This window comes from Schistocerca cancellata, chromosome 4, assembly GCF_023864275.1.
Source record: "Schistocerca cancellata isolate TAMUIC-IGC-003103 chromosome 4, iqSchCanc2.1, whole genome shotgun sequence".
Lineage (NCBI taxonomy): Eukaryota > Metazoa > Arthropoda > Insecta > Orthoptera > Acrididae > Schistocerca > Schistocerca cancellata.
The window spans coordinates 535,233,725-535,758,753 of NC_064629.1; the positions used below are offsets into that span (position 1 = coordinate 535,233,725).

At 41.7% G+C, this 525,029-nt stretch overlaps 1 protein-coding gene across 3 annotated transcripts; it reads left to right on the forward strand.

The window, feature by feature from the left end:
• The first annotated feature begins 80,971 nt into the window (after positions 1-80,971).
• On the forward strand, positions 80,972-348,513 carry LOC126183603 (ATP-binding cassette sub-family C member 4-like). 3 transcript variants are annotated; one of them, XM_049925712.1, is made up of 25 exons: positions 80,972-81,125; positions 86,656-86,766; positions 142,820-142,954; positions 148,511-148,715; positions 162,855-163,080; positions 185,662-185,818; positions 205,272-205,410; positions 238,340-238,450; positions 248,508-248,687; positions 250,893-251,179; positions 252,142-252,325; positions 260,142-260,267; positions 264,774-264,872; positions 270,831-271,024; positions 279,532-279,886; positions 279,984-280,134; positions 284,493-284,599; positions 285,238-285,361; positions 288,576-288,752; positions 290,856-290,986; positions 305,558-305,803; positions 316,230-316,390; positions 329,671-329,800; positions 338,410-338,520; positions 347,538-348,513. In XM_049925712.1, the coding sequence occupies exons 1-25, from the start codon at positions 81,052-81,054 to the stop codon at positions 347,583-347,585; spliced, it is 3,969 nt and encodes a 1,322-aa protein (XP_049781669.1). In that variant the 5' UTR covers positions 80,972-81,051; the 3' UTR covers positions 347,586-348,513. The 3 variants fall into 3 exon arrangements, with proteins under 3 accessions (XP_049781669.1, XP_049781670.1, XP_049781671.1); XM_049925713.1 differs by lacking the exon at positions 284,493-284,599 and adding an exon at positions 285,050-285,156; XM_049925714.1 differs by having other exon boundaries at positions 290,859-290,986; positions 347,538-348,512.
• Positions 348,514-525,029: the final 176,516 nt, after the last annotated feature.

A 525,029-nucleotide genomic window follows, 5' to 3' on the forward strand; every position in this document is an offset into this window, starting at 1 on the left:
GCTGTTTTCACGGCTTTTGTAATGGCATAGCGTGTCAGAAAATCAGTGCAAACAATAATCCATCTATTGTCACTAGCAGACGTTGGAAATCGTCCGAGGAGGTCAATCCCAACACGCTGAAAAGGCGTTTCGGCTGGTGGAATCGGTATGAGTCGGCCAGATGGTTTCTGAGGGACTGCTTTTCTCCTCTGGCACTCTCGACAGTGTGACACATAGTGACGGACACTCCTAAATAAACCTGGCCAGAAAAATCTCTTGCGACTTCTATCGTATGTCTTAATACATCCTAAATGTCCAGCCTCAGGTGTATCATGGAATTTCTGTAGAACATCTAAGCGCATGTGTTTAGGAATCACTGGTAACCACCTCTTTCCAAACGGATCAAAGTTTTTCTTGCAAAGGAATCCATTAACTACCTTAAATTGTCCTTTCACATCCTCTGATCGATTTAAGTCAAGTATAATTTGAGATATCTTGGCGTCCTTCTTCTGCTCAGCAGCTCAGCAGAGAGATCCTAGAGTGCAGCGAGACAGTCACTATCTTCATCAAAGTCGTGATTGTCTTGCACAGGGTTTCTTGAGAGACAGTCAGCATCTTGGTGTTTTCTTTCACTTTTGTACACTATTGTAATGTCATACTCTTGAAGACATAGTGCCCACCTGGCGAGTCGTCCTGTTGGATCCTTAAGGCCTGTCAACTAACAAAGTGAATGGTGGTCTGTAACAACTGTGAATGGCCTTCCATGGAGATACTGTCGAAATTTACAAGTGACCCACATCACAGCAAGACATTCTGTTTCTGTAGTTGAGTAGTTTCTCTCTGATTTTGTAAGTGTCCTAGAAGCATAGGCTATAACCTTCTCTTTTCCATTTGAAATCTGCACCAGAAGAGCACCACGCCCATACCCACTGTCATCTGTGTGTAGTTCTGTAGGTGTTCTCTCATCATACAGCATACAGGTCAAGTACAGGGTCAATCGTCAGAGCTTTTGCAACACATCGAAAGAATCTTGTTGAGCACCACTCAAGATAAATCTAGCATCGGCTTTTAACAATTCTTGGAGTGGCCTGGCTTTGATACAAAAAGTCTTTGATAAAACTACGGTAATAAGAACACAATCCGAGGAAGCTTCTCACATCTCTAATACTTCTAGGAATAGGCAATTCTGTTAGAGCCCTCACGTTTTCTGGGTCTGGCCGCACACCTTCGTTTGACACAAGTTCCCCAAGTATTTTGATTTATTTTGCTCCAAAGAGACACTTTCTTGGATTAAGTTTCAGTCCAGCTTGTTGGAGTCACTGAAGAATGGCCCTCTGTCTTTTTATGTGTTCATCAAATGTCTCTAAGAATACTATAATGTCATCGAAATAACAAAGACACATTGTCCACTTCAGGTGCCTTAGAAGATTATCCATCATTCGTTCAAAAGTTGCTGGTGCATTACACAAACCAAACGGCATTACCTTAAACTCATACAGGTCCTCAGGGATGATGAATGCAGTTTTCTCATGATCAGCCTCATCTACTTCGATTTACCAGTATCCTGAGTTCAAGTCCATGACTGAGAAAAACTTAGCCGCCTTCAGACAGTCTATTGTATCGTAAATTCGTGGAAGAGGGTAAACGTCCTTTTTAGTTATCTTATTAAGCTCCCTGTAATCAACACAAATGCGCCAACTGCCATCCTTCTTCCTGTCGAGGACCACTGGTGACGACCATGGGCTCTGCGAAGGCTGAATGATTTCATTCTTCATCATTTTCTCTACCTCGCCGCGAATTATTTGACGTTCCGCTGCTGATACACGGTATGCTCTCTGGCTTATTGGTTGATTGTCTCCAGTGCTAATCCGTTGCTTCATCGTCGATTTGTCTAATTTGCTCTTCACCTGTGGATTGAAGCATTCAGAGAACTCTTGAAGAATGGCAAGTAGCTTCTTCTGTTGTTCCTTAGTGAGACCTGGTGGTAGTCGAGCTAGAAGATCTTGTCTTGTAGTGGTAGCGCTAATTTCGCCCACAGACTCGGCATGGGAGGTTTGTATGACGCTCAGCTGTTCTTCAATTAATGGCTCAGCGTTTGCTACGCACATGCGTCTTGGAAGGATCTGCGGTTCTCGGTGACAGTTAACTATCACAATTCACCGAATTCGTTCTTAAACGAGACGACAGAGGCTGGGATGACCAAGTTATTCCTCAGTGGTATGCTTCTCTTACATCCCACTACAAGATCCATGGGTTGATGCATGGTATGACACATGACAGTTACCTTTCTAGCACTGTCTACAGGAATGATCACTTCATCCAGCACACATACTCTCCACACACTCGGATGCGCATCTTCCTGTTCACAGTACCTCATCTCGTCTAGCATAATCTTCGAGTGACCATAATCTATAACTGCCTGAGAAGCTTTTAAAAGTCCCATCCGAGAATGACGTCATGACTACACTCTTGTAAGACGATGAATTCTAAGGGCTATGTATAGCCACTTATACCCACACGTATGGTACACCTTCCTGCAGGGTTTACATATTTTCCGTTAGCCACCTTCAGCAGAGATGTTTTGCTGTCGACGAATACGGTTTTCTGCAACTGGCGACGGTACTTCTCCGAAATGACTGAATATGATGCTCCAGAGTCCACAAGAGCTTGGGCTGGTCGGCCATTCATGAGGACTTCGACATAGTTTCCTATCATTTTCGTAGTGATCGACGGCGGAGGATTTTTCTCTTCGGCGGCCTCACGTCCAAGGAAGGTAGCAACATTTAGTTTTCCAGGTTGCGGTGACTAGGTGGTAGACTAGAGCTTCTAAACGGCGACGGAGACCTTAATCGGCGTGTTGGGGAACGTCTTCTCCAGTGGCTAGCTTGCGGCGATGGTGACCTACGTCGTCCTGCACCCACATCTTCTTGTTCATCTTCGTCGTCCCGGAGTTGGCGCCGGCTAAGATCGGTCTGCTGTCTTCTGGCGCGGACGTCATCAAATATCCGGCGCGTTTCTCGACAATAGCACACCACATGTCCCGGTCGTCCGCAGTGGAAACATACTGTTTGGTTATCCTGGGTCCTCCAGACGTCAGTCTCCCTTGGTGCCCAAACAGGTCCCTCATACGTCATTCTAGGAACGTAACTTCATCTTGGTCTCGACCTTCTTCTTCTTCTTCTTCTTCTTCTTCTTCTTCTTTTTTTTTTTTTTTTTTTTTTTTCGTCTCCGTGCTCTCACTCTCTGACGAAGAACATTTGTGAAATTAGTTGCTTCCTCCATCACAGACATCGATACGACGATTGGAAACCATTCAAGCTTCTTGCGTGTAATTCTTTTTTGATGCATTGTCTCGATATACTGCCATCATTTTATGAAGTCGTACGCTGTCGAAACTTCCTTCAGGAGTAGGGCTTCATACATGTCCTCAGCAACATCCTTCTTGAGATGTGCAACCTTGTCTTCCTCCTTCATTCTACGATCCACTATTTTACACAGCTTCAAGACATCTTGAATGTAGGATGCTGTCGTTTCTCCTGGACGCTGTGCCCTGCACTTAAATTTATCTTCAGCCTTGCACTTCTGTCGTTGTATGTCGCCGAAATACTTGCACATTTCCCCCTGGAATACTTCCCAGCTTGTGAACTACTTCTCGTTGTTCTCATACCATTGCTTGGCAGTGCCCTCCAAGTAGAAAAATACGGTAGCCAGACACACGGTGTCATCCAATTTGTTAAATTTGGCTATACGTTCATATACCTTCAGCCACTTGTTTTGATCTTGGCCATCGTCACCAGAGAACCCGGAAGGATGTGTCATGAGGTGGCACACCGCTGATGTCATCATAACGTCCTCTTCTTCTTCTGTCTCCGGTAGATTGCGATCTGTTGAATATGGCTCGAACTCGGGTTTCTCGTCACGTAAACGGCGGCTCTGTCGTGGCCTGATGAGAGCCACTGTGTCGTCGATAATGTGCGCTACCACAAGTTCTAATACCCAGAGTCTCTACCAGAATAATGTCACGTAAATTAGATGAATGACAAACACTAACTTCACTTAACGAAGATTTATTCAGCACTTGCACATACAAGAGCTCTGAGCGAACTGCCTCCGGCCAGCAAACATACAATATATATACAGCTACAGAACAATCCCGTGCAATGATGTATGACATTTGCGGATACTTCTAGAATGTACTCTAACCGAATATAGAAATTAAAATCGTACAGTCAGGTTGGTTTTGAACTCATGACCCTGCATACAACAGTTTAGTGTCATAACCAATACACCCAGGTGCTACTTGGCGTTTTCTGCGACAATATTGTGTCGTCCAGTACCCTGTTGGCGCTTCTTTCCACTGGTTCCTCATACGTTTCACTGTAGAAGCAGCGTACCCGGTACGAGCTGCAATGTCACAGAACGATAGACCTGCCTCCCACAGACCAATCGTTCTGGCCCGTTCGAATGCAGTCACATGCTAATATTCCATCCTGTGATGCCGGCGAAGCATAGTTCCCATTTCGTTTGACAGCTTCGTATTGACTGAGCTTTGCGTAACGCTGACCTGTCCGATCACACTAAGGTGGGCTCTGTTGAGCCTATGTGCACGCCATCTCTGTGTCATTTAAGGGGAGACGGTGGCAGTCTTGCACTGATATTTTTGTAAATCCATATCTTTGCCATTTTTTGTTCAATCTCATTGAAAGTTTGCACACTTATGTATAGAGATCTAATATGATTTTTTTAAATTCAAAATTTTTAATGACAATCTAATGCAGTGAGATAATTTTGAATTTTTATTGCATTATTATTTTAAGGTACACTTTTTCATAATTTCGAGGCAAATTTGGCAAATTTGTTTAATGGTAAAATAATCTACACTAATAGGTGTAAATTAAGTGCAGTAACTTTTTGGTGAATTAATGCTGTTATTTTCTGTGATATTTTGTATTCGAAAATTTTTTACAAGCAAACTTTTCAATATATTATCAACCACAAAACTGTGTATAATATCTCGATTAAAATTTTGTTCCACTTAAATATTGCTTCAAAGTAAAAGAACAGGTGTGCCAAATTTCATTGCAGTCCTTCCAGTAGTTTCTGATATATGTGTTCCTGAAAGCAGAAAACCTTAAGTTGCAGAAAAATTATTTTAAAGTTTTGATGAAACGTAAAAAAAAAAAAAAAAAAAAAGAAAATATCATACCTTAGCTGAAACTGCCCATATCCATATCCATATTCCATTTCTTCCTCATCATCCTCTACAGCTCTTTTAGCTTCTCTGCTTCTTTGCCTAGCAATTTTTTGTTTGTTCTGGACTGAAGTCTCCGCCTTCGCGATTCTTTGCTTATCGACTATCTGCAGTATCTGCTCAGTGAAGACCCCAGGTGTAAAGCCCAACTTGCTGAGGATGTGAAGTCTTGTCACATTCCCATCATTAAACACTGCTGCAGCTTCCAAAGCAGAAATCTTCACCACCAAATTGGAAACAAACACAATCTTTAGACATCTTTTCCAAAAGGATTTAAACTTTCATTTAGGTTCTGTGTTTTCCCATGCAGACACTTTTCGAGCAGTTCTGGTGAAACCAGTGCTCTAAAAGTTGGTTTAATGGCCGTTGAAAGGAAGGTTATTTTTATGGGTATAAGCTTCCCCACTTTCATTACTTTTCAAAAATTTGTACCATTCATTAGAACAGAGGCCATGTTGAGGTATAGTGTCTGTCGACAAGTAATGAAACCAAATGACCCATACTGCTTTCCTCATACTGTCCAAGCTTGTGAGGTTACTTCTAATTGTAGCACCATAATGGACTTGTAGGCTGTCAATTCTCTTCTTTGCTAGTCTGTTTTTACCTCCCAGTGGCTTCTCATCCTCTAGTAGCTTGCTTTTATTGTCTGCAACAAGTCTTCGGAGTCATCCACCCATCCTCTTCTGAATATGGCCTAAGCACTCCAGTTTCTCAATAGTGCAACCTTTTACATAGGGCTGACTTTCAACTAAATTCTTGAAAGCACTAGAGTCTCCATCTCCTCAATACTGTACGTATCTCACTCCATACTTTTGCAAAGATCTATGGAAAATTAATTTCATACCTGCAGCTTCCATCCCACCACTGGAGCCTGCATAATTTCTGCTCCAAACAGCTTTATGGGCTTCTTGCCATTCTGTTTCTTTACCTGCATCAATATATTTCTTGTGCAAGGAACATGCAGAACAATACTTTTCCAGTGTCGACACAAATGATTGATGAAACTCCATGCAGTAAAGTATGCCCCCTCTTCATCCAGGAATTGTCACAGGAAACTCCTACATCGTTGCAAGTAGTTGCTTCACAATTTTCTTGAATTGCCCCCAGGACTGCCATTTTCATGCTCTCATCATTTACTTCTGCAACTGCATTGAGGAGAGCAGTATTCATTACAGAAAATTTTAGGGGAGGACCGGGCATGTTCATAATACCACATAAAAGGTTTCCACCATCTCTTCCAATCCCTGTACATCTTAGTCCATAAGCAAATCTCATATTGGCTTCATAGATTCTATTACTGACCTTTGATGTCTTGAATGGTCTGTCAGCATCACAGTTTTGACACAAAATGTGCAATGTGCAAACCAAACCTTCTCTCTTTCCATTATCAACCAAATCCACATTTCCTCCACAAACAGAGCACTTGCAGGCTTTTCTAAGTGCTTCTGCCACCATTTCCGGATCTAAAATTCTGAAACCTGTATTTCTGTCATGATTTATTTCTTCTGACACAATCCCTGTCCCAAGTTTTATTTTAGATGCACTTGGAGACAAGCTAATATTTGCATCTGCAGGCCCGACCCTAACCTCAATGTCAGTTTTTCGCTTTATATTGGAAATATGGGACTTAATATATTTTTTAAATACTTTACTAGGCCTAGGCATTGTAACAAGAGATCAAAAGATTCAACCTTGCACAAAGAATGGCACAATAAATCAAGCATCACTCGAATTCCACTGAACAGCACAAAACTTTTTACAACACTCCACAGCCTTCTATACCACACTGATTGAACCAGGAAATGGCTCCACAGCCTTCTTTACAACACTGATGTTATGCATACAAAAAAATCGCAGCCTTCTAAAGCTATATTTTCTAGGTTCACAGGCCAAATTCTGCAAGAAAATGTTTCCTCCATTTGGTACATTGAAAAGCGGGCTTGGCGCATTACACTGCTTAGGGTTTTAATTTTTTTATGCCATTTGTAGTTCGAATTTCAAGGAAAAAATTTGGGATGATAATGTCAATTATGTTTACTATCAAATAAGCAAATAAAGATAATTTGTAAATTTTCATTATTTCTGCGACCGTCTCCCCTTAAATCGCTTATTACGTATGGTTTCGCTGTTCTACACGCCCTCTGGTAAAAGTCTAGAATAGAGCCAGTGGCGTACTGACATGCTTCGTGCAGCTATTGCCGAAGGGTATGATAGGAACAAAAGTAGGTGTGTCAGCTCTCTGTGCTACGCAGACAATGAAAGAGCGGCAGACAGACGACTTGTTTCGAAGTAATACACTCAGAAGAAAGGGTGAAACATTGCCATAAATGAGGATTATAAATGAAACTGCTCTTTTTTTTGGGTCGCAGCTGTTTAAAGTGAGCTAGTATCTGCAGACCAAGGACAACGTCGCAACCCATGATATATCCTAAAAAGCAGTGATCGGCGAAGGAGAAAAGAGACCCACTTGCAATGTCGGGAATATACCGCATACCATGCACATGCAGAAAAGTTTATGTCGGAATGAATGGACGATCCATTAACACCAGGATCAAAGAGCATAAGCGACATTGCAGGTTGGGGCAGGTGGAGAAATCGGCCGTGGCAGAGCACGCACTGAATGAGACCGACCACGTAATAAAATTCGCCGACACGGAAGTTCTGGCTGTAGAGAACCACTGTCACACGCGCTTGTTCAGAGAAGCTGTACAAATACAAAAACACGCGAACAGTTTCAACAAGAAACAGGAAAGCCTAAAGGTAAATGGATCCTGGCTTCCCGTACTGCAGCGAAAGACCGTCGCAGGTAGCAAGAAGAGAACCGCACCGGAAATGACCGTGGAGAAGCCCTCGGACGTTGGCGCGCCAGGTACATGTAGTCTGTGCCCGCGAGCTCGGCTCCAGTTCACCACCGGCAATGGAGGGTGAAGCTTTGACAATGCCAGCCACTCGTGCTGACGAAACATCAGAAAAATCATTAGAAGAACCCGAGACAGAAGCCAATAGTCAGTTTGTCAACAAGTGGCCATGAAAGCCTCAACAATTTTGAAATATTCCTCTGCCATGTGTTGCTACGCAATAGATCCGCTCAAGCACAGTGACCAAGTGGATGAAAGTTTTTTAATTGAATCGTGGGAGACGTTAGGTGGATTAACGTTTTTATTTAAATCATGGGAGGTGGTAAGTGGATCAATGATTTTTAAATTAATTCATGGGAGAAGGTAGGAGTAGTAGGGCAACAAGGGCATGAGCACATTGTGTTAGTGCAGGGTGCCTACATTCAGGGGCAAACCTATCGTTCTCTTTTGATTGAAAGGTCCTTAACCTGTTGTTCGGTTAAGCGGTTTTCCATGTCACCCGCCTCCCACCCTCTCTGAAACCCGGCACCACTTCTGATATCAAGATAATTGACTAATAAATTAAACTGATTAAAAAATTGGTCTGCAATAGCTCAAGTGTGTCAATTTCGGTGTTCACGAGCTGCTTCAGCTTATTCTAGTAGCCTCCACCTCTACCACTTTATCAATTTGATTTACTAATTAATTAAATCGATATCCCTCAGTTTTCCTTGCCCACCTCTCCCTTCTGGAATTATTAATTGACCGATTGCATTTATGGAATATTATTTAAACAATTTAGACAATGTGTAGTATACTGTTTATTTAAAAAAATTAATGGGTTACAAGGTGGTGTGCTGAATACAGTTTATTTACATAATTTGTCAGGAAATCGACTGCAGTGTGTAAACTATTTAAATAATTTCTGCGCTTTTTTTATTAAGGAAACACATTATTACACCATCACAGATCACTTAAACATATCTGGAAAACTTTCTCGTGTCTCAGCACCTGCCCAGGCTGATCGTGATGTAGGGGATATAAGGCGGACGGGGTAGCTATTTCACACGCACAAAGTGATGATGTCACAAAGCTAGTAGCGGCTGATTCGAAATAAACTTTAAAAGAAGATCGTTGCATACAAACTGAGAGAGAGAGAGAGAGAGAGAGAGAGAGAGAGAGAAAGCTGCAGTTTGCTTTGCAAATGACAGAAACAAGTATGGAATATTTCATTCCGCCATGGGCTCTAAGCTGCCCGAGCCTTGCTGGCGCACGTTCTTGTATAGAATTTCACCAACTGTTTCAGGAGTTATTAAAGCTGGTGAGGAATATCACATCTTGAAGATGTCACAAATGTTGCTTCAGAATATGTGCCACGGGAAATATTAATTAAATCGTTAATATAGCGTTTAAACAATTTCCTTCATACAGTTTAAAACTACTAGAAATAAAAAAGAGACCAACAGAGCACAGTAGTTTGCGTGCATAAATAATAGTGTTGCAGCTGTAGCGCTTTCAAAGCTAAGTACTGACAAAGTTATTTGTGCACTGTTATACAGTTACTAAATTTAATAGTTTTCAGCGGTGTTTCGTGCTGTTTGTGGCGAAATAACGATTTAATAAACTTTTGGAAACTTTCGCTCGCTGTGTTTTTTATAGTTTTCTTTGTGTTGTAGTCGTTTAGTAAACTTCGTACTTTGGTTTCCACCTGACGTTCCTTATTGCTTTTAGTGAAATATTTCAGTAAAATTTTCATTCAGTGTTTTAACTTCGTTGAGTGTTTCAGTGGTGACTTGAATTTTTGGTTTTAGATAGTAATTTTGTGAAGTTTTGTTGGTATTGGTATTAGCTATGGTGTAGTAGTATTAATACAAGTAGCTGCGTTTTTAGTAGACAGAGAATTTCGAGACCGTTATTGTTAGCTCTATAAATAGTTCTACTGGTGTAACTGAACTTAGGTAATGTAGATGTATAGTTCTTTTCGTAACCGTAAAATTTTACCATGAGTGAGAATTGTGGGTTCTGTCGTAGATTTATGAGTAGTGGGTTTTGGTGTGGGATTTGTTCACAAGTATTTTCATTGGGGGAATGCAGTGGGGAAGCCAGTGGGCATTCTAGCGAGATCCTGTCCTGGGAATGCAGAATCTGTAGTAGAAATAAGTTGATAGAGGAGCAGGAGTGTAAGATCTGTGCCGTTCAGGTACAGTTACAACGCGTAAAGGAGGAACTAGATAGGTTGCGGAGGGTGAAGAGTGGTGGGAAATGGGAACTGGCAGCTGGCAAGAAGGCAGCTAGGAGCAGGAGGTATTCAAGCAGTTATACCTTGTGTATGTGCAATATATTTGAGCAACTGTCAGAGATGAGTGGAGAGTAGCCTCTTGTAGCTGTAGATGTAGGGAACATGCAGCAATCCTCAGCAGTTAGAAGGCCTAGGTCAGTTGCAAAGTCTAACAGAAAGAAGGTTCTGCTGCTAGGTAGGTCGCACGGTAGAGGTGTGGGCCAGCAGTTGCAGGAAATGTTGTGGAGTGAGTACCAGGTCACCAACATTGTGAAGATTAGTGCAGGGTTGGCTCAGGTGATTGACAGCGTAGGTGACCTATGTAGGAATTTTACAAAGGAGGTTCAGTTAGTGATAGTTGGTGGAGCAGGGAACAGTTCTGATAGGGACGGGAATTTGATGTAGGTAGTGACCTGGCAAAGATAGCTACTAAAACTGGTAGCACTAATGTGCATTTCGTGCAACTGTTTCAGCGTCATGGTCGGCTTCATCTTAATGCAGCTGTTAGGCACATTAGCATGGGGCTGGAGAGGGCGCTGATGGCAGAGGGCATGGGTCACATTTCAGTGGTGCAAGTTGGTCTATCAGTAGATCGGGTTTCGCAGACATGGCCTGCACCTCAATAGGTATTGGAAGGGGAGGCTGGCAGAGCTTATAGGTGACTGTAGTGAGTGGTGGTGGGATCACTCATGGAAAAATTCCTGTAGTAGTTGGTGTTAGTGTTGCACCTTTTTTGTCTGAAGTCAGCTGATAGATATACATGCTTAAAGGAAGTCCCTCTAACAGAGAAATCACCTTCAGAGGAGGCCAGGTAACCAAGCCGAGAAGGAATTAACATATTTCATCAAAATATAAGAGTTAATAGAGATGAAGTTAGTGAACTGCTTATAGATGTTAAATCTGACATTACTGGTATATCAGAGCACCACTTAAATAATTTGATAATTCAGAGGCTTCCTTTACCAAGATACAGATTAGCTGGCTGTTTTTCAAGGAGTTCTTTGCAGAGTGGGGGAATGGTCATGTAACTTATAAAACAGTATTCCATTTGAGTCCATAGACGCGTCACAGCACTGCACTGAAGAGGTATTTGAATGTCGTGCAGGGGCAGTTGAGTTTAGTGAAACTAATCTTCTAATTGTTGTTGTTTATAGGTCCCCTAACTCTGACATCAGAGCATTTCTGCTCAAGGTAGAGAGGGTTCTTGATTCACTTTGTGGGAAGTACCATAAATTAGTTCTATGTGATGACTACAGTATAAATTTGTATATGATGGTGCAAGAAAATGTATGTTGGTAGATCTCCTAAATGCATATGACCTGATAAGAATGTGTTTTTTCCAACTGGAGTGCAGGGGACAGCAGCGCAGCCATATACAATATTTTTATTCATTCTTCATTACTAGATGGGCATTTTGTTAGTAAAAGGATGAATGGCCTTTCAGACCATGATGCACAAATTTTAATACTAAAAGGCTTTTGTTCTCAAACAAATGTCACATATAATTACAAAATATGCAGGAAAGTTAATCCAACGACAATAGAGTTTTTTAAACCTTGTCAACGAACAAGAGTGGTAGGATATTTATAGCGCTTTCCTTAGCACATTTCTCATGCTCTTTGAGAGATGCTTTCCATTAAAACGTTCTGAAGGGGATACTAGCAGTAATAGGCAGCCCAGGTGGCTGACTAGTGGGATGAGGATAACATGTAGAACGAAGCAGGAATTTATCAAAATGTTAGAAGTAGTCACAATCAAGCGACAGTGGTCCATTACAAACAGTGTTGTAAGGTCCTTAAAAATGTTATTAGGAAGGCAAAGAGTATGTGCTACGCAAATAGAACAGCTAATTCACAGGATAAAATTAAAACCATTTTTCAGTTGTGAAGGAAGTGTCTGATCAGCAGCACAAGCTCAACGATATAAAGTCAGTTCGTAGTAAAAATATTTCTGTTACTGATAAGTCAGATATATGTACAGTATTTAACAATCATTTTCTGAGCATTGTTGGTGAATTAAATAAAAGTTTAGTTTCTACAGGGAACCATATAATTTTCTTGGTAAATGTCTTCCAGAGATTGATGTCTGAAATACTCCTCTGTGATACGGACAAGGGGGAGTTGGAGTCAATAATTAAATCACTGAAGACTAAGGACTCTGATGGTTATGATGGAGTGCCTAGCAGAATATTAAAGTACTTTGCTGCACATGTTAGCCCTGTATTTAGCCATATTTGTAATTTTCCTTTAGGAATTGTGAGTTTCCTGCACGGTTAAAGTACTCAGTAGTAAAGCCGCTTTATAAATAGGGAGAAAGGGATAATGCACACAATTTTAGACCTATTTCTACGCCAACAGTGTTTGCTAAAGTTATTGGAATGCTATGTATGTAAGGATAATTGATGATTTTATATCACACGATTTGCTGTCAAATGTACAGTTCGACTTTAGATGTCGTTTAACAACTGAAACTTCTATATTCGTTTGCTAAAGTTATTGGAATGCTATGTATGTAAGGATAATTGATGATTTTATATCACACGATTTGCTGTCAAATGTACAGTTCGACTTTAGATGTCGTTTAACAACTGAAACTTCTATATTCTCTTGTCTCTGTGGGGTATTGGATGGGTTAAAGAAAAGGTTTTGAAAGCTAGGCATATTTTTTGACTTAACTGAGGCGTTTCATTGTGTTGATCACAAAATATTGTTTCACATGTTGGACCATTACAGAATACAGACAGCAAAAGGTCATTATTCACAATGTTGAGAATGGCTGTGATGTGAGGTGTGAGTGGGATACCCCAGGGATCAGTGTTGAGGCCACTCCTGTTCCTTATTTATATAAATGATATGCCCTCTAATACTATAGGTAACTCGCTTAGCTGGTAGTAAAGTGTATGCAACACTGGCTCGGTTTCAAATAGTGCAGTTCATGACCTAAGTTCATGGCTTGTAGAAAATAAACTAACGCTAAATTACAGTAAGACCCAGTTATTAAAGTTTCTATCACACAGTTCTACAAAACCTGACGTTTTAATTTCACAGAATGGGCATATGATTAGTGAAACTGAACAGTTCAAATTTATGAGTGTTCAGATATATAGTAAACTGTTGTGGAAAGCCCACGTTCAGGATCTTGTTCAAAGACTTAATGCTGCCATTTTTACTATTCGAACGGTATCTGAAATGAGTGATCGTTCGACACGAGAATTAGTCTACTTTGTTTATTTTCATTCGCTTATATCGCAACGGGCAGTAAGTCGTGTAAGTTCGCGAACATCTTGTCGACCCCTGTTCACGAGACTGGGTATTTTGACATTGGTCTCTCAATATATATATTCCTTGCTGTCATTTCTTGTTAACAGTATTAGCTTATTCTGAAGAATAAGCAGCTTTCACTCAGTTAATATTCGGCAGAAATCAAACCTGCATTTGACTCGGACTTACGACGTCTTGTACAGAAAGATGTGCAGTATACTGCAGCATCCATTTTCAATGAGCTACCAATCAAATTCACAAATCTAAGCAGTAATCCACGTGCTTTCAAATCGAAACTGAAGAGATTCCGCTTGGGTCACCCCTTCTATTCTGTCAAGAAGTTCCTTGCCAAATTAAGGTGATTCTTGTTGTATTGTTGATCGCACTTCCTTAAACTTCTGAATCGACTTTTTTCAGGTTCATAAATATTTTGTTTATATCTGTTATTACTTTTATGTTGTAATTCCATGTACTGACAAGTTCCATGATCTTGGAAATTTGCTGCTCCATTTGGTCCTACGGAACTTGATGTGAAAATAAACAAATTTTTTGGGTGAGAAATTTCATTACATAATCCAAACCTATCATTATTTGACGTCACTGTTGGAAGTGGAGATGTATGAAATGATAGCTGGAATTTCAAATTTCATCATGAATTTACACCGTCACGGTTATAGAGTTCCCAACCACTACAGGTCTGCTAAGTGTATTTTCCTTTTTAAAGGTAGTATAGAATTCCTAAGTTGAATGGTTTTCTCAGCTACACCAGGACGAAGAAGGAGGGAGGAAAGGGTCTACTGCGTGACAGAACAGTAAAAACAACAAGAACCACTGCGGTGTATTGAGAAACACGATCCATTTACGGCTAGATGACTGAGGTCGTTGGAAGCATACTTACGTCTCACATACTCACCTTCCAGACACTGAAATGTACCGTGCCGCAGAGCAGCGCTAACGCTCTTGGACCAGAGCAAACTACTGTTAAAACGCGGTCCATGACCACGACCGCGGAACCGCGTGTCAGCCAGAGAGAGGCCCGCCGGCCATGGAGGGCCCAACCCCAGGAGCAGCTGATTCGCAGGAGTTCGAATGCTACTATTACTCCCACCGCAAACGCCCGTAATACTGAATCTTCTCAAGTTTCCACGGAGTATACACGTGACAACAAGGTCCTGAAGGCGACGCAACGCGAAATGGGTATTAAATCACTATCCATCCCCCATGGGGGAGCCCCGAGACAAATCGTCATAAGCCGCTGCACACCAGAACTCTTTGAACTGGTGTTTAAAGAATGGACAACCCCACCCCAGAACAAAGGCGTGTGCTGAGAGCTGGTTCTGGCCCCGATCTGCTTGCATGCTGCTATGCATTCTACGCCCATCTCCAGACTCAAGAATACTGGGAACCAGGCACATATTTATCACGTAACTACAATTAAATATTACGATTGCTGTTGTAGTCTGACACCGAGTGAAGCACTGGAAACGTCTCCTCTTGACGGCTGCGGTTCTGGAACGAATCTCAAGTTGAAATTTCAATATCAATAGCGCACATAATTTTCCACATAAAAACTCTATCTGCTACCCCTTAAGTTATTGATGTGTTGAATCTACACCTGCCTCACGATAGGACACACAGCTATTTTATCTGCACATACCGCAACATAAGCCACAGTAACTTTACACTGTAGCATATATTATATGATCAAAAGTATCCAGACACCTACCTAAAAATGACTTACAAGTTCGTGGCGCCCTCCATCGGTAACGCTGGAATTCAATATGGTATTAGCCCACCCTTAGCCATGATGACAGCTTCCTCTGTCGCAGGCATATGTTCAATGAGGTTCTGGAAGGTTTCTTGGGGAATGGCAGCCCATTCTTCACGGAGTGCTGCACTGACGAGAGGTATCGATGTCGGTCGGTGAGGCCTGGCACGAAGTCGACGTTTCAAAACATCCCAAAGGTGTTCTGTGAGATTCAGGTCAGGACTCTGTGCAGGCCAGTCCATTTCAGGAATGTTTATGTCGTGTAACCACTCCGACACAGCCCGTGCATTATGAACAGGTGCTCGATCGTGTTGAAAGATGCAATCGCCATCCCCGAATTGCTCTTCAACAGTGGGAAGCAAGAAGGTGCTTAAAACATTAATGTAGGCCTGTGCTGTGATAGTGACACGCAAAACATCAAGGGTGCAAGCCCCCTCCATGAAAAACACGACCACACAATGACACCACCGCCTTCGAATTTTGCTGTTGGCACTACACACGCTGGCATACGACGTTCACCGGTTTTCCGAGAAGGAAGTGAGAGGGTCAGCTAAAGTGCTCAGCCTAAATTACACCTGGACATCCAAACCCATGTCTGTGATTTGGTAAATGGAAGGTCTAGTTATATCAAGCTCTCATAGGGTATAGCTAATAAGCAGGCATGCATTAATGTCGAAAATATAAAGAATCAGGCTTGTTTTACATAGACAATCCTGGCTTGCGACAGAAATTACACAAAAGATCCACAGCACGCATCTCATTGCAGTAGATACCTTGACATTCATAAGTGTTGTAACTCTGATGCTTTCGAGTTCCCTGTCAAATCTAGGACATACCTAAATTTGAGACGCAGAATACCGGAATATCGGTTCATGTTTATAGCCTGGAAAAGAAAAGCAAGTCAGATGAGCAGGGCAAGCATATAGTCATCGGCCCCTCCATTTCTCAAAATTTGCCGGTGAGTATGAGATGTTTGTAAACATGTTACTCTCCTTTGAAGGTAATAATTATCATTATGTTTGGATCAAAGACATGTTCTGACACCTATTCTCTCAACTGTGTAACGACAAGAGTAAAAAGCATATTTATTGAAGGTGTGTGAATTATTATTCCTCAGACAAGTTATTATTGGCGCATCTTGTAGATTGCACTTCCAAGGACCCGGTAGGTGTTATTATGCCTACTGAAGAAAATAAATTAATAAAGTTTAAAAATGCTCACTACCAGGGCGATACCTGTTTGCAGTGTACGCCGCCTTTGAATGCCGCCCCTCCCTTGCGATCTGCTGTGAAGGTGACCCGACGACCTCATACACCACCTTTACATAAAAACACATACCATATGTGAAAGAGTACCAAAGTGTATCGTCCTGTGATTCGACTCTTAACTGATATAAATCTTATGTTGGGGTAATCCTGCAGTTTGGCTGCTCACTGAGATCGAAAAACTTTCTTGGGAGGTTGATAAGATTTACAGTGACAATGTTCCCATGCGTAGATCGAAGGAGAATGAAGATTTGTACAATAATGCGGTTGACTGTCATATATGTGGGCAGCTGTTAGATAGAAAAGCGGAAACTCGTCGTCGGGACCACTGTCATCTTACAGGGAACTTCCATGATACAGCTCACAATACATGCAATTTGAGGTACCAGCTACCAAGGCACATACCCGTTTTCTTCCACAATTAAAGTCGTAGTGTACTGGGGCTCCAGGTGCAATTTTGATAACAAATTGATATTCAAATTAATTACTCACCCCACCCCCGACCACACCGACCCCACCATCACTCCCACCCCCAGATGACGTCATGTGTTTTCCCCAGCCTGCAAATGAGTCCCCACAACCTTCCCTCTCCCCACCCTTCCCCCTCCCCTTCTCCCACCTACCTTATTGGTGGGAATTTAGAATTTTTGTGGGAATTTCGAACTTTGGTAGGTAATTATTTGTCCCAAGGCTGTGCTGACGTCTCATCCCACCTCACACTTGGTAAATGTCAGGAAATTAAAAAGGGTGGTGCCCTTTCCGTGTCTCGAACCCTGGTCCTCCTGGATGCAAAGCCCAAGTGCACCTCACTAACACAATTGGGCCACCAGAGGCATCTGAAATTGGTAGTAGCCAATGGGAACGCAGAAATCGATCACAATGAGGATATAAGGCGGGCTCAGAAACTCTGCTGCCTCAATAATAGTCAGCAAGAAAGGGCCAGCCAATATCATCCAACGCTGCCCAGCTGCAGCAGCAGCAGCAGAAGAAGAATAGGAGGAAGCCGTGAAAGAGTAATTCTCCCTTGTTTAATGTCTGTGTTTACTGTTGTGTGAGGAAGATCAGGTCTTTGTGCCGCTATTATCGCTTGTAATGATTTTCTTCTTTCCTCATCAGTGGGTACGGCGTTCTCCAGCCAGTTGGGATCTGACATGTGTCAGCCTGTCGGGACCTGCAGCAGCGGCCGCATCCTGGACTCCTGTTGTACACCTTGTCAGCTTGATGGAGTGGGATATTGAGCTGTTATTGTCGTTTGAACGCATCCAGTCAGCCACTGACTCGCTGAAGTGCACCGCAGATCCTAATCAGCAAGACGCAGGTCGTTACTGGACCCCATCATACGCTGCATCGCAGAATATTCCAGTGGTACTGCATGGACAAAGTGAGGATGTAGGTGGATGAGAGGATACCAGTTAAGCGCTATGCATCACTACTGTTCACTGTAGTGTATAATTTAACTGCTAGTGGTTCAAAGTGTTTACATATAGGCATAGACGCATCTGCAGACAAAGACCGGCGTGTTGTGAAAGAGATCGAGAATGCCATTAAAAGTGTTAAAGTGTGATTCTCTGGTAAAGCCTATTGCACGCCATTATCTGACGTAGTCTGTACGATTGCAGGGCATAGTGTTCATTATATTCAATAAAAAATCACTGCACAACAGTACCTGACATAGTAGGTATCATGGAAGGGGGGTCAAGCATCAAGCGAATGGAGCTGTGATGGTATGCAAGAAGACCGCAAGAACAAGGGCATATTCTTTCCCAACAACATAGATGAAGTAATTGTAGGTACATCCAACTGCAGCAAGACAAATGTTCTTATGTCACCGCTTAAACATTTGGATAGAGCCTACTTTGAGAATGTATGCGTATTTTCAAAAACACTGTTTCAGCCCAAATACCAACTATTACAAGATATACTGCAGGGTGTAGATGGTGTGACATACACGACATTCAGTGAGAGCAGTGATATCCCTCCAGTGGAAAAAGTAAAGCCTAACACAGTGTTCATATTTGACGATGTTGCTGCGGAAAACAAAGATAAAATTCTGAGATATTTCTGTTTTGGTTGCCATAAGGCTGTTGATGTATTTTATCTGAGTCAGACATATTCCAGAATACCAAAAAAGTTGGTGAGGGAAAATACAAAACCAATTATAGCATTCAAGCAGGACACTCTGAATTTAAAACACATTTACCATGTCACGTAGGAACCGATATATCGTTGAACTACTTTTTAAAGGTACGTGCTGATTGCTGGAATCGCTCACAGTATCGTTTTTCGTTATCGGTAAAGCAAGAAAACTGAATGATGGCAGGTATAGACGGAACTACCAGGAGTTCCTATATATACAGGGGGTCCCATTTGTCTTGAGTACCCTAAATAACTATTTGTCCAGATGAAAATTACAAAATGTTCCAAGCAAATGTTCTTTATCCGTCAGGGGACATCAATCAGCATGACTGCCTTCAGTGTAGCTTTGTTTTTTACAAAGATATGAACAGCGGTATGACTTTTTTTAAATTTCACCCTGTATTTTTTTTTCGATAACTCATTTCCTCTCTTAAAGAGCTATTCAAAAATGTATCACAGTGTATCATTCACTGAAACATAATGTTATTAATTACATAACACAACACTGACGTTGACGCTCCCAGCGCTTAAATGCAGGTACTCTGGGTAATGGAACACATCCACGTACTGACGTTGACAGAGGACAAATGTAAACATACGTAAGTAGGATACACACCCGTCATTTCGTCAACCATCGTATCGTCAGTTGAAGAGTTGTGTAAGTAGAATGTACACCAACGAAGAGAAGGTAGAAATACTATTCATCTATGAACAATGTAAGTTAGCAGAACAGTAATTGCAGTACTGTTTTCTTATGTACGGGTACTTTTACTACAGTAGTTTAGTCCTTTTAAATACTGTTGTTCGAGTAGGCATACAGTAAAGGCTGTCTACATCTACATCTACATCTACATCCATACTCCGCAAGCCACCTGACGGTGTGTGGTGGAGGGTACCTTGAGTACCTCTATCGGTTCTCCCTTCTATTCCAGTCTCGTATTGTTCGTGGAAAGAAGGATTGTCGGTATGCTACTGTGTGGGCTCTAATCTCTCTGATTTTATCCTCATGGTCTCTTCGCGAGATATACTTGGAAGGAGCAATATACTGCTTGACTCTTCGGTGAAGGTATGTTCTCGAAACTTTAACAAAATCCCGTACCGAGCTACTGAGCGTCTCTCCTACAGAATCTTCCACTGGAGTTTATCTATCATCTCCGTAACGCTTTCGCGATTACCAAATGATCCTGCTGCGCTGCTCTCCGTTGGATCTTCTCTATCTCTTCTATCAACCCTATCTGGTACAGATCCCACACTGCTGAGCGGTATTCAAGCAGTGGGCGAACAAGCGTACTGTAACCTACTTCCTTTGTTTTCGGATTGCATTTCCTTAGGATTCTTCCAATGAATCTCAGTCTGGCATCTGCTTCACCAACGATCAACAAACAGCATAGACATAACATTTCTTTTATTGCTGTCATTGAAGGTAGGCGAAATGCTACACAGTTGTTTTCTGACAACTCCAGCAAGTGGACGAGTTTCTGATACCGGGCTCAAAGTCAATGTTGTATTATGTAATTAATAACATTGTGTTTCAGTGAATGATACACTGTGATATATTTTTGAAGAGATCTTTAGGAGAGGAAATGAATTACCGAATAAAAAATACAGGGTGTCATTTAAAAAAGTCATTGTTTGTTGTGGTGGTCTTCAGTCCTGAGACTGGTTTGATGCAGCTCTCCATGCTACCCTATCCTGTGCAAGCTTCTTCATCTCCCAGTACCTACTGCTGCCTACATCCTTCTGAATCTGCTTAGTGTATACATCTCTTGGTCTCCCTCTATGATTTTTGCCCTTCACGCTGCCCTCCAATGCTAAATTTGTGATCCCTTGATGCCTCAGAACATGTCCTACTAACCGGTCCCTTCTTTTTGTCAAGTTGTGCCACATACTCCTCTTCTCCCCAATTCTATTCAATACTTCATCATTAGTTATGTGATCTACCCATCTAATCTTCAGCATTCTTCTGTAGCACCACATTTCGAAAGCTTCTATTCTATTCTTGTCCAAACTATTTATCGTCCATGATTCACTTCCATACATGGCTACATTCCATACAAATACTTTCAGAAACGACTTCCTGACACTTAAATCTATACTCGATGTTAACAAATTTCTCTTCTTCAGGAACGCTTTCCTTGCCATTGCCAGTCTACATTTTATATCTTCTTTACTTCGACCATCATCAGTTACTTTGCTCCCCAAATAGCAAAACTCCTTTACTACTTTAAGTGTCTCATTTCCTAATCTAATTCCCTCAGCATCACCCGACTTAATTCGATTACATTCCATTATCCTCGTTTTGCTTTTGTTGATGTTCATCTTATATCCTCCTTTCAAGACACTGTCCATTCTGTTCAACTGCTCTTCCAAGTCCTTTGCTGTCTCTGATAAAATTACAATGTCATAGGCGAACCTCAAAGTTTTTATTTCATCTCCATGGATTTTAATACCTACTCCGAATTTTTCTTTTGTTTCCTTTACTGCTTGCTCAGTATACAGATTGAATAACATCGGGGAGAGGCTACAACCCAGTCTCACTCCCTTCCCAACCACTGCTTCCGTTTCATGCCCCTCGACTCTTATAACAGCCATCTGGTTTCTGTACGGATTGTAAATAGCCTTTCGCTCCCTGTGTTTTATCCCTGCCACCTTTAGAATTTGAAAGAGAGTATTCCAGTCAACATTGTCAAAAGCTTTCTCTAAGTCCACAAATGCTAGAAACGTAGGTTTGCCTTTCCTTAATCTTTCTTCTAAGATAAGTCGTAAGGTCAGTATTGCCTCACGTGTTCCAATATTTCTACGGAATCCAAACTGATCTTCTTCGAGGTCAGCTTCTACCAGTTTTTCCATTCGACTGTAAAGAATTCGCGTTAGTATTTTGCAGATGTGACTTATTAAACTGATTGTTCGGTAATTTTCACATCTGTCAACACCTGCTTTCTTTGGGATTGGAATTATTATATTCTTCTTGAAGTCTGAGGGTATTTCGCCTGTCTCATACATCTTGCTCACCGGATGGTAGAGTTTTATCAGGACTGGCTCTCCAAAGGCCGTCAGTAGTTCTAATGGAATGTTGTCTACTCCCGGGGCCTTGTATCGACTTAGGTCTTTCAGTGCTCTGTCAAACTCTTCACGCAGTATCGTATCTCCCATTTCATCTTCATCTACATCCTCTTCCATTTCCATAATATTGTCCTCAAGTACATCGCCCTTGTATAGACCCTCTATATACTCTTTCCACCTCTCTGCTTTCCCTTCTTTGCTTATAACTGGGTTTCCATCTGAGCTCTTGATATTCATACAGATGGCTCTCTTTTCTCCAAAGGTCTCTTTAATTTCCCTGTAGGCAATATCTATCTTACCCCCAGTGAGATAAGCCTCTACATCCTTACATTTGTCCTCTAGCCATCCCTGCTTAGCCATTTTGCACTACCTGTCGATCTCATTTTTGAGACGTCTGTATTCCCTTTTGCCTGCTTCATTTACTGCATTTTTATATTTTCTCCTTTCGTCAGTTAAGTTCAAAATTTCTTCTGTTACCCAAGGAACTAGCCCTCGTCTTTTTACCTACTTCATCCTCTGCTGCTTTCACTACTTCATCCCTGAAAGCTACCCATTCTTCTTCTACTGTACTTCTTTCCCCCATTCCTGTCAATTGTTCCCTTAGGCTCTCCCTGAAACTCTGTACAACCTCTGGTTCTTTCAGTTTATCCAAATCCCATCTCCTTAAATTCCCACCTTTTTGCAGTTTCTTCAGTTTTAATCTACAGTTCATAACCAATAGATTGTGGTCAGAGTCCACATCTGCCCCTGTAAATGTCTTACAATTTAAAACCTGGTTCCTAAATCTCTGTCTTACCATTATATAATCTATCTGATACCTTCTAGTATCTCCAGGATTCTTCCATGTATACAACTGTGGTGTCACCGCCAGACACCACACTTGCTAGGTGGTAGCTTAAATCGGCCGCGGTCCATTAGTACGTGTCGGACCCGCGTGTCGCCACTGTCAGCACTTGCAGACCTAGCGCCACCACATGGCAGGTCTAGAAAGACGGACTAGCACTCGACCCAGTTGTACGGACGACATTGCTAGCGACTAGACGTACAAAGCTTTCCTCTCATTTGCCGAGAGACAGTTAGAATAGCCTTCAGCTAAGTCCATAGCTACGACCTAGCAAGGCGCAGTTAATCATATCTGGAGAGAGTCTTACTTGTATTCACCATAAACGATGTATACCAAAAAGGATGGATTAAAGTTAAGTATTCCCAAAGCAACGTACTTTTCTTATTAGCATTCATTGAGCATCCTGTTTCAGACTTCACGATATTCTGGGTGAGCTGATAGTGTGCCTATTCGGCCCTTCTAAATAACACTGTGTCGGCACTTCTGTCGACACATAACATTGGCGACGAGTTAAAAAAAAACGGGTCTTGTTCTTTCACCTTCCTCTGAATTATTTGTGTCATGGCTTCGCCACAATCTCCAGATGTACTGTCCGAATTTTATCGCTTGCAGAATCAGCAGACGCAGGCGTTATTGGATGCCCTGGGACAGCTCGTCCAGGGTCAACGTGCGATGCAAAACGATGCGGCCGCCGCCGCTTCATCGCTACCGCAGCCACAACATGCAGTTGCACCGCAGTTTCGCCAGTTTGACCAAACCCACGAGACCTGGACTGAATGGTCCCGCCAGTTTGGATTCCATCTCGCCGCCTACAGAATTCAAGGTAACGAGCGGCAGCCTCACTTATTGTCTTGTGTCGGCGTGCAAACGTACCGTGTGATAGTGAAATTGTTTCCCCGACGCGACGTAGCAACTCTGTCCTACGAAGAAATTGTGTCGGCTTTAGATGCCTATTTCAAAGAAACAGTTAATGTGGTTGCAAAAAAGTATACGTTCTTTCGTACAAAACGTACGGCCGGTCAAACTAATCGGGAGTGGGTTGCAACTTTGCAAGGCCTTACTAGGGACTGCGCATTTGAATGTGACTGTGGCCTTCCTTATTCAGATACAATGGTGCGTGATGCAATAGCACAGAACGTTTCTGATGTTCGCCTAAGGGAGCAGATTTTGAAACTAGTCAATCCCTCCCTTCAACAAGTGATGGACATATTGGATAGGCAAGACACACTTGACTGTGCTCAGGAATCTTTTGAAACTTCGCCAGCTGTGTGTCGCATTAACCGGCCCGTCGGGAGCGCTGCAAGGAACTGTAAACAGCCCTCGCGCACGCCAAGCGCACCATCACGTACCCCGCGAAAACGAGCGAATGCAGTGCTGAAATCATGCCCGCGGTGTGCAACTAGACATTCGCGTGAGAATTGCCCGTCACGCCGAGCTATTTGCTTTTTCTGTAATAAGAAAGGACATGTTCAAAGTGTTTGCCAGAAAAAGCTCCGATCGGACACTACCACCCATTCCAGGCCCTTTGCTTCGCGCCGGAATCGAACCAAGGACACTCAGGCTCGGGAACCTTCGCCCATGGACATTCATGTAGTTAATGCCACTCCGCCCAGTGTTCCTCTCTCTAGCGGTGACTGTGTTTGTCCCAAAAAAAGTGTGCGTCGACGTCGACGGCAATCCCGTCACGTCGCAAGTGATTCTGTACCAGTGTCTGTTCAAGTTGCACAAAACAGTCGCTCTTGTCGTCAGCAGGGCAATAAACTCTTTGTAGATTTGGACTTTGCCGGACAAGTGATACCGTTCCAGCTCGATACCGGAGCTGCAGTTTCATTGCTCAATCACGCCACGTACAAACAACTGGGCGCACCGCCATTGCGTGCCGCAAAAGTTCAGCTCACTAGTTATTCAGGACAGCATATCCCTGTGTTAGGACAGTGCAGCCTTCTTGCAACATACAAGGGACAAACAAAACTTGTGTCATTTTACGTTCTACGTTCTTCTGCTGCAGTGAACTTGTTTGGTTTAGATTTATTTCAATTGTTTAACTTGTCAATAGTAAATCAGGTCCTATCAGTGAACCAGACTGTGCCTTTAGCCAGTGTTTCTAGTCTATGTGAGGAATTTGCAGGCATTTTTGCACCGGGCCTTGGTTGCGCTAAGAACTATGAAGCACATTTGGAACTAAAAGTCAACGCGCAACCGAAATTTTTCAGAGCGCGCAATGTTCCCCATGCATTGCGTGATGAGGTCGCAAGAACCTTACACGATTTAGAATCACAAGGTGTCATTGAACGTGTGCAGGCTTCTCTCTGGGCCTCACCCTTAGTAATTTTGCAAAAACCTTCCGGCAAATTGAGACTTTGCGTGGACTTCAAAGCAACAGTGAATCCACAACTAGTGACTGCTACTTTTCCTTTGCCCCGCCCGGAAGATCTATTTGACAAACTGTGCCCGTGAAAATATTTTTCAAAGTTGGACCTAGCAGATGCGTACTTGCAAATACCGGTGGATGAAGAATCCCAGCGCGTATTGGTGGTTAACACGCATCTTGGATTGTACAGATTCAAAAGACTGCCATTCGGGTGTGCATCCGCCCCTGCATTATTTCAGCAATATTTACAAACTATTTGTGCGTCGGTCCCTACTGCAGCAAACTATCTGGACGATACAGTGATCTCCGGAAAGACAGAAGCGGAACATTTACAAAATCTCCGAACATTATTTCAGGTCTTGCGACAAAATGGTCTTCGCTTGAGGAAGGACAAATGTGTGTTTTTTGCTCGTGACTTGCCATATCTGGGCCATGTCCTTAATGCCCAAGGCATACATCCGAGTCCAGAGCACCTCCGTGCCATACAGGACTTGCCTTCGCCGCAAAATGTGAAGCAGCTACAGAGTGTGTTGGGAAAAATAAATTACTACCATAACTTTATTCCGCATGCCTCTTCCATTTCAGCTCCGCTTCATCGCTTCCGCCGTAAGGGTGTTCCGTTCGTCTGGTCGACGGAATGCGAACGCGCCTTTCGCCAATTGAAATCGGCGTTGCTTTCAAATACTTGCCTTACGTCATTCGATCCCCAGAAACCCCTTTTGTTGATGGTAGATGCCTCGGATTTCGGGATCGGTGCTGTGCTTGCGCACAAAGATGGTTCGCATGATCGCCCTATTGCCTTTGCGTCCAAATTGCTCTCGTCAGCGCAAAGAAATTATTCCCAGATAGAGAAGGAAGCTTTGGCTCTCGTGTTTGGTGTTACAAAGTTTCACGATTTCTTGTATGGTCGTCACTTTACCATCATCACAGACCACAAACCTTTGACATCGCTTTTTCATCCGGACAAGCCTGTACCTCCTCGTACAGCGCAGAAATTCATTCGCTGGTCTATTTTCCTCTCGCAGTACCGCTACGATATCTTGTATCGGTCCACTGCTAAGCACGGAAACGCAGATGCGTTGTCCCGTTTGCCAGTTGCTGAGGATAAAGCATTCGATTCTTCCGAACTTGCTTGCATGTTCATTGATGCGGAATCTGATGACTTGGTCGAATCGTTTCCGATTGATTTTCGTCGTGTAGCTACAGCCACAGCTGCTGACCCTGTCCTTGCTACCGTTTTGCGTTTTGTTGCTACGCAATGGCCCTTGTCGAAGTCGCGGATCGAGGATCCGATGGTTCGCCGATTTTTTGCTCACAAGGAGAGACTTTTTGTACGACGTGGTGTTTTGTTGTTGCGTTCTGATAATGATCAGTCTAGGGTCGTGGTCCCACGTTCGTTACAGTCCTCTGTCTTACAGCTTCTCCACCAAGGACATTGGGGTATAGTGCGTACGAAACACCTTGCTCGTCAGCACTGTACTTGGTTTGGAATCGATGCTGCGATTACGCATATGTGCTCTTCTTGCATGGCGTGTGCCGAACAACAATCCGCACCGCCGCGGAAATTCTTTGCATGGCCGAAAGCCACTTCCCCTTGGCAACGCTTACACATAGATTTTGCTGGTCCATTCTGGAATGCTCGATGGTTGGTTGTTGTCGATTCCTTCAGTAATTTTCCTTTTGTTGTCCGGATGTCTTCCACGACGTCTTCTGCCACCATCCGAGCGTTGTCTGCTATCTTTTGCATTGAAGGTCTTCCGCAGACTATTGTTTCCGACAATGGCCCACAATTCATGTCCGCAGAATTTCAGTCATTCTGCAAGGCCAATGGTATTCAACATCTGACGTCCGCGCCGTTTTCGCCTCAGTCAAACGGTGCCGCTGAACGATTGGTCCGGACTTTCAAGTCACAGATGTTGAAATTGAAAGAGTCGCATTCTCGGGAGGACGCGTTGTTGCTCTTTTTGTCTTCGTATCGCTCTCAGCCCCGCGATGGTCGCTCGCCGGCTGAGTTGCTTCACGGTCGTCCTCATCGAACCTTGATGTCTTTGCTGCATCCGCCGCATCAGGTTCCTGTGCAGCGGCAGACTCCTGCTTTTGCTCCAGGCGACGTTGTATTCTATCGCACCTATCGCGGTTCACGGCGTTGGCTCGCAGGGCGCATTCTTCGCTGCCTCGGCCGCGCGATGTATTTGGTATTGGGGGCCTCTGGTGAGGTGCGTCGGCATCTCAATCAGCTGCACCTCTGTCGTCGCCTGGGTTCTGCCGCTCCCCGTCTGCTTTCAGCGACGGAGCCTTCCGGTCAGCGCCCTGGGGACCCATCTACTGGCTCGCCTCATCCCCAGGTGTTACCGACGATGCCTTCCATTTTGCCTCATGGCGTCGCGCAGCCGCCGTCGCCGCAGCAGCCGCCGCCGGCGCCGCCCGCAGTGGACGCTTCGCTGCAGCCGCCAACCGCCTCCCTGGGTCACGCGCCTCCGATCGCTTCCCGTGACCAGCTGTCCTCCGCCATGGAACACTTGCCCTCTCCGGACCACATGGCGTCATCGCGCGTCGGATGCCCCGACGCAATGGAAGTCGAACCTTCGGCCACTCCTGTCTCTTTACGGGCGCATACGCCGCATGTTGACGTGCACCCTGGAGTAGGTTTCCAGGCGTTTCCTAGCTCCCCTCGTACCTAATGGCCGGGTGCGGGTGGCACAGCCTCGCCTGTTGTTAGGCTCCCCACCTCATCGCATACGTCAACATGGGGCCCTCCCCACGGCGGGCGGAAGCCTTATAACACGACCGTTCGCCGATTTGCGGGGGAGGAATGTGGTGTCACCGCCAGACACCACACTTGCTAGGTGGTAGCTTAAATCGCCCGCGGTCCATTAGTACGTGTCGGACCCGCGTGTCGCCACTGTCAGCACTTGCAGACCTTGCGCCACCACATGGCAGGTCTAGAAAGACGGACTAGCACTCGACCCAGTTGTACGGACGACATTGCTAGCGACTAGACGTACAAAGCTTTCCTCTCATTTGCCGAGAGACAGTTAGAATAGCCTTCAGCGAAGTCCATAGCTACGACCTAGCAAGGCGCAGTTAATCATATCTGGAGAGAGTCTTACTTGTATTCACCATAAACGATGTATACCAAAAAGGATGGATTAAAGTTAAGTATTCCCAAAGCAACGTACTTTTCTTATTAGCATTCATTGAGCATCCTGTTTCAGACTTCACGATATTCTGGGTGAGCTGATAGCGTGCCTATTCGGCCCTTCTAAATAACACTGTGTCGGCACTTCTGTCGACACATAACAACAACCTTCTTTCATGATTCTTGAACCAAGTGTTTGCTATGATTAAGTTATGCTCTGTGCAAAATTCTACCAGGCGGCTTCCTCTTTCATTTCTTAGCCCCAATCCATATTGACCTACTATGTTCCTTCTCTCCCTTTTCCTACTCTCGAATTCCAGTCACCTATGACTATTACATTTCGTCTCCCTTCACTACCTGAATAATTTCTTTTATCTCGTCATACATTTCTTCAATTTCTTCATCATCTGCAGAGCAAGTTGGCATATAAACTTGTACTACTGTAGTAGGCGTGGACTTCGTGTCTATCCTGGCCATAATAATGGGTTCAATATGCTGTTTGTAGTAGCTTACCCGCATTCCTATTTTCCTATTCATTATTAAACCTACTCCTGCATTACCCCTATTTGATTTTGTATTTATAACCCTGTATTCACCTGACCAAAAGTCTTGTTCCTCCTGCCACCGAACTTCACTAATTCCCACTATATCTAACTTTAACCTATCCACTTCCCTTTTTAAATTTTCTAATCTACCTGCCCGGTTAAGGGATCTGACATTCCACGCTCCGATCCGTAGAACGCCAGTTTTCTTTTTCCTGATAACGACGTCCTCTTGAGTAGTCCCCGCCCGGAGACCCGAATGGGGGACTGTTTTACCTCCGGAATATTTTACCCAAGAAGACTCCATCATCATTTATCCATACAGTAAAGCTGCATGCCCTCGGGAAAAATTACGGCCGTAGTTTCCCCTTGCTTTCAGCCGTTCGCAGCAGCAAGGCCGTTTTGGTTAATGTTGCAAGGCCAGGTCAGTCAATCATCCAGACTGTTGCCCTGCAACTACTGAAAAGGCTGCTGCCCCTCTTCAGGAACCACACGTTTGTCTGGCCTCTCAACAGATACCCCTCCGTTGTGGTTGCACCTACGGTACGGCCATCTGTATCGCTGAGGCACGCAAGCCTCCCCTCCAACGGCAAGGTCCATGGTTCATGGGGAAGAAAAAAGTGATACTGCTGTTCATATCTTTGTAAAAAACAAAGCTACAACTGACGGCTAAAGAACATTTGCTTGAAATATTTTGTATTATGCATCTGGACAAACAGTTATTTAGGGTGGTCAAAATAAATAGGATACCCTGTTTAGCCATGCAAAGAGGTGAGCACATCAGTATACACATCAGCATGGATAAATTCGCACGCACACCGGTTGCTCATTTTGATGTATGGGTGTCCATAGACAAAATATTCGCTTGTACACGGACGCGAAAATTCAAAATCTCGAACATCAAGTTCGAAGCGTACGCAAGTAACTAGAAACGTATTGTCATACCCTTCTGAGACTGAACAGTACACTGAGTGATCGGATTAATGCAATCAAAAAGAAAGTAAACGACTTAACTCTAGTGGACTGACCCGACAGCCAATCCACTAGGACGGGTAGCCGAAAGGCACGCGTTAAGCTCACGCAGACTGGCGTGAGGTCTGGAACAGTTAAGGGAATTTAGAGTAGAAAATAAAGTACGTAGTTGATGTAATACTTAACTTTAATCCATAATTGGAGAACATCGGTCTGAAGGTACAGGCATCACTAGTTAAATATCTATTGATAATGGCGCCTTGCTAGGTCGTAGCAAATGACGTAGCTGAAGGCTATGCTAACTATCGTCTCGGCAAATGAGAGCATATTTGTCAGTGTAGCTTCGCTAGCAAAGTCGTCCGTACAACTGGGGCGAGTGCTAGGAAGTCTCTCTAGACCTGCCGTGTGGCGGCGCTCGGTCTGCAATCACTGACAGTGGCGGCACGCGGGTCCGTCGTATACTAGCGGACCACGGCCGATTTAAATCTACCACCTAGCAAGTGTGATGTCTGGCGGTGACACCACATTAACCGTAGGGGGATTAGCTGTTATTGAAAAGGGGGAGTTTTATGAACGGGTTAATGCAATTGAAAAGGAAGTAGGTGACTTAGCTGAAGGGAAAATAACTGTTACGGAGAAGGGGAGCAGCATAAGATGAAGAAGGGCGGATATATGAAACCTCCGATTAGTACACGAGTACAACGAGATGTCGACTAAGCATAAAGCCATCGAGGCACAGAAAGCCTTCCGATAGAAGTTACGGTTGCTGAGATTAGGGCATTTGAAGCGGGAGCAGACACTGTGAGAAACCTTTAAACCAGTTAGTGAATCTCAAGATGAACTCTCAGCAAAATTCAACAACAACGACGATGACGCTATTGCCGATTTCATTAACTGTCACAGCAACGCTATAATAGACAAAACATTTGGTGTCAGTGTTGAAAAACTATACATTTTGGGGAAGCAGCCTATAATTTTAAATGAAAAAACAATACAGATCGGTGATAAACAGTTTCAAAGAACGCCAGGTCTACTGAACCTTATTTTCCTAAGGCCGACAAAAACAGTAAATTATTCTCCTAAAGATCTGGAAATGTATCGCGAAATATTGCTTTTGGCTGATCTACATATGAACGCAAAAAGCTGAAGCAATGTGATATACAAATCCATTAAAAAAACCTGTAATGGATGGTGATAAAATTAGCAGTGGTGATGGTATTGACATTCAGCATAAAAGAGTGAGCTATCGACTCCCCCAGTATACATATTACGACGACCCCAATGAGCTAATAGACCGGCTACGACTGCTCGTGGCATCAGTTAAAGCTGGTAATACAGATCATTCGAATGAAGTTGTTTCAATAATTTCTGAGCTTAGAGAGAGAGGTATCATCGAATAAGTATGGAGATTGTTGTTCGAGAACTGCACAAACCCCCACGCTAAACATACTCTTGAAGATATGTTATGATTAAAGGTTTGGACGACCTGTGGTAGGTGCACCTTGCCGACATGAGCTAATATTCACGCGTGAAAGAAGGATACAGATATATTTTAATGATCATTGATCCTTATTCTAAATATGCCTCGGCATTATCCGTGAAAGCGGAAACAGGGAAGGATGCCGCGCATGTGTTTGAGGGATTGCTGCAGACGGGAACGAACCGAAGCCCAGACAACCTTCTAACAGACCACGGTGGTGAGTTTGGTTCAAATGGTTGAAATGGCTCTGAGCACTATGCGACTTAATTTCTGAGGTCATCAGTCGCCTAGAACTTAGAACTAATTAAACCTAACTAACCTAAGGACATCACACACATCCATGCCCGAGGCAGGATTCGAACCTGCGACCGTAGTGGTCGCTCGGCTCCAGACTGTAGCGCCTAGAACCACACGGCCACTCCGGCCGGCTCGGTGAGTTTCACAATAGATATTTCAAGACTGTGATGCAGCGGTATGGAATACATCACTACTCGACGTTCACCCACCTGAAGGCGTGTATTGTGGAACGTCTAAACAGAATAGTGCAAACCGAAATATGGATGTGATTCAGTCTTCGTGGTTCACACAAATGGAGCGATATCCTCCCGAAAATAATTGCACTGTATAGTCGAACCAAACATCGCACAATAAAAATGAGACTAATCGATGTTCGTGAAATAGACTTGTAGATTCAGTATACAATCGTATTAAAATGCTAGATCCGCACAAACAGGGAATTATGGTAGGTGATTTAGAACATATTTAAAATCACAAGACTTCATTTGAGAATTCATGCATGCCAAACAGGTCAACCGAGATATTCACTGTTTCCAAAGTTCAGAGAACGAATCCTAGAACCTGTCTCTCAATGGACAGCGGTGGTACTGAAACTGCAGGATGCTTTTACACAGAAAAGTTAAAGAAGAGCTCGGAAGCACATGAGTATCTCGTAGAGAGGGTCATACGGCGTCGAGGGAATAGAGCGTTAGTTAAATGGCCTGGTCTTCCCGCACTACAAAACAGCTGGATCGACGCTGATGAGTAGCTATATAACACGGTGCGCAGACCACAACCACTTCAGTAGCGCTGATAGGAGACGCGCTAGAGGATGAGGTATTCTCGACAAACTACCAGTCGAATTACACATTCCTGGATATAACTACTGTGGACTTGGAAGAAAACTTCAAAAATAGTTAGCTCGCGCTGATAATAACATAAATCTGCTCGACGAAGCGTGTATGGAACACGACATCGCATAGCAGCAAATAAAGATCCTCGCGCCGCCGATCGAATTTTAGCTGATAAAGCGAAAAGGGATACTGGTATAGGTCAGTGAATTGCACCATTTGCGGTTGAAAAAACTATGCATGATAAAGTTAAGTTGGGCTTCGGTGTGAAGCAGTTTAGCGAAGTTATGAGCGCTGCACGTAGGGCGCTAAGGAAGAATATGACAACCAAAGGTGCATGAAAAACTGTAACCTGACAGCGTTGTGTGCACCTAAAAGCGCCCTGAAGCAGAAAGTAGCGAGAAAAAAAGATCGATTACACAACAGAGGGTTCTGTCAATGCCCAAGGCGTCGTGTGGAATTATTCCCTTCCTCATTCCTGCCCTAGCCAGTCTCTCAGAGGTGGATTCATTGACTGGGTGTTCTGTGGCTGTTACCGGAACAGTCAAGAATGCAGAAAACTCTCAGAAGAAACTGCACGAAGCAAGAAGACATAACGTCATGACAGAGGCAGCAGCCATCCAAGAAGGACTATACTTGAAACCGTACAAGAAAGGACTAGGTCTCTTCGTAAACAAAAAAGGGCCCCTAGCTGTCCTATCAGACAGGGCGCTTACAAATACAGATCTGCTTAAGTTTGTTAAGAAGAAATTCAACATTCCGAGATTCCGAGGTATGTTTATGCGGAATACATTACCGAATACTATATGTAAATCAGAAGAATACGAAATTGTGAATCAGGATGTAGAAGTCGGATCTGGAACCCATTGGGTAGCATATGTTAAAATAGAAATACAAATAAAGTCTACTATTTCGACTCATTTGGCGACCTGCGACTCCCAGAAGAATTACAACGATACTTCACAGACAGAGGACATGTGTTCTACAAATTTCGACACTACCAAGACTTTAATACATTCATGTGTGGTCATCTCTGCGTCATGTTCCTCCTGACGTTTACGAATGATATGTAAGGACGATTATTAATCATCCATTCATCAGTCGATGTTTAGATGCAATGTCATACACTCTGACTTTAAAGGAACGATCGTCTGTATTAGGTGCGAATTACTTCTGACCAATTGATTTAGGCGTTGGAGATTGGAGCATCGCGCTGATTGGGCTGGAGACATACAACACCATCCCAAATATCACAGAGACTAACAATAAACTGTATCTGGAAATTAATGGTAAAAACAAAATTGTGGAAATTAAACCTGGTGCATAGTATATTGACGATTTAAACGAAATTTTAAAACAGTCTGGTAAAGAAATTGAGCTCCGTGCAAACATCAGTACACTTAAATATGAAATAAGGACGGTGAATGCATCGGTTGACTTTAAGCAGAAAGATTTAATAAGCCCAATACTGGGTTTCACAAAGGGAACGGTTTTGAAGACGGATCCTATTAAATTTTACAAATCTGGCCAGACAGTGGACATTCTGCCTGGCAGTACAATCTGTGCTGAGTGTAACATTGCAACGAACTCATACCTCAACGACAGATTGGTTCGTTCAATTTACGGATTCTTCCCATCATCTAAACAGGATATAAGATTGTTGAGACTACTACCAACGCTGTATACCTGCCATTGACAGTCCAGACATTGGACAATCTGGAGTTGCGTACTGTGGATCAGAGTAACCAACTTGTTGACTTTTGTGGTATGGTAATCATTGTACGACTACATCTAAAACAAGACGGGCGTAAGGTATAAAACCAGCGTACACAGCACAGCACTTGACAGCAGAACCGCAAGGTGATAACACTTGCGAACAACGAGTTTCTTTAATCAATAGGCTTGAAACCTCGCACCGACGTCGTCGCTCAATATATCTTACCCAGTGGAATATGATGAGTGAATCATACGCCAGGAATACTTACAGCATAAACCTTATGCTTCAACGACATTTAACAAGAACGATGATATTAGGCTTTTCATCCAGCACCAAGACACTTTAGCTCTTCCATGCAAGAGTTTCATATAGTTGGATATATCATTTAAGAAAAAGGACGGTAGTCATAAAGTGGGGTCAAAGCTTGCACGTAATGCTTTGGCATTCCTGTTCCAGGAAATACGATATGAACTTAATGTGGTAGAGACTGATCGTACACGTAATGACGATATAGCATCAACACTTAAAACTTAAGCTTCATCATCACTCTCAGATTTGAATGGTTTAAAAAATGCAGGATGGTTCATAGACGAGCCTGTGGGCAGAACAGCAGAAGAGTACCGCCGGTTTACTGCATGCGCACCTCTAAAAATGCTTATGGGGTACTTTGAGCACATGCAGCAAATTATTATGAATGCTAAACAGGATCTTATACTAGTACGGAGTGCAACGGATGGCAACTCATACATTCAAGGAGCTCAAGAAGAGAATCGGATCATCATCAATAAAATTATATGGAAAATGTCACACATCACTGTGGCAGACGAGGAGCGTTCTGAATACCGGTACACATCTGGCATTAACTTTCCGCTCATGGGAGGTTTTTGAGTATCCGGTGCAACCGACAGCGAGCAGACAAATGTAGGCTATTAAAACCTCCATGCAGCTGGAAACACCGAGATACGTCATAACTGCATTTCAGACAAATAGAAGGAGGAATTCAGCAAACGATTCCACCGTATTTGACAACTGTAACTAATGCCAGAGACTATTTAGATTCAGAGCTTTATCTGTATGACAGTTCAGTGTTTTAATGGGATCAGAATGTATACAGTCTAGCATTCGACATGTATGCAAGGCTCTGCTCTTCTTACTACGATAGTGTTGAAGAGGAAGGATGCCTACTCAGTCCATGGAAATTCAAGGATGTGGTACCAATCATCGTAATAGACTATTGTAAACAGAATGACATAGTTAAATCAGGACCAATAGATGTACGAATCGAATCTGAATCCTCGTCAGATTTCCCAGAACACACTGAAGCTTATGCTCTAGTTCTATATGGCCGTGTGATTAACTATTGCCCACTTACTGATATTGTGCAGCGCATTTTATAAATGACCAAGTGCTGCAGCAAGCCCAGAGGATTTCAAATGACAACATGCATTGTGAACGTCGTTGACGACATTCAAGGTTTCTGTAATGATGAATGTAGACAATTCATATTCAAAGATGTTGCACTCGTGCTATACACAGAAGATGCTGGTATAATAGAGATATTCTCTGTAAGAATTGCACCACCGAGGCCATTCAAGGATATGAATTGTGCTAAAACACTGAGGAGTGAAAAGTAGCTAACGCATTTCTTTCATGGACTCCACTGAGACGATACTGGTACACCTCATAAGGAAATTATGACGTCACTTCGAATATTCGATCATCCTGAGACCACCATGTACATCAAAGGTGAGGAGAAGCTCATGGATGCAGAGAATCTTCAAGTTTGCATCTATTCAAGACCTGGAGTTCTACAGGCACTCTGCTATCCATTACCTCAACAAGAAAAAGCTGTGTGAAAATAGTGTTGTGTCTGCTTATGAAAATGTAAAATTACTTTTAGATTGGATTAATGAAAATAAATGAATGTTTTACCTCACATTTTGTGTTTTTCTTTCTTCCTACCTATCTCCTACGTAGATAGTATGTAGCTTTGCCCAGATCCTACGTCTGCGGATTTGTTCAAGCACAGGAGATATAATGTCAGCCATGTTTGCTGTATGTCTTTGGAAGCCGACTCCATCACTCGCCGCCTGTTCCCAAAAACCTATACGCGCAGCACGATAGGCGAAATCCCATGCAATGATTAGATGTATTTTGTTTACCTCCATCTTAAACGTCACCTCCCTAATGCTCCAAACTAATATCTTGTGCATCTTGCACAGTCTTTAAAACAGTTTTAAGGTTATGGATATGTGAAATAACAACAAAATGGTAACGAATAAAAATTTATTTTTGAGACATAAATTTTCACAGTAGTAATAGAGCTTTACATCCACAAATTTCGTTGTTTTTACAATACACGATGTAATACTGCTTTTAAATTCACAGAGCTTGTTACTGTTTGAAATATTTTTACTCACAGCTCTTGTTTTTACAAGTAATAGTGTTGTGGGTTGGCTGGAGAGCCAACACCGGTTATGAGAGGAAGCCGAAAGGCACGCGTTTTAGCTCACGCAGGCTGGCGTGAGGTCTGGAACAGGACAAGGAAATTAGACTGTAGGAAGAACTGACGTAGCTGGTGGAATACTTAACTTTAATCCATAAATGGTGAACGTCGCTCTTGACGGTACATGTTTTACAGTATCAATAGCAACTGGTAATGGCGCCTTGCTAGGTCGTAGCAAATGACGTAACTGAAGGCTATGCTAACTATCGTCTCGGCAAATGAGAGCGTATTTTGTCAGTGAACCATCGCTAGCAAAGTCGGTTGTACATCTGGGGCGAGTGCTAGGAAGTCTCTCTAGACCTGCCGTGTGGCGGCGCTCGGTCTGCAATCACTGATAGTGGCGACACGCGGGTCCGACGTATACTAACGGACCGCGGCCGATTTAAAGGCTACCACCTAGCAAGTATGGTGTCTGGCGGTGACACCACATTTAGCACTGGTTGAAAAACGTTTTACTTGACATTAGTATAGTTTCTCTTACACTAATACTACTACTAGTGAAATTCCACCCAAACAGAAGACTTCATTTATACGTTGAACTGGGTGGCCCTAAACATTTCCACCTCAAGCAGGTGAAATTAATACAATGAAACGGATGACCCCAAAATGTTCATCCCAAACAGCTGCGCTAAAATGAATTTGGTGAAACTCTCACTTAAAACTAGTATGGGTGGGTGAGCTAGCGGGAGGTGAAACTTAAAAACTAATCTATTTACACATGCTCTCAAACAACCACACACACACACATGAATTCCAAAAGAGAGAAATATGGTAAACTATTATTCTCCCTTCATTTAACTTTGTTAACTTTTTTGATGACTTTAGTCCATTGTTTAATCTTTTTTATATTTCACACCTTTAACTTTTTTATATTTTTTCCAACACATGCTGCATATATGTTCATGCCCAGATATTATGCTACTTATTCAGATAAAAATAAACAGAATATATTCACACACAGGTGTACATATTTACACAGACATCTACACTCAGACGCACTCAGAAATATACACACAGACACACATAAGCAGTCAAACATGCAGGCACACCATACATCACACATACAATATTTACTACTATGATAAAAGAGCCATACAGTTCGGCACAAGCTCTCACTCAGTCACTCACTCACCCTCTCTCTCATTCACATCGGCGGAGTCCCCCACCCCCTGTCGCGCTTCAACTAAATAGTGTAAGTGCGGGAGACGGCTCTTTTATCTTCATGAGATGACAATCCGACTTTCGATTGCAGCACAGTGACCTCGCGATCGAATATTGTTTTGCTGTACCAAATGCGAAGATCGCGCAAGAGCACCGCGAACACCATCGTACAGGCACTGCAAGAGTTTTCGACCGTGAGGACACCTGATACACAACTTCGAGCACCCGTAGCCCGTTTCTGGGTGGCTCCATATATTGTACGATGTACATACATTTTGGATCTTGGACCCACAAACTCCACAATCGGCAGCTCATCCACCTCAGCTTTCATTAAGCCGATAACCTTCCTGTTCTGAGGAACGATATCATAAGGATTATCCGTTGCGTATCCTGATGCGTCGAATTCATTACTGAGATACCTAATTACTTCATATGGGTCGTAGTTCTTCACCCAATACATGAAGCTATTTCAGTCCATACAAAGTAACTTTCGTTCCACGAAATGTGTTTTAGGAAACTCATTGTGTAAGCGATACATCTGGAGTTTAGAGATGTCAGGTATACACATACCCAAATAGATAGATTTCGTAAACTCTACTGAACCTTCGACATCTCCACAGCAACAAAGTTCTCATTGAAAATAGTGACCTGCTTAAAATTTGGTCTGGCGATGCACTTTCTTACGCCGCAACGACCATCCCATTTGGTCCCAATCAAACTATCGCGTTCATTTCTTACATTCTGCATTGTTTTACCGAAAATGGAATGATTCATCAATTTATAATTTTTTTTGTAAATAACTAGTCGCCCCCGCCCTCTTTTCGGTATTTAATTCAATATACTCCATCCACCAGGGGGACTGATTGAAGCAGATGAGTCTACCTAGCTCCATCCCTAAGCTGAGGCACTTCTGAGAGATTACAATAATTATGCTTGTGTCCAGCAGTGGTCATCAGTTTAAGCACAGCGCGTACTCACGGAAGTTATTGCTTTGGACATAACTGAAAGTCGCTTGTCATTTCATGCAAACTAACAGTGTATATGAGGTCTGCCTCCACTGAATATCCTACATCAGAATCAGCTGCCAGACCCAATATTTTTGCGCCTAATCCCTCTAATTCGTTCTCTGGCACCCATTGAAACCCACCAACCTGCAGTGGCTTCATTATGACGTACCCATATATATTATTCACGTCCAAATACAGAATATAATTTGAATCGAGGGCTCCGTTGAACCCCACACCCATACGTGGATTATTTGCCTTGGCGTGACTGTGGACACACTGGCATAGTTCTCCACAGATCCCACCCTCAGAGAAAAGAAGTATATCAGCATCAGTCAAAAGTTCGATGCTGCGCCTCGTTTTCTTGAGCATTGCCTCCCAAGACAAGCAAGGTGCCGTGTAATGAAAGGTGGGGTCCAGAGAGTATGTTGCCATGCACACACTCTGGAACTTTTCAAAAATATCTGCAAGCAAACGCACGTCGGTGTCCATGTATAGTCTTTTCTATTCACCCAAAGTTGGAATGCTGAATTCCCGGCAGATATTCACGGCATGCTCATAAACTGCACTAGTTATGGCATTGCTTGTGAGAGTGCTGGTAAATGCAGATATGTCGCATAGCCTGGTTTTGTCGAGGTTCACCTTACCATCCAGATACTCATAAGGGAAAACTCCTTTCCTAGTCACAAGCTGAAACTTTCACTCATCTGTGTATGCAGATCCGGTGATATGTATATCCTCCTGAGATAGAGTTTCAACGAGTTTCTGGAGTGGCGTGTGCATAAAACGTAGCGTGTCAAGGAAGCGGAGCGTAATTTTTGGTATAATTCGTTTGGAGAATGAAATATATTTCTCAACACTCTCAGGCACTGATCTTTCTCCCAGCCATAACTATCTAATTGCTCAATAAGAAAGAGAACGTCATACCCACTTAAATCATTTATACTACAACTAGGAGACGACTGCGTCCATCTGGTGGATGAGGGCGCTGGGGAGGTGGCGCTTTCAGGAGGGATGGGTATGTGCCAAGGCACACATACCTTTCGTTGCCGGCGAGGGCGAACAGCCGCAGCCAGAGTAGGAGAAAGTGGCGCCAGTGAGCTCTTGTGGGAGCACTCAGGCTCGGGAGAGACCACTCGTTGACGCTGCTGCCTTCACCATCGCCAGACTGAAGTGTGGAAGATCGTTGCTCTCAGTGAACCACCCATGGACGCCAGAGGAAATGTGATGGTGTGTGGGGGCTGGCACTGCAAAAGCCACTCCCACCTCTCCGGCTGCACTCTGCACAGTAGTGCATGTCACTCGGGTGAGTGTTTCAAACACGGTCCCACAACCTCCACTCTAGGTGAACATGCCACAGCACGCTGTTCTTGTGGCGGTGTTGGTGGCACCTCTGTAACATACGAATAACAGAAAAAAATTGAGTACAATGCTCAAGTTTTTAAAATATATGCTGTAAACAAATAACATCACTTAAGTACATCAGCATTCCAGCATAATAATTATATGCTGTAATGATGACAGTCACATTATAATCACCTTGTATACTCTGGATCCGCCGGCCGGAGTGGCCGTGCGATTCTAGGCGCTACAGTCTGGAGCGGAGCGACCGCTACGGTCGCAGGTTCGAACCCTGCCTCGGGCATGGATGTGTGTGATGTGCTTAGGTTAGTTAGGTTTAATTAGTTCTAAGTTCTAGGCGACTGATGACCTCCGAAGTTAAGTCGCATAGTGCTCAGAGCCATTTGAACCATTTATACTCTGGATCCCAGGATTGAGCAGTTGAGTCGATATTTCTGGTGGTTCTTCCACCCAGTCAAATATCTCCATCTCCTCTTCCAGATGGGAGAGATCACACTGCCTTTCAGCAACCACCATACCACGCTCCCACTCCAATATTTCACCTCACCGGAATTATTGTTGTTATGGAGACACTGGTCCGTCTCACGGAAGTCGTCTACAACAAGGTATTGATTATAAGGAAAAACAACAACTACAACAACAAAATTGTAGTGATATTTATTATAAAAAATGGTTCAAATGACTCTGAGCACTATGGGACTTAACTTCTGAGGTCATCAGTCCCCTAGAACTTAGAACTATTTAAACCTAACTAACCTAAGAACATCACACACATCCATGCCCGAGGCAGGATTCGAACCTGCGACCGTAGCGGTAGCGCAGTTCCAGGCTGCAGCGCCTAGAACCACCCGGCCACTTCGGCCGACGATATTTATTATACATAACTATGAAAAAAATGAATAAATAAAAAGGTAATACCAGATGGAAGTGATGATCCCTTGTCATCTACTCGACGCATACCCGTACTAGGATATCATCCTCCTCTTGGTTTATAGCAACATCTACAACGTTGCATAATATACGCCTCACACAACTGTATACAATGAAAAAAAGTCTAACGGCAATATATTACAACTGTACTTAACGTTCTTGCTGCGTTTTGGCCTCCAGCTTCATGTCCGTCAGCTGCTGCTCTAATGCTCTAACACTGAGATCAAAAATTGTTACGCTCTGAGTATATCAAGCGCTGTTTTCTGCACATCTAAACTATGACACAGGATTTGGAGGTGTACTTACATGATGGTAGTACAAACTCTTCCGCTTGCTGGCGACTTTCAGCTTCCAGCTGGCGTTCTATTTCTGCCAACATTTCGGGAATGAATGCTGCAATGGCAAGAAAAAAGAAATTATATAACCACTTGTTACGAAAATGTATCACAATCTCGAAAAAATTGAATACTACCTCTACGAAATTTTATAACTGTCGCAATTTGAGCTCATAAATTTTTTACAAACACTTACGTGGCAGTTGATCCAAGTTTGGCAGTTTTCCACCATCACTACCGCTGGCATCACTGCTCGCTGACCGTTTCATTTTGCAGGAATCACATGGACAAAACTAAGCACTGTCAGAAACTGATGATGGCTGTGGTGTGGGTCGGGCTTTATGTACCTTCGGACTCCGCCCTCTATTTTGCAGAGAACCGTTAGGAACTCAGAATGCCATACCAGCACTTTATAACTTGCCTTCTTTTTTCTTCAAACAGGCTTGGTGCAGGTGTTTGAGGAACAGATCGCATGTCTGGGGGAGAAAAAACATTCTGAGACAAACATCCTTTGTCTGCTGGCAAGTGGATGGAAAATTGGACGCAGCTGCTAGCTTTAGAAAAATACTCTTTGTTCATTCTGAGGCAAACAGATAGCTTGATACTTCTGACATCAGCTGCATCCCTAAAAAAAAAAAAAAAAAAAAAAAAAAAAAAAAAAAAAAAAAAAAAAAAATGTTGTTCGTCAAGGCAAAGCTAAGGGGTGAGGGCGCTAACCTGTCCATCTTGTGATTTCAACACATTGAGGAGTATACCCGAACTTAAGGGGTAATAGAGTCATTTTGTAAACAGCTGCACAATATACCAATGCGAGGGTTCAACTGAATCTGCTATAGTGTACAAACAGGACGGGCAATATAGCTATAACAAAATGGGTTCGCAGAACGTCCCCTCATCGGCTCCTCTAAGCATTTCCTATCGTTTTCCTTGTTGCACTGTCTACTGCGATGTTGTTAACAGCTCACCACTCTATATCGGTGATGTCTCTCCAAGTCTTTCGCCCGCTGGAGCACTGTTGATTATCACATACTGCTGGACAGTTATACTTTACAGCTCTTACTTGAGTGGGTCGTTCCAGAACCACCGCCATCAAGAGGAGACATTTCCAGGACTTCGCTCGGTGTCAGACTGCAGCAGAAATCGTAATATTTAATTGCAGTTACATGATAAATATGTGCTTGGTTCTCAAATATTCTTGTTAGTCTTGACATGGGCATACAAAGCATAGCAGCAAGCAAGCAGGTCAGGGCCAGAACCAGCATCTCAGCAGAAGCCTTTGTTCTGGGCTGGGGCTCGCCCATTTTTTGTACACCAGTTCGGAGAGTTCCGGTCTGCAGTGCCTTATGATGATTTGGTTGGGTTTGATGGGTGAATAGTGAACTAATATCCACTTTCCGTTTAGTCGTCTTTGGGACCACGTGTGTCACTTGTGTACTCCATGGAAATTTGCGAAGATTCCGTATGAGGAGTGTTTGCATTGGGAGTGTTGATAGAATTCAAACTCCTATGACCCAGGTGCTCCTGGGGTGGGGACTCTCCATGGCCAGTGGCCCTCTCTCTGGCTGACACGCACTTCTGCGGCTGAGGACATGGACCACGTTTACGGTGGTAGTTTCCTCTAGTCCATGAGCATTGGCTCTCCACTGCGGCACAGTGCGTTTCGGTGTCCGAGGGTTAAGTATGTGGGATGTAAGAGTGTTTTCAATGATCTCGCAAGGAGACGGCACGACCGTGGGGTCGGGGATTTGTCCGCAATTTTGTCTGGTGAAAGAGGACCCCTAACACCTCACGTAGTTAAAATATTAGGACTCACTACTCGGAAAATTCCGAGAAAAATCGATCCAAAGTTTCTTAGGTGCCTTATGAGTATAAAATTTTAGTCCACTGCCAAGCCGCCGTCTGGCCTACATGCTGCCGGCACGGTAGCTCAGCGTGTTCGGTCAGAGGGTTACATGCACTGTGTAATAGAAAAAAAAATTGAGTCAATCGATCAACAACGAACATAAATGGATCTCTCACGACGTCCGCCCCGAGCAGATGCAACGAACAAAAGCGAACAAAATGAGATAAAAAAAATGTAGTGTACTGACAGGAATTTAAAAAACAAAAACCACGGTTAGTGCTCGGACTCTTACGCCATAGGTCTCGTGTTCGATTCCTCCTCTGGCGCTTTTTTTTTCCTTCTGTTGCTTGCAAAATCGCAGCGCATTGTTACAAGGGAATCGTGAAATTAATTCCCGGTATGATTGTATAAAAATTCATTCTATAATTCACTATCAATTATTGTCACCAATATTCCAAGACATGATTTAATATGCCTGGTTTGCCTCAAAATTGTCAGAAACTAGAAACATTTTCGTAAATGCTAATGGGGCATGTTTTTGTACAGATTTATTGCAAACGCCCTGTGATTGTAAGAAATCCGCTTTTATATGTTGCACAAGATGTCGCAAAAATTATTGCTTTGTTTGTTTATACGATAATTACCACTGCAGTTCTTGTTTATAATTATTATAGGTATAAAAATTGAATGTTTTCCAATCAACTGTGTTATTCTGATTAAAAAGGCAATGTTTCTCCTCATATACTTTACAATGAAAAATGGAAAACCCACTGGCATGAATTGTGTTGGACAAAAAGAAAATAACTTTTATTCAATAATGTAACTAATTTCTTAAAGATAATGTAGGTCTGGGAAACTTTCTGAATAATTGGTGCAACAATCAAAGTAAATAAAATAAGAAAAAAAAAAAGAGGGTGGCTGAGCAGGAATCGAACACGAGACCTCTGGCGTAACAATCCGAGCCCTAAACACCCAGGCCAGACGGCGCCTCGGCAATTTGCTAACGTTTTATACTCATAAGGCACCTAAAAAACTTTGGATCGATTTTTCCCGGGATTTTCCGTGTAGTGCGTCCTAATATTTTATCCACGTGAGGCGTTAGGGGTTCTCTTTCACCACACAAAATCGCGGACAATTCCCCGACCCCACGGCCGTGCCATCTCCTTGTCAGTCATCTAGCCATGAATGGATCGTGTTTCTCAATACATCGCAGTGGTATTTGTTGTTGTTGCTATTCTATCACACGGTAGATCCTTTCCTCCCTCCATCTTCATCCTGGTGTAGCTGAGAAACTTAGGAACTCTAAGTACTTTTAAAAAAGAAAATACACATTGCAGACCTGTAGTGGTCAGGATCACTAGAACAGTGATGGTACAATTTCACGTCGAGATTTGAAATTCCAGTTATCATTCATACATCACCGGTTCCAATAGTGACGTCAAATAGCAATAGGTTTGGATTATTTAATGAAATTTCTTATCAAAAAGCAACACTGTTTATTCTTGCAAACTACTGTGCAGCGTTGGTCAGTCTTTTATTTCGAGTAGTTTTAAACTGTGTGAAGCAAATTGTTCAAGTGCTATATTAACGATTTAATTAATATTTTCCATGACATGTCTTCTGAAGCAACATTTGTGACATCTTCAAGAACTCCTGAAGCAGTTGGTGAAATTCAACACAAGAAAGCGCACCAGGAAGGCTCTGGCGGCTTTGAGCCAATGGCGGAATGAAATATCCCATGCTAGTTTATACGTCATCAGTGGAGCAAACTACAGTTTCATAAAGTATATTTCGAGTCAGCCTGCTACTAACTAAGTGACATCATCAATCTGTGTGTGTGAAATACTTGCCGCATTCGCCTTTCATCCCCTACATCACGATCACATGACCAGGAATTAATTATTTATTAACTGCAGCAGTATTTCTGCATCGTTTCCCAGATAGGCGTTTGCTTTGGAAGAAAGGTGTTTCTCACGTCTGCCGGTATCTGAAAAGTTGGTTCATGCATACAGACCACTTGAGATGGTGTGAACACACTGGTGGTTTCAAGGCCCTGGTGCATAAGCCTGAGCGCGCCGCTACGTCTCAGGCTGTCGCCGTTGTGGTGCAACCTGGCAGCCGACACAGGCCCTGGGGTGCGCGACCGGGGGAGCTTGCATGGGTGGCGAGACCAGAGAAGGTTTTGCAGATATGTTTAAGCGATCTGTGATAGTGTAATTACGTGATTCCTTACGCGATCGGAATGAAAAAAGCACCGCCATTATTTAAATACTCTACACACTGCAATCGATTTTCTGACAAATTCTTTAAATAAACTGCATTCCATACACCACCTTGTTATACTGTTAACGTTTTTAAATAATCAATAATTAGCTTGTTGTCTAAATTATTTAAACAATATTCCACACAATACAATCAGTCAATCAATATTTCCAGAAAGGGGAGGGAGGAAAGGAAAACAGAGAAATTTAATTAATTACTCAATCAAATTGATTGAGTGATAGGGGTGGTGGCTAATCAAATAATAATAAATTGTGAATACAGAAAGTGACACAATTGAGCTATTTTCCAGCAATTTGTTAATCAGTTTAATTTATTACTAAATTAAATTTATATTAGAAGTGGTGACGGGTTCCGAGAGGGTGGAAAGGGTAGGGGTGACATGGAAAACCATTAAACTAAACAACAGGTTAAAGACCTATCAATCAAAAGGATGGGTTATCCCCAGGAGGTCATAATCCACTTAGCAGAACAGTAGGTTAAGGACCTGTCAATCAAAAGAGAACAATAGTTTCGCCCCTGAATGTAGACAAGCCGCACTAACAAAATGCGCTCATGTCCTTGTTGCCCTACTACTTGTAGGTGGATCAGTTTTTATTAATATATCGAATGTGCAGCTCTATCATTAATTAACATTGATCCACCTATCTTCTATGACTGAATTAAAAAACATTGATCCACTTTAAGACTTTAAGTGGCAGCTCTTGTTTCAGTTTCAAATTATTCCATCTGCAGAAACCTTTGACTCTTTAAACTTCATTTCATCACCAGATTTGATGCATCTTCAGATCTCGGTAATTACTCCATGAAACATGCAGCAATGGACGACGTCGCCATGCAGAACGAAACCACTTAAATCAGTCCACTTACAGCCATAATCACAAAATATTTCTAAACTTACAGCCATAATCACAAAATATTTCTCTGGAAATTCACTAACAGATCAAGAACAGCAAACAAGACAATGGTTTCTATTTCAGAGCTAGAAATACATTGCCTCTATTCTCGCCTCCCATTGGTTATGTCAAAGAGTCACCCCACTGGCTACACAAAACTAATGCATTGGCAACCCATGAGCAGTAGATAAGCACCGTGTCACTACCGCTAGCCCTGATGTAGGCTTCAGCCCGCCCTCTTATCGTGGCATTTGTAGACCATTGCTTATGAGTGTTTCACTTTTTACAAACAGTAGTGCAGTTTGTAACAGAGATAGAAAAAATGTTTCTCCTAATTCACACAACTTTTATTTGTATCCTCTGTTGTTGCAGGAGATTTACAGATTTTTTCCCGCCTATGTCACCCTTTCCATGTGTCCTCCGATTTTCTTTCTCAGTGTCTCCCCCTGCCACAAACTAATTAACCACACAACAATAAATTTAGTAAACGGAACGTAAAATAAACTCTCAGGCACAAAAGAGATGCATCAAGAACTGAAGGAGAAAACGCACTGAAACTTCATGAGCTGAGGTGATTTGTGATGTTATTTCAGTGATTAAGATATCGAATCGAATTTACAAGTAACTTGGCAATATGAACCCACTTATGAGTATGAAGCTGTACCCCCTCTGCGCTGTTTTCACGGTCTGATTCGGTAGGGAATCCTATCATAAAGCCGTTGTATCCTCTCCTGAAGCAAGCTGGCCCACAGCTGCTGTTAACTGGTCTTTGATATCCTGGCTATTGGTGCTGGGACACATCTGACGCCCGAGATGGTCCCATACATGTTCTATCGAGAATAGATCTGGGGATCTAGACGGCTGTGGGAGTACCTCAATATCAAGTAGACGGTTCCTACAGCCACATACCTATGTGCACGAGCATTGTTCCATTGGAAATTGGCGCCAAGTTATTGTCACGTGAGAGAACACGTGCGGACGCGGAATGTCCGTGACATACCACTGTGCCGCCAGATTTCACTACCACTGCCAGCCACGACCACAAGTCGTACCCAAAGGCTTCTCTGATCTTGGCGCCGGATGTAGCACCGCTGCACTTTTCCAAAACATTAAAAGAATGGGACCTGTACCCAGGTTCCCGCCAAACTCGTATATGATGGTCATCTGGGGTAGTGCAAAGCCATTATTCGTCGCTGAACACAATATGATGCTATTCATTGGCAGTACAAGCACCACTCAAAATGCTCTCACGTTCCTAAAATCGGGCCTCTGTCACATTCGAATGTCCCAAAAATCTGCGTATTGCACGATTCGCCCAGCTGGCCAAATGGAGATCAACAATGAAGACCCATTCAAATTCAGTAATGTACTGATAATGTTGTCTCACACGTGTACCCGGCTGACGCTGTTCACGCCCATTGCATACCCTACCAGATCTGGAGACAACGCAAAAAGTAAACAACGCCAATGCGTCCTGGTGGAAGTTCTACTTGTAACAGACCACTGCAGCTCTAATCATTTGCATACCTGTCGACGGTGTGTACATGTACGAAGTTACACTGACACACAACTATGTCTTCTGGGTGCTAACTTTTTTTGTCAGACAGAGTAGAACAAACATAGAATTGCTCAGTGATCAGATGAGGAAGTTTTGTAAGACTGAGAGTTAAACTGATAGAAATTACAAATTAGGCTTTTTCGGAATTCAAAGGATGTTGTATGAATATATTTATCAACAGTTACAAGCTAAGGGATTATTTCATACATTTGAAATACAGACGTGAGTCGAAGGCAGTAGTAAACATACCGGCACAAAGCACTCATTAACTGAGCCTGGGGACTGATGACCTTGTATTTTGGTCTCTTTCTCTCCAAACCAACCAACCACCAGAGCAGACTTGAATTCTTGAGGGCACAGATGACCGGTTGTCGATGGCTCAGTACACAGGAAGACGCATATTAATAGCTTATCTTAGGGCCTATGACAATTCCATCAACCATCCGTGCACAGTCTTAGATGGTTAGCTTGGACATTGCCTCCTGTGAAGCTGTGCCGCTCTTTTGCCTTGTCGTTTTAAATCACGCTTCATAATTCAAAGTATGATATCAATATTTTCTAGTGATTGTTACTAGTTCGGTGGAATGGACTATCGATCTTCCTGAGATTTGCGTATAACATTCTGCGTGTTCCCTACAGACTTCAGGTAGCTTGTCACTTGATGAAGCTGACTTCAGCTAAAACCGATTCCATTAGAAATTCTGACCAATCAAAATAAACCATTTACTACTTATTTAAGAAGTAGTAGTAGTAGTAATAGTAATAGCGATAGTATAGAAATAATAGTAGTAGTTTTATTCATTCTCAGAGCCCTTTTACAAGGATATTGGACATGTCTTGTTATTACAATTTAAGAACAACAAAAATTAAGTAATTCACATATACAGATTCACAAACCTAGTATGACAAGAATAGGACAGGTTGTCGGCCGTGGCCTTCCAGTAGGAAAAATCCCAGCATTAACCTGAAATATTTTACGGAAACAACGGAATAAACCTAAATGAGGATGGCTGGATGCAGATCGGATCCTCCTTCTTCTCTCTCCTCCCCATTCTGTTTAAAACAGTGCTACCTCATTCGGTTTACCCCTTTTACCCCTGGTGAACGATACCGCTTTATAGATAAGCTAATCAATAATGAAAAAGGCTAATGTTACACTGTTCATTAATTTCTCACTGTACACTTCACACACTGTACACACATTGTTTCGTAACACCACACACACTATCACCTGACGTCAAGACCATTTTGTGCACCGCAGCTTCACAGTTGCTAGCCCGAAAAACTGAGTCATCCCTCGGTAACGAGTGAGTTGTTAAGATGAGAGAATGGGTAAAGTGCTAGTTTTATGCCTTTGGGAGTAATTTTATCTAAAAAAGAAAACATATAGAGTGAAATTCTTATGAGGAATGTTAGATGTTTTGTCATCGTGAAACTACTTCTTTGTGTTAGATTTTTTTGCCAAATCCCTACTCTGTGTGATCTAAGTAATCCTTCCCTGTATGAATGTACGTCTTAAGGGATACTTTTTAACTCCATTTTTAAGAAACTTGGTTTTAGTAATTTCTTTCATCTTCTTTGGTAAAGTGTTATACTATTATATTCCTTGGTAGAAAATGCTGTTTTGAGCTTTATGTTTATTCTTTCTTGATAAATTAACTTCAGTCTGTATTTTGTTTCATGGTATAATTTTGGTTATTATTCTTACTATCCTTTTCTTCGGTTTGAAAATTGCATTCATATTTTGTGCATTTGGTCCTCAGAAAAGAATATCATAGCTTATAATTTAGTATATACATGACTAGTGTGTAACTAACAGACACTGGCTATTACACACGGACGACTGGACTGCAAGGGCATTACATGATGATGATATTCTGTTTGGAAGTATTTTTGTGTGTTCACATCACTTCAGCTGAGAATCAATATGCATTCCTAGAGATTTTGTACTGTTACAGTCCATGGAGGTGTCACCTACATTTAATTAAATAGTGTCATTTTCCCTCTTCAAACTGAAATACATGGCACATGTTTTCTTTACGTCTATTGTCACTTTGTTTCTTATTGACCAATTGTAAACTTCCATAAGGGTTTCATTTGCTTTCTCTGCTAGGAATTCTTTTGTTTTCCCAGTGAGTAAAATATTGCTGTCGGCGAGAAAGAGAATTTTATCACCATGACTAATACTACTGGGAAAGTATTGGTCCTAATATACTATCCTGAGGAACTCCTATATTACTTTATCTTGGCTCTGATAAGTGTTTTAATAAACCTTGAGACTTACTTGAAGTATGTGTTATCTCTACTCTTTGTACTCTATCTGCTACATATGATCGGAAGCAGACGTTAGCTAGCTCTCTTATTCCTAATCCTTCCACTTTATTTAGTAAAATCTTACGGTGAACTGAATCAGAAGCCTTAGTAAGATCTAAAAAGATACCTGTGACACACTCGTAATTACCAAGAGCATCAAGTACCGCTTTTGTGAATTCGGTTATGGATGATTCTGTACTTCTACCACTTCAGAAACCGAACTGTGATTCACTTAAAAGGTTGCCTTTATTCAAAAAATTCATTAATCTGCCTTTCATAACTGATTCTATTATTTTTGGGCATGGCGACGGCAGGGAAATTGGCGGGTAATTTTCTGTGTCTTTCTTTAGCAGAAATATAATTCTTTCCTCTTTGAAATAATCTGGAAATTTCCCTGATGTGAAGGATTTGTTTTAAAGGAGCTTGTATACTCTCTATGAATTGATTCACTACATACGTTGTTTTTGCATCTAAGCTTACTGAGGTTTATTTTTTGGTTTTTGTACAGTTTTACTGACTTCATGCTCTGTTGTTGGTAGCAACATCATTGTACTTAGCGCAAATTTGTTTGGAGGTCTTATACTTCTTTTTCGAAAATTTTTGCTGTAACATCTCTGCAACAGTTGAAAACTGCTCAGCCACAGTTTGCTATGTAGTATGGCTCACTTATTACTTTATCCCGCTTCCTTATTAGTGTATTGTGTACGCTTGTGTTTGTTTGTCCTTGTTTTCTTCTTTACGACATGACAGACCGCTTCCCTTTTATTCTCTGCACTTTATATTATTTTGTCATTAAATGACTTTTTTTCCCTGAAATCAGCGCCGTCCTATAAATCTATTCGTACCTATAAAAGAAATTTAAGAACTTTGGCACATTATGACTCTTCTTTGTGGTACTGAGGTACTACTTCAGGGTATGAAAGTACTTCCTAATACCTACTCTTGTATATTTGTCTCTTAATACCTACTGTTATGCATTTGTTTTTGTGAGACATTGATAGTGAAGTGGGTGCTTCTGGAATGTTCTTTCAAATTTCAATTCAAATATTGTAGAGAATTTAGAGAATTTCACCCTTACATTGGTTTCTCCACACATTTCATCCCAGCTTTAGTTTGCTGGCTCTTTTGAAAAATCTTGTGTTTTGATCTTTGCTAAATGCCTTTCGTAAGCTCACAGTTAAGGGAATTTTTCCATATTCGATTTTACTGTTATTATTTGGGGGCGATGTTCTGATTGTCCAAGATCTTTTAAAGCTACACCACTCTTTCCCTACTATCGACAGGTTCTGATGTCAGCACTTGCCATTATATTACTACAGAGCTGTAGGCAATGAAATGGAAATGGCAGTGAAGGAGACCAGAGAAGAGTAGGAATATACATCGCGCCTACTCTGAAGATAAAATCCTGCTCAGTATAAAGGTGCATTTACACATATGCGCCTTGCGGCTAGTTGCTGTGCGGCTCTAGCTTGCCCCACTCGCCGGCCGTGGTGGCCTTGCGGTTCTAGGCGCTACAGTCTGGAACCGCGCGACCGCTACACACACACATGCCTCGGGCATGGATGTGTGTGATGTCCTTAGGTTAGTTAGGTTTAAGTAGTTCTAAGTTCTAGGGGACTGATGACCTCAGAAGTTAAGTCCCAAAGTGCTCAGAGCCATTTGAACCATTTTGCCCCACTCGCACGTACAAGCTAACATGTAGGCGCATGCCTCTTCCTCAACATGTGCGTGCGAGTGATTCCATTCACACCTGTGTTCTGACTGGGCGCCTCTAGTTCTGTGAGGGGCAAGCTACAGCCGCACGGCGCACAGGTATAAAAGCACCTTAAGCCTCGTACATTTCCACAGCTCCATCTCACTTGGCAGTGTCCGATGAAAATACACCAATCAATGGACAGAAAAAATTTCTTTTTATCCTGCTGCACATTTTATTTACTCACTAGCCAGTAGTCTCTAGAAACTGACTTTCATAACTGCAGATAAAATAAACATCGGACAGACAGAAATATTAAGATATACCCAATTAACGACACTTGTAATTGTGTAGTCGTGAAAGAAACGTATACGTGGAGGAGATCTAGACATGCAGAAATGTTTCAAAAACCTGCCTGACAGCCGGCCGTTGTAGCCGAGCGGTTCTAGGCGCTTCAATCGGGAACCGCGCTACTGCTACGATCGCAGGTTCGAATACTGCCTCGGGCGTGGATGTGTGTGATGTCCTTAGGTTAGTTAGGTTTAAGTAGTTATAAGTCTAGGGGACTGATGACGTCAGATGTTAAGTCCCATAGTGCTTAGAGCTATTTGAACCATTTGAACCTGCCTGACAAGAAAAAAAAGCAAAACAACCACAAGACATGATCGGCTGACGACAACGTAATTTCGTGCACATAGAACCGACGGCGAGTATGTATAGGTTCAGAGTTCGAATGGTCACCAGGGTGCAATAGTGTTCTACGTGTTTAGTGTTGTTACCTTGTCTGGTAGGCTATTACGAATAAGGGTTCTGATCAGCGTCAGATGTTGATTGATCACCGTGGAGGACACTGAGATGCCTCGTACTCGTGCGAGGCAGTGATTTCAGCATCTAACATAGTTTGAAAACGTATCGTTGTGCTTCTCCATTTGGCCGGGTGTGACAGTGGCACGATATTGCACTGCCTGGGAACGTAAAAGCAGACGTACTCGTAGTCCAGGTTCGAGTCTTACAAGTCTGACCACCACAAGAAAGGATCGCCCTGCAGTGCACCAAGCACGTTGTAATCCCTTCACATATCTGCCTGAAGTCCAAGAACAAGTAACGGTCTCCCTGAAACATTCTGTGCTATCACGCACCATCGGTAGAAGACAAGCAGCTCCTGAGCTACGGAATTACCGTCCTACACGTAGATTGCCGTTAACACCACTGCCAAAACGGCTGCGTTAGAGTGTTTCCGTGTCTGGGGAGCATGGACTGCTAATGAATGGAATCGCATTGTGTTCTGCGATGAATTGCGGTTTTGCACTACCTCGGATGTCTGTCGTCGGAGAGTATGGCGACACCTGGGGCGAGGTTCCATTCTTCCACTGTTTTGGAGACACACGGGGTGTGGCGGGGTGGAGCGTGGGTAGCCATGGAGCATGACTTGACATCATGGCTGGTAGCGATTGAAGGACCTGTGGCGGGACAATGGTAGCTGTGGACATCTCGCTTCTTCAAATGTTACCGCTCATGCGACAGCAGCGTGGTGCCATTTTTCAAAAGGACAGTGATTGTTCACACATGACATGTGCCTATGAACTGTCTGCGTGATGTTGGGGTTCTCTTATGACCAGCGATATCCTCCGATTTTTCCCCGATAGAACGAGTGTGGGACCAGCTCTGGCATCAACTCCATCCCAGTGTCAGTGTCCAGGATATCAAGGACCACTTACAAAAGGAGTGCGCCAGCTTGCCTCAGGAGAGCATACAGCGGCTTTATAACCTAATTCTTTAGCAAATCAAGTGCGTACATCCATGTCAGAAATTGCGTCATACTGAGCAGTTGTTTGTACTGCCAAGTTCTTTGTAAATTAGACTCGAGAGTCCGAAAACAGATTTTAAGCTGCAAAACATTTCTAAGGGTAGGTGCGGACTCTCACCTTCATTTACTGAGTGTGAAATGCAACTTATATCTGAAGAACTCGCAGAAAGTTAGGAAAGTAATGTTATGGAACCTGGACAAGCTGAAAGAACCAGAGGTTGTTGAAGAGTTTCGAAGGGAGAATTAGGGAACGATTGACTGAAACAGAAAGAAGGAACACAGGAGAAGACGAAAGGGTAACCCTGACAGATTAAATAGTGTAGGCAATGCTCGGGCATGGATGTGTGTGATGTCATTAGGTTAGTTAGGTTTAAGTAGTTCTAAGTTCTAGGGGACTGATGACCTCAGATGTTAAGTCCCATAGTGCTCAGAGCCATTTGAACCATTTGTAGACAGTGGAGGATCAAATATGGAAAAACAAAAAATCCAGAAAGAGTCCTTGGGTAACGCATTAGATATTGAATTTAATTGAGGAAAGTAGAAAATATAAAAATGTACTAAATGAAGCAGGAAAGAAGGAACACAGACGTCTAAAAAATAAGATTAACGGTAAGTGCAAAATTCCAAAGCAGGAATGCCTAGGAGAGAAAAGCAAGGCTGTACACTTAGATGACGAAAGTCATGGGATACACCCTGATATCGTGTCGGGCCTCTTTTTGGCGTAGAAGTGCAGCAACTCGACGTGGTATGGACTCAACAAGCCTTTGGAATCCCATGCAGAAATATTGAGCCATGCTGCCTCTATAACCGTCCATAATTGTGAAAGTGCTGCCGGCGCAGGATTTTGTGCACGAACTGATCTCTCAATTATGTTCCATATCAGGCAATCTGGATGCCCAAATCATTCGTTCAAATTGTCCAGAATGTTCTTCAAACCAACTGCGAAAAATTGCGATCCGGTTACATGGCACATTGTCATCCATATAATTTCCATCATTGTTTGTGAATATGAAGTCCATGAATGGCTGCAAATGGTCTCCAAGTGGCTGATCATAACGATTTCCAGTCAATGATCAGTTCAGTTTGACCAAAGTACCCAGTCCGTTCCATGTAAACACAGCCTACACTATTATGGATCCACCACCAGCTTGCAAAGAGCCTTGTTGACGACTTAGGTCCATGTCTTCATGGGGTCTGCGCCACACTCGAACCCTACCATCAGCTCTTACCAACTGAAATGGGGTCTCACCTGACCAGGCCACAGTTTTCCAGTCATCTAGGGTCCAGCCGATATAGTCACGAGCCCAGGAGAGGCGCTGCACGCAATGTCGTGCTGTTAGCAAACGCACTCGTGTCGGTCGTTTGCTGCCATAGCCCATTAATGCTACATTTCACGGTGCTATTCTAACGGATACGTTAGGCGCACGTCCAACACAGATTTCCGCGGTCATTTCATCCAGTGTCGCATTGTTGCATGTCCGTTAGCACTGAAAACTCTACGCTGACGCCGCTGTTCTCTGCCGTTAAGTGATGGCCGTCGGCCATTGCGTTGTCCGTAGTGAAAGGTAATGCCTGAAATCTGGTATTCTCGGCGCACTCTTAACACTGTGGATCTCAGAATATTGAATTCCCTAACGATATCCGAAATAGGCTGTCCATGCGTCTAGCTCCAACTACCGTACTGCGTTCAAAGCCTGATAATTCCCATCGTGAGGCCATAATCACTTCTGAAACCTATCACACGAATCACCTGAGTACAAATGACAGCTCCACTAATGCACTGTCCTTTTATACCTTGTGTTCTCGATACTACCGCCATCTGTCTATGTGCATATCGCCATCCCATGACTTATGCTACCTCAATGTAGAAGCATGGGGAAGGACAGACATCGCCTATAGGAAAACTGAAGACGCTTTTGGAGAAATGAGCTGCACGGACATCAAGAGCTCAGATGGTTAGCTAGCACTAAGCAAAGAAGGGAAAGCTGGGAGGTGGATGGAATATATAGAGTGGCTGTGGAATGGAAATAAACTTGAAGGTGCTATTATAGAACGGGAATAGGAAGTAGACGAAGATGCATTGGGATATAGACTCGCACACGCTCAGTGAACATTCGCGCGCCGGAGATCATCGCTATCAGTGTCTCGTGTGTGTGCCTTCGTTTGTGTTTAGTGTTCTTTCGCCGTCACGCCACCACTGTTCACGTGTGCCGTCGCCGTCGCCGTCATCCATGTTCTGTGGTCCGTGTCAACAGGTTTTAGTGTTTCTTCTTGTCCAGCGTGAACGGCTTCATGTATCTTGTTTTTGCGTCTACAGTTTTTACCCCCCATTTTTATTGTATTATCTGTCACTACTTTCTGTCGTTTATTGTACCACTCGCGGCTGAAGAGCAACGTACTATGCTGCTGACAGCCCACCTTTGTTCAAGGTGTTTAAAATAGCAATAAAGAAAAAAAATTGGGATATACGATACTGCGAGAAGAACTTGATAGACCACTGAAAGGCCTAAGACAAAACAAAGTTCCTGGGGTAGATGACATTCCCTTCGAATGAGTGAGATACTTGCGAGAGCCAGCCTTGACAAAACTATTGCTCCTGATGTACAAGACATATCAGGTAGGCTTTATACCATCAGACATCAAACAGAATGTAATAATTCTAATCAAAAAGGAGTCATATGCTGCGGAATAACATGAAAGAGATAGAGTGGTTGAAAAGGGAGTGAGGCAGGGTTGAACCTAATGTTATTCTGTCCGTACACTGAGAGAGTGGTATAGGAAACCAACGAGAAATTTGGAAAAGAAACTAAAGTTCAGGAACAAGAAATGAAAACTTTGAGGTTTGCCGATGACATCGTAATTCTGCCATAGACAAAAAAGAGCTTGAATTAGCAGTCAAATGGAAGGGATAGTGTTTTGAAAATAGGTTATAAGAAGAACATCAACAAAAGTAAAACAAGGGTAATAGAATGTGCTCGAATTAAATCAAATTATGCTGAATCAATTAGATTAGGAAATGAGACACTAAAATAAGTTTGTGGGTTTTGCTATTTGGGCAGAAAAAAAAAATGATGGCCGAAGTCGCGAGGCAATAAAATGTCGACTAGCTATAGCACGAAAAACATTTTTGTGTTAACGTCTGATAAATGTCTAACTGTTAGGAAGTCGTTTCTGAAAGTATTTGGAGTGTAGCCTTGTACGGAATTTAAACGTGGCTGATAAGTAGTTAAGATAAGCAGAGAACAGAAACTTATGAAATATGGTGCTATAAAAGAATGCTGAAAACTACAATGTGGTGACAAAAATCATGGGATATCTCAGTGTAAATAGGCAGATCGGACAGCAAGTGCAGAGGTGCTGAATTGAAATGGAGAAAAAATGTTGCATAACGTGATTGAAAGACGGGGTCGGTTGATAGGACACATCATGAGGCATGAAGGAATCGTTAGTTTGCTAACAGAGGGACGAGTTTGGGGGGGAGGGGGGGTAAAAATTGCAAAAGGAGACCAAGACTCGAAAACAGTAAACAGGATCCAGTGGGTGTAGGTTTCAGTAATTATGCGGAGATGAAGGGGTTTGCACAGGATAGAGCTGAGTGAAGAGCTGCATCAAACAAGTCTTCAGACTGAGTACCACAACAACAATTGTGTAGTTGTTCTTCGGTACAGATTTAATACCAAAAGAAACTGGCCCATTAAAGGAGAGTGCAACTGATTTCACTGTTTTATTTGTCTACATTTCTCGTATATCATTAGTTAAACAGAGGTAAAAAAGGAAACTACGTTCGTTCGTTTAGAAATGAGTTACAATTCTGTATCAAATGCTTATTAATTTCTCATACTACCACGATATGATCCCATCTTTGTTACCTGTATGTTTAGTACCGCATTTACGCTATAAGAATGGTTTTCCAATGGAATATGCTCAGCAACAGACGAATCTTTGGTTTTTTTCATCATTTTCTCTCAAGTTCAGACAACCTGATTGCCACAACTTTGCCTGAATGATGACCACACATCTTTCCGCAGTGTTTGCATATAATCTTATAGAAGTACATTACGATAAACGTTTGATTGCGTCTTCCCTAAAGAATACCATGCTAGTTAGGTTACCGCTGTTATAAAATACTCATCTGTTTATGCAGGAGATAAACTGTTATAAGACGCACATTTGAAACGTAACAATCTATCTCTGGGTGTAGTCTGTATGTACGGTCAACTTCACAACTACATTCGTCAAATGGGGTAACTCCAGTGTCATGTAATATTTCTCTTTGTCCCATGTTATTTTCCTGCGGTTCTTCAAGTCAGTTACCATCTGATGATGACTTAAGAAGCCGAGAATCATTTAGTAACCAAATACAAAGTACTGCTTCTCTTTAATTACTATCATATTCTGCCAACCACAATACGATAACGATATATAACATACATACTGAATCACCTAAAACTGGCATCGCAGATACTGCGGAAATGGAAAGTCCTATTGATGTGTGGTTTTTACAGGGACTTATATTCTTAGCCAATAAACAAAGAGTAATAGTGTTTATAAAGTGTATCTTTGTGCAAACATATTCTTTTTTAAATGCAACAATGCCTATTGACACTATCAGACTAAAAGTATGGTGAATCAGAATGTGAGTGATGTCTGTTATAGGATTCTAGTGTGAGTCGTTTACGAGATACCGTATTTTGAACAGTTTCCACACCGGCATTTGTTTGTGCTACTCATTGCATCTGTGTACAATGTTGTTGCGTTTGCTTACAGTGTGCTTGTGTGTTCCTTGGGTCCACTGCGACTTTCTAGTTAGTGTGTGAAAGCTCAAACAGTAGGTCGTGAGTGGACGATGGGATTTGCCAGTGCATAGAAAGCCGACATGCTCTTGGTGTATGGAGAGTGTAAGACGAATGCAGTCCGTTTTTGTACGGTGAAGTCCAAGCAATAGATCGTGAGTGTGCGATGGGATTTACCAGTGCATAAAAAGCCGACATGCTCTTGGTGTATGGAGAGTGTAAGACGAATGCAGTTCGTTCTTGCACGGTGTATACGGCAAGATATCCCAATGTATGTCGACCGTCTCAGCAATTTTATTTATCAACCACTTCAACCAGTTACGTGAAAGTGGCTGTGTAACACCTAGTCAGCGTAACAGAAGGAAACAAGTGATAACAGAAGGGGGGAAATTAATGTTCTTGCTGCTGTTGCAGTTGATCCCTACGTTAGCTCCCGCGCAATCTCACGAGGAAGTGGCATGAGTAGGCAACTGTCCTACGCACCCTCCACTGACTTAGGATTCATGCCTATCATATCTCTCTCCAGCAATAGCTGCATGGAAACGATTATGTGAAAAGTGTTAACTTCTGTACATCGGTATTAAGATAGGATACTCTAGCTGTATCATTTATCTTGTTTAGTGGTGAAGTCACATTTACCAATCATGGCCAGGTAAACCGCCGAAACATGCACTACTGATCTGTTGACAATCCTCAGGCCGAATGTCGGTATCCGTGGAGTGTAAACGTGTCGTGTGGGATAGTGAACCCCCTACTCGTAGGCCAGTTTTTCATAGACAGAATACTGAACGCGCACAAGTATTGCAGCCTCCTAATACGGATGCTCGAAGATTAGGAGGAACGTACTGCACCAACATAATAAATATTGAGTCCATAGTGTACGAACTACTAAAACATGTCTTCACAAATTGTTTCCTTATCGTCGGATTGGACGCAGAAGAATCTCAGCCGGCCCATTCCCCTGATTTGACGCCTGTAGACTTTCTTCTGTATGAAAAGCTGGAAGACGCTGTTTATAAGAACATACCAACTACACCCAATGATATGCAATGACGTATTACTGCAGCCTGCTGGGACATCCCCGGTGAAATGCTAGCATGTGTGTAGCAGTCTTTTTATATCTGACTGCAGACGAGTACTGCCGCTGCTGGTGGTCATTTTGTACACAATCTGTGATGGTCCACGTAACTAGCGTATGCACTTGTGTTGTTCATTAGTGTGTGCTACCACAGGTATCGTAAAAATATCGGTGTGGAAACTTTTCAAAATATGTATAAGATATTTCGTGTACGACTCGCACAAGAAGCCTGCGACAAACAAACACCACTGACATTCTAATTTATGCTAAGTTTAGTCTGTTACTATCAATAGGCATTGTTCCATTTAAAAAAACTGTGTGTTTGCACAAATACTACACTTTCTAAGCCCCTGGCTACCAATCCATTCTGTAAAACTGCACCTCAGTAGCACTATTATAATATGCATAATATCTTGTGATATATAGTACTCGTATATTATCAAAATATTTGTGCAAGGAGAGACTTATTTAGTATTTACAGAGAAACCATAACTACAGGTACGATAATCCCTGTAAGCTGCCGGCATCCACACTGTCACAAACATGCAGATTTTTGTTTCATAGTGCGTCATCCCATATCTGTTCTGTCATCTGAATCGTCGTTCAGTCAGAACTACAGACCACCAACCACATCGCTTTCACTAGTGCCTATTCCACTGCCCTGATGAATCATATATAACGAAAACAGGAAACACGAAAAATTGTACCATTTTTGTACGCTGCCCAACAAGAACCAGTTATTACTTACGAAAATTGATGCATCATCACATTTACTGTATTCGCAAATTTTCGTATAATCAGGCAAAAAAGTTAAAGTTCGGCAACTATAGACGTTCATTTTATAATAACAACAGTGCATCAGAATTTTTATTCACTACCACAAACAAACTGCAACATCTGCCACAGGCAAACTCTGTAGAAAAGCATTTATATTGATCTGTTAGGCAGAGCATTTAGGTTACATGAACATGAGAGAAATTCTAGATTAAGAAAGAAACGTTCAACCTTTGCCGGTCATCTTTCAACAGAAAACCACTCGTATAATATGGAATGTGAAGTTTCACATTTTGTTAGGAAAAGCAGAAAGATGACCTTACTGGAAGTACTGCGAATCATGAAACATATGACACAGAATGCTAACTTAGTATTAAATGGTCAAACTCGGTGCCCTTTTTTCCCTCTGCTAAATTTAATTTTAGTCACAAATAGATTACGATGGCTATTTAAATTTATTTGTATTAGATGTTAAATATATCTCAACATAAAAAAATCGTGTTTCCTTTTTTTAGTTAATATAACTACTTCTGCGTGACAAAAATTTAATGCTTTCCTATGTAAATATTTTATACGTCATCAGTTTTTATCTTCTGTATCTTCGGCACAAATAATACCTATGTAAATGCACATCATTTAATCTGTGTTTGGACACTCAGCTATCGCCTGAAGATGGCCTAGAAACCAAAAGTCGGTTCGTGACCAAATAAGTCTAATTTTGTAGAACATTAGAAAATGATTCATATATAATATTATCATTTTCTGAAAGCGGCTATGTAAAATTCAGTTTATTCTTGATTTTAACAACTCATTCCATATTCTCATTTTTTTAATGCAGTTGAATCCTCTACTAACGCCATATTGGCTTATGACTGACTTAGCCCATTGCGTGAAGTGCTAGACGCCGCTATTGTGTTTTAAGTTGAATAGTGCCTTCATTTTCTGTTAACGACAGAATCTTTCACTTTGCAGTGGTTCGCATCTTGCATACTTTTATGAAGGTGCCCCGTCGTCTTTTGTGGGCAATTCTCTCACCGATAAAGCCTCAAAGACACGACACACAATCTGCCTTCATATCCTCATGGCTGCTAGTACCTCTCTCCTCCATTCCACACGTCACAGAAAGTCTCCTGAATATCTTGTCGGGCTAGTACTCTTGACAGAAAGGATCTGCATCCTAGCGGTTGTTTTCATTGTGAATCTTCTTGTCTCTACTAGAATGTACTCTGTTATGAAACTTCCTAACATACTAAAAATTTGTGCCGGACCGGAAGTAGAACTCAGAATCTTGTCTTTCTTGGGTAATGACTTGTTTCAGATGGCAAGGGTGTCGATTCGAATTCCAACGCAGCACACAGCTTTAGTCTCACAGAAGGTTTCAGTTCGCTCTACTCTTACTATTTTTCACGACAAACGACAATTTTTCGAAAACTACACTTTTATATCTCAAAATTATTCAGCTGTTTTGTAAAAACTGAATCACGAATACCTGTTATAAAGCAATTTAGCGTCGTTTCTGAGAAATAATCCTGGCAGAGTGAATGATGCAGCAGTGCTTAATATTTAGAAGTAATTTTCGTAGGGTGAATAAATGGTATGTTCTACAAATGGGACGGAATGATGCTTTTCCATTATCAGAGCACACGGTAATCAAAAGGTACAAAATATTTCTCGTCTAAATCGGTACAGCACTCAAGCAAGAAGAAAGAGAAAAATCGTAGCGGCGTGAAACCTCCGTAGTCGGACGTGTCGCGTCTGGCCTGATTACATAGGCGGACTAGCTTCTTACACCATCTCTCTGGTTGGGTCACTCGTCCTACTTCTTCAGCATCATTCCAGGGGCCACACATGTTTATTTACTGGCCGCGGGCGCCAGCTTCAACAAGATTTAGAAAAGGACTAAAGTAAAAGCAATGTGGACTCTCTCCATAAAACGTCGGTCATTAAATAACAGAACATTCTGCTAGCTGTTACGTTGAATACTTGCACTGTCGTAACCGACGAGGTTATTGCACGATATGCAAATTTATTTTGGCGTGCAATGCAGGTGGATGCTAGTAAAAGTATTAATTAAGGTGAATTAATCAGGCTGTCTGCTGTCAGTCTTTCGCTCATGATTTACGTCAGCAACGGTTAACGAAATGGTTGCTACACTCTTCCACTGATGAAACGAAATTATTTCACTTATCTGGTAATGAAAGTCTTCTATATGTCATACACAGATTTTTATGCATTTCTCAAACAGTCATAAACGGATTTATGAATATTTTATACTTTATGGCCTTTATAATGTTTATGCTGTTTCATTAATTACGTCTTAAAATTCTAGTTCCACATAGACGTTAAAACCTATCGAGTAGTGAAAACTGAAGGCATTGGTGCAGTAACCAGCTATGTCCACTTTTCACCCAAAACGAGATTTTACCACCATTGCGTGGCTTGAAAATATGGTGAACGAATGAAACTTGTCCGTGGGATCAGTTCAGAATTAATTCGGGAATGGACTTATCGATGTCGGCTGTTTGGATCAAGAACCAGATATGTCCGTGATTTGCCTTGTCGTTGCACCAAACAGTAGTCAGAGTCCGGCATAAGAAACGAATAGAACGTAACGCAAGTTTTTCTGCAGTGTCATTTCTGTATACACAACATTCAAACTCCTCGTCCCACCCAAAGAAACTGTTGAGGTCTAACAATAATGCTGATAATGAAAGATTTACTTTGAGTACTCCACTGAACACAAACATGTGGTTCGCTGAAGGGCATCGTTATCACAACTTATCTACCATGATTTCCTTATTCAGAAAGACTCAACCGCGTTGACTTTTCGTGAGGGAAGGTTTATAAAGGACTTCTGTCAGTGAAAGGTGAGAAATTCAAAGATGTCATGAAGGTTGCCAAGAAGTATAATGGAATTTTATGATAATTTGGTCAGTTACAGAACTGCTACGGAGGCTACATCTAATTCATAAGATGGAGAAGCACAACGAGCTTCTTATCAACAATCAACATCTATGACTTTCATTAGGTTGCCCATTTCTTTTTTTAATTCTCAGAATCCCCATAATATTTAGTAAGCCATAAAGTGCTAAAAGATCTTCATTTAGTTACTTGTTTACAGATTAGAGATTGTATTCAAAAATGAAGTAGTTTGGTGCAAGAGACAGACAAATCAGTTCTTTTAAAATTCCGTAAATATTATAATAAATCTTTGTTTTGTTATATAATAAGTTATTTCGGTGTACTGGTGGCCTATGAGGGGCGTTTGAAAAGTCCGAGCAAAAATAGAAACTACTTACTTGTTTGGGGTAAACCTTTTCCATTTTTCGACATAGTCTCATTTTAGACTTACACACTTCGTCCAACGCTGTTCTAATTTGTTGATCCCTTCCGAATAATAGGAATTGTCCAAGTCTGCAAAATAGCTATTAGTTGCTGCAATCATCTCCTCGTTTGAATAAAATCTTTGTTCCGCCAGCCATTTCTTCAAATTGGGGAACAAATAGTAGTCCAAGGGTGCCAAGTCAGGAGAATAGGGGGGAGGGGCGGGGATGTGAAACGAGTTGGAACCCTATTTCCATTAATTTTGCGACCACAACTGCTGAGATGTGTGCTGATGCATTGTCGTGATGGAAAAGGACTGTTTTGCGGTCCAATCGCCGGCGTTTTTCTTGCAGCTCGGTTTTCAAACGGTCCAATAACGATGAATAATATGCACCTGTAATAGTTTTACCCTTTTGCAGATAGTCGATGAAGATTATCCATTGTGATTCCCAAAAGACAGTCGCCATAACCTTTCCGGCCGAAAGACTGGTCTTCGCCTTTCTTGGTGCAGATTCTCCCTTGGTAACCTATTGTTTAGATTGTTGTTTCGTCTCAGGGGTATAGTAATGTATCCATGTTTCATCCACAGTGACGAAACGACGCTTAAAGTCCTGCGGATTCTTCCTGAACAGTTGCAAACCATCCTTGCAACACTTCACACTATTCTGTTTTTGGTCAAGCGTGAGAAACCGCGAAACCCATCTTGCCGATAGCTTTCTCATGTCCTAATGTTTATGCAAAATATTATGTACCCGTTCATTCCAGATGCCCACAGCACTACCAATCTCACGCACCTTAACTCTTGTCATCTATCACCATATCATGGATTTTAATAAATGATTTCTGGAGTCGTAACCTCCACAGGGCGTCCAGAACGTTCAGCATCACTTGTTCCTATACGGCCACTCCGAAAATTTTGAAACCACTTATAAACTGTTCTAATAGAAGGTGCAGAGTCACCGTAATATTTATCAAACTTCTCTTTAGTCTACTGAGGCGTTTTGCCTTTCATTAAGTAATGTTTAATTACTACAGGAAAGTCTTCTTCGTCCATTTTTTGACAATCACTCGACTTCCTTGATTCACACGAATGCCAAACACAAAGAAATAGACCAATATGGCTGAAACTTGGTGTGCGTTCTTTCCAAGGTGCTACTAACTAAACATGGCCTCGATACGCGCCTGTGGTGCCATCTCTCGGACTTTCCACGGACTTTTCAAACGCCCCTCGTATGGAAAAAAAAAGACTGATTAATTTTCCCCAATTTCTACATAGTTTTTTTTGTATTTTACTCGAAATTGTGTGAATGTGGCTTACCCGGTTTTTGCACCAATGGCTGCAATTACGGTTTACAGTGAAAAGCGATACATTTTAGTACAACTCTCTTGTTTGTTAGTATAATGCAGTAGTTGGAAATTTACGTCATTCTACACGTAACACACGTCAGAACACCAACTGCACACTACCATTCTGAAAAAAAAAATCATTTCTCAATTCATTATTTCATTATTAATAAGAGGTATTTGTTGTAATAGAATGCTGACATGCGTTCTTAAGTTTTATGATGGGCTCTGAAAAGCCCAGGAACCTATTTTAGCATGATAAGAGCAAAACTTCAAAATGTTTATGGTGCTCAGCTTGTGACAAAAAATTATAACTAGCTAAAAGCAACATGAATTGCGACCAACGGAATTTCGATACGCTACCACTGCCTTCGCAAAGTCATAGGCTGCTCACATTTGATTTAGCGTTATGTATCGCTGTTTCCCTTCCCTATATAAATTGACAGTGTGTGACGATATTTATATACAGGTGAAGTCTGAGTTCATGAAATGTTCACAGGAAGTCATAATCTTAGGATGTTATCTACGAAAAATAACCAAACACAATTGACGTAAGAAAAGTGATTTATCTAAAAGTTTAATTTTTTTTTTTTTTTGAGGCAGCCAATACGAAGTAATGCGCATGATAATCAGTAATATACAGAGTTCAAAGAAAATGAATTCTACGATGACGGATGTGTCTAATGATAGAGTATTCCCTAGCAGAGCGGTTGTGACGCTCTTTGATTGCCAGACTTTGGGATTTAGGTATAGTTTAATAACCCGTTTACCCGCATTTGTAGGTAAATTGGTAGTTTTAAATAGAAGCTGAAAAGGATCACTCGATAATTTTCATGAGTGCGCACCTCACTTCGATGTAGTGTAGATATCTACAATCACCGAAATGCACAACAAAGGGTTTCTCGCGAAATTGTCATGTCTTTTTACATTATGTATGTTCATAGCGCTATCAACATATTGTACAGGTTGTCTGCTGTTAACGAATATGTCGATAAATATCTTGCATTCAAGAACAAAAAACTAATGTATCTCATTACACTTGGCAATACAGAAAAATATGAATCTTCGCGAAATAGAGCATCGATTGTTATACTTTCCATTAAGTACACTCCTGGAAATGGAAAAAAGAACACATTGACACCGGTGTGTCAGACCCACCATACTTGCTCCGGACACTGCGAGAGGGCTGTACAAGCAATGATCACACGCACGGCACAGCGGACACACCAGGAACCGCGGTGTTGGCCGTCGAATGGCGCTAGCTGCGCAGCATTTGTGCACCGCCGCCGTCAGTGTCAGCCAGTTTGCCGTGGCATACGGAGCTCCATCGCAGTCTTTAACACTGGTAGCATGCCGCGACAGCATGGACGTGAACCGTATGTGCAGTTGACGGACTTTGAGCGAGGGCGTATAGTGGGCATGCGGGAGGCCGGGTGGACGTACCGCCGAATTGCTCAACACGTGGGGCGTGAGGTCTCCACAGTACATCGATGTTGTCGCCAGTGGTCGGCGGAAGGTGCACGTGCCCGTCGACCTGGGACCGGACCGCAGCGACGCACGGATGCACGCCAAGACCGTAGGATCCTACGCAGTGCCGTAGGGGACCGCACCGCCACTTCCCAGCAAATTAGGGACACTGTTGCTCGTGGGGTATCGGCGAGGACCATTCGCAACCGTCTCCATGAAGCTGGGCTACGGTCCCGCACACCGTTAGGCCGTCTTCCGCTCACGCCCCAACATCGTGCAGCCCGCCTCCAGTGGTGTCGCGACAGGCGTGAATGGAGGGACGAATGGAGACGTGTCGTCTTCAGCGATGAGAGTCGCTTCTGCCTTGGTGCCAATGATGGTCGTATGCGTGTTTGGCGCCGTGCAGGTGAGCGCCACAATCAGGACTGCATACGACCGAGGCACACAGGGCCAACATCCGGCATCATGGTGTGGGAAGCGATCTCCTACACTGGCCGTACACCACTGGTGATCGTCGAGGGGACACTGAATAGTGCACGGTACATCCAAACCGTCATCGAACCCATCGTTCTACCATTCCTAGACCGGCAAGGGAACTTGCTGTTCCAACAGCACAATGCACGTCCGCATGTATCCCGTGCCACCCAACGTGCTCTAGAAGGTGTAAGTCAACTACCCTGGCCAGCAAGATCTCCGGATCTGTCCTCCATTGAGCATGTTTGGGACTGGATGAAGCGTCGTCTCACGCGGTCTGCACGTCCAGCACGAACGCTGGTCCAACTGAGGCGCCAGGTGGAAATGGCATGGCAAGCCGTTCCACAGGACTACATGCAGCATCTCTACGATCGTCTCCATGGGAGAATAGCAGCCTGCATTGCTGCGAAAGGTGGATATACACTGTACTAGTGCCGACATTGTGCATGCTCTGTTGCCTGTGTCTATGTGCCTGTGGTTCTGTCAGTGTGATCATGTGATGTATCTGACCCCAGGAATGTGTCAATAAAGTTTCCCCTTCCTGGGACAATGAATTCACGGTGTTCTTATTTCAATTTCCAGGAGTGTATTTTTGTCTGAACAGCAAATGTTTCTCTTCACTGCTTGCATTCAAATCGATGACGGCAGTGACAGCGTAAGCTAAAGTTTCTTTAATTCAAATTAGCGGAACTGGAAAGGATATAATTAGGACAAGTTAATGTCATACATATTGCTTCTAAAAAAAGCGACACATTATCCGTTGATACTAAATTGTGCCATAAATGCAATGAAAAGCATAGCTCCCCTGATGGTGGCACGTATGTGACAAATACGTTCAGAACATAAATCAAACTATTGGTTTTTCAAAACACTGATATTCACAAATGAAACTTACGGAAATCTCCACCACTGTATTAGTTGTAAAAAGTGCCAGCTTTACGCATAGGCCAGGTAAGACGCCACCGCTGTAAATCCACCCTTCCATTAAAAATGGAGACATCATCAGAGAAAAATACATTAACATGCGTGGCTTCATCTGAAATGTACACTTTATCAACAGTATCTTGAAAGCGTAGTTAACCACCAAAAAAACAAAGCTTGAGGTTTGAATCCGAGGCAGCCCTGTTGCTACACATAGCCTACATTATATAAAACACTTAAATTTCCGAAGCAGCAGTCGGGAATTGGCCTGCCAGTAGTGAGTCAAGTGCATCTACTAAGTTTCAGACGCACTTATTTTCAGCTTTCAGGGCTTTTGCTCATTTAGGTCCAGAAACACTAAGTAACCTGCAGATAAATTCTTCTTCCTCACTGAAAACTGCCAAGTTCCGGTAGCGCTCAGCAACCTTGATACGAATGGGCCTTCGACTTTAAATCGATATGTCACCTTCAGGAGTAAAAGCAGTAACTGCTTACGCACGGCCACAGAAATACTATTGAATTCGATTTTTGACTGAAGAGAGAGCTTTATTTCACAACTTCACAATACTTTAAACATTCTGACTTTTCAGTGGCTCTCTGGTACTACTTCTCTTTTTTACATACGAAACGTTCTTTTCAGAAATTTCTCCGAAATATTAATGCCTATAAAACGCTATATAAAAACATCTGACGTATTTCGCACCATATAGTATTATTTCTTTTGCAAAATATTTAATGACACGTCAGTGTGACGAAAAAGAAGTAAATAAATAAATTCAACGGTAATTTTCTAAAATACAACAATAGCGCAATTGAAATTTCGTCCTAATTTTTTCAGTGATTAAAACTAAAATTCTAGCGGTCATCATCACAGAAATGATCTTAATGCCCTCCCTTAACGGCAATAAGTAGAAATATTTGTTCAAATAATGCTAATAAGTGTATATATGGAGCTTCACAGTAAGTTCTCAGACTAAACGAGAATATTTATAATGTAATGTGAAGATCCACCAGGCAAATTTCGCGAATGCGTAAAGTCTTATTTTAATCTTAGAAATTCACTAATACGTAACTTGTCGCGGAAATTTCGTAACATGCACCTGGCATAAAAACTCGAAAATTAGTTTGTGTATAGAACCACCAAAACAGAAAAGAACGAATCTTTTTTCTTCACAATTTTATCATTTATTTCACGTCTAAGTTGTCCCAGTATCCACAGCAACGTCTGCCTTATTTTCCAGGATTCGCATATTGCCACTAGATAAGACGCTTAGTCTATTTCAAAACTAGCTTGTCGTGTGTCCGCTGATAAAATGCGCTGCGAGGGGAGGAGGAAATGTTCCATTAAGAATAAAGCTCATTATATCTGCATTTACTCGTACTATCGCCGTTTATAGCTCGTATTAGTCACTTCGAGGAAACCCGCCAGAGTTTCTCGGTATTTAATGGCAGTTTTCAATGGCAATAAGTGTAAGAATTGGTAGAGATGTATACAAGCCTAACGAATTCCATATTTATTATGAACAAGGCAACATTTTTTTTATCTTTAACTGATGGGTAGTTCAGTTCGCAGTTTTTAGCATAATATCCTGTACAGTACGATTCCAAACGAGATTTAGAGGTATAAAGGCAGTAGTGAATCCCACCTGATACAAGAGTTAAGTCATTTAAAATATTCTAATTTCACATTTTCTTTTCTCTTGCGTTTAAAAGAAATTATTTTATTTCCTTGGTTTAGTCAAAAACAAGAAAACACGTGTAGAATGTGCCTGAGAAAAAAGATAAATTACAGCCAAACATAATCCCTCAGTATAACGATTAAATTACTGGAAAAAATTAAAATCATATACGTTATGAAGCGTAAATATTTCAAGTGAAGATACATTTGAATTTAGAAAGTAATATTTATCACAACTTATTTTCCTATTGCAGAACTAAATTTACTTTGCAGGTTTTATTCAGGAACAGTTTCCAATTAATGTTGAAATAGCGCTTACTTCGAAACATACACTTTTCCGGCATTCTAAAAGAACACTTAATAACAGAATATGTAAAACATATTATACAATGATGAAATTTTTGTATAGCTCCTGACCGTTTCAAATATTGACAGTCCTCCTCAAGCAGCTCGTCTGACCTCCAGGAGAAAGGTTATTGGCTGCAAAGTGCACAATTGTTACCCATCGGCGTAAAAACTTGTCTCACAGTAATTACTTTTTAATGTCATAAAAAAAAGTCAAGAACAAGACTGATGTGATGTAATTTGGATATCTTCCTGTCATTAACTTGGACGAATAACGATATTAGTTACAACAAAAGTATTACGAAGTCATTTTGATGATGATGATGTTTGGTTTGTGGGGCGCTCAACTGCGTGGTTATCAGCGCCCGTACAATTACCCAATCTTTGCTCAGTCCAATTTCGCCACTTTCCTGGATGATGATGAAATGATGAGGACAACACAAAAACCCAGTCATCTCGAGGCAGGTGAAAATCCCTGACCCCGTCGGGAATCGAACCCGGGACCCCGTGCTCGGGAAGCGAGAACGCTACCGCAAGACCACGAGCGGCGGACACGAAGTCATTCTGTAGCCATTCTTACTCTTGGGTTGGGACGGAAACAAGTCATGACGCATCACTCATGCATGCAAAAAACTCGGGTTGCTGAAAATAACTGTAACAGGTCAGCAATAAAACGTTACAATCAGACCAGTAAGATAACCATTCGGAGTCGGTGGCCGTGGCCGTAGGCACCCGTGGTCTAGCTACACGATTTCAGTGCAAAATCCATGACCGTGCCTTAAATAAAACCTTGTTAAATTTCAGTAAATTCTCCGTCTCTAATCACGTGGTCTTCAAAGGGAGTGTGTAGCCCAGATCAGTGTATGCATTTGCACTTGTGGTATATAGATCTGTAAACGGCAGTCGCAGCAGTGATTTTTGTTATTATTGTCTTCTGGAGAGCCTTCAGTACTACATAGCATACTAGACAAGGCTATAAAGCATACTAAAGGAAATTTTAAATTGTGATCTGTAGGTTCAGTTACTTCTTAACTGTCAACAATGGGTTCATTGTTCTGGTAGATGAGGGACGTTGCCAGCAAATGTAAAGGCGTCAGTAGCTCTCTATAGTTGATTGCGGCTAACGTGCTTGCTTCTGGAGGAGTAGTGCCTCGAAAACAGCTCTCAAAACCGAAGAAGCCATTCAGAAAATAAACGCTTCGGGCATACGGTGAACACTAGCACTTAACATAAGCAATTTGAGCTTCAAGTATATCTGATGGTGTGCAAAAAGCAGTAAACTGATTGAATCACTGACTTCTATCAAATTCTTTCGAAGAAAAAGTCCAAAGCGTTACAAGATGGAACAACAGTATAACTATTCTAGGCTTGGGTTAACGGTAGACGCAAATGACAAACTGGTTTGACTGGGAGAGAACTAAGTAGATGCAACGGTACTGCGAAGGAGACCGCTTACACAACTCGTGTGCTCTCTTTGCAGGATTCATGTTTGCCACAACTGGTACCTGGAATCATACCGAGAACTTACGTAAGAGAGAAATAAATCAAAATTCCAACTGAAGACACTTCAGAAAAAGAAGTGCAGAACGAAAAGAACACACCATTCAAGGTTCACTATGAAACGTTCTTGCCACTGCATTACTGCTCGTTACCTTGCACAAGGCATAGAATGATACAATGGAATACGTTAGTGTGTACTCAGCAATGTAACAACATTTCTGGAATAATTATACAGGATAGGGAACTTCGGTGCTAGGTGCTGCTCGCCGTACTCTATAGAGCGGCTTGCTGGTACTTTTACAGGCTGCACCTTTAATAAATGCTAGAGTAAAGCCTGTAAGATTTACTGTTCAGATTCCTCATGAGACAATGTACCGGACGAATCACCTAAAACTTGCACCGCAGACACTGAGGATGTGGAAAGTGCTACTGATGTGCGGATTTCACAGAATGGATTGGTTGTCAGGGGCTCGTATTGTTAGCCAATAAACAGTTAAATGCAACAATTCCTGTAGACATTAACAGACTAAACTTAGGGTAAATTAGAATGTCATTTGTGTTTGTTGCAGGATTCTAGTGCGAGTCGTTTAAGAGATATCGCATTTCGAAAAGTTCCCACACCGACTCATATTTATGCCATTCAACCTGCGTAGTTCCTAGGTACTATACTGTTATGTTTGCTTACAGTGTGCTTGTGTGTTCCTCGAGTGCATTGCGACTTGCTGGTCAGTTAGTGTGCGACAGTCTGAGAAGTAGGTCGTGAGTGGATGATGGGATTTACCAATGCAGAAAAAGCTGACATGCTCATAGTGTATGGAGAGTGTAGGGAGAACGCAGTTCGTTCTTGTAAGGTGTATGCGACAAGATATTGCAATAGACGTCAACCACCTCGGCAGTTATTTATCAACCACTTCAAACAGTTACGTGATAGTTGTAGTGTAACACCTAGGCAACATATCAGAAGGAGACTAATGACAACAGAAGAGGGGGAAATTAATGTTCTTGCTGCTGTTGCAGCTGATCCACACGTTAGCTCCCGAGCTGTCGGGCGAGGAAGTGGCATGAGTCAGGCAAGTGTCCTACGCATTCTCCATCGATATAGGTTCCATTCCTATAACATCTCATGAAAACGATTGTGAGAATAATGTTAACTTCTGTGCATGGGCATTAAGACAAGATACTCCATATATATCATGTATCTTGTTTAGTAATGAAACCACATTAACCAATCATGGTCATGAAAACTGCCGAAACATGCCCCATTGGTCTGCTGACCGTCCCCGCTGGCTTCGTCAGGAGGAACGTCAGCGTCCATGGAGAGTAAACGTCTGGTGTGGGATAATGAACCATTAACTCATAAGCCCGTGTTTCATAGACGGAATACTGAAAGTGAACAAGTATCTGAACCTCCTAACAGAAGATCTTCACGGATGCTAGAGGACGTTCCTCTGCAGACTAGGAGGAACCTGTGGCACCACCATGATAACTGTCCAGACCATAGTTCACGAAATGCTACAGTATGTCCTCACAAAATTCTTTCCAAATCGTTGGAATGGACATAGAGGACCTGTACCTCGGCCGGCCTGTTCCCCGTATTTGAAGCGTGTAGACTTTCTTCTGTGAGGAAATCTGAAAGACGCTGTCTACAAGGAAATACTAACTACAGCCGATGACATGCAACGTCGTATTACTGCAGTCTGCTCGGACATCTCCGCTAAAATGCACTACTGGCCATTAAAATTGATACACCATGAAGATGACGTGCTACAGACGCGAAATTTAACTGACAGGAAGAAGATGCTGTGATATGCAAATGATTAGCTTTTCAGAGCATTCACACAAGGTTGGCGCCGGTGGCGACACCTACTACGTGCTGATATGAGCAAAGTTTCCAACCGATTTCTCATACACAAACAGAAGTTGACCAGCGTTGCCTGGTGAAACGTTGTTGTGAGGCCTCGTGTAAGGAGGAGAAATGCGTACCATCACGTTTCCGACTTCGATAAAGGTCGGATTGTAGCCTATCGCGATTGCGGTTTATCGTATCGCGACATTGGTGCTTGCGTTGGTCGAGATCCAATGGCTTTTAGCAGAATATGGAATCGGTGGGTTCAGGAGGGTAATACGGAACGCCGTGCTGGATCCCAACGGCCTCGTATCACAAGCAGTCGAGATGACAGGCATCTTATCCGCATGGCTGTAACGGATCGAGCAGCCACGTCTCTATCCCTGAGTCAACAGATGGGGACGTTTGCAAGACAACAACCATCTGCACGAACAGTTCGACGACGTTTGCAGCAGCATGGACTATCAGCTCGGATACCATGGCGGCGGTTACCCTTGACGCTGCGTCACAGACAGGAGCGCCTGCGATGGTGTACTCAACGACGGGCGGCCGAAGTGGCCGAGCGGTTCTAGGCGCTACAGTCTGGAACCGTGCGACCGCTATGGTCGCAGGTTCGAATCCTGCCTCGGGCATGGATGTGTGTGATGTCCTTAGGTTAGTTAGGTTTAAGTAGTTCTAAGTTCTAGGGGACTGATGACCTGAGAAGTTAATTCCCATAGTGCTCAGAGCCAGTTTTTACTCAACGACGAACCTGGGTGCACGAATGGCAAAACGTCATTTTTTCGGATGAATTCACGTTCTGTTTACAGCATCATGATGGTCGCATCCGTGTTTGGCGACATCGCGGTGAACGCACATTGCAAGCGTGTATTCGTCGCCATACTGGCATATCACCCGAAGTTATGGTATAAGGTGCCATTGGTTACACGTCTCGGTCACCTCTTGTTCGCATTGACGGCACTTTGAACAGTGGACGTTACATTTCAGATGTGTTACGACCCGTGGCTCTACCCTTCATTCGATCCCTGCGAAGCCCTACATTTCAGCAGGATAATGCACGACCGCATGTTGCAGGTCCTGTACGGGCCTTTCTGGATACAGAAAATGTTCGACTGCTGCCCTGGCCAGCACATTCTCCAGATCTCTCACCAACTGAAAACGTCTGGTCAATGGTGGCCGAGCAACTGGCTCGTCACAATACGCCACTCACTACTCTTGATGAACTGTGGTATCGTGTTGAAACTGCATGGGCAGCTGTAGCTGTAAACGCCATCCAAGCTCTGTTTGACTCAATGCCCAGACGTATCAAGGTCGTTATTACTGCCAGAGGTGGTTGTTCCGGGTACTGATTTCTGAGTATCTATGCACCCAAATTGCGTGAAAATGTAATCACATGTCAGTTCTAGTATAATATATTTGTCCAATGAATACCCGTTTATCATCTGCCTTTCTTCTTGGTGTAGCAATTTTAATGCCCAGTAGTGTACTACCACGTGTGCAGCAGTCGTTCCGTACTAGACTGGATACGAGTATTGCCGCTGCTGGTGGTTATTTTGAACACAGTCTGTAGTGATCAGTTGTCTAGTGACTGGTACGAACCTACATAACTTGTGTATCCACTCCTGTTGTTCTTTAGTGTGTGGTACTACAGATACTGTACAAGTATCGGTGCGGGAACTTTTCAGAATAATGTATCTCATAAAAACCTCACACTAGACTACTGGAAAAAAACAACACTACCATACTAATTCACACTACTTTGAATTTGTTAAAGTCAATAAGCATAGTTCCATTTAAAAATTGTACGTTTGCACAAAAAATACGCTTTCTAAGTATTATTACAATCTGTTGATTGGCTAACAATACGAGCCTCTAACTACAATTCCATTCTGTGAAAACCACGCATCATATAGCACTTTCCATTTCCGCAATTTTGCGGTGCAAATTTTAAGTTAAAAATGGTTCAAATGGCTCTGAGCACCATGGGACTTAACTTCTGAGGTCATTAGTCCCCTAGAACTTAGAACTACTTAAACATAACTAACTTTAGGACATCACACAAATCCATGCCCGAGGCAGGATTCGAACCTGCGACCGTAGTGGTAGCACGGTTCCAAGCTGTAGCGCCTACAACGGCTCGGCCACCACGGTCGGCAAATTTTAAGTGATTCACTCAGTATACCTAGTTATTTTTCCAAAGTCTTACATTAACACAGCACATTAAAATTAGTGGAGAAAAGATTACACTCAAACCTTCATGAATATCTGTGCACGTTATTAGTATGTAAGAAATTTCAGGGAAGCCCAGCTGGGTAGGTTGTGGTGAAGATGCATACTTCTCCAATTTATGGTGCATCTGCTCGAAGATCACCTCTCAGTGCAAAAAAAGGTTCATTCTAAAAGGGGTGCACTTAATGCCAAGGAAGGTGTAATATTTGTCGCTCTCAGGTTCAAATGGCTCAAATAGCTCTGAGCACTATGGGACTTAACATCGGCGTTCATCAGTCCCCTGGACTTAGAACTACTTAAACCTAACTAACCTAAGGACATCACACATATCCATGCCCGAGGCAGGATTCAAACCAGGGACCGCAGCGGTCGCGCGGTTCCAGATTGAAGCGCCTAGCACCGCTCGGTCACAGCGGCCGGCTCGCTCGCAGGAGTCCTGTTGAAATGGTGGAGCTGGACAACGCCTAGCGTTATCTTGCTATGACTTCATAGCCGCAAAACAAAACTTGTACATCTCTAAATGATCTCATTATCTTGTTTCACTGGCATAAAAAATTTCATTTTGTGTTAAATGACAACGCAGGCTCTACACGGCTAGGGTATATAAAGCGTGTTGCGGAGAAGCGAAAGCCGGCGAGCGGTTCTCGGCCCTTCAGTCCGGAAACGCGCTGCTGTTACGGTCACAGGTTCGAATCCTGCCTCGAGCATGGATATGTGTGATGTCCTTAGGTTAGTTAGGTTTACGTAGTTCTAAGTCCAGGGGACTGATGACCTCAGATGTTAAGTCCCATAGTTCTCAGAGCTATTTGGAGAAGCGGAAAACCGGGAAATCGTCGTCGTAATGCAAAATGGAGCGATTTATCTGACATCCAAAACGGCACGATCATTGGTTTTTCGTCCAAGGTGGAAGCATTTCCTAAACAGCTACATTTGCAAACTGTACACGTGCTGCCGCAGTTAAAAGTATACCGTGCATCGCAAACTGGCACTATCCAAAACCGGCGCCGATGCAACTGTGATTCACCACGGACCACAGATGACAGGGATAAACGACAGCTGCGGAGTATGTACGGGAGAACAGACTTGTAACTGTAGAGCAGCTGACCGCCCAGATGAACCAAGGGACTCAACAATGTCTTCTCAACGACCGTTCAGAGAATGTTGCAGCATATGGGCCTCCACAGCAGACGCCTGGTTCATGCACACATGCTGCTTGCTTTTCATCGGCGACGAAGGCTCGAATTTGCACGCCAATACCGGAACTGGATGCATACTGATTGGCGGCAGGTGGTCTTTTCTGATGAACCACTTTTTATGCTCCATCGGAAAGATAGTCCTTGGTGTGTATGCCGTGAAATGTCTGAAAGCAAACACCTTGCAAGAATCGAGGGAGAGGTAAGGCTGCGTAATGTTTTCGTGGAATTCCCTGACTGACCTCGTCATTCTGGAAGGCACAATGGGTCAACACAAGTATGCACCTATTCTTGTGGATCATGTCCTGCCCTATACGCAGTTTGGCTTTCCACGGCACGATGGTACCTACCAGCAGTACAATGCGAAGTGTCACACAGTCGCAGTGTACCTGCGTGGTTCGAAGAGCACAATGATGAGTTCACCACAATCTCCTGGCCACCGAACTCCCCGAATTTAAGCCCAATCGAGAATATGTGGGACTACCTCTATAGGTCTGTTCGCACTATGGATACTCAACCGAGAAACCTAGCGCAGCTGACCGCGACTCAGTGGTCGGACTGGCTCCACATACCTGTCCGCATCTTCCAGAACCTAACTGAGTCTCCCTCTACACGTCCCGCGGCGTTTCGAGCTATGAAAGGTGGTTGTTCAGGATTTTGACAGATGGTCACGCTACTGTGACTAGGGTGCTGCATTTGTATGATATCAGCTTCTCGCTTCTGTGTGATATTTACATGCATTAAGCACTGAGACAAATGCGATGAGACGAACTGAAGCAAACTGATCACTTTAGTGCAGCCTCAGCTGACAAGAAGAGGAACTATTATACACGAGATTACAAACAGAAAGAGAAGTCGTAATGTTTAAAACATTGGACTCCTCCAGTCATCTTGGTTTATGTTTTCTATCGTTTCCCAAAATCATTAATTCATTTTCGGAACGACTCCTTAAAAAACCTGGTACTGGTTTGCTCTCCTATACTTAGCCATGTCAGTTACCGGTATTCAGTCATACATATTTCAATGCAGTAAAGGAGTAATCAATAATTTCTTGTAAATTGACACACACTGCTCTTTAAAATGCTTCCTTTGTTCTCGCAGGGAGAATGTCTTTGTAATAAGAGAATTACGTAAAGTGCTCTAAGCACCAATAATGGATTGCTGCTATTGTAAATCTTGTGATATATTAAGTATTAGAATTTCATTCGAAATCGATGCGGAGAAACCGAGTGTTAACAAGTTTTTAGTAAAAAATTATTATTATTCTTATCAGTAATAGTTTTCTCTTTGCCCACCGGCTTACTAAACTGTCATTCGTTCGTTCAGTAGACAATTATTATTACTAATATTTAGATTGACTCACATGTCATAAGGCGATAAACGAAGTGTGTTCAAAAATGGTTCTAAGCATTATGAGACTTAACATCTGTTGTCATTAGTCCCCTAGAACTTAGAACCACTTAAACCTAACTAACCTAAGAAAATCACACACATCCATGCCCGAGGCAGGATTCGAACCTGCGACCGTAGCGGTCGCAAGGTTCCAGACTGAAGCGCCTAGAACCTTTTGGCCACAGCGGCCGGCAAGCAAACTGTGTAATACAAGTCATAGACATATATTGAACGAACAGTAACAAAGATTTCTTGTCCGCATTGTCAACAATTCAGTTGGTAGGAAAAGAAAATATGGTGGTTTTAGGAATTGTTGCCGTATGAGAACCGTCTCTCCAGGGAGCACCCTGGTCGCTTTGGACCGATATAGATGGTGTAAAAATGGTACCTGGAGGCATGGGACCCTAGACTGGTGTGTGCGTGTGTGTGTGTGTGTGTGTGTGTGTGTGTGTGTGTGTGTGTGTGTGTGCTATTCAGTTGTATGGAATCAGTCCAGAAGGATGGGTCGATTTTACGAAGTTACAGAATAGCAGAAAGGAATTATCATGTTTGGACGTGCCTAGGACCGCACTGTGAATCAAATAGCCCGACTTGATGGTTTATCAACGCTCACTGACCAACGTGCCTTCAAAAGATATAACGCAGCATAAGAACAGAGGCTACAAAAGATTCTGACCGGCTGGGTCTGGAAGCTGGTGTCACACCTTTCTAATGATAATCAAATCAGACCAGAGTGGCTGCCGTCAGTGAGTGTAGGTCCATACAAACCAGTGTGCGAACGGACAATGCGAAAAGAATAGCATGGAGTGTCACATAAAGCTGCACGTCTTCAGTGGGCCAAACAATACAGAAACTGCACACTAGCCGACTTGAGACATTTGGTATGGTCCGACATTAAGTCTTGATGAAAAGTATATGATCTAATGAGGTGTTTAACCCGCAAAGTATGGAGGAAATAGTACAGGCGAAAGGTGGTTCTGTACTGTTTTGGGAGAGTTTTTCGTACCATGACTTGGGCCCACTCATTCATGTTATTATGAATATGCTCCAGGATAATTATTTCAACAGTCTCGGCGACCAGTTGTGACCTTTTCTTTTACATCCTCACTATGAGTGAGCTGTGGACACTCCTGTTTCCCAAGATGGCAACAGCTTTACTCATTCACTTACATTTTTGGTTTGATCGCTCATGCGACCCGTAGCACCTCGACTGCTCCGTAAAATCAGCAGATCTTAATCCTACAGAAAATATATGAGAACACTTAGAACAGCTGGTGAAACGCATCAGTCATCATTCAAGTAATCTGATATAGCTATGTGATGTAATCATAAACGAGGGAACTGCACGTTGCATACCTGAAGAAACTAATGCACTCTATTGCTCGCCGAACTGAGGTCATTATCGTGGCTAGAAGAGGTGTTCTACGTTTTAGCATGATGTCCCAGGCGAATGATGTATGGTGTGCTTACTTTCCGTGCAAAATGGTGCACGCTGACACCTCGAAAGTTACAGGCTGAGGAGAAAAATATGGAAATACCGCAAACACCACATTGCCATGCCTAATACGATGTAGGAAAGCCGTTGGCATTCAAACACGTTCCATTCGTCTCGGAATGGATAAATACAGGTCCTGTACGGTTTCCATTGGACCCTCATACCATTCTTCTTGCAAAATAGTGGCAAGTTCAGATAACGATGATGAAGATGGATAATCTTTCCCTCCAAAGTAAACCGCAGAGGCTCATTAATATTAAGATCTGTTGGCTGAGGTGGGTAAAGGAGATACAAAAATTCATCCCCATGCTCACAAAACTAGTCCTTGACAAAGCGAGCTGTGTGAGCAGGAGTCCTATCGTCTTGGAACACAACTTCACGATTGGGGAACAAACTTTGTATCATGGGATGGACATGATCAGTCAGTATGGCACATAACCATTGGCAGTAATGCGACCCTGTAAGAATAACTACAGGGCCCGTGGAATACCACAATATGTCTGCCGACATCATCACTGAACCCCTGCCATTTTTCACTCTTGGAACATAAACTCGGCCGGTGTGAAACAAGATCATCCGACCAAATGCCTTTCCTCCATTGCTCCGTAGTCCACTTTTATGGTTTCGGCTCCGCGTTTTCAAGTTACAGGCATTTGCATCACTGATGTGTGGCAATTCGCAACTTATGGAGCTCCCTTCGTGTTGTTTTGATGCTGACAGGTTTCTCGACTCCGATACTCATCCCGCAGTGATTCTTGCAGCTGTGGTCCTCTTTATTTTTGGTCACAATCCTCTTCAGTGTCCGTCTGTCACGACCACAGAACACACACTTTCGTCCGCACTATGACTTAGCAGATGATGTTATGCCGGTTTCACTGTATACGGTAGAAATCTTCGATACAGTGCCTCTTGAAACACGAAGGACTTCGGCTACCTTGGGTACAGAAGCACCCACCACACGAGCACTTAGCTCCGACACAATGCACTCACGACTACACAGAACACTTTTCTGACCGCGACTGACACTTGCTACGTATTGAGCTCGTTGCACAGGTGCCGTTAGTTGTCAAATACAACAGTGCAACCTGCAGGCTCGACTAGCACCTGCATCTCGCGAGATGTTCCCATATTTTTGTCCCACCACCGTATGCCTGTTTCATCTTGAAACACAATATGTAATAACAGATAGAGGCAAGCGAGAGAACGTCTTCGGAGTAGGTTGTCTCAAGCGAGACGGCTCGTCACGAACTAGGCTCAACGCCAAACACGGCTCGTGAGCAACGGCAGTGCAGCGAGCGCGGCCCGCGGCGCCCCTCCCTGCAAGAGCAAAGCCGTCCCTCGCGCACGCAACAGGTCTGGGCGACGCGCTCGTGGATTTTACAGCGAAAGCGTTTTCAAGGCTACGGTCCGTCAGCGAGGGGCCGACCGGCTGCTGGCTGCTGGCATAGTAAGCGTCGCGGCGGGCGCGCTGACCACACGCGATGAACGCCGCCAAGCCGTTCCCCGGGCCCAGCCCCAAGGCGTCTGCCGGGCACGTCTCCAAGCTCTTCTTCTGGTAAGTCAGGTGCAACTCACTGCCGTAAAGGAAGACCGAAGATCGCGGAAAATCGCACGCCTTACCTCATGCTGTGGCAAACGGAAGCATATCACTGTGTTGTGTACACTGAGACATTTACCTGGACGTTACCAGAAGCATTCTAAAAATTAAGTTGAGTTTATATCCGTTTGCAGTTCAGTGGCTGTCTTTGGAGTGTTCGCTTGTTCTTCACACCTCGTTCTGTGATACCACTGATCCCACTCTTTGTCTCTGACGTAGCAAGCTCTTTTTTTTTGCCAGATATCGTGATATTTAACCGAGTACTGAAGAGCGTGTGTGTGCCCAATCAGTCTGCGAATCCTGCACACTGTGTTCGCTGTGTTTTCTTTGTCTAATTCTTCAAGTGATGTGCTTGCGAAACAGAGCTTCGGACGTGGTCGCCAAGACAGCTGTGGTAAACCGGGAGGAAATCGCATCCTACCTGGTTCGTCGTACTAGAGACTCGGGGGTTAATACGCTCAGCGAGCCCCGGTAGAAAAGACACACCGCCTTGCTTCACGTGCTAGCGCACTGCACGTTACGCTTTACGAGTAGATGGTGAAAATGTGTACACTATTTTTAAAAAATCCGTAGCATTGTAGTGTTGCATAAATCAGCTGTGTTCTCCTTGAAACACTAATATAGTAGTTTATAATGTTACTATTTCCAGTGCGAAAGAGGATAATATTTCTACATGAACTTAATATAAAAAACTTTTAATTAATGAGTAATATCAATAATAGCTAATATTATTAACTGTGGCTTAAGAATAAAAATTAATAATAATGTTGTGAATTTGTATAATATTAAATCTGCATTATTAATAATGAACAGAGGATGGGGACTTTGTCAGCCACATTGTTTGTTAACCACTATACCAGTATCCTATAGGAACGATCTGGAAAACCTATGGGGTGGAGACTGAATTATTTTACTCTCTGCCGAGTATACGCTGCTTCGACTGTAGGTGCAAATTTAACACTCTGTGCTGTAGCAGAACTCGATGCCGGCTCTCTGCTACTTGCAGGCAATCAGGTGCTGTTTTCGTCCTCCGAGCAGAGATGTCTGTCGGTGGAAGATACTGTTCCTTAGATTGATCATGAACTTTTTTCGACGGAGGCCTCTTTCAGAGCAATGAAGTTTGCTCAATATTTTTTTCAGTGAGCAGATTGCATCCCTGAAGTGCCATTCCACAGTGATTGCAAAATACCCAGTTGAGCTATCATAATATCTTCATTGAATTAAAATCGTTTTCGACCAGATCGTATGAACAGAATCATTTACTAAACAAATTGCATTTGCTTTTGGCTACTATTCAGAAAGTGCGTCACCTACATTCTACAAACCTGTCCTAATGTTACATTTTTATACAAAATGTACCATGCTGGTTTTTCACATACACCCATAGCGTCAGGTGTTTCCTAATCGGCAAACTTCAAATATCGTATTTCTCAGTGTATTCATCCGTGGTTGCCGTTTTCCGAGTGGGCTCTCTTCAAGAGAAATACAGCACGTTTGAATTCAGTCAATCATTTATAAACGGTAGAAAATGAAACAGCAAACTCTTTATAAAGCTACATTAACTTCGAACGTATTTCTGTTGACGTTAAGCCGACGAAAACCAATTTATCTGTTTGAATAAACATAAAAAGTTTTAAAAACTGTATAAATAAAACCATTCCTCAAATGAACATGGCACGTTACTTAGGTTATTAAGTAACGTTTCTCAACGTAACATCTAATAAATCTTTTTGGTATCATGCCATGTCTGTGTGAAGCCAAAACACGCTATCATAGACTCGATACGTTACTGAACGCGTTTTTCGATGCTTAAAAGCTATATATGTCATTCATAAACTGAGGTAAAAATGTATTGTTTATTTCTGTGATGGTAATTTAATTTCTTCTGCGCGAAGTTACTGTGATAAGATACCTACAGAAGTTATCGGAATATATGGGGTCGATTATTCGAGGCCGTACTCTCGTAACCCATGTCTGTCTTTGCTGCCTTTGTCCTTTCCAAGAAAACGACGTTGGTGTTTCACAATAGCCGTAGGTTGTTGAGAACTTGGCGAGACCATTAAATGTTACGCAGTATCCTTCTGGCAAACGTAGAAAAGTTCGCGATGCTAGTTAGAATAACAAACCGTACTTTCTACCCCGTTTCGTAAGCCGCAAGTATTACTATGGGGCTGCCTCGTTCTTTTAATTTCTTATTTCGTTTAACAAGGATATGTTTTTGACGTTGATTGTGTTGTGTTGTGATTGAGTTGCGGCTGTTGTTGCGAATACTGAAGTATCATCTTCCATATGCAACACAATTTATTCTTCACAAGGAAAATGTCTCTCCACTGAAATTTCCCGCTGAAAATATAAACCATTCAAGAAAAACGTACTTGTAAATACCTTTTTGTAATATTTTGAATCTGACAGAGAATAATAATTTTTATGAAAAGGGATTATTTCAGCTTCTTCATTGGCAGTCTCAGAGGAATATTTCCTGGCAGAATTTTTGACCGCTGTAATCTGCATCAACACAAAAAGATCACTCTTTCCACTTGCGCTTCAAACAAATGTAAAGAGAAAGTTTTTATTATATTCTATATTTGTAGATCACTTTAGAGTGTGATCTCTTGGGCAGAAAAAGAAACTCAATAAGACTGATTTTTATTTTTTCATGGTGCATTGAGCTGGTATGCCACAACTTCAAGTGGAAATTATGTGTTGTGTAAGTCAACAGCAGACAGCATCCGTGTGGTTCAAATGGCTCTGAGCACTATGGGACTTAACTTCTGAGGTCATCAGCCCCCTAGAACATAGAACTACTTAAACCTAACTAACCTGAGGACATCACACACATCCATGCCCGAGGTAGGATTTGAACCTGCGACCGTAGTGGTCTCGCGCTTCCAGACTGTAGCGCCTAGAACCGCTCGGCCACCCCGGCCGGCGTATGAGAGCAGCTTTTTTAAAAAAGAATTACATTTACGCACTATGAAGCTGGTAGGCACCAGCTTGACCAGTAGCTTTATGCTGCGTTTTCTTTTTGTTTTGTTTTTTTTTTTTTTTTTCCTGGGGAAATAAAATCTGTCTCAGCGTTACCTGTATTTACAGTTAGAACACTAATTCCCTGTCTGAAACTAAATTTCCACCTTTAAGTTATGCATTGTCACCTATTTATTCTATGACTAAGTTCCAGCACATTCGACATTTAACTTTGTGAATTGTCTTATTTTTAATTTGTTTTATTTTGCGAAAACTGTTGCTGAAAAAAAACAAAGGCAGACAATGTAGACAGTTGCAGGATTATATCATCCTGTTTCGGTTGTGTAGTCATGCCGGCCGGTGTGGCCGTGCGGTTCTAGGCGCTTCAGTCTGGAACCGCGTGACCGCTACGGTCGCAGGTTCGAATCCTGCCTCGGGCGTGGATGTGTGTAATGTCCTTAGGTTAGTTAGGTTTCAGTAGTTCTAAGTTCTAGGGGACTGATGACCACAGATGTTAAGTCCGATAGTGCTCAGAGCCATTTGAACTATTTTATTGTGTAGTCAACCGATAGAACAATAATGTCAGTTGTTGTATTAAGTTAGAAATGTAAAAATAGCTGTCGTTCGTTGTGTGCTTATTACCCACTGCTCATGTGCCCTGTACTCGTAACTTACAATTTCAGCAACTCATATGTACGCTAATGTTGTTCGTACACCTATAGCTTCCACTTACGTAAATCTGACCATATGTGTCGTATAAAAACTAGATATTGACATATATAATAAAATGATAACAATACATATATGTATATATATATATATATATGTGTATATATATATATATATATATATATATATATATATATATATATATATATATATATATATTATTCACGTTTGGGCCCTACTGGACCACGCGAAGTACAATCACGGGGCATTCAGTTATTTTCTTTTAGACTTTCTCTCTGCCCAAATTGTTTTCATTCTCTCGGAATGAGCTCTTTTCCTTTCATCAGACCATGTGGTTCCAGTTTTCTTTGGTTTTTCAGCTTGACCAACTACCCAGTCATGAATTTTTTGCCTAAATAATTTTCTGTCTTGAATTTCATCTTGTTTTATATCTGCCTCTTTCATGTCCTCTTTTATAGCAGCAATCCATTTTATTGTCTCAAATTTAGCTTTACTTCGATTTTCGTAGAATTCCACTACATGTTTAGTTAGTCTGGTAGCATCCATTCTTTTAATATGCCCATAAAATTTTAATCTGCGTTTTTTCATATCCGAATATATGCTGGTGTATTGTTGAATTTCACTATTTGCTCTTAGCCTGTATGTTCCTTCTTCAGTATATTTTGGACCTAGAATTTTTCTGATTACTTTTCTTTCTCTTTTTTGGATTTCTTGAATGTCCTTTTTTCTGTTTAAAATTAGCGTTTCAGCCGCATAAAGGCACTCTGGTTTTATGACCGTGTTGTAATGTCTCAATTTAGAGTACCTCGAGAGACATTTTTTGTTGTAGATGTCTTTTGTAAGTCTAAAAGCTGTCTCCATCTTTTGACAACGAATTTCATTTCCAATTTTTTCTAGACCAGTCTCTGAGATTGTTTCACCTAAATATTTGAATTGCGAAACTCTTTTGATTTTTCCATACTTAGTTTCCAAAAGTTTGGGTGCCAGTTTGTTGCTAGTCATATACTGTGTTTTTTCAAATGAGATTTGGAGACCTACTCTTTCTGCTGTTTCTTTAAGAATTTCTATTTGTTTCTGAGCAATTTGGATGTCCTGCGTTAGAATAACCAAGTCGTCTGCAAAGGCCAGACAGTCTATTCGAATATTTGTTCGTCCTAATTTCACTGGTTGGTCAATTTTGAACTCCAATTTTCGTTCGCGCCACTCTTGTATTACTTTTTCTAGAACGCAGTTAAATAGCAACGGAGAGAGTCCATCACCTTGCCTCACGCCTGTTTTTATTTCAAAGGATTCTGAAATTTCTCCTCTGAACTTTACTTTTGATTTTGTACCAGTTAGCGTGCGTGTCTCTGATAATTGCCGTGGTTTTAGGATCCAGGCCTTGTTCTTTCACAATTTGGAAAAGAGATTCACGATCCACTGAGTCATAAGCCTTTCTAAAATCTACAAAGGTACAAACTAGTTTTTTATTGTAAATTTTTTGATGTCTGAGAATTAGTTTGATATATATATATATATATATATTGGCCACGACATCTGGTAGATGACTGTTGCAGTATCTGTGTGTTTATGGGTTGCATTTTTTCATATGACTTGTCAAGGCAATGGCAGCACGGCATCTCTTGCCGCAATTGTCACAAGTGTATCTCGCTGCTGAGGCAGGATGTGTGCGATGTCCTTAGGTACATATTTGGATAAAAACGTTTCACCTATGTTGTTAACTAAGTCAGGACTGACACCAATGATATCCTACGTGACTCACAAAACGCTTGGGTAAGCTCTAAACCTTAGTCCTGAAGAAATTTAAAATAACGAAAACAAATTTATTTCGCAGGTGGATGAGAAACCTTGCGTGGAAAAGCTACAAGGAATCTCTTACCGAAGAGGATTTACGTGAGCCGTTGGAAACCGACAAGTCGAAGCGCCTTGGAGATGAGCTCGAGAGGTAAGATTCATAAGTTTCCGTAATTTTTACATCACAGTACTAGATATTCAATTTAATCACGAAAGCTGCCCTCCATAGTCTCAACAACATCTTGCAAATTATAAGTCGTTCAGTTGGTAAAACTCATTTTAAAAATCTGAGTGTTCAGTATTCGACAACACTTCATTCCATAGATTTATTTTCGATTCATTTCATGCAATGCTTTGTGTGCGTGGAAAGTTAGGCCGTTATTCGTACTCAACTTTAAGCTATGGTATACCTGTGACTGTCTCCCTGCAAGACAGTTCCTAAATCGACAGAATGCAAACCATACCTGCAGTCGCCAGTAGAGTGCCTAGTGTAACACTGTGATATTCAATTTAACCTTCAAACAGATAACTGCTGTATTTAACTTTTCCTGAAACACATTTTCGCTTTTTCAACTGACGTTAGAAACTTGCAAATAATTTCATCTGTGTGAAACCTGTCAGGTACAACTAGATTCATAGTTCTTGAATGTAGTCGTTTTTTTTCGTCTAACCTGTGCTAAAATAATCCTCTCTGCGACGGAATTGCAGTGTTTCTCATACCGATGTGAATCCTTTATTCATAAAGGAGTAGATGGCTTCACTGCTCGGTTAAATTACAGGTGCACGTTCACTGGTTATGTGCCTTTCAAGTGGACGGAGTTGGGCTTTCGTGAGGTGTGGACCAGCACACCCTGCACGGGCTGGCCTTGGTCGCAGCGCCTTTCCGCATAGCTCCGGTTTCCTGAAAGGCTCTCCTTGGTCTCATTGCCAGCTCTACAAGAATTCGCCTGGGTCACTACTCCGACCAGCACCATGGCGCAAGTTTTTCTCTTGCTGTGAAGCAGGCAATAACCTCGGGTGAGCGTCTGCCGTGAAACGAGAAGGTCACGTGCTGCAGGAGTTACCTGCTGTTCTTGACCGAGAAAGACGACTCAGCGGAAACGCTCGGCGCGTTCATCGAAGAGGAGATTACCTTTTCCCGCTGAAATTGCGTATTTCAATCTGTATGCCCATTAACATCAGTTTCAGCGAAAGCATTCCGTATTAAAATATCAAAGACGATAAGAATTTGTAACACAAGAACTCAGTAAGGAACCGATGTTGCTTGTATACTATTCCGGTATCCTAAGATACAGTGTGCTATAGCAGACGAATCTGCGAAGTTTTAAACGTAGATTCTTCTGTAACGATCAGTAACATAAGTAAACAGCGTACAATATGAAGTCATTTCTCTAATGTTGTAAAATATATTCTCAAAAAAACATGGTAGTTTGCTTTCGCGATTTCTTCACTCAATCACAACATTTTCCCATGATATTGTGGACGTCAGCTAGATGTCTATGTTAGAGCTTTATTGGGTTCAACTACCGGGAGTGAAACACTTGCCCTCAACAGCTAGAATAAGGACTGTTTAAAATTCGTAGATGTCGAGAAAATTATAATGTGTACAGAGAGCGAGAGGAAAAAGTTGAAGCTCGATATGAACAAGGAAAGCGAATTAAAATAAAAATATGGTAAAGTTAGCGACCAGCTATCATCACTCACTTCAACTCGTTAAAAACATAAAAGACAGAAAAATGTATCAATCTCTGTCATAAGCACATCGATAGGATTACGTGTATCACAACCAAAAATAGGCCTACACCATGAAACATCTTACCGATTTATTTTCTCTCTTTGACGTCAGACATTAAAAAAAACATCTAATCAGAGCGACAATAATTTAGGAAAGTTTATAAGAGTATACAACACATCAAAATTTCATAAATGCATTGTAATGTGAATGTGAAATACCTTAGTAGAGAGTAGGATTAACAGAAAATTTACTGTTCGGTAAAGAATGAAAGAGATAATCTTTATCAAGATCTTCAAACACTTTAACCAAATTTGTATGTGCGTTTTTTTTGTTTTTTTTTTTTTAGAATTTCTAACAGTAGAAGCAAGCAAGAGAAGCATTAGATAAAGAGTCTCAGGGAGAGAACAGGTAGATTAACGTACATCAGTCGTCAATTCTACGGCTGGTCTGAATTTATAACTAAATGTAGTTGTTAGAGGTAATATGTCCTAATCGTCTCTCAGCTTGTTAACGTTGCGCACAGTTCAAGCCGAAATCTTAACCACGACGTAACTTGCCATTGTCAGAATTGAAAGTCTCATAACGTGAAAAAAATATTATTTCACCGTCAAGCAATTCAGCCAGGGAGCTGTTGAAACTTATATTGAGACGTTACTTGTAAACCACTAGGCCACAAATTTAGACAGATTTAAAAACAAATGTTACTGTAACGACAAATTCACTCAAATGAAGACATCATTTGAGATTAAATGTGGTAACAGTTTAGCCTTCCTGTGAGTCTATGAATAAGAAGAAGACATGGCAAAAAAACGAGATTCTAGTAAAATAATTAATTATATTAGTTAAAAGTTTACGAAAAATTCAGCTGAAGGTCAGTAAGTGCCGAAGATAAGCCTGGAGGGGAACAATGGAATACATTAAAGGACGGAACAGACGGGATTTCTGCACGACGGGAAAAAAGAGATATAAAAATTGTAAGCACTGCGGATAGAGGAAACAAAGCAAGAAATAGTGATACAGGGATATGTTTAAATATACTTTTAAGTGAAATCAAGACGATAACTGAAAATTAAATCAAAGAGTGGTGAAAGGAGACAAAACATGAGAAATAGAGGTTGGTAGACTTGTAATACCATTGACAACAACATTAAAAACGGATTTTAAAAAACGTAAGAACTTTAGAATTAGAAGCATTAATAAGAGAAAACTTCTGAAGCATAAGAAAGGCTGTACGTTTGCTAGAAACAAAATTGTTACAGTAGAGTTCTGCTCAATCCACTCTCACCTTTCATGGAGGTAGTAGTTAATCTTACATAAAGATTTCTCGTCAAGTTTACTCTTATATAAAGATTTCTCGTCAGTCAGTTACGGATCCAACTGAAGATCAGAAATACCTTTCAATTGATGTCGACGTCGGTAGATAAAGAGCGCATGCTCTTATTACACAAGGTTGGGAAAATATTTGCAACCTTTTTTTTTCTTTTTTTTTTTTTCTTGAGCAACTATCCCGGTACCCACCTGAAGAGTTTCATAAAAATCACGGAAATTAAATTTGAGTGACTGGACGATGATTTGAGCCTCACATCTCCTGAATACGAAACCTCGCTCGGTACCACTGACCACTGAGGAACTCCTACGTCTATAATTATTAACTTCCAGTCTGTAGTACTTCAACGTATACGTGGAGTATCTGTCAAGGAGAAGATCACAGACAAAATGGGCTTGGGCTTCAGGGGATTTAAATATTTGCTGCTGGAAATAGGCCACTGTGATAGCAGAGAGGAAATAAAAGTTCCTCCCACTGTATCCTCCGGAAAGAAGTCACTGACATCACCATTCGGATCCATAGAGAACCACATGGAGGAGAGGCTGCTGCCAATGCGACTGACCTCGAACCACAGAATCAGTTGTATAGCGCCTCTGTAACGTGCCACATGACATAGCATTATTCGTATGATGTGAGCAGCCGCTGGCCAGATCCACTTGCTATCGATCCTCTGTTGCCCAACATCCTCATGAACGTCACTCTCATGGGAAATCCAGATATACTATCTGGCACACACAGCGCATAAATATTTTACTAAATCTTGTGTATTTAATGGGAAAGAAAATATGCTGTAAATGGAGAAACTCTTCATATATCATATCGACTGATAAAATTAAAGACGCACAGTATCATCTGAAGCTGTTGCTACCTCACTGTGCTAGTACACTACTGGCCATTAAAATCGCTACACCAAGAAGAAATGCAGGTGATAAACTGGTATTCAATGGACAGATACATTATACTAGAACTGACATGTGATTACATTTTCACACAATTTGGGTGCATAGATCCTGAGAAATCAGTACCCAGAACAACCACCTCTGGCCGTAATAACGGCCTTGATACGCCTGCGCACTGAGTCAAACAGAGTTTGGATGGCTGCCCATGCATCTTCAACACGATACCACAGTTCATCAAGAGTAGTGACTGGGGTATTGTGACGAGCCAGTTGCTCGGCCACCATTTCAGACGTTTTCAGTTGGTGAGATATCTGAAGAATGTGCTGGCCAGGGCAGCAGTCGAACATTTTCTGTATCCAGAAAGGCCCGTACAGGACATGCATCATGCGGTCGTGCATTATCCTGCTGAAATATAGGGTTTTGCGGGGGCGAATGAAGGGTAGAGCCACAGATCGTAACACATCTGAAATGTAACGTCCACCGTTCAAAGTGCCGTCAATGCGAACAAGAGGTGACCGAGACGTGTAACAAATGGCACCCCATACCATCACGCCGGGTGATACGCCAGTATGGCGATGACGAATACACGCTTCCAATGTGCGTTCACCGCGATGTCGCCAAACACGAATGCGACCATCATGATGCTGTAAACAGAACGTGGATTCATCCGAAAAAATGACGTTTTGCCATTCGTGCACCCAGGTTCGTCGTTGAGTACACCATCGCAGGCGCTCCTGTCTGTGATGCAGCGTCAAGGGTAACCGCAGCCATGGTCTCCGAGCTGATGGTCCATTATGCTGCAAACGTCGTCGAACTGTTCGTGCAGATGGTTGTTGTCTTGCAAACGTTCCCATTTGTTGACTCAGGGATAGAGACGTGGCTGCACGATCCGTCACAGCCATGCGGATAAGATGCCTGTCATCTCGACTGCTAGTGATACGAGGCCACGAGGCCGTTGGGATCCAGCACGGCGTTCCGTATTACCCTCCTGAACTCACCGATTCCATATTCTGCTAACAGTCATTGGATCTCGACAAACGCGAACAGCAATGTCGCGATACGATAAACCGCATTCGCGATAGGCTACAATCCGACCTTTATCAATGTCGGAAACGTGATGGTACGCATTTCTCCTCCTTACACGAGGCATCACAATAACGTTTCACCAGGCAACGCCGGTCAACTGCTGTTTGTGTATGAGAAATCGGTTGGATGTGTGATGATGATGTTTGGTTTGTGGGGCGCTCAACTGCGTGGTTATCAGCGCCCGTACAATTACCCAATCTTTGCTCAGTCCAATTTCGCCACTTTCCTGGATGATGATGAAATGATGAGGACAACACAAACACCCAGTCATCTCGAGGCAGGTGTAAATCCCTGACCCCGCCGGGAATCGAACCCGGGACCCCGTGCTCGGGAAATCGGTTGGAAACTTTGCTCATGTCAGCACGTTGTGGGTGTCGCCACCGGCGCCAACCTTGTGTGAATGCTCTGCACAGCTAATCATTTGCATACCACAGCATCTTCTTCCTGTCGGTTAAATTTCGCGTCTGTAGTACGTCATCTTCGTGGTGTAGCAATTTTAATGGCCAGTAGTGTAACTGGCCTAACTCACTGAGCACCCTACAGAGCTGCCCGTAACTGCCCACTTTCAAACGAGGGGGCTTCTTTTATTATAGTGGCTTGTGACATCATGTGTACGGGGTCAACCAGGCCCAACGTCAAAATTACGAAGTTTCTTGTGAAAGAAATGATGATCATTACAATGTACAGTGACACAGTAGATCAATTTTCAGTATGATTCAGTGGTTCAAAAAAGAATCTGAGGAACTTCAAAAATTATCCACAAAAACGAAAATCATCATAAAATATCAAAATAAATGTTAAACAGAATGTGGTTGGTGTATATTGCCTGACAAAAAACTGAAGCACTCATAAGGGAAGGAGGAAAAAAAATGAAACTTCACAAGTTGAGAGGTTATGTGATTTTATTTCAGTGACCAAAAATTTACAATGAACTTGGCAGTATGAGCATACCTGTCAGTATGACGATGCATCCCCAAGGGAACGGGGCAGAGCACCTACAGGCGCAGTCTGCATTGTTGCCAGATCTCATTATGTAAACAAATTCACGTTACATTGAAGATCATCCCTCTCCCCTCAACCCTACCTCCTCCCCCACTTCTCAAGCCCAACTGGATGACTTAAAAACGGCGGGAAATTGAAACACGTGTTATCCTATTGCTTGGCCATAAGAGCTCAAGCCTGTATGGTTGCCATATTTCCTTACGTAAACAAAATGGCCAACTGGCCATCATCATTGCATAAACAGTTATGTCACTTGTGAACAAAATGGCCATCATATCCTTTGACCCTGATGCAAATTGACCGCTCATTTGGCTGGTGTCCTAATGTAAACAGAGAACACTCATGTGCTCTTTCTACCGTAAGTAATGACATCACTGTTATGTTTATGAAGTACTTGCAAAATGACCTAGCCTCACATGGATGACATTAATTATCTATGGCCGGATAAGTTGTCTGGAGTCGCGTATTTTGTTTAAAATATTAGGTAATTGAATATCATCGCTTTCATGTAACTAAAGCGATGTGAGCAGCATGCGCCAAGAAGGTTACAAGTGGCATGAATGTTGTGTTCTCCATCTAGAACTGGCGTTTGGAGTGAAATCTCGCGGCGTTGATGAGAGCATATTGTAATGTACGTAAAATGTTTACAACCACATAATGTTTACAACATTTTGTATGGGAACAATGAGGGTATGTATGTATGAGGATTCAATATGTATTGAAGGATAACAGAGGTGGCACAAATAAAAGAAAGATAAGAAAAAACTGACACGATCTACATGTTCAGCTCGTGCTACAGCGCTCCTGTTGTGAAGCTTAGTACGTGCTGTGCTGCGTTATTAGGACTCATTGCCACAATTCTTTGTCATGGACTGTTTTGGCTGACTTTTTCGCCATGCCACACAAAGAAATTTATCTCCGTCTAGGTTTCACTGAAGGAAAGTAGAAAGCTGAATGTCAAATCATCTGCTGCACTGTTGAAAGAACAAAATGTATTTAAGCAAGGCTAAGTTGCTGAATTAATTTTTCAGAAAATATTTTACTGTAGCATAAAATATGAAACACCACGTATTTTAGATTCACATTTTTCTCGCAATGCAGTTGTTCTCAAACGATTGCAGGGAAATTATTGGTTATAATATTTGATTCTTTCACATTATAAGCTTCGCATCGCAGAATGAGATGGTTATCTTCTCGTTATTGGTCATATTTATTACGTTACTTCCAATTAGAGTAACTCACTGCCCATTGCTCGAAGAATTTGCACTGAATTAATGATATGAATTGTCATTGCTAATCTGAGGGAAGCAGAAACTGGTTTTCTGAAATTATCATCATATTTCTAAATGCTTCCATCAATCATCTGTACAAGTATTTCTAAATCTTCTGTGTTCGTATGCGAGAAATTTCGGAGTCCCATTCAATAAGATTGTGTTCACGTCTTTATGATCTTTGTAATGTCTGAATCTCTTTCTGCCCATTGGAGACTCGTTTCCCAGTCTCCATTATAATTTAAAAGTGTCTAAACAAATAATACTGGAACACATTAAGGCGTGTGCACACTGAGCACACAGCGCCGAACACATTCCGCATATTGTCGTTACATGAACGGTAGAGTTGTGCCTTTCCGAGCTGTGAGTCCAAGGAGATCTGCCATTCACCACCAGATTCCATCGTTTTCACACTGGCAATTGACTACTTCTTTCTATTTTCGCCAATTTGCTACGAAATATTTATAAATTACGTACACCAATATTCCACATAAGTCAGTCTACCTATTAATAAAACTCTTATCATAATCTCTACAGTAGTTCCTGAGATTAGAGAAAATATACAAAAAGAAGCGAGCAGGTGACTTCAGTTTATTTGCGTAGAAAGGAAGAAAATACACTTAACCCTTTTCATAATTCAGTCTTACATATTAATAAAAATCGTTACACAATCTTTACAGCAATCTGGCCGCTGTGGTCCAGCGGTTCTAGGCGCTTCAGTCTGGAAGCATGCTGCTGCTACGGTCGCAGGTTCGAGTCCTGCCTCGGGCATGGATGTGTGTGATGTCCTTAGGTTAGTTAGGTTTAAGTAGTTCTAAGTCTAGGTGACTGATGACCTCAGATGTTGGGTCCCATAGTGCTTAGAGCCAATCTTTACAGCAGTTCCTCAGATTAACCTGAATGTACAAAAAGAAGGGAGCAGGGAACTTCCTTTTATACATGTAGAGATATACGCAAAACTTTCTCGTGAATCGATATTTCTGTTAATAAAAACTGTAGAAAAATCACTACTTCCTGAGATTACCCTGAATGCACAAAAATATGCGACCATAGGAATTAAGTTTATAAATGTAACGAAGATTTATAACATATTATACGTCGGAGGCTGGCTGAACCAAGTCTGAAGGCCGCAAAGAAATAACAAGAAAAAGAAAAAAACACTCAATGTAAATGTGTAGCCGTGACAACACTCCTGTTGTAAAGCTTAGTACGCACGAGTTCATTATTGAGGCTTATTGCCGCAATTTTGTGTCACGGACCCTTTGTGACAGAATTTTCATCCTACCATGCAAAGAATCATGTTCGCATCTATGTTTGATTATTCAAGGAAAGCTGAAAGCTGATTGTTGACTCATGTCCTGCAGTGCTGCAAGACTTTCATTATATAAACGAAGCAAAGCTGCATCTCAACCGGGGAAAAATGCCTCTGCAGACTTATGTGTAGTCTAACCACGTTTCGTTTCCAGATCATTTAGAGGTGAATGCTAGGTTAAAAATAAAACTGAAGGAAAGTGGCCCAACTGGAATTCCATTCGGAAACATTTCCGGCCACACACTCTACCGCTAGACCCCCGTGTCATTTGCAATTCTAATGTGCTCGCAGCTCTCAAATCACTGCCGCTCTCCCGCGTTATGGCGGTTGTTTTCCAGGTGACGATGGAATAGGAATTGTTTTTACAGTGACGAGGAAATTTAATTAATCATAATTCAGACAATTTATATGAATTATTTGTAAATTATACACAAAAATCTGCATCGTGAGTCAGTGTATCTACACTCCTGGAAATTGAAATAAGAACACCGTGAATTCATTGTCCCAGGAAGGGGAAACTTTATTGACACATTCCTGGGGTCAGATACATCACATGATCACACTGACAGAACCACAGGCACATAGACACAGGCAACAGAGCATGCACAATGTCGGCACTAGTACAGTGTATATCCACCTTTCGCAGCAAAGCAGGCTGCTATTCGCCCATGGAGACGATCGTAGAGATGCTGGATGTAGTCCTGTGGAACGGCTTGCCATGCCATTTCCACCTGGCGCCTCAGTTGGACCAGCGTTCGTGCTGGACGTGCAGACCGCGTGAGACGACGCTTCATCCAGTCCCAAACATGCTCAATGGGGGACAGATCCGGAGATCTTGCTGGCCAGGGTAGTTGACTTACACCTTCTAGAGCACGTTGGGTGGCACGGGATACATGCGGACGTGCATTGTCCTGTTGGAACAGCAAGTTCCCCTGCCGGTCTAGGAATGGTAGAACGATGGGTTCGATGACGGTTTGGATGTACCGTGCACTATTCAGTGTCCCCTCGACGATCACCAGTGGTGTACGGCCAGTGTAGGAGATCGCTCCCCACACCATGATGCCGGGTGTTGGCCCTGTGTGCCTCGGTCGTATGCAGTCCTGATTGTGGCGCTCACCTGCACGGCGCCAAACACGGATACGACCATCATTGGCACCAAGGCAGAAGCGACTCTCATCGCTGAAGACGACACGTCTCCATTCGTCCCTCCATTCACGCCTGTCGCGACACCACTGGAGGCGGGCTGCACGATGTTGGGGCGTGAGCGGAAGACGGCCTAACGGTGTGCGGGACCGTAGCCCAGCTTCATGGAGACGGTTGCGAATGGTCCTCGCCGATACCCCAGGAGCAACAGTGTCCCTAATTTGCTGGGAAGTGGCGGTGCGGTCCCCTACGGCACTGCGTAGGATCCTACGGTCTTGGCGTGCATCCGTGCGTCGCTGCGGTCCGGTCCCAGGTCGACGGGCACGTGCACCTTCCGCCGACCACTGGCGACAACATCGATGTACTGTGGAGACCTCACGCCCCACGTGTTGAGCAATTCGGCGGTACGTCCACCCGGCCTCCCGCATGCCCACTATACGCCCTCGCTCAAAGTCCGTCAACTGCACATACGGTTCACGTCCACGCTGTCGCGGCATGCTACCAGTGTTAAAGACTGCGATGGAGCTCCGTATGCCACGGCAAACTGGCTGACACTGACGGCGGCGGTGCACAAATGCTGCGCAGCTAGCGCCATTCGACGGCCAACACCGCTGTTCCTGGTGTGTCCGCTGTGCCGTGCGCGTGATCATTGCTTGTACAGCCCTCTCGCAGTGTCCGGAGCAAGTATGGTGGGTCTGACACACCGGTGTCAATGTGTTCTTTTTTCCATTTCCAGGAGTGTATTAGACAAAACCATATCGGAATCTCTACACGAGTTCCCGTGATTACCCTGCATATAGTAGCCGAAAGTGACTTATTTTACATCAGGACCAACTTTGAATACACAATAATTTAGATGATGATGTGGATAAAGCCTCCCCCCTAAATCAATTGATTACATATAGATAGAGAGTACCTAGTCGATGTTTGATTTACAAAAAGAGCGAAGAGATTAACAGAATTACATCACATGCTGTTGTCTGGCCTTCAGTCATAAAGGGACTGATGAAAAAGGAAGTTCACTACTTAGCGGTATAAACAGGTTTGGGTGACCGTGCTTACGATTAGATTGTGAATAAGTTTCTTGAGGCGAAAAATATTGTACGAATCATTTCCTTCGTTATGTAACGTCCTATGTAGCTGTGTAATTTGTTATTATCTGCTTGTAGTGTGTGATACACAGTTTCACAAAAATATCTTGTGTAGTTACAGCAGAAATCATTGTGTCCAGCCGGGAATTTGCCATCCCATAATGTAGAATGTAAGTAAGGTGTCGTGAGCGGTGCTCCTCCTTGCTTGGCGATGCAAAAATACTTGCATCTTATTCGTCTAGCGGCATGCGATAGGAGAAAGTGTTGTGCCACGGAAAACGTTTCATACTTTATCCTGTGTAAGAGACGTTTAATATATTTTATTATTCCATTTTTAAACGATATCATTCACCTATCGTGTGTAGCAGCCTTTTTCTGAAATTACAAAAATTACTCCAGAAATGTAAGGTTTTTCCAAATACGAAAAAATGCTCCGAAGTTTAACTTTGGTCATATATCACATTTCTATCGAACTTTAACACCGTTTCTATCGAAAAAATCATGTCGATACTGTATTTAATAATCTGTTCCAATATTACTCTACTACACTAATGATCCGTTACAAGTTAAATACATTTTTAAGTGGATGGTGATGCAAACTGATTCAAATTTCCATTTTGTGACAGATAAAGTTGGAAAGTTGGTAAGATGCTAAAGAAACTTAGTTCATTTGCAACTTTGCAACTATCACATGTTCCACGGCAGAAGCCTTTCTTCCGTTTCAAGATACAAAAGGGTACGTGACTGACGAAGTATGGCTTAACTGTTCACATTAATATAAATAGTTTCAAATATATCTCAAACTTTACTCGACATAAAAATTCTGAAACTGAGGAATTAACATCATCATCCAAATAACTTTAATATACGAGTATGATGCAGCACTTAAATGTGTAGACGCAAAAATACTTAGAAATTCTGCACAAAGCAGAACTTCCTGTCTCACAAAAACGAAAACAGTAGGAAACTCTGGAAACTGATTATCGAAGCCACTACTGCACATTCCTTCGTGTGATTCTAAAATCGGTCACTAAATTGTAGTACCAATCAGGAAACATCACTTTTCCAAGGTACACTATCCTCAAAGTCCAACACCTTCTCCTATATAAAAGTTGCACTGCCAGTCGGGAATATAACATTTATTAAATGGCAAGCTCTATGTATTCTGATTTTCTTTCACCTGTTGGAAGATTACGTTCTAAAAATATAATTTTCTCACAGAGTTGTAATTTATCACATTTTCGTCAATAATACACGTGATGCTTCAGTTTTATCTTATACGCATCTTATACGCACTGAAACAGTGCGCCCGGTATTTATTGGGTAAAATATGTTTCGGCAGCTCCACGTCGAGTTTTTTTATTATATCCCAGAAACGACGTGAAATACAAGAAATCACATTTTAGAGATGAGATGTTCAAACTCGTTTGAACAGTGATAATTTTACACATGTTCTCATTTGAATTTTGAAGTTGATTTTGCTTTCTCTATTTTCCAACAAATTCCAGAAATATACGTTTCACCATTCTATTCGCCCTTATTGGTTTGTCCCAAATACATTTTACCCGAAAAAATCTGACGTGCTCTTTCCAAGAAAAATTGTCTGCACGATAAATCTGAAGCACCCTGTGCAGTATTACTGTAATTTTTATTCAGTTACAAACAAAACAAGTTCAACTACATTTATTTTTGTTACTATTTACTCTACGTTACAGTTGTGACCTAATTTAATAAGGAGAACGTGTTTTGAAAGCTCTACAAAGTTACATTGCTTTACGAAATTATGAAACTTTTTATTAGATAATAGACAGAACAGAATTTTTTTTATATCTACAGCAACATCTCGAGTATGGACATGTTTATCGAAATGTAGCTACTTTTTCTGCAAAAACTGTTAGTAGTTTCATCAGATGGTGTAATTATTTGCAAAAGATTAGATTTAATGCAGCTAACAATCACCATTCAGAAAAGCGACACTGAGTGAGCTTCCAGTTTAAAATGGTGTAGATTGTCACCATTCTCAACTGTGACGTTGATCTGACTTAATGGTAGAGCTGAACAATGCATGTATCTTAGAACATTTTCTGGATCACCTCAGCCCACCACATACCATTTTCGGCCAGTTACAACAATGACTGCGAGAAACAAGTATGTTCGCAAATAAAGGGGTTGACTGTGGTGCACGAGGCTTCGTGGATAGTGTATACGGGAGAGTCACCTAAAACTTTCACCGCAAATATTGCAGAAATGGAAAGCGATATTGATGCGTGGGTTTCACAAAATGCATTGGTAGTCAGGGGCTCGTATTGTTAGCCAATAAACAAATTGTATCACTACTTACAAAGGGCATTTTTTGTGCAAATATACACTTTTTCAAATGCAAAAATGCCTATTGACACTAACAAACTAAAATTAGGGTAAATTAGAATGTTAGTAGTGTTCGCTGCGTTATTCTAGTGCGAGTCGATTACGAGATAAGGTATCTTCAAAAGTTTACACAGTCACTTGTCTGTGTCATTCCTAGGTACGATTTTGTTATATTTGCTTACAGTGTGCTTGTGTGTTCCTTGAGTGCGCCGCGAGTTGCTAGTTTGTGTGTAACAGTCCAATCAGTAGGTCTTGAGAGGGCGATGTGATTTACGAATGCAGAAAAAGCCGATGTGCTCATGGTGTATGAAGAGAGTAAGACGAATGCAGTTCGTTCTTGTACAGTGTAAGCAACAAGTTATCCCAATAGACGTCAACTATCTCGACAAATATTTATCAACCTCTTCAATCATTTACGTGAATGTGGTAGTGGAACACCTAGTCAATTTAACAGAAGAAAACAAGTGACGACAGAAGAGAGGGAAATTAATGTTCTTGCTGCTGCTGCTGCTGTTGATCGGCTCCTTAGCTTCCACGCAGTCGCGCTACGAAGTGGTATAAGTCAGACAAGTGCCCTACGCATTCTACGTCGACATAGTTTCCATCACTATCACATCTCTCTCCATCTAGAGCTGTATGGAAACGATTAGGAGAAACGTGTTAACATCTATACATGGGCACTGAGACTCCAGATGTATCAGGTATATCGTTTAGTGATGAAGCCACGTTTACCAATCATGGCCATGTAAACCGTCGGAACATGCGCTGCTGGTCTGTTGACAATCCCCGTTGGCTCTGTCAAGTGGAACGTCAGCGACATTGGTGAGTAAACGTGTGGTGTGGAATAGTGAACCATCAGCTCATAAGCCCGTATTTCATAGACGGGATACTGAACGCCCAACTTGTAACAGACCATCTCCCAAGGATGCTAGAAAACTTTCCTCTGCAGACTAGGATAAACCTGTTGTACCAACATGATGGCTGTCCAGCCCACAGTGCACAAAGTACTACAGAATATCTTCACGAATTGTTTCCAAATCGTTCGATTGGAGGCAGAGGACCTGTATCTTGACCCGTTTCCTGGATTTGACGCCTGTAGACTCCTTTCTGTGGAGAATGCTGTAAACGATGTCTACAAGGACACACCAGCTACACCTGATGATACGAAACGACGTATTACTGCAGCCAGCTCGGACCGCTTCGCTGAAAAACTAGCACGTGTGTAGCAGTCATTCCATACCAGACTGGAAACGATTATTGCCGCTGCTTGTGGTCATTTTGAACACAATCTGTGATGGCGAATTGTCTCGTTGCTGGTGCGAATCCACCTAACTAGCGTATACACTTGTTTTGTTGTTTAGTGTGTGGTTGGTCGATTGATTTGGTGGAAGAGACCAAGCAGCGAGGCCATCGATCTCCTCGGATTAGGGAAGGATGGGGAAGGAAGTCGGCCGTGCCCTTTCAAAGGAACCATCCCGGCATTTGCCTGAAGTGATTTAGGGAAATTACGGAAAACCTAAATCAGGATGGCTGGACGCGGGATTGAACCGTCGTCCTCCCGAATGCGAGTCCAGGGTGCTAACCACTGCGCCACCTCGCTCGGTTTATGATGTTTCGTAAACGACTCGCACTAGAATCCTACAAAAAACACCATTGACATTCTAGTTTACCCTAATTTTAGTTTGTTCTCTTAAACAGGCATTGTTCCGTTTAAAAAGTGTATGCTTGCATAAAAATACACTTTCTAAGCATTATTACGACCTGCGTATTGGATAACAATACGAGCCTCTGACTACCAGTCCATAATGTGAAAACAGCATATTAGTAGCACTTTCTGTTCCCGATCAGGTCAGAGCAGATTGTTTTCGATGTTTAGGTACCGCGAAATGGGATATTTGAAAGTTTTCCAAACTTCAAACTTAATTTACACCGATTTCGGGGCATGGCTTATTTATCAGAACTGTAACTACTAAGTCCCCTCCACAGCCCCAGGAAGTTTGTAATTCGAATTGAGAGACTCGCGTGTATGGAAATTCGTCAGTCTTCTTGTTCTTAATCAAAGTAATACACGGTGCTTGAGTACAATACTTTTCTGCGACTAAGGAGAACCTCAGGTAACGACTTCAGAGGCTACAAATATTATTTAACGAAGAACTTCAGAGGACGTATTGTTCATAAAAAGGAAGAATTAACTTAAAATAACTTGCAAACATTGCTACTGTTACAGCAGGCTAATAAGTAATGAACTATAATTCACGTTATTCAGTACAATGCAGTATTTGAGCACTGAGGGTGATAATTATTTTTAAAAAAGCACTCGTCTTCTATGACATATTGCAGGCAACACCTCAACATATACTAAATTCGACAATCCACTAGTTCTGTTACTAAACCCCATACACTGCAGGATTACCTCGAAATAATTACTCATTCTACCGTTATCATTAATTGTGTACGGTGTGGACCATCCTTCGGCAACATCGTATCTGGGAACCAACTTATATTTGGAATACTTCAGACCAACTTATATTTATTTGGTACGTAACATCCAAAATATCCCATTAAACATCTGAAAAAATTATAGTAACGGAATGTCCTCAGTTTGTTCTGTGTTACTCTTCGCATTAGACACTAGTATGACTGAATGGAAAATCGCAAGTTTAAAATACGTATCGTAACTTGCGTGTATGTAGGGGGGACCGAGCCACGTTTACGTGTGGGGCACGCTTAAGCAGAGCACTTTTCTCGGGAATCATTTTTGATAGATCGTTATCGACAGTGGAAGATTAGTACTACCATCTACTGAGGTCTCTCCTCTCACAAATTTGACGCATCAGTTGAGTGAACGTCTTAGCATGAAGAACATAATTATTCGTGTTTTTGTGCAATGAGAGTAAATTGTTTTACTCAAACATCGAAGCTCCTAGGCGCATATCATTTAGAACTGTGAATAGATAAATATATATTCGTCTTCAACAGATTTTTCACTTTACTAGGAACATTTGCATAATTTGAAAGCCTGAAAGCTACTGCTGTAGTTTCGTAACTAATCCAAACATGGGGTGGAACAGTTCCCTTGCAGCACGTTTATACACTATTTTCTATTGCCGTCCTAACTGATACTCCAGTCAAGGAAGCTTTCAGACGACGGCACCTGGAAACGCAGTCTAAATCAGTGAAGGCACAGGAGAGTAAAAGGTAGGAATTTCTTAGAAAGCTATTTGAACTTAATGGATTTCAAGCAGAAAGAATTAATTCTGTGAGAGCAAGGCCTGATATGGACAATAAATTGCTAAAAGCAAGAACAAAGGAAAATGTGAGTAGTCCTACTTCCGGTGTTTATATTTTATCATTTGTGTTTGCCCAAATGCAGATTTTAAAATGGTAGTTCTCTACGCTCTCCTGTCTTTTGCCATCTTCTTCAGGTCCACGTAGTTTCCGATTCCCTTTTTGCAGTTAAGCGCTGTCGGGCGTGGTCGGCACTTGGATGGGTGACCACCCAGGCCGCCATGCGCTGTTGCCATTTTTCGGGGTGCACTCAGCCTCGTGATGCCAATTGAGGAGCTACTCGACCGATCAGTAGCGGCTTCGGTCAAGAATACCCTCATAACGACCAGGAGAGCGGTGTGCCGACCCCACGCCCCTCCTATCCGCATCCTCCTCTGAGGATGACACGGCGGTCGGATGGTCCCGCCACACAGTATTACGATTTGCATGAAAAAAGGAAATTTTCAGTTATTCATGTCTGTACCCTCTTTAGACTACAATGACTGAGCACTTTTCTAAAACTGTCAGAGCAACCGGAGAAACATCCTCCCTCTGTGAAAGCTAGGTGCCTACTTCTCTAGAATTAGTCCTCACAGTAAACCAAATGTCTCCACTTTGGCTAAGATTGACTACGGCCAATGAGCGTTGCTGTTGGCCTCAATACTTAGGAACTTATCCTGCTTTATGAATCACACATCTTCAACTACTTTTATCTATCTGCCAAATTATGGCCTCTAAGAATGCATACATACACGGGATGAGTCAAGTAAGACGTAACACACCTTTTAGTTCCTGAACGTGTCCAGATATCGAAACGATGTTTTCTGCAAGTGATAATACGCTAAGGGCACGTACTTTGGTATGTAATAAAGAATCTGAACTCTTGTATCGATCGATATACTGAAGAAAGCATGATTTCTTAAAACAGAATTACGTACTTTCAACGGCATCCGAAAGCGCTTGGAAAGACGAGTAGAGTGATATAATGCATGTTACTTTAGAGGCTGAAACTCTTCGAAAAAGAATCCGAGAAGTATTCTAAAATTGAAAAGCTAGTCCGCCGAAATCGGTTACTGCGTTTTAAAAACTCTCATGCCACGCTACATCATTGCATGAAGCCTTTCGGTTGTTTACTTGTCTGCATTGCAGAATTAGCATGAACTGTGTTTTTTATCGGCAGGTCATGTCTGCTTCAACATTTCTTGCACGCAGACATACAGTAAGGCCGGCCTGAGTGGCCAAGCGGTTCTAGGCGCTACAGTCTGGAGCCGCGCGTCCGCTCCGGTCGCAGGTTCGAATCCTGCCTCGGGCATGGATGTGTGTCCTGTCCTTAGGTTGGTTAGGTTTAAGTAGTTCTATGTTCTAGGGGACTGATGACCACAGTAGTTAAGTCCCGTAGTGCTCAGAGCCATTTGAACATACAGTAAACACCAATGAGGAGAAGTCAGACACGCTACTTTTACACCGACAATGACAAACAAATGTTGTTTAAATAGCAATGGAAAACTGTCTGACTGAAGAGATTGTAGTTGTTTTCACGAATAACTGCAAACGTGCACACATTTGAAATAGTTTTCCTAAGCCCCATCTGATAAGCCAGAAGCTAACATATGCCATAGTTCTACACACAAAAACTTTGGCTGACCCTGTACCTATGTCGTATAGAAAATGGGTTTATATTAGTTGCGTAGGAACATCTTTCTGCATGTAACTACGAGCCTGGCCTGAGTCTCCTGTTTGGCGCAATAGACGACTTTGGTGTCGCATTACTTTCCAGTTTTAGGGCATTTCTCGGACTCTTCTTGCGAAAGATATCAACGCAAATATTAACAAGCGCTAAGCCACTGTAAATGCCTTTCCAAGAGCCACTGAACGCAGTGATGAAAAGTATACGGTTCCACTTAATAAAAACCGTACTTATTTCAATATTACGGTTGATACCATAATTCAGAGCATTGTCCATACAAAACATTAGGTGTGCCTCTGCATACTACTATCAATTGCGAATAACCTCGTTTCGATATCTGGAACTACTCAGCAGTTAAATTGGGGATTACGTCTTACGAGACCCACCCTGTGTACATATCTGAAGGACTAAACTAAAGATTTTACTTCCTCGATAAAAATAGCCTACCTGCGGTTTTACAATAGGCCTTGCATGCAGTGTATTCGCTTCACTGCCTGATTGCGTAACATCGTGTACATAAACAAATGTACGTAATTACTTATAGTTGTAAGATTCAGTCTTCAAGCGTACTCTTCATTCGCTTCACCAATTTTTCTGACAGCGTAACAAATTTAATTTATTAACAAAAGAAAACTTCAAACGAAAATGAATGTTCCAAAACATTAGCATAGCATAAGGTGTACTTTCGTTGTTACAGCTGTTTTATGGCTATTTGAGAGTAAAATATTTATGAAGATCGCTTGTATGGTAAGTGTAAAAGTTACATTAATGTACCAACGAGCTATTCTTCGTGGAAGACTGAAAAGCTTTGAGTTTTAGGTAAACCATTAAAATTATCGAATTGGAAATGCGGTAGTTTTCTACTATTATTATTTGAAAACGTTTGACAACGTTTGGTTACAATCGATATATTGGAACGCACAATATTAATCACCAGGTTGGTGCCTCATTTAGCGACTCCGTGGCACACCACGTGGCACCGCATGGCATGAGAACAAAAATCTCACCTCAGCCGCATCTCCTCTCCGTGAACTGAAAGGCGATCATTACCGCTTATTAAAGATTGATTTAGTTTCGTCATGCCACAGGATAAAACTAAGATTTATGTTCAAATGTGTGTGAAATCTAATGGGACTTAACTGCTAAAGTCATCAGTCCCTAAGCTTACACACTACTTAACCTAAATTATCCTAAGGACAAACACACACACCCATGCCCGAGTGAGGACTCGAACCTCCGCCGGGACCAGCCGCACAGTCCATGACTGCAGCGCCTTAGACCGCTTGGCCTAAGATTTATAGTCTTATATTTGAGGAGCAACTTTCAAAAACGCGTAATGTAAACAAATGGACAAAACTGAGTTTGATATGGAATCACGTTTAATATGAAATCAGATAGAAACTGCAGAAAGTCCAACAATTCATTTTACTTTGTTTTATTAAGCAATGTTGGCTGCAACGTAAGACTGGTGGATTGCAATGAAACCTTATAACTAACCAGCAATTAGCTACTGGTACTGTTTTTCGGTGTTACAGCACTGTTGTGTATTTTTTTTTTCCTTTTACATTCTGACTGTTAGAAATATAGATGAAAAAACGTAGTTCTGTTGAGATGGAGAGTATAACAGAGAATGGATGGGAATTTTTAATTGATTTTTGCCTGTTTTAGTTACAACAGAATCTCCAGTAGCTGGCGAGTCTTCTGGAATGTATACCCGTGGTCCAAGAAACTTTACGGTTCCTGACGCTTCATTCAGAACTTCGCTGGACACCTTCGGAGCACCTGGCGACGCTGAGTCTTGCCGACTATTATTAGACCCAGCGTCACCAGGCGCACCTCCGAAGTTGTCCAGTGCAGCTCCGGACGAAGCGTCAGGAATCGAAAAGTTTCTTGGCCCAGGGCCAGACATCCCAGAGCACTTACTGCCAACTATGACATCCGATCATGAAAGCCTTCATTGTATGATTATGATCTCCAATCTCCAGAGCATATGACTGACGTACTTCCCTGTTTTCCAATTAGAGGACACTTCTCTTTACCTGCTGACCGAGTTGTGGCCGAGTAGACACAAAAGTCTTAAAATTTCACAAATATTGAATCCAAACATGTACCAGGAAGCTTAAGTAGAAGTGGTTGACACAGGGTGGCAAATATTTGATTATAAGGAAGTATGAAAAATTTGAAACATGTAAAACACCATAACTGGAAATGAAGCACATTTATGTTTTTGTTTCTACTTCTTGCGTTAAAGTGTTTTAGTGAATATCAAAAGGAGCATTTAAAAAAAAATAAAATGTAATTATCAGTTCTGTGTTACTGAAAACTAATCAAAATCCATTATGGCCAAAATAGCTTACATCATAATGCATATCGTCCAATAGAAAACAACAAATCGCATTTGGTCCATCACCAAAGTCCTCATACCTTCGAATTAAACCAAAAAATTTATCTTGTAATAAACACATTTTCATCATTGGCCCTTTTGTGAAAAATTTTTAAAAAAATAATAAAGTACTTCCGCCATATAAGTTTTTCGCTTCTCCCGAAAATTTTACTTTTTGTAACATTATGCGTTTCGGGAAGTTGCTCCTCATCGTATTGTAATATGTAATGCACTACCATCTCTTTTTCAGAAAGCCCTCGTCGTTGACGTACGCTAAATCGAAGACACAACTATGAAAAAACTGCTTCTATTTTAGGTAAACATCCTTTTCCTAAAGAAGTTGGACACCCTTCCATTATAAAAGCACTGTGAGATGGAATACCTTTAATTGTAATAAATTCAATAAGGGTAGTATCTACTTGCCTCTGATCTCAAAAGATCAACACGTGAGTAGATTTCAATACAAACTGGTGTCCCTGAATTGAGGATACTGAATAGGTGTTAAATACTGGTGCAAAAGTCTTGAGTATGCCCTTGGAAACTCACATACAAATGATGTTTATGATCTGTAGGTCTCCTCCAATACCTTTTTAAGCTCTTAAATACCTTCGGCTGTGAGAATATCTAACAGTATCTAACAGATCAGTTGCACACATTGTATATAAGTGGTAACAGACTGCTGGCGGCTGTGGCCGAGCGGTTCTAGGCGCTTCAGTCCGGAACCGCGTTGGTGCTACGGTCGCAGGTTCGAATCCTGCCTCGGGCATGGATGTTTGTGATGTCCTTAGGTTAGTTAGGTTTAAGTAGTTCTAAGTTTAGGGGACTGATGACCTCAGATGTTAAGTCCCATAGTGCTTAGAGCCATTTGAACCATTTGGTAAAAGATTTGGACAGGGCATAATTCAGTAGAGTTCTCCCGGCACGTTCAGATTGTGTAAAACTTTGGTTTTAACTCGCACCTTCAACGTTCCCGCATACCCTGTACCAAAAGTGCTAATCCTCTCGCAGACCTCCCTATAACTTTACCTAAATCCACAGAGACTCTCGTGCGTATTTATGGCAAAAAAGGCGGAAAATAACCCTGCCACTGCACAAGGACTCCTTCCAGAATGAAGGGTCTCACTGTCCTTCTAGATCCAAACATTTATTGAAGTACCATTATTTGCAGAGTTTATTGGTAAATATACGATCGGATAGTTTGAACAGGATTAAATGAACAGTCTTCTCAAACATGAGGCTAGCGCATTACTTTCTTAATTTCATTTTAAGATTCTTGAACGCTCATCACAAATATCATAAACGGGTTACAAAAACGGACAGCATACTAATGCATGTACCTAGTGTGTTACAGTCCATTTACCATATCGACACATGTGCTGTTAGAAAGCACTTTCTTCAAGAGCTGCCTTGGATCTTTAGTTTTTAAAGGTTTGGAAAGATGACATTCAAATTATCTGGCCCGCAGCCAGAACGTGTTGTTGAGAGGTGGTTACGCGGAGGCACGAGTAGCGTCACCGAATAACAGGAGAGCACGGGAAGTGTTGCAACAACAGGTTCTGAAGTCAACACGCTCACAGTGCTTTGTAACGTTCACGTTATTGACAAGAAACACGTTACAGCGTTTTAAGATATTTTGGTGTTGCTGAGGGGGAGAGAATTATCTTATGGTCCCCTTTGAATCTCACGACTTTTCACTTTCATTAAAAATACCAAACAATGTGTGAAACAATTGAAATACGGCTCTTCATACTTATTAATATTTTCCATATTGTTTACCTTAGCATCTTTATTTTTATCTATTAAGATAGCATTTGACATTTGCTCGGTATATCTTCTACTTATGCTAGTGTGTTTACTGGGTCAGTCAATGACCGATCCCTCCGCACCTACGCCTTGACGTTGTCGGCAATAGATGGGAAGGCAGACGGCGGCCTTGCGCCCAACACCCACGCTCTGCGCACTTGTAGGGGCCTGCCGCCCCTCTGATTTCACACTCTTACCCTAGGGCCATGGAGCAGACGCAGCTCTATTCCGTATCACAGATTTTCCTGGATCGTATAGACAAGCCGAAAACAATGCCCAACACAGGAGCAGAAAGACGCTACAAAGGTACTATCCAGTGAACATTGTCTTCACCCACACGAATGTTGAGCTCTCCGCAAGAATATTTTCACTTATTTTGTTAACTATTAGGTAATAAAAATATTGTTTTCTGCAAGACTGCCTAGTGTTATTAATATGTTGAAAATCTCAGAAACGCACCTCGACCCTCCCCACTTTGCTTTCACGTTTTCCGCCGTTTCTGTAAATTTCCTCTGCAGAAAAGTGAGATTTTGTACGTAAATAAGTCCCTGGTCAACTTCTTCCCTGCTCGTAGGCCACCTAGAAAGAAACGCTGACATTAATTTTGCCGCTGTTTAAGTGAGGACAGCTGTAAAAAGACTCAAAAGAAATACATTATTATTTATTTATTTATTTGCTGCAATACATCTACATCCCGCTGTCTGGATACTAAATTATGTTAATGACACAATAAACAATGATAGCTACATAATGAAATCATATACAGTTATAACATTCAATCACAATTCTTAAACACAATGTGGTTTGAAAGCATAAGAACACTTCGAAGAAAATTTGTCAATTTGTGGTAAGATCTTATGGGACCAAACTGCTTTGGTCATCGGTCCCTAAGCTTACACACTACTTAATCTAACCTAAACTAACTTACGCTATGGACGACACAAACACCCATGCCCGAGGGAGGACTCGAACCTCCGACGGGAGGAGCCGCGCGGACCGTGACAAGGCGCCTAAGGCCGCGCGGCTGCCCCGCGCGGCTACACTTCGAAGAAAAATAGCTGTACCCGTGCAGTGGTTCCCAACTTGGGAGTAATTACTTCTGATGGGTAAAACGTAATTTTTCAAGGGGTAAAAACAAAGTATTTCAGACATGGGTGTAGTTTTTAAAAAGTTATTACTATTATCACTATTTGATAAGACTGTAATACAGATTACAAAAGTTACCAATAATTACATTTATTTTTCAAATACCAACATTAACATATAACACAATGCGGTGAGGGTTATAGTTGGCGAAACAAATGCATCAACAACATGGTCCTCACATGGTCACGCCCTACTCGCACGCTTTCTATTTCGTACCATGCATCTATGAATGTAAAATTGAGGCAATAAATCACATTGTTTAAGTATGTCATCAAAGTGTCTCTTCGAAGCTGTATGTAGTTCCTGTAATTGTCAGTGCAATAGAACAGCAACTATCCAATGGGGACTACACTGGTATAGGACTTACACCGTATTATTTATTCTTATTGGTGTCAGTGATCAGGCACAAAATATTTGCAGGCTCAAGTCTTCCAATTTCTACCAGTTCATAAGTAAGGAATCGAGCAATCAAGTTTTTTCAAACAGTAGGCCTAACTACTGTGCACACATTTTCATTTGGTTGGTTTTACATGTGGGTGCAGGGTGTGGATGAAGCAAATGTCACTAAATAAAATAAGGTTGCAGAGGCAGTATGTTTTGTAACAAGTTTCTACCCTCACTGTGAATAGTTACATTTATTTTCTGAGAAGGGATTGTTGGTACACCTCGTGATGCACTGAGAACTGCTCGATCATTCTGTGCCATTGGAGAGTGTGGCGTAGCCTTTGGGTACAATAGTCGCTAAGTGACGGTTTCAACGATTTGTTATTTAAAAACATATATCTGATTAAATTTCACAAATGCAGTTTAATTTAATATTCCTGGAGGATAAGCCATATATTTTTAACCAAAAAAATTGTTCAAATGGCTCTTAGCACTTTGGGACTTAACTTCTGAGGTCATCAGTCCCCTAGAACTTAGAACTACTTAAACCTAACGAACCTAAGGACATCACACACATCAATGCCCGAGGCAGGATTCGAACCTGCAACAGTAGCGATCGCGGGGTTCCAGACTGTAGCGCCTAGAACCGCTCGGCCACTCCGGCCGGCGTGGCTTCTTCAACAGTCAAACATTCTGGAGTGAAGATTAAGGAAGTAGAATGTTAATAAAGCTTGTTTTATTTAAAAAGCTGTAAGAATTTTCACATAAAAGTTAAGGAGGCATTACTTTTCAGCAGTCCCTCATATCATCGGTAATGTCATCGAGCACGATCTGGGCAGCTTCCCCTTATAAACAACAGGAAGCACTGTAATCCAGCAGAAATCACACTAGTTCCACTCGGCTGTCGTATCCAGATCCTTCCGACGACCAACTGGCAACTAATTTGCTAAAATCCCTTCGTTCCGCGCACTGCACTGTAGCGCTCCTTTGACAAGCGCCGTTTGCGCCACCGGCTCGAAGTGGCGCAAGTTTCCAGCACAGATTGGTTCACGCCAAAAATGTGCCGCCTGACGACATAATTCTACAATAAAAGTTGTCAGAAATAAGTTGTTGTACCGGACGAAGTACAATTCATGTCCACCTCATTTTATGAATATTTGTTACTGTCATTAAACATTAATGCATCACTTAACACAGAACAAGATACTAGTCTCCCCTCACAGATTACAGTTGACTATAAACTTTCATGCAAAGTTCTCTCTAGTTGCTCTGCCGGCTTGGAAGAGAGACGATGCTGTCGTCTTCGGCCATTATTGCCGACTGGCAGTGCGGCACTGTGGTCGTACGTAAGAAAGCGACTTGAGGCGTATAGTACTTGTTTTGGGCATGTATGCGCCACCATCTCTCATTCGTCGTTGCTTCTGTCAGCGACTGTGTTTAGTTGTGTTGTGGTTCCCTGCCTTGGCACCTCGCTCTCCGGACGGTACCACATAAGTAGTACCAATTGTCTCACTGACTCATTAGTTGACGATTTAATAAAACGTCTAGAAAAACTTAATATAATTTATCTTTTATCATTTTAAAAATTAAAGCGTTCAAAGAAAATTATTTTCATTTTAAAATTGTTTAGGCACTAATGGTGATGGGGATTTAGGGAGCGGCGGGGAGGAACGGGGGGGGGGGGCGGAGGGGTACTAACTAACATCTGATTATACTAGACGTTGGTTGGTTGGTTGATTTGGGGGATGGGATCAAACAGCGAGGTCATCGGTCCCATCGCATTAGGGAAGGATGGGTAAGGAAATCGTCCGTGCTCTGTCAAAGGAACCATCCCGGCATTTTCCTGAAGCCATTTAGGGAAATCACGGAAAATCTAAATCAGGACGGCCGGTCGCTGATTTGAACCGCCGTCCTCCCGAAAGCGAGTCCAGTCTGCTTACCATTGCTCCACATCGCACGGTCAGTAAACGTTGGGAATCATTGTACTAGTGCCTTATGCAGCGTGTTACTACTCAATCTGAAAGATACAAACTATGAGGAAACTAATAAATTTAACTGAAATGTAGTTATAGGAAAGAAGGAATAGAAATTGGGATGAAATAAGGGTTTAGATCCCCTTCACAGCCGCCTGTGTTTGTGCTCTTTGAATATACAGGGTTTGAGCAAAAGTACGGAAACACCAGAGACATGCATGGTTGAGCATAAACGCAGATGCTAACCAAGCCTGCAGGTTGCGCCGTTGTACTTGACCACGAACAGCACCTGGGCAATGTCCTCAATACGTTGCGAGTGTCAGTTGTGGTCAGAAAAGTGTTCATTGTATTTGTGAGTGCATTATGTCGGAACGTGGACAAATTGTTGGTGCTGTTATGGTGGATTCTTCCGTAGCCAAGGGAGCCGAAGTTTTTCGTGTTTCAAGAGACACCATGTCAAAGATTTACATCTCATACAGGGAGTGAGGAAAAACATAATCATTTAAGTTACAACACGGATGAAAGTATGTGTTGACTGAGCGTGACAAACGGTCATTGAAGAGGATTGCGACAGAACATAAGAGTACAGCTACAAAATCACTGCAGAATTAAAGTCGCACATGCGAACCCTGTCAACACCAAAACAACACGAAAGGAGTTCCAGAAGCAGAGAATTGCAGGTCAAGCTAGAATTCCAAATCCACTCATCTGTAATGCAAATGCCCGCAACATGAAAACATGGTGCAGAAGCCATACGACCTGGACTATGGAGCAATGGAAGAAAGTCATGTGGTAGGATGACACTTGTTTCACACTGTTTCCAACTACCGGCCGAGTTTACGTCTCAAGAGTGGAACATGGCGGAGATCCGGTGATGATTTAGGCAGCAATGTCGTGTTATTCCATGGGTCCCACGATTACTTTGCGTTACTACCAAGGATTATGCTACCATTTTGGCGGATCAGGTCCATTACACGGTACACTGTTTGTTCCCTAATGGCGGTGCTGTGTTCCAAGATGACAGGACCCCAGTTCGCACAGCTTGCATCGTCCAGGACTGGTTTTGTGAGCACGTGGATGAATTGTCACATCTTCCCTGGCCGCCACAGTCCCCAAATGGCAACATTATTGAGTCTTTGCTGTCTACTATCCAGTTCCATCTTAGTTACCTGAACTTGCCACTATTGGCAGGGAGAATGATGTGAGATTCCCTTGAAAAACATAGGGGACGTGTATTTATTAATTTCGACACGACTAGGAGCTGTTTTGAATACCAATGGGTTTCCTACCCCGTATGAAGCATGGTACTGCGTTACGTTTTTGGTGTTTCCATACTTTTGCCCAACCCCAGTAGGTCGAGTGTACATCTCGCTGCTAGTTGCCAACATGCTAAAACTATTTCCACTTCTGTGAGGTTATGCAGGTGTGCTTCAATTTCTGAACCTCTAGAGCCTTTGTGCGTCTTCAGGGCTGTTCCTAGTACTGACTAAGGACACTAAGCTACATTCTAAACTTACACCTCAATTTCCCGTTGTAGGTATCCTTTAACCTCTGTTATTATAACTATAAAACTAATGTAACGTCAGTATTAGTCTAAAACTAAGTGTTTGATTGGCACCAGTTTTCTGAAGAGCACTGTTTTATTCTTTGTTTGGGTAGTGATGCAGGTGAGAGTATTGGCAAGGACGTGGATATCTAAAAATAGGAGTATAAGCCATTCACGCATGAAGTCGTTGAACACCTTAGTTCCACTACCCGACGTTCCCTCTTCAGTCGCACATACTGCAGGATCTTACTCCGTATTTTGTAACTGCGGCGCAGTAACAAGTCTACAGCGGGTCCTTTCCTTACACAGTATTCTGCTAGCAGTCTGTTGGAGATTTTATTCGTTAACTCGTTAATCACACACAGCTTTTCGGGCTCTCTTACATCCGTGAATAATTTAGTTGCAAAAGGAATATTTTGTCTGAAGCTGTCAAATACTGCACAATGAACGAAAATGTGCTCTTTGTTTCCTTCGGCTCCGCATTTGCAGACAACTCTGCAACTGAGCTGAGTAGTTCGTGGATAAGATAAAAAAAATTGTGTTCCGTCAAAAGGTGTACCACGGCCCGACTGGGACTGACGTGGTGCATTTTCAAGCTTTCCCAGATGTTCAGGAAAATACAGTAAACCCGACGACCTTCATCACTATTATCCCACTGACTCCGCTAGATATCCATCCTCTAAAGTTTTGAGTGTAGTTTGCTGGTGATCCTAACACCTGTTGTCTTCTGGGCATGTACTGTATTTACTTCACTCAGCTAGTACGTTGCAGCTTCCCTTGAACGCCACAGCATTTTACCTTAAAGATGTGTCTATCTGGTGAGACAGTAAACACGTGTTTGAGACACAGGGCCGGCCGGAGTGGTCGTGCGGTTCTAGGCGCTACAGTCTGGAACCGAGCGACCGCTACGGTCGCAGGTTCGAATCCTACCTCGGGCATGAATGTGTGTGATGTCCTTAGGTTAGTTAGGTTTAATTAGTTCTAAGTTCTAGGTGACTGATGACCTCAGAAGTTAAGTCGCATAGTGCTCAGAGCCATTTGAACCATTTTTTTGAGACACAGGGGCACGTTCACTTCGAGGAAGGTCTCCCACACTGCCTGCCTCTTTACAGTTTTATAACCACCTCATTATGCTTACTTTTCCCCATGTTAACCTAGCATACTGGCATCGATAATTCCGGAGTACCGTGTGTCACAGGTTTGGATTCTGTATACCAGATGACACATTGCGCCTTCTCCTAGTCTATCGCCATTTTTATGCGCTCCAAATCAGTTCTGCAACAAATGACAAAGACAAGAACTTTTTGTGCTGGTAAACGTTTTACAACGAACTACGATTTTCTATGTCTAATAGTTTCCAAGTTACGAGTATTTGAAACGATAACGTGCCCTGCGTTAGAAGTCCTGTTCACCTCTGCTGATGTCAGATCACTGCAGCAAAGCTTCTCATCAGTTTCAAATGGTTAAAATGGCTCTGAGCACTATGGGACTTAACATCTGAGGTCATCAGTCCCTAGACTTAGAGCTACTTAAACCTAACTAACCTAAGGACATCACACACATCCATGGCCGAGGCAGGATTCGAACCTGCGACCGTAGCAGCAGCGCGGTTCCAGACTGAAGCGCGTAGAACCGCTCGGCCACAACGGCCGGCCTCTCACCAGTTTGTACCCCAAGTTATCTGTAGGTCATCTTTCGAGCTGTAGAGGTATCACATAATTTAAATGTTGGATTTCTAGTTCATGATAATCTATCTTTAAGCTGAACGTAGGTAGTTCTGTGGCCCTCAGTTGTCAGTTTATTTTCTTCACAAAACTTCTTCACCCTCTCCACCACATGACAGGCTTGATTGTCGAGATTATATTTCCAATTAGCAAAAACCACTACCAGAAGAGTGCCAGGGTACCACGACCCCTCATACCTTAGTGTCTCCATGCCTCGAATAGAGGAGTAGTTCCGTCGTCAGACTCCAGAAGACAGGACGGCATCCCTTCGTCATAACTTGAATTACTTTCCATTTTCTCGTAGCCCACTCCAAAACTCACCCCTTGACGTAATCGCGAAAGCTGTGATAGATTGGCCAATGTACCGAAATCTCTCTCAGTTGCGTGTACTACGCAGACCACCAATGTTTATCCGGGGCGCCTGTGATGTAGGCCATAATAGCTGTCGCATATTTTGAGGGATTTTATACGAGGTGCATTCAAGTTCTAAGGCCTCCGATTTTTTTTTCTCCGGACTGGAAAGAGATAGAAACATGCGCATTGTTTTAAAATGAGGCCGCGTTCATTGTTAATACGTCCCAGAGATGGCAGCACGGCAGATGGAATTTTACCGCCAGCAGCGAGAATGAGAACTTTTTTAAATACTTAAAATGGCGACGTTTTCCTTACTTGAACAGCGTGCAATCATTCGTTTTCTGAATTTGCGTGGTGTGAATCCAATTGAAATTCATCGACAGTTGAAGGAGACATGTGGTGATGGAGTTATGGATGTGTCGAAAGTGCGTTCGTGGGTGCAATAGTGCAATGATGGCAGAACATCGTGTGACAACAAACCGAAACAACCTCGGGCTCGCACAAGCCGGTCTGACGACATGATCGAGAAAGTGGATACAATTGTTTTGGGGGATCGCCGAATGACTGTTGAACAGATCGCCTCCAGAGTTGGCATTTCTGTGGGTTCTGTGCACACAATCCTGCATGACTACCTGAAAATGCGAAAAGTGTCATCCAGGTGGGTGCCACGAATGCTGACGGACGACCACATGGCTGCCCGTGTGGCATGTTGCCAAGCAATGTTGACACGCAACGACGGCATGAATGGGACTTTCTTTTCGTCGGTTGTGACAGTGGATGAGACGTGGATGCCATTTTTCAATCCAGAAACAAAGCGCCAGTCAGCTCAATGGAAGCACACAGATTCACCGCCACCAAAAAAATTTCGGGTAACCGCCAGTGCTGAAAAAATGATGGTGTCCATGTTCTGGGACAGCGAGGACGTAATCCTTACCCATTGCGTTCCAAAGGGCACTACGGTAACAGGTGCATCCTACGAAAATGTTTTGAAGAACAAATTCCTTCCTGCACTGCAACAAAAACGTCCGGGAAGGGCTGCGCGTGTGCTGTTTCACCAAGACAACGCACCCGCACATCGAGCTAACGTTTCGCAACAGTTTCTTCGTGATAACAACTTTGAAGTGATTCCTCATGCTCCCTACTCACCTGACCTTGCTCCTAGTGACTTTTGGCTTTTTCCAACTATGAAAGACACTCTCCGTGGCCGCACATTCACCAGCCGTGCTGCTATTGCCTCAGCGATTTTCCAGTGGTCAAAACAGACTCCTAAAGAAGCCTTCGCCGCTGCCATAGAATCATGGCGTCAGCGTTATGAAAAATGTGTACGTCTGCAGGGCGATTACGTCTAGAAGTAACGCCAGTTTCATCGATTTCGGTTGAGTAGTTAATTAGAAAAAAAAAATCGGAGGCCTTAGAACTTGAATGCACCTCGTATATCAAATCAAGTAAATGCTCCCACAGACCCTGCGTGGAACCAAACTAACACTGGAAAAGTCGATGAAACTTTCGTGTACTAGAGGTCTTCTTCTGACGTTTATGCTGGGTCGAACTGCTCGGTGCATGTAGTTCTGTATAAATCCGTCAGATGCCAATATACCCACTTTTGACTGAGAAGGCACCCACAGTCGACTTCTATGACGCTCGTTCGAGCGTCGCAAGCTCGAATTGCCCTGCCGTCGACCGTACTTAGCCGAGAGCAGCTCAGTCGCCCGCTGTAGGATCATTGTGCATGACCGCGAGATGAAGGAGAGTGTGAAAGCGAAAATTAATTCGAAATTATATATCCTCAGTGCGAAAGATGGAGGTCGTAACAGTGTCTGAGAGAGATTTTCATTAGTGACTGTGAAGGATGTCGGCTAGACGTACTGTGACAAGTGCGCTGCTCTCCTATCTTACGCATCCACACATATCTGCAGAACACGACAAAGTGCAAGTTCTGAATCATGAGCAGCTCCATGTGTATAGAAACGTGTATCAGAGGCCTTCGCCCATTTACATTAACATTAGGTGTAGGATTTCGCGCTTTATGTCATGAGCTTGCAAATGTCGATTCAGAATTGGGACATGTAGAAGGTTGCCAACATTTTGCCTCATCCTGTGATGGTAGAACGAAACACTGAAAGACAAGCCGATGAATAATAGGACCGAATATAATGCTCAGCCCCAGCCTCAGGCCACAGGCGTGAATGCGCGTGGATGTACTGCGGATATATTGACTCATAGATATTGTCAAATATGTTACCTGTCTAGTACTGTGCACTTTGCTTATCAAGACTAGACACTGCTAAATATGGTACTGGTACAACTCACTTTTCTGAGAAGAAAAAAAAATGGGGGCTTTATTAACAACTAATTCGAGGAAACATTATTCAAATTGTTAAGAGTAAATCCCCAGCCTTTTAAAAAGATTTCATTGTCCACTGTCCAAGGCGCTAATATGTGTAAGACACTGCAATCCCTTCAGCATTATGTATGCATTACATATGTTTTGAGCACAGTCCTGAAACACATGTTGGATGACGATTATTTGATAAATGGTGTTGGAGTGGTTTATTCAACTACTTATGCTGCTAAACATAGTGTCAGTTTCACGAAGAAAACTGGTGACGTGAATTCGATGCAGACAAGCTTGAAGCAAGAAACAGAAAGTAAGTGGAACAGCTTGTTCAGAATGCTACACTATGTAGTAAGGCAGTACGACAAACTCATGGACCTGCTTCCGGAGAGAGGCGTCTCTGAAAAACTTACTGGTTGCGATAACAACACTGCGAGAGATTCGCGACATTTTTATAGCCATTCAAAGATGATAAGTTTTCAGCAGTTTAGTTTAGTAATGTACAGAAAGTTCTGATTGAGAATTACGAATTATTTTGGAATAAAATGGTTCAAATGGCTCTGAGCACTATGGGACTTAACTTCTGACGTCATCAGTCCCCTAGAACTTAGAACTACTTAAACCTAACTAACCTAAGGACATCACACACAGCCATGCGCGAGGCAGGATTCGAACCTGCGATCGCAGCGGTCGCGCGGTTCCAGACTGTAGCGCCTAGAATCGCTCGGTCACCGCGGCCGGCATTTAGGAATAAAGGAGACGACTCACCGAAAGGCAGAAGAGCTGCGTCCTCGGTAGATACGCGAACAAAAGGTGAGAGCTTCGCGAACTTTCAGAATAAACTTCCTTTTCCAAGCTTGTAGGAAAAACATGCACACAAACACACGCACACTCACTCACTCACACGCACACACCTGTCTCCCTACATTGTGCTCAGTCGACTGAATTTGTCTTACTGCCTTACTACATAATGTGACATTGTCAACAAGCTGCTTCACTTATTCTCCTTTCTTACTTCAAGCTTGTCTACATTGAATTCATGTCACCAGTTTTCTTCGTGAAACTGACCCACTCACTCACATAGACACCCCTGTCTCCCTATATTGTGCTCAACCTAATTCACGCTCACTGTGCATTCCGAAGGGCTTGGGCAATTTCGGCAGGACAATGCGACACCCCACACGTCCAGAATTGCTACAGAGTGGCTCCAGGAACACACTTCTGAGATTAATCACTTCCTCTGGCCACAAGACTCCCCAGACATGAACAATATTGAGCATATCTGAGATGCCTTGCAAGGTGCTGTTCGAAAGAGATCTCCACCCCCTCGTACTCTTACGGATTTATGGACAACCCCGCAGGATTCATGGTGTTCCCTCCAGCACTACTTCATACATTAGTCGAGCCCGTGCCAGGTCGTGTTGCCGCACTCCTGCGTGCTCGCGGGGACGCTACACGATATTGGGTAGGTGTACCAGTTTCTTTGGCTCTTCACTGTAATACAGCCCTAATTCTTGTGTTTTAGCTTCTGATATTCGAAGCAAAATGGGTCACGGAGAGAGGTCATTATTTACCGTGTACTAAATGTATATCTGACAAAATTAGCGTACTTAGGGCAACTTAAAACACCAAACGATCGACAATAAAAGAAGAAACAGAAGAATGGAATTGTGTTTGTGTAGAAAATCGAACACCGTATTCAATATTAGACAAAAAAGCGAAGTGTAAACGTGAAAGCAATTGTCTATATATCTCTTAGTATTGAAAGCATTCAGTGTCAAAAAAAATTGTTCAAATGGCTATGAGCACTATGGGACTTAACATCTATGGTCATCAGTCCCCTAGAACTTAGAACTACTTAAACCTAACTAACCTAAGGACATCACACACATCCATGCCCGAGGCAGGATTCGAACCTGCGACCGTAGCAGTCGCGCGGCTCCGGACTGAGCGCCTAGAACCGCTAGACCACCGCGGCCGGCGCATTCAGTGTCAAGAAGAGAATGAGTTCGATCAGGGAAAAGTAATCAGCGTCCAGGAAATCTGTCATCCAGTGACATATCCGACGTATAGGACATGTTGCTACCACAGTGACAAATGTGTGGATCCAGTATGGGGCAATACGTCGAACGCAGCGATGAGTGGACTTTTCACCAGTGGATTTGAACACATTATAAGATGACCACCATCTTGTTTACATCATCAGCTTCGTAAGTATTGTTAACTGCACCCTGGAACACAGTGAGTCTGTGGTCCTATCTGACTCGACTGTTCGGCACCATGTGTTCCGAAATGAGCTGAATTGATGATAAGATTACCATTATGCCAACTACCGTTGTCCAGAGACTGCAAGCGCTACACACATTCACAGACACGGTAAGGGCGTCTCTGGCATACTGAACGGAAAAGGATAGGATTTTCCGGTGAGTTCTCTTCAAACCGGCCTGAAATTATGTTCTCATAAATGGTAGACGCACACGTTGTGACAGGAATTTAGAGTGGCATAGCGGTAAAATGCTCAGTGGATTGGTTTGGGTCGAAGAAAGAGTCAAAAATTAATAAGATTTGTAAAACTGGAAGCTGAACCACAATTTCAATATATGCTTCAATTCGTAATGCAGCAAGATGGCAGGGGTAAAGGGATTGACCTCGCATTCAGAAAAGCTGTGTTCATATACTCTTTCGTCCATCCAACATTAACTGTTCTGTGAATTTCTTATATTACTTAAAATGACCGTTTAGATGTAATCCAAACCTGATTTCCTGCCCCATCTTTTTACCAATTCGCCATTGACAACAGAACACAGTATATTTTATCCCAGCATCTCAAGAAGAAGCTGTAGCTACAGCATCGTCATTGCCAACCAAAAAAGTCGCATCTAAAATTGTCATCGATATTCTGCATTCTAAAAAAGAAATTACAATATTTTGCTGGCATAATTTTGATTTTAGGTTATCTTATTAAGAGCTTTTACACTTTTTAATGACTGACGAAATATTCTTGCAGGCACCTACCAGTTGATTTCTATCCCAAAAAATTGAGTGCTAAATAAAAAGAAATAACATGGATTGCTAAGAACACGGAACTATTTTTCTCCGAAACAGGCAGACTAATAATCCATGTGGTGCAGTTATAAGATTAAAGACATATTCTGAGAGGAACGACTATGAATTTGCCGCCTAGTTCTGTTCATATAAGCTAAGTCAAATTTTATTTTCGTCTCCCCCACTCGCGAATCAAAGAAGCTTGTAAATTCGATAATATTTTCCGCCCAGTCTTCACCATTTTTTCCCTTCGTGCAAAATTCCATCCAAGATGCCGGCTGCGCGGGGTAGCCGCGCGCTCTACGGGACTTTGTCACGGTCCATGCGGCTTCCCCCGTCAGAGGTTCGAGTCCTCCCTCGGGCATGTGTATGTGTGTTGTCCATAGCGTAACTTAGTTTAAGTTAGATTAAGTAGTGTGTAGGCTTAGGGACCGATGACTTCAGCAGTTTGGTCGTATAAGACCAAAAATTTCGAAAGATGCAGGCCGGTTCTAAACATAAAGGTTCATGGTCATCAGCTGAAAGTGATACTGTTTTCACTCACGGCGAAATAAGTGCATGCACCTTTGTGGAGGCTCTTTCTCCGCCACTTCCTAAGTTGTTATTGACCGTGAGACTTAAATAACACGAATTACGTTGTGTTCTTAGTCATGCCGACCGTAATTTCTTCCATTCACGATGAGTCAATGGAAATAAGGAGAAGGTAAACACTACATTGCTCGTGTCCTTCAGCGTAAGGTGCATTATGAATGAGGTACTCGAGAAATGAATGAGCTTCTTCTCGGATCTATTCATAACTCCAGCAGCACAGCCTACTAAGCACATACGTTTGTATGTGTAGTCACGATTATCGATTCAGGCCCGGCACATACTTTCACCCAACAATAAATTCCACCAATTAGATATTTCACGAACTTGAAGGGGGCGATAGAAATGCTGAATACTTGTAATTACCATTACACACTTCCATTGACTTACAAGGGAATGGCTGAATCCGACATGTCGAGAGCTACTCTGAAATTTTTCACACAGGAACAATACAATAGAACAAATGCACTGTCAAAATTTTACCTGCTAAAGCGTACTGTAAGTATTTTTTTAAAAAATACTGAAGTTACTAATTTTTGCCGCATGAAGAGCCGCTTATAACAACGGTTTGTACAGGCCTTCCTGCCTAGCGTGCGAATCAACCAATAAGCAGACGCAGCCGTGACAGAATGTAGCGCCGCGTAGTGCAAAGTCCAAATTGTACACATGATAATTTTAAGCACTTAAACCATATCAAAATGTCTCAAATCAATAATTTTTAATTAACTTTGCTGTTTAGTTTGACAGGCGAACATTTGCAGATGTAATGTTACACAAGTGGTTAGCAGATGACAGAAAACCGGGTCAGTGCATGATGTTACATTACAGATGTCTTCCATCAAATGAGGACTCTAATTTATTGAAATGAGATAGCTTATAACAATTTTTGTAACACAGTTCTTATGAAAATTTTTGAATAATTTGTAGTTTACTAACAATGAAACAGCTCCGTGTTTATTCCCTGTAGTCGTCACAAAAATGAGAGGTGTTTATTGGATGATGAAAACAAAAATCAGGCACACCTGATTAACGAAAAATTAATGCACCAGACACTTCACAGTAATTATTAGGTTTATTTAGACAAAAATAAGATGGGGTAAGAAATGGTCGTGGCTGTTGTTCTGCTTATTGTGCTGCGTATGAGGCAAATATGTTCAAATTCGTAAAACGTGGAGATGCAAACTGACAATGTACAAGTGACTAAAGTTCAATAATACTGTTCCACTGATAAACTGGAAATGCCAAAGCGCTATCGGAAATTATATTGTCCAACAATTTTCTGGAAAACGCGCAGTACTGTCAAAAAATTTCTTTATCGAAAGGCTGAGTCCACTATTAGTTCCGGACGGAATCCAGATTATATTAACAATCTCTTCGTTTTCCTCCTAAAGAGTCGAGTCAAAGAGTCCAACAAAGGGAATGAATTATTTTCTGCAAATGGTAAGACAATGTTTCGGAATGTAACATTGAAAACTATTCTCTCTCGTTTCCCCAGATTTTGCTCCGTCGATTACAAAAGTTTTTCAAGCAAGGAGTTCTTTTCTTAATATTTGCCCCTAATTTCCCTTGATGTTCCTGAAGACAGATACAAAGCTGCGGAAGCAGGAATCCACTGTTACTTATCGCTGGTGTTGTATACGAGTGTGCCATAGCATTCATCCACTACAGGAGTGACTCCGTCTTTTTTTCTCGAAATGATAAAGTTATTTCAGGAAACCTGACTGACTTGCCTTAGTCACAACATTTTGGGGGATAACCATAAGATTCCTCTTTATATCAGCCATGAATTTTTCTCTAGCCTTACTTATTAATGACATATGCTCTACACGATTACTTGAAGTAAGCTTCTTAATTTTGCAACTTCCTTTTCCATACAATTTCCTTAATCTGTTTAACCAGGTTGAAGGAGCCTGGACACCAGTGACGTTCATCTCACTTGCAATTCAGAGGGCGCAGTCCCGTAGATGTCCCTCGGTGATGGTGCAGTCACTCTCACAAGCAATTCTATTTCTTTCGAATAGTGTTCCTTTCACACTTTCGTGAGTTTCATTTTGGTGCATATCTCCTACTTCATGCAGTTCTTTGTTCCGTTCATACAATCCACGTTCCGGTTATGTGAAACTAAACTGTCTTTGCACACTACTTAACTTTAAGCGATTTCACCCTCCTTTCCTTAGTCAAAAAATTTAAAGCCATTTCTTAGTCACCGAAAGACTTAACTGCACACATTTTCTTTGGGCTGTGAAGGTACTGCATTATGGTTCTTGACTTTAATTAACACAACAATAATCATTTGAACCACAATTCACGGAATTTTCAGAGTTATTGGCTGTTTCTCCTAATGTTTGCCGGCCGGTGTGGCCGAGCGGTTGTAGGCGCTTCAGTCTGGAACCACGCGACCACTACGGTCGCAGGTTCGAATCCTGCTTCGGGCATTGATGTGTGTGATGTCCTTAGGTTAGTTAGGTTTGAGTAGTTCTAAGTTCTAGGGGACTGATAACCTCAGATGTTAAGTCCCATAGTGCACAAAGCCATTTTTTCTAATGTTTCCACAATTTCTAACGAAATGTCGACATCATTCGAATGAATGTCCAGGAAATTAAGTAATAAATAACACGTATCTATGTCTTCGGGAGAAGTAGGTGCTACCACGTTCTTCATATTTCATCTTTGCAAGGTTGAAAATAGTAATTGGTTTCCAAATTACTGTGAAACCCTAGGACTTGTCCAAAGACAGCTGCTGTTAGCAAGCGTATACGAAGAAAACCCAAAATTAATTCAGTTTTACCTCCAATGTTAACAGTTAGCAATACCGCAAAGGCAACTGCTAATTATTATGGATATTAAATGAATTGTTAATTCGAACGAAAAGTAACTGTGAACAATCGTGTGAGACAACCTATCAACGGAAACTGAAATTCACTTTACAAAGTACGATCGAGTTGTGCCGTGCTATCTGTTTAGCGATGTGCTGCTGCTATGTTGCGTATGAGTTACCCACTACAGCTACGGTAGTATTGTACACGTCTCCATGCATATGGCTAGCTACAAGTTTGGCAATTCTCAATATTTTTTAAATACCTGCAGTGTGTCTTAGCAGCTAAAATTTTGACATTGTGTGTCTTTCGGTGTATTCTTCCTGTATAAAAAATTTTAGGGCAGGTTTCGATATGTCGGATTGGACCGTTCCCCCGTCAGTTCCTCCAAAGTTAGGTAACATATCGGGCAACAAGTTTCTCCCCGTGAACACGAACAGCTGCCAGGTTTTCAGGTTCCTCCCAGTTCATGTCCATGCGCTCAAGATCCTTTGTAAAACTTTGTTTCCAGGTGTTACGAGCTCTTCCTTTACTGCTATATTCGGTTTCCACAACAGTGCTGTTTTGGGGATTCTTTCACCTTTCATGCGTAGAACACGTCCCGCAAGCTTCAGTCATCTGTCATCTTTCAGAAACGATTTCATGCAGGCTGCGTCGACCACTTCTTCTCAGAACTTCATCATATGAAACGTAGTCGCGATAGCTGATCTTCAAAATTCGACTCAAGCATCGCTGGTGAAAAACATTGAGCTTGGGTACTGCTTTTGCTCACATCTTGCACATCTGACACGTGTATATGGACATCGTATCTTAGAACAGATGTAATATGCTAAAAAAAGTGTTCCATATTCTTATAGGAGAAAGTCCTGGTCAAAGATAGATAAAATAATTCTGTAAAGATATGCCGCGGGACAAATACCTGTTGAGTTATGGGCCATTCTGGCCTATGATTGGACGACATCGAAGCAATTTAGAGGAGGGCTGCTATATTTGTTACCTGTAGGTTCGAACAAAACGCAAGTATTACGGAGATGCCTCGGGAACTCAAATGGGAATCTGCGGAGGGGAGGCGGCGCTCTTTTCGTGAAACACTATTAAGAAAATTTAAAGAACCTGAATCGAAGCTGACAGATGAACGATTCCGCTCCCGCCAATATACATCTCGCGTAAGGACGACGAAGATAAGATACGAGAAATTAGGGATCGTACGGAGGCGTACAGTCAGTCGTTTTTCCCTCGCTCTGTTTGCGAGTGGAACTTCAGGGGAAATGACAAGCGGTGGTACAGTGTACCCTCCGCCTCACACCTTACAGTGGCTTTCGGGGTATCTATGTAGCTGTAGATGTAGATATGATACCCATCTGCCTGCTGACGCTACAGGAGATGCTCCCATTAGCTATCACTCACTCATAAACATGATTCAGCTTTATTTCTCAAAGAATCACAAAATCGTGCAAACACACGTCGGTACTCTCGCGTTTGGTGATATGCTTTGGACACATATCTCTGTAACGTTAGCGTGTTATCTAGTGATGTGATGTAAATCAATGATTTTAAATGTCTCCATAGTCAAAAACTAAGGTATTAAGGGCAGCAGAAACGAAGTGCATTTACTGTCCTTTCTTTATCAACCCACTGATCATGAAGCTTTTCCATCAGATACTGTCGTACGAACCGTAGAAAACAGGGTGGTGCCTTTCCGTGCGAAAGCTAAATTCGTTGTCTCTCTGCATGGGTACCATTCTCCTATAGCGCGAGTAATTTATCGTAATTTGTAGTGCTATCACCCACAAATCCTGCTTCGCCTCAATGTCCGCCCAACGACTTGTATTTCCCAACATATAATTATTGTGGTATTTCATTATTCCACTCTGTGTGAATTTTGCCTCGACGATAAATAAAATGTAAACTGTGTATTACGCATATTCAGCGTTTCATCCAGAATCCACCGGCGGAACTGTAATCTGGCACGGTGGTCTTACGGCCAGAAATCTTGCAGAAGCTGTGAATGGTATTAATAAAGCAACTGGCCACTCAATAGCGAGGTTTATGTCTCCAAAAGCTCCAGTTCTGCTCACATCTGTTTTAGGGACTTTTTCTACTCACAGAAAAACACGCTCTTCCATATCCGGCGTGTGAACAATACGAATGATCGCGTATTGCCAGTCTACATCTACATCTATATCTACATTCCGCAAGCCACCTCACGGTGTGTGGCGGAGGGTACTTTGTAAAGCACTGCCATCATCCCCTTTTCCTGTTCAGGTCACGAACAGTTCGCCAGTTACCGGTACGCCTCCGCGTGAGCTCGAAGCTCTCTAATTTTACTACACTGTCTTTTCGCGAGTTATACCTAGCGTGGACGCAATGTACTGGCTGACTCTTCTAGGAACGTACGCTTCCTGCACACCATCGTGAAGAACACGTTCCTTGCAGTGTCTGCCACTCTAGTAAAAAAAAAAGTTCAAATGTTTGTGAAATCTTATGGGACTTAACTGCTAAGATCATCAGTCCCTAAGCTTACACACTACTTAACCTAAATTATCCTAAGGACAAATACATACACCCATGCCCGAGGGAGGACTCCAACCTCCGCATGGATCAGCCGCAGAGTCCATGACTGCAGCGCCTAAGACCGCTCGGCTAATCCCGCGCGGCTGCCACTCTAGTAGACTGGGCATCTCCTTGACACTTACGCGCATACGAAATGAACCTGTATCGAAACACAATGCTCTTCTTGGGATCTTCTCAGTTACTGCGTCAGTCCTATTTTGTATGGATCCCAGACTGACTTGCAATACTCCTTTGTGGGTGGACTGCATTTCCTGAGGATTCTTACGATGAATCTCAGTCTGCGATCTGCCTTACTTCCTGTGCTTAGTTTTATGTTGTTCCATTTTAAATCACTCCGTATGCATACTTCTAGATACTTGATGAATGTGACTGCTAGTTATTATTCTGCAATCGTGTAATCATACACTAATGAATCTTTCTGTGTATTTATGCACAGTCTGAAAAGCTTGTAAGGGTGCTGCGAAATAGCGGTAAAGAAAAAAATTCGATACGTTGTGCCGTTTCCGAGTTAATTATCATTGAAATTAACCAATCAGGCCGCTGCGTGTACAGTCAGATACAGTTAGTATCGGCATCAGCGTAGATGATAGCGCTCGAGACTGCTCAGCGTATGGCTCGGTTTCAATCCTTACTAACGTCCCTTGTCCAATTTTGGTATGAGTCTCTCGTTCGGTTTTAGGAAACCAAAGGAAGCATACGTTTGGCGACACCGTCTCTGGCGGGTCGTCTGACTTTTCGGGCGCAATGGCCTCAAAGTATGTCGTAAAGGTAGAAAATTTTAGTCAATGGAGAGAAATTACAAAGGGAGCCCCACAGGGTTCAGTTTTGGGTCCACTCCTATTCCTGACGTATGTGAATGATCCACTTCACATTTAACAAACACAATTGGTACTTTTTGCAGGTAATGCTAGTGTCATAATAAATCCAATTAGAAAGGAAGGAGCAGAACAGATAGTAAATGATATTTTCCAAATAATTATATAGTGGTTCACAAAGAATGAACTCTTCCTAAATTTTGAAAGAACACACTATATTCAGTTCTGTGCATCAGAGTCATACCAACAATTGATGTAGTACATGAGTAGGACTCAGTAAATAGGGTAGAATGCTCAAAATTTTTGGGTGTACATATCGATGTAAACTTGAACTGCAAGAAGCATATTACTGAGCTTCTCAAACAATTAAGTACAGCTACTTTTGCTCTTCGTATAATTGCCAATCTTGGAAACAAAAGTATCAATATCATGACATATTTTGCATATTTCCACTAAATAGTGTCGTACGAAATAATTTTCTGTGGAAACTCATCACTCGGAAAGAAAGTATGTATTGCTCAACAGCAATCAGTAAGAATAATACTCACCCACGGACATCATGAAGGTAGCTCCTCAAGGAACTAGGCATTTTAACTGCACCGTCACAATGCATGTACTCGCTAATGAAATTCGTCATAAATATCCATCACAGTTTGAGAAAAACTGTGATGTCCATACCTACAACACTAGCAGGAAAAATAACGTTACCCATTAAGAAAGCTGTCAGTGGCTCATAGAGGTTTCAGTATGCAACAATATTTTTTTTATTATTCGACCAGCAACATAAAATGTCGTAAAGGCAGCAAAGGGGGTTTTAAATCTAACTTCAGATCATTTCTCCTGGACAACTCCTTGTATTCCGGTGACGAACTTCTACTTAAAACTGGCAGCCAATAAGAAAAATGTGTTTAAGTGTAGCTGCGTGAGTGCAACTGAAAAGGTAATGTGTTTATTAATGTTAATACTAATCATGTATACATATACATATACAGTGGAACATGCCTTTCCACATCATTTCGATAAGAGAATCGTTCAAATGATCTATAGAACACTAACTAACTGACTAACTAGCTAATTAACATAGCAGATACTATTTCTTCCCTTCCCGCCTAGAATAACATGAATCCCGTTTCACCTTGAAAACGGTTCACACTCCGTAGGATCACATTCAGAAGACTACGTACTGAGAGAAATAGAACTAGTAACAAATGAGCAATGAAAGTCGAGAGAACTTACACTTTTCGACAGAAGTGAAATGGTCCATATCTCAACAAGTATTTGCTTCCATATGTACGTTTATCAGATTATTTTATAAATTTTGGTAGAACTATTTCCAGTTAGAATATGGGACACGTTTTGTAAACACCCTGTATAGTTCAAATGGCTCTGAGCACTATGGGACTTAACATCTTAGGTCATCAGTCCCCTAGAACTTACAACTACTTAAACCTAACTAACCTAAGGACATCACACACATCCATGCCCGAGGCAGGATTTGAACCTGCGACCGTAGCGCACCCTGTATAGCATTGAAGTATAGTACAATACGCTTTACGTAGGAATGTGTACCCAAGGCTGTGAAAGATGGGTTAGAAAACTGCTTCAATAGCAGATAGAGCTTCATCGCAAATTTAAACGAAGCGGAAGAGTTGTTGAACAAAAACGCCGAACAAATCCAAAGTGGGTGTAAGGAGAGCGATGCGCTCAAAGGATTCAAAGTTAAATTTTCTCTCTACAGACTGCCGAAATATCCTAAGAAGCTTTGGTCTTGTGTTAAGTCAGCAAACAAATCAGTCATCCGTATAGTAAATATACTGGCACCGAAACGGCGGGTGGCACAGATGGCCGAAGCACCGAAAGTCTTTTAATATTTTTCGCTGCGGAATATCGTAATACGGTTCATTTTTTCAGTAATTTCACGAATGCAGAAAAGATAAATATTGAAATGTTTAAACAGGAAAGGAACTCTACAAAAAATCATTCAAAAGACCTATTTCGCTGAAGCTAACCTGTTGCAGAGTTCTGGAATACTTATTACGATCTTTATCGATACCGAAAATCCCCTCTGTGTAGATTAACACACATTGCACAAAAAGTGTTCTTGTGAAACTCACCTCCCTTTGTTCATCCAAGAGAAAGGGAAGGCACCAGCTAACGGAGCCAAGGTTGATGCTGTGTATGTTTTCTTCCGGAAAGAGTTTGATATAGTCCTATACTGTCACCAAATGAAGTCAGTACATCGTTAAAAAATATCGGCTCAGCAATGAAAGTGAACTGAAGACTTCCTAGTGAACTGAATTCTGTACATCACTATAAATGGGAAAAATATCCAGATGTAAAGGGACACTTTGCTGTGCCCCAACGAAGTGCAAGCTGGGGATTCAATTGTGTTTTGGTGGTGCAGCTTAACCCTGATTGTCTCATTAATTTGTACTGCCAATAAGATGGTGTGTCTGATGGTTATAATTGGTGCTTAAAACGTACTGAATGAACTCAAGGCACTTCTGCATCATTGATGGAGCAATGGGTAAGCATAATTGTACGAATAGGTTCGATAACTGGTCATTTTATGGATTCTATTGTGGTGCTTCGCACGAGTTTCACCACGCAGTACCACACATTTGTGTAAAACGCCAGTTACATTATCGGCAAAGTCAAGGATAGACCCATACGTAGCATAAAATGAGCTTAGTGAAGTAATAAGATAGCTCGAGTTCAGTTGTAAAGTGGTGTTGTTCGTTTCGCAGCATATGAATCGAAAGTGATTACAGGAAATAACTTCGACGATAGGTGCTATAGCTTTCGTTCAGAGTTATCACGTTGTACTCTACTGCACTATTTTCTACTGATTTCCTTCAAGAGGCGTCTTTATTACTTAGAGGTCTGAGTAATCTAACGAGACACAATTCGGCTATCAGTTTCATTCCTGATTTTGCCGCGCGGGATTAGCCGAGGGGTCTTGGGCGCTACAGTCATGGACTGTGCGGCTGGTCCCAGCGGAGGTTAGAGTCCTCCCTCGGGCATGGGTGTGTGTGTTTGTCCTTAGGATAATTTAGGTTAAGTAGTGTGTAAGCTTAGGGACTCATGACTTTAGCAGTTAAGTCCCATAAGATTACACATACACACATTCCTGATATTGGTTTGCATTCCTGTATGTGAAAAGTACGTCGCAGTTTCTATCTCTCGTATTCTGTGCAGAACGACTCCTCTACATATTGTCAGTTCTTCATTGTTCACAGAAATAATAGTCATTTTTGGCCCGGGTAAGGACCTTTAATCCCCAACGAATTATGGAAATTACTGCGGTGAGGTGGCTCGAGCATCTCAACAATGCATATAACCGTGCTGTAGGTGCAACCACATGAGAGGAGTACCTGTGAAGAGGACAGACAACAATTCACTCTTGAAGAGGGGCAACAACCTTTTCAGCACTTACAGAGGCAACAGTCTGCATAGCTGGCTAATTTGGCCTTGCAGCGTTAGCCAGCATGGACTTTCTGTGTTGGTGCTGCGAACGTATGCAAGCAGTGGATATCTACAGCCGTTATATTTACAACGGACATGCAGCACAATTCTATCAATTAATGATGTTCGTATCCCCTTGGTTAAAATATTCCGGAGGTAAAATAGTGTCCTTTTCGAAACTTAGGCTGGGGAATACTCGGGAGGATGTTGTCGTCAGAAAAACAAATCCGATAATTTACGGATCGGAGTTAGGAATGTTAGATCCATTTATCGCGTAAGTAGATTAGAGAACTGAAAAAGATAAATGGTTAGGCTGAGGTTAGATATTGTGGGAATTAGTGAAGTGCGACGGCGGTAAGGGCAAGGTTCCTGATCAGGTAAGTACAAGACTATAAATAAATAATCAGACAGGGTTAATTCAGACTTACGTCTAATAATCAATAAGAAAACTATAATGCAGGGTAACTACTATGAACGCATTATGGTAGCCAAGGAAGACACGAAGCCAGCACACTCAGTAATACGCGTACACATGATGTTCCAGGAGCAATAGTTAATATACAGTATCAGAACAGGAACGATCATTTGCAGCAAAAGACTTCCTATGCACGTATGCTCTAGTCCGAATTGTTTTCAAGATATAATGCATTTAATGTACATTGTTATTTACTTTGTATGTAAGTTCGAGAACTGATAATTTTATGGATTCCGTTGTGGTGATTGACGTGAGTTACACCTTCGGCAAAAACCACACTCGGGTAGCATACGTGGGTTTTTTCGGCTATGCGGTAGTTGGAGGTACTCCAATGAACGCTCGCCAGCCGACACACAGACAGCGAAATCAAGACCACGTTCAGAGTAAAGACTTCTCGACTGTCAAAATTTTATCAGTAAATTGTCGAAGTATTACTAACAAAGTTCTCGAATTCAGCGCCCGCCAGGAAATTTTTCGCACATAAAATTATTCTCGGGACAAAGAGCTAGCTGAAATTCGAAGTAGAAGGCTCTGAAATGTTTGGCGAGTCCGTAAACGTAAATTGGAAAGACAGATTAGACGCCTAGGAGGGAGAGTGTTCGTTGCAGCTGAAAAAAATATTGTTTCTAATAAGGTAGAATTTGAATGTGACTGTGAAGTTACTTGGATGCGCATAACAGGTCTTACTGAGACCAAGTTAATTATCGGATATCTTTATCGGCCACACGATTTCGCCTTGACAGTTTTAAAGTCATTCAAAGAAAGTCTGCACTCAGTAGCTCTGAAATATCCATATCAAGCAATATTAGTTGGAGGTGACCAAACCTGCCGACTATGGACTAGGACGTCCATGAGTTCATTGCGGGGAGCCGAACATGCATTCTTGTGAAGTAATATTGTACACGTTTTCCGAAAACTGTCTTGAGCATCTAGTTCGAGAGCCCACTCACGTCGGCAAATATTTTAGACCTTGTAGCTACAAACAGGCCTGACGTTATCAACGGTATCAGTAAAGAGACAAAGATTAGTGATCGTGATCATCATAGAAACGATGGTTATTAAAGTTAATAAATCAATCAAGAAGGCTAGGAGAGTACTGTTGCTCGTAAAAGCAGATTATCAATTATCATCATACCACTTAGACACTGAGTGGATATCATTTAGTTCGAGTGTGAGGGACGTTGAAGAATTACGGGCAAAATTTAAACGCATTGTAAATCGCGCTCTGGAAGAGTATGTGGCAATTACGAACGGAAATGAACGACCGCGGATTAATAACAAAATTCTGAAAATGCAGAGAAAGCAAAGACTGTAGCACCCTCGTGTCAAACGAGAATGCGCAAATGACGGCAGAAAAAAGTTGGTAGAGATTCATGAGTCTGTAAGAAGATGTTTTCCCGAAGCATACAACTACCACCGTCATGACTTAGCAAAAGATCTTGCCGAGAACCCGGGAAAATTCTGGTCCTATGTAAAATCACTAATCGGGTCGCAGCCTTCTATCCAGCCACTCGTTGATCAGTCTTGCGTGGCAACGTAAGACAACAATAGGAAAGCTGAAGTTTTAAATTTCGTGTTTAAGAAATCGTTCACACCGGAAGATCGCACAGACATCATTGTTTGACTTTTGACCATCGTTCAGAGTCCCTTATGGAGGACATAATAATAGGCATCCCTGGTGTACAGAATACTGAAAGAGTTGAAAACAGATAAATCACCAGGTCCAGATGGAATCCCAGTCTGATTTTACAAAGAGCGCTCTACGACATCGGTCCCTTACTTAGCTTGCATTTATCGCGAATCTCTCTCCCAAGCCAAAGTCCCAAGTAACTGGAAAAAGCGCTGGTGACTCCTACATATGAGAAGGGTAAATGAAACGGACCGCAAAATTACAGACCAATATCCTTCTCATCGGTTTGCTGCATAGTTCCTGAACTTATTCTCGGTTCGAATAAAATAAATTTCCTTGAGACTGAAAATCTTTCGTCCACAAATCAGCATGGTTTTAGAAAGTATGGCTTGTGCGAAACTCTGCTTTCCCATTTCTCACATGATATCCTGCGAACTATGGATGTGTTGACTGTAGGGGGATACAATATGACTTAAGCAAAATTTCTGGTTGGTGTAATGTAAGTTAATGCAGATGAGTAGGAAAAACACACACGTAATGTTCGAATACAAAAAAATGGTTCAAATGGCTCTGAGCACTATGGGACTTAACAGCTGTGGTCATCAGTCCCCTAGAACTTAGAACTACTTAAACCTAACTAACCTAAGGACATCACACACATCCATGCCCGAGGCAGGATTCGAACCTGCGACCGTAGCAGTCGCGCGGTTCCGGACTGCGCGCCTAGAACCGCGAGACCACCGCGTCCGGCTGTTCGAATACAGTCCGGTCGTTTAAATATCTGAGCGTAGCGTTGTAAAGCGATATGAAATGGAACGAGCATGTGGGGATTGTGGTAGGGAAGGCGAATGGTCGACTTCAGTTTATTTGGAGAATGATGGGGAAAATGTGGTTCGCCTTTAAAGGAGACCACATGTAGGACGCTAGTGCGACCTATTCTTCAGTACTATTCGAGTGTTTGGCATCTGTACCAAGTAGGACGAAAGGAAGATATCGAAATTGTTTTGAGGAGGAGTTACTAGATTCGTTTCCGGTAGTCTCAATCAACAGGCAAGTATTACGGTGATGCTGATGGGAATACCTGGGGAAGGTGACGTTCTTTTTAAGGAACACTGCCGAAATAATTTAGAGAACCGGCATCTGAACCTGGTGCAGAAGGGTTCTACTGCCATCAACATACATAAGATAAGATAAGGGAAGTTAGGGCCATTACGGAGGCATAGAGACAATCGTTTTTCTCACACTCTGCTTGCGAGTGGAACAGAGAAGGAAATGACAGGTAGTGGTTCAACGTAGTCTCCGCCACGCGCCAAACGTTGGCTTGCGGAATATGTCTGTAGATATAGATGTACACTTGTGCAACAGTTAGCAAACATTAAACTATGCGTTTTACAAAGCAGCAATTGAAAAACCCATATTTTTAACTCAATCACCTCTAAGCAGTATCGTAGATACAGATGTTCGAATATCCCCCCGTCAACTTCAATTCGTTTGTGCACTCTTGGCAGAACGTGTTGTTTTACATGTCTGAGTGCCTTTGCACGTACCCTAATGAGGGAAGCAGCCTCCTCTATACGATCAAGCCGTTCGTCTCCGGTACTCACCATTAGTTCATCCAGCCCCATAAACAAAAATGTTACGCCGAGAGGTCTCGCGATGTTGGTGGTCAGTTAGATTTACTACCACGACCAGTCCAACGATTGGGGTAAAATGCATACGTGCTCTCCACTAGCCCAAAAAACTGTAGGAATAACGTGCCGCTGATACAGTAGCAGTGGAAGTGCTGGACGAGGACACCCTCATACTACTGGCCGTACTGCCACAGCAGCAGGCTGCAGATGGGCTTCCCGTCTTATCTTACCTGGTGTTGATTAACTGTACTGTACTGCCGCAGCCGCAGCAGCTGCCATCGTGCATATGTCTATGAAATGGGGGTCCTTACGCTTTCAGCTACCAAGTTGTAACTACCTTTCATGGTCGCCCAAAGACCCACTTCCCCCATCCAGAAAACATATGTGTAGGTCACCGTACATAGGAGACTTTTTAGGATTTTTGGTAGGGTAGTGAATAACAACAAATATTCTTGGACAAACTCTTTTATTTCCAGAATGAGATTTTCACCCTGCAGCGGAGTGTGCGCTGATATGAAACTTCCTGGCAGACTAAAACTGCCTGCCGGACCGAGACTCGAACTCGGGATCTTTGCTTTCCGCGGGCAAGTGCTCTACCATCTGAGCTACCCAAGCACGACTCACGCCACGTCCTCAAAGCTTCACTTCTGCCAGTACCTCGTCTCTTACCTTCCAAACTTTACAGAAGCTCTCCTCCGCTGCAGAGTGAAAATCATATTCTGGAAACATCCACTAGGCTGTGGCTAAGCCATGTCTCCGCAATATCCTTTCTTTCAGGAGTGCTAGTTCTACAAGCTTCGTAGGAGAGCTCCTTTAAAGTTTGGAAGGTAGGAGACGAGGTACTAGCAGAAGCGAAGCTGTGAGGAGGGGGCGTGAGTCGTGCTTGGGTAGCTCAGATGGTAGAGCACCTGCCCGCGAAAGGCAAAGATCCCGACTTCGAGTCTCGGTTCGGTACACAGTTTTAATCTTCCAGGAAGTTTCAACTCTTTTATTAATTCTACATATACATTTAAACACAGAAAATAACTCTTTCTTTACTTCTGTTAGGTGCAGTTTTAGTGAAATCTGTCTTAATTCTAACTTAGAACTTAAATACACATCTGAATCATCTAGCTCCTTCTCCAGCCAGTAATTTGACAAATATAAGGAAAGTATTTTTTCGAATTCTAATACATATCTAATTTTCTTCCTGTAAAACACGTGTGTTATGTATTTAATAGTTAACTGTGTTCCTTCTTGCAGCTGTTCTAGATGAGAGCATTTGGGAATTTTAATTGTGCCTCTTATTTCCTCCATGACACTATTGTTAAAACATTCCATAGATTCCTATGTGTAAGCGGAATTTCACTATAGAACTTAAAGTTTACAACATTTGCAAACGAGTGCCCATTAAACGTAGTTATTTCATCAGTTTTAAAATCTGCAAACAGCTGTTCTGTTGCTAGATGCACAGTGTCCAGTTCGCCACATTTAGATACAGTATAACTATCGTTTTTAAGCCTGTCCAAATGGAAATGAAGGTTTATAAAAAAAATTAGTGTACCCTCTAATATAGTAACCGTTCTCGATTCTATTGATTTTGGCCAGTGCTTTCCATTGCTGTTTACTGTAAATGTAGATATATCATATTCTCCAGTTGTGGCCACATTTCTCCTTACACTGTGTTTAAAACAATATGTAAACCTTGCTTGCACATTTTCAATAGCTTCTTCTTTAACCAATTACAGTTTATATTGTTCTTTTATCTTCGTCATTTACTCTAGTTTTCATTTCTTGACTTCGATGTCCTCTTTTGATAGTTTTCCTTTTCGTAGACATAACACATTAACTGTACTTGCAGGAGTAATTTCCTTAATAGGGAATGGTTTAAGTCTGTCTGACACATTGGTTCTTTTTTCATAAGACTAGTGGAATAATATTGTTTGTGGGGATCAGGCCTAATTCTGTATACCATTTATGTCGTCTTTGTTGGTGTCACTGTTAAGAACCTCCACGTAGTCTACAGATAGACAATTAAAATTATATGCAGACAGAACATACAAGTCTGAGTGTCTGAAAGACTGACTTGTACACCAGTCAAATTTTGGGTATTTTATTACTGCACTAGACAAACAGCAGAAAGTTGTTGAACACCACACAGCAGCTGTTATGTAAGTTATTCGTTAATTAACACCACATGGAAACGATTTGCACACAGTACAGTGGAGCTTAAAAACTCTTGTACATGGTCAAATAAACGATCCATTCTGTAGTTGTATATTGCAGCCTCCAACCTGGTAATAGCATGTTCTTTAGCCAAGGAAGAGGTAAAAGTTTCTAGTAGTTGCATGTCTGGAAACTTTATGAAATCTGTAAGGCGGTTTCCGATGATTCTGTTCACACCTGTGCTTTTTGTCTGACATAAAAAATTTGTTATATGTCATTACTCTACAACCGGAGGTCATCAGCATTAAAAAATTAATCCTAACTCTCGTATGCTTATCCACAATCACATTGCTGTTGCCTTGTCAGTCTCCTTCCATGCAGAATTCATGGTTTGATACTAGATAGTAGCTGAAAGCGTAGTGACCCTCGCTTCTTACGTACATGAAAGGCTGCAATCCATATGAAGTAATTACGGACAATTTCGACCCGCGACTGCTATGGTCGCAGGTTCGAATCCTGCCTCGGGTATGGATGTGTGTGATGTCCTTGGGTTAGGTTTAAGTAGATCTAAGTTTTAGGAGACTGATGACCTCAGATGTTAAGTTCCATAGTGCTGAGAGCCATTTTTTGACAATTCCGAAACATCCGACATGTCTAGATATGCGTGCGATAATCTTTTTGAAATAATACCTTAAAACAAGAATGTTACTGATGAGGCGAACGGGTCGCAAATTGTGGAGTTCAAAATGGCTCTAAGCACTATCAGACTTAACATCTGAGGTCATCAGTCCCCTAGACTTAGAACTACTTAAACCTAACTAACCTAAGGACATCACACACTTCCATGCCCGAGGCAGGATTCGAACCTGCGACCGTAGCAGCAGCGCGGTTCCGGACAATTGTGGAGTTTATGGAACTTAGCTCAAAGATTTGCACATACCGTACACGAGCAGATGCCACCCAGAGGTCGGGTAAAGGTGTGGATAATGCGGCCTCAAAGTTTCGCACAATCGTAGATGACAAGAAGTGCCTCCACAAGGGCGTTGGCGTAGCTCAACATATGGTACGCCAGGTAATCTTTCGATAAAAAAGCCACGGGGTACATACTGCACTGCATCTGCAAGTAACGCTGTCCAGTCATCACGACAAATAGTTCATCTGTGGGGATGGGATAAGCACCCTATCATGATCACACTATTCAATGGGGTCACTGAGAGCGTGGATATGTGTTTATTTATAAATAGTTGACGTGTATGTGCGAATGTGGCGGGATAGTTGGATGACCCGCTTGTCATAGTTGTGTGTGTGTGTGTGTGTGTGTGTGTGTGTGTTTGAGAGAGAGAGAGAGAGAGAGAGAGAGAGAGAAGGAATGAATGATTGCACACTGTGTATGCATTTACTGTATATTGTGTACCATGTACACAACTGCATACTATATGTGCTTGTAAATATTGCATATATATTTGTGTATGTGTGTGGTTTATCTTCATCTGATGTTGTCAGTCCCTGTTTCCCATGTATACATATTGCGTACAGCAAAGAAATGTAAATAGAAAAAAATCATTCATTAAATGTAAATACTGTAAATATTGAAATAAATGTATATACTGTATACAGGATGACCCAAAGGTCCGTTAACATTTGAAAACTGAATACTTCACGGAATCATCTAACTTTTTTTTTCAGTCTTTTGACTTGTTTGACACCGCCCGCCACGACTTCCTCTCCTGTGTCAGCGTTTTCATCTGAAAGTAGCACTTGTAACCTAGCATAAAGGAAGAGACGCAAAAATTGACACTCCTGACTGAATTCACATGACGTTTTATTGGAACGAAAAGAAAAGTGCACAAGATTACCAACAGATAGCGCTGCATATGATGCAAAAGCAATAACTGGCGTAACTGATGGTATTTAGCAAAGACGATATTCTTTGTAGCAAATGCTCAACATGTTGGCAATCATTCGTCAACAATACCTATAGTCGAGGGAAAAAGTTGTGAATGGCACTGTACAACAATCCGTAGGCATGGTGAGAAACTGTCTTCGGATGTTGTTTTTTAGCATTCCTAATCAGGTCGGACTATGTGGGTGAACTTACTACTTCAGGTAACCTCACAACCAATATTCACACGGATTGAGGTCACAGGACCTTGGAGGACACGCATGACAGACGAAGCGGCTCAGCAAGCGATAGTCACCAAGCGATGTGTGCAAGAGATCTTCCAACCCGTGTAACGATATGGTGTGGGGCTCCACCCCGCATAAAAGTCGTACCTTCCGACACGTGTTTATCAGCCGGGTTATGGATGATCTCATTCCCTCTCTCACTACTATGGGAAAAGCAGTGTACAGGCTCTTCTTAATTTTTACTAGTTTTAGTGAACGCAGTATCTCTGTACCTCATAGTATTAATTTTAAAGGAAACTTTATATTTGTATGTGTTTGCAATCTTTTAAATTACAAGAAAAAATAATTTATTGCAAAATAACCTTGTAAATAAGCCATAAATAAAGAAAATATTATTGTTGGTAAATATACAAAAACTGTTGACAAAATGAACAAATTACGTCAGTAAATTATAAGTTATTTCCATATTAGCGTTATTATTTACAAAATAATCAAATCCTTTCACTACAGAGTACAATTGACTAGGCTCATGCGGTTGAACTATAGCGAGAAAATATTATTGTTTACAATAAACCTGAACCTTTTCCCCGTAATACTCATACCTTGAATCAAGAGGCTTACACATTTGAGGTAGTTGTAAAGGATGATAAGGAAGGGTGTTGGAGGAGGAGCTCGAATCTTATTGTTGCAAGGGCTTTCCGCCATTTTATTTGCTCCCGTTGGCTGAGACAAATAGGAAGATACCAGGGGTTTCCCACAGTCTTTACGAGGGGCGTTCAATAAGTAATGCAATACATTTTTTTCTGAAAGCAGGTTGGTTTTATTAAGGATTCCAGTAGTCCATGTTATTCCCAATTCTTTTGGCTACGAAATAAAATGAGCGTATGCCACTGATAGCTTGGCTGCCACGTTGATCGCCCTTTCAGTTGAGACTACAATGGAAGATTTGTGCGTCGATGACGATGAAATGGTAACGAGAACAACACTACACCCAGTCTCCGAGCGGAGAAAATCACCGATCCAGCCTGGAATAGGAGCTTGGCCCGCTGCGTGCCAGTCAGACGTGTTGACCACTGGATTAAGGGGGCGTACCTTTTGACTACAAAACCTTGTTTTTCTACATAATACGCGTTCAAGCCGAAGGCCTAACCCCACCTTACTGGGAGTGCCTATATGCTCTCATGGCACCACCTGACTGGTCGACTTCGGAGCCAACGCCTTGCTGCATCAGTAACCTTCCCATCATCCGTGTACTGCTTCACTCAGAGTGCATACTTCATTGGGGTAGACGGATGGGTCACGCGGAGTGGCCGCGCGGTTTCAGACGTCATGTCACGGCTGCGCTGCCCCTGCCGCCGGAGGTTCGAGTCCTCGCTCGGGCATGGCTGTATGTGTCGTTAGCGTAAGTTAGTTTAAGTAGTGTGTAAGACTAGGGACCGATGACCTCAGCAGCTTGGTCCCTTAGGAACTCACAAACATTTGAACATTTTTTGTAAACAGATGGAAGTCTGTAGGTGCGAGATCAGGGCTGTAAGGCGCATGAAGAAAAACGGTCCAATGAAGTTTGGTGAGGTCCTCTCGAGTGCGTAGACTTGTGTGAGGCCTTGCGTTGTCTTGGAGAAGGAGAAGCTCGCTTGCATTGTTGTGGTGATGAACACGCTGAAGTCGGTCTTTTCAATTTCCTGAAGGTAGCATAATACATCTAAAAGTTGATCTTTGCACCATGAGGGAGGACATTAAACACACTAATCCCTTCAGAGTCCCGGAAGACTGTCGCCATGACTTTACCGGCTGAGGGTGCGGGCTTTCAACTTTTTCTTCAGAGGAGAGGTAGGGGTGTGATTCTACTCCATGGATTGCTCTTTTGTTTCCATTTCGAAGTGATCAACCAATGTTTCATCGCTTGTGGCAATGTTCTACAAAAAAAGGAGTCATATTCAGTCTCGTAACGCGCAAGTAATTCCACACAGCTGGTCCTTCGTTTCTCTTTACGGTCTTCTGCTAGGCGGCCAGGAACCCTGCGGCCATACACTTTTTAGTACCCCAGCTGATGTTTCAGCACTACCAACAGAGACATCCAGTTGTGCAGCGAGGTGTCACTTCGAATGAGAGTGTCCGCTGTTCCTACACTGCAGGAGTCACAGGTGTGTGCGGCCGCCGGCACGCGGAAGATCGGACATTTTGGCGAGACCTTGTTGCGATGATGACTGATGCCTGACCCAATGAGTCACTGCACTTTAGTTCACTGCCAGGTCTCCGCGGACTGTGAATATCTGCGATGCTGTGGTTTTCCCACAAAAGGAACTCAATGACAGGTCTCTGCTTTGAACTCATCTCCGTTGCAGTTTCCACACCGAATGCCACGTATAGTGGAGACACCCATCGTAAATTCGTAATATTGTAGTGGCTGAAGTGGGAATGTTTTACGAGATCCCGTAACAAATTTTTTCACCCGAAACTGGTCCAGAAAAAAATGTGTTGCATTATTTGTTGAACAGCCCTCGCATATCACGTGACTATTATCGAGTTACGTCGCAACCTGGATTGTAATTAGTCCACTTGCTTAAGATGTGGTTTTTTCTGGATGACCTTTATCAATTCCTTGTGGTTTCCGGGAGGGGGGGGGGGGGGGAGAGGGAGCTTGGGACTCTGGATGTGTAACCTCATACACCGTCTAATCTTATCAGTGATTTTGAGATAAAATGCTATCTGGGCCAAAACTCTCCTTAATATCCTCTAACTATTACGAGATACAGTGGTGTAATTGTCTGGCTCGCTGGAATAGTGCGATACTTGACCACAGAAATTGCTGGTGTTGCCGAAGTCTCAGGCATGTTTAGCGTTTGCCATTTTGCATTAACAACGTGTACTACTTGAAAATAGCATGAGTGCTTCGTCGTAACTATTCTTTCTCATAAAAGTAATAGAAATCTATATCCACACATGCACAAATAATTTTTAAATAACTAGATACAGATAATGAATAATATTATGTTAAAAACTGGAGTGATTGGGGCACATTATGTAAATGTCAACTGAGGTGTAATTTTAATTACAGGAACTGGCTATCCGAGGTGGAGAAAGCAACAGCTAAGGGGCGAAAACCGTCTCTGCTGTTAGCCATAATGAAAACCTTTTGGCTTCAGTACCTCGGCTGCGGCATTGTTCTCCTGATCGAGGAACTGGTTTTCAGGTAAGCTGTCGCTACTATTGTAAGATCACTTATCTCCATTAACTTAACTCTAATGTCTGTGAAATTCTGACAGCAAGAAGATTACTTGAACTGACATAAACTTCGTTCCACTCATTTTGTACATAACAGTATACAAATGATTCGGATTATATAATCTGTGTCCATACTCTGCAAATATTTATGATATGCATAGTAGCGGATACATCTCATTGTACCACGTATTAAGTTTCCATACCGTTTCATTCCCGTATGGAACGAGGGAAGAATCACTACTTAAATGACTGCTTGCGCTCCAAGTAGTCTAATCTTGTTTTCGCGATTCCTATGAGCGTGACACGCAGTGCGCTGTAGTGTGTTCGTAGGTACCTCAATACTGATTCTTGAATGTTTGAAAGTAGGCTTTCGCGGGACAGTTGACATGAATCTTCAAGAGTCTGACAATTCAGTTTTTTCAGAGTTTCCATGGTGCTTACCTTTTCTTTGTAGACGCACTGCATTTTGCGGTATCCAATCAACGAGCCAATGTCTGCAGCCTGATTTGTTTTGTTCATCCCTTGTCAGTTCAGCAATTCTATCTTACTTAAATTTACAACTCTGTCATAAAATATATGCACTTTTTTGAATGAAAGCTTTGTACACTACAACAAAATCTATTGTACAACAAGTGATAGCGGATATTCTCCAAAAATAATGTCAGTTTTTTCAGAATTACCTTGGTGCTTCCCCTTTCTTTGTAGACGCACTGCATCTTGCGGTATCCAACCAACGAGCCAAAGTGTGCAGCCTGCTTTCATTTGTTCGTCCCTTGTCAGTTCAGCAATTCTATCTTACTTAAATTTACAACTCTGTCACTCTGTCATAAAATATACGCACTTTTTTGTATGAAAGCTTTCTGGACGACAATAAAATCTATTGTACAACAAGTGATAGCGGATATTCTCTTAAAATAATGTCCGGTTTTGCAAGTACGTGTCATCTGAGGCACTGGAAGAAATTAGGAAATTCTTACATATTGGACAAGCAGTTATGTGAAGAAACATGAAAACAAAATTTAATGAAAGTTGTTTAGTAGCACGGCCCACTACGCAAAGATAAAAATGAAGAATGTAACAAACGAGGTGCCAATGGTAAAACAGAAAAGTGAGATACTTTGAATAAAAACTGAAATTAGAGAAGCATATAAACTGAAAGATAAATGTAATAGGATGGATTTTAATATTCATGTGGTGCTAGGCAACCTCTGACCTCAAGTACAATTTACATGACTGTCGGGGGAGATATAAACTAAAATAAATGTGGAGAAAGGAGTAATTTATTACAGGAACAGAAGAAAATTTTTAATTTAAACGCGAATTTTGACTGATACACAACAAAGTGCATAAATTGTGGGGCAGGCTTGTAAATTCAACCAAGGTAGAGTTGACAAGAGATGAGATATAAAAGTAATCTATATGGACAACACAATCTGTTGTACAATTTATGTGTGCCGTAGAATTTTCTGATTTCTGCCTAAGACACTATTCTATCCGCTGTTTCCGCACATTTATCCCTGTCGTATCAGCATGCCTTGTGTGATTTGATATCTCACGGTACGGCAAAGTCATTTCCAAGAGAACCCTCATTCCATTCTATCGAACTCACTCACATGCTAATGTCGCACCCTTTGACATTTAGTGGGAATCTGGGACTTATTTTGACATTTCCGTATTGTTCAACAACACTCCATTAAATAAAATTACGAACATTGGCCCATCAGGTCACTCAAAAAAGGATGCTAATGGGCATACGTGTACGTGATCTCTCTCTGCAATCGCACGTTTGTTGTTCTGCACATCCTCCAAGTTTGGATACATGTGAACTATACTTTCTGCATGGTGAAACATTCACAAGAGTTACTGTAGACCTTTCAACTCCATCATGCTATTAGTCTGTGTCACTCAAATATTTACGTCAATTATAGACAAAAAAATTCCATAGTGCTATTTATCTGTTGAATGGTACATTATTTTTCAAAAATTGTTGTTGGATAACTACATGAAAGCCACAGTTAGATACCATGTTAGGAAGCTCATTTTTAGTGATAGTTGTCCACTTGTTGCACCAAAAGAGCAAAGTTCCTCGTTCTTGCCCAGATGGACCAATTGGGGCCGACGCACCGCCGAATCATGCTCTGCCAGAGACGTCATTTGGATGCGATATGAAGGGGCATGGGATAAGCATACTATTCTCCCAGTTGTTGTAGGCTTTCTTGACCTTGGAGCCGCTACTTCTTAGTCAATTAGCTTCCGAATTAGCGTCACGGGGCTGAAAGCATACCTTTCCAGTCCTCCCACCAAGGAAACATTCTTGGAAATACCAGGAATCGAACCTGGTTCCCCACACAGTAGTTAGATATGCCACCTATAAGTTTTATTTACTTTATTTTTACTTTTCATTTATTTATTTATTTATTTATCTGAGAAAGTGTAGGAACACTTTCCTCCAAAAATATGCCTCCTGCTCAGTTTGCCTAAACAAATTGTTCAAGTTTAATGAACCTGTTTTACCTATCACATTATACATATACTATAAATGAAAGAAAGAGGCATTATTTCACGCATCCCGAAAGGAATAAACGACTGCTTTCATAGTTATTACAGCCTGAACAGTACCAATCAGTCCATAATGCCAATTATGTATGTTAACTTTTCGTTTTAATGCTTTTATAAATCAAACTCTGAGGTATTCAATCACATAATTTTGGTTTTTCAGAAATTTCTTTGCCGTGTAGAGGATGTTTGTACGAAATAACGAAGTTTCACAAGTTATATATTTAAATACAATCTCTTGCGACTATAAGGAAGTCTAATTAAGACCAAAAGCATTTCACTTTCTTTTAAAGCATCTTGAGTGATCAGGATTTTTTTTCTTAGACCATTCTTCATGTTCCTCTACAAATATGTGGTAAATTTTAGCACACAGCGCTTTCACTAAGACTAAATATATTCACGTTTTCGTATTTTGAATAACCACTGCCATCTGGCTATTTTGTGCACTTTGTTAGTGCGACTTCGACTGCGGGAAAAAGAGGCCGAAAAGAAAATGAGACAACATGTAGCAAAGTTTTTTTTACTGATATACCTGTTTTCCAATACAACATTGCCATTTTGTAACATTTTCTTTTTGTCCTCTAAACACACAAGAACCCAGGACTACACCACCATGGTCTGTTTCTCAAGCTGCCGTCAGTGAAAACACCTGTTATTTTTTAAACTTTTCTTTCAGTTATGCCTCAAGGCTGGCAGCCCTTATAGCGAAGCCAGTGCCGCATGTTCCCATGCTGGCAGTTGGAATTCCAGTTCGGAGCAGACTAGCGTCTTTTGGACCCAGTCTAGCTTGTAATGGTTGATACGCCATGTCTGCCAATTGTTGATATCCGGCTCTCCCAAGGGAGTGTATGCTGCGGATCCGAAGCACAGGCAACTTGCAAACCATCCCTGTAATGTAGGCAGTTGTGGTTGCAGGAGATGACTGGATACAGCAATAAGGACGAGCACTGACGTCCAGAAAAGAAAAGCATTCTTCAGAAAATGTTTGTTTCAGGTGTAAATGAGTTGGTTTGCGACCTCAACAGTAATCGTGAGTTGACACGTAGCAAAATTCGGTTCCATTCCGTGTGCCTCCATCCACAGTGTTTCTTCACATAGTACCTTCTGCCACTACAATGTCGCATTATTAATGGAACATACACTTTGCGCCTATGTGCGAAGAGGCGGCTTTCACGAGATGTCTGGGAACAGTCAATGTCGATGCTGTTGGTTCAGTGTGTTGCTGTAGCTGACTTCCATTCTGAAGACAAACCCGCCAGGCTTTCAGGAAGATCTATCGTTATTCAGAGTGATAGTTTACCATGCTCGAGCTTGTTTAGGGATCCATAATCATTCGAAAACAAGACTACAGTCGTGAAATTTCACTTTGGTACACTCTTATGGGAAATGCTGTCAGCTACAGTGATGACCACTTTCTCTCCTACCAAATGTTTGCCATGCAACAGATTTCATTCAGGCAGGTTGCTGAAAATATTCCTCACATAGACCCGAACACAAGCACCGACCTTCAGTGGCTCTTAGATTTCTAGCACCTGAGCAAGAGGTGTCTAATTGAAGACTCAACCAGCGCCACACCTAGTTGTTCCAGACAGTATATTCTCCCATGGATGTATCAGCAGCATTTATTAGGTCACTGTACAAAAAAGAATACGTATCATGTAGAACGGAAGCCAAATAATTTGTTTAATAAAAGTAAAAATCAAGCTTTTATTGTGTATTATAGCATTTAATGTTTAATAAGTCATAAACAGTTTGGAATACCCAAAAAAATTCAGTAAACAACAATATGAATTGTACTAGACAGGTAATACTCGTCGACGTAGTGCAGTTTAGTAACCACCTCGTCAGGACGAGGTTCGTTGTAGACAATTGCGTACAGTTAGCTGTCCATAGCAGATAATGGATCAATACATTATTTTTGCAATGTATTTCGTTACAATATACTTTCACTCTATTTCCACACTAACAATCGGTCTATTTCAGTAACAGAACATATTCTGATTGATAGCAGTTGCAGTTCGACCAGATTCCAGTGCTGTGCTCATCATTAATTAGTCACTAAGTCGTCTTAATGACTTACGGACGCTGTGTGGAGCACCTAAAACTGATTGGTTGCTCTGCAACTACTACTGATACGAAAATATTGTGGAATATACATATAATGAATATACAGCTTTCGCATGTCTTCCCATTTCGGAGTACTTCAAGCTTTCAGAAACATTATTTGAATCCTTAATCACTGTATATTTTAAATTATAGGTTTAAGTTCAGCGACGTTCACGGTTGTTGCTGATGAGACTGTACAAAATTCCAATTAATGGGAGAAATTTTCAACTTCAAAGTTTGACTATCAAGAAGGCGAGAGAGATTTGGTGGCACGCAGTTCCTGATTGGCAAACCACTCTCCATTGTTTTGTGTTTAATCCCACATCTAATCGCCAACTCTTCCGGAGTGAAGATATTTGACTATGATGTTAATCTGTCCGTCGAATTGAGATATTAATTTTTTTTCTCCTTTGGTGCTACGCGAGATGAGTGAACACTTTGTTGTTACTGGATTTTATCCTTTCTCTTTCCTCTTACTGACAACTCCAAAAACTTCATTTCAAGCTCAGGAATCGAAATCCTCGCCATCAATAGTTGCATTTAAGGTACAATGTGCGAGAAGAAAAGTACGTCCACTCTTGGACGACCAAACGATACCCTTGGGGTCTCTCAGTAATCAATACCATGCAGATTTTCTATGGCCATGCTTTAATTTCCGAATTAACAGACCCAGTCCATACTTTGCCACGTCAGTTCGCCTTGGACAGAATGCATCTTAGGCCTCGGGTCGCACTATTTAATCCTAGTTACTAAGTCAAGTAATATTCAACTCAAAAGGGTCAATATGAGCAAGGAAAATGAGTAATTGGGTTCTTGGAGTATCATAGCGTGGTTATTTAGTTCGTGTTTGTGTTGTGTGCAGGGTAGCGCAACCCATCATGCTTGGGCAGATCGTGGAGCACTTTACGCAGGGGAGCAGCATGACGTCGGGAGAGGCGTGTGCGTACGCAGCGGCGCTATGCATCATCGTTTTCGTCAAGAATTGCTTCTACCACCACTACATGATGCTGGCGCAGCTGGTCGGCATGCGCATCCGCGTTGCCTGCTGCTCCCTGCTCTACCGCAAGGTAAGCTCCTTGCACCATCAATTGCTAGAGTCTAAAAGGCCTATTCGAAAGATCCATTGTAGATGATATTATTAAACTCCTTGTCTTTAGATTTAGTTTTAGATATATCTGGCGCATTGTGGTTGAGACTCGTCCCGGTGACAAATATGAGTAGTGAGCACAGTGCGAGCTGACATCAGAGCTAGTAAACTCGGACTGTCATCAGCACTGGATGAGAATGTCATGCCACGGCCCACCCTCCCACCCCCGACCACCCCCCCTCCCCGTCATAACTTATGGAGATTTGTTGTTAGTTGTTTCATCATTATGGCAGTAAGATACTGAGCTTTGACTGGGAGATCTGAGTAGGTGTAACACAGTTGACTTGAAGCTCAATGACTAATCTGTTCCCAAGAAAGGGGCATAACTCAAGAAAGAGTCGATAGATGTGACTGGACAAGCTGATATGGCAGTGAAATTCTGAGCTGTTAGTGGGAGACCTAAAGATGTGCGTTGACTTAGAAGCTCTCAGATTAGCCTATATCCTATTAAGGGGTGTGGCTTAGGAAAGGAAAGGAGAGGCGATGGAAAGAAGCATGGTTTTTGAATGGGGAAGAAGAGTGGGAGGAGGGGAGAGGGTAGGGGAAGTGTGGGGGAGGGGAAGAGTGAGGGGTGGTCAATGTCAGGTTCAAAGATTAAAGAATAATTTGTTCCAGAATCAGCAACGTGTTCCTACTTTAATTATTGTACAATCATGTATTGACCAACAGGTCATTTATGAATTGTAGTCTCCTTACCAGGTGACTCAGTGAATCATTTCGCAGAGTTAGTGCAAAGAGGAGTCAATATAATGTTCACTGAACTCAGCATATTGAATGATGCATTGTGAGACACGGAAAGTTAATGTAAGAGTGAATCCCCATAAACAATAAAGGAGAACTTCATTCCATCTTTATGTGAGACATTACAGTCAAACAGACATTATTGAGCAGAGTTAATAGTTTTGAATGGGTGCCAGATAGTAACTATTTCTCATTTCCTTTTGTAAGACTTCACATTTTCCTGCTGTTTTTACAGTTACAATCATATTTTAAAAAATTAAAAGTAATTTTTACGATGATAAAGTTAATAATTCAGTTCTAAAGAACCATGGCATTTCGCTATTAATCTCATTTCAAGTTGGGAAGTAATGCGTCACAAGTGCAATGCCAAAGTTTCACCAATCCACACGTAAAAAATAAATCATGACAATGCTACAAAAAGCGTTTGCTTGTGTTGACAAGAGGAGCATTCTGAACTGAATAGCGGGAATCATATTTTGTGTTTATATGCATGTCGTTAATATATTTCTAGAGCGAATGTCGTGAGATCGCGAGAGAAATGTTTTGAGCAAGATTCTTGAATAATGGTGTTTGCAGCATTGTATCGTGTACCGCTATAAGAGCGGGAAATAACATATCTCGTTATTCTAACACACAGATCCATAAGCATAAGACGATAAGATATCGATGATTGGAAAAACAATAGGAAATCTAAAACAAAAGCTGTGGTGTGAAATGAAATGTCGAACAGCTTTAAGTGATTTAGACATACTGGAGGAACACCAATAGAGAATGATTTGAAATAAATTTAGATACCTAGAGGAACTAGTCAAAGGAAACATCAGTTCATCACATGTGGCAGGAGCTTGAAGGGAAATACAGTAACTGATCCAAGGTTGCAGAACACGTAATAGTAACTGATACTGTGAGATGGAAACGCATTTACATGTATGAAAAATAGTGGATATATGTAAAGGATGATATGCTTAAAAAGTCACTGGTTTATTGTTTTTGATGACTGATATTACATATGTAAAAATCCATCTGTGAACTATGGTAGTACTATTACTTCTTTAATTTAATATGGAAACAATATATCATCGCTTTTTATGGCTGTTTGCAACAATTTGAATGCAGTGTTTAACTTTGATATGAAACTGGGAGGACGAAGAGAGATTAACTCTAGTGCAACTAGAAACGAAGTATTAATGTTTCCAATTTCCTAATTGCAAATCAAATTTTGAATATATCCAGTCATATTTTCTCTCTTTTTCATTATATCCTAATAGTTGTTATCTTGTATTTCAGTACACTTCTTAGTAATAATAATAATAATAACAACAGAACAAAAATAACAATAACAACAGTAGTATATGCAGTAATAATAATAATAATAACTGATGTTCGTCCAAAACTTTTACAACAAAAAATTCGTGTCAAGAGAGACAAAAATTCATGACTGTATCACAGTTATGAAACCAAGAGTCCTCAGCGCCAGCAAAACATTGCCAATAAACAAAAAAAATACTTGAAGAAATAAAAAAAGAAGAGAGGAATGTCATTAGGAGAATTTTGGGAGTAAGACAGACCCAACGCGATTACAGGCTGCACTCATTCAAAATAACAGAAAAAAATTTAAACATCGAAATTGATATTAAAAAAAGGCGAATGGAACTTACAAGAAAAGCGACTGACAAAAGGGATAACAGACTATGGAACAGTACTTAAGAACTCAATACCTTGGCTAAATGAAATTCGAAAGGACCTCAAAAACGCAAACATAAAAACATAAGAGCAACCGACATTTTAGACAGAAACACGTTCAGACACAAAGTAGAAAAATGGGAAGTTGCATCAGAGTACCGTAAACAAAAATAGTACAGACTACAGTGGTCGGAAGAACGTAAACAAGCCTTCTTGGAAAAAATGATAGTCTGCTGGCACAACAAGAAGAACCTAAATAAAATTTGATTGATTTACTTGCCTACGTCTTCCACTGACTGGAAGAATTTGCTAATAATAGTAATAATAATAACAATAATGAAAACAAGAATAAAAATAACAATAATAATATTTATTCATCCTTTTATGATTTGTACAATGGTACGGGCAAGTCAGTTTCAAACAATGTATACAGTCTATAACGCAGACATGATACAATAGCATATGGAAGCAAGTATATGTGCCCTAATTTGAAGGATATTAATAAAAATCTTACGCTTAATATTTCTACTCATGTCATCGTTTTTAGAGACATTTCATTCACACTACTTCACACACTCAACTTCACTTACACAGGCATCATTTCTCTTCACCAGGTTCATTTTGACAGGTTGCTGCATACACATCTACATTACAAAATTGTAAACAGAGAACCATAAGCAAAAATATTTTTCACATGAAAGGTATACTAATCAATTTATACAAATTATTTAACGAAATGGCAGCCCTGTATCAACGTGAATGATTTATATATTTCCTCAGTGTCATAGAAACTATTAGACATCAGCCTCTTTTGCCACTCTTTCTTAAGGCAATGTAACGTTCCTACGTTGTTTGTTTCTACAGTCACATCAATGAAGTTTTTTTGTCTATACAGTATACCTCTCTAATGTACATACTTTTTTCTATAAAAATTGTTTCCATTTTCAATTTCTTAGTTGTGAATGTGGCTCTTAAATAGTAAAACATTTCTGTGTGATTTCAGGTAACACACTCATTCACAACTTTGAACTATTTTAAGATGTTCCTGCGTGATTCCTTTTTCGTATCACTTTTATCCATATAAACTGTAGCACACACACAAATACTTATTTATTTTGCAAGCCTACGAATTTACTACACAACACAATTACAGATGTGTCAGAAAATCTTTAAAAAACGAGTTTCTCGGCGTCATTAGATCATAAAATATGCAGAAAAATTTGTGAACTGGGCAACCACAGCCACTATAAATCATGTTGAGAAATAAAAAATGAAATGGCTCTGAGCACTATGGGACTCCACATCTGAGGTCATCAGTCCCCTGGAACTTAGAACTACTTAAACCTAACTAACCTAAGGACATCACATACATCCATGCCCGAGGCGGGATTCGAACCTGCGACCGTAGCAGTCCCGCGGTTCCGGACTGAAGTGCCTAGAACAGCTCGGCCACCATGGCCGGCGAGAAATAAAACCGCCTCAGCTATAAAATCCCTTTATTCTTAGCCACTGCCGGTTTCACGACACATAAAGTAGCATTTTCAGCTGTATGCAAGTGGAAAAACCATTACGTAAAAAAATAAATAATCCCAAACCTAAGATGAAACCGTAATGAAAATTGTACTCACTGGAGTCAAGTCATGATACACACAACAGGTTATCCCTGACCGCAACATTCATAGTCCGTCCCATGCAACAACGGCTATGTCTTGAAAGTAATAATATAGGGTGGATAACGCTCCCTTAAAACCTGTTGAGAAGGATAAAGAACGATAAAGAGAAATTCTACGTATTGCCCCAATGGATAAGAAGGGGATGTAGGAGGCGCACCGAACGTCAGCATGTAGAACTGAACACCCACGACATGTAGATGACAGTCCACTGGCTATACATTTTTGCCGCCATAACAGCAGCATGTCAAGGAAAATGGACTGCAGTGTAAGGGGTTCCTATTAAAACGTAAAATAAAAATGATACTATAACAAGCTGAAACGGTTTTATTTCTCAGCATCAGAAAGCAGTGTTAGGATACGCTATAGTTATAAACATACTGCTCTTGTGATACTTTCAAAACTTATTTACAACTGACAGACACATATTTATAGATGTTTATCTAACACATCATTGGTAATGGGACGAAAAGAATCCTTAATGTACGGTGATATGATAATATACTTTGTGCTAGACATTTTATACTGATTCCCAGATTACGTATCTACGCTGTGAGAGGACCTGAAATTTGATGTGGAATGTCCTGTGCATCCACACTCTTCTTTGTATTCATTACTGACTTGACACAAGCGGTAGCTGAAGCAACTTAAGCTCCTTTTTTTGCGAATGGTAAAGCATATTCAAGTCAGAAATTGTGTAATATAGAGAATGTTATAAAACCCATACCTTCTGCCACTGCTGAAGTAATATACATCATTTTTGTGACTTAAATTTAGCGTTGTAGTCTATTCACTAGCGTTACTAGCAAATATGTTACAGCGCATACTCATATAAACATAATGTCTTTGCCACTAACACTAGACAGTGAGCTAAAAACAGAAATCTTCGTTGCAAAAATAATAAATATCAGCGTAAGGTGACCACATCCTTCGGGACCTCAGTATGTCACCTCACAATGTTATTAACGCATAGATCACTAAAATTCTTTGTATGTAAATGAATACCTAAATTTGCCCCTGAACAAAGAGTCCCATTGATGCAGCTGTTTCTTTATAAAAGTATTATAAAGAAAAAAATTGTTCTGACAGACAAGTGAAAGGTCTATGTTTTGGTGATTTGTTGCAATCAGCCCCCGCCAACTCTTAATATGATTACGCCGTGCCACGCGGATGAACGCACCTGAGGGTAGCAACGCCAACTTATACATGGGTCGGACTGTAGCAGTGAAGGGTTCGACAAAGGATGACGTGGGAGTACGTGCAAAAACAGTGGTAAAATTAACATTTTGGACAGAATATCGAGGTTGCAAGAAAGACGTAAGTTCTGCAAGTAAAATAATAAAAGAATCATATTCGACGAAGTGTTGGGTATGATTAAACAATGTGTTACAGTCAGTACTAGTTTTATGTATTGATAGTTTGTGTCGACAAACATAGTGAAAAATAATAATTTACATCTCAAAATGAATAATTGTGGATTACTTCTTTCATTCAATAATTTACCCAGAAAACGTCACCACAAAAGGAATGATACACCGAACCACTGCTCGCCGTCATCTTGAAGGTAAAACAGGACACATTATTGGCAGGGTCTAGAAACCATCTCTTCAAGTGTACAAGATGAATCAGAACACGCTTTTGACGTAAACAGTGTGGCAGTCAGTGCTGACGTGTAAATATAACACGTTACAGACTCTTTCACTAACATTTCCTTTGGAGTCATATTAGATCACACGAAATTAAAACAGTTGCGCAAATAAAAACTGTCATTTACAGCGGCATGAACATTAATAGACAGAATTAATAGTATACATACCTCTCCGTGCGATCTAACTATACATAAGTTGCATTACATCAATTAACGAGTACTCACAGTAAATCAATAGAAATAAGCAACTCTTGATTGACAGCTGACTTAGTTAATATAAAAAACAGAAGATCCATTTAATTCTGTTCTCAGACTTGTTCTCCTTTTTGTCATTATTAAAATTTGTAAAATGAAGTTAATTCTTATACGGTATTATTGTTACTGTTATAATTTTTTTCGGTGCCATTCTCTTTCCGTTATTCATGGTTCCGTGTTATGTCATTCTGCTTTACGCTTATTTTATTTCGATTTCTGTGTATGATGTGGAATATTCTATGACGTGTCATTGACATAGACACCAAGCTGAATAAAAATTAAATAAGTACAAATAAATGAAATAACTCTAACTTTAGGATAAAATTGGTAGCAGGCATTCTTTGGATAGTAGCTGAGATATGCATCTGCACCGGTGTTATGTTCGTAGCTACTCGATCGTTAGTGGCATGTAACACTGCCACAAGGCCTGGTTCGAAAAGCCGTTTCCGTTTACAGGTCTCTGTGACATTCACCTGTCTGCTGAAGCATTGAGCTCATTGCTGTACTGGAATCTCTGTATGAATGAGAACAACAGATCTACTTCCACAAAAGTATGGGAGCGTTGAAAGTCCAGTAGTCTGTGATGTTTGTTGGGTCTCTATGAGACCACAAGTGGCAATAAGAAATTCTCACTCGATGCATCGACAGTTGGATCGTATCTGACATAAGAAACGATTCCTATATCCAAAGAGACAAATCCAACAATTTCAAGGAGAGGCTCCCGGGCAATTGGCTAACTGTAAGTCGCGACTGCCCTAGTCACCGAAACTAACATATTATTTACAGTATCAAAACCTCACAAAGCTGGCTAGATTAGAGTCGTATTGCTAATAAATAAATAATGAATATCTGTCTATCCGATTAGAATCTAGTATGCTTTGCGAAGAACTGTGTGACTTGACTCTGTAATTAAAGTACTCACGACACTGGGATGTGGTATGTAACACACTGCAGAAATCTTGGCTTTCGTGCTCGGGTCACAAGGAAGCCATAAGCGTATAAGGAAAAAGAAAATGAAAAGAAAATGCTCAGTCTCAAGGTGAGCAACGTGTTGACGAGGCGAGTAGGTATCGATGAGAGATAAGCATGTAGCCTCCAAGACACCTACCAACTCATAATTATAAAATGATACTCTGGCTTCATGTAACATGATCAGAAACTTACGTTTCCTGAAATGAAAGAAAAACCTTTCAAGTGAGCACTTAAATCTCAATCAACATAAAACAGACCTCCAGCAAGCATCCTAGCCCACTGACCAAAAACGGACATTGGGAGGGGGTAACGTATCAGGAGCGAAGTTTGACCGACGTTAGCTACAAACGATGTTCTTCAAAATATGTGAAATGTTTGCGTGTGCTTCACAACACCTCAAGAGAATGTAGACGAAGAAAGATTTGCAAGAATTAAAAGTGAGTTGTCGCAATACAGTTGCGAAATATCTTAGCCCAAGAAAATTACGTTTAGATTTAGTAAACAGCCAAATTCACATTAACATAATTTAGGCGCAGATGACAAGCTGCCAGTACACGATGATGTACAGGGAGTCCTGCATACCGCTTTATGTAAAATTAAGGTAATGACAACAATAAATAAAACCTGTTTTAGGCGTCATTTCCATAGATTAGTTATTTGTTGCGCAGACTTTGAGCTTTGTCTCGTTATCGCACGTCTGTTGCATAGAAAACTACCCTCAGGTGCAGGGAGCAGAGTGCGACACACGCGGCTACCGAAAGCATAGCACACCAATAGGAGAAACTAAAAGAAAGTAAGATAAGACATCCTCTCATCATCGTGTTCATTAGAGATTAAGAATTAGCTTATTTAGAGGTAGAAGTACAACACAATGGCATCCAGCGCAGTCAAACGTCTACCGCCCCGTATAATTCATATCATGTGATGCAGTTTTGGCTCGACTTTCCGTGTGGCGGATACTAATTTAAGAACAATGAAACTAAAAACACAGTATATTGGGCTTGGAAATAAGATAGTCACAATTCGAATCACTCAGTTATTGCAAATACCTGGGAATATTGTTGCTCAATAGTAAAAATCATATGTTCGTTGAGAACTTTGGCTCACCGTGAAACCATATCTACATCTACATCTACTCTGCAATCCACCATACGGTGCGTGGCGGAGGGTACCTCGTACCACAACTATCATCTTCTCTCCCTGTTCCACTCCCAAACAGAACGAGGGAAAAATGACTGCCTATATGCCTCTGCACGAGCCCTAATCTCTCTTATCTTATCTTTGTGGTCTTCCCGCGAAATGTAAGGTGGCGGCAGTAAAATTGTACTGCAGTCAGCCTCAAATGCTGGTTCTCTACATTTCCTCAGTAGCGATTCACGAAAAGAATGCCTCCTTTCCTCTAGAGACTCCCACCCGAGTTCCTGAAGCATTTCCGTAACACTCGCGTGATGATCAAACCTACCCGTAACAAATCTAGCAGCCCGCCTCTGAATTGCTTCTATGTCCTCCCTCAATCCGACCTGATAGGGATCCCAAACGCTCGAGTACTACTCAAGAATAGGTCGTATTAGTGTTTTATAAGCGGTCTCCTTTACAGATGAACCACATCTTCCCAAAATTCTACCAATGAACCGAAGACGACTATCCGCCTTCCGCACAACTGCAATTACATGCTTGTCCCACTTCATATCGCTCTGCAATGTTACGTCCAAATATTTAATCGAAGACTGTGTCAAGCGCTACACTACTAAAGGAGTATTCAAACATTACTGGATTCTTTTTCCTATTCATCTGCATTAATTTACATTTATCTATATTTAGAGTTAGCTGCCATTCTTTACACCAATCACAAATCCTGTCCAAGTCATCTTGTATCCTCCTACAGTCACTCAACGACGACACCTTCCCGTACGCCACAGCATCATCAGCAAACAGCCGCACATTGCCATCCACCCTATCCAAAAGATCATTTATGTAGATAGAAAACAACAGCGGACCTACCACACTTCCCTGGGGCACTCCAGATGATACCCTCACCTCCGATGAACACTCACCATAGAGGACAACGTACTGGGTTCTATTACTTAAGAAGTCTTCGAGCCACTCACATACTTGGGAACCAATCCCATATGCTCGTACCTTAGTTAGGAGTCTGCAGTGGGGCACCGAGACAAACGCTTTCCGGAAGTCAAGGAATATGGCATCCGTCTGATACCCTTCATCCATGGTTTGCAAGATATCATGTGAAAAAAGGGCGAGTTGCGTTTCGCAGTAGCGATGCTTTCTAAAGCCGTGCTGATGGATGGACAGAAACTTCTCTGTCTCCAGGAAATTCATTATATTCGAACTGTGAATATGTTCGAGAATCCTGCAACAAACCGATTTTAAGGATATTGGTCTGTAATTTTGAGGATCCGTCCTTCTACTCTTCTTATATTCAGGCGTCACCTGCGCTTTTTCCAGTCGCTCGGGACTTTACGTTGGGCAAGAGATTCGCGATAAATGCAAAAGGAGCCAATGCAGTAGAGTACTCTCTGTAAAACCGAATTGGAATCCCATCAGGATCTGGCGATTTATTTATTTTCAACCCATTCAGCTGCTTCACAACCTCAGGGATGTCTATCACTATGTCCTCCATACGGGAATCTGTACGAGACTCAAACGGCGGTATGTTTGTACGATCCTCCTGCGTGAAAGATTTCTCAAATGCTAAATTTAAAATTTCAGCTTTCGTTTTGCTGTCTTCCATTGCCAGGCCAGACTGATCAGTGAGTAACTGAATGGAAGCCTTCGACCCGCTTACCAATTTTACGCAAGACCAGAATTTCCTTGGGTTTTCAACAAGATCTTTTGCTAAGGTATGACGGTGGTAGTGGTTGAATGCTTCGCGCATCGCACTTTTTACAGCAGCACGAATCTCTACTAACTTTTGCCTGTCTTCATTCTCCGAGATCTTTCTTGTACTGCGAGTGCAACTGCCTTTGCTTCCTGAGCATTCTCCGAATTGCGCTGTTTTCCGTCCGTAACCCACTTTTTCGGCACATACTTTTCCAATGCGTGATATGTAAGCTGCTAAGGTGGCTGCTTACAAAACGCATTTTTAAACATTTCTAAATCAATGCTCAGATGCAGAACCCGCGGCACTTCAGTTAACAGAGGAGAGTCGTCATCTACAAATAATGTTATCAGCGAAAACAAACTTCTATATAAAAATAAATACATCGAAAGAGAAAACACGATGCGGTTTAGATAATATTGATCTTTATGAAGACAAATCTGCCAAGTGTTACGGCACAGTGCACAATACATTGGACTTGTGTTCCCGTCAAAGTTATGTAGTGCAGTGGATTAGGCATTGTACTCGCTTTCCGGAGAAGTACTGTTGACATACCTGTCCGGTGATACTGGTAAAAGATTTTCGTTTTCTCTCCAGGTCGGTAAATCGTGGGACGGTCCCTTTGGAATGGGCAGAGCTGATTTCCTGAGCCATCATTGGCCAAATTGAGCTAAGGCTCCATTGTAATGATCTCGTCGTCCCCTGGAAAATCTGCCTTCCTTCCCCCCGCTATCTGGAAGAAACGTAGCTCAAATCCCCGTATGGTCATGCTGATTTAGCTTTTCCCTAGTTTCTCTAACAAGGTTGTGTCGAAAATTGACATGGTTCCTTAAACAAAGCCACATCCTATTTCTTCCACATTCCAAATCAAACCGAGCTTGTGCTGTATCTCTAATGGCATCGACGGAGAAAAAATGTTAACTCTAACCTTCCTTCCTTTGTGAGGCCAAGACTGTTTCTATTTGAAAGCTTCTCATTGAATCCAAAGGTTAGCGACATGACTCAACACATGAAATACACTCCTGGAAATGGAAAAAAGAACACATTGACACCGGTGTGTCAGACCCACCATACTTGCTCCGGACACTGCGACAGGGCTGTACAAGCAATGATCACACGCACGGCACAGCGGACACACCAGGAACCGCGGTGTTGGCCGTCGAATGGCGCTAGCTGCGCAGCATTTGTGCACCGCCGCCGTCAGTGTCAGCCAGTTTGCCGTGGCATACGGAGCTCCATCGCAGTCTTTAACACTGGTAGCATGCCGCGACAGCGTGGACCTGAACCGTATGTGCAGTTGACGGACTTTCAGCGAGGGCGTATAGTGGGCATGCGGGAGGCCGGGTGGACGTACCGCCGAATTGTTCAACACGTGGGGCGTGAGGTCTCCACAGTACATCGATGTTGTCGCCAGTGGTCGGCGGAAGGTGCACGTGCCCGTCGACCTGGGACCGGACCGCAGCGACGCACGGATGCACGCCAAGACCGTAGGATCCTACGCAGTGCCATAGGGGACCGCACCGCCACTTCCCAGCAAATTAGGGACACTGTTGCTCCTGGGGTATCGGCGAGGACCATTCGCAACCGTCTCCATGAAGCTGGGCTACGGTCCCGCACACCGTTAGGCCGTCTTCCGCTCACGCCCCAACATCGTGCAGCCCGCCTCCAGTGGTGTCGCGACAGGCGTGAATGGAGGGACGAATGGAGACGTGTCGTCTTCAGCGATGAGAGTCGCTTCTGCCTTGGTGCCAATGATGGTCGTATGCGTGTTTGGCGCCGTGCAGGTGAGCGCCACAATCAGGACTGCATACGACAGAGGCACACAGGGCCAACACCCGGCATCATGGTGTGGGGAGCGATCTCCTACACTGGCCGTACACCACTGGTGATCGTCGAGGAGACACTGAATAGTGCACGGTACATCCAAACCGTCATCGAACCCATCGTTCTACCATTCCTAGACCGGCAAGGGAACTTGCTGTTCCAACAGGACAATGCACGTCGCATGTATCCCGTGCCACCCAACGTGCTCTAGAAGGTGTAAGTCTACTACCCTGGCCAGCAAGATCTCCGGATCTGTCCCCCATTGAGCATGTTTGGGACTGGATGAAGCGTCGTCTCACGCGGTCTGCACGTCCAGCACGAACGCTGGTCCAACTGAGGCGCCAGGTGGAAATGGCATGGCAAGCCGTTCCACAGGACTACATCCAGCATCTCTACGATCGTCTCCATGGGAGAATAGCAGCCTGCATTGCTGCGAAAGGTACACTGTACTAGTGCCGACATTGTGCATGCTCTGTTGCCTGTGTCTATGTGCCTGTGGTTCTGTCAGTGTGATCATGTGATGTATCTGACCCCAGGAATGTGTCAATAAAGTTTCCCCTTCCTGGGACAATGAATTCACGGTGTTCTTATTTGAATTTCCAGGAGTGTAGTTTAACACCTTCGCGTATTAGGGAACAGTGTAAATCTGGTGGTGGTACACTCCATACAAAGTGAAAATAGTACATTATTCATTGATATCCGAATAAATCCAGCAGACCCTGGCAGTGGAAACAACGTCCAACTAAGAAGTCACCCAAGCGCAACTCACGACTCGTCCTCACAGCTGCAATTCCGCTAGTAGCTCATCTCCTATCTTCAAGACTTCCTAGAAGGCAAAGGTTCCAGGTCCGAGTCCCGGTCCGACACACAGTTTTAATTTGCCAGGAAGTTTCAAGTTCAAAAGAAATTGTAAAAAGCAATTGCCACAAGTATTTTTGAACATTTCTTTAATAAAGAGCGCAAACAAAATATTTTTCCGAACGTTAGCGCAGTAGTCAAGACAGTGCAATGGCATCCCAGATGAGAGGGGTTCAAATCCCCCTTTTCCTACTCAGATTTAGGTTCCCCAGTGGTTTCCCTGGATCATTTTACGTTGAGTGTTTTCTGCCTTTAAGGACTTCTACCACTATCCCAAAGCCTGAATAACTAACATTTCGCGGCGTGGACCGCTGCGAAACGTGCAGGAAAAGTGTCAGAGAGGTATTGAAAGGTACCGACAGGGCTTTGGAGTCATGCAGACCCCATTCCCGTGACCAGCTGCATTGGATTTCTCGGCTGAAGATCCACGGCGCAAACGGCCCAGTCGAGGTGATCCCACTTATTCTGGATTGGATTCAAATCCGGAAAGTTAAGTGGCCTCAGAGTATGGTAAACTTATCCTGGTGCTCTTTGAATCACACACGTGCACTGTGAGCTGTGTGACAGGCTGCATTATCCTACTCGTAGATGGCATCCTGCCGGGGAAAAACAAACAGCGTGTAGGGGTGGACATGGTCTCCACGGATAGATGTATAGTTGTGGTGATCCATTGTGCCTTCCAGAATGACGAGATCACCCAGGAAATGCCACGAAAACATTCCCCAGATCATAACGATCCCTCCTCCGGACTGGACCCTTCCGGCGATCGTTGCAGGGCCGTATGCGCCAACGGCCATCTGTCCGATGGAGCATAAAACGTGAGTCATCTGAAAAGACCACCTGTCGAAATGCAGTGGACGTCCAGGTGTGGTATTGGCATGCAAATTAAAGCCTTCGTCGCTGATGAACAGCAGTCAGCATGACTGTACGAACAAGGCGCCTGCTATGGAGACCCAAACGCAACAACATTCACTCAACGGCCTTTGAGGAGACACTTTTGGTAGCCTCTTCGTTCATCTGGGCGGTCAGTTGCTCAACAGCAGCTCGTCTATTCGCCCGTACACGTTTCCGCCGACGTCGTTCACCCCTGTCCTATATGGCCCATGACCCACTACAGCTGCCTTGGCGCCGGTTTTGGGTTGCGCCATTTAGGCGTGCACGGTATACTTTAACCACTACGGCACACGAACAGTTTACAGACTTAGCCGATTCGGAAATGCTTCTCTCTTTGGTTCTTTCCGTTTTGGATGTCAGATAAATGGCTCCGTTTCCGCATTCCGACAACAACTGCACTGTTTTTCCGAGTGCTCCCGACATGCCCTATACACCCTCCACTCTAGTGCTCTCACCTGCCGTCTGTGAGTGATTATTGTACTTTGACGTCGAACATAGACGGTGGTCACATTAATACACCTGGACTGTGTGTGACAACGGGACATTAAATTCTAATTATCTTCTTTTGTTGGGCGTCATTGATTTCAGGTTGAAGTACTCTGCAATTATAATAGTCTGGCAACAACATCCGACCAAAATGCCAACAGCGCGATTAGAAGTATCGTGTTGTGTGCCCAGGTTCTGCGACTGAACAGGCAGGAGCTGGATCAAGCAGCGACCGGGCAGATCCTCAACCTGATGACGAATGACGTCAGCCGCTTCGACCAGGCGCTGCAGTTCGGCCACTGGATCTGGCTCAGCGTGCTGCAGGTCATCGTCATCACCTTCTGCCTCTACCAGTATCTCCAGGAGGCAGCCATCATCGGATTCGTCTGTATATTCATCCTGACAATGCCTCTGCAAGGTATCTGTCCTAGTTTACGGTATCTGTTTTTTTTTTTACCTTCACCGTGTATATCTGGGAATGAATCAAATTGATTCTGTGCTATTGTCATGATCATCCCATGCTACTGCTACGGTCGCAGGTTCAAAACCTGCCTCGGGCATGGATGTGTGTGATGTCCTTAGGTTAGTTAGGTTTAAGTAGTTCTAAGTTCTAGGGGACTGATGACCTCAGATGTTAAGTCTCATAGTGCTCAGAGCTATTTGAACCATTTGAACCCCCAAATCTCTACTTTCTCCAGCTACCAAATATACATTTCCGGTGAGGAAAATAGATATGTTTTATTTTCAGCTGCTGTAAAACGACATTGACAATTTTTTTATTTCCCCCACGTTCTAAGCCAGGTGACCTCATCCGATACCCAATGGTGAGCGTCGCTGGCTGTTGACGCGGAGGTCCCGAGTTCCAATCACCGGTGACTGCCTTCGATTTTTCTACGTAAAGATCTGCAGCGAGGCCCACTCAGCCTCGTAATTCCAGATGAAAGCTGTTTGAATAAATAAGAAAGAGATTGACCCTAGCCGAAGCGGCTTACTCGTACTTTTACGGAAGCGCTGACTTGGAGGTGACTAGTTCCAAGCCTTGAGCTTGAATAAATTTTCGTCGCCAGTATGTGGAACGTAAGTGGGGGACAGATGGTAATTTAAAGTTTGTGTTCGCCAGGATTTGTTTTTATGTCCTGGACTAACAACCAAACCTCTCAGTAGCTGTCTAGTGGAGTAGGTATATGTGCCACAGTTGCCGGCCGGGGTGGCCGAGGGGTTCTAGGCGCACTGAAACCGCGCGACCGCTACGGTCGCAGGTTCGAATCCTGCCTCGGGCATGGATGTGCGTGATGTCCTTAGGTTAGTTAGGTTTAAGTAGTTCTAAGTTCTAGGGGACTGATGACCTCAGAAGTTGAGTCCCATAGTGCTCAGAACCATTTGAACCATTTTTTTGTGCCACAGTTGGTACTGACTCGTCCGTTCCGTCGGCCAGAACCTTAAACATAGCGGCCCACTTTGTATTTTAGGTATCAGTAGGTTATGTGCCCGCACTGAATTCCATCTTCTCCCTTCTGTCATCAACAATACAAACATGACACTGCACTTTAGAGCTCACAAAGTATAGAAAGTGGAATGTAGTGGAGAAGAATCACGCCTGCAGGAAGTGTAATATGATAAGTAGAAAGTAAGTGTGCCAAAGATCATCTTGACAGTTCTTATACTGGAGTTTCTTACCACGTTTGTTCCAGTCAAGTAATCACTTCGTCAAATTTCCCAATTTTATCCATTATGTCGCAAGTCAGTTCCGGACAGTAAGGTGTGTAGGATCAGCGCTTCCACTTTTGTGAGTCGGATTACTCTCATTAGTTTTGAAAATATTCCCTTCTTTCCGAGCAGCACGGTTACTCCGTCCTCTGGTAAGACGTTGATGTGCAAGTATGTTGACTCCAGGAACATAGAGTCGATTCGAACAGTGCGTCGTGGCACGTTTGTATCAAGTTTAATAGTATCTTAAGTTCTGTTTAGCCAGTAAGTATCAATTCGTGTGTATCTTCATTTCGTGATCTATTTCTAGGTACGAAATATGCGAAGTATAGACAGACGAGCGATATGTCGCTGCCGATTAGGCAGCAATACCGACTGCAATTGGTCGCTCTACTCGACGCAGCAACAAACGAGCTACACTCCTGGAAATTGAAATAAGAACACCGTGAATTCATTGTCCCAGGAAGGGGAAACTTTATTGACACATTCCTGGGGTCAGATACATCACATGATCACACTGACAGAACCACAGGCACATAGACACAGGCAACAGAGCATGCACAATGTCGGCACTAGTACAGTGTATATCCACCTTTCGCAGCAATGCAGGCTGCTATTCTCCCATGGAGACGATCGTAGAGATGCTGGATGTAGTCCTGTGGAACGGCTTGCCATGCCTTTTCCACCTGGCGCCTCAGTTGGACCAGAGTTCGTGCTGGACGTACAGACCGCGTGAGACGACGCTTCATCCAGTCCCAAACATGCTCAATGGGGGACAGATCCGGAGATCTTGCTGGCCAGGGTAGTTGACTTACACCTTCTAGAGCACGTTGGGTGGCACGGGATACATGCAGACGTGCATTGTCCTGTTGGAACAGCAAGTTCCCTTGCCGGTCTAGGAATGGTAGAACGATGGGTTCGATGACGGTTTGGATGTACCGTGCACTATTCAGTGTCCCCTCGACGATCACCAGTGGTGCACGGCCAGTGTAGGAGATCGCTCCCCACACCATGATGCCGGGTGTTGGCCCTGTGTGCCTCGGTCGTATGCAGTCCTGATTGTGGCGCTCACCTGCACGGCGCCAAACACGCATACGACCATCATTGGCACCAAGGCAGAAGCGACTCTCATCGCTGAAGACGACACGTCTCCATTCGTCCCTCCATTCACGCCTGTCACGACACCACTGGAGGCGGGCTGCACGATGTTGGGGCGTGAGCGGAAGACGGCCTAACGGTGTGCGGGACCGTAGCCCAGCTTCATGGAGACGGTTGCGAATGGTCCTCGCCGATACCCTAGGAGCAACAGTGTCCCTAATTTGCTGGGAAGTGGCGGTGCGGTCCCCTACGGCACTGCGTAGGATCCTACGGTCTTGGCGTGCATCCGTGCGTCGCTGCGGTCCGGTCCCAGGTCGACGGGCACGTGCACCTTCCGCCGACCACTGGCGACAACATCGATGTACTGTGGAGACCTCACGCCCCACGTGTTGAGCAATTCGGCGGTACGTCCACCCGGCCTCCCGCATGCCCACTATACGCCCTCGCTCAAAGTCCGTCAACTGCACATACGGTTCACGTCCACGCTGTCGCGGCATGCTACCAGTGTTAAAGACTGCGATGGAGCTCCGTATGCCACGGCAAACTGGCTGACACTGACGGCGGTGGTGCACAAATGTTGCGCAGCTAGCGCCATTCGACGGCCAACACCGCGGTTCCTGGTGTGTCCGCTGTGCCGTGCGTGTGATCATTGCTTGTACAGCCCTCTCGCAGTGTCCGGAGCAAGTATGGTGGGTCTGACACACCGGTGTCAATGTGTTCTTTTTTCCGTTTCCAGGAGTGTATTTACCAAGTAATTTCGACCAATGTTTCGAATGAAACTGTCTCGCCAAGTTCTGCTATAGAAAATGAACTGTTATGCCTAGCAGTAGTGGCAATTGATCCCGGGATGTAGTCTTAGACTCGTAGAAAAAAAAGAAAAATAACAAGAGCTGCAATTTTTTAAATTTGTTTCAGCACGTTTGTCTCGGGGACTGTAGGCAATCTTACAGAATACGTTACGTTTTTCATCAGTGCCAAATTTGCTGTACGCATCTGTCTAGTCGGTATATCCTCCGTCACGCACCGTACGGTGGCTTACGGAGTATCTATGTAGATGTAGATGTATCTCGCAAATAATTTTAAATTCCTAAATTTGTCTTTCATTTATTAGTCACTTTGCTTAAATACAATTATTTACACTCTGTATTTGCAATATCTAGATGTGCATAAAAATGCTATCGGTAGTGGCGCTGCTGGTGGCCACCACCCTTGTTAATTTTATGAGGGAGCGATAGATTACATTAAATCGCAAAAGGCTTAAGCTCTAGAATAGGCAGTCTTAAAAAAAAGTTTAATTAAATTTTCCACTTAACATTACTTCATTTTCTTTAGAACTTAAACATCTTAATATCGCGTTGTTCCATGAATACCCAACAGTGATCATGTGGAGCTCTGTATGATGTAATTATTGCCGTTACCTATCCATTAATTTATATTTTATGACACAAGCTTCAGAATACCGATCACTGCAAAAACTGAGGTTATCAATGCTTTTATATTTGTACCCTCTCTCAATATGAGAATTCCTGCTTTGACTTTACTTTTCAGAATAGTTCTTGTTCCCTGAATGATTCTATAAATTCTAACGTGAAGTTCTTATACGGTCGTGTCATAGCGAAGCGACACTAATAATTATTTCATCCAGAAAGAACGGCGTCGTGAGGACAAAACAACACAACTACGCCAGACAGGCAAACGGGTCGCAGCCAGACAGCCATATTACCACACTCAGGCGGCGAATAGTCAAATCACTTGGAATTTATAGACAATCAGTGACCCGACGCTGCGATCTGCACTTTCCGCAACACGTGTGATCTACAGATCCATCGCCTGACATGACGACCAATTGCTGCGGTCCAAAAAAATGGTTCAAATGGCTCTGAGCACTATGGGACTTAACTTCTGAGGTCATCAGTCCCCTAGAACTTAGAACTACTTAAACCTAACTAACCTAAGGACATCACACACATCCATGCCCGAGGCAGGATTCGAACCTGCGACCGTAGCGGTCGCGTGGTTCCAGACTTTAGCGCCTGGAACCGCTCGGCCACCCCGGCCGGCGCTGCGATCCGACGTCACCTTATTGCACAACGCATTCCGTCATAACAATAACTTAATATCATTGACACCAATACTACCTCTGTTCCCGGCCGAAGACTGATCGCCTCGCCTGGTACCTTCCATACTCGCTCTAGGACCGTACGCCTTAGGAACTAGCCTCAAAACATTCACATCACTACTGCTGCTATCGCCGAGTTGTCTGGGTATTGCGAAGAGCCTAGTTACGCCACACTGTACCAATGGAAGCCACGTGGTGTTGCGAGCCAAGGCCGCAGTGGCAGACACGCACGTTATCTGCGGCTCTCTCCCACACGGGACACTTCGCAGACGCTTGCAAGGTTTCCGTCCCGGCGAGCTAACATACCTGCGGCCACGGCGTCCTTACGGAAAAGTTGCTCTCACAAGGACAGTGAGTGTGCTGTGGCCGTGGGTACGCCCAGGCACCACCTCCACCTTCCTGCATGCTCTGATTCTTCCAACTTTTCTGACGCAACAGTGACATGTCGTGTAAAACTCCTTATACGCTATGTCTGAACTTATCCCTTATCTGAGTTGAAGGAGTCAGCAGAAGAAAGCGTTAACCCACAAGAGCATAATTTGAATTGCTATATCTTATTTGTCTGATTAAATTCAAAAACAGAAACATAAATTCAATAACGGAAAATAAATTATGTAATGGACAGTTCCTTGTAGCGGTACATATGGAGAATGTTGTTACCAACGTATGGTGCATTCAAAAACACAACAAAAAAATGTTCAAATGTGTGTGAAGTCTTATGGGACTTAACTGCCAAGATCATCAGTCCCTAGCCCGAGGGAGGACTCGAACCTCCGCCGGGACCAGCCGCACAGTCCATAACTGCAGCCTCTAAGACCGCTCTGCTAATCCCGCGCGGCAAAACACAACAGAGAGTGTCATCAGACCCATCCTTACTAAGTTGTTGATTAACCAGGGTACGATTTGTGCTTTTACAAGTGGGGGGGATGCCTTAATGGATTAGTAGAATTATATATGTTACTTGCTTGGACCGTGGCGTAACGCATGGTTAAACAGCTATTTATAAATACAGGGCTATTACAAATGATTGAAGCGATTTCATAAATTCACTGTAGCTCCATTCATTGACATATGGTCACGACACACTACAGATACGTAGAAAAACTCATAAAGTTTTGTTCGGCTGAAGCCGCACTTCAGGTTTCTGCCGCCAGAGCGCTCGAGAGCGCAGTGAGACAAAATGGCGACAGGAGCCGAGAAAGCGTATGTCGTGCTTGAAATGCACCCACATCAGTCAGTCATAACAGTGCAACGGCACTTCAGGACGAAGTTCAACAAAGATCCACCAACTGCTAACTCCATTCGGCGATGGCATGTGCAGTTTAAAGCTTCTGGATTCCTCTGTAAGGGGAAATCAACGGGTCGGCCTGCAGTGAGCGAAGAAACGGTTGAACGCGTGCGGGCAAGTTTCACGCGTAGCCCGCGGAAAATTGGCTCATGCCACAACTGGAGACCGACAGCGCCGACTTCATCTTTCAACAGGATGGTGCTCCACCGCACTTTCATCATGATGTTCGGCATTTCTTAAACAGGAGATTGGAAAACCGATGGATCGGTCGTGGTGGAGATCATGATCAGCAATTCATGTCATGGCCTCCACGCTCTCCCGACTTAACCCCATGCGATTTCTTTCTGTAGGGTTATGTGAAAGATTCAGTGTTTAAACCTCCTCTACCAAGAAACGTGCCAGAACTGCAAGCTCGCATCAACGATGCTTTCGAACTCATTGATGGGGACATGCTGCGCCGAGTGTGGGAGGAACTTGATTATCGGCTTGATGTCTGCCGAATCACTAAAGGAGCACATATCGAATATTTGTGAATGCCTAAAAAAACTTTTTGAGTTTTTGTATGTGTGTGCAAAGCATTGTGAAAATATCTCAAATAATAAAGTTATTGTAGAGCTGTGAAATCGCTTCAATCATTTGTAATAACCCTGTAGATATTAATGCCGAAACTCACTATTCACGCGTATGCACAATCAGAAAAGCCATTCCTTGTTATATCTTTAAAAGTACGTTATAAGTAAAGCTTATTTACAAAATCATCTACATACAGGTATACGAGGGGAATTCAGAAAGTAGAGGCATATTTGTGAAAAGCTGTACTTATTCTGATGATAGAAAACTGAAACATATTAATAGTATTAATAGTAAGACTTATTAAAAACTTTCAGTGTTCGGTTCCACAAATTTAAATTATATGTAAAGTTTTACTCCAGTGCGTGGGAAATAAACATCCCAGGTTGGGATGCATAAATTAAAACCAGAGGAGCGGATGGTCTGATGCAGAGGGGGGGGGGAAATCCCCCCCCCCCCCATCGCCCCTGCAAATCGCACACTGGGATTAACAATATCTTCCTCCGATCCCTTCAGTTATTGAATACGAGAGTTGCCCAGAAAGTAATGCACCACGTTTTTTTTCTCAGCCGAAAACAATGCTACGAATGCTAAACGTCATGTAAATATTATTTGAAGTCTCTTGAGGCAGCGCGCCAAGTTTCCGTCTCTCCCGACAGGTAGCACAGCTGCAGGACAGTTTCAAAATGGTGTCCGTGGGTAATGTTCGTTACAAGCAACGTGAATTTCTAACTGCAGATAAATAAAGTCTGGAGAATATTCACAAACGCTTGTGCCAAGTGCATGGAGTATCTGCTGTCGATAGAACCACAGTTAGTCGCTGGGCATGGAGGATCAGGTCATCAGAAGGCGGTTCGGCGGGGCTCCACGACTTGCAGCGGTCGAGGAGACCATCCACGGCTGACACACCTGACGTAGCCCCCTCGGACATCCACTTGTTTGCACCATTAAAGGATGTCATTCGTAGAAGACATTTTGAGGACAATGAGGAGGTGGTTCACACAGTAAAGTACTGGTTCCGCCACCAGGACAAGGATTGGTACCGACAGGGCATACACGCCCTTGTTTCTCGTTGGAGGAAGGTCATAGAATGGGATGAAAATTACGTGGAAAAATTAGGTGTGTAGATGAAACGCCATTTTTTCGTGTGTGTAATTTTCATTATGTTCAATGAAGAATTGTTGAAGAAAAAATGCTGTGCATTACTTTCTGGGCAACCCTTGTACATTTTTTGCAGTATTTTTTGCTCAATTTACTCTCCGCATCAGAATCTTTGTTTATTATACAGAAACTGATTTAAATTTTATTTTTCACTTAATTTCCGTGAAGAAATAGCTGTCTTCCTGCGACTCACTGTCACAACCAGTCATGATACTCGGGTAAAGCGCTGTAAATGTTGATTTAAGTCTTACGTTGTAGGAACTGGATTCCTTCTTGCCTGGTGTTTTGGACGCTTGTTTCATTTAATTTGAAATTTTATTTTCCCTTGTCGATGCCGTGTTTGTGCTATTGGCCACGTCACCCGGGCAACATCATTTCCGCCAACAATGCTTGCTGAAACATGAAACCACGAAGCTGATTATTGTTACTACGATCTTTCACCTTCCACTCCGAGGCCACTTCCAATGGTTAAATTAGATTCGTCGCCTTGTGATTCTGAGTTAGATGCTTTTTCGCAACAACGTTCGACCATGCACTATACAGTGACTTGCAAAGTATACATGTACGACAGCGTGCTGAAACGTAATGCCCCCGAATTTTTTGTGTCAAAACTCTTAAAGCTTTTTAAATAAAATAGACAATTCTACATCTTCATTTTTCATGTCTACATACACTCCTGGAAATGGAAAAAAGAACACATTGACACCGGTGTGTCAGACCCACCATACTTGCTCCGGACACTGCCAGAGGGCTGTACAAGCAATGATCACACGCACGGCACAGCGGACACACCAGGAACCGCGGTGTTGGCCGTCGAATGGCGCTAGCTGCGTAGCATTTGTGCACCGCCGCCGTCAGTGTCAGCCAGTTTGCCGTGGCATACGGAGCTCCATCGCAGTCTTTAACACTGGTAGCATGCCGCGACAGCGTGGACGTGAACCGTATGTGCAGTTGACGGACTTTGAGCGAGGGCATATAGTGGGCATGCGGAAGGCCGGGTGGAAGTACCGCCGAATTGCTCAACACGTGGGGCGTGAGATCTCCACAGTACATCGATGTTGTCGCCAGTGGTCGGCGGAAGGTGCACGTGCCCGTCGACCTGGGACCGGACCGCAGCGACGCACGGATGCACGCCAAGACCGTAGGATCCTACGCAGTGCCGTAGGGGCCCGCACCGCCACTTCCCAGCAAATTAGGGACACTGTTGCTCCTGGGGTATCGGCGAGGACCATTCGCAACCGTCTCCATGAAGCTGGGCTACGGTCCCGGACACCGTTAGGCCGTCTTCCGCTCACGCCCCAACATCGTGCAGCCCGCCTCCAGTGGTGTCGCGACAGGCGTGAATGGAGGGACGAATGGAGACGTGTCGTCTTCAGCGATGAGAGTCGCTTCTGCCTTGGTGCCAATGATGGTCGTATGCGTGTTTGGCGCCGTGCAGGTGAGCGCCACAATCAGGACTGCATACGACCGAGGCACACAGGGCCAACACCCGACATCATGGTGTGGGGAGCGATCTCCTACACTGGCCGTACACCACTGGTGATCGTCGAGGGGACACTGAATAGTGCACGGTACATCCAAACCGTCATCGAACCCATCGTTCTACCATTCCTAGACCGGCAAGGGAACTTGCTGTTCCAACAGGACAATGCACGTCCGCATGTATCCCGTGCCACCCAACGTGCTCTAGAAGGTGTAAGTCAACTACCCTGGCCAGCAAGATCTCCGGATCTGTCCCCCATTGAGCATGTTTGGGACTGGATGAAGCGTCGTCTCACGCGGTCTGCACGTCCAGCACGAACGCCGGTCCAACTGAGGCGCCAGGTGGAAATGGCATGGCAAGCCGTTCCACAGGACTACATCCAGCATCTCTACGATCGTCTCCATGGGAGAATAGCAGCCTGCATTGCTGCGAAAGGTGGATATACACTGTACTAGTGCCGACATTGTGCATGCTCTGTTGCCTGTGTCTATGTGCCTGTGGTTCTGTCAGTGTGATCATGTGATGTATCTGACCCCAGGAATGTGTCAATAAAGTTTCCCCTTCCTGGGACAATGAATTCACGGTGTTCTTATTTCAATTTCCAGGAGTGTACATTGATGAGTCAAAACATTATCACCACTGTTTAATAGCTTGTTTGCCTGTCTTTGGAACGAAACAGATCACTGCTTCTGCGTATTAGGGACTCGGCAGTTTGTTGGTAGGTTTGTGGAGGTATCTGGTATTAGATGTCTACGCGCAGGTCATGTAATCAGCGTAAATAACGGGCCGCTGATTTGTGTACATGGTGATGGTACGTGATAGCAACCCAGAGGAGTTCCACAGGAATTTGGTCGCCGAGACATCAACACGAGTTCACTATAATGCTCCTCAAACCACTGCAACACGATTCTGGCTCCGAGACGTGGCAATTGTACTGCTGAAAGATGACATCGCCGCCGGGGAAAAACATCAAGCATGAACTGTCTTCGATTACTACCACAGGTCCCATGTAAGCGCAGGAAAATCTCTCCCATAGATAATACTGCTCCCATCAGCCTGCGTCAGTGGCACGCTGTACGTTTCGAGCCACCGTTCGCCTCGATAATGACGTTTGTGGTGACGACCATCGAGTGGACATATGGACGCGTTGGGGTGGTCTACTGCGGAGGTCCATGTTCAACAATGTACGATGAACGATGTGCTCCAAAACACTTGTGGGTGCACCAGAATTTCGCTCTTTCGGCAGAGATGCCACAGATCATCGTCTACCCTAATTTCCTAAGCAGACAAGCCTCCCAACCCCACGTTGTGAAGAGTCGTGGGCGTCCACCCATTTAGCGCCTAGTGCTAGTTTCAGTGTCCTTCTGCCTGTTTCTGTAGGCTCAGGATAGTAGCACATGAACATTCGACCAGCTTCGCCGTTTTCTAGATACTCGTTCACAGGCTCTGCATATTAATAACAATCAGCCCTTTGTTAGAGTCACTTATCTAAATGGATTTCCCTATTTGCAGCCCATATCTTTGATCGGGTGACCCCAGTCCGTGTCTGCTCGGCTTGTACACTTTTCTTACCGCGTCACGTCTCTGCAACGTCACCGGCGGCATCCAACGCCACGGCGGGCAGTGGTCTTAATATTTTGGCTTATCAATGAATTTTCAGCACTCAGCCGCTACAGGGCTTAGATTTGTAGCGTATAGCATTGCGGTGTGTAACATAAATATGTCGCTGATAGCGAAGCAGCGGTGCCAGAAGAGATGAGGTTGTTGCCCCGACAACAAAATCAAAGATTCTACAGTGATGGTATCAACAAACTAGTCTCTCGGTAGGAGAAATGTGTTCGTCACCAGGGTGAATACGTTGAGAAATAAATTTGTAGACATGGAGAATAAAGGTGTAGAACGTTAATAAAGTTTGTTTTACTTAAAAAGGATTAAGAGTATTCACATAAAAAATTCGTATGCATTGCTTGTCAGCACCCCTTCGTATACATAAATGTAGAAGAGTGTTATACTTAACCATCAACGGAAAATATTACATATGGGTATTGGATCAAGTTTTACAGATGCGACTTAATTCTAACCGCTAGATACTACACACCCTTCTACCTAATAAATGAAGTTCTCTTAGCGCAGGTAACACGCAAACACTCTACCATAGCTTCATCCCATGAAATTAATTTTTTTCGTCTTAGTAGCCCCTTACCTAATCGAAGAGCTGATTCTTAAAGGCGCTTACAAACTTTAAGAAGTGTTGCTAAGCCCAATAAAGGTTCCACTCCAGGTGAAAAGTGATGCGTTGTTGTTTTTAGTTTATCTCAACTAATGGCTGGCCCAAAGTACCTTCCATTTCAACTACACTTATCGATCCCCACCGTGTCTTCCAATAATACAATATGCGCTTCACTTGGACGAAGATTCCTGTAACAGTGCTTCACTACCAACTGCACATGTTTTTGCTCATGTTCACTTCAGTATCACTAACATTTCCTTAATTCCACACGAAACTGCACTTCCATTTCTGCAGGTCACCTGTAATCCTACCGCTCTTCACTTGACACAACTATCGTTCCTACGAGTTCAACACAACGCTTTAATTAGACAGTGAAACTCAGCATCTCTCTAAAGTTGCTCCATTAACACTTACTAGATCCAAAAATACACTCCTGGAAATTGAAATAAGAACACCGTGAATTCATTGTCCCAGGAAGGGGAAACTTTATTGACACATTCCTGGGGTCAGATACATCACACGATCACACTGACAGAACCACAGGCACATAGACACAGGCAACAGAGCACGCACAATGTCGGCACTAGTACAGTGTATATCCACCTTTCGCAGCAATGCAGGCTGCTATTCTCCCATGGAGACGATCGTAGAGATGCTGGATGTAGTCCTGTGGAACGGCTTGCCATGCCATTTCCACCTGGCGCCTCAGTTGGACCAGCGTTCGTGCTGGACGTGCAGACCGCGTGAGACGACGCTTCATCCAGTCCCAAACATGCTCAATGGGGGACAGATCCGGAGATCTTGCTGGCCAGGGTAGTTGACTTACACCTTCTAGAGCACGTTGGGTGGCACGGGATACATGCGGACGTGCATTGTCCTGTTGGAACAGCAAGTTCCCTTGCCGGTCTAGGAATGGTAGAACGATGGGTTCGATGACGGTTTGGATGTACCGTGCACTACTCAGTGTCCCCTCGACGATCACCAGTGGTGTACGGCCAGTGTAGGAGATCGCTCCCCACACCATGATGCCGGGTGTTGGCCCTGTGTGCCTCGGTCGTATGCAGTCCTGATTGTGGCGCTCACCTGCACGGTGCCAAACACGCATACGACCATCATTGGCACCAAGGCAGAAGCGACTCTCATCGCTGAAGACGACACGTCTCCATTCGTCCCTCCATTCACGCCTGTCGCGACACCACTGGAGGCGGGCTGCACGATGTTGGGGCGTGAGCGGAAGACGGCCTAACGGTGTGCGGGACCGTAGTCCAGCTTCATGGAGATGGTTGCGAATGGTCCTCGCCGATACCCCAGGAGCAACAGTGTCCCTAATTTGCTGGGAAGTGGCGGTGCGGTCCCCTACGGCACTGCGTAGGATACTACGGTCTTGGCGTGCATCCGTGCGTCGCTGCGATCCGGTCCCAGGTCGACGGGCACGTGCACCTTCCGCCGACCACTGGCGACAACATCGATGTACTGTGGAGACCTCACGCCCCACGTGTTGAGCAATTCGGCAGTACGTCCACCCGGCCTCCCGCATGCCCACTATACGCCCTCGCTCAAAGTCCGTCAACTGCACATACGGTTCACGTCCACGCTGTCGCGGCATGCTACCAGTGTTAAAGACTGCGATGGAGCTCCGCATGCCACGGCAAACTGGCTGACACTGACGGCGGCGGTGCACAAATGCTGCGCAGCTAGCGCCATTCGACGGCCAACACCGCGGTTCCTGGTGTGTCCGCTGTGCCGTGCGTGTGATCATTGCTTGTACAGCCCTCTCGCAGTGTCCGGAACAAGTATGGTGGGTCTGACACACCGGTGTCAATGTGTTCTTTTTTCCATTTCCAGGAGTGTAAATTATTTATAAGATACTAACGTCCTGAGTCATTGGCCCTCATCCCACTTGAGCCAATAAATACACTGCCCGGTAACATCAGACTTTGGTAACAACATGAGTGGTTCATAACGTATTAACTTTTGCATTGATATTATCTGTGAGTTACACGGTTACAACAGACGACCAGGCGGAAGGGAAACGTGACCAGTCTTGGAAATATTCGATTAGATGCATACTATATGCGAAATTGCGTCCTCTTTCACGCCTCGCTAAATATGTTTGATAACGCTTGTAACTATGATACATGAAAGTATTATCCTCCGTTAGGACCAGATTTCCGTTAGGCTACATACTAAACACTACCGACAGGATGACGCGTCCGGTCATCGATGGACTACCGGTGCCTGTTACCAATTAATCCAACTCAGATTGCCACATGCGTAGACCAGTGGCTTTCTCCCTCAGATTCATCAAATACATTTTTATAAGCCTTCACATTAATCAAATGAGGAGCACAACCGCCATCGGAATATGATACAGTATATTTTATTCGTCAGTCTTGACGGCTGTGGTGATAAAATATTAGTCATCACATAATAGCTGCCTGCAGTAATGTGGCACGATACGTATCATAAATGATGATACACATAATTCCCTCTTCTAGGCGATACAAGGAAATACTCTAAATCACGAAAATAGACCTTTTTTTCTTTATTGAATTGCGATTCCCCCGAAGGGGGACGGGCTGGCAGCAGCTTAGTATGCCACTCTTCAGCCTACAGACTTTGTTTTAAAAAGGTGAAGATAATATATAATAAAAAACAGGAGATAAAATCGGAGACAAAGGGTAACATGGCGAAAAAATCGTGGAACTTAAAACATAGAACAAAGGGATGATGATGCTAATAAAATACATATGAAGCAGACAGGTAAAATAATAGACAGACAATTAAAAACCACGACGACAGTCTGGTTTCTGTTGGCAAAAGACATAAAATTCACACCCAGTGACAGCATGGTTTCTGTTCGCAACACGGGAATAGAAGAAACAACACTGAACAGTCACTGGAACACTGCACTAAAATATGACATACCACAGCCGAGAGCAGGTGGGGGGAAACTGGACAGATGATGGGAATAATAAAGAAGGGGGGAAGGTGAGGAAAAGCGAAAGGGGGGAGGGGGGAAAGGAGCCAATTGAGGATGAGGACCAATAAGAGGGGTGGGGGGGGGGGGGTGCTGGGCAGACGCGACAGGGAGTGGGGAAGGCAGTGGACGGGAATACAAAAGGACTCAGGGGGAGAAGGGAGAGTAGGGAGAGGTTAGGCGGGGAGAAACACAGGATGAAAAGGGGGGAAGAGGGAGCGCAGGGAAAGGACGGAGGAAAGGAGGGGGGGGTGAAGATCAGAGTTGATAGGAGGGATAAATGGAGGGAGAGAGGGCATCATCCAGGAGGGGGAGGTGATGGAAGCCACCTTGGGAAAGGAGATGAAGGGTGTAGAGATGGAGGGTAGGGGGGACACAACAGTGAAGGCGTGGCAGGGGGCGGGGCAGGAGAGGAGAGGAGCAACCAGGGGGTGAGGGGGATCAAGGCAGTGGGAGGTGCAGAGTATGCAGATATGTTCGCGGAATAGGAGTAGATGGGTAGATGGGGGAAAGGAATGAGGTCATAGAGGATCCGCATGGGGGACAGGAGGCACATATAGAAGCCGAGGTGGAGTGCATGGCGCTCAAGGATCTGGAGGTACTTATAGAATTTGGCGAGGGAGGGGGGGGGGGGCAGATATCCAGGTGGGACTGGCATAAGAGAGGAGAAAATAAACCAATGAAACCGATATATTTAAACTTATTCTCGAGTATAGGCAGATAGGTTTATCACACAAATGAAACAGTCCGGCTCATTAAATTATCCGCACAACATTTTTAAGGAAATTCACAGAAAATATAAGTACTGAAGAAAATATCTGAACTATCACGAAATCCAACCTATCAATTTAAATTGGCAGAATAATATTTGGTTTCTGTACGGTCCAGACGCATTAATGGGCCCACCGCCTATATTCGATGTCAACGTGCACTTACCACTCACAGACGACAGGTGGCAGCACTGGCAGTGGAGGGTATGTAAAGCGAGTGGGGGGGGGGGGGACACACTGACAAACAGTGGAGCGGTCTATGTAAATTGAGGGCAGAGGAAGGGGAAAGGAAAGGAAAGGGGAAAGATTGCTGATGTCAGTTACATCGGGACATTACGCGGAATCAGCGTCTACGAGTGAAAATGTGTACTGAACCGGGATTCGAACCTGGGATCTCTTGCTTACTAGGCAGGTGCGTTAACCATGTCCGAGAGAATAGACACCACACATTTATATTATCGATTCGCCTACATGGGTAATGGATCCACCCTCTTCAGTGCAGATGCACAAGTACGTCTGATCTCCTGCAGGAATCTCATAGTAGCAGGCATGGAGGAAATGAACGGGGACTGCGGACAGGTGGCTTTCGATGGGAATGTGGGTCGGTCGTGAGCCATGCCGAGATAGTCCGCACAGTTGCACTGAACACTGTGTCCTGGGTCGCGCAGTGGTTAACACACAACGTACCTGTCCAGTAAGCAGGAGATCCTGGGTTCGGATCCTGGTCCAATACATATTTTCACACCTCGCCGCTGATTCTGCGTAATGTCCCCATGCAGCTGACAGCAGTAATCCCTTTTCTTCCCTTCCATTCCCTTTCCTTTCCTTTCCATGTCCGAAGTTTTAAATGGTTCAAATGGCTCTGAGCACTGTGGGACTTGACTTCTGAGGTCATCAGTCCCCTAGAACTTAGAACTACTTAAACTTAACTAACCTAAGGACATCACACACATCTACGCCCGAGTCAGGATTCGAACCTGCGACCGTAGCACGTCCGAAGGAACGGACACCACGCATTCATATAACGGAGCGATTAATTTGACATACAAAACCGGAGGTCAAAGGTGGAAGCGTTTCCGAAACGGCTAAGTCTGTAAACTGTTCGTGTGCCTCCCTGGTTAAAGCATACCGAGCATGGAAAAATGGCACTATCCAAAACCGGCGCTAAGATAACTATGGTTCACCAGAGGCCATAGGTGATGGGGATGAACGAGGCCTGCGGAGAAGTGCACGGGCGAACAGACGTCCAACTGTTAAGCAGCTGACCGCCGATATGAACCACAGGGCTACCAACAGTGTCTTCTCAACGACCGTTCAGCGAACGTTGCTGCTTATGGGTCTCTGCAGCAGGTACCTGGTTCATGCACCCATGCTGACTGCTGTTCGTCGGCGACAAAGGCTGGAATCTGCAAGCCAACACCACAACTGGACGTCCACTAGTGGTGCCAAATGGCCTTTTCACATGAACAACGTTTTATGTTCCTTCGGACAGATGGCCATTGACGTGTACTGTGCGAAATGCCTGAGAGAAATCATCCTGCAACAATCTTCCAGGCCTGAGGAGGGAGCGTCATGGTCTGAGGAATATTTTCGTGGCATTCCCTACGTGATCTCGTCCCTGTGGCAGACGCAATAGATCATCACAAGTATGCATCTATCACTAGAAATCATGTAAACCCCTACATACAGTTTGTTTTTCCTCGGCATGATGGCATCTACCAGCAGAACAATTCAACGTGTCACACAGCTCGTAGTGTACGTGTGGAATTCGAAGAGCACCATCATGAGATTACATTACTCCCCTGGCCACCAAAGTCCGCGGATATAAACCCAATCTAGAATTTGTAGGACCCTCTCGATCGAGCTGTTCCTACCATAGATCCTCACCCGAGAATTGTAGAGCGCTAACAATGACTCTGGACTCAGCATGGTTGCACATACCCGTCGGTACCATCCAGAACATCTTTGATCTCTTCCTGCGCGTCTCGCGGCAGTCTGCTCCGCAAAAAGTTGTTTTTCAGCTTTTTACAGGTGACGCCATTAACGTGACAGGACAGTGTATATGGAGTGAGAAATGGTACTGCACAACAAAAGCCTTACTGAAAATAAACTACATATAGTATACAATAACGTTTAATCATATCTACAGGAATGCAAAAATTATAGCTGTCTCCACCAACATATTTGAACACCACTGCGCTTTACTCGGCATGGCGTTATTGGAGATAGTATTCCCCTCGCTTTCATCCGACCTTTGAACTGACTTACCCGCACGGCTGTAGGAGGATCCACAGTTTCACGTGGATTCCTAACCATGGTGCAGCTCGGCATTTTTCACATTAACAAATATTGCCAAGGTTGAAAGCGGTGATAAATGACACGTGTAAACCTCCAGACGAACGACAGAATTCTGGATTTTTTGATGTGTAGTCTGGCACTGAACCACTGAGCCTCGCGATATTTATAATAACGAAAATATGAGCACCGTGAAGGCTCCATGACATAAGTCCTGAAAACTCATTAAAATAATGTTACCTTGGGAAAAGCAAATAGTACACGGGCATTTTATGATCAACATAGCATAGTACGAACGTTCAACTACAATTCATGAAACAGTATAAGTCCCATTAAACTTAATCATTACGTTTCTGAATATAGAAATATCATCGAAGAATTTGAAATTTTTTAGTTCCAAAAGATGGCATTAGCAAGACTACTATTTCTCAGAGAAGGGGCCTGTAATGACAATTGTTAATGACAATTTTCAAACCAGAATAATCCTTTACAGTAATCGATTGAAACATACAACTAGGCCTCCAAATCTTATTCTTCAGCCGGCCGGAGTGGCCGAGCGGTTAAAGGCGCTACAGTCTGGAACCGCACGACCGCTACGGTCGCAGGTTCGAACCCTGCCTCGGGCATGGATGTGTGTGATGTCCTTAGGTTAGTTAGGTTTAAGTAGTTCTGAGTTCTAGGGGACTTATGACCACAGCAGTTGAGTCCCATAGTGCTCAGAGCCATTTGAACCATTTGAATTTTCTTATTCTTCATCATTCCGTATGTTGAGCGAAAATTTTACTTATTTCACAATTTCAGTCCTGTAAGATAGGATGCACTTTCCTTCAACGCACAACGGTCGCGCCTGATACTTTTCTTTCTCTTTCGCTCTCGCACATTTCTCACTTCAGTGCTACATATCGCACTCGCTACATTCACACAATGCGTGAGCTGAGTTGACATTCAGACATGTCTGTACTACCTTGGGCGTCGGCGATGCAAAAAGTCCACTAAAGGTGGTGTGTAGCTTCATCTCCCTGGGCCGTGTCTCACTCCGACAGCACAGCTAAATGTTGCTGATTGCGTGGCTCCGATGATTGTGTACGTTTCTTCTCGTTCCTCATTTCCACGTGTCGCCTAGAGATGGGACACCCGACGATTTGCTAGTCAAGTTTTTCATCGTTCAGTCAGTTTTTTCAGTCGAATCAAACAACCGACGTCAGTCTCCATCTTTCAGTGGTTTCACCTAATGTGAGAAAACCGAATGACACGAGTGTCTGTCGGTTACGTCACTCGTATGAATGTTTTTCACTCAGTTTCTGGGTTTGGCCCGTGCGAACGCAGTGTGCTGGGACCTGCGCTACGGGTGACTGGCTAACTATTTCCGCCGCCTGTCACCGTGGCCCTGGCAGCAGCAGGATGCTGACGTGAAGCGTGCGAGACGCAGGCGCAGTCTCAGAGCTATATTAAAATGGTTTTTTTTTTAATGGACATCAGGCATTCGCAAGAATTTGGCGATGTTCCTTCCTTCTTCAAGTACGCCAAAGAGAACTTTTATGCTTGCTCAAATTTTTGCACTCCGAATGAAGCTTTATTAGTTATGTGTTAATTGCACCAATTGCACAGCAATCTATCTATCGGTTTTAATTGGTGAAAAACAGAACTGATCTTTCAGTATATAATTAAATGAATATCTATGTTGCTTATTTTAACTTTGCTGTACGCATTCAGATATACTGATGTCCATCTGTGGGTGGTGCTACCTTCTGCAGTATGTATACCACAGTTTATATTGTCCATACCACTGCTTTGCTTCACTTAGTGAGTGTACTACAGACTGGTTTCACTCAGAAGAATAACTGGATAGCGACTAAATCATTAAACAGTGGTTTTAGTTGAATGAACGAATGAACACATGCTTCAACTGACAGAGAACATAAAGACTGGTTTCACTTGAAAAGAAAGAATGAATAGCTCAGCCGGTATGGAAAACACCACCAGATTGTGTCGACTGTTTTCATTCGATTGCTCCCAGAGACTGTTTTCACCCGAAAGAAAGAAAGAAATAAACAAATACATAAAGCTACAACTAATGAGTCGAATGTTTGCCTACAATCGAATGAATCGATTCTTTTCATTCGGTTGCTCCCATCACTAGCATCGCTGCAGATATGGCGGATGTTTATGATCCTTCCCTTCTTGTCCGTCCCACGCCTCTCTCATATCTGCAGATTTATAATCCTTTTCTGTTATCTACGGTAATGATGTGGGTTGAAGAAATGAACTAAAATTTGTACGAGCGTCAGGATTCGAACTCGGGTCTGCCGGCCGTTGTGGCCGATCGGTTCTAGGCGCTTCAGTCTAGAACCGCGCCACCGCTACTGTCGCAGGTTCGAATCCTGCCTCGGGAATGGATGTGTGTGAAGTCCTTAGGTTAGTTAGGTTTAAGTAGTTCTAAGTTCTAGGGGACTGATGACTTCAGATGTCAAGTCCCATAGTGCTCAGAGCCATTTGAGCCATTTTAACTCGGGTCTCCTGCTTACTAGGCAGATGCGCTAAACGAATTCCGGCACTGGAACCAATTTTAATTCACTGCTTCAGCCTACATCGTTACAGTAGTTAAAGGTGAGACTCAATTTGTCTCAGTGTCTCAGGAACATCAACTGTATATGATTAATATACTTCCCTGTTGTTTCCATATTCCCTGTTTCACTCAACAGGGAGTTATTACAACAATTCTACAACAATCTCAGTGATCTGCCTAGTCTGTTTATGGTGAGCGTTCATCACCTTATGTGACCACTTAGACATATTTCTATGCTTATTTCTCTCTTTTTTGCTCAAGCATCTTAGTTTTACATCTTTTTACGGGCAACTCATCGCCCCCAATTAAATTGGTCGCGTCCATCTGAGTTTTAATTCCTCTCGTTCTTTCCCAACGATGAAAATCACGTTCAGCTTCCTGAATGTATGTCTATCCAACACGAGTCTGACATTTACGTAATCGAAAATTCATCTAGAATCAAAAGAAAGATCTTCTAAAATTTTAATATACAATAGACCTATTGAACTACTTCATGTGCTTGTTTCCGTGGATTATCTGACACAAAAGTTTCAGTTACATCTTATCAACCTGAGACTGATTAAGATAACGACGGAATAGCACAGTCTCTGGTTTGTAAATCTTTATTACACTTGTGAATGTCAAATTATTTGTTAACGTTTTTCTTAACTATTGTCGTGTTTTCCTTTCGTATAGTTCGTTTTCTTGTTTGGCAGTTACTCTCTTAGACCTATACGTACAATTTAGCGAGCAGTGGTATCTGGCTCGTAGTGACCGCTCCGTATTTACGAAGACAAGACGAAAAGTTCTCGAGTTAGCAGTGAGCAGTTGTATTTTAGAAAAAACGGCTCTCATTTTCAACAAAGTACCACTTTTGGATCAGTACACTGTTGCCCATCGACTTCCAGGTGCGCACATTCCACCCCTGAAATGCGATACTGCGAGTTCTACAGAACACTCATCTACATTTATCAAGAGCTCTTCATTGGTCTCAAAACGTCTTCCAAACACAACAGACTTTAGAAAAGAGTGGTTCAGTGGCATGAACCGAGAACACCGACCAAAAGATTGTTATGTGTGGACAGTTATGCAGATCTTTTTCTTTCCTTTTGCTACCTTTTTCTCAGTTCTCCAGCAATGCACATCTGCAACAGTCGATAAGATATTAGCAGATGTGTCTGGGTACCTGAATCTGCCTAGTTGTCGTGGCATTGCAGTTCGCCCCAAGTTATGAAAACCGACTGCTACATTTATACCATTTTACCAACCAAACAATTCGTATGGTTTGATTACATAAACTTCCCTGGCGCACTGACTGATTACACTGAGGTGATAAAAGTCATGGTATAGCGATATGCACATGCAGATGGCGGTAGTATCGCGTGCACAACACATAAAAGGGCAGCTCATTGGCGGAGTTGCCTTTTGTACTCAGGTGATACGTGTGATAAAGTTCGGACGTGGTTATGATCACACGACGGAAATTGACAGTCTTTGAACGCGGTATGGTAGTTGGAGCTAGACGCATGAGGTATTCCATTTCACCAGGGAATTCAATATTCCGAGATCCACAGTGTCAAGAGTGTGCCGAGAATACCAAGTTTCAGGCATTACCTCTCACCACGGACAACGCAGTGGCCGACGGCTTTCACTTAACAACCGACAGCAGAGGCGTTTACGTACTGTTCTCAGTGCTAACAGACAAGCAGTACAGCGTGAAATAACCACAGAAAAACCACAGAAAGCAGTGTGGGACGTACGACGAATGTGTTCGTTAAGACAGTGCAGCGACATTTTGCGTTAATGGGCTATGGCAGCAGACGACCGACTCGGGCGCCTTTGCTAACAGCAGGGAATCGCCTGCCGTTCCTCCCCAGGCCTCGTGACAATATCAGTTAGACCCTAGACGACTGGAAAACCGTGACCTGGTCAGATAAGTCCCGATTTCTCAATTGGTAAGAGCCGATGGTAGATTTCGAGTGTGGAGCAGGTCCCACGAAGCTGGAGTGAAGTTGTCAACAAGGCATTGTGTAATCTGGTGGTGGTCTATAATAGTGTGGGCCAAATGAGCCGATCATTAACTGGAAATGGTTATGTCCGGCTACCTGAAGACCATCTGCAGCCATTTATGCACTTCATGTTCCCAAACACCGAAGAAATTTTTATTGATGACATGTCACCTGGCCACAATTGTTTGTGATTGGTTTGAGAACACTCTAGATAATTCGAGCGAATAATTTGGTCACCAAGATCGCCCTATATGAATCCCATCGAACTTTTGTGGGGCATAATTGAGAGGTCACCTCGTGCAAAAAATCCTGCTCCGGCAACGCTTTCGCAGTTATGGACAGCATTTCTGCAGGGGACTTCCAAAGACTTGCTCCATGCCACGTCTAGTTGCTGCACTACTACCGGCAAAAAGAGGTCCGACACCATATTAGGAGGTATTTCATGAGTTTTGTCACCTCACTGCACAATGTGTAGGATCTTCAGCCGGAACATACAGTCACCTTCACACGATATTGCGCCAAGATGATTGTATGATCCGGCTGAAAACCTGGCAAGAATATAATCATAGTGTATTAGTGTTCACTCAGCTGTTTTTATCACAATATCAGAATCGTGTGCACTCCATATCACGCAGAAAGTTTTGACACGTCCACTAATGTGTGGCTTTTTCAAATCGTCATTAATTTATCTGTTTGAAATTATAGGATCTTCTAATTGTCTAATACGGTTTCTCTTATCGGCAGGTTTTCTGGGCCGTGTGTCGGCAGGTCTGAGAAAGAAGATTGCGGTGCTCACAGACGACCGCATGCGGCACATGAACGAGATCGTCAACGGCGTTAGAGTCATAAAGATGTATGCTTGGGAGAGAGCTTTTGCCAAAATCGTCGCCATTACAAGAAAGTAAGTGACATCTATATTATTGAGTGTATACAATTTGTCCGCGAAGCAAGTGCAGAATTTTTACATGATGACAGGAGAGATCCATCCGAGTATTTTGATACAACGGATCTCGATTTAGAAATATTCGTATCGGCACTAAAGCATGGAGGCAAAGAAAGAGTTGTGCCATGGTATTAACACCACCATCGACAGTACCCGGCCATCGGCGCATCTCCACACTGAGTTATAGGTTAAAAGCAGCAAATGTATGTAGTAACAGTTTTCTGTTTGTTGAGGTATTTATTACAGTAAAACGTTTTACGAAGCACACTGTTGTGGCGGTATAGCTTAGAATACAGTGTGCCGTACCATGACTGGAACGTGGAAGCTTTATCTTCCACCGACAAGTGCTGTACAGACTGAGCTACCCAAGCTCATTAGGTAGAGCACTCGTCCGCAAAAGGCGGAGTACCAGGTTTGAGTCCAGGTCAGGTACATAGTTTCAACCTGCCAGGAAGTTTCAAATCAGCCCACACTCCGCTGCACAGTGAAAATTCATTCTATAGAACTTAAAATAGTCCGCACTCTAGATCCTACTGCAGACCATATCTTTCCAATAACAGAATTAAAATGTTACTACTTGCATGCCGCTTGTGTCTATTCATGCGTTATTCTTACCTCCTAGTTCCCATGAAGCAACTCTCCTGGCTGCAAAGACTTTCGTTTGGGCTTAATACTGACGTGCAGGGTATTGCTGTTACTTATTATGCAATTAATATAAGTTAATAAATCTAAGAAAATATTATAAAAAGTGCAGTGAATAATAAATTAAGAAAAACTAGAAAGAAAAGAACCAGTGACTGTTGAACAAATACCACTATGCCCATGCATTGTTATAAAAGAAGAAGTAAGGTCTTTTGCAGTCGTTTCTGTTTTTTCGCATTCGCACACTATCCCGTAGATCATGTGCGCGTCCGGCACACGAAGGGTGGAATCCAGGACACAATCAACCATGCGAAGAAGGGCTAATGTCCGTCGTCTTACTACGTACGAGGCTAGTGTCTTGTTCTCGTTCTTAAAGATCTGCATGTAGCACTCCAATACACGCTCTGCGTTCGCACCTGCCGAGGCCGCGCAGTGTCTCTGGAAACGCAACTCAATGACGATCCATGAGAGGACTTTGTTGCAACCAGTCAGAGGCGCCATGTCCACGGAAATCCTTACACAGCATCCACTTCGTGTCGCTGTTCTTCTATTCTTATGTCAGTCCCGTAGCTGTTTCATCTTCCCACGCTCTTGTTCGTGTTGCTGCAACTCGTTCGTGCGTGGCGCCTGCCTGACTTTCTGCTGTAGCTCCTCCAACTCTTCTTCCATCGACGTAGATTTCTAATTGCTTCAAGGAAAACTTATTTCTTATTTCTTTAAGTATACACTGTAGCTTTCCTTCTCTCAATATTATGGACATTGTTTGATCCTGGAAGAAACTCCCATTATCTTCTCTCACTGCCGACTGTCTCTTGCATCCCCGTATCACATGTTCCGATTTATTTCAGAGTTACACTCACATGAATTGCCCAGTCGTTGGTTTCTTCTTTTCAGATAGTCCGGGTAAGGTCTGTGTCCACTTAAATAGTGCATCGTTAGCCTGGATGGCTGCATATATACTATCTAATCAAAAGTATCAGGACATCTATTAGTGGATATTAATATTGTGGGTGTCCACCCTACGCCTTTATGGCAGCTTGAACTCTGCCGGGAATAGTATAACTTAGGTGTCTTAATGTCAGCATGGAAGGCCATTGTTAATCAAGATCCGAAATAAGGAAATTTAGTAATGTTGGACTCTAGGGTCTGGAGCAATGTCGACATTATAACTCATTCCAAAGGTGTCCCACTGCATTCAAGTGGGGATTCTGGGCGGGCCAGCCCATTTCAGGAATGTTTTTTGCCACAAACCATTGCCTCACAGATGCTGCTTTATGTCAGGAAGTACTGTCATCCTGATACAAGCAATACAGAATGCTATAAAATGTGTTGATATTCTTCTGCATTCAGCATTTTCTTAACCTTTGTAAGGGGACCGCACGCTACTACGAAAAATATCCACGTACCTAACACCACCTCCTCTGCTGCTTCAGAGGATGTGGTTTCGTTCAAAGATATTCTCATTTCGTGACGTATGCACAGTAGCCATGTCTGAAGCCAGCCTTTACGTCCGGACTAGGTGCTGCCCTCTAGCAGCTGGAGCTTGAACTACTTCATATGTCTCAAATCTTAGTAGTTATACGAGCAGTCGTAGAAGTTACAACATGTGGTCAGCTGGCTGAAAATGACTTACAAGTTCGTAGCGCCCTCCAGCGGTAATGCTGGAATTCAGTATGGTGTTGGCCCACCCTTAGCCTCGATGACAGCTTCCACTCTCGCAGGCATACGTTCAGTTAGGTGCTGGAAGGTTTCTTGGGGAATGGCAGCCCATTCTTCACGGAGTGCTGCACTGAGGAGAGGTATCGATGTCGGTCGGTGAGGTCTGGCACGAAGTTGGCGTTTCAAAACATCTCATAGGTGTTCTATAGGATTCAGGTCAGGACTCTGTGCAGGCCAGTCCAATACAAGGATGTTATTGTCGTGTAACCATTTCGCCACATGCCGTGCATTATGGTCGATCAGGTTGAAAGATGCAATCGCCATCCCCGAATTGCTCTTCAACATTGGGAAGCAAGAAGATGCTTAAAACATCAATGTAGGCCTGTGCTGTGATCGTACCATACAAAACAGCAAGAGGTGCAAGCCCCTTCCATGAAAATCACGACCACACCATAACACCACCACCTCAGAATTTTACTGTTGGAACTACACACGCTGGCAGATGATGTTCACCGGAAATTCGCCATACCCACACTCTGGCATCGGATCGCCACATTGTGTACCGTGATTCATCACTCCACACAACGTTTTTACACTGTTCAATCGTCCAATATTTACGATCCTTACACCAAGCGAGGCGTCGTTTGGCATTTCCCGGCGTGATGTGTGGCTTATGAGCAGCCGCTCGACCATGAAATCCAAGTTTTGTCACCTCCCACCTAACTGTCATAGCACTTGCAGTGGATCCTGATGGTCTGGATACATGTCTGCCTATTACACATTACGACCCTCTTGAACTGTCGGAGGTCTCTGTAATTCAACAGACGAGGTCTGCCTGTACGATTTTGTGCTGTATGAATCCCTTCACGTTTCCACTTCACTATCACATCGGAAACAGTGGACCTAGGGATGTTTAGGAGTGTAAAAATCTCGCGTACAGACGTATGACACAAGTGACACCCAATCACCTGACCACGTTCGAAGTCCGTGAGTTCCGCGGAGCGCCCCATTCTGCTCTCTCATGATGTCCTTTTGAAACCACTGCGGCTCTAAGGGCAATATGACACGATGCACTCTCGCAGAATAAATGAAAATGAAATTCTGGCTTGCCTTCTGGAAGGGACTTCTTCTGATACCGACTCAGATGTTGATAGTAGCAGTGAAAGAGGAGATGATATCTTATCTGAAGATAGTGACTCGATTTAGAGATAGTATGCTATAACAAATAATTTCCAGACTAATCGTAAAGTCCTGGAAGCCCAAGTACATCATCGGTACCACTAGCAAAAAATGTAAAACTATTGTTTTAGTTGACAAACATACAACAGGAGCAAACGATATACCAATACCTGGCACCTCAAGGCACTGTGTAGGGTGTACCACTAGGAAGGAACCTTACAGTATCAGATGGGAGTGTCCTCTCTGTCAGCTATCGCTATGTTATCTGCCGAAAGGATTTGCATTTTACCTTACCACCGGAAGTAACATTTCATGCGCAACGGCTCCGTTTGAAACTATCCCGTATATGTTCCATAAATGTATATGACACTTTTTTCACACTGTTTTGTCTTAATGTATGTCTAATAATCTAACAAAAAAAAAGAAAATTCAAAAATCTAATTTTTATTGTTCCGAGTATGAACGGGATAATAGGTAAAGTTCTCTGGCATTCACCAAGCTGAAACTCTTCCATGAGATTGCCAGAGGGTTTACCATGATTCACCACTCCAAGTCACTTGTTTTCAGATATCTACTGTCCAGTGACGTCACCCTTTACGTCACTTAAAGGTGAATATGTGACTTATGAGGAGCTGCTCGACCATTGCACTTCGTTTTTTTTAACTCCCTGCGCACAGTCACTATGCTAGCTGGATGCTGGTAGTACTTAGGATTCACGAGTGATTACTTCCCGTGATTCCGTGCGATTTTTTACGCGCACCCTCCGCAATGCTCGACGGATCCTGTCTGTTAGTACATGAGGTGTGCCTGGTCTTGGTTTAGCTGTGGTTGTTCCTTCGCCTTTCCACTTCACAATTACATCACCAACAGCTGAAGGCAGTTTTAGAGGGTTTGATATGTCTCTGATGGATTTTTTACTCAAGTGACATCCAGTAATGAGTCCACGTTCGAAGTCACTGAGCTCTCCTGAACGAGCCATTCTGCTGCTGCTGCTTCTCTACTGACAACACAACACTCCAAGCCTCCTGTTTTACTAGTATCTCTCGTGATATCTAATGCCGGCCGTTGTGGCAGAGCGGTTCTAGGCGCTTTAGTCCGGAAACGCGCTGCTGGTACGTCCGCAGGTTCGAATCCTGCCTCGGGCATGGATGTGTGTGATGTCCTTAGGTTAGTTAGGTTTAAGTAGTTCTAAGTCAAGACGACTGATGACCTCAGATGTTAAGTCCCATAGTGCTTAGAGCCATTTTTTTTGTCATCTAGTGGTCAGTTCTGCATTACATAGGACTGTCCTGATACTTTTAACCACATAGTGTATTTTTAACTAAGCAGCTCCATCTCGTTTGGGAGGAAACTGTTTAAGCATATTCTTGTTGTTCCTGTGTTTCAGTAGCGCACCCATTTTTGCTGAATCTGTACTTTAATTTCTTAGGTTGTCTTTGGACGTCTCCCTTCTTCAGCCAGTACTTTGTGCTCTTCTTTCCAACTTTCAGGTCAATTGACCAGATTTCCAGAATAACTAGCAAGGTCCCTGCCGGTGTAGTCGCGTATGTACACGCAAAACGAAGAATCGCACTTCGCAGCATACGTAACAGGTATCAGTTGCCTATTGGCTCAACACTAGCTACGTAAACTGCAATAGCCGCTAACATTGTCTCGTGATATATTCTAATACTCGGTAACGGGTGTCCGAACCTCTCGTGTCCATTACTCTCTAATTTCTGCATTATATTAATTACTTTTTTGCAGACCTGTTGCATCTAGGAGGAGAAATTCTCTTTCATCTAATAGTAATTTTTGGTGAGCTCTTGTCTTTTTAGTAGTTCTTTACGTTTGTTATAGGATTTCTCCTTCTTGGTAGCTTCCCTTTCGTCACAAAGTAAACTGTCTTGTGCCTGGCCATTTCAGATTTATTGTTCGTACACCATTATTGCAGCGTTTGAAGAACGTGTTTGCATATGTCTTCCAGTTCGTGTCTTGAGCCTCCTGCTGGCACCAATAGCAGGTGCTCTGCGCACATAATGCAGCCTCCTGCTTCTCTCATGGTTCCTACCTTTTTCGGCAGCGGCTCAAGGGCGATATCCGAGAAGCCGAGGCTACAAACGGAGCCTTGTGGACTTTATTTGGCTCCTTCTATCGTTTTCTGGAAAAGCCAGTTCGTATTTTCTGCCACAGCAATAATCCTTAACACTACTACAGACGGCTCTTGGAAATACGGCATCTTTTGGTCATGAAAATAATGTGGTACACAATAGGTTGTCAAACAATCTTGCAATGTCAACCAAAATTCCCACCATTTACTTTGCTGTTGAGTAAACACCAGCGAAGAGCACTGTTTATGGCGCCCACCATGAATATTCTTTCCTTCTAAAACAAGTCGGATATCTACAAGAATCCTGCTGGTGTCTAACAGCTCACACAAGAGGCATATTGGCTTCGGATCCTTGTCTTCTTCCAATTTGTGTATGGTTGCCAATATGTCATTCTAAGATTGGGTATCGTTCCTTGAAGCAGACATTTGTTGTTTAATTGCGTAAGGCACGGCGCGGCTCTGTTTCTCAGCATCTGTAGAATCTCCATTTTTATTGCGTCAGACAATGAAACGTCAGAATGGGTGTAGGTGCTTCTTCGTCGCGAAGAGTGGGTGTATGCAGCACTCCACGCAGATCTGCCTCGTGCAAGTCTCTTCATCAAATGGTTCAAATGGCTCTGAGCACTATGGGACTTAACTGCTGAGTTCATCAGTCCCATATAACTTAGAACTACTTAAACCTAACTAACCTAAGGACATCAAACACATCCATGCCCGAGGCAGGATTCGAACCTGCGACCGTAGCGGTCACGCGGTTCCAGACTGTAGCACCTAGAACCGCTCGGCCACTCCGGCCGGCGTCTCTTTATCTCTGCATAACTTAACTGCTCACTTGATCATGATTAATATCGTAAAGCGTTGGTCCTCTGTGATTTTTAGCTGCACACCACCCTTAATTAGCGAACTGACAGCTCCTCTGCAGGCACTTTATTGTAAATAGAGTAATCACGTAGATGTAGGTATCCTCGCCACCTCAGTGCGTCTTCTATCAATCTGTTTCTTCTTTTTGTCAAGTTATGCCACACATTTCTTTTCTCCCCAGTTCGACTCAGTACCTCTTCATTAGTTAGCCAAACTTCATATTTAATCTTCGGCACTCTTCTGTACTACGACATTACAAAAGCTTCTATTCTTTTCTTATCTGAACTGTGTGTTGTTCACGTTTCACTTCTGTTCAAGTCTACACTCCAGACAAATACCTTCAGGAAAGACTTTCTAACAAGTAAATTTTAATTCAGTAATACGAAATTTCTTTTTTCATAAATTCTTTTCTTGCTATTTTCAGTCTGCATTTTATATCCTCTCTATTTACGACACCATTTTCTTGCATACAAACTAAAAGTCTAAAAACGTATACCTCTCATACGATGCAATAAACTTTGGTAGCTCTGAACACTTGATACGAGGTTTACTATCGCACTCCTTCGTACCACGATTGACGTCAGTCGCTTTCAGATGAAGTCACCATCCGGGAATCACGCTATCTTGCTCTGATTCCCAAGACGTTTGTGACTCAGTTTCATCTAGGAGGATATGCCATGTTACGTTTGTTAATAGTCGGCAGAAAGTGGTTATGTCAAGCACTTTTCTAAAACACAATAACATAGAGCTAACCGCGTAGCAGAGTCTGCCCGGTTTAGTATGTCAAGAAGACAGCACATCGATCTTTACAGCTGAGTTTTCTATACAAGTTTTACATTCAACAAATATTATTACACATAACATCAGGATGAATTATAAACCAATATAGCAGACACAGTTAGGCAGAACAAATGTAGAATTTCGCTCTTCTCTTTTAATCTTCAGGTGGTCGGTAGGACTGCTGCTTTAAATCAGCTTCAAAAAATTTAAAAATTAATTTCCTTTTGCGATACTTAACTATAAATAAACTTATGTCCACAATTAAAGCAACAAACCGCTATTTCCCGGTCGTGTGTCTAACTCACGATATAATCATAAAACTGTCAACAGATGTCCGCACGACCTTGTTCTGTATGGAGGATGGCAGGACAGCAGCAAACTTATGTGGCCCGATGGCTTAGTGTGAATCATTCTGTTGCTTCTCGGATGTGGTGACAGTTTATAGAGACCGAAACTCTTTCCCGAAGACCAGGGCACGGCCGACCTCACGTGACATCACAAAGAGAGGACGGTTGCTTGACTCTAAGGGGACGACGGTACCGTTTTAGTACTGCACAGCAACTGTCATCTGACCTCCAGCATCCACTGGACGTGTTGTATAGAAGCAAGCGGTGTACAGTAGGCTTTATTAGAGTGGCCTTTATTGTCGGAGCTCTGCTGTATGAATACCTCTGATGCGTCTTCACAGAAGGGAACGTCTAGAGTGGAGTCGTCAACGTGCCACCTGGACGATCGAACAGAGGGCCAATGTTCTTTTCACAGATGAGTCGCAATTTCATTTGGAGAGTGATTCTCGACGATTCACATCTGGAAGGAACGTAGAACACGATTTCGCGACCCAAACATTGTGGAAAGAGGTTCCCTAATAATGGGGGCAGGAATTATGTTGACCACCCGAACACCTCTTCATGAAATTGTACGGGTGAATCGGCAAGGTTTAACTGCTGTCAGATATCGTGACAACATCTTGGGACATCATGTGCGATTGTCGTGACGTGCAGTGGGTCCAGACTTCGTATTGATGGACGATAATGCTCGATCTCATGGTTGATGTTTTCTTGGAAACGGAAGGTATTGCATGCACGGCGTAGCCTGCTCGCTCCATGGAGCATGTCTCGGATGTACAAGGGAGACATGTTGCATCACGTCAGAATCCACCAGTCACTCTCCAAGGCCGGCCGGGGTGACTGAGCGGTTCTACGCGATACGTTCTGGAACCGCGCGACCGCTACGGTCGCAGATTCGAATCCTGCCTCGGACATGGATGTGTGTGATGTCCTTAGGTTAATTAGGTTTAAGTAGTTCGAAGTTCTAGAGGACTGATGACCTCAGAAGTTAAGTCCCATGGTGCTCAGAGCCATTTGAACCATTTTTGAACCACTCTCCAAGATTTCTGAGCAGCTCTGCAGGAAGAATAGCGTTATTGATTCAATATGACATTGATGACATCATTCAAAGCATATCCCGTCGTTTTCAGGTCTGTATTGCTCCCAGACGTGGTCACACCCCATACTGAGTACATTAACGAGTTGTCGGAATGTGTGTGCAAATCCGTTAAGCTGGAAAAAAACGAAGAAGATTTTTGGCTACAGTTAAGCATGTTGCAATTATTTACGTTCTGTATTCTTCACTTTGTTTCTACTTTACTGTCCCCTGTTTATACTGTTTTGTGGAAAAATAAACGGAACCTTGCAAAATTCCGGCTTGTTGCTTTAATTTTGGACACTGGTGTATATTCACTTTTTCTTCAGTCTGGTTCGAACAATATGGAGGTTCTGCTCTTGATAAATGCTCTCCGGTAGGCTGCAGGTCAGAATAAATGATCGTCAGCCACATGACGGCGAGTCAGGACATCTAGTAAAGATTATACCGGGTGATCAAAAAGTCAGTATAAATTTGAAAACTTAATAAACCACGGAATAATGTAGATAGAGAGGTAAAAACTGACACAAATGCTTGGAATGACATGGGGTTTTATTAGAACAAAAAAAAAAACAAAGCTCACAAAATGTCCGCGTGAAAGATCTCTTGCGCGCGTCGGTTGGTGATGATCGTGTGCTCAGCCGCCACTTTCGTCATGCTTGGCCTCCCAGGTCCCCAGACCCCAGTCCGTGTGATTATTGGCTTTGGGGTTACCTGAAGTCGCAAGTGTATCGTGATCGACCGACATCTCTAGGGATGCTGAAAGACAACATCCGACGCCAATGCCTCACCATAACTCCGGACATCCTTTACAGTGCTGTTCACAACATTATTCCTCGACTACAGCTATTGTTGAGGAATGATGGTGGACATATTGAGCGTTTCCTGTAAGGAACATCATGCTTGCTTTGTCTTACTTTGTTATGCTAATTATTGCTATTCTGATCAGATGAAGCGCCATTTGTCGGACATTTTTTGAACTTTTGTACTTTTTGGTTCTAATAAAAACCCATATCATTCCAAGCATGTGTGTCAATTTGTACCTCTCTGTCTACATTATTCGGTGATTTATTCAGTTTTCAAATTTATACTGACTTTTTGATCACCCGGTACATTTACATCAGGTATCTACACATTGCTCTGCAAATATCTGTAAAGTGCATGGCAGAGAGTTCATTGTATCGTGCCATATATTATGGTAAAAAGAAACGAGCTTGGAAACAGTATTATGAGAAGGGAAGAGAAAGCAGATGCAGATGAGATGGGAGAATAAGAATTTGACTGAGCGCTGAAGACCTAAATACAAACAGGGTACCTGCAGTATATGACATACCCTAAGAATTGTTAAGACCTTTGGGTGTGACGAGTCTCTCCTTCCTGTATCCAAGATAAATGAAGCGTACGAAATACCCTGACTTTAAGAGTGCTGTAATAATTCCAATTCCAAAAAGGGAGGTGTTAACGAGTGTGATTATTAACGATCTGTTAGTTTGATGAGTAATGGTTGCCAAATACTGACACATATTGTTTGCAGAAGAATGAAACGACTGGTAGACTGAAGCGGCAGGGGGCTGGTTAGGGAGTGGGAAGTTACTGGGACCACAAAATAAAGTATACTTGAACAGCAATTTGTTAACAGAAAAAATAATTAAATTTTTTACAATGAGAAAATACAATGCTTGAAAATAAAATGCTTGAAACGCATGGTAACCTCAATCGATCAAGCAAATAATTATACTTACCAACAGCACAAACGGCTTAAGGCTCAATGATAAATGCCTAACTCGGCGGAACCACAAAAATTTAAAGTATTAAGTAGATTCAGTAAAACTACAATGAAATTTGAAGTTACCAGAATTATATGTCAAGATCGAGCAAATTATTATTCCCAGCAATTGCCCAAATGACTTAAGGCCCCATGATAAATATCTACACAACGAAACCATTTCAAGTACTTCAATTTTACATACAATTTCCATTAAGGAACACGATGTCTCGGTCATAAAGACCAGTTTACGGCAACGCTGGCCAATCTTAAGCGGATAGAACTACACTCCAAGGAACCTTAATAGCACTTACGGCTGATACGGCGTACGTGAACTAGCGACCGGCGGACTTGCAACAACTTAACAATTGACAGAGGAGCTTCAGGATCTATATGAATACATGAAATTAGTAAGTATTGTGAAGGGTCTTAAGTTCAAACACAGCGGCGCAATAGCCGACAGAAACCAGGTCCGTAGGACAGTAACGGCAAACAAACAGATAACAAGATAATTATTACACGGGTAGCTAATTCGGAAAATACCCAATTACAAGCAATGTGGACTTAATATTATCAGCTGGCCAGCTGTCTTACCAAAAATAGGTGCCTTTTCTACAGGCGTACGAGGAATTCACAATTTTTTGTTTTTTGTTTTATGACAAAACAGTCTCAACCGCATAAAGATGTTTGTTTATTTACTGGTTACCGACTTCGGCGACTGTTCTGGTCATTATCAGACCACTTATTTTGTGAAGAGAGTAACATGAATGTACTTAGAGAGCCGGCCGAGGTGGCCGAGCGGTTCTAGGCGCTACGGTCTGGAACCGCGCGACCGCTACGGTCGCAGGTTCTAATCCTGCCTCGGGCATGGATGTGTGTGATGTCCTTCGGTTAGTTAGGTTTAAGTAGTTCTAAGTTCTAGGGGACTGATGACCTCAGAAGTTAAGTCCCATAGTGCTCAGAGCCATTTGAACCATTTTGTACTTAAACAAATGTAAACCACAAGCACAAGGAGAAAACGTAGTACATCAACAAAACGTGAAAGAAAGAAAGCTATACGCATGGGAGTAGGCTGAACCTTGCGTTGAGCAACCCCCACTCTAGAAGGCATATAACCATTGCTGTATGGCCTTAGGTTGTGCTGTTGGAACACAATGTATTTCTTTTTCACTTTGGGGGACAAGCCCGTAATTTATTCGATCATAAGTTCGCCAGCCAGCCGCCATAGGTGGTGTTCTGTGCCTGTGAAGGCAATGTTTTATTGGGATTCTGCGCCTGTGAAGGCTTAGTTTTATGTTATTCTTTTGGTGTCTCGTGTGAAAGCAACATCCGGGAGCGATTGCAGAATCCACTCGCAGATGCGGTCCATCTCGCGCTGAATTCTCTTCTGGATTCTGCCATTTGCCCCAGTCAACCAGCATGATGTGACTGGGGAGGCAGGCATCTGTTGTGTGGTGGCCTCCGTCCTCCCCTGAGTGGAGGTCTGACTGGTGCTGAAGATGAATGGCGCTCCGTCATTTCCCTGCTCTTCAGCCGCCCACGTCTGCGTGGCTCGTCTTTTCAACGCCGCCCTCCTGGGTCTCGCGGCGCGTGAGGCAAGCTTTTGCTCGGCGGCGCGGACGGCGCCGGGAGCGGTTGGTAGTGGCCGCTCTGTCTCCCTTTTGGGGCAGACCGATGTTGACGCATTCGTCGGTTGCTTTGCGGCAGCTTTGCATCAAGACAGCCATGAACTGCTTCGACAGCAGTATGCTTGCTCCCTCCATCCTTTCGCAGATTTCCGAATATTCCGTCGTCGTGTTGGCGTCGCACGCTTGTGGGGCGGGCGCTCGTGGTCTTGATAGTAGAGCAGGGGCAGCAGATCTGGTCGTGTGGGCCTTCTTTCTGCGCCTTCGTCTGCTCTTCTTTTCGCGGCGCCAACCGATTGTGCCCGCGAAAGCTGGCCACGTGTTTGCCGCCGCAGTTGACGCATGTCGGTGGGGCGGCGTGTGGCTGGGTTCAAAATGGCTCTGAGAACTAAGGCACTTAATTTCTAAAGTCATCAGTCCCCTAGAACTAAACCTAACTAACCTAAGGACATCACACACATCCATGCCCGAGGCGGGATTCGAACCTGCGACCGTAGCGGTCGCGCGGTTCCAGACTGTAGCGCCCAGAACCGCTCGGCCACGCCGGCTGGCTGTGGCTGGGAACAGGCATGAGTGTCGTGCGCTTCCCGCATGCCTCAGCTTTACGGCAATACTTCTACGTAGCTTAGTTGCTGTCAGCAGAAGTATTGCTCACTCTTTTCCATGTCGGAGGCGTTGACGCAATTTCGACTTCGAACCGCATCAGCCTCCGGACATGGACTCCATTCTTCTGGTGCCAGGCGGGGCCTACAAACAGGTAGACCGCCGCGCGTTTCCTGTTTGTCGCCTGGCGGAGATCAGCCACGCCGTAGAATCCAAGCTCGCTCAGCGCCCCAATGACCTCCCGTGTTGACACGAGCCAGGGAAGGCCACGTATGGTAATTCTCACAGTCTCGCGCCATCCTAGGTCCCTGAGCGCATTCTCGGTGACTAGGTGTTCAGCTAGGAGCTCCTTGGCCGCAACATGCGCTTCTAGGAACTCAAAGGACAACGACAATAAACTGCCGTCGCCCCCCGCCCTTACGCAGTAATCTCCTGCGTATTTCACAGGAGGCGTGGCGTTAGGAGTTGGTAGGTTCATTCGAGGCAGTTTCGAGGATAATGGCAACCTCATTTCTGGAGACGACCGTGCAGGTCGTGGTCGTGTAAGACACCTCTGCCTGACCTGTAGACGTCCTGGCCTGCCGCTTAAGTCGGCGTTTTCCAGGTCTCTTATTGTCTGTAACAGCGAGCTTCGTTTGTGGAAAACCGATAGTTTGCTCAGTAGAAGTAACTCGCTATGCCAGAGCTCCTCGTTCATCGTGCGACGCTAGCGGCATAGGCGGCTGTGCAGCAGGAGACCATGACACAACAATCCTACTTCACATCTCAAAAGAGACACAGTCTCGTGCTGTGTGATATGCAATTTACATCGCTTAAATGGCGGAAGCCCCACCCACCATATCCAGCATTACATCACTGTCAGCCAATGGCCGTAAAACAGGCTAAATAAAGCTTAAATACAATTATTTGCGGACAACACTTTCGTCCAGACTATAGGTATATCGCCGGCCGAAGTGGCCGTGCGGTTAAAGGCGCTGCAGTCTGGAACCGCAAGACCGCTACGGTCGCAGGTTCAAATCCTGCCTCGGGCATGGATGTTTGTGATGTCCTTAGGTTAGTTAGGTTTAACTAGTTCTAAGTTCTAGGGGACTAATGACCTCAGAAGTTGAGTCCCATAGTGCTCAGAGCCATTTGAACCATTTTTATAGGTATATCGATAATGCAAATAAGCTTCATCAAACTGTAACATAAAACTTAAAATTGAATAAAAAGAAAGAAAATAAGCTGTTAACGTAATGGAATACGCATGGTGACCTCTATAGGGCCCTCCGTGTAAGGACCATGAGACAAAGATGTTTAGCAAGAACACCACCATAATGGTGGTAACGTTCTGGTCGATGTATTACTACTAGACATTAAACACACACTAATATTGGCTTACAGAATTTTGGTTCGTCAGTACTCAAGGTATCATATCAAGATCGACTTGTTACTACTACCGATCATAGAACGAAATAGTTATCATACACTTAAAATTATTTCTGTCACAATTATATTTTAAAAATTACGTGGCCTTTAGCCACTAGAAGGAGCTACCATCAAACAATATTAAGATATAAACATTAGTGCCCTTCTCTAGGGACAAGTGCGTAGCACATGTCAGATATAGTTGGCGAGAAAAATATTAACTAAAATCATAGCAGTCGTATGAAGATCGATATGTTCAAATTCTTAATATTATGTGTAACATTAGGTTGAGGCATTAATTATCCCACAGTTTACAATTATGTTTAAAACATTAAGGAACCTCAATGGAATAATACAAAAATAAATTGCGATAAACCTTTGTCATTAACATCGAATGTCCACAGTGGGAACTTAAACATATATAACGATGATAATGCATCACCAGTACTCTGGTAACAACAAAAACATCAAAATCTCGTCATTATACAGTTCACACTGGCCTGCTATTACGTCTTGGATTAAGGAAATGTTACACTATGATTTGTAAAATTCAGGAATATTGGTTTTGATAAAAGGAGTAGTTCATTCCTCTTATATTTGACGTAACACTATTTATTTTCATTTTACAAACTACGTTCCATTTGTGGTCAATGTTTCAAAAAAACACATGAAACTGACCTTTGACGAAACTTAACCAAAAAACAGCATATACTAAACACACAACTGAGAGTCTGCAGAGTGCTGTAAAACGTTAGGTATATGAGTGGTCAAATTAACCGTGGTGGTCAAAGTATACCAGGTTTACGGTACCAGAAAACATTACGTGAGAATGACGCATGATCTCGGAATGGTGATGAATTATTAAAATAAATTACAGAAATGAGTGATAAGCTGCACAACACGTTGTTAGCCCATAAATGCAGATTGTTCTGATCAAAGAAATAGATAAATAGTGCGCTTTTTTGTCGCAGGGGTATAGCACTGACGTTGCTCTGTGCCCAGTTTTCGTTTGACGCAGTTTTTTCGTAGTGGAGGTGGAACATAAAAGAATACAAACATTTTGTTTGCATTGGACAAAGTTAGTGTGTTTTTTCTGAAGCATGGACTATACCGTGAAACATTCCAGATATCACTTCCCCTCTAATGGAGTATATTTGCAATTCTGTACTTCGCATCAATTAATTTTCGTCTTACAGCCTCCACAGTCTCACAAAACACAGCTGCGTTAAAGGCTATCTGATCTCTACAAATGGTTATTTTCCCTTGTCGGTGCTACTTTGCAGCAGTATGATCGTGCACCCATCGTTCGCACTAACAAAAAGTCACGACTCCTGCGTGCCTCAGTAAGAGAGAACGGGTCGACGATTGTGAAGCGACGGGAGCCCACAGTTCTCAGACTCGTCATGCTCGCGGTACTACAGCAGGAACGAAGAAAGCCCGTTAGCACTGAGAAAACAGCGGTCCCTAGATTTATAAAGTATACAGCCCGAACATTAGAGTCACACTCGCTCCGTCTCCGGCCACACTGCCGGCGGCGAGTCACTTCCCCATAGCTAACCGAGCCACGCTATTTCCGCGTCCGCCTCAGCATACGCGCCCTCTTCCGGCCAGGCGTTCTCTGGTCTCCTACCAATGGGCCAGAGACAACACGAGCAGATACAATCGATAATACGGCGCAAAGGATCTCGCGCACGCATGGCACACTGACTTCAGGAACATCAGTGCAGTTTCGGGAGGAATCTAAGAAAACGCGAGGCATTACTGATCCCGTTACTTATCTTAGAACATGAGTTCAAGGAAGGCAAACCTATGTTTATAGCATTTGTAGATTTGGGAAAAGCTTTTGATATTGTTGAGTGTGACACTGTCAAAGTAGGAGGGTTGAAATACAAGGAGCGAATTACCATCAGCAACTTCCAAGAGCGGCATATTACGCTGCTGCCAGCTCCCTCCCCCCCCCCCCCCCCCAATAAAGAAAAAAAGCAGCAACTTGCACAGAAACTAGACAGCCGTTATAAGAGTCGAACGACATGAAAGAGGGGCAGTTGTCGAAAAGGGAGTGCTACAGGACTGTAGCCTATCCTCGATGTTATTCAACATGTACTTTGAGCAAGTAGTGAAGGAAATATATCTTGATGTTATATGCAGTTACATTTGTGGAATGTGTAACTGCTATGGAAAACTCAGTACTAATGTAGTCATGATCAGTGTAACGTATTTTTGACGTACTAAACCGGACAGACTCTGATACACCAATGTTCTCTATGTTACTGTATTTTAGAAAAGTGTTTGACATAATCTCTTTCTGCAGACTATTAACAAACCTACCATTGCATGGTATAACTTCTCAGATAAGATTGGCAGTCAGAACAAGGAGCATTATTCCCGGATGATGAGTGTCAATTTGAAAGTAACTGACATCAGAGGAGTACGGTAGTAGCTCTCATATTAAGTGTTCAGAGTTGCCAATGTTTGTCATAACATATGAGAAGTATAATTCCTTAGATCTTTACTTTCGTACACAAAAAATTCTTGATACACTTCATCAAAGAAAATTAAACGCATAGTATGCGTTATACAGCACATGGATGGAATTTTAACGATGGGTAAATCCAGAGAAGCATGTGACCACGGACTGAGCGTGATATCGGATAGAGGAAGGCGAAGCATTTGTAAAATTCAGTCAAAATGAAGATACAATAAATGGAATATACGAGGGACGTCCAATAAGTAATGCAACACATTTTTTTTTCTCGGTCAATTTCGATTGAAAAACTGTGTAATTTGCTTTGGGACATAGTGGAATATTTCTGCTTCAGCCCCTATAGATCCAAGAACTTCCGGTATATGGTGGCGCCATACGTATCATTCAAAATAGCGTCTATAATAATGATGCGTTCCAAGCAGAGAGCTGTTACTGAAGTCCTTCCCCATCGACCCTACATTCCAGATCTCGCACCTTTCGAGTCCCATCTGTTTGGCCCAATGAGGTATGCACTGCGCGGGAAGCAGTACGACGTTGCCTCCGACTGGCTCTCCCAGTATTCCTGCTTTCAGAAAAAAGTGTTGCATTATTTATTGAACCCGCCGCGTATTTTCTGCGACCAAGGAAAAGGAAATTAAAATTCAGGGAGAAGAAATCAAACCTTCGAAGTTTGCCAACGACATCATAATTCTGAGAGTGGCAAAAGGCTTGGGAGATCAGCTGAACAAAATGAATAGTGACTTGAAACGAGTTTATAAGGTTGCTAAGGGACGAAGACAGTCAAGGAATTCTGAATATTCACAATTAACAGAGAGAAACTAGCAGATTTCACTGCCGGTCTTAACTTAAGTTTACAAACAGTTTAATTAGAGACAGCTACCTAGTAGCGTGTAACACGTCCATTGATCTGAAAATGGCGGCAGTGCATCGTAGCATGTACTCCAAGAGACCTATGGCGTTGGGAAACGGTGCTGATACATGAGTGCTTAACTCACGTTGACTGGTTGGAATTGGACATCTCGCTCGAAGGCGTTCTGTATGTGCACAACAGCATTGTGGCCAGGCGTCCAGGAGCTGAGTAACAGATATACTCTCGTGTCCGTGGAGCGTTCCTCACGCCATTCTGACAGAACTCTGGAGCTATGATCTATTGCTTTGTCATTGTGAAGCCTCAGCTCTCTTGTGGGCTACTGTGGGTGAACAAACAGATGTGCATAATCGTACAGTAGCTTTCCTTATAATTCTCCAATAGGTGAATATTATATGTCAGACGCCTCACATTATCCCATATAAACAGTACCCAAACGAACCACTATCCGCCAGGACGGTACCCTGATGGCAAGTGGCATATATCGTCTTATAATGTCATCGATGTGAACCAGCATGCATCACGGCTCGCGAGTCAAGGCAACCGTTTTCCATTCTTAGAACGTACAGAATTCTCCGAAATCGGGTCCAAATACGGGTAGAGGGCAGCAAACAAAAGAATATCAACAGAACTACAGGAAGATCATGGGAGGAGTCAAGGGGCAAAACGGCCAGGAGAGCGTTTCACCTGACGACTCAGTATATTAAGAGGTGCATTAACGAAATATTGTGCCAATGATACACTAACATTCAGCTGAGTTCCCATGAAACCTGCAGTCAGACGTATTTTTTTTTCGGAAAGACAGATTTCAGCTCAAAAATTTTAATCCTTCAAGCACAGAATCAGGACAAAGAGCTTATCACCTCCATAATTACCATTATGTCAGTCTCCCAACCACAGGACCGATCACAACAAAAGATACGTAATAGCCTATTTAATATGTTCAACGCCCATAAGCGATATAGAAAACCTATTTTTTCGATTTACTCTCCGTAAAATGGAAAAAATTGTTGATTTAAGCATCTTTCATCTACGAGCAATTTACGACGTTCCGGAAGCTGCTGATGCGAAAAGTAAGTTAGTCGAACAGTATTGTGGAACAGTCATTATGACACTGGATTCCTGACGGAGATCTTGATGGAGGTACTTTGGGTCGTACCCAAATAGTTTTGAGCTGAATGCTTGAACTGGTCTTATGGGCTCTTTCTTCCTCATCTGGCTAAATCCTACCATGTGCTACATTTCCAGTTACCACGACGTAGACAGGGCATTAAACTCTAATCGTCTTCCCTTCCTCCTAATCGCAGGTCCAATGGCTACCGTCTTTAGTATCTGTGGAAAGCGAGCTAATGACAGTGCAGTCGCTCGTTGACAAGAAACCTCAACCAAGAACGCAAAAGGCATATATTTGCCCGCTCTGTAAAGTGGAATAGGCAGCAACTTGTATCGAAATAGAGGGTGAAGTAAGTGCTGGTAAGTGTGGAGAACACCACACCTTAATGTTAAAACAATACGTAGACGACGCCTTTAGAGAAATCAACCAAGAAAAGTAAAACTGAACTTTAAACGATAGTTAGTTTTCAGCAGCACGATGCTTTACTGAGTACAGATCTCTGATGTGTATACTGTCTCACCCAGCCTGTTATAAGCTGACATACGATTTGAGGCATTGTGTAACTTCGGTTTTCTTTCATATACGAAAAAATTTCCATAGATAAAAGTCACGCTTACGCCAGAGAAGGAAAACCTAGGATCAAACAAGGAAGGCACCCAACAATTTTCTATTTTTAATCTGACTTTTCCGAAGTCACTAAGCCATGCAATAGACGGTTAGCGAACAATAAATAAGTCAAAATTAGTACCACAGCTTCACACAATCCGGAAACAGGTAAAGCAGCTGATAATGCTTTTAAATACGTTTTCTCCTGACTGTTACGAAAGGAAAATTATTTGGAAATTAAGTGGGAAGTCGCAACGCAGTTGCCACATACAATGAATAGCTAATCATGCGGTATTTTTATTCCAGGAAGGAGATAAGCAAAATCGTCCAGTCTGCATATTTGAGAGCCTTTATAATATCTTCGATCGTTTTCATCGAGAGAATATCCACGTTTGTGACCCTGTTTTCTTACTGGATGTTTGGAAATGTGATTAAGCCGAACAAGGTAAAGTATGACTTCTTTTATACTACAGTCATATTCATTTAACTTATCTTAACTTCGTGTGAACGCATACCCAGAATCTGTGGGTGGGGGGGGGGGGAATGGGGCAGGAAGTGATTCATAGTTTCTTACAAAATAAAACTGAAAACTATTTTGAAAACAATGTTTGTTTATTAATCAACAGACATTAATATTCCCAACTAAGAGTGCACATATCAATTTTTTGTTTAGTTACATGAAAATACTTTCTATAATTACATTATAGTAGTTTTTTAAATTGTCTGGTAAAACGAGAAAAATCATCGTGAACTGAAGTGTGAAGCGACTGAAACGTTTAGAAACTACAGCCATCTGGAGTTCCCAGTTAAAACAAATTTAACAGCGAACAGCAAAATGGCCCTCGGTGCTCTTACTACTAATCAGTATCCATTATATATTTTCAATTTCATCAAACTGATAATTAATTTATACGTCTGTTCTCACTCAATTTCTGATAAAATTAACAGACTGAAATAAAGCAAAACAAAGACGTTAGTTCAGTAATTGTAACGTCACCAGATCTGATTGACAGTCGTTCCTTGATGATTAAATTGTTATGGATCAACGTGCTGGCGGTAAGGCTTTTACTGAGGATCTCGCCTACTGAGTCGAACGGAGACACCGTAGCTCCGCAATATTATGATGGAGTAGTGAAAAGTATCCTGTTAATGTCATGGGGGGAAAATAGCGTGCAAAGTCCAACCGAAAGTAAAGGCGCAAAGTAACAGAAGCAGTAATAGAACTTACTTCAACACTGCCAAATAGATAAAAGCGCGTTATGGTGAAAAGCAACGAAATAGCCCCTCAGATGGACTGCCGAATTCTACGGATAGTAGTTGCAGAGTTCCGTTATTGACGAGACAAGAAAACATAAGAGTGCTCTCAACTACACTGCGTTTGCAGTTGGCACATAACTCTGTGACGATCTGTCTATGGAAGGGATGTTACTCCCTAAATACGACAGATATAAGAAGTGATACGAAATGCTAAATCACAGAATCGGGTAACCAATACAAAGAATACTTCCAAAATACGATCCCTGTAACAAAACTGACGTAATGTTTCCGTGAGGGTCTAATACACTGAAGAGCCAAAGAAACTGGCACACCTGCCTAATATCGTGCAGGTCTCCCGCCAGCGCGCAGAAATGCCACAACATGACGTGGATGGACTCGACTAATGTCTGAAGTAGTGCTGGAGGGAACTGACACCATGAATACTGCATAACTGTCCATAAATCCGTAAGAGCACGTTACAAGGCATTCCAGACATGCTCAATAATATTCATGTCTGGGAAGTTTGGTAGCCAGCGGAAGTTTTTAAACTCAGAAGAGTGTTCCTGGAGCCACTCTGTAGAAGTTCGCGACGTGTAGGCTGTCGCATTGTCCTGCTGGAATTGCCCAAGTCCGTCGAAATGCAAAATGAACATGAATGGATACAGGTGGTCAGACAGGATGCTTACGTAAGTGTCACCTGTCAGAGTCGTATCTAGACGTATCAGGGCTCCTGTGTCACTCCAACTGCACACGTCCCACACCATTACAGAGCCTCCACCAGCTTGAACATTCCCCTGCTGACATGCAGGGTCCATGGATTGATGAGGTTGTCTCCATACCCGTACACGTCCATCCGCTCGATACAATTTGGAATGAGACTTGTCCGATCACAGGCAACGTGTTTCCAGTCATCAACAGTCCAGTCTCGGTGTTGACGGGCCCAGACGAGGCGTAAAGCTTTGTGTCGTGCAGTCATCAAGGGTACAAGAGTGGAATCTTCGACTCCGAAAGCCCATATCGAAGATGTTTCGTTGAATGGTTCGCACGCTGACGTTTGTTGATGGCCCAGCATTGAAACCTGCAGCAATTTGCGGAAGGGTTGCACTTCTGTCACGTTGAACGATTCTCTTCAGTCGTCGTTGGTTCCGTTCTTGTAGGATCTTTTTCCGGCCCCAGCGATGTCTGAGATTTGATGTTTTACCGGATTCCTGATATTGACGGTACACTCGTGGAATGGTCGTACGGAAAAGTCCTCACTTCATCGCTACCTCGGAGATTCTGTGTCATATCGCTCGTGAACCGATTATAGCACCACGTTCAAAGTCACTTAAATCTTGATAACCTGCGATTGTAGCAGCAGCAACTAACAATTGCGCCAGACACGTGTCTTATATAGGCGTTGCCGACCGCAGCACCGTATTCTGCCTGTTTATATATCTCTGTATTTGAATGCACATGCCTATACCAGTTTCTTTGGCGTTTCAGTGCATGTTGACTTAGTGATTAGCGCGGAACATTCGCCGTTTCCCTTGAATATCGTGCTTCATCGGAGAACAGTTATCACGTTCACAACTAGAAGATGAAATGAAAAACAGTGATTTTCTAATTACAAACGTAGAAGTACTGCAAGCTGAAGTCTCATGCGTACTTATTGTTTTAAGAGAGGCTGCAAACGTACTTCGTGTTACGTCTTTACTGTTTATAAGCATCAGCAATAAATAATATGACCTGCTTATGCATATTTCCTTGCTTTTAATGACAATGTGACTGATAAAACGTGATTTCTCTCAAGACCCCCACTCAAGTTGGCCTGCGCAGTCAACAACCACGGAGCAAACAATTAACATCGTACACCCTGTAAAACCTCACTGTCTAAGAGGATTATCTCCAGCTCGCTATCAATGGATTTTAGCAGCTGAGCTGGTGATTATCAATGTTTTTTTCCCCTTTCTCAATTCACCCCTTTCTCATATCGACAACAGCGTTTGCCCTGACGTAAAACTGAATAAATTTGTACGTCTGAGTACAAAACGCTGTCCCTTCTAACGTAACAACCGTTTAGCTTTCTATGTTGACGAAAACAATTAAGAACTTACTGCTCTGTCACTTTTATAAAGTCACACACATTTTGGCTATCTCTGGAGGTGGAATTGTAATCATCGGCTCTGTTTATTCCTCGAAAACAATTTTCTGCTTTGTAAGCTTCCCCGAACGAAACTGCTGAGGCAGATCCTTGTTAGTTTAATGGGCATCTTCCTACGTCGATTCGCATATCTGTGCTGTTGTTAGACTGAGTGCTGAGGCTTCACTGATTTTCGTACACACATCATAACAGAAGTCAGTTTAAGCTCGCATGTTATCTTCAGGAATATTAATTATTTTGCTTGAATTTTAGCTGTTCTTATCTTCTACAATTTTTGCCGTTGATAAATAATAGCCTAATGTATCTTCAGTTGCGTAGACATTCGTGCTAAATTGAGCTGCTAATACAAGACAAAAAGTAACTGCCCGGGACGTCATTATGTTCCTAACCTTTATTTTACAACACTACGAATTCTTTCTTAGTTCAGTTGTATGAAAACTCCTCACTTTCAATTTTTCGATTAATCCGACTGTCCTGCGTCGTTATTTTATATTCTCTTTTGACATTAGGATTACTATAAAATTTCCAGATACGGAGCTCTTTCCAGATTAACGCAGCGAAATACTGACTGGAGACCTAGTCGAACAAATTCCAAAACTCCGCCCTGGACCTGAAAATTCGCTAAGAACATGTAATGGTACTTTACGGAAATATAGTTATCGTAAAGCCGCATTACATAATAACGCAACACCGTTTTCGTCACGCAGAAAACCATCCGGCTGGATGTGGATAGCTTTCTTCAAGAAATGCAGTAAAGGAAAAGGAAAAATGATTATGTGTTTTCCGATATACATCTTCTCTTAACATCGTTTTACCAGCTTGTATTGCGACCCTGAAGGTGAACTGAATAAGGAAGGTTCTGTAAGTTGTCCCGTCGACAATGAGAACATTACAAGTGGAGCACAACCTCAGACCTACGGCCGCAGGTTCGAATCCTGCCTCGGGCATGGATGTGTGTGATGTCCTTAGGCTAGTTAGGTTTAAGTAGTTCTAAGTTCAAGGGGACTGATGACCTCAGATGTTAAATCCCATAGTGCTCAGAGCCATTTGAACCATTTTGAACAAACTCAGACCACGTTGAGGGGGTGGATCTAACCGAGACCTGTTGAAGAAACCATCTCAATATTCTTCTGAAGCTGTTTACGACATCCCTAGAATAACCTCATTCAGGATGGTCTGAGTGGGATTAGAAAACTGTTCCTCGCTCAGCTACGGTGGACATTGCACTTTCTGAGTTCTAGTACCATCGCGGTAGTTTAGCATCGATTCAGCCTTATGATCTTAACCATAAGCACGTTACTGGTCCATCATTTGTTAGTCGTACCAAGGTCGTCCGTAGTGGATGACAGTAAGTTTTATGACACTGCTTCGTACAGCCTTATCGAGGTAGGTGGCGCAGTGGTTAACACACTGGCCTCTTCTCGTGGACGAACGGCGTTCAGCTCCTCTTCCTGTCACTGCGAGTTGGGTTTTTCGCGGTATTTCCTCAATCACTTCACGTGACTGGGAATATGGTTCCTTCAGAACTCAGTGGAATGTTTTCTGCCCCATTATTGATCAATGTGTATTAGCACCTGTGTCTAATGGTAGCTTTATGAAGCTATGAAGAGTAGTGACAACACAAATAAGACTAAACTGTTAGTGAAACACCTATTAAAGGCGCAATATATAAATATAAGTGTTTCTCACAGTAGCATATTAGGATGAATACTGTACCTTATACGGGGTGTTACCAAAAGGTACGGCCAAACTTACAGGAAACATTCCTCACACACAAAGAAAGAAAATATGTTATGTCGACATGTGTCCGGAAACGCTTACTTTCCATGTTGAAGCTCATTTTATTACTTTTCTTCAAATCACATTAATCATGGAATGGAAACACACAGCAACAGAACGTACCAGCGTGACTTCAAACACTTTGTTACAGGAAATGTTCAAAATGTCCTCCGTTAGCGAGGATACATGCATCCACCCTCCGTCGCATGGAATCCCTGATACGCTGATGCAGCCCTGGGGAATGGTGGATTGTATCACAGCCGTCCACAATACGAGCACGAAGAGTCTCTACATTTGGTACCGGGGTTGCGTAGGCAAGAGCTTTCAAATGCCCCCATAAATGAAAGTCAAGAGGGTTGAGGTCAGGAGAGCGTGGAGGACATGGAATTGGTCCGCCTCTATCAATTCATCGGTCACCGAATCTGTTGTTGAGAAGCGTACGAACACTTCGACTGAAATGTGCAGGAGCTCCATCGTGCATGAACCACATGTTGTGTCGTACTTGTAAAGGCACATGTTCTAGCAGCACAGGTAGAGTATCCCGTATGAAATCATGATAACGTGCTCCATTGAGCGTAGGTGGAAGAACATGGGGCCCAGTCAAGACATCACCAACAATGCCTGCCCAAACGTTCACAGAAAATCTGTGTTGATGACGTGATTGCACAATTGCGTGTGGATTCTCGTCACCCCACACATGTTGATTGTGAAAATTTACAATTTGATCACGTTGGAATGAAGCCTCATCCGTAAAGAGAACATTTGCACTGAAATGAGGATTGACACATTGTTGGATGAACCATTCGCAGAGGCCAATCAGCTGCTGATAGTGCCTGCACACGCTGTACATGGTACGGAAACAACTTATTCTCCCGTAGCACTCTCCATACAGTGACGTGGTCAACGTTACCTTGTACAGCAGCAACTTCTCTGATGCTAACATTAGGGTTATTGTCAACTGCACGAAGAATTCCCTCGTCCATTGCAGGTGTCCTCGTCGTTCTAGGTCTTCCCCAGTCGCGAGTCATAGGCTGGAATGTTCCGTGCTCCCTAAGACGCCGATCAATTGCTTCGAACGTCTTTCTGTCGGGACACCTTCGTTCTGGAAATCTGTCTCGATACAAACGTACCGCGCCACGGCTATTGCCCCGTGCTAATCCATACATCAAATGGGCATCTGCCATCCCCGCATTTGTAAACATTGCACTGACTGCAAAACCAAGTTCGTGATGAACACTAATCTGTTGATGCTACGTACTGATGTGCTTGATTCTAGCTAGTACTGTAGAGCAATGAGTCGCATGTCAACACAAGCACCGAAGTCAACATTACCTTCCTTCAATTGTGCCAACTGGTGGTGAATCGAGGAAGTACAGTACATACTGACGAAACTAAAAAGAGCTCTAACATGGAAATTAAGCGTTTCCGGACACATGTCCGCATAACATCTTTTCTTTATTTGTGTGTGAGGAATGTTTCCTGAAAGTTTGGCCGTACCTTTTTGTAACACCCTGTATACATCAGTGACTTCCCCAGTAGTATGTCATGGGGAAACAAATCGTTCCTGATGGCAGCAGCCTATTGTCACTGAGAAAACAAGAGAACTCCTTACAGGCAAAAAAAGGAACACTCAGTTAAGTTTACAAGTGGTCAATATTTAATAAAGTGACATGTAACAGAAAAAAACAAATGCCATACATTTCAGTTTGAAGAGGAAAAGTAACACTATTAAATGAAATGTAGAAGGCATCACTATACACTATGTAACAAACACAAAAATTTCTGGAAAGATCTGTTGACTCACAGGTAAGTAGTGTGAACGCACGTAGCTACTTGTGAACAGAATGTCTTCAGTGTGTTATGGACTTACGATCAGTGCGCAACAGCCATCTCCGTACTATTCAGATTATACACTCCATTCTTAGCAACCGAATTCTTTTCTAGGAACAAATGTGCAAAATATGAACATTTTTCAAATCACAGAAAAGGGCCTTAAAAATAATAATCAAAAATAGTAATCTATTTCATTGTAAAAATTGTTCAAAACACTGTCGATTTTAATTATACCATGTGAATATATTTACCTATCAGTTGTGCATATAAAAAATAAAATTGACAGTTACTTCGCAAACAGTTCTGTCTACGACCATGGAATAAGATCTAGAATAAACTTACTTTTACCAAGAAAGAATAAATATAAAACTCAAAAACAGCACTTCCAACCAAGGAATAAAACTGCACAATAAATTAACCAAGGCGATTAGAAAGATGACTAAAACAAACTTAGCAAAAAAGGCAGGTAAAAAAGCAAAAAGTTAAGCAATACAGTGGAGGATTACGTAGACAACACGGTGTAGGGGACTGGTATAAAATGTAATACAAGTAAATAACAACGACAATAATAATAATAATAATAGTGACAGTAATAACAAAACTCGAATTATTTCACATAACACTTTCAGACCGTTTTTTTTTTTTTGCTCCTTTTTTTCTTCTCTTATCTCTCTTGTTATATAAAGATACTGATTCGGTTTTTCAGGCTAGCAGATGGGAAGTTATGGTAAACAAAATGGAAGCCAAACATCGCCTCTGTAGGAAACTTCCTGGCAGATTAAAACTGTGTGCCGGACCGAGACTCGAGCTTTGTCTTCTGCAAGGTTCGCAGAAGAGCTTCTGTGAAGTTTGGGAGGTAGGAGACGAGGTACTGAGAGGGCTCGTGAACCGGGCTTGGCTAGCTCGGTTGGGAGAGCACTTACCCGCGGAAGGCAACGGTCCTACGTTCGAGTCTCGGGCCGGCACACAATTTTAATCTGCCAGGAAATTTCATATCAGCGCACACTCCGCTGCAGAGTGAAAATCTCATTCTGGAATTGTCTCTGTAGTCCTGATGTCAGAAGTAGTGTGTAGTGTTACGTTCTGAAATAAGGTTTGAGTAGCGTGAGCAGTGACTGGGAGTGAAAAATGAATCTTCAGTGTAGCACTAACACTTCATATTATTAAATAACTTCTTACAAAACAGTTTTATACACTAGGGATAAACCGAATGAGGTAGCACTGTTTTAAACAGACTAGCCTCGTATTCGGGGGTTTCCCAGTCGAAAATTGAAAGGCAATTGTCTGCCAAGAGAGTGGTACGCGGTAATCTATTGAAGTTAGGAAACTTAAGAGGATCAGATGAATTGTGGCACTGTTTAACTCGTAGGGCTAGTATTCTGAAGAAACAAGGTTCAAATCTCTGCCAATTCATCCTCATTTAGATATTTCGAGTTCTCCTTATCACTCGATTCGTTTGTCGGACAGATTTCTTCAGGAAGATCACTGCCAAGTCCCCATCTACCCAAAACTGAGTTAGGGTTCCGTCTATAATGATTTCGTCATTGACGAGTCATTAAATTCTAATAAAATCAGAAAATAAAAATTTACACTGTTTCTTTCAAGTACGCGTGTAGATCACCTCAAGTCATGTCGAAATGGAAACTAGTATGCCTGTAACTCATCAGCCTCAAGTAAGCGGAAAGGCAGAAACTTTTTTATAAATATTAGCCATTTTCCCGTTTATATTGCTGTTTCGGTGCATTCGTGGAGCACTGGAGCATGTAACGTGTAGTACAAAATTTAGGGTACCTCCGATTGAGCAGACTATTGAAATTTAGTTCGTGAGTGGTGTGTGAATCACGATTGAAAGAAACAGTATTTTTTATTTGAGGATTAACTTATTGACAGCTTCAGGATCGTAGTCCGAAGAAATATAAAATTGTACAGGTTGACAGAATTCCACTTTCGGCATTTGCGAAAGACATTAGAGATGTTGGCCGGCCGAAGTGGCCGTGCGGTTCTAGGCGCTGCAGTCTGGAACCACGAGACTGCTACGGTCGCAGGTTCGAATCCTGCCCCGGGCATGGATGTGTGGGATGTCCTTATGTTAGTTAGGTTTAACTAGTTCTAAGTTCTAGGGGACTAATGACCTCAGAAGTTGAGTCCCATAGTGCTCATAACCATTTGAACCATTAGAGATGTTGTTGACGATTCCGTCGTAGTTTTGGATTCTAAATGGGAAAAGAAAACACTTTTAATGATGAATCCTAAAATGCCAGTCTTAAATGCACAAGTTAAGTTGCATAAGGAAAATTACAATATTCCTCTTCTTGTTAGTGGGTGCAGTAGCACTAACTACGCACTTCAAAAAAAGTTTTGCATCACTCCGGTTCCCAGAACTCCTTAACACAGTCGTTGACGATGGATGTTGTATCACAGACACAGTCCCTTTAAGTTTTCAGAGATGTCACTAAACCCGCCCAAAGATGTAAACAACGATAAATGAGCAGCGCCTATTAGACGGAAGGGGTCCGACAGCCGATCAGTTCCAGTCATTTCACCAGAAAGCAGGTACACGGCTCGTGTTGTCTATAGTTCAACCATACCTAGACGGCCAATACCGCGGTTCGATCGCGTCTGCCTTGTTACTTTGTGCCAGGAAGGACTCTCAACAAGGGAAGTGTCCAAGCGTCTCGGAGTGAACCAAAGCGATGTTGCTCGGACATGGAGGAGATACAGAGAGACAGGAACTGTAGATGACATGCCTCGCTCAGGCCGCCCAAGGGCCACTACTGCAGTGGATGACCGCTACCTACGAATTATGGCTCGGAGGAACCCTCACAGCAACGCCACCATGTTGAATAATGCTTTTCGTGCAGCCACAGGACGTCGTTTTACGACTCAAACTGTGAGCAGTAGGCTGTATGATGCGCAAATTCACTCCCGACATCCATGGCGAGGTCCATCTTTGCAACCACGACACCACTGAGCGCAGAACAGATGGGCCCAACAATATGCCGAATGGACTGCTCAGGATTGGCATCACGTTCTCGTCGGCTGCGGAGGCCCATCGTTAGGAGTGTTTGCCACGGTGTGTGTTCAGACACACATGTATTCAGCCCTGCAATAAAGTCTGATGTTAGTTTCATCCCACTTCGCCGCCTGTCCTGTTTTACCAGTTTGCCCAACCTACGACGTCCGACATCTGTAACGAGGGGCGGCCGCCCAACCCCACGACTTCTGGACGTGGTTTCTCCTTGGTTTTGCCACTTATTGGATACACTCACCACAGCGGTCCTCGAACACACGACAATTCGTGCAGTTTCCTATATGCTCGTGCCGAGCCTCCAGGCCATCAGAATCTGCCCTCGGTCAAACCCAGATACATCACGCGCCTTCCCCATTCTACACACGGACAGCATGCTCACTGATACTACATGCACCTTGGGTGTGTCTGATTAGTAGTAGTTCCTCTCCAGGCGACGCTGCTATCGTCTGGTCTGGTTTATATCGATGGTAGGTCGGTGGTTTTAATGTTCTGGCTGATCAGTATGTAACCTCCCCCTCACTTATCGACCTTAATGAGAGTAAAAATTAAACCGCGTGTACCTAATGGAAATTTGGGAAAAGCAATCGTCACCGAAGTTAATCTGTCGGTAAAGAGGGAGGAAAGGGTTACATCTAAATGAAAGGAAAAATGCAGATGAAACTGGTGGAAATTAATTTTGAGAAAGGGTAAAGTTAAAAAAGAAAGTAAATGTGCGGTCGTTACGTTAACAATTAACTGGTGTTAATTAGATATTTCATATTTGGGGAAAATTACGGTCGCCAGTCCTATGGACAACTACTATAATAACGGAAAAAGAAAGGTTATTGCACATAAAATTAGCACTAAAAGCGTGGCAACTTAAGGTTGACACGTGTTGTGTGAAAACTGAATGTTTGTCAGAAGTAATAAATTTCGCTACACTGTGACTTAATTTAGCAAAAGAATTAATAAAACCGGAAAATTGAAAGTTGATTTAGTGACTGAAATTAATAGTGAACTTTGTTTCTGAAGCACTACGAAATTCAATAAAATAAGGTTAGTCTTGGGCTACCTCAACAATTATTTCAAAAGCTACTTGAATCTACGCAATTTAGAAATAAGAGATTTAACTTTGAACTTGAATTAAATGATTCTGAACAATTAACAATAGTAAAATTTAGTATGTACCAAACACTCTTAATTTGTGCTTGTGTAATCTAAATATTGTAGCCAGCTATGAATACCTTAACTGAACTTTGCAATTATAGCAGTGAAATCGAATGATATTATTTTAATGCTGGCGTTTGAATTTCAACGACACTCGAGTTCATTTCGGAAAAGAAAGGGACCCTGCTTGGTAATGCAATTGGGACAATGAGCAACAAAGGTTCATGCTAAGTTGCTGTATTTTAGTGATGCTAATGGAATAGTTTGAAAAGCTGAGGTCTGCCATACAGTTGTAAAACTTTACGTGCTTTCAGTCTTCCTTGTTGGTTGATTGAAGGTTTGCAGTCGTCGATCGAGGAGGTGGCGACAATCACTCATTGTCGGCCGCAGCTCTTGCAGAAGCTGGATGTTGGCGCGCCTTCTTCTCGACACGGTCACCAGGCGAAACGGGCTCTTGATGGATGCCTGCTAATGTTTCCCGTCCGCGATACCGTGCCAGGAAGTATCATAGCAAGTCGAGCGCAATTACATGTTGCCAAACCAGCCAGACTCTGCTCTGCCCGCGCTCCACGCGGCAGAGATAACACTACCAAAGATCCTAAACACTTTTGTTCTCCACACGACCTATCGATGTAATCGTTCGATAGCATAGTTTTCCCTAGGCAAGACCCAGCGTAAAAATACAAATAATATTTACAAAACAAACCAATTATACATCGACATAAATGCGTAAATATATATATAGTAAAACAATTACAATATATAAAGACACAGAAATGTCATATCTTCAGGTAACAAAATAAGGAAAAACTTTATAGTACAATAGATGGAAATAGGAGGATATGCATTTCCGGCGTTACAGGTATATTTGCCTCTCATCACAGACTTTCTTGATGATGACAATTAAAGGAATGATTGTTTACGTTAACAACAGTTGGATGCACGAGCAAAATTGTTCCATGCCAGTTTCCGGATATTGCATGAGGAATGAGACGAAAAATTAGCGGAATGAGCGTTTAATCCCTTACTTCAATTGTGCTCCTCTCTTAACGAGCTTACAAGTGATAACCTCAGACACATTTAACACTTCAGAGTGCGATAATTTTACTTTCTTTCAGACACTGTGTTTGAGGTATTATCTGCCAGAAAAGTGACTCAGCTAAAAACAAGAGGCTACGAAAAACCTTGCAGACTCTGCTTGCCGTTTGACTAATGTTTCCTCGCGTCGTTGTGTACTACGTTCATTCTCACTTGTGCTGTGCATACAACATTAAGTTCACGGGTGTTTACGAATCCTTTTTAGGAATCTAGCCGGACTCTAACAGTCCAAAAAGAGCCCACGTAAAGTACACACTAAAATACTCAAAAAGTTTCTTAATCCTTTCTGTTTGAAAGTTAACTAACCTGCTGGCAAGACAAAAACTGCATTTCACGTTGAAACTTTAATTTTCGATGTCAGAATTTTCCTACCTCCTATTAAAACAGAGCAGCAAGCTGATGGCCTGAAGTCATTTAATAAGAATTAGTAATGATGAAAATGTCTGACAGCCATCAACAATAACATACCTATCTTACCTACATTAGCTGCTGTTGCAACAAGTCGTGGGAGCCTGAGTATTGGTCTCACGTCACAAAGAGTTGGTATCATGTAGAAAAAAAGGTTGAAAACAATTCGGAAGAAGCTTTCAAACAACAGAACCCATCTTATAAAACTTGGTATGAAGTTCTACTCTTAGAAATGTTTTTAAGGCGATGTCGACGGGACCGTGGCAACTACGAGGGCGTGCTGGAAAGTAATGCCTCAGAATTTTCTGTTGCGTTAATCAATATCGATTGAGGTATTATGCAAATTACAGCCATCTGCAGGCAGAGAGCTTCGTGTTGCAGCGTGTAACATGGCTGCGTGCCACGTAACTAAGTCAGTACGTGAGGAACAGTGCTGTAATCGAGTTTCTAACCGTAGAAAACGTGCCACCAATTTAAATCCGTTGAAGCATGAAATCTGTGTGCGCTGATGATTGTATCAACATCAGTAATGTGCTCTGTTGGATTGTAATGAAGGAAATCGTGGCGCTAACTTCAGCGTGTGTGACAGAGCTTAGAGTGGGCGACCGCATGTGGCAACCGACGAGACTCAGCGGAATCGCGCTGATGAATTCATCAGACAAAATGGCCAGATAACACAGACACAGCTCTCAGGTAAGTGTGGCGTATCACAAGAGCTTGTACAGGCCATCGTTGCAGATCTGCGGCACAGAGAAATGTGTGGACGTTGGGTGCCTCAAATACTCACTCTTGACATGAAACGGAAAAGATTGGACACGTGTCAACAATATTTTTCATGATTTGAGCGTGAGGGTGAAGGGCTCCTTAACAATATTGTGACAAGTGACGGAAACTGGATTCACCATTTCGATTCTGAAAACAAAAGAACATCAATGGAGTTCCGCCACAAAGAGTTACCGACGCCAAAAAAGTTCAGGACCCTGCCATCAACAGACCAAGTCGTGGTCACAGTGTTCTGAGATGTTCACTGTGTGCTGCATTTCGAATTCATGCCTAAAGACACCTCCATAAACTCTGCACGGGACTGCGAGATCCTCAGAAAACTGAAAGCACGAATTCGAATAGTTCGTTCACATATAGAGCACCGTCTCCTTCAACATGACAATACCAGACCACACAGGAACACTGCGACATCTGAAACAATCTGACGCCTTGGATTCACTGTCATCGATCATCCCCCATACAACCACGACTTGGCTCCATCCGATTTTCGTCTGTTTCAAAAACTTAAAGTACACCCTCGAGGATTTAACTTTGATATTGATGAAGCGGCGCAAGCAGAGGTGAGGTTGTGGGTCCATCAACACATCAACCAAGTCAAACTTTCTACAGCGACGGTTTCAACAAACTGGTCTCTTGTTGGGAGATATTTCGTCGCCAGCGTGTCTACGCTGAGAAATAAATATGTAGGCATAAAGAATAAAGATGCAGAATGTTAATACAGTTTGTTTTACTTAAAAAGCTTAAAGAGTTTACACGTAATAAAATTCAGAATCATTACTTTTCAGCGTGCTCCCGTAAAAGGACTCTACCTTTATCACACTTTCGGTAAAAATAATTTGTGGTGACATGCGTCCTTTGTAGTTCTTAGTGTCATTATTTAATTTTCCTTAGTGACGTAGAGGATAATAATTAATTCGAAACCAAACGTTGTGGCCTGTTTCCGTAGTTGCTAGTGAAATATACTGAAACAGCAAAATAAGTATTCAGTTTCTTACTCAGAGTAGCGTTTGGGATGTTTATCAGGTAATGTAGTATTGTGTTGATGGTATTATGGATGATGATGGGCAAAAAAGTAGATACGCCGCTTAGCTGTAGCAAACCAGTGTACACCTGCGATAGCACTGTATGATAGTAGCTCAGATTTTGCAACACCCGATCTCATGTGTACCATAGCTAAAGCCTTCTAATGTTTCTCAGTGACTTTGTACTTAGAAAATTTTGCTTGACATTGTTTGTTCGGATGTCTGCTACGAATTCTTCCGTCTAAATTGTGCAGTTTCCCCATATTATTTATTAGCGACCAGTTTCAGTTGTAACGTGTGACAATATAGTGTCTTGTTAGTGTTGTTAATGACGCTCTGGGGATAAAATGCACTAAAGATGGAAGATGGAAGTCGTGGACACTGTGGGTGGAGCTGAGGTTTCGGAAGTATTGCGTGTATGACGTCTAGAGGGAGTGATCGTCAGGGATAAATAAATTCGTTCTTCTGCTACGGAAAACTAAAGGAGTTGGCAGTTGTGTATCTCCTGCAAAGGGGTGACGGATTGAGACGTTTCCAGCTTTCTGTGAGCAAGGGTACGAGCCAGTAGGCGAGTACTTATTCGGTGGGCTCAGACCTCATATCAGAACGTGGGGACATCAGCTTGCTCGAGGTAATGTTTAATAATAACGAGGCGGACATAGCTACGTGTCTTCATTGTAATGGAGTGATTTTCTTACAGTCGTTTAACAGTGGATTCAGTTACGAATCGTGCTTCAGTGTTCAAGTGCATATTCATCCTTCGAGTTTGTCTTCAGAGAAGAATGAACAACTGTCAATATCTTTTAGAAACAAATTTCTCAGTTTTAAGCTTGGCAGAGAAACGTGAAATAAAAAACTTGGACGGGTGATGCCTCAGCTCCGTGAGGCGCCATGTCCCAGACTGCGCGGCCTCTCTCGCTGGAGGTTCGACTCCTCCCTCGGGGCCAGCCGCGGTGGTCTAGCGGTTCTAGGCGCTCAGTCCGGAACCGCGCGACTGCTACGGTCGCAGGTTCGAATCCTGCCACGGGGCATGGATGTGTGTGATGTCCTTAGGTTAGTTAAGTTTAAGTAGTTCTAAATTCTAGGAGACTGATGACCACAGATGTTAAGTCCCATAGTGCTCAGAGCCATTTGAACCATTTGAACCTCCCTCGGGCATGTGTGTGTATGTGTTGTTCTTAGCGTAAGTTAGTTTAAGTAGTGTATAAGTCTAGGAACCGATGACCTCAGCAGTTTTACCCCTTAGGAATTCACACACATTTTCGAATTGAATGAAGCCGAAGCAAGACTTTTTCAGGTCTTTTGACGTAAATATATATAAAAGAAATAGTTGGATTTGCGGCTGCATTTCTACAAATAAACTATTTTGTTTTCCGTGCATGCTGTCTGCTAAGGGTAAAGATACAAACTCGACATGCACTGGATTGTCAGATCTAAGTCAGCTAACACAGAAAGTTAAGAAGCAGGAATAATCTATTGCACATAGAATGCTTCTTTAGATTTATCAGTCCTTGGAAAAACAGAAATTAGGCAACAGTTTAGCTCAGCTTTCAGACAGTATATAGAAAGACACAATGACAATGAAGGAAAAATTGTCATGTTCTCTCCAAAATAACTGACTGTCGTAGGTTCTGCGGTGAGCTTGAACTTGCCTTACATGGACACAATAAAACAGCAGAATCTAACAACCGTGGGATATTGAGAGCGCTAATAAATTTCGTTTCAGCTTTAGATGCAGTTGAAGAAACAAAAAAGAGCACATGAACAATGTTACAATCTTTAAGAGTACATCCAAGGATTTACTAGAGTGCATCTTACATGTGTGTTATGAGCAAATAAATGCTGAAATAGTTAAGGCAGATTCTGTGTCTGTGATAGCAGATTAAACCTCTCACGTATGTTCTGAATTTCAGTTGGATGTAGTATTTCGTTACCTGTTATCTACTGGAGAGCCTGTTGGAAGATTTTGGGCTTTTTTAAATTCATCTGGTATCGATGCTCCCTCCTTATCAACTCGCATTAAAAACGTCCTCGCCGATATTGGCCAATAACAGAAAGAAAAGTTATGACGGTGCTTGCGGCTTGCGTGTCCAACAGGCAGGAGTCCAAACAGTTGTGAGAGTATCGTTTTGCGTGCTATATGCAGTGTTATGCGCACCAAATGAACGTAATTCTTACCCAAAATACAAATCAAAATAAAAAGTAAAACTCTTTTCCAACACAATTGCAGATGTACCTGTATTCCCCTCTCATTCACCTCGAAGAGTGGCTGTTCTAGATGCAATTGTGGAACGAAGAATCCCACGTGAATCAGCCACAAGATGGAACTTTAAATCGAGAACAGCCCTTACAGTTCATGAGCATGAAGATGCTATTTTGAAATGCCTTTACCACATTGAAGATACCAGCGACCGAACGGCAACTGTGAATCAAGCATAGGGTCTAACAACAGCCAAATTTTCCTTTTGGTTATTGTATAAAATAATGCCCCACGCAGATATCTTGTACAGCCAATTACAAAAGTGGACCACTGATCCCGTCCCAATACAACAACCAGTAGCATCATTCGAAAATGAAACTCAAAAATTAGGGACAACGTTTATAGCATTATAATCGATGAACGACCAAATGTAGCAAAAATAAGATGCGACGACATGTATATAAAAGGAGTTTAGCAGCAAAGGATGTGTGTGGCATAATAATTCAACCGAGCAGGAAGAGGTTTGGATCATCCAGCTGCTTCATGGCCTCTAATTTACTTGAAAAGCACCGCTTCCTTTCACTGAAAACTAAAGCTCCTGAAAAAACTCTTTCTGATGTTGTGTGATCTTATCCATTCTGGAAGCTAAGTTAAAAACGGATTTACAAATCACTTATTCTCGAAATTATTTTCAAGAAATAAAAAGTGTAATAGCCCTTCTGAAATTTTTAATCGAACATAACTCGCAAGGATCTTTTGGTGACGTTATGAAATTTTTTAAATTAGTAGCTACTACCATGACAACCGTCACTGTTTGCGCTGTCTGTGAATGTTCCTGCACCCACACATGCTCCACAAACTGCTGATGAACGGTGTAAATGCGGCCATTCACATCAGCCATGGTTTCACGTCTAAAACAATGAAACACTGAGGCAAAACAATACAAACTGACAACAATGATTCTCTTCAGCTTCAAAGCAGGGATACCAATCAAACAACTATTTTTTCTCAAACTATGCAAAGTCAAGTGGGGCATACTTCTTGTACACCTTGCACGTAGGCTGGCCATCAACTCAACACGACACAAGGTCTAAAGCCAGCAGGAATGATATGGCTGTAACTGCTGTTTCCGTATCACTTTCCACGCGGTAGCTTGCGCGCGCCCACCATCTGGTTCACCTATAGCTGGTTGAGTGTAGCTCCTCTTAGTCGTATTGAGGTTTAACTTGTTCCGTTTCCATTAACCACTGTAACAATGGAACTCACGTTGTACATCATATGTCTGCTACACCGATACTTTGCCCAATTCATCCGATCAGCTGTCCTATGGATTCCATTTGCATGTACACAAACTAAAATGAGGTCTTCTTTCCGTATCCATTTATAACGCCATTTCACGATGGCTGATGGACTGTACACTTCAATTTGTAAACGCAGACTGCAGTCCTATAAATTTTGACACCAGGATTGACGATGTCAGTGTCTGCTTCACGCATCTGTAGTGGATTAGTGACATTTACTGTCCCCACTTCTCACGTAGGCCTAATCCTGTATGTTGTATCGGTTTGCCCAACATGCAATATTGACAGCTGTCAACATAATAAATCACTAAGTTACGTCGTACAAACAACGATTTGTAGGATCTTATACGTCGCCGGCAGAATTATTCCAAAACAAGTTTACTTTCGTACCTGTCGATTCACTCGTTTTGGGGCCAATGTTCCCTAACCATTTAGCTCTTCTGCAACATCGATAAAAGTCTGTACCACCTTTTTAAATAAAAAAAAGCTCTTTCGCCCATTCCTTATTTTCAGTATTTCCTGAACTTTCCCACCCACACAGCGATATCGATGGGTCTCAAACTGAAACTGAGTTATTACGTGGCTGTGGAAGTAACTTCCTTAATGTACACTCCTGGAAATTGAAATAAGAACACCGTGAATTCATTGTCCCAGGAAGGGGAAACTTTATTGACACATTCCTGGGGTCAGATACATCACATGATCACACTGACAGAACCACAGGCACATAGACACAGGCAACAGAGCATGCACAATGTCGGCACTAGTACAGTGTATATCCACCTTTCGCAGCAATGCAGGCTGCTATTCTCCCATGGAGACGATCGTAGAGATGCTGGATGTAGTCCTGTGGAACGGCTTGCCATGCCATTTCCACCTGGCACCTCAGTTGGACCAGCGTTCGTGCTGGACGTGCAGACCGCGTGAGACGACGCTTCATCCAGTCCCAAACACGCTCAATGGGGGACAGATCCGGAGATCTTGCTGGCCAGGGTAGTTGACTTACACCTTCTAGAGCACGTTGGGTGGCACGGGATACATGCGGACGTGCATTGTCCTGTTGGAACAGCAAGTTCCCTTGCCGGTCTAGGAATGGTAGAACGATGGGTTCGATGACGGTTTGGATGTACCGTGCACTATTCAGTGTCCCCTCGACGATCACCAGTGGTGTACGGCCAGTGTAGGAGATCGCTCCCCACACCATGATGCCGGGTGTTGGCCCTGTGTGCCTCGGTCGTATGCAGTCCTGATTGTGGCGCTCACCTGCACGGCGCCAAACACGCATACGACCATCATTGGCACCAAGGCAGAAGCGACTCTCATCGCTGAAGACGACACGTCTCCATTCGTCCCGCCATTCACGCCTGTCGCGACACCACTGGAGGCGGGCTGCACGATGTTGGGGCGTGAGCGGAAGACGGCCTAACGGTGTGCGGGACCGTAGCCCAGCTTCATGGAGACGGTTGCGAATGGTCCTCGCCGATACCCCAGGAGCAACAGTGTCCCTAATTTGCTGGGAAGTGGCGGTGCGGTCCCCTACGGCACTGCGTAGGGTCCTACGGTCTTGGCGTGCATCCGTGCGTCGCTGCGGTCCGGTCCCAGGTCGACGGGCACGTGCACCTTCCGCCGACCACTGGCGACAACATCGATGTACTGTGGAGACCTCACGCCCCACGTGTTGAGCAATTCGGCGGTACGTCCACCCGGCCTCCCGCATGCCCACTATACTCCCTCGCTCAAAGTCCGTCAACTGCACATACGGTTCACGTCCACGCTGTCGCGGCATGCTACCAGTGTTAAAGACTGCGATGGAGCTCCGTATGCCACGGCAAACTGGCTGACACTGACGGCGGCGGTGCACAAATGCTGCGCAGCTAGCGCCATTCGACGGCCAACACCGCGGTTCCTGGTGTGTCCGCTGTGCCGTGCGTGTGATCATTGCTTGTACAGCCCTCTCGCAGTGTCCGGAGCAAGTATGGTGGGTCTGACACACCGGTGTCAATGTGTCCTTTTTTTCCATTTCCAGGAGTGTATATATACGTCATTACGCCAATAAGTTAACGGTACGAGGTGAATGCAGTCTATAAAATGGTTACGCAAGGCTCATTCCATGAACGAATGTCTGCAACAGAAAACATTTCAAGGCATCGAGTGCCAGCTCATTAACCGGATATCAATCCCACTGACATGTAGTGTGTTCTCCAGCCTCGCAACAACCAGCATAACAAGTTTCGAAGCCGCTTGTTGTAAAACATTTGCCCGTTGCCATTAACAGTATAACTCATAACACAATGCTATATTTGCTGTCCTGCTACTCGGGATAATTACTACAGGGGCGACTGTTCAGGGGTAGTATGTGAAAATTACGCCTAACGTAACGTGGCGTTGCATAACATGTGCGTGCGTCATGAGATGTTGTGTTATGTTCGAATTCTGACTGCTTTGGAAAACGCAACCTTCAGTTGCAAACTACATTTCTGCTTTAAAAAAATGTTGCCGGCGGTACTCTCGTACGGAACTCCCTTGAAGCAGCAGGCACACGATTCCGGCCAGGGCGTGAGCAACTGTGCGGTTACTGTAGCAACGGTGACGTCACCTTCTTGTTCCCGTGGGGTCTCGCTTGTCCGTAGACGGGGATGCGGTAAAGTAGACGGAAATTTTATTCCCGGTTACTTCCTGTGCCAGCGTGTAAAGTCGTGGTTGTTATGCACGCTCCGCCAGTCTGCATAGCAATGGTTGTGTGTATGAGGCGCGCCTCCATCTGTAGTGCATATAGCGGTATATGTTTTAAATATGAATCCTGCTTTGATGTAGTGTGTGTTTTGTTAGAGACACGCTTTTCACTTTGGAAAGACGAAGACAATTTTAAATTGGGGGCGTCCTACGGCTGAATGCTTAATGAATATAAGACCATTTTTACGGATACATATAAGCTGTTCTTCCTTATTCTGTCCATCCTTTCCACTACAGCATCTGTGGAACAAAGCTTTCCTTGCATAAAAACATACCTGAGGAAAGCAATTCCAGAGGAAAGACTTTCTTTTTTGCCGAATATCACAATTAGGAAAGAACTTGGTTCAAATGGCTCTGAGAACTATGAGACTTAACTTCTGAGGTCATCAGTCGTCTAGAACTTAGAACTAATTAAACCTAACTAACCTAAGGACATCACACGCATCCATGCCCGAGGCAGGATTCGAACCTGCGACCGCAGCGGTCGCTCGGCTCCAGCGTGTAGCGCCTAGAACCGCACGGCCACTCCGGCCGCCTTAGGAAAGAACTTCTAGCGCAGTTAATAGAAACACAATCAATCTATGAAGGTATCGCAGACATGTTTGCAGCCTTAAAGGACCAAAGGAATGATTTGGTGAACAAGAAATTGGTAAATTCAGTTATTAAGATAAGCTTGTATAAAGATAAGTATATTTTCCTTTCTCACTATGAGGGGCAGTCAAATAAAAACCAAACACCCTCCACATTCGGACCATGGAGTGGTTCCATTCAGAAGTAATCAGCAAACGCTTTAAGACATTTATCCCATTGTCAGAGGAGACGATCAGTTCCTGTTAGAACGCGATTGGCTGCTGACCGTTCCACAGCCGCTTCCATTCTTGCACTTAACTCGTCCAACTGAAACCGATGTCCACACATGTCTTTCTTCAGGTCACTAAGGATGTGAATATCACATGGGGAACGATCCTGGCTGTACAGAGGATGTTGCAGTGTTTCCCAACCAAATCGTTGAGGCATAGCCATAGTCCGATTGGTAGTGTGGGATTGGGCTTTATCGTGCACCAGGATGATTCCGTCCGACAGCATTCCTGGGAGTTCTGGTTTTATGGGGCATCGCAGCTTCTGCAGTGTCTTCATAGTGCTGCACATTGTGGTTCCACGCCCGAGGAAGTCGGTGCGTAGAGGGCCCTACAGTCGAAGAAGAAGGTCATCAAGAGCTTTCTGGAACTTGCGTGAACAGCTTTGGATTTCTTTGGCGGGGGGGCATGTGGGATGCTTCCACTGCTGGTTTTGCCGTTTGTCCTCGGGCTCGGAATTGTGGCCTTCCGCTTCGACTGCAGGTGCCCTCTGCTCGTCGTGTCCCTCGAGAGTGGAAGCAACATCGATGTGCAGGTGCTGGATATAAAGTTCCTCCGTCGTAATCTATCGAACTATGTTGTCCTGTGCTTAAATACTCATTTAACCACGACATTGTGCTGATTAAAAAAGATTTGTTAGTATATCCGTTTATACACTCCTGGAAATTGAAATAAGAACACCGTGAATTCATTGTCCCAGGAATGGGAAACTTTATTGACACATTCCTGGGGTCAGATACATCACATGATCACACTGACAGAACCACAGGCACATAGACACAGGCAACAGAGCATGCACAATGTCGGCACTAGTAAGTGTATATCCACCTTTCGCAGCAATGCAGGCTGCTATTCTCCCATGGAGACGATCGTAGAGATGCTGGATGTAGTCCTGTGGAACGGCTTGCCATGCCATTTCCACCTGGCGCCTCAGTTGGACCAGCGTTCGTGCTGGACGTGCAGACCGCGTGAGACGACGCTTCATCCAGTCCCAAACACGCTCAATGGGGGACAGATCCGGAGATCTTGCTGGCCAGGGTAGTTGACTTACACCTTCTAGAGCACGTTGGGTGGCACGGGATACATGCGGACGTGCATTGTCCTGTTGGAACAGCAAGTTCCCTTGCCGGTCTAGGATTGGTAGAACGATGGGTTCGATGACGGTTTGGATGTACCGTGCACTATTCAGTGTCCCCTCGACGATCACCAGTGGTGTACGGCCAGTGTAGGAGATCGCTCCCCACACCATGATGCCGGGTGTTGGCCCTGTGTGCCTCGGTCGTATGCAGTCCTGATTGTGGCGCTCACCTGCACGGCGCCAAACACGCATACGACCATCATTGGCACCAAGGCAGAAGCGACTCTCATCGCTGAAGACGACACGTCTCCATTCGTCCCGCCATTCACGCCTGTCGCGACACCACTGGAGGCGGGCTGCACGATGTTGGGGCGTGAGCGGAAGACGGCCTAACGGTGTGCGGGACCATAGCCCAGCTTCATGGAGACGGTTGCGAATGCTCCTCGCCGATACCCCAGGAGCAACAGTGTCCCTTATTTGCTGGGAAGAGGCGGGGCGGTCCCCTACGGCACTGCGTAGGATCCTACGGTCTTGGCGTGCATCCGTGCGTCGCTGCGGTCCGGTCCCAGGTCGACGGGCACGTGCACCTTCCGCCGACCACTGGCGACAACATCGATGTACTGTGGAGACCTCACGCCCCACGTGTTGAGCAATTCGGCGGTACGTCCACCCGGCCTCCCGCATGCCCACTATACGCCCTCGCTCAAAGTCCGTCAACTGCACATACGGTTCACGTCCACGCTGTCGCGGCATGCTACCAGTGTTAAAGACTGCGATGGAGCTCCGTATGCCAGGGCAAACTGGCTGACACTGACGGCGGCGGTGCACAAATGCTGCGCAGCTAGCGCCATTCGACGGCCAACACCGCGGTTCCTGGTGTGTCCGCTGTGCCGTGCGTGTGATCATTGCTTGTACAGCCCTCTCGCAGTGTCCGGAGCAAGTATGGTGGGTCTGACACACCGGTGTCAATGTGTTCTTTTTTCCATTTCCAGGAGTGTATAAATATAAGGATAAAAATCTGTCACCCCATGGAACTCTAATATTAAAACTTCTACACGTGCCAACCTTTTCCTGGCGTGGGTGCTTGCCCAGATAGTGTCCTGAAAGGACAACTTTCTCAGCGGGTCAGTGACGCCGCCATGCTGACCTTTGGACCCTGGACCCGGCTAATCTTTGGGGTCTCATGAAACATGAAACATGGCACCGGCCTGTGTCGTTGGCCGTTTTTGCAAGTAGAGAAATAACAATATATTGAACCGGTCGATGTCGGGCATGACCGCGATTGCTCTGGTGCGTCGATTGGTTTTTTAAATTGTGGTGGCAATAAATGAGTTACTGCGGAAACGGCATCGGCATCGTCTGGAGGATTAGATACAGTCATGGATAATGTGGAAGTGGTCCCCATCTTGTTTGTACATGATAACTTCTCCAGGGTAGTTTTGTGAGATAATATTAATTCGTCTATACAATTCATTAACATCATCCGGTCCTCTGATGACAATAACGTCAGCGAAATACCATCATTCTGAGATTTCAGACATTCTAATAAGGTCTTCCCAGAAACAGCAACGTGCCATAAAGTCAAAACCCCCAGGAACACGGTCAGATGGAATCATCCTGTCGCACGAAAAAGCCCGCTCCCACACTGCCAGTTGGACGAAGGCAATGCTTCAGCGATTTGGTTGAGAAACACTGCGTCACCCTCCGTACAGTCTTGATCGTTCACGATGTGATTTCACTTCTGTGGCGACCGGAAGAAAGACGTACATGGACGCAGTGGCGGATACAGAAAAACCTCAAAATATCTTACTTTTACCGTCATAAAAACTAATCAAGTCACTTGCAAAGTTCAAGAAAATTTTATTTATATACACATATACAAGACAATGCCATCTTATGATATAAAAAAGTTACAATTGTGGTTCTCTTCCTTAGATGATGAGTTCTATGCGCCTATTCTTCCTAGCTAATTGGTTAATTACATCGTCAATAGGACAATCAATGTCATGGTGAGTATTCAACAGAGCTGAGCCATGAAGTCGATCCTCTTTCATTGTTGACCTCAGGCATGTCTTTGTAAGCCGCAATGTTGAAAAAGTTCATTACACTGTGGCAAAGGATGCAGGCAGACAAGCAAATATTTTGTACAGCATGCGCAAAGTAGGATAGTCAGATCTAGGACAAACAGACAACGCTTGCATAACAGAATCACGATCATTCAGGGCGTTTACGCTCGTTTGCTGGTATTGAAGAATCTCTCCCATTAGTCTGTTTTTAATCACAGCGAGTTATTCTTCTTCAAGGAGCGGTAGTTCAGTTAAGAACTGGTTCAATTTATGTGCCTGATCATTACCGCCGTGTTTCAGCAGTTGTGAGGGCAAATGTATGTTGAAATTTAATTGATAAATATATTCTTCAGAAAAACGTTCTCTCATGTCACTCATAGTATAAACGGTTGCTACGAACTGCTATTATTAATACTTTATCATTGACTGATCACTCTCACTCTTGACTAATCTTCACACTTGCTACAACTAGGAATTTTTACTTATTCATTCTTCAGTCTTAATATTTCTGCTTCTGAATGTAAACTAGCTTCCTATTCGGCGAATGGTCCGTATTTGTAACGCTACGTATCGACTGTTCTCTGTACAAGAAAACAGTAGAATATACGCTACTTTTCTGGAACAAGTACCAAACAGAATAACGTATCGAGATCAGCTGTCTACGTGCCTGACAGAAATGCATAAAATACGATGACGCGGACGCGCGTGCTACGTAGGAAAGTACAACTACTCGATAACTCGATTCAGTCGAGTCGACTGACGAAAGAAACGAACGAATAACGTGCGGGCTGACTGGCGGTGGCGGCGCGGGTGGCAATTCGGTCAGCCCCGCAAGGGCGGAGGAGGGGGGGGGGGGATGAGAGAGGGGGCGCACCCCGCCCCCCCCCCCATGTGTATAAAAAATGGTTCAAATGGCTCTGAGCACTATGGGACTTAACATCTATGGTCATCAGTCCCCTAGAACTACTTAAACCTAACCAACCTAGGACATCACACAACACCCAGTCATCATGAGGCAGAGAAAATCCCTGACCCCGCCGGGAATCGAACCCGGGAACCCGGGCGTGGGAACCGAGAACGCTATCGCACGACCACGAGCTGCGGACCCCATATGTATCCGTCACTGCATGGACGTCGGTTTCAGTCAGACAAGGAAGTGCAAGAGAGGGTGCAGTTGCAAGAGAGGGTGCAGTTGTGGATCCGTCAGCGGCCGACTATGTTCGGAAATGGTCGTCTCGTCTCCAAGTGGGATAAATGTTTTAACATGTGTGTTGATTAATTTTAAATAGAACTGTTCCATGGTCCCGTTGTGGCGAGTGTACGATTTTCCTTTGACTGCCCCTTATAGCTCTTGACCTAACTTCCCGGCTAGGAGCCGCTTCTGAATTTGACTGTAATTGCGCTTTCACGTGTTAATATTACTTTACCACTTATTTTCATCGCATTTGACATATAATTTTTTGAGTTATTGTTATTTTTGTGGTTTTTCCTTCGTTTATGAATATTAGGAGCCACTCTAAAACGATTCGAGTCCAGGTTAATAGAAAACACAGAAACGTTAAGATGGTGGCATTAATGCTTCAGGTTTTCTGCATAAGCTCCATCCCACTTGTAAAACGACAGAACGTTAATATGACGTAGTGAAATTGTCAGAAAAGTCTTTATTTGCGATGTTGTTTAACTCGCACATCATCTTTTCTTCTATGTTGGTTATGTTGTCAAAAACATGGCACCAAAGTTAATGTAGAGTCACTCACAGATGAGACAGGAACTGAAATTGAGTGTATTAAAGCAAAATGGGAAACCCTTAACTCGGTTTTCAAATGTTGGTTTACAAAATAAAACCTGGAAAACTGCCCCAATTTAATCCTCATATCACTGAAAAGATGACTGAAGTAAGTGGTGTTGAGAAACAGCTGAAATCACTAAAACTGAACAAAGCTCCAGGGCCTGATGGAATTCTCATTAGATTCTTCTACACTGAATTTGTGACTGACTAAGCCCCTCTTTCAATGATAAACTATCACAGATCCGTTGAACAAAGGACTGTGCCCAGTAGTTGGACGAAAGCAAAGGGCCGGCAGCGGTGATCTAGCGGTTCTGGCGCTGCAGTCCGGAACCGCAGGACTGCTATGGTCGCAGGTTCGAATCCTGCCTTGGGCATGGGTGTGTGTGATGTCCTTAGGTTAGTTAGGTTTAAGTAGTTCTAAGTTCAAGGGGACTTATGACCTAAGATGTTGAGTCCCATAGTGCTCAGAGCCATTTGAACCATTTTTGAAAGCAAAGGTCGTCCCCATGTAAGTGGTCCACAAAACTGTGTTCGGTATCGATTTTTTGTGAAATCTTAGAACGTACTCTGAGCTCAAACATAATGTGATTTCTCGAACAGAATGAGGTTCTTCATGCCAACCAGCATGGATTCCGAAAACATCTATGATGTCAAAGCCAACTCGCTCTTTTCTCACATGATACTACTAAAAGTTTTGGATCAAGGTGGTCATATAGACGCAATATTCCTAGATTTCCAAAAAGCTTTTGACTCAGTACCACAAGTACACTTTGTGTCAAAAGTTCGATCGTATGACGTATCAAGCGAAACTTGTGACTGGATGAGGATTTTGGTAGGAGGGACACAGCAAGTTATCTTGGATGGAGAGTCATCGCAGATGTGGAAGTAGCTTCAAGTGTGCCGCACGGAAGTCTCTTGGGGCCCCTGCTATTCATGTTGTATATTAATGACCTCGTGTACAATATTAATAGTACTGTAACCTCAAGCTTTTTGCAGATGATACATTATCTTCTACTGAAACATTTTGAAGCAGTGCAAAGACTGGCAACTTGCTTTAAATGTTCAGAAATGTAAAACTGTGCATTTCACAAAACGAAAATCGTATGACCATAATACCGATGAGTCACAGTTAGAATCGATCAACTCATACAAATACCTGGATATAATCTTTAGTACGGACATGAAATGAAATGATCACATAAGCTCAGTGGCGTCTGAAGCTGGTAACAGACTTATGTTTATTGGTATAATATTAGGGAAATAGAATCTGTGTACAAAGGAGACTGCTTACTAACGACTCATGTGGGCCATCCTAGAATACTGCTCAAGTGTGTGGAAACCATGCCAAATAGGACTTACGGGCGATTTTGAACATATGTAGAGACACTATTGGTCACATGTTCCTTTTGTCCATGGGACAGTATTACAGGGGTGTTGAAGAAACTGAACTGACAGACTCTTGAAGGTAGACATAAACTACCTTGAGAAAGCCTACTTACAATGTTTCAAGAACTGACTTTAAATAATGAGTTTAGCGATATACTACAACCACCTGTGTATCACTATTCTTCCTGCACTCCATATGTTAATGGGATGGGAGAAAGCCCTAATAATTGGTAAGTGGAACATATCCCCTGCCATGCACTCTCAGAGGTTTGTACATTATAGATGTAGATGTAGACCCTTCATACGAATTCCTGTGCTTTATCGTTTTGTGATAAGTTTGTACTGATAACATGAATTTATTCATCTGGAGGGTTTTTCCCACAGAAGAACTGTCCATGTTTTGAATTTCAGTCAAGTCACATCCATGTGTCATTGTTTTTGTTCAAGAGTCAAGGCGTGCAGGACAATCTTTGCACAAACTTTTCTCTTCTTCAAAACATTTTGAAGAATGTCTGGAACCCTTGATTCAGAGATGTTGGTTCATTGCAACTTATGACACAACATCGTAGACTTATTACAGCTGCATATCTGTTACTTAACACACAGTCTTGCTCACAGCTGACTGTTTGAATGCACCTTAACTGAGTGCAGTTATAGTTCAAGCCGCTGCCCTAGTTACAGTGCTTGCGTTGCTTAAACAACAGGAAGAAAATCATTCTCGAACTTTTTGGATGGATGGCGTATATTCCAGCTTAACCCTTCAATATTCCATTTGCTTGCTCTAAAAGACATTGGTTGTGTGACTGAAGAGAGCACCATTAATTAAAATCTGTTTCGTACAGAATGGCAGTCAACTCAACATACTGTAAATCTAATGCTATGCTGCTACACCGAAACCTGTCTCTTAAATTAGTAGCTTGTGTAATAATGACCAATGTGCTTAACCTTCAAGCATTTTTGTTATTAAATCTGTTGAAGAACTGAAGAACTAAGGAAAGCTATCGCCAAGTTGGTTTTAGTTCCTCAGAATTACTAGAAGATAACTGTTGTAAGTCATTAACAGTTATTTATATCTTTACATTACCAGAGGTTTCATCTAATTTTATCCTAAATACAGTAAAGAGCTTTAAATCATCAGACATTGTAGACATATATGATGTACCGTTATCTTATAACTTACTTAAGAAAGTAATAGGTATTCTGGTACCAGAGACAGCAGCCTAAAACATCTAAAATCAATGTAGACAACTGTAAACAAGTTCTCTGCATAGGTATAGAAATACCTATTGCGGAACAAATCACTATATGTGCTCCACAGGGATCTGTGTCGTAACCTGTTTTGTCCCGGATAGTCATTAATGACCTACTCTCATTTAAAAAATCCAACACAGTGCTATATACAGATTACACAACTTAAAATTTACTGTAGTAATGACTTAACAGCCTGAAAAAAATGAGCTGATAATACAATTCCCAAAGTATCTTTTGGTTTAGAGCCAATAGAGTTTAGCTTAATGAAAATGGAGCAGAACAAAAAGGCTTTGGTATATAAACCGCAGTACCCCTTGATGGCTCCAACTGTGTTGAGTTCTTCGGTTATATTTTGTGAAAAGTTATTGAGGGGGCAACAAGTGAAATACATTAATGGAAAGTTGGCTAGAGTAATTTAAGGTATATTAAAACTTTTATATCTGAAGTCTATGTTAGAACGTGTTGTTAAGCATTTTTCCAAAGCATTCTTTGATATAGTGGGCTTTTTATCTTGTGAAGCAATTACAGTTATATTCGTGACATCTTGTAACAGAGGTAGAAGGCAATTACGGTGATTACTCGATCTTTAATAAAGCACTGTGCAAGGTGGCACAATGATACGGTGATGGATTTGTAGACAGAAGGAAATAAACACAAATTCCCATACAGCCATCCAGATGTAGTACATCGTGGAGTGTTTTCTTACCAATCTTCCCAAATCTGAGCTTCTGCTTAGTCTCTAATGTCTTCATCATTGATGGGAAATTACAAAATGTATTAATTCATGCAAAGAGGAACTTGTCAGGGGTAAAACAATGTTGCAATGCAAGGAACAATAAACATACTTATACACTGTACTATATATTGTCAAAATCAGTCAACAGCTATGAGCTCGTAGGACACACACTATTAAATAACTTTCCACTAGCTCTACAAGATCTTCCTGAACTGTAATTTGAACAAATAATACATTACAGGTTACATAATACCCTTTATATCCATTCTACGACCTGATGATAGGTATTAATTTTATTGTAATGTTGTAATTTCAGTAGCAAACCAACTGTACTTTCCAAGTATTAATGTTGGGAAGATTAGGGTAATGCAAAGTAACATTTTATACTGTGAATAAAAACTATTTCTAAACAAATGAAAAACTAAGCAATGTGCACGTCATCTCATAACCTAACTGTATCAACTTATAAAAACTTAAATCCAACTAAAATTATTTGTTTTCACTATTTTTCAAATGTTTATATTTGCCCTGTCTTAGCTGTCTTGTCAGGTAAGTATCTGCATGGGAGGTGGGTGGGGGGGGGGGGGGTTAAGGCTGAGCAATCCTTAAGCTTAAGCTTTAATAATCATCACAAATAAACCTGCATAATAAGAATATTCCTTTTAGCCACTCTAGCTTCCCGGGTTCGATTTTTGGCGGGGTCAGGGATTTTCTCTACCTCGTGATGACTGGGTGTTGTGTGATGTCCTTAAGTTAGTTAGGTTTAAGTAGTTCTAAGTTCTAGGGGACTGATGACCATATCTGTTAAGTCCCATAGTGCTCAGAGCCATTTGAACCATTTGAACCTTTGAGCCACCAGTGTCAGCACTGTACACACTTCACCCAGTATTCTTCAGAGGTCAACCAGTGCAAAAGGCTGCTTCTTCTCATTTTCTTTGCTTTTTCACATTGCAGTTGTATTGTTTTGATCTGATAGATTTTGAGCCCTTCTCATCTTTTTCTATTTCAAGCTTTCTTTCACAGATGTCTCCCTTAATCTTTTTATCACCACTTTCTTTTCCTATTTCTTCCTTTTCTTGAAGTTCTTGTTCCTTTTTTTTTTCTCCATAAATACAATTTTTAATGGTGAGCTTAATACTATTAAAAATTTGGTACATTGAATTGCGTTGTTTCAACTTTGCACTTCTTTAGTAGCAACAACTGAACAAACAGATTTCGTTTTCTAGTTTTGGATGGCTTGTAATGTTTTATGGCTGTTATTTTCAAATTTAGCTTGTTTCTCATAAGCTTCATGTTAGCAGCAATATCAGCACCAGTTAACCTAGCTGATGGATCACTTTGAGTGACGGATACATTAAATCTTTCATTGGAAAGCATTTCTACTTTTTTGTCTTGTTTTCTTTAAGTTGGTAAGTTTTCAGGATCCCCTCTGTAATGAGAAATCTCAGGTATGTTTTCACCAAGGAATAGAGGGACACCAACCAAGTCATCAGCTATAATGACAGCAGGATTGTCTTCTCCTTCTTCCTCTCCATAGTCATTTTGCATACTTTCAGAAACATGGGTATGTTTATCAGTCGCTAAAGGAGGGGGCAAAATCTACCTCAGTAAACACATCTGGATTGAGTGGGTACATTCCAGTTGACTGAAATCATTTAAGTGTTTGTCAGTCATTGAAATCCTGTTGTATGCTTCTCTAAATATAGAAGTAATGGGCAGTTGTGTCACAGCAAATTCTGTATTGGTCACCACCAATATCTCCACCTCCACTGAGATGCAGTCTCCTGAGGACCTAAAAAAACTCATGTCCTGAGGTTGTGTTTTATGACTGGCAAGGGTTAGCAAGGAAACAATAGCTATAAAACTTTGCCTGCAAAAGTTCACAGGCAAAACACTTAGATAAGTACTGTGATTATCTAGAAGTAACAAAACTCACTCTGTTTCGGTTGGTTTTATGTTTTGGGGAGAGTGCTTCAGCCAGTCAACAAAGTCTCAGCAGTTATATAGCCACTGCCAGAAAGAAGGGGTAATGTTTCAGCAGGTGCTTCAGTGTAAATTACCTGTTTCACCCTTTTCCTATATTATGGCTGATAGTGTGTAAATACCTTAAGCACTAAATCAAGCAACAATACTTAAATTTTGACCTCTTTCTCCTTGAGACTTCTTACAGGCCCTTATTTTACCCATGAGTGAAATAATTTTGGATGTTTTGTTAGACACTATTGATAAGTGTCATTCGTCACAATTAAAGATCATGTCCAAATGGAATATCTTTTTTTCATAAATAGATTCAAAGTTCTCAAATAATCTTCTAACTTGTATTTTCTTAAAACTAATTGCCCTTCCCATGCTACAATTTTCTGGCTGTCACAAAGACATCCTATGTCTTTTCAGAAACCTTTGACTCAGTCTTTCTAACTATATTCTTGTAACTATTAAATCAGTCACATAATCCATTAACTTCAGCAAACTAATAAGTATTTTGTGTGATTTTCTTCCTTGTCAAACCATAAAATGATACATCCAAATTTTTGCATAAACTTTCCAGCTGTTCTTCCATTTCATCATAAAAATCTTCTTGAACCTCTCAAAAATAGAAGGGGGACTCCCCTGGGAGGGGGAAAAACTTAAGACACTTCTTATTATATAATATGTCAATATTAACAGCAAGGGTTAAAAAAATTTTTGTGGATTAAACCTACAATTGCAAGTATATTCTTCCTAAGACAAATTTGAGGAGTAGACATCCCAGTGACAAAGAGTTTTGCACCTTGCCTCTTGCTTTCATCATTTTCAGTTATAATGCTTATGTCATTTAGTATTTCTTTAGGGAAAATTAGCTTCATATCAGTTTTTCTGTAGTAATTACCCATTGCTATACCTGTAATACTAACAATTTAAAGTATGGATGAGCTAAGTGCTATCAGCACAATAAAAACAAATCATGCATACGCACAGAAATAGGGTGACCACTACAGTGTACCCCAAATGTTAGCCAACCTCTGAGTGCACACTCTTTGTCACCATTGACATAAAAATGTAATCTCAGATCTCTCTTTCATTCTCAAGCCTTACCTTGCAGTGTATTACATTAGTCAGTAGCTACATATCTGCTTTTCATTGTGGTAATATTGGAAATTATGCTGAATCAATGTCAACACTCTGTATTGCTAATAAACTGACTGAAAAAATTATAATGAATTACTACAAGACATTTCTTACCTACTAATCACATACATGTGGTCAGAGGCAGATCATATGCTGCCATACTGATCAGGAGAGGGTGAGTAACTAGCAGGTAGCATAAGGTGCCTGACCATGTTAGCCAACTTAAAAATATAGCAACTTGCACTCTTACCTGACTGGGCACTCTTAGCTGACTCTCCCCTAATGATGTATGATGATGTTACCAGTTGCTGCAGTTGCCTAAAAGAATTAAAATTACTATGATTTATGATTATTTTTGTACTTTTTCAGGTTTTTGTGCTGGCGCAGTATTACAACATTCTTACACTGACACTCACATACTTCTTCCCAATGGGCATATACAGTTGTGGAGAGTGTCAGGTGTCTATAAAAAGAGTACAGGTATGTGATGCTCTAAATTAGTCTGATAAACTTTATGCTGACAGTATAATCCTAGTGACACAATCACACTTCTAGCAGTATTTTGCATATACCAATGTTTAAACCATTGCTAAATCATCTTCATTTTTAAGTGGAAGATACCCATTCTAGATCTTCTTAAGCAATTACATTGAACAAAAGTTTTTCTTAGATTACTAAGCGAGGTCATGCAGTGGTTAGCACACTCGACTTGCATTTGGGAGGATGATGGTTCAAACCTGCATCCGACCATCCTGATTTAGTTTTTCCATGATTTCCCTAAATTGTTTCAATGCCAGGATGGTTCCTTTGAAAGGGTATGGCCAACATCCTTCCCCATCCTTCTCTAATCTGATGGGACCGATGACCTCCCTGTTTGGTCCTCTCCCCCAAATCAACCAACCAGTCTTCTTAGATTGACAATTAAAAGTCTGTACATGTGAAATTCTGCTACTGGAAAGTCATTATTATTCCACCTAACAGAAAAATGAAACCAAATGATAGTCTGTGAGATTTTAATATTAATTTTCTGAAAGATTCAGATAAAAGAAATGATTATAACATGGGTTCTGTTATCAATAGTCGCACCATAATTACACAGGAAAGTAGTACACTAATAGATAGTACAGTTGTAGTTAACCACTAAATCAGTGATATGAATGTTTATCCAGTAGTGAATGACTTCTCTGACTATGACACATGAGCAACAAAGTGGTTGGTTGCAACAACGTGGTATCATGGAAAACAGAGAAATTAAATGACAGACAACAAAATGTTTTGAGGCAACATTAAAGGATGCTGATTAGAGATAGTGATGTATAGTATGACAGATCTCAGTTCTCAGTTTTTTGTCATTCTTTGGCAGCTGCTTATCATCAAAACTTCATATGCAAGGAAAAGGAAATTATATAAAATGGTCAGGACAGACACAGAAGTGTGACTGATTTCAAATAACAATAACAAGAATGCAGTGTGTGATAATTTTTGCATGCTGTGCCACATCTTAATTAAAAACACTGGGGAAAATGAACATGTAAACTCTCATGTATATACAAGTGTTAGTGATCAGCCCGGTAAACACAGACCTTTGCACCAAAATTTGCACGATATTCTGTGTGAATTAGCAACAAAAGAAAAACTCATTGACATCCTGTGTGATGACATAGTAAAGCTAAAACAGGACTTGATATATCTTCAGTCACTGAACAGTGTTAATACATCACCAAATAAAAGTTGTGCTGAGTTTAATAGGCCTAAAAAGTTCACTCATTGAAAACCAAATGAATCTGTCATCCAAGTGCCATTAAATAATTGTTTCAGTGTTCTTGAAGAGAATAGAAATAGTGAATACTCATTTGCTACTGTATTGTCAAATAAAAGTGTGTCAGGGAAGAAATCTCTTAAGGTAAACATCCACTCGGATAGTCACAGTCGTGGACTAGCAAAAATCTTACATGAAGATCATGATGTTAAAGTTTGCAGTTATATGAAACCAGGAGCACTCTTGAATGAAATCATAAAATACAAATATAAATGAATATGCAGTAATAGTGGGGGGAGCCAACGACGTTTATAAAAATGAATTGTTGAGTGCTGTCCAAAACTTGAAGAGGATACTTAATTCTAATAGTAGTACAGCAATGATAGTCATGGGAATTCTACATAGACATGACCTTACATTTGAATCGTGCATAAACAATGAAATAATCAAGGCTAATGAACAGTTCAAAAATATATGTAAACTGTATCTAAATACTCAGTTTCTGTCTGTCGATGTCCTACTTACAGACAGCTTCACGAGACATAGGTTGCAACTTAACAGAAAAGGCAAGAAACTTCTCTGCAGAAAAATTGTGGAAATGCTGCCTGTAAGTAGCAAAAAAATAAATTACTCGCATAGAACAGATCAACCTTCAGTACCTCAGCAAACACCACCATATGCAGCAGCTCAACTTTCCAAAATTACTGCAACAACTCAACTCCCAACAGTGGACTCACTATTAATAGCATTAGCAAATTCACCATCATCAGCGAATTCAAGAGAACCAACCCCTTTGGCAGCATTACCAGGATTAATTGCTGACATACATCAGAGACTTTACCAAGGGCAGCAAAACCTGTATCAACTGAAGGAAAACCACACTCATCAGAAGTGGTTGCAACAGTAGTACTAGCATCAACAAATAATGTTGCTCCAATGGTCATTCAAGAAATCACTTCAGAATCCAGAATAGACCTACCAACAATTTCAGAAGAAGATCAGGGGATATCATCACTCCCACAAGCAGAAGAGACATTCCTAGCATCACTGCAAGAAGATATACTGGCATCAAGCATAGTTCCAGAGCCAAAAGATTAAGCATCATCAGCACCCAGAGTATCATTTGCAGCTGTTGCAGAACCATCAGAGCAGATAACAGATAAGGATTCTTCACCAACCCAAGGAGAAGTGCCACCTGCAAGGAGGAGGAGCCAGAGGTCCAAAAAAGCCGCAGTTTGTAGTGAGAATTTTTTATAGTATCATCACAAGGAGAGGAAAATTGTGTCATAACTATACCTCCAAGTAAGCCTAATGTTAATACTTTAAGAGAGACTAACCCAATCAACCACCTCAAATCTCCAGCCAGTGCTAATAAATTTGCTGTTTACCATCAGAACATTCAAGGCTTATTAAGTAAAGTAGATGAGCTATCCATTAACATTTTAGATAAACTTTATTAATAATGCTGATATAATCTGTTTTAGTAAACACTTCATGAAACTTGGTTGTGACACACTGCAACTGAATAACTAGCAGCTCTTTACTGTAGACATTCTTTAGATAAGGGTGGAGTGGTGATTTATTTTAAGAACAACATAGCTTATAGATTTTTAGACTTGAGTGAATACTGTATTGATCAACATTGTGAGGTTTGTGTAGTTGTAATCTGTACTGATGTTTCTGAACTTACTGTCCTTTCATTTTATAGGGCTCCTACAAGCAAAATCTAAAACAGTTAGAATCTCTGTTAACTCATCTCTTTGCAAAAACAAAAGATATTATAATTGTAGGTGATTTTTAATGTTGACTTTCTTACAGATAACATGGGAAGAAATGATTTATCGCATTTAATGAACTCTTTTTAACATAACAGCACTGGTGGATTTTCCCACTAGAGTCACAGCTAATTCTACAAGTCGAATTGACATCATCTTCTTAGACAGCAGTAGATTTCTAAACATAACTGTAAAATGTATATTGAATGGGCTCTCAGACCATGATGGTCAACTACTTTCAATTGATAATATTAGCCGTCTTTGTAAGAACAATTCCTGCAGTAAAACTTTCAGAGTAATAAACACACAGTCTATCAATAGCTTCTGTAATTCCCTGCAAGAAGTAGACTGGGACCAGATTGAGCTCTTTGACAATGTTAATGACAAGTACAATGCTTTTCTAAATGAATTTACCTGCCTATTCGAAGCGGCCTTTCCTAAAAGAATGGTCAAATCCAAATGTGAGACCTACTCTAATAAAAACTGGCTAACTCTGGGCATTAAAATGTCTTGCAGAAGGAAAAGGAATCTGTATACCTCACTCAAATCCAGTTATAATGTAGAAAAGGAAAAACATTACAAACTATACTGCTCTATCCTTAAAAAAGTTCTAAGAAGGGCAAAGAGTATTTCTATAAAATCAGAAATTGATGTCTCTGATAACAAAATTAAAACCATATGGGGTATAATAAAAAGGGAAACAGGTAAAATCCCTGCTGCACAAAACACAATAGAAATTAAAACAAATGATACCATTCATGACAATGTTGAAATAATCACTGACATTTTTAACAATCACTGTCTGGCATCAGCAGTACAAACTGGAAAAACAAGTTCTGTTAATGAAGCCATATTATCCCTTCAAAAAGCTATTAATAAAAAAAAAAACAAGCAAATTAAAGTGACTCCTGTCACAGTACATGAAATTAAGAATATAATTAGAGAGATGAAGAGCAAGAACTGTTGGCATAGATGGTATCTCTTCAAGATTACTGAAGGAGTGCTATAAGCCAATAAGCAAAATACTGTGCCACATGTTCAATGAACCCATCCAGTACGGGATTGTTCCTGAGAGACTAAAGTATGCTATTGTCAAACCTCTCTTTAAAAAAGGAGATAAAGCCGATGTTACCAACTATCGGTCTATCTCCTTTTTAACAACCTTTTCTAAAATTCTTGAGAAATTGTTTCAGAAAAGACTTATTGAACACCTCATGCATTATAAGGTATTAAACAGTAGCCAGTTCGGATATCAACAGGGTGTATCAACAGAACAAGCTATTTTTTCCTTCACCCATCAAATCTTAGAGTCTTTCAATAATAAATTATCTCCTGTTGGTATCTTCTGTGACCTTTCTAAGGCCTTTGACAGTGTTAATCATGAAATCCCCTTAGCAAATGTTGAATATTGTGGTATAAGTGGCTCAGTTGGCTCATGGATTAAATCCTACCTAGCTGGAAGAAAGCAGAAGGTTATGTTGAACGACTCTGAGGGGTACTCTGTGTCATATAGCTGGGGCTCTATTGGCTGTGGTGTTCCTCAGGGCTCTGTACTTGGACCCCTTCTCTTTCTCATCTTTATCAATGACCTTCCCTTGTGTACTAGCTTTAAAACTCACTTTACTCTTTTTGCTGATGACACCTCTATCCTCATCAACAAAACTCCCAACCTCAATCTTGAGGAATCGGCCAATATTGTCTTTAGTGAAGTATGTAATTGGTTTGTAAATAATGGGTTATCACTAAATGTTAATAAGACCCAGTTTGTGCATTTCCAAGTAAGGAAAAAAGTTGAGGATCAATTAATTATTACATTGAATGGTAGTGAGTTACTACAAGTTGAGTCAACCAAGTTTCTGGGTTTACACATTGACAACAGTCTAAAATGGTATGAACATGTTTTGCACCTCCACAAAAAACTCAGCTCAGCAACATTCACTGTTCATATTATTTCCACTGTATGTGACCGAGACACCACAAAACTGCTTATTTTAGTTATTTCCATGCATTATTGCTGTATGGCATAGTTTTCTGGGGTAATCAGTCACTATCCAAAACAGAGTTATTAGGATAATGAGCGGAGTCCCGCCTAGACATTCTTGTAGGAACCTTTTCAGAAAATTAGGGATACTGACAACTATATGCCAATAAATCTACTCCCTCTTATGTTTCATTGGTAAAAATGGACAATTGTACAAAACCAATGATTCATACCATACCCACAATACCAGGAGGAAGATGGACCTCCATTATGAATCAAAAAACCTTACTATTGTACAAAAATGAGTCCATTACATGAGCTGCAAGGTGTTCAATGCTCTCCCACCATCACTGAAATTATTTATCCATGAGCTTACCAAATTTAAACAACAGCTCAAACAGTATTTATCAGATAATTCCTTCTATTCGGTAGAAGAATATTTCAGTAAAGTTAACAGTAATTCATTTTCTCATTTACTAATTTGATGTGCTATTATGCATTATGATACTCAAAATCACTGTTAACATTATTTCATCTTTCATTTAGCTATTAAGATCTACCATATTTTTTAATGTAATTTTTTCTATACCTATTAATGTGTATGTTGTCTTATACCAGATATCCTCTTGCAAGAGGTACTTTTATGTATTCCTTTTGTATTATTTATTATAATTCTGACACGTCCTACATCCATGCGAATGCCTTGTAGTATTGGATTTATGGGATATAAATAAATAAATAAATATTGTACTGTCTTAGGGATATTGATTATAAAATAATACAAAAACCTCTGTATAACCTCTGGAACTAGTCACTCAGATAATAATATTGAACTTACATGGTTACATATAAATGAGAAAATGTGAAATACCTTAAGGAACATAGAGGCTCTGTTATTAAAATTTAGTAGTTAGTTAGCCTTTGTATTTATTGATCACTTCCTTGAAGTAGCCTCGAAGATTTGTAGGGCAGCTCAATTTATAAAGCAATGGAATATATGCCCACATAAATATAGGCAAATCATAATTGTCCCACACTCTGTCATAGAAATTAAGTATATAATTAACTCTCTTTAAAGCAAAAACTCTTGTGGAGTTGATAATATCTCAATTAAATAGCTGAAATACTGTTTCACGTGTATTCAGTTTCATATGCAACGAAAATCACTATCATAGGGGATACTTCCAGACAGACTGAAGTATGGTACTTTCAATTTACTTTATGAAAAAGGCAGTAAGACAGGTATTGATAATTACTGATGAAATTTGCTGTTAAGCTCCCTCTCAAAATTACTGGTATATTGTATACCGAAGAACCATAATACACGTCTCTCATAAAAGGATATTTAGCTAGTCTCCAAATGAATTTCAGAAGTGTGTCTCCAGAAAACAAGTCATTTTACAATTAAAAAAGAAAATTATTCAGAATTTAATTGGCGAAATACTGTCAACTGGTAATTGCTATGACTTGTCCAGAGCATTTGACTGTAGAGTTCACAATATGCTCCTTACTGTTCTTGCTACAGTATATGCTCAGAAAGCTGAGTGTGTTAAATTGCCCATGGGAAGATGCAATGGCTCCAGATAAAATCCATTTCATGGATTAATGATGGAGACCATTGTGATGGCCAGCCTGGATGTGGCTTTATAGTGATTTTCCACATACACTTATATAAATACCAGACTCATTCCCAGATTACATTTCAGTTACACAATGTGTAAACACTTTCAAAAACTCTCATACTTGACTATGCAATACACATTAATGCAGGTAGAAGGGACACATGGATTCCTCTCTGGTGAAAGGTGTCAGTAGCTTTAAAATACCTTTAGGAGTGATGACAACATCATAATAATAGCCTATAGACATGTCTGGTTTTCCACAAAATTGAGTATGATACCAGTCCCACCCAGGCATTGACTGGATATCAGGCACCAGAATGGATGTATGGATATTGTTTTATGGTCTTCAGTCACATGACTGGTTTGCTGATGCTCTTCATGCTAGTCTACTTTTGTGCAAGTCTCTTTATCCCTACATAGTTATTGAAACATACATCCACTTGAACCTGCTTCCTGTATTCATGCCTTGGTTTCCCTTTCCAATTTTACCCCACACATTTACTTCTGGTATGAAATTCATGATTTCTTTATGCTTCAGGGTGTGGCCTATCAATCAGTCCCTTCTTTTAGTGAAGATTGTTTGTCTTTCTTGTGATTTCTTACATTACCTTAACAAAAAATATGTAATGCGGGACTGAACAAACACTGCAAAGGCTTTTACATTACAAAGATTTATTGTGATAGAACTGGAACTGTTTGTCCTATGTGTCATGGTTTTCTGTCCATGTACACAAAGGCAAAAATATTAATTTGTAAGGTATTTTTAAACATTTTATCACTTACCTGAAATTTAGTCTTTCACATTATACAGAATTTGCTCTGGTATAGATAAAGGCTATGATGCTGTTAAAAGAAGCATCTACATGTCTCTGATAGTGACTGAATGTTGCAATGATCAGTGAGGAGACCAATGAATGACAAGTACAAGGTGTCCAGCGAAGTAGCCCCTGATTTCAAAATTAAATATCCCCTAAACTAAGATGAGTGCAACAAGAGATATGTTCATTGTAAAAGCTGTAAGAGTTATATAGAGAAGTTACACAGAAGGTTTGAAATAGTTTGAAAAGGTGATAGCAGATGGCACTGTGCACTGTGCAGGTCATACAGAATCAGCACGCATAATTACACCAGTCCTCTGCAAACAGCCTTTGCAGTCACATCATAATCGTTTCAAAATGTCCACCACTTACAGCATGGAAGTGGCACAAACAAAGAATGAAATTTATCATTACATCCTGTAGTGTCTCAATAGAAATGGATACAAATGCCACACAGATTGCCAATTCAAGCTCATCCAGCATGGTGGGATGATTCAGGTGGGCAGCATCCTTCAATGTGCTCCACAAAAAGTAGTCACAAAGAGTCAGATTAGTTGAATATGGAGGCCAATCCATCTCTGAATGAGTAAATTTGCAATAATCCAATGCAATGACTCTATTCCCGAAATATTCGTCACAAAAGTGAAACACCTGTTCACTGTGATGTGGTCTGACCCCAGTTTACCTGTACCACTCATTGCCTGGTTAGACCTCCAGTGTGTGGTTTAACATTCACTAGTGACCATTTCTCACATGAAAAAAGGGCTAATAATACTTCTGCAGCATATGCAGTTGAAACAGTCACTTTGCGAGAATATCTGCATCACATGAACAGGGATTTTTGGAACCCCAAAATCACCAGCTTTGTTTATTCCTGACTCCACTGAGGTGGAAGTGTGCTTCTTCTATGTACCAGATGCAGCCAACATCAAATCCTTCACTATCAGTCCTTGTGGGAATCTGGCTCACCTTCTGTCAAACAGCTCATACAGGTATGGCTGGATCACTTTAGATTGTAAATGGAAATGTATAGGATCTGTCTCAGTATATTCTGTGTGCTGGAACACTTCATACCAATCTCTGCTGCAATTCTTTGAACAGATTTCCTCAGATTTTGCTGACTATTTCCAGAAAACATGGTGACATTTTCAGGAGTAACTACAGTTTGTCTGGGGCTAATATTCTCCACTAGGTCATCAGCAACACTGCCTGTCTGCTGGAATTTTGTGAAGAGCTTGTGAATGGTTTTCACACTAAATCATCTTTGAAAACTCTGTCTTTTTGCCATAGAACTCTATTCTCACCTGTTGTATTCCAGTACCTGAAAAACATGTTGTTCAATGGAATACATGATTTCAAACTCTTCCTTCAGTAGACTAACCTTCTTTCATGTGTCAGTGGTAGAACTGATCATTCTGAGCTGTGGCACACTTTTTTTTGCAATTACAGTGCCATCTGTTAGCAGCTTTTACGACAAACATGAGATTTGTTACACTCAGCTATCAATCTTATTTTCTGAGATATTTAATTTTGGAATCAGGGATTCCTTTGTTTGACACCCTATAGTACTAGAATGTTGGAAAGAATGTGGGTTAATTCAAAATTAGGGTCAAACAAAATCCTCTGTGTAACAACTACCCCTGTCTGCAATATTTTAATTCACAGTGTATTTTGTGTATTTGTTGGAAAGAATGTGGGTTAATTCAAAATTAGGGTCAAACAAAATCCTCTGTGTAACAACTACCCCTGTCTGCAATATTTTAATTCATAGTGTATTTTGTGTATAGTGTGTATTTGTTGGAAAGAATGTGGGTTAATTCAATATTAGGGTCAAACAAAATCCTCTGTGTAACAACTACCCCTGTCTGCAATATTTTAATTCATAGTGTATTTTCTTTCCCTTTATTCAGGGCACTTGTACAGCAAGTGCTTGATAATAGTCTTTGACCAAACCTAGTCACACATTAAAGAATAACTGAAACATCACCTTATGGTGATATGCAATGTCATTTCAAAAATACCAGTAGTCATTTTTTCCTCTTGTAATAATGTTATCAAATGAAACAATGACTGTATACTCTTTCAAAGAAATAAAACTGATGCTTTTGGTTAAGCATCTCAAAAACTTGTTGAGATAATTACAATTGTGCCTTTCCTTTTTTGCATAAATTCTTGTAGTGCTGTCACCCCATTCTGTTTCAAATTTTACAGCTAAGAAAAGGCATCTGCTAAAAATATGACCCTCCCAAAACATTTCACGCATAAAAGTTGATCTTTAATATTAGTTTTTATGTTGTAATGCTCTCTCTAGATGAAAATTTTATTTCATGTGTACAGATTTGTGTTAAATGAGCCGTACAAGTGAGAAAGAGTACCAAGGAGGCTTAAACAACGTCTATGGTCTATGTGTCCAAAATGATACAGAGCTAAATTTTGTGACTTAATAATTTGGACAAACATATGACTCCACTTTGATAAGAATAAATTTAACAACAAAATAAGGAAAAAATAATAATATAATATATATATTTTTTGGTTATGCAGTATAGAAGTATATTTCCCTATCTTTCCATTTGTTTCAGGAATTTCTTGATAAACGAGAGGAATTGTCTGTAGATGAAGAAGGCGTCGGTAAAGGAGAAGTTAGAATGGACCGTGCAACAGCCTGCTGGAGTGCACCACAAGAAACTCTAAATGATGTGTCCATGCATGTACTTCCTGGCAGTTTATGTGCTGTAATTGGGCCTGTGGGAAGTGGAAAGGTCAGTAAACTCAGATCTGTCAGCTGATTTCGTGGTTATCAAAAAAGAGGTTCACTACTAAGTAAATTAACTTGCAATTTCTTTGCAACTTAAAACTGTGAAAAGATTGCATTAGATATTATGTAAATGATCATTTCATAGACCTATAGTGAAAATTCAGTTATATATTTTCCACAAGGAACTTAATACGTGCATAATTTTCTATTACAAATCCTTATTATAGATGAGAAAATAATCCTTTAGACCTTATCTGCAGCTGTTCATGAGCTGTATAACCTCTGTTTTTTTCTATGACTAATTATTTAGTTTCTAAGATGCTGTAATATTCAACACTGTGCTATATGTTAAAATTTTCCTCACTAGGTATAAGAGTTTTCTGAGTATCATAACATGTCATAATGTAAAAAAATATGCTGGAGAAACCAACTTTTGGTCACTGTAATCATGGCCAAAATGTTGGTTTCTCCAGTACAGTTTTTTTACATTATGACGTGGTACAATGCTCAGAAAACTTTTGTGTCAACTGACTCTGGCTGCGAGAGCTATGCAGTTACATTTTCCTCTCTAACTAGCCACAGAAAACAACTATTACTGCACACAACTGTGAAAAACTTATCATACCCATTACAAAATTGTCTGCAGGATCAATAGAAACTCCATTGTAACTAACCACTGGAATCCGTGACCAAATACAGTCTGTAAAATGAGGTATACAAAGTTTGACATGCAACAAGTGCAGCACAGAAAATGTTACTCATATTGCATGATATCATAATGTTGAATACAGAAATGCCTCGTACGATCATATCTCAAAGTGGCTTCATTCCATTTGAGGAGGTAAAACACTGTGATTAGTTAGTTGTTTAATCCATTTCATCTTTTTGTTCCTATTCTCCAGTCACTCACTCTTTCTCCTTATCCTGACATTTCTACTCAACACTCATCTCAAGCTGTGAAAAATGCTTCAAAGCTGAAACACTTCTCCACTAATGTGACCTATTCTCTGAACTGATTTCTTTTTTGTCCCTCTAATTTTTCCCCAACTTTTTTCTGTTTAATGTTTCATGCCAATAATTTTAATAACCTTAAATATTTCATTATGTTACTGCAGGCATTGTTTTATTCTTTTGTATTACAAATGAGTATTACATATTTCTTTACTAGTGTTTATTTAAACAGTAGTTGTACTGTAGTTTTTTTTCTGCAACTGATTATCTTCCAATCCTTTTTAACCATCTAATGATTACTGGCATTCCCATTTCTTCATTATAGTAGTTACCATATTTTAGAAACTTATTGGCATCTTTAATATTACGGATGACCCAGAACGGGCCTTCTTCAAAATATAATTTCTGGCTTAAACACAGCGTGTTTAAAAAAAATTCATCTAGTTTCACAAGAATATATGTTCTACATAAAGAATAATAAAAATAAATAAAGAACCAAATGAATGAAGACAGAGACTTGGAGTGAATTTTAACTCACACATCAAAACAAAAAGTGTACATTTCTGCCAACTGTAAGTTGCAGGTTCATGTGATTGCTGGTAGGGGTCTCCCTGGTGCTGCTAGCTTATCTGCTCACTCATATGATTTGATATGGTGATGATGCAACAACAAAAGACATTTTGCATTCTCCATTGCAACAGGTTTAATTCATTTGCAACTGTGTTGTGTGATTGTAGTCAAGAGTACTGCATTTCACATACCACAGCTAAAAGCACTTGATGTAACAGCAATTTTAATGTCGCATGGTCTCACAGTGTGTTCATTATTTTTCTTTGTGGGGGTTTGTGAAAGACTTCATCTATGTGGCCTATCTTTCAACAACTGTGGATGAACTGCTGTGTTACATTACAACAGCAATGAAAGCAGGATTCCCAAAAATGCAAATTATGGAGGATACATTGAACATTTGTGAAAGATAAATGAAAATTTTGATCGTAAATGCATTTATAAAAAGTCTTCCAATGTATCTGCATGCACGTAAAAGATATATTGTTATAAAGTTAACTGGGCCTTTTAGAAATAAAACTAAAGCTTTTATCTTTATTCACCTATAAGATATAATCTTGTGAATGACAATGAATATTTTTGAAACACCCTACATTTATTAGCGTTAATGAAGGTTCATTTACAATATAATAGACTGGCAAAACATTTTATTTTTAATTTGCAAACTGATAAGTATTTTACTTGGTTACAGAGTTCTCTTCTTTACTCAATTCTTGGAGAGTTACGGTTGAAAAATGGATCAGTTGCTCGTAGAGGTACAGTAGCTTATGTAAATCAAGAGCCATGGGTTTTCACAGGAACTGTAAAGCAAAATATTCTATTTGGACAACCGTTTGACAGCCATAAATACAAAGAAATAGTCAGAGTGTGTTTCTTAGAAAGGGATTTCCAGTTATTGCCAAAAGGAGATGAAACCATAGTAGGAGGAAGAGGCATTAATCTTAGTGGAGGACAGCGAGCACGAATTAATCTGGCAAGGTAATAAATTCCTCTTGTAATTAAAAAAATACTAATCTACTATTTTGCTGAACTACTAGCACAAATAAAAGATGTTGGGGATTTTACTTATGGATAAAGGAATTTCTAGTTCAAATTCAGAAATCAAGGAAATTAAATTAATCAGTGACTTGTGTTTCCATTAAAAGTTTTTTTTTTCAATGAAATTGTACGTAACAGACTAATTATGATGCAGAAAGAAACAGATTCAAACTAACCAAGTACATTGTTCACATTTCATAGCACTGACTATTTTCGTATAGGAGATGGAACTTTATGTCTATGTTACCATACTTATTACAATAATGTTATATTATTATGGTGTTTCTGTTGAGGGTCACAGTTAGATACTAAAAAATAAATGTTAATTAATATCAGTAAGCTTTCACAGAAATGTTACTTAAGAATTCATTTTGAAAAGGATAGTTGCTACTCACCATGTACTGGAGATGCTGAGTCTCAGATAGGCACAACAAAAAGACTGTCAGCAAGTAATGTTTTGGCCAAAAAGGTCTTTATCAGAATTAAGCAGCATACAGGCACGCGCGCACACACACACACACACACACACACACACACACACACACACACACACACACACACACATAATGTGACCACAGTCTCTGGCTGACAATGCCAAAGATTGATCATGTGCGTGTCAGTTGTGTGTGTGTGTGTGTGTGTTGTCTCATTCTGATGAAGGCCTTTTTGGACAAAAGCTTACTTGCTGACAGTCTTTTTGTTGTGCCTATCTGTGATGCAGCATCTCTGCTCTATGGTGAGTAGCAACTAAGCTTTTCATAATATTGTCATTATTTCATATTGGGTTTTCCACTGTTTGATTTTACTTAAGAATTTATACAATGTTTCACCACAGCTGCATTCAATTTGGATTTTATATTTTCATTGAAACATTTTTCTATTTTTCTTCTTCTTTTCTTCAGGGCTGTATACAGCAATGCTGACATTTATCTTTTAGATGATCCTTTATCAGCAGTTGACACGCATGTTGGAAAACATCTGTTCAATGAATGTATATGTGGGTATTTAGAACAAAAAACCAGGATTTTAGTGACACATCAGCTGCAGTACCTCCAGAAAGCAGATCATATTGTAATTCTGAATAATGTAAGTTCTAGACTGTACCATAATTATCTACAAAGTTATTATATCTAAAAATTACTTTTCTATTCTAATTCTGAAAATTTTAATTGATAACTCCAATAATGTGTGGAAATAAGGAAATATTCTGTGTAGATACACTGATGGAATCTCATAGGATGATTTACTATGCAATTAGCATTGCATTGTACAAAATTCTTTATTTTCGCAAGTCATCTTACCACATAATAATACACACTAATTATCCAAAACATGACCACCTGCTTAATAGAGTGTAGGTCCACCTTTGGAATTCAATATCACTTTGATTCTATGTGGCATGGATTTGACAAGCCCTTATGGGCATGGAACTGGCACTAAGTAGAGACCCAAGATGAGTTCCATCAGCTTCAGATAAGGTGAATTTAGAGGACATCAGTGTGAGCTTACTGTAATACCTCTAAAACCACTTTAGTGTGATTCTGGCCTTGTGGCACTGATAGTTATCTTGAAGGAAGATACCATCATGCACAGGGAAGACATCAAGCATGAGAGGGTGCAAGCAGTCTGCAATAACGATCATGTAGTCCATAGCTGTCAAGGTGCCTATGATTACTGTCATACTACATGGATAACATAATACTATTCCCAAAATGCAGCATCTGTGGTGCAGCGCATGTTTCAAGCAGCTGTTCACCTGGATGATAGCATGATCCACAGTCCTATCTCAGAGATCCTGTGGCTACTGCAGTTATAATTGACAATGTTACATTGTTAATGTGGGAACACATAGGGGTCATCTGCTGCAGAACCCCATTTTCAGTAATCTGATCTGAATAGTATGCCTGCATCAGCATTGTACTCTGTCATCAGATCTGCCTCAGACTGCTGTCTATCCTGCTTTATAGACTGGAAATTCAACATTTCATTGGCTACTCATTGTTTCACCATTCTTCTACCTCATTCCATAGATCCTAATGACAACAGCACATGAACAGTTGACAGCTTCACCATTTCTGAGATACTTATGGCCAGATGCATGGCCAAAGCAATCTGTCCATTGTGAAAGATGTGTATATCAATCGATTTCCCTATTTGTGGCCATCATCATTGCTAGAATTATGTCCCATTTGTCTCTGCCCTACTTATATACCTTGAGTCTGCTTAGAAAATGGTATATGATCCTTTCTATAAGTACAGTATTAAAACTGTTGTAAAATACAATTGTTACAAATTTATACTGCACTATATGTTTTCATATTCTGAAGACCACATTTCTCAAGCTGTTAAGTGAGAAATAAACTACCACAGTATTTGTGAGACCTTTGAACTAATGGATGAAAGCATATAGAAACCTCTGAATGAAAACAGGAACATTTTTAAGATTCTCAGATTGAAAGACTGATTTCATCTGTCTCCCATTCTGAGATCATTCTTGCATCCAACTTTAGTTTTTACTGGAAACATTGAATTTAACATATATAGCAGCCTCACATTCAATAAAATGGGTAGATGTATGAAATAAGGCTCCTGTTTGCAGCCAAGGAACTGAAAATACCCAGCAGATGACTTGTAGATGTAAAATTAAAATGCTGAATGAGGACACTCAGTCAGTTCTCCTTGAAAAATATTAAATTCCTGTGCTGAATCTAGTGACATATTTGAGTGTAATGCAGATGGCACTGGTCAATGTGCTGCTTTGCATTATCCTCAGTAACGATGTAGTGGACAAGAAGAGGAATTATCAAACACCCTAAGAATAGGTGAAATGGTTAAACATGCAATTCCAGCTTAGGAAGTGTGTGTACCAGAAACAGTTAATTGTATTTTTGAAGTAAATAATATGATGCTGAAATATATGGAAAAGTAGTTGCTTATCGGCAGCCAAAAAAGAAGTACTTTAACTTATGCAGAAATAACATATAAACAAAGGCAAACAAAAAATTGCTGTTCAATGTCATGTTCATGAAATTTTGAAAACATATATTTTATTGGAAAAATGGTAGGAGATAAGCAAAAGCTAAAATTATCAAATGAAAATACACATTTACTCAGTCCCATGTCAGGGCAAACCATATCTCATTATTCCTCTTTTGGTGATTAATAAGTTGTTAGTAGCCACACAACTTCTATGCTGCCATTATTATATATTTTGTATAAGGATCATGAGAATATATTTATAAATGGTCTAGTGGATCACATGAGAAGTTCCATAAGGCTTTTGTGGATGGTGCTATTATATACAGAGAAGTAAAAAATTTAGAAAATTGTAGTGAAATACAGGAAGAGCTGCAGAGGATTGATGCTTGGTGCAGGGATTGGCAGTTGACAGTCAGTATAAACAAATGTAATGTATTGCTCATAAGCAGGCAGAAAGACCCAGAAGTTATGATTATATGATTGTAAGACAATCACCCAAAACAGTCACATGCATTAAATATCTGGAAGTGAGTGTACAGAGCTATTTAAAGTGGAATGACCACATGAAAGTAATCATAGGTAGGGCAGATGCCAAATGAGTTTAATTGCAAGAATCCTCAAAAAGTGCATTCCTTCCAAAAAGGAGTGAGTTTACAAAACCCTCATTTGACAAGACTTGAATATTTCCAGTCAGTACAGAATGGATAGAGGAAATAGAAAAGATCCAAAAATCTACATCTACGTCCATATTCCGCAAGCCACCTGACGGTGTGTGGCGGAGGGTACCTTCAGTACCTCTATCGGTTCTCCCTTCTATTCCAGTCTCGTATTGTTCGTGGATAGATGGATTGTCGGTATGCCTCTGTGTGGGCTCTAATCTCTCTGATTTTATCCTCATGGTCTCTTCGCGAGATATACGTAGGAGGGAGCAATATACTGCTTGACTCTTCGGTGAAGGTATGTTCTCGAAACTTCAATAAAAGCCCGTACCGAGCTACTGAGCATCTCTCCTGCAGAGACTTCCACTGGAGTTTATCTATCATCTCCGTAACACTTTCGCGATTACTAAATGATCCTGTAACGAAGCGCGCTGCTCTCCGTTGGATCTTCTCTATCTCTTCTATCAACCCTATCTGGTACGGATCCCACACTGCTGAGCAGTATTCAAGCAGTGGGCGAACAAGCGTACTGTAACCTACTTCCTTTGTTTTCGGATTGCATTTCCTTAGGATTCTTCCAATGAATCTCAGTCTGGCATCTGATTTACCGACGATCAACATTATATGATCATTCCATTTTAAATCACTCCTAATGCGTACTCCCAGATAATTTATGGTATTAACTGCTTCCAGTTGCTGACCTGCTATTTTGTAGCTAAATGATAAAGGATCTATCTTTCTGTGTATTCGCAGCACATTACACTTGTCTACATTGAGATTCAATTGCCATTCCCTGCACCATGCGTCAATTCGCTGCAGATCCTCCTGCATTTCAGTACAATTTTCCATTGTTACAACCTCTCGATACACCACAGCATCATCTGCAAAAAGCCTCAGTGAACTTCCGATGTCATCCACCAGGTCATTTATGTATATTGTGAATAGCAACGGTCCTATGACACTCCCCTGCAGCACACCTGAAATCACTCTTACTTCGGAAGACTTCTCTCCATTGAGAATAACATGCTGCGTCCTGTTATCTAGGAACTCCTCAATCCAATCACACAATTGGTCTGATAGTCCATATGCTCTTACTTTGTTCATTAAACGACTGTGGGGAACTGTATCGAACGCCTTGCAGAAGTCAAGAAACACGGCATCTACCTGTGAACCCGTGTCTATGGCCCTCTGAGTCTCGTGGACGAATAGCGCGAGCAGGGTTTCACATGACCAACATGAGCAACAAATTTCATTACAAGTTCATTTAGTAAGCATGAGAGTACCATCGAGATGCTCAAGCAACTCCACTGCGGACACTACAAGTGTTGTTTGCTGGTAAAATTCTAAAAGTGTATGTTCCTAGAAGAGCCAACTGATTCATCACTTCTTCCTAAATGTATCTTGTGGAAAGACTATGCAGGTAAAGAGGTTTGAGCTCACATGGAGCCTTACCAACAACTGCTCTTCCTGCAGGCCACTTGTGACGGGAACAAAATATGTGGAAGTGACACTGGTACATGAAGTACTCTCCACCACACACTGTAAGGTGGACTATGGAGTATAGGTCTAGATATAGATAAGATAAGAGAGATTAGTGCACAAACAGAGGCATATAAACAATATGAGGTGCATTCAAGTTCTAAGGCCTCTGATTTTTTTTCTAATTAACTACTCACCCGAAATCGATGAAACTGGCATTACTTCTCGACGTAATCGCCCTGCAGACGTACACATTTTTCACAACGCTATGCCATGATTCCATGGCAGCAGGGAAGGCTTCTTTAGGAGTCTGTTTTGACCACTGGAAAATTGCTGAGGCAATAGCAGCACGGCTGATGAATGTGCGGCCACGGAGAGTGTCTTTCATTGTTGTAAAAAGCCAAAAGTCACTAGGAACCAGGTCAGGTGAGTAGGGAGCATGAGGAATCATTTCAAAGTTGCTAGGAACCAGGTCAGGTGAGTAGGGAGCATGAGGAATCATTTCAAAGTTGCTGTGAATCTGTGTGCTTCCATTGAGCTGACTGGCGCTTTGTTTCTGGATTGAAAAATGGCATCCACGTCTCATCCATTGTCACAACCAACGAAAAGAAAGTCCCATTCATGTTGTCATTGCACGTCAACATTGCTTGGCAACATGCCACGCGGGCAGCCATGTGGTCGTCCGTCAGCATTCGTGGCACCCACCTGGATGACACTTTTCGCATTTTCAGGTCGTCATGCAGGATTGTGTGCACAGAACCCACAGAAATGCCAACTCTGGAGGCGATCTGTTCAACAGTCATTCAACGATCCCCCAAAACAATTCTCTCCACTTTCTCGATCATGTCGTCAGACCGGCTTGTGCGAGCCCGAGGTTGTTTCGGTTTGTTGTCACACGATGTTCTGCCTTCATTAAACTGTCGCACCCATGAACGCACTTTCAACACATCCATAACTCCATCACCACATGTCTCCTTCAACTGTCAATGAATTTCAATTGGTTTCACACCACGCAAATTCAGAAAACGAATGATTGCATGCTGTTCAAGTAAGGAAAATGTCGCCATTTTAAGTATTTAAAACAGTTCTCATTCTCACCGCTGGCGGTAAAATTCCATCTGCCGTATGGTGCTGCTGTCTCTGGGACATATTGACAATGAACACGGCCTCATTTTAAAACAATGCGCATGTTTCTATCTCTTTCCAGTCCGGAGAAAAAAAATCGGAGGCCTTAGAACTTGAATGCACCTCGTACTTTTTCCCTCACTCTGTATGCAAATGGAATGGGAGGGATAAAAAACTTGGGTATGATGTACCCTCTGTCATGCTTTGCACAGTGGCTTGTGGAATATAAAGTAGATGTAGATGTTAGCAGATTTGAATCTGAATTTTTACATGAATAACAAAAGAAAATATGTCCTTGCACACTACAATAAAGCTTCCTGCAGATTCTATATTGTAACTTTAATGATTGCATAATACACTCCTGGAAATGGAAAAAAGAACACATTGACACCGGTGTGTCAGACCCACCATACTTGCTCCGGACACTGCGAGAGGGCTGTACAAGCAATGATCACACACACGGCACAGCGGACACACCAGGAACCGCAGTGTTGGCCGTCGAATGGCGCTAGCTGCGCAGCATTTGTGCACTGCCGCCGTCAGTGTCAGCCAGTTTGCCGTGGCATACGGAGCTCCATCGCAGTCTTTAACACTGGTAGCATGCCGCGACAGCGTGGACGTGAACCGTATGTGCAGTTGACGGACTTTGAGCGAGGGCGTATAGTGGGCATGCGGGAGGCCGGGTGGACGTACCGCCGAATTGCTCAACACGTGGGGCATGAGGTCTCCACAGTACATCGATGTTGTCGCCAGTGGTCGGCGGAAGGTGCACGTGCCCGTCGACCTGGGACCGCACCGCAGGGACGCACGGATGCACGCCAAGACCGTAGGACCCTACGCAGTGCCGTAGGGGACCGCACCGCCACTTCCCAGCAAATTAGGGACACTGTTGCTCCTGGGGTATCGGCAAGGACCATTCGCAACCGTCTCCATGAAGCTGGGCTACGGTCCCGCACACCGTTAGGCCGTCTTCCGCTCACGCCCCAACATCGTGCAGCCCGCCTCCAGTGGTGTCGCGACAGGCGTGAATGGAGGGACGAATGGAGACGTGTCGTCTTCAGCGATGAGAGTCGCTTCTGCCTTGGTGCCAATGATGTTCGTATGCATGTTTGGCACCGTGCAGGTGAGCGCCACAATCAGGACTGCATACGACCGAGGCACACAGGGCCAACACCCGGCATCATGGTGTGGGGAGCGATCTCCTACACTGGCCGTACACCACTGGTGATCGTCGAGGGGACACTGAATAGTGCACGGTACATCCAAACCGTCATCGAACCCATCGTTCTACCATTCCTAGACCGGCAAGGGAACTTGCTGTTCCAACAGGACAATGCACGTCCGCATGTATCCCGTGCCACCCAACGTGCTCTAGAAGGTGTAAGTCAACTACCCTGGCCAGCAAGATCTCCGGATCTGTCCCCCATTGAGCATGTTTGGGACTGGATGAAGCGTCGTCTCACGCGGTCTGCACGTCCAGCACGAACGCTGGTCCAACTGAGGCGCCAGGCGGAAATGGCATGGCAAGCCATTCCACAGGACTACATCCAGCATCTCTACGATCATCTCCATGGGAGAATAGCAGCCTGCATTGCTGCGAAAGGTGGATAAACACTGTACTAGTGCCGACATTGTGCATGCTCTGTTGCCTGTGTCTATGTGCCTGTGGTTCTGTCAGTGTGATCATGTGATGTATCTGACCCCAGGAATGTGTCAATAAAGTTTCCCCTTCCTGGGACAATGAATTCACGGTGTTCTTATTTCAATTTCCAGGAGTGTATGTAAACTGTGCCTTCATTCACCTCTAAACTACTCTGGTAGGATAAATACATTTTTTATGTCAAAAAAGTTTCCAGTACGACAGGTTTTAATAGGGAATTCATTTACACTTCTCTGCAAAATTTAAGGACAAGATGAATAAATTAACATAACATATTAACTATTTGTGGGAGTATGTTGTGAGATGTCTCCCAGTCATGCAAAGAAAGCTAGATGTCACATGGCATGTGGTCAGGATGACTGTGGTGCCAAAAGAAGCTGGTCCCACAACATGAGGCTCTTAAACAAATACTTGAAAAAAAGTGCATGTCGATCAGCAAGCAGTTACAGTACCCTCATATGGCAGGGGTGGCAACATGTAATGCACTCATGAACATTGTTAATATCATTTTTTTGGTGGTCCAGGTGTTGTGGTGTGGGGAGGCATAATGTTGTATGGCCATACTGACCTCCAAAGCTTTGAACATAGTACACACACACACACACCAGTCAATACTATTGTGACACTTAACTCCTTTCCCATGTTCATCTTTTCATATGTGCATTTCGCCCTGACTTTTGTATTATGCAGGGACATCATAAATTGTGATTACTTTGGTGTAATTATTGTCTTTGAATAAAAATGTAATTTCTGTTCATTTCATTGCATATTTCTCTCAGCTATCTTCTGTACTATACTGTAGGTATTCTTTCTATGTAGGGTTCAAGTTTCATCAAGCTATGTTACTTGGCAATGACACCTCGTGTGAAAGTTACTTTCACCCTTAAATTTTGCACACCAATGTAGTTGAAAGTGTATACGCACATCAATGAGACATGTCCAGTAACATATTAATTGATTCTCTGGTTTTAGTATTCTCATATATCACTTCATGTTTCAGGGAGGTGTTGAGACACAAGGTAGCTTTGGTGACATAGTGTCAAGTGGTCTTAATTTTGCAAAACTACTATCAGATAAAGATGATCCTGATGAAGAAAATGATGGTGATCAAATGCTTGGAAAAGTTGTAAGTATGAAACCAAGAATATTACATTTATTTGAGTACATAGCTGTTCAAAATATTTTGCACCACCCTTATCATTTGCACAGTTTGTGTTTCTTTTGACCAGAAACCTCTTTTGAGTACAGTAAATTGCTACATACAGTCACTTGTGTAATGGAGGTACAACTAAACCTGAACTCTCAGTGCAGTTCATTAGAACACACCATATCTTGAATTGTGAGTGGACCATGCAGCTTGTATATAATGTTCTGTATGCCCCAAAGAATCATTTCAGGCATAGATTATGTATGCACTGTCACATTATTTCAAGAAGGGTTTTCAGCATGTAAAATTGGTGTTCACTATTGTAATGTCATGTGAACATTCAGCTATCATTATGAGGTACAAAGCATTGAAGGTCTGCCTCATAGTGGTCATCCATAGTCAACAACACCAGCTAAGGAATGCTTGACTGTGGCTCATAAGCACAGGGAAGAGAGTGCAACAGAACTATGTGCTTTCATTTTGGAGGCTACTGGGAATGCTGTGTTGATCCAGGCTGTGTACAATTAATCATCTCTGCACAACCAATTTGGCCTCAAGGCATCCATTATGAACAAAAGTACATCCCCATCAGCATCATATTTATGAAGAAGGTAGGAAAGGAAAACAATGAATAGAACGTGGAGTAATAGCATGAGTTTCTCTTCACCAATGAGTGCAGAGTTTGTCTGATGCATAATAACTGTCATAGAAGTCAGGTGTGGTGATCTAGTGCTAAGGTATAATCATGGAAACTGGCCTGCTGGATCTAATCTCCATCAGACATTGAAGTTTTTCAGTCTGCCTTCATCTCTCAGCAATCTACATCTACATCTACACTACTGGCCATTAAAATTGCCACACCACGAAGATGACGTGCTACAGACGCGAAATTTAACCGACAGGAAGAAGATGCTGTGATATGCAAACGATTAGCATTTCAGAGCATTCACACAAGGTTGGCGCCGGTGGCGGCACCTACAACATGCTGACATGTGGAAAGTTTGCAACCCATTTCTCATACACAAACAGCAGTTTACCGGCATTACCTGGTAAAACGTTGTTATGATGCCTCGTGTAAGGAGGAGAAATGCATACCATTACGTTTCCGACTTTGATAAAGGTCGGATTGTAGCCTATCACGATTGCTGTTTATCGCATCGCGACAATGCTGCTCGCGTTGGTCGAAATCCGATGACTGTTAGCAGAATATGGAATCGGTGTGTTCAGGAGGGTAATACGGAACACCATGCTGGATCCCAACAGCCTCGTATCACTAGTGGTTGAGATGACAGGCACCTTATCCGCATGGCTGTAACGGATCGTGCAGCCACGTCTCGATCCCTGAGTCTTCAGATGGGGACGTTTGCAAGACAACAACCATCTACACAAACAGTTCGATGACATTTGCAGCAGCATGGACTATCAGTTTGGAGACCATGGCTGCAATTACCCTTGATGCTGCGTCACAGACAGGAGCACCTGCAATGGTGTACTCAACGACAAACCTGGGTGCACGAATGGCAAAACGTCATTTTTTCAGATGAATCCAGGTTCTGTTTACAGCAACATGATGGTCGCATCCGTGTTTGTCGACATCGCAGTGAACCCTCATTGGAAGCGTGTACTCGTCATCGCCATACTGGCATATCACACGGCGTGATGGTATGGGGTGCCATTGGTTACGCGTCCCTGTCACCTCTTGTTCGCACTGACGGCACTTTGAACAGTGGACGTTACATTTCAGATGTGTTACGACCCGTGGCTCTACCCTTCATTAGATCCCTGCGAAACGCTACATTTCAGCAGGATAATGCATGACCGCATAGATAGGTATGCTAGGAGTGAGGCATAGTTTGGATTCTATGTTATGCTGTAAGTCCCCTTTCTCCAGTAGGATAGGGATAGATTAAGGGCGTGCATGTTGACCCAATCATGCCATATGAATTTACTTTATATTATTGTCCTAGAAAAAGTGTGGATATTGCCAACTATCAATACATGTGTCAGACATGAAGTCCTATGGGTCCTACAGGGACATGAATCATTCATGGTTTGAGCTGGTTGTCATTTCTCATTAATATCAGTGGTAATTTGAGTACTGTACAGTATCAGGACATTATCCTCCAGCCTATTTTCAGCCCTATTGTTAACATTTTGGCCACTGGATTGTCTTTCAAGATGATAGTGCATGTGCATATTGCATGTACCTCATGAACATCTGCATCATCATAAGCACCTTCCTCATATTGTGGCTGAGCTAAAGAGGGCTACATTGAAATAGCTGGACAGGTCTGAGCAGTAATGGCAACTGTATACTTAGGAGGATGCAAGCATGTTACAATGCAGGGGTTGAAACAACATAGTACTCAGTGCTACCCAGCATCAGATTTTGATTTCACAGATGTGAATTTTTGAACAGAGATTTATTTATTTATTTATGCATTTTTTATTTATATATTTATTTTATTAACCATAACTAGTCACACAGTATGGTGCCAAAAGGCATGAATAGCTTCTGTAGAGAAAGTCAGACTTTGGGCTTCTAACACTCTCATTGATAAGTCAGCAAATGTGTCTATTCTTGCACCTGCATTCTATGTGGGCATGACAATGAACAATTTGTCTGTCCATATGAATGGCCACCAACAAATTGTGGCCAAGAGACAGCTGAACCACCCAGTTGGTGAACATGCTGACCAACACAATGTGCTTCACTTCAATGACTACTTCACAGTCAGCATCAAAATGAGCTTTTCTGAATTACGCAGGTGGGAAGTCTCCCTGCTATATATATTAACTTCCCGTGAACCCCCTGAACTCAACCTTTGATATTTCCTGTCCTTGACCCACCTATCCCCTTCCCTGCTCTCATTCCAGCACTACACAGCCTTTAATTCTGCCAACACAGTCACTAGTCTTTCTCCCCATCCTCAACATCTCTCCTTTTCCACTCTCCTCCTCCCACCACCCCACCCCCCACCTCTGCCACCATCTAACCTCGCGACTGCACTTAGCAGCCTTACCCCATCCCTGGCACATCCATGCATGACCCCACAAGCAACACTATACCTTCACTCACCCCCATCCTGCTATCCCTCCCCTTCCACAGCCCACCCATCTCCTTAGATGCACCACCCACAGATCGCTTCTTCCATCAAGCATAGTTGCTGTATGCAATCCAGCCTCAGTGGCCAGAGACAGCAGTCTTGTATGTGTGAGTTGTGCTTGTTTGAAAGTGTATGTTTTTTCTACTGTTAAGAAGGCCTTTTGGCTGAAAGCTCAAATGGATAGCAGTCTTTTTGTGCCTGTCTGCAACTTAATGTTTTCTCTGTATGGTGAGTAGTAACCAATCTTCTCATAATATTGTCATATAAAAATGATTTCATATGTTCTCAAATGTACACAAAGAAAGAAGAGAGCACTTAAATTACTTTCAATCACTGATTTCCCCTCAGAGTCAGCTTTAAAGCAGGGATATTAGTTTCTCTTATTAAAATAAATCATTATGTTAACAAAAATCTTAATTATATTCAGCATGAAATGTGGGTTGTGAGCTGAGTGGGGAAGTATCAGACTAAAATTCCAAAGATTGAAGTTTCAATCATCAGTCACCTAGAGAATTTTTTCTGTAATTGCCACTTGTTTTGTCTCTGGTGAAAATGGCATATAGCACATGGTTCAGAGTCTCCTTTACACTGTAGGCTCATTATGTCTGGATAAGTTAGTACAAAGGTTTGAGAAAACAATGGTATACCATCTATAATAGGACCTTGCCTGGGGTGTCAAACCAGTCTTCTGGTTGAGGATGCAAGACTAATATGTCAGACTACAGATTAAACAGGGTTGTTCATCTGAGTTCAAACAAGGGAAGAGAGAGAGAGAGAGAGAGAGAGAGAGAGTAAATAAAAGTACTGAGAGTAGGTTTACATTAGGTACACTGTTTGTCATGTTTACCTGCAGTGAGGAGATCCTTAAAAATGTGAAACATGGCATGAAAATAAAAAAAGTATAGTACAGGGCAACCAAAGTAGGATGTTATATGTGGATCACTTTCCCTGCAATCCAGCAGTGTAATTGCCCTTAAGGAGCACCACTATAAAGCTGGTTGATACATCTGTTTTATAATTGTTTGTTGAGTTTTACAATGACATGGATTTTAATCCAATTGACACCTATACATATACAATACGCTTTTATAAAAGAACTAACATCCTTCTGCATACCTTAAGTGAAATGATCTGACATTTTTATTGGCATTTGGCAGCTCTCCACCCGCCTTCCACATCCTTTTTTTTTTTCATTTACAGGTACTTTTGGAAATACTTCATACACTCTTTCACAGGTTCTGAATAACTATTTTTAAAAGAGTGAAAATTATGAACAGAATTTTATTTTGATTTTATGTGCAGTAAAGTAACTGATTTATTAAATCACCAGAGAACTGTATATTCCACATTTTCATTGTTTTTTCCTTTCATGTGACAGGAAGAAAAGCTCATCAGACGTTCAGTGCGAATCGGCTCTAAGAGGAACACTGATGTCCATGTTCCAAACAGAGGAGACACATCTGAATTAGCTGAAGTGGTAAGTATAGCTCATGGAAATTATAAGCCTCCTAAGTTATCCTTAGAATGTTTAAAGAATCTACCTATAAGATATGACACAATTAACACATGGTATTCTCATATGTAAATGATTAAGACAAGTTACTTCATATCAGACAATCATAGTCGAAATATCTTTGAAATACATTTTCATTTAACATCTGGAGTGGAAGAAGTAGTGGGGGCCATGAAATAAAGAGAGAAACTTGCCCATGCGCATGTGTGTTCATCTGATCTGCACGTCTGTATGTACTAATAGGAAAAAATGAAAGAAGTAATTCTCATACAAACATGTGACTGCAGGAAATTTTGGAACAAATGATTTAGCAGAGGTTCGAGTACTCCCTCGGTCATGGATATGTGTGTTTTTCCTTAGGATCATTTAGGTTAAGTAGTGTGTAAGCTTAGGGACTGATGACCTTAGCAGTTAAGTCCCATACGATTTCACACACATTTGAACAAATGATTTAGCAAGATCGACAGATAAATTACTACTTTAAAATCAGAAGACAGAATTGAAACAAAGAGAAATACAGGCATAAGTCATCTGATGATGACCTAAGAAGCCAAAAGCTAGTTCATAACAAACTATTGAATAAATATTATTGTGGAACATTAATACTGTGTATACAGGTTTTAATAGGCGTATTTTCCTCCAAGAACCTATGGAATATTCCATAAATATTATAAGAATGAGAAAACAGACCAGGTAAACAATGTAGAACAAGTTTATAAAATATTCAAGAACACAAACCTCCTTCATGGAGTTAAAACTTACCCACAAATGAAAGTTTGTTTGGTACTTTGAAGCCCAGTAAGAAAGGCAAAAAATGATTAACTGGCCAAAGAGCAAAGTGAATAACAAAAATGTTTCAAGCTCACATTCACTTGGAGTGTTCTGGAGATAATAACACAAGTAGTCATGGTCTTGGCAAAGGGAAGCCATGTGCCCTTAACGAGCATAAAGCCAAGTCTGAAGAAGTAAACTCACCACCCTATGCTCAGCAGGGATTAGAAGTTAAACATGGCACAGTGACTGTCCAGTGAAGGTTCCTTAGCAAGAGCTCTGATTGATGGACCACTACTGTAGTTGGCATCTGGCCTAGAGAACTTGAAGGAATTACTGGTTCAACAGCTGACACAGAACTGTCATTCTGTGATTGAGCTCTGGCATAAATACTGCCACTGCATATGGATAAGGCACAGCCTGCTAGTAGGCATGTAACATCATATTGGAAAATACTTACCAAAATATGAGACAAGCATGGACCAGTATTTGGCATGCAGGCACTTGTGCCTGTTGTGGCAGATGATGCCTGAAGCATGACTACTTAAGGGATGCAAGTGTGTCATAGGCCTCTAACTTGTAGGAGGGTCACAGCATCCCTTCCCACAGGGCGTAAATGTTGAAGTCATATTAGTGAAGAGTTATGGTTGTGACTCTATCTCCCCTCTTTTTCGAGATCTGGCAGCTCTGTCAGGATACATAGGGTGAGGAGGTGTTGTGGTGTTTGCCCTGAGGAAGTAATGTCAGAGATGGCCTACAGCCATGTCCATAGGCTAGGGTCCAGGTGCAGGCACATTTGGAGCAGTTGGCAAGACTGGTAGCAGCCAAGGAGCAAGCTATCTGGAATGAATCAGCAATGATACAAAATGTAGTTATAGATATACTTTATGCAGATGGCTGATGGTGTGGTGTGAAAGAAACATTGACATGACACGGTAAAATTGCACCCAGAGGATGGATGTGAGGGTGAGAGCACCCAAAAGGTAGAAAAACTGTGCCTGGAGAGCATACATGAGCAGAAGAGCACTTGAGCAGTAAAATGACTGTGCCTAGAAGACATAGATGAGTACAGGAGCACTTAAGATGTAGAACTGTAATGCCTGGAGGGCATAGATGAGTATGGGAGCACTAAGCACATAAAATGATTGTGCTCGAATGCTATAGATGGGTGTGGGAGCACTCAAGAAATAAGGAAACTTCTACATCTACATCTACATCCATACTCCGCAAGCCACCTGACGGTGTGTGGCGGAGGGTACCTTGAGTACCTCTATCGGTCTCCCTTCTATTCCAGTCTCATATTGTTCGTGGAAAGAAGGATTGTCGGTATGCCTCTGTGTGGGCTCTAATCTCTCTGATTTTATCCTCATGGTCTCTTCGCGAGATATACGTAGGAGGGAGCAATATACTGCTTGACTCTTCAGTGAAGGTATGTTCTCGAAACTTTGACAAAAGCCCATACCGAGCTATTGAGCGTCTCTCCTGCAGAGTCTTCCACTGGAGTTTATCTATCATCTCCGTAACGCTTTCGCGATTACTAAATGATCCTGTAATGAAGCACGCTGCTCTCCGTTGGATCTTCTCTATATCTTCTATCAACCCTATCTGGTACGGATCCCACACTGCTGAGCAGTATTCAAGCAGTGGGCGAACAAGCGTACTGTAACCTACTTCCTTTGTTTTCGGATTGCATTTCCTTAGGATTCTTCCAATGAATCTCAGTCTGGCATCTGCTTTACCGACGATCAACATTATATGATCATTCCATTTTAAATCACTCCTAATGCGTACTCCCAGATAATTTATGGTATTAACTGCTTCCAGTTGCTGACCTGCTATTTTGTAGCTAAATGATAAAGGATCTATCTTTCTGTGTATTCGCAGCACATTACACTTGTCTACATTGAGATTCAATTGCCATTCCCTGCAACATGCATCAATACGCTGCAGATCCTCCTGCATTTCAGTACAATTTTCCATTGTTACAACCTCTCGATACACCACAGCATCATCTGCAAAAAGCCTCAGTGAACTTCCGATGTCATCCACCAGGTCATTTATGTATATTGTGAATAGCAATGGTCCTATGACACTCCCCTGCAGCACACCTGAAATCACTCTTACTTCGGAAGACTTCTCTACATTGAGAATGACATGCTGTGTCCTGTTATCTAGGAACTCCTCAATCCAATCACACAATTGGTCTGATAGTCCATATGCTCTTACTTTGTTCATTAAACGACTGTGGGGAACTGTATTGAACGCCTTGCGGAAGTCAAGAAACACGGCATCTACCTGTGAACCCATGTCTATGGCCCTCTGAGTCTCGTGGACGAATAGCGTGAGCTGGGTTTCACATGACCGTCTTTTTTGAAACCCATGCTGATTCCTACAGAGTAGATTTCTAGTCTCCAGAAAAGTCATTGTACTCGAACACAATACGTGTTCCAAAATTCTACAACTGATTGACGTTAGAGATATAGGTCTATAGTTCTGCACATCTGTTCGACGTCCCTTCTTGAAAATGGGGATGACCTGTGCCCTTTTCCAATCCTTTGGAACGCTACGCTCTTCTAGAGACCTACGGTACACCACTGCAAGAAGGGGGGCAAGTTCCTTCGCGTACTCTGTGTAAAATTGAACTGGTATCCCATCAGGTCCAGAGGCCTTTCCTCTTTTGAGCGATTTTAATTGTTTCTCTATCCCTCTGTCATCCATTTCGATATCTACCATTTTGTCATCTGTGCGACAATCTAGAGAAGGAACTACAGTGCAATCTTCCTCTGTGAAACAACTTTGGAAAAAGACATTTAGTATTTCGGCCTTTAGTCTGTCATCCTCTGTTTCAGTACCATTTTGGTCACAGAGTGTCTGGACATTTTGTTTTGATCCACCTACCGCTTTGACATAAGACCAAAATTTCTTAGGATTTTCTGCCAAGTCAGTACATAGAACTTTACTTGTGTGTGTGTGTGTGTGTGTGTGTGTGTGTGTGTGTGTGTGTGTGTGTGTGTGTGTGTGTGTGTGTGTGTGTGAGTGTGTGTGTATTAGGCACAGAAAGGATATTCATAAAATGTGTGTGTGGATTAGGCACAGGAAAGAGAATCAGAAATTGTGTGTGTGGATTACACATGGGCTAGGGCGGGGGAAAGGAAATGGGCTCAATAGCAGAGCATTGTTGGTAGGAGTCACTGTAAGGTCCATGTGTGGTGCAGTATTAGGATGAGGATTCTGGCCATGTGCCAGAAGTAGGTAGCTGCAACAGTATTGGCCAGCGGTGGTTGGTCCTGGATGTGCATTGGGGATGACTGGTGGGTACCTCTGGTGTCATGATGACACTGGTTAGCATCTGCTGCATGTTTTGCAAGAAAGATAAGACTTAGGGAATCACTTCTATGTTGAAGACAAGTGTACTTGTTGTCAGTTGATAGAACAAAAGTTGACAGGTGGTTCTGGAGCCAATGGTGACAGTGGAGGTGATGAAAAATTCTTCTGACTAATTGTCAGTTGATGGGATGAAATGTTGGGCAGTGGTGCAGAGACAATGGTGATTATGAAGCCAATGAAAATGTTTATCCCCATTACCAATAGTGAGATGAAACACAGAAGCTGTTGTCAATGGTGGGATAAAAGGTTGAAGCCGTCACTAGTGGTGGGATGAAACTTTTGAGCCCTGGAGCCAAAGGAAAGACTGTCTAAAGGCAAGGATGAGAAAGTCAGTTAAAACAATATATCATTGCCAAATGTTCCAGGATGAAACATGGAGGTGGCACTGGAGCCAGTGGAGGCACTGGAGCCAAAGGGGCTAGAAAAATCCCCATTACCAACTGGGAGGACTTGGAGTGGAGTCACTGGGGGCATAAAAATCCTCATTGTCAAGTGATAAGGGATAAAACTTCAAGAGGTGGCACTGGAGCTAGTAAAAATGTTCATTTGTCAACAAATGGTAGGGCAAAACACTCACGAATTTTATATCTTCATCAATAAATGAAATGTTGTCCAACGATTGAGGTGCAATGAGAACACAGCCAAGGTAAACAAGAACAATTTTATTAAATATTCAAGAACACAAGTCTCCTTCATGGAGTTTTCAGTTACCTACAATGAAAGTTCATTTGGTACTTTGAGTGCAAAAAGGAAGGCAAGAAATGATTAACGGGCCAAAGGCCAAAGTGATTAACAAAACAAGGTTCAAATTCATATTCACTTGGAATGTTCTAGAGTTAGTGACACAGGTAGTCATAGTCTCATCAAAGGGAGGCCACATGCACTTATTTGGCATAAGGCTAAAATGTAAAGAAGTAAAGTCACTGTCCTAAGCTTGGTAGGGATTAGAAGTTAAACACAGCATGGCAATTGCTTGCTGAAGGTTCCTTAGCAAGAATTCTCATTGATGGACCACTACTGCCATCAGTATCTCATCCATAGAACCAATGGTTCGATCGCTGAGATGAACAGCTGTTCTGTTATTGTGCACTGGCCTAAATACTGTCACTGTGCATCGATATGACATGGCCTATTAACATGTTGTTGTTGTCCAGTGCATTTACCAACATATGATACAAGCGCAGATCAGGCACTTATGCGTGCTGTGGCAGATGATGCCTGACATGTGCCACTCACAGGACATGTGTGTGTAGCAGGTTGCTGTCTTATAGGAGAGACACAGCAGGAAACTATCAGAATGTACCACTCATACAATAGTTCTTAAGTTTTTCTCCTCTTGGGAATTTCAGTTGACAGTAATTAACTGTTATAAATGGTTTATTTGATTTATAGAAAGAGTTTCAAAGATCCTCAACAGATTGAATTCCTGAATACATATTCATATTTTCTAAAGTGATGTTAGAGTAACCTTAGTGCTTTTCAATATAAATTTATTTGTCTTGATTGAAATGTAAAGCAGCAGTTAGATTACCAGTTTTGTGCTACTGAACAATAATCTTTAGCTCACAGCTCCTAATGCAACGGATATCATAACACACTGTTGTATTTTCAGCAACACCTTTAGTTTACAATAAGTGTTTATATTGACAAAGAAGGTAAAACAAACATAATGCATTAGGAAATAAATGACCTTTCTTACTGTACTGTAATAAGTATGGGGAAACAGATTGGGCTAGACTTAACTGTAATTTCTTTTTTTTAAAGAGTGTGTTGCTGGAAGAAAGTGGTAAGGTGCTTGATGACGACCAGGAAGAAAAAATCGGAGAAGGATTCACATGGTCTACATATTGGCATTATTTCAGAGCAGGAGGAAATGTGTGCACACTTGCAGTAATTCCTTTCTTTTTCTTGATTGCTCAAATTACAACAAGTGGGTCTGACTACTGGTTGACATACTGGTAAGCTTACAAAAAGATTCTCTGTTTAGTAGTTTACATTTAAAGGAGGAGTATGTAGTGTTTTCTATACGAAAAATACAATAAATGTCTAGATGTATGTGTTAACAAATTACCACAGATATATTGGTGCCTGACATGACAGTAAATGTCACCTGTAAAAATAACTGAAGTCATTTGTAGACATAAGTATAATTCACTCATATAAATCATAAGTACAATGCCTTATAATAACCTGCTTTTACATCATAATGTTTAGCATGCTTGTTTACAATGAAGGAAGGCAAGTCAGGCCACGACTGAATCCACATACTATACTAATAACTGTTAATATGATAACTTGGCCAGTCAGAGAAGCAGTTTTAGGTAATCTTCCACAGTTTTCTAAACAAATGCCAAGTTGTTTCCCTATGTGTGCCTCAGAAATACAACAATCTATCAGTTAAAATGTGAATTTACACTGAGCAAAGTCCACTCACTTTATAGACAGAGGGTGCATGCAGCTTTCATTGTGATAAGCACACTGGACCCTTCAGAAGGAGACCGGTTCAAATGCTCATATGGCCAGCCTGATTTATGTTTTCCATTGTTTCTGTAAATAGTTTAAGCCAATACCAAGCTGATTCCTTCGAAAACAGTACCCCAACTTACTTCCCAATCCTTGTCCATTTTGAGCATGTGTTCTGATTCTAATAACCTCATTGCTGATGTTCCATCAAATCATAATTTTCCTTCCTTTCTTTTTCATTGACCCATCCTCACAGTGTATGTGGTCTTAAATGTTCAAAGCACTAATGTGGTTTATGAGTTGGCTGGTGCACATTGAAAAGTTATCTATAAGATCAAATAGAAATTGCAAGTGTTATGCACTCCAAATTGTCAAAATTAGATGGAGTAAATTGTTCAGAATTTCTTTAAATTTGTTGGAAGGGAATTTTAAAAATATTTGAAATTCTCCTTGGAAAAAAGTGTGTGACAAGATATGAGAACTCTTCCAACCACAGATTTAAATTGTAAGAAACATTTCCTAACACCTTAATGAATACACTGAAACACAGACTAAATTATACATAGTTCATAAGAGTTACTTGTAACTTAGTCACCTATCTCTTAATATTCCATCGATTTCTATTAGCTAGGTGAAAAGCACAACACACACAACATCTCTATCAAAAAGACTTCTGTGGATTGGCAGCGGTTTGCACTGCAGGCACCCACATTTGCACTCTAAAACAAAACCATCTGTTTGTTTCTGCAGGCCTACACATAATGATGCTGTAGCCTGCAAAACTCACCTGTCCCTCATATGCTGTGCAGGCTCTGACATTGCACTCCTGTTGCTGTCACATGTGTACACTCTGAATAAAATTGTAATCCAGGGAAGAGGTTAACTGGTCATAAAATAAGTAATAAACATACCTGATCAAAACAGGCTATATTGTTGAGGTCTTGTGTCTTCTAATGAAATTGGGATGCATAAGTCTTATATTCAAAATCAGATATGCATGTGCACCGTGTCAGAATTCAGTAACCTCCATGTGAGCCATTAATTCTGAGTAATAATTTCCCCACCATACTTTTTACAAACTAGCAACATCTGTGGGAGATCCCACACACTCAGTGATTCCTACACTAGATATACTGCTGTGTGGGACATTGTGTATGAAATGTCAGGATACTTAAGATATTGGTTAGCACCATTCATAATAAGGTGCTCCACTACTGTTATATTTCCCCATTATATCCTGACCATAAGGCCATCAGTGATAACTTACAAAAAGCCTATAATATACACAGTAAGATATTACTTTCGAGAGGCATGACACAGTCAACCAAAATAAGCTTTGTTCATCCAAACTAAACACTTCTAATTCTGTAGTTACTGTTACCATTCAAAATAAAACATTTGTGCATCAGTTAAAGTCTTTTTCTATGTGATTTCACAGGGTTTTACTTTACAACATTAAATAAACCACCAATTCAGTTTAGTATGCAAATGAGGCTGACCCCCACCAGTGACATGGTCTGCTCTTAGCTAACTGCCATCACGATCGTCCTCAAACAAAGGGACCCTACTCCTATTTGTAAATATTTTTCTGCCTGTGATGTCAGATGCTTCACTTCTAATAACATCAGTACTTAAAATATTATTACTAGCTCCAACAGAGCAACTCTCACAAGACTTTTAGGATGTACTTTACTTATCCAAACAGTATATTTACTGATGAACTTTGTCATGTACTCCCCTCTTCAGGGACAGGAACAAGTCCATTCTGCTGTTGCAAATATGTGCCTCTCCCCTCAAACTGCATCTTAATTTTTAGTTTCACTGGAAGTATTCCTATGCCACTTTTCTAGAACATACAGGACACCTATTTGGCATCTCTGAGAGACATGGCTGCCACCCACTTTTAGCAGCCTTGATTCTCTCACTGCCATTCTTTCTAACCTTTGTAATATTGGCCAAACATTGTTGCCTAACATCTGCCTGAATTTTGCTGCTCTGCTTGATTAAAAATTCCATAGTACTCACACTAAATGTTGGATTTAGATGTGGAATTCATCAATAAATTGCAATATCTGAGCTGCTTATTTTAACCCTATTATTTATGGTTACTACTTTATTCATCTTCAGCAACTGTAAGTACATTTTTTGAAAACTTCAGCAACCAGTTGCACAAAATAAATCTTATTTCTTTACTGGTTTCAGGCACTTATTGCCTTACTTTGGAAGATTAGAATTCTCACTTTATTAGTCAGTGTCCATAATAAGCTGGTGTATGCAGCATAATACTGGAGTCATACAGATCATAGGGCTTGCACAAACATGGTATACGGACATGAAATGACAAGTGCAGACATCATGCAAAAACTCTTGATGTTTGCACTCATTGTCTGTTGTCCTTGTACCATATTTGTACATGTACCAAGATATATATGACTGCAGTACTATGTTGCATAGACCTGCTTATTTCTAATGCTCACTGATAATGTGGTAATTCTGATTTTCTGAAGAACAACACTAACTACCTGAAAGAAACAAAATTTCTTTTGTGCAACTGATTGTCAATTTGTTCAACAAAAACAGGTTATGCTTTCCCTCATTTTACGGGATTACATAATATGTTGTTGTTGTTGTGGTCTTCAGTCCTAAGACTGGTTTGATGCAGGTCTCCATGCTACTCTATCCTGTGCTAGCTTCTTCATCTTCCAGTACCTACTGCAACCTACATCCTTCTGAATCTGCTTAGTGTATTCATCTCTTGGTCTCCCTCTATGATTTTTACCTTCCATGCTGCCCTCCAATACTAAATTGGTAGCCGGCAGATGTGGCCGAGTGGGTCTAGGCGCTACAGTCTGGGACCGCATGACCGCTACGGTTGCAGGTTCGAATCCTGCCTCGGGCATGGATGTGTGTGATGTCCTTAGGTTAGTTAGGATTAAGTAGTACTAAGTTCTGGGGGACTGATGAACTCAGAAGTTAAGTCTCATAGTGCTCAGAGCCATTTGAACCATTTGAACTAAATTGGTGATCCCTTGATGCCTCAGAACATGTCCTACCAACCGATCCCTTCTTCTAGTCAAGTTGTGGCACAAACTCCTCTTCTCCCCAATTCTATTCAATACCACCTCATTAGTTATGTGATCTACCCATATAATTTTCAGCATCCTTCTGTAGCACCACATTTCGAAAGCTTCTATTCTCTTCTTGTCCAAACTATTTATCGTCCATGTTTCACTTCCATACATGGCTACACTCCATACAAATACTTTCAGAAACGACTTCCTGATACTTAAATCTATACTTGATGTTAACAAATTTCACTTCTTCAGAAACGCTTTCCTTGCCATTTCCAGTCTACATTTTATATCCTCTTTATCTCGACCATCATCAGTTATTTTGCTCCCCAAATAGCAAAACTCCTTTACTACTTTAAGTGCCTCATTTCCTAATCTAATTCTCTCAGCATCACCCAACTTAATTCAACTACATTCCATTATCCTAGTTTTGCTTTTGTTGATGTTCATCTTATATCCTCCTTTCAAGACACTGTCCATTCTGTTCAACTGCTCTTCCAAGTCCTTTGCTGTGTCTGACATAATTACAATGTCATTGGTGAACCTCAAAGTTTTTATTTCTTCTCCATGGATTTTAATACCTACTCCAATTTTTTTCTTTTGTTTCCTTTACTGCTTGCTCAATATACAGATTGAATAACATTGGGGAGAGGCTACAACCCTGTCTCCACTCCCTTCCCAACCACTGCTTCATTTTCACGTCCCTCGACTCTTATAACTGCCATCTGGTTTCTGTCCAAATTGTAAATAGCCCTCGCTCCCTGTATTTTACCCCTGCCACCTTCAGAATTTGAAACAGAATATTCCAGTCAACATTGTCAAAAGCTTTCTCTAAGTCTACAAATGCTAGAAACGTAGGTTTGCCTTTCCTTAATCTAGCTTCTAAGATAAGTCGTAGGGTCAGTATTGCCTCACGGATTCCAATATTTCAACGGAATCCAAATTGATCTTCCCTGAGATTGTCTTCTACCAGTTTTTCCATTCATCTGTAAATAATTTGCGTTATTACTTTGCAACTGTGATGTATTAAACTCATAGTTTGGTCATTTCCACATATGTCAACAGCTGCTTTCTTTGGGATTGGAATTATTATATTCTTCTTGAAGTCTGAGGGTATTTCACCTGTCTCATACATCTTGCTCACTAGATGGTAGAGTTTTGTCAGGTCTGGCTCTCCCAAGGCTGTCAGTAGTTCCAATGGAATGTTGTCTACTCCCGGGGCCTTGTTTCGAATCAGGTCTTTCAGTGCTCTGTCAAACACTTCGCGCATTATCATATGTCCCTTTTCATCTTCATCTACACCCTCTTCCATTTCCATAATATTGTCCTCAAGTACATCACCCTTGTATAGACCCTCTATATACTCCTTCCACCTTTCTGCTTTCCCTTCATTGCTTAGAATTGGGTTTCCATCTGAGCTCTTGATATTCATATGAGTGGTTCTCTTTTCTCCAAAGGTCTCTTCAATTTTTCTGTAGGCAGTATCTATCTTACCCCTAGTGAGATTAGCCTCTACATCCTTACATTTGTCCTCTAGCCATCCCTGCCCAGTCACTTTGCACTTTCTGTCGATCTCATTTTTGAGACGTTTTTATTCCTTTTTGCCTGCTTCATTTACTGCATATTTAAATTTTCTCCTTTCATCAATTAAATTCAATATTTCTTCTGTTACACAAGGATTTCTACTAACCCTCATATTTGTACCTACTTGATCCACTGCTGCTTTCACTACTTCAGCCCTCAAAGCTACCCGTTCTTCTTCTACTGTATTTCTTTCCTCCATTCCTGTCAATTGTTCCCTTATGCTCTCCCTGAAACTCTGTACAACCTCTGGTTCATTCAGTTTATCCAGGTCCCATCTCCTTAAATTCCCACCTTTTTGCAGTTTCTTCAGCTTTAATCTACAGTTCATAACCAATAGATTGTGGTCAGAGTCCACATCTGCCCCTGGAAATGTCTTACAATTTAAAACCTGGTTCCTAAATCTCTGTCTTACCATTATATAATCTATCTGATACCTTCTAGTATCTCCAGGCTTCTTCCATGTATACAACCTTCTTTCATGATTCTTCAACCAAGTGTTTGCTATGGTTAAGTTATGCTCTGTGCAAAATTCTACCAGGCGGCTTCCTCTTTCATTTCTTTCCTTCAATCCATATTCACTTATTATGTTTCCTTCTCTCCCTTTTCCTACTATCAAATTTCAGTCACCCATGGCTATTAAATTTTCACCTCCCTTCACTGTCTGAATAATTTCTTTTATTTCATCATACATTCCATCAATCTCTTCATCATCTACGGAGCTAGTTGGCATATAAACTTGTACTACTGTGGTATGCTTGGGCTTCATATCTATCTTGGCCACAATAATGTGTTCACTATGCTGTTTGTAGTAGCTTACCTGCACTCCTATTTTTTTTTTTTTATTCATTATTAAACCTACTCCTGCGTTACCCCTATTTGATTTTGTATTTATAACCCTGTCATTTTCCTCTTTGATATTCCACTGCCACTACTATTGCTCAAAATATTAATCACATTTGGAAGTGTTTTGATGTAATTCATGTGACAGTTTCATATTGTTACAAAATTTCATTAAATATTTGTATATGTTGTGTTCACCGAGACAAGCATGGTGTCCAACAAGAAAGGTAGCAGGAAGCAAACCCTATACCACAGAAAATAGGCGCTGTACTGGGTAGCTTGCTTGCATGCTAGCATCTGGTTTGATCTCAGAGTAGTTGTAACTATAACACAGATATGATAACCAACACAATGCCAAACAAGAAATTAGCATCTATTAAAAATAAAATACAGTTAATACTCAACCTTAAGTGGTGTATGATGCTTGGCTTTGTAGTTAAAGTCCTACACACGTCTAACCTTTTACAGTAAAAGAGAATGATATGATCTACAGATGTTCAGTCTGTACTGCTCTAATTACCAGTTAGTTGTTCAGGCTCTTATAATTTTAATTAATATTGTGTTTATACTGGTTGCTAGTGAGGAGGAAAGTTAGTTATTAGTATTTTATTAATGATCTCATTCATAAGTAGCCATATCACAGTCATCACAGTCGCTCAAGAAAGTTATAATTAAGCTTTACTTGTTTAATCAGAATCGGACGATGACTCTTCTTGACTGCAGTCTCGATGATTCAAATTGATCTGCAATCCTGTGTAAATAAAATATCTTGGTTTTCTTGTGTTGCGTAGTCAGTCGGGAAATCTCAGATCAAGCAGAAAGTTTGCTTTGATAGAGTTTAATTATCCGATGAAATAATGGAGCTCTTGGATCTAATAATTGCAGGTTCATTTCCAATTCATCGGAAGTTCCCTTCTGATTACCAACGAAACGACACATCCATGCAAATTTCCACTTAGAGAATACATATATAATGAAATTCCTTACACACCTTTGATGTAAATGCTCAGTATATATTTTCTTGAGTAGCATACAATATATTTTCAATCTCATTCTTCCAGTAATCTCGATAGCAAAATTACAATTATTCAATGCGGCTATTTGGCACGGAGAAGATCCTAGAAGTCCTCTCAACACACCAGAGAGAATATTACCAAGAGTAATCATGCACTCATGGAATAGTAATAGTACTGTACTACTTTGCGAATCAATTCTGCGAGTATATAGATGGTCAAGTAGGAAACATAATTCACTCATAGAATTGTGCAGGGATAATTAGTGGAATATAAAGAGATATTACACTCTGATGTCAATGACACTTTGGCACTAAGCATTTACAGTCTAATGATCACTTGTTAACAGCAACTGGGCCGCAACGGCAGCAAATGGAACTCATCAGTGACTGATGAATAACTGCAAATGGAATTGCAGGCAACTGTTGCTTGCAATGCACAGTCCAAGTATGACTGCATCCACATTTATCCACAAGCAGCAGAAGGTTGTCAATGTGTGATCTATTTCGCAGTGTTCCTGGTGTCAGGAGCCTCTGTGGTGGCAGACATAACTATTGTTGGATGGAGTTAACTGTTTGTAGGTCTTGTGGTGGATGCGTAGTGTCCTGTTTATGAACTCCATCTTGCTTGTAACTGATCAGAACTTTGTTTCCCCACAGTTGAAGACTGCCTGATTGATGTGCCCTCTGTAGCTATGCTGTGTACCAGATGTGATGGCATAAGCAGCAGTACCATACACTGTGTTCAATATTAATGGTGTCCTGAGTGAACTCTTCTCAGCAGAGTTACAATTATTCAATGCTGTTCACAGTTTTCTTTTCCCAGACTGACAAAGACTGTCTTTAGTGTTCACAGTTTGTGGACTGATTCAATTTTTGGGATGCAGTGCCACACTCTCTGAAACAGTCTTCATATTCATGGGCAACAATAAGACTTAAAATGATTTAGGCTATAATTCAGCCAGCATTAATAGGAGAGAAGACAACTTTAATAACAAAATCTCATCACCTGCACTTTTCTCTGTCTCTTTGTCGGCTGGTTTGTACAGGTGTACAAATTCCCATAAATGAGTGTCAAATGTTGAAAAGGTGGCAAATGATTCATAATTCCTTAATATTATCTAGACGTAGTAGTCTGATGCATGATTACATACTGTAGACATTAAAAAAGAAGTATTACATAAGCAATATTATTTTAATTTATGAATTATCTCTAAAACTAGACTACTGCAACCCAATTTTTTACAGTAAAGTTCAGTTAATTATTACTGAATGGTGCTGAGTCTCACATCAGACTTTACACCAAGAAATGATCAGCTGATACCACTAATGACTTCTTGCAGTTACAGGTTTTTAAGAAAATTATGTTCACTAGTATATGTATTCTCTTTGATTGTGGCCCTGAAATTTCATCTCCTTTTTTCCTTTGACTATATAATACTTTTGTCACAATACCATACTCAGTAAAACAGATAGCTATTAAATACTGTTCCAGGTCAAATACGGAAGCAGAAAGATATTCTACTAGTGGATATCATGTGGCAACAAATGATACAGATCAGTACAAGATAGAGCTGTGGGATCATGAGCCAACCAGTGAAACATTTGTAGAAGGATATGGTATTCTTGTAGCAGGTTGTGTAGTTCTTACACTGCTTCGATCTGCAGCTTTCTTCAAACTGTGTATGCGTGCATCTCGAAACCTGCATAATAGGGCATTTGAAGCATTACTACTTTCCAAAATGCGTTTTTTTGATACAAATCCATCTGGTCGAATCCTCAATCGGTTCTCAAAAGATGTAGGAGCAATGGATGAACTTTTACCGCAGGCTATGCTCTTCATGACTCAGGTACTTAGCTTCTTTAGAAAATTTTGTTAAATTAACACTATGTAATGATTTTTATTCAATTATAATCTTAAATGTAATCTTTCACTTCATTTTTTAGATATATTTAACTTTGTGTGGGATAATGGTAATGGTTATCATTGTCAACTATTACCTTATTATTGCCATTGTCATCTGTGCTGTTTTCTTCTACTACATCTCAATTGTTCTAATATCAACTGCTAGAGAGGCCAAGAAACTTGAAGCAATGAGTGAGTATAAATTACGTAGTCATAGTATACCAGTTACTTTCATTTATGAGCAGTTACCATTATTTGATTTGCCACTTATGTATCTTATTTCTTGATTGTCAGTTACATATAATTTTTCTGTGTTACTGAATTTCCATTTAATTTTATAATAATTGTGAGGCTATGTATACAAAGAGGGATTAGTCTTATCATTTAGCACTTTACACAGAAATAATTTTATGGTGTGATATGCAAATAATGTTAACAACTATTTCAAGACTATAACAGACACAGATTGCCATGTTTCTGCAATCATTTATTTTCCTATAAGAGATGAATCAGCAGAGGTGACAGCTAGTATTTGGTTAGCCATAAGATCATAGTAATTATCTTTTCAATGTGTCATTAAATGTCTGTGATATTTGTCACAGCATCTCCTATTCATATTGCAACTGGTTTTATGAAAGTGGTTAAATGAGATAAAACACGAACTTAGAGGATTTAATTATGACACAAAGTTTAATGTAAGAAAACATCAATCATTTTTATAAGATGTTTCTGTAAAATTCAATTCTACAGTTATAAATACTTGCTTTTGATAGAATGGAAAATGAAATGCAACTTGGAAAAATAGACAAAACATAAGCAATGCTTTGTAAACCATTTCTACATGCTATTCTAACTGTCAGCTGTCTTTATGTAAGACATGTGTCTAACTACCTTTAAAGTTATGTGGTCTTACTGATACAAGCTTTCACCAGTAGCTAGTGCCACATCACTGTGGAAGTTAAGATTCTACTATCACTCTTGGTTTAAATTGTTGGTTTCAGACACATACATAAACACATACACATATATCCTTGTACTGGTACCTCTGATGAAAAAAAATCAGAACCACAGGTTTTAAGATGTGGTACAATAGAACTTTATTTTTTACCACAGCAAATGTTGCATCTGAACTTTTAAAATGCGCAGAAAAGTGTTAAAATAACGTTTTAACAAGTCTAAATTTCAGAAACCCCCCCCCCCCAACCACCTCCAGAAGGCCTCAGTACTGGATTTTTTTTTTTTTTTTTTTTTTTTTTTTTTTTTTTTTTTTTTTTTTTTTTTTTTTTTTTTTTTTTTGTAACACCCTGTATATCAGAAATGACACATATATTAAAGCTAGGGCAGACCTGATCACAATGATTGTAGATAAACATTTTGGATTGTCTGCCACTGAATTAACAAAACAAGACATCAGTAAAAATTAATCATTATGTATGTGTACCGCCCACCACTAAGGGCCACCATTGATGGTACAATTAGTAATAACTTCTTTAACATTTTGGAGACTATAGGCATGGTGCAAAAGTTAAACACTGCTGCTAGGATATCAAAAGATTCATCATGAGTCTTGGACACTGTACTTACAGATATTGACAGGGAAAATCATAAAGTATTTATAAAAGATCTTGACCTCTCTGATCATTACTGTCAGACATTAAAGTCAAAGAAAAGTCTACTAAAAAATGCAGGCCTACTAAAAGATCTTCTCTGAGCATAAAATGCATACATTATTTAAATTAATATCGGAGGAGACAGTTTCCAAAGTAGCCACTTCAACAGTAGCAGCTAAGGAGTAGTATCTTAGAAGAATAAATGGATTGCTGCAGGTATTAGTAAGTCCTCCCATATTATTGTATAATACAGCTTAGAACTACAGACTACATGAAAATTCAGATCACATGTGAACTATGACTGAATCATTAAATCTCTGGAAAGTAAACACACTACTGAAGTTGACAATAGATCTAGTAAGTTATTAAAATGCTCCTGTAGCCATGTGAGTAAAATACATTGCTTTATTTTTGATCCATCACTTAACCAATGGTTAGTTCATAAAGGGCTAAATTATGTTGTAAAACCACTGTATAAGAAGGGAGCTAAGGCACATACTGCTAGCTATCAGCCAGTCTCACTACTCACAGGATTTTTCCAAAGTTCTGGAGAAAATAAACCATGCCAGGATTGTTAAGCACCTTAGTTACCATAATGCCATCAGTGAAAGTCAGTTTGGATTTCAAAAAAGATTATAAAATAAAGATGTTTGTAATATTTTGTGACTTAAGGAATGCATTTGATTGTGTCAGTGGCCAAATACATTTACACAAGGCTACATGCCTGGGTATAGGGGGTGTAACAGGATAATGGTTTGGTTAATACCTTTCTAACAGAAAGCAGAAAGTTGTATTGTATTGGATAGTTGAGGAGAGGTCTCAGCATCATCATAATGGGCTACCATCACATGTAGAGTGCCTTAGGGCTCAGTTCTGAGCCCCCAAATTTATTAATGTTCTACCTTTTTGTACACAATATCATAAATTCACCATCTTTCCTGATGATACCGTGGTACTTTTTGGTGATAATTCATTAGAAAAACCTGAGGTGCCAGCTAATAAGGTCTTTGGGGATATTATTATCTGTTTAACATAAATGGTCTTTCTGATAATTACAGTAAAACAAGTTGTATTCATTACATGAATGCATGGTGTCTGAAAGAACAGACGCCACGCAGAATCTGCAGCTGTGAAACATTGTGTGTAAATTGAAGGGGATCACTGTTGTCCGCTGCATTGGGACATTATGTGGCATTAGTGGCAATGAGTGAAAATGTGAATCGAACTGGGATTTGAACTAGGTAAGTGCATTAACCACTGTGCCATCTGGGACACAGCATTATCACATCTGCGTGGATTATCTTGCACACCTCAGGGCTGATTCACATTCCCACGGAGCACCACTTATCCACAGTCCCTGTCCTTTTTACTCATGTTCACTACACCGAGAGTCTCACAGGAGATTGGGTGTATTTGTGCTTCTGTACTGAATGAGGTGGATTCAATGCCCACTAGCCATATCAATTATATGAATGTGTGGTTTCTGTTCTTTCAGATATGTCCAAAAGAACAGACATCACACATTCATATAACTGATATGGCTAGATGGGCAATGGATCCACCTCCTTCAGTGCAGATGCACAAATACCTCCAATCTCCTGTGGGAATCTCAGTGTAGTGAACGAGAGTAAAATGGACAAGGACTACAGATGGGTGACTCTCAGTGATAATGTGAATCAGCTGTGAGGTGTGCCAAGGTAGTCCACGCAGTTGTGATACCACTGTGTTCTGGATGGTGCAGTGGTTAACACATATGCCTAGTGAGTGGGAGATCCTGGGTTCAAATCCCAGTCTAGTACACATTTTCACCCATTGCCGCTGAATCCACATAGTGCCCCGCTGCAGCTGACAGCAGTGATCCCCTTCAATTTACTTATAAAGTTTTATTTGATTATATAAAAACTCCTAAGATGTATAAATAGGAGACAGACTAGGTGACCAGCAACTGGCCAGTGTGTATACTTCAAAATACCTGGTCTTAAATATTGATAGCAAACTAAACTGTTCACAACCCATCCTGGATCAGTGCAAAAAACTGTGTTTTGCAACTAATGCTTTAAACATTGTTTGCTCCTATAGAAACATAGAAGGTATTAAATCAGCTTATTATGACTGTTTATATCATTATGGCACACAGAATCATATTTTGGTGAAATCATACACTGATTACAAAAGTGCTTTATGCACAAAAAGAGTCATAAGAAGCACGTATGAAGTTCACACTAGAACCACATGTAGAAATCTTTTTAAAATCCTAATATCCACTGTATAATATATATTCTGCCAAAAGTGGTCACATTTTAAACCTAATACTGTGTATCACAGTAATGATATGATAAGGAAAAAGGTATCCACTATGAGCATACATCATGGCTGAGTATGGTACAGAAGGGGATCTATTTCAGTGGCTGTAAGGTTTTTAATTCTGTCCTTACACAAGTTTAATATTTAGTACATGATAAGTTTTTGCTTAAAGAACTTAAGACAGTTCCTATTGCAAGAGTCATTTTATGCTATAGAACAGTTCCTTAACCAGAATGTGATGCTCCCGTAACACTCAAATAAATTCCCAGATCCATATTTATGTGTTTGTTTATTTATTACTATAAACATAATTAAAAACATTTGTTTCCCATTGTAGAACCTTAGTCATAGATACCTTAATATGATATTCATTAGCATTATTTACATAGTAGCATAAAATGTAACCACAAAAAACTTTTGAAACGGACATGTTCCACATCATGTGATATAGTCACAACACGAAAATAAATAAAATTATTATAACTTTTATGGACTGTTTTCTCACAGTGTGTGTCATATGTTAGAATACAAGTCAGTTTATTAATTCTCAGCTGTGCAACAGATTTTCCATCTTTTCTTTAAAAAACCGTGCACCAACAATTCCTGCCTTTCAGTATTTGATTACTGTTATTACAGAAAGAAGCCCTGTATTTTCACATCTCTCAGATTCTCTTAATGGTCTTAGCACCATTCATGCATCTGGTACCCAGGGAAAAATCTGTGATGAGTTTGACACACATCAGGTAGCTGTTATGATGATTTTATGCTATAGAACAGTTCCTTAACCAGAATGTGATGCTCCCGTAACACTCAAATAAATTCCCAGATCCATATTTATGTGTTTGTTTATTTATTACTATAAACATAATTAAAAACATTTGTTTCCCATTGTAGAACCTTAGTCATAGATACCTTAATATGATATTCATTAGCATTATTTACATAGTAGCATAAAATGTAACCACAAAAAACTTTTGAAACGGACATGTTCCACATCATGTGATATAGTCACAACACGAAAATAAATAAAATTATTATAACTTTTATGGACTGTTTTCTCACAGTGTGTGTCATATGTTAGAATACAAGTCAGTTTATTAATTCTCAGCTGTGAAACAGATTTTCCATCTTTTCTTTAAAAAACCGTGCACCAACAATTCCTGCCTTTCAGTATTTGATTACTGTTATTACAGAAAGAAGCCCTGTATTTTCACATCTCTCAGATTCTCTTAATGGTCTTAGCACCATTCATGCATCTGGTACCCAGGGAAAAATCTGTGATGAGTTTGACACACATCAGGTAGCTGTTATGATAGATTTTTTTAATGAATATACAATTGTTTACTTTTCTTTAATACAGTTAGTTCATCTGTTTTTACAGGATCATCACACTGCAGGCTGGTTTTTATTCATAACAACTGGTATAACTTTAGGATTCTGGCTTGACTTCCTAAATGCAATTTTTATTACTGTAGTAACATTCAGTTTTCTCATCCTTGAATCTGGTAAGTATGATTCAGTTACAAAGTATGTTTCCTTCAATTATAATCTGCTAAACCAAGAACTGTTTCCTTCTTACAAGAGAGATATCTAAGTAAACTACAGCATTACTAGTCCTGTTTTATTCATTTCATAATATCATCAAGTATCAATTTTACTTTCCTCCAAATAGTTAACAGTATTATTTTTTAAGTTGTTTTTGTTTTCAGTCTTTTTCACTTACCATCTGTACAACATTTGTATCATCTTCAGTAAATTACTGAAAAGACATGTAGCAAAATCTCACAAAATTTATTTTGTTGCATTTAAGGAATATGATAAAAAAACTGTTTTTGTATCTCAGATATCTATCTTCTAAACTGTTTACTTTGAGTGGGAAGGGCTCCATTTCTAGATATTCATCCCATGCTCAAAATCTACTATGACATATTGTTTTCAATGCTAAATCTTAAACCTGTCAACAAAAATTAGCTAGGTGTCCTCTGTTGTCAATATTTGATTTGTGCTTGTTATCTATGCATCCATAAATTAGGGATAGCTCTTTTTCTATCCAAGTGTAATGTACCTTCCATCTCAGTAACAGTATTGTTCTGCTCTGTTTGTGCTACTCTGGAATTCTCTAATTTTTCCCCTCAGTGTGATAGAGCTCACTACAGAGCATTTCCTCCAATCATGTCCTCAATATACTCCACAGCAGTGAGAAATGAATTCACATTTACCAGCAACTGTATTTCAGAAAACTACCTAGTAGCACGTTGTTCTGATGATGTCAAGGATTGCATAAAAGCATGGTACAATTATTCTGACACAAGGCCACTCTAGATGTCACCCATAATTGACATAGATTGCTAGGAGCTGGATCAAAGGAGCTAACATTTCAGTTGATGGTGTACCAGGTATGTTAAATGAGATTGATTCAGGAAACTTGTTGACCAAACAAGTATCCTAATGTCCATGGACTGTTCCTCAAATACGAGGGCTATCCACAAAGTACATTACGTTTTGGAATTAAAAATAAATAAAGTATTGGAATTTTTTTAAAATTATATACAGATGAAAGCCACACTTAAATACTACTTTTCTACATAGTTGCCATTTAAATTAAGGCACTTATCATAGCGATGGACGAGCTTGGAAATTCCTTCGTCATAAAATTCGGCCGCCTGCGCCTTCAACCACGTGGTTTCCTCTTTTGGGACAGAAAAGGTGTGATTTTTGTGGATTTCCTGGAAAGAGGCACTACAGTAAACTCTCAAAGGTATTGCCAAACTCTGCACAACCTCAGAAGAGCAATACAAAACAAGGGCAGGGGAAAGTTGGGCTCAAAGATCTTGCTGATTCATGATAACGCCCAGGCCCACACGGCAAATGCTACTCATGAAGTTCTCGAATCTTTTAAGTGGAAGTTGTTTCCTCATCCGCCGTACAGTCCCGACCTGGCACCGAACGACTTCCACTTATTCCCAGCAATGAAGAAGTGGTTGGCTATGCAGTGTTTTGATGACGACCCACAGCTTCAAGAAGAGGTAACCACGTGGTTGAAGGTGCAGGCGTCCGAATTTTACGACGAAGGAATTTCCAAGCTCATCCATCGCTATGATAAGTGCCTTAATTTAAATGGCAACTATGTAGAAAAGTAGTATTTAAGTGTGGCTTTCATCTGTATATAATAAAAAAAATTTCCAATACTTTATTTATTTTTAATTCCAAAACGTAATGTACTTTGTGGATAGCCCTCGTATGTCTGGCAGGACTCTGGAACAATGGAGAGGGTACAGAACACCACTAGAGTGCAGTAGGTGAACAAACTCAACTATGTGATTAATAGGTTCTTATATATAGATCTAGCTGATGAGAGACAATGACATGTATATTAGAGACACCATTTCCTCCCATGCAAATATTCCCCACTAAAGAACACCTCTACCACATGCCAAAACAATCTCCTATTGGCAAGTAGAGTGTGGTGATAGGTGTGTACCAACATGTACTGGGACTGATCAGTCCAAATGACCTTTTACCATGCTTCAGTCTTCCAATGGCAGCATTCCTGCTACCACGATAATCTCTGTGCCTGTGATGTGTAGTGAACAGAGGAATGTCATTGGGGCCTGCCTTTTCTTTACAGTGAGCTATTGGTCTTGGATAGTATCCTATAGCTTCTCCTAAATTTTTGTTGTCCAACGACGGATTTTTAAGTGATTTTTTGCAGTGTTCCTCATCTACCTGCCAATATAATACAGGATAGTCAACCTGCCATTAGTTTGTTATAGCCCTTTGCATGTACTTCTAGTGTCAATGGCTTTCACTGGATTGAGATACTCACAGTACATTCTTGACACAATGGCAAATGAAAAACCTAATGCCTACATAACCTTGACATGGAGTGTTCCATGCACTGGTCACCCTCTGTCTTGTCATAACCAGATTCACTTATATTGCACATCTTGTCCATCCTGCTATTATACCAACATCCAGTAAAGCCAGGATGTCATTCCCGTCATGTAATATGATGAATTATTCCACTTGCCATGAAGACAGAAGCACTTGTCCTCCAGTTCATCAGTTGCCTCTAATGCCATTGTCCATGAGTGTTTCCTTTACAGTGTTAATATTGAATAGCATAATATTTTATTTCAACTTTCTTTTTCTTCATACAAGAAATACTGTCATATTTTTATAAAAAATTATCCATTATGAGCCTTAATCAGCACACATTTTTACTCTGCCAGTATGTGTCACTGTTCCATACACAAGGTAATACATTTACCAGATGCTGATACATTACCGAACTCTGAGCTGCTAACTCAAAGTGCAGAGTTAGCACTTTATGCACTTTGAAATGGGAAAAGAAATGATAAAATGACAGTGTGACAGTGTCTATGTTCTGAACTATACTAGATAAATAAGTCTACCTAGAAAGTGCTGCAGTTATAAACAATTTTGAAGATTTCCTGGTAATCCGCTGTGAAAATATTTTGAACAATTTAAGTATTCACCATTAAAATACTAGAATTATTTGGAAAACCACAAGTGTGATTAACTTACTTGAAATGAACATCAGTTTACTCTCATATTATTATCCTGGTGTCCCTCTCCTTGTTACCAGCCAGAAACTAGCATTCTTTGTATTCAAAACCAAAATTATATTAACAGTTTATTCGGCTGGGAAAGAGTAATTTTTCAAAATAAAACAAAATTTTTGTTTTCATATTACAGCTGTGACATTCTTGGGAGGAAATGTTGGTCTTGCCATAACACAGTCTCTTGTTTTGACTGGTATGCTTCAACATGGAATTCTGCAGATGTCAGAGACAGTCAGTCAGATGACGTCGGTGGAACGTATTCTAGAATACACACGTATTGAGCCAGAGACAAGCCTGGAAACAAATGATGGTAAGCAGAATATTATACCATGTTTATTTTTCAAATTTGTTCATTATAATATGGTAATTAGTAGCAAAAATGAATAGAAATAGTTATGTTCTGTGCATATTCTGCACTGAAACAGTCTTTAAAATATGTATAAAAATGAATGGACCTATCATATTTCATATGGTATAAGCACAATATGGCATTTTTAAAAGATAATGACGTTGACAAAAATCAGACATATGTAAATAACATTCATGTACATTTACATAAATTAAGTACTTCTTCTTCCTCCGCTTTTTCTTCTTCTTCTTAGGACCTTCCTGTTGGAGCAGGGTATGCTTTTGGGCCAGTGCACACTGTTTCTTATGATCTAATGATTCCAATGGGTTTAGGCTTCTTGATCTTAGATCTGCATTTATAGAATGTAGCCACTGTAATTTAGGTCCTCAACATTGTTTCTGACCTCTGACAGTGAGATGATAGGCTGAGCTGAAGACTGAAGTAGGTGGTGCCTGTATGATTTGTATGTACCACAGAAGTCTCCATTCATGCATCTTCTCATTGATTGGAGCCACTCCAGGTAGTTTGTATTGTTGGTGTCCTTGAGCAGGGAAAGACGAATCATCTCAGTATCAGCATTTCCATGACACTTAGCGAGTGCTCATCACTTCTAGGTGTAGGCCAACACATGGTACCATATAATGCAACTGGCATCACTATTGTGCGATATATCTTTGATTTTAGGTGGCAGGCATCTTCTTATCACAAAGAATACCAGTGATTTCTCTGAATCACATCTAGGTTGCTTTGATTCTTGCTTTCTTCATTAAATACATATTTTTGTGAAAAATGTAACATCTCCAAGGAGTGGAGTTTCCTGAAAGAATTGCTAGTTCACTCTTAATGTGGTCTCACAGCAACAGTTGGTGAACTGTAAAAGATTAAAAATAAACAGTGCTTACTGTGAAAGCTACAAGTGCTGAAAACACTCAGACCAAAGGAGTGCATAAACAAGACACTGATGCAGCACATACATCAACATTACTGCATAGCATCTTACAACTTCATAAATGGCAAACATAGGAAGGATACACTGAAATCATTAGAGATGAAACATTAACTTGATTTGGACAAATATAAGAGAAGGAACTATCTTTGCATTCATCTGAAGTGCTTTAGAGGCACCATAAGGTATGTCAGTGTGACCAGACAGGGTACCACTCCCCATGCCTCTGAAATATGAGTCCTGTAATGATTAACAAGATTTATTGCTGTGATAAGAGTTTATTTATTTGTCACACACTACTGTGACATTTTCAACCCATAAGTGCTGACAACATTGATAACCATCAGATCATAAATACAAAAAAATGCTGAACTTATCCTTAACATATCATGTTTTACAACCAGTTGCATAACACTTTTGTCAAACCACAGTGGTTGCATATTATGTTCTTTCTTTTTGTGTTTATGAAACACCCACTGTCATGATTTGAATGGTGTCAGTTACCATTTTCTTTTCTTCTTGGGACACTTTGCTGCATCTCTCATCATACAATATAACACTGTAAATGATATACTCCAGAGTTACTGCATTTCTGGAACACTGATTGATTATTATATTCTTCTAGTATAATATGGTTGTTTATGTTTCTTGTATAGTCCATAAAGTCTTCTGTAAACAGCATCTACTTCCATTGGCTTTTGTATTCATCCAATAGATTGACAGTTGAATTTGTGAGAAACATGCATGTCAAGTGTCTGATTCATTGGGCACTGTCATCAGTTCCATCCTCCAAATTGTGGACTGACACAGTTTGGCAGTTTCTCACAAGAGAAGAATAACGAATGTTCCTACAACAATACCATGCTATGTAAAAGCTCATAGTGAGGGCTGGGTTTCACTCAACACTGTTTCTTTAGGCTAATGCTTTAAATGAAATATAACAGTTTCTTCAAAGCATATTATGTTATAACAAAGATGATAAACTGATATCTGAATGAATATAGGTAGTACTGAATAAACTAGGAGACATGGATCACCACCATGAACATTTCTTTTGATACATTTAAACTGTCTATTCAAGATACATAAGCCTTATTTTTTTCTGTTCTATGTGCCAGCAGAAAATGTACCTGAGGAAACGTGGCCTTCAAAGGGAATGGTGACATTTAGGAATGTTAATCTCAAATATACTGTTAATGATCCTCCTGTTCTGAAGAATTTAAACTTCACTATTGAGGCTGGATGTAAGGTAATGTACATTTTAGATAAAAAAAGGAAAGTTTAAAATTTATATATTAATTTGAAACTTATATTTTTAGTCACTCCATCTAGTTAGCAATGCTCAGTATTTCATAAGTACTGTAATTAATACATATGAAAATTTTGTAGCTTGTTAACAGTAATGATGCCAAAACATTAATATCATTATGATATATCATAACAGTAGACAAAATACAGTATCATTTTACTAATTAAGACAATTTTTGAATGGATCACAAACACAGAGCTAATGGTAGTACAAGCCCCAAAACTCTTTACTCGTTACAACATAAGTCATAAAATTGCCATGTGCAATAAGCATTTACAATTAGAAAGCAGGAGAAAAACCTGTTGTAAAAGGAATGTTTCTAGTTAGAAGCTGCCTCCATAAGGAAGAAAAGATAAAATTACATCAACAGATTAAAAGAACACAAATGTAAGTATAAAGAAAAGAAGTATCACAATGGAAGATTATGCACTGAAGTACCAAAGAAACTGGTAAAGGCATGCATATTCAAATACAGAGATATGTAAACAGGCAGAATATGGCACTGCTGTCGGCAATGCTTCTATAAGACAACAAGTGTCGGGCGCAGTTGTTAGATTGGTTACTGCTGCTACAATGGCAGGTTATCAAGATTTAAGTCAGTTTGAACGTGGTTTTATAGTCGGCATACAGTACCTCCGAGGTGCCGGAAAAAGATCCTGCAAGAACAGGACCAATGACAATTGAAGAGAATTTTTCAATGTGACAGAAGTGCAACCCTCCTACAAAGTGCTGCAATTTCAATGCTAGACAAATAACAAGTGTCAGTGAACAAACCATTCAATGGAACATCATCAATGTGGGCTTTCGGAGCCAAAGGGCCACTCGTGTACCCTTGATGAGTGCATGACAAAAAAGCTTTATGCCTCACCTGGGCCTGTCATCACTGACATTGGACTGTTGATGACTGGAAACATGTTACCTGGTTGGATGAGTCTTGTTTCAAATTGTATCAAGTGGGTGGACATGTTCGGCTATGGAGACAACCTCATGCATCCATGGAACCTGCATGTCAGCAGGGGACTGGTGGAGGCTCTGTAATGGTGTGGTACATGTGCAGTTGGACTGATATGGGATCCCTGATACATCTAGATACAGCTCTTAACAAGTGACACATACGTAAGCATCCTGTCTGATCACCTGCATCCATTCATTTCCATTGTGCATTCTGACAGACTTGGGCAATTCCAGCAGGACAATGCAACAAAATCCACATCTGGAATTGCCACAGAGTGGCTCCAGGAACACTCTTAGGAGCTTAAACTCTTCTGCTGCCCAGCAAACTCCCCAAACATGAACATTATTGAGCATATCTGTGTTGCCTTGCACCATACTGTTCAGAAGAGATCTCTACCCCTCATACTCTCATGGATTTATGGACATCCCCATAGGATTCGTGGTGTCAGTTCCCTCCAGCACTACTTCAGACATTAGTCGAGTCCATGCCACATCTTGCTGCGGCACTTCTGCATGCTTATGGGGCCCTACATGATATTAGGCAGATGTACCAGTTTCTTTGGGTCTTCAGTGTATTAAGAGGGGGGGGGGGGGGGGGGGATCAAGGCTGAGAAAATAGTGAAAGTTTCTCAGACAAATAGAGCTGAGCTTGTGAAACAGATTAAACAAATATAGAAGTAAAGTTGGCAAAATGATTGTAAGGATTAAGTTTATAAAATTGAAACAAAGCCAAATTAATAATAGCTTTTATTCCTCACTGAAGTATACATTGCCCTTTCCACAACACATTTACTCCTTTGGGAAGTCCTTTATGTTGTACCAGATGAAAATACATTCATCGGTACAATGGTGGATTCTCTACTTTGCTCCAGGAGGAGACTGAGTGGATAATATAACACACGGAATATTAATTCACTTCATTACATCACAGATAAGAAGAATTACTTAACTTTGTACATTCCATTTCCACAGTAATGTCATGAATATTTACAGCTGTCTCTGAACATTAATGTCTCAGTTGATACAGACAATATACAAGTCTCTGGCCCTGGGTGCATTTAACAATAAATTGCACATAGAGTTCTGCCTAATACATCGTCCAGTCAAATTAATGTGACCACCTGTCAAAAGCTTAATTATCCACCAGCTGGAACTGCTGTGAGACATGCAGGGAGAGAGTCAATGAGGTTCTCAATGGTACCAACACGGATGTGGAGCCACGTCAATTCCAGTGCTTTAGCCAGCTGCTCTGGGTTTCTCAGTTGAAGATCAATGGTGCAAACAGTCCAACTGAGATGGTCCCACAGATTCTCAGCTTGGTTTGAATCTGAGGAGTTTGTTGGCCAGGGAAGTATAGTAAACTCATCCGCTCTTCAAACCATGCACATACACTGTGAGCTGTATGACACATTGCATTGCCCTGCTGTCAGATGCCATTGTGCTGAGGAAAAACAGACTGCATGTAATGGTGAACATGGTCCCCAAGGATGGATGCATACTTGTGTTGATCCACGTGACTTCCATAATGTTAAGATCACCGAGGGAATGCCTTCTGGCCTGGACCCTTCTGATGATTGTTGTAAGGTGTTTGCTTTCAGACATTTCATGCTGGGCATGTCAATGACCATCTGTCCACTGGATTGTAAATTGTAATTCATCTGAAAAGGCCACCTTTTGCCACTCAGTGGACACTGAATTGCAATATTAGCATGCAAATGCCAGCTTTCATCACTGAGGAACAACAGTCAGCATGGGTAGATGAATCAGGTGTCTGCTCCAGAGGCCTGTAAGCAGCAAGCTGTTGACTGAATGTTCATTGAGGAGACAGTGTTGGTAGTCCCTTGCCTTATATGGGTGGTCAGTTGCTCAAAAGTTGCACATGTATTCACCCGTACACATCACTGCAGCTGTTGTTCGCCCTGTCACATATGGGCTGTGGTGCACCACAGTTACCTCAGTGCTTGTTTTGGATAGTGCCATTTTGCCATGCAGAGTATACTTTAACCTTGGTGGCATGCAAACAGTTTACAAACTTAGGCTTTTCAGAAATGCTTCCACCCTTGGCCAGAAAGCTACCGATTATGCCCCCTCTCTGCCCCCCCCCCCCCCCCCAAAAAAAAACATGCTTTATATATTTAGATTAAAATCAACAGTCGAGACTGCAATAATGTTTGTTATTTACCAGTTTCAGCGTATGTTAAAGCTATCTTCAGAATTTTTGGCCCCTATGGCTAATGCTTACACTTTACAGTGTATGCTCGTGGCATCACAAGAAAACTGAGGAGCTGCTAGCACCAACCATAGGAGGCCAAAAATTCTGAATATGGCTTTAACATAAACTGAAATCAGTAAATAAACAAATATTATTGTGATCTCAACTGTTGATTTTAACCTAAATATAGCACCAGGTCGCTGTATTCTGTGGAAAATGTTGTCTAAATTTATGCTTTATATATCCTCTACTGCTAGAGCTGCCACATGCTGTCTGTGAGTGTTAATTGTATGAGGTCGGTTCCAAAAATTCTGGAACTTTGTCCACAGAATTTTTCTATGCCTACTTTTTACTTATTGTGCATGGTTTCCTTTGAAATACCCTCGTCCACAATTGGTACACCATTTCCATTGCTATTTCCACTTCCAGAAGCAGTCTTGGTACACCTCTTGCTAGTTCATTCAAAGAGCAGTCTTTAAATTTTATTTTATCTCATATTTCATATCAAATATTTGCCCTTTCAATGTGATTTCCACCTTTGGAAATAAAAAAAAGTCTGCAGGAGCAAGGTCTGGAGAGTACGGAGGATGAGGCAACACAGTGATTTCGTTTTTTGTGCAGTAGTTACACATCAACAGGGATGAATATGTGGATGTGTTATCATGATGTGAGAGCCATGCATTGTTTCAACATATTTCAAGTTGTTTCTTCTCACATTTGCTCACAGGTGTTACAGTGTGTCCCGATAGTACTATCAATTAACAGTTTGTCTCTGTGGCATGAATTCATGATGAGATAATCCTTCAAAGTCAAAGAAAACTATCAGCATGGCGTTGATTCGGGGTAATTTGGGGGAAGATACTGAACAGCAAGGAACAGAAAGGATGGGGAAGGAAATTGGTCATGCCCCTTCAAAGGAACCATCCTGGCATTTGCCTAAAGCGATTTAGGAAAATCATGGAAAACCTAAATCAGAATAGCCGGACGCAGAATTGAACCATCGTCCTCCCTGAATGTGAGTCCAGCAAGCTAACCACTGCGCCACCACATTCGATCCATGGCTTAGACATTTGACCTGACCTGATGAGCTATTTTGCAGTCTTGGAGAACCTTCCCTGATCCATTGTGAAGACTGAACCTTGGTCACAATATCATAACCATAGACCCATGTCTCATCAACAGTTATAGTTCTCTTAAGGAACATCTCATTCTCATTTGTGTGATCCAAAAGCTCTTTACACATTGCAAGGCAGAAGTCTTTCTGGTATTGACTCATAAGCTGTGGGACGAACTTGCATTCCTGCATCATTTGGCGTGTCTTTGTAAAGGTTTACTTGAGTTTCATGCAAAATTTAGTGCAGACGCATTGCTCCTCTAACTCTGCCATCTTGAAATCTGCAAACTGTGTGATACAATTTTCTACTCAATACAGCACTAATAGGCATACAGCAATGATGCTTCCAGCAGTTACACATTAAACACAAACATGTGCAGGGGTGCCAACCGCATTTCACTCTGACACAACATTGGTGCAAAATTACAAATGTTCCAGAATTTTTTGAACAGACCTCATATGTTGAAACTGAACATAATCATTGGTCACATTAATGCGACTGGACTGTGTACATTTATCACACAATGGTGTGACAGCATACTGAAATGTTTCTGGATGTCACTACACCAGTGTCGTTCATTGCGACTATCTTTTCTTGTGGTTGTGTTGCAATGTACCATGTTCTGAATGACCAAGAACAGCATCCAAAAATCTGGTCACAGGGTGCACATACACATCCAGAGACACAGACACTGTGGCTAAGCAAACAGTAAGATGATCTTTGAGGTGCCATGATGGTCATCTGTGAACAGTATGTCAATGGACACTGGTTCAGGCTGCAGGACAGGCACTGAAATCAGTGATGGCAGAATGTATGGCAGTTGGTCGACCTTCATGGTCACCATTGTGGATGGTGCCAGTCGCAACTGGCAGAGAGGTGGAGGCAACTGCTGGTGTAGATACAAGTGGCAGTCAGGTCTGTGGGTAAACACTCTGCAGTAGAATCAGTGACATAACAGGAAGTGAGCTGCAGCTCATTCTGGTGATGCCAATACAGCCCAGCAGAATCGTGTATGATGTTAGAATAACAACCATTGGCCTTTTAAGTGACTCCGTACTTCCAATGCCATTTCTTGCCAAACATTTTAAAGAAGTCTTCATCGTGTGGCTGAAACTTTGTCCTAACAGGTGACTGCCATGGAATGCTTCCATAGCAGCCACAGAAGATGCAGTAGTGTATAGTGTCTACAACTGTGTGATATTTCTGGCAGTGACTTCCTGTCGTGTTCCAAAGAGCAGTAGGAGGACAGAAAAATCTTTAAGGCTTGTTCCCATGTTTGGGAGGAATAGAGTTTCACCATGTGATCTTTGAGTGTTCAGACAAACCATTCAGCTTCTCCATTAGACAGCGTGAAAAGGTGTAGTTGTCACATGGTGGACGCTGTTGGTGGCACAAACTGTTGAAAGTAAGCTGAAGAGACTTGTTTTACATTGTCCAAGACTATGACCTAAGGATGAAGTTTGAGACAAAAAGTAGGTCAAATCTGATATACTTGCAATAGTGGTGGGTGTCATGGGGACAACAAAAGGAAATTTACTGTATACATCTACTATCAAAAACTATTGTGTGTTCCAGAACGGACCCACAAAATCAATATGGATGCATTGCCATGGTCCAGTTGGATGTGGCCATACAAAGAAGCATTGTGGTGGAGCTGATTGATGTTCTCACACACTTTACAGTGACAGTTCATTTGCACAATCTGGCCATCCTTGCCCGCCCAAGTAAAAAGATATCATGTGAGTTGCTTCATATGAACTTCTCCCCAATGACCTTGATGCAAAAAAGACAAAACATCCCAATGCAGGGAGTGAAGAATCCCAACATGCACGTCATTTTCTGTGTGCAAGAGCAGAATGCTTGTCAATACAGATAGCACATGACAATGCAAAAAATAGTGATGTACCACTGGGAGGAGAATTTATTTCAAACCCCATGTGGCTGTCTATGGTACACATATTGTAAAACAACCTGAAGAGCTGGGTCAGAAGCAGTTGCAGAGCAGTATGACAAAAACTGAGAGTAAAATTTTGAAGACTTTCAAAATCCTGGGTATCAATTTGGAAACATGATTCCTCAGATGAATCAAACACTGAGACAAGAAGTCAGTATTTGAATGTTTGGCAGTGGGCCTGTACAACAACTCATACTTATAATTAGAAAATATCAGAGCCTAATGTTACAATTTTTGCACTGTCTGATGTGGGACAGGCTTGGAGGGATTCAATGAAGCTGTCAAAGGCCTGTGATCAGTAATTTCTGACCATACAAATATTGGTTGAACTTGGTAACACCATAGATAATGAAGAGTGCCTCTTTTTCAAGTTGACTTTAATCATGCTACACTCTTTTAAGTGTTTTTGAGGCAAAATCAGTGGGTCTATCAGAAGAACCAATTCTGTGGGAGAGCACATATCCAGTTCTATATGAAGATGCATCAACAGCTAGCATGACAGGCTTAACTGGATCAAAATGAAGCAAACAACAATGTTGTAATAGCACATCCTTTAATTGACAAAAGACATCATGATATTCTTTGGACCACACAAAAGCACTATTTTTTTGTCACAACCTGTTCAACAGAGCAGTAATTTGCCCAGTGTTTTTAATGAATTGTATGTAACAGGTAAGCCTCCCCATGACAGCTTGGAGCTCCTTAATGTTACGGGGCACCATCAGATCTTTTATTGCAGACAAGGGCAAAGTATCAGATTCCCTGTATATTTGTTACATGTCCAAAATTATTAATTCTGCTTGGACAAAGGAGCACTTTTCCTTGCTGCATTTTAAGCCAGCAGCAGGAATAACTTAAAACAAGCAGCCTAAATGTGCCAAATGTTCAGCAGGTGTATGACCAACAACCAGAATATCATCCAAATAGTTTGTACAGGAAAGATACTTTGGCATTAATTGTACCAGAAACCACTGAAAAGTAGCAGGAGCAGAAGCACTTCTTGACAGTAGTCTTTGAAACTGGAATCCTCATGTAAATCAATCTTGGAAAAGAATCTTCCAGTTTGTCCATTAAGTCCTCTGGTCATGAGAAAGGAAAAGAATCAGTGATGGTTTGTGAGTTTCCTGTTGCTTTAAAATCAGCACACAGATGTAAACCTCCTTCTGGCTTTTTGAAAATTACCTAGTGTGATGCCCATTGACTTAGAGAATGTGGTTGGATAACCACATTGTCTTTCCATTTTTGCGGTTCCTGAGCAACCTGCTCATACATTGCATGAGGGACAGGCCACACACAAAAATGTCACAGTTATGCATTGTCTTTAACAGTAATGTGCACTTCAATATCATTGGCCCTTCCTAAACCTGGTTCAAACAATTCCTCATAACTATTACACAAGTCAGAAACAATAGTGTGAGATACTGAAACACTGATATGCAACATACTGTCTCGTATCAACAGGTTGAACAAATCACACAAGTCTAAACCAGAAATTTTTGCATCATTTTAGAACAGAGTACATGAAATGATACACCTTTTGTAACTCTTCAAAAAGTTGCTGGCAAATTGTACATGCCAAGTACTGAAATTTCATGTCCACTGTATGCAGACAAAACAAAAGTAGGCTGCTGTAGCTGTGAGCTACTGATCTTTTCATATGTGTCTTTATTAATAAGGGAAACAGATGCATCAGTCTCTAACTCCAATTTAATTGTGCTTTGAGCCACTCTGAATTGAACAGAAAGTGTATTCTCCTGTCTGTGTACTGCAGCAGAAGGGCTTTGCAATTTGCAAATGCAGGCCATTACTTGTGCTGACTTTAATGAGCATGCTGTTACAGAATGCACTTGTTGATAGCTGTGCTGTGTCATGTGCCCACACTGAATCAGCCATTTTTCTTGTCTGGGTTGCCTTGTAAACACATTGTTTGAATATGACCTTGCCATCCACAAAAGGAAACATTTTGTGTCATGACAAGGACAAGTTTTTGGTCATGATTCAAAAAGCACTGTTCACAGTATTCTGTAGTACGTGTCATGTACAACAAAACAAATGTTTTACCTCTACATTTACTGTTTGACTCAGACCTACTGTTATTCATCTTAACACTATCTTTAAATTTGGACTGAGTGTCATGAACACTTTGAACAACAGTATTACATGGAACCTCAAAATCAACTTCAGTCATGTCCACAGTAGTTTGAGACTCCACAATAGGCAGAACTGTTTTCAGATTAGGATCCAGCAATTTGAGAATAGCAGCATGAATACATGCACCTGACACATTGTCGCCGGCCAAAGTGGCCAAGCGGTTCTAGGCACTACAGTCTGGAACCTCGCGACCGCTGTGGTGGCAGGTTCGAATCCTGCCTCAGGCATGGATGTGTTTGATGTCCTTAGGTTAGTTAGGTTTAAGTAGTTCTAAGTTCTAGGGAACTGATGACCTCAGAAGTTAAGTCCCATAGTGCTCATAGCCATTTGAACCATTTGACACATTCTGTATGATTGCATCACGTAACATGACATCACTATAACTGACTAGAATAACACTTAAACCTACAATGTCTTGTTAACCACCTGAGTATGTCAATCCATTGTTTGAAAGTTCATGTTGGCTACTTATTGAGCCAAAAAATTTAAACCTTACTGCAGTGATATGCACCTGACTGTCATCATGTTCATTCAGCAGCTGAAATAGTTCATCGTAACTAGCAGTCTTGAGATGAGAGTTGGGGCACAGTTCTCAACGCAGACAGTACAAATTGGCTCTTATCATCAAAAGGAAAAAATCCTTCATGTGCCATGTCTATAATGTTGTATGCAACAAAGTGGGCTTAAAACTGCACCCAGTATTCTGACCATTCCTCTTCTGCATGACTGAATGGGCAAAATGTAAGAGCAACAACTAGTGGTAGTTGGTTGGTTGGTTTGGGGAAGGAGACCAGACAGCATGGTCATCGGTCTCATCAGATTAGGGAAGGATGGGGAAGGAAGTCGGCCGTGCCCTTTCAGAGGAACCATCCCAGCATTTGCCTGGAGTGATGTAGGGAAATCACGGAAAACCTAAATCAGGATGGTCGGAGGCGGGATTGAACCGTCGTCCTCCCGAATGCGAGTCCAGTGTCTAGTGGTAGTGCTGCTTTCTGGGAGAGGAGGGAGGGTTCTCATCTGTTGCACCCTGAGCAGCAGTCATTCAATTTGCTGCACCTGAAACTGAACAACTTCATTTAGAGGCATTTCCTGTGGCAGCTCAGACATTATTAAACACTTGATAGAATACACACAAAAAAAACAGAATTAGAGAAAAGGCAGCTAAGGCATGTGCAATGTGAATACAGTAACACTTCAGAAGCATATGAGGCAAGTCTGTATAATGACCAACCTCAGTGTCATTTGTTGTACTTTGTGAAAATACACTTGTTGGTACAATGGTGGGTTCTTTACTTTGCTCTGGGAGGAGACCCAGTGGATACTATAACACATAAAATATTAGTTCACTCCATTACTGCATAGATAAGGAGAATTACTAAGTCTGTACAATCAATTTCCACAGGAATGTCATTAGTATTTACAACTGCCTCTGAACATTAACTTATCACTTGATACAGACAAAATACAAGTCTCTCACTCAGAGTACATTTAGCAATAAGTTTCATGTAGAGTTTTGCTTAATATAATGATAACAAAGCTGGAGTGCTAGAAGACAATGCTGTCATCTTAGACAATGATAGCAGACTGGGCTGATTGCTACTGTGCTCAGCTGTAAGTAGAAGAGTGGTTTTGCCAGTATAGTGAAACATTTCTGGGCATGGCTACACCAGTGTTACTCATTCGTCGATGCAGTGACTGTTTTCTCTTGTGACTGCATTGTGAGGTACCAACCTTGCTTTGCCACGTCACTCTTTAGACAACACTACATTTATCATTAATCAATCAAAGTTCAAAAAACAATGCTAACACACACATATATAAAACCAGAAGGAGAAATGACTTACACTATCAATCACTCAGCTTTAGCGTGGTACAAAAAGGTGTGAAGTATGAAACCACAAAAACTTCTGAACACTTACCCGGTGATATGGGGGGCCTAATAAATAATAATAATAATAATAATAATACTTAATAATAATTGTAATAATAATAACTTTAGACAAAAACTGAAATTGTGTGTTTGACAACTTACACTATGTGATCAAAAGTATCTGGACACTCCCAAAAATATACATTTTCCACATTATGTGCATTGTGCTGCCACCTACTGCCAGGTACTCCACATCAGTGACCTCAGTAGTCATTATACATCACTAGAGAGCAGAAAGGGGCACTCCACAGAACTCATGAACTTCGATTATGGTCAGGTAATTGGGTGCAACTTGTGTAATACATCTGTATGTGAGATTTCCACACTCATAAAACATCCCATGGTCTATTGTTTTCCACGTTATAGTGAGGTGGAAATATGAAGGGACATGTACAGCACAAAATTGTACAGGCCGACCTCATCTGTTGAATGACAGAGACCGCTGACAGTTGAAGAGGGTCATAAGGTGTAATAGGCAGACATCTATCCAGACCATCACACAGGAATTCCAAACTGCATCAGCAAGTACTATGACAGTTAGGCGGGGGGTGAGAAAACATGGATTTCATGGTCGAGCAGCTGCTCATAAGCCACACATCGTGCCTGTAAATTCCAAATGTCACCTCACTTGGTGTAAAGAGTGTAAACATTGGACGATTTAACAGTGGAAAAATGTTGTGTGGAGTGATGGATCAAGGTACATAATGTGGCAATTTGATAGTTGGGTGTGGGTATGGCGAATGCCCAGTGAACTTCCTCTGCCAACAGTAAAATTAGGTGGTGGTGGTGTTATGGTGTGGTCGTGTTTTTTATGGAGGGAGCTTGCACCCCCCGTTGTTTTGCATGGCACTATTACAGCACAGACCTACATTGATGTTTTAAGCACCTTCTTGCTTCCCACTGTTGAAGAGCAATTCAGGGATGGCAATTGCAGCTTTCAACATGATCAAGCACCTGTTCCAACTTTCAACACAATGAGCACCTGTTCATAATGCACAGCCTGTGGCGAAGTGGTTACATGGCAATAACATCCATGTAATGGTCTGCCCTGCACAGGGTCCTGACCTGAATCCTATAGAACACCTTTGGGATGTTTTGTAATGCTGACTTCATGCCAGGCCTCACCAACTGACATCAATACCTCTCCTCAGTGCAGCACCCTGTGAATAATGGACCGCCATTCCCCAAGAAACCTTCCTGCAACAGTGGAAGTTGTCATCAAGGCTAGGGGTGGGCCAACACCATATTGAATTCCAGCATTACCAATGGAGCATGCCATGAACTTGTAAGTCATTTTCAGCCAGGTGTCTGGATACATTTGATCACATAGTGTATTTTATAGACAAATTTCTTTACATGAGATGCTATAATAACCATGTGTTTGCACATAGAGACACTGGACTCATATTTGGTAGAATCTGGTTTCAAATCCCTATCTAGCCACCCAGATAGAATGTTTTATGGCTGTCTTCAGTCACTTAGGGTAAATTTAATGACTGCTGCATTGTAGGTGATATGGATGATATCCTTCTTCATCCTTGTCCAACTAAGCTTTTGTCCTGTCTGAAGCAAATTAATCATTGAGAAGAGTTGAAACCCTAATCTCTGTTCCTTTGCGCATAGAGTTAAATCTAATTCATAATAATAGTAGCAGTAGTAGTAGTAGTATTAATAATTTAAAAGACATGAAATTTTGTGTCTTTGTTCTAGTTAACATATTGAATTGTAGATTAAGATTAATGTGAGAGACAGTCATGTAAATTTATTGCAATTGTGAACCAAATGACATGTTCTACATCTTAGTGAGATCTTGAAAGTATCATCAGTGGAACTTCCAAATGACTAACATGCTTCATATTCTTCTTTCTTTGTTATGACCTCTGCAAAACTACAGGTAGCTGCTTCATGGACTGGGTTTTCTTCCTTTTCTCCTCTCACAACTTCTTCATCAATTTCCTTCTTCTATTCTTTACTTCTTTTGTGATCTTCCTTTTCATTCTCTTATCATTAGGAATTAATGTTAATTTTCCTTTAGAGTGCTAAAGAACAAATGGTAGTCAGTTGTGTAACATTTGAGAAATCCAACAAGAGTGATATTTTCAAGACTCCACTCAATTTTTGTATTTCTGTCAGAAATGCCATGACTAAGAATATGAAGAATAAATAAAATGAATAAGAAGATTAATAAACACTTCTAGCCAAAATTACAACATAGTAAGGAAACTTGTAGTACTAATGAATGAACAGATTAATTACAGCTCTTCATTCAGATTTACACTTGTCCACTGTCTTAATTTATAGAGCTGTGCATATCTGAAAATTTTGAGAACAGGCTGAATTTCTTTCTAAGCTGTGTAGCTGTTTCTTCCCCAAAGCAGGAAACTAATCCTCACTGTGATAGTGAAATCATTTTGCATAAAGGAAGTGTACACGATTTTGCCATAACTCTTTGCTCACTTCACTTTTACTGAATGTGTACTGGTTTCTAACTGCTACAATTAAACATTTCAACCATTTGTAGTCAGAACTCCAAATACTATGATACCTGTTTGTCAGTTGATGCATTATCCATGAATTACAAATGATCCTGTTATGAAGATACTTTTGTAAGAGCTGAGAGAAAGCTGTAAATTTAATACAAAGAGTATGCCAAACTTCTGCCAAATATGTCCAGTATCCTTGTAAATATGATGCACAGATGAATAAAATTACTAAATTGATTGTACAGGGTTATTACAAATGATTGAAGCGATTTCACAGCTCTACAATAACTTTATTATTTGAGATATTTTCACAATGCTTTGCACACACATACAAAAACTCAAAAAGTTTTTTTAGGCATTCACAAATGTTCGATATGTGCCCCTTTAGTGATTCAGCAGACATCAAGCCGATAATCAAGTTCCTCCCACACTCGGCGCAGCATGTCCCCATCAATGAGTTCGAAAGCATCGTTGATGCGAGCTCGCAGTTCTGGCACGTTTCTTGGTAGAGGAGGTTTAACACTGAATCTTTCACATAACCCCACAGAAAGAAATCGCATGGGGTTAAGTCGGGAGAGCGTGGAGGCCATGACATGAATTGCTGATCATGATCTCCACCACGACCGATCCATCGGTTTTTCAATATCCTGTTTAAGAAATGCCGAACATCATGATGGAAGGGCGGTGGAGCACCATCCTGTTGAAAGATGAAGTTGGCGCTGTCGGTCTCCAGTTCTGGCATGAGCCAATTTTCCGCGGGCTACGCGTGAAACTTGCCCGCACGCATTCAACCGTTTCTTCACTCACTGCAGGCCGACCTGTTGATTTCGCCTTACAGAGGCATCCAGAAGCTTTAAACTGCTCATACCATTGCCGAATGGAGTTAGCAGTTGGTGGATCTTTGTTGAACTTCGTCCTGAAGTGTCGTTGCACTGTTATGACTGACTGATGTGAGTGCATTTCAAGCACAACATATGCTTTCTCGGCTCCTGTCGCCATTTTGTCTCACTGCGCTCTCGAGCGCTCTGACAGCAGAAACCTGAAGTGCGACTTCAACCGAACAAAACTTTATGAGTTTTTCTACGTATCTGTAGTGTGTCGTGACCATATGTCAATGAATGGAGCTACAGTGAATTTATGAAATCACTTCAATCATTTGTAATAGCCCTGTACATTGATTGAACATTATCCAAAATCAAAATTTACTTTCTCCACTAACAGTAGTTGCTGTGCAACCAACACAGACTTGAACTCTGATAAAATATCTTCGATGTCTGAGATTGGTGAAGCAACACAGGAGTGTTCAAAGAAAGAGAAACTTCCCAAATGTAATTTCTCAGAGCACAACACTAAATATTAAAATCCTCTTTGAAATCACATAGAAAACTGACCACACTTCAGCTTCATAGCAAACAGTGGCTCAATATCATTCTGAATGCAACATTCCATAACTTCCAGTTATTCCATATTGTTGAAACTTGGAGTGCAGCATTAGATTTTTTTTTTTCGTATGGAATGTGATAGTGAACAACAACACAGTTTTTCTCAAAGTTTTGAAATGTATTGCCATTTTCCAGTTTTCGCTTTTTTTCTGTGAGGTAGATGAGTTTAATACAGTGGCATACCAGGAGATCATTTTACAAAATATCAGTTCATTAAATGCTTCCCATCATGTTTGCCACTGTTGAGTGAATAATTTGTCTGTGTTCCAGGTTGGTATAGTGGGACAGACTGGTGCTGGGAAGTCTTCAATATTAACAGCATTATTCAGACTAGCACCTGTGGAAGGAATAATTCTAATAGATGGCATAGACACAGCAAAAATATCCCTACATAATCTACGAAGAAAGGTGTCAATAATTCCACAAGAGCCAGTTTTATTCTGTGGGACAATGCGTTACAATCTGGATCCCTTTGATGAATTTGAGGATGCACAGCTGTGGAGTGTCCTGGAAGAAGTAAGTAAACATCCATATGGGAAGCAAAACTTTGGGAGAAATGGAAGTACTCCATATAAAATATACAGTTTTTTACTGGGCTAGAAAAGAAATTGTTTTCTTCAGTCAAGAAGTTAGTCCCTGACTGTCATAATTACTCCCTCGTACCTCAAAACTAATAAAAGTTATGGTAATATTTGTGTGAACATAATTACATTTTGCCAAAAGATTCATATTATAAGTGTATTGATGAAAAATGAAGCAATAATCATGTTGTAAACTACAGTTACTGTGGAAAGAATTGATTAATGCTAGGCTGGTAGAATACTGTAAGTTATCACAGTGATACTGAAGATGTGTTTTTTCTCTTTTGATTCGATATTAAGGTTAGTATGAAAACTTTTCACAGAAACTAAATAAGTTGGGAGTAAAGATAACAACCCATTAGATAGTAAAGGTGTTGAATCATTGACAGACACATGAACAGGGCTGAAGACTTCACTAGCCTTTGGACAAATCCTTTTTTGAGCTGGAGTACACATACATATGCACATATACACACATGTACCATTACATTGTGCCCATTAAATACACAGTGCTGCCGTTTGGGAGGTAGGTTGAGGTGAGGGTTTGTGACATGTGGAGTAGGTGAGGGGAGAAAAGAGGCCAGGAATGGGAAGGAAGGTTGGAGAAGGGTGGTAGATGGCACTGAGGGAGGCAGTAGATGTACGAGATAGGAATGTGGGAGGGAGAGACAGCAGGAGCATGGGATAGGAATGTGACATGCAAGCATGGAAGGTGGTGACAGAACAAACGATGGGGCAAAGGGGCGACTGTGGGGTAGAAGGTGTGGGTGGAAGGGATTAGTGGAGATTGAGGCCAGGAGGATTATGGAGATAAAGAATGTACTCAAAGAGTAACTCCCATTTGTGTAATGCAGAAAAGCTGGTTGTGGTGGAAAGGATCCAGATGGTACAGGTCATGACACAGCTGCTGAAGTCAATCAAGCATGTTGTGCTCCGCAGCACCTGCCACCACTGGGTGGTCAAGTCTGCTCTTGGCCACAGGTTGGCAGCACCACTTATTCAAGTGGACAGGTAGTTAATCATCATGCCCACCTAAAATGCTGTGCAGAAATTGCTGCAGACTTGGTGTACTACATAGCTGCTTTTGCAGATTGTCCTGCCTCTTACGGGAAAGTATAAATCTGTGACAGGACTGGAATACAATGTGCTGGGTGGATGAACCAGACAGGTCTTACACCTGGGTCATCCACTGGGATATGACCTCAATGGCAAGGATTTGTGAGTGGGTATGGACCAGGATATTATGCAGGTGGAGAGGGCCATGGAATACCATTTTAGATGCAATGACAAGGATTGTGGGTAGGGAATTCTTCATTTCCAGGCATTACGATGTATATTTGAAGCCCTGGCAAGAGGACATGGTCCAATTGCTACATTCCAGCCAGTTCTTCGGGATAGTGGAAAGATTAGACATGTGTGAGGATATGGCACAAGAAATCTGTTTGTGGACTATGTTTGAGGGATAGTGCCTGTCTGTGAAAGCCTTTGTGAGACCTTCAATATAATGCAAAAGGAAATTCTCATCACTGCAGATGCACCATCCATAGGTGGCCTGACTGTACAAGAGTGACTATTTGACGTGAAAGGGATGACAGCAGTCAGATTGCAGGTACTGAGGATGGTTATTAGGCTTGATATAAACAGAAGTTAGGCTGGAGCTGTTAAGAAGTATATGTAAATGACCATGAAAGTGGGACATTGGTCTGATCAGGATGAGATGAAGTGAATAGGAGAGAAGTTGTTAAGTCTGTGGAGAAATGAGGATAGGATGTCTTGACTTGGAGCTCAATAATGAAGATATTATCAATGAACATGAACAAGACAGAGGGTTTGGGGTTTTGGGAGGCTAGGGACATTTCCTCTAGGTGGCTCATAAACAGACTGGCTTAGGATGGCACCATGTGGGTGCCTATCACCATACCGCAGATCTGCTTATAGATCTTCCATTCAAAGGAGAAATAGTTATATGTGAGGATGTAGTTAGTTACATGTATCAGGAATGAGGTGATGAGTCTGCAATCAGAAGGATATTGGAAGAGGTAGTGTTCAAGAGCAGCAAGGCAGTGGGCATTGGGGATGTTAGTGTGTAGATAGAAAAGTGTCAAGTAAGGATTCAGATCGAAATGGGGTGGGGACAGTCGAGAGTTGGTGATGGATGTGGTTCAAATTTTTTGTGTGAGAGGCTATGCTACAGACAGTTGGATGGAGACTTGATTATCCAATGGTGGAACATGCTGCTGAGCACAACATGCTTAATTTCAAAGGCTGTTTCACACCTCATGCTATCTGGATCCTTCCCCCCAGTGCCAGCTTTTCTGTACTGTATAGATGTAAGTTATCCATGCAATACATTCTTCATTCCTTTAATCACCATGATCTTGTCTCTGCTTTCCCTCTCTACCCACACTGTCTTCCCTTTCCTCTTTCCTGTCACCACTTCCCAATCCACTCCCCCACATCATCATGTGCTGCATGAACTCACTGTTTCTGATACTCATATGTCACATTCCTATCCTGTGAACCTGTCACCTCTCCCTCCCACATTCCTATCTCATACTCCTGATGCCTCCATCAGAGACATCTGCCACCATTCCCAACTCTCACCCATCCATGTCTCTTTTTATCCCCTCATTTACTCCACCCGACACAACCCTCACTCAAGTCTACCTCCAGAACTTCCAGCATTGTGTATTCAGCCAGCACAATATAGTGTTACAGGTGTGTGTGTGTGTGTGTGTGTGTGTGTGTGTGTGTGTGTGTGTGTGTGTGTGTGTGTGTGTACTCTAGCCCAAAAAAGGATTTATCCAAAAGCTAGCAAACTTTTCAGTTTTGCTTGCATGCCTGTCAATGACTCAATGCATCTACTACCCAGTCAGTTGTTGCCTATACTTCCAATGTGTATATATATATATATATATATACACTCCTGGAAATGGAAAAAAGAACACATTGACACCGGTGTGTCAGACCCACCATACTTGCTCCGGACACTGCGAGAGGGCTGTACAAGCAATGATCACACGCACGGCACAGCGGACACACCAGGAACCGTGGTGTTGGCCGTCGAATGGCGCTAGCTGCGCAGCATTTGTGCACCGCCGCCGTCAGTGTCAGCCAGTTTGCTGTGGCATACGGAGCTCCATCGCAGTCTTTAACACTAGTAGCATGCCGCGACAGCGTGGACATGAACCATATGTGCAGTTGACGGACTTTGAGCGAGGGCGTATAGTGGGCATGCGGGAGGCCGGGTGGACGTACCGCCGAATTGCTCAACACGTGGGGCGTGAGGTCTCCACAGTACATCGATGTTGTGGCCAGTGGTCGGCGGAAGGTGCACATGCCCGTCGACCTGGGACCGGACCGCAGCGACGCACGGATGCACGCCAAGACCGTAGGCTCCTACACAGTGCCATAGGGGACCGCACCACCACTTCCCAGCAAATTAGGGACACTGTTGCTCCTGGGGTATCGGCGAGGACCATTCGCAACCGTCTCCATGAAGCTGGGCTACGGTCCCGCACACCGTTAGGCCGTCTTCCGCTCACGCCCCAACATCGTGCAGCCCGCCTCCAGTGGTGTCGCGACAGGCGTGAATGGAGGGACGAATGGAGACGTGTCGTCTTCAGTGATGAGAGTCGCTTCTGCCTTGGTGCCAATGATGGTTGTATGCGAGTTTGGTGCCGTGCAGGTGAGCGCCACAATCAGGACTGCATACGACCGAGGCACACAGGGCCAACACCCGGCATCATGGTGTGGGGAGCGATCTCCTACACTGGGCGTACACCACTGGTGATCGTCGAGGGGACACTGAATAGTGCACGGTACATCCAAACCGTCATCGAACCCATCGTTCTACCATTCCTAGACCGGCAAGGGAACTTGCTGTTCCAACAGGACAATGCACGTCCGCATGTATCCCGTGCCACCCAACGTGCTCTAGAAGGTGTAAGTCAACTACCCTGGCCAGCAAGATCTCCGGATCTGTCCCCCATTGAGCATGTTTGGGACTGGATGAAGCGTCGTCTCACGCGGTCTGCACGTCCAGCACGAACGCTGGTCCAACTGAGGCGCCAGGTGGAAATGGCATGGCAAGCCGTTCCACAGGACTACATCCAGCATCTCTACGATCGTCTCCATGGGAGAATAGCAGCCTGCATTGCTGCAAAAGGTGGATATACACTGTACTAGTGCCGACATTGTGCATGCTCTGTTGCCTGTGTCTATGTGCCTGTGGTTCTGTCAGTGTGATCATGTGATGTATCTGACCCCAGGAATGTGTCAATAAAGTTTCCCCTTCCTGGGACAATGAATTCACGGTGTTCTTATTTCAATTTCCAGGAGTGTGTGTGTATATATATATATATATATATATATATATATATATATATATATATATATATATATATATATATATATCTCATGGGATACCTCCTAACACGGACCTCCTACTGCCCAGCACAGTGCAGTAACTCGATGTAGCATAAACTCAACAAGTCCTTCATAGTCCCCTGCAGAAATATTGAGCCATCCTACCTTTATAGCCATCCATAATTTCAAAAGTGTTTCCAGTGTGGATTTTTGTCTCTCAGTTATGTGCCATAAATGTTCGATGAGATTCATGTCAGGTGATCTGGATGGACAAATCATTTGCTTGACTTGTCCAGAATGTTCTTCAAACCTTTTACAAACAACTGTGGCCTGGTGATGTGGTGCATTGACATCCATAAAAATTCCATCATTGTTTGGGAACATGAAGTACATGAAAGGCTGCAAATGGTCTACAAGTAGCCAAACATAAGTATTTCCAGTCAATGATCAGTATAGTTGAACCAGAAGACCCAGTCCATTCCACATAAACACAGCCCACACTCTTATGGAGCCATCCCAGCTTGCACAGTGCCTTTTTGACAACTTAGATCCATGGCTTTGAGGGATTTGCACCATCCAAACCCTACCATCAGCTCTTACCAACTGAAATCAGAACTCATCTCATCAGGCCATTTTTTTTCCAGTCATCTATGGTCCAATACATATAGTCACAAGACCAGGAGAGGTGCTGTAGGCAATGTCATGCTGTTAGCAAAGGCATTTGATCGGTCATTCTCTGCCATAGCCCATTAACACCAGCTTTTGCCACACTGTCCTAACAGATATGTTTGTTGAACATCCCACATTGAATTTTGCAGTTATTTCTTGCAGTGTTGGTTGTCTGTTAGTACTGACAACTGTACACAAATGCCGCTGCTCTCGGTCATTAGATGGAGGTCAGCAGCCATTATGTTGTCCGTGGTGAGAGATAATGCCTAAAACCTAGTAGTCTCACAACACTCTTGATGCAGTGGATCTCCGAAATTGAATTCCATAATTATTTCTGAAATAAAAGGTTCCATGGTTCTAGCTACAAATACCATTCCTTGTTCAAAGTCTGTTAATTCTTGTCGTCTGGTTAGAATCCCATCAGAAACCTTTCCACATGAATCACCTGAGTACAAATGTCTACCAATGCACTGCCTTTTTGTATCTCATGTACACAATACTGCTGCCTTCTGTAGATGTGCATCTCTCTACCCAATGACTTGTCACCTTAGTGTATGCATATTAGATTAGATTTACTTTCATTCCAATTGATCCGTAGTGAGGAGGTCCTCCAGGATGTGGAACATGTCAGAAAAACAACAATACATGACAAATATTTACAACTAAAACAAATAAGCTAATGTACCATTTCACAGGTCCCAAGTGGAATGATCGTCATTTTTTAATGAACACTAAGAGTCATTTTACAAATACTAATGCACTGAATTTAAAATAAAAACGTTTTTTTATTTATTTATAAGGTAATAAACATGTAATACAACTACTGTAATACTTATTTACAATGAACACATTACTGCACTGAAATGGTGCAGAAGTTAGATTATACTTACACACAACCACACACACACACACATACACACACACACACACACACACACAAACACACACACACACACACGCACACACACACACACACACACACACACACACACACACACACACACACACACAGACACACAAATTTTCAGCGAACACATTACTGCACTGAAATTGTGCAGAAGTTATGTTGTACTTATATACAAATCAGTTGGTTTTACTAAGAAATTCATCAATGGAGTAGAAGGAGTTGGCCACCAATAAATCTTTTAGGCTTCTCTTAAACTGAATTTCATTGGTTGTTAAGCTAAATATATGTTCCATATCTCCTCCTGAACCACTGGATTGATTTCAACCAAACTTGATACACATATCACTTACTGTCTGGAAATCATCACTGTGGGAATAAGAAACAGCTTCTTATCAAAGGGATGGGGATGAAAAAGCAGCATAACCCACAATGCATGAATACGTATACTTTAGTCATACATTATTTGACGGTGAGAGCAATTAGTGTCCTGCAACAAACTTTTTCTCACTGGTGACCCCCACAAAATGATGAAAGGAAAAAGTTTATTGCTTACTACATTTTCGTTTTGCATGTAGTGAAACTGCTGGATGAAGCATGAAGTTTTAATTTATTACTTCTTTACTACTAATTGTATTCATGACACATTTTTCAGGCAGTATTTCCCTATGCAACTGAATGTGCCAGAAAACTTTCATTGTACAACACATAGTTCAGGAGAGATAATGTCATAAACACTGAGATGCATGAAAAATTGTGACATCCTGCAAGGTACTGACGTTTATTACATTGTTGCTAGCAACTCTATTCACAATACATTTCGGAGACAATATCAACATATGTCACTGAATGTATGTACAAACGTATATCAGCGTACAACACACAGTTCAGGAGATATGACATCATAAACATTGAGCCAGAGATGGACTCAGAGAGGGCAGAAGAGGAAAGGGCAGAGTAAGGATAGAGGAGGAGATGAACAGAGAGAAGGGGGAGGAAGAGGGGAACAGAGAGTGAGGGTGGAGGAGCTGGACAGAGAGAGGGGGTGGAGGAAGTGGGCAGAGAGGGAGTGAAGGAGGAGATGGGCAGAGAGAAAACAAAGGAGAAGATGGACTAGTAGGTGATTCTGATAAATAAATACCTGTGCAATGCAAGACACTCAGCTGGTTGTCAATATTAAAACTGAAATCTACATCAATATACATTTATTTCTGTGAACACTTTCATACAGTTGGATAATTTCTACTTTTATATGAAGCTGCAAGAATTTATTACAAATGTAATATGAAATCTCTCAGAAAATCAGGCCTTTGAGAACTGCAATAGAAGTAATTCTCTTAATTTATTATCTACCAACAGCAGTATTATTGACAAAATAATTCATCATATTTAGCATCCACACTATACTCACAAAATATATCATGTGAAACAGAATCACTTATAAAAATTGAAATAAAACAAAAATAGAGCAAAAAAATGATGAGAGGCGTTAATAAAATCCCATCACAACAATAATTATTTAGAAAAAGATACCAAGATATTAGAATAAATTTGAATTTTATTCATAGGTGTGTGGTATTTGGAACTTAAAATGTAGGCTCATCTACTCACTATGCAAAAGAAAAAGAAAAAGAGAAAAAGAACAAAAAGAAAAAGAAAAAAGTGGTGGATTTTCATTGTGAGAAGTTGATCCTAAATTTTAACTTTCATATTGGAATAAATAACTGAGTTTAATATTTTGTAGCATAAAGTATGACATATCACATAAAAAACAACTAATCCCTTTGACATTTGGAGATCTTTTGTGATGTTCATCTATTGCCAACATATATGTAATTAACTGTGCAGCTGACACAATGGCCATTTGTTGAGTATCCAATGATCATCATTTAGAGTCACAATTTTTCAAATATTGTAAGGTACAGCAAGAGGCTGCTTCAGCTTAAGTATGCAAATTTTGATATTAATATGGGCACTCTTGTCAGTCCTAGCAGTAGTCAATCTATTCATATCATAACCAAGATGTGGACTGTGTCTGGAAGTTTACAATCAGAATCAGAAGTTTACTGTCTTATAACATACAAGTTAAACTATACTGAATTCTACTTTTAGTGTATTTTGATTCTGTACAGTCTAATAGTATGCCATTTGACACTATACACTACATGATAAATGAATCATCATTAAAAAATTTATTTGTTGGTTTACATATTTCAGTTCCTTTTGCTGTATCCTGCTTGAATAACTATAGGCTACCAACTCAGCTATTTTTATCATTCAAGACATTTTCTACTGAGTAAGAGCACTTTTGGGCTATCATGTTGTACAGTTTTCTCTTCAGTAAAGTACCCTTGATCTTATTTATATTTTTAACTTTTAATTTGTTACATATCTTCATTCCCATGTACTATGGAGTTTGGCAAAGAACCATAAGCAGCATGGAGTTCTCTTTATTCCTGGTATTGTACATATGCAGGAGATTATTTAATAAAAATAGATCAAGAGCATTGTGAGCAAAAAGAACTTGATTAACTTCTCATGGTTGGGAATCACAGTCATATAATATTTCTTAAAAGACATCATAGTCGCCATTGACTGTCTAAAATATTTATTGTTGCTATTGCAATTTCGGCCTTATGGCCATTTTCAAGTAACACTGCAAAGTTACATTCTGTCAGAATATAAAACTATCTGACATGAGTACATGTCATCGTCAAAATGCAGCCTTTTGACTGTGAGAGTCCCACAAGATCTGATGAGTGCAACACTTATTACTTTGTAATATGTTGTTAAATATATACTGAACTGTTGATGTTACCATCGTTCTAATAATCTATCACACATACAAGTTCAGGTACACTGACAACATGTGGAGCTAAGTCAGTTGGCGTGAAAATACATTTATTAAAGATACTGTAGTATACTGTACTCCAGTCTTTTGAATGATACAATGATCCTTGGAACCTTCAGAGTGTCCTCATATCAGTAGGCCATAATTTATATGGCTGTGAAATTATGCACAATACACTGCTATAAGGTATGGGTCAGTTAACACACCTTTTAGCGTCCTCACAAGGTACATTATACATGGGAGGTTGGAGCACACATATACTGTGTGCTCATTCACTGACAGTTTGCTATCAGTCATGAATCACAGCAATTCAACAGCCTCCATATTATCGTGGTATCCAACATTGCTAAGACTGCATATCAGATGTGTTTTTTCTTCATTCAGTTTCATTTCATTGTTGATGAACATTCTTTGATGTTTTCAAAGAGCACATTATTGCTTTCAGAGCTTTTCCTTTCACCAAAAGAGTGGTGTCATCAGCACTTCTGATTGTTACAATCCAGATTGTTGACATAAATAAGGAAGAGGAGAGGTTCTATGATGGACCTGTGGGGTACACCATGCTCCACTTTTGGTACTTGGGAGATTGCACCATGCACTGGTACTACCTGCTTTAGGTTTTCAAGACAGGATTGAAGAGTAGCTATAACCATATCTCCAATATTGTAACACTTTAATTTACTAAGCAATAATTTGTGTGAGATGCAGTCAAATAAATGCCTTGCTGAGGTTACAGAGTGTCAGTGCCACACTTTCCCTGTTTTCAGACCCTTGCCTTATCTTCCTAACTAAGTTGATTGCTGCTGTGGCCATCAATTTTCCCTTCCAAAAACCTTGCTGTGTGTCCTGAAAGAGTTTATTGTCTTTTAGGTAATTTTGTAGCTGGCATTTCATTACAAACTCCATAACTTTAGGTAGGATGGGGATTATGGAAATTGGTCTGAAACTGGGCACTTCACATGGGTTGCTTGTACATCTATGACAACAGCCACATATCTACTATTGGTCTCAATAGCTGGAAGTATACTATGTTCATTGGGGCAACTTTGCTAAAAACAGTAACTGAAGAAAAACTTATCTTATTGACACAGGTAAGAAAAGCAAACAGTCAGCTCTAAAAAGGAATAGGTGACACATGAGCTTAATATACATACAGAGAATACAATCATAAAGAAGACAGTGTAAGAATAGCTGTGTGTGCAGAACATTCATCACAGATGTTGTTTCCAACACATAGGAATCAGAAGTTAAATATGAATAATAAACCCCATTAACAGTGCAGTGACAATAACTATTCCATTCTGTTCTATTCTATTGTAACATTTGGTTCATCTCTGAAGGAAATGCTATTCATAGAACATTTCTGTTGTGTAAATCAATTCCTCAAAAAGCATTATGGTACTGCACAATAACCTATTCTGATTTTTTAATTGTATGTAATATACAAAATTCAGTCAAAATAATTTTAATGTTTGTGATATATTGTTATTTTAAAAATAAATCTTCATTATTTCTGCCTAAATTAATAAGTGATTGGTCTGTTTTCATATGTCCTTTTCATATTTTCAGGTGGAATTAAAAAGCAGTGTGCAGAGTCTAGAGGATCCTGTGACAGAAGGTGGAAGTAATTTCAGTGTTGGACAAAGACAGCTGATATGCTTAGCTCGAGCAATACTCAGGAACAACAAAATCATAGTGCTGGATGAAGCAACTGCTAATGTTGATCTTGAGTAAGAATGATGTTATTATACTCAGTGTGAAGGAAATCACACAAATTAAAACTCTGTACCCCTATTTTTCTTGTATGAATGACTGAATGTCCTAACCTTTTTGGGTTATTCACAGCTGGCTTTCATAATAAAGCAGGATCATCTATCCCACTAGTAGTCATTATCTTCCCTATGGATTAGGTTCTTCATGCCAATTTTTGTATCTGTCAGCCAACTAGTTTGAGGTCTTCTTCTCCCTCTCATATTTGTAGCTATAGAAAGGAACTTCTTCATTTCATGGTCATCAGATAATCATGTTGGTGATGGATGACTTTAAAAAATACCTCATTTGTTACTTCTCCCACCCTAATTTTCTTTCCAGACCGCACTATCCTGGTCTTACATCCATTTTGCAGATTCTGCTTTATAGGCATTTACACATCTCACAGAAGCACTTAAGTGTACGCCACTTGTTCCAAGCACAGTTATGTTGGCTTCAGTTGATAGATCCTCTGATGTTACTGATCCTTGATACTTAAAAATTTGTTTTTAATTCATGGATCAGGCTTGATATCTGTGATTTTTGTGACAATGGGGCTGTAGTTGCACATCATGAACTTGGTTCATGTTGTAATAATATGCAAGCTTTATGTTTCAAGTGTCTTCCGCAATTCTTCAAGGTTCTCTTCAATTTCCTGCCTGTTATCAGATATAATGGGTACATTATCACTGTACAAAGGATTCCTTGGTGTAGGTTTCTGTATCTTTGTGGCTAGATAATTCATTACAATATCAAGCATGCAGGGTGCAGTCATCTGCATTCTCTGGCTCACCTCGACACCAATGACACCTGTCGCATGGGTTCTGAGGTGATCCTCAGTTCATACCTGTGGCTGGCAGAGGTGGTGAAGACTACTGGTCTTGTGTGTGAGGTGCAAGCAGAGCTCACAATTTTCGGCATCATTCCCAGAGTTGATCAGGGTCCTTTGATTCGGAGCCTTGTGGAGGGACTCAACCACAGGCTTCATTGACTATGTGACAGTCATGGCTACAGATTTTTAGACCTGTGTTATTGTGTGGAGATTTGTAGGACTCACCTTGATAGGTCAGGAGTGCACTACACAAAAAGGAAGCAGCTAGATGGGTAGCAGAGTAGTTGTGGAGTGCACATGGGGGTTGTTTAGGCTAAGCAGTAGTTTGTGGTGCTCTGATGAACACTCGTCAGTCAGCATGCAGCAAGGGAAGTAAAACACCATTCAGAATAAAGACACTTCAACTGTCACAATTTTATCAGTAAACTGTCAAAGTATTTATAATAAAATTCCTGAATTTGCTGCCCTCCAGGAAAGTTCTCGAATGCAAATTATTCTTGGGACTGAGTGCTGGCTGAAACCTGAAATGTAAAGCTCTGAGATATTTAGCGAGTCATGGAATGTATATTGAAAAGACAGAATAGAGGCCATAGGAAGGAGAGTGTTCATTGCACTTGATAAACATATTGTCTCTATTGAGGTCAAAGTTGAGTGTGACTGTTAAGTCATCTGGTTACATATAGCAGGCGCAAGTGAAACCAAATTAATTGTTGTATGTTTTTGCTGGCCACCCAATTCTGCTGTGACAGTTCTTGAGTCATTCAAAGAAAGTTTATGGTCAATAGCGCATAATACCCTGAGCATGCAGTACTAGTTGGAGGCATCTTTACCTGCTGAGTATAGACTGAGATGTTTATGGATTCATTGCAGGTGATACAGAAAGGCAGTCATGTGCAATACTTTCTAACACATTTTCTGCAAATTGTTTTGAACAGCTAACTCAGCAGCCCACATACAGTGGAAGTATCTTAGACCTTGTAGCTTCAAATAGGGCAGACCTTATCAAAAATGTCAGTATAGAAATGGGGATTAGGGATCAACATTTCATTATAGAAACTATAATTACAAAAATTAATAAATCAGTCAAAAAAGTGAGGAGAGTGTTTCTGCTGGATAGAGCAGATAAGCATTTATTAACATCTCACTTAGACAATGAATTAACATCACTTAGTTCCAGTAAGATTTATGTAGAGGAATTATGGGCAGAATTCAAGCAGATTGTAAATTGTGGTGTGGAGTGAGTGGATAAAGGGGCGTAAAGACCCACCATGGATTAATCAAGAAATTTGGCAAATACGAGGAAGCAGAGGCTGTTGCATTCTCAGTTCAAAAGGGAATGCCTAAATGATGACAAGTGATAGTTAGTAAAGATTCATGCATCTGTGAAAAGATCTATGCACAAAGCATACAACAACTACCAACATCATGCCTTAGCGAAAGATGTGTCAGAGAACCCAAGAAAATTCTGATCCTATGCAAAATTGCTACGTGGTTCTAAGGCTTCCATTCAGTCCCTCGTTGATGAGTCTAGTGTGGCAGTTGAAGATAGCTAAACAAAAGTGAAAGTTTTAAATTTCATATTCAAGACATCTTTCAACCAGGGAAATCACAGAAACATACTGTCATTTGACCATCAGATGGACTCCCGTATGGATGACATAGTAATAAGCATCCCTGGCATAGAGAAACAACTGAAAGATTTGAAGGCAAATAAATCACCATGTCCAGATGGAATCCCAGTTTGGTTTTACAAAGAGTACTCTACAACATTGGCCCTTTACCTGGCCTGCATGTATTGTGAATCTCTCACCCAGTGCAAAGACCTAAGTGACTGGTAAAAACATAGGTATCTGCAGTATATAAGAAGGGTAAAAGAATGGACTGCAAAATTACAGACCAATATTCCTAACTTCTGTTTATTGCAGAATCCTTGAACATATTGTCAGTATGAATGTAATAAATTTTCTTGAGATAGAGAAGCTTTTATCCATGAATCAGCATGGTTTTAGAAAACATTGCTCATGGGAAACTCAGCTTGACCTTTTCTCGTAGGATCTACTGAGAACTAACAATGAAAGGCAACAGCCAGATTCCATATTTCTAGATTTCTGGAAAGCATTTGGCATGGTGCCCCATTGCAGGCTGTTAACGAAGGTACGAGCATATGGAATAAGCTCACGCACATGTGAGTGGCTCAAAGACTTCTTAAGTAATAGATGTTGTTGTAGAGAACGAGTGTTCATCAAAGACAAGGGTATCACCAAGAGAGCCCCACAGTAGTGAGATAGGACCACTGTTGTTCTCTGTATATCTAAATGATTTGTTGGACAGGGTGGGCACCAATCTGTGGTAGCTTCCTAATGATGCTGTGGTGTACACCACTGAGTGACTGTAGGAAAATACAAGATGACTTAGACAAAATTTTGAGTTGGTGTGATAAATGGCAGCTAGCTCTAAATGTGGAAAAATGTAAGTTAATGTGGATGACTATGAAGAACAAAACTGTAATGTTTGGATACAGCATTAGTAGTGTCCTCCTTGACACAGTCAAGTCTTTCAAATATCTGGGCATAACGTTGCAAAGTGACATGAAGTGGAACGAACATGTGGAACTGTAGTAGATAAGGCAAATAGTCAACTTCCATTTATTGGGAGAATTTTAGGAAAGGAGACCACATGTAGGACACTGGTGTGGCCTATTCTTGAGTACTGCTGGAGTGTTTGGGATTCATACCAGGTCATATTGAGGGAAGACATTGAAGCAATTCAGATGTGGGCAGTTAGTTTTGTTAGCAGTCCATTGGAACAACACATAAGTGTTATGGAGATGCCTCTGGAACTCAAATGGGAATCCCTGGAGGAAAGGCAATGTTCCTTTTGAGAAACACTATTGAGAAAATGTAGAGAACCAACATTTGAAGTTGACTGCCAAAAGATTCAGCTGCCACCAACATACATTGCGCTTAAGGACCATGAAGATAAATATGAGAAATTAGCAGTCAAATGGAGGCCTATAGATAGTTGTTTTTCCCTTGCTCTATTTATGAGTGGAGCAGGAAAGGAAATGACAAGTAGTGGCATAGGGTTCCCTCTACCATGTACTGTACAGTGGCTTACAGATTATCTATGTAGATGTAGATGTAGAAACAATAGGGACTCGGATTCTTCTCTAATGGACACCTAAATTAACATCAAAGGTTTTTGATACACCTGCAGGACTTTTGACACAAGTTTGGACATGGTTTTACATGTCCATGATAAGTTGTGTGTAGTACCTGGAGACATATTATTCACATAGAGCTTGCCATTGTATTGTTCGTGGTACTAGTTCAAAACCTTTCCTTGGTATATAAAAACCAACCAAAGATTTTGCATGTTTTCTTGAGTTTTTAGGTCACTAGCCTCTCTCTCTCTCTCTCTCTCTCTCTCTCTCTCTCTCTCTCTCTCTCTCTCACACACACACACACACACACACACACACACAGTAGTGCCCCAGCTTCATATGGGTAGTACTGAGCATTTTCTTTCCTTCAAACAAGTATCTGAAAATATCATGCTGACCGTGCTGCACTGAACACATTTTGCTCCTTGTCAGTACATCAGATGAAGCAGGTTGACTGGGGCCGTACTGTGCCAAGCAGAGCAGAGTCCTACACATCACTAAATGGCAATGCCATCATTTTAACAGTGGTGATGTTCATCATAGTTCAGCCAATTTACACAAAATATTTATAAATTGTATACCTTACTCATGAGTCAGTGTATCTATTAAAGAAAACCTTATCAAAATTCCTTCAGTAGTTCCAGAGATTAGCTTCAGCATAGAGACAGAACCACAACAAAAGCTGAAGTCATCTGTTGTGGTTTTGTCTCTGTGTTGAAGCTAATCTATATATAGATGATTCGTGAAAAAGTCATCACTTTTTCATATATATATATTGAAAAAGTCATCACTAAATGACACATAGTCTCTATTCATGCGTGTATTCTTTATAGAGATAACAGCATCAACTTTGCTTTTTCAAATGGTAATTTCCGCTGCTCATATTGTAGCTCTAGAAAGAGACAACTTTAATGGCATTTCAGTCTTCTGAATCAGATTCATAGTTGTGGAGTCATTAAAATATTTAGAACTTAGAGTTTACCTGTTTTGAACAGGAAAACAATTGCTGTCTTATGGATAAGTTCACATTATGATGCAGAACTATCACATCAGGCTGGGGCACTCCAGATAGGTGCAGCTAAGAGTGTAGTGGAGAAAAGTTTCATCTAAAACTGGTACTAGTCACATGTGTGTTCAGACATGTGTTCAGACCAACACACCATTCAAAAGGCAAAGGACATGGCATATAAGAATGATTGACCAGTTAACTTCAGTAACAGTTATGATTTTTATTAATTGATGAAAAGCCTTTCCAGCTGCTAATAAGAACTTTATTAATTCAAAATCAGTTTTGGCCTCCATATCAGGCCATTTTCAGAGCCACATGAAAATGGCCTGATATGGAGGCTGAACCCAGTCATGGATGTATTTAAGATCTTATTAGCAACTGGAGTGGCTTTTAAGTATTATGTGTAAAAGTGTTGAACTGAGAAACAATCACTGAGAAGTATCCTGCCAATCATAAAGGTTACTGCTAGTTTTCTTGTTGGCTATAGCTATTTAGTGTCTTTATTTGAGACACAGTTTTATATAAATAAGACTGTTTTGAATGGACAATAAGGGAATCTCTAACACTGTTTTAATAGTGATTTCTATATATAATGTAAGTGTGGTCTGGAATGTACACACAGTGAGAATATAAAAATACAACACCCTGTGTTGCAGTCAGTGGCGCCTCGTGAGAATACATTCTGGGAGTTCACAAATTTTTAGATGCAGATAAATTCGAGAGTGTGAAATTAATAACATCTGCTGTATAACAGTTACGCTTATCAACAAATTTATACAAGTACAGGCACTGCTTATAATTATAACAATAATGAAATTAATAATAATAATAGTAATAACAATGGTAATAAGATGCATAACTTACCTGACAAAAGAAAGAATTTTTTTGTGGAATTTTGTTGTTTTGTAAATAATTAATTGCGGTTCAGGGCAATTACAGAATAATGTGTAAACTTTTGCAACTCTCCATTTCACATTTTTGTGTAAGTGGGAGTTTTCATGCTTTTCCATTTTTTCGGACAAATGTACAAAACCTCTAAGAGATGTACTAGTTCACGAATTTACTTCTGGACTGAATATCAGATATCCTTATGGTGCACCCACACAACAACTTGTGCTAATTGTACACTTCATTGTCAAATGTTTGCTTGTATTCATTTTTATTCGATTTCATCACTCTCTCAATCAAAGCATCTGTTCTCAGAGGCCATATTTCTTTGTGGCTAGCTTTTGCCAGTAATTTACTTTTCTCTTTCCAGAATGAGATTTTCACTCTGCAGTGGAGTGTGCACTGAAATGAAATTTCCTGGCAGATTAAAGCTGCGTGCTGGACTGAGACTTGAACTCAGAACCTTCACCTATTGTGGGCAACTGCTCTACTGACTGAGCTACCCAAGCACAACTCATGATCCATTCTCACAGCTTTAGCATTTAAAATGGAACCAATGTACTTCATGTTTACACTGCACACAAAAGCCAATTCCCACACAGTAAACAACTAACTCCACACACAAAGTGCCATTTGTGGAAATGATTAAACTTAAGTAGTTATGCCTACCAACAAAGGTCACTTGACTAGAATACAAATAGGGCACTGAGATCCATAAGGGCATCAAGTAAGCCGCCATCAATCCCAAATTTAAGTGAATATCAGAGAAAATAGTGATACAGCTTTTTGTGAATTTTCGTATATGCAATGTGGGCATATAGCACAGATAAACCTGACTCATCATAAGATCAAACAGCTTTCAGAAGCATGAATAAGTGCTACAGTCTCACAATTGATGGTGATATGCTTTAAGCCCTTACAGTTCTGGATTACTGTATGACGGAATTCATAACTAAATCATTCAGAAACCCACAAAACAGGTTTACTGTGAGTACAACTTTAACGTATATGGATGTCCAATCTAATTTTACTGCAGTATATAGTGAGTGAATTAGCTTATCTGAGGAGTGTGCTATCATCTAGCAGGATTTATGCCAAGTGAACGTGGATCAAAGTCTGCTGCAGTGTGCACTAGTGGCACTGGTGGCACTAGCGTAAACTCCTAGTTGAGCAGCAAGGACTAGCTGTGCACATCATAAATCTTGCATGTTGTTTATCAATTCCATATGTATTTGGCCCATAAGGCAATTACATCATGCAAGTTGTGCATGCGCAAAAGCTCCTTAAAATGTGCACAACAGAAGGTGTGCTCAGGACCCTGTTGCCAAGTTTCACAGAGGCTAGAGGAGCAGTAGCATGGTAGATTTAAGTGCCGTATCTTTCAAATTGCAACATCTATGTTACATTCAACAGCATTCAAAGAAAAATAACCACTAAATCTGCAAAGTATCGAAAGTTATGGTGTTTACTCGCTCTTGTGCTCTTACACAGCAGCCGCTACTGGTAGTAGTCACATTTTGCCCTAACTACAAAAGCATTTAGTGGCACATATTGAGTTGTGGCACAGCACGATGTGGTGTGGCATGACTCAAGTAATGATGTGTGTGGGCAGTGTGGACTACTGGCACGTGGCACACACATCGAAGCAACACAGACCCAGTGGCAGCTACTGGCAGCAACAGTGGTGCAGCATGGTGTAGCCTCCTGGCATTGAACTCTGACCCTCAGCAACAGTGTCAGTGGGTCAGACAGCATGCTGGGTGGCATCAGGCAGCCACTAGGGCAGTAGGTGGGCCACAGCTGCATGTCATCGGTGAGTTGGTACAGGCCCACAAAGTGTCGCACATATGGCTACAGCATGTGGGCTGTGTGGCAGCAAACAGCATTCCCCATGGCACAGACAGCTTGCCCGGTGGACCAGGCAGGCAGCGTGGCTAACAAGCTAACAGCCATGCAGTGACAAATGTGCAACATCTGTGGGCAGCACTCAGATGACAGGATGATGCCTCTGGGTGGCGACATACCATGATGGCCCTAGACAGCACAACCTAGTGCTTCACAAGGCTGTGGAAGCAGCACAGGCTCAACAAGATTTGCATTTCATGTGTGTGTGACTGCTTGGTGTTGGAGTCGCAAACAGTGATGTTGCACAGTGACAGGAAGGTTTCAGGCAGTGCCAAATCATTGTCATTACAGTTAAATGGGGCAGGCTAATGGTGTGGCTCTGTGAACTTGTGGCTGTGCTGCCTGGTGGGTGGACAGGCAGTGAGCTGGACTCTGCACCAGGTGTGTTCCAATGTGCCAAATCAGAGCACCCCAGACAACATGGCAAGGCACAGCTGCTGCTCCCTGCCCATCTGGATTAAAAATAGCAGCTCTTTATAACTTGCCACACTGTCTTGAATGTGAACCAAACTTTTGTGGTCCCTCTTCAGACTGAATGGTGGGTAACTCAAACTTCTGACATCAAATATGCAAGCATAAAAGAAGAGGGAGGTGTCAGAAGGGAGGTGACTTGAAATTAAAGTGTTAAATTAGTTGGAACTTTAGTCTATTCTGAAATTATGGTGGGCAGAATGTCTCACCTTGGCTGTGAGTTAAGGCCAACTCTCAGTCTAGTTGTGATATGAATAATATAAAAGGAAGGGGTCGAGTGAGAGGAGGCAGTTCACATTCATGTGACTAGTGGCTGGTACCAGTAAATGGGGCCACGGACAGACTGTGGGAGGCATTCACTCTGACTAAAAGCCAAAGTGTCTATGCTGCAACCTGCCCTGGAAGATGCTTCATTATCTACAAATTTGACTCATCTCCCATGTCACCTATTGGTCGTCTGGATAGAGCATGTAGCTAGTTTTGTCAGCAAGCAGAAATGGTGGCGTGATGTTAAATTATTGACTGGCATGATACTGATGCTTACATTTTGCACTAGGCACATGTACTCCTGTGAGAGCTCACATTGTGGAAATGTTTCAAAGGTATAGCTGGTACCTTTGAAATAAATGTCTTTTAACAGGTTCCCTAAAACAATCCCAACTGGCTGACATCCTGTACAATTTATTTGTTTTCTTTTTTTTACAGTTGCACAGTTAATATTGTATCTGTCATTAGTTTTGTTTGTTTTTCTGATGCTGAACAGTGACAGAGGCAAGTCTATGAATGCTATTCAATAGGAAAGTTCAGTGTCACTATCTTGGCCATAGGATTACCCCATAAGGTCAGTCAAGGGAAATAGTTTTTGTGCTGTGTGCCTGTACTATCATCAATTGTTTTTGATAATGCTCTCTATCATTGTGTTGTTGCTGACAAGACACTGTCCATAAGGAAAGTGTAAGGAGATAACTGATTAGCTTCAGTGTTGCAACATTGAAGTAAGTGATGATCTTAAAAAGTTGGAGCTTATAGAACTAATACTTCTTCATAAACCACAGTTCCCTGGATATGAAATTGACAAGCTGCCAAAACATATGGGCATAAAGTCATTAGTCTGTCACCTAATCACTGCCATTTCAACCCAATAGAACTGGTGTGGTCCCAAACTGAAGGTCACATTGTCAGCAATAATTTTAAAAACTGCAGTCAAACCACTGGATAATGAAGCTGTTAGGAAAGTTGTCTCTGAAGTCTGGAAGAAATTCTTCAGTCATATACACTCCTGGAAATTGAAATAAGAACACCGTGAATTCATTGTCCCAGGAAGGGGAAACTTTATTGACACATTCCTGGGGTCAGATACATCACATGATCACACTGACAGAACCACAGGCACATAGACACAGGCAACAGAGCATGCACAATGTCGGCACTAGTACAGTGTATATCCACCTTTCGCAGCAATGCAGGCTGCTATTCTCCCATGGAGACGATCGTAGAGATGCTGGATGTAGTCCTGTGGAACGGCTTGCCATGCCATTTCCACCTGGCGCCTCAGTTGGACCAGCATTCGTGCTGGACGTGCAGACCGCGTGAGACGATGCTTGATCCAGTCCCAAACATGCTCAATGGGGGACAGATCCGGAGATCTTGCTGGCCAGGGTAGTTGACTTACACCTTCTAGAGCACGTTGGGTGGCACGGGATACATGCGGACGTGCATTGTCCTGTTGGAACAGCAAGTTCCCTTGCCGGTCTAGGAATGGTAGAACGATGGGTTCGATGACGGTTTGGATGTACTGTGCACTATTCAGTGTCCCCTCGACGATCACCAGTGGTGTACGGCCAGTGTAGGAGATCGCTCCCCACACCATGATGCCGGGTGTTCGCCCTGTGTGCCTCGGTCGCATGCAGTCCTGATTGTGGCGCTCACCTGCACGGCGCCAAACATGCATACGACCATCATTGGCACCAAGGCAGAAGCGACTCTCATCGCTGAAGACGACACGTCTCCATTCGTCCCTCCATTCACGCCTGTCGCGACACCACTGGAGGCGGGCTGCACGATGTTGGGGCGTGAGCGGAAGACAGCCTAACGGTGTGCGGGACCGTAGCCCAGCTTCATGGAGACGGTTGCGAATGGTCCTCGCCGATACCCCAGGAGCAACAGTGTCCCTAATTTGCTGGGAAGTGGCGGTGCGGTCCCCTATGGCACTGCGTAGGATCCTACGGTCTTGGCGTGCATCCGTGCGTCGCTGCGGTCCGGTCCCAGGTCGACGGGCACGTGCACCTTCCGCCGACCACTGGCGACAACATCGATGTACTGTGGAGACCTCACGCCCCACGTGTTGAGCAATTCGGCGGTACGTCCACCCAGCCTCCTGTATGCCCACTATACGCCCTCGCTCAAAGTCCGTCAACTGCACATACGGTTCACGTCCACGCTGTCGCGGCATGCTACCAGTGTTAAAGACTGCGATGGAGCTCCGTATGCCACAGCAAACTGGCGGACACTGACGGCGGCGGTGCACAAATGCTGCGCAGCTAGCGCCATTCGACGGCCAACACCGCGGTTCCTGGTGTGTCCGCTGTGCCGTGCGTGTGATCATTGCTTGTACAGCCCTCTCGCAGTGTCCGGAGCAAGTATGGTGGGTCTGACACACCGGCGTCAATGTGTTCTTTTTTCCATTTCCAGGAGTGTATCATGAATCATGGAAAATTAATGGATGAATGATGCTATTTCAAAAAATTCAGTGCATGATATGATCATTTTGTTACATAGCAACATTGACAGTGACAGCTCAGGCAGCTGGGACAGGGAAGAGATGTACAGGTGGATTCAGCTGAATGTCTGGAGTGTGCAGATTAAGTATCTGGATGGCCTGATTATATTATTGCAATGACATGATTATTTTGAATATCAGCCAGCTACACAGCCCTTTAAATGGTTTTTATTTTATAAATCACTCAAAATGAGCCCATTTTGGCATACTGCCATCATCAGGTGCTCTTGTATGTAATATTGTTGCTGCCATGTCCTGTCTTTTTGTAGAACTATTAGTTTCTCCTCAGATGTATGCTGGAGACATCTATCTGACTTTAGTCAATTTTTATGTATGCTATTTTTCTCTTGACAGTTTGGATGACAGTGGATCAGTGATATTACATGTCATCCAAGCTGCCAAGAGAAAAATAGCATACATAAAAACCGACTAAAGTTAGATATATGTCTCCAGCATACATCTAAGGAGAAACTCATAATTCTACAAAAAGACAGTTCATTCATGCTATTACGTGCACGAGCACCTGATCATGGCAGTATGCCAAAATGTGCTCATTGTGAGTGATTTATAAAATGAAAATCATTTAAAGAGTAGTGTAGCTGGCTGATATTCATAATAATCATGTCATTAGAAGACATGTTTTGCACTGCAGGCATCAAGGAACAAAAGGTATAATACTGTAAGTTTTGAGTAGTAACAGGTAGGGGCTATTATCTGCAACTAAGGTTGCATGAAGGTCATCCCAGGATTCAGTCTTTATTACACAAAATAAATCTCACTCACTGTTTGCACTATAATAATTGCAATACTGAGGTAGTGTCTTTTATATTGTTAATCATCTTTCTTCCAAACCAAAAAGATAAGTTTCTTAACAATGATTAACAAACACAATCTGTTTTTTATGTTAAGTGTAACTATAATGCCTTGTCAGAAAACATGGTAACAGGTTAATTATAAACCTAATGAAGCCAAACAGTCAACAGCTAAGTATTTGTCACACAAGCACAGCATGATGAGTGATATTTGATTCAAATTATCTTGTATTAGATGTTTCTGGCAGAAGTATCATTTTGAGTAGATGGAAATACAATTTACTAATTAAGATTTTGTTTCCATAATTTATTCATTCAGTAATAAAAATGTTTACTGCATGTCAAAAACTCAGTAACATTACCAAGAAATGTCTTTTATTAAACTATCCTTATATGGTCTTAATAATTTTCTGCAGTAAATAAAACAAAAATGAAAACTTAGTGCAGCTCTCCCAAAACACACTGATGCCAGTTCCATCTCTGTACATTGAATAATTTGTGAGCTTCGGCAATTTGAATGAAATGTAAAATATGCATGTGTTCCCTGTGTGATTTGGCAACTCTCCTCCAAACCCCTATGTGCTTCTGTCAAAGTGTGTATCCTAAAGTAATTTTTAACAGGCAGTAGTTGTTATTGCATCAAGGAATAAAGTTTACAAAGAGATCTCATTTATCAATGACTACTCATATAGTAAAGACATCTTACATAGACAGCAGCAGTTAAGGTCTTCACTCCTGCATATCAGACTTCACCAATGCAGACAATTCTATTTGAAGACATAATTCAATACTTGACTAGAAGAACGGATCACTTGGTAGGACATATTCTGAGGCATCAAGGGATCACCAATTTAGTATTGGAGGGCAGCGTGGAGGGTAAAAATCATAGAGGGAGACCAAGAGATGAATACACTAACAGATTCAGAAGGATGCAGGTTGCAGTAGCTACTGGGAGATGAAGAAACTTGCACAGGATAGAGTAGCATGGAGAGCTGCATCAAACCAATCTCTGGACCGAAGACCACAAAAACAATGCAATAACATGTATAACAATATTTGTTGCAAATGACAATATGTTGAATATTACATTCTTTTTAGTACCAGTAACTCAAATACAAAATCTGTTTACCCTTAATGTATTATAAACTTCCATTATCATCTAAGAACATTAACTAGCGTACAGGAAAGTAATCCTGAAAAATAACAGAAACAAATATATAGCCTATTCAATAAAATTTTTCTGGGTTTGTGACAGCATTGTTAATATATACATTGATAATGCGGTCACAAACCCAGAAAATTTTTATTGAATGTGACAATGACTGTAGAAGCCTATGTTTATAAATGTGTAACACATTTAAGTTTCTTGACCTTTATTTTTTAAATTCCTTGAATGTTGCAGGACAGATGCACTGATCCAAAAAACCATGAGAAGAAAGTTTGACAGCTGCACTGTTCTAATTATAGCTCACAGACTTCACACAGTGATAGATGCAGATAGAATACTAGTCATGGATGCAGGAAGACTTATGGTGAGTGTCATATGTATTATTCATAATTGTTTTGTGGGTAGATTTATGCTTAGAATTAAACAAATGCAACTACTGTAATTATATATTTAGTTAATAAAATACATATTAAATCTGGTAATATAAATTCTTTGGAGTTCTGGAGACATCTAGGCTTTAGTTTAAGGAATTCAAATTTAGGAATTGTGGAAGTTTTCTATCATGTTGTGAATTGGAAGACCTGTGAACAGATATTTTGATTGTGGTGTTACTTTATTTCAGTACATTATCCACAGGATATGTATATGTATACAGTAACTGGTCAAGATATGATAAGGTAATTACTGCTATTATATCTTCACATACATACCAAAATGTCAGTTACTTACGTCTGCACTTCAGTATTCCTTCTTTAGTTGCACATTTGCACATCAACACACTTATGAAGTATCTTTTGTGCTTCATATTTCTTTTCTCAATACAAAAACTATTCTTGTTTAAGATAATTTTCAGCACTAATACCAAGCCCGCTCAGCTAGCAGCATGGTGTAATGTTCTGCATCCCACGCGGGAAGGTGAGCTGGTCCCTGGTACGAATCTGCCCGGCAGATAAGTGCCGAGGTCTGGTGTGCCAGCCAGCCTGTGCATGGTTTTTAAGGCGGTTTTCCATCTGCCTCGGTGAATGTGGGCTGGTTCCTCTTATTCCGCCTCAGTTACACTGTGTTGGTGATTGATGTACAACACTGTCTCCACATACGCATACACCATAATTACTCTACTATGCAAACATTTGGGACTGCTGTAACCTGTTGTGGGTTTGTGAACCACTCAGGGCTATGGCGGGGATGAAGCCTGTCCATCGTTTCTAGGTCCGCGGTTCAATACACACAAAATACACAAACTAATACCAAGCAAAGTGGTACATACTGGACTAGTTCTAATCCATGTCCAGCCATCCAGATTAAGGCTTTCTGTGATTTCCCAAAACCACACCAGGCAAATGCTCCTATTATTTCTTTGAAAGGGTACTGTCAATTTCTATACCCACACTTGAAGCAGTCTGAGCTTGTGCTTTGTTGCTAATGACCTTGATGTTGATCAGACATTAAATCCCAGTCTTCCTTCCTTTCTGTCTTCAGTACCAATAGTAACACTAAATTTTCAGTCTTTGTAACAGTTTTTTGCCACTCTAATTTAGCAGTGAGAGAGCCTATTTTTAGATTATGTGAAATTGCTGTGTTGTTTCTTTCTTCTTCCATTATGTACATGGACATTTTTACTGTCCACAAGGAACATATAATATTTTACTCTTTCCAAGATATGTGATGCAGAAATACAATAAAATGAGAATTAATAAATCAAAAGTCTTAAAACTTAGCCCTGTAGTTGTGCATGACTCATTGCTGTGCACTGAGAGAACTGACTCTGTCATGTTGCTTGTATAATTCTTTAGTATCCCCACCAGTGGAATTCGAGATCGATGCAGGTGATCTGGCATGTGTATCACAGTGGAATAGTGCAGAATGCTGCAAAGGAGGGTGTGCGCAAGATGATGCATAAATGGAGTCCCTGACGTAGGTGTTTATCTGCTGAACTGGTTGTTCTTACATGAGAATCAACTACTTAGAATCTGGCCTCCACCTTGTGCTGTTCTCTGTTTCCTGTGTGCTTAGTTACTCAATTAATCATGCTGATTGCATTGTATTTGTTCTGTGATCCTCTCTGTGTGCTGTTAGGACTTTCTGCTCCCCCATGGATTACTCACACATCAAGTTTTGTTTCCTGTTACTGGGTTCAGCTCCCTGGGCTTGTAGTCAAGTGACTGTCAGCTAGAATAGTAATGTTTCTTGCTAAGAATGATGGTATCATGGAGTTTTCATGCCTGTGCAGATACAAAAGTGGTGATGAGGATGGGATTATGCATGCAATACTTTTCTTTTTCACAGTGTTAATTTGTGGCCACCATGGGCCCAGCATTTTTGTAATACTGGCAGAAACAGTTGCACCTACAGGAGCAGCATCAAGTGCTGCAATAGGAGCTTCTCAAAAGGAAGCAGAATTGCTGTGTATAGAGGTCACTGTGGCAGCAAGCCAGGTGTTTGCGGAGACGCCTTCTTCACAGCTGCCCCAATGCTGTTCAATGGCTTCTATGAATCTTCAGAAAGATAAGAGCATTACCTGTGTCATTTCCTGCTGCACTGCCAAGTGAGGCATGCCGCTGATCCAGTTGATAGGGCTGCTTTCTTATTGTCCAGCAGTGTAGGTTTGTATGAAATTGTGCAGAATTCGAAGCCCTGTACTGAGTCTTTGAGGAACTTTGTCAGCTGTTCACACAGTATTTTGGTTTTCAAACCAATGTGATGGTGCCATGGCTACAGTTTAACCAGTACTACAAGCACCCCACAAGCAACCTGCAAGGTCTATCACTCAAGTGTCAGTTCGAGTGTCCCCAGTGTGCTACCTCATATACAGGTTGGGGCATTGGTGTTGTCCTACCCTTCTTTAGCCAAAGTTTCTGAGCTCCACTCATTATAAGAATGTGGAAAGACAACTTACATTGCTTATAATTAATTCACCATTACCATAAAATATTCTTGGGTTGCAGTGTTTTCCTGTTTATGGTTTCCAGATAGTTGACAAAGTACATTCAGTCACTCAAGCGGTCTTTCTGCTCTGCTCCCTGCTTTGCTTCCTTTATGCAAGGTAAACGACTAATCCTGGCTGCTGATGTGTCCTGATGTGGTATTGGCACAGTTCTGATGCATTGGAACCCAGATGGGACTAAGTGGCCCATTGTTTACACATCAAACACACTTTCTGCAGCACAACATAAGTATTCACAGGTGGAAAAAGATTCCCTGGCTGTCATTTTCAACATAAAAAAATTTCATATTTTTTTGTATCGAGCAAAGTTCCTACTCATTACTGACCACAGTCCCCTGGTTTCCTTATTCAGCCCTTGCTCTAAGCTACAGAGGAAGGCCCTCTTTTTCAGTACTTATCATTATATCATTTTTTGTTGGTCCACCACTCATCACGCTATTGTAGATGGTCTATCGTGGTTGCCAGTAGGACCTGATCCAGAGTTTTCACATTGTACAGTACCTTGCAGCAGACATTGCTGGATTTTCCTTTGACATCACAGAAGGTTGTGGTGACCACAGCCACCCACTTATTTTTCTGGAAAATTGCTTCAGCAGTCCAGAGGGGGTGGCCTGAGTGCAGTCTTTCGGGAACAGATTCAGTGTAGTGCACATTTTTTCTTCTGACAGGTGAGGTTGACATTGTCCAGGGCATCCTCGTGCTGGCCACAAATGAGGAGAACTGTCAAGTGGTCATACCTCTTGTATTGCATCTTTACATACTCCAGTTACTGCATGGATTCCGCTGGAGTATGTCCCATATGAAGGCTTTTATGTGGCATCACATACACTCCTAGCGATCGATTGTAATACCGAACATAATGGGTGAAGACATGTGAGCTGTGCAGAGAGCCAGACTGTGCTGATGATGCATTGGTTTTCCTTTGACCAGTTCTGGAGCACCTTTGTGACAGGTTCATATTGACTTTGTGGGCCATTTTTTGGGAAGCATACTGCTGTTGGAGCTTGATGCATTCTCAGGTTTCCTGTATGGGCCAAAATGTCATCCACACTGTCAACTGCAACTATTTGTGCATTGTTGGTCATTTTTGCTGTTTAGGGTTCTCCCTGAACCCTCACCCTGACAACAGTTGGCAATTCATGTCATGAGAATTTGCAGATTTTTGCACTCAAAATGTTATCCAGTGTCTGACTACTTCCCCATTTGACCCAGCTTCCTACTCATGCTGGTAGACTAACCATTGTACTTCCATCTACTCAAAATGATACGTCTGCCAGAAACCTCTAATACAATTTTGAATCAAATATCACTCATCATGCTGTGCTTGTGTGACAAATGCTTAGGTGTCGACTGTTTGTCAATCTTCTGCTCTCTGTGAGATGCAGCTGCATCAGTGTTGTCTCCTTCAGTAGTCATTCTACCACCAGGAAACCTTGCGAGCTCTCCGGATTTCCACTAGAGGTCACAGCATGAAACATGTCAATTTTCACCCGTATATGGCCTTTTCAGAGGGTGAGGGATTTAATATACTCACAAGCAGATATTGAGATGGATACAGATAAGCTGGCATGGGTACTGAAGCAGAAGAATGCACAGCGCTGTCTCAGAAGGCATGCATGACGTGATGCATGGGCAGAACTGCTGACCCAGGTGGACCCAGGTGTTTACATCCTGGTGGCAATAGGCCTAGCCCAGCAGAGGGACATAAACTACTTCAGACTTGGCCTTTGCCATGCTGTTTTCCAGGCAGTTCAAACAGTGCAACCATTGGTTGAATTTGTCAGGTGTTCTTATGATGCCAGTTTGCATTCTTTTGTGAAAAGTCATTTGAAATTTCACCATACAGCAATGGCTGCGTTCAGGTGATATTATCTTAATAGACTGTGTTTACAAAAGGCATTTTGCAGTGTACTTTGACTGCAACAGCATTTTCCATTCTAACACCATTTGTTGATTAACACTTGCCACAGTGAAAGGAGATGGCATACATCTGGATGGTTCAATCATTTCTTAAATGCTATAGCTGTTTCCATCATTTCTCTTGAGTTCCATAATCCAACATTTTTTATCACACTCCAAGTATGAATGGCTACACAAGGGAATGTAATTTTGATCTTCTTCAGGCTGTTAATTTGACTGAGAGTTACATAATGAATGAAGCTGAAGACTGCAAAATTTAATTTTTATTTTGACCACTAGCAGAAGCGCAATTTATACAAAGCTATTCCAGGTCCTCATGAAGGGCATGAGTAGTGAAGTGAGAAAGGAATGACCTCACATCATTTGCACCATTTTCTGCAATGCATTCAGGATAAACACACACACACACACACAAAACAAAACAAAACAAAACAAAACAAAAAATGCGTCAAGCAAGAACTGTCATCACTTAGAGTAAACATCAGTGGTTACTATATTTGGCACAGATACATTTCTTTGCAAAGTTTATGCAGGTATCCACCTTCTTTTGCCTTTCTTTACCTCCAGTTTATTGAGGGGAGAGATTTCATCAGAATTCTGTTTCTCTGCCCTCTCATAGCCAGATGAGTCACCACTGAGCCGCTCGCTTCTTTCCCCTGAAAAAACTGACTTACCTTGTTCTTTCCCCTTACGGCAAAACTTAGAATGCTAATATATCTGGACTCATTTGTTCTTTTTTCAGTTTTAGCCTCTCAACAGATACATATGATCAGTCTGAATCAACCTGTAGCAAAAACTCAGTTTTGAAGTTAAAAAAAAAATACTTACACTTACCTGGTTTTCCCCCTGACCCCTCATATGTTGCAGATCTCTTTAGTTTCTTACTGAGTGAGATACTTGCATTTTTTCACAGGCATTTACAATTTATTTAAATTTTCATATGGAATTTGGCTTTCATTTTCCTTAATTTTTGTGTTATTGATAAATAAGTGAAACAAACAACTTCTAGTACAAGTCCTTAATTAATATCATATTTCATCAGTCTAATTTCTTACTTACATATATTTCAGTTATATCATATGTCTCCCCACCATTGTTATTTGCTCTCATACAGTTTCATGCAACAAGTACTATATTTATATTATGTGAATTTGCCCATCTAGTTCTGTGCTTTTCTATGTTGACATAATGAGGGTAGGCTTTTTGAGAAATGCGGTTTAGTAGTTTATAATTCACCCTTGGCACATTTTTTAAACTTCTTTCAGTTTCTTATGTTCTTCCTCATTTCCTTTATGCAGACTGTCACAACCACAAACAGCTTTAGTCTGACCTAAAAAAAAAAGTCAACCACTAATTATGAATAGACCTGCTTGTTCACAGTTCTTTTTCTCATTTGTGAACTGTAAATATCTTTGTGATTAGTGCTTTCATAACTTTTCTTAACAACTTTTTCAGTGTAAGTCTCTCAGTGCTCAAATGTGATTAGCATGTTTTGGTTTCAGAACCTGTGATTCACCTCAATAAATGTTATGGTTGCATTCCACTAACACAGATACTATCAGTTTGAACAAATTCTGATATAGTTTTCTTGTGTTTTATTGTACTAACACCTGTTCAGATATTTATGTAGTGCTTATCCTTTAACAAGTCAGTTTTAAAATTTTCAACTGTAATCATGTCATTCTTGACATTTTCCTTACAAATCTGTTAATTTTTTAGGAGAATCTTGGGGCCATTAGTGGTTGAATAATTGAACTGAGTACCAGAAAAGAAACATGAGTTCTTTCAAAATACATTGAATTGCATTCAGAATTACTTATATGTGAAGAAGGTTAAACCTTTTTGATAGGACAAAGCATAAGGAAAGATGAAAATATGTATTGATAAATTATACAGTTAGTATGTGAGCATGAAAAGTGAATGGATAACATTGAGTGGCTAAAATGAAAAGAACACTATATCCATTAAACATTTTTGTGTTTGAGGAATGAAGTATCAACATAAATATAACAAAAAGTAGAATTTCAAATACAATCAGTAAAATGAAATGATATGTGACCGGGAGATAACATAAATGAGAAGCATGTTAAATGCAGTTTATGTATTATCTATTTTTACAAGCACACCTTATGTGCTTAACTGTTCATCTACATGTGTGTATGCACATCAGGATTAAATCTTGCAGGAACCCTTCAACAACCCAAATACTGAATGCCCTATAAAACAGCATCTACTGATAAACTCTTAATTTTGTCGGCTGAGACATTTAGTAAATAAATGTTGAAAAAACAAACAACAGTAATATACCACATTTAATTTTATATATTTGTCTATCATGGTCTATGGGACAATGCAGTACAAAGCTATTTGATTGTGGTATGAGTCAGTCAGTTCTTTACAAAATGCTAATTAGAAGATTTGTTAACAAGAGAATTAAGGAAATAATAAGCCATGGAAAAATGTGAGAGGGTATATGAATAAATCATACATCACAGAGAAAAGTTCTCAACTAGTGTGCAGTATTCTTGTACATAACAGAAGGTGTGTGCTGCAAAGAAACCTCCCAACCTGGATTTTTTCTCAGTTCTATTGGAAGTCTATTGAAACTGAAATTGCTGCATAGTGCACACCTTTCTGTATGATGCTTAAGAAAGTTTTATCCAATTCACTGTTTCTATGTGCCAAGCAGATGAACCAAGACAAAGACACATACTTATCTTCTAGAAAATCATGGTGCTATGAATGACTTACATGAATCATTTTGAAGACAATGGCTAACAAAAAAGCACACCAGGAATTACTGAATAATTTAAGGAGATTGTGGGACCATGACATAAGGATAGCATACCTTCTAAAACTGAGTTAACACCTGTCCCCAGACCAGTCATCATACTGCATTATACTAACATGGGAGCATCTGTAAGATCAACGTGTTGCCATTTTCAGTTCAAATCATTGAGTATATTTTAGCTCATCTTCTACACACTACAACAGTCACCACCTTCCTGCAACTCTTCCTGAATGTAATGATAGTTATCTTGACAGAAGTCTTCAGCATATGCTGTGAATAATGTCACAGAAGTGACATTACTTACAGAATAAGTTATACATCTCGTGAATAGCAAAGGATTGATGAAACAGCATGTCAGTGTTTCATACATTAATCTTCAAAGGATGAAATAATGAATAAATATCAATATAGCATAGGATTTTTTCTGCCAGGCATTATGGACAAAATATCATGTAAATTGCTATTAATGAGCTTACAACAGATAGGAAACATTTGTTTTCAGACAAACAATTAAATGTTTCTTGCAGGCACCAATGAATAATACTATACTTAAAAGAGACCCTTATTGTTTGACACACCCTGAATGTTGTATACTTCTAAGTTTTGTTTGATCTAGCAAATATTTTAGTAGGAATAGCCCTAAAAACAAATTAACAGAAGACAAACACACCAATGAAGAATACATAAAAAACAAATTTGTATATAAAATTTGGATAGCTGCATATGAGTGAATGAAGAGTATTTTCATCAATTTAGACTGCATTATCAAGTGAAAATTACTTAAAAGAACATTATGGTAGTATCTCAGTTTTGAAAGATATCATATTATCTGGATATTCTCTCTTCATTTGTTGAAGAGAAACTGTGGTGGGCCAAATCAGTTGGTATGGCACTCCTAAACAGAGTATCTGATGGTTCAAATATTTTTTGATGGAAATTTCTTCTAAAGCACACCACACACTCATAAAAAGCTGCATTTTTGAGTCAAAAGTTGACAAAGGATAAGACAAAATGTTTAGAGTAGAAGATGAATCTGGACACCGTATTGGAATCATTTGTTTGAAATCTTCCTTATATCCACAGTTTTGTTAATAATTAATTCATTTATTCTCATGAAACCAGAATACTCTCTTGTACAAAAAAAATCGTATATTATTATACTTTGTGAATTTCTGTTAACTTGTCCATAAAACAGCTTGATATCAGTGGGTGAAAAAAATGTGAAACTGTTGACATTTTTGCAAGGTTATTATCTTTATTGTTCTGATTTACCATGGCTGTTAAAATGCAACTTACAATTTCTAAAATGTATTTGCAGGAATTTGACCACCCCCACATTCTGCTGCAAAACAAAAGTGGCTTCCTGCACAAACTGGTCCAAGAAACTGGCAAGAATATGGCAGAACAGCTACAGACTGCAGCTGAGCAGGTGTTGTATAGTTCATTAATTGCAAAATTATGAAATTTTTATCTAATGTTATCTATTTATAACTTGGAAGTTCATGAACATGTGTCACACAAACCTTCATATATCATAACCATGATGTTTCACAAATTGTTAGAATAAGAAGATATTTGATGAAGTTGTTGACAATAATGAAGTACACTTTAGGTACGATGCAAAATGCAGGATGTTTCTAAACTATTGTAACGAATGTCAAGGGTTTAAGCAAAGAAAGACAACATGTCCTTATAAGCAAATGTTTTGGAAAGCAGTGTTATTAAGTTATATGCTATAGCATTACAAGATATAGAGTAGTGACATAACATCAGTTGCTGACAGTGTCTGTAATGGCATGCATGTGTGGCAACACCTCAGTATGGACTAGCAAAGCCACTCTAAGGGATTATACCAGAATCATTTTGATTAAATGCTGTTCCATATTACTGCTGCTAACTAGTGTAGCACACATTCCACTCTTTCCATATGTGCCTTCAATCTTAAGTCCAGTAGATTAAAGTCAAGACACCTGACAGGCCAATGTCTAGTCCATCATCTTCAATAAAATGTGTTCCAAAAAGCAGAATACATCCAAACTGAAATTTGTTGCAGCTACATCATCCATGAAACCCATGACACATTGGACTGGTAGACAAATTTTATGACTCACTCTTCTATAGTGACAGTTAATTTATTACTCTTGCACAAATATTCTTCAATGTAAAACAGAGGTCAGTAAGTTCACAATAAAATAAATACCTGTTCTGAGTCACAAGAATATTTAAGGGTTTATGCTGCAAATTCACTATTTACACAAGTTAATTGGATGCAAGCCAGTCGATACGCAGCAAGGGAAGTTAGACGGCATTCAGAATAAAAATACTTTGACTGTCAAAATACTATTAGTAAACTGTTGAAGTATTCATAGTAAAGTTTCCAAATATACTGCCCTTTAGGAAAGTACACACACTCAAATTATTCTTGGGGGTGAAACCTGAGGTGGAAAGCTCTGAGATATTTTGCAAGTCATGGAGTGTATATTGGGAAGACAGATTAGAGACCATAGGAGGGGGAGTGTTTGTTGCAGTTGACAAAAATATTGTCTCTATTGAGCTCAAATTTGAGTGTTACAGAGATGTTCTCTGGTCACATATAACAGGTGTAGGTGAAAACGAGTTAATTGTTGGATGTATTTACTGGCCACCCAATTCTGCTATGACAGTTCTAGAGTCATTCAAAGAAAGTCTATGGTCAGTAGTGAGTAAATACCCAGATCATGCAATATTAGCTGGAGATGACTTTAATCTACCGAGTTTAGACTGAGATATCTATGTATTCATTGTAGGGGGTACAGACAGACAGTCATGTGAAATACTTTTGAACACATTTCCTGAAAACTGTCTTCAGCAGCTAACTCAGCAGCCCACATGCAATGGAAATATATTAGACCTTGTAGTTACAAATAGGCTGGACCTTATTGACAATGTCAGTATAGGAAAGGGAATTAGTGGTCATGATGTCATTGTAGCAACTACAAGATTTGAAAGCAAATGAATCACCAGGTCCAGATGGAATCCCAGTTTGGTTTCACAAAGAGTACTCTACAGCATTGGCCCCTTACCTAGCCTGCATTTATCATGAATCTCTCACCAATCGCAAAGCTCCAAGTGGCTGGAAAAGGCACAGGTATCTGCAGTATAGAAGAAGGGCAAGAGAATGGACTGCAAAATTACAAACCAATATTCCTAACTTCTGTTTTCTCTAGAATTCTTGAACATATTCTCAGTTTAAGTAACTCATTGTAAAGTGGTGGTCCAACTTACAATGGTTGGACCAAAGAAAGAACCATATCCATAGACTGCTCAGGGAGGCAGCACGGCATAAGGTTGCTTTTTGGACCCAACTATTTAACTTGGAGCATTGCTTCATAGCAAGTTACTTATTTTTAGTGCTTTGGCAGTGAATGATGGAACTTGGCTATAACTGGATTTCCTTTATACTAGAATGATTTAAAAGCTAATATCACCTGATGATGCATTTTAAGAATGTGACACCAGTTATGACCTTTCAGTAAAAGATTTTAACAACCTGAAAGGACAACTTTTTATTTAATATGTGATTATGTTGAGAGTCAATCGCTACTATTTGCACCAAGTGTTGATCCTCCACAGGCCTTTTTGAATTTTGCTAAAATTTTCCAGCATTGCAACTTCTATGTATGCATCAACATCATTCATGGAAAGCCTCTCGAACTTCTGACATTCTCTGCTATGTAATTTATATATATTGTTAAAAGTAATGCACCTATAACACTGTCTTGTGGTATGTCCAAAGTCACTTTTACATCTGAAGACTCCTGCCTGTTGAGAATGACATGCTGTGTACTATTTGTTAGAAACTTTCAAATCAATCACACAGTCTGATATTCCATATGGTCATATTTTCTTCATTTGTGGTAGTACAGAACTGTACCCGTATTGAATGCCTTATGGAAGTCAAGGGACACTGCATCTACCTGAACAACAGTATGTACTGATTTCTGGGTGTTGTGGATGAGCAGAGTGAGCTGGATTTCATATGATCATTGTTTCCAGAACCCATGTTAATTCCTCCAGAGGAGATTTTTGGTCTCCAGAAATGTCATAGTAGCTGAGCATAAAACATGTTTCAGAATTCTACAGCAGAATGACATCAGATATATAGGCCTACAGTTTTGTGCATCTGTTGGATGACTCTCCTTGAAACAGAAATGAATTGCACTTTCTTTTTCAATCATCAGGAACACTTTGCTCCTCCAGAGAACTATGGTACACTGCTGCTACAAGAGGTGAAAGTTCTTTTCATATTATATGTAGACTTGTATTGGCATCTCATCAGATCCAGTGGCCTTTCTTCTATTGAGTGATTTCATTTGCCTCGTATCCCATATCACTTATTTCAATATTAGCCGTTTTGTCATTCTGCAATGATTTTAAGGAGGTACCATAGTGCTAGTCACACAGGGAGATCAAATTAGGATTGTAGATTATCACCTTCTGTCATGCTTAACTCAAGTAAGTTTATGGTGCTGACATGTCCAACTGTTGCTTCATCAGTGAAGGAAACAGATGACACAAATGTAAATAGATAACTGCTATGTGAAGGAATCACCAGCAGAATTCAGTAAGTAGTGAAAATCCAATTCCCTAAGGCCCTGTACATTTACAGATGGCGTGGATACAAGGTAAAGTCATGTAAAATATGGCAAGTAGGAACATGAATTATATGCATTTAATGACTCATTTATTGTCTACTTGTTGTAACTGAGGCTTTTGGTAATTGTTTGTGGGTGGTGGAATTGATCACCATCCACATAGATGAACAATACTGAGCCTATTTCATAGATGAAACAATCCACTGCTGTAAATGTCATTACAATGATTGCTGTCTGCAGGATAGATTTGGAAGGGGGGGGGGGGGGTGATGCACAGTTAGGCAGCCTCATATCCACTATCATTTGCACAGCCATACATTTTCAACATGTCTTGGATTACATTAAATTCAGATTTCATTCCATAGACCCAAAAATGAGATGATTCTCGTGGGTGTGAAACATGTCAGAAAGTATAAAATAAAAGACATAGAGCATTTGAATATACTACTCCCTTCCTCAATAATTTGTCAGGGGACTGTCAAGTGAATACATTATAGTAAACTAAAACAGCCAATATTTACAGGATTAACACTGCCAGAATGAAACATAATTATGCACCTTCAATAATTTTATCATACACAAAATACCTAATGTTGACTGTTGTGACCCAGGCCCACTGAATGGGAGACAAGCACGTTACCACTCAGCTAAGCAGGTGGACACACTTTTAAGAAATTTATCATACACAAAATACCTAGTCATGAGGGTTGTGACCAAGTATTGTTAAATCTGAAATCTAACAGACTTTTTACTTAAGCTGGTGTAACAGCCCTGTTAAGATATTAATCTATAGAGTAGAAGGAGTTGCCTGTCAAAAAGCCTTTCAAACTCTGTTGAAGCTGTGCTTTATCTGAAACCAAGTTTTTAACTCTAGACCACTGGTTGAATTCTCATGCAGTTATTCTTGCTTTACTCCTCAGTAAGGGTCCATCACTTATGTATTTATTTCTGAAAACAGTCCTACAGTCAATTTTTCTTTCTTTTGTTGGCCTATCTACAATGTCCTATGTATCATTTCCCAGCAGTGACCTTATTTCATTACACACAGCCTCAGACCACTCTTGGTGATCTTGACAGTTGCAGTTGCAGTAAAATTAATATCATGAATTGAAATATTTGACGAATCAACACCTAGCACAGACTGTCAAGTGCGTGTGAAGCTTGAAGAATTACTATCTTCATCATATGATAAGTCACTGTCAGAACTAAATTCTTGGCCTGTAGTGGTTGGAAGATAGTCTTCTTCAAATACATGGGATGTTTCATTGTCTGATGATGGCTCTGATTCAATGTTTATATTATTGTTGAAATCTACAGTTGCTTCCTCTTTGGTGATGATCTGGTTCATCTTCACATAAGCCCATGTAAGTTTGTTTGGGCTTAAAACTGTCATAATCAAGGAAGTTCACATCTCTTGACATGTGAATCTTGGGATCTCTTGTTACTCTCAGATGACAGACTTCTGAAAAGTCAAAATAGCTTACAAAAATCCCTTCTTTGCCGTTAGGATTGAACTTTCCCTTGGTTGGTGATTTAGCCAGGATGAGAACCATTTGACCAGATGTATGAAGATGAGATATATCAGACCAGAATGATGGTGGTAGTTGTGACTCAAAACACATGCAATGAATTACTTCATCCAATGAATGTTCTTTCATTGACAACACCATACTGATGCAATGTGTATGTAACTATGTCACTGTATTCCTCCTGTAGTGGGTAGGAATGGTATCCATTCTTTCGTTGCAATACTCCTTACTTTTGGCTGACTGAAAGGGTTTAATTTTATTAAAAGTCTAATTTGTTTGAGTTCTCAATTAGTGAGGGGAGTGGATGTGATGTTCCCCCATAAGATACATAACACATCTAGTGACATTGACATGATTGAATCTCAAACCTGCCACTTACTCATTTTGTGGCATTTTGATTATATGTCATGGGTTCAAGTAGCATAATTAAGCATGCCAGGTTTGCATATCACATTTTGTAATGCTTGGCTAAGCAAAGACCTATACCTTTGGCTCATTTTCTTGTAAATAAAACAAGTTACCAACTCTATTTGAAGTCAGTTTGATTTTACATTTGTGTCATGCATAACTGTATGAGTTCTCTCAGATGACACTGGTGGTTGTTGTCTGCAACCTTTGCCAGTGAAATGAGGTTAGTCCCAAGTTCTGGCATGTACAAAGTATTTTTCAGCATTAATTTCCACACTTTTAAGCTTACAAATTAAATTTTTTGTCTAATAAAAAAATGTCACTTTTGCCAATCACATAAATTGGTCCCTTTACCTGTCTGGATGTGGTTTGACAGTGCAGGTACAACATGTAATTACAAAGCAACTTTATTTATAGCTGACTATATGGAAAATAATTCAGAACTACTAACAATTGACTTGACAGTCATGCATATGGTGACATCTATGGACACCAAAGATATTACATGATGGTAAAGTTTGAATCTCAATAGAATGCATAGCAAGATCTTTCCAGTAGGATTAATAATAACCCTAAATAGTTTTAGATGCATGAAAGATTAATCAACAGATATTATCTATTGAGATGTTCAACATCATAAATGCACTGTACTGGGATATCATAAAATGAAGCCTGAAATACTAAATTATGTCTTCCAAAATTTTTGTAAATAAGATCAAAACAAAGTTTCTGTTACATACACCACATTGCATAAAAATAACTTACTTATTAATATCCACAGAATTAGAAACATAGCTCAGTGTAATCAATTTGTTGTACAGTTACGAAGCGTATTTTTTGTTCAGGTATAATGGTATGACTTACTGGAAACAAAAAATCTAATCCATAGGAATCAATAGGTATTGTAGAAGCATTAGTCTCATGAAACTCAGTTTGCTATTAATTTCCATCAAATCTGGAAGACTGTAGATTCATACATTTCCATACCATTGTCCAGTAAATAAAATAAGTTCTTACAGAAACCAGAACTCAACAGATTTTTCTTAAAGGGGAGACATCAGCATATAGTATCTGGTGTACCTTGAGGGACTGTGTTAGGACTATTACCATTAACAATATATGAAGAGTGGAAACTGAAAACGTCCCAAGTTCTAAATCTTGCATGTATCAGGAGAAGCAAAAAACCATATATCTCTCTCTTTGTACCATACATAACTTATTTACATAAAAAAAATCAAAAAGGTATTCTGATATCACAATTATACTGTTACCTCATCTCAAATAATGAGACAAATTAGAAACCAAATAATTTATTAAGAACATTCTAAGTGCTATATCAAGAAACCGACTGGTTTGAAGTGCCAATACAAAAGTTTTTGTTTCAGGTTTCTTTAATACAGAGGCACTACATTTTATTTACAATAACACACATACAGAAATACATTGGTAGTATTTTAAGTAATAGAACTGTATTTAACAAACAACATTTCTCTTTTTTTAAATTTATTACACAAGCATAACCAAATTAATTTCAGTAAATAAATCTCTTAGTATTGGCCTCTGTTTTGCACACAACAACATTCTTTGGATCAGATGTTGCACAGTTTACTGTGAAACTAAAAAACATGACTGGCCTTTCAGATGAAGTATGTCATGGTAAACAACTGCCATGGTCTTTCCTCTATTGAATGCACTGACGTGATTTCAGTCTTTTGTTTCAGAGCAAGAATTTTTAGTAGCTATTTGAGATAGATGGTCATGAGACACTTTGATCATACTACATTTGGTCGACAATTACAAAAGCTCTGTCACAGCTTGAAAAACTGCACCCACTCACCAAAAACTTGTGTATTATCTGTTCATACCATCCCAGACAAAATTGAGAGACCTTGGAGCACAGAGCTTCAAACTCCAGAGGGAAGCACTGCTTGGCACATACATCCTGCACTGTCCACTAATGCATGTTAGTAATTTCCCTTGAGGCAAATGCTGGAATGGTCCCTTTGAAAGGGCACGACCAATTTCCTTCTTTCCTTCTTCATCCTTGAAAAAATCTGAGCCAGTACTCATCCCTGATGACCTCATTGTCAGTGGGGCAGTAAACCCTAATCTTCCTTTCCTCCAACACAAGCTACATTGAGCATACAGAAAGACCCTATATCTTTGACTAAAGGTATGGTGATTAGTGACTAGAATCAGCTACTAGCATCAGGTGTCTAGGATTACCCATTTGGAGTGATTTATGGTGATTTATGGCAGAGGGTACCATGTACCACTACTAGTCATTTCCTTTCACACATTTTCTTTACATATCACAGATTTATTTCAAACTGATGGTGCAGTCATCTTCACAACAGATCTCTGAGAGCCAGTCAGAAAGTAATTAGAATGTGCACAGAGGCATTTAAACAATCATTATTCCTGCACTCTACACCTGAATGGAACAAGAAAAACTCCAATAACTATTACAATGGGATGTACCCTCCGCAAAACATTTCACAGTGGTTTGTGGAGTATAGGTGTAGCTGTAATGCTTCCTATTTTTGTCCTTCACTAAGTTTGTAATGCAGAAGCTATGAATTTGGCACACTTTGGAAAACATTCTCCAGGCCATGCTAGTAACAATGTCCTATATCAGCAGATGGCTGCACTGTGTAAATTTAGGAAAATGGCCAACACTGACATACATATAAGACAGCATTGTGTAATTAAATACCTTACTGTAGAAGTTCAAATGCCCATTCACATTAATGAAAGGCTGACGAAAGGGTGTGGAGGTCTCATAGCATTATTAGTTTGTTGCTTCATAGAAGCTGAAAGGCAAATACATTTCACTAACCCGAATGCTAAATGGACGGTCAGTGACTGCAATGATCTCACAAAACACCCAGCATGTTTACCATATTAGTTATGATTACTGCTGGGTAACAACAAATTGAATTGTCACCAGTTACCTTATTGGTAAAGGTAGAGTTAGTGCCATTGTTGAAAAACTAGGCTATTACAAGTTTTTTGCACACTGGTTACAGAAAATGTTGACCAACCAGAATAAAGAGGCAAGGAAAACAACTGCATCCAATATCTTTCAGTGTTTCAATTCTGTCCACTCAATGAAGCTCATTTGGGGAGGTGGGGGGGGGGGGGGGGGGAGGTTATCATTTTGAAGATACAGAGACATTGAAAAATTTTGTACACCAGTGGCCGAGGAAACACGAACACAATTTTTACTAGAAAGGTGTACATGTTCTTGTTTCAAGTTGGAAAAAAAATTGAACAAAGGTGGTGGTTATATTGAGAAGTGACTAATTAATTGTGAATATTGTAGTTGTTATCTTATAAATATGGCATACAGTTTTCTTGTAAAGCAAAAATTAAAGAATGATGGAGGATGCACTATTTTCTGACTGACCCTCACGTCCCCATAGTACATATGTTGCAGAAGAGTTACATGGTACCACATTTTGAATGACACCTGTACCTCATTGTTGATGCATTATAAAACATACTTTTATAGGAATACTTTGTGTAGTTTATCATCCAACTATTTTCCCCTTGTATTTATTACAAATGCCTTCAAACAACTGGTATAATAACAGCAGTATCAGAAAAGAAAGTTCCATTAAGAAATCTGATTTATGGTTTTGGTGCCCCAATGAAGACTGCAAAATTCTTTCCTCTCCTCCTCATTTAATTGTTGTTAATCAGATTACCATTTTTATCAGGAAGTGAAGATGCTTGGCTTACCTATGTGTTGCTTTCTGTAATATCACTTTTCTGTTAGTTTTGACACTGATTTAAGCAATTAATTTATGTGGTTTTATTTTATTTGAAAATTGATATACTGAAAATTAAGGAAATAAAAATATTTATTTCAGGCTTTCAGCAAAAAGTCATCAGTGAATTTAAGCAGTATTACATATTAGTGGTGGTATGATTACTGCTACAGGACTGCAACTACATGACTTCCATGGAATCAGACGTGATAAGTCTGAATTTCACTGCTTTTTGATACTGTGTTACTGATTACTACACAGTTGTCAAAACTATTACCCAAAGAGAATACGCTACACTGGCAGACATTATCCCTGTGTTAATAATAAAATAATGCTCTATGTGTAGCTTTATTAGGCTTTATTTAAATTTGGTAACTTCCAAGAAGACAGCTTTGTGTCTATGTTGTGTTTGTTACTGACAGAACTTTAATATCTAATAAAACACATAATGTTCCTGTAATTAGATACAAAATAATTTTGTGACATTTAATGTACAATGTTGTGATAATTTGTGAGTGTGTAACAGAAATTCTTCCTTTCAGTTCTTAACACTTCTTTACATTGATACTGTCTTTCCTGTTTCAATCAATTTACTCCAATCTCATTTAAAATCTGCTTATACTGTGATATTTATTCTTTCTAGACTTTTTCATAATGCACTATAAATAACTGTATTAGTTTAAGTAACTTTTTGAAAGTGTTTTCTCTCTATTTGCCTTTCAAAACATAAGTACTCTCTGCCAGATCACAGTTAAACATGTATTCTGTATTTACTTATAGCAATCTAGAATTTGGAATTTTTATACTCATTCATGGTACAAATTTTATTTTAGCTGTTATTTATTACTATCTCAATTTTATACAACATATTTTATGAATCTTTAAGGTACCACCAACGTTTGTGTGTCATAACACATTGTGAAAGCTGAGAATATATTGATACTGTTTGTCTTTCTATAATCTGAATAATTCAGCCTGTCTGTATTTTTAATGAGATACTTTTGTTATTCAGTTTTTGTACTAGTGAAAATGTTTTCTAAAAGTTATAAATAAAGAAAAATGTAAGTCAGTCAAATTATAGTTACCTGACATTTTAAGTGTAGAGACAATGACCCATTACATCAATGAATACTGATTTTTGTAAAATTGTCTACAGGAAAATAGATAACTACTCATAGATTCGACTGTTTCCACTCATCTTTAATTGAGAATATAAAAAAGGCAGGTCTAAAATAAGTGAAGACTTTGTCAGTTGGCTGTTAACAATGCAAGAGAATGTAAACTTCCAATTCATGCTTGTAAAATGAGTTCACTGTAAGTATAGGCATGCAATGTAGTTGTGCATTCAGTGTCACAGAAAATAGCCATGTTCTCTGATGACAGAGACAGTCAAAGATTCTGAAAACTGGTCATAAACAGACTCCAAAATAATTCAGTTAATATATCTGAATTACAACCCTTGATGCTCCTCCTCATTTCAAATGACTGTCAACCCATCCTGACAACATTTGAATGATCTCACAACTTTTTAAATCGTTCGCTGGGTACTGGTATAGTAAAGAAGCCTGCCAGTTGTTCCTTTATATGTATATGACATACATCAGTTATTCCTTTGCTCACATAACCTCTGACAAAATGGTATCTAATATCAATGTATTTCACTCTTCGATGCCTCCATGTTTCAAGCAATTGAATACAAGATTTAAGCTAATTCTCATGTATTGTTCAGTCCCAGCTGCACATTTTAAATTACATGTTTTGATCACTCAGGATCATCTTCAGATCTAAGTAGTTGCGTCAATGACTCGTCATGTGTATTCAAAACCACATTCAGAGTAGGGCCTACTGAATACGAGGGTGTACCTAAAAAAAATCAGAATAACATTGCCTTGGGCGGAGCTTGTGTAGCAGCACAGGATTAGCCGAGCGGTCTCAGGCGCTGCAGTCATGGACTGTGCAGCTGGTCCCGGCGAAGGTTCGAGTCCTCCCTCGGCCATGGGTGTGTGTGTTTGTCCTTAGGATAATTTAGGTTAAATAGTGTGTAAGCTTAGAGACTGATGACCTTAGCAGTCAAGTCCCATAAGATTTAAAAAAAAAAAAAGCTTGTGTAGTACGCATTTCTACTGCAGGGCGTGTACAGCACAAGACGTTGCCTGTTCATTACCACCTGCCTTGTTCCTTTAAACTGCGGCGATCATTTTTGCTAGTGCTGTTTTGTTCTTGTTTCGTCTTTTTGTGATGTCAAGTTTAAGTGAACAATGTGAAGCTGTGAAATTTTGTTTTCTACTCGGTAAAAGTGCTGCTGAAACAGTTTTAATGTAAAAACAGTTTACCAAGATGACGCTATGGGAAAAACTCGAGTGTACGATTGGTTTGCTTGATTTAAAAATGGCAACATGTCAGTTGATGACAAACCTCGTTCTGGACGTCCATCAACTGCCTGAATCAACGAAAATATTGAAAAAACTTGAGAGCTTGTGCTCACAGACCATCGACAGGACAATTCATCAATTGTCAGATATTAGTGGGTTACCTTGGAGCTCAGTTTAGCAAATTTTATCAGAAGGTTTGGAAATGAAAAGTGTTGCTGCCAAGTTTGTTTCTTGGGTTCTGACTGACAATCAAAAGGCATGTTGAGCTGAAACATGTTGTGCTTTGAAACAACAGCTTGAAACTGATCCAGATTTTGTGTCAAAGGTCATTACTGATGATGAGTCATGGTGGTATGGTTATGACATAGAAACAAAGCAACAGTCAAGCCAATGGAAGACGTATTTGTCACCTGATCCAAAAAAATGTTGTCAAGTCAAACATCAAAACAATGCTGGTTTGATTTTTTGATGCCAAGGGTGTAGTTCATTCAGAGCTCATTCCCCCAGGTCCGACCATCAATCAAACCTTTTATTTGGAAGTTTTAAGAAGATTGCACAGCAGAGTTCATCAAAAAAGACCTGATTTGTGTCAAACAGGAGACTGGTTCTTCCACTACGAAAATGCACCTGCACACACAGCCATCTCTGTTTGACAGTTTTTTTGGCTAAAATTGGTACGGTTCAGCTGCCATACACACCTTACTCACCTGACCTGGCTCTGTGCGACTTTTTAAATTTCCGCACAAGGAAAGGGGCATGGGACATAAAGGACAATGATATGACAGCATTGAAGAAGTCAAGGAGAACACAATGGAGCAGCTATTTCAAACAGTGGGAGCACCGGTGGGACAAATGAATTAGTTGGAATGGAGAGTACTTTGAAGGGGATAAGGTTGTTTTGTAAACAAATAATCTAATTAAAAATGTGGCACTGAGACTGAAAAATAAATGAGAATTATCTTAAATATCAGTACAGTTGCTGACTGCCACGAGACAAATATGTCAGCTGTAGTAAGAATACAAGGCTGGTTGTCTTCAAGAATCTTCACTGGCTAGTTGATCATGAGCCCCATGTTGAATTAGCCACAGAAGTTCCTCTACTACTGTGGCCAAGGCTGCATTTTCAGCATCAGTTGAAGATAAGGAGACACAACTTTGATGTTTTCTCATGTAACAAACAATATTTGAATGCACTGGGAAAAGGAATCCTGATGTAGACTTCCTATCTTCTTCACTGCCAAAATCTGTATTTGTGTGGCAGAGAGCCAACTCTGTTTCTCGTCATCCATAACGCGAACGAAAATTCAACATTCCTTTGATGTATCTTAGTACTCTTTTAAGTCCCCTTTCGAGTGGCTCTCCATTGTTTTTCTTTGGTATATGCTGAAATTGTTTACTACATCACTCCAGACCAGTCTTGTAAACATACCAGCCATCAAACAGCAAATCAATTGATGAAATTATTTGTATTCGCCAACGTAATCCTGATCATTATTCAGCTCCAGTCTGCTTTCCTTTATGGGTTTGGTCTTCATAGATTCTTAATTGGGTTCTAATCATTCATGTCAAAACACTCCTGTAGTTTTTAAAAGTATGTAGGTTGACTCATATTAATTCAGTCATCTGACCTTTGGAAATGAATTCCAATAAACAGCTTAAGTTCTATTGTATCTCACATGAACAATGGATTTTCTGAAGTCCTTTGAATTTTTTTTATCTCTCCAGACTTAGTGGCTGTAATTATATCATCTACATACAACAGAGGCTACACTATACTATCTTCCAAATTACCCATAGACAAACATCGTCAGTGTTTGACTGTGTGAGTCAAATACTTTTGACAAAACTATCAAATGTTGCAGTCCATGTATAAAGAGCCTGTTTCATTACATACAAGGACTTTTTAAATTTGAAGATTTGATTATTTTGACCTGTGACACCTTGAGCTATCCTTCTGGAGACATCTACATTTTGTTCTCCGTACCGGCATAGAAAGGCATTTGTGACATCCATTTGGCATGTAAATACACTTTTCAAAAGAATTAGGGGAACATGATTTGGGCATCTGCAATACTCCACTGAGCAATAATTGAGAACTGGGTACGTTAGAAAATGACACCTTTATCTTTCAAAAATTAAATACAAAACAAAATATCATTACTTCCTGAATTGTTAGCATAAAAAGAACTGATATTTTTGACAGGTGTCAAAAACAAAGAGGAAACAATCATCCATCCCATCATTCTGGGTGCTTTTCATTTAACTTTCAGAGCTTCAGTAACATGTATGGCCTCCATGAGTGTGTATTACTGCCTGACACTTATGTGACATGCTCTGCGTAAGTCTACTCTGTGGTGTCCATTCCCATTCTTCAGTGAGATCCCACCACAAACATTTCTGTCAAGCATGTCCAACATACGCACAATGGGGTTTAGGTCAGAACTCACTGCCGGCCATTCTATTATTTCAATGTCCAGGTTTCGCAAGACATCCCAGCTGAGGTCCACCACTTAGGCTTTGGCATTAGAAGGAATCCAGGCCACCACAATATGCAGCAGCCATCACGTGGTCAGTACTGCCTTTGAGTAAGGTGACCATGGTCAATGACAAGATCCATACAGCAGTAAGCCTACCCACATCACAGAACTTAGGAAATGTGTTGATTTCCTGGACAACACTTGGCAGGTACCACTCACTGTGGTTCTCCGCACACAAACATGGCCATCACTTTGCATTGGGGGATATCTGGACTTTGTGAAAAGCCTGTTTCACCAATGACGAAGTTGCCAGTTGACATGGGAATGGCAGAATTGAAGGCAAGCTGCAAGATGTTGCCATGTCAAGCAGAGTACTCAAAAAAGGTGCCTCGGTCTTATCATCCTTTGTTGACACAGAGGCTCCTAACATGGATCAGCAAACGAAAATTTTTCTAAGTCCTTTCTGTTTTCCGTAATCATAACCAGCAGACTGTCAAATCTTGCAGTTATGAACAGAGTTTAGTCTGTCACAACTGAAGGTTAAAAAGAAAAAATGTTTTTGACTGTGTGCTAAGGGAGATGGCCGGTCTGCACTTGCTGATTACCATCCCCAAGTACCTCCTGTTGGTTGCCAGGGCAGCCGGATATAGAGATGCCTGTTAATCTCGTAAAAAGGTCCGCCTGACTCAGAAAATATAAGGTGAATGCTGAAGAGTGTAAAAGGAAGGAACTAAATGAAAGAATGGCACCACTCTCGCACAGGAAATTACGAAGCTTCGCATTCCCCCACTTTCTGTAGTTTCTAGCACACCTCTCCCAGTCACAGGGTAGATCACAGTGCAGAGAGCCTGTATTACACAACGAATAAGATGTCTGTCCAATCGCTCATGTTGTTACATTATTTACTTGCCAGATGACCCTCTCCTACGGCCCCTCTGACGTCATGAAGTATAAGCCAGTGAGCATTTATTTCTCTTTATACACGTTGCTAAAGTCACAGCGTTCTGACATTCCGTTCCAAATTTCCCTAAAAAGAGCAAAACTAAACATCGGTGGTCGGCGGAGGAATTCCACAACCCTCCTGCCGGAATTATAAAGATTTTTGAATTCCAAGAAAGCCGCCTCGCCAGCGTGTGTAGCAGAACGCTCTTTCCCCATGCAGTGCAGTGAAATAGCAACGAGAAAGCTTGTTCAGAGTTTCCGTCGAACCTGAAGCCTATTGCGTACTTCAGGGCAAAAACCACTCTCTGCGTCCGGTCAGCTGTGAGCTGCATGGCTCTTTGTGGAACCGCATTATTTCTTTCAGCAGGCGGTGCCGTCGTCGCCTGGTAGGCGTTGAAGACATATCTGGAAGCCGAGCGCTTGCCATAGGCATGTTTGTCTTCTTCCCTCTCTCGACATAAAGCGTCCGTAATCGCTCCTCCGAGCTCTTCACTCGAACAGTCCCAATTTCCATTTGACTCCATTAGGCTAGGCGCAAATTGAGACGCGTATAGCACGTGTGACGTGACAACGACACTACAGCGCGACACGCTCGTGCCGCACGAGTCGCGCGGGTGCACCGCATATTGCGACGCGTACACCATACCACAGACAAAGATACTCTGTGACCATACTCTGCACGAGCCGACTGGCGACGCTCTGCGCTGACAGAACCTAAGCGCGCGCAACCTGTTATCTTGCTCAAACGATTTTACGGAAACTATTCACTGAAATTATTGGATTTTGCCATACTTGTAGCGTTATATGCCAGCTTCGTGGTGAAGTGCCCATCATCTCGCTAATGACCATTCTTATTGTGATGTGCACATTTTAGTAAGACACTACGCAAAACTCAAAAAGTTTGCAACGAAAATTAGGGGTCGCTATGATTTTGCGTTTGGTGCGTACTACACCATATGTTGCTGCGTATGAAATTTACCTAACATGTTGAATTTTTGTTTAGACTTGGGAGGAGGTCTCTATCTGCCTCAGATCTCGACAAAATGGATCCCATGTAGCGCGCTCACTTCCGATCTCACGCTCGCGAGAATGAATGAAATACTCGCAACATCTCTCACATCTCCTAAACCGCTAAAGACATCGCAACGAAAGTTTGGCGAATGATAGCACACAAGGAGAAGAGTGTTTTGCCAATTCTTAAACACACGGAACTTTCTTATCTATGGCGATATATCTGTACTTCCCTTTTTATTTCTTTCACTCCAGTGACTGTAATTTTTTAAAAGTTATCGACAGCTAGAGAAACAAGAGCTTCCCAGTATGAAAATAAACATGAAATTTCTTCTTTTATGTTACTGCAGACCGACACTAGGAGGTTTTTCGTAAGCTATTGAGCTCTGTGTTTGCCAATTACTTGCTTAATGAGCCACTCCGTTTCGGAATTCTGTCTCAACAGCTGTTGTGAGATGAGTTTGGCAAATTACACTGTGACAGTCGCCAAGAGAAATATGGCCGTTACTCACAAACGGTGATGCTTCTTTGAATGAGAAAAGGTTAACAACTCACACAAAAAATAGATTGCCAATTCTGATGGAATTTTGGTGGAATCCCCGTGACCCATCGTATTTTTAACACTGAGCGACTGGAATGGAAAATTACCAAAGGATGTTATTCCTTTTCTTGATCTGACCAGTAGTAAAATAACGACGAGCTTTCCTTCAGGTGGAATGATAGGCACATGCCAGATACTGGTTACTCACCTACGGCTTGCCAAACTGACAGTGTGTCATCGCGAATAAAATAGTTGTTATTGAGAAAAATAAACAATTGATCTGTCGCACAACACAATGGTCAATGTGTTGTCAGCAGCGGAGGATAATGTGCATGACAGGAGTACACAAGCTAGCCATGTGTGCCTTGTGAGTTGGAGTTCGAAAAACATTGTCATGAAAGTAGATCTGCCTTTGTCAGCAGTACATTTCAACAAATTAAATATATCTAATCAAAACACTCTTTTAGGATATACCTACTTTCGTAATAATACCGACCATTTTCTTCATTTGTGTAGCCTGTGGTATAATTAGTTTATTAATGCTTTAATGCTGATAATGTGCATGCAACAATTGAAATGCTTTTTCTCATCACGGCGAACCAATTAAAACATTGTTATTTGTGACTGCTTTTCGATTGTTTCTAGGCCGAGCGGTTCTAGGAGCTTCAGTCAGAAACTGCGCGACCGCTACGGTCGCAGGTTCGAATCCTTCCTCGGGCATGGATGTGTGTGTTGTCCTTAGGTTAGTTAGGTTTAAGTAGTTCTAAGTTCTAGGGGACTGATGACCTCAGATGTTAAGTCCCATAGTACTCAGAGCCATTTGAAACATTTGACTGTTTCTAGCTTGCAGTGGAAATGTGATGTTCACATGCATGTAGTACAGTGTGTCGTATTACATTATTACATCCATATCCAAGTAACCACAGTGAGACTTCTATACTTCAGATCTTGGACGCTTTTTACCACAAGCACAAACGGATCACACCTGTGGAGATTATCCCTTTCTACAATTTTGTAACAGATATGCCAGCATATTAGGCAGAGAGAAGATAACCTTGTTATACTTTCCTGCCTTGCTTCTTAATCACACAATTTAATAATATTCCTTGATTCCTTATTCACTACCCTCTGTCCCTTCTTGCAATCTAAAAACATTGCGGAGGCATACGATACAATTCCGGCGGCCAATGGCTCACCAATTATTGAAGTATGCATTTTTCTTCAGAGAAGAAAAACAAAACAAAACTATACAGATACAAATAACAGAAAAGTATAACGTACTAAAGAAGAAAGTTGGAGCGTTTAAATGGCGAAAAACGAAACACTATCCAAAGGCAATAAAATTTAGTACACAGTAAGGCAAAATTTATCATATGGGTAATATTACCACTGCTCATATGCGCCGTTCCGATGTGAGCATATGGCCGGGCTACTTTTCCGCTCTCCGCTTCAAGTTTCCCACGTTGCTAGCGAGGCATGCACGACGCGCTGCGCCAGAAACTGTGCTACAACCACAACGCCGCACGACCTGGCACAGGCACGTGTAGCGTCACAGTCGCGTCGCGTCGCAATTTGCGCGGTCCCATTTGTACCTGTGACGCTAGGCGCAAATTGAGACGCATATAGCTCGTCTGACGTGACACGACACTACAGCGCAACACGCACGTTCCGCATGAGTCGCGCGGTTGCACCGCATATTGCGACGCGTGCACCATACTATGCATGCGCCGACTAGCGACGCTCTGCGCTGACAGAACCGAAGCACGCGCAACCTGTTATCTTGCTCAAACGATTTTACGGAAACTATTCACTGAAAATATTTCATTTTTGCCTTCCTTGTAGCGTTATATGTCAGCTTCGTGGCGAAGGGCCCATCATCTCGCTAATGGCCATTCTTATTGTGATATACACATTTTAGTAAGACACTACGCAAAACTCAAAAAGTTTGCAACGAAAATTAGGGGTCGCTATGATTTTGCGTCTAGTGCGTGTCACACCACATGTTGCTGCGTATGAAATTTAGCTAACATATTGAATTTTTGTTTAGACTTGGGAGGAGGTCTCTATCTGCCTCCGACCTCGACAAAATGGATCCTATGTGGCACAGAAAGCTGGAGCGTTTAATTGGCGAAAAACGAAACACTACCCAAAGGCAATAAAATTTAGTATACAGTAAGGCAATATTTATCGTATGGACAATACTACCACTGCTCATATGCGCCGTGCCGATGTTAGCATATGGCCGGGCTACTTTTCCGCTGCCCGCCTCAAATTTCCCACGGTGTTAGCGAGGCACGCGCGACGCGTGGTGCGAGAAACTGTGCCACAACCACAACGCCGCACGACCTGGCGCAGGCGCGTGTAGCGTCCCAGTCGCGTCGTGTCGCAATTTGCGCGGTCCCATTTGAGCCTGTGATGTTACAAAAACACGCACTGCGCTGCGCCGCGCCACACCCGCTATACGCGTCTCAATTTGCGCCTAGCCTGAAGTTACAAAAAAGCGCGCTGCGCTGCGTCGCGCCACACGCGCTAAACAAATTTTCTTTAGACTTGGGAGGAAGTCTCTATCTGCCTCCGATCTCGAGAAAATGCATCCTATGTAGCGCGGTTACTACCGATCTGACGCCCGCGAGAATTCACATCACTCATATCTCCTAAACCGCCCGAGACATCGAAACGAGAGTTTGGCGTATGACAGCACACAAGGAGGAGAGTTTTTTGCCAATTCGTAAGCACACGGAACTTTCTTGTCTATGGCGATATACTTCCATTTTAATTTTTTTCACTCCAGGCACTGTAGGTTTTTAAGAGTTATCGACAGCTAGTGAAACAAGAGACTCCTAGAATGAAAATAAACATGAAATTTCTTCTCTTACGTTACTGCAAACCGACAGTATGAGGTTTTTCGTAAGCTATTGAGCTCCTTGACTGCCAGTTACTTGTTTAATGAGGCATTATGTTTCATAATTCTGTCGCAATTGTTGCTGTGAGATGAGTTTGTGCAAATTACACTATGTTTTGGCAACAGAAGTACAGATAAACCTGTCAACAAGAGAAATGTGGCCGTTACTCATAAATGATGATGCTTCTTCAAACGAGAAAAAAGTTAACAATTCACAAAAAAATAAATTGCCAATTCAGTTGGAATTTTGGTCGAATCCCCGTAACTCATCGTGTTTTTGACACTGAACGACTGGAATGGAAACTTACCGAAGGATTTTATTCCGTCTCCTGATCTGAGTTGTATTAAAATAATGACAACCGTTCCCTGTAAGTGGAATGATAGGCATATGCCAAGTGCTGGTTACTCATCTACGGCTTGCCAAACTGACAATGTGTGATTCGCGAAAAAAATAGTTGTTACTGAGAAAAAGAAACAATTGATCTGTTGCACAACACAATGGAAAGTGCATTGTCAGCAGCTGAGCATAATGCTCGCGAAAGGAATGTGGAAGCTAGCCATTTTGTGCCTTGTGAGCGTGAGTTCGAAAAACATTGTAGCGCGCCGGCCGCGGTGGTCTAGCGGTTCTGGCGCTGCAGTCCGGAACCGCGGGACTGCTACGGTCGCAGGTTCGAATCCTGCCTCGGGCATGGGTGTGTGTGATGTTCTTAGGTTAGTTAGGTTTAAGTAGTTCTAAGTTCTAGGGGACTTATGACCTAAGATGTTGAGTCCCATAGTGCTCAGAGCCATTTCAATTTCAACATTGTAGCGAAAGTAGATCTGCCTTTGTCAGCAATACATTTCAACAAATTGAATATATCTAATCACAACCCTCTTTCAGAATACTCTTACTTTCGTAATAATACTGACCATTTTTTTTTTCGTTTGTGTAGCCTGTTTTATCATTAGTTTATTAATTCTGATAATGGGTATACAACAATTGAAATGATTTTTCTCAACACAGCAAGCCTATTAAAACATTGTTATTTGTGACCGCTTTTCGACTGTTCGGGAGAGCGGTGTGCTGACCACATGGCCCTCCTATCCGCATCCTCAGCTGAGGATGACACGGCGGTCGGATGGTCCCGATGGGCCACTTGTGGCCTGAAGACGAAGTGCTTTTTCGACTGTTTCTAGCTTGCAGTGGAAATGTGATGTCCACATGAACATTGTATAATATCTCTTCTTACATCTATACCCAAGTAACGATAGCGAAACTTATTAAACTTACGTACTTCATTCTTTGGACGCTTTTTACCAGATGCACAAATGGGTCGTATCTGTGGAAATTACGCCTTTTCGACTTTTTGCAACAGATCGTGGAGATACGTCAGCATAACAGGCAGCAAGTAGATAACCCTGTCTTACTTTCCTCCATTGCTTCTAAATCACGTGATTTTATAATATTCCGTACTTTCGTATTCACTACCTTGACGATGAATCGTCTGTCCCTTCTTGCGATCTGAAAACATTGTGTGGGCAGAAGATATAGTCCCAGTGGCTAATGGCTCACCAGTTATTGAACTGTGCATTGTTCTTGACAAAAGAATAAACAAAACAAAAGAACTGCACAGATATATGTAGCTGAAAACTATTATGTGCTAACGGAAAGAGTGGAACGCTTAAACGGCGAAAAATGAAACAATACTCAGTGATAACAAAATTCAGTATACAGTAAGGCCGTATTTTTCGGATGGGCAATACTTCCACTGCCCATATGCGCCATGCCGAAGTGAACATACGGCAGGACTGCTTTCCCGCTCCCCACCTCACCCTGCCCCCCCCCCCCCCCCCTTCACCACTGAGATACTGTGCCACAACCACGACGCCGCGCGACCTGGCTCAGGCGCGTGTCTCGTCCCAGTCGCGTCGCGTCGCAATTTTAGCGGTACCATTTGAAACTGTGAAGTTACAAAAATACGCGCTGTGCTGCTTCGCGCCACCCGCGCCATACGCATCTCTATTTGCGCCTAGCCTTAGTGTTCCGCTACTCGCTGCTTTTCCATTGGCTAAAGGCCGTTCTCACCACAAAAAAAGCGTCGTTCTTATGTTCTACAGACATTATTTGAGTCTGCTTGACCACTTCCTGGACTGAACAAATATATTATATAAATAAAGAACTGTCATAAGAATTTAGTTACATTCAGATCATTTACAATAAATACAAGCAATAGTTGGTTCAAAAATAAATATGCCAGGATTCTTGCACAAGTTGCTCATAATCAAGCCAACGGAGTGTCCTCAAATATTGTTTGAACGGTTATTTATGCCTTTTTGACAGAAGTCTCATCTGATTCTCGTTTCAACCGTGCTGTACGCTAACACATGTGATTGGGCATAGTTTTTTAATAGCACTTGCTTTCAACTTTTGAATAAAGTTACTGGGAAAATAGTAGACTGTTCATCAAATAAATACACAAGTATGACAAAATATGAGGGATTTATGCAGTATTTATTTGCTGTGTAATTGTGTAGGATACAGTGTTCTGACAAAAATCTGCATAATGAAAAGATATAAAAAAGTCATAAGTCAATAAATAAAGCAGATACAAATAGTGGCTTTGAGGGATGATAGCTATCATGCAATGCTATCATTGAGATTCGTTTGTTGAAATTGCACAAAGCGTTTAAAAGTTGTTAATTCAGAAGTTCATTGCGAAACTATTTAGTCACTGCAGATTATTAACTTTTGTTGTTTTAAAGAAATTGAAATTACTGTTGTGTCACTGGGTACAACTCATTTTTCTGGGATCGCAGATGTACACAGATTTGTATTAACATTTGACTGTAAATTATTATAGACTTTCAGAGAGCTGTAAAAAGCCATCTTTCAGTTTGTCTCGAAGCCCGCCGTTGCTGGGAGCATAGTCTCGTGCACAAAGGCCACGCAAACAACAGCCGTCCAAATTCCCAGGTTAGCGATAGTTTAACTAGGCGTCAGACCATCGCCCTCAACTTTCTGAACTCGTAAATGGCCCAGCGGTGTCTGATCCAGACAATACGTCCTGTAGCAGAAGGCAACTTCCTGGTCAATGAATGCCCTGTGACGTGCCATCTGTCCTCCCAGGGGTGTAAAACATCGAAGTCAAGGGATGCCGCCAGTCTCCACAATGTGGTGCAGTATCCAGTTTTGTGTCAACTTGTGTAAGTCTGCGTGTCTTCTGAGAATTGCTAATCCCACCTCGGCTTTCACCTCAACTCTGGGTCTCACCACACATTGTGGTGAATGCATCTCCCAGGCATAGTCGTTGGCACAAAAATAGATATAACTCCAATTATCAATTGCTCCATTATTAATTCTGGTGGGAAACAAACTCTGTCCTTACATGTTACACACTAATTTAACTGGCCTGATGGGTCACTAAGTAGCTGAGATGGCTATAATGTATCTGTATTGATTACTTACTTAACAAAGACGAAAGAAAGAGACCCTAAAGGCTTAGCTATCTTTCATTACCCTCCACTGTCATACATTTTTTTCGCTTAGTGAGTGTTATGCTCATATACAGCAGTGTGACTTAGAAAAGAGAAGAAAAGAGTGAAATAAAACTATTCTTGAGCATTCTGACAAATAAGGGGAAAATTTGGGAAATGCTTGTCAACCATTCGATTATACTAATATCCAAGTATGACTCAACACAAGAGACATACGCGGGGACATCAATCCACTCATCCCTTTCACACGTATTTGCTGAACATGAGGCTGAAGACTGTACAAGTAGCTGCAAATAATTAATTTATGAACCACTTGGTCACAGTAACCATCCTCAACACAAATTTCAACACAGTCAGATTAACACAAATATACAAATATGTCCACCAAGGCAACATTCATTCTCTTGTTTAACTTAGAGTTATAATTATTCTACCAGCGCAATCTTCCAGGCGCCAGCAGCCATTTCTCTAGCAAGAAGAGCGTCCTTTTCTACTTTTGTTGCGACCTCCTTTCTACATCTGTCTATATCTACATGGACACCCTGCAAATCACACTTAAGTGCCTGGCAGAGGGTTCATCGGACCACCTTCACAATAATTCTCTGTTATTCCACTCTTGAACAGTGCGCGGAAAAAATTAACACCTATGTCTTTCCGAGCGAGCTCTGATTTCCCTCATTTTATTATGAGGATCATCTCTCCCTAAGTAGGTCGGCGTCAACGAACTATTTTCGCATTCGGAGGAGAAAGTTGGTGATTGAAATTTCGTGCGAAGATTCCGCTGCAATGAAAAACACCTTCGTTTTTGTGGTGTCCATCCCAAATCCTGTATCATGTCCATGACACTCTCTTCTCTGTTTCGCGATAATGCAAAACGAGCTGTTCTTCTTTGAACTTTTTCGATGTACTCCGTCAGTCTTATCTGGTAAGGATCACGCAGGAGTACTCCAAAAGAGGACGAACAAGCGTAGTGTAGGCAGTCACTGTAGTAGATCTGTAATATTTTCTAAGTGTTCTACCACTAAAATTCAGTCTTTGATTTGTCTTCCCCACGATATTTTCTGTGTTCTTCCCAATTTAAATTGTAATTACTAGGCATTTAGTTGAATTTACGGCCTTTGGATTAGACTAATTTTTTGTGTAACCAAAGTTTAACGGATTCCTTATAGCACTAATGTGGATGATCTCACATTTTTCATAATTTAGGGCCAATTGCTAATTTTCGCACCATTCGGATATCTTTTCTAAATCGTTTTGTAATTTGTTTTGATCTTATGATAAATTTACTAGATGGTAAACAACAGCATCATCTGCAACAACCTAAGACGGCTGCTCAGATTGTCTCCTAAATTATTTATATAGATAAAGAGCAGCACAGAGCCTGTAACACTACCTTGTGGAACACCAGAAATCGCTTCTGTTATACTCGATTTCCTTCAGTTACTACGAACTGCGACCTCTCTGAGAGGAAACCACGAATCCAGTCACATAACTGAGACGATATTCCATAAGCACGCAATTTCACTACAAGCCGCTTGTGTAGTACAGTGTCAAAAGCCTTATGGAAAGCTTCGCCTGCTAACTCCATGTTCGTAACTGTCTCTCCTAACACATTCTTGATATTTTCCGATAACCTACCTTTGAATTTTGTGGTCTCTCTTTTTCTCTCTTCCGCTTCTGCTTTCCTGTTCCTTTCTGCTTCCTCATGTTCCTTTCTTAACTTCTTAATTTCCTCAAGCTCTTTCTTTCTTTCTTTTAGCGCTTTCCGCTGACCACTTTTCTAAATTCTTAATTTCTACGCGCCTGTTCTCTTCGGGTTGCCTCAAAAATCGAGGATGCTGTCCACTGTATTGCTACTTTCTGCATTTGCTCTGGCGTACAGGAGTGTTCAGTTATTGTCAGCCGCTGACAGGTTTCTAAAGTGAGCTACTGCACTGACATAACATGGCTCTTCCATTATCTTCACCCTCATACTGAATTTGATTCTTCCGCAGGAAAAATAGCCGCCTCATGTCCAGATTCATCCCAGTTTATACTCGGATTGTAGTCCATGTTATCAGAGCCCATCATTTCACTCTTTGCCTTAATCACTCTCACACTACCTGGTGGTGAAGCGAACAATACGACTGTCACAAAATAATCGCAACAAACACTCTCGAATTAATATATGTTGCACTGACAGAGATTGCGAACTTCTGGCTGGACGTTCAACACGTCGTACTTGGGTTGAAATACAAGTGGGGCATGTGAGATGAACTCACTGCATTGAAGACTGCACTGCTACAATCTCTAACGTACATGGGTAGAAGATATGCTCGTCAAAGTACTGCTCAAGAGCGATGAGGAGTCCACTCGGAGGTGAACATTTGGTAAGACCGCAACCATTACACCCTTACTTCAAGTTGAGTAGAGAATCACAGCTGACGCCCGCTTATAAACCAAGACTGTACTCTACGGCGGACCTCTGCCGAATGCCTCGAAGAATCTTTTCTTCCTTCTCTTCTCAACATCATCGTTCATCGTGGAATATCGCAAGAAATTGTCGTCTCCAGTCGACAGATGGCTTGTGCATTTTTCACCCATGGCGTAATCATAACACTGCACCAGAACTGCCTCCTAGACACAAATAATGTATCCTCCCAATGGGAATTCTTGCCACCAAAGCTATGCACACACATATAATAAGTTCTGAGGTCAATGGCGATCCTCCATTCACAATGAAATATCATCCTGTGCACGTGGAGATCGTCCCACGTCAGAAACGTTGGAACAGGCACTTGGCTACCGCTCTGTTCTGGTGCTACAGAAATGCGCCAAAAATTTCTCACCGCCGGTAGGCAATGCTCTTCTCTCCAGGGTGTTTGTTGAAGTAGGTGTCAGACAGTCACCAGGGACATCCTGAACTCAGCAGCGCCCCAGCAGCAGCCCAGCAGCTCGCAAGCCAGACAATATGTCCCATAATGGGATGCAAGGCGCTGGTCAGTGCCCTGCAGCGTGCCACAGCTGGCCTCCCATTGATTGAAAACATCAAGGCGAGGCATGCGGCCAGTCTGCACAATGCGGTGTGGTTCCCACTTTTGTATCAGCTTACGCAAGTCTTCGTGCATTCTGAGAAGTGCTAATCCCACCTTGGCTTTGGCTTTGGCTTCGGTCATGGGTCCCATTGCACAATGCGATGGACGTATCTCCCATACATACTCACCATAAGAAGAGTGATACAACTCTAGTTACTAATTTCCTCCCTATTAAACCTGGTGGCAAACAAAGTCTGTCTTTCCATGTTATACATTCATTTAATTACGATACGATATTGCAGTGCGTGTGTTATTCTGAATTACGATACAAAGTTCCTTCAGACATGCATACATATCTGAAGTAACTTTGCATCGTAATTCAGAATGATAGAAATCTGCCAAGGAGAGTACTTTTACTTATGGCATGTATCTGTTAGAAAAACGCACTGATGATGACTGATATCAGTCGATATCGATTTGCAACAAGATAAATAAATTATGTTTCCGCTACTGGTTGCTACATTCCTTATAATTTTATATTCCACAGTCGCTGCACAGAAAGGGAACCTTATGGAGCCCAACATTCGATACATGCTTTCATCATGAAACAAACAATATACCTTACGTGTTGGATATTTACAAAATACAGTATATTTTCTCTCCGGACAGAAAAACAAGGTTCAAAAACATTATACATATAATATGTATACAAAATATGTCTCACAGGCCATGTTTTCCTTTTCAACAGAATGGAATACTCATAGCACAGTTTACAAACAGCTGATGCACTTTTATTCTTCCAACAGCTTCGAATTGTCACAGCACAGCTGACAGACTAATACATTTTAACTACATTTGACATAAAATATTTATTTACAGCTTGACATACTCATAGCACAGTTGATGGATTTATACATCTGACATGAGACATGAGACATAACATTAAACTGAATGTAATCTCTTTTGGTATGGTCAGCAGCAGTGAAACGCTACTGTACAGATAATACACACATGGTGCATAAAGAAAAACAATATAAATCACACACAATTTGTGTAGAAAGCAATATTACTCACACAACTGGTGTGCAAAAAACAAACTCACTCACTAACATACATAAAATGCAATCACACACACACACACACACACCTATGTGCTCACAGATATATACACATACATACCCTATAATAAGTGGGTGATACACTATATCTGCCAAGTGAATAGAGAGTGTTTGGTAGGGTTTTGAGCTGATCAGCACAAATGACTTGCTTGTCACCAAGTCAAAACATTGGGCATCTAATGTCTTCGTGACTGAATACTGAACTGCTGCACCAGGAGACTGAGCACCACCAACACTGCTGCGCAGGCACTTCAAGTAGACTTCGATCATGAGAGCCATTGATGCTGCATACCGACACCATTAGCCTGTCCAAGGGTTACACCTGTGTCTTTTTGAGCAGAGATCTACAAACTCCACAATCAGCAATTCATTCACCTTGTCTTTCATCAGGTCAGAACCCTTATTTTAGTCAGATATTACGCAATAAGAATTATCGTCCACATATCCAGACACGCCGAATGCGTCAGAGTGGCACCTTGAAAGACAGATAAGCCTTTGGGCTCACTTTCATTCATCTTTATTAATTAAATAATCAATATAGAGGTGTTATAGCTGTCTGAGTTATGTAGTGACTCCTCAAGCCAATTAAATGAATTACATGAAATACATTCTCATTTTCAAATATGGACAACGATCAGCTGTGTAATGGAATGACGACAATGAAAATATGTACCAGACCGGGACTCAAACCCAGATTTCTCACTTATAGCGAGCGGTCGTCTTACCATTTGGCTATCCTGAGCACAGCTCATTGGTCAGACCCAAACTTCCATACGTTGTCAACCATGTGCCTACAACCTACTGATATCAGTCGAAATCGATTTGCAACAAGATAAATAAATTATGTTTCGGTGACTGTTTACTAAATTCTTTATAAATTTTAAAGCATGTATGTTATGTGAAATGAAGTAGCCCTATATGTGGAACATAATTTTTGTAAGAAAGAAACATATTCTCTGCAACCTATTTTCACAAACAAATAAATGTGATTGTTAAACTACTGACATCTGTTTTCTTTCAATCAACCCTGGCAATATATATAATTGTTTTCAATGTGCATTGTTCGTGTCCTTTCTATAAGGAGGGGTGCATGTACAATCAGTTAAAACTGTTGAAATATGAACGTCAGACACATAGAGAATGGGGCATCGCACTATCTCTTCAAAGTGAGTTGCAGGAGAGCTGGCTGGTTGAGGTGAGTCAGTGGTGGCTGGCTAGCCTGATGTGGCCGTCACTTGCTGCAGAGGTGGCGACTTGGGGCCCGACCCTTTATGGAGCATTGTGGAGGCTCGTGGACAGTGGAGGCGTCACAGATGGCTTGGAGGGCCCTTCTCCTACTGAGTATTGTGTTAAGCATAGCGCTAGTTGAGAGATCCAAACTTAGATGAGAAGTAGTATGCAGGAATTCTATGTAACCATACACCTCTGAGTGAATATTAGCTTGGGGACATCATGTTAAGCAGGTCAGTAGACATGCATCTTTTGTCTAACAGACAGGCCTGGACCTGCAGGGGGAACAACAACAACCACTTTTTCTCCTAGAACTGGTGCAGGGAGAGGGTTAATCTTGCCATTTGTTCGAGAACCACAGATGTGAACCTTTATGGTGAACAAACATTCTTTCCCTCAGGGGGGGGGGAGGGGGGGGGGAACTGGCAGTAATCAAGGCTGTGCCATTAGTCCAAGTCAGTAATATTGAATTCCAGCATGACAATGTGCCATCTTGGATTTTTTAATTTTTCGCCAATCTGTACAAAAGACTTCTTTCACAGTGAGTCACAGGAGTTGGGAAAAAACGACCAGAGCACTTTGACTATTTTTTGAATTTCCTGTAACTTTTTTAATTTCCCACAGTTTTTGGAATTTCCCATCAAAATTTTAATTTCCCACCAAAATTTGAATTTGCCCTTGTTAGAAATGTGGCAACAGGACATGACATTATTGATGACATCTTCAAAAATCTGGCAGAAATGCACTTTGTGCTTGTTCTCTCCTTGTTATACTGCTCCCCTCGTCATTCTATTTTTCTTATCTTGTCATTTATTTTTTGTATGCTTGGTGCAGAGTTAACCACATCGTTTTTCGATACTGCAGGGGACTACACTGGATGAACCACTGTGAATTTTAGCGTCTCAAGTACTTTCAAAGGAAGAAAAATTAGGGTTTACTGTGCCATTGACAATGAGGCTATTAGTGATGGAACACAAGCTCCAGTTTCTTCAAGGACGTGGAAAGAAACTGGCTGTGTCCTTTTGAAGGGCCCATCCTGCTATTTTCCTGAAAGGATTTAGGGAAATTATGGGACACCTATATCTGGACAGCCAGATAAGGACCTGAACTGTCGTCCTCCTGAATGCGAGTCTAGAGTGCTAACCACTGTGCCACTTCACTCGGTAAGTAGCTCAGATGCAAACACTCAGTAAGCTGACACTACGAAATATGCTCCCCAGCATAACTGAGCTATGACATCTTACAGCTCCGCAGGGCTTCGGGAGGAGGTGACTAAACAGGGAAACTGGGACAAAATGGTTCAAATGACTCTGAGCACTATGGGACTTAACATCTGAGGTCATCAGTCCCCTAGACTTAGAACTACTTAAACCTAACTAACCTAAGGACATCACACACATCCATGCCCGAGGCAGGATTCGAACCTGCGACCATAGCAGCAGCGCGGCTCCAAAACTGAGACAAACAAATTTATCACTGCCCAATGGCAGTGTCCAGCCACACCAGCCTATTATGGTATCTGTGGCTGGAGTACTACTGTTGGAGACATACTAACAAGCCAGTTCACATATGTACCCCCAAATCAGACCCTCATTCCAGATCTTCATTGTACCCAGCAGAATCCAGGTGCATACGTTATGCTGTGTGAGACAGTCTACTCGTACACTGGCTGATAAATACGAGAGAGACACTTGCAGAACAAGATGAAGCACCCAGCCACTGACTTTGCCAGCAGTAGCTGCAGGCCTCCACCTTGACTAAGGCGTATATGCCGTCACCTTGGTGTCTCTGATCTGTTGAGTCACCTACTGGGTGACTACCTTCTCTTGTTTACCACCTCCATTGGTGGGCTGTGAGTTCGAGCATAAGCCAGCTAGCTGCCCGCCTGTTCTGTTACTGTTACTGTTATCCAGCCTGTATGGGTCTACATTGTGGTTGCCGACTATCGCCTGAGGCGTGTTCGCGCCATCTTCAGTCATGCCAGACACCACAGTTTAAACACCGTCTATAGCAGAGTGTTGTTGCTGCAGCCACAGAGCAAGTGAGAAGAGTGAAGCTGCGTCTCTCATCAATCACTGGTGGCACGCCGCTTCATGGCCCTTTCTTGAAAACTATTAGAGGCTTTGCTAGAAAATTTCAACCAATATTATATTTCTGCATCAGTGGATGTTTTTGGTGAGATATGGCTACCAAAGGTGGGGAAGAAATCGGTACTCTGGTGGGGTCTCGTTCTTAATATAATTGCAAGAGGTAAAATAATGAGGTTGAGCTAAGAGTACTGTCTTCATGACACGAGGGTCGTCCACAAAGTTAAATTCTGTTTCTATTTCTATCCGCGGCAGCGCTACGAGCGCAGTTCCAAACACGCGCGGCAGTTACTCTGACTCAAGGAGAAGACATGTACGCCGTTTTCATATCTCTGCTGCCGACGTGTGTTTTGTGGTGCTTCTTTATAATGTCAGCCGTAATTGAAAATGCCGGCACGTGTGAAATCAGATCTGTGATTCGTTTTCTAAATGCAAAGAAAGTTAAACCAAAGGAAATTCATCGGCAAATCTGCGAGGTTTAAGGACAAAATGCCATGAGTGATTCAATGATTGGAAGATGGGTCAGACTGTTCATTGAAGGACGTGATCAAGTGCACGATGAAGAACGAAGTGGGCGCCCGTCTGTGGCTACTGATAAACTGGTTCACACAACTGAAGAGAGCCGGCCGTAGTGGCCGAGCGGTTAAAGGCGCTATAGTCTGGACCCGCACGACCGCTACGGTCGCAGGTTCGAATCCTGCCTCGGGCATGGATGTGTGTGATGTCCTTAGGTTAGTTAGGTTTAAGTAGTTCTAAGTTCTAGGGGACTTATGACCACAGCAGTTGAGTCCCATAGTGCTCAGAGCCATTTGAACCAACTGAAGAGAAGATTAAGCACAACCATAAGTTTACACTTAGTGCGATTGCTTTGGAAGTTCCTCAAATCTCACGATCACTAATTCATGAAATAGTTACTGAAAAACTGAAATTTCGAAAACTTTGGGCCGGCCGCGGTGGTCTAGCGGTTCTGGTGCTGCAGTCCGGAACCGCGGGACTGCTACGGTCGCAGGTTCGAATCCTGCCTCGGTCATGGGTGTGTGTGATGTCCTTAGGTTAGTTAGGTTTAAGCAGTTCTAAGTTCTAGGGGACTTATGACCTAAGATGTTGAGTCCCATAGTGCTCAGAGCCATTTGAACCATTTTTTGAAAACTTTGATCACGTTGGGTACCCAAAATTCTTACTGAACAACACAAAAATCAACGAATGGGCAGCGCAGTTCAGTTTTTACACGCTACGATGAAGAAGGCGATGGTTTTCTTTCTCGGATAGTCAAGGGGGATGTAACTTGGGTATCGTATGACACCCCTGAAACAAAACGGCAATCAATGGAATGGAGGCACACTTCATCCCCAACGAAGGTTAAACCTAAGCAAATCTTGACACCTAGAAAAGTAATGTGCGCCGTTTTTTGCGACAGGAAAGGCATTTTGCTGATTGATTTCCTACTAAGAGGCCAAATAATCAGTGTACATGGTTACTGCGAGACCATTAAGAAATTGCGCCTTGAAATACAGAACAAGCGCCGAAGATTACTGTCAAAAGGTGTTGTTTTTTGTCCACAATAATGCCCGACCTCACACGGCAATTGTGACCAAACAACTCTTACGGGAATTTCACTGAGACGCGTTTCATCATCCTCCGTACACCCCGGACCTCGCTCCTAGCGACTTTCATCTCTTCTTACACCTAAAATCTGTCCTTGGTGGTCAACACTTCAACAATGGTGACGAGCTCAAAGAATATGTTACCATATGGTTGAATACACAGGCGGCAACCTTCTATGAAGAAGGCATACAAAAACTTGTGCCACGGTGTGAAAAGTGCCTACAATATTTCTGAAGCTAACTAAATGTAAATGTCGTGTGACTAGGGTCTCCCGTTGGGTAGACCGTTCGCCGGGTGCAAGTCTTTCGATTTGACGCCACTTCGGCGACTTGCGCGTCGATGGGGATGAAATGATGGTGATTAGGACAACACAACAACCAGCGCAGAAAATATCCGACCCAGCCGGGAATCGAACCCGGGTCCTTAGGACTGACATTCTGTCGCACTGATCACTCAGCTACTGGGGGCGGACGGAAGCTATGTAGAAAAGTAGTTTGACAGTTGTAGATTTTTGTACAATAAATATTTTTTCTGTATCTGTACACGTTTGTTTTATATAAGCAAACGGAACTTACTTTGTGGACATACCTCGTATTAAGACTAAAGCCAATACCCATATACACTCCTGGAAATTGAAATAAGAACACCGTGAATTCATTGTCCCAGGAAGGGGAAACTTTATTGACACATTCCTGGGGTCAGATAAATCACATGATCACACTGACAGAACCACAGGCACATAGACACAGGCAACAGAGCATGCACAATGTCGGCACTAGTACAGTGTATATCCACCTTTCGCAGCAATGCAGGCTGCTATTCTCCCATGGAGACGATCGTAGAGATGCTGGATGTAGTCCTGTGGAACAGCTTGCCATGCCATATCCACCTGGCGCCTCAGTTGGACCAGCGTTCGCGCTGGACGTGCAGACCGCGTGAGACGACGCTTCATCTAGTCCCAAACATGCTCAATGGGGGACAGATCCGGAGATCTTGCTGGCCAGGGTAGTTGACTTAAACATTCTAGAGCACGTTGGGTGGCACGGGATACATGCGGACGTGCATTGTCCTGTTGGAACAGCAAGTTCCCTTGCCGGTCTAGGAATGGTAGAACGATGGGTTCGATGACGGTTTGGATGTACCGTGCACTATTCAGTGTCCCCTCGACGATCACCAGTGGTGTACGGCCAGTGTAGGAGATCGCTCCCCACACCATGATGCCGGGTGTTGGCCCTGTGTGCCTCGGTCGTATGCAGTCCTGATTGTGGCGCTCACCTGCACGGCGCCAAACACGCATACGACCATCATTGGCACCAAGGCAGAAGCGACTCTCATCGCTGAAGACGACACGTCTCCATTCGTCCCTCCATTCACGCCTGTCGCGACACCACTGGAGGCGGGCTGCACGATGTTGGGGCGTGAGCGGAAGACGGCCTAACGGTGTGCGGGACCGTAGCCCAGCTTCATGGAGACGGTTGCGAATGGTCCTCGCCGATACCCCAGGAGCAACAGTGTCCCTAATTTGCTGGGAAGTGGCGGTGCGGTCCCCTACGGCACTGCGTAGGATCGTACGGTCTTGGCGTGCATCCGTGCGCCGCTGCGGTCCGGTCCCAGGTCGACGGGCACGTGCACCTTCCGCCGACCACTGGCGACAACATCGATGTACTGTGGAGACCTCACGCCCCACGTGTTGAGCAATTCGGCGGTACGTCCACCCGGCCTCCCGCATGCCCACTATACGCCCTCGCTCAAAGTCCGTCAACTGCACATACGGTTCACGTCCACGCTTTCGCGGCATGCTACCAGTGTTAAAGACTGCGATGGAGCTCCGTATGCCACGGCAAACTGGCTGACACTGACGGCGGCGGTGCACAAATGCTGCGCAGCTAGCGCCATTCGACGGCCAACACCGCGGTTCCTGGTGTGTCCGCTGTGCCGTGCGTGTGATCATTGCTTGTACAGCCCTCTCGCAGTGTCCGGAGCAAGTATGGTGGGTCTGACACACCGGTGTCAATGTGTTCTTTTTTCCATTTCCAGGAGTGTATATCAGCCGGCCGCGGTGGCCGAGCGGTTCTAGGCTCTTCAGTCCGGAACCGCGCGACTGCTACGGTCGCAGGTTCGAATCCTGCCTCGGGCACGGATGTGTGTGATGTCCTTAGGTTAGTTAGGTTTAAGTAGTTGTAAGTTCTAGGGGGACTGATGGCCTTAGATGTTAAGTCCTATAGTGCTCAGAGCCATTTTGAACCCATATATATCATTAAATGCATTCAGGATGGTTTACAGATCTTTTTCTAAATTTACCAGAAAAATATTATCTCATGGAAGTCAGCGATGGGAATTATCGGTGTCTTGCATTTATCTTATCTGACAAGGCTACACAATACCCTATCTCTAAAAAGAAGCCACGTGGAAATATGACAGCACAGGATGGACGGTAGCTGCACAAGTTGTGGATGAATCTATCCTGCATGGTTTACTGTAACGTTTCCCACTTCCCGACAAGCCGCCCTAGAAGTTAATAATGATGAAAGATACAGTTAGGATTAGAAGATGACATGTACGTTCCATCGGGCTTCAAACGAGGAAGGGAGGTATTTTACAACAGCATGTTTATGTCACACTTGGTTGTTTTCTTTTTCACGCCAGTGACAAAACTGCGTGTGCTGTGGGAGCTCACTTTTGCACAGTTTGGCACCTGAGCGGTGAAATGAAGGTTATGAGGCACCATCCTTTTTACCAATAAACCGAAGTATTATTATTGAACATAGCATCGTGCTTGACAACGGTTATATGGAAACTCTCCACACTCTTGAGGACTCAAAGAATATAAAGAGTGTTGTACAAACATTGCAAAGCATCTACATCTATTTGCTATAGAAAATATGTACTTAACAAGCATATCAAATATTAAACTTCCTGGCAGATTAAAACGGTGTGCCGGACCGAGACTCCAACTCGGGACCTTTGTCTTTCGCGGGCAAGTGCTCTACCAACTGAGCTACCCAAGCACGACTCACGCCCCCCCCCCCCCCCCCCTCACAGCTTTACTACTGCCAGCACCTCGTCTTTCTGGATATCAAATATTGTTTAAAAGGCAGTAAATATCGAGTTTTTTACTTTATCCGTTATATCTTGCTTTTCTTTCTAAGTGCCAAATAAGATCAAAAATTCTGTATTAAATAACACCGAAAAGAAGCATACTTTCCTCGTTAAATATATCTGACTTTTTAACTTCTGAAAGAATGTTCAGTAAAAACGTTCATCGATTTACTTTTTTGTTTATGTATAATGTAGAATTTTTCTTTGTCCAGGTGGTGTAAAACGTAAATGCCATTTTGCTTTAAAATATTTGGTCTCTTTCGTGGAAGAACATTAGTAGGATAAATATCACGGCGTTGTACGATTTTGGCAGTCTTTTGTGTAAACAGAGTGAACTACAAAATAAAGATTGAGAAGATCCATGAGCACAAAATTAATTACTGTAGCCGGCCGAAGTGGCCGTGCGGTTAAAGGCGCTGCAGTCTGGAACCGCAAGACCGCTGCGGTCGCAGGTTCGAATCCTGCCTGGGGCATGGATGTTTGTGGTGTCCTTAGGTTAGTTAGGTTTAACTAGTTCTAAGTTCCAGGGGACTAGTGACCTCAGAAGTTGAGTCCCATAGTGCTCAGAGCCATTTGAACCATTTTGATTACTGTAATAGGAGTGAGCTTGGCGAGAATAGGTACCGGTAAACTTGCCATGTGAGCAGACGTCGCCACATTCCTTTGTTTCTGCGCTCGTGAAGTTTGCAGCATACTCATCACATCATTCCTGAACTCTACCCTCGACACAGTCAATCGATCACTGACTCACTCGAGAAGTGGTTGGTAGCAGATTTACAAGCGAGCACGTTAGGTGTATCCATTAGAGTAGTCGAATATGATATTAAAGTACCGAGTCAAGACGAGCTTAATGTCCTCATGTAGCATGTACTCGTCAACCAGGCAACACATATGAGTAGTAGGCAGTTGGCGGCGCGAGGACACTTGATATCAAACTGATATATAAATTAAATTGATTAATTAATCACCCCACACCTGCCCACCCCTGACCACCCCCGCCCCCGACCACGCCCACCACCGACCTCGAATGATGCCCCAGCCTCCTCATCACCCTCCCCTCCTGCTCCCTCCACCACCCCCACCCCTCCCCTCAACCTACCCTATTGCCGGGAATTTAGAATTTTGACGGGAATTTCTTTGTCCCAGGGCTGTGCTGATGTGCCCTCCCCACCCCCTGCCCGGGAATTGACGGGAAATTAAATATTGGCAGTACCCATTCCGGGACTCGAAACCTGGTCCTCCTGGGCGGAAAGCCAAATTGTACCCCCCTAATACAATTAAATCACAAGAGGCTCTTGGAATTGATGTGAAATTAAAAATGACGGTGCCCTATCTGGGATTCTAACCCTGATACTACTGGATGAATAGATCAAGTGCACCCCCTAACACACGGAAACTGTCCAGATGCTGGAGGAGAAGGTTAGGGTACTGTATTTTATTTATTTTGGTCGAGGAACTGACGCATATATCTAACGTAATTCCCTAATTAATCACAAAGATTGGGCCTAATTACACAACTATATGCATAGCTCTACACAAGGACGGCAAAAAAGCGCAATACGCCGCAAAATCTGACGATGTGGTGTCATCCTGCTGGGAAATAATTTCGCAATACCACTCGAAACTAGCGACAGAAACACTCAAACTCTACCCTATACCTGCAAGCTGGCGGGAAAAAGGCAGTGGTATAAGGTATTACCTTTATTCTTTTTTGGTGGGAAATATGTTCTACTGATAAGATGCTGGTATTGGACAAAGAGGAGTTTAAAAAGTATATTACCTGCAAGCATATAGCATCTATCGCTATTTCACAATGTAGTTCGCTACAGACGCCTACTAAAAAATCACACTACAGCCCAGCTAACCGAAGCCAATACTCGCAATCACAGGTGATGGAAAAATGTGTCACAATTATAATTACACTTGGAAATTGTCATGAAAAAACCAGCACTTGTAACAAACGAGTCATAATGCAGCACATGTACTGGGGAAAATCGTCATCCTAAAAGACTGCAAAGGCGGTAGTAGTTGAACAGACGCTCTCCTCCATATACAATCACAAACTGCCGAAAATCGAGGCCCTCTCCCCTCCCTCCCTCCCTCCCTCCAACCACCTACAGGATGGATTGAGGCAGGGAGGGGTAGATATTTCGCTGACAGCCTCGTGGCACGTGGCGGCAGCTGTCGGCCTTGAGGCGATGGTCCTACGTCAACAGAAAAGCAGGTATAGTTAACTAAATAATAGGAGATAAAAGAGCAGCTGTCCCCCAATGCATCTTGGTCCCGTAAAGTATAGTGACACAGCCACTCCTAATGGTTAGGGGGACACGTTTGGCGACGAGCTCTCACAGACTAGACAGGCTCCCAACGCCTCCAAGAGGCCTCTCTTTCTGTGATGAAAAACACTTTTGCTTAATGTCATGTAGGTGGCTCCAGATGGGACCGAGGGAGAGCCACGGTCAGGGAAGTTCAAAATGGTTCAAATGGCTCTGAGCACTATGGGACTGAACATCTATGGTCATCAGTCGCCTAGAACTTAGAACTACTTAAACCTAACTAGCCTAAGGACAGCACACAACACCCAGCCATCACGAGGCAGAGAAAATCCCTGACCCCGCCGGGAACCGAACCCGGGAACCCGGGCGTGGGAAGCGAGAACGCTACCGCACGACCACGAGATGCGGGCATGTCAGGGAAGTCACTCGGCGTTTTGCCCTGGACTACTTAACATCAACTCGACTCCTATAATAAAACAACTATTAAAAAAGGAAAAAAAACACTTTCGTGGCGATAATAAAATAGAGAAAGTCCATTTTCATTTAGTTTTATGAGCAAAATCGGTATAGCTTTTACTCAACTGCAGTCGCATCTCATTATTTTCTGACGTCCAGCGAAGTGCACCGCCACTGATCTCAAATGATCAGCAGAGATGTACCCACCCTGCGTAAAATGAGGAAAAAAAACTTTGACTATTTTGATGTGAAAACTACCGATCACTGCAGAATGACCCCGTTATTTTGAAATTAAATTGATCATTAGAGTCACTTTGCACGGCGAGTAAAGTTTTTTTTCTGTAGTCGGATTACACTCACCTGGTAGGTCAAATGGAAATCTGCGGAGGGAACACTGTAGTAACCACAACCAACTGCGGGAACGCCTTGGGCTGCGGATCAGAGCCGCCAGGCGGGGAAGCCGCCGGCGGTGGAGCACGCACCACCGGGCAAACACAAGGACGAGTCGGACGACAGACAAACGGCAACCGCCGACAACAACCGACCACGACCAACTATAACCGACACAACAAGGAAGAGATAAACAACGGAGGCTTGTAGAAACCACAACACCAAATACCAACAGCAAATCCACTCTGAACCAGAGCCAGGCAAAAGTCAACAACGAGAAACGACAAGAACGCAGTACCGCCGAGATAGAAACTCAATCCAGAACGAGTACCAGACTGGCTGGACTAGGGCAGAGCAGGTCCCTATATACGAAACCGGAGGGAGCAGCTATTGGCCTCTGTCTGCACGTGGCGTAGCGGTGGCACCCTCGCTGCACGAGAGCCGCTGCGCGGAATAGCCGCCGTGGACGCGGAGCCCTCTATGGGCGGACCACGTCCATTTGTTCTGGCGCGTGTTCGACTTCCACGGCGTGAGGTACTAGATCCCTCCCCCCCCCCCCCCCCCCGAAATTGGTGCATAGGGGCGGAAATGCCCCGGATGATGCCGAGGTGGGCGGAACGAGGGCACGGGTTGTGAGACGTCCGGAGGGACCACAGGGGGAGGGGAGGGCAGACTGTCTGCAGCATCCATCAAGGTGTCACCAGATGGCAGGGGTTCAGAGGGCGTCTCTATACCCTGACGAGGCGGAAGGGGTGTCTGCAGAGCCGGTGAGCAAGGCAGGGGCCCGAGGGCGGAGTTGGTTATGGTGGTGACGCTCGAGCCTCCTGTGTGTCTGTACGGTCGTCACACGCCGCCCATGAGCCGCCGTCATCGTAGCGGGCGTCCATGCAGCTGTGCTGCCATAGGAGCTGGCCCACACGGCCATGCCCGGGGTGTAGCGCTGGGAGGGGCGAGAGTGAGGCCCAGAAGGGGATGGTGTCAGCAGTTGGAAGAGGGTACGAGGTTGTCGCCCGTGAAGGAGTTCGGCAGGACTATGACTGGCCACCGGCGTAGTGCGGTAGGTGCTTAGAAACAAGGTGAGGACCGAGGTGGTGACTGACGGATCCACTGATTTCATCAGCTGCTGTTTGAAAGTGCGGACCAGGCGTTCCGCTGCGCCATTGGATGAAATATGGAAGGGGGGAAGGGGGGAGAGCTAATGTGGTTGATACCGTTAGCAGAGCAGAAGTTCTGGAACGAGGACGCCGTGAATTGGGGTCCGTTATCTGTGACCAACGTGTGAGGAAGGCCTTCAATGGCCAACACCTGGGCCAAGGCGGTGAGGGTGGCGTCAGTGGTGGTGGATGCCATGAGGACCACATATGGGTATTTGGAATATGCATCAATGATGAGGAGCCACATGGAGCCTAAGAAGGGGCCTGCAAAATCTAGATGGATCCTGTCCCAGGGTTGGTTGGGTGTTGGCCAGGGCACGAAGGATTGTGGAGGACTAGCCTGATGACATGCACACACTGTGCAACCATGGACCAGGTGCTCAAATTCTCCATCGATCCCTGGCCAATAGACATGTCGTCAAGCCAACGCCTTCATGTGAGACATCCCCCAGTGTCCGCAGTGTAATAAGTGCAGGACTTGGTGGCGTACGTCTGGAGGGATGACCACCCGATGGGCGTCCGAGTCCGTGGACAACAGGAGGACGTCCTCCATTACCGAAAGTCTGTGTGAGACGTGACGCCACGGGCTGAAGTCAGTTTTCAAATGTCGGGTAAGGTAGGGAGGCCAACCATGGGTCACATAGCGGAGGACTCGCCGCAGAATGAGGTCCCTGCACGTGGAAGCGGCGATTTGCGTAGCCATCAAAATCCATCGAGAATCTCCCGGTGGGCAGAGTTGATGTGGAAGCACATGACGTCCTGCTGGTCGAACGCCGGATCAGGTCCTGCTGGGAGGCATGACAAGGCATCTGCATTAGTGTGTTGACTGGTGGGCTTATAGCGGATGGTGTAAGTGTAATTACGAAAGAACAACGTCCAGCGCTGAAGACGCTGAGCCGTGCATTCTGGGAGGTGTGAATGGGGCCCGAAAAGCGACACTAAGAGCTTGTGATCAGTGAGTAGGGTGAACTGCGCCCCAAACAGGTAAATGTGAAATTTCTGAACTGTAAAAATAATGGCAAGAGCCTCCTTTTCGATCTGAGAGTAATTCCTTTGTGCAGGGGTTAACGCCTTGGATGCATATGCCACAGGTTGTTCCGACCCATCCTCATTCCTGTGTGCCAGGACCGCCCCAATTCCGTACGCTGAGGCATCGGCCGTCACTACCAAGGGACGATCCGGAGAGGAAGGCGTAAGGCAAGGGGCAGTTTTCAGCATCGACTTCAGGCGGGTGAAAGCCTGATCGCAGGCAGAAGTCCACGTGTGAGGTACCCCTTTGCAACGCAGGCGATTTAGGGGATGCGTGACGTGGGTGGCTCGGGGTAAGAACTTTAAGTAATAATTGACTTTCCCCAAAAATACCTGGAGTTCGGATAAGTTTTGTGGACGGGGAAGGGCATCGATGGCTGCGACATTGCGGTCCGAAGGGTGAATGCCATCTTTATTGAGCCAATGTCCTAAGTACTCCACTTCCAGCTGAAGAAAGCTGCACTTCTCCAGCCGACAACGTAAACCCGCAGCCTGCAGGGCATGAAATAAGGTACTGAAGTTGCACAGATGTTCCTGGCGCGTGCGCCCCGCGACTAAGATATCATCGAGGTAATTGACACAAGCCAGTATGGGTTGCGCAAGTTGCTCGAGATGCCGCTGGAAAATCGCAGGGGCAGAGGAAATGCCAAACTGAAGACGCTCGTATTTATAGAGACCGAAAGGCGTGTTGATGACGATGGCCTGCGATTTCTCATCCAACGGCAATTGGTTATAGGTTTCTACCAGATCAATCTTAGAAAAGTACTCGCCACCTGCCAGTTTAGCGAGAAGGTCTTCCTGGCGAGGAATGGGATAAGTTTCGACCAAAGACTGAGAGTTGACCGTAGTCCCAACATCCCCACAAAGCCGAAGCAATCCATTGGGTTTCTTGATGACCACTAAGGGTGTTGCCCAGGCACTCGATTGTACTGGCTCGATAACCCCCACAGCCTGGAGCCGATCGAGTTCCTGCTTGACGGCGGCACACAAGGCTACCGGAATAGGCCGACCCCGACAAAAGCAAGGCCGTGCGTTCGGCAGTAAAGTGATGTGTGCCTGGAAATCTGAAGCGCAGCCCAGGTCTGCCGAAAACAGGGAGGAAAAGGACGCACACAGATCGTCTAGGTCCTGAAATGGAACCGTAGTTGAAACGAACTGCACGTTGTCTTGAATGGAAAAGCCAAACCGTGTAAATGCATCTAGTCCAAAAACGTCCGAAGCCGACGGGTGGTCCACCACAAAGAGGGTAAGGGGCCGGGGAACGTTTTTGTAGATGGCCATAACAGAAAACTGCCCACGGACAGGGATGGAACCGTCGCCGTAGGCGACCAACCTCCGAGAGGGTGGGGACAATTCCGGAGACCCGAGACGTGCATACGTCGTTAGATTGACCAAAGAAACGGTGGCCTCCGTATCGACCTGGAAACGGACGTCCTCGTCAAAGATGCGTATGGTGAGGAATACTTTGAGCCAATGTGTCGGTCCAAGGGGCGACTGCGTGTAAAGCATGGACGGCCTCCTGTTGGCCTGCAGGGGCGGGACGGGGGCGAGTCGAGCGGCTATGGCAGACAGATAGAAGGTGGCCTTCTTTCTCACAGAGCGAACAGGTCTTCCAGTGATGGGGACAGTCAGCTAGAGTGTGGGCCGAGAAGCACTGGGGGCACGACAGGAGGGGGCCACGCGGCCGACGTCGAGGGGCGACAGGCGGTTCGGACGCCATAGAGAAGTCAAACAGTGGGGAATCTCGATGACGGTGCCCTCTGGAGACTGCGCCCCGTCGACGGCGGGAAGGAGTGGAGTGGGAAGTGGACTCGACCGCTGCCACCTGGGACCGCGGTATGAGACGTTCGTTCGCCGCTTGAGCAATTTCGAAGGAAGGGGCAATATGCAGAATGTCTTCCTATGAGGGGTTATCCAACTTTAACGCCGCAGTGCGGATCTCTGGATCGGGCGCCAGTTGAACGACCACATCCGGAATTAACGAATCTCAATATGACGACTTGCATTGCTGATTGGTGCACGTGAAGTTGCATTTGCAGCTGAGGCCTGCAGATCCGTCACCCAGGAACGGTAGGACTGACACGGCTGCTTGTGCTACTGATGGAATTCCAAGCGAGACGCAACCACGTGGTATCACTGGGAATAATAGTTAGTTAGCGACACACAGATCTCGTGAAAGGAGAGAGCCACGGGGTCGGCCAACGGTGCCAACTTGCGGGGGAAAAAAAAGTGTCTGGTGAGGCCCAAGACAAGAATAACGACCGCTGCCGAGAGTCGTCCAACACCTGAAAGGCCGTGAAATGTTGCTTCAGACGATGAAGGTAAGTTTCCCAATCCTCTTTTGCGTCGTTGAACGATGGGAATGACGGCGGACGCGGGAACGTGTCTGAAAGTGGGGCACCTGGGAGATGAGGTGGGAGGGAATCCTGCTTATAGACCCTGTCCGAGAGCAACTGCACCGACGTCTGTAAGACCTCCAACTGCTGCTGCTGTCGCGTGAGCTGCTGCTGTTGCTCTAAGAGTGTAATTTCTCTTCCATACTCCTACGTTCCGTTTACCTCGTCGCCAATGTAACCACAACCAACTGCGGGAACGCCTTGGGCTGTGGATCGGAGCCGCCAGGTGGGGAAGCCGCCGGCAATAGAGCACACACCACCGGGTAAACACAAGGAGGACTCAGACGACAGACCAACGGCAATCGACAACAACCGACCACGACCGACTATAACCGACACAACAAGGAAGAGATAAACAACGGAGGCTTGTAGAAACCACAACACCAAATGCCAACAGCAAATCCACTCGGAACCAGAGCCAGGCAAAAGTCAACAACGAGCCGCGACAAGAACGCAGTACCGCCGAGATAGAAACTCAATCTAGAACGACTACCAGACTGGCTGGACTAGGTTTTCTTTTCCTTTATTGTATTTCAATTCCCCATCCATTGGGGCGGGCTGGCAGCAGCATATGTGCTGCTCTTCACCTGAAAGACATAGAACAAACTATAGAAGACATTTAAAAATAACAAAGGAGAGAATATGGTCAACATAGATATAAAAAAGGGGGAACATCATGGAAGGCAACAGACAAAAAACGGGGTGACTGTAAAATGGAGATAAAAAACTGTTTTAAAGTAGCACACACAAAAGCCACATACTGCGAAAATTAAAAGAACCCAAGGCCCAGTATGACTGGACCATAAAAGGTGTCGACGGATGGTGTAGCACATAACAAACACTGACGGTGAACCTCAAGGCAGTACACAATTAAAATCACACCTCTTGACACACAGGAGAAACAGCACTGAACACAACACTGATGTGGCACACTGACGATGATCAAAACGGAGGATCTGCCAGGCGCAAAGAGATGAGGGAGACCGGAAGAAGGTAGGGAGGGGAAGAGATGGGGGAGATGAGCGGAGGGCGCGATGAAAAGGGCAAGGTAGGGAGGGATGTGGGAAAGAAAGAGGCAAGTATGAGGTGCAGGGTCTCAGGGGAGGGGGAGGGGAGGAGAAAAATCCGCTCTGGGAGAAGAAGGGAAGAGGAAAAAGGCGGCCCTGGGGAGGGGGGGGGGAACAAGGCCAGGTTAATGTTGGAAGGAAGGGTAGATGTCACGGCGAAGTTCGTCATCCGGGAGGGGGAGGCGTTGGAAATTGCCCTGATGAAGGAGATGAGGGGGTGCAGGTGGAGAGAGGGAGGGATACAGCGATAGAGGTGCAGCAATGGGCGGGGGGTGGAGAGGAAGGAGGAAACCAGAGGGTGGGGGGGATCAAGCCTGCGGACAATGTAAAGGATGCAGAGATGTTGGAGGAACAGGAGGAGGTGGGGGAAGGGGATCAGTTCATACAGGAACCGTGTGGGGGAAGGAAGGCGGATACGGAAGGCAAGGTGGAGCGCATGGCATTCAAGGATCTGGAGGGCCTTGTAAAAGCGGGTGTTGGCGGAGATCCAGGCAACGCTGGCATAACAGAGAATAGGATGGATGAGGGATTTGTAGGTGTGGAGGATGATAGAAGGATGCAATCCCCATGTCCGGCCAGACAGGAGTTTCAGAAGGCGAAGGCGGGAATGGGCTTTCTGCTGGACGGTCTGGAGATGAGGGGTCCAGGTGAGGTGTCGGTCGAGGGTGAGGCCGAGGTATTTCAGGGTGGGGGTGAGCTGGATGGGACGACCATAAAGGGTGAGGTAGAAATCATGGAGGCGAAAGGAGCCAGTGGTGCGGCCTATGATGATTGCCTGGGTTTTGGAGGGATTGAGACGGAGGAACCACTCGTTACACCAAGTGGTGAACTGGTTAAGGTGGATTTGGAGGGTACATTGAGACCTTTGAAGGGTAGGATAGGGAGCCAGGATGGCGGTGTCATCAGCATACTGGAGAAGGTGGACTGGTGGGGGAGGCTTGGGCATATCAGCCGTATACAAGAGATAAAGGAGAGGGGAGAGGACAGAACCCTGGGGGACGCCAGCCGTGGGATGAAAGATACGGGAGTTGGTGTTGCGGAGGGTGACATAGGAAGGATGGTGTGAGAGGAAGGAAGCGACCAGATGGACAAAATTGATAGGCAGGGCATAGGTTTGGATTTTAAAGAGGAGACTGGGATGCTATACACGGTCATAGGCATTTTGGGGGTCAAGGGAAACAAAAATGGCGGAGCAACGGGAGTTGAGCTAGTCGGATAGAAGGTGAACGAGGTCAGGAGTTGGTCTTCAGCAGAGAAGGAAGGTTGGAAGCCACACTGGGTAAGGGTGAGGAGGTGGTGTTGAGCAAGGTGCTGATGGATTCGGTGGGAGAGGATGGATTCAAGGACCTTACTGAAGATGGAGGTGAGGCAGATGGGATGATAGGAAGAGGTGGCAGGAGGGGGTATGTTGGGTTTGAGGAATAAGAGGACGCGGGAGGTCTTCCACAGGTCAGGGTAGAAGCCAGTAGAGAGGATAACATCATAGAGATGGGCGAGGACAGTCAGGAAGGAATAGGGGCTTTCTCGTAGGTGGCGGAAGGTGGCACAGTCGTGACCAGGGGCTGTGTTGCATATGGACCAGAGGATAAGTTTAATGTCTTGTGCTGTGATGGGAGTGTTTATGTCAGAGGGGGGCCACTGCCCCAAGTACTGGAGACTAGGAGCAAGTGGAGCGACCGAGGTATCAGCACGTTCCATGATGGTGGGGAAAAGAGAATAATCAAAGTGGGGATCATCGGGGATGGAGAAGACCTCGGAAAGGTGGGAAGCGAAGTGGTTGGCTTTACTGAGGTTGTCAGGAAGGGGGCGATCGTTATGGAAAAGGGGGTAGTGGGGAGTGGAAAGGGAACCATTAAGGTGATGGAAGGTGGACCAGTACTTGGAGGAGTTGATAGGGAGGGTGGCGTTGAGTCATGTGCAGGTCTGGCGCCAGTCTCGACGTTTCGTTGCTGTAATAAGGTTCCGTACGTGTTGCTGTATTTGCCGGTGGCGTTGGAGTGCATCCCTGTCACGAGTGCGTAGGAAGGAGTGATAGAGGCGGCGGGATTCATGGAGGAGGAGGACAGCCCACGGAGGGAGAGTGGGATGGTGTGGGTGGATGGTTTTAGTAGGAACATGGGCCTCCACGGCGTCAGTAATTACCTTCTGAAGGAAGGACGAGGTATGGATGATGTCGTCAGGATGGCGATAGGTAAGAGGGTGGCTTTCGACCTGGGTGGAGATGGAGTCCCGGTAGGCATCCCAGTTGGCATGGTGATAGTCATGGACGACCTTGGGAGGGGGTGCAGGGTGTGGAGCCGGAGGGGGGCTGTGAGCAGACGTTATGGTGAGAAGGACAGGAAGGTGATCGCTACCTGTGGGGTCAAGGACGGCGACAGGAGGTTGGCAGAGGCAATGACAACATCGAGGGTGGTGTCACTTTTGGGTTGGGTGTGCTGGAGAAGGGGATCAAGGTCACCTTGGATCGTGGAGAGGAACTGATGCCACCGCCGAAGCGCAGCAGAAGTGCGGCTATGGATGCTGAGGTCGGTGGCAATCACATAGGTGGAGAAGGTGCGGTCAATGTGCGAGATGAAGTCATAAGGAAGAGGAGCAGTGGAGTGGACATAGATGGTGGCACAGGTAATGGTGAGGGAGGGGAAGAAGACGCTAACGAGAAGGTGTTCAGTGGGGTAATTGAGGAGAGGTTGTGGCCGGATGGGGATATGCTTAAGGTGACCAATCGCGACTCCACCCTGCGCACGAGGACCAGGAGCGTCAGTGCAGTGGAGCATATAGGGAGAGGTGTGGATAGAATGGTGGGGCTGGAGAAAGGTTTCGTTCAAGAAGGTGGCGACCTGGTGGTGGGAGAGGGTGTGCATGAGGAGGTATTTGCTGGAGTGGCAGGAGCAAATGTTCTGGAAGAGGATGCGATACTCATGCCGTGCCATGGCGGGAAGGAGGGGGGGAGAAGAGAGGGAAGGGAAGAAACTTAAACTAGGGTGTCGAGGCAGGTGAAGGTGAAGTGGGCTTGGTTGTGGGAGTAAGTGGTGAAGGTGTTCAGGTGGAAAACGGAGCGAGCGGCAAGGGAGATTTGTTGGAAAGTGTGGGGGCGCTGAAAAGGGTTAATGTTTTGCAGTACAACGGTAAGGAACCGGATGATGTCCTCGGCCATGAGGGGTGGTTGGAGGGAATTGTTGGGATGGACAGGGGGATCGACGGGACGAGCTGGGACTGTAAGCTCAGGGGTGGCTGGAGGGGGTTTAGCTTCACACTTGTGGGAGTAGGTGGGATGGGGGCCATTGCAGGTATTACAGGAAGGAGGAGCAGTGAGGTTGTGACAGTTCTTAAGAAAGTGGGAGGCGTTGCAATGGGGACAAGGGGGGGGGGAGGGGGTTTGCAGTTGGGAGTCAGGTGGTCAACGGGGAGGGGATTTGGAGGATTCAACAGGGTGGCGATGGTGGTATATCAGGGCACCCTGGGTGAGGAGGTGTTCAATGGATGGTGCGGACTCAGAGAATACCCGCATGAGGTAGGTGGGACCAGAGGCATTGTGGATACGGCAGGCAGAGCGGATTTCCAAGTCCGGGTGGGAGTTCAGTTCTGCCAACACTTCATCCTCTGTGATCACCAGGCTGAGCTTGGTGATCACAGCGGTGTAGGTGGGGGGGGGGGGGAGGGGCGATGGGGAGGCTGGGGCTGACGAGGAGTGGAAACGGAAAGGAATGGTATCAGAGAGGCGTGGGGGCCAAACGTAACTTGTGGGAGTTTTCGTAGGAGGTCTGTGTGAAAGGATGGGGACGGGGACTTGATAAGGACTGAGTCCCTGCGGGGAATGAGTTGGGAGATGGGAGCACCAGGTAAGTATTTTCGTATTTCCATGGTGAGGGTACGAGCATCGAGGAGCTTAGGATCATGAGTTGACAGGACAAAGGCGTGGAGGGTGGGGGCCGAGGTATGGGTGGAAGGAGGAGGGGTGGTGTCCATGGAGACGGCAGGAGGAGGAGGAGGTGGTGTTGGCTTTTTGTGGGAAGTGGCGAGAGCAGAGTCGGTAATGACGCGCTTTTGGAGTTTTTTGGAGACTGGAGTCTGAGTGGAGGGGAGAGGGACGGGTAAGAGAGGGAGGTGGCGCGTGGCAGATCCCTGTGGCATAGTGGAGGCGCTGGGAGAAGCAGCCGGTTCAGTGGTGGCGACACTGGCTCGGCGCGACGTGATGCGTGCGGGAGATGCATATGACGAAGCGATGGGGTGGGTGAGAGAGGGGAAGCCGACCACCTGAGGAGCGGCAGCAGAGACGGCAACAGTGGCGTACGTGAGGGCGGGGGTAGTAGTGGGAGCTGTTGAGGGTGTGGAGGCTGGAGGAAGGGTGTAGAGGTGTGGGTATACAGCAGGGGAGGAGATGGGGGATGGGTGAGTGGGGGAAGTGGAGGGGAGGTGTAAGGAGGGAGGCCAGGGGCGGCACTCCAGGAAGTGACTGTGGGAGAGGGGGAGGTGTAGATGACAGTGGAGGTGGGAGTACTCATTGCAGACGAATGGCGGCAGACGGACAGCAGGCGGTGGCAGCTGCAATGGCCGGCGACAGACAGACGGACGGACAGCAGGCAGCGGCGGCGGCGATGGCCATGGACAGCTAGCAGGCAGGCGGATGGACGAACAGCTACAGCAGCAAGCAGCGGGCGGGTGGGCAGACAGACAGACAGACAGACTGACAGACACAATCTTCGAAGACGGAGATTCCACCCTGAGAGTAGCCCAGGCTTTGCAATCTGACGCTTTCGAAGAAAGGGGTCCAACCCTCTAGATGCTGGACTAGGTTTTTTTTTCTTTATTGTATTTCAATTCCCCATCAGGGCAGGCTGGCAGCAGCATATGCACCTCTCTTCAGCCGAAAGACATAAAACAAACAATAGAAGATATTTAAAAAGAACAAAGTAGAGAATATGGTGAAGATAGATGTAAAAAAGGGGGAACATCATGGAAGGCAATAGACAAAAAATAGGATGGCCGTAGAATGGAGATAAAAAAAACCCTGTTAAAACTGTTTAAAAGTAGCACACACAAAAAGCCACACACTGCGACAATTAAAAGAACACAAGGCACAGTATGACTAGACAATAAAAGGTATCGCCGGATGGTGTAGCACATAACAAACACTGATGGTGAACCTCAAGGCAGTACACAATTAAAATCACACCTCTTGACACACAGGAGAAACAGCAGTAAACACAACACTGATGTGGCACACTGACAATGATCAAAACAGAGGATCTTCCAGGCACAAGGAGATGAGGGAGACTGGAAGAAGGGAGGGAGGGGAAGAGATGGGGGAGATGAGCGGAGGGCACGCTGAAGAGGGCCAGGTAGGGAGGTATGTGGGAAGGAAAGAGGCAAGTATGGGGTGCAGGGTCTCAGGGGAGGAAGGGGGAGGAGGAAAATCCGCTCTGGGAGAAGGAGGGAAGAGGAAAAAAAAGGGGGCCCTGGGGAGGGGGGGGGACAAGGCCAGGTTATAGTTGGAAGGAAGGGTAGATGTCACGGCGAAGTTCGTCATCCGGGAGGGGGAGCTGTTGGAAATTGCCCTGATGAAGGAGATGGAGTATGTGGAGGTGGAAAGAGGGAGGGATACAGCGATAGAGGCGCGGCAACGGGCAGGGGATGGAGAGGAAGGAGGAAACCAGAGGGTGGGGATGTAAAGGATGCAGAGATTTTGGAGGAACAGGAGGAGGTGGGGGAAGGGGATCAGTTCATACAGGAGCCGTGTGGGGGAAGGAAGGCGGATACAGAAGGCAAGGCAGAGCACATGGCGTTCAAAGATTTGGAGGGCCTTGTCAAAGCGGGTGGGGGCGGAGATCCAGGCAACGCTGGCATAACAGAGGATAGGATGGATGAGGGATTTGTAGGTGTGGAGGATGGTAGAAGGATGCAAACCTCATGTCCGGCCAGACAGGAGTTTCAGAAGGCGGAGGCAGGAATGAGCTTTCTGCTGGATGGTCTGGAGATGAGGGGTCCAGGTGAGGTGTCGGTCGAGGGTGAGGCCAAGGTATTTCAGGGTGGGGGTGAGCTGGATGGGACGACCATAAAGGGTGAGGTAGAAATCATGGAGGCGAAAGGAGCCAGTGGTGCGGCCTATGATGATTGCCTGGGTTTTGGAGGGGTTGAGACGGACGAACCACTCGTTACACCAAGTGGTGAACTGGTTAAGGTGTGTTTGGAGGGTATGTTGAGACCGTTGAAGGGTAGGATAGAGAGCCAGGATGGCGGTGTCATCAGCATACTGGAGAAGGTGGACTGGTGGGGGAGGCTTGGGCATATCAGCTGTGTACAAGAGATAAAGGAGAGGGGAGAGGACAGAACCCTGGGGGACACCAGCCATGGGATAAAAGATACGGGTGTTGGTGTTGCGGAGGGTGACATAGGAAGGACGGTGTGAGAGGAAGGAAGCGACCAGACGGACAAAATTGATAGGCAGGGCATAGATTTGGATTTTAAAGAGGAGATCGGGATGCCATACACGGTATAGGCATTTTGGAGGTCAAGGGAAACAAAAATGGCGGAGCAACGGGAGTTGAGCTGGAGGGACAGTAGGTGAACAAGGTTGAGGAGTTGGTCTTCAGCAGAGAAGGAGGGTCAGAAGCCACACTGGGTAAGAGGGAGGAGGTGGTGTTGAGCAAGGTGCTGATGGATATGGTGGGAGAGGATGGATTCAAGGACCTTACTGAAGACGGAGGTGAGGCAGATGGGACGACAGGAAGAGGTGGCAGAAGGGGGTTTGTTGGGTTTGAGGAATAAGAGGACGCGGGAGGTCTTCCACAGGTCAGGGTAGAAGCCAGTAGAGAGGATGACATTATAGAGTTGAGCGAGGACAGTCAGGAAGGAATAGGGGCTTTCTTGACGGTGACAGTTGGTGACACAGTCGTGACCAGGGGCCGTGTTGCGTTTGGACCGGAGGATAAGTTTAACTGGACTAGGGCAGACCAGGTCCCTATATACGAAACCGGAGTTAGCGGCTATTGGCCGCTGTCTGCACGTGGCGTAGCGGTGGCGCCCTCGCTGCGCGAGAGCCGCGTACGCGGAGCCCTCTATGGGCGGACCACGTCCATTTGTTCTGGCGCGTGTTCGACTTCCGCGACGTGAGGTGCTAGAAACACAATGTTCTTTTCGAGGAACACTATTGAGAAATGACATCTGAAGGACAACAGAGAGATTCTACAGCCCACAACATACATTTCGTGAAAAGACTATGCTATTAAAAACACGATCGTCACTACTACATTACCGTCATCCTGTATAAAAAGTGGTCAAGCCTACAGGTACACACACGAGCCGCTGATAGTGTAACGCATTCTGGTAGGAATGTGGTCTCTGATTTGGAATCAAGTTATTACACAACATTAGGCCATTCAACCACTTACTTGCACTTTATTCTGTAGAGACATCTTTTAATGATTACAGCCACTGGTGAATCATATTCGTGGTACTATCATATCGCGAAATGAGCCACCTTTTTCGAACCTATCTGCTAATAATCCCATACGGCAGAAACTCCGGCGCTGTTTTTTTTTATTTTTTTAGACAATCCCTCTGCATCCTGTAACTGCACCTAAATCTATGCCCCCGCCATCCATGCTCCTTAGTCTATGTGATCGCCCCAATTTAAGTCTGACCTGTACGGAAGTCAGAGGGCGCTATATCTAAGACCTTCTGCATGCTGTAGGGAAACAGGACAAGGTGAGTTAATCCGACAGGAGTGTGTGTTGACCACTCGGTAGAAATGGGAAGATGATGTCATATCTCCGCCAACCGTGTACAGTGTGTAAGACCAGTCCCAAACGAAGCTTACCCATGCAACACGAGGTAGTAGGAGAGATAGTACAAGCAGTTACGGCGTTGTTTCCTGTTGGGCAAATTAGGAATAGGAAGACTACACATAATACAAGGCATGGAGGAAGGACGAAGATTTTGCGACACATCTCCAAACTACATACAGATAGTCCGAAGGAGATTTGTGTCTCTCAGGGTGCATTCATGTCTGTCACATAAACATATGTTGCGATCCTATTAAAGATACAGGTATTGGTTCAGTGGAGCAGGTTGGTCGTGACTGAAGTCACTTCCACAGACAAGTGTAAAGTTTCATCACCTGTACTGTAGGATGACCATATCCAACAAGACCATCAATCACACGAGAGGGTTCCTGTGTTGCTCCTTCATAAGCAGTTTAATACATTGTTTTTTTTTTCGATTGTAACACATCCAATCAGTGTACACCACCATACACTTTGTTTTTTCTACCATGGCTTAGAGATCCGTGTCAGCTGCTGCTAAACCGACATTAACAAGCTTCGATTCTCTGGCTCTCACAGAAAACTGAACATCGCATGGCATGAACTGTACAGCTACCACACCACAGGCTGGTGGAAATAAAACACAAACGCTATGTTTGTCATTGACAAAAATGTCGAAGATTGGTTGGTTGGTTGGTTTAAGGATTAAAGGGACCAAACTGAAATGTCGAAGACATCGCAACATATGGAAACCGGAAGAGTGTGTGGTATTGTAGAGCGCTTCCAACAACTATTCGAAGTTGATACCCTGTATAGTTAATCTCATCTTCCCATCGAAAGGGTAGCGGATGTCTCGGTGCTCCATTTCGAAAAGCATTGTTCCTTCATTTTGCAGTCATATAGGTACGAAAAGGGGTCCGCTACGCTTTCGACTGTCTAGTTTCAACCACTTTTGAAGGTCATCCAAACACCCACTCCCACACCCAAAATACATGCGCATTGATCGTTGTGTGTAGGAAATGTCTTAGGATTTTCGGTAGGTTAGCAAATAAGACAGGTATATATTCTCGTACAAAATATTTATTAACTTTTGCATATACATTTACACACGGAAAACAACTCGTTCTTTATTTTTGTTAGCTGTAGTTTTAATAATGTCCAAGTTAATTTTTAATTTATAACTTAAATCCACATCTGAGTCATCTATTTCTTTCTCCATCCAATAATTTGACAACTACAGAGGAAGTATATTCTTGAAATTTAATACATATCTAATTTTCTTCTTGTAAAATACTTGTTTTATGGCTTTAACTATTAGCTCAGTTACTTCCTGCAGCTCTTCTAGGCGAAAGCATTCGGGAATTTTAATTTTTCCTCGTATCTCCTCCATGACGCTATTGGTAAAGCGTTCCACGTCTTCCCGTGTGTATGTCGGCAACTTCTGCTCCACATTCTTGCGGAAATTCTGTATAGAACTTTTAAGTTTACAACTTTTGCAAACGAGTGTCCATTAACTGTAGTTATTCCATCAGTTTTAAACTCGGCAAATGGTTGTGCTGTTGCTTGGTGGTCAACATCCAGCTCGCCACACTTATATAGAATCTAATAATCCTTTTTAAGCCGATCTAAATGGGAATAGAGCATAATAAACACATTTTGCGTCTATACCTTAATATAGTAAACGTTCTCGTTTCCATTGATTTCGGCCAGTACACCACGTGACCAGTTTCCATTGATGTTTACTGTAAATGCTAATATTTTGTATTCCCCCTTCGTAGACAGATTTTAAGCCATTTCCCATTGAAGAAATTACATCTTTAAGTACAGTTAATGTTTTATGTGCACGAAAAAGAAACTCAAAATGGAAGACATCGAACTAAAGAAAAGAAAACTAAAGTATACAGAGGAGACTCCTGCCATAAAGAAAAAAGAAAAACTGCAAATGGAAAAGGAAGAGGCTATTGCAGATGTGCAGGCCAGGTTTACATACGGCTTCAAACACAGTGTATGGAAAAATCTGTCTACGAAGGGGGAATACAAAATATTGGCATTTACAGTAGCGAACTCTGTTGTCAAACTGCGATAGATGCTGTATGGGTGCAGGTAATATATTTTTTAAACTCCTCTCTGTCCAACACCAGCATCTCGTCAGTTGAACATATTTCCCACCAAAAAGAATAAAGATAGTACCTTATACCACTGCCTTTTCCCCGCCAGCTTGTAGGTGTAGGGTAGAGTTTGAGTGTTTCTGTCGCTAGTTTCGAGTGTCATTGCGAAATTTTTTCCCAGCAGGATATCACTAGTTGCATGGTATCGTCAGTTTTTGCGGCGTATTGCTCTTTTCTGCCGTCCTTGCGTACAGCTATGCATACAGCTGTGTAATTAGGCCCGATCTTTGTGATTAACACGTTCACTGCCATCGGCGCACCAGCGCGTCCGGCCGATACTAGTGCATATGCCGTCGACGCGCCTGCGCGGCGAGACACTCAGCTGTTTCTCAGCGCCACAGTTTAGTCGGGCACAGCCATTCGGTGTGGTTCATTGCGCAGGCACTCTAAGAACGTATTGTTTTCAATTTTTGCGGGTGCGGTTCGTGTGTTTTCCCTACAGTTTTTCTCTGTTGTGGGACTGAAAATGGAAGACAATCGTGACACGGCGGGCCCTTCAGAACCTAAGAAACGTAAAACACAGGACACAAGAAACGTACAAAAACTAACGGATGCGGAATTATTACGAATATTAGAAGAAAGCGATTCGGAAACGGAACTGGCCAGTGAGGAGGACGGCGTGGAATCCAGTGAAGAGTCTGACGGAGCCGAGTTTGTTTTAGATGAGACTGTAGAAATGGCTGTGAATCCTAGCGACAGGGAAATGGCAGAAGGAGTGGTAACAAGAGATAACGCAGCTGATACAACTGTTGCGTGGGAAAGAGAGCCAGTTGGAATGATAAATTGCCCATTTATAAAAAATGAGGGACTGCTTATTCAACCGACGGAAAACACTCCCTTAGATTATTTTCGTCTTTTGCTGACGGACGAATTTCTATTGACAGTTGTAGAAGAAACAAATCGAAACGCGATTGAATTATTCCTTTCTGCGGGAACCAAAGGACAATCACGAATAAACTGTTGGAAAGATGTGACTGTTGGCGAATTGTTAGTGTTCTTGGGAGTTTTCCTGCACATGGGAAATGTAAAGATGAGGAATTTGCAGGACTATTGGAAAAAGGACGCTTTATTCAACGTGAAAGGAATTGCCGATAGTATTTCACGAAATCGTTTTCTGCTAATACTACGTGCATTACACTTTTCTGAAAATCCAAAACAGGGCAAACCAACACCATCCGACAGGTTGTATAAAATACGTCCCGTTATCAATTTTTTCAATGAAAGGATGTGCCAAGTTTACTACCCTGGACGGGAACTGTCTCTGGACGAATCAATGATCCTTTGGCGTGGACGATTACTTTTCCGCCAATACATCAAAAACAAAAAGCACAAATATGGCATAAAGCTATATATTTTGACAACTCCCACTGGAATGGTCCTAAAATTCGCGGTATACACTGGCATGCTGGACGATTTAGGAGGAAGAGGCCATGCGCAAAAAATTGTTCTTCATTTACTAGATGAAAAGTTGAATGCTGGTCACCATGTGTACATGGACAATTACTATAACAGCTTCGCATTGGCAAAGCTGCTCCTGGATAAGAAGACCCACTGCACGGGAACTCTGAGGGCGAATAGGAAGGATACACCCAAGGAAATACAGGAAGCAAAACTACGAAAAGGTGAAGCCGTTGCCAGATTTGCGGAAGGAGTTATGATAGGTAAGTGGCGTGATAAGAGGGAGGTTTGCTACATTTCTAATGCATTTACAAATGAAATGGTTGAGGTTGAAACCAAAAGAAAGGAGAAGAAATCTAAGCCCTTGGCCATTGTAAACTACAATAAATTTATGGCGGGAGTTGATCGGCACGATCAGATGTTATCATATTACCTCTCGGAACGCAAAACCATACGCTGGTACAAGAAACTTTTTATCCACGTTGTGGAAATGATACTGACAAACGCACATGCCCTACACAATAAATATTGTGGCACAAAAATGCCCCTCCAAGAATTTAGACTCAGTATTATAAGAGCACTATTGCCACGAAAGCAGGTAGAACGGCCAGTCAGAAATCCCCAACATGTTGTGGTAAAACGAGAATCAAATGGAAAATCAAAAACACCGCGAAAAAAGTGCAGATCATGCGCCAGCCGTGGACAACGAACAGACACGATTTACGAGTGCCTAGATTGCCCAAATAAAGCAGGATATTGTTTGAATTGTTGTGTTATTCACCACCTCTAAAGGCAGATAGCACTTTCGTTGCTCATTTATTTTTCGACAGTTATGTGTCGGTACTATTCGTAAACTTTGTATTTATTTTATTTGTTTGAGAGTGTAATGGATAAAGCTCTAGATTGTTTTTTTCTTAGATTTGACATACATTTTATTTCAGAAGTTTCTTCGAGATCTTGTGTTTGTATTTGAATGTTTCTACTATATTTTTTGTCCAATAAATATGTCGTTTGTCAGTAGGATGTTTCGTTTCATTTATGAATATAAAATGAAATTGTAGTAACCTAAACTGTCACACTAACCAGGAACAATACACTAGACGCATTGGCGCGTCCACGGCCACCCGCTACAGAATATGGCCTGATATGCCACTGACGCCTTAGTGCGCCCCAAAACAACTTTGATTCACGAGAGTAAATTTGATTGTGTACTTATAAACTAAATACATGTTATATTACTTTTAGCAATATATTTTCAGATTCTATTAAGAAAAATATTGGTTACGTGGCAAAGCAAGGCCAATTACAGTGGCAGTGAACGTGTTAATTACGTAATTAGGATCGATATTTGCGTCAGTTTCCCTACCAAAATAAATAAAGTACACTAACTTAACCTTTCTCTCCCGCATCAGGACAGTGTCCATGTATTAGGTGGTGCACTTGGTCTATCCATCCAGTAGAACCAGAGTTCGAGTCCAGTAAAGGGCACTGCCATTTTTAATTTCCCATCAATTCCAAGCGCCTCTGGTGATTTAATTGTATTGGGGGTGGGGGGTATACTTGTGCTTTCCACCCAGGCGGACCAGTGTTCGAGTCCCAGAATGGAGCCGGCCGCGGTGGTCTAGCGGTTCTAGGCGCTCAGTCCGGAACCGCGCGACTGCTTCGGTCGCAGGTTCGAATCCTGCCTCGGGCATGGATGTGTGTGATGTCCTTAGGTTAGTTAGGTTTAAGTAGTTCTAAAGTTCTAGCGGACTGATGACCACAGATGTTAATTCCCATAGTGCTCAGAGCCATTTGAACCATTTGAACCGGAATGGATACTGATCATTTTTAATTTCCCGCCAAATCCCGGGTGTGGGGTGGGGAGGACACATCAGCACAGCCCTGGGGAAAATAAAATCCCGTCAAAATTTGAAATTCCCTCCAAAATTCGAAGTTCCCACATATAGGGTAGGTTGGGGGAGCGGTGATTGTGGGGGTGGGGGGATGGGCGAAGGAGATAAGGGGGCTGGGGCACACGTGCAGCTGAGAAAAACGCGTGACATCATCCGGGGACGGGAGTGTGAATGGTCGGTGGTGGGGGTGGGTGGGGGTGGTCGGAGGTGGGGTGATTAATTGATCCATTTAATTAATTTGCATATCAATTTGATATCAAAAGTGTCCTCGCGCCGCCAACTCCCTACTACTCATGTTTGGTCGGTCATTATCATTTGGTGGACTGAATGCTGATCCATATGCACCATGAGAATGCATTCATACCAATCAGGATACCATCTGTATAAATCACAGTAATCATTCATGCAGTATCTTATGTGCTGCTAATATGATACTGTCTCAAATGAGAACATCGTTAACGCAATATGAGCAGGTAATAAGACTCAATCTGCAGGCTGAAGCTGAGTTTATTTCTGCACAGGACCCTGCCCATTTATCCTGGGGCCACGCACACCAGACAAGACACCTCATTTGTTGTCTCACACAATGCCTTGGTGTGAAGAGAACGCGTCTGGTGAGTTTTTCATCATACACTGCAACCCTTTCAAGGGACGGAACAGTGTGTCTGCAGAAGACCCATGGTTTGCTGTAAGGTCCCTGACCAGGATAGGTGCTGTGCAGGTTTGGCGTCTTGGGTCTCTTAAAGCAAGATAACGGTTCTGCACAGGTTTCCAGTACGAGGTCTGTTGTTGTCATAATGCATTTGAATGTCTACTCCTTACTGGAATCTTGTTCGCAGTGATGAACTGCAGAGACAGACGACAGTGAGTTCTAGACTACCATCTAATCTCCCAATGATTTGGCGTCGACTGATCTCATACACTTGTATTTTCAGCGTTTTTTGTTTTCCTACGGCTCTACTCCAAACACATCCAACGCACAGTCACGGCCACTATATCTAGGACTTCCGCCAACATGCACTGTTGGAGCCACACTATCCGATCTTGTACTATCGTGTCATGCAAGTCACGTGCTGTATTGTCGTACAATATTTTAGCCAACACAGCGTCACCATCTCACTGGTTTTTTGTGAATCTCGAAGCTCCTTTGTCTCATAGAGACGAATATATATTTTCCAGAAGACAATCTAAGAGTAATACTTTACAGCTATTAAATGCTATTGTACTTATTGGATACTATGTTGGGCTTGTTCTGTTTAGATATTTTCGAGCCAACAAATATTTGGTTAAATACTATGTCTGATAGTATCTTTGTTATAATTTGACAGAATGGTACAACATCGGAGGCGTTAGGTAATTCTAATATTGTGGGAATAATCTGTTTGCATACGTCTACGACTTGCAGTAACACCGAGATAAATCGCGCAGTAACCAAGGCGTTGATGTGGCATGTGAAAGGAATGCAAACCTAATGCGGTGATGCTTATTTAGGTTTTATGTGATTTCTCTAAATCACGTTAAGGCGAATATCAGAACGGCTTCCTCAATAAACCTAAGATAGATTCCATTCCACGTCCTCCTACAACTCTGCCTCTAATGCGCTCACAACTGACTGTATTTCAAACTCTAACCTTTGTTCTTTTTCCTTTCTCCACAAATTGTGCGTGAAAGCGCGATCCGTTGAACTGGAGTACTTAAATCTTGTGGTTTTATTGGCAGGGGACTTTGAGCAGTAGATTCTGCCTCCTAAATGAAAAGTTTTTATTTTTATTGGTACGGATCCCAGACTGAGGAGCTATATTCAGGTAATGGTCGGACGAGGTTTTTTTGAGCTACTTTCTTCATCGATGAACTACATTTCCTACGGATTCTACCAATGAATCTCAGTCCGGCATCTGCCTTACCTGCCATTCGTTTTATGTGGTCACAAATGTTTAAATCGCTCGTTGCAAATAGTCCCAGATATTTTACCCAAGATTACAAAAGGCTCGTAAAATTAACGATTGCGGGTGGTATCTCGTCGCGATTCCCGCCATTCTGAACACATGAGAGACACGTGCTCTTGGGTACCTAAGTGACAAATATTGTTGTTAACAATGGCTCAATTATTCACTGCGTAACTCCAGCAGTTTGCTGACACTGGTGCTTTGGTCGTTAATACCGGTTGGTCAAAAAGTCAGTATAAATTTGAAAACAATAAATCACGGAATAAAGTAGGTAGAGAGGTACAAATTGACACACATGCTTGGAATGACATGGGGTTTTATTAGAACCAAAAAAATACAAGAGTTCAAAAAATGTACGACAGATGGCGCTTCATCTGATCAGAATAGCAATTATTAGCGTAACAAAGTAAGACAAAGCAAAGATGATGTTGTTTACAGGAAATGCTCAATATGTCCACCATTTTTCCTCAACAATAGCTGTAGTCGAGGAATAATGTTCTGAACAGCACTGTAAAGCATGTCCGGAGTTATGGTGAGGCACTGGCGTCGGATGTTGTCTTTTAGCATCCCTACAGATGTCGGTCGATCACGATGCACTTGCGACTTCAGATAACCCCAAAGTCAATAATCGCACGGACTGAGGTCTGGGGACCTGGGAGGCCAAGCATGACGGAAGTGGCGGCTCAGCAGACGATCATCACCAAACGACGCGCGCAAGAGATCTTTCACGCGTCTAGCAATATGGGGTGGAACGCCATCCTGCATAAACATCGTACGTTCCAGCAGGTGTTCATCAGCCAGGCTGGGGATGATGCGATTCTGTAACATATCGGCATACTTCTCACCCGTCACGGTAGCAGTTACAAAACAAGAATCACGCATTTCCTCGAAGAAAAAAGGCCCGATAACGGTAGATGTGGTAAATCCAACCCATACCGTGACTTTCTCGTCGTGCAATGGAGTTTCCACGACAATTCTAGGATTTTCGGTAGCCCAAATTCTGCAGTTGTGGGCGTTGACAGACCCTCGGAGTGTGAAATGAGCTTCGTCGGTCCACAACACGTTACCCAACCAATCGTCATCTTCCGCCATCTTTTGAAACGCCCACACCGCAAATGCCCTCCGCTTCACTAAATCGTCAGGTAACAGTTCTTGATGCCGATGGATTTTGTACGGATAGCATCGGAGGGTACGCCTATGTGCCAAGCAGACAGTAGTGTATGGAATGCCGGTGCGACGTGCGACTGCACGAGCGCTGACTTCCCCGTGCATAGACGAACCCGCTACAGTCTCCATTTCTTCGTGAACTGTCTCAGCAGCATTATGCCTTGTGCTCGGTCGGCCACTACGGGGTCTATCGTCCAAACAACCCGTGGCTTCTAACTTCGAAATCATTCTCGCCACAGCTGCATTTGTCAACGGACCTTTACCCGGTCGAATCCCGTAACGCTGAACTAGCACATTGCCCATTCTGATAGTACAGCTTCACTAAAAGCGCCTTTTCAGGTAACGTCAACACGCTGCGACTGCTGGCGCATCTGATTCTCTCTCTCTCATTACAGCCCCTTTTATACACGATTGTCATACGCAGTCACTCACGTTTTGCTGTCCAGCGCCATGTGTCGGACATTTTGTGAAGTCTGTTTTTTTTTTTTTGTTCTAATAAAACCCCATGTCATTCCAAACATGTGTGTCAATTGTTACCCCTCTATCTACATTATTCCATGGTTTATTAAGTTTTCAAATTTACACTGACTTTTTGATCACCCGGTATTACTGATGTTTAGCAGTGGTGTGGCAGTTTTCTAATAGTTGTCATATTTGTCTTACCACTTAAAATTTATCTTAGTGTGGCATTTGAGATGAAATATCAAGGAGTCACAGTCAGAAGAGTGTTACTTTGTATCACACTGCCCCTCTTCAGTGGCAATATCGTCTTTTTTTGCTCAAATTAGCACAATATGGATGGTGCTGAGTTTGATGTTAACGCTAGCACACTGGGTGATTTGCTTGAAGGAGCCGCTAAGGACACAGACAATGGAGTGAAGATAACAACAACCTCAACGGGGGAAAGTATGCTAATTTTGTCCTTCGAGCAAACAAAGAATGACGACGGCACCTTGTAATCACTGCTCACAGCCGCGTTGGATTAGCCGAGCGGTCTCAGGCGCTGCAGTCATGGACTGCGGCTAGTCCCGGCGGAGGTTCGAGTCCTCCCTCGGGCATGGGTGTGTGTGTTTGTCCTTAGGATAATTTAAGTTAAGTAGTGTGTAAGCTTAGGGACTGATGACCTTAGCAGTTAAGTCCCATAAGATTTCACACACATTTGAACATTTTAACATCACTGCTCACAAGCAGTTACAGCAGAACACAGAGCAAGGTCTTGCTTAGATTGTAATAATAGTGTCTAAAGCAGAAGACTCTCTTCTCAGTTTGCGTGTGGAATATTCCTGGAGTTATAATAATTTATAAAAGTGTTCAAATGTGTGTGACTTCCTAAGGGACCAAACTGCTGAGGTCATCAGTCCCTAGACTTACACACTGCTTAAACTAACTTATGCTAAGTACAACACACACACCCATGCCCAAGGGAGGACTCGAACCTCCGGCGGGAGGGGCCGCGCAATCCGTGACATGGAGCCTCAAACCTCGCGGATACTCCGCGCTGCAATAATTTATAATTAGAACGTTACATAAACTATGAGTTCTTTTCCAATAACATTTAGAGCAGTAAAACTTTCACTATATAGTATCAAACAGGACTTTCGTTCTTATTTTGTATATAACATACCACTGGAGATCTAATAATTGTAGTTAACTAGCGCATAACCAATAAATTATGACTTCCTTTGAATAAAGTTTAGAGTAGTAAAATTTAAGATAGTTTAGCAGCAATGTAACATTTTTCCCCTTTAGTGCTCTAGCGCTAATAGATACGACTGCTTCAGTGATTTTTCCACAATCGTGTAGCCATACAATACTGGCTGCTTTTCCTGCGTATTTATCAGCAGTGCACTATATTTATTTATGTTGAGGTCAAATACCAAGCGTCGATCCTCTGCAGGTCTTTCTTTTCTTCTCTTCATGGTTATTTCATCCCCCTCGTCCAATGTGGGTGGTGGTGGCGGGGGGGGGGGGGGGGGGGCTGTCAGCGGTACGGTTCTCACTTCATCACTCAAGCAAATTAAAAAAAATACAATGAGAAAGACAAAATTTGAAGTTGTTTTCTATTTCAAATAACAAATCAAAGATGGACAGTTAAAAAACTGAAATACTTACATTTTAAAAACACATCTCAAGAAGGTGGAAATTCTTCTAATAAAATCACCGAAGCACTGCACTTTCACTTAAAATCTGAAGGAGCTGTACTAGGATGAAAGATGTTGACGGAGGAGAGTGTGTGTTCTGTAGAGTTGAGGGGTGTGAGTAGAAAATGGTGTCTGTTAGATAGGAAAACTATGGAGATGAGAGGTAGATGCTGATGTGGGCAGTGTGAAGTACAATCGGTGGCAAAGACAGATGGTGAGGGGTAGTATGTCGTGTTGGTAGGGCAGTGGCTGCAAAAGGAAAGGGATGGGCGTTGATGGAGATGAAATGGAAGGTCTTCCTTCATTTCGCTACGATTTTCTAGCATCGTGACTTCTTCTTAGATGGCAGCATCATCCGCGAAAGGCCTCACGGAACTTCAGTCCTTATCTACTAGGTCGTTTATACAGGGTGTAAACGACAACTGCTATTTCATTAACATTGTTAATTTAAACTCTCAGGTGAGGATAACGAAAGAAAAAAAAAACTTTTTTGGACGTTATGCAAAAGCTGATTACATTTACATTTCGATCAAAACTTAACTCACAGACCGAGGTGGCGTAGTGATTTGGCACACTGGACTCGCATTCAGCGCCGGCCGCGGTGGCCGAGCGGTTCTAGGCGCTTCAGTCCGGAACCACGCGGCTGCTACGGTCGCAGGTTCGAATCCTGCCTCGGGCAGTCTAGGGGACTGATGACCTCCGATGTCCCATAGTGCCCAGAGCCACTTGAACCATTTTTTCGCATTCAGCCGGAAGGCGGTTGAAATCCTCATCCTGACATCCAGATGTAGGTTTTCCGTAATTTTCCTAAATCGCTTAAGACAAATGCCCTTGTGGTTCCTTTGAAATGGGAACGGCCGAACTCCTTCCCCATCCGTCCCTAATCTGAGATTGTGCTCCGTCTCGCGTTATCAGCCGGACGTTAAGCTCTAATCTTCCTTGGTTTTTAAACTCAGCCCTTACAAACACAGTAGTTTCGTAGTAAGAATTTCCAGACAAACAATACTGTTCAATTGTTAATTTTCAGCTTTAGAGGTTCACAATATTTTGAGGTAAAATTTACAGAAACGACAACTGCACATTTTCTGGGTGGCTTTTGTAGGCCCATTTGAGACGTTTCCTGGGTTGACAGATCTATATCAACTTGTTCAAATCGACTTCACCTACACCACTGCGGTACGTTGTAAACAGTTGCCGTTTACAGCCTGCATATGTGGAGTAAACTAATGGTCTTATAACATCCCTTGGGATATACCTGAAGTTGCTTTTACATCTGAAAATTTATCTCTGTTAAAAATGACATACTGTGTTCTGTTTGCTGGAAATCTTCATTTGAATAACAAGGTTGGTCTGATTTTCCGTAAGCTCGTATTTTATTCTGCTTTCTGGGTCTCATGGACGAACTGCACGTGCGCTATCTCACAAGCGAGTGTTAGTGAGCTCAGCTATGGATACGATTTTCTGAGTTGTCCTTTTTCACGAAAGGAAACGCTACGATGTCACTTTCAGTGCCACCATGGCCAGTTCCTCACGCCACATGTGTGCCCTTAAAGCTATCGCTGCTGACAGAATTTAACAAAGGAAATTTTGAAAAAAAAAATATATATATATATAGCGGTCAAATCTTTCGTGAAATGATTGTCATAAAAGTAAGAAATAATATAGATTAGAGAACCACCTGACGCACATCGTGTGCTGTACATGATTTCAAGCACCTTTCAAAGACACGGTAAACGTTTCTCTAACCCAATTTATTTCTTAGTTTTAGACAAATCATTTCACAAAGCATTTGAGCAATTTATTCTCAGTTATTATTTTTTTTAATTTTCAAGTTTGGTTCAGAACGTATGATACTGACACCACATTTGCTTTCCTAGCGTCTTCTGTTCTCGAAATATCCTGAACTTAGTTCTCTATTCGAAGGGAATCGTTTTGACAGTTAACTATCACACCAACGTAACTTTTTACGCGCAAAATAGCTAGGCATTGAAAAGATGAACTTTTTTGACACCTCAATACATTAATTAAGTTATCCTTAGTTATCCTTATCACTTTCCAGTTCTTAAATACTTTTTTGCAAAATTAGAACTTACGCTGGTCAGTTTGATAGCCTATGTGTCCATTTACCCTCCTCATTTGACTGTAAACATTCGGACAAAAATTCATTGTGTAATTTTCCCTCAAATCTATAACTAAGATTTTCTTAATTACCATGAGTACCTTAAATCAATTACATATTTTTTGGCAGATCTAGCCGGCCGCGGTGGCCGAGCGGTTCTAGGCGCTACAGTCTGGAGCCGCGTGACCGCTCCGGTCGCAGTTTCGAATCCTGCCTCGGGCATGGATGTGTGTGATGTCCTTAGGTTAGTTTGGTTTAAGTAGTTCTAAGTTCTATGGGACTGATGACCTCAGAAGTTAAATCTCATATTGCTCAGAGCCATTTGAACCATTTTGGCAGATCTAGACCTCACTGTGGTCAGCTTGATACCCAATTTGTCCATTCCCCACTCTTCGTTTGACTATAAAAATTCGGACAAAAACCCATTGTGTGTGTGATTTGAAACGCAACAGCCAACACTCATCTTCCTTTCTCGGCGACCTCCGAAGCTGCAGTGGTTGTAAAAGAATTTGCGAGTATTTGCCCCACCAAAATTTGCTGCAACTTGATGAGTTCTTGACAGTGTAGCTGAGTCTTGGAAGTGCCAATAGCAATTTCAGAATTAAATGTTTATTGTATAATACGGTAACGAAACTGTAACAAAATTGTCTCACAAAAACTGCTGGAAAACTGAGACTCTGATAGCTGATTCGCCACTGCTTATACATGGTGAGTCACGTAAGACGTAACACGCCTTTTATTTCATGGATGGTTACACACACCAAAACGCGGTTTTCGGCAAATGGTAGAGCATCGAGGAGCACGTATTTTTGTGTTTGGTTAATATTTTTAACGCTGATAACTGCGGTGATATTGAAGCAAGTAGGTTTTTTAAAATGAAACCTCATATTTTTTATAACTGCATTCGATAACTCTTGAGAAGATTGGTATAGCATTTGTTAACGTTGACGTTGAAACCTTTCATAAAAAAACGAGAAATGTTCTAGAATGTGAGAGCACGGTGACCGGAAACCGCATTTGTCGTGCCAACACTGCCAAGCAGGCGTCTCGGACCTGGCTGCGTAGTTGTATACCGTAAGTTAGGTCTGCGCTACGAGAATAAAGCTTTTTTCCCCTTGAACCAACTTACGACCTAGATCCAGATTTATCTACGAATGTTGAATACGGAAATAGGACATAGGCTAGGATTTAGAGTATCACAAAGGGCTTAGGAAAACTACTTCACATTTGTGAGTCCTACCAGATTTACGTGAGCTGAAACAGAGAAATCAATTGTTCCTTCTTCAAAAATAAAGGGGTCTTATACGCCCCAAAAAGCAACTACTGTATTAAATATCCAAATGTTAGAAGGGAGATTTGACCTCTCTTTTCCTGTACGTGGCTGTGTGCTTCTTAGGGGAAGAATACATGCTGTCGGACAACTGTGTCTGCCTACAATGTTCTAAATTATATCATATGGGATACATTCTTTGAACTAAAGATTTCATTAAAAATACTTTGGTGACCACCTATACACCGCAAAATAAATGTTCTTCTTGACGAAACGTCGTTTCAACCTGAATGTAAGCGCGTAATTACAGTGTTACCAGCTACATTCAATACACGCTGTCGACTTATTTCACACTGCAATGCAATTTCGTACACACGTCAATGAAATAAACAATGTATTAACAATGATTTGGTAACTACCCAAATGACATAACATAAATTTTGTCTTCTAAAAAAATAACTTTATCCTTTATTTATGCATGTGTTCAAACTATTGACTATGTACTGAAGGGAACATTAGCAATCGCCGTTCGAAAGAACGATGGACAGATGTAATTACAGTGTTTGATATGACAGAGCTTGCACTGGTAATTCGACGACACATATAGTCTGGCGTAGTTGGCGCTTCGTCGTAAACTGCATCTTTGAGTGCTCCCCAATTAAATAAATGAAGAGGAGTCAAATCGGAGACCTCGCAAGCCGTTGGACAATAGAATTTAGTCCTATCCAACGTCCAGGAAAGTCCTCATTCGGTATTTATGTTGCAACACTGGACGAGTCAACGGGACAACCGTCGTGTTGCAGCCACATACAGTGTCGAATATCCAATGGTACCTCTTCTAGAAGAACTGGTAGAATTTTCGGCAGAAAGTGTGCGAAAGAATGTCCATTTAGAACGCCTGAGATGAAGTAAGGTCCAACAATGTAATTTCATATGATGCCGCACCATACGTTTACGCTCCATGACCGTTGATGTTGCACCTGACGAAGCCAGTGTGGATTTTCGGCTGCTCCGTAGTGCATTTTATGACAATTTACATTAGCGTGGTTAGTAAACGTTACTTCACCGGTAAAGAGCACACGCTGAAAAAATAGGGTCGTCTTTCAGTTACTGAAGGGAAAACAGACAAAATTCTGTACGACCTTCGAAATCACGATCGGCGAGTGCCTGATGTAGAGACAAATGATTGGGATGTAAATTATGTTGATTCATGATGCGAATGACACTCGTCCGCCTGATAACACATTCCTTGGCAATATTCATTAACGTCGTAGCCAGAACACTTTATTCGTGTTCTCTGCCAGTCGTTTTTTGTCGTTTTTTTGACGTTCAAGCAGCCTCTCCGCACTAACGACTTAATAATTCGTGCAACTGCCTGGCGCATCGGACATCGGCGACCAGGATAGATAGCCCTATACCGCTGTACTGTTTTTCAGCATTTCTTTTACATTCACGATATAAAGATAGTATTTCCGACTTCTCCTCATTAGTTCACATTTTGCAAGCAACGAATGTTGAAACAGAATGACCGACCTGCAGTGGAGACAAGAAAACTAGCAAATGTGTTGGGTGGGTGAAATCTTATGGAACTTAACTGCTAAGGTCATCAGTCCCTAAGCTTACACAGTACTTAACCTAATTTATCCTAAGGACAAACACACACACCCATGCCCTAGGGAGGACTCGAACCTGCGCCGAGACCAGCCGCACAGTTCATGACTGCAGCGCCTGAGACCGCTCGGCTAATCCCGCGCGGCCAAATGTGTTGACATTCTGAAATGTGTGCGTGTGAATTCCTAAGAGACCAAACTACTTACATCATCGGTCCCTAGACTTACACACTAATGAAACTAACTTATGCTAAGAACAACACACACACCCATGCCCGAGAGAGGACTCGAACCTCCGGTGGGAGGGGCCGCGCAGTCCATGCCGTGACGCCTCAAACCGCGCGGCCACTCCGCGCGGCTTGACATTCTGACACAGCGTAGGAAGAGAGCTCTGCTTGGCGGTGTTTGCACCGCTAGTGTCGTTTCCGCCACCGTTCTTTCAGGTTCTAGGACATTTATCGACTTTTTTTTACGACAGGCTTCAACGTCAACATTAAAAATCGCTATATCACTCTACCTGTCTTCTAGAGCTATCGAACACAATCCGGTTATAGTCAAAAAGAAACCTACTTTCTTTAACATCTCCGTTGATACTGGCGCTAAAAACATTAAACAGGCAAAAAATACGTGCCTCTCGACGATCTAACATTTGACGAAAACCGCATTTAGATATCTATAACCGTTCACAAAATAAAAGAGGTGTTAGGTGTTAGATGACTCACCCTGTATATTGTTTTAATAATCGCTGGTTACGTCATCCATTATTACAAACAGAAAATTTATGGATTACGAACAAAAACTTAATGGGGTATACAGACTGACATCATGGAATTACGAATTAATTCGTTCCTATCACATTGCAACAGAAATTTTTACATGGCTTTTAGCTTTTAGTATTGAAATTTGTAAAAACAGTTTGTCAACAACGTTTTTCATAAAGTTGCTTATATCATGATGATTATTAGTTAGTAAATGTTCCTAACAGGCACATATGTTAATTACAGAAATATTAACGAAAAACTACATTCACTTCTTGTGAAAGGTGTTCTGGGATTACAAAATGGGAATAATTTTTTATGCCCAAATATCGATTAGTAACAGTCGAGCCAGAGCAGCGGTGTAATCAAATTAATGACAATATAATATGTCTCAAATGGCTCTATGCACTATGGGACTTAACATCTGAGGTGATCAGTCCCCTAGACTTAGAACTACTTAAACCTAACTAACCTAAGGACATCACACACATCCATGCCCGAGACAAGATTCGAACCTGCAGCGCGGTTCTGTACTGAAGCGCCTAGAAGCGCTCGGCCACAGCGGCCAACGACAATATAATAAATTGAGCTTTAAATGATCAGATAAATGGAATAAGAATGTTACAACATTTATACAAGCCTGTAGATGTAGCAGCCTGACACCTAAGGTCAACATTTCATGTCATACTTATCCTAACGATCATATATTAGTACGTTTCAAATTTATACGGGGTCTTGTTTTCGCTATTTGAGCAATAAAAAAATAATAACATTCGGCTGCCCAGACGATATTTTAAACAATTCTCTTTCCGAATGTAAGTACAATGTTTAAATCACCCAGCCACTTCACATGGCAAGGATAACGCTGTATGATGAATGTTGCTTTTCTTACAACCAAATTCCTGTAGAGGTTATATTAAAATACTACGTGACGTTACCCAATACATATAAAACGAAGTTTATAGGTAATCAAAACGCGAAAGATAACAAGTAGTGAGCACCCATGCTGAATGAAATGTCGGTGACTTCCTATCGTGGGTATTGCTTTTAGAACGGATGCGCAGCCTTAAGCCGCGTGTCAGCAGAAAGTGGAACGGCCGTCACGCGCAGATAGCAACTGGGGCGGTCAGTGATGGCGTGGCGCCGGCCTATGTCGATACTGGGAAGCGGCTCCGTCTGCAGCTGTCACAGATACGGCTACGTTGCTGTAGCTGCTACAACGAATTACAGACGGCTGGAAATACGTACCGGAAAATAAACTACCGCTGGCTTCGATTCCTTGGTCAGACTTCGCAAAGTCATTTTTAACATCAGTTTGTAGTTTGAAATTTTCCTCGTAACACCAGTTATGCAGTACCCCTTGTCGTCAATAATGCACGATGTTCTAAACGGAAATCTGTTTGTTAAGTGTGTTTTTAAAATACATGCAGTGGCACTACGACTGAGTGACACACCCAGGCGTGGAGCCAAAAGAGGGGGAGGGCGTGAGTGGGCGGGTGTTGTGTCTCGGGGTCATGATGCCCTCCAATCCAAAAAACCTTTCAGTGGAACAGTTATGTTTTTACATATAGCAATTTCCAAATTTCTCAGTTAAGTTTAGGGTAATTCAGTAGCATGACAACTAACAGCCAGTAAAATGGTAAGGAATTCTAGAAAATTTCATTTTCTTCTTCACATGGACGGGCTTCCATCCTGACCGCCTGCGGACACGGTCTGACCATGACTGCTACCGACATCAAATCCAAGGAGATTCCAGAGTCTACAGGTGGAACTGACAAACGACAAGAAGTTGAGTAAAGCAAGACCTCTCACCCACGGAAAAAAAACAAAAACAAAAAAAACAGGAATTCATTTTCATTTATGCATTCGGACAGCCATAGTCTGCAGACCTGTTTGCACAACCGTAGTGCTAAGTGAAATATTAATTGAGCCGGCCAGGGTGGCCAAGCGGTTAAAGGCGCTACAGTCTGGAACCGCGCGACCGCTACAGTCGCAGGTTCGAATCCTGCCTCGGTCATGGATGTGTGTGATGTCCTTAGGTTAGTTAGGTTTAAGTAGTTCTAAGTTCTAGGGGACTGATGACCTTAGAAGTTAAGTCCCATAGTGCTCAGAGCCATTTGAACCATTTGAACTAATAATGTTGTATATATACTTTCATATTATATTGTGTTAATTTTGATGTAGTTATATTCTTGAGAGCTCTTTGGTATTATAGTTATTATCCCACCGTTAGTGTGGCACGGTCTCACAGACCGAATCCAACAATGCTGAACATTTTTTCTGCCTTAGTGCTAAGTGAAATACTAATAATATTGCATATATACTTTCATATTATATTGTGTTGAGAGTTCTTTGGTATTATAGTTCTTATCCCACCGTTAGTGTGTCACTGTCCCATAGACCGATTCCAACAATGCTGATCATTTTTTCTGCCAAAAGAGCGTGCGAGCTGTTCTGCCATGTAACTTTCTCATTCACGTTGCTTTACGCTCTACTATTTATTTATTTGAGTAGCGCCTGTTGTATAGTGACAACGAGACTGTTCAGCCCCTAGACCTACCACAAATGGTTCAAATGGCTCTGAGCACTATTGGACTTAACATCTGAGGCCATCAGTCCCCTAGAACTTAGAACTACTTAAACCTAACTAACCTAAGGACATCACACACATCCATGCCCGAGGCAGGATTCGAACCTGCGACCGTAGCGGTCGCGCGGTTCCAGACTGAAGCGCCTAGAACCGCTCGGCCAAAACGGCCGGCTAGACCTACCACATTACAGTGCTAAAAACATTGGTGACTATTACTTAAAAGGTATATTTGCAGTTTGATGAGAATTTGTGTGCTGTTTCATAGTTGTAAGGTTAATAGATTTGTTATGAATTACTTAGGTATGCTTATATTAAGCCACCATTTTAAAGGATATATCAATAATGAACTACGAAAGAATGAGAATGCCATATATGGAGATAAAAAAACCAGGAAAACGAAATTTCACCGCAGAAGGTGCAAAAACTACATATGTTCTGAACATATTGAATTTTGTGGAAGACCTGTGAATAAGTGCAAGTTGCGAAATAATTAATAACTGTATAAGTATTTTTTCTGTTTTCTTCAAAGTTTCTTAAATTTATTACAAAGTTTGATGTATATTCTGTGCAAATGTTTAAACGTATTATTTGAACATCTTTAGCTTTTTTGTTATATGTTAGCATATAATTATTTGACCAAATACTTGCATAATATTTGTTTAATGTTTAGTGCCACATTTAATTATAAACAGACCTTAAGACGAAGGAAATTGATTGAAGAGCAGTTCTACTCCTGTTTTTAACTGAAAACTAATAAATACTGTGTTTATTTAATTGTTTATTGCATTTGTCTGAGCGACCGGCCTCACAAAACTTGGAACGGTAAGTCACCACACTAGTGAATGGATTGAAGAGTTTCCAGCAAACACAACGTGCCATTCTCAATGGCGAGAAGTCTTCAGATGTAAAACTGACTTCGAGCGAATGCCAAGCGAGTGTTATAAGCCCATTACTTTTCGCAGTATATATAAATGACTAGAGACAACATCGGAAGTTCCATGACGCTTTGCGCGGATGAAGCTGTTGTACAAAGAGAAATTCCGCCAACAAAGGAAATAGTACAAAACCCTCGATCGACCAAAACTTGAATCTGCTCGTCAGCATAGGATGCAGACCGGACAGAATTGGTAGTAAGTATGAAAGGATGCGTGAGGCCATCTGTGAATTCAATGGCAGACGCTGAACGAGAGGCGTTTTGCATCACGGCTTGGTTTACTTCGAGAGTTTCGAGAGCGTACATTTCTAGAAGAGTCAACAAATATATTGCTTCCTCCTACGGATGTCTCACGAAAAGACATGAAGACAGAAGTAGAGAGGTTAGAGTCAACACTGAGGGTTACCGGCAATTGTTCTTCCCGCGAACCATCCACGACTGGAACAGGAAAGGGCGGAAGCGACAGTGGTGCACATAGTACCCACCGCCACACTCCGCAAGGTTATTTGCCGAGTGTAGATGTAGATCAACTTGACATATTTTTAGACGAATGCTTTTGAAATGCTGCACTTCTCTGAATTGCAATTACTTGGACATATTGCTAAGGAGATGTACTAAGCACTGATGTAAGCGGATTATTATTATTATATTAAAATATTTTATATATTTTTATTATTGTTATTGTTATTATTATTATTATCATCCTTATTATTATTATCGTAGGCATCTGTGGCACATTAAAAGTCAGGATGACGAGATATTAAATTTGAGGGCGGAGGAGAATGGGCAAAACTGTAACTGTGACCTCCTTCTTGAATTAAATGCTAAATATATATTACATTGACGTTTAGTTTTATACAACCTTTGACAAGTTTACCTATACCCCCATTCCTCATACTGGATCTAATATAAGCAGAAGCAAATTGGTAGCCATCAGGAATGAACAACTGGCTTTCATTTTTTGTGAGCCGCGGAGTATCATAATGTACCTCATCTAAAACAGTTCTAATTCAGGCAGTGTGTTTCGTATTGGCTGTATACTTATGTGGAAGAAAGAACGAAATTAAACATTTATCTCTAGTAGACTTAATTCAGAGTTTTCATTACATTGAAACTGCTCAAGATATTCGCCTTCACAATTATCTTGATCAGCTTTGGGATGTTTCGTTTCACAACTCAAGGCAGGGTCAATATTTTGTAAATTAGATGGATGCCAATGTACACATTGTATGGCCCTTTACATGTTTCCCTGATATTGCCATGGAAGTGCTATTATGTCTACAGCGTCTGACTCCGATTTAGAGCTTAGAAAATTTACAAGATCATTGCTAAATTTCTGTTTTCCCAGTCTGTTCATATTCAAACCGTGAATAGTGAAGCAGCCTCTGTCATAAAAGCTAATACCGTATCTAATACACTGACATTATTGTACTTCCCACAAAAATGGAAGAGTCTTGAATTAGCTTTTCCGATCTACACATTTACTCACGACCAGTCGGGGTCTTAACAGTTGCAGTTTTGCATCGGGCTGACTGACCATGTTACACGATTCATTGCAGTAAATATCATTTGAACCAGCGATAACAAAAACATTTTAGTTTTTACAGAGTTCACTGTTACACGTATTTATGTCTTCTAAAACATTTTTGAGCTTGTCCCTGCCATTTGCAGTGGCACTAACCTTGAAATCCATTCTGATCCGCAGAACGTTTGAGACACCTTTACCACGGCTAGCGCTGAATACTGGTACTTTCCTCTTGGCACTGTACCTTGTGGAAGTGACGCCCGATCTCGTAGAAATATTAAAGGACATCCTTTGTTTCTTGTGACCTTTTTTTATTGATTTATGCATGGTTTGTTTTGTCTTCGTTGCTTGTAACTTTGCACAGCGTATTTCCGCTGGGAGAAACGCAGTAATTTGCGATCATAATATTTTTGACAACTTTCAGCACACTACTTTTACTAGGAGTGCCTTTTAATGTTCTCCTCTCCCCACTGTTGTTGATCTGCCGATTTTTAAGAACTACGCTACCGGATTCACTTCTCTGATTGCCTGGAGCACTAAGATGAACACTCGTATTTGACGAACACAGTTTTTGTGTGCAAGGAATCTGTTTTGAACATTTGCAGTTATTACACTCGTCACACTTTCACCGCACAGCTGAAGCATAGACTTTACCTCAGTGAAAATGTAACTTCTTATTGCAATGTTTATATTTGATTCCAGTTTTCAGCATGTTGGAGCGTTTAATACATTACTTAGTGACAACACCAGTGAATTTCGTTATAGCAGCATCTCATATTCCAGTTTTAGACTTGTAATCTCGTTTATTAGCATCGATATGATCTCCTCAGCATTCTCTTTGCTCCAAAGTAGTTGTCACATCCGTCAAACATCCAGATTTTGTTCTTGGCGTTTCCCTTAAGGGGTGTCCACGCGCAGCTATCTGCGCAGATATCAGCAAGAGCGTCTATGTATGCAATAGATCGCTGCAAATGTGGTGTGTTAACACAAGTTCAAAATGGTTCAAATGGCTCTGAGCACTATGCGACTTAACTTCTGAGGTCATCAGTCGCCTAGAACTTAGAACTAATTAAACCTAACTAACCTAAGGACATCACACACATCCATGCCCGAGGCAGGATTCGAACCTGCGACCGTAGCGGTCGCGCGGTTCCAGACTGACGCGCCTAGAACCGCTCGGCCACACCGGCCGGCTTTAACACAAGTTCCCAGAATTCCAGTCTACTGCTCGCCCGCAATCTGTCGGTGTTGAAAAAAAATTTCAGTGGCAAGCGACTACGCTCTCGTAACGTTAAAGTTCGTTTCATTTATTAAGAAATCGAAGAAATTCTATTGTGATCTGCGTTCGCAACTTGTGTTGCACAAAAAAATGTTCAAACGAAATTCAAGAAACAGGAAGACCGATAAAAATGGTCCAGACAATGGCTTCGTAAGCGAAGATCGTTTTCGCACATAAATTTACATCACAAGTTGCAGGGTGAGCCCGTCGATTGCCGTAATTATTTGCGTATGGATTTCGATGTTCATAACTCGTCCAATAATGGGGAACAATACTTGTATAAGGGGATCAATTTCTCCACATGAGCGGCTGACGGTGACGATAAGACTCCTGGCAACAGGAAGGAGATACAAGCACTGAGTGAAATCATACCCAACTAAACATTTATTCTGTCGTCGATAATGATTTCGTGAAGGCAAGTAAAGTATTGTACCTCAGTTTCGACAAGTTACAGACAATATTTTTACGGTTTTAGACGTATCTGAAACACAGTATTTTATTAGAAATTATAAACTAGGGCAGTGAGTTATAGTCTGTTTATGAGTCGGAATTTTCAGTTTCTTGCCTGAAGCCTCCCAGCTACTTGTTAAAGACTTTTGGACCAGTATATAAAACTCCATTCTGCGCTTTAGACAGGGAAAGTTTTACTTCTAGTATTGAGGTGGTAAATTCTACAGTTCACCTCTTTATCAATCTTATTAGGAACTACATATTATGTTACAAAGAAAAACCAGTGTACATAATCCCTATGTCCTCGAAGGCACTGTTGAAAGGTCTTTCTAATATTCTGATTGCACTCTTCTGCAGAACACATTGGGCCAACTTTTCTTTTTTTTTTTTTTTTTTTTTTTTTTGCTAATTTGTCACGTAAGATTATGGCATAGGACAACCCTGAGTGAAAGTATGCTATCAATCCCCCAGTGCCACATCGAATAGGTTTTATTACTTTGATTAGCTCTTTGTGGTAAACAGTCCGCAACGAATTTTTATCACCGTTTCCCTGTTTGAGGTAGCGCCAACTGCTTGTTTTTTTTTTTCTCGATTACAGAATTATAATCAGATGCCTTCTTATCTCTGTAGCTGTATTCCCTGCTCTGAATTTCACACAAACATGTATAGCTCCTAAACAATTCTATAAATTCGGTTATGAACTCTCTAGAGTACTATGCCATATTAAAATACACGTTATAAGGCACAGACGGAAAACACTAGACTGAACAAACAACTGACTCAAACACGTTTGGCGCGCTACATTTGCTGCGATCTCCTGTACACACGCTTCAAACTGTCTGCGCAGATCTGATTTGAACCCACAGATTTGAGCAATTTCACTCAAACCTCCAACTCCAACTTCCGGGTTTGCGCACAGCTCATGTTCGCTCAAATCTCCTGTTTACACGAAACGTCCCGTCTGCGCAGAAGTAATATGCGCAGACAGATAGTTGCGTGAGGACGGGCCTTTAGCACAGCTATACTGAAACAGTTTTGCATTTTACGCACGTTCATAGGAGCAGGTGTTTGAGTCCGACACATCTTGTGAGTAGTCGTAAGGCTACGTGGTTGCTGCACAGCCGACCCCACTTCCAAGTTTCCTTTTTCTTCTCATAGTCGTTTCGGCTACCGTTGTTACAATATTTGATGAAACACACACTATAGCGAAGTATATATCAAATCATTTGCAGTTGTAACACTTTTCCACGGAATTATTGGATAAATTTGCAGACCTCACGGATACACAATTTACACTCGCCGTCATCTTGGACTCCACACCCTCGGGAAACAACCAAGTGCCTCAAGTACAATTTACTTGATTAATTATGCCACACCGAGCGAGGTGGCGCAGTGGTTAGCACACTGGACTCGAATTCGGGAGGACGACGGTTCAATCCCGCGTCCGTCCATCCTGATTTAGGTTTTCCGTGATTTCCCTAAATCGATCCAGACAAATGCCGGGATGGTACCTTTGAAAGGGCACGGCCGACATCCCTCCTTAATCCGATGAGACCGATGACCTCGCTGTTTGGTCTCTTCCGCCCAAACAAATAACAACAACAACAATTATGCCACTGCTGTGGTTTGGTGCTGGAACATAAATTATTAAATTAATTCAGTAATATTTCAGTTGTAAAATTAATAAGAATCTTTTATTACTCGTCTCATTTATGAATATTTGGACCTTGGTTCTATCGTGAAGCCGACAGTTCGTTATGTTGGCCAATAATTTGCGTTCAGATCTCAGGATGTAGAGTAGTGATATGAGTGTAGTTTTATTTATCGATAAACATAATGGAAACACCACAGTCACAGTACATTACCATGTGTACGGTGTAGGAAAGCAGTTGGCATTCAAAATAACTTACAATCGGAATGGATAAATACAGGTCCTATATGGTTTTCGTGGGATTTCTATACCAGCCTTCCTGCAAAATATTCCAAGCTCAGCTAACGCTGATGGAGGTGGATAACAATCACGTATCCTTCTCCACAAAGTAACCACAAAAGCTCAATACTATTGAGATCTGCCAATCTGGTGGTCAGGGGAGAGGCGACTGAAACTTCAGCACTCGATAGAACAACTTCTGTTTAGTACAACGATCGGATCATTCATCTGGCATATTTACACCATAAAGCTTTTGCTTCAGCGACAGTTAATATTAATAATAATAATAATAATAATAATAATAATAATACAATAAGATTTCTCATACAACATCAATATGGCTTAACACTTCCAATCAAGAGCTTCATATACACTCTAATACAAAAAAGGATGCAACGCGAAGAAATTATCCGAAGGGAATGGAAATCAGTAGATGTTATGGACATACAGAGACAAACAAACGGTTTTAAGAAAAAACTGGATGATCTGTTCAAGAGAAAGAGCTTTAGAAATGGAACTAGTTAATAACGCGTCAATACGCCTTTGGCACTTATCCAAGCAGTTATTTGGCTTGGCATTGACTGTCATAGTTATTGGATGTCCTCCTGACAGTTGTCATGCCAAATTCTGTCCAATTGGCGTGTTAGATCGGCAAAATCCCAAGTTGGTTGAAGGACCCTACCCATAACGCTCCAAACGTTCTCAACTGATCAGAGATCTAGCAAACTTGCTGGCCAAGGTAGGACTGACAAGCACGAAGACAAGCATTAGGGGCGGGGGGAGGGGGAGGGACTGGCATTATCTTGCTGAAATGTAAGTCCGGGATTGCTAGCCGTGAAGGGCATAGACGTACCATTGTACCTTAAGGGTGCTGCAGATGACAAACAAAGAGGTCCTGTTATGAAATGAAAAGGTACACCGAACTATCAGTTCTGGTTGTCAGGCCATATTGTGGGTGACAGTCAGATTGGTACCCCACTGCTGTTTGAGTCATCTCCAGACACGTCTTCGGCGTGGAATCTCATTTAATAGGATTGGATTGCCTTCAGTGATGAGTTCTGCTTCAAAATGAGTCTCGACGATCAGTGAACAACTGTTTGGAGGCGTCCCAGACGGTGGTGAGATACCAGCCTGACTGTCCCCCGCCGACAAGGAGTGGTTGTCTGGAGTGCCATTTATTTTCACAGCAGCTTTGTAATACTGTTATTGAACCACGGTAGGTCTTTAACAAAAATGGTTCAAATGGCTCTGAGCACTATGGGACTTAACTTCAGAGGTCATCAGTCCCCTAGAACTTAGAACAACTTAAACCTAACTAACCTAAGGACATCACACACATCCATGCCCGAGACGGTCTTTAACATTCCTCATTAACTTTCACAACACATGCTGATCACATGGGCTATAGTTCTTCTGTCATAGGTTTCCATGTTTTTCTACCAAGCCTTTTCCACCTTGAACACTATTTTAGTAAAAATTAAATTAGTTGCTGTTACCTGAAAACTCTCGCATGTTGACGTAGAGCCGCCCGGAGTGGCCGTGCGGTTCTAGGCGCTACAGTCTGGAGCCAGGCGACAGCTGCGGTCGCAGGTTCGAATCCTGCCTCGGGCATGGATGTGTGTGATGTCCTTAGGTTAGTTAGGTTTAATTAGTTCTAAGTTCTAGGGAACTGATGACCTCAGAAGTTAAGTCCCATAGTGCTCAGAGCCATTTGAACCACTTTGTTGACGTAGACTGGAAATATAAACAACAGAAACGCGATCGGCACCTTAATAACTGTTACACGTCGGTTGGAAGCAAGGCAAGGGAGTCAGCTCTGTGTAAAGGTAATAATAAAAATCGTACCTGAACAGTCGTGTGAGCTAGACTCGCGCGTTTCGGCACTACATGAGAAACAATGGAACCGCGCATACTACGGCGGTGATGCTCCGAACTCCCCGCGTTCTGCTCGCCAGCCACTTGCATCGCGGCCATGTCAGCAGTAGTTGTAAGAGAATGGAACAGCGCACACGCGTTAGCAACCCCTTGCAATGGCTGCCGTTAGCCTGCCATGGATGCAGCCGGTTAGCACATCGAATTGTTCATTGAGGCGTGAAAAAAATACCGTGAAATATGGGACACATCGCGTAAGGGGAATCATGATAGAATTAAGAAGAGAGTCGTATGGATTCAAGTACGAGGATTTTGAGAGGATTTTATAATGAAACCAAATCAGGAAAGAAATATATTTAAACAGCTCTGTTGAACTATTTTGTGTTTGTGTTCTAGAGGTGGACTTATTTATTGCTCGAATGTCGCGACTTAACACTTGAAATAGCGCTAAGCAGCGAATGCTTTGTTCCCTGGAGAGAGCCTTTACATCTGAATGAACAGATCTTCAGTTAATAGTAAGAGTTTTAAATAAATTACGTTACCTCAGACGGTTTAATATAACAGTGCTTTATTGTATTGTAGCCACAAAATACATAACTGCACACATTTCAGTAGTGATATAAATTCTTTCACATTCGGGAATAAATTGACTACGTGTTCAGCACGTTTGTGACCGAGGAGATTTAGATAAATTTGTCTTGCCATGGTACTTCGCCAGCTATTCAGCGAAAACATTTCTTTTACTGTTCAGCGAACTTCCTCCTTGGGTTGATGGGATTTTATTGTCCAGGTAACAGCAAGCTTTTCATATATCCCAGGCATTTTTCAACAACTTTTGCTCTGTAACATTTAGTATACACTCTCTGTACAAGACTTTCCACACAAGTTTACAAACTTCCCTTACTATTTTACACAGTGCTGTGTGGCTGATTCTGTATTGATAATGCAAATCGCATAGAGTGCAGCCACCACCCGGATATCTGGAAAAGATGAATAGTGGACGCTACAGCTATTGTTTTACTGTTGATTCGTCGAAAGACTGTACATTCATTCGAAAATAAAGAATTTACTTTCATATTCTCTTAAATCCATAGACACTGCCACGAACGCTCCTTTCAGCACCCGTGAGCTAATCACTGCGTGAGTCCAAAACCCTCGGATGCGTTTCTTAATGTATTCATAAACTAAATAAGCAAACACTGCATGCTTTTTTCTCCCTAGGTGCATAATGGCGGGCTTCCGATCTAGTACTGCTACGTTATTGTCGCTGCGATGCCGCCACGTGTGCACTGAAACGATTTCTAATGCCGCAATCTCGCTTCGAGGACTGTGTGCATCCAGCCAAGACCCTGTCTCACTTTGCTTACATGTCGGCACAACGTTGAACTATACTGTCCCTGTATTATTTTGCCGTAGTTTCTGAGCATTACAGTTACTGGCGACAATAGGGATTTGTTTGTTTCCTGACACGCATACTCTAACCTACCAACCCTTTAATGTAGGTAGTGGCACAGTTTTCTTTTAAATTATCTCTAGGAAATAAGCTTTTCAACATTGCAGTGCCTTTCGCTTGATTCCAGAGTGCCACATTATAACATTACGCGTGTTTTGGCGAGCTAATCAGGCGCCCAGTACTGGTACAAGGTAAGATGAATCTGTCGTACGGCTGAATGCTAGGGCCCAAGGCTCAGGGCTGCAGCAGGTTCGGCTAGGGGACTGGTACGGGCGAGGCCAGGTACACAGATGAGCAGCATCACCGGAAATGAATAAATCCCAAATCTGAGAATTTGGTCGGCTGTTACTCGCATGGCCTTAGTGCAGGAGTTGCACCAGAAATGGCGCAGTGTCAAACAAGCTGAAAGATGGTTTCTTACGGCCCTTCAAGATTCTATAATACAGTAATTCAGAGTCAAATATTAAAGCAGGTCCGAATATGTCTGCGATCTCAGAAAAATGAAGCTCATCCAGTGACACAACAAAGTTTCAATATCTTTAAACCTACAGAAGTTAATGTTTCACAGCGAATAAACATGTTTCCAATGAACCTCTGCATTAAAGACTTTTAAACGCTACATCCACTTTTCCACACATGTACTATAGATACCACGTCTCAAAGCCACGTATCTGTATCTACTTTATTTCTTGATTTATTAAGCTATTTATATCTTTTTAATCTGAATATTGAGCAAGCAGTGAAAAAAACAAAAGAAAAATTCGGAGTAGGTATTAAAATCCATGGAGAAGAAATAAAAACTTTGAGGTTCGCCGATGACATTGTACTTCTGTCAGAGACAGCAAAGGACTTGGAAGAGCAGTTGAAAGGAATGGACAGTGTCATGAAAGGAGGGTATAAGATGAACATCAACAAAAGCAAAACGAGGATATTGGAATGTAGTCGAATTAAGTCGGGTGATGCTGAGGGAATTAGATTAGGAAATGAGACACTTAAAGTAGTAAAGGAGTTTTGCTATTTGGGGAGCAAAATAACTGATGATGGTCGAAGTAGAGAGGATATCAAAAGTAGACTGGCAATGGCAAGGAAAGCGTTTCTGAAGAAGAGAAATTTGTTAACATCGAGTATAGATTTAAGTGTCAGGAAGTCGTTTCTGAAAGTATTTGTATGGAGCGTAGCCATGTATGGAAGTGAAACATGGACGATAACTAGTTTGGACAAGAAGAGAATAGAAGTTTTCGAAATGTGGTGCTACAGAAGAATGCTGAAGATTAGATGGGTAGATCATATAACTAATGAGGAGGTATTGAATAGGATTGCGGAGAAGAGAAGTTTGTGGCACAACTTGACTAGAAGAAGGGATCGGTTGGTAGGACATGTTCTGAGGCATCAAGGGATAACCAATTTAGTATTGGAGGGCAGCGTGGAGGGTAAAAATCGTAGAGGGAGACCAAGAGATGGATACACTAAACAGATTCAGAAGGATGTAGATTGCAGTAGGTACTGGGAGATGAAGAAGCTTGCACAAGATAGAGTAGCATGGAGAGCTGCATGAAACCAGTCTCAGGACTAAAGACCACAACAACAACAACAACAACAACAACATCTTTTCATTATGCCAATGTGTGTCAGAACATTGTATCATCCACAATTGCACAGCAAATGAATACAGCATGAATACCTCATGTGTTGACATACTTGTCTAATTATTTAATGAACATTTTACTGTTTTGCCAGTAACTTTATTTAAATGTTGATTGCAAGTGCTATTAGAAACTGTGCTCAATTAAAAGTGGTTAATCGCAGGTGTTAGCGACACCACAACTTAAAAGATAACCAAAACGCGCTTACGTCAAAATGTCATAAATAGTTGTTTACACAGTATTTAATGATAGTCAGTGATCATTTACTGTGAGCACACTTACGCAAGAATGTTGGCTTATTTATTCATAAACCAACTATTACTTATATTTATTGTAGATAATCTGAGTGCAGCCGGCCGCGGTGACCGAGCCGTTCTAGGCGATTCAGTCCGGAACCGCGCGACTGCTACGGTCGCAGGTTCGAATCTTGCCTCGGGCATGGATGTGTGTGATGTCCTTAGCTTAGGTAGGATTAAGTAGTTCTAAGTTCTAGGGGACTGACGACCTCACATGTTAAGTCTCATAGTGCTCAGAGCCATTTGAACCCATTTTTGAACCAATCTGAGTGCAACAGAATGTTTATGACATTCCCTTATTTAAATATTGTTGTAATTATCGGTTCAGTCTGGAAAGTGGTCAAGCTGAGTCAAATGATGTCTGTAGAACTTAAGCAAATGGAAAAGCAGACAGGAGCGGAACACTACGGGAGCCAAGTTGAGACTGGGACTTTTTCATATGAAGAGCAAGGGAGTGATTCTTGGCACATTTACGTGAGTTCTGGAAGGAGGTAGATCTGCCTGTGGCAACAGGTGGTATTCAGTCATGGAGGTGTTTGATTCTGGGTGGTGCCATACTTTAATTCTGAACGGATTTCTATATTTCAAGAGGTCTGAATGTGTTCCACAGTAGAACACAAACTTTTCCCACTTGTATTACAGGACTGAGGATAGACAGAGTATGAGTTACTATTTTTTTGTATTACATGAGATAATTTGTAAATCATCAAGAAGAACCCTGTCCTGTTTTGAGCTGGCGAATAGTTCGTGCGTTGTGATTACGAAATGGACTTAGTTTTCGCATATCTTTGATTACAATTTAGTTTTGGGATTTTGCTGCGACTCTCATAACGCTCTCACTATAACTTGACTATATTTCAAAAGAATATTTCTGTATGTATTGCTGTTGATTATCGTAAGACTTCTTTGCGTTTACTTGAGATGTCCCTTCTTGAATAAACATTATTCAACGTAATTCTCTTTCATCTACATCAGTTACAGACGTTAGAATAGAACCTATTTCATTAAATTATTCATTTATCTTTTATTTTATATATCCATGTATTTTATTAATTAGAATTCTAGCCAATGGATAGACTATTTTACTGCAGGATCTCAGTTACAGAGTATTATTTGCAATGAGTTAACTGCGGGGCATGAAAGTAGACACACGGGGCTTGACCCTATGGTGGTTGCCACATTGGACTCACATTCGTGACGACGACAGTTAAAACCTACGTCCAGCCATTCAGATATAGGTTTTCCATTATTTCCCTAAATCACTCCAAGCAAATGGTTGGATGGTTCCTTTGAAAGGGCACGGCCGATTTCTTTCCTCCATCCTTGACACCACCCAAACTTGTACTCCGTCTCTAATGACATCGGTGTCATCGTACGGTAAACCCGATCTTCTTCCTTCCTTCCTTTCTTCCTTCCTTCAACCCTATGACTACATCGAGTTATTCTTTTTAAATAGAGCCGTACATAGCTCATCTACCTAAGGTACGAGCAATATCATACGAAGTCGCAACTCGTTTGCTCGTATAGACTGCTGCTCAGAAGAACAACTACTCAGCAGTAATCGTTACGTACCACTGCAACAGCAGTACGGGTGCGCAGCGTTTCTTATTTCTTAGGAGCATCTTAATTGTACAGAAGAGACGTTGTTGGTCTTCAACAGTAGTACTATGTCCTGTTCGAACAGTTGGCAAGTGTAAGAGACGCAGTGAGAGGAATAATTAGTCACATTTAGCGCTGACACCGTGGCTAACAAGCAGTCATTTGGGACTGTAGTTCCACGTCAACAAGACAGCATAAGCTTTGTGATTACACTTCAGATCGATGTAAAATTTACAGTGACGAAAATGGAAACTTTCCCCCGAGGTACATGCGGCGACAGTTGAAGTACTGGTCATGTCCATACGTCGCATGCCCTGTCTATTCTGCGACGCTATCCTGTAACTCAGTCCCTTCCAAAATATTCTAATAATAATGAGGAGGTTGCAATATGTGCACACTTTTGTACACTACAGTTAATTTATTTCACTTTAATTTCAAGTACCTTGTCCCTACTTGTTCTGATCGCACTCGTACTACATGTTACAGTCACTCATTTATCACGAGCTTATGTGAGTTTAGACTGCCGATTCCTTACAGTACGTTGGCGTTTTAATTATGTAACAATTCTTAGGGTACGAAATTAATCCTGTGCTTCAAAATTATCACTTTAAAGGCGATCACTCTCCTTCCATACATACACGTCCTAATCCCCTGATGGCTCTGGCACGACAAAGGGCGCGACTGACTCACTGCTTCACGCCAAATGATCTCCAGGTGCCAACTTGTCCCTTCTAGAACTTAGGGCATCCCCAGCAGCGATACTGCTGCGCTGTAGCGAAGAAACGTAAGGGTAGATTCGATCCGTCAAGTACAGGAGCGATATCTATACCGTTACACTGTGTGGCAATAAGAGAAAGCACAGGTCCTTCCCGAAGGGCTACACTGGCTCTGACGAGTAGCCGAATGACAGCAGTTTAAGTCCAGACGGAGACGTTACAGGAAGAGTGCCAGTGCGAACCTTCGTGAACAGATTGCGGGTAGATGGCGAGAAGATAACAAGTTTTCATGCGTCGGTTACCGCTTACATCATACGACAGACAAGAGAGAGTTGTATTGTATGGAACCTGAGTCGACTGAGACATTGAGTGGGGCTCTGCAATGTTCAGAAATGAGTCTCACTTTTATTTGTGGTGGTCAGATGGCCGCCAAACTGTTCGTAGACGAGTTGTTGAAATCCAACGGGAAGTAGTAATTCTCGAGATCCATGCCTCTCCAACTCCTGGAATCGTAGTGTGGGAGGCTGAATGCTAGCTAATAAATCCTGTTGCCACGCCCTTCATGATCATGGTACCAAACGGCACATCCTAGCAAGATAAAAACCCCGTGAGGAATCTATGGATCCTTGATTGGCCTGGCCTGTTGGTGTGTCCTGTGATTTGTCTCCCATAGAGCATGTCTAGGACTGGGTCGGATAACATGTAGGATTGGTGTCTCGTGTTATAACAGTTTCATTTCCTTCAGCGTATTAGCCTTTGGTTGTATCACTAGGCCGAGGAACCAGTCAGAACTTACAAAGATTCAGTGTAACAGTTCAACGCTAAATGAAACAAAAGCAATACTGTTCCGTGGAAAAAAGGATATTGTTTTATTAACTGTCTAATACGATCAACAGACTCTAACTGCGACTGCTTGTGTGAATCTACCGTCTATTCGTACCTTGCAACTACCAGTGACATATTGACTGTCCGTTTGTACTTTCCAGGTGCATCTTAGACAACACTAGGTAATAACAAGGTATCTCTACATACAGAGTTCGTGAGTAAATGGGTTCTGATAAACACAATAATGGAATATAAACTAAATTTACTGGTACTGGCAGGAGGGATTAAGGCTACTCTTACCTCAAACAATACGTCAGTCGCCATGTAAATGGTAGTTGAGTTTTCAGTGCATATAAAAGAAAATAAGATTGGGGTTTAATGTCCTGTAGATGACTTCACCAGAGTCGTAGCACATATTTGTTCAAAATAAAAATAGAGTAGAAAATCTGCAGTGTTCTTTTCAAAGCAACCACCATGGCATTCACCTAAACTGATTTAGGGAAACCGTGGAAGCCCCAGAAGAGACTCTCTGTGTGGTTAGGTAATTCCATTCATCTAGAATGCAATATCAGTGTGATAAGCAATGCGCCACCAGACTGAGTTTCAATGCATCTAGAAAAGAAAATCTCAATGGAAACAGTGCTTCAGCAGTGGCAGAAACAGAATACTCAAAGTAGAGCTACTGTATCATATGATGACTGCTGACTTATGTAACATAACAAGATAGGTGTATTCTGGACACTAGATCACGCTAACGATCAACTGAATGAGTCACTAGGAAGATAAACTAATTGTAGGATCTCTTAACTTAAATAAAACATTATCATTTAAGGAGTGTAAGCATTTATCTTTCTGTTTATTTTAGTAACTGATGTATTTCTTCGGCTGCAATTAGTGTTTTTGTATCCCGCCTGGAAGGCGGCGCGTGGGTAGGAGCAAGAGCAGGAAAAAGTAATACACGTCGGTACTGCAAGAAAGTAAAAGTGGTTTACTGGTGCAAGAAGAGTAATACATGACTTTGCACGGAGGTGCGAAGCTGAAGCGAAGGGTCCCGTCCGTCTGCTCTTGATCAAACGGGTTGAATCTGGAACGGAGCTCGTAGAGCTCTCCCGCTCCGGCTAGAGTGCGCTGTCGTCGGTGTCTATCGTAGTGACAACTTTAGAACTTGTATTTAAGCCGTGGCATCGTTGCTATCGATACCACAAGTGTCACATGGCCCTTTCTTACAACCAAACAGATTTTTAACATGCCTTTTATATTATATTCACATTACGAATAGGTATAAAAAGACTTACTTTTAGTATGGGATACAGCACTTGTGTTCTGCCTGAAAACCATACCATATAGCCATCTCTCAGTGTTTCAGGAATATTGGGAAGTTTAAGGATGTTACAGGGAAATATTATATTTATTTAACGACTAGCTGAGTACCAAGCGTTATTTCAATCTGCTGTTAGTCTTCTCGTTCCCTCTTGCTCTGTCCATCTCCTTCACCTCTCTGTCCATCTCCTCGACACCTCTCTCTGTCCGCCTCCTCCACCCCCATCTCTCTGTCTATTCGTTCCTCCCTCCCCTCTGACCATCTGCTCCTTCCCCCTCTGTCCATCTCCACCACCCCCTCTCTCTGTCTATCCACTGCTCCCCCCTCTCTCTGTCCATCTCTTCCTCTCCCCTCCTGTCTATCTCCTCCTCTTTCCTTCCTCTGTCCATCTCCCCCCTTCCTACTCTCTGTCCATCTCCTCCTCTTCCCTTTCTCCGCCCATTTCCTCCTCCCTCCTCTTTCTCTTCACCTCCTCCTCCCTCCTCTCTCTGCCAATCTCATCCTACCTTTATCTCTTTCCATCTCCTCCTCTTTCCTTTCTGTGTCCAGCTGCTCCTCTCCTCTCTCTCCATCCTTTTCCCCCCTGCCACTCTCTCTGTCCATCTGATACCTGTTCTTCTCTCTCCATGTTATCACGTGCACCCCAATAGGAGGCTGGTGGTTCTTACTCCCACAGTATTTCTGTACAGGTCGTAACTGAACGTATACCATATTTGGTTGAAATTGGTCCAGGGATCTAGGATGAGCTTTTTACCACATACGAAGATTTCATATGTGTTTCACACACTAATATATTCCGTACGTATTTGTACACATATTTCATCAGCATATCTACCGAATTTCGTCCTGCAATTTCATTTTCATGCAGCTCAATGTTTATGATGTATCTCCTGAAGTATGTACTATGCAGCGATATACGTAATTTCGCAGGTTCATCCAGTGTTACATGTCCGCAAAATGTGTTGTGAATAGAGTTAGTGCTAAACAAGTAATAAATTAAAACGTCATGCCTGATTTCACAGTTTTTCATGGCTCACAATGTTTCTGACGTCATACCTCCTGAACCACGTGTCGTACAATGATATATTTTTATAGGAACATTCAGTAGCATACGTGGATACTGTTTGGAGATAACTGTTATTTACCTGAGGATGTTATATTTATCTTTTCAAGTTCGCAATTCTTTTTTCTCCACTCTGTAACTCGCCCATTTGACTTAAGAAGATCAAATCGACTTTCATCAGTAAATACCACCTTCTTCCAGAAGTAAAACCCATCGGATTTAAGTTCTCTTGCTAATGCAACTCGCTTCCTTCTGTTGTTTTTGTTGAGGTGTGGTTTTCTACTGGCTGTTCAGCCTTTATGCCCTGCTGCACAAAGCACATTTCTTATAGTCTCTGGTGGAACATGCTTTCCTGTATACGTCTGAACCGCATCAACGAGTATTTGAGCATTTATTTTTCGATTTTTCTTGAGTTCTCTAAGTAGCGACCGTTTTCCATCTCGGATAGAACTGCAGGAGGATCGTTTCGTGATTGGTACTGATTAAACCTGTATATAATAGTCTTCACTGTACTCGTAGGTCTGCCAATGGCTTCTACGATTTTCCTTTTCGAAACAACCATGCATTTTTATCTCTCTTCGTTTTTACTTTCGCGACGTTTCCGACCAATAGTCCTTAAATATTGCGGAACGATTTTCAAGAAGAGAGTGGTATCCTAGGGTGACCAGACGTCCCGTCTTTTACGGAATCTTCCCTTATTTAGCTTAAGTGTCCCCTAGTCGCGGCAAAATACGTACGGGACGCATATTGTCCCGTTATTCATTAACCGTACCGTATATTTTAAAATGACCTGTTTTTAAGCAGGATAAACTTGTAGCATAACCAAATGAAGAAGAAATCTGGTCGTAACCAAAGAGTAAAGAAAATACATTCTTTCACTAAACCAAATCTAACGAGGTGTATCATGTTCAGCTTATTCACATGTCAAGATAACTGCTGCAAGAATTTGCAGCTCATTACTGTGTTTGTGCCAACTCTTTCTTGCACTGATGCTACTGCAGGAAGAGTGTTCTCGATCACAAATGATTTATGTATTGATGGAAATATGAGGCTTAGTGTGGAAACCGTTAAGGAAATAGCTGTATCTAAGTTTCATTTTCATGATATTTCATGTGCTGATTTCTATAAAATTCCGTTAGAAAATATCGACCTCCCGAATGACATACATTCTACTGAAAAATATAACAAAAAAAATTTTACGGAAAGTACCCACTGCGAAATTTCCATGTCAACTGAGATTGAAAAATAAGTAACTTATGTAAGTAATAATCATTTTCTACCCAAGTTAAAGACATCGTTATATTAAAGTCATATATTGTGTTTGCATGTGACAACAATAAAACAGTATCTCGCTTAATAATGCAAGATATTTTGGTAGTTCTGTTAGCGCAAATTTGAAGGCAATGGTACAATGATCTGTGTAGCTGCAGCAGAAACCAATGAGTTTAACACAAATCTGCTATACAGATATAGCATTAACAAAAGTTTCCACAAAATTTCGATTCATTTCAACTTCTAACTTGGGTCACATATTTTGATTTTGGAAATCTGGTTACTCTAAACTATGCATTACAGTAGATGAAAGACAACTACATAAGGAGAGGGAGACAGGTGTGTGTCAGTAGAGCAGAATACCTGGGATCTCTTAAATCTTGATAACCTACCATTGTAGCAGCAGTAACCGATCTAACAACGGCGCCAGACACTTGCTGTCTTATATAGGCGTTGCCAACCGCAACACCGTATTCTGCCTGTTCACATATCTCTGTATTTGAATACGCATGCCTATACCAGTTTCTTTGGCGCTTCAGTGGAATAGGATCCGGCGGTTATCGTATAGTAGGCAGACACGGCGTAACCGCAGATTGGGTGGACGTCACCTGAGTACCATCAGGACATTTCACTCTTCTAAAGCCGCCCAAGTCGAATGTTGGTGATATGATAACTAAATCAAGATCTGGCAGACCTCATGTACTGAATGAGAGGGAACGTTGAGCATTCAAGACAAGGATTGTAAACAATCATATGAAATCAACGGAAGGAAATATTCGTGAGTTACAAAGTGCTACCAACAGTCTAGCCAGCACAATCACTGTTCGTAGTGAGTTGAAAAGAATGGGGTACAAAGATGGAGCAGCTCATCATAATCCCAGCGTTTCTCTAGTCAATGCTGGGCGACACTTTACGTGGTATAAACAGTGACACCACTGAACAGTGGATGACGGGAAACGAGTGTCTTGGAGAAATGAATCACGGCATGCCGTGTGACAATGTGAGGAAATGGTTTGGGTTTGGCCAATGTTTGGAGGACGCTACGTACCATCGTGTTTAGTGCAGACTGTGAGGTACGGAAGAGCTCATACTACGGCATGGGTGTGTTTTTCGTGATTGGAATGTGGTCCTCTTATTGCGCGTAAGAAAACGCTGCACTGTTAATCTCGTCGATGAGCGCCCCTAACTCTCTCTCTCTCTCTCTCTCTCTCTCTCTCGTACACACACACACACACACACACACACACACACACACACACACACACACACACATACACACAACCACAAACAAGAAATCGTTGAACGCGGAAGGGTATGAACACATTTTACAACACTGTACTGCGGAGAGTAGAGAAACAGTTTAGAGACGATGATACTTTGTATCAGCATGACAGTGCCCTCTGTCATAAATCACTCTGTGAGAGTCTGTGGACAATAATGTTCCTAAAATGTACTGGGCTGCTTAGAGTCTCGACCTAAACGTAATCGAACACCTCTGGAATGACATCCAATATTACAACCTTCACTGGTTGTGACTATTGAGGAAGAATGGGCTACCATTCCTCCACAGACATTCTGATACATCATTGAACGAGTCCCAAGGAAAGTTCAAACCGTCATAGGGTGGACATAGCCCGTATTAAAATATACAAATATGTGTCTGGATACCTTTGATCAGATACTCTACAGCTCTCGGCTGATATACGACTACTACCACAGAGCGACAAGTTACGTGTTTATCTTTTTTTGTGTTTTCTTGTGGTATATTTATTAAATTTTATGTTTCAGAGGTTCTCGTTTTAAAAGGTTTAATCTCGCGTTTATGTAAACGTAAATTCATTCAGTTTGTAGCGCACTAGTTGCTCATTTGTTTTATTTTGAAAGCAACCGTCCGTTCTTTTAGCAAGCCAGTCAGTCAGGCTCCAGCTCTCGGCTGATATGTGAGTACTACTACAGAGCGGCAAATTAAATGTTTATCTTTTTCTGTGTTTTCCTGTACTGTATTTATTAAATTTCATGCGTCTTTCTCTGTTTAAGAGGTTTACTCTCGCGTTTTTGTGAGTGAAAAATTCGTTCAGTCTGCAGTGCAGTAGTTGCTCACTGAACAGCCAACTATGTAGCTGATTAGCGTATCAGCGTCCATTAGTGACACATCAGGAGGGTAGCAAGTTGTATATGCAGAATGCTTTGCTTTTATAGCTCACTTCTTCAGTTAGTGTTGCTAGGATGGCTAAGATGTGTGCATGATGTGTGCGGACACAGTAAGAGCTAGCTGCAGTTCGCGAACAGTTGAATGTTCTTTTGGCAGCTATCAATCACCTTCAGGCTGCTGTCTCGGGCTGTAGCGTTGGCGGAGAATCTGACGCGTCGCATGGGACACCTCAGGTGTCGCTTGTTTTGCCCACGGGCACTGCTTCCGAGGCACGTCCTAGTGCACCGAACGTGGTGGAGCCGCACTCAAAGCTGGGTGAGTGGCGGGTGGTAACGCGTTTGCGTCACTCGAGGCGGAGGGCCGAGACTGGCCACCTGGCCTTGCTCATTCACCCTGTCAGTGGACAGGTGGTAGCTCCCTCAGCAGGGTGCGAGCAGGCACACTGGGGGAGGGGTTTACTAGTTATTGGGAGCTCCAATGTTAGGCGCGTTATGGAGTCCCTTAGGCAGATAGCATTCAGGGCAGGAAAGAATGCCAATATGCACTCGGTATGTCTGCCAGGGGGCCTCATCCGAGATGTGGAGGCGGTTTTGCCTGTGGCTATCGAGCGTGCAGGGTGTAGTCGTCTGCATGTTGTGGCTCACGTCGGCAGCAACGACGCCTGTGCATGGTTTCTGAGGTGATCCTCAGATCGTACAGGCGGCTAGTGCAGGTGGTGAAGAGTGCTGGCCTCGCGCGAGGAGCAAGCAGAGCTCGCAATTTGTAGCATCGTTCCCAGAGTTGATTGACGTCCTTTGGTAGGGAGCCGAGTGGAGGGTCTCAACCAAAGGCTTCGTCGAATCTGTGACGGTCTTGACTGCAGACTTATAGACCTGCGTTATCAAATGGGGATTTGTAGGACTCACCTTGATGGCTCTGGGCACTATGGGACTTCATATCGAAGGTCATCAGTCCCCTAGAACGTAGAACTACTTAAACCTAACTAACCTAAGGACATCACACACAACCATGCCCGAGGCAGGATTCGAACCTGCGACCGTAACAGTCTTGTAGACTACTGCAGGGACAGAACAGTCGCTTAGCACATGGACGACAAGAAAGTAATCAAACGCATTACCAAAGGTTGTCCACAAGGATCGATCTGCGGCCCCATCTTCTGGGACATAATGTTAGAACCGCTCCTAGAATTACTTGAGGAGCACAATGCGACAGATGGAGTTGTCGCCTACGCTGACGACCTGCTTGTGGTAGTGTCAGCAAACAACCGTGCCCAGCTAGAAGACAGAGCCAATGATACACTCAAAACAATTACACAATGGTGCACAGACAACAAGCTCAAGGTAGCAGAAAATAAAACAACTTACACACTACTAAAGGGCATCTTGCATAGGAACCCTGCAGTCAAAATCGGGGACACAAACATTAAAAGATCAAAAGTAACACGCTACCTTGGAGTCTACATAGACGAACGGTTGAACTTCCACGAACACATACGAATATCCACGGACAAAGCAGAAAAAATACTGCACAAACTGGCAAGGCTAAACTCGGAACAATACAGACTACCACTGTCAGTCATACGAACATATCATTGCGCTCTCCTCGAGTCGGTACTATGTTTTGCTGCCAGCACGTGGGCCCATAGACTCAGCCTATCCACTAACAGAACCGCCGTACGGCGGGGGCAAAGAAGCATTCTGCTTCGACTAACAGGGGCCTTCAACACAACCTCAGTCGACGCACTTTGCGTCGTGATGGGAATCTTCCCAATAGACGTAACTATAAGATACCGTGCGGCAAAGTACTGGCTAAAGATGGGGAAACTAGACCAGGTTCGGCAGATCACTGGTGTACCATATGCTACATCACGTCAACTCAAAGCATGGCGAGTGGATGCCTGGCAGAGCGAGTGGGCTAACAGCGATAAGGGCCGACGAGTCTATAGCTTTTTCCCTGACATCAAAGAACGATTAAGACTGAAGCATATCGATCCTAGCCGCGGTATGGTACATTTTCTGACAGGCCACGGCCCTTATCCCACGCACCTGAGCCGCGTGAGTCTGCAGCAGACTACCAGATGCACATGTGTGGAAGAAGGCTCCCCAGAACACACTGTCCTATTCTGCGGGCAACGCACAAACATTAGACACACACTACACATTACCCGGCAGAATACCCAAGATGAAATATACACCATTCTACGAGACCCAGACCTATGTGACAAACTTAATACACTAACTGACGAAATATCCAGGTCCCTGTATACCGAATATCTAAATAATAGACCATTCAGAAGGCAAGGCCGGGGACGCAGACCACAGAGTGCCCATGAGATGGATAGCAGTACAAACACCTCGGGCGAAGACACAGATGTTGAGATAAGCCATGTCGACGACCCATTGTGGCAACCTGCGTATGAGTAGTCTAGGTACCTGAACAACATCCAACACTAAAGAACACACACATGCACACAAAATCACAAATGAGTAATAGTCAAAATCCAGGCACTTACCCCAGGGACCTACGCATCCTGGCGAGAAGCAACATCCAGCCTGGATGGAAGGATCTTAATTGTGGTTCCCCTTAGCTGGGCCCAACCCGACGGATACTTAACGTAGATCGGGGAAAACCACCGTCCAGGCTGAGTTGCCGCGTAACCAGGAGGCGGGAACTGGTCTTACATGCATATGTACACACATACACACACACGCACATAGTACATACATACAAGAACACACACAAGAGGATATGCAGTCAAAGGTGACATGACACCTGTAAACAAGGGTTAACTCCAAGATAGGCACCTACCATACGAACCTACGCCTCCCGACGAGAGACAACACTGGGCCTGGATAGAAGGATCTTAATTGTGGTTCCCCTTAGCTGGGCCCAACCCGACGGATACACAATGTAGATCGGGGAAAACCACCGTCCAGGCTGAGTTGCCATATAGCCGGGAGGTGCCAATCATTCATCAAGCGAGAACTTGTCTGACAAGCACACATACACACCCACAACCACACATAATGACACACACACAGACCTAAACAAATTCAATAAAATCACTCCATCACATCTAGACTAGTTAATATTTAATTTTGCACTATGTAAGTAGTAAAAAGCTAATTAAGTTTACAAGTACATATGCGAACTGTGAGTGGCGGCCAGCGTCTTGAAGGTCATTCCAAGACCCTGACCGCAACCCACACATAGGTGGTGGTAATTTCTCTATCCTTTTCTTTCCTATCTCTCTGTTTACTCCTTCTTAAATTCAAAATGAAATTGTTTTCCATTTCCGTATTATTTATATTATTTGTAATGTATCTAAAAGCTGCACAACGAACAAAAACGAACAAATAACGTAAAAGCCCGCCTCCACGTGGCAAGACTTGGGCAACAGTGTGAGTGGGATCGGGAACAGGGGAGGTAACTCACATAACCACTCCTGGGCCCGAGGCCAGTCACAGTGGCTAAGAGGCTTAATACGACCCACCATAAGCAGTTAGAAGGTGGGTCAATAAATAAAGAGCAGCAAGTGAAAAAAAAAGTCTTTAACACTGGTAGCATGCCGCGACAGCGTGGACGTGAACCGTATGTGCAGTTGACGGACTTTGAGCGAGGGCGTATAGTGGGCATGCGGGAGGCCGGGTGGACGTACCGCCGAATTGCTCAACACGTGGGGCGTGAGGTCTCCACAGTACATCGATGTTGTCGCCAGTGGTCGGCGGAAGGTGCACGTGCCCGTCGACCTGGGACCGGACCGCAGCGACGCACGGATGCACGCCAAGACCGTAGGATCCTACGCAGTGCCGTAGGGGACCGCACCGCCACTTCCCAGCAAATTAGGGACACTGTTGCTCCTGGGGTATCGGCGAGGACCATTCGCAACCGTCTCCATGAAGCTGGGCTACGGTCCCGCACACCGTTAGGCCGTCTTCCGCTCACGCCCCAACATCGTGCAGCCCGCCTCCAGTGATGTCGCGACAGGCGTGAATGGAGGGACGAATGGAGACGTGTCGTCTTCAGCGATGAGAGTCGCTTCTGCCTTGGTGCCAATGATGGTCGTATGCGTGTTTGGCGCCGTGCAGGTGAGCGCCACAATCAGGACAGCATACGACCGAGGCACACAGGGCCAACACCAGGCATCATGGTGTGGGGAGCGATCTCCTACACTGGCCGTACACCACTGGTGATCGTCGAGGGGACACTGAATAGTGCACGGTACATCCAAACCGTCATCGAACCCATCGTTCTACCATTCCTAGACCGGCAAGGGAACTTGCTGTTCCAACAGGACAATGCACGTCCGCATGTATCCCATGCCACCCAACGTGCTCTAGAAGGTGTAAGTCAACTACCCTGGCCAGCAAGATCGGATCTGTCCCCCATTGAGCATGTTTGGGACTGGATGAAGCGTCGACTCACGCGGTCTGCACGTCCAGCACGAACGCTGGTCCATCTGAGGCGCCAGGTGGAAATGGCATGGCAAGCCGTTCCACAGGACTACATCCAGCATCTCTACGATCGTCTCCATGGGAGAATAGCAGCCTGCATTGCTGCGAAAGGTGGATATACACTGTACTAGTGCCGACATTGTGCATGCTCTGTTGCCTGTGTCTATGTGCCTGTGGTTCTGTCAGTGTGATCATGTGATGTATCTGACCCCAGGAATGTGTCAATAAAGTTTCCCCTTCCTGGGACAATGAATTCACGGTGTTCGTATTTAAATTTCCAAGAGTGTATATCGGAAAGACAGATTAGAAGCCGTAGGAGGTGCAGTGTTCATTGCAGTTGACAAAAATATTGTCTCTGTTGAGGAAGAAGTTGAGAGTGACAGTGAAGTCATCTGGTCGCGTATACAGGGTAAGTGAAACAAAGTTATTTGCTAGATGTTTTACCCGGCAACCCGATTCCGCTGTGACAGTTCTAGAGTCATTCAAAAAAAAAGTTTACGGTCAATAGCGCACAAAAACCCAGATCATGCAATAATATTTGGAGGCGACTTTAACCTACCGATTGTAGACTGTAATGTCTGTGAATTCATTGCGGGTTCAAAATGGTTCAAATGGCTCAGAGCACTATGGGACTTAACATCTATGGTCATCAGTCCCCTAGAACTTAGAACTACTTAAACCTAACTAACCTAAGGACATCACACAACACCCAGTCATCACGAGGCAGAGAAAATCCCTGACCCCGCCGGGAATCGAACCCGGGCGCGGGAAGCGAGAACGCTACCGCACGACCACAAGCTGCGGACTCATTGCGGGGGTACAGATATACAGTCATGCGAAATACTTTTCAACATGTTTTCTGAAAACGGTCTTGAGCAGCTAACTCGACAAACCACACTCAATGGGATTTGTAGCTAGAAATAGGCTGGACCTTATCGACAACATACAGGGTGTTACAAAAAGGTACGGCCAAAGTTTCAGGAAATATTCCTCACACACAAATAAAGAAAAGATGTTATGTGGACATGTGTCCGGAAACGCTTAATTGCCATGTTAAAGCTCATTTTAGTTTCGTCAGTATGTACTGTACTTCCTCGATTCACCGCCAGTTGGCCCAATTGAAGGAAGGTAATGTTGACTTCGGTGCTTGTGTTGACATGCGACTCATTGCTCTACAGTACTAGCATCAAGCACATCAGCACATAGCATCAACAGGTTAGTGTTCATCACGAACGTGGTTTTGCAGTCAGTGCAATGTTTACAAATGCGGAGTTGGCAGATGCCCATTTGATGTATGGATTAGCACGGGGCAATAGCCGTGGCGCGGTACGTTTGTATCGAGACGGATTTCCAGAACGAAGGTGTCCTGACAGGAAGACGTTCGAAGCAATTGATCGGCGTCTTAAGGAGCACGGAATATTCCAGCCTATGACTCGCGACTGGGGAAGACCTAGAACGACGAGGACACCTGCAATGGACGAGGCAATTCTTCGTGCAGGTGACGATAACCCTAATGTCAGCGTCAGAGAAGTTGCTGCTGCACAAGGTAACATTGACCACGTCACTGTATGGAGAGTGCTACGGGAGAACCAGTTGTTTCCGTACCATGTACAGCGTGTGCAGGCACTATCAGCAGCTAATTGGCCTCCACGGGTACACTTCTGCGAATGGTTCATCCAACAATGTGTCAATCCTCATTTCAGTGCAAATGTTCCTTTTACGGATGAGGCTACATTCCCACGTGATCAAATGAACGTTTGGGCAGGCATTGTTGGTGATGTCTTGATTGGGCCCCACGTTCTTCCACCTACGCTCAATGGAGCACGTTATCATGATTTCATACGGGATACTCTACCTGTGCTGCTACAACATGTGCCTTTACAAGTACGACACAACATGTGGATGGAGCTCCTGCACATTTCAGTCGAAGTGTTCGTACGCTTCTCAACAACAGATTCGGTGACCGATGGATTGGTAGAGGCGGACCAATTCCATGGCCTCCACGGTCTCCTGACCTCAACCCTCTTGACTTTCATTTATGGAGCATGTGAAAGCTCTTGTCTACGTTACCCCGGTACCAAATGTAGAGACTCTTCGTGCTCGTATTGTGGACGGCTGTGATACAATACGCCATTCTCCAAGGCTGCATCAGCGCATCAAGGATTCCATGCGACGGAGGGTGGATGCATGTATCCTCGCTAACGAAGGCCATTTTGAACATTTCCTGTAACGAAGTGTTTGAAGTCACGCTGGTATGTTCTGTTGCTGTGTTTTTCCATTCCATGATTAATGTGATTTGAAGAGAAGTAATAAAATGAGCTCTAACATGGAAAGTAAGCGTTTCCGGACACATGTCCACATAACATATTTTCTTTCTTTGTGTGTGAGGAATGTTTCCTGAAAGTTTGGCCGTACCTTTTTGTAACACTCTGTATAAGAAACTATCAGCCTCGATTGCGGCAATGAAACCAACCTTTACCTAGGTTTCAGCCCAAATAATTGAGCCTTCTTCAGAAGATATACCTGAATCTATAATTTGTCTAAGAGTACATGGTCTAGAAATTAAACTAAAACAGCCTGAATAGGCGTAGTCACATTTTAAAAATGCGGTACAAACGTACTAAGTCAACACTAAGACTCAACTTAAGGTCTGGCGTGTGCCTCGTCTCCATGGACGCAGTGCGGTGAGCCTCGGGAGCTCATGTGACACAGTGCCCCATTGCAGTCTGTTAACGACGGTACGAGCGTATGGAATAAGTTCACGATATGTGAGTGGCTGGAAGACTTCTTAAGTAATAGAACCTATTATGTTGTCCTGGAATGCGAGTGTTCATCAAAGACAAGGGTTGCGTCAGGCGTGCCCCAGGAAATTGTGATAGGACCGCTGTTGTTCTCTGTATACGTAAATGATTTGGCCGACAGTATGGGCAGCGATCTGCCTTTGTTTGCTGATGGTGTACCGTAAAGCATCGAAGTTGAGTGACTGTAGGAAGGTACAAGATGACTTAGACAAAACTTCCAGATGGTGTGATGAAAAGCAGGTAGCCCTATCTGTGGAAAAATGTGAGTTAATGCGGATGAGCAGGAAGATCAAACTTGTAATGTTCGGATACAGTGGTGTTAGTGTCCCGCTTGCCGTTGTCAAGTCATTTAAATAACTGGGCGTAACGTTGCAAAGCGATATGAAGTGGAACGAGCATGTGAAAACTGTGGTAAGGAAGGCGAATGGTCGACTTCTGTTTATTGGGAGAATTTTAGGAAACACTGGTTCACCTGTAAAGGAGACTGAATATAGGACGCTGGTGCGACCTATTCTTGAGTACTGCTTGAGTATTTGGGATCCGTAGCAGGTCGCATTGAAGGAAGACATCGAAGCAATTCAGAGACGGGCTGCTACATTTGTTACCGGTAGGTTCGAACAACGCGAAAGTGATACGGAGATGCTTCGGGAACTCAAATGGGAATCCCTGAAGAGAGGGCGACATTCTTTTCGAAGAAAACTATTGAGAAAATTTAGAGAACCGTCATTTCAAGCTGACTGCCGAATGATTCTATTGCCACCAACATACATTGCGCGTAAGGTCCACCAAGATAAGATACGAGAAATTAGGGATCATTCGGAGACATATAAACAATCGCTTTTCTCTCGTTCTGTTTGCAAGTGGAACGGGAAAGGGAATGACAAGTAGTGGTACATGGTACCCTCCACCGCGCACCGTAGGTGGCTGGTGAAGTATCTGTGTAGCTGTAGGTGGAGATATAGATAAATGACCTTGCAGATAGCGACATAACGTCTGAGGTTCTATGAGTCTTTTCGCAGCTAAGACAGATGCCAGACTGAGATTCACTGAAGACTTCTCAGGAAGTGTAGTCCATGCACTTAGGACGTAGCTTACAAACCCCTCGTTCGACCAATACTTGAATATTGTTCTTCAGGTTGGTATCCGTACCAGATAGGACTATAGAGATAATCGAGAAGATCCTAAGAAGAATAGTGCGTTTCGTCACTGATTCATTTAGTACGCGCGAAAGCATCACTGAGATGCTCAACTATCTCCAATGGCAGGCTCTGCAAGCGAGACGTTGTGCATCATGGCGCGGTTTATCGTTCAAGTTTTAAGAGCATGCCTTCCTAGAAGAATGTGCCGTTATATTGTATTCTCTTAAGAATATCTCGAGAAAAGGTCATGAAGATAAAATTAGATTCAAGCTCACGCGGAGGCTTCTTCACGCGCACCATTCACGAACTCAGCAGGAAAGGGGGGCAATGACATTGGTACACGAATTATCCTACTCCACACTTCCGGAGAAAGGATATAGATGTAAATTAAGAGATATTTAGCTTCCACATACCGCTCAGGACAAATCAAGATCATCTGAAACTGAAAACGACACTGAATGAGTGGCCACAGTAGTTCTTGCTCTCCAGAAAGATGCGCACTGAAGTGACAAAAGACATGGGATACCGATATATACATATACAGATGGCGGTAGTATCGCATACACAAGACATAAAACATCAGTGCATTGGCAGACCTGTCTTTTGTTCTCAGGTAATTCATGTGAGAATAGACTTTGAACGCGGTATGGCAGTTGGAGCTAGACGCATGGGACATTCCGTTTCGGAAATCGTTAGGGAATTCAATATTCCGAGATCCACAATGTCAAGAGTGTGTTGAGAATACCAAACTTCAGGCATTAACCGACAACGCAGTGCCCGAGGACCTTCACTTAACGACTGAGAGCAGCAGAGTTTGCATAGAGTTGCTAACAAACAAGCAACACTGCGTGAAATAACCGTAGAAATCAATGTGAGACGTAGGACGAAAGTATCGTTAGAACAGTGCGACGAAATCTGGCGTTAATGGCCGATGGCAGCAGATGGCTGACACGAGAGCTTTTGCTAAAAGCACTACCCTAGGCACGTGACCATATCGGTTGGGTCCTTGACGACTGGAAAACCGTGGTCTGCTCAGAGGAGTCCAGATTTCAGTTGTTAAGAACTGATGGTATGGTTCGAGTGTGGCGGAGACACCACGAAGCCATGGTCCCAAGTTATCAACAAACCACTGTGCATGTTGGCGATGGGTGCATAATGTGTGGGCTGTGTTTACGTGGAATGAACTGGATCCTCTCGTCCATCTGAACCGATAATTGGCTGTAAATGTTATGTTAGGATACTTGGAGACTTCATGTTCCCAAAAAACGATGGAATTTTTATGGATGCCAGTGCAGCATGTCACTGGGCCGCAATTGTTCGCGATTGGTTTGAAGAACATTCTAGACAGTTCGAGCGAATGATATGGCCACCCAGATCGCTCGATATGAAGCCCAACGAACATTTATGGGACATGATCGAGAGGTCAATTCGTACACAAAATCTTGCCCCGGCAACACTTTCGTAATTATGGACAGCTATAGAGGCAGCAAGGCTCAATATTACTGCAAGGGACTTTCAACGAGTTGTTGCACTGCGCCGGGAAAGAGGAGGTCCGACACGATAGTAGGAAGTATACCATGACTTTTGTCACCTCAGTGTACAGCTTTTGGTGCCTTATGTGGCCAAGTTTTATAAAGCCAACACATGAAGAGCTTAGTATGTAGAAAGTTCCGCATTGGGCTGCTGAGATTTGAAATTCTAACAGCTACAACGTCATCAGAGTCGCTTCGCTCTCAGGCTAGGTACACTGTTTTGCATAGATCATTGACCTCCGTAATTTCCGAGGCACTTCTCGAGGAAAACTGTTACCCGCCGCCAGAGTTTAGCATAGCTGTGACACATCACCTTACGGTCTCGGAGCCTCTTCGCTTCATATAAACTCCGAGGGTAAGATATCTACTCCTGAAGAGATTGCAACGTCACGCCCAAAGGATACATTTCCTTTTTATAAAAGCTCCCCAGCAAAAGTGTTGCGAGATCAAGCTAATAAACTAAGTACGTGTATTTCTCTTAACGAATCAACACGAATTCAAGAACTCGTGTGAAGTGCAGTTTGCTTTATTCCTACTCGACATCTTGCGGATAACGGATGATGGCGAACAGGTAGATTCCGTCTTCCTAGATTTCCGTAAGCGTTCGATGCTTTGACACGTAGCCGACCACTAAGATACGCTCATATGAAAAATCTTTGTAGATGATTGGTTGGCTCGATGAACAATTGACTAACAGAACCCTGTAGGTTATGCTGGACCGCGAATGTTCTACACAAACGAAAGTAACATCGGAAGTACACTAAAGAAGCGTAATAGGACCAATAATGTTCTCAATGTATACAAATGTTTTATCAGATATTATCAGCAGCACTATGAAAGTGTTCGCTGATGACACCGTTGTCTTCAGGAAAGTATCGTCATTGGGCGACTGTAAAGAAATACAAGACGGTTTGTACAAAATTACCACTTGGTGTAATGAACGGCACGTGTCTTCACATGTGAATAAATGTTAGATAACACCCACGTAAAAGCCGGCCGCTGTGGCCGAGCGGTTCTAGGCGCTTCAGTCCGGAACCACGCTGCTGCTACGGTCGCAGGTTCGAATCCTGCCTGTTCTATGTTGTCATATCGGAGGACACATGTGAATGCGATTGAAACATTTGTCTGTCTAGGTTGACACTGAACCCTCTGACATAGAAATTATGGTTCAAATGGCTCTGAGCACTATGGGACTCAACTGCTGTGGTCATAAGTCCCCTAGAACTTAGAACTACTTAAACCTAACTAACCTAAGGACATCACACACATCCATGCCCGAGGCAGGATTCGAACCTGCGACCGTAGCGGTCGTGCGGTTTCAGACTGTAGCGCCTTTAACCGCTCGGCCACTCCGGCCGGCCATAGAAATTATGAATTTCAAAGTTGGTGGGACTGCCAGTTGATATTTGGTTCACCCTATTATAAATATTCGATGTGGTACTGAATTTGTTTATTTCGATTTTTTTTTTTTTTTTTTTTTTTTTTTTGCAGGTACCAATCTAAATAGTTTTACACGGATGCGTGGTGTCTGTTGTGTCGGATATGCCAGTAAGAATAGTCACCACGCGGAATTCACAGCTGTGAAACATATTATGCAAACTGAAGGAGGAGGGGGCAGAAAGTAAAAGGAAAAGAAATGGAAGAGAAATGATTATTGTATCAGCTGCATCAGTACTTTGTGTGGTATCAGCGGCGACGAGTGAAAATGTGTGCCGGACTGGCATTCAAACCCAGGTAGTGCAGTGGTTAACGCAAGTGCCTAGTAAGCAGGAGATGCCGAATACGAATTCTGGTCCAGCACACATATTCACTCTTCGTCGCTGATGCTGCACAGTGTCCTGAAGCAGCAGATATCGGTAATCCCTTCCCTTCTCCTTTCTTCCTATCCTCTCCTCCTTAATTTATATAATATGTTTCACAGCTGTGGATTTTGCTTGATGTCTGTTCTTTCGGTCATGTCCGAAACAAAAGACACCGTGCATTCATGTAACTAACATGCGTCGATGGGCAATGGATCCACCACATTCAGTGCGGATGCACAATTATGTCCGACCTCCCGCAGGAATCTCTAAGTAGTGAGCGTGGAGGACATGGACAGGGACTACGGATGGGTGCCCCAAGGTGGGAATGTGGGTCGGCCAAGAGGCGTGCCGAGATACGCCGCGTAGCTGTGATAAACACTGTGTACGGGTGGCACAGTGGCTAACGCAACTGCCTAGTAAGCGGGACATCCAGGCTTCGAATCCTGATCCGACACACATTTCCACTCGTCTCCGCCGATGCCGCTCGAAATCCTGATATAGCTGATATCAATACTCCCTTCCCTTTGCTTTCCCAACCCCCCTTCCCCCCCCCCTCCTTCAATTTGCATGAATTGTGTTATTTTAACTTAAGAACACGGTACGAAAATTTAAAATTTCGATTCATTAACCAAAAGTACAATTTTGAAGTGGACTTTACTTTGACTTGTGTTTCATCTAATTGAAAACGTAGGGCTGCGTTTTCGGAATTTGTGGGGCGAACGGAAACAATAGTCGTCAGTGTTTCTTCAGAAGAAGGCCAAGAATTCGACGGAAATGAAGAACCACATTACACTGTTCTCAACGCAGGAAATTACGCTATGATTAAAGCATATAGAAAAAAAATAAGCGGTCATTTAGATTGTATACATGTAAAATACGTTACTTAAAAGGCAAACTTTATATTGAAGTTTACTGAAAAAACAGGGCTGGTTACACACTTTTATTTAAACGGATGAGGAGTCATTCTTTAGTCGAGATGTCGTTCGAAAGCGCTTCTTTAGATATGGTTGGGAGGGAGGGAGGGGGGTACGATTGGTAGATTCAGTGATTTAATTTTTAAACATGATGTCAGTGTCTTCATGTATTAACAAACAAACCAAGTTCGTTAGTTTAATGTAACAATAAAGTAATTACAATAATAGCAATTTTTATTTGGAGAAGAGAACAAAAAGCACAATTCGTGCAATAGTTTTAGTTTTTGTATTGAATATAATTTGTTTTGATCAGATAAATATTGTTTCTTATCCTCCTGGATACAAGACGGACTTTGACATGCCCCTACTCACCCAAAAGGCCAACAAATAGAAAAAATAATAAGATTAGCTATGCTCTTTCTATTCATCCATCTCTGCGGAGTGAAAAGAGACATCAAGTTTTTTTTTCTATTTTACAAAAACATTAATTAGTTCCAAACTCTAATTATACCTTTAAAGTTGATTTTCTATTTCTTTTTAAAAATATCAGTCTTTTCTTCTCTATTCACCCTCTTTTACGCTAATGCATCTGTAAATGAAATCGCATAGTGCGCACGGAAGTGTAACAGATACATATGTTCGCGGAACGCAAATGAGAATCCTGGAAGAAGGCAGCCTTTGCCCTGTATGGTATATTTAGAGAAGCTATATTAGAAGAAAACTGTGCGACAGTTCTGCCACCACTATTGCATATCTCGAGTAGGGATTATGAGAATAAAGTAAGGGAGATTAGAGCATGTGCAAAGGAATACGGACAGTTATTTTACAATCGCTCACTAACCGGACGAAATAGGACATACAATGGAAACCGTTGGCATGAAGTATCTTCTGCCACGCACTACACTGCGACTTGGGAGTATAGATGTAAATTACATTATTATTTTCATTTGTAACTTTTTTTGGAATATGACGTGCACTGCCGGACTCAATGAATGTAAATCTACGAATTTTACAATGCATTTGACTAGCGCTTTCCTTTCTCTATTTGATTTTAATTCCTATTAACCCTGAGGTACCAATTACATAGACTTGCAGCTTAACGTGTTTGTGGTTCAAATGGCTCTGAGCACTATGGGACTTAACATCTATGGTCATCAGTCCCCTAGAACTTAGAACTACTTAAACCTAACTAACCTAAGGACATCACACAACACCCAGTCATCACGAGGCAGAGAAAATCCATGACCCCGCCGGGAATCGAACCCGGGAACCCGGGCGCGGGAAGGGAGAACGCTACCGCACGACCACGAGCTGGGGACTAACGTGTTAGTGGCTGATAATTTCTACACGTTGCTATGGTTGTTAAACTTACGTGCGTATTATTTCTCCTCGTCCTCCTTCCATCCTTTTGCAGAACACTGTAGCAGTAACGCTGTGCCCCCCCCCCCTTTTTTTTCAGAACACTTCCGTACCAACAGGAATTAACTAACAAGGCACAAAGTTCTTAGTTCTTGGATATACATATCGATGAAAATTTAAACTGGAGACGTCTTTAGACCTTTCAGTTCACTTGCTTTAGCTACAAGAATATTTACAAACTTTAGGAACTTACAAAAAGGAGATTAGCCTATTTTGCACATCGTCACTTACTGACATTATTTGGATTATATTTTGGACGAACTGCTCACGGACTAAAATTATTCACTGCGTAAAAGAAAGTTATTAGAACTGTGTGTGGAGCTGACACTATTACGTCGCAGAGGCATTCATTTAAGTAGTAGAAGCAAATAACCAGTTACAAACTTGAAAACTGCTAGCATGCAGCCATGAAAATAGATATTACTTAGGAACTTTGTGAAACTTCTTTTCACTGTGTTTGGTTGTCGACTGTAAGAGGCGTGGCGGAGAACTGTGAATGGGATTAAAATTATAAATCTTCCTCGGCAAAGGAGATAGAGTCCTGTTTTTGCATAGTGATTTAACCGCAGGATAACAACTTCAGAAATGACAGCTCTTTCGATGCTTCACAAGAAAGATATGCAAAGTGCTGGTTGTAGATTCTACTCTCATCTTCTTTCTTCCGTAGTGTTTAGTAACTGCAAAAACAAAACAATTCACTCAAAGCACTATAAAGATACAAATATGTCATCAACCTCAGATTGGATATGGAAGGTCCAGGAAGGACGTAAAATCGATGTTATTTCACAAAGATGTTTTGGCAACAATTTCTGACAAGTGTATTCTTCTACGACGTAGCAGTGTCTCAAACTTGGCTAGACAGGATAATGTTCTCACAGAAGATTAATTACGAGGAATAAAAGAAACTCTAAACCACACCATTGAGCAACTTCATTTGATAAATAATAAATGTGCAGTGTAAATAAGACTGCATATAAATAGAAGCTAACTGTACAACAAAAATAAATACAAGTCAGTGTGGACAAAAAAAAAAAAAGGAAGGAGTCGTGCTATTGAACTAAAGCAAATCTAGCTCCATTGAAATTAAAAGATGTGTAATGGATTTCAAGCCATCGGCCTTGCCGCAGTGGTAACACCGGTTCCCATCAGATCACGAAAGTTAAGCGCTACCGGCCTTGGCTATCACCTGGATGGGTGACTGACCGGTCTGCCGAGTGCTGTTGGCAAGCGGGGTGCACTCAACCCTTGTGAGGCAAATTGACGAGATACTTCATCTATAAATAGCGGCTCTGATCACGAAAACTGACAACGGCTGGGAGAGCAGTGTGCTGACCACATGCCTCTCCATGTCCGCATCCAGTGACGGCTGCCGGCAGAGGATGACAAGGCAGTCGGTCAGTACCGTTGGGCCTTCCGAGGTCCGTTCGGACGGAGTCTGGTAATGGATCTGAGGATCTGCAAGCGTTGAAAGTCTGTCTAATTCTTTCACAGAGAAAAAAATACTGTTATTTGAGAACAGATTTTAAACATTTATAACTTGAAAACAGAACTTTTGTAATCAAGTTTCCTACTTCTTCTACCAAGATGGAGCCACAGCTAGCTCGATATTAATGTGAACGAAGCAATAGTAATAGAAATCCACTACTGCGTTATAGGATGTGTCTCTGGTATCTTATAGAGGTGTGTAGTATACATAACCAGTCCACTGCGTATATGTGTTGTCCCGTGGTTGGAACCCAGCTTATAACACACAAAGTTGCGACACTCACTGCTTTGAGAATCGTTATCGCCTGACAGTTGGAACGGCACTAGCACCCCTAGTAGGAGAAAGCCAGCCGTAACATTAGTGTTTGTTTTTAATTACTTTCAAACTAACGAAATAGTTGCTGTGTTCTTGCATTCCAAGCATTAGTAAATTATCAATAGACATGAATGATCGCGAAAGAAATGTACAAATAGTCGAATCCCACTGCCTCAGTGATATAAGCTTCAACTTATGAATGACGTTTATAACTGCAGCTTACTCCGCTGAAGCAAGAGAATATAAACACATATTTCATGAACGATAAGCATATATTTCTGTGGTTCTCTATTCTTATTATGAGACGCACTTCCCTTGGCATGTAACAATTCTGTATGGAATCTAATCGCACATTCTTACACTTTACTCGACTTCCTAACACACGAATATTTTTATAGATGTAATTACTTTGGCTTCGAAAGCGAAAGTGTTGAAGATTCTTGCCGTTTGTGTCTCAGATGTAGCAACAGTTGTAGAATTGGTTTCTTATTATTACGTTTGCCTACTTTTCTCTTTACCTACAATAGTGGTGGCTTTTTGGCACGTTAATTAATGCAGCTATTGCATTCATGCCAATTTTCTGCGATCCACATTTACTGATTTGACTGGAAGTGTACTGAAGAAACGTCACGTCGTTGAGTTCATATAGAATGTCTTTCTCCGAAAGGTCACGCCTTCAGTTGTTTACTAGCCATTCGTTGCCGGCTGGTGTGGCCGAGCGGTTCTAGGCGCTTCAGTCTAGATCCGCGCGTCCATTACGGTCGCAGGTTCGAATCCTTCCTCGGGCATGGATTTGTGTGATGTCCTTAGGTTAGTTAGGTTTAAGTAGTTCTAAGTTCTAGGGGACTGATGACCTCAGATGTGAAGTCCCATAGTGCTGAGAGCCATTTGAACCATTTTTTAGCCATTCGTTTATTCTTAAAATAAAACTACTTTCTTCAGTAAATATAGGTACGCTGCAAGAAAACCGCAAATAAAGTGTCGTGTAATGCACCGCTGTATGCCTCCCATGTTCGCTAGGAAACTAGAGAAAGACAAATGTGGCGTCATATTTTAGTTATTGCCGATTTTTATTGCACTACATCTGCTCCCCATTGTAAAAAGTATGTTGCATATCAATATAAACGAGACTATTCGCACTCATCCGATGTCGTAGTCAGAAGTTAGCCTTCTGACCGCTTAGAGCCTGCTGCCGAAACATATAATAAATATCAGCAGGAGTGTCGCGACCGTATGTGTTAGGCTGTGGTTGGAACGAAGCATAGCCGACGCCGTATTGAATTAAATATTTGTGAAAATAAAGTGCTATAGTTCGTGGTTTTCGTGTTTAAACTTGCATTCTAGGAATATACATTGTTTTGATGCAACACAGGACTAAATATTTTCCAAAAACACGTCGTGTTTTTTTGTTTTTTGTTTTTTTTTTTTTTTTTTGCGACGTGACGTTTCAAAATTTCTGACAGTGTGCGCCGACAAATAAAGCGGTACCCTCACAAATTGCTCGTGAGTCTGAGAAAAAGTGCAAAACAATAATTTCGTTTTACCATATAGCTTGTTGTTATTCTACACTATCATGTACATAAATTACAGACAGCCTCCCCTCATACATGCTAGCCACGCGGAAAATGTTATTGTACATCACTCCTAAACATATATCACTTAACCAAAGCATATATCTTTCTCCTAATTAATTAAATAAAAGTTATTCTAGGCTAGATCTGAACTTTAAGAATCAAATCTCTTATAAGTAAGACTAAACTACGTGAACACTGCGCGCCGAAGCGCAGCGTGCTCGTCACTGCGTGCCACTGGCGTTCCGAGGTCGCATGAGTCAACAAGCGGTAACTACTCAAAGCGAAAACGACTCAGCGATTACGACAGACTTCCAGCAAACCTGCCGGCTCGCCCACGATTCCGCCACGCAATGACGGAAATTTCCTCTCACAAGGTGAAGGCCTCAGACACGGACAACCGATTCGGCTCAGATTTGGCAGGTCGCTTGTGTACAACCTAAAACGAAGGAATCTAAGATATTTTGGGTCAACGCCTCCTCGTTTTTGAGAAAATCAACCCTAAGGGCTATGACGAGCAATCGACTCAAAATTGGCGGGATCTATAGATAATTGTAAATAGAGCATTTTTCATCATCAGGTATGGGGTCCGAAAACGCATACTTTTCCAGAAATCGAGGTAAAAAACTTTCACAACTGCCGCTCCTGTATCCACATGGTAAACGCTATTCGCCGATAGCGCAACAGGGCCGGCACGGTAGCTCAGCGTGTTCGGTTAGAGAGCCAGTTGGCCTCAGTAATATAAAAAATAAATAAAGAAATAAATAATAAAAAAACGAGTGGAACGATCAACAAACGAACTTGAACGGATGTCATGTGACAATGGCGAATGATGTTCTTTTCTTTTGTATTTTTCCATATCTCAGTTGATAGAGATAGGAGGGTTAATAAGGTAAGTAAATCAATAAGGAATGATGATAATAAAAAGACAAACTAATTTCCCAAACACCGTGTCACAGACGATGGCAAGCGGGAAGTTACCGACGCAGTGTTTTGGTTCGTAAAAGTGTTGCAAGACGGATGCAATATCAATGCACTTCCGGAAGCAGGCAGTCCTGTTTCTCAGCGTCCCAGATTGATAGGGGCGGCTATCGTCGAGCGATTTTTCGAGATGACGAACGAAATGACTTTTGTTGATACTGAAGTACTGTACCATGAAGACGAAGCAGAAAGTGATTCAGTGGAGCCGGCCGGGGTGGCCAAGCGGTTAAAGGCGCCACAGTCTGGAACCGCGCGACCGCTGCGGTCGCAGGTTCGAATCCTGCCTCGGGCATGGATGTGTGTGATGTCCTTAGGTTAGTTAGGTTTAAGTAGTTCTAAGTTCTAGGGGACTGATGACCTTAGAAGTTAAGTCCCATAGTGCTCAGAGCCATTTGAACCATTTTTTTGATTCAGTGGAAGATATCCCGACGAGTTAATCGCAAAATTGTCATAGCACTTTGTAAATCTCCGCGTCACTGGGAATATGTGCTTCCTGTGTTCCTCATGAGCATTACGAACCGGTTACTAAACGATTGAACTACGGCGCTATACCCCTTGAAGTAAAAGTAAAGGTAGTAGCGCTAGCCAGGAATCATCCAAATTGGAACTTACGAACACTGCAAAAGAATGGAGCAACAACAGCCCTGAAAAGGAAGGAGGACTTGGAAGTGTTGGAAAGTGATACCGTTAAAGGAGGGCCAAGATACGACAAATACCAGGAGATAAATAAGTGGACATATGACCGATTTGTCGAATCTCGTTGTCGTAACGAGAATGTAACAACGAGAATACTTAAGGAGTGGGCTGCAGGTGCAGCGCTTCAATATACGGCCATCAAGGATTTTACGTTTGCTGCATCATTATCTTGGGCAAGAAATTTCAAATCGGAGTATAAAATTCGTCAACGGCACGTCACTAAATACGTCTCTCATAAGGAGGTACAAAATATAGAAGATATACAGAATGTGGCGGCTCTTTTCAGCAAATAAACAGCGTCACTTATGATCGATTTCAGTCGTGATTACGTGACCAACACCGATCAAACAGGATGCGAGTATCTGGTGAACATTTGACGCCTGCTATCGCATAAGGGAGAAAAACGAACCTTTGTCGCAGTTGGTAGTAAAAACAAACTAACACATTCTTACACGGCGCAATGTGCCATCACAGCCTCTGGAAAAGTGTTCACTAAGGTTTTCCCGTGTTTACAAGAAACGAATGTTACATTTGGTCAATCGTTTAACTGACTCGTTGAATTATCTTTACGTTACGTGCACCAATTCCGGGAAACTGACGAATGCGATTTACACAACATTTCTTGAGAATGTTTTAAAACCCTACGTTTCTGATAACAAGATTTCTCTAATACTGGATTCCTGGAGTGGACAAATTAATACTGCTTATATGACACAATGTTTATAGATGGCGAGGGTCAGCCGACGTGCACAGTAAAAGTAACACAGCGAAACTGCACATCTGTGTGCCAGCCGTGTGATGTTTATTTCTATCGCCAGGTTAGAAACTTTATTTCCAGGCTTCAGAATTGTAGTGTGCTTCTGGAAACCCAGCTGGAATTGCACAGCCACACGGATGCAATAACTATTCACTGTATAATTCATAACCAACTTTCAGCACCGATTTTTCAGCCAATGATATCGTATGCGTGGTACGCATCCGAATTAAGTCGCGAAAATGACATATTTTTTAAATGTAAACCAAATTTGTTTTCCGCCGACTCTTCGTTAGGAACAGTGTAGCTGTCGAAAGTTGCACTCATTGGATGTTCTTGGTGCCGTGAGTATATTTGTTTCGAATGTTTATATGACAAGTACCATCCATCTAGTTGATCGAAGAAAAGTGAGGACACGTAACAGTGACTGGACGAGCCATTGTAAAGTGACCAGGAGTAACATTTTAGTTGTTTACTATCCAAAGAGATTTGAGAAATTTATTTGCCTACCTTATTATCATCATTCCTTATTGATTTACTTACCTTATTAACCCTCCTATCCCTATCAATTGAGATATGGAAAAATACGAAAGAAAAGAACATCATCCGCCGTTGTTACATGACATCCGTTCAAGTTCGTTTGTTGATCGTTCCACTCAGTTTTTTTATCACAGAGGCCAACCGGCTCTCTAATCGAACACGCTGAGCTACCGTGCCGGCCCTGTTGCGCTCTCAGCAAAAACCGTTTACCATGTGGGTACAGGAGCGACAGTTGTGAAAGTTTCTTACCTCGATTTCTGGAAAAGTACGCGTTTTTGGACCCCATACCTGATGATGAAAAATGCTCTATTTACAATTATCTATCGCTCCCGACAATTTTGAGTCGATTGCTAGTCATAATCTTTAGGGGTGATTTTCTCAAAAACGAGGAGGCGTTGACCCAAAATATCTTAGATTCCTTCGTTTTAGGTCGTACACAAGCGACCTGCCAAATCTGAGCCGAATCGGTTGGCCATATCTGAGACCTTCCCCTTGTCAGACGAAATCGGGCTTTCTTTTTAACTGAAATAAGGCGCGTTGTCTTTCAAGAAACATTTTCGGTTGTTGAAGTAAGAATCACAATGAAACTAGGCTTCGTTCAGGGCACAACAGGGACTTTCGAAGTCATCCATGAAACTTCAGCCTGCACTGACAGTTTATGCTATTTTAATTTTAATCAGTAAGATATTCCAAGATTTTGAAAATGGCCGTGCTTCAGCAACTGTACTTGCAAGAACTTCAATGCATTAGAAATAACAGCCAAGCGGTTGTTAAATACAGTTTTATTAAACCTTGACCATGGTTTCGACGGTTCTAAAACCATCTTCTTCAGAAGATGTAGGATGTAGAATCACATTGACTATAACCAAAGTGGGAGTCGTTGATTCTGTATAGTATACGTCATCCACTTAATCACCAACTAAATACATCATAAAAAAGTAGTACCCGTCTGCTATAGGGATTTGTCTTAAAACATTCAAAAATGTTTTTTAATATCATATATTTGAAGTACGATACAAAAATATGTAATATTCCACTTGAAAGATTTGTATAAAACTGACATTCAAATAGAAAAAGTGGCACCAAATCCTATACAGTGTCAGTGTGACATATTGACGCTCTGTAGGGTCTGATGTCACGTTTTATACAAATCTTTCAAGTGGCACAATATGTATTATATCCTGCGTCAAACATGTGATATTAAAAAGCCCGACAGCATACGGCTACTACTTTTGTATAATGTATTTAGATGGTGATTAAGTGGATGACATGTACTAGAAAGAGTCAACGACTCCCACTTTGATTACAGATAATCTGATTTTACGTCATACAACTTCTGAAGAAGGCGGTTTTAAATCGTTGAAACCATGGTCAAGGTTTAACAAACCTGTATTTTGCAACTGGTTGGCTGTTATTTCTAAAGCTCTGAAGTTAGATATTTAGTTGCCTTTGCTTGCTTAATACATTCCCAAAGTTTCTGGCAATCTGTATGCCGAGCATGGAGAAGGATATCATATCAGAAATTCTCTCACTATTAGCGATGCCATGTAGAAGTTTCCGTTCTAGTGAACCGTTACAACCGCTTTTCTTGTTTATTTAATACATCAGTTGGATGCACCATTGTTTCAAGATCGAATATTAGCAAAACACTGAACAATTACTATCATCTTCCTAAGTAGGTACTTTGAAAACTGGTCAACAGCAAGCCATTGTACATTATAGTGACTATTATCTTCCGATATCAATTTTTTTCTCACAAATTATTAACCTGGTATAATAAGGAGTGCACTGTGTTGAATATCCACGATGATTCCGTGACGATGTTACTATCTTTAAGGGATGATGGAGAATGGTAAGGAGATCCTGGTCCGGAAACGACCGAGTCGAAAGTTACAAGTGAAAATCGTTCTGATACCTCTGTCAGTGGAATACATGTACCGGTACTGTTTCTGCTATGTCTGTAGACTAGACAGCTTTCAGAGTAGTATGAACCAAAAAAATAAAAAAGTCCAGTAAACATGGGCTCTAAAATGCATACTTAAGAGCTAGGTGCACTTGTTCCGTAGGAGAGATGTTTCACAGATCCAAATGAACAAGTGCTCATAGCCCGTAAGAAATGCATTTCAGAGCCCCTGTTTACCAGTACCGGTATATGTATTCCACTGTCAAAGATATCAAAACGATTTTCGCTCATAACTGTCGACTCGGTCTTTCCGACCAGGATCCCTTACCTCCAATTGATACACTTACCCTTATCCTTCATCCCTGAAAGTTTTTAACATCATCATCACGAAAGCACTCTGTATAAATGTAATAAGTAAAAAGGAATAAGTTACGTGTTGTTTAGTCAGTGCATGTGAAAATTGCTTATCGATCTTTGCCACACCTACAGTTTTTCCAGATGCAGAGAAACTGGGTTATTGTAAAAAGACTGAAATTAGATTACAGTTTAACATTCGGCCGATATCGAAATCACAAGATACTTAACTGGATAAACATTGGGTAAGACGGAACAATCCATGTATTTGTCTGAAGCTATTTAGGAAAACTATGGAAATCGTAGTTATGATCAGCTAGAAAGAAACTGGAACTATATTCATCTCTGATATGAGTCTACTGCTTTAGCAACTTGTACTCGGACGCAAGGCTGCTAACACACGCCAGGGCAGAGCGTTAGACGCGGAGATAGTCGATTCTCACTCTGGTTGTAATGTTTCATCACCCGTATTTGGTCCACGAGAGAAAAAGAGGCAGTATCCGGATTTCTTTCTCCCTTTCTCCTCATTTTGCTTCCACAATCACCCACAATAACATAACCACAACACGTTTCCTTACAAGTATTCGCCACAATTATCCATACAACCCAAATGCAAATACAACTCTTTCGTTGAGTGTAATAAGTCTACCTGCCAAGGTATTCCAACATGTCGCACTAATACCAACGAATACAGTGTATCACGTTCATATTCAAAATAGAGCCCAGGCACGAGAGTTCAGCTCTGGACCACCTCGCTCGGTGGAATACTGCACAGTCAGTGTTCGTGTCGAATTTGATAAGGGCTAGACTCTACAAGAGATCACCAGTCGACAAGTGTCCGCTGCTTCAACAGGCCCCGAGGAGGCACACAAGGAGGGGGCGAGGAGGGGGGAGGTGAGTTGTTAGTTATTGGGAGCTAGAATGTTAGGTGATTTATAGAGCCGCTTGGGGAAACAGCGTCTAGGGCCAGAAAGAAGTCCAAATTGCGACCAGTATGTCAGCCATGAGGACCTCATACGAGACTTGTAGGGGAGGCTGTCAAAATTTTAACAGTAAAGTGCCGAAGGTTTCGTAACAAAAGTTCCTGAATTTGCCGCCCTCCAGGTAAGTTATCGGGCTCAAATTATTTTTGGAACCAAGAGCTGGCTTGAACCCCAAGTAGAAACGTCGGAAATATTTAACGACAGATGGAACACATATCGAAAACACAGATATATGTGGGAGAGTATTCATTGCAACTAAGAAAAATATTTGGTCTATCGAGGTCGAAACTCAGTCTAATAGTGAAGTTATCTGGACACACGCAATCGGCCTAGGTGAACCCAAGTTGATTATCGAATGTTTTTAACGGCCACCCAGTTCTGCCGTAAAAGTTGTAGAATGATTCAGATGCTGCCTATGCTCAGTCGCTCGAAAATAGCCTAACTATGCAATATTAGTTGGAGGCAACTTAAGCCTACTGAATATAGACTGGAATGTCTATGGCTTCATTGCAGGTGGTGCAGACAAACAGTAATGCGAAGTAGCTCAGATAACTTTATCCAAAATCCGTATTAGCAGCTAGATCGACAACCTATACGCAATGGAAATATTTTAGACCTTGTACCTACAAACAGGTCTGACAGTATCGACAGCGTCAGTATGAAGACAGGAATTAGTGACCGTGATGTCACCATAGTGATGGTTACTAAAGTTAATAAATCCTTCAAGAAGGCTAGGAGAGTATTAGTGCTGGAAGAGCAGGCAAGCTATTGTTAACATCCTGCTCAGACAATGAACGTACATTGCTTACTCCCCATACGATGGACGTAGCAGAATATGGGCAAAGTTAAATGTACTGTAAGTTGCACGCTGGAGATGTACAGTACGTGCCTAGTAAGTGGATTAAAGACGGAAAAGATCCGGGTGGTTTAATAATTAAATTCACAAAATACTGAGCAAGCAAAGAGTGTTGCACTCTCGGTTAAGAAGAGAGCTCGCAAATGGTGACAGGCGAAAGCTAGTGGAGATTCGTGCACTTGTAAAAATGTGCGAAGCATACAACTTCCCCCATCATACTTTAGCGATAGATCTAGCTGAAAACGTAAAAAATTCTGGTTCTACGTAAAATCGCTAAGCGGATCGAAGGCTTCTAGTGCGTCGCTTATCGACCACTCTGGTGTGGTAAGACAGTAACCTAAGAGGGAAGCTGAAGTTTTAAATTTCGCTGTTAAGAAATAATTCACGCAAGGGGGTCGTACAGGCATGCCGTCGTTTGACAATCTCACAGACTCCCTTATGGAGAATATGGTAATAAACATCTCTGATGTAAAGAAGCAAGTGAAAGAGTTGAAACTAAATAAGTCGCCAGTCCAGATGGAATCTTAGTTGGGCTTTACAGACAGTGCTCTATGGCATTGGCCCCTTACTTAGCTTGCGCTTATCGCGAATCTCTTGCCCAGCACAAAATTCAAAGTGACTGGGAAAAAGCACAGGTGACTACTGTATACAAGAAGAGTAAAAGAGCGGAACCACAAAATTCATTGCGACAGGAAACCTTCTGCCCACAAATCAGCATGGGTTTACAAAGCATCACTTGTGAGAAAATCGCCTTGTCCTTTGCTCACACGATATCCTGCAAACCGTGAATGAAGGTCTGAAGGGAGAGTCTATATTCCTAGATTTCCGGAAACTGTTAGACACAGTTCCCCAATGCAGAGTGTTAACGAAGGGCCGAGGGTACAGAAGAGGCTCCCAGATAGGTGAGTGGGCCAAAGACTCCTTAAGTAATAGAACACAGAATGTCCTCGAGAGCGAGTGTTCATTAGAGACAAGAGTATCAGCAGGTATGCCCCGGAAAGTATGATAGGATCGCTCTTATTCTCTATCTATACAAATTATCCGACGAATAGGATGAGCAGCGGTCTGCAGTCGTTTGCTAATGATGCTATAGTGTATGGGAAAGTGACGTCGTTGAGTGATTGTAGGAGGATATAGAATGACTTACACAGAATTTATATTTGGTGGAATGAATGGCAGCTTGCTCTAAATGAAGAAAAATTCAAGTTAATGCTGATGAGTTGGAAAAAAGAAACAATCGGATAATGTTCTAACAAAGTATTAATGGTGTGCTGCTTGACACAGTCACGTAGATTAATTGTCTAGGTGTAACATTGCAGGGCGTTGTGAAATGGAGAGAGCGCATGAGGATGGTAGTAGGGAAGGTGAATGGTAATAGTGTATCACTGCCAGTTCTGGATCAAATTGCTGACGTCAGTACTTCTTTGCGTCAGCTTTCCTGGAATCCCAACTTCACCATTTTCTGGAATCCCTCCCCCTCCCCCTCCCCCCGCCCACCTCTCTCACCCTCCTGTTTCCATGGCCACTGGCATTATATATGTGTGTGTGTGTGTGTGTGTGTGTGTGTGTGTGTGTGTGTGTGTGTGTCGAGTTAAATATGCTGCCTGTAAAACACTGTGAGGACCAGGGTACTAATGTTTGGACAATAGCATGCCAGCTCAGCCCCCTCACTCCTTGAGTAATTTTACTTGCCATAATTCGACTGCACAAGAGTAGATACATTTAACCGGTTCTGGCGCACTAACGCAGTTTTAAAATAAATTCTTTATTTTATAATTTAAAAAAATGACTTTTTAAAAATTCTGTGTATTTCATTAACTAACCCGATTATATAACTGTTGTGTACATAGTTCCACGTAGTCAGCGTGTACACAACTTTCCCACTAGAGTGCGCCCCGCTAAGCACAACAGCGCAGGCGCAGCACTCGTCCATCTCCGCACTACAAGATGGCGCTGTCTGAGAGACGGAGCAAATTCTGCTTCCGCCGATCAACGTATTAATATGTAACGCAGCAATGAGATTGCTGCTAACGTAGAACCTTTTCTCCTCGTGGATCACACTCGCGCAGTGGTACTTGAACACGCGAGGTATTATAACAAGTGTACAGACCTCCGATTAGTCAGTCTGCATTAGTCTGCATTTGCCTGTACAAGTCTATAGTCAGGTTTTAGTCTGCGCCTAATAAGATTATCATATTCCTGTACATAGCCATGAAGAGAATGAAGTAAATTATACTAAAATTTTCAATTTTTATTTTTTCTATATTTCTTAAAATGTCTCAGAAATGTATGTAAGCATGAAGTTAATACTTTTATAATTTTAATACTTTTATAATTTTTTAAAGTTTTTCATTCATCTATAAAAAAGCAAATGATAATAATTAAAAATTTTCAGTAAGTAAACTATGTTGTGCATCATATGTAAGATACTTTTTACTATACATAAATGTACAAGCAACTGTATCATTTGGAATTTTTTTATTAAAAGTTGCACAAAGTATCATACTTGTTTTTTGTGTAGTTATAACTTCCTTTTTATGTGTCACATTGATTACATAAATTGGATAATTAGTTATAAAACTAACTGAATTGATATCAGTATCTGATTTTAGTAAAGTAATTCTTTTAAAATAAAAAATGCATCAAATGCTTTTTGAAAATTATTTGGTGGATTAATATTCCACATTTATTGAGGAAAAACTTCATTTTTACTATTTTTAACTATATATTCTGTAGTTTAATGTGGTCAAATAATGATGAATCAACTAATTGATTATTTTTATGATTTGTCTGAAATACAACAAAAACAAAATATGGCATATCAAATTCTGTAGAGTTATAATAATTTGTTATATGTAATTAAAAAATTTTTTACCAGGTAATCCAGCAAATTCTTCTGCTTGAAGTTCATAAAAAGAAGACGAATTTTAGGATTTTTAAAAAATATTTTCACATTGTTCAATTTCATAATTTGGTTCATACATAACAATAGGTACACGAATTTCCATACATTCTGTAACAATTTTTCTTTCTTTAGGAAGTGTATCTTTTTTTCAACACCAGTATCATTTTTAACAGACAAATGTAAAATTGCATCTCCAGAAAAGGAACTACATGTAAAAACTACAGTTAAGTTTCCTTTAAACATAATTTCTGTATAATCCTTAATTCCACCAAGCATTGATAATAGATAAAGTACTTCATTTTTTCTATTTATTTTTCCCATATTAAGATTATGTCATTCTAAACTTATTTTGTCTGTAACAGATGAAGTTAGATGTAGTAAAACTGTTGATGAAATAAAATGATGTTTAATTCTAGATACTATCTTATTTCCTTTTTCCATTGTTATAAAGTCAAGCAACTTAGTTACATAATTATCAGTTAATTTTTGTTTGATTTTCCATCATAAGTTTGATAATCTGTACCATCATTTCCAATAATACTAAAATTCATGTATAATTGTGCAAGATTTGGATGAAGTCAACCATCACCAATATTTATTTCAATTTCTGTATCTTTGTTAGCAACATTTCAATTATCCTTAGTTTTTTCATTTATTAATTAAAAATTTCATTAAGATATTTCTAAAATAACAGTAACAGTAGCACCATTACAGTCAATTAAATGATCATATTCATCAATAATAGTGATGTCTAATTCTTGAATTGTATTAAAAATAGGAACATTTATAGGATAACTTGGTTCATAAATAATTGGTACACCAAACTCTGCATTATGTTTAAATGAAGTAATAATATAAGTTCCTTAGTGAAAATTATCATTATGTTTCACATACTTTCCATCAGCATGATTAAAATTTATATATATTAATTGAAAAGGTACTATTTTAGGAACATTTTCAGCTACACCTTTTTATTAGCTTGAAGAACTTGATTATTAAAATCAAGTAAACTTCCAATACTATTTGCTACATCCATATACAATCACTTTCAATAACAGTTATGTTTAAAATTTCATCTGCTTTAATGTGTAAATTAGATTTTCTCAAATATTTTTAAATTTTTCAAACTATATTGACCTACAGGAGTTTCTCCACCACAATAAAGTTTATTATATTTTGTTGTAATATTGGGTGCTAAAAAAGTTGAATAAAAACCAACTAATGAAACATTAGTATAATTATCACATATTGGCACAGTTAATCGTTTTCTAAGTATAGATCATTTGTCACAAAATTGAATTAATCTACTCTTTTATACTGAAAAAATTATGAAAAGATTGTTAATAAATGAAAAAATTGTTAATAAATGAAAAATTATTGGTAACTAATAAAAATTATTAAGAAGTAAAAAAAATATTAATAAAGGAGTAAACTATTACAGGTGAAAAATTATTAACAAATGAGAAAATTATTAATAAATGAAAAAATTATTAATAAATGAACAAAACAGATTGGGAACCTAAAGTAAGAACTCCAGAAAATAAGTTAAGAAACAAACACACTAAACCTCTACCAAATTCTATAAGATGTCCAATAATTGGACCAAGTGGTTGTGGAAAACGAACATTAATGATTGATAATTTTATTTTAGCTACAGGATGGTTGAACTGGATTAAAATTAAAAATTTTAATCTATATTGAAAAAGGTTAGAACAACCAAAGTACCAAGAGTTTATAAAACAATGTAAAAAATGAACATAAAATTAATAAGCAAATTTTTTGTTTTATTGAAAATAGTGAAGAAATTATTCCATTAGATGAATGTGAAGATAATTCAGTTATTGTATTTGTTGAAAATCATGATATGGTTCGAAATTATTTTACTAGATGTAGTCACAAAGTTATAGATTGCTTTTACTTAGCTCAAACTTATTCAAAAATAACGAAACAACTAGTAAGAAAAAAATTAAATTTTCAAAATATTTTTAGACAAGATGTAACAAATTTAAATCGTATTTACCACAAATTTGTTGGTGCAGCTTTAAAATTAGATAATTTTAAAGAAATGTGTAGTAAACGTTGGAATGAAGAATTTGGTTTTTTTACCATTAGATATGTCTAGAAAACCAAATGAAGGTAAGTTTAGAAATAACATACAACATTTCATAACAACATAAACATTAAACATAAACATTAACATTAAAATCAACATTAACATTAAATTTAACATAAACATAATTAATGTTTTCCTTTATTAATAAATGTTTCTATAGTATGATGAGAAAGTTGTTAAACAAAATAGAAAGAAATCTGAAGAACTAAAAGAACAATTTATGCTTTGCAAAAAGCAACCAAGAACAGAATATGAGAAAATAAAAAGAAAGATCAACCTGTTACTGATGCTATTGAAAGAGTAAAACAAGACATCGTATAGAAGATTTTGCAGATTTAACAACAATTAAAAGATTAACAGATTGGTCTGATGATGTTCCTAGAAAATATGATTATTCATCAAGTGACCAGAATTGAAAGGTAAACTGAATAAAAATGAACAAGAAAATAAAATTAGGAAGATAAATGAAAGTAAAAAAATTAACGAAACTAAAAAGATGAATATTAGTGAAAAAAGTTAAAGAATATTAATTACAGTGAAGATAAAGTATTTGGTTTGAAACCTGTTGGTATGTTTAAATATGTTGGTAATTTACATGTAGAATAAAATGATGACAAATTAAGAACTGATAAAAACATATGAGGGTACAGATGGATTAATGAGACTTTTAAATGAAAAACAAATTACCATAGATTTTTTAAATGATAAGTATTATGGTGAAGTTTTACTAAATTATGGAGATATATTATTAACTTAAGGAGCATTGTACCCTGATAATAATCCAAATAAAATAAGATGAAGTAGAGGTATAAATATTTAATGAAACAAATTTTTGATGATTATTTACCAAACTTAAGCTGAAATTCAACTATACATTCTTCAAAAATAAGCCCTCAGGGAAAACAGGTGAATGCTTGGATAAAAACATGCAGATAAATTAATTGAATATGATTGGCTGAATTATGTTACACAATTAGTTGATAGATTAGCAGTAATTCATGGTGATGAACAAAGTGGAAATAACAATTATCATAATGAAAAAGTTAGTATTGCACAAATACTAACAAATAAATTTTGTGTTTTATAACTGATAATCCAAAAGGAATTCCATATTTAATGAGATTTTTAAGTAACCGTCCACATACATTTTGGAAAAGTGATATATCTGGAAAAGGATTAGTAAATACTTTAATAAACAAACTACCATCTGAAATCTATCTTCCAGGTAATACATTTTATGGTCCAGGTGCAAAATATGTAGAAAGGTTAGGTAAAGTTGATAAAGGTATAAATCCATTAGATGAAACTTGTACAAAACATGATATTGCTTAAAGAGACAATAAGGATTTAGAAAAAACATATTGCAGAAAAAGCATTTCAGTTAGCTGCAAAACAAAGAATGTATGGAAAAAGAAAATTAGGTATGGGAATTAATGTTGAAGTAAATGGTTGGGATTTATAAAAATCTTTATAAATTTGTAAACTATATAAAAGTCTTTATAAATTTTTAACTATATAGAAAATCTTTATTAATTTTTAAACTACATTAAAAATCTTTATAAACTTTATTTTATTTAAAATGTCTCTATACATTTTCGTGCTATATAAAAAAACTTCATACATTTACAAACTATACAAAAAATCTGTAAAAATTTTTAACTATATAAAAATATTTATCGAAATTTTAACTATATAAATGAATAACTTTACAATTGATAATACTTTGCTACCTAGTGGCAAAATTAAAGTAAAGACAATTAAATGCAGTTGAACGATTTCTACAGATGTTCAAAAAAGAAAAAAAAGAAAAGAAAGTAGGTGGAAATTTACTTGTCACATTACCTATTCCTGTTGTTAAAAAATTATAGAATATTTATCATAAAGGAAAGATGATAAAGGATTAACACAACATGAAGGAGGATTCCTTCCATTGTTATTAGCTGCACTGCAATATTTAGCAACAATTGTTTCATTAGCTGGAGGATCTGCAACAACTGCAAATGCAGTATTAAACAATAAGAAAAGTGATAAAGAATTAGAAAGAATTAGAAGAACGAAAAAGATTTAACTTAGAATGGAGAAATAAGTAGATAATAGAAAACTAAAAGAAATAATTTCAAAAAGTACTTGATAAATATCCTAATGCATTAAGCAATTTTGATATTGAAAAACTTATTGAACAATTAAAAATTAAACACATTCATGGTGTACATATGATTGATGAATTAGTAAATAAACCTTAAAAAATTGAATGTGGTACAGCAAATTTAGATACAACTGATAATCCTGATACACATTAGATTTTGTATTATAAAAATACTGGAAAAAATTTGGTGGTAATATACCAAAAATATTAGTTAACTATTTTGGAAAAAATGAACTATATCACAATACAGAAAGAATACACAAATTTGATGAAGTAATATGTGGTAATTTATGTTTATTTGTTTTAAAATTGCTGTGTGGGAAATATAATTTTAATGATATTTTTGATTTAATAAATGTTTTTGGAAGTAAGACACATTTATCTAAAGAAATTGAACACGTACTTAATTCACCTTCAATCAATTTAGAAAAAATTGAAAATATTAATAAACAACGTGTATCATCAATAGATCTAAAGATAACTAATGCAATTAAACAATTTCAAAAAGAATCCAATATTATTTTTAATGTAACTAAAAGTTATATTTGTTTTTAAAGTAGATGACTTGCTAATATAAATGATCCAATTGAGTTAAAAGATGTAAATAACTAATATTATTTTGATAATAATCTATCAAACTTTGTTACAACACCAGAAGACACAAACATTTTAACACAGTTCAATAATTATGTTAATACATGAGATTATAAGAAAATTCTTTCAGATTTAAAGCATAGATATGCTATTATTGATGGTATTATTTAACATAATAATGAAAAAATAAACAAAATGAAGTCTAATCTTCTTAATGCATTAGTTACAATTGTTTCAGTAGAAAGATATGTTAAAACATTAGAATCACAAATTCATAAAAGCTCAGACAAAAAAGTAGGTGAAGATCTAGAAGTATTGAAATCATTAGATTAATTTTAACTTTATTAAATTTACTATCTACATAAATTTGCAATCTAAATAATTTTTATATATAAATGGAAAACCGTAATTCACATTTTGTTGTTAAAAATAATCGTATTTATTCTTTAAATTGTAAAAAGTTTACTGAAACACTCAATCCACATAGAATCATAACTTAAATGGATGACAAAGAATTGAAGGTATTTTTAATTTTTGTAAATCTAAAAAAGCACATTCATTATTTAAAAATTTTGTAAATGGTGAAGGTTTCATGCAGTCTAAGACTGCTATGCTGTCGCTAGATAGTATTCGTGAAAATATAATTAATGAAATACATAAATCAATTAGAAACAATTTTAAAAGATGGACCTTTTTTCGTTTGATATGGTGGATTTATGGAAAGCTGATTTAGTTGAAATAGATTAAGATAAAATAAAAGGAATTAAAAACAATGTTGTAAATATTTATTAACAATAATCGATATTACTCAAATTATGCATTTGCTGTTCCTATTAAAGATAAAATGCTAAAAATATAGTTAATGCTTTTAAAAAAAATTATAATTAGGGAGCCAAAAAATTTACAAAAAAATATTGGTAAAGAATTTTGTAAGTAAGACTTACAAGAATAAATGAAGAAATATAATATTAATTATTATTCAACTTTTTCATTTTAAAAGCATCTGTTGTTGAACGATGTATCAGATCGCTTAAAAAAAATATGGAAGAAATTTGTTTTGCAAGGAAATTATAAATGGTTAAATCTAGTTAAAAATGTAATGAATACAATAAAACATTCTACAGTAAAAATGATATCATTAGAAGTTACTAAAAAAATTAAAAAATAAGTGACATTATATCCAATGAAAATACTGAATTTAAAAAAGGTCATAATGTAAAAATTTGTAAACTTAAAAATATTTTTGAGAAAGGATATACAGCTCAACAGAAATATGTGATACAGATGATGTTCATTATTCTAATCCAATTACACATAAACTTAAGATGTAAAAGGAAATATATATGAACAAGAACTGCAGAAAACAAGATATTCAAATAAATACTTAGTTGATAAAGTTTTCAAAAAGAAAGGTAGCAAAGTTTATGTTAAACGGTAGGTTTTGATAATTAACAGGAAAGTTAAAAAAATAAAGATAAAGTAATTTTATAAAGAACTAGTTTACTATTAAGTTTAACAATCAATGAATTAGTTTTTAAACAATTAGTTTTTAAAAGAATTAGTTTAGCATTCAGTTTTGTCATCAATTAGTTTTTAACCAATTAGTTCTTTAAAAGCATTAGTTTACTATTTTGTTTAACAATCAATTAGTTTTAACAATTAGATTTTGAAAGAATTAATTTACTCTTAACTTTAACACTCAAATAGTTTTTAAATAAGAATAAAATATTTCCATCATATTTTGAATTTGAATATGTTTTAATTTAATTATTTCATCTGTTACTTTAATTCTTTCATCTTTTCCACTAATACTTTCATCTTTCATTTTAATTGTATCAAATTTTATTTTATTTTAATTATTTCATTGTTTCTTGTATTCAATGTTTGTACTTTTGTATACAAACATCTTTGTGTTTTATTTTATCTTCGTAAAAAGTTTGCATTTACATAGAAAAATTTTATATGCTAGAAAGATTTATTAATTTTATATAGAAATAATTTTATTACTTTTTAATAACTTATAAAGACCATATGGTAATGTATCTATTTTATTTTCCAATACAAATCTGTAATTATGAGAAGTTAGTGCTTTTTTTTTACTTGAGTTTTATATATTTCATGATTTTCACTTTTAATTAAATTAATTTTTCTGTATTGTTGCATATTGTTAAACAAACGAGCTTTGTAATCTTCTTAACGTAATTTTTTTAACAATACATTTCTTAATTCCTTCAGATTTTTTCTCTATTTTGTCACCAACTTTATAAGCATTCATTTTTGCTCTTAAATCACAAAATACTTCAATTACTTTTCCTCTACATTCATCTTTCATTTTACCAATGAATTTTTGTTTACTTGTGTGTGTGTATGTGTGTGTGTGTATTATCTGTTGGATAACCACTTGTATCAAAAAAATTCATCATTGATTTTATATCTTCATAGAAATCTTCAGTTTTAATATTGTAAATATAACTAACTGTATCTTGATAACACAATTGAATATTTTCTCCATATTTAGGTATTATAACTCTATAGTGAAAATCATTCATTAATTCTTTAGATAAATCAAGTAAACTATATCCAACATCAACAGATTTATAAAATGTTACTTAATTTTTATACGAATGAATAGCAGTAAGATTTTCATTAAACATACTTCTACATTTAAAGTTTGGTTTAGCTACAAGTTTATCAAATACTTTACTATTTGAAACTGAATTTATATCTTGTCTATTTCTTATATTCTCCATTGTTTTAACAAATTCAGAATTATTTACTAATTTATAGAAATTTTCTTCAAAATCATTTGTAGCTTTAGTTCTTAATTATGTGTTTAAATCAATAAATTTCAATCCTTATGTATATTTGTAAATTTTATTCCAAGAGATAACATTTGTTTAATAGTTCTAATGTGTACAACATAATTATGCTTTTTATCCAAAGTAGTTGTTAATTTACTTTCATTTATAACTGGAACAAATTTTGATTCAGTAACTAACGATATATCTTTATGTAAATCATGTAATTGTTTTGATATTCTAAATTTGATTCAAATATATAACCATTTTTAGAATTGTTTGAAATTCAGTTACTTTTGTACAACTAAAATTTGTGGTTCATCGCATTGAAATCCGCCATATGTTAAATAATGGTTCATTCCTTAACCATATAAGTTATTTACATGTAGATATGCTATGTAATTTGATTTTTCTTTATTATTAAAATCCTTTTTACATTTACTATTTCCTTTTACATATCTTTTACAACATTATGAAATATCACCTCTTATTAGTTTTTCAACCATTGAAAAACATATCATAATCATATAATAATTTTTTATTCAGTAATTTATAACATTGCATTCCAACATAAACCTGTTGCAGTATAATAACAAGAAGGATCTAAATAATTGTTTTATACATGTCCGTCTAAAATTTTGAAAATATCACTTAACAATAGTACATATAGTACATCAGTTTTAAGAACAAATAAAGATATTCACCAAGATTACTTATATTGAATTTTTCACAAACTAATTTTACATACTTATAATCTTCTTCATTTACGTTACAACCACTGAATTTAATGTAATTTTTTTTTATATTGGCAATTGTGTTTCTTCAAACTTTTTTCCAAGAATCAGTATAATCATATGGATAAACACCTTTTCTAATTACTAAATTAAATAATTCTGGGGAAAAATTCTATTTAATATAATTTAATTGATTTTTCTTGGAAATTTGTTGAAAGTTCATCAAGTGAAGAAGCCATAAATCTAGATGTAGCAACAAATCCAATAAATAATATTTTTGTACATTTACTAAGGGCCCATGGTGTAGGGATAGCGTCTTTGATTCATGATCAAAACGTCTTTGATCCCGGGTTCGATCCCCGCCACTGCTTAAATTTTGATAAATAATCAGCATTGGTGGCCGAAGACTTCTGGCGTAAGAAGTCAGCCTCATTCTGCCAACGGCGGAGGGCGGAGGAGTGGATAGAGGTTCAGGGCACTCTCTTGTCCTAGGGGTGGGAAATTGCCCCTAAAGGCAGAAGAATCAGCAATGATCAATGACATGAGGATGCAGAAGGCAATGGAAACCACTGCATTAAAGACACGTAATGTGTATCCACAGGACATGTGGCCTATAATTGAAGAAGTGTCATGATAATCTCTCCATTGGCAAAAGATTCCAGAATAGCCCCCCATTCGGATCTCTGGGAGTGGACTGCCAAGGGGGAGGTTACCATGAGAAAAAGATTGAATAATGAACGAAATGATAACGTTCTACAAGTCGGGGCGTGGAATGTCAGAAGCTTGAACGTGGTAGGGAAACTAGAAAATCTGAAAAGGGAAATCCAAAGGCTCAATCTAGATATAGTAGGGGTCAGTGAAGTGGAAGGATGACAAGGATTTCTGGTCAGATGAGTATCGGGTAATATCAACAGCAGCATAAAATGGTATAACAGGTGTAGGATTCGTTATGAATAGGAAGGTAGGGCAGAGGGTGTGTTACTGTGAACAGTTCAGTGACCGGGTTGTTCTAATCAGAATCGACAGCAGACCAACTCCTACAATGATAGTTCAAGTATACATGCCGGCATCACAAACTGAAAATGAACAGATAGAGACAGTGTATGAGGATATTGAAAGGGTAATGCAGTATGTAAAGGGGGACGAAAATCTAATAGTCATGGGCGACTGGAATGCAGTTGTAGGGGAAGGAGTAGAAGAAAAGTTTACAGGAGAATATGGGCTTGGGACAAGGAATGAAAGAGGAGAAAGACTAATTGAGTTCTGTAACAAGTTTCAGCTAGTAATAGCGATTACCCTGTACAAGAATCACAAGAGGAGGAGGTATACTTGGAAAAGGCCAGGAGATACGGGAAGATTTCAATTAGATTACATCATGGTCAAACAGAGATTCCGAAATCAGATACTGGATTGTAAGGCGTACCCAGGAGCAGATATAGACTCAGATCACAATATAGTAGTGATGAAGAGTAGGCTGAAGTTCAAGACATTAGTCAGGAAGAATCAATACGCAAAGAAGTGGGATACAGAAGTACTAAGGAATGAAGAGATACATTTGAAGTTCTCTAACGCTATAGATACAGCAATAAGGAATAGCGCAGAAGGCAGTACAGTTGAAGAGGAATGGACATCTCTAAAAAGGGCCATCACAGAAGTTGGGAAGGAAAACATAGGTACAAAGAAGGTAGCTGCGAAGAAACCACGGGTAACAGAAGAAATACTTCAGTTGATTGATGAAAGGAGGAAGTACAAACATGTTCCAGGAAAATCAGGAATACAGAAATACAAGTCGCTGAGGAATGTAATAAATAGGAAGTGCAGGGAAGCTAAGACGAAATGGCTGCAGGAAAAACGTGAAGACATCGAAAATGATATGATTGTCAGAAGGACAGATTCGGCATACAGGAAAGTCAAAACAACCTTTGGTGACATTAAAAGCAACGGTGGTAACATTAAGAGTGCAACGGGAATTCCACTGTTAAATGCAGAGGAGAGAGCAGATAGGTGGAAAGAATACATTGAAAGCCTCTATGAGGGTGAAGATTTGTCTGATGTGATAGAAGACGAAACAGGAGTCGATTTAGAAGAGATAGGGGATCCAGTATTAGAATCGGAATTTAAAAGACCTTTGGAGGACTTACGGTCAAATAAGGCAGAAAGGATAGATAACATTCCATCAGAATTTCTAAAATCATTGGGGGAAGTGGCAACAAAACGACTATTCACGTTGGTGTGTAGAATATATGAGTCTGGCGATATACCATCTGACTTTCGGAAAAGCATCATCCACACAATTCCGAAGACGGCAAGAGCTGACAAGTGCGAGAATTATCACACAATCAGCTTAACAGCTCATGCATCGAAGCTGCATACCAGAATAATATACAGAAGAATGGAAAAGAAATTTGAGAATGCGCTAGGTGACGATCAGTTTGGCTTTAGGAAAAGTAAAGGGACGAGAGAGGCAATTCTGACGTTACGGCTAATAATGGAAGCAAGACTAAAGAAAAATCAAGACACTTTCATAGGATTTGTCGACCTGGAAAAAGCGTTCGACAATATAAAATGGTGCAAGCTGTTCGAGATTCTGAAAAAAGTAGGGGTAAGCTATAGCGAGAGACGGGTCATATACAATATGTACAACAACCAAGAGGGAATAATAAGAGTGGACGATCAAGAACGAAGTGCTCGTATTAAGAAGGGTGTAAGACAAGGCTGTAGCCTTTCGCCCCAACTCTTCAATCTGTACATCGAGGAAGCAATGATGGAAATAAAAGAAAGGTTCAGGAGTGGAATTAAAATACAAGGTGAAAGGATATCAATGATACGATCGCTGATGACATTGCTATCCTGAGTGAAAGTGAAGAAGAATTAAATGATCTGCTGAACGGAATGAACAGTCTAATGAGTACACAGTTTGGTTTGAGAGTAAATAGGAGAAAGACGAAGGTAATGAGAAGTAGTAGAAATGAGAACAGCGAGAAACTTAACATCAGGATTGATGGTCACAAAGTCAATGAAGTTAAGGAATTCTGCTACCTAGGCAGTAAAATAACCAATGACGGACGGAGCAAGGAGGACATCAAAAGCAGACTCGCTATGGCAAAAAAGGCATTTCTGGCCAGGAGAAGTCTACTAATATCAAATACCGGCCTTAATTTGAAGAAGAAATTTCTGAGGATGTACGTCTGGAGTACAGCATTGTATGGTAGTGAAACATGGACTGTGGGAAAACCGGAACAGAAGAGAATCGAAGCATTTGAGATGTGGTGCTATAGACGAATGTTGAAAATTAGGTGGACTGATAAGGTAAGGAATGAGGAGGTTCTACTCAGAATCGGAGAGGAAAGGAATATGTGGAAAACACTGATAAGGAGAAGGGACAGGATGATAGGACATCTGCTAAGACATGAGGGAATGACTTCTATGGTACTAGAGGGAGCTGTAGAGGGCAAAAACTGTAGAGGAAGACAGAGATTAAGCAAATAATTGAGGACGTAGGTTGCAAGTGCTACTCTGAGATGAAGAGGTTAGCACAGGAAAGGAATTCGTGGCAGGCCGCATCAAACCAGTCAGTAGACTGATGACGAAAAAGAAAGAAACATTTACTAACACTAATGGATTTATTTTCATTTTTTGGTATTAATTCTACTTCTTCTTTATCATAACCAAGTTCTTTTACAAAAAGATGAGAATCATAACCAGACAAATTATGTAAGTAAATAGATACAAATCAGGTTGTTGTATAATATTCTTCTTGGGTATGCAGCCGGATCATAACGTCTTCATGACACAATATTTCCGCGGTCCAACTGGCCGCCATCTTCAGGTGAGAGTCCTGGTGCACAATCTCACCGGAACTGACTTCCCAGCGCAATTGGCGCCCCCTGTACAGGCTGCAGAAGACCCACAACGTGTGCGCGAGAAGGTGCCATAACTGCCCTTTAGCGCAGTAGACATACTGCGCCGCAGTGGTGGAAACGGGCGAAATCGAGATATCGCTGTCAAAAATTAAAAAATTTTATTCCGACGATCGAAACACAGACCGTTATTTTTTAATGTGAGACAAAACTCTACCATCTGGTGAGCAAAATGTATGAGACAGAAGAATATAATAATTCCAATCCCAAAGAAAGCAGGCGTTGACAGATGTGAAAATTAGCGAACAATCAGTTTAATAAGTCACGGCTGCAAAATACTAACGCGAATGGAAAAACTGGTAGAAGCCAATCTTGGGGAAGATCAGTTTGGATTCCATAGAAATACGGGGACACGTGAAGCAATTCTGACCCTACGACTTATTTTAGAAGCTAGATTAAGAAAAGGCAAACCTATGTCTCTAGCATTTGTAGACTTAGAGAACGCTTTTGACAATGTTGAATACTCTCTTTCAAATTCTGGAGGTGGGAGGGGTAAAATACAGGGAGCGAAAGGCTATTTACAATTTGTACAGAAACCAGATGACAGTTATAAGAGTCGAGCGACATGAAAGGGAAGCAGTGGTTGGGAAGGGAGTGAGACAGGGTTGTAGCCTCTCCCCAATGTTATTCAATCTGTATATTGAGCAAGCAGTAAAGGAAACAAAAGAAAAATTCGGAGTAGGTATTAAAATCCATGGAGAAGAAATAAAAACGTTGAGGTTCGCTGATGACATTGTAATTCTGACAGAGACAGCAAAGGATTTGGAAGAGCAGTTGAACGGAATGGACGGTGTCTTGAAAGGATATAAGATGAACATTAACAAAAGCAAAACGAGGATAATGGAATGTAGTCGAATTTAATCGAGTGATGCTGCGGGAAGTAGATTAGGAAATGAGACACTTAAAGCAGTAAAGGAGTTTTGCTATTTGGGGAGCAAAAAACTGATGATGGTCGAAGTAGAGAGGTTATAAAATGTAGACTGGCAATGGCAAGGAAAGCGTTTCTGAAGAAGAGAAATTTGTTAACATTGGGTATAGAATTAAGTGTCAGCAAGTCGTTCCTGAAAGTATTTGTATGGAGCATAGCCATGTATGGAAGTGAAACATGGACGATAACTAGTTTGGACAAGAAGAGAATAGAAGCTTTCGAAATGTGGTGCTTCAGAAGAATGCTGAAGAATAGATGGGTAGATCACATAACGAATGAGGAGGTACTGAATAGGATTGGGGAGAAGAGGAGTTTGTGGCATAACTTGACTATAAGAAGGGATCGGTTGGTAGGACATGTTCTGAGGCATCAAGGGATCACCAATTTAGCACTGGAGGGCAGTGTGGAGGGTAAAAATCATAGAGGGAGACCAAGAGATGAATACACTAAGCAGATTCAGAAGGATGTAGGTTGCAGTAGGTACTGGGAGATGAAGAAGTTTGCGCAGGATAGAGCAGCGTGGAGAGCTGCATCAAACCAGTCTCAGGACTGAAGACCACAACAACAACAATCTCGATTTCACCTGTTTCCACCACTGGCGGCGCGGTATGTCTACTGTGCTAGAGGGCTGTTACGGCACCTTCTCGCGCATGCGTTGTGGGTTTTCTGCGGCCTATATAGGGGCCGCTGCTTGTGCTGGGAAGTCAGTTCTGGCGAGATCGTGCACCAGCACTCTCACCTGAAGATGGCGGCCACTTGGACCGCGGAAATATTGTGTCATGAAGACGTTATGATCCGGCTGCATACACGAGAAGAATATTATCAATTATTATGCTGTGAAAGCCTTCGTAGTAACAGGTTGTTGCAGTTTAAAATTACAATTACTGCACAATGGGACAATATATTTTCCAGTTAGAGGATCATGATTACTAAATTTTTATAATTTTTTTATGATGATATTTACACAACATACAAAATTTACAAATATTATATTTTTTTCTTCAAATGTAAGGGGTTTCATTTCTTCAATTTTGGAATAATTTCTTCCAATTTCCTCAACTTCTTGTTTCAAACATTCAATAAATTTTTATGACTATTTGGTCCTCTATAAACAACAGGATCTTTATAATTTCCATATATGTATTTTATATAGGAACAAAATCTATTTGGTCCATTTTTGATTTTTAATTGTATATGGTTTTTCTGAATTTCGTTCACAAATGTCCATATTTAAAAGTAAACTTTCAAAATCAGCCTAAATAGCAAATGGGACTTGTCTGTATACTGATAAAAATAAATGAATGTTCCTTTGTTTCACATATTTACTTTTAATAATTTTCTTACATAAACAATTTGGTGTATGATTATCTAATTTTTCTTCAAATTGTATTAAACATAAATCACAAATAAATGTTACTTTTTCATCTTTGGTAATTTGTTCTGATCAAGTCTAGATAATTTTTTTATATAAAAATAGTGTTAATTATTATTTTTCTTTTAATTCTTGTGATTTTTAATGGATACACATGATAGTTTTCATCATAATATGAATATACATTAATAGATACATTTATTATATTTTCTATTTTGGAAATATGATCAACTAATACAGGAAATTTAATATCATGTTTTTTTATCAAGCTCCAGATCAACATGTTTATACTTTGATATTCTTTCAGCATCTTTACCTCCACGAAATAAAGCTGCTTTTATAGATCAGAGAAAACATTTTTTATCATTATTTTTTACATTAATACAAGGTTTTTGGTTTCTATTATATTAGGAAAATCAGTAAATATGAAAAATATTTATTAATTGCTAGTTGAAAATCAAAGATTCTATTTAACTTCTATCCTGATCCTTGTGCTTAAGAATTAGATAATTTTTTTCTAAAATATCTCTTTTACCTTGTTTAAATTTATAACTAAAATTTTTTCTGACAAAGTAGTATAGTTTTGTGTTTGTTTTCCAAATTCTTGTACTTTTTCATTTATTTAATTTGTTTGTAGTTTATATTCACAATATAAAATAAAATTTTTCTTTATACAATTATATACTTTCAAGTAGTCCTTACGACTTTAAAAAATTTTTGTTTTTACTGCAGTTAAGAAATGATTAGGATCAAGTTTATCAGTACTATTTTCAAAATTTATAATTTTTAATCTATTTTCAAATCCTTTTACAACTAAGTAATCTTCAATTATATTTCTATCTCTAGGTTTCAGTTTTACAAATATATTTGTAGAAAATGGAAATAATTTTTAATGATTATCTTCTTTGGTTAGAAAAACGTCATCAATATTATAATATTGTAAGTTTATCCAAAATCACCAACTTCAGATGTATAATCTCTAACACTATTTGTATTATTTTCACTTACTTCAGGTGTGTAATTTTTAACAATATTTGTATTATTATCAATTACTTCATGTGTATTATTTCTAACAATATTTAGTATGTGTTTCCAAAACTTAACTTTAACTTCAGATTTTTTTAACAATATTTGTATGATTACTTCGTGTGTACAATTTTCAACAATATTTGTTAACTGTTTCCTAAAATTATCAGTTACTTCAGATGTATATTTTGTAACAATATTTGCATTATTTTCACTTACTTTAAGTGTATAATTTTTAAGAATATTTGTAAGATTTTCACTTACTTCTGGTATTTCATTTTTAACAATGTTTGTATGATTTTCACGTACTTCAGGTGTATAATTTTTAACAATATTTGTATGACTTTCATTTACTTCAGGTGTATAATTTCTAACACTAATTGGACGATTTCTAATAGTAATTGGACGATTTCCAATAATAAATGTAATTAAATGAGCTTTATATAAATTAAAATACCCTCATAAATAATTTATTTTACAAAATCCACACGAGTAGCAACTTTAAATAGCTGTAGTTAATAAGCAGTGTATGTTTCCATTTTGCTCTTTCATTTATTACAAAACAAAATTCATTACATTTGTAAAACATATTTTTTAACAAAATGATAATCTTTTAATTGGTGAAAAAGGATTATTATTTAGTACATAATGAATCAAAAAGAAAATTAGTTTACTATTTAGTTGGACAATCATTTAGTTTTTAAACAATTAGTTTTTTAAAAGAATTTATTTACTATTTAGTTTAATGATCAATTAGTTTTTAAAGAGTTGGTGTTAATGAATTATTTAATTAATCAAAAAGTATTATTATTTAATAAATAATAAATCACAAAGTTAAAGCTCTCTTATTCTTAATATATTCTGAAGTACACTTGTGACACTGATTATTATGTTTATCTTTATGTGAAGGATTTATAAAAAAAATTTTAATTTTCAATCTCTTGACAAATTTTACAATTGACATTTCTTCAGTTACAACTTCTTAGTTATTCATTGTAGATGTAGATTTTTCCCCATTATTTATTGTTAATAATTGTTTTGAATGTTCTTCACCTTGATATTGTCATAAATGTTCCTTAAAATAATATTTAGCAATACATTTTCCACATACACTAAGAATTCGATTTTTATTGTAATTTTTTAAATGATATTTATTTATACATGCTCTACATACAGTTCCATAACTGACTTTTGTATATTTCTGTAAAGTAAAATTATTAATTTACTTCACTCTATTACAACATTAACAAAATTTAGATTTCATTGAAGATTCTTGTTCATCTTGCTCCATTTATATCTAAAAAAATTATTAAATTTGTGAAAAAATGCATTCATAAAATTTTAATAATTTTAACAGTTTACATAGATAATTAATCATTAGCATAATATGCTGCTTCACCGTAATATACTGCTTCAACATAATATGCTGCTTCACCTTGAGTATCAAACATAGAATAAATATCAATTATTTAAATTTTTCTGGTTCTTTATTTTTAATAATAGTTCTTCAAAGTGGACAATTTTCTTTTTCCTGTAACAATTCATCAATACATTTTTGTGAAATATATGATAGCAATTCTTTTAGCAAACTGATTATTATTTCCATTACTTAAACAAATAGGAGAATCAATATCTTTTTCAAAGTGGTCAGTTAGTTCATAAGATTCTTTTAGTTTAGTTTGCATTTCGTTTATGTTCTGCATTTTAAGGAATAATTTTTATTAGATTTATCAAAAATAAGAAAAGAATAATTTTCAATGAATCATTTAGCTATAAGTTCAAAATTACAATTTTTAAAAATACGTTGATTACAAACCACAAATTTATTTTTGTAAAACTAATTAAAATGTTTTCTATATAAATGAAAACTACATTAATCATGAAGCTCAACAATTTATTTATTTGCAAAGAAATTAAAAAAGTAAGTGAGCTGGAGGTTCATGTTTTATATAATGTTACGAACTGTGAATATTTAAATACTAGATATGGAGGATAACTTTGTCTAGAACTCAATAATGATTTTAAAGTTATTTTACCAAATATATTTTCTAAATAAATTGGTGATTTTGATTTTGAAATAATGAAAAAAGAGCAAATGAAATTGAAATACAAAGGAATGAAAAAACTTAAAAATAGAAATAATGTATTTCATGATATAGAGTTCAGAATCTAAAACTTTTAAATTAATGTACTTTTGTTTTAACTAATACATTTGAATTAATTTATTTACCTTCCCAATGTAAAATTTTTAAAATAAGTTACCTTCGTTAACTAATACGTTTTATTTGTTTACATATGTTCACAATTTGATTTTTAAAATATTGTACTTTGTTAACTAATACATTTTAATTAATTTAATTACGTTCATAATGTGATTTTTTTAAATGTACTTTGTCAACTAATACATTTTAATTAATTTTCTTACATTCACAGTTTACAATTTTTTAAAATAAATTACTTTTGTTAACTAATACATGTTATTGTGTTAAAGTAAATGAAATAATTAAGTTAAAAATTAGTTATTGTAATCAGTTGTATTATTGTAACAAATAGGTATTTAGTTAACATTAAAAAATCGCTTTAGTTAATTAAATACACAAAAATTTTAAAAATCTGTTGTTTTAATTATAAAATACAGAATTTATTTTAAAATTGCGTTAGTACACCAGTACAGGTAAAATCTATCTACTACGAGCATTGTCATTCGTTCGTTGTCTGTATGTACATTCAAATCTCCTGTGTTCAGTTGTTGACAGATTTGTTTTGTGAAAAGGTGACTTAAACAGATCTCTTTGTTGTGAATATCCATCACAAAATGTATTCACAGCTTTCTGCAGCAAGAATGGAAAGGCATTTTAGAGGAGGAGTGTATAACAGTTTAGCCAGGAATCAAGACGAATGTTGTCCAACAAATATGAGCAGTGCAACAATATGGCCAGAAGCTGCATTACCGTACTGGTTCCTCCAACACAGTGTGTTGGTGAGGATAGAAGCTGAAGTAACGAACTAAAATTTGTGCAAAGACCAAGACTGGAAACCAGGTCTCCAACTTACTAGGCACATGTATTATCACTGTGACAATGTAGCTAACATTGCTGCATGGAATATCATAGTCCAGTGCCCTCACTAACACAAACTTCAGTCCACATCTCATGCTGATTTTCCTCTTCTAAAATCGTCAGTATTGCCAAGGCTCTTTGATACTATAATAGTACCCCAGGTTCATACATATGATTGAGTCTCAACTTTATGTTCAAGAAGGATAGGAGCTGAAGTAATGAATTAAATTTTGTGTTAGGAAGGGCATTCGACTAGGGTAGTCCATGCAGTTGTGTTAGTAACAGTTCCACAGTGGTGAATGAATAACACACCTGTCTAGTAAGCAGGAAACTTTGGCTCAAGTTCTGGCCTTGCTACAAATTTTAATTCATTATATCAGTTTCTATCATTATCGAAGATACAGTTGAGATTCAATATGTCTCCAGGAAAACACAGTTATAATGTGTTGCATTTGGTGGAATTGTCTCCCCTTTTTAAAATGTCTGTCCAGTCTCCCACTGGACAAGAAGTAGATGCCATCAGTCCAGTGAGTTGTGCAACAACATAGGAATATTGTTGTTGAACAAGTAATAGCAACACATACCTAATTGGGTCCCTTAACACAATGTGTTGCAGTTGCTTGGCATACCTTACGTTAAATATTTAAGCATATATTATTATCGTTGTTGTTATAATTGTGTGTGTATGTTGTTACACTTAGGGCTAGTTATTATTACAGTTCTAGCAAAACTACTAGACCTGGTTCAAAATGGCTCAAATGGCTCTGAGCACTATGGGACTTAACATCTATGGCCATCAGTCCCCTAGAACTTAGAACTACTTAAACCTAACTAACCTAAGGACAGCACACAACACCCAGCCATCACGAGGCAGAGAAAATCCCTGACGCCGCCGGGAATCGAACCCAGGAACCTGGGCGTGGGAAGCGAGAACACTACTGCACGACCACGAGATGCGGGCTACTAGACCTGGACATAGTGTTCCACACACTAATGTAATCATTAGTGCAGCAGCAACAGTCCACAAGTGTGTATTCACAGCATTTTACATCAAGATATTACTGTTTATTTGGACTGCCAAGGAAACTGAAGTAATACTGTTCAACAAATAATACCATGACAATGAGTGGCTACTACTGTAATTATTTGCACAAGTAGTGGTTGTAAATTGACAGTAAGTTATATATGTATTAAACTTTCTCTCTCTCTCTCTCTCTCTCTCTCTCTCTCTCTCTCTCTGTGTGTGTGTGTGTGTGTGTAAATAAAATATGTAGTATAAATTTTTTTTTCATTTTCAGCCCAACCAATATAACAATAATAACAAGAATGAATGCAACACAAACACACTAGCAGCTTGTAAAGTGCCTGTATATAAAAGTAGCTGTAAGTATGAGACTGTGAATCATCAGTAACAGCTTTTTGAACTTGTGACAACGCACAAAAAATTCTGAATATGAGAGAGAGGCAGGCAATACGATAGCAGAGCCTTGCTGCTTACCTGTAACTGCTACCTTGTTTTGTTTGCACATTAACAACAGCAACACTTTTTAAAGATTCAGTAGCTGCATCATATTCATACAGGATGTGATCAGCCTTACTGCTGTGATCACATATATGACTAATGGACTTGAATGCTATAATAAAGAGAACCAGCAGTGCTAGAAGACAAATACATATACAAAGTGTAATCAATTTGGGCGAAACCACCACCCAATTAAGAGAGGAAATTAAACTTCTCACACTGTAGTATGTTCCAATAATAATAACTTCAGATTTCATGCCCATGCAACACCTGTCACATTGCTAGAGAGACTCATAAGAGAGAGAGAGAGCAGACATACCAGCCTTGAACAGTGGTGGTTGGCGCATCGCTGCGACTGATGAACAGTACCTCACACAGTCATGTCGGCCGTAATCACTTCTTGCTAACAGACTTTATCTCAGCACACAGCAGTGCCACCCACAGCATGGGAACCGCAAATTCAGCATTACGCTCTCCCACCTCACAGCACACATGCCACCTTCTGGTAGCAGAAAACTCTCCTAAGAGAACTTGAAGAAGCCAGTGAAATTTGTAGCACCATTGTATACGCTGTGACTTTCGTCCAAGCTATAACTTCTTTCAGTAAGTTTCCTATAAAAGCACTTTGGTCATACACACACACACACACACACACACACACACACACACACACACACATTTCAACCACATTAACACATAATGAGCATCAAAATCATGACATATTCACAGATAAATACCTCCAGAATATCTAAGATGCTTGGACTTCAATATACCAGTATCACTCATTCAATATTCTTCATTAACCAGCGGATGTGTTCAAATACAAGCAGGTGCACCAATGATTATAACTTGCAATACTCACGTGTTTCTCTTACACAAGTTAGTAGTGAGTACTGCAAAAATGGCTCTGAGCACTATGGGACTCAACTGCTGTGGTCATCAGTCCCCTAGAACTTAGAACTACTTAAACCTAACTAACCTAAGGACATCACAAACATCCATGCCCGAGGCAGGATTCGAACCTGCAACTGTAGCGGTCGCGCGGTTCCAGACTGTAGCGCCTAGAACCGCTCGGCCACTCCGGCCGGCAGTGAGTACTTCTGCACTGCATTTAGTATCGAAGATAATAATCTTGTTCATTATGTCGAAACCAAAGATGATAATACTTAAAGTTTTATATATTTATGGAAATTGATGAACCATTCATCCTGTTATGTGTTAGCTCTAAAATGGAGAATATATCAAAGCATATAGAAGCAAGACAGTCGGTATGTAAGTATTAGTGCTAATGATGAAGAACAAAAATATAGGTGATAACTTATAATATGCTTAATGAATAGTTTGTTCTTCTTTCTCCTTACAGATAAGACGTTGTTATCACAGCAGCACTCTGCTGACATGGTAGTAATGCTACATAAGCTTACCTATACTTTGAAAAATGTGGCACTAATTGTGTCAGTGTGGGTATGAAGCTGGATTGTGATTTCTACTTGGTGGTAGTATTCAAAATCCCCTGTTTAATGATACCAATGTAATATTATCCCTCTATAAGTGGGTTTGTCAATGTGCTGCTTCAACTCAGATTTCTGCTTTGTTGCAAGGAAACATACACTCCCCCTCAGTGATATTGAGTAATCACACAATCTGTGTAGAGGACTTTCCACGAACAGTTCAAATATTTATCGACAGAGAGTGCACATCTAAAAGATCTGATGCATATCAGTGATGCAATACAGCTGTCTGCTAAGCTGGTAAACATATGTCCACCGGTTCTGTGAGAAGTTGTGGAGTAACCTGCTAGAGTTGGCAAGCAAAACTTGCCGACCATCAGAAGAAGCCATTTTTCAACTCAGTGATTCATGGTGTGTGTCGATACAACAGGCAATGTGTGAACCAACTGTGCTGGATGCAGACACAGAACTGCAGTCTTACTTAAGTGTTTTCATATACTATGCTACATATAAAAATTATTAACAAAAAAGATTAAGAGCTATAAATGTGTTATTTATTTCTCTATAAAGCCCCTGCATGCTAACACAATCACATAGTCATCACCATAACTGATTAGACGAAACAACATCATTACAAGATCATGTAGTAACTGAAAGGTAATGCAGTGCCATCGGAGACCAGAAGAAGAAGAGGAAAGACTTACTACTTTCCAGTAACATACATGCTTCGATTGCTGGACTATCTGGCTGTGGGAAGACTAATCTCGTTCTGTCACTGTTAACATATCCTGAGGTGATTCGCTTCGAGCATGTATAGTCAAGAGTAATCTGAAAAGTGGTGCCTCCAAGTTTTTTGTTAGAAAACTCTTAAAGTTTTTTAAATGAAACAAACTTTATTGATACTCTACATATTAATTACTCATTTCTATATATTTAGTTCACAGTATAGTCACCCTGGTGATGAACGCAATTCTCCCATCGAGAGACCAGTTTGTTTATACCATCAGCGTAGAATATTTAACTTTGTTGATGGAGCCACAACCTCACATCAGCCTGCTCAATGTCATCTCTACAAAATTGAAGTACTCAAAGGTGTTCTTTAAGTTTTGAAAACAGATGAAAATTGAAGTCCTCAAAGGGGTCGTTTAAGTTCTGAAAACAGATGAAAATCGGATGGCGCCAAGTTTGGACTGTGTGGTGGACGCTCAATAACAATGAACGGAAGGCGACAGATTGTTGGAGATGTCTCAGTGTTTGTATGTGGTCTGGCATTGTCATGCTGAAGGAGAGGGTGCTCCATGCTTGGATGAACTATTCTGTGGTTAAAACTCTCTTACAGCAACTATTTTTCATACATTGATACAGTCATGTTACACACCACCATGTCAGATGCTACAATTTGGAGCCAGCTAGCAGCTGAGGGTTGCAGCTTCCGTCAGTGAAGTTGGCTGAGTAATATGCATAATATATAATACCTCAACCGATACTGAGGCCAGAATAAAAAGTTCAGAGGCATTACTTTTCACCACCCTTTTCAACAAAAATACCAGCTATTGAAGAAGATTTTGCATGGCGTTGGCATAGAAACCTGCCAGACATTTGGCAAAAGCAATAATATTCCACCACCTGAGAAAGTAAAGTGGAAAACCAGGATCAAATACGCATATATTTTTGTTTTGTATTCCATAAAGAAAGCTGCTGCCTCTTATCTGAAGCACACATATTCTATGATTCCAAAGCAGTTGGTAAGGGATAATGTGAACGTTATTATCGCATTCGAAGAGGAGAATATAAATTTAAAACATATTTACCAAGTGCATATCGGAACTGATGTGATGTTCAGTGAATTTGTTAGCAAATACAGGCTTACTGGAATCACATGCAGTATGGCGTTCTGATTAGTGATAAAGTGAGGAACTTAACAATCGTCGCAATAGTAGAAACTTCTAGGAGTTGCTGCTTAAAAGGTAGCATACCAGTATTCAACTGCAGACTATGGACAGATCGCTCGTATGTCGTACACTCATTCTCAAGGTGCAAAGCACAGACTAACATACAGTACGTCTATATAGGATAGAACATAGGATAATAATCCAAACTTCGCTTTTAGTCTGGGTAACTCCTAATACTTTTAACTTCACTGCAATGAAGATGTTAATGAACTATCTTAACCAGTCATACAGATGCCTAGTAAAATATCAGTCTGGTATCCAACACCAAGCGCCAGCAGAGAAGTGTTTGTGAAATATGAAGGTGTTTTACTTGGTCTAGACAAACAATTATACAACATTAATGTAATTAATGGGCATATAGTAATAATTACGTTTAAAATACCTGTATAATTGTATTTAAAGTAATCCCCAGTCTGCATTAGCGTAGGATATGTATGGTCTTGATTTATTAATTTTGTAGGAAAAGCTTCAGTACCGTAAAACATTTCTCGATATTTAATGCACAGTGATAACTGACTTGAGTATGTAAGTTACCACAAATGTTGACTCTCGTTTAGTTCTGAGACTACTTCTACAGCCGGCTCGCACACATGAGTTTCAAAAATAGGAGTCACACGGACAGACAACTTGACTGGCGAAGCTGATTTTGTTTTCATGCCACGAATAAAATTATTCAGAGAACAACGTTAATTAATTCAATGCCATCACTTTCATATAACTTATACAATGTAAACACCACACGGCAGGAAGGTTATCTGGAGGCATGAATGTCATGTGTTTTACACTTAAGCACCAAAGAAACTAGTATAGGAATGTGTATTCAAGTACAGAGATATGTAAACAGGCAGAATACGGCTCCGCGACGGCAACTCCTATATAAGACAACGAGTATCTGGCGCAGTTGTTAGATCGGTTGCTGCTGCTACAATGGCAGATTGTCAAGATTTAAGTGAGTTTGTACGTGGTGTTATGGTCAGTGCACGAGCAATGGGACACAGCATCTGCGAGACAACGATGAAGTGGGGATTTTCCCATACGGCCATTTCACGAGTGTACCGTGAATATCTCGAATCCGGTAAAACATTAAATCTCCAAGATCACTGCGGCTGGAAAAAGATCCCCCAAGAACGGGACCAATGACGACTGCAGAGAATCGTTCAACGTGACGTAAGTGCAACCCTTCCGCAAATTGCTGCAGATTTCAATGCTGGGCCATCAACAAGTGTCAGCGTGCGAACCATTCAACGAGCCGAAGGCCCAATCGTGTAACCTTGATGACTGCACTACACAAAGCTTTACGCCTCGCCTGGGTCCATCGACACCAACATTGGCCTATTGTTGACTGGAAACATGTTGCCTGGTCAGACGAGTCAGGTTTCAAATTGTATCGAGCTGATGGACGTGTACGAGTATGGAGACAAGGTTATGAATCCATGGACGCTGCATGTCAGCAGAGGGCTGTTCCAGCTGGTGGAGGCTCTGTAATTGTATGGGGCGTGTGCAGCTGGAGTGATATGGCACCTCTGATACGTCTAGATACGACTCTGACAGGTGACACGTACGTAAGCATCCTATCTGATCACCTACATCCATTCATGTCCATTGTACATCCCGACGGACTCTAGGAGGACAATGTGACACCCAACACGTCCAGAATTGCTACATGATGGCTCCAGGAACACTCTTCTGAGTTTAAACACTTCTGCTGGCCACCAAACTCCCCAGACATGAACATTATTGAGCATATCTTAGATGCTTTGAAACGTGCTGTTCAGAAGAGATTTCCAGTCCCAAGTACTCTTACGGGTTTATGGACAGCCTTGCAGGATTCATGGTGTCAGTTCCCTCCAGCACTACTTCAGACGTTAATCCGGTCAATGCCACGTCGTGCTACGGCACTTCTGCATGCTCGCGGGGGCCCTACACGGTATTAGGCAGGTGTACCAGTTTCTTTGGCTCTTCATCGTATATAGAATTGTTGTTTGGAGTAACGTATCGTGACAACGATGGGAGCAAATCGCGACGTAAGTAATACGTTTACAATCAGTGTAAATACTGTATGCAAATCATGTGTATGTGTGAATGTTTCAATATGTATCGGAGGCTGGCTGAGGTGGCACAAATAAAAAAATAATTAAGAAATCGCTCGTGATGTACATGTTTAGTTTGCGTTAAGGCACACATCTTGTGAAGCTTAGTACGCACTGTGATGCATAGTTGAGACTAATTGCCGGGACTCTTTGCCGTGGACCCATTATGGCACACTCCTTGGCAGTGCCAGGTAATGAACTGTATCCACATCTATGATTCAAGGAAAGCAGAAAGCTGATAGTCTTAAACAACTCCTGCGTGGCTGAGAGCGTACAGCATGCAAATGGAGTAAAGTTGCTGAAGTAGTTTTTTGGAAAACGTTTTACTTGAAACATAAACACATAAAACACCACATATTTTGGATTCGCATGTTTTTTGCTATGCAATTGTTCTCAAACGATTACAGGGAAACTATTTGTTAAATATATTTAATTATTTCGAACTGTAAGTCTCACATCAAACGATGAGGTGGTTATCTTTCCGTTATAGATCGTACTTATTAGAATACTTTAAAGCAGAGTAACTCACTGCCCATTGTTCGAAGAATTTTCAGTGAATTAAGGGTGCTGGCATTTCCTTTAATTTGTTTTCACAACGCAAAGTTCCATAACGCTTTGAGTCACATAAAACTTGCACTGCAGGGTATTTACATTTATAGTTTTTACATTTACGTTTGCAATCACATCTCTGATTACCCTGTGATGTAGATACACTGTTAGCCGAATCTGCTTCTCTTACTCTTATTTTTGTCCATTTCGCCGACTCCAGTGTTTCATCCAGCTCCTAAAGTTTTCCAGTACATGAGTTTATGTCTAATCTGGTATATTTATGTCTTAATACACCTGAAGGAGTACCTAAAACAATAAAATAACAATAAATATGTTTTTATAGGAGCCCTGAATAATGAAATAGAATATGTATACTCATACATAGTTGTAAAATAAATTGTACTGTAAACTGAGCGTGTTATGATATAAAAGTATTTTCAGACTTACTTCATACATATACTAAGACCAACCAGTGCTATGATTTATATTCTTTATTTACATTATGCGTTTTGAAAATAAGTTATGAAGATGCTTGTGCTTATGAAGTTTAGACAGTCAGTCTTAGCTTCTATGACCATAGCCAGCAGTTTTCGAGGAGACCCTCGATCACGGTCCATATATGGTACGGGAAAACATACGACGTTCCTTTTAGTTGGTCGGAGTGTGCTTGATGGCAGCCGTATCGTTTTAGCTGCCTGTTTCTACAAACATTCTCTGGACTTTTTGCGTTCCACATTTATTTTCTCTCCTCTGTGCCCAACGAGAGATCTGTCAAAATCATGTGAACCACTTGCTGCATTCAAAGATTATGACACAGTCAGTATTAAAAAATTACTATCGAAAAATTTGAATGTTGGTACAACATTTCAGTATATATCGAGACGCAAATAAAACGTAAGACGATTAAAAATTTTCTCACCTAGAGCATTTATAAAGACAGTCTGTGTATCACTTACGTCTGGTTCATCCTCGTTTTCTCCTTGCTCGTTCTTCTCTCCATGATGATCAAATAAAGTTTCAACATCTTCTTCTCTATGTACATTGGGAACTTTGTCATGAAAAATTTCAACCGGTAACAACCCATCTCTAGCAGAACACTGGAACATAGCTTCATACGGCGACCGACAAATTCTTACAAATTAACAATCACATAAAAGTTTCAGCTTGTACAAAAAACACTGTTAAGTTAACAAACAACATTTTATTGCCTTCTTCTTTAAATGTACAGCCAGTTTTCCTTTCTTGAAGCGCTCCATGCATTGTCGTCGAAAAAGTGCATTCGTTACATATTAACCAAGAAGACTTGGAAAACTACGAATTTGTACGGACACTGTTGTTTCAAACATATTCTCCCAGGCAGTTAGAACACTGCAGCTAACTTCCCTGAATTCACATTATTATCCATCCAAAGTGAAAAATCTCGTTTATGACCGGCCTTGAACGATATTTCCCGTAGTTATTTCGCTGTCTGTAACAGATACATGTGGCTGGACAGACACACCAACTGGAAATCAAGAACGATACCCAAGAATGATTCACGAGTTAGCTGCTATTGTTTCTGCCAGAGACTTGAAAGAAAGGTATAAGCAAAAAACTGAATGGATCTGTAACACAGGAAACTGAGGTATGAAGTTTGTTAAATAATAACTTCGTGTCACGAGTCTACTGTCAAGGATACATACTTATATTGCAAAATTGCGTCAACAACAGCAACAAAAAGGAAATTACAATATAATGTGTTTCTAAACACTTCCCTAAAATTCCATTTACGTCATCAAGTGTTCTAAATGCCTACAGTATACAGCAACACATGTTTGAAGTCATTTGCACACGGACTTCTGGACAGGCTGAAGAGATTCCGTAGATATCATTGCCCAAGCTACAAGAGAGCCATATTAAAAATCCTCTTCAGTCGTAGGAACGTAGGAACGTATGCACAGAATGCATCTTTGAGTTTATGCGACAAAAAAATGTCCCGTGACGTCAAATCAGACGAATGCGCGAGCCAGCTGTTCACGGCTTCAAGTCCTATCCAGTGACCGGAAAAGAGCTGGGTGAGCGCTTTCCTAGCCAAGCGAGTAGTGAGCAGGGCACTCACCGTGCTGATACTGCACACAGAGGCTGGACAAAGCTATGGAAACACCGCGAGAAATGCGTGCTTGAACATAAATGCAGATGCAAGCCAAGTCAGCAGGTTACGCTGTTGTATTCGACAACGAATAGCGCATGTGCAATTTCCTCATGCGTTGCAACTGTCAGTCGTGATCAGAACAATGTTCTGCGGAATTGTGAGTGCATTATGTAGGAGCTGTATGGTGGGTGCTTCAGTAGCCATGGCAACCTAAGTGTCTGGTGTTTCGAGAGGTACCGCATCGAAGATTTATAGTCTAGAACCGCGCCACCGGTACGGTCGCAGGTTCGAATCCTGCCTCGGACATGGATGTGTGTGATTTCCTTAGGTTAGTTAGGTTTAAGCAGTTCTAAGTTCTAGGGGACTGATGACCTCAGAAGCTAAGTCCCACAGTGCTCAGACTCATTTGAATCATTTGAAGATTTATACCCATATAGAGAAAGTGAAAAACTTCATTCGCTAAGTCACAACGCGGACGAAAGTGTGTGCTAGGTGATCGTGACAGATGGTCATTGAAGAGGATTACGACTAAAAATAAGAGAATGACAGCTGCAAAATTCACTACAGAACTGAACGTCGCACTTGCGAACCCTGTCAGCACCAAAACAACACGAAGAGAGGTTCATAAGTAGGGAACTGCAGGGCGAGCTGGAATTCCAAAACCGCTCATCAGCGATGCAAATGCTAGTAACAGGAATACGTAGTGCCGAAGCTACAATACCTGGAGTAGGGAGCAATGAAAGAATGTCATTTGGTTGGATGAGTCTTGTTTCACACTGTTTTCAACTTCTGGCAGAATTTAGGTCCCTATGGGGAAATATTGTGGAGATTCTGTGATGATATGGACAACCATACCGTGGTATGGTACCATGGGCCATATGGTCACTTTGCAAGGTCGTATTACTTTCAAGGATTATGTAAACATTTTGCCTGATTTGATCTATCACATGATACGGTGGTAGTTCCCCAATGGTGATGCTGCGTTCCAAGACAACGGGAACCCTGTTTACACAGCTGCCATTGTCCAGGTCTGGTTTTGTGAGCTCGAGGATGCCCTTGCCACCACCGTCAACATAATCAGTCGTATAGTCTCCAGTGTACATCAACATCTGCACCTAACGGTGTGTGGCGGAGGGTACTTCTGATACTACTAACTGATCCCCTCATCCCTGTTCCACTCGCGAATGGGTCGTGGGAAGAATGATTGTAGGTAAGCCTCTGATTAGCTCAAATTTCTCGAATTTTCTCATCGTGATCATTTCACGAAATATATGTGGAAGGAAGTAATATGTTGTCCGCTTCTTCGCGTTAAGTGCTCTCTCAAAATTTCAATAGTAATCCTCTCCGTGGTGGAAAACGCCTCTCTTGTAACTCTTGTTGAGCATATCAATAGCGCTCTCAGGCTGAATAAACGATCCCGTGACGAAACGCGCCGCCGCTCTTCGTTGAATCTTCTCTGTTTCCTCTATCAGTTCTACCTGGTAAGGATCCGAGAATGATGAAAAGTACTCAAGAATCGGTAGAACAAGCGCATTTCAAGCCCTCCGTGCTTGAGATGCATTTCGATAAAATTCTTCCTATGAATCTCAATCAGGCATCTGCATTTCCTCCTACACTCCTGGAAATGGAAAAAAGAACACATTGACACCGGTGTGTCAGACCCACCATACTTGCTCCGGACACTGCGAGAGGGCTGTACAAGCAATGATCACACGCACGGCACAGCGGACACACCAGGAACCGCGGTGTTGGCCGTCGAATGGCGCTAGCTGCGCAGCATTTGTGCACCGCCGCCGTCAGTGTCAGCCAGTTTGCCGTGGCATACGGAGCTCCATCGTCTTTAACACTGGTAGCATGCCGCGACAGCGTGGACGTGAACCGTATGTGCAGTTGACGGACTTTGAGCGAGGGCGTATAGTGGGCATGCGGGAGGCCGGGTGGACGTACCGCCGAATTGCTCAACACGTGGGGCGTGAGGTCTCCACAGTACATCGATGTTGTCGCCAGTGGTCGGCGGAAGGTGCACGTGCCCGTCGACCTGGGACCGGACCGCAGCGACGCACGGATGCACGCCAAGACCGTAGGATCCTACGCAGTGCCGTAGGGGACCGCACCGCCACTTCCCAGCAAATTAGGGACACTGTTGCTCCTGGGGTATCGGCGAGGACCATTCGCAACCGTCTCCATGAAGCTGGGCTACGGTCCCGCACACCGTTAGGCCGTCTTCCGCTCACGCCCCAACATCGTGCAGCCCGCCTCCAGTGGTGTCGCGACAGGCGTGAATGGAGGGACGAATGGAGACGTGTCGTCTCCAGCGATGAGAGTCGCTTCTGCCTTGGTGCCAATGATGGTCGTATGCGTGTTTGGCGCCGTGCAGGTGAGCGCCACAATCAGGACTGCATACGACCGAGGCACACAGGGCCAACACCCGGCATCATGGTGTGGGGAGCGATCTCCTACACTGGCCGTACACCACTGGTGATCGTCGAGGGGACACTGAATAGTGCACGGTACATCCAAACCGTCATCGAACCCATCGTTCTACCATTCCTAGACCGGCAAGGGAACTTGCTGTTCCAACAGGACAATGCACGTTCGCATGTATCCCGTGCCACCCAACGTGCTCTAGAAGGTGTAAGTCAACTACCCTGGCCAGCAAGATCTCCGGATCTGTCCCCCATTGAGCATGTTTGGGACTGGATGAAGCGTCGTCTCACGCGGTCTGCACATCCAGCACGAACGCTGGTCCAACTGAGGCGCCAGGTGGAAATGGCATGGCAAGCCGTTCCACAGGACTATATCCAGCATCTCGTCTCCATGGGAGAATAGCAGCCTGCATTGCTGCGAAAGGTGGATATACACTGTACTAGTGCCGACATTGTGCATGCTCTGTTGCCTGTGTCTATGTGCCTGTGGTTCTGTCAGTGTGATCATGTGATGTATCTGACCCCAGGAATGTGTCAATAAAGTTTCCCCTTCCTGGGACAATGAATTCACGGTGTTCTTATTTCAATTTCCAGGAGTGTATTTGTTTTGTGTGATCATTCCGCTTAACGTCACTCTGTATATTTACGTTCACATTACAGTGCGTTAGATGTTCAACCGACCACATCCACTGCGGATTCTCAGTGGCCTTGCAATGTGTATTTCTTATATTCAGCTTTCCATGATTTTTAAAGGTAGCTTCATCGGTAAAGAGAATTGTTTGAAGAAAACATCTATTGTCCCGATGTTTTATCAGAACCGCGTGACACGAGTTCCATGAGTCTTCTGGTATCCCCTTGGTTAGTCCGATGAGTGAAGTGACACATGATACATGTGGAAGTTGTTTGCGCCAAAAATGCGAACAATGCTGGGCTCATTACCATCTGCACCGAGCGAGGTGGCGCAGTGGTTAGCACACTGGACTCGTATTCGGAAGGACGACGGTTCAATCCTGTCTCCGGCCATCCTGATTTAGGTTTTCCGTGATTTCCCGAAATCGCTTCAGGCAAATGCCGGGATGGTTCCTTAGAGGGCACGGCCGATTTCCTTCCCCATCCTTCCCTCACCCGAGCTTGCGCTCCGTCTCTAATGACCTCGTTGTCGACGGGACGTTAAACACTAATATCCTCCACCATCTGCATAGTCTTCCAGTGCCTTTGCAGTAACATTTTGTTTTCTCACTCGACGGATGTCTGTCGGGATACCATTGTACGTACAGCTCAAGTGTGTTCTTTGTGTCCTTTTGCATTCTCCATAAAGACGTATCATATCTAGTTTATGATGCTTTGTGAAAGGCATTTACTTTTTCCAACTAACCAACACTCAGACAGAATGATCAGATAGAATGAATGCTGCCCTTTTATACCGATGTCGCGATGGTGCAACACAGTTTTTCCTTATCCAACGTAATGTAGTTCCTCATTTGGGTACGAAATCACGAACTTCTGCATAAGACAGCATTCAGTTTCATGTTCAAAATATTGTAGATTGTCAGAAACTAGTTATCGGATTTGAAGAGTGAAACTCCAGAGAATTTGTCTCTTTTAGAAGCACAATAGTAGTAGCAGAAGTTACTTCAGTTCTGTTTGAAAAAGCGAAGTTGATACTGACATATCGGTAATTAATATACGAGGGTCAGTCAAAAAGTAATGCCTCCTATTTTTTTTTCTACGTTTAATTGTCAGGAAATTTAAATGCAATTACATAGGTTGAAAACCACAACATTGAGGATCATTTTGTCATTTTTCAATGTAATCTCCGCCCATCTCTACAGTTTTGGTCCATCTTTGAACAAGGGCATGTATCCCAGCACGGTAAAAATCACAGCTCTGCTTCCTAAGCCATTGACGCACGGATGTTTTGACGGCCTCCTCATCTTCAAAATGAATCCCACGATGAGCTTCTTTTAGTGGCCCGAACAGATGGAAGTCTGATGGTGCCAGGTCAGGGCTGTATGGGGGATGAGGCAAAACTTCCCATCCAATTTTGACAATCTCGTCAGAGGTGTGACGACTGGTGTGTGGTCTTGCATTGTCATGCAAAAGAAGAACATCTGCCATTGATTTTGTTGGGCGAACTCGCTGAAGACGTGCTTTAAGTTTGTTGAGGGTTGTGACGTATTGAACAGAATTTATTGTGCATCCCTGCTCCAAAAAATCAACCAGAATCACACCCTCTGTATCCCAGAAAACTGTTGCCATAACTTTCCCTGCCGATCGCACAGTTTTGAATTTTTTCTTCCTCGGCGAGCTTGTGTGACGCCACTCCATTGACTGCCTCTTTGATTCGGGTTCAAAAAAATGCACCCATGTTTCGTCCCCGGTCACAATTTTTTTCAGAAACTCATCTCCCTCCAAACGGAAGCGCTGCAAGTGTTGGGAGGCTATTGTTTTCCTTGCCTCTTTATTCTGATCGGTTAACATTCTTGGAACCCACCGTGCACAAACTTTTGAGTACCCCAATTGTTTAATAATCGTGATCACACTGCCTTTACTAAGAGAAATAATGCGACACACTTCATCTGCAGTCACCCGACGGTCACCACGAATGATGTCATCAACTTGCTGAATGTTGTGTGGAGTCACTGCACTCACCGGCCTGCCGCTCCGCTTTTCGTCAGTCAATGGTGTTTGCCCTTCAGCTTCCTTACAACGACGAACCCATCGTCTAACAGTGCTGACATCCACTGTCACAACACCATACACCTTCTTCAGTCTTTCATGAATGCGTATGGGCGTTTCACCTTCTGCATTCAAGAATTCAATCACACAACGCTGTCTCAAACGAACATCGATGTCGGCCATCTTACAAACTTCTGCTGTGCTGCCACCTGTTGACACAGAAAGTTACTACTGCAGTGGATTGCAGAAGAAGGTTTGAGGAATGGCGCCAAATTCAAATTTTTCACTTAACTTAATTTCTTTAAGTAGAAAAAAAATGGGAGGCATTACTTTTTGACCGACCCTCGTAGATATGAAACACGACTCTACTACGTTTAGTGAGGACTTTCTCACATTCCATCTCGCTGAAAACATATTTGAAGTGAACAGCTTAGCTGAATCATCTTGTATTATAGTCCGCTCTCTAAAATAAACAGGAGTCTAGTGGTCTAGTGGCTAGCGTTGCTACCTTTGGATCACGGATCCCGGTTTCGATTCCCAGCCGGGCTGGGTATTTTCCCTGTCCGGGGACTGGGTGTTTGTGTTGACGCATCTTTCCATCACCATTCTTGAAAGTGGCTAGAATGGAAGGTGTACGGGCGCTGATGACCGCGCGGTTGAGCGCCTCGCAAACCAATCATCATCATCGTCCTAACACAACCCATCACGGATTTCATCTTTATCCCCTCTAATAAATGAAGTTACGTAAATAATTCATCCTCACATCTTCCCAGTCAGCTCGTCTGGCCTCTTCAGTTCAGCCGCTACCCTCTCTTCTCGCTGTTGCTCGCCACAAACCTCTCCTCCAGTCGTTACCGTCTCTAGTCGGCGAATTTCTCACACATTACTGAGAAATCGTTATTAGTTGCGTTGAAAATTTTTAACTACTGCTTGTGATTAACAGAAACTAGTGACAGTCACCGTCACAGCCTGCCGGATATTTTGTGCATTTTAATCACTTTTCTAATAATAATATTCAGTTTCGACATGGGTTTTAAAGTCTTAATAGTGTAACACCAGCAGGGCTACAGTTGAGACAGTAAGTGACCATTCTCACAGATAATAAGGCACAAGCAACGAATGTTACAATAACGGAACATAGCAGAGTGAGGCCAGAGGGAAATCAGCGTTTCTCGGCTTAGATCTGAGACGTATGTTTGTCGCATATGATGAACATCTGACTTGTGCCACTAAGTGGTCGATGCTCGAGAGAGAGTAGGGACTTTGGAATTACGTCACAGCATAAGTGATTTTTTTAGAATATGTGTAGCTGACGTGACGATAGGCATAAGTAAAGCGTTTCATTTCAGGAAGTCAATATATTTGGCTGTCTCAAGAAATATTAATAAAAGAAATCTGTCTATATTATTCAGGATGACTTTACCACAACCCACCACTCATACTGTATATTCAACCACATACAATCCAATGACATGTTACAGGAACCTATGGCAATCCAACCCCACAAATTCATAGACCAGTGACTGTTTTAATTACAACTTGTTAAAATGAACGAAATTCAGGTAATTTATTGTTCAAATGAAGGCTCATTGTTTATCTTGTCGACCCATCCCGATCTAGCTTTTCCCAAATCAGTGCAGGCGAACGATGGAATTATTCTGGAAAATAAGACATGACCTTATATATACAGGGTGAAGAAAAATTCGCGCACTCGGACTTCACAGCGCGATTCCTCACATGCTAGCAACACAAAAATGTTTCTCACAAAATTTCGTACTTTGCATATTTCTGGCAGTACATGGAAGTTAAAGATTGGCAATCTGGCAATATTGTATTCAAATATATGGTAACTACCTCTGTAAACAAGTACAGCAGTGCAGTCCAGTTGATGCCGGCCGCAATGTCCAAGCGGTTCTAGGCGCTTCAGTCTGGAACCGCGCGACCGCTACGGTCGGAGGTTCGAATCCTGCCTCGGACATGGATGTGTGTGATGTCCTTAGGTTAGTTAGGTTTAAGTAGTTCTAAGTTCTAGGGGACTGATGACCTCACATGTTTAGTCCCATAGTGCTCAGAGCCATCTGAACCATTTTTAGAAAAATAAAAACAAGCTGCCGGCACGGTAGCTCAGCGTGTTCGGTCAGAGGGTTAGCTGCGCTCTGTAATAAAAAACTGAGTTAACCGATCAACGACGAACTTAAACGGCTGTCTTACGACGTCCGCCCCGAGCAGATGCAACGAACGAAAACGAACAAAATAAGATTTTTTTTAAAAAAAAGGGGTCTTCTACAAAACATTTGCAGTTGCGTACTATGAACACAGAAATAGAAGTACAATTGTCATTGGTCAGCTTTTAAAGATGCCTTTAGCACGTTCTGGACACGAATTGTTTCGCACCACTGTATCTACTAGATTCCAAACCTGTTTCCTATGTGCCCTCCCCCAATGATCCCATCGAAATTATTTGCGAAGCGCATTGCTAACCATGCTGGTGACGTAAGACCCTAACGAAATGTAATGGACCTGAACGTGGCAAGAATAACAGATGGTTTTAACCGATGGGAGCATTAGGGGAGGGTAGACACAAAAGAAGTTTAGAATCTGGTGGATACAGAGGTGCGAAACAATTCGCGCCCACGACGTACAAAAGGCTTTTTTTAAAACCTCACCAATGAACACGATTGTACTTCCATTTCTGTGTTGGTAGTATATAACTCTAAACGTTTTGCAAAAGATCCACTGTAATCGTTGCATGACTATTAAGGCGTCATATATCATACCACACAGACTCCATTTACCAAATGAAAACAAACAAGCTCCGACCTAGAATCGAACCCTCCACCGCCGGCCGGTGTGGCCGTGCGGTTCTAAGCGCGTCAGTTTGGAACCGCGTGACCGCTACGGTCGCAGGTTCGAATCCTGCCTCGGGCATGGATGTGTGTGACGTCCTTATGTTAGTTAGGTTTAAGTAGTTCTAAGTTCTAGGGGACTGATGACCTCAGTAGTTAAGTCCCATAGTGCTCAGAGCCATTTGAACCATTTTTGAACCCTCCACCTCCTGTATGCTCACAAAAAACAGTATCCACTGCACCAATTACACATCAGCCCCTATGTATGCTAATAGAGATAGTTGCCGATCATCTGATTGCCGTATTGTCAGGTGCCTATCTTTAACGTCCATTTACTGCCCAAAATGTGTACAGGACGAAATTTTGTGAGAAGCATTTTTGTAGCCTAAGTTTTTGCACCAGAGGATAGAAATACCGTTACAAAACGAAAATATTCGACACTAATTGGAAAACAAGCGGTCTGTGTCTGACCGCATGTCTATCTCGCCAAAGTTAGTTGAAAATGTGTATTGCAAAGCAACACACACACTTCTGAAAGACAGAGAAGGACGGGCTCCTCACGCGCTGCTCGTTTCGCTGTCCTGCATCCGTTAATGAGGTGCAGCTGTTCCTTTCAAACAGGTCCCAGAGTTCCAAGCACAAACACTGTACTGTTATGATACGTAACAGGACGAGTGCTCTTCTTGCCCCGACTGCAATCTGGAGGCTATCAGCGGTGAGTCAGTCAGCTGATTCCCGCCCCTCCAACTGCGTGACTTCTTCCTTTCTTCTGGAGAAGGAAGTGCGGACAGTGTGTAGACTTTGTCGAGACGCATGCTTTCCACGGTGAGCCTGCGCGCGACGATACTGTGATGAAACGCGTGCATCCACCTCATCGGAGTATATGTGACAACAAAATGAACACAAAAATCTTTAGTAATACTGTACAAGGTGGTGCAATGGTTAACGCACTCGATTCACACACAGAAGATAGCATTGTTGTGTGGGATACCTCAGTGAATGTTCTCCACCTTTCCATTGGTTGTCCTTACCTCGTCATGCATCAACTCAACCGAATGTACATTTTAAGATCTTGAATGCAGGAACCACATGACGAATGTACCCCCTACGAATTGGCGCCGATCTAGGCTTCGCCATTTCAAAGATCCAAAACTAATCCGCCAGCACATGGAAAGTCAGGAAGTTGCCGAAACGTCGCTACGCATTGGCCAGTTCACTCGGCTGACATTACGGCGAGAATTTATCAATGAAATTCACCGAGAAAACATGCACTCGCATTCAAAACTGCTTTGTTCCTGCTCCCTCCTGTAACTTCCGTACTCGTCCAAAGCTCCTAGATAAATAAAGAAAATTTTACAACATATTCTTTTTTCCTTATCCCGTCTAGTCCGTGGTCCGCTTTTTTCAGAATTTGGCAAATTTCATTTTTATTTTACATTGTGGCCGGATGCGCTTCCTGACGCCACAGATGCTAAGGTAAGTAAGAGACGTCGTATGTGCCATCTATCTGTGAATCGTGTAAATAACCGTGTATTGTATTCTTTGAGGCGGAATCTGGAGACCAACAGGGAGCATTTGCCTAAACGAGCATGGTAAACCGCTTGAAGAGCGCCCTCAGGCTACCCTGAGTACCAGTCCATGGTCGTTAAACTGCCACGCGGATTCAATCCGGCTCTGGCTCACCATCATCACTCTCAAATCACCGCGTTGCGCGTTATGTTGCACGAGCAGGTGAGTATTTACAACTTATAAGACACACACAATTATATCAGACAGATACCTGGAAAGTAAGTCCTGTGTTGTTTTAACTCTTGTATTTATCTTTTACTAACTGCGACAGAATGTCAGTCTCATGTACCATATAGAGCGGCCCTCACATGTTCAATATTATTGACTCAATATTGTCTATCAGTATCAATATCTTGCGCGAAAGTGCGAGGCCAAGAACGGCGATATTACTGCGCAATTTTTATGCCAGGGAAGTAGCAGTTACTGCCCAACCACAATACGAGTTGCTGCATTTGGCCTCTCGTGGCCGTTGTCGGAAACATGTGGTGACATTACAGTAAACAAGTATAGTTGCGAACAAGAAAATCGCATCACACTGTCAATGCTTTCAGGTCAGTTGTGCACATACTATAAAGTGCTTCAGCGTGTCCAGAAATATCGTTAGTAGTGCGTGCCGTGTTATCGATGATCCTGAGTGAGCGAGGTGGCGCAGTGATTAGCACACTGGACTCGCAGTCGGGAGGACGACGGTTCAGACTCGCATCCGGGCATCCATACTTAGGTTTTCTGTGATTTTCTCAAATCGCCCAAGGAAAATACCGGCATGGTTCCTCTGAAAGGACAGGGCCGATTTCTTTCCCCGTCCTTGACATAATCCGAGCTTGTCCTTCGTTTCTAATGGCTTCGGTGTCGACGGGACGTTAAACAAATGGTTCAAAAGGCTATGAGCACTATGGGACTTAATATCTGTGGTCATCAGTCCCCTAGTACTTAGAACTACTTAAACCTAACTAACCTAAGGATATCACACACATCCATGCCCGAGGCAGGATTCGAACCAGCGACCGTAGCTGTCACGCGGTTTCCAACTGAAGCGCCCAGAACCGCACGGCCACACCGGCCGGCGGACGTTAAACCCAATATTACTTCCTTAATCATGAATACTCTGAGAATGGAAAACAGAGGAATGTATCCTGTTAGTGAACACATTCAGATGAAAAAGAGCTTATAATCGAAGTTTTACAATTTTGCCAGGAACAAAAACAGCGAAATCAAGTAATGAAACCTCTACAGAAAGCAATATCGCCGGGGCAAATATGTTAGGAAAGTCAGATAGCACAGTTTGAAAATCACAGGTTGAAAAATTTTAAATAAGTACAAGAAACAGGGAAAAAAGGTAATATTCTTAGAAAACAGTGGCGTTCTTGAAAATTAGTTTTTCTAGATCAATAAAACATGTATTCCAAGAAAATTTTTCGACTATTATGAACTGAAGGAAATTCCTACTTTGAAAAAGATACCTATATTTTGAAAACCTACAATAAATTTTCAGGGGGACATTGAACATTTCGGAACATTTTGAAAGATATGTGATTTTTATTAAAAATGTGAAAATGAGTGAACCATCCTAACAAAACGTTCCGACATTGTTGCAAATCGTGCGGAATACTTGAGAGCAATGAGAAATTATGAAGAGGGTCCACGTAAACCACTAGCATTCACGGACGGAACGTGGATGCATACGCATTATACCATTAAAAATTTCTGGTAGCATGAAGAAGTTCTGGTTGTTAACGACTAATAGCAGTGCAGACCAAAGAGCTATTGTTGTCCACGATGCAGGAGCAACGGATTTTATAGAGAAAGCAGAGTTAATTTATGATTCCAAATCTAAATTCCAAGATACCGCGATGTTACGAATAAGGATAATTGTGACAAATGGTTAGAAGAGAAACTGATTCCTAACAACCCAGCTAGCAGTATTGTTGTTTTTGGTAGTGCACCGTGTCATACTTCTCAGAAAAATAAAACCTTCCCTGCTGCAATATAATTGAACGAGTCATTCAGAGCAAGATCAGTTTTGAACCAAGCTTAACAAGAAATGAGCTTTTACAAATTGTGTGTTATAATAAGCGAAAGCCTATCTTTGAAGGAGATGCAGTTTTAAAGCGTAAGGGATATACTGTTCTGAGGCTCCCACCATACTATTGTGATCTGAACCCTACAGAGCTAATCTAGAATACAATAAAATCAAAAACTGCAAAAAAATGTTCAAATGTGTGTGAAATCTTATGGGACTTTTAATGGCTAAGGTCATCAGTCCCTAAGCTTGCACACTACTTAACATAAATTATCCTAAGGACAAACACACGCACCCATGCCCGAGGGAGGACTCGAACCTCCGCCGGGACCAGCCACACAGTCCATGACTGCAGCGCCTTATACCGCTCGGCTAATCCCGCGCGGCCCTGGCGCAGAGATGTGTTAATGGAGAAGCAATAGAGAGTATACTAATCAACGTCGTACCGGACACTGAAGATGAATATACAGCACATGACGACGACAGTGATCTGGAAACTGACATGGGTGATAAAATTGGAACGGATTCCAATGAAACAGATACAGCAGATGAAAAACTTGGTGTCCACCCTGTATGCAGTGGATCATTCACGTAATAACTCAATCACCAAGGTTAGTTGAGCTTTCGTTGCGTAACTGTAGCTGTACCGTCCTTCCTTCTCTCCGCAAATCCGATTACGTGCTGACTCAGGATAAGCCAACCGAAGCGCCCTCACTCCCAGGTGCAATAATACGGTGGTCTACCGACATGTCCCCTTTACACCGGAGTGGATGGAAACGACACAAGCGAACGCGTATTCGCAGTTCACCATTATTCACCACCATTCGTTTGTGTGAACAAGCGTTTACACTAAAGGGAACTGAACCAAACACGAATAACGAACATAGCTTATAAACGCAGCGTTCTTGGTTTTTAGCGCTAATAATCGGCACACAGTAGACAACACTACGTAATTATAACTACGATTCAGAACTTCGATCTTCAGAGAGAATTATTTTGTGTGGCGAGCGCAATGCTTTTACGAAATAATCAAAATGGTGCACGAAAGAAATAATTTAAGTATCTCTCTTTGTAAACGCAAAAAGTATGGACGTAATGCACCTAACACTGGTTGAAACTCCATCTTTCGTGAACATTCGTCCAAAACTATACACATTTGCCAGTTGATCCTCTTCGCTGACTTCTCATTACAATTGAGGAGAAAATTCAAAAGCAGAACATTCTTTGTTGACGACCAAGATATCCTGAAGGGTGACTAGCATTTACACTTTGGTTATTATCAACCGGATCCGTATATGTTTGTGTTTGTTTCGCATTTCAATAGCTGCTGTACCTATCAGATAGTTTCTGATGTCTGCAGTGACATATGCGAAGCACTTAGAGGATATTATTGAAGTATGTATAAGGAAGATAATGCCAATAAAATATGTTTAATACAATGTGAAATATACATACCACCTGTCACATAGACTACATGATAAAATCTGTTATACAGTAGTTAGAGGGCAGACAGGGGTGGTCCCGACTAAACCTTTTTTACTTATTCTCAAATATCTCTGACATAACAGTGATGCGTCAGCCATCTAATTACAGCTACAATGAACGTAAGTAACGAGAATGACCAAGTCTTTCGTACATTTTTAATTTGAATCAGCATAACAGATACATCAAAGATGGAATTTTGGAAAGAATTGAAAACTGGGAACCATTTTATTATTGTGTATCGAACATAATTAGAAATTCGAAAATACGTGCCAAAGCAAAGATCATGATATAAAAGTCATATTATCAACCAATTCTGACCTATGGATCAGAATGCTGAACCTGGATAAAGAAAGATCTACGCAGAATACAAGCGACAGAGATGCGCTTTCTACGAGGCATCCTAGGAAAGACGAGAAGGGACAGGTTAAGGAGTGAGAAAGTACGAAACATCCTTCAGATCAACCCCCTAAAAGAAACTATAGAGAGAAATAGGCTTAAATCAGGGGTGGCCAACATATCATTCTTAACGGTTCAAAATCTGCAGATGTAGAGGTAATTTCGGGAGTACCGCAAGGAAGCGTGATAGGACCTTTATTGTTTACAATATACATAAATGACTTAGTTGACAACATCGGTAGCTCCGTGAGGCTATTTGCAGATGACACGGTTGTCTACAAGAAAGTAGCAACATCAGAAGACTCGTACGTACTCCAGGAAGACCTGCAGAGGATTAATGCATGGTGCGACAGTTGGCAGCTTTCCCTAAACGTAGATAAATGTAATATAATGCGCATACATAGGGGCAGAAATCCATTCCAGTACGATTATGCCGTTGGTGGTAAATCATTGGAAGCGGTAACGACCGTAAAATACTTAGGAGTTACTATCCGGAGCGATCTGAAGTGGAATGATCACATAAAACAAATAGTGGGAAAAGCAGGCGCCAGGTTGAGATTCATAGGAAGAATTCTAAGAAAATGTGACTCATCGACGAAAGAAGTAGCTTACAAAACGCTTGTTCGTCCGATTCTTGAGTATTGCTCATCAGTATGGGACCCTTACCAGGTTGGATTAATAGAAGAGATAGACATGATCCAGCGAAAAGCAGCGCGATTCGTCATGGGGACATTTAGTCAGCGCGAGAGCGTTACGGAGATGCTGAACAAGCTCCAGTGGCGGACACTTCAAGAAAGGCGTTACGCAATACGGAGAGGTTTATTATCGAAATTACGAGAGAGCACATTCCGGGAAGAGATGGGCAACATATTACTACCGCCCACATATATCTCGCGTAATGATCACAACGAAAAGATCCGAGAAATTAGAGCAAATACGGAGACTTACAAGCAGTCGTTCTTCCCACGCACAATTCGTGAATGGAACAGGGAAGGGGGGATCAGATAGTGGTACAATAAGTACCCTCCGCCACACACCGTAAGGTGGCTCGCGGAGTATAGATGTAGATGTAGATGTAGATGTAGATGTTGGCCACGTCCTGCCACGAGCCTCATAGCGCTGCAACTGACTGGTCCATTTCCCCCGCAGCCATGCCACACTGAGCGTGAAGAGGGGGAAACTGCGAACGCGCCGCAATTAAATGGCAATGCAGTCACATTGCATACGACTTGGTTTTAAATTTCGTATTTCTCAACAACATAAATCCAATGTAAAACAAACTCCCGATATTATCTAATTATTTTTAGTACGCTGAAGACATAATTTTTATCTGGTAAAAACTGTCGACATACTGACAGACGTAGACAATTTCGCAGATATTTGCACTCAAGCTGCCAATTAATCGCGACTTATTTAATCTTAATTGAAAAAACATCTTTCACATACTTGTTTTTCATCGAAATAACGTAGCTCTTTTGCAACCTCATTAGGAAGACTTGGAAAACATACCTGAGGAAACAATGTATACGTCCTGGACGGTTTCTGCACATGCACAGGAGCACTTTCAGCTGAAACGGCAAACGGTCTCTGAAACAGCTCGATATCAGATGTAAAACTATAAAATTACCAAATATGCAGCAACCAGTCGCAAAATCATGTTTTATTTATTCACTTTTGCAAATCGATTTCAACTGATTAACAGCCATCATCGGTGCTACAAATACATGAATAAAAATAATTAATGACAGTGACCAAATGAATAAATGTACATAAAGTAACGTAAACCAGTTAAATGTGTATAGACGCATTAACCCATTTAAAATGAACATACAAATTTACCTTTCAACGAATATGTGCCCTGAGCAGTAATACTGTCTTAAGCAGAGCTCAAACATAAAGTGATACATCGAGAATTGACTATGACAACGAGAAACCATAAGGGGGCGCTGCAAAGCAAACCCGCCCTCTATGCGAAAAGATACAGCTAAAATAAAAATGAGAGGAAGGAGAAAGAGGTATGACATACAAAGTGAGGTAAAATATAATGATATAATACTAAAATATTTAAATGAAATGGATATATTGACAAAGATTTTGTCAACCACATAGTACAGTTGTATACGCCAAAAAGCGATTGTACAAATTAGTAAAAAGGAACATACATAGATGAGAAGCACACCATCGAAAAAAATTTTAAATTTTTTTTAATTTTTTAAATTATTTATCATATTTTTATCCAAGAGCAAAAGTTCATCATAATACCAAAACGTAAAACGGTATTGGCATACATCTAGCATACTGTTAATGACATTCAGGAAGATCGGAATTTTCTTTCCGGCAGGTGGCGCCACATTGCTGAATGCTCATGTACTGTAAACTAAGTTGCGATAAGAAAATTATGGACACGAACGAACAAGGCCAAATGCGAAAAAAAGTGCTAGCGCACTTCATACATGGGAAAATTAAAACTGGCTCGATAGGATGAATTGAGAACTCGTAGGGGCTCTTATGGTGTGCCAGTATATCATGAAACATAGTAGCGCCCCCATATGGTTTCCCGTTGTCATAGTCAATTCCCGATGTATCACTTTATGTTTGACCGTATTACTTCTCAGTTCACATATTGGTTGAAAGCTAAATTTGTATGTTCATTTTAAATGGTTTAATGCGACTATATACATTTAATTGGTTTACATTGCTCTATGTACATTTATTCAGTTGGTCACTGTTATTAATTATTTTTATTCTTGTATTTATAGCACCGATGATGGCTGTTAATCAGTTGAAATCGATTTGCAAAAGTGAATAAATAAAACATGATTTTGCGACTGGTTGCTGCATATTTGGTAATTTGATGGTTTACGGTCGCTGCACGACTTGGGAACCACATGGAGCCCACCATTCAGATGTAAAACTGACAGTATCCTCAAAACGATGTCCGCAGCTCGTGGTCTAGTGGCTACCCAGCACGGTAGTTCAAAACTGAGTTAATGGATCACCGATGAACATGAACGAGCGTCATGAGACGTCTGCCCCGAACAAATAGAACGAACAATTACGAACAAAATGAGAATAAAAAACAAGTGGCTAGCGTTGCTCCCTCTGCATCGCGGGGTCCCGGGTTCGATTCCCGACCGGGTTGGGGATTTTCTCTGTCCGGGTACTGGATGTTTCTCTTGTCTTCATCATCATCATCATCATCATCCATGACAGCAGCTGGACTCGATTGTGTAAAAACTGAAGTGTGAAAAATTGGGACTTCGTGCGGGCACTGATGGCAGCGCAGATGAGCTCCCCACAAATCAAACGTCACGATCATCCTAAAAACGATTAGGAAGCTACACTTGTAATTCTTTCAAGGGCACAATAATTCATCAAACCTTGCTTTTTATTTAATCCCAGTGAGATTAGGGAACGGGACTGTTTTTGTCAGAATGTGTCCGTTCTACAAAGCGAATTTCTTTTTACGAGAGTAATCCCAAAAGTAGGGTCTCCTTTTTTTTTATAAGTACGTAGACCTGTTTATTTCTACAATGGTTTACATCAGTTTACAGCTTGAACATTTAGCTATTTTTCGACATAATCACCATTTCTGTCGATGCAATTTTGTAGATGCTGTGGCAGTTTTGGTATGCCCATGTCATACCAGCTCGCCGCCATGCAGTTCAGAAAGTTATGAACCACTTCTTTCACCTCGTCGTCGGAGATGAATCACTTTCCGGCCAACTGGTCTTTTAACCTAGGGAACAGGTGATAGTCACTGGGCGACAAGTCAGGGAAGCATCAACTCGTTGCCGCATGTGGTCCTCAGTCAGCATGCGTGGCACCCATCTCGCGCACACCCTCCGGTAGTTCAATGTTTCCGTTAAAATTCTGTGAGCGGTGCTTCGGGGAACCTCAGGAACCAACGTGCAGAGATCATCCAGGGTGATCCGCCGATCTTCACGCAAGCTTTGCTCAACCTTCAACACTGTCTCTTCAGAAATTGACGGTCTCCCGCTCCTTTGTTGGTCGTGAATTTCCGTCCGACCAGCTGCAAACACTCTACACCACTTACGAACATTTTTGACATCAATGCACGACTCACCATACACTTTCGTCAATTGGCGATGGATTTCAATCGGTGCAGTGCTCTTTGCGTTCAAAAACCGAATAACTGCGCGCGACTCGCACTTGGCGGTAACATCCAACGGGAGCTCCATTCTCAACGGCTGCCCAGCCAAGACTGACCGCCTCAGCGCGGCGTGCGCATCTTTAAACACAGCGCGTGAAACACTCTTCATAACAGTGGGACCAACTGCCACACAAACAGAGTCCCGTACTTATAAAAAAACAGGAGACCTTACTTTTGGGATTACCCTCGTAAATGCATCACCATTAAATCAGAAATAAGCTGTATCTCTCCTAGAAATGTCTTACTGTGGGCAGACCATTTAAAATGCGAGATCAGCAATCTATTCCAGATGTTCTAATTTCGTTTCTGCACTCCTTTTTCCTTCACAAATTCAACACAGTGAGTTTTAAATCGAATAATGGTTCCAGGCAAGCCCCTGAATTAACAAACGTACTTTGCAGTAATATATAATACATCCATACCCTTTGTTCAGTTCCATCGAAAATTATCGCAACTGGCAGCGGAATAAAGAGTGAGGCTTCTGAAATTTTACTATTCGAGCCGCCAGTTTCTTCACGTGCTTCGTGCCTGCAAATTTAGCACAAAGTGCTTCTTGATGTATAGAGCAATGAATCCCGTCTGTCGATCGGTGTAATGTTTTGCTCGTTCACTGCCAGTTAAATATTTCAATTCTTTCTGCATTTGTATTGTAACTTCGTTTCATAGCAAATTTTCAGTACCCGCCGATTATGCGAGTACATACGCAGAAGCGCCAAAGAATTTGGCATACCTGCTTAATATCGCGTAAGGCTCCCACGAACACGCAAAAGTGCCGCAACACGACGTGGCACGCACTCTACTAATATCTGAAGCAGTGCTGGGGGGAACTGACACCATGAATCCGGCAGGGCTGCCCAGAAATCCGTTAGAGTACGAGGGGTGGAGATCTCTTCTGAACAGCATGTTGCAGGGAACCCCAGATATGCTCAATAATGTTCAAATCTGGAGAGTTTTGCGGACAGCGGAAGTGTTTAAACTCAGAAGAGTGTTCCTGGAGCCACTCTGTAGCAATTCTGAACGTACTGAGTGTCGCGTTGTCCTGCTGGAATTGCCCAAGTCCGTCGGAATGCACAGTGGACATGAATGGATGTAGGTGATCAGATAGGATGCTTACGTACGTGTCACCTGTCAAAGTCGTATCTAGACATATCGTTGTTGTTGTTGTGGTCTTCAGTCCTGAGACTGGTTTGATGCAGCTCTCCATGCTATTCTATCCTGTGCAAGCTTCTTCATCTCCCAGTACCTACTGCAACCTACATCCTTCTGAATCTGCTTAGTGTATTCATCTCTTGGTCTCCCCCTACGATTTTTACCCTCCACGCTGCCCTCCAATATTAAATTGGTGATCCCTTGATGCCTCAGAACATGTCCTACCAACCGATCCCTTCTTCTGGTCAAGTTATGCCACAAACTTCTCTTCTCCCCAATCCTATTCAATACTTCCTCATTCGTTATGTGATATACCCATCTAATCTTCAGCATTCTTCTGTAGCACCACATTTCGAAAGCTTCTATTCTCTTCTTGTCCAAACTATTTACCGTCCATGTTTCACTTCCATACATGGCTACACTCCATACAAATACTTATCAGGAGTCCCATATCACTCCAACTGCACACGCCCCACACCATTACAGAGCCTCCACCAGCATGAGCTGTCCCCTGCTGAAATGCAGGGTCAATGGAATCATGAGGTTGTCTCCATACCCGTACACGTCCATCCCCTCGATACAATCTGAAAGAGTCTCGTCCGACCAGGCAACATGTTTCCAGTCAACAACAGTCCAATGTCGGTGTTGATGTGCCTAGGCGAGGCGTAAAGCTTTGTGTCGTGCAGTCATCAAGGGTACACGAGTGGGCTTTGGCTCCGAAAGCCCATATCGATGATGTTTCGTTGAATGGTTCGCACGTTGACATGTGTTGATGGCCCAGCATTGAAATCTACAACAATTTGCGGAAGGGTCGCTCTTCTGTAACGTTGAACGATTCTCTGCAGTCGTCGCTCGTCCGGTTCTTGCAGGATCTTTTTCCTGCCGCAGTGATGTCGGAGACTAGATGTTTTACCGGATTCCTCATATTCAGGGTACAGTCGAGAAAGGATCGTAAGGGAAAATCCCCTCTTCAGGCTATCTCGGAGATGCTATGTCCCACGCTCAAACTTACTTACATCTTGTTAACTTGCCGTTGTAGCAGCAGTAACTGATCTATCAACTGCGCCAGTCACTTGTTTTCTTATATAGGCGTTGCCGACTGCAGCGCCGTATTCTGCCTGTTTACATATCTCTGTACTTGAATACGCATGTCTATACGACTTTCTTTGGCGCTTCAGTGAAATATATACTGAGGATTCTAATCCTTCTCTTCTTTCATTCCCATTCATTTTTAAAAGCTTGTGACGATAGATCGCTAGGCTGCCTCTTTTTGTGCAAACAGCCGCTAGACCTGTGAACATCTTCCATACCACAAACAAACAGCGAAGGGAAAACGGGGCTGACGCCATGATTCTGCCGAACTGCCCGTCCGCGCCCGCACACCCAGCACGCGCGATGTTTGACACGCCATGGCCGGTCATGGCTTACATTGTTTGACTACATTAAAAGAATGGGACAAGGAAGACATCCAAGAAGAGCCCTAGACTGGACAAAATCTGCGCTTAGACCAATCGGAAGACCACGAACAGTATAGAGACCTGGTGAACGATGATGTGAGCCGAAGAGGACTGGAATGGGAGGAGATCAGCATAAGCAGAAACGTCTCAGAAAGAAGAAGACGATACATATTTGCATTTATTTACTTTCAAGGAAATTTATTATTTATTTCCCTTTTAGTAGAAATGAATATAAATCCTGTGCTTATTCGTTTCATTCTTTCCTTTGCTGCGTGAGCCATTTATCGTCTTACTTTTTTCCCCAATAGGACCTTTGAGTGCTTCTGTAATTTTCTGCTAATCACATTTTTTTTCGTTCAACATTTCTGCTGTGGTTCTTTTGGATTCCAGAAGCCCGATTACATTCTCTTCTGATCACTTCATCGCTCATTCAATTCATCTCAAGAACGACAAAAGTTAACAAGATAGCAGACGAAAGTCTTCTGTACTGCTAGCACCACAGTGGAGAGAAAGAGAACTTCCTTTTTTGGTTCTCTTAAAAACCGACAAACAGCGAAACACGAGCGAACACAAGCGAATGCGAACCAATCACGACCGAATGCCGTTTGCTCGCGAGCGCCAAATGTTTACACCAGAGAGAATTTTCGTTCTCTGTTGCACGTTCAAGTACCTCGGATTGACTATCACAGAGACAAATGACATCAGCAGAGAGCTAACAGCTAGAATAGCAGTGTTCAACGGATGCTGCTTTGCCGCAATACCCATGCTTAGGAGTTCGCTTCTGTCACGAAATCTAAAATCCTCATTTACAAAACAATAATAAGACCGGTTGTTATGTATTGTGCCGAGACGTGGACCGTGACTGCACATGAGGAAAGGATGCTTAACATTTGAAAGAGAAAGGTTCTGACCCAAAATACGAAGAAGAAGGTTGGCAGTAATAGACCAACTTTTTGAAGCAAATAAGAAGACAGGTGTGCAGGACACGTGGTCAGGTTGGAGGAGGGTAGAACATGTAAGAAGATTTTTGATGGCATGGCTGGAGGCAGAATACTGAAGGGACGTCCCAGAAAGACATGGGTGGACGGAACTGAAGAAGACAAGAAAAAGCTGGGTGACAGAGGAGGGAGACTGGCCGCGCGGGATTAGCCGAGCGGTCTCAGGCGCTGGACTGTGTGGCTGGTCCTGGCGGAGGTTCGAGTCCTCCCTCGGGCACGGGTGTGTGTGTGTTTGTCCTTAGGATAATTTAAGTTAAGCAGTGTGTAGGCTTAGGGACTGATGACCTTAGCAATTAAGTCCCATAAGATTTCACACACATTTGAACATTTGATGGAGACGGAAAGCCATGGACCGGAGAGAATGGCAGGATATTTTAATGCAGGCCAAAGCCTTTCAGGGGATGTGGAGCCGAGGAGTGAGTAAGTAAGTAAGTTGCACGTTAAATCGACCATCAAGACATACCAGTGAATTATTAAGTTTACAGTACAGCAGACTTCAACTAACACGTTATCCCGTTGAGTGTCATCATTACGAAGCAACGTTATTAGAACAAGCATTTCAAATGACTGCTGAAAAGTGCTAACACTTACTGTTCTTTCCAGATGTATATAACTGTCACTGAATGGACGTGTGCAGTACAGCAATTCGATGACTACTGGAATTTCCCTCATTGGCTTGGAGCAATTGGTGGAAAACATAGACATATTGTGAAAACCACCTTATCCTGGATCACATTATTACAACTCTAAAGGCACGTTCAGTATCGTGTTCCTGGTAGATGTAAATGCTAATTATGAGTTTATTATGGTTAATATTGGGATAAATGGCTGCTTATCTGAGGAAAGCTGCTTGATGAAAACCAACTGAACAAAAGAAAAGAAGCAGTCCTAAAGTATGCAACCAAATTCCCTTATGTTTTTGTCGATGTTGATGCCTCTGACATCAAATAAACGCTTGTTCTGGAGAGAACCTGAACCATTACCAGCAAATATTCAACTATTGTTGTAGCAGAGTACGTCGTATTTCAGAAAAGGTATTTGCGGTTTTGGCCTCAAATCTGGAGTTTTCAGTAGAACTTTCATAATTTCTCCATAAAAGTGCAAGAAACTTGTTCTGACTTGTTGTTATTTGCATAACTGCCTGAGATCGAAATCATCATGTGGATTCATGACAAGAGGATCAGAGGACTGAAGCTTGAAGAGAGAGTGTCAAATTTACGGGGACATGGAGAAATGGGTATGCTGAGTTTTTGCCTTTGAAAAACATAAGCATAACTTAAATAGACCAATTTTTAAAAAAAGCCCGAGAAGCTTTCTGTGAATATTTCAATGGACCAAAGGCTCTTTCATGGCAGCAGGGGTTCATAAACCGCAATAGTAGAATGGCTATGGCGATTCCAGTCTACTGGTGAAGCGACTGCCGCCAGTCAGCGCTGCGGTCGCGGTCCAGGATGACAGTAATAAGAAATTAAAAATGAAAGATGAGGCTGGCGTGAAATTTAAAAAAATGCAAGTTGGCGGTGGCAGAAAATACGAAAAATATCCAGGACTGCGATGGTAGAAAATTTCACAAAAATCTAAGAGAGCAGAATTAGCCCAGTTGTGCTAACTTTAAAGTAATGGGAAATTTTAAAAACTCCAAGGTGACGGAATTAGCTCAGTTACACTTTGCAAGGCTACTGACACTACAACTTACGATGGTGCCATGTTCAAAAGTCTCCAGACTACCTGAATTATTTACCAAAAATAACTTGCAGTATTGTCACATAAAGAATACTAAATAATACAAGAATACATAGCACACACACACACACACACACACACACACACACACACACACTCACACACACACACACACACACACATTTCTTATATGAATGTTCTATCCATATCCATATCATGAAGCAGCACTTGTCAATGAGTATTGCTTGTTTATTGTACCACACTTGTTCTAAGGCACAATTGATCTTTAAATTTCCACAGTTAGATCGTCTGTGATCAAAACAGCACCCTCCCCCCCCCCCCCCCCCACACACACACATACACGCACACATTATGTCTATGTCATGTGTCACAACATTATTTCTATGTCTAAAATATCTGTCAAAATTGATGCCTAAAACATGTCTGTGGACTCTCATATTAAGTACCCCAATGCTATTTCTCCATCTAAATTCTTCTATATTCGAAAAAAACACATGTGTTTAAAAATACCATGCTAAACAGCCAGTTGAAACATCATTTTAGAGTTAAATAAGGCTATGTACAGAAACGGCCACAACCTAGCTTATAACTATACAAACCACATACTGGCTAAAATATTAGGCTAAGCAGGTAAGCAGTAATAGTTGAGAAAAATGGGCAGTCTGTATTAATGTTTTATAATTGTCAGCTTTTGGGAGAGTGCAATTAATGTGTAACATCCACTTGACACCTAAAACGTGACTGCGGCCTCTCAAATTAAATGCCACAATACTATTTCCATGTCTAAATTGTCTGTATTAGTTATCAAAATATGTAAAGGTATTGGCATTTCGATCTTAGGCGCACTTGACACTATATTCCTGGTGGTACGAAGAACAGCTTTCAGCAATTGACCATCTTGAATGTTTCAGTAATGCTTGACCTCACCAAACACTGTTTTAGGGAGGAAGAAGATAATGTGTCATGGCCTAAATAAAGAAAAATATAATCTGTGTTACTGACCGGCTGATATAGCTCTTTTACTACATTTGATCTGGGGTCTACCATTGGTACCGTGTTTACCTTAACCCACGTATTTTCGTAATATGCAATGCCCAATTTATAATGATCCAAATACGAAATGTAAAACACAACATGGTCAAAGGCAATTACACACAAGGTTCCACAAAGAGAGGAAAGTTCGATATTTTTACACTAAAATAAAATTATTTATCACATACGCATAGATTTTGGATACAAAACATATGCACATCACTTATCATAATACACAAGTAGAATTAAAGATCTCTGATTGTGAATGAAAATTCAGTCTTTGCACGAAAATAAAATTTTCTGTGTTATTTGACAAAATACATGAAGATCTCGAGTACAAAACACATGTTGTACTAATTTTTCTATAACATTAAAAAAAGTACACATGATTAGCATCAGAGCAATGCTAATCTAAATCCTGCTGTTGCTACTTGCTGCTCATGTCGATGAGCTTAATTTGAATATTTTACCACACCGTTTAGAAACAAAATTGTTTATGAAAATACGTATAAAGTGCTCTATATACAGGCGCCCACAAGGGGGAGGGAGGGGGGAGGGGGCTAGAAGGGGCTCTTGCATTCTCCTAGGATTGGAATACAGGGTATTTAGGCCATGAAAGAACCATCATATATTTCTAGTGCTGATTATCAGCGTCTCTACTGAATTACAGAGTTAGTACTGTTGAGCCAGCTGGGAAGTGTTAATTTAGCACGCACTATACAGCGTATCCCACCTAACTCTGCCACTTCATATATTTCCGAAACGAACCAAAATATGAAAAATCCAGTTAACCAGGGGTGCACCTATGTCAAAGGTTCACACAACAGGCAGAAATACACAATCAATAAATGTAAGCAAATATCACTTTTAACACAAAGTTACCTTTTTTTAAATGGCACATGTATGTTTCTCCTACGGGAATGAAAACTAGTGTTACAATTAGTGACGACAGACTTGTTTTCATTATTCTAAATCACATACCTTCTGAAATATGTAAGGGTTGCCTACACCAGGCTTCAGGACAGTGCAGACAACACGTATTACGGCACTACAGCAGGAATTGTGGCATCGTTTCCATTGTTTAAAGTGTAAGCGTTCCAGGAGGTATAAGGCTTAGAGCAGTGAAACTAAGTCTGCCATCACTAATTGCACCTCCATTTTTCATTTCGGTGGAAAAAACATATGTGTGCCATTTGAAAAAAAACTTAACTGTGTGCTGAACATGAAGTTTGTTTTCTTGTAAGGATTATGCATGCCTGCCCATTGTCTGAGCACCTGACATAGGTGCGTTCCTGGTCAATTGCATTTTTCACATTTTTTTGCATTCAGGAAATATACGAGGTGGCAAAGTTAGATGGGACACCAAGTATATAAGAAGCAGGCAAACGAAAACGAGACAGGTAAAAGAAAATTTGGTAAACTGTTCAGTACTTGGAAAGCAATCGCCATAACAATTAATATATTTATCCCACTATGAGACAAGACGCCCAGTGCCTTCATGGAAAAATGTCTGCAGTTGCATACAGAACCATGATTGTACCCAGATATTCACCAAATCAATGGCCATGGAAGTCTTTCCTCACGCCTCCAAAAATTTGGAAATCACATGGACAGAGATCAGAGCCATATGGAAGACGTGTAAGAGCTTCCAGAAAATCTTCTGCGGTGTATTTGTAACAACCTTAATAACATGTGGGCCAGTCCATATCCTCCATGCGATTTCCATATGTTTGCAGTCCTGAAAAAAGACATTCGTGGCCGTTGATTCGCTTCGATCGAAGTGGTGCACGCAATCATGGTTCCGTAGGCAATAACAAACATTTCCCCATGAAGGCAATGACTATCTTGTCTCATAGTGGAATAAATGTATTAATAGTTTCGGAGGTTACATTTGATGCAACTGTCTCATTTCCATTTGACTGCCCCTTGTATCTTGGACTGTTCTGGTTGACACGCTGTTCACAGGAAATTCCATCTACAGCTACATTTCCATATATACTCTGCAAGCTGCAGTACGGTTGCTAGCGCGGGATACGCTGTACCACCACTAGTCTTTTCCTTTCCTGTTCCACTCGCAAATAGAGCGAGAGAAAAATGACTATCTATATGCCTCTGTACGAGCCCTGATTTCTATAATCTTATGTTTATAAGTCGTCCTACAGTCAGCATCAAATGCTGGTTTTCTAAATTTTCTCAATAGTGTTCCTCTAAAAGAACGCCGCCTTCCCACCAGGCATTCCCATTTGAGTTCCCAAAGCATTTACAAAATACTTGCGCTTTATTTTAACCTACCGCTAACAGATCTAGCTGCCCGCCTTTGAATTGCTTCGATGTCTCCCTTCAGTCCGACCTGTTGCGGATGCATTATTTTGATTCTATCGATTCTTGGATGCATTAGCGATTTCGGCACTGTTCGCAGCCATTGGGATTCGACACTATACGAAACCGTACCTAAACCCTGTCCTATATCTTTTGTCTGTCATTTCCTCATACAGCTCTTACCGAAATACAGGTTACCTTGTACTTGGATTCAGAACCCAATTCCCAGAAGAATACAATCACGGTTGCTGTATACGCAGCCTTGTCTGCTGCTATCGAACGTGCAGGTGTAGTCGTCTGCATGTTGTGGTTCACGTCAGCACCAACGACCCCTGTCGCATGGGTTCTGAGGCCACCCTCAGTTCTCACGGGCGGCTGGCGGAGCTAGGGAAGCCTATTAGACTCGCGAACGGGGTGCAAGCAGAGCTCGTAATTTTCAGCATTGCTCCCAATGTTGATCGGGGTGCTTTGGTTTGGAGCTGAGTGGTGGGGCTCAACCCGAGGCTTCGTCGACTCTGCGGTGGTCTTGGCTGCAGATTTGTAGACCTGCATTAGCGGCTGGGTACATGCAGGACGTTGATAGGTTTGGGGTGCACTAACCAATGGAAGCAGCTACTCGGGTAGCAGAGTACTTGTGGAACGAACACGAGGGTGTTTTAGGCTAGGCGGTAGTTTGAGGAACTCTGATGATGCCGGTCGATATGCAACAAAGGAAGTCAAACAGCGTTCAGAATAAAGACTGTGGTCGCGTATAACAGATGTAGGTAAAACCAAGTTAATTGTTGGATGTTCTTACTGGCCATCCATTCCGCTGTGACAGTTCTAGAGTCATTCAAAGAAAGTCTACTCTCAGTAGCGCGCAAGTACACAGATCATGCAATTCTAGTTGGAGGCGACTTTGATCTACCTAGTGAAGACTGGGATGTCTCTGAATTCGTTGTGGTGTCTGCAGACAGACAGTCATGCGAAATACTTTTGAACACGTTTTCTGAAAAACTGCCCTGAGCAGCTATCTCTGAGCACTATGGGACTCAACTTCTGAGGTCATTAGTCCCCTAGAACTTAGAACTAGTTAAACCTAACTAACCTAAGGACATCACAAACATCTATGCCCGAGGCAGGATTCGAACCTGCGACCGTAGCGGTCTTGCGGTTCCAGACTGCAGCGCCTTTAATCGCACGGCCACTTCGGCCGGCGTTTGAGCAGCTAGCTCAGCAGTCCACACACAATGGAAATATCTTAGACCTTTTAGCTACAAATAGGCGGGACATTATCGACAATGTCAGTATAGAAATGGTGGTTAGCGATCATGTTGTCATCATAGAAGCTATGATTAAGAAAGCTAATGAATCAGTGAAGAAAACTAGGAGAGTGTGCTAGATAGAGCATATTAGCAGTTACTAGCATCTAACTTAGACACTGAATTGATATCACTTAGTTCTAGAAAGATGAATGCAGAGGAATTATGGGCAATGTTTAAGCAGCTTGTAAATCGTGACCTGGCGAGTTATGTGCCCAGTAAGTGCAGAAACGATGGTAATGACCCACCATGGTTCAATGATGAAATTCGGAGAATTCTGAGGAAGCAGAGGCTGTTGCACTGCCGGTTCAAAAGGGAACCCACAAATAACGACAAACAAAGGTTAGTCGAGGATTGTGCGTCTACGCGCGAAGCATACAACAACCACTGTCATATCTTAGCAAAAGATCTGGGAGAGAATCCGAGAAAATTCTGGTCTCATATAAAATCGCTAAGTGGATCTAAGTATTCCATTAAGTCCCTTGTGGCCAGGCTGGGGTGGTAGTTAAAGATAGCAAAACGAAAGCCGAAGTTTTAAATTTCACGTTCAAGAAATCGTTCACACTGGAGAATCGCACAAACATACTGTCATTTGACCATTGGACAGACTCCCGTACGGACGACATAGTAATAAACATTTCTGGAGTAGAAAAACAGCTAAAAGATTTGAAAGCAAATAAATCACCAGGTCCGGATGGAATCCCAATCCGGTTATACAAAGTGTACTCTACGGCATTGGCTCCTTACCTAGCCTACATTTATCGTGAATCTGTCGGCCGCCACAGAGTCTCTATCGACTGAAAAAAAGCGCAGGTGACTCTAGTACATACAAGGTAAAATATCGGACCCTCAAAATTACAGTCCAATACCCCTAACTTCGGTTTGCCGCGGAATCCTTGAACGCATTCTAAGTTCGAATGGAAGAAACATTCTTCAGACTGAGTAGCTTATACCCACGAATCATCATGGGTTTAGAAAATATCGCTCGTGTGAAACTCAGTTTGCTCTTTTCTCACATGATATACTGCAAACAGTGGACGAAGTGGAACAGGCAGATTCCACATTTCTAGATTTCCAGAAAGCAGTTGACACGGTGCCCCATTGCAGGCTGTTAATGAAGGTGCGAGCATATGGAATAAGTTCACAAATATGTGAATGGCTCGAAGACTTCTTTTAAATAATGAAACCCAGTATGTTGTCCTCGACGGCGAGTGTTCATCAGTGACAAGGGTATCGTCAGGAGAGCCCGGGGAAGTGTGATAGGACCGCTCTTGTTCTCTGTATACGTAAATTATTTGACGGAGAGGGTGGACATCAGTCTGCGCTTGTTTGCTAATAATGCTGTGGTGTACGGCAAAGTGTCGAAGTTGAGTGACTGTAGGAAGATACAACACGACTTAGACAAAATTTCGAGTTTGTGTGATGCATGACAGCTAGCTCTAAATCTGGAAAAATGTAAGTTATTGTGCGTGAGTAGGAAGATCAAACCTGTAATGTTCGAATACAGCATTAATAGTGTCCTGCTTGACACCTCAAGTCATTTAAATACCTGAGCATAATGTTGCAAAATGATATGAATTGGAACGAGCATGTGATAACTGTGATAGTGAAGGCGAACAGTCGACTTCGGTTTATTCGGAGAATTTTAAGAATGAGTGGTTCACGTCTACAGGAGACCGCAATTAGGACGCTGGTGCGACCTATTCTTGAGTACTGCTGGAGTGTTTGCGATCCTTACCAGGTCGGATTGAAGGAAGACATCGAAGCAATTCAGAAGAGTGCAGCTAGATTTGTTACCGGTCGGTTGGAACAACACATAAGTGTTATGGATATGCTTCGGGAACTCAAATGAGAAGGCGATGTTCTTTTCGAGTATTGAGAAAATTTAGAGAATCGGTATATGAAGCTGACTGCCAAACGGTTCCACTTCCGCCAACATACATTGTGCATAAGACTACGAAGATAAGATAAGAGAAATTAGGGATCATACAGAGGCATATAAGTAATCGTTTTCCTCCCGCTCTATTTGCGAGTGGAACAGGAAAGAAAATGACTAGTAGTGGTACAGGGTACCCTCCGTGACGCACCGTATGGTGGCCTGTGGAGTATCTATGTAGATGAAGATGTAGATGTAGATACGTGCTCGCCATCCATCACCTATTTTTCGTAAATATTAGCCTTCCCTTTTCTGCACAACGGAATCACAACAGTAGTCTACTGTTTCCTGCTGACGAAAAAGACTTGTGATGGCTTGTTGAATACACATTGATCTTCACACGGCACAGCTGCTATCTTGCACTTTGAAGAAGACAAACATGCTACACTGCAGGTATGTAAATTTATAATTGTGAGCTAAATATATCAGGCGAAGAAAGAGGAATAAAGTGTGAAATTCAAGGTAGAAAAAATGTCGTCTCCAGACACTGGGAACTACTCATATTCATTGTGCCAAAATCAGTCACAGAGTTACGAATTCAGCTGTCGAGCTGGCCTGACGGCACAGTGATGGTGATTAAATCAAGGGACGAGGACTGTCTTATTTTGTGATACGTTATTTCTACCAGCGGCTTTGAGGATGATTTGGAACATTTCCCACATTCATCCCATCGAATGGATGGGTTGCTTTTTTAAACCAACCCAAAAAAATGTAGTTCTCCAATCACATTTTTTCGAGTTTATAGTTATTCAAATCAAAATTAAAAGTAGAATGCATGGAAGTAATACAATAAAACCAATAACGTGGAAAGATGTGAAGTTTCATAAGCAAACCGAGTTGTAGATGTCATCGAAGTTGTGTAGGTGTTTTTCAAAGTTTATTCTCGGTTTCTCCTCTTCGTGCAATATTAAAGTGCAATTTTTTGTTGATATCCAACAGGATTTTCTCGATCGATTTGAATTTTTATATTTCAAAGTTTTAATTTCAGTGTGAGCCTAACGCTGTTGGAAGTAATAAATATTTTATGAATATTTTTAGGTGTATTATTTCGTAACTCATCGGTTATTCTGGATGTAATCATATGGTGACTGCTGGGTAAAAAGGATAATATTCATATTAATAGTACAAAAGATTTCATATCAAAATATTGCAAACAGTATTGATGTGCTCACACCGTTCAGGTATCAAAGTTATCTACCTTAAATGTACAAATGGATAGTTATCAGTTGTTTGAGGTAGTATCCATTCTAGCTTTTCCGAAATTTTTGTCAAAATTAGCACTTGAGGCGTAACACATTTTCACACTCACTAAATCAGTTATATCAAAAATGACAATTTTAAAATTTTTGCCCTCTTATAGAAATTTCTACAGAAGTCCATTCTGTGCCATTACAAAATAACAGTACTGCTAACCTAATTTACAGCATAAAGTGAACTTACTTATCTTTATACGAAATATTCAATGTCACTTCCACATCTAAATTTTCTGTGTTATTGTCAGAAAGTCATCTTAATTCACCTAAAGCCGATATCAATGTCAGTCATACTTTGTAGTGATCCCCACGTCAATGTAAATATTTAATCTTGCTGTACAAAATGTTTGCCATCTTCTGCTGAAAATGTTAACTTATGTATTGTACAGTGAAGACTATATGATAATTTACCCCATACATCGCCATTTTACATCAAATTTGTAACATAGTACCCCATACATCACCATTGTTCCACAAAACTGTGACAAATTGACCCATAAATCGCTATGTTATAACAAAATTGTAACAAATTATTCTATATATCATTCTGTTAGAGCGAGGTTGAAACAAAATGCTTCCACACTTTCGTGCTGTGGCCATCCCAAGTTCATTCCATCAGCAAGGCGGACTCTTGCCCAGGGGGCAATGGGTCATATCCCGTACATGAAACTATCTTCCATCATCACTATGTGGATGCTGCTGTACCACATGCCAATGGACACTGGGACAGAGACATCCACTTCAGAGCTGGCACCTATAACATGATTTCTTGCCAACAACGAGATAGCGTGCCGCACACTAAGCACTGGTATCAGCAAAGCTGGGCAAAGGCTGTCATCTCACAGGCCTTCATTATGTGCAATGGGAGGTGTAGTCACTACCCCATACAGTCGAAGCACATATGTATGAGTAAAATGAAATGTTAAATTTGACAGCCAAGTCTCTCTGGACGATCACAGGCCTTCAATCCCTCATCAGCCCTCTTCCATCTGCCATCCTGAACCACAACTACCCATCTAGCCTTGGCGTGAATTAGTCGTTCGATGCCACCTGAATAACAAATCCCTCAGGCACGTTTCAACCCTTCTGAAGCTGCCCTAGTCGACTGTTGGTGCTGTGACTCGTTATTTACTTGCTTTTTACTTACTATACCCGCACACTGACTCTCACCACGAATTCAAATCTTGTTCCACATTACTCCCATCTCAATTGGAATGCTTAAAGGGAATAAACAGGAACCTAAATCAGAAGCTATATATGTATCCATTCACATCCCAAACAAAACCGCCAGACCTTAATGCTCCCAAATCCTTCCATGGGGTCTACTGTTTCTCCGCGAGTGCCACTGGTTGTACCACTCCTTTCTGTAGACTCGTGGTCATGACGCAACCTTATGCCACTGACAAATATAGGGACACATAAGAAAGCTGCTAATTGTAAAAAACATAGTCCTCAAAAGAACCAACATCTCTTTCCCATCTCTTGATCTAAGTTTCCAGTGCTTAGACCACATACCACAAACATAACGTAATGTGTCAGGCACAGCACAAGATCTCAAGCAAATGCACCTCGAGAAAACATTGGTCCTCCTCATAAATTTCTTACACATCCTTGCCAATCTCTGCAATGTAATCCTTCAAAAAGGTTATTATTCTGAGCTGTGGGAAACTTTCCTTATTCTCATTTTTCTGAAACTCAAAAAACCTGCCAATGAAACATGCTGCAACTGTCTCATCACCTTGGAGATGTTTGAATCCATACTTTCTCAATGCATATGTTAACACCTAAACCAGCACCTACTCCTTCACGTTAAGCGGTGTGTATACTATCCTGTTTAAACCCTGACAACTTTAGCTATCTTCTGTGTCATCAACCCACGTTTTGGCATTCTGGTCTCCTTTTCACACTCCATTGCAATAAACTATGTCCACCTTATTGCATCCTTTCCATCGAAACGTCCAACCTACATAACTATAAACAGCACCAATTCCCATATCTTCCACCCCAATGCATATGGGCCACAAAGCTACACCCTTTCTCAATTCTTGTATACCTAAGCCCCATTCACCTGCCCAGTTCCTCCAGTAAGCTAATGGCACCACTTGCCAAACTCAATGCCCAACCCTCCAGAAATTCCAACCATCACTTCAGTACCACCTAAGTCAGTTTACCACTTGGTGCAACCAGTACTTCCTTAGAATTAATCTTTCCAAGACTCAGGTAGTGATTATAGGATGAACCACCCGCAGGTTCTGCCACCATGATCTATACCTTACTACACTCCTGGAAATTGAAATAAGAACACCGTGAATTCATTGTCCCAGGAAGGGGAAACTTTATTGACACATTCCTGGGGTCAGATACATCACATGATCACACTGACAGAACCACAGGCACATAGACACAGGCAACAGAGCATGCACAATGTCGGCACTAGTACAGTGTATATCCACCTTTCGCAGCAATGCAGGCTGCTATTCTCCCATGGAGACGATCGTAGAGATGCTGGATGTAGTCCTGTGGAACGGCTTGCCATGCCATTTCCACCTGGCGCCTCAGTTGGACCAGCGTTCGTGCTGGACGTGCAGACCGCGTGAGACGACGCTTCATCCAGTCCCAAACATGCTCAATGGGGGAGATCTTGCTGGCCAGGGTAGTTGACTTACACCTTCTAGAGCACGTTGGGTGGCACGGGATACATGCGGACGTGCATTGTCCTGTTGGAACAGCAAGTTCCCTTGCCGGTCTAGGAATGGTAGAACGATGAGTTCGATGACGGTTTGGATGTACCGTGCACTATTCAGTGTCCCCTCGACGATCACCAGTGGTGTACGGCCAGTGTAGGAGATCGCTCCCCACACCATGATGCCGGGTGTTGGCCCTGTGTGCCTCGGTCGTATGCAGTCCTGATTGTGGCGCTCACCTGCACGGCGCCAAACACGCATACGACCATCATTGTCACCAAGGCAGAAGCGACTCTCATCGCTGAAGACGACACGTCTCCATTCGTCCCTCCATTCACGCCTGTCGCGACACCACTGGAGGCGGGCTGCACGATGTTGGGGCGTGAGCGGAAGACGGCCTAACGGTGTGCGGGACCGTAGCCCAGCTTCATGGAGACGGTTGCGAATGGTCCTCGCCGATACCCCAGGAGCAACAGTGTCCCTAATTTGCTGGGAAGTGGCGGTGCGGTCCCCTACGGCACTGCGTAGGATCCTACGGTCTTGGCGTGCATCCGTGCGTCGCTGCGGTCCGGTCCCAGGTCGACGGGCACGTGCACCTTCCGCCGATCACTGGCGACAACATCGATGTACTGTGGAGACCTCACGCCCCACGTGTTGAGCAATTCGGCGGTACGTCCACCCGGCCTCCCGCATGCCCACTATACGCCCTCGCTCAAAGTCCGTCAACTGCACATACGGTTCACGTCCACGCTGTCGCGGCATGCTACCAGTGTTAAAGACTGCGATGGAGCTCCGTATGCCACGGCAAACTGGCTGACACTGACGGCGGCGGTGCACAAATGCTGCGCAGCTAGCGCCATTCGACGGCCAACACCGCGGTTCCTGGTGTGTCCGCTGTGCCGTGCGTGTGATCATTGCTTGTACAGCCCTCTCGCAGTGCCCGGAGCAAGTATGGTGGGTCTGACACACCGGTGTCAATGTGTTCTTTTTCCCATTTCCAGGAGTGTATATACAACTGACATATCCAACCGACTAACACAATAAAATATCTTGGCCTAATAATCAACTATAAACTAATACAGAAACCACACCTACTAGCCATACAACAGAAAGCTCACAATATAATAAAACCACAAACTTTACAATATGGGGATTTCATCCCTCCAACATACACCACACTTATAGTACCTTGACAGATTTATATGCCAATGTCACCTGGAGTACTGTTCCACCAAAATTCTACCATTCCCTTCTAATCCTCAAACGCCATGCACGCCATCTCGTCTTCCGCGTGTATCTCGGATTCTGTATGAAATTATTAATTCCCTCTTTCTCCTCTCCTACTTTGGAAACGTGGACGAAAGTAGAATGTAGTAGTTTTATCATCATAAAGTTTCTCACCAAAGTGAGAGAGTTAGAAAGCTCGCAGGGTGAGTGAATGGCAGGTGTTGGAAATATATTTCCTACATGAGAGTATACCAGTACTTCATTCCACGCACCTAATATATCGAAAACTATGCTGCTTTAACATTATTGCATGCTTAAATGCAGAATTGGGTTGTCCTAAGAGTGTGTGTTTATGTTCTACAATAATTTCTCTCTTTCCAGTACCTTCTTGGTATTGAATTCAAACACTTCAACAATACTGCAGAATTGAGAGCACAAGTGATTTCTGTAAAATGTTTCAAACTTCTATCTGAAGCTCCATCATGCAAAAACCATACGTTTCTTCTTCTTCTTAATCGTTTGTTATATTACCACAACCCTCTGAAACATATTATACTCTTGTCTGCTATACGCCCATACAACAATAGGTAGTGCTAACCTCCTCAGTATGCATACATCTAGATTCCTGAGAGATTGTGTGTAACTGGATGAGGGATGTGAGTAAGATTGGTAGTGAACAGTCTTCACAGAACGGCAGTTACAGTACTGAAATGAGAATACCGGTCTGTATCATTAGCTTTGGTCAGTGGTACAAGTCTGGAACATGTGTTATGCTCTTTCCAAAAGCGAAATATCGAAGTGGTTTGATTACATGGAACTAAGCTCATTCTTTTCCTTCACGAGACATCAAATGTAGTGGGTATAGTACACTCTTACTTCTAGTCAGCTCCAAATTAAGTCGGAGCTATTGTTTCAGAGGGGTTGGTTAAAGACAGAGGAACAGTTTCGAGATACATAGAAAGAGATCATCTAGAGTTTTGCTCAGGACCCTTAGGCGTTAGGTTCAACAAAGAGATAGCTCGTTTTGAAATACAGGACACAGCCCTGTTACGGATATGATTCGTTTATTGGGGTGGTAATCATAAAAGGTGTTGGTGAGATCTTTCAATCACCGACTTTATCCTATAAATGCTAGAATACTTCGTGGCTTCCATTAACATAGGGGTAGGTGGTGAATAATAATAAAATCTTAACGAATTTATAAAGTGTTTCGGCTAAAGGATGTAGTTTTTTCACCTCATCTCTACTGCTGACTATGTCCCACACTACGAAACAGTATTTGTGTCATGTAATGTAGGCAGTGTAACTGGGTTCACGATATGTGCACGTATATACAGCATTCGTTAAGTAATGGAGGTGGTTTGGCAATGATACAGAAATTGAGAACCTTGCTGCAATGTCATTGGCTGATTGCATCGAGAGACCGAAACGATGATGCTTTTTGTTGACCTGAGAAGTCGTCAAGAGCCGTGGTTTTGAACTCGAGTAATTGGATAAAATGCACTGAAATTACTGAAAAACATGGTAAAACTGTAAAATTGATGGAATTATGTAAAACTGAGGAGAAGTAGGACAGAAATGAGAGTAGCTAGATCTTCGTTTGGATATATGAAAATCATTCCATTCCATTCCTCTCTCAGTCGTGGTGGCTCTGAGCAACAGAAGTGCACTGACTGTTTCAAACAGCACGGTGCAGGTCAGTAGTGAACTCCAATATATGCACCATCTCTTGAACAGTGGTTCGTTCCAGCGATACCGCAAGGACAGAGTGTGGATGGAGAATATATCAATAGCCATTATCTACCACATCACTTTATGATGACGCAGGACTCATGGTGAAATCTGGAGACCGATTCATTTCGTCATGAGATCCCAAGAGCAGAGAACCTAGATCCTGTTTACGATTCTGACTGACTGGAAGACCTATTTGTAAAAACATTTAGTGGAAGTCACGAAATCGAGACATCTCGTGGAAGTGAAACGTCTGAGCTAATGTTTTCGTAGAAATTAGCTGGATCCTTCTAAGTTACTCTTCTACTTTAAGTGTGCCAGTTGTTCCTGTTCTAGCATACACCGACTATCGTGAAAGAACGTATGTAACATAAATAAAAGGCGCTGAGGCATTTTAATTGTAATTACCCCTTTTATTCCGCGAGAAATATGTGATGATGATATGGTGTCAGGGTTTTGATAGTGGGGAGCTATGGCAGGCCGTGCTAAACGACACCCAGCTGACACGAGTGTGGACATTCCATAATTTTTCGGACGTTATACGCCTATAAATGATTATCAAGCTAATTATCGTGAATGTTATGCTGTTGGAAAGTAAAGTTACTGTGGATAGCGTTCTGACATATCACAACATGTGAGTGGGAAGTGGTCAGCTCGTTATACCTGAGAAAAGTTATGTATGTCTAACCATAAGGACAGGATAGGTCCGATGTGGGGAATTGTGATTTGAACGCATTGACGAGTATATCAGACTGTAAGGGACGATACATTCATTTCTTAATTATCTGCACAATACACCTGTGCAACGGTTCAAGTGGATCTGCTATAGCAGACAAAATACAACTGTAATATCATGAATACACAGAGCGTGTTCTCATCAGCTCCCCTAAAGCAGATCCTTTCACGTTCTTTGTCGTGCTATCGACGGCGATATTTATTACAGTACATAAACCAATATCGATGATATCTTTCCAATCCTTCAGTTGACAGGAGTGCTGTTGATTATCACATAGTATAGGACGCCTGTGCTATACAACGCTTGTTTGAGAGAGTCTTGGTAGGATGCAGCACCTTACAGAAGTGCTGACTGAAAATACCTGCAATCTGTTCTCGAATCTGATTGGCTGGTAGATCTAAATGTTGAACAATTTCCTAGAACTGAGGAGAATCAGGAAATCTAGTTGGTATGAGTGTGGACATATCATAATTTTTTCGGACGCTACACACACATTAACGATAACTGGATTGCCGGCCCGGGTGGCTGAGCGGTTCTAGGCGCTACAGTCTGGAACCTGGCGACCACTACGGTCGCAGGTTCGAATCCTGCCTCGGGCATGGATGTGTGTGATGTCCTTAGGTTAGTTAGGTTTAAGCAGTTATAAGTTATAGGGGACTGATGATCTCAGAAGTTAAGTCCCATAGTGCTCAGAGCAATTTGAACCATTTGTTGATAATTGGATTACTTGTCCGAAATGTGTATGTGCTGGAATGTAAAGTTATTGTCGTCAGTGTTCCAACATGTGCAAAGAAAATGACGTGGGTGGGACTATGTCCAGTCTTAAGGGGGTTATAGATCTGATGTGGAAAACTGCGATTTCATCGCATCGATAATCGTAAGGGGTATGAAAGATTTTATGTGGAAAATTATGTCCACTCATGAGGAGCAAACACATTTAAGGGGGAAATTGATATTCCAGAGCTACAGTTGTCAAGAGGTGGTCTTTCCGATACTTTGCTCATTGTTGAATGTCAACAGATTGGTGCTGCAGTCGTAATACTTAATTGTAATAACAGGGATAAATATGTGGCTTGTTTCCTGGGACGCAACCCCTTGGTTTCCATGTATGTGGCAGATATAGCTGGTGGGTGGAACGAATGGGCATTTCTGGCTTAAGGAACAAAACGCCATGTGAGCCTCCTGAACCAGTCAGATTGGATAGAAGGAAGTAGTTGACCTCACTGTGTCGCCCTTTGGGCGGATGAATAATGGTAATAATCAGTACTTGTTGGGGAGCCATCACATTCACGTGTGTTGTGAGAATTTTCCCATTTTTACGCGGAAATTTGAGAAGATTCAATTTGGCAAGTGTTTGCGCTGGACGATTCTTCTCTCCAATGTCAGTTGATCGGTTGGCGGCTGGGAATGCATGATGGTACTCTCTCCGACCTCTGAACGTCTGCAACGACTGCCATGGTATTCCACGAGCTGTGTGTGCAGCTGCCGACATGGCCTAGGCATGGCGGTAGCATACATAAGTTGCTGCGATCTCCGATGTCTAACTGCAACAGCAACTACAGAATTAATCCCTCCATCTTCTTCCTGGTGTAGCAGACAGAAACAACATGGGAATTCTACAGTGCTCTTAAAAATACAGATAGCAGATGTGCAGTTGATCCGGAATTACACAACCGTTGCGGCATAAATTCCAGCCGAAATTTGAGATTGTAACTGCCACTTTACACAGCACCACAACGGAAGTAGACACTTGAAAGAGAGGGAGCCAGAGATAGAGACAGAGAGATAGTGAGCATGTGTTTCGACAGAAATTTCCTCAGTATCTATATCAAAGTATTGCCACCACCTGATGCTCTGTCTGACAGGAAATACCTGGAGGTGCTAGGGGGAGGGGAGGAGGGGATTGGATCAAGGAAAGTGGGGGAGGTTGCTTCTCCCAACGTCCTCTGCTAGTAGTAGTGTGAACTAACTCAGTCAGTATCTGCATAGCAGGGAGAGCACAAAGGGTAGAAAGTTCCAATAACCTGACATGGAGGCTGTGTGTCTGGGAACAAAACAGGAAGTGAGTCTGGCATGAAATTTCAAAGAAAGTCAACGTCTTTTATCACACATTCATCCGCAGGCGACAGGCGTCACCAGTCCAGTGATCTGGACTCAAGGGGTCGCAAGTGATCCAGCCCATGTTGTGTGGTGTGCAGTGCTTGGAGACTCGTTTGGGAGGTTTCTGCCACATATGTTTAACATTATATATGACATTCATCCACAGGCGACAGGCGCCACCAGTCCAGTGATCTGGACTCAAGGGGTCCCCTGTGATCCAGCCCATGTTGTGTGGTGTGCAGTGCATGGAGACTCGTTTGGGAGGTTTCTGCCACATATGTTTAACATGATATATAACAATGTGGGGTGAGTATTTTATATTGACACCATTTTCATATCAGTATTCCTTGTGTAGTCTGAAAAAAAAACGAACTATTCATGTATTTAATTAACTTTTTCTATGTATTTTATGAGACCTAGGTTTTCCAAAATTAAATAAACAGCAGAGAATGATGATCTTTTCTCGTCAAATAAAGAAACCCAACCCCTGGAAATTGGTATCCAAACTGCATTTTATAAATAATGAATATGTTATTATTCCTTCTGCAATGTAGTTCCATTTCCTCTCGTGTTATGCTTCCAGTCCACCAGCGACTGAGCGATTTTTCTCATCAACTTTTTCTGGTGGTGGTGAGGAGGGAGGGGATGAGGAGTGGAGTGTGGTGTCCTCTGGTGATGGCATTGTGCACTAGCTCAGTCGATCAAGGTGGGTACACACAAAAAATTTTCCAAGAAGACGGTACCTGCAATCTGCAGCAGTGTAATTATGTAATTAGAACGTGTAGTTGCT

What these genes read in the sequence shown, in the direction of transcription:
- LOC126183603 (XM_049925712.1), top strand. Translation starts at nt 81,052, where the DNA reads ATGAACGCCGCCAAGCCGTTCCCCGGGCCCAGCCCCAAGGCGTCTGCC. An exon ending in ATGAGTTTGACACACATCAG is followed by an intron (nt 284,600 to 285,237) that starts GTAGCTGTTATG and finishes CTGTTTTTACAG; the next exon opens with GATCATCACACTGCAGGCTG. An exon ending in TACAGACTGCAGCTGAGCAG is followed by an intron (nt 338,521 to 347,537) that starts GTGTTGTATAGT and finishes TATTTATTTCAG; the next exon opens with GCTTTCAGCAAAAAGTCATC.